Source organism: Astatotilapia calliptera, chromosome 7 (assembly GCF_964374335.1).
Source record: "Astatotilapia calliptera chromosome 7, fAstCal68.1, whole genome shotgun sequence".
Taxonomy (NCBI): Eukaryota; Metazoa; Chordata; class Actinopteri; order Cichliformes; family Cichlidae; genus Astatotilapia; species Astatotilapia calliptera.
In genome coordinates, this window is record NC_137428.1 from 67498264 (window position 1) to 68074134 (window position 575871).

At 41.8% G+C, this 575871-nt stretch overlaps 2 protein-coding genes across 2 annotated transcripts; both read right to left on the bottom strand.

Moving 5' to 3' along the window:
• Positions 1-77587: 77587 nt before the first annotated feature.
• On the bottom strand, positions 77588-467468 carry cdh13 (cadherin 13, H-cadherin (heart)). The gene is made up of 16 exons (XM_080303968.1): positions 467227-467468; positions 362357-362477; positions 327271-327482; positions 305355-305462; positions 290732-290737; positions 287107-287259; positions 255180-255324; positions 204568-204746; positions 157030-157170; positions 141025-141207; positions 140673-140926; positions 119020-119162; positions 99533-99766; positions 93055-93273; positions 92625-92660; positions 77588-79186 (listed from the first exon to the last, which is right to left on the bottom strand). Exons 1-15 carry the CDS (start codon positions 467269-467271, stop codon positions 92650-92652), a joined length of 2154 nt encoding a protein of 717 aa, XP_080160094.1. The 5' UTR covers positions 467272-467468; the 3' UTR covers positions 77588-79186; positions 92625-92649.
• LOC145429834 (uncharacterized) lies at positions 250576-254188 on the bottom strand. The gene is made up of 6 exons (XM_080303967.1): positions 254157-254188; positions 253793-253879; positions 252978-253053; positions 252723-252878; positions 252183-252272; positions 250576-251739 (listed from the first exon to the last, which is right to left on the bottom strand). The coding sequence occupies exons 1-6, from the start codon at positions 254159-254161 to the stop codon at positions 251524-251526; spliced, it is 630 nt and encodes a 209-aa protein (XP_080160093.1). The 5' UTR covers positions 254162-254188; the 3' UTR covers positions 250576-251523.
• Positions 467469-575871: the final 108403 nt, after the last annotated feature.

The window sequence follows — 575871 nt, forward strand, 5'->3', positions numbered from 1 at the left end:
GGAATGGCACCTGCTAACACAAACCTTCAGGTTTCAATGTGCCGCATGGTGCTCGTCTGCATGCCTTGGTTGTAACAAGTAATCATTTGAGTTACTGTTGCCCTCCTATCAGCCTGAAGCAGTCACCTTTGACCTCTGGCAAATAAGACATTTTAGCCCAGAGAACTGGTGCTCACTGGATGTTTTTAGACCATTCACTGTAAACCCTGGAGATGGTTGCATGTGAAAGCAGTCGATAATAAAATACAATGCAGCACCAACAGCCGTGCCACGTTCAAAGACACTTAAATAATCGTTATTCCTCGCTCTGATGCTCTGATTGAACGTCAGTATTGTCTCAAACATGTCCGTTTGCCTAAATCCACAACGTGAGATGGATGTGAATGATGGAGATAGACTTTTGTAACATTATGGCTTACAACCATAAGTATCTATGTATGTGAGTATTTCTGATGGAATCCAGCATATTGTATATAAGAAGCAGTCAAATAGGGAACATCCGACCCAAAAGGCATATTAATAGATTTAAAAATCCAACGGCACAATCGGAATTAATATTTGATAACATGCACACAAAGTCCCAGTGAAAGCTTTGTGTACCACATCGCCATGAAGTCAGACTTTGCATTTTATGAAATCCCTCTTTGTCCTTCTCCACACATGTGTACAAATTAGCTGTATCACACAAACATACACAAACACAGGCACGTAACGATGATGAATATTGGTGGGAACTTTGGATTCAGCAGACTGTATTCATGTGCTGTGCTCCACCACGATCATCATCAAGCATCTGTTACTTTTTCTTCTTGACTTTTTGCCCCCCAGCTGTCTCACTGTGCCTCGCTGCCTGTTTTTGTATGTAGCACTTATCAGTGATTTAAAGAAACCTTTGACTGTAGGGTGTTCAAATACTCAGGTACATCTTGAATAACTGATACAGTGACAAGATTCATTCATACAAAAGCCAGTAGTTCTGTACAAGCTATTGATGAGAGGCCGAGGCTCACAATCTCAACTATAATTTTGCTTTTACCTGTGTGGAGAAGAAAAGGACTGGAAACACACTTGACTATATTTTTATAATCTTAAAATAATTTTCTAAAGAGACTATCCTTGCTGAAGATGAATCTGCTGAAGAGCTCATCTTCCTCCATGAATAATCCACCTGTAGCTACCATCCTGCCAGCCTACAATAACTGAAAATCTCAATGTAAAATTTAAGGCAAATGTTGGCACTAATTAAATGGATTTCGAGTCTCTGCTAGTGGAGGATTTCAAAAACAAGAGCTGGAGGCTTGAGCGTCTAGTAGGGGTCCCCTGCTGAGTCCTAATATGCAGCTAAGGCAAAGACTGCAACACGTTTAGGCTTCTCCAGACCTTTATGGGCAAAAGGAAAAATTAAGCTCTAAGGTTTTCTAGCTCATCAACAAATTAAAAAATGTGCAATCATGTAATCAGTAAAGTAACGAGTTAATATGTATTAAATAGGAGGCAGAGCCTTCAGTTTCCAGGCCCCTCTTTGTGGAACCAGCTTCCAGCTTGGATTCAGGAGACAGACACTATCTCTACTTTCAAGATTCAAACTTTCCTTTTTGCTGAAGCATATAGTTAGGGCTGGACCAGGTGACCCTGAATCCTCCCTTAGTTATGCTGCAATAGACGTAGGCTGCCGGGGGATTCTCATGATGCACTGGGTGTTTCTTCTTCACTCACTATGTATTAACAGACCTCTCTGCATTGAATCATATCTGTTATTAACCTCTGTCTCTCTTCCACAGCATGTCTTTATCCTGTCTTCCTTCTCTCACCCCAACCAATCACAGCAGATGGCCCCGCCCCTCCCTGAGCCTGGTTCTGCCGGAGGTTTCTTCCTGTTAAAAGGGAGTTTTTCCTTCCCACTGTCACCAAAGTGCTGCTCATAGGGGGTCATATGATTGTTGGGTTTTCTCTGTATGTATTATTGTAGGATCTACTGTACAATATAAAGCGCATTGAGGCGACTGTTGTTGTGATTTGGCGCTGTGTAAATGAATAAAACTGAATTGAAAATAAAGGTAGAAAAGTAGAACATTTTTTAGTTGATTGATATTAAATGTAGAAACATACTTCAAATTTAAACTGATGATCTTTTGGGAAACAGCTTTTAGCCATGAATGTGTTCAAGATGGCGCCGAGTATGGCAGCCTCGTCGCGAGCTCCCCCAAGCAACGGCTTTCTTCTGTGTTTAATTTTACTTTTCCTTTATTTTTTCACGAGCAGCACTTGTCTCCTTGTGTACGACCGACAAACCTTACTGGACATAAAAGACGGTCTTTCTTATAACTTTCCGGAGTTCAAGTTTTGCAACACGGACGCTCCGTTTGCAGACCCCCCATTCATCTCACCTGAGACGCCTTTGTTCTCTGGCCCTGGAGGCCGCAAACGCCGACGCAGAGGGAGAAGATCTGGCGTTCTGGTTCGACTGAGACGGCGCACTTACAGACCACCGTTACCCAGTTTATTACTGGCTAATATGCAGTCTCTGGAGAACAAGCTGTGCGAGCTTCGGGCACGGATCTCATTCCAGCGAGAGATGCGGGACTGCTGCGTGATCTGCCTCACAGAAACCTGGCTATCGGACAAAGTACCGGACTCCGCAATACAACTGCCGGGGTTCTCCGTGCACCGCGCGGACAGGTCACAGGATCTTACTGGGAAAAGCAGAGGCGGTGGTGTGTGTTTCATGATCAACAACAGCTGGTGTGATTATGCGAACGTGCACCCGGTCAAATCCTTCTGCTCACCGGACCTGGAGTACCTGATGATTAAGTGCCGGCCATTCTGGCTACCGAGGGAATTTACAGCAGTGATTATTACGGCTGTTTACATTCCCCCACAAGCCGACACTGACCGTGCACTCAGGGAACTGTACAGCGCGATCAGCAGCGAGGAAACCGCACACCCAGAGGCAGCGTTTATCACAGCCGGAGACTTTAATAAGGGAAACCTGAAGAAAGTCTCACCAAAACTCCATCAACACTGTTGTATTGCTGATAATGTTTGCACTCCGTGCTTACTGTCCCTTGTGGTCCACCGTAGTGGCAACGGGGAGTGTTTGCTGTCACGAAAGTGGGTGTGTTTTATGTTGAAATGGACGAGCGGCAATAAAGATAATGGTGGCTCACGAAGCAGATTATGAACACGTTATTCATAAGTTTGAGACAGAATATTACATGGTGTCAGAGTAAATCGAACTAAACGCCCACCGACAGAGCGAAATGGATTCGTCGGGAGTTCCTGCACCACGGATGGACTGGGATTCAGCCAATCTTCCCGATGCCTGGCGGAGGTTCGTGCAACATGTGAAGCTAATGTTTAGCGGCCCGCTAAGCGGCAAGCCCGAGGAGACCCAGTGCAGCTATCTTCTTCTGTGGGTAGGAGAAAGAGGCAGGGACATTTATAACACATGGCAGCTGTCTGATGAAGAAGCTAAAAAGCTGACCACATATCTCGACAGGTTTGAACAGTACCTCATGCCGAAAACGAACACCATTTTCGCCAGATACAAGTTTAATGAAAGACTCCAAGGTGAAGGGGAGTCATTTGAACACTTTGTGACCGAGTTAAAGTTACTCGTCAAGCAGTGTGGCTACGTTAACAGTGATGAAATGGTCCGAGACAGGATTGTCTTTGCAACCAGTTTACCACAAGTCAGAGAAAAGCTGCTGAGCCAAGGGTCAGATTTGACTCTAGAAAAAGCCATAGACATTGCACGCTCCTATGAGATCGCACGAGAGCAATTGAAAGCCATGGTTGACCCACACACGAGCCTGCAGGGAGCAGCGCCCGCGCATGCAGTATCCGCTAAGCGCCAGAGTACGCAGCAAAAAGATAGGAGGGCACCTCATTATAATAAGATGGGAAAAGTGTGTGGAAGATGTGCACGAGCACACAGCCAGAAGGAGGAGTGTCCTGCAAAAGGGAAGAGGTGCAAAAAGTGCAATAAAATGAACCACTTTGCCAAAGCATGCCGTTCACAAGCACCACACCAACCCAACCCAGTGTACTCTATTAACCCTGACACTCCAAGCGATGAAGCGGAGCTATTCATAGATTCCATAACAAAGTGCAACGAAGGGGAGGCCGATGAACAGGCTTACGCCGACGTAGAAGTAGGCTCACTGCATCACACCGTGAGTTTTAAGCTTGACACAGGAGCCACTGCTAACGTCATCCCTGCCCGATTGTTTAAGAAGTGTTTTAAGCAGGTTAGCTTGGCACCGCCCACACGCACACTATCTGGCTATGGAGGAGAAAAACTCAACATCAAGGGCACATGCCAGTTGAAGTGCAGGTGGAAAGGCATTCACAAGATGCTGACATTTGACATAGTAGACACTGCAGCACCCCCCATCCTAGGGTTGAGAGCATGCCTGGATCTAAACCTAGTCAAGCTGGTCATGTCAGTACAGATCACAAATGTCATGGAGGAGTTTGCCGATGTGTTCGAGGGCATAGGGAAATTCCCAGGAGAATGCGACTTACACATTGACCCAGACGCCATGCCCGTTGTGTGCCCCCCCCGGAGGATCCCTTTCACACTGCGGGAACGACTGAAACGGGAGTTGGATGACATGGAGAAAAACGGCATAATCATCAAAGTAAAAGAACCCACAGAATGGGTAAACGGACTGGTGGTCGCAGAGAAGCGTACTGGGAAGCTCAGAGTATGCCTCGATCCTCGCGAATTAAACAAAGCCATCAAAAGACCTCATTACCCGCTTCCAACATTGGATGACATCACACCAAAGCTGGCAGGAGCACAGTACTTCAGTGTCATGGATGCTCGCTCAGGCTATTGGGCCATCCAACTAACCACCAAGTCATCGCTCCTCACCACCTTCAACACGACCTTTGGCAGGTACCGTTTTCTGCGCCTTCCTTTTGGGATAATATCAGCACAGGACATTTTCCAAAGGAAAATCGATGAGACGTATGAAGGGCTCAATGGAGTGGCAGCCATCGTGGATGACATCCTCGTGTTTGGCAGGACAAAGGAGGAACACGATGAGAACCTCCGTGCCATGCTTGAGCGCACACGGGAGCGAGGAGTACGTCTCAATCCAGAGAAATGTGTCATAGGCGCCACAGAAGTGAGCTACTTTGGACACAAACTCACCCGGGAGGGCATCCAGCCAGACCCAAAGAAACTGCAGGCCATAAAGGACATGCCACCTCCTGAGAATAAGAATGAGCTTGAGACAATCCTTGGAATGGCGAACTACCTGTCCAGATTCGCACCACGACTATCAGAGGTGAACGCACCGCTGCGTCAGCTGCTCAAACAAGACTCAGAGTTCATCTGGGATCAGACCCACGACAGAGTCTTCCAGCAAATGAAAGATCTCATAACCAGAGAACCAGGCCCCATACTGGCATACTACGACACGACCAAGGAGCTACGGCTACAGGTAGATGCATCAAAGTATGGTTTGGGAGCTGTGTTAATGCAGGACGGACATCCAATAGCATATGCTTCAAAGACACTGACCCTAACAGAAGTCAACTATGCACAGATCGAAAAAGAGCTCTTTGCAGTGCTGTTTGGATGCAAGCGTTTCCACACGTACATATACGGCAGGAGAGTCATCGTAGAGTCGGACCACAAGCCGTTGGAGCACATACTGAAGAAACCAATCTCTGTAGCCCCTGCTCGTCTGCAGCGCATGCTGTTACAGCTGCAGAGATACGACATAGAGATCGTGCACCGGCCCGGAAAAGACATACCTGTGGCCGACACACTGTCCAGGAAACCATTGCCCGACCAAGACAGCACGCTGAGTGAAGGCATGGAGGACCAGATCCACTCGGTGATAAACAGCCTCCCAGTAAGTGACAAAAAACTCTCAGAGATACAGGCTGCAACAGGATGCGACCCGCAGCTCACCCTGCTGAAGCAAACTGTGCAGGATGGCTGGCCTGAGGACAGAAAAAAATGCCCCAAAACCCTTTTGGACTTCTGGACTTTCAGAGATGAAATTTCACACTCCCATGGCATCATCTTCAAAGGTGACAAAATTATAGTGCCAACAGCCCTAAGAAACAACATGCTGGAGAGAATCCACACTGGGCACATGGGGATTGAGAGGAGTAAGCAGAGAGCAAGGGACGCCCTCTTCTGGCCAGGCATGGGCAAGGACATAGCTGCCACGGTGGAAAACTGTTCCATATGTCAGGAGAGGCGCGCGGCAAATCCCAAAGAACCTCTCATCCCACACCAGATCCCTGAGAGGCCATGGCAGGCAGTGGCCTCAGATCTCTTCACATGGCGTGGACGGGACTACTTGGTAGTTGTGGACTACTACAGCCGCTACTTTGAGGTCGAAAGGCTATTCTCTACCACTGCAGGGTCCGTCATCAAAAAGCTCAAGGCCATATTCACCAGACATGGTATACCAGAGACGCTTATCTCAGATAACGGCCCACAATACAGCTCTCGAGAGTTCAAGGATTTTGCAGTCACATGGGACTTTGTCCACACGACCTCAAGTCCTTTGTACCCGCAAAGCAACGGCCTTGCCGAAAGAACAGTCAAGACGGCCAAATCAGTTCTGGATAAAGCTCATGCTCAGGGAGTAGATCCCTACCTGTCCCTATTGGAGCAAAGGAACACGCCAGTCGATGGCTTCAGGTCACCCGCGCAGCTCCTCATGAGTCGACGTCTACGCTCAGTGCTTCCTGTTACCGGATGCCACCTGGTACCTCGCATCATAAGCCCGACGGTTGTGCAAAAAACACGGATGGAAAGACAAGAGCATCAGAGGCGTTACTACAATCGCAGCGCCACACCACTACCGAGGCTGCAGCAGGGGGACCACATTCGCTTTCAGCACGAGTCCGGAGCCTGGAAACCGGCTGTCATCATCCGACCTGCAGAGACTGCCCGCTCTTTCGTGATCCGCACTGGCGAGGGACAGACTATACGGCGTAACCGACGGCACCTGAGAGGCGCCAAGGCGTCACCGGCACCTTCAGCACCAACATCCGATCTGGTAACCCAGCCAGATAGTGCGGCTCAACAACAAGCAGAGCCCCTGTCACTATCTAGAGACACTACAACACCAACCATGGACACTAGCCCTGCACTGACCACCAGATCAGGACGAGTGGTCAAACCGAGGGTTATTCTTGACCTGTGATGTAAAGGGTGTAGGCGGATCGCTGCCCTAACAAAAAACAAAAAGGAAACATGTCAAATGTCCATGTACTAATGAGTGCATATCCCACATTGCATTGTTGTTGTTAGTTTAGGCCGCAGTAATTTTACACATGGCAATGTTGAAAAACTGTTCCTTATCCTCAGGTTCGGGATGTTCTATTTTGAAATGTATACCAGCTGTGTCACTGGTGGGCATCTAAAAAAAAAAGGGAGATGTTGTATTGCTGATAATGTTTGCACTCTGTGCTTACTGTCCCTTGTGGTCCACCGTGGTGGCAACGGGGAGTGTTTGCTGTCACGAAAGTGGGTGTGTTTTATGTTGAAATGGACGAGCGGCAATAAAGATAATGGTGGCTCACGAAGCAGATTATGAACACGTTATTCATAAGTTTGAGACAGAATATTACAAACACATCCTTTTCAACACACGTGGAAACCGGCTACTCGACCACTGTTACACCTCTTTCCGGTATGCGTACAAAGCCCTCCCCCGCGCCCCATTCGGCCAATCAGATCACTGCTCCATCCTGCTCCTGCCCGCCTACAGGCAGAAACTGAAACAGGAAGCTCCAACCCGGAGGGCGGTGCACTGTTGGACGGACCAATCGGAGTCTGCGCTGCGGGACTGTTTTGATCACGCGGACTGGGAAATGTTTCACGTGGCTGCCAGAGACATTGATGAATACACAGACTCAGTCTGCGGATTTATCAGGAAATGCGTGGAAGATGTCGTCCCATCCAGAACAGTCAAATCCTTCCCAAATCAAAAACCCTGGATTAACGGAGATGTTCGCGCGGCACTGGCGGCACGGAGCACCGCCTTTGCCTCCGCGAACACATCGGACTACAAACACGCACATTACCAACTCCGGAAGACGATCAAAGCAGCCAAACGTGAGTACAGGGACAGGGTGGAGCAACAGTTTGACAACCCTCGGAGTATGTGGCAGGGACTAAACATGATCGCAGACTTTAGAGGGAAAACCAGCACACCGCAGACCACGGCCTCTCTGTGTGAGGATCTAAACGTATTCTACGCTAGATTCGACGCAGCGAACACCATGAGACCGGACAGTGTGCGCACCGCGGATGACGTCAGTGCGCACACTGTGTCTGAGGAGGATGTGCGGAAGTGCTTCAGGAAGGTGAACGCACGCAAAGCTACTGGTCCGGACGGGGCCGCGTCCTCAGGTCATGCGCGGCTCAGCTGGCTGGAGTGTTCACGCACATCTTCAACCTTTCCCTCTCTCTGTCTGTAGTCCCAGCCTGCTTCAAAATGGCCACCATCGTCCCTGTACCCAAATCCTCCACCATCTCCTCATTGAACGACTGGCGACCTGTAGCCCTGACCCCCATCGTGAGCAAATGCTTCGAGAAGCTGGTCAGGGACTTCATCTGCTCTGCACTACCCGACTCACTGGACCCTCTACAGTTTGCATACCGCCACAACAGGTCCACTGATGATGCCATAGCCCTGACACTACACACTGCCCTGTCACACCTGGAGAAGAGAGACACGTATGTGAGGATGCTGTTTGTAGATTACAGCTCAGCATTCAATACCATCGTTCCCTCGAAGCTGGACAGGAAACTGCAGGATCTAGGACTGAGCAGCTCCCTCTGCAGCTGGATCCTTAGCTTCCTGTCTGACAGACGCCAAGTGGTCAGACTGGGCAGCATCACCTCATCCCCCGTCACACTGAACACTGGTGCTCCACAGGGGTGTGTACTGAGCCCTCTCCTGTACTCACTCTACACCTACGACTGCACAGCCACTAACAGCTCCAACATCATTGTGAAGTTTGCGGACGACACTACAGTGGTGGGTCTTATCACCAACGGTGATGAGACGGCTTACAGGGAGGAGGTCAGCGCCCTGACCCACTGGTGTCAAGACAACCATCTCACCCTCAACGTCGCAAAGACAAAGGAGTTGATAGTGGACTTCCGGAGGTGCAGAGAAGTACACACCCCCATCACCATCAACGGCGCTGCTGTGGAGAGAGTGAGCAGCTTCCGGTTCCTTGGCGTACATCTGGCTGAGGATCTTACGTGGTCAGTACACACAAACAAAACAGTGAAGAAGGCGCAGCAGCGCCTCTTCTTTCTCAGGAGACTGAAAAGATTCGGCATGAGCCCCCGCATCCTCAGGACCTTCTATCACTGTGCCATTGAGAGCATCCTCACTGGATGCATCACCACCTGGTATGGCAACAGCACCGCCTACAACCGCAAAGCTCTCCAGCGAGTAGTGCGGTGCTCTGAACGGATAATTGGAGGTGAGCTTCCCTCCCTCCAAGACATCTACAGGAAGCGGTGCCTGAGGAAAGCGGGGAGGATCATCAAGGACTCCAGTCACCCCAGCCATAAACTGTTCAGACTGCTTCCATCAGGAAGGAGGTTCTGCAGCATCCGGTCCCGTACCAGCAGACTGAGAGACAGCTTCTTCCATCAGGCCATCAGACTGCTGAACACGTCATAGACACCTCAGCTTCACTACTGGAACTTTAACATTATGCACTCCACACTGTACAGTAACGCCACTGTTTTGCACATATTAAACTCTGTATATTTTATATATTTTATTATTATTATTATTTTTTTTTAAATTTTTTTTATTTTTTTTAATTTTTTTATTTATTTATTTATTTATTTTTATTTATTTATTTATTTATTTATTTTTTACTATTTAATTTGTAAAAATGTGTATACACACACACACACACACACACACACACACACACACACACACACACACACACACACACACACACACACACACACACACGTAGGAAAATATTTAGTATACACATCCAGAAATGCATACACTATTATATTTTGTACATATATTTATTAGTTTCAGGTTGGCCATTCTTGTATTTTGCTCGTTTGTGTTGTTGTGTTTGCACATCTCTGTTGCTTGAGGGGCTCGCACACAAGAATTTCACTCGCATGTGCTGTGCCAGTGTGCCTGCACATGTGATGTGACAATAAAAGTGATTTGATTTGATTTGATTTGAATAAAACATGCACTGAGGACAGTTAGTACAAAAAACTTTTATGCTTCATTAAACAATACTTCAACTTGAGAGACTTTGCCAGTGAGAAATCGAGCCAGGACCGGAGCAGCTCCTGACTTAATGCTCTGCAGGAGTCGTCACAGTCAGCCCCAGTGGTGAGTGCCGTAGTCTTGTGGCAGGTGGAGCTGGGTGGTGGTGGGTATTTGTGAAATAAGTGCCAGAGAGAATAAGGTATTTAGGGACGGGAATAGTATATGAGTGAGCCAAGAAATAAGGATGTTGAGCTTCATAAAACATAAAATATAAATAAAATTATAAATAAAATGGACTCAGGTTCAGTGCTGGGGTTCAGTAAACACTTTTCATTCAGTAATTTGGTTCTTTAGTTATTTTTAGAATTGTGAAGAAATCATGAGTAAAATCTTAAAACTCTCACAGTTCTGGGTCAATTTTGACCCAGCTTTTTCTGTTTCTGTTTTGGTTTGCTAAATATATGAATTATTTGGGTTTTTTGAGTTGTGCTTGTTTGGTTTTGTATTAAGGGTTATTTTTGGTTTTGTTCTCCTTATCTCATTTGGCCTTTAGTTTAGGTCACTGTCTTCTGTTTTTTGTGCCATATTCTTTCTGTCTTTCTCTCTGTGTCAAGTTTGCGGTTTTGTGATTTGTTTCTTATTTCCTGTTTTACTTTGAAAGTTCATGTCTCATGTCAGTGTGTTCAGTTTTACCTCTCCCCTGTCTCGTTAGCCTAATTTCTCCCAGCTGTGTCTCCCTCCTGTTGCCCATTCCCTAATTACTCCCCTGTGTATTTAAGCCCTGTGTTTTCCTGTGCTCCCTGTTGTGTTGTACTGTCAACTTGCTGTGTGTTTGTAATGTCCAGTCCTCAAGCACCTTGGTTTAGAGTTTTGTTTTTGTAAGTTTTATTTTGTGAATCATTCTTCCAGCAATAAAGCTGCGTTTTCAGTTTATTCCCGTCTCCAAGAGTCCTGCATTTTTGGGTCCACCGCTTCTGCTCGCCTGCCACACATCCAACCATGACAAAAACATAGTCAGTTTGACTGGTAAGAGTTACAGTGTCACTTGTAACTGCAACCCTTAGCCAAAGACTGAGACGGGCACATGCTAAGGTGAGGACTAGTTCTTTTTCTCAGGCTAGATTAGTAAATAATGTTTACACAGATGGTCAGACAGCAGTGTGACACTGTGGCTAATACAGCTTTGGTTTACCGTTTGGTGTCCTGGATACAAACCATGGTAATGATGAAGGCGACCCTGCAGTCAGTCATGTTAAAAACTTTGTTTTTTAACATCAGTGCAGCCCACTGGAGAGCCAAGCAGCCCAGCTCCAAAAAAATATTTCGTCATGTTGTGAAGAATGTGCACAGCTTTGGCTTTCTGTTGGTCAGTGCAGTTTGAGGGAGTAAGTAACTGCTCAAGCTTTGGAAGTGTATAAAAATTAAAGCTCTGCATTGACATGAGACAGTTAGTGGCTTTTCTCGTTCTACTCCAGGTGCTATGCGGGTTTGAGAACTTGGACAAATATACTTACTACTGATGGTGAACAGTGCTGATTGCAGTTTGTTTTTTGGCACGATTTTAGTCATTTTATTTTGCTTTTGAGCTTTCTGCCTCCTTAAGAATTCAGATGGGTGGATAAGTCAAACTCTAAAGTCCAATTACAAAGTAATGTCTTCTTTGTTGTGTGTTTCTTGAGTTGGCCTTTACGCATACTGTAGTTTAGTCGTGAGCTAACAGTAAGTTAGAGTGCAGATTATCTGCTTTTTAACAAGTAGAACGTTCTGGATTTGGTCGTGGGATGATGCACAAATCCCATCAGCATAAAAAAATCTGCTTCATCAAACATGTGGAACTATTGTGAACAAGGAAGCTACTGAAAGTAATGAACATCACAACCACAGTTGCCGCAATCGTTTTATATTGTAAGGTAAAGAATAAAGAGAAAAACCCCTATGAGCAGCACTTTGGCAACAGTGAGAAGAAAAACTCCCTTTTAACAGGAAGAAACCTCCAATAGAACCAGGCTCAGGGATCTGCGACCAGTTAGGGGTGAGGGGAGGGAGATTAGACAAGAGAGCCAGAGATGAATAATAACTCACGATTAAATGCAAAGTGGTGTAAATGATGAATGGAATAGTTCTGATGTAGCAGTTTTCTACTCTACTCGAGCACACAGAGCCATATACCAGCACTTCTTTCTATATCCAAGTACTTTGTATGTGGCATTTACCTGATCCAGCTCTAATTATAAGCTTTATCAAAGCGGAAAGTTTTAAGCTTTAAATTAAAGTTTTAAGCAAAAGTAGAGAAAGCTGAAGGCTCTACCTCCCATTCTACTTTTAAATAATCCAGGAAGCACAAGTAGGCAGCAGTCTGAGAGTGAAGTGCTCTATTGCGACGATATGAGTAGCTTGTGTGTAATGCAGCTTTGCCCAGCTGTTGAAGTCAGTGTTCATGCCCCTGAATTCAGACAAAAAGTTTGGATGAGCGCTAAGTAAACGTTACTGACCAACCCCCCGCACTCTTCAGCTACCCAAATGCAGTTCTGTAAAGTGCACAAACTGACTGATTAGTGGAAAAAAACTTGTTAAAGTCAGTAAGCTGGTATTTTTTTCACTGACGACAGTCACCGCCACTGTGGGAGGTAGTGGGAGCTACTCTGCTAGATTCAGACGATACTAAAATCTAAAAGTTCATGTACTCTTATTCTTTATTTAGTTTAGTTTAGCTTCGACAACCAAACTCCAGGTTACTGCAAAACAGTCCAGACCTCCCAAAAGTCTGCCGCAGATGTCTCTCTGACTCTAAGTTGAACAGACAGAAACTTCAGGTGGCCCGATAGTCCACTGCTGTCAGAGCTGTCGAATTATTTATAAGACACCTGCCACACACTCGCTCGAGTACTTAAAAAAAGTTTGGAAACATTCCTGCCACGACTCTTGTCTCAGCAACACCATTAGAGATATACTGTACATTTATTCCCTTAACCCTTATGATGTAAACCTAAAGGTTTTTATCACAAAACATGACTCTGTAAACAGATTTACGTCCCCACAATGTGAGTAATACAGATCAACAGTGTCTTTTTACCCGTGATTCTGTTTTCTGAAAAGAAAACACACACACACACACACACACACACACACACACACACACACACACACACACGGGCATTAGAGCACTTGTGCAGCCTTGAAATGGAAGACCAAAGGAACATTAATGGAGGTATCAAGCCTCTCACTATCATCCTTCCGACCATACAGACATCACAAACATCCCTGTTGCTACTCTGCCATGGAGAGCTGAACCAATCTGAAGCAAAGCAGAGGAGTAAACAAGTCTGTGGAGGAGATGAGAGCAGAGCCGCGCTGAGAGCAAAAGACCCGAGGAAGAAATAAGATACACAAATATGGAGACTGTTGAGGTTTTTGGGCAGCTTTGCTGTGTGTATGCAGTGTAATATTAGTTTTTCTATTTATCCTTAAAAAGACCCAGAACACTTGTTCCCTGCTTATCCCCCGTCTCACAGGACTGCACAGCAAGTCAGCTTGACCAAAACATAATTTGTATTTAATAAAGTTTTCACTAAACCGCTTTCCCCAAACAATCGCGCCCTTTCAAGTTCACTGTGGAGATCATAGACACACGGAGGCTTGGATTGTCCTCACAAAAGTGGCACTCATGGGTCACCGGTAACAGTTTCAAGAAAAGCAGTGTCTGTTTTTAAAAAGTGTAAGCGGTGGTTTCAAGTTTGCCCGAGTGTAGTCGCTCACCTATACGGTCATTTCAATAAAATGTCAAAAACCCAACATAGACAAATGACATCATAAAACATATATTTGTTTGTTTTTATTTCCTTGCAGACAGAAGTAACGAGGGTGTTTTCTAGAGAAGAACAGGAGCAGTCTGTCGTTGACTCCTGTGGATGGGTAATGCAGGGGGAGGCAGGTTCATCTACACAGCACTCTTCTCTTTCTTCATGTTTCTTGCATTTCTCCCCTCTGAGACTCCTAACAGCAGCTGGCGTCTGAGCAAAGGAATCAAAGCTAAGTCCAAGCACAAACAAGAACCAGCTAATCACCAACGCTTTGGTACCACGTGCAGGGCAAAGATCTAGCATCAACGAGGGAGAACTGCATAGCTGGGGAGTAACCAGCTCAACTCTGCACAGGTGAGTAATCAACAATGAACTTCAGGTGTAGGCAGCCAGGGCGGAGACCCGGGAAACACTTCACCTCTGGAACACACAAGCAACAACACTCAACCGGCCACAATCACACCAGCAGAGGAAGAGCAAAAAGGGAAGAGACTAATAAAAAAGGCAAGTCACTCCAGGGGGGCCAGGGGGGTGGTATCATGCCCCTAATAACAGCTTATGGAAGCATCCTGTCATTTTCATTTCAGAAGTACAATATTTCATTTATATCTATGGAAACTAAATTATACATCATATATTATAATGCTGACATGTTGCCTAGCAGCTACCGAGCCATAGGCTGAAATAACTCATGTTTTTGCATCTATGCAGCTACAACACTACATAAAAGCTTTGTGTCATTTTCATTTCAGGGTGCTGTGTGTATATGAAGGTGTTGATGCTTTCAAGAGCAAAATGAATTCAAAGCAAATACAATACGAGGAGGACTTTAGGAAGACAAACTAGAAGATGGTGAGAACAGCAGCGAGCCCTTAAACGAGTAGTAACGACTCTATTTCCAAATGTAAGCAGGCAGAGCGTCGTGTCAGTCAGAGCCCTGCCTGTGCTTGCCTCAGTCAGACATCCATGACATGAGGCAATGAGCTCACCTGTGATCCGGAGACGAGGATCCTCAGTGTGTGTGGATGCTCTGAATCTTAACTCACCTTCTTTGACTCTTGTTTCGTTGTCCCTGTCATTTTTCTGCCTGTTTCACCTGCTTTACATCACACAGCCACATACAGTACTGCCTTCTGTCTTTATCTCCGCTTCTCATGCTGAGTGTACCCCAGTGGCTTTGCATCTGATTGAAGCAGAAATCTCAGTTCTATTAGACGTAGATTGCGTCTGGCATTACATGAATATTGTTTGGAAAACAAAAAGGGTCTGAAGAAATCCCCTGTTAGCTGAAATGCTCCCTCCCTGTGTGTTTCTCACTTTCACATCAGCGTGCTGACACTGTGCTGCTAGATGCTAATGAAACAGATAGTTGTGGTTTATTTCCGATTATCGATCACTAGTTTCTTCTTTGAAAGCCTCACAGCAGAGCTGGACTGGGACAAAAAATCAGCCCGGGCACTTTGACCAGTGACCGGCCCTCTGTGGTATTAAAGCCATAAAGCCTTTATAATAAACTTAAACCTCACCATCCTCATGATTCTGCTATTCTAAACAGTACTTAGCAAAAATATAAAACAACCTAATTTATAATTACATATACCTATAACTAATAGGGTTGCCAACTCCCAGCAAAAAAAGAAAAGAAAAAAAAAAAGGGAACCACTCCCCCCCCTGGCAACACTTTGCTAGACCCGCCCCTGCACAGTTACCAGCTGTCAGCTGCTTAGAAAAGGATCCTGGTGTTATTTGTCTCTCAGAAACAGTTCATAACTTCAACTCATCCATGTCACCTAAAGGTAAACCTGTTTCTCCATCACAGCTCTGATGATTCAGTAAGGACATCTCCTGGTTTCATCTTCATGTTTCCTTCTCACCACATATCCAAACCGACATCATGACCAGCAGCTTTACAGCTGTGGCTCCAGCAAACATCAGCTGATACTAGAAATTAATATTAAATAAATTCTAACAACAGCTGATCAAGCTTAAACGTGCTGCTGTTGTTTAGCGCGACATCTGCTGGTTTCCTTTTTCCGGCGCAGAGAGAAAAGCCGATCAGCTGATCATTGATCAGTTTCATGATTGAATTAGCAACTTTCTAGCTGAAGTAGTGCGGGACAAACCGTGTTCCTTTTCACCTCAACTTTAAAGTCCGACCTCCTCGGCTGTAATTGGTCCAGCCCAGAGTCGATCATGACCAACTGGCCAATCCACCAGCTTTCATTTATACCGTTGAAAAAAAGAAAAGAAATAAAACCCCATCGGCCCATATAAACGAAAAATCACGAGCGGCCCTCCAGGCAAATGCCCGGTACGCCCGATGGCCAGTCCAGCCCTGCCTCACAGTCAATCCCAGCAGTCGTTTTGTTATCCAGCTGCCACTTTAAAGCTAATTATGACGATATATTTGCATTGTGGTAAACTGTTTGTGCCATGTCCTTAAATTCTGCAGCCATACTTATAGTAGAGGACAGTAACGAACACCAGGAAAGCAGCAGATCTACCTTTTCTTGCTTCTTCCCTTTAGGCCACCACAGTGGATGATCTGCCTCCACCTCTCCGTGTCTATTACGAGCATCCCCCTCTGTCACACCAGCTCTCTGCATATCCTCCTTCACTACATTCATGAACCGTCCTTGTGCACTAGTTCTATTTTCTGTAGTGTATTGGTGCCAGTTAATATATTTACTCTGCTACTGACAGAGCAGACAGTACAGCCTGTGTACCTTCTGCAAGTATAAGCATTATTTTGAATTTGTATGTAAAAAGGGCAAAAGAAACGCCTCTGTGAAATGCAAATCGTAAATGTGTGTCAGCTGGAAAGAGCTCTACTTCAGCTTTCATCTAGGACACCTGCAGACTCACCTGCAAACTTGCTTTCTTTGCGCCACACGATATTGGTGTCATAGCTGTGAAACAGCAGTAGCTAACTTGTATTCACCTAAAGCTGTTTCATCAACGGAAACTAAGGAGCTTGTTGCTACAGGTGATACAGCCAGTGTTAACTCACAGTAGAATAAGATAAAGCCAGTGAATTCAGCAATAGATGTTCAGTAGATTGTAACCATTTCAGAAAATATGACCAAGAGGAACAAGAGGAGTTTGTTTTTGGCAGCATAGAAACACTCGGAGTTTACATTGCCAGTATGTATGGCCTGCAGGAAACTCAAGTATGGACTATAATCATTGTGAGGATCATGCTAACACCCATTAGATGTGTGTGTCTGTTTCTGCACAATGTGCTGAGCAATGCATGAAGCTGGAGAGGCAAGATGCACGTTTTTGTATATGACTGCCCAGATTGCATGACATTTGCTGGGTGCATTCATGCCCCTAAGAAGCGCCCCTGTAAACTCAAATTACACCGCCACAGTTTCTCACAGGCACAAAAACCTCTGCCAAAACCACGATGTGTTGAGCCGAAGCAGAGAGCAATCAGCCACAGTGGTGTCCTAATAGAAGCTAATGATTAATGGAAGTATATCAGGCTGAAAGCTAATCAACTCTGTGATGCATTTGACTGCCTCGGATCTGAATCTGGCTCGAAATTATCGCACTTGGACACGGCACAGAGGTTTTTCTCCTTTTTCTTTTATTCCTTTTTTTAAAAACAGAAAAGACTGTCAGGTTCTACAAAATTGTCCACTCAAAGACGAAGTTAAAGAGCGACAATTTTGGATCTAAAGCCTTCGGGACAAGCTGTCAATTATAAATAATGATTTCATTCAACTCACTGTGGTTAAACTCATCTAGGCACTCACCCAGTCATACTTCATATCTGAATGTATTATTATTGCATTCAGTTGTATTTCTTAAAGCCAGAAGTACTGCCTTCCAGTGATTTCAAGTTTTTCTTATCCTCTTAACTAATTTTAATGGGCCACTTTCATCCAAATATGACTGAAGAAAGTATCACCGTCTTCAATTATTCATTAAAATCTCACACCGCTTCTCTCTTCATGTTTGCCTAATACCTCTGCAGTTTACCAGCCATACTTCATATCTGCATAAAATATAACATAAACAACATCTCATTTATTCAAGGTGACTCACAAATCCTGCTTTCAACTATTCGCTGTCCAAGGTTATAAAAATCTCTCTGCAGTGAGGGCTGTCTGTCACATTAACAGTTTACCTTGTCAGCTCGAAGTATGTGTCACCAAAAATGTCAAGTTCATACAAGGTCTTAAATAATCAGGCCCCATCTTATCTTAATGACCTTGTAGTACCATATCACCCTATTAGAGCACTTCGCTCTCGCTCTGCAGGCCTACTTGTTGTTCCTAGAGTATTTAAAAGTAGAATGGGAGGCAGAGCCTTCAGTTTTCAGGCCCCTCTTCTGTGGAACCAGCTTCCAGTTTGGATTCAGGAGACAGACACTATCTCTACTTTCAAGATTAGGCTTCAAACTTTCCTTTTTGCTAAAGCATATAGTTAGGGCTGGACCAGGTGACCCTGAATCCTCCCTTAGTTATGCTGCAATAGACTGCTGGGGGATTCCCATGATGCACTGGGTGTTTCTTCTTCACTCACTATGTGTTAACAGACCTCTCTGCACTGAATCATATCTGTTATTAACCTCTGTCTCTCTTCCACAGCATGTCTTCATCCTGTCTTCCTTCTCTCACCCCAACCAATCACAGCAGATGGCCCCGCCCCTCCCTGAGCCTGGTTCTGTCGGAGGTTTCTTCCTGTTAAAAGGGAGTTTTTCCTTCCCACTGTCACCAAAGTGCTGCTCATAGGGGGTCATATGACTGTTGGGTTTTTCTCTGTATCTATTATTGTAGGGTCTACTGTACAATATAAAGCGCCTTGAGGCGACTGTTGTCGTGATTTGGCGCTGTGTAAATAAAATTGAGTTGAATCGTCATCAGAATGTCGTTATGACTTTCATACAAAGACTGTAGAAAGAAGTGCTTGTGTGACATTATCAGCATAAGGTATGTTTTCCTCCTCTGCTGCATCTCCACCCTCATCAGTAGTCAAACAATAAATAAATAAACAAATACTATTGTTGTAAACTGAAAAACTGGGAAAATGAGAAATTTATACATTGTTGTAAAATGTTTCTGGACTGCTAATCATATGGCAATGCCATAGAAACTCAAACTCAAGTTTTCTATTGTGTGACATTTATTTATTTAACAAATATGTTAGAAATGTAATATTCTTAAAGATACAACAGATTAACTGAGACCAGGGCTCTAAGGCTAAGAGAGCAGAACTGCACATTTCTTTCGTTCCGTGTTTTTACTGCGTGTTTCTGCAGACGTCAGGGATGATGCGCCTCGCCTTTAATTGAACTACACTGAACAGGTCCTCCTGACCTCTTACAGGTTTCCACAGTTCTTCTGGCAGTTTCCTCCACTTTGACAGTAGTTGGCCTCGTCTCTTGTGAACTCCCCTTTTCCCACTCTGCCGTGATTACTGTGAAGTCTTTTACGCAGACGGCTCTGATCTCGTCACCGTCCTCTTCCCAGGCAGCTGAGCCCATTGTTTATCTCCTACTGAGCAAAAAGAGCTCCCTAAAGCTTCTTTGTATTTGTCACTTGTCATATCCATGTTTGATGCCAAATGGGTCTTGTTTGGATTCTTTTATCACCATATTTTTGGCATTTGTTTCAGGTATAAACAACTTTTTCGCCATTGTTCTCAGTGGAGTCTCATCTGCATTCACCGGTTTTATTGTTTTATCCTCTCTGATGAGGTGCTCGACAGATAAGTTACCGCTCTCTTCCCTCGGGGTTTTGTACTTTACAAGTTCTCATAACTGAACGAAGGACTTGTCTACAGAGCTTGTAATTATTCGTTATTAAACTAGAACATATTTATGGAGATTTATACAATAATTATGTGGGTGGTTTTACAGAAGAGCCCCACACCTCTCACTGCTTCTCTCTCAGTTGTAAGAAATATTAATGCAGTTAAATAATGACAAATATGCCGAATTGTCCTAAAGTGTGTATGATAGACATATAAACTTCACAATCAGTGAGTCAGTTATTGAGTACATTTTAATGGTGACAACAACAGTAGGTAGAATAGTTTTAAAATGCATATAAACATCAGTGTTATTGTTCACTAATGCTGTTAATGACAAAATCAAACATGCATCCATTTGATTTTGTCATTCCCTTTATTACAAAACAAAACAAAATGATCACCGTGTGCAATCCAGCTGAGCACAGCTGGATAAGATGTGGATGGATATTTGTGTGTGAGCGATGTGATTTCTCCTTGTTGCTCATTGCGGTGGCGTAGGGGACTAGTTTGTGTATGGACGCACTCATCCTTAGAGAGCCAAAACAAAAAATGACGGAGAATCTGAGACAGGCAAAAAGTACACAAATCACGAAAGTAGTTGGTGGAAAATATATCTCGAAAGTGAATCCTCCAAGTTATCTCAGTGTTAGATATCGGCTTCGGTGATGTTCTGCATATGGTGGAAAGTGCAGAAGGGGCCTGTTGAGGGATAAACAGCTCAAACGGTCACTGGCTGCTTTATTTTGAAATACTGAAGATGGACATTATAAAACTATGACATTGCAGCGTTTTCTACCACCCTGCAGTGTGTGCACATCCTGAGTCTTTTGTGAATGCAAAATATTAAAAGGTAAACCGACTGAAAGAGTCCTTCTTATGATCTGTGAAGCTGCAGTTATTTCATGTATTCTATCTGATCACTGCAGAAAAGAGCAGGCCTGCTTTCTCAACATACCCACCATGCATTATGCAAACATTCTGTGCCTTCATGCATATTTCTACACAGGTTACGCACCCACATCTTTATGACAATTTTTAATTTCTTAATTTGAACCAAATAAAACTCCTCCTTAAATCTTGCTTAAATTAACCCTCAGACAGCCATTATTCAAAGTACGCCTAAACAATGCACCCACTGCCAAATGCTCGTTTGTAAAGTCTCTATATTTTTTGCCTTTGCTGACTTGTACCCTCCAGAGAGTGCTGGGCAAAACAAGAAAACAGAAGAAAGAGTCATAATGCACGCTCTGCTATTCAAAGCAAGGACGAGCTCAGATGAGCCTTAAGGTGCTCAGACTGAACACAAAGGAAATTCTAAAAGGGTGATGTGACGGCATGTTAGTCAAAGGAAATATGAGAGTGTACATGAGTTCACTGAGAACAGGGAATTCATGTTTGATCGGGAATTATTCTTCTGCAGGATTTTGTTCATTTATTTCACGGTCGCATTGTGGCTCCGCTCGTGGTTAGAAAGAACTGTTGTAGGTACTTTATGACATCAAAGAACTGGATACTGTTACACGCCAGAACAAAAAGAAACCCTGATTCAGTTATCGCAACAGGCTGCACTGGCAGCAGGTCAAAATCATCGAGGGTGCTTCTGAAAACTGCTCGAAGTCTTGGTGCAGATTGGCCGGCTGTGGTAGCCAAAAATATCGGCGCGTCATTAGATAAGATGTCGAGATGAAACAGTTCAAGATGAACCTTTTGTAATCTGCACTTCTAGGATAGACACACAAAGAGTAGGATAAGAACAGGTTTTAATTTATGATGCTAATCAGTTTCTCTTCATTTTAGTAACAATTTGTGTTTGAAAAGCGCTGCTGATAATGAAGAACTCAGAGAATCCCTCAGCTCTAAACAAACGCTCGATGTACAAAACTGCTTGTTTATCAGTTCAAACGGCATTAATAGATCATTATTGTCCCCACTGCTGCACAGCAGTACAGAGAGTGCTACCAGGTTTAAGGCAAAGTCAATAAAGGCTTAAAGTGAGTAATGGACTGGCAGGAGGACCATATAGTTTTAGAAAGTGCACGCCAGCGTGACTTCCCAAACACGTCTGTAAAAAGCTTTTAATTCATTATGTTTAATTAATTTATTGACAAGCTGACTCTAAACAAATAAACACAACAACAAAGCAGACAAACATAGAAAAGCAGCACTTACTTTCATGTCACAGCGGCATCACGGCCTGGTGCTGATATATGATGCTAGGAAATCTGTGTAAAAGTTGGCAGAGCCCTGGAAACTGTTTCTGTGTCATTGTGTGGCAGCCCTGTAACCTCTTTCTTAACTTCTGTTAACAACAGTTGCTTCATTCGTGTGTTATTTGCACATATCGCCACACCCTTTGGCACAAATGTATATACTTGTTTTCCCTTGTAAACAATATTTCCACTTAGTAGCCCAGAAGGCTTCGACACTAATCTTCCGAATGTCTGATGTGTTCAGTTCTTCATTCAAATTCCGTCCGAGGGCCGTCTGAAAGATTGGAACGAGTCACGACAAATTAGAGAAGTTAAATTGTTTTGTTTTATGCTCTGTCTTTGCAATCAGTGCGGTCATGGCGTTAGAAATAGGTCTGCAAAGAGCTGACCATTAAACAATTACATGCAAATTAGCAAACAAATAAACAACACGATTAATTAATGAATCCAAGAAGTGAAGTGGTCTCGAGAGAATGTCATCGCTCTCCATTGTCTCGCAGTGTACTCGCATGAATTCTTCACAAGAAGCAGACAGTTGATAACAAAATAATTCATTTTCAGCAGTCATTTTAAATTAAAATATGACTCGGTAATTAATTTAACTCAAGCTTCTTCATCACCAAGTAAGCTTTTTTTAATATCTTATATCTTCAAAATGTTAAACACGTGATAGTAAAAAATGAATACTCGACAGCTCGAGCTTCAGGTTGACTGATACCAGCAGGAAAACTCTTCAAACATCAAATTGAACCTAAATGTAGGGAACAGTAATAGATCGTACTGGTGTAACATCAAGAGTGGGGATGCACACAAAGACATAAAAGCTGGGACGATGCAGAACAGCGTTTACAGTGCAGAGCGTCCGCACATGAACCAACATAAAGGTAGTAATGGTTTTATACTGGCAGGTAATTTCAAATGCAACATCTCTAACAGGTCAGCAAATAACAGCAAACAGCCAAACTGATGGTGTGCAGTGTGTCACACAGCCTGCTGCTAGCTAAAGGTCCAGCTGCTGCATTTCCCAGGGAGAGAAGTCAATGTGAGATAACGTCACTCAGAGATGTAAGAAGCACAGAGCAGGACAGGACGAAGTGAGCTTATTGCAAGAGTAACCGTCACAGCGGGGTGCGCCGATAAGTTTAGTTTACAGGACCCAGAAGCAGACACTTGAGTTGCTGGCTGAACAGAAGGCGATCCTTTATTTGGATGTTGGCACATGAAAGAGCATGAAGCTATGAAAACTAAGAAAACTGTGAACACTCAGAAAACTAAAGGACTAAGAAACTATGAACACTGAGTAAACTATGACGAAACACTATGGAGACGCAAACAGACGACCTGACAACGAAACATAGAAAACAGAGGACTTAAATACACACATGAGGGGATCAGGGGAAGTCGAGACACATGAGGAAACAGCTGACAAGGATGAACATAACGATGCACAGGAAATGTAAAGTCAAACAATGACATGAAAACTGGACTTTCAAAATAAACAGAAAAACATGACAAGACAGGCATGACAGCATCAACCAGAGACATGACACAATAAACAACAATGGGAACATTAACACACGTGAACCTAATAACAAGGCAGGGGAAGGGAACCTAAATACAATGAACAAAGAACATACTGGACTCTTACAACATAACACAGGAAACATGATGAGGCAGACCAAACAACATGGGCTTCACACATGAGACGTGAAACACAAAGGGCAGGTGAGACCAAAGCCCAGGGGAAAGGGGAAATGCAGGGATCAATAACAAAACTAAGGCTGAGCCACTCGGGGTTTTACAGGAGCTAGATGAGCTTAACCCAAACGATAAATGACAAAACATGAAGCCTCAAGTTCTAACTAATACTACAAAACAAGAACCTAACATTTCCCCATACTAATAAAAGAAATACACAATATATCATGAACTCAGCCCACGACAAGTAACGACTGCTCTGTCAGATTTGATGAACTGGAAACATCCACGTTATGTCCTCAGTCGCTTTAGATTGTAATAAACTTCTGTTTACATTTATTTTCAAATACCTAAAGAGTAAACTCATCAGACAAATGAAATTGGAAGAATGAAGAATTAAATGCTGGATTTATAAATGATTAAGCATCTTATAAATATATCGTCTTCATTCTGTAAATATAAATTCAATGACAAACCATAAATCAATCAGACACTACAGGACCAAAGTAATGTAAGGATTACACCAAGTAAATCTTTGTCATTATTTTTCCCAAGTTACACCAAACAAATATCAACACAGTGCCTGGACAAAGCCTTGGAAATTAGTCTCACACGAGCGGGTTTTTAGTCAAATTTAACCAAACAAATAAAGAAATGAAGAATAAAATGCTTTGAATTGACCACATTAGGCTGTGTGGCCACGTGCATCAATTTGTCTCCCACTGGTTACCCATCCTCGAACAGAGACTTCACACCATCAAATATTCATTTTGCCATAAATAAGAATGCAAACGACGAGACTCGGGTCAGCCGTCACGCTTTTGTCTTTTCTTTTCTCCTTCCTGTAAAAAGGATTTCCCTGTAATCCAAAGAAATTAAACACACACCACAGCAATATATGTCAGTAACTGTGGTGTGTCTGAAGGCCTGTTTGTTCTGAAAGACGTTTTCACTTCAGAAATCTCACCTGAATTCCAATTTGAGGAAGGAAGGCTGGAATTTTCTTATTTATTTCATTGCCAACTGAATAATTCACTCACACAGAAACTCAAAGAAATTCTGTCACGCTACCCGTTTGAAGAAGATATAGTTTCATCACATGAGTGATGAAAACAAACAGAAAATAAATGATAACTCCTAAACCCGAATGCAAATTAAAATTAAATTCATTCGCTAATGAGAAAGGTATGAAATCACAGGAATACACTCACATTTTAAACTGACACGTTCAACGGGAATAATCTGATATTCCCTGTGTAGATACTCATGCGTCACTATAATTATTCTCACATCCCTGCCACATTTATTACTTTCCTCCCAATTTCTCATATGTACACATACAAAGAAGAAAAACAAAGAATGTGTTCATTTACAGCTGTATGGTTTCTATTCGCCTTCTCTTTATGACACATGTGCACACACATACTAAATATTCTAGTTTTTATGCCCTTTTCTGCTGTCATGTACTCAGCTCTTCTGGGGGAAAGCCCAAGGCCAATCACAAGCCAGATGGGGTCCTATGTAATCCTTCCAGAATGCTCCAGGTCTGCCTTGGGGTGTGCTCTTAGCTGGACAGGCCCAGAGTACGTCCCCAGGGAGGGGACCTGGAGGCTGAAACAACTCAAATGCTCCTCAGCTTTGAAGTTCTTCCAGTTACCAACACTCTGTGGCACAAGTTAAACCCTGATTGTGAAGACAAGCTTGTTCCTCTGCTCGTCTATAGTCTGTGAAACTGTTTGGACATTTGTTGCAAATCTTGTTGTTGGTTTAGTGAGTGACCTTGATCTTGACCAAATCCTAACCAGAGTTTAGGTGAACTTACATGTCAAATCTGAATTTTCCTTTAAGGCATTCAGCATTTGTTCATTTGCACACCCTGGATCCACACTGCCTGTGGCCATAACTGTTGCTTGAGGGAATCTATCAGAAATTCCCTAAAAACAGAACATTATAACCAGAAGTAATCTCTGGACACACCATTAACAACGTGTTAGCACACGCAACTCAACGCTACCACTCAGAGACGTGACAGAATAAACGTAACCATAAAAACTGTGAAATGTCTGCAAACGGCTGTCATCGAGTGAATCATCAGCTCCTCCATCATACAGGTCTCACTGAGCATGTTGATCCTCATCCGTCAGCATGTAGGATCTCCAAATAGCTCCGTAGGTCGAGTGGTCACCCTGTGATTGGAAGGTCGGGGGTTCAACTCCACTGAACAGCTACCCTGAGGCGCCGTCCCTGCACACTGCTCCCCAGTGCGCCTGCTTAGTGGCTGCACACTGAGTGAATGGGTCAAATGCAGAGAGAGTAATTCCCCACAGGGATCAATAATGTAAACGCTGAAAACGATGATCGTTGCATCTCGTTTGCTAAGACTTGGCTGAGGTGCTTCTAAATGTTCTTTGTTAAGTAAATGTTTGTTTTCTTTTGGTAACTTTTTAATAATAATAAAACCCATATTGAACACGTGAAAGAAGAAGTTTCTCCAATTCAGGACGACGTCTTTCACCGCCTTGGGCAAGTTTCTGCTTCGCCTGATCGTGATGAAGCAAACGTTGGTGATGCTTGTGTCAGAGGACTAAATGTTTCTAAAGCAGACATCAGTTAGAGCCACATTAAATCTTGGTTGCAGTATCATACTGCAGTGATCCTGTAACGTACATCTTACTGTTGACAACTAAATTGCCTTTGATTTAGTGATTTTATGTTGGCCTTTAGCAACCTTTTTGATAAATCTGTGGACAGTAAGACTACACAGTCGTATCTTCCTGGCTACGGTTCACCTACGTTTCATCAGTGTGCGTCAGCCGAGGAGAGGAAGTAACACACTCTGCCTGTCTGGCTCTTTTGTGTTTTTTTCAGTAATTATTTTAATAGTAAAGAAAGTTGAAACTCTTAGATATGCTTTTGTGGTGCACATTATTTACAAACTAAACAGGAGAGAACACTAACAAAACAAAATACAGGAGCCTTTTTATCACTATTAGTAGCTTAGAGAACAAGAAAACGAGCACCTACCCCGCAGCCACTGGTACAGTACATAAAATGTCTGTTTCTCTTCTGTCTTTGTTCCTTTTGGCAGCAGGGATTTCTCTCTTTTTCATCCAGTTGTGCTTTGACTCACACCTAATCTGTGATTTCACGCTGTTTCCATCATTTTTAACTGCATGTCTCAGTGCCCATCAAAATAAAACTAATGAAAAGTGTGATGCAGCATAACAATTTTTGTCCATGAAGTCACACGGCGACGACGAGTCTGCGGGAGCATAATAACCTCAGCAGAGTGGTCACCGCGATCGCCATTCATCTCTCTGCGTGCTCCTCGCTAAAGGAACAGTCTGTGTTTTCAGCTGAACTTGAGGGGATTCAAAAAGCGGGAGGCTAAGCTGCTCGTGAACTCTCGGGCATTTATTCCATCTGTGTATACGTGGGTTGTGTGTGCTGATGGGCCACCTGGTAGGCCATCAGGCTGTTGTGGCTAATGTGCTCGAGGGGCATCCAGTGCCAAACGGACACGCCGTTTTACTGCTTCATTAGACACATTTACAGTAAACACATACACAACTGCTGATGTTACCTCCAAGTCCGCCTATACAAGCATTATGGCACCGATTAGCATTAAAACTCACTTGTTAAAGAGTCACTGCAGTGAACAGCAGCTATTTTAACTAAGAGCGTTACACAGAATGCTTTCTAATATGTGCTGCTTGGTAGAATGGTTCATTTCAACCTGTCAGCGGTTATCAGCGGACAGCTCTTCGATCCCCTGCGGTGCTCATTTTGTGTCTTTTGTTTTAGCCAGTCGACTGCGTTAGCCTTACCACGCTTCCTCTTCCCCCCACGCTCTCTTTCTTGCTTTGTCTCTCGTTCATTTTCTCTCAATGAAAGTACAAACACAAAGTCAAGCTGTTAAGAACAGTGGTGTCTCTTGATGAAAACCCAGGGGAAATGTCCTGGGAATTGCTTTCATTTTGTTAAAGACTAGGCCGCTCTTTTCTTTTGTTTTCAGCACGACCAGGCGCAGCTGTTTGCTCAATTCAGTGCCGACTCCCTTACAAATGGATTTTCCTCCCGTGTTCTTTCCCGGCCTCTTCCTTCCTTACAGCTTTGCTGGGACTATGTGCTCAGCTGTAATTAGTTTGCACCCACTTATCAGATGAAATGGATTAAAAGTGTTCAAACTATAAATCGTCAGCACTGTAAAAACAGAAGGAAACAAATTAGAGCTGTTTGAGTCCCTGGTATAACTCACACACATTCGCATATAAAGTGGAGAGGAGATGGTGTCGCACTTATTTAGAAGATCTTGGTTTGGTCTGGAAAAAGAGTTGTGACTGATGTTGTGTCTTTGCTCTCCGTCTGTCTCCCAGCAGGCCAGACGAGCTGCTGTCCTCAGAATCTCCTCATCTGTTTTGTCAAGCTGGCTCAATCTTGGAAATACTCCTGTGCAACAGCTTCAGCTCCACCACCAGCCTGCCCTCACTTCTACGACCTCCCACGAGCAAACCAGCGTATCCCCCCTGGACCAAACTGCCCACTATGCACAAGAAGGCCTGAACATTCATTTCACCCACCAGCCTCTTCTGGATCCAACCCCCATGTCCTCTCACCCAGTGAGCTACCATCTGATGCTCAGGTTCTGCTTCTTGTGCTCACTAATAATTGTAAATTTGCACCATTCAGCCTCTGCTTGGTTGTGTATCAGCCTCTTAGGCACCTCAACTCTGTTGAGCCAAGTGTTCCTTTAACTTTAACCTGAATTTCTTCACAAATAATATTTTAATCATTATAGGGGAAAAAATACACAATCGCACAAATGTCATTAAATAAGCAACTTTAATAACTGCTGATATTTACGATGACATTTACTCTCTCTCGGATCGATCTGAGTCAACTTCAATAATGTCTTCCTCTAAACCATCAATTTGCCATTTAGAGCCCATTCCTACAAGACGGCTCAAAGACATTTCACCAGTAATTAATTAATGCTTCAATTTTAAATTTGATTCATTTAACATGCTACAAACTGCAGACCTTTAAGGTGGGAGTAATTCAAATCAAGAAACCCTAACTTGACCCAGCTGTCCTAGCAAATGAGAGATTTCTCAACGTTAAACTTTTCTCTGCTTCCTTCTTGAAAGAGCGTTTGTCAAACAGCTGATCATTTACAAAGGAATGGTTTGAGAGCTTCAGTCTGCTAAAGGATTCGATCATGGCACCACTGGAGGTTACAAATGACCTTATGGCCTCTGACAGTATAAATGTCGCAGGCCAGTACGTGGAAGTGGATCCAGAAGCAGACTCAATGGAGGAGGCAAGCTGTTGCTTAACAAGGTTTTATTGTACACAGGGAAAATGCATACAAAGCGATGAGGGGAGTGAAGCAGGGGTCTCTGACATAGAGGAGAAGGTGATTAGATCCAGAGTGGTGCAGGTGAGTAAGGTTAACAGGTGTTGGCTTACTTGCAGGTGGGAAGCAGGAAGTTTCGGTAACGGTAGCCGAGTGAGTGTCTGGCAGTATGGAGGAGTGTATGACAGCGTTAAGGTTTCAACCTTGAGATTCAGGAATCCAGGAGTGAAGGCAGACAGGTGAGTCAGAGGAGTAGTAACGTTTTTCTCAGAGAAAGATTTGCAAACAGGACTGAAGGATGTTACCAGGTGTGGCCAGCGCACTTCTCCAGGGGAACAAACTGCAGGCATACAAGGTCCTAAACAGTCACAGCCCATCTTATCGTTAAGACCTCATAGCAGCGTATCCCTCTGTAGAGCACTCTGCTCTCAGACTGCTGGTTTACTTCTGGTTTTTAGGGTATTTAAAAGTAGATTCAGAGGCAGAGCTTTCAGCTTTCAGGCCTCTCCTTTGTGCAACCAGCTCCCAGTTTGTAATCAGGAGACATACACCCGCTCTGCTTTTAAGATAAAGCTTTAAACTTTCCTCTTTCATAGAGCATATAGTTCGGACGGGATCAAATGTCCCCAAAACATCTCTTAGTTGTGTTACGATTGGATTGGGTTGGGGACTTCCTGTGATGCAGTATTTCTTCTTCACTCATCTATTTTCGCTCTCTGTGCGTTTATACACCACTGTGGTATTTAGTCATTAGCAGTTATTAAACTCTTTCTCTCTCTGCATCTCTGCGCACTTCTCTTTCCACTCATCGCCGGCTGATCGTGGCGGATGGTTGCCCCTCCTCGAGCTTCGGTCTGTTTCTTCCTGTTCCTCCTATAAAGGGTCACCAAGTGCTTCCTCATAGGGGCTTTTGATTGCTGGACTAAGTCTTTACCTTACAATATAAAGCACGTTGAGGCGACTACTGTTGTGAACTACATAAATAAAACTGAACTGAACACTCACTGTGCTTTATGCTTTTGTCTTAGAAACAATAGCATTTCCACAAGTTATCAAATAATTAGCATTTGAAAAGCTGAACCCTTTTCAACTCTCCACTGCAAGCAATGCAAATCAGTGCTCCCACAAATGGTATTGCAGTACACCTCATTCAAAGTGACTGATAAGTGAGACCACTGGAGCCCGAGACACACAGTCTCACAGCAAACTTTGCTGCATTCCCCTTTTCAGATCTGGAGCTGGGAGATTGCTCTGGACTTCCCCAGTCTTTTCTTTTTGACCAGTGTGATCATGGGTTTTTATTTTCTTTGTTTTAGCCAGCAAACATCACAAGTCCTAATTATTCACACAGTATTATGCAATGGCTGATAATCATATATGCTGCATACTTTTAGGCATTTTTCAAATTTCAGAAGCAGTATTTGGTGTGTCTATATTTCTATGTGCATGACCTTCTCAGTGACGACCTGCATACAAACCTGAACAAAGGTTAAGGACAAAGTGTAATCACCTACACGAAAGCTGTTTGTAACTGCACTCTGCTATGTGGATAACTCAAAAACCGGAATGAAATATTCACCAAGGTAGTTCGCTGCCTGAACGTGGCAGCATGGACACTGCTCTGTAATTGAGAGCACAGGGAATCCAAGTTAGTGCAACCTGACAGAAGTGTGTGGGTCCCACCAGCAGTCAGTGACTTGTTTATGTGGAAAAACTTGGGTGTTTCAACAACTGCAATGTTCCTTCTCAAGCAATTTGTTTAAAGCACAGTGAACATTGAAAAATGTATACCAGCTCCTGAAGAGACATCTGGCTGGAAGCACTGATACATGCTACGTGGAGAAGTTTGACATCTGCAAAGAAACCAGAAGATCGATTTTCACATTTGATGGCGCAGCTGTGTCGTTGGAACGATGAGACCAAAGTGGCCAAAACGCACAATGTTTGTGATGATACCAGCTGTCAAACATGGTTGCGAATGAGTGATTTCTGCTTGTTTTGCTCATTTTTGCAAAGTCACAGCAGCTCAAGCTTGGCCAAAAATAAGTCATCCAACTGGACAATGACAAGGACACCATGTGAAAGACTGATGAGGTCATGCTGTCAATGATTACTTCAGGGTCCCAGAAAGTTGTGGGAATTCTGATGTTAAGGAGAAACTTTTTTGTTGCTGGTTTTGGCTCATGGAGTGCTCTTAGTTTTGGACTCCTGGGAAGACTTTATTTTTCACATGACTGTACTGGTGTTTAAGGCACTGACGGGGCATTTTCTGACACATTGTTCAGTCTGCGTGTTTGTGATTATCTCTACAGGGACTATCAAGTATAAAACTGTATTTCCACCCAGTGATTAGAGGCAGTACACTGTTTTACCCCTTTTCTCATAAGAAATGTATTTTATAATGTAACAGAGTTTCAGCACACATGAGTAAACTATGATCTTTTCTCTCTCAAACATATCTCTCTCCTCCCTGATTGGGTAGAAGTAACATATAAACTGTATGCTTTGCTGTGCTGCTCCACCGGTGCTGCTTTCCTTTCAGAAGAATTCCCACCTTCTCTCTTTCTGAATTGACAAATTGCTGATTTGACTCGGCTTTGAAAATTTCACAGACCATCAACTTGTCAGCCTTTTCAGTAATCACAGTTTTGGTTTGGTCGATGCTCATCAGGTCATCCGTGTTACTCCTTACTCGAGCTTTTTCCTGGCCTGACAGGAGCCACACATCTACCATCTGCCTTGCTCCAATCAGGAGGACTTCAAAGGCTGCTTTAAGCAGCACTGGGGAGATGAAATATCCCACTGCTATTCACACTTACATCTGTTTCCATCCAGTTGTTAAATCTGTGAGTGAAGTACCTTGTGATTACTGCCTTCATGCAGCTGGAACATTGTGAAACAGATGAGCTTGTGCTGAAAAATCCCAGTGAGTATTCTTGGGAGAGTGTCATGTTGTACCTGGTCAAACATGGTTTTGTAGTGATGACAAAAATGACAATATGATACCTTGTGTGAATGTGAGAGTGAATGACTGAATGTAGTGTAAAGCGCTTTGGGGTTCTTACGGACTGAGTAAAGCGCTATACAAATGCAGGCCATTTACCATACAGACACATGTCTGTTAGTAATTTGCAGAGTTAATGAAATTACATACGTCCCATGTCTCACACACACACAGAAATCTTAATCACATCTCTCCTTGCATGGCTGGAATCACAGACGCTGTCATTCTTCCGAGCACCAGCAGGTGATTAGTAAACAGTTTCATTGTTGTGTATGCTGTCCATGCAGACGCTGAACTTTCAGACTGACAAAGACATATGACTTCACTCATCATATAAAAAGCAGCCTCCCAAACAAAGTCTTATTCCACACCACCCACTGAAATACTGGAGTGGATTTTCCATTTTTCATTTTTGTCTTTCAAATGAGTTTAGATTAAATTATTATCTGTGCAGATATAAGACAAACACATAAAAACTTAAAGTTATGTTTATTTACAAACACTTTTTTTCTGAAGAACTAAAACTGATACAAATATAACAGATGTATCAAAGTCCAGTCACAGGAAGCAGCGCTTCAGGGTTCTTGGTGAAGCTGCTGTGACGTGGCGCAGCTGAGAAACTTTAAATAGTGTGAGGAGATCTATGTTTTCATTTTCAAAGATTTAACCTTATACATTAGAATTATATTAACCTTTAAAGCCGGTTGGAGCGGGCACGCTCTGTTTTGCGTAACTATTTTTAAATCAGGGTAGCACTACAACCACGTGAGCTAGCACAATAATTTTATTTGCAAATAGGCAAGATTATTTGTATAATCTTTCCACCTAGTTAACACTTGGTGTGCGTTGGTACATTTTTATCTGTTATGCTTGTGAACTACTTTTATATCTTATGATTGTCAAGGTTTTTATAATTGATACGTGCCAGGTCCTTTCTCTTTTCCCTCCCTTCTCACTTTTCCTATTTTATTTTTGTCAAGCACCTTGGTATACCCTTGGTTTTTTAGTGTGCTTTATAAATAAAGTTTATTATTATTATTATTATTATTATATGAAACTGGAGGAGTTGTACTTACATCTTATGCCATCAGCTTGTCCTCGGTCACAGTTTCCTTCCACATACAGCTTTGCAAAAACTGCATAAAAAGCACTTGCAGCAGCAAAAACATAATATTCCAGAAACACGCTTTGCCGATCCGATCAGCTGTTTGTAACACTTCCTACGTCCATCAGCGCAAACTATCGCATGTCCTCCATGACCTGCCCGAAAGTGACGTCATTTTGCGGAAATGTAGTTTTTTACCATCAGGGCCTTATGAGCCTATACTGGTGTTTTTAAAAGTTATGTTTGACTTTATGACTTTCTGTGTCGTTTCTGGGATGCTTAGGACTTAGGTCCCAACCCCCTGAGCCACGGTCAGGGGGTTGGGACACGTATCTGTAACCGGAAGGTCGCTGGTTCGATCCCCGGGCTCTCTGTCCTGGTCGTTGTGTCCTTGGGCAAGACACTTCACCTACCGCCTACTGGTGTTGGCCAGAGGGGCAGATGGCGCGATATGGCAGCCTCGCTTCGGTCAGTCTGCCCCAGGGCAGCTGTGGCTACAACCGTAGCTGCCTCCACCAGTGTGTGAATGTGAGAGTGAATGAATAGTGGCATTGTAAAGCGCTTTGGGTGCCTAGAAAAGCGCTATATAAATCTAATCCATTATTATATTGCACTGCTGGAAATAGTTTATTTTGATGTATATGCTGCTTTTTTTGCAAATTTGCATGATAATATTTATTTTCGTTTTTCCTGCAGTACATAAAAATTGGTGTATTTCAAAAATAAAACTATGAAGACACTTAAAATAAATTTCCTGTGGTGGGAAACTATTTTGTGCAACTTTTTTGTATTTACAGTTTTGAGGGATAAGCCTCTTAAATTTCTCTAGAAATATATGTTAAAAAACCCAAAACGATTTAAAAAATTTTTGTAGTGTATTGCACTTTTTTGCAATTTATGTAATTACTATGCACTTAATGCATACATATTACTAAAATTTGATGGTTGTATTGATGTATATAAACTTGAAATGCTCCCAAAAATGGCTCCACAGCATGTATATATATATAATATAATATAAGCTCTGGCGGACTTGGTTCTATGGTAGGTCTTAAAGGGTACATACATACATACACTATAATACAGCTTTTTCCACTGTGTGACTTGGTACTTGATCGACTGGCACAACAACAGCTGTGAAAGAAATGATAGATTTTTTTCAGTCAATATCGAGCTGACTTTAATTGGAAAACAGTAACAGTGAAGTATAAATGTACAAATAATCAATATATTAAAAAATCAACTTCTGATCAATGGCACCAGTTTTAGGTGATCAGGGTGTTTGATAAAATGTCTTGCTGACTATTTTTCAATGTGAAATTTCACTAATTTCTCTTCACATTTAGCAAAAGTATTCAAACATATAATGCACCATAGGAAGTTATGACAGTAGGTATGGATGCAAGAGCGCTGAAGTTTGAAATGCTCCACGCTAATGCTGATCGGTCACATGCGATCATGTAGCCTGATTGCCACTGATCCTATGTGGGAGAAAGCCATGTGCTTCCACAACCTCAGAGAGGACAGTTTTCATATCCACTGACTTTACTATATATGGTTTCGTGCCCTATGAAGGGTTAAAGCAGCAGTTTGTTTGTTTTCAAGCAATTATAAACACGATATGCTAATGAGTGCAATTATTGTGCCCGTACAAACACCGGTACATTTGTTATCTATAACTACAGAGTAAATAAAAGGAAGCATTTTTAGATAATTCTCCTGCAACTTGTTAAATTGTCTTAGTGTATATCAGATGTTTGCCGTATCCAGCAGCCCTCTCTCTTTCAGATAGGTTTACTACAGGAGACCAACTCAGCAGTCTGATCAAGGGCAACAAGAGGTTATTAAGTAAATCTACTCTACACAATTGTTGCCTTCTGCTCAGCTCCCCCTCAGTCTCTGCTAGGGGGCCCCTGTGTGATATGGATTGTTTTCAAGTAACAGGCGGTGAAAATGGCCATCTCATTATTTTTAATGGGTGTTTGAGATGGGTTCCATCGCAGTGGCGGGCTGTCATTTAGATGCCTGGGCAGCGAGCGGGATGAAAAGGAAAAAATGGATGAGGTGTGTGGGGAATAAACTCCTTCATTGTGGTGGAGGTGTGCTCCAACTATTTCTGCAGCTGCAAGAATGTCTTAATATGTGTTTACCTCGATCAGAGCAGTGGTGACACACAGGGATCGGGGAGGGGGCGGACAAAGCGTGCGTAAAAAGGAGGCAGCAGAAATGGTCTTGTTGCTATTGTCCGCCAAACGCACGTTTGCATCTGGCTGTAACCTTGGCCGTCACAGCACATGGTAATTGTGATAATTTTTCAATCAGCATTAGTAAGTTGGCTAGCGAGCACATCTTTAAACCCCCCTCCCGTCACAGCAACACTGTGATTAGGTACACATATGTTGTATAAAGCTGGAGCTGCCAGCAGGCTATACAAAATGGAATTTTTTCACAGTGTTTTCCATCTAGATGAGTTTTAATTAAGTTTCCTTGCTGTGATCCCCAGCGGCTGCTCTAATCAGACCACGGGAGCATTGCCTCTTGCTTGCTTGCATTGTAAGGTATCCCACAGCATCTGTCGGACCCCCTGCCTCACTGTAACACCCCAGTATCTGCTGTATACTGGGAGAGACACAAAAACACATGCACTGGGGCAAGCGCTTCGATACACCAAAAGACAATCAGTGGGTGGTTGTCACATCATTGATTAAGATTGGTGAGGTTATTAGGATATGCACAGATGCTCTCCGATGAAGACTAGGCTAAAGCATGCCGGACTGCTAATTTGTAAAAGTTTTGCATTTTTATATATTTTTATGTAATTATTTTTCAATGTGTTCCAGATTGAGATAGCAGGACAATCGACCTCTGATATGTTTTATTTAAGAGTTTGTAAGGTTGAATTTTTTTTTAATCACCAAAAATCAGATGAAAAGAAGAAAAAGGAAGTAAAGAAAGGATTAAGCTTTCCATTCTTTTCTGTCTGCAGTCATTAGTGTGCCTGAATTTCTAGCTCACAGTGTATACGTAGCAACACAAGCAAACTGATTTCATTATTGGGCTTCCAATTACATTAACAGAAGTCTGCCCTACGATAATTTTAGAGCGCTATCCTGGTCTTAGTGGAAGTTCAAACAATCTCCTGACTGAAGCTTGGTCCGCTTACAGCATCCTGCCATGCGACTGTATTTGTCCCTAACCATCAGGAACCCTCACGTTAACTTTTATCGAGTGGAAAAAAGTTAGCTTCACTGTATTTATGCTATGCTAACATAGCTGTGTCACTAGCGACCACGTAGCACATCGTTTTAAACCAGCTAGCCCAACTTTAGTAACCCTACAAACGTCACTGCTGTTTAGTTTTCTGTCTTCATTTATGTTGGAAGTGATAACAGAGCTGTACGATTGAATTCTTTCAGAAATCTCTCAGCCTGAACATGCAATATCATGTTTTCTAACTTCTAACTCTGTAATAAATTCTGTTTTCATGGATGCATGGATGTTAAACTTAATTGCTACACCTGGTAAAGCAGCAACGCTGATCATTTTATTAAAGATGAAAGAATTCAGACCGTTTTTAACTCTCAGTGATGCCGCAGTGTTCGTTGACTTTGGGACCTGAATCTGACGGAGTTTAGGACCCAGATTACTCATCGAGGCTCCTGACTACGGTAGCCGTAATGCTCCAACAATCCATCAAGCGGTGCAGCTTCGTAGCTTAGCAAAGTCATACTAAAACATTGTTTGATAGATTCTTGAGCGGCGTGTAGCACATAAAATCGGTTTGAGGTCAGTAAGCACAACCAGAATTCATACATAAGGCGCACTGTCGATTTTTGAGAAAATTTGTGGATTTTAAGTGCACCTTATAGTGCAGAAAATACGGTAATTGTAAACTGTAAGTGATACGTCAGATGTTGTTGTTGATGTAAAATGCAGGTCTTCTTTTTTTAGCCTTTAGTGAACTGCAACATAGTCCATAAATGAGTCATTGGGTTGCAGCTAGCTCCAGTGTATCTGAGGAATTTGATGTGTGACAATAAAGTTATAACTAAATGCAGTACTATTCAGTATCCTTAACATGCTGCACAAGACTGTGTATCAAAAGTTGTAGTCAGTGTTAAAACCAATATAAAATTATATATTCACCAACTTTACAGAACTAACAACATCACATTTTTTCTTTTTTCTTTGTATGAACACATCAACTGGGAAATTAATGATTTCCTTACAGCTAGTAACTAATTTCTTGAGCTGGTTGTTTTTGTTTATTTATTAAAATTTTTTTGTACAATAACTTTATGAAAACTGGCCATTATGAGTCCTTTAAGCTTGCCGGTTGGCAATAGTTGACACTAGCTGTGGCCAGGTGAAACCAGCCACAGAGTGTCCTTTGCTTTGGTTGTTCAAAGTTTGCTGCAGTCGCCTGCATTTCACCTGACAGATACAATATAATATACTTTATTGTCCCTTTAGGGAAATGTGATGTGTGCTCAAGCGCGTTCATAGAAGCTGCCTTTGCAAAGAGTCAATAAACATAACAAAAAAAGACATGAATAAAACAGTGGTTTATATAAAAAAATACATATCAACAAACACTCAACAAAAACTGTTGTTGAAATGCTTGGTTGATGTTGTGAAAAATTAATTTTTAAACTGAATCAGTCTGCATTCAAAGTAGTGGCCAAGCACTGGTGAAATTTGAAAACACCCCTTTAAATGGAGCATGTTTGCCTTTTAAAGTGAAAGTTTTGCCTTTCCACTGCAAGCAGAAGATGCAAAAAGATGCAAACAGCTCAATTTCCACAGTTTCATTAACGTTCTGAGGGTAGTTCATAAGTCTGTGTAGACAAATCAGAGCAAAATATGAAGAACCACAGCAATCCGGTGCTTACCAAAGCCATTGCAAGAAGGTTGTTGACCAGTTTCATCTAGCGAGTACCTGCAGCCTCCAGTAACCACTTGCCAGCTGGTTGGAGATTACCTTTTTTCCCCAGCGACTACTTTGCAAGAGAGAAAATAGGTAATTAGGCAATCAAAATATTTGAAACTGGAGGTTGCTGACCAATCTTTAGGGCTGTATGACTCGGGGTTTAGAAGTCATTTATACTGACAAAGAGCAACGGTCACTAATCCACCAAGTTGGGGAATGGGGTCATGGACGTTTGTCTCTAGTGACTGGTGGTCGTCAGTGGATTGCAGACTGACGACTGTCTCTGTGCGACTAAGGCCTAAACTCTATGAAAAACTGCAAACAAATCAACTGTTGGATACAGGGTGTGTAGTTCATCACTACAATCAGAACAACAGTATAACTGATGGACCAGTCATGGAGAATTTCAATCCTTCTGTTTCAAGTTTCTGTGAGGTTGAGATCGTGAAACTGCAGATGCACATGTGCAAGAGTGAGAATGGGACGGGGAACCATCCAGTAGTCAAGTGGACATCTGTCAGATTAAATTTAGCCATTCGTTTAATTTTCATTGGTGGAGAAATAGAATAGAATAGAATAGAAAAGAATAGCCCTTTATTGTTGTTGTTGCTGATCCATGCTCATAAGTTTTATAAGTACTTAATTAATATTGTGAGATCTCGACCCCATCATGTAAAGTGCCCTAAGATGACTTTGGCTGTGATTTGGTGCAATAAAAAACAAATAAATTGAACTGTGCACAAAACCAATTAAGTCGTTGTGTGTTTATGTATTTGTATGTGTTTCTTCATGCTTGTGAAAGGCTCAGTGAGTTTGGGATTTGTGTAGTCGTCAGAAAGAATGATTTGAGCAGGGCCAAACCAACATGCTGCTTTACTTTCAATTACATGGCTGTTTTGTTTGGAATTTTCAAAGTGAGAAAATGAAAGTTGGAATTGGAAGTGTTCAGTTTCTAGAAGAAAGAGCATTGTCTTTTCATAATTATGCTCTTTCTCCACATTCAAAAGGATTAAATGAAAAATCCAATTGGAGACAGTCGGTAGGTTTGACGCCTTATCTTTGCTCACTTCTCCGTGTGCAAATTTGCTGGTTCATATCTTCGGTGTTCTCACTTTATTTATGGGCTGGATCTAAATTAATTAATCCCTCCTCACCACCCTTTGCTTTGGCATTCAATGTGGAACAATAGACAGCAATGGAAATTAAAGCGTGATTAGAATTAGTCGCATTAGGTATCACTGTTTCTAGCACTACTAGTAATATTGACATACTACAGGCATCTGTGTGTCTGTGTGTGTGTGCATGAGAGACAGAGTGGGTGTAGGTTCAATGTTCTCCTGTTGAGTAGGAGGAAATAGATTGTTCCTTTTAAAATGTGAGACTGCTGCTTGTTTCTGTTGTCTGAAAACAACAAACCTTTGTTTATCTGTGCTTCTCCCCATGTGGCATCATTAGCAGCAGAGTAAGGTGATAAGATGAGATGACGAGGTCTGACTTTAAATCACATCAGTTTAAGAACAAATCCACAGAGATCTCAAGAAAGTCTTTTAGATTTCACCTGCTGTGCCGAGCAATACGAGCCTAACCCCGACGCACACGCACAAACACTGACACACGCAGCAACACATGTACTCGCACAAACACTGACGCACACACCAACACATGCACTGACACACACTCCAACACATGCACTCGCACAAACACTGACGCACACACCAACACATGCACTCGCACAAACACTGACGCACACGCCAACACATGCACTCGCACAAACACTGACGCACACGCCAACACATGCACTCGCACAAACACTGACGCACACGCCAACACATGCACTCGCACAAACACTGACACACGCACCAACACGTGCACTGACACACGCAGAAATACATGCACTCGCACAAACACTGACGCACACGCCAACACATGCACTCGCACAAACACTGACACACGCAGAAATACATGCACTCGCACAAACACTGACGCACACGCCAACACATGCACTCGCACAAACACTGACACACGCAGAAATACATGCACTCGCACAAACACTGACACACGCAGAAATACATGCACTCGCACAAACACTGACACACAAGCCAACACATGCACTCGCACAAACACTGACGCACACGCCAACACACGCATTCGCACAAACACTGACACACACACGCCAACACGTGCACTCGCACAAACACTGACACACGCAGCAACACATGCACTCGCACAAACACTGACACACAAGCCAACACATGCACTCGCACAAACACTGACGCACACGCCAACACGTGCACTCGCACAAACACTGACACACGCAGCAACACATGCACTCGCACAAACACTGACACACGCACCAACACGTGCACTGACACACGCAGAAACACATGCACTCGCACAAACACTGACGCACACGCACCAACACATGCACTCGCACAAACACTGACACACGCAGCAACACATGCACTCGCACAAACACTGACACACGCAGCAACACATGCACTCGCACAAACACTGACACACGCACCAACACATGCACTCGCACAAACACTGACACACGCAGCAACACATGCACTCGCACAAACACTGACACACACAGCAACACGTGCACTCGCACAAACACTGACGCACACGCCAACACATGCACTCGCACAAACACTGACACACGCAGCAACACGTGCACTCGCACAAACACTGACACACGCAGCAACACGTGCACTCGCACAAACACTGACACACGCCAACACATGCACTCGCACAAACACTGACACACGCAGCAACACATGCACTCGCACAAACACTGACGCACACGCCAACACATGCACTCGCACAAACACTGACACACGCAGCAACACATGCACTCGCACAAACACTGACACACGCAGCAACACATGCACTCGCACAAACACTGACACACGCACCAACACATGCACTCGCACAAACACTGACACACGCAGCAACACATGCACTCGCACAAACACTGACACACACAGCAACACGTGCACTCGCACAAACACTGACGCACACGCCAACACATGCACTCGCACAAACACTGACACACGCAGCAACACGTGCACTCGCACAAACACTGACACACGCAGCAACACGTGCACTCGCACAAACACTGACACACGCAGCAACACGTGCACTCGCACAAACACTGACACACGCCAACACATGCACTCGCACAAACACTGACACACGCAGCAACACATGCACTCGCACAAACACTGACGCACACGCCAACACATGCACTCGCACAAACACTGACACACACTCCAACACATGCACTCGCACAAACACTGACACACGCAGCAACACGTGCACTCGCACAAACACTGACACACGCAGCAACACGTGCACTCGCACAAACACTGACGCACACGCCAACACATGCACTCGCACAAACACTGACACACGCAGCAACACGTGCACTCGCACAAACACTGACACACGCAGCAACACGTGCACTCGCACAAACACTGACACACGCAGCAACACGTGCACTCGCACAAACACTGACGCACACGCCAACACATGCACTCGCACAAACACACGCAGCAACACGTGCACTCGCACAAACACTGACACACGCAGCAACACGTGCACTCGCACAAACACTGACACACGCAGCAACACGTGCACTCGCACAAACACTGACGCACACGCCAACACACGCACTCACACAAACCCTGACACACACACACACCAACACACGCACTCACACAAACACTGACACACACACACACCAACACATGCACTCGCACAAACCCTGACGCACACTCCAACACGTGCACTCGCACAAACACACCATTCAACACATGCACTCGCACAAACAAATGGCCAGACATCCTCGTAATTTGTCTAAAGTGGTTCTGAACAACAGGTGTCGAGACTTTCTGAAGATCTTTTAAATTTTCAGAGGACTGTGTTTTTGTTTTTTGAGCCACTTAATCCTGACCTATGGGTTATTCAAGTGTGAAAAAAGGCATCTGACTCAGACAGCTTAGCAAAGGTTACATTTTAAATAGTATCTTCAGGCACTTTGTGCTAGCAGCCTGTTGCAAAAACACACGAGTTCAACACATTTATTTATGTGAATCTATGAAAAATATCAAAGATGTCAAAGACTGACAGACGTAAAATCCTTTTGTTGCATCAACAAGGTGATTCCCAAAGAGCTATTAAACGTGACATATCTCAGCATGTTGTGCAGCGTGTTTTTAAACAAGCTGAGAAAACTGGAGAAGAGGACACCCTGTCCAGGCTGTAGTCTGTCTCTTGTCCCATGACAGCTGGAATGTGCCCAATGCCGGTGTCCTCCAGGTTTTAGATGTGTCCTTGATCCAACACAGCTGATTTAAATGGCTAAATGACCTCCTCAAAATGCGTTGAAGTTCTCCAGAGGCCTGGGAATGAACTAATCGTTTTATTCAGGTGTAATATCTGAGGGTAATATCTAAAACCTGCAGGACACTGGCCTTCAAGGCCTGGAGTTCCCCACCCCTGGATTAATGGATAGAAGACAAAAGAAGAATTTTTAAGTTTGCATGTTTCAAAGACAGTTCTGCAGATATTTCCAATTTTCCTAAAAAGAAAATTAAGGAAAGAGGAATGGCTCAGGACTTTTTCTTGTTTTTCTTCTAGCTGGGTCATATGTGGAGTATGCTCTGCTGAAGGATTTAGAAGTGTCTTTTTGCAAGTCCAGTAATATTTTGGTATTTGGTTGTGAACTTAAAAAATACAGATTTATGGAAGAGACCTGCTGTTTCCCAAAAGCATGTTATGATGCAAAATCTGTGAATCAATCAAGTGAAACTGTATGTTGCGTTTTACCCACTAGGACGGGACCACTTTTATTCACTTTTTAGCACCAATTAATGTTAATGATTATTTTAATTGTATTTCAGGACATTCTTCATAGAAACGTTCTTTCAAACGGCAGTGAAGCAGTTTTTCTTAACATACACACAAAAATAACTCCCTAAAATGACATGTGCATGCATGCAAATTAGAAAATGTGTGGTTCACAATAATTTGACCATCAGTGTTGTGATGCACCGAGCTGAAAAGCATTTTTCTTTATTTGACCCAAAAAGTTATATTTACAAAAAAGGATAAATGTCGAGCTCATAAAGGACACAAAGAAACAAGACCGAACAAACCAACTGACCCAAACAGGAAATGACACATAAAGGTGACGCAACAGGGGTAGCTAAACACAACACAATCATGAACCACGACAGAACAACACAGTCCAGTTTGTTAATAAACTGAACACCAAAAAGAGAAAACCAAAAGAAATACTAAACTTTGAATTTAAATATTTAGTTTAATACAAAAGCTAGTTTGACTAAAGAAAGTACTTCCTGTTCCCCGTTCAGCAGGAACTGGTGGTGCAGTCCAATCACCCCCACTGGAAACTCCCAGGGATGATGGCAGGAAAGGAACCGTAAAACAAACAAGGATTAGTCACAAACACAAATCAAAAGTAAGAAATGAATCGAGGTAAATGCATAGTTAGAGTAAATGTCTTCTCTAAAGGGAAACTCCAAATGTGTGTTTTCTTTTTTGACAACAGGGCTTCCATAACTGATTATCATGGCCATGTGTCATTAAAAGGAGATTTTTAAATTCACATGTAAAATATTGTAGTTATTGATAAAGTAAGAGATCGAACATTATCAACTTCACAGACAGCGAGCTTTTTATACATGATATTCTTTTTATGTGTTTTTGTATATTTTTAATATACTAATACTTCTATACTAATATACTAAAGTAATTATAATAATAATACATTTTATTTATAGGCGCCTTTCAGACCCTCAAGGTCAGCGGTCCCCAACCCCCGGGCCTCAGACCGGTACCGGTCCGTGAGTCGTTTGGTACCGGGCCGCGAGAGTTGAGGCTCAGGTGTGAAATGTGTGGTTTTCAGGGTTTTTATCGGTTTTCAGCGTTATTTTGTTATCGTTTTTATCGTTTACTCGGTTTTCCTGGGTCTTTTCATGTGTGTTATGAATAAATCTTCTTTTTTTCGGTACCGGTACTAGTTTTATTTTGTTGTATTTATCCGCGGTCCGTGAAAATATTGTCGGGCATAAACAAGTATGGCGGTACTGTGTGGTGTGAGTGAGGGACGTATATTTTTAATATACAAATATACAATTCTTAAAATACTTTTGTATATTTTTAATATACTAATATTTCTATACTAATATAATCATGTATATTTTTAATATACAAAATGGGAAGGATGGGATGGGAAGCGTACAAATAAAAGAAGATTGAACTTTTGCTAAGCTTCATGTTTTGCCGCATGCAGTTTGAGTCTTTTCACTCCCAGCCAAAATAATTAGTGGATTACAGGGTCATGCTTGTCAACAGTGAATAGAACCATACTGCTCGCAAATGATGTTGGGGATTCCTAATTCTCTAATCACCTTAGAAACAGGAGCACTATCGATACAGCGGCACTGAAAATAATGCTGCAGTGCTTTTGCTAATGTCTGTGTGCATAAAAAACATAAAATAGCCATCATATTTTTATTGCTGTGCCAAAGAGAGGGAGGAAATTTGGGATAGTGGCCATCATGCGCTTTATAGCCAAATATATAAACATTAAAACAAAAGGACTTGTAATTTGTGCTAAAAAGAAAATGGGGGTAAAATCAGTGTTTTCTACAGTCTAAACTGGGATCAACTCAAACAGAAAGGTATTTTTCTGTTTTGCAATAACAGCACAAGTCATTTTTTTCAGTATTTTAAAAGACTATTTTAAATGTCACGCGTACAAATCTGTAATGACAATTGCAGTTAAACGAGGAAATGAGAGAGGCACAAAGACTCAGAAGAAGCTCAGCAGAAGCAAGGGAGGACTGCAGCTATGGATGAATAAGGATGATAAAGGACCGTCGCCCAGCCAAAGTTTATCCCCAGGGCTTGTAACATGGCTCTGTTGCTCCAGTCTGAAGGCCCCTTTAGGAGGTTAGGGTCAGGCAGCAGCCCAAATCGATGCGCTGAGAAGGGACTGTGGGGCTCCATGCTAATACCTGTTCGGTGATAATACCGCCTGCTGAATCCCTGCTGGGCAATGTCATCCATCACCCTGCTGATGCCACCAGCACAGACAGAGGCGGTGGAAGCAGGAGACGCAGAATTGTAAAGATAGATAGATGGCTTAGAAATTCTCCAGCGTCTTTGCTGTGTATCCCAGAGCTGATTTTAATAAAAGTGGTAATAGGGCAGGAGGAAGTCCCTGCAATGTGTCTCTGGCCATTCAGACAAAGAGATAAATGCCAGGTCTCGCAGGTCTCGTGGGACAGAAAGATGTTAATCCATATATTACTTGCCTCAGCCTCAGCATCACAGCGCTGATACATCATAGTAGTTATTGATTGGCCCCTGTCTCGACAAAGACTGCTAAATGAGATATTTCACCCTCAAGAGAAAAGCTCACTGCATTCATTTTGTAGGCCTACTGTCTGGCCAGTGTTGTTTCACTTCAAGTATAATTTAGTTTCATGCAGCGTCTGCTGGGCCTGAAGTTCTGCTCTATCACCAGCGCAGAATTTCTTAATATTTTTATCTTCATTTATTTTCCCGAGACTCACAGTGGAAACTTCATAGTTTTAGCTCTTTCGAGGATGCCAATGTTCACATCGTGGACAGAGAGGACAGATGGTTTGAAAGAGGAGTAAAAGAAGCCACCTATGTCCACTGTGAGCGACCATCTTTGAACGGAGGCGGGGCTTACAACACCAACTGTCTGCCATCTATAATCCAGTTTTGAGATCCTTCCCAGACGCCTTAACGCCCACTCACATCCTGGGCCATCTGACCTCAGGAAATCACATGATAGGGTGGGGCCAGGTTTCACGGTGAGCTCACCCGAAACCCTGGCTGATTGGGACCCACACCCAGTTTCACACCTTGGCTCGTGTCATTAGGAGGTCCATTGTTGCTTTTGGGGAGGGACACTCCCACAGGGCTTAAATCTGGAACTCTCCACCGTTTGACCCTAGAACTGAAGAAGCTTCTTGGATGAAACGTCTTCAAGAAACTTAAAGAAGTCCAGACGCTTTTCTTTCCAAGCTTCTTAGACTATGATGACCTGGATGACTGAGAACCTTCACAGACATATTTATCAAGCAAAGTCACATCTGACACCATTTAAAAAACTTTTTTAGATACTTTTCTGTACTTTTTGAAATGTTCCTATGATGTTTTCCTGTAGAATCAGATGACAGTTCAAAGTCAAAGTAACTTTATTGTCATCTCTGCTATATACAGTATACAGAGAGAGACGAGACAGTGCAAAAGACAAACAATAAATATAAGAAGAAAAAATGTGATTTCCATAAATGAAACCTAAAAAAGGTGAGAGTGTCAGGTGTGTTTGGTCCAACCTGCTTATCACCTAATTTTGAATTTTGAATTTTTCCCAGTTTTGAAGTAAAAACACAGTCTGCGCTTTTTTCACACAGGAAAACCAAGTGACATGACCAAAAACGATTCATACAGTAGAAACTCGTTTCAGCAACAACTACTGAAACAAACATCACTGGAGTGCCCAAAAGCACAAGGTGTGCAATACTCAGAGACATGGCCAAGGTAAGAAAGGCTGAAAGACGACCACCACTGAACAAGACACACAAGCTGAAACGTCAAGACTGGGCCAAGAAATATCTCAAGACTGGTTTTTCTAAGGTTTTATGGACTGATGAAATGAGAGTGAGTCTTGATGGGCCAGATGGATGGGCCCGTGGCTGGATTGCGTGCAGATCAACAAGATTGCAAAAACAAACCACAAAAACACAAAAGCTTAGACACAAAAAACTGCGCTGCTGCAGACCTGCATTGTTTTACCTTTTCAAGTCTGTGTCCTCTGTGTCGCCATCTCCACTGTGATGCATTGAAATGAACGAACAAGCATTAACACAGCAGGTCTGTCTGAACGTGTATTGAGTAACGAGCCCTTTAAAGCAGATATTTTGACATGTCACTGTAGGGAAGGCATCGGTGTAATTAATGAAATTAATGATCGCTGGATTTTATTTGGCTGCTTTTCCCGTGTCATGCATTCACACTAACTGTCACACTGTCATGGCCTGCTGATGCCATTACTTTTAATGTGATTAGTAACAAAGTGGTTCTTTCCTGCTGTGACAAGTCAAGTTATTGGCTTTAATGGCCAGTTAATCATCAACAGTTTGACCATAATTCATGAGCAGCGATACATTTTGTGTTTTCCATCATCCGGATCATAAAGATTTGATCCTGTTTTGGGTTTTTTTTCAGATTCAGACAAAACTAATAATACTTATCAGGTCGCAGCACCACCTGCTTCATTATTCCTTTCGTGTCATAAAGGTTAATTCCTTGTAATAAGTCTATTCAGCTGTAACACATTAGCTATTCAAAGTATGTATTTTGAGTGAAGTAAGTCTATAACCTTTGGGTGAATTTCTTTACTTTGTTCATAGAGAGATAAGAGGATGCTGTAGGTGTCGGTATATTTACAGTCGCTATCTCCTCATAGTGAAGTGGTTTAACTGTTGCCTCTCTTATCACTAGTGTCCTCTTTCATGAATACACTGAACATTTAAACTGATCCGATGTGCCCATCTTATCGCTTCCTCCATCACACGCTATCTTTTTCTCCTTCTTCCTTTCCTCTGCAGAGACAAGGACATTTCAGGAACATCACTCCTTAGTGTTTGTTTCCTGTGAAAGGTTTTTTTCCCCTCCTGCATTTATTCTATTTATACTTTATTTTAGGCCATGTTCAAAGGTGTCACTGTGAGAAGATAAATATAGTCAAGGCTATCAGTGGAGGCCAGTGAGAAGCGTGAGGGAGAGAGGCTATAAAGGCAAACATTCATTCTCGTTAGCTCACAGCTGAATTACCGAGCCAATTGACTTCCTATATCTCTCAACTGCACCGCTTGTCAGCGAGTCGCTCTAAAGGCACTGAAGACTTTGTCTCTTTTCTTACAGATGTTCCCTTTCAGCCTATACAGGGGTGCACATTCACATATTCTGCTGCAGCTCAACATTTATGCATTTGTTTTCCCAGGTAGCAGAGCCACTTCAAGAGCAACGTGGATTTTTCATTCGTTATTACTCTCTCTTGAGAAAGGGGAGAAATTGATAAGAGAGAGCGATGATGCAGTTGCTGTGATGGATTTGGAAATGACTATCATGATGATGGCCACAAAGTCTTGCAGGAAATCTTAGGTTGCTTTTATGTCTGTGGTGCTGTGGAGAAAGTGGAGGCTGGAATAGCCGACTATCAGGACTCATCATTTTGGAATAAAAAGCTTAGCAATCATGGACTGTATGTGTAATGTCCTGATGTCCACTTACAGTATTTTGTGCCATTGTTTGGTTGGATGATATGTCATTCCTCTCTTCCTATAGGTCTGGTAAACATGAAAGGCAATGACTGTTATAGAAATTCTTCTGGTATGAGAAACATTTCAGAAACACTTCAGGAAATCTGGGATTGATGTTTGTTTCATCGTTGCTAGGCTGCGATTAATTAGTCACATTGGAGAGTAATTGGCTCCTCCATCACTTCCACATATCAATTAATCATACCAACAAAGAAGACTGATGTGGGCCTAGTTACTATATCATATGGCACTGCTTCTTTCTCACGTCCTCGTGGAAAAATCTGGCTCAATATGATTATCAGTAAATTATCTAGGTTGTCGAGTGTGTTACTTTGCTAATCTGTCAAAAACAGGACAGTTTGCTTTAGGCAGTCGTCCTGTCTGTTCTTTGGTAAAAATGCTGCAGCATTTATGTGGATTTTGCACTGACACTTATTACACACTTAAACATTTCTGCAAACCAAGTAGGTTGCACTGGCAATAGCAATCTGATGTCCAAGCAGGTCAACGGCTTCCAAACTCACTAGATTTCCAGCTGATTCTGCATCCTAAGGGCTCCAACTGGCAACGAAGAGAAACTAAGGCATCCACTCACAAATGCTGTGGTCACAGAGACCCCACGATGCCCCCAGAAGGGGCATTTTGGAAAACAGCTTTGGGATGGCAAAGCTGTTTTTCCAAGTGTGAAGAGGCTGCGAGGGAGTATTAGGCATATGGTTCTGTGTTTGATAGAAAATTAGAATTGTGTCGTTAAAAAAACAAAGATTTGCATTTGAAGAACACGTGGATGCACACACATAGTGATGGCTCCATCACAGCACGTTATACTGGCTTACATTTATTCCCTATCAACATACACTAATGTCAACCATAACTGCTGCTTAGCACTTTCACCTTGACCCAAGTCTCACACACACACACACACACGAATCTGTGATTAGAAAAGGGAATAGATTTACACACACAATTATGCAGACTTTAAAATGCTGGTGTGAGCTGACACCAAAGCTTATCTGTCTCCAGAGCCGGGCAGGAATGAGAAAATATTCACTTGCACAGTATCTGCATTAACGTGTCAGAAATATGTAAGCGCTAACACCTTTAATAGCTTTTAATATTCAGTAAAAAGTGCTGTAATTTGAAAATCTGTCCCTGACTAATGTATACAGCGTGTGTGATCGGCGTACCTGCCACTGTCTCACGATTAGCTCCACCTGTCAGTGGCAGGCTAAAGCGTATGACCATTTTATCACCTGTTAAACAATCTCAGTAATGTCTATTCTTCTGTATGCTTACAATCCCAGCCTGTCAGTCAAAGCTCGGTTTACATTTTCTTTTCCTCTCTGTGACTCACTATAACCAGTAAAGTGAACTCTAATCACTCAGTCTTCTATTTTCTATTTGACAGTCACCTGGAAGACTTTTTTCTGAGATATAGATTTTGCTTCGTGTCCACTGATGCAGAGAATTTGAATTATTCATTTTATTACAGTTCAGTACCTGATTAGGCCTCTTGGGATAACGAGGGGGTGAAAACGCTGCTTGATTATCATCTTTGTGACACTATTGATTTTATTTTACCTGGTGGGGTGAGAGATTTCCACTTTGGATCATTCTTACTGGTTCGTGTAATCAGTTGACTTCATGTTATTCAAGCATAGCTTTGGCAAATGTAACCAGCGCCTTCATAACACGCTGTTTAATAATGCCAGTGTAGCTTCATTTATTCATATTAACATTCACAGATGACACGTGATGGAAATCCGTGTGCTGTTTTATAAGCACACGTGTACACATACTGTGCCTTAAAGCCACATTAGTGTTCATTTAGTGTCAAGTTTCTACATTGGTATCAGCTTTTAGAGCGCTCTGCAGAAAACCAGAGTCCGCTATAGTTTGAAATGAGGATGATGAGAGAGGGGGGGTGCACAGCATATGAACTGTACGGGCAACCGACTCTGACAGCGGGACATTTGACATCACTTTGGTATTCCATCAAACTCAACTAAAAACCAAAATAAAAAAGGAGAAACTGCAACCATACTGTCATTTATGTGCAGCTGTGCTTGTACTCACACAAGCTGTGGCCACTAAGACCAGATAAATTCAACAGAGTAACAGTCAGTGCTAGATGATTAAAGCCTGTGAACACTGGGCCACATTTACAGGCTGCACAATGATGCCATGAAACATGGATCGTATACGCACACAGAAATGTAGCCACATTTACAGAAATGCTCAGATGTCTGTCTGAGTGCATTGAGCACAAAGACAAACAGGAGGCATTTTCTCTATTGTGGATGAGTGAACTCGCCACACACCAGGTCAGTGGACTGCGAGCGCAGAATATCGTTAACACATTCTCATTTGCTTTGCAATTTTTGAGCGAGGTCATGCTTTAAAACTCTATATGGACAAAGCGCTGGGCCACCTACACATAAACACCTACAGGAGCTGCTGGGCCACGGAAACCATGACGCTCCCAGTGGACAGTTTTTGTGCTGATGGCAGAGCCAAAGGATGTTTGGAACTGTGTAATTACTGAGTCAGCAGAGTGTTAGTGACTTTTACGCACTATGTGCTTCAGCACTCGGCGACCCCACTCTTATGTGCTTGAATGTTTCCACTTAGAGCTGAATATCCAGGAGCAAAGAAATCTCACAAACTGACTTATTGCGTCTTATTATCGTATCACGCTCAAACTCGGAGAGCTGTGGCAACAGGACAGGAACACCTGAACAAGCTTGGCCCAATGTTGCGCACCCCCCCACAGTGTGACCTACATAGACCCACTCCAAGGTCAGCGTCCTCGTCAGTCATGCTGATTCTGCTGTGAACTGCATGATTGAACAGCCTGAGCTGCGATAACTTGTTGGAGATGTTTTTCACGACCAAACCGTGTTACATAATTTATCATATAGCATCAGCTAGTAAAGTTCAAAACTTGTAGTTTAAAAATTCTTCTTACTGCAGAATTTTGCTAAAGTGAGCTTTTTACATCATTTTGAACAATGCATGCGGTTTGAGAGACCACGTGTGACACATAAGGCATTAGTCCTAATCAGGTGTATTATAAGAGCTGCTTTTATAATTAGAGATGCTGTGACCTACCAGTAATTATATCAGCACATCCACACAGACTTAATAATAATTAACTAGTTCTTAAACTTTAAGTGTGTGTTAGCGCACCTATGAAGTAAAAAACAGTTTCCTTTGCTGATTCGATCAGTCCTGTCTACACATCGGGGATAATATAATCTAATTTATTAATGGAGTTGCGTAATGTCCATAAATACTCTCTCTCAATTTGGAGAAGCTTATTTATAGATCCTGCTGCTGTTTGGTGCTATAGTTATAAAGACTTATAAAGACAGCTGCAAGCAACTCCTTTCATCTCCTTGTCAGAACTCTTTATTTTTATTACCGGTGAGTCTCGTTAATTCGACCGGTCACTTTCTTCACTGTGGTGAAAACCATCACAGAGCTTTCAGACATTTCAGTCTGGAAGAGGTGCAGAATGTAAAGTGACTAAAGAGAAATTTAAAGTCCACAAAAGGTGTTTCGCTGCCACGTTTGCCTCCATCAGCTGGAGTAAAAACGTTGATGGCACATGACGACCATCTCCTGTCTGTGCTCAGTTTTACAGATGATCTGTTGAAACAGTCTGACAGTCAGGTCCCATTAGCAGAAAAACACTTAATCAACATATATACATGTTTTATGATAAAGGAGCAGCTTTGAAGCTGAAAATGAGTTTGAGCAGACTGCAGCTCTGAGACAGAGACTATTGGGCTACTTTGTCATTTGTTGAGCGATCAGTTCGACTGAAATGTGACTTGTTAAATAGATTTACATACAAGTGAATTAAAAGGACCAGAATCAGGAAAGCTCTGTTCCTTATGATGGTCCAGTTTGCAGGTTGTTCTGGCCCAGTTTAACCAGTGGCTCTACCAGGTCAAAAATGTGTAACAGGGCGATCGTGGCTCAAGAGTTGGGAGTTCGTCTTGTAACCGGAAGGTTGCCGGTTCGAGCCCCGGCTCGGACAGTCTCGGTCGTTGTGTCCTTGGGCGAGACACTTCACCTACCGCCTACTGGTGATGGCCGGAGGGGCCGATATGGCAGCCTCGCCTCTGTCAGTCTGCCCCAGGGCAGCTGTGGCTACAACTGTAGCCTCCACCAGTGTGTGAATGAATAGTGGAAAAGCAATCCATTATTATTAATGCTTTCTCCAGTGAAAACGCGTTTGATCATTGATTTGAGCTTTGTCTCTCTTTTTAAAGTATTCAAAGTGAACCCAGCTGTGTCAGGCTTTTGGCAGATGTCTCTACAAACATGCACCAATAATTAAAAGTCTTTACTTTTTTAGCTTTAGCATTAACTTTAAATGGCCTGTATTTATATAGCGCTTTACTAGTCCCTAAGGACCCCAAAGCGCTTCACACATCCTGTCATCCACCCATTCACACACACATCCACACACTGGTGATGGCAGCTACATTGTAGCCACAGCCACCCTGGGGCGCACTGACAGAGGCGAGGCTGCCGGACACTGGCGCCACCGGGCCCTCTGACCACCACCAGTAGGCAACGGGTGAAGTGTCTCGCCCAAGGACACAACGACCGAGACTGTCCAAGCCGGGGCTCGAACCGGCAACCTTCCGATTACAAGGCGACCTCCCAACTCTTGAGCCACGATACTAACAATAAGTCTTATTTGTACTTGACACAGAGTTGGCAGAAACTCACTGTGTGAAGAATGTTTAATTACTTGTAAACAGCAATTAAAAATGAGAGAGTAACTCTCTCAAAGCGACCTTGATGAAAACTGTGTTAATATTGTTTTTAAAAAAAACTTTTATTCCACAATGACTAAAATAAATAAATAAATAAAAGCTTTAACATTTCTTCCAGCTTTTTGTAATATACTTTCACGACATTGCCAAGGAATCAAGGAATTATGGAGCTTCATTCTCTTGTTTTCCTGTTTTTCCTCTTTTATTTATCCTCCATATTCCTTCAGGGATGACAGCTAAGTATTTGCAATGAAGGCTTCTCAAAAAGAACTAAGCAAAACATGACAATAACTCTCTATAATACGATAAGTAGCTTAGCTAACCACTTTGCTGACACAACCTCTAAACTGGTCTCCCAAATCTGTGGCTTCAACTTCAGGGCTTCTTGTGTCAAATCAAATTCTGGCATTAACAGGCAGAGGTTTGATATTAAAGCCCCCGGGTGATGCAAGATTGGGTTTGAAAAATGTTTGCAATTAATGTGTGCAAAAGCATAGCTAGTGTTGCCTTGTAATTCAGTCCAGTGCTTAATTTAATACACTGGGGCTGCTTTCAGTATTGGTGTTGGCAATCTAACTTTAGGTTCATCGGGCTGTGGATAGCACAGCTACTAATCAACACGTTGGCCTGTGGCAGTGGGGCTGTGCAGAAACCGGGCCAACCCTTAAGTACAGTGACTCATTTAAACCAAAGACAGAGCAGCTCATGAACAGCACAACACACACGATTGTTCACTGCCTGATTTTACATGATTCAGTGTGTACGACTACATGTTCAAATGTAGCCTGCTGTGTTATCTGATGTAACATATAGCCAGAGTCCGCCCTATTCTCTCTCGGGCAAACACAGAGATGTTCATGCATGCTTTTATTACCAGTCGCATTGATTACTGCCCTGCTCTCTGGTCTTCCTAAAAAGAATATTTCAACTTTACAACTTTTACAAAACTCAGCAGCTCGTGTGCTGACGGAGACCAGAGGGCGGGCCCACATTACACCGGTTTTAGAATCGCTGCATTGGCTCCCCGTGTGTTTCAGGATCGATTTTAAAGTTTACAGTATACTGCCATCACTACAATATACTTTTATTGGTTTTTAAATGTCTTAACCCTTGTGTGGTGTTCGTATTTTTGTTACTCAGCCAGTGTTCATGGGTCTGGTGGACCCGCTAGAGTTTTGGCTTTCCAAATTAACACTATCAAACAATTTTATGTTAAATTACTCAACAGATGTTTACTTCATCCCAATTACAAGACATATGAACAGCAAACATGGTTAATTTTTTCCCTTTACCTTTGTTAGATCACATTTATGAATTAATGTGCTTCTCGTTTTTCTTTTATATAAAATGTTATAAATAAATCAGTTATAATCAAGTGGAGTGAGTGGAAAGACACAACACATTTACACGTGAAAAAATAATTAATTGTTTAATTTTTCTTTTGAAAAAAACTGAACACGGGTCTCACAGACCCGAACACCATACAAGGGTTAATGGTCTTGGGCCTTCTTATCTCTCAGATCTGCTTTTACCCTATGAACCCTCGCGGACCCTGAGGTCCTCTGGTACTGGCCTTTTGATTGTCCCTAAAGTCAGGACACATACTCACGGAGAGGCAGCTTTTCAGTGGTATGGTCCTCGTCTGTGGAACAACCTGCCGGAGGAGCTCAGGGCCGCAGAGAACGTACATGTTTTTAAGAACAGGCTCAAGACCACCTTTTTAATTTAGCTTTTACTTAACGTTTATTTATTTTATGCTTATTTATTCTATCCTGTTATTCTATTATTAATTTAGGCTTTACCTAATATTTACTGATTTTATTCTTATTCATTTTTTAATCTTCTTACTCTATTTATATTTATATTTATATTGTATCCTGTTCTTATTTATTTTATCTTTTTACCCTGTATATATCCTATTGTGTCATATCTCCAGTGTTTCCTCGGAGGGCGCTCTCTGCACCGGGGCTGTGATTGACCGTGGCTGCTGGGGCTCTGGGGGTCCTCTCAGCCTGGCTGGGGGGCTCCTCTGCCTCCCTCCTGCTGTGTGCCCAGCCTGGAGGCTGCGGTCTGTGACCGGCTCCCGGTGCAGACGGCTCCCTGTTATAGTGTTTCCTCACTTGGCTCATGCGAACCCAGCCCAATTTTACTCTTTAAGTAAGTGTGTGTGTGTGTGTGTGTGGGGGGGGGGGGATATGTGTGTATTCACATTGTTTATGTTAATGAGAGTGTGGGGAGTGAGTTGGAGGGTGGGGTGGGCTGCTTTTAACCATGTAAAGCACTTTGTGCTACATTTTTTTTGTATGAAAAGTGCTTTATAAATAAAGATTGATTGATTGATTGATTGATTGATTGATTGATTGATTGATTGATTGATTGATTGATTGATTGCTGTATATTGTGACCAAATTATGTGATGCATTTGAATCCAGTGTTTTTTAAAAATGTTAATCCTGAACTAGAAAATCATTTCCCCTCATTAAAAAAATAAGAACACTTTAGGAAATAATAGCCGGCATTCACAAACCACAGGAATGGCAACGGTACACAAAATGCTCTGATTCTCAGCCCTGTCGCTTTTGAATTTCCTGATTTGATAGCTGCACTGTGGCTTATTTCTAAATTACTGCCACAATGTTAGCATTCATTTCCTCCGTGGGAACCCAATCCACTGGTGCATGAAGTCAACAGGCACTGATTGGACTGAACAAAGTGCAAAGCAGAAGACAGAGCGTGAGTGCGGCAGCGGCCCAGCCGCCAAGGAGTTCAGCAGTTTCTGAAAAAAGCAAATTGCCTGAATCAGACCATGACCACGCTGTGTGGATAATTCACTTAGTGTGAACCAGGAATGCAGATCATTACAAAAATATATAATTAGATTCAATACAGCATATAATTGTAAACTTTTCAATTAAATAATAATAAAAATGTTTGGGGCAGGCTGGGCTTTTAATAACACGTTACGAACTTTTTGCCAGTGCAGGTGCAGCACGTCCACACGAGTCACACGTTCAGTTTAGCTTTAACATTTCAAGTATCCAGCTGAATGTGGATATAGCTGTATATTAAAGTGAATGCATCACATTATTATTATTTTAAAATTAAACAGTTTCCTTTGTTTGATGGTCTCAGGTATAAGAAAATTCTTTCACCTTCACAGTTCTTCAAATAGAGTATTGTCAGTGACATTTTCTACTTTCCTCCCGCAGGAACTGGATTGATTGAAGTGCTGGACTGCCCAGGACATATTCACAGCCAGCGCCTCCTCAGGCTCCAGCTACCATCATTTATTTAATGTGTCAATACACGGTCAGCGAATGATCACACAGTGCTGGCAATAACCTACTTTACTGTATGTTTCTGCTGTCTGAGGACTGCACGTACATTTAGTCAGGCACATACGTTTTAAACAGTTGCACCTTTTCTTTGACTTTAGATCTTGTGATGATGCTGCAGAGGCAGAATTACAAACAATCGAGATGAATTATTTCATGACACAATAAGTTCTAAAATACTTTGGACCAACTTCAAATACTATGGCAACTACATTATTTCACTTTTCATTAAACAATGTAATTGATGTCACCATGAAAGTGCTTTTCAGAGAATTGCCTTTGAAACTGAGGCCTGTTGTATCAAAACGTTCTAAACAGTTGATGCAATATTACTGTCAAACCCCTTGAATTAAAGCTGAAAGTCTGCACTTCACTCACATATTGATCGTATGATTTGAAATCCACAGAGCTGGTCCACAGAAGCAAAATTACAAAAAATGTGTCACTGTGCAAAAACTCACAGATCTGTGAAACTGATATGATTTTGATAAGCAGTGAAGAAACCGAGGCAGGAACTGCAGCCTGGGCTGCTGGATATTACACACAGGGTACGCTGACATAAGCTAACAATGATCAACCTTGAGCAATTGTAGCTGTCTACACTCAGTGTAATTTAACGTAACCAGCTAAACACAGTGGAAATGTTTTGGTGATGTCTCGTTGTTTGGAATGATCATAAATGTGTGACCATCGTCAGAGTTGTTGTCCCAGCATCATGATCGACTTCATTCCTGAAACCTTCGTTTTCTTCTGTCTCTAATCTCAGCACACTGCTTTCCTTCTACACTCCTCCCCTTCATCCCCCCGCTGACCATGACCACCACCGTCATTCATTCTCAACATTCACGTATGCTCACACTGGTTACTGGTAGGTTACTGGTTCAGGTACCAGCTTCAGGACACTGATGTAGTATAGCCTCTGTTATAGTGCGTACACTGGTCACTATTATAGTCAGCTCAGAGCGCTACGCTTCCACTACTGTAGATCTATTCATAGCACTGTGTGTTTACCACACACCGGTACATCTGTATATTTGTTCATAGTACATCTGTGTATCTGCACAAATGAATACAACAGTATATCTGTACATTTGTCTGTAGCACATCTGTATATTTGCTCTCTGTATAGCAATATTAACATCTGTATACTTAACTTATTTGTGCATAACTATTCCTACCTTCTATTCTACCCCTGTCTGTATATACAGTGGGGCAAAAAAGTATTTAGTCAGCCACCGATTGTGCAAGTTCCCCCACCTAAAATGATGACAGAGGTCAGTAATTTGCACCAGAGGTACACTTCAACTGTGAGAGACAGAATGTGAAAAAAAAAAATCCATGAATCCACATGGTAGGATTTGTAAAGAATTTATTGGTAAATCAGGGTGGAAAATAAGTATTTGGTCAATAACAAAAATACAACTCAATACTTTGTAACATAACCTTTGTTGGCAATAACAGAGGTCAAACGTTTACTATAGGTCTTTACCAGGTTTGCACACACAGTAGCTGGTATTTTGGCCCATTCCTCCATGCAGATCTTCTCGAGAGCAGTGATGTTTTGGGGCTGTCGCCGAGCAACACGGACTTTCAACTCCCGCCACAGATTTTCTATGGGGTTGAGGTCTGGAGACTGGCTAGGCCACTCCAGGACTTTCAAATGCTTCTTACGGAGCCACTCCTTTGTTGCCCGGGCGGTGTGTTTTGGATCATTGTCATGTTGGAAGACCCAGCCTCGTTTCATCTTCAAAGTTCTCACTGATGGAAGGAGGTTTTGGCTCAAAATCTCACGGTACATGGCCCCATTCATTCTGTCCTTAACACGGATCAGTCGTCCTGTCCCCTTGGCAGAAAAACAGCCCCATAGCATGATGTTTCCACCCCCATGCTTCACAGTAGGTATGGTGTTCTTGGGATGCAACTTAGTATTCTTCTTCCTCCAAACACGACGAGTTGAGTTTATACCAAAAAGTTCTACTTTGGTTTCATCTGACCACATGACATTCTCCCAATCCTCTGCTGTATCATCCATGTGCTCTCTGGCAAACTTCAGACGGGCCTGGACATGCACTGGCTTCAGCAGCGGAACACGTCTGGCACTGCGGGATTTGATTCCCTGCCGTTGTAGTGTGTTACTGATGGTGACCTTTGTTACTTTGGTCCCAGCTCTCTGCAGGTCATTCACCAGGTCCCCCCGTGTGGTTCTGGGATCTTTGCTCACCGTTCTCATGATCATTTTGACCCCACGGGATGAGATCTTGCGTGGAGCCCCAGATCGAGGGAGATTATCAGTGGTCTTGTATGTCTTCCATTTTCTGATGATTGCTCCCACAGTTGATTTTTTCACACCAAGCTGCTTGCCTATTGTAGATTCACTCTTCCCAGTCTGGTGCAGGTCTACAATACTTTTCCTGGTGTCCTTCGAAAGCTCTTTGGTCTTGGCCATGGCGGAGTTTGGAGTCTGACTGTTTGAGGCTGTGGACAGGTGTCTTTTATACAGATGATGAGTTCAAACAGGTGCCATTCATACAGGTAACGAGTGGGGGACAGAAAAGCTTCTTACAGAAGACGTTACAGGTCTGTGAGAGCCAGAGATTTTCCTTGTTTGAGGTGACCAAATACTTATTTTCCACCCTAATTTATGAATAAATTCTTTACAAATCCTACCATGTGAATTCATGGATTTTTTTTTCACATTCTGTCTCTCACAGTTGAAGTGTACCTCTGGTGCAAAGTACTGACCTCTGTCATCATTTTAAGTGGGGGAACTTGCACAATCGGTGGCTGACTAAATACTTTTTTGCCCCACTGTAATCTGCTCCTATTGCAATTCTAATCAGTTGCAAACTGTATTTCGTTACCCTGCATTTATACATGTTTAATGACAATAAAGTTGAATCCTAATCCCAGTGTTGTTAAGACCAAAACAATGATGGTGTTGTTGAACAGGTAGTGAGTAAAAGAAATGACAGGTCCAAGTAAGGTCCAAACTTCAAGTCAACACTTAGTGACGCAGCCAAAAAAACAAAGTAACAAATAGGAAGAAGACTCCAACCTTCTCTGACTAACGACCTCCATCTCTGTTTGGTTATCACTTTTTCTGTGACCTCAGTAGAAAATGTTGCGAGGTCATGGGAAGGTGTGGAGGAAAAGTGAAGAGTGGTGAGCAGAGAATCCGACTACATCAGATTTCTTAACAAACGTGAGAGAGGATGTCAGCGGTGTGGGGGGGGATCAAATCATTTCTTCTTTTTCCTGCTATTTTGAGTAAAAATCCACTCTATCCATCACTTATCCCCACAGAGCTGAACTAAAAATGAATTCATGACAACCCTCAAGGCTGGCAATATAAAAACAGACATTAGTCTTGTAAACAACATTATACAGAACCTTAAACGCACTTTGATCAATAAATACAGCTCATAATGTTGATTTAGAGCGCTTCTATAAATCTGCATTCTTCAGGCAATTCGATACCTTAACAAGAAGCTGATTTTATTAGAGCACAGTAATGTTCATAGTTCCACCGTGGCTTTAACAGCCTGCTGTTGAATATTCACAACGGATCAGCAACACTCTCATCAAACATTCACATGGGCCAGTTTGTCATGGTGATCGTTTTCCTGAAATTCCAGCTGATGCATTCCTGTCAAAGATGGCGTTAGCACCCCTACCTTTGCTAAAGGAAGCAATAAAGGAAGGAATGAAGCACTTTTCCTTGGTAAGTGAAGAATTCACACAGTTCTCACTAAACTCAGTTGGATATATTCCAAACCAAAGCTGAATGTTTGAGCACTAAGCTTTCTTGGCTTTGCCACGAGTCATTTCAAAATAAAAGAATCAAATGATGCTGAATCCGGTTAATGGCAAAAAACTGAGCTGACGGACCAAATGGCAAAGAACACTTAGCCGAGGGGCTTGATGTGGGCTTTAGTGCTCTACAGTCTGCATAAGCAAGAAACCAAAAGGTCAGAGGACATAACAAAGTGAGTTAAAAGAAAAGCACATGAAAGTGTTTATAACCAACAGTTTAGAATATTATATTTAAACAAGAACCACTCAGAGAGTGGAAAGCTCACTCTCCAGGCAGTATTTACCTTTAAAGTAATAGGACTGTATTCTGTGTATTATTATTACTGTATAATTTTTTCTTTACTTTAACAAGTTTGTAGTGCAGTGAAAAGATGTTTACCCTGATTACACAAACATTAGAGTAGGTAATGGATAATAGGTAGTGATTTTTAAATAACTGGACAGGAACAATAAAAGATTATTAAATATTCTATTACTCCTGACAGTACTTTCTTTACAGATATGCCACTTTTTGGGGCTAATTTGAAGGAAAAGCAGATGCGAATTGTAAAAATGAGATTAGAAGTCTGGATTCAAACTATAATGTGATTTAATATCACAGGCAGTAGGATTTTCAGTTTAACTTTTATTTTGAGCATGATAAATCTACACAGTCTATAATACCTCTGTGAAATATTATTAGTTCAATCTCTTGACATTCAAGGAGAGGTCAGAGGTCAGATGTGACATGATACGGTGCTTTCTATGTTAACAATACACACCACAGTTGCGAGAATCATAGTTTCTAAGCCCCGCCCCCTTGATCGTTGCATGATGGTGTGAAAATCATGCGCCGTTTATTTGTTTTTTGTTTTGCTTTTATTTGTTGGTTTTTGTATTTTAATTTATTAGAATCTATTTGAATCTATTGTTTTATTGATATCTTTTTCTCTTTATTTGACACATAAAATGTGTCAGAAAGGGGGGGTTTTGGGTTTAATTTGAAATAAGGAGCTTTATGATCATTTTATGACTTTTTGGGTGTTTGATCATTTAGCTACAGTAAAACTTACACATGAGTAATTGCTTATATTCTTAAGCTTAACTGATTGAAAATGTTTGTTGTCTCTTTGATCTCTTTTTATTAGAATAAGCAGTTATAATCATTTTCTTATACATATTGCAACGTGTGCTCATAAAGAGTTGTTAAGCACTCAGCCCTACGAAGGTCAAAAGCTTCGTTCAGCGTGACTGTCTGAGCTGATATATTGCAGGGACGGCGTGGAGTGTGGGAAACGTGTGGGGGGGTGAGACGGTTGAAACAAAAACGTTGCAGATAATGGAAACTTGTCTAACTGTCATTAACTGTAACTTTTGCACGTTATGTATCTGCTTGAAGCAAAAAGGGGCGTAAACCCCGACAGACAAAAATTTTGGAGTGTGCTTTGTAGCGGAGAGTTATGCTGATATGGTGATGGTGTATATCTGACCCTGGGTGGGTTTAATAAAATTAAAAGTGTTGCTCACACACATAAAGAACATTGAGATTAAGTAAAGATTAAGTAACGTTAATATGAATGATAGAGCCCAGAACATGACATTTTGAACCCACTTTGAATAATTAAGGGAACAATAGATGAACACAGTAGATTATCGAGGCGTAGCAGAGAGAGGCCTTTTGTTTTCTATCCTTTACAGGAGAAGATTTCAGGACCACAGCGACCACAGGGGTGGCGAGAATCCTGGGAGCCCCAGACCGAACAGAACCAACCAGAGAAGAGGGGAACCCGAAAAAGAAGCACAGAGAACCATAGCTCCAGAAAACGTGTTGTTCGGATATGCGCTACCCGTTAAAGGGGGCGAAGAGACCAGGACTAAGTTTTAAAGATGAAACGGGTTAACTCTATAGAGGATGTTTCCAAAGGTGGACAAAATAATCGAGGACCTTTTACCAGAAAAAGCTAATTGTATCTGTTCGGAGGTTACAGTGAGCACTGAGGGAAGTCAGGAGTGGGTTTCAACTGGGATTCTGGGTAAAAAAGGGGGTGCAGGAAGTAGATTTAGGCCATTTCCCATTTCACAGGTGCTGTCTTAGAGTTTGACTTATTTGTTGTGGATAGAAGTAATTATGACAAAATAATAAGGAAACCTTGAAAACATACAACCCTTTGAGGGGACAGACAGGGTTGGGCAATTGAAAGGTTTCGTTTTGTTTAGCAGAATCTCTTTTGTTATATTTTAGCTTTTAACATGCAAGTAAACTTAATGGGATAAATTAGGAATTATGTCGTGTTTCTTAGGAAACACGAAAAGGGGGAGAACTGTCATGTGATTAATATATTCTTAGTGCTTATTTTCTTTATTATATTGTTTTATGTACTTTAGTAATGAAGGTTTGTAAAGCAAGGCCACTTTTGACTCACAAACTAAGTGCTCAGCCAGACTGAAAAACAGGAAGTTAGTGTAGAAATATACAAGTATATTAATAAATACAGGAAGCCAGACAGAAAAGAGGAACTTGTATCATATAAGGAGTTGTTGAAACTGTGTGACGTGTAAAGTACCAAATAACACCTATATGAGACACATTTTATGATGTGCAGAGCTCTCGCTTCCAGAAGATGATTGAATACAGAATTATAAATGTTTGACCACTATGAGTCGGGTTTTCTCTGTTCTATCATGGGGATCAAAGAATCGGGTTCTAATAAAGGTGACCTTGGGTTTTTGAAAGGCGCCCTCAAATAAAATGTATAATTATTATTATTACTACCATTCATTCATGCATTTCGCTCATTCCCACAGCTGCCTAAGAGAAACATTAACACTCTTTCCCATCATTTCAGATTCCCACAGAGAAACCCTGTTAACATCCTCAGTAATACATTTTGCATTCACTTCACTCCTGCGTCGGTGAATCCGCTGCTTCGGCCCGACCTGATACTCAACAATGGGTTAGTGGCTGCTGCTTCGGTTCCAGCCAGAGACACAAATCCCCTTTGTGGGCGTGTCAGGAAGGACATGCGGTGTAAAACCAAGCATGCAGAGGTAGCTTTTATTTAAACACTGACAAGAGAACAAGTCAAAACAGATGCATCTACGTACAAATGTAAAATAAATGAACTCTTTGGTCTACTGGCTCCTGGTCTTACCCTTTTGTTATTATTTCTTGGTATTATCCATCATTTGTTGATGTTTCCCAGATGCTGGACGCTTTCATCTCAGTGCAATCTGTGGATATGTGTGATGCCCACACTCATATTTTTCCACATCCAGCAGAGACAAATTCCCTTAAAACGAGAGATGTTTTCCTTCTTCAGTCCTGATTTAAGTAGTACTAGTTGCAACCATGTGATCTGAATCAGCAATGCTAATAAGTTGTATCATTGTTTACAGGTCAGTGAGTGCAGGGCATGCAGTTTACAGCATCACAGTTTACTCTCTCCAGCATTCAGAGTGAGCAGTGCTACCGTCATGCCCTTTAGTTTCAAACTGAACAATGATAATGGAGAGAGCTCAGAGCAGGCAACATGAGAAACTGGAACTGTTGTGGAGATCTGAACCAACACGCTGAACTCAGTTCTACTTAATTTTATTTATTTATAAACTGCTTTTACTTCTATCTTCCTGTTCAGTGAGAGAAATGTATTAATGTAATGCATTAAAGTCCAATTCAGTCTCTGGGGTGACAGTGGACAGGTGCTCGTCACTGTAAGAACATCAGTGTGTGATGTGATAAACTTCACGACTGAGAGAGTTTGTTCACACATGAAGGGAGAGCCTACGAGAACCAACGTCTTCTCCTTATGTGTTGAAAATGCTCCTCTTCCACAGAAGAATAGAAATCCAACAGACTACAGCCATCAGTGGATCAAAACTCAATTTATTGCTCTTTTAACAAGTTACAAGATCAACAACATGGTCATTTTTAGCACTCATAATGCGATGGGAAATTACCATTTAATAATTTCACAAACTTTATCTTGCATCCGCTTCCAAAATCCAACATTTTTCCCTTTGGACAGCCATTGGTTGCAACATCTGCCAATTTGTCCCATTTCATCCCAAGCCTTTCCAAGCATGTACTTACCTGCATGAACAAATCACTCACTGCTGTAGTCCCTATAATTCATTGCTGCCGGCTCCTCTGTCATTTCAAACACTTTCATTATCCCACGTAAAAGATGAGTAACTGAGCCGCGTCACGCACATCACAACTCTCGCCCAGAGAAAAAGTTTCCTGCAATGTCCTTGATCCATCTTGTTGTGGTTTGCACAGTGCATCAGATGCTTCTTTTTTCCTCGGGGCATGTTGGCACAGCAGAGTGGACCAAACACGTGGATAATCAGAAAACAACTGACTGTGTTTTCTCTTTATGTTTAATCTTGTAACAGCGATTCAAACGTTAGTTCTTACACAAACTAAGCACCATTTCCTGCTGCAATCTTCTTATTAATGTTAGCTTACAAGCTACCAGATCTCATAAACGTCGCTTCCAGTGCATTTGGGAGGGAATCTGCATTTTCCTTTGACCTCACGTGGGTCTGTCAGGGACTGTTGGGTGGTTTCGGTGGGCCGTAAAATGCCGCGGCATGCTTTAGGGTGTATTTAAGTATGACCATTGTTTGGGCTACAACATTATATAATAATGCATGATTGTAATCTAGTTCCACAACACTGCCCATAAACATCAACAGCCACACCCCTACTTGCTTTAAATTCAGAAGATTTCCACTTTAAGGTTATGTCTCTTGTTTCAAGAAAGTTATATACTGGCTCCTGACACTTCCTACTTTCATCTCCGTAATATTAACCGTCTTCATCCCTCGCTCACACCACACAGTACCGCCATACTTGTCAATGCTCTTGTCACATCTCGTCTGGATTACTGTAATTATCTTCTCTATGGTCTACCTCATGAATCCCTCCATAAACTGCAGTTGGTTCAAAATACAGCTGCTCATATTATTTCCAGAACTAGATCCACTGAACATATAACACCTGTTCTTAAACAGCTCCATTGGCTCCCAGTTCACCTCCGTGTCTAAGCCTGTTTGTTAGCTAACAGATTGCAATGGTTGCTCGTATACATTTCGCAAGGTGGTCAAACTTAAACTCCAAAGACGGACTGTTGACCTTCAAAATTGCACCTTTTAAATTAGGTTGGCTACAGTATTTATTTTCCTGACAACATTTTACTTCTACTCCCTCTATTTTTACACACATTTCTGTACTTTCTACTTCTTACATTTTGTATACAGGCTTGTTACTCTTGGTTCAGAGGGGTAACTGAAGGCGTTTATACTCAGGGGTGTGAGTACAAGAAAATAATTATTATAATATGATGTGTTAAATTTGTTTAGATCAGAGGGATAAGGAAGGATTTATCAGTGTTTTAGTTTGGCTTAGCTGTAGCCTGAGAGTGTGTGTAATTGTTTAGAGGGAAAGGAATTTATGGACACTGGGGGTCTGCTGCCATCCAGTCATCCACACATTCACACACACATTCACACACTGGTGATGGCAGCTACATTGTAGCCACAGCCACCCTGGGGCGCACTGACAGAGGCGAGGCTGCCGGACACTGGCGCCACCGGGCCCTCTGACCACCACCAGTAGGCAACGGGTGAAGTGTCTTGCCCAAGGACACAACGACCGAGACTGTCCAAGCCGGGGCTCGAACTGGCAACCTTCCGATTACAAGGCGACCTCCCAACACTTGAGCCCCGGCCGAAAGCAAACCACCAGTGTTGGTATTTATAAGGTATTTCTTGAAGAGGGCAGTACAGTGTTTCAGTGGTTAGGGATGTTAGCTCACAGCAAGAAGAGTCTGAGTCTGAATCCAGCATCCTGCTGGGACCTTTCTGTGTGAGGTTTGCACCTTCTTAGAACAGAGAACAGAGGAGAAAAGGCACAGCTTGCAGGTACTCTGGCTTCCTCTCACAGTCCAAAGACTTGGTTAGGTTAACTGGCAATTCTAAATTGGTTATATCTGTGAATGTGAGTGTGAATGCTTGTCTGTCTCTCAGTGTTAGCCCAGTGATAGACAGGTGACACATGCACTACCCTGCTTTTTACCCTATAAGCCTGCCCCTATGAGGATAGGCTACAGCGCCCCCGTGACCCTGAGTTGGGACGAGTGGATACATTGTATCACAAAAGTTACATAATTATATTTTGAGGAATTTGTTACAACTTGTCTGCATGTAACATCACATGACACAGTTACTACTACTGATGTTGGAAGTGTAGCAGAGTTTTAAATACAGTTTGTGTTTTATTGCAGCTGAACATGGGTGCATGAGAGCAAATGTACAGGCTTTCTGTTTTAATATTCACCTACAGGGATTTTATTGCCCGTATGAGGATAGAATATTCATCCCTCTCTTTTGTTAATCCAAATATTTTTTTTATCTCTAATTCAAATTGACTTTACTCGAACAACTTAACTACAAAGCCTTTGTAAATGGGGCTAATTGAGTTTGATGAGCTACATGTACAAATACAGTTTTCGGCAGTGAACAGTTACATAGACAAATCACAAAACTTATACCTGTCAGAAACACTCTTCTGTCATGTTTTCAAAATGTTTCTGTTCCTCATTTTTCCTACAGAAGCTGAAAAACAACGCATTGTGCTGCTTTGTGAGGAATGCATTCTTAAAAACAGAGCAACTGTTCTTCACTTTTTACAGTTATCGATAGTAATGCCTGACTGCTCAGCATGCGTTACGAGTGACTCAGATTCATATATTATGCAATTTAAAAGCAGAGGGAGGGACAGGCGCCTGCAGAGGTAGAACTGGATGCCTCGCACTCACAGACAGGAGGTGGTTAGATCTTTTCATGGATGTGGTGTTGAAATCTACCAACCTTGTTTTTGTTAAATGATTCTCACTTCATCAGAAGTGATGTAGTGCTCTGAAGTGTTACAGTAATCACCGAAATGTATGTAAAGCTGCCTTAGTGTAAGTTTTTCCAGGGAGTGAACGTGTAGAATCCATCTGCTGAATTTTATAGTGAACAGTAGAAAAATCACAGCCTTCAAGACTGCAAAGCAACATTAGTCCAACAGTGAAAACAACTTGGTAACCGAGGGAGTCCTGAGACCTTCTTTTTTTCTACCCAAGGATGACTTAATAAAAGATTTCAGCCACATCAGTCAATCTTAGTACACATATTTAAGGTATAAAAATGAAGAAAACCCTCATGCTAATCATACATCTCATATGTACTCGGAACTCAGAAATTCTGCCTTCCGAGTAGAAAGATGTAGGTAACACCAGACTGCAGATGTCCTGGACTGGGACAAAAAAATCGGCCCACCATTATAGGAAAAATCATAAAGCCTTTGAATGAAAACAAGCGCTGTTGTCACAGTGATGTACACTGTCTTGCTGGTATATGCATCAATCTAATAAACTTAAACCTCCACCATCCTCCCTATTCTGGTATTCTAATCAGTACTTAGCTGAAACACAAAGACCGCTTGGTCCAGTTAACCTCCTGAACTATCTACAACACATGGTGGAAACCTGAAATTAAGACAGGGAAGACTAGAGGTGAGACATGATCATTACTGAATATTAACATTGATAAATGACAGATTTAGTGATATTTTCATAAACTATTTATTTACCACATCAATAAACAGGCTAACAAGGCTAACCAGAACGCTTGGATGAGCTTTCCAAAGTTGTGCCTCCATCGCTTGTGTCCAGATCACACGCTGCACTGCCGCGCTGCGCCGTCTTATCACCGACATTTATGTGTTCGCGCGTGCGCAGTGTGAGAAGCTGCGGTGACGCCCTCACGACGACCAAGCGATTGGTGTTAATCGCTTCCCACGTATACTACACGCACAACTCAAAAATTGGCTCAAAATGGGCCAAAAATCACACAGTGTGAGCCCAGCTTAACAGGTAGAGCCTCCATTATTTTACCTTGGAATTGGCTGGGCGGCGCTATGAGTCCTGGGATAGGTTGGGACACGAAGGATACACTCGACCCATCCTTCAAATCCAGGGAAAGGAGGACACATTTGGAGCAGCCTTCGAATTGGGACAGCGTTCATCGCCTGGTTGTGACATAATTGGCCTTCAAATGTGGCCTCCGAAGGATGCGACCTATGAATTGGGACGCAGCTATGGTGTGTTAAAATACACTAGCAGAGGTGCTGTGTTCACTTTTGTACGTTCAAAGTTGACACCACTCCTTGGTTGCTAAAACCTCTAAAGAATGTAAAACAGCTTAAAGATAAATCCTCTGAGGCAACACGATATTAGCTTTAATGCAATTATTGGCCCCAAAGCCATGAAGACAAAAACAACTTTAGCTCCTGCACCTGAGATGAATATAAACTGTCTATTTTTTATTACACCGCACTGGTAATGAGTTGAACAATATACTATTATTATTATTATATTTTTAACCATAAATAGGCAATGTCTGTTGGCATTGTACACCGACTTCTACAACCTCGAACTTTATGTTGTTGCCTTATTATCAGAATCAGAATCAGAATCAGAATCAGAATCAGAATACTTTATTGATCCCTGGGGGAAATTATTTTTTGTTACAGTGCTCCATTTTAAACCAACATTAAGACAAGACAGACAATACGCTAACTAAGAATAGTACAATATATACATATATATACATACATACATACATAAGTCACTCATAGATAAATATTTGGAAAAGAAACGTGTGTAGCTGTAGCAGCAAACAGTGTGTTAAGTAGATGCGTTGTACAGGGAGATGGCCACAGGCAGGAATGATTTCCTGTGTCGTTCAGTGGTGCTTTTCGGTAATCTCAGTCTCTCACTGAACGAGCTCCTGTGACTGACCAACATGTCATGGAGTGGGTGGGAGGTGTTATCCAACATTGTCTTTATCTTGGACAGCATCCGCCTCTCCGACACCACCTTGAGGGAGTCCAGCTCCATCCCCACAACATTGCTGGCCTTACGGATCAGTTTATTAAGTCTGTTGGCATCTGCGACCCTCAGCCTGCTCCCCCAGCATGCAACAGCATAGAGGATCGCACTGGCCACAACAGACTCATAGAAAATCCTCAGCATTTTCTGGCAGATGTTGAAGGACCTCAGTCGCCTCAAAAAATAGAGACGACTCTGGCCCTTCCTGTAAAGTGCTGTGGTGTTTTTAGCCCAGTCCAGTTTATTGTCAATGTGTACTCCAAGGTATTTATAGTCCTCCACAATGTCAACACTGACCCCCTGGATTGATACAGGGGTCAAGTGTTTCCTGGTCTTCCTGAAGTCCACGATCAGTTCCTTGGTCTTTGCCACGTTGAGCTGCAGATGATTCTGCTCACACCACGTGACAAAGGAGTCGACCACAGCCCGGTACTCTGTCTCATCATCCCTGCTGATGCATCCAACCACCGCAGAGTCATCAGAAAACTTCTGAAGATGGAGGTCTCTGTGCAGTGGCTGAAGTCTGTGGTGTAGAGGGTGAAGAGGAAGGGGGAGAGGACAGTCCCCTGTGGTGCCCCTGTGTTGCTGATCACCTTGTCAGACACACACTGTGGGAGACGTACATATTGTGGTCTTCCTGTCAGGTAATCAACAATCCAGGACACCAGAGAAGCATCCACCTGCATCGCTGCTAACTTATCATCCAGGAGGGTCGGCCTGATGGTGTTGAAAGCACTGGAAAAGTCAAAAAACATGACGCTCACAGTGCTCGCCGGCTGGTCCAGATGGGTGTAGACACGATTGAGCAGGTAGATGATGGCGTCCTCTGTTCCGAGACGAGGCTGATAAGCGAACTGAAGGGGATCCAGATGTGGTCTTACTATGGGTCGCAGCTGGTCCAGGATGAGCCTTTCCAGGGTCTTCATGATGTGGGAGGTCAGTGCCACGGGCCTGTAATCCTGGGGGCCACAAAACCTTTCAATACTGCAATACAACACAGAAAAGGAGAGAAAGTTACATTAGAAACCTTGAAATATATCAAAGACAAACTAAAAGAACGATAAGGAAGAGCTTTTGTATTTATGTGGACTTTATAAAATGGATATTTAAATTAGAGAGGTTATTAAGAGCCTTATTTACAGTTAAACACACATTCAAAGACATTTGCATAAGCAAACCTTGATCCTGTTCAGTCACTGACAAAGATGAGATACTTGACCTCAAATACGAGGAAAATTAAGGCACATTCAGCTGTAATAGATGTGATATTAATCTGTAGAAGAGGTAAATACATCGTTATCATTCAAAGTTATTACTGCTCCTGTGAGCAAAAAGACTTTCTGGATAATTATCCTTCAGTCTGTTACACCAGCTTGCTGCGATTTTGCCATTTCTTCATTGTTCTTCGGTGTTTGCTGTCCTCTTTACATTTCTCCACAGGGTTTCAGTGGGATTTAATTTGTGCTTTTCAAAGAGCCTCCCAGCCAACTTCTTCTTCTTTCTCAGCCATTCCTTTGGGTATTTGCTGGTGTAGTTGGGATCCTAATCAAAAGTTGCGTAGCTTGTTGCATAACTTCAGCTTTTGCACAGATTGTCTCACATTATTTTCAAGCAGTTGAATTGTGGATTGCAAGCTGCATGGCTGCAGAGAAAGTGGAGCAAACGCAAACCATAACATTTCTAGAATAATGCTGCAAAGTAGGGAATGATCTTCTAATTCTCAAAAGATTATTTTGGTCTGTATCAAACACTTGCACTTACTGCTGCAGATTAAATTTGTGCTATCTCAGAAGAGAGACATACACTTTGAAATAGAAAGTACAAGTTATCTACAGATCCCACGATAAAGCTCTGGGCTTCTTAGGGACTGATTACTGTTCGCTAAAGCTAACAGTCTTCAAACAGTTGTTCTATCTTAGTGGCCTTGGCCCTGCTGTGTAGCAGTACATATAAATACATATACATATGTAGCAATAAACCCGTCTTACTGCAAATACAAGTTCTGCAATAAAAACAGCATCTGTATTTCTACATCTGTCTCCTTCACGAGGAACTAGTGCAATTCCCTGTACCTATATTGAGAGTGCACACCATCTCTGCAGCTGGAACAAAATGCTCCTTAAATTATATAGAAAAAGCTATTACACACGTACTAGCGTTTGCATCTGAACACTTACAATATAAGTTCCAGAAAGCTGAGCTAGAGCCTGTGCAGCTGCTCCAGCAGCGTCACAGCAGCACAATAACACCTTGTGCGCTGTTAGATGGCCCTTCTGGAACAATCAACCTTGCATCCATTATGCTAGTTGTGCCACTGCAGTCTTTAGTTCATATTTACAGTTACACTTACGTTTGGAACGTTAAATGTCAAACTCACCCCAACCGGTCGCAGCAGATGGCCCCGCCCCTCCCTGACCTTGGTTCTGCTGGAGGTTTCTTCCTGTTAAAAGGGAGTTTTTCCTTCCCACTGTCACCAAAGTGCTGTTGTGATTTGGCGCTGTATAAATTGAAATTGAACTGAATTAAATTAAAAGCACTGGTTGACCCAGGTTAGGATGTCTGATTCTCTGGGTGCCGGTTGATTGTTGAGCACCTGGGACCCCGTTCTCGACTGGTACCACGGTGGCCGGCCTCTAGCGGTGTCGACTGCCTACTGCCTCTGATCCTCTGGGACTCTCACCCTTTGGCCGTGGGCACATCATGTAGGGCCTCTCTTCTTCTCCTGCTAGGAGTGGCGTGCAGTTGTTGCTGAAACGTGTGGCCTCAGGTCTTTGGTAGTCTCAGAGGCTGCAGATGGCATGATTGTCCTGGTTCCATCTCTGTCAGCCTCTGGCTCCTGGGTGGCATTATTTTGGCTTCCCTCCCTCGTTTGGAAAAGCAGAATGGGTTTTGTACCACACTGCATTTAGATCACAATTCTGATTCCAAACGGACAGGATTTTTATTTTAAATAGTTAAATGTCCTACGTCACGTCACAAAGGATCCTGTGGTAATACGTTTCATTGGGTTAAGAATAAGAAACAGCTTTTTCATCAAGTATTCCCAAATGGGATGCATGGCCAGTGATTGTTGACCATTTACTAAGAAAAATGTAGTTTGTTGATGAATAACCCAGGGGGTGACTGATCATGTATCCACATAGAAAGAAAAGCCTGGATTGCAAAAGAATAAGAAAACGGAAAACAAAACAAAAGCAAAACGAGCTTCTTATTGCAGACCTGTGATCAACAACATTACAGATAAAAGCTGTAGGGAAGTACCCTCATCTCAGTGCAGATCAAGGTCAGTGTAGTCTTGTTCTCTATGTGCCTCCTTTATCTGGAGGGTGTAGTACAGCTTGACTCGTATATCCATGCCCTTGATAGTGGCATCCTTCTGTGTCAAGGCTGATAACACAGCAGTGATTATATTTAAAGAACACATTTGGTGCACATTTACAGGGAGATAATAGAAAGCTGTTATTATTCTTTGTATTAATATCATTGCTATTATTTTGTTTCACGTTCAGATTTTAAAAATTAGCAAAAAAAACCCAAATATCCATTTAGTTTACTTTGTCATCATGCTGGCGGTTGTGAATGACCAATAACACAAAAGCTGAGGCGAAGGGCAATGTCAGAGTTTTAAGAGTCACTGAGTGCTACTGTCAGGAAACCATGAGAGGGCATAAATGTTTTAATCTGTTTGAATGCATATGCAAGATGTGGTGGGACCAGGATAATGATTTGAGTGCCACATTTTGAACTTGACTGTGGGTATATGTGTCACCGCTGTTAAGGTTCGGGGTGACATGGTCATCAGATTAAAGTGGGTACGCTACATTATCAGAGCGAGGAGCGAAGGAAAATACCAGCTGATGGATGGGGCAAATAATAAAGTGACCCTGTGGGCCGGCTCGAATATATCGGTACTGTAATTACCACCAATATCTGTCAATGGCCCATTCAGCATTTGTCACAGGTTCAGGGCGTTACTTAACCTTGCTAAGCCAAAGTAGAATGAGAGTGAAATGATAATCAAGCAGTCATTACAGATGAGGATCTTGTGTTAATAGGTGCTAAATGATCATCTAGGAGGGAATAAATGAGTCTGAATTGCTGAGTGGGAGATGGCGGATGAAGGATATTAGTGCCATTATTACTGGATAGTATGGTTGCTATTGGCATTTCTAGAATGAAACGTATAGATCCTGCACACCTGCAACGCTATTAAGCAGCAACCTTGGAATTTGGACGCAAAATGAAAACAACCAATGGATGGTTTTGTTTTTAAAACGAGGAGGCAGAGGAAAAGTCACTTTGACTTCACTCCATATGAATTTCATAGGTTGTATCCCAATTCAGGGTCTGCGGCCTTAAAGTACGCAGCCTCAACGATCCTCAAGGGCCGCGTACTCAAAGACCGCTAAGGCCGGAAGTGCGAGGCTTGTGAAATGGGACGGTCTAGCCTCCGTCGCGCTGCCCAGGTTGCCTAGCAACCATGATACTAACAGCTGGAAACGTGTCATACAGCTTTGTTTGACAGCGCTATGCATTCTGGGATATGTTGGGCCACGACGTCTACACCGCCACGTCCTTAAAATTCAGGGAAATGAAGGACGCATCTGAGGGCCGCATTTCGAGCAGCCTTCGAATTGGGACAGCCTTCGGCGCGCCGCTGTGACGTAATCGCCCTTAAAATGCAGCCTTTAAGGCTGCAGACCCTGAGTTGGGATACAGCCATAGTTTGTTTTTCAAATATTCAACTTCCTGTTTGTCCTTCACCTTGTCCCTCATTGTCAAATCACGAGTCTCAGAAAAAATACCTGCTTTTCACCGCACAAGTGTGCGACATGAAACACAAAAATAAAACGTGGCACACGAATCCGTCAAACTCCAGCTAATGAGCATATGGAGCATATGTGCCAATGCATCACACGCAGTATTCTGCATATGGCTGTAAATTAAGGCTATAAGTAAGTAGCTGCAATGTTTTGTTTTGTTAAATGAACGCCTCGCCCATCATTTTCTCAACTTCTCAACACAAGCAGCATTTTGTGATAATGTGCAGATACGCACCGGCGTATGCGTAGCTTCAAGACGGTTTCCCATGAACAAGGCAGATTTTATTAAAATGTGTGACAGTAAAGTTGTGAGTAGGCTGTTTGCTATAAAGTGTTAGGACAAGATAACAACAGGAAATGAGTTTTTGTAGTGCGGTCTGTTATTTTGACTTGCTTAGCAGTAAAGTAGAGCTGCAGTGACAGCTGCACACAGCTGCTCCGAGTCCTGTCAGTTTAGAGCACAGACAGTGAAACATACATTTTACCACCTGAACCATTTTGCTTAGATATCATTAAGAGTATGTCCAACGCAAAAAACCTGAAAAAAATTAATATAACAGGAACAACACATTAAGATTTTTTCTACAGTAAAGTCATCCAGTAATTACTTTTAATGGTTCAATTTTGCCAGAATGGAAACTATTACAGACTTAACCTGTAGTTTACAACATTAAACTATACGTGAACGTACATTTTAAAAGCATGCTGGCTAAGTCGATGCTTTTGCAAGTTCCCATCTCTTCCTAAAGTCAAGTCTTTGAGTCTGAAAAGGCTCAATAGAAGGCAGTTTAGCTCAAATAATAGTTTCTCTTTATAAGAATAATCGCTGATCAACGCAGACAGGTTGCCTGTGAAATGTTCACATGTATATGTCACAGTGAGGGATCAGAGATTTCATTGTAAAAGCAGATTTTCTAAAAATATATAAAATAATCAGAGTGACAAAGTGACTCGCGACTAATAAAGCGAGACGTCAGGGTTGTTAGGCCTCACTGTTTGTTAAAATAAGGAGAGCTGACAGCTACGCGTTTAGGACGCATACATCAGTGAAGACATTACACACTGTGTCGTGTCTCTTTGTCGCTGAAAACTCAAAGAGTGTAAAAATCTACAAGTGCAAATGAATAAAACTTTGTGTTTTGATTTAAGGATTTAACATCCAAGTGACGATAAAGAGATAAAATGGCCATCGTTATCTCCTCACCATCGCTCCAGCTGGTGTCAGCATACATCAGAGGAAACGTACCCTTTTAACCTCTCTGGATAAAAGTCACTTTGTTGGCTTAGTGTTCAGCACCTGTCAAAAAATGGATAAAGAGCAATAGAGGAGGAGCATAGACGTTCTTGCTGTGTCTGCTTCTGTGAGTCCCTCTATTTGCTTATTCTCTTACCTTATACATATTTTATATACGTATAGGGTAAGAGTCTTCAAGATAGAGATTTACAGGCTTCAGATGCTAAACTGTCCTATATCATATACAGTGTTTCATAGCCAATATTCAGCATGCTGTAAACTGGTGATGACTTTTAATAACAGTTTATTTATCAACCACTGTTGTCTGTATGAAGCACCGATGTTAGTCATCACAGTTACAAACGCTCAATTAGACACATTCTAACCATTTTTCTTTGTTGTTCAGCTTATGAAACAGAAGCAAAAACATACGTACGTTCCAAACTGTCTGACAGTGACTTTAAGGGTTCCTACCAAAGCTTTGGTTCTTTCCTCTGCACTGAGTCCTTTTGAGTGTTGCCACTATGGATCATCTGCCTCCATCTCACCCTACCCGTAGCATCCTCTTCTGTCACTCTGTAAACCTTCTCTGTGGTCTTCCTCTTTTCCTTTTGCCTGCCAGCTCCATCAAACCATCTCAACCTCCTTGCCTCTCCAGCTTTATCTCCAAACCGCACAACCTGAGCTGTCTCTCAGAATTACTCATTTCCTAATCCTGTTCATCCTAGTCGCTCCCATTAAAACTCATCTTCAGCTTTACCACCTTTAGCACTGCCTCCTGTCTTTTTGCTGCTGTCTCTGAACCACACATGATAGGAGGTCTCACTAGTCTTATAAAGCTTCCCTTCCACTCTTGCTCCTGTCTTCCAGTCACAAATCACCCGGCTCACCTCCACCTGTTCCACCCCTGCCTACACGCTCTTCTTCTCCTGCGCATTGTCCGTTGCTTGGGATGGTTGACCCCAGGAATTTCAGCTCATCCACCTTCACCACACCCATCTCCTTCTTGCCTCTACCTTCAATCCTCTTTTCTCCAGAGCATACCTCCACCTCTGCACCACTTCCCTACTCCCACTACAAATGAAAATGTCGTCAGCAAATGTGCTCGTCCACAGAGACTCCTGCCTGACCTCATCTGCCAACCTATCCATCACGAGCGCAAACAAAAGTTCTGCAAACAGAACTGATTCCTGATAATCTCCACCTTGAACCATTCTGTCACTCGTCCTGCACGCCTCACCACTGCCCGGCTGTCCTCATACATGTCCTGCACCACCCTCACATACTGCTATACTACTCCTGACTACTGCTACCATATGAGCTTGTCTATACTTTTCCATCAACACTTTCAACATTTAATCTGAGGTGCTCTTTCTTGGCATTGCTCGCTGCATTATGTTCCCAAGCCAACCACAAGTTGAACCCGCAATCTTTCCATTTACAGTCACAGGTATTCACTGCCCATTTGCTATTTTACTGTAAGAGTGCAGAATGTAACAGGGATCATAGGTGGAATGGAGAGAACAGTAGTTTAATACACAGCTGACACTACAGGCAGCACTTTTTGCAGTGACTAAGCTGTTTGCACTGTATTACTTCTCTGTAGCATCAAACGCCAGTACATTTGAAGCATAAATTAATGCCCGATCTTAGAATATCCAATTCAGGTGTCACTATTTAATTTTTATTTAGCAAAATCTGTTGAGTTGTTGCCCTGATTCTTTCCTTTGACCCCAAAACCCCCAAAAAGCAAAGGAAAATGAGAGCGGTACACGCAGCACATTACCAGGAATTTCACTAAGACTGGAAAAGTAAATGAGCTCTTCCACATATCCTACAGGTCAACCATAGTACACAGATTTCATACGATGGACTTATTTTTTAATAATGAAGATCTTCTCTGTATAAATCTGCACTTACACTCTTTTGCTTTTGCAAGAAGATTATCAGGTCTTTTTAAAATTAGTTATTTTTAAGATGAAGTGGTGTCCATCCATGTTCATAAATGAGCACACACTAAGTTAATTTGCCCTAATTAGTAATTCTGACCCTAAAATAAAAACAGGCTAACTTTCATTTTTTGTTGAACGAGCTAACAGCGTGTTCTCCAAAGGAGTAAAAAAAGATTTTCAGGAAAAACACAATTTCCAAAATAACATTGTGGGAATTTCAGTAACGGCTTTATTAAATTAGTGCAAAAGACAGACATAACTCATTCAAAATGTCATCTTTTTCTTTACGGTGGTCTTCCAAACGGACCCACACACGCTAAGTTCTTTAGATGAGCGCAAGAGAAAAAAGCAGAACTATCCAGCGAAACCACAGCCTTTGTTTTCGTACACGTCTTCTTGTGTCTTGTAATGAGAGACAGAGGGCGAACAGCAGAGGACAGAACTGACTGGAGACAGAATCGAACCTAAACACAAATGCAGTCATATAAACACGACTCCTGATTCTGCAATTAATCACAGATTTTAAAATAAGGAACAAAAAAAGGAAAGAAATGAAAAAAAGATGTTACAATAAAATAGTCAACACATCCATAGCATTAGAAATAGTGCCTAAAATCACAGAAAATGTTTCCTCTTTTTTTTATTTAACCACCGTGTGGGCGACCGAAGAACTTGCAATCAAAGTACATAAGTTAATCAATAGTATATATTTATACAATGGTAAAAAATAAAATATTTATAATAGTACTTTTTTGTTTTTAAGGTTTACACCGTTACTATAAAGATAGACTGTTTTCCACTCCATGACAACTAATGCAATAAAAACAGAAGCAAATCGAAGAAACGACTCCAGAGAGTTTCTGACTTTGAAGGCTTATGGCTACCACCTCGTCCTAAAAGACAACAACCACTGCAGACAAAGGAAACAGGCTTTGTTCTGTCTGCTTAAAGAGTGAAACAAGATCAAACACAGTCTGTGACCAGAAAAGAAAGAAACACATCAAAAAGTCAATGCTCTTCCCCGACCAGGACAGTAGCTCAGCTTTTGCAATGTCTCCTGGTCCAGTGAGAGACAGAGAGAGGTCAATAGATAGACGAGGAGGCAGGAGAGGAGTCGCTGATAGATGTCGGAGCGATTTTTCTATTCGTGGGTGGGTGAGGAAAAACAAGGGAAAAGAAAACAGAGAGAGCAATGATCGGGAAAGAGGGTGAAAACAAAAGCTTACCAGATTTCAAATGAGCAGAGGTTTAAGGTGTGGTTCAACATGAATTGGATTTGCTTATCTTTTGTTTTTGTTACAATATCAATATACATGTTGTTTCAAGTATCTCCTACGGATGTGGCATGTTGCCACAAATGCTCCCAACACGCAGTGTTTGGCTGCCAGAGCGGGAGAGAGGTGCCAAAATGGAATACAATGGAAACTGTAGAAAGAAATGGAATAATCAATAGTGGATGAAGTACAGGAGGGAGATGATCGAGGAGAAGAGAGAAGACTGATACAAGGAAGGACAGATGCAACGAGAAAAGCACATATGAGGAGAAGGAGAAGGATAAGTGAGTTAAAAAAGCCAGCAAACCAAAAAAACCACAGTGGTGTTGTACAGCGCTGGGCCGATGGGGATTTCCAGTATTTTCTTGTTTGATTTGTCATGGTTTATAAGACCTCTTCTCGTTCCTTCTTCTTCCTCTTATTTGTCTTCTTTTTCTTCTCTCCTAAGCCCGGGTTGCGTGGGGGAGATAAGTCGTTGCTTTTCGGTGTTGCAAAAAATGACTACAGGAGGTTTCAGCAGGATCTACAGGCCTGGTGGGAGAAGGGATGAACGAGAGGAGGAAATAAGGCAGAGAGAGGGGAGAGAGGAAGGGAAAAAGAGAGGAGACATGGTAAAAGTCAAGGTCATCGCCGAACCAGATCAGCTGCAATCAATTACACAGGACAGATGATGCTATCGCATTATTAAAAATTCAATAAGAAAAGAAGAGAGAAGTTCGAGCTGTTCGCTCTTAGGCGCCTTTAGGCACCATCAACCACGTTATTGTCTTTAATGTGAACGTCCACACTAAAACGGTGTCAGCGTGTAGCTTCTTTAGCATTCTGGACAGGTCGATCAATACAAGCAGCTCTCCCTAACGTAAGAGCACGGACTAGTACACCGAGCTTTTGATTTGCCTTTAAGAGGCCATTTCTAGAGCGGCTGCTGCTAAGATTAATTGGGCACTGATGTGTATCTGTACAATACTTAAAAGTTTACTTCAGATCGAGTACTGAGGACTGCCCTGAGGCCAAAAATATGATGTCGACCGCGGCCAAGCCCGAACATCATGGTGGGAACCTCAAAGGTCATATATTGGGTTTGGGCAGGGGGGGTGTAGTCGGGTACATTTTCTAGTAATGTGACAGCTTGTCTCATCAGTCTGGCACAACTGCTTTCAGTGAGGTAGTTTCAAATTTGATACAGCAACGCATATAGTCACATAAATACACACAGCTGGCACACGCACGCACACAAACGCACACTGCAGCATGAAATGTGAAAGTTTATTGATTGTCTCTCTGGCAGCCATCTCCGCATAGTCTGCCTTCTATTTCTGATATGTCTGGAGACGGCTGAGGGTTGGACAGAAACCCTTACTCCTGTTTGCCATTTTCATTATCCTGCCGCCTCTTTTTCTTCCATTACCTCCATTTTTATCTCTTCTCTGATATGATGTGATTACATGTTGGATACGGCACGTTTTGGACAGTCTTAGTTACACACCTGTGCTTTTTGAGTCCATTCATCAGCACTTTATTGAATTAAATGGAATTACAAGTTAATAATACTAAACATAACTTTTACTGTTAAGACCTGCTCCACTAATCCACATTATTTTGTGTTAATTCATACGAATCCACGCTAAGAAGGGGGATTCTCAGGTTCTTTATGTGAATGTGCACTGTCGACAGAGATGAGCAGCTAATTGGTCCCCTTACAGTCGAGGAAGTAAAACAGAGCATAATCAGTATCCAGTCGTTAAGTGATGACGTGACGAATCCTACTTCCGGGCCTAAAGTAGTCTGCGTTTAATATGGCTTTTGTGTTGTTAACATGTTTAATGTTTTGTATTTTCTTCTATTTAATCTCAAAAAGCTCCTAAAACAGTCAGTGATCACTGTTGACCTCCCTCGGCTTTTATTACCGCTAATCATTTATTTAAGCTCAGTTTTTAAAACCTTAGGATGTAACTACAGCCCAGCCCATGCAGCAGTACATGAATGACTAACCTCGTATTGTGGGTGGATTATCTCAGTTGTTCTCCTGGCTGAAGTTTGGTCCTTTTACAGCATCCTGCCATGCGATTACATTTGTTCCTGACCACCGAGAACACTCACGTTAACTTTTATCCAGTGGAAAAAAAGTTAGCTTGTTTATATTATGCTAACATAGCTGTGTCGCTAGCGGTCACGTAGCACATCATTATATATCAGCTAGCCAAACTTCAGTAACCCTACAAACGTCACTGCTGTTTAGTTTTCTGTCTTCATTTATGCTGGAAGTGATAACAGAGCTGTACATTTTAATTTGTTTCCAAAACCCCGCAGTCAGGACATGCTATATTGTATTTAGATAGAAGCTAGCGAGCTAACTTCCTGCTAACTTCTAACTCCGTTAAATGTCATAAATTCCGTTTTCATGGATGCCTGGATGTTAAACTCAGTTGTTACACCTGGTAGAGCAGAACGCTGATCATTTTATTAAAGATGAAAGACTTTAGACAGTTTTTCAACTCTCAGTAATGCCACAGTGATCGTTTGATATATGGACCTGCAGCGGAGTTTAGGCCCAGACATGGCTAGTGATGTCAGACTTAACGACCGGATACTGTATATTGTATACAAATGAAACAAAAACATCGACAGCGCTCCTGTCTTTCCTAAGCTCCTTCCACCAGAGGAATCTCACATCACTGCACCTTACTGTAGGTCTTCAAAATAGACTTTCTCACTGTTTTTATTACTTAATTGATCGGATCATAAGAAATTGTATCATTTTTTGTCCCATGTTCGGTTAAATCTTCTAAAACCTTAAAATGCAGTCTGCAGAATGAAGGAGAACCTGGTTCCAGCACACACAGCCGTCTGATATTTTCTGTCTGATACTTTGTATTTTAATAGCTTTAACGTAACACGTGTAGTGCTCTTACCTTTTGAAGCTTATGCTATGTTTTTTAATAACAGCTCATTATACAGCACTTTCCTTACTTAACAGGCTTACCTGTAAACCTTGCATTTTACTGCTAATCTAGCAAAATGCATGCAACAAAATGTGTATAAAACAACAAATTTGTAGGTGGCAATTTGTCATAGCTAGTTTTTCTTTCTAAAGCGTTTACTGTTGCATTATTCTTTATGGATTTCCATTGTCAGCACATGAGTGGGTGCATGAGTTACGGTCACAGCTCTTGTGTGCTTTGTATAATAAGTTGGCAGTCAGTATCAGTCAAAAAAAACAATGCATTTGACATGCCAGCATGCCTTTCAGTCATTTCTCTGTGTAAGCACTCCCTTATCTTTACCTCTCTTTCTGTCTCTTTGTGACATTATGAAGCTATCTTGAGGAAAGTGAGCTATAATTGTCCCTAACACTGTAAAATGAAAAAGATGGAGTTCTGAGTTAGCTGAATATAAAAGGCATTTATTTATTTAGTACTTGAAGGTACTCGAAACTCAAATGCTAGGTTTGCAAGCCTAATGAGAGTCTGACAGCGTTGTTCTTTGTCTAACAAAGACAAGTAGATGCAAGCCGTGACATTCAACTAAATTCAGTTTTATTTATACAGCACCAAATCCCAACAACAGTCGCCTCAAGGCGCTTTATATTGTAAGGTAAAGACCAAACAATAATAGAAAGAAAACAGAGAAAGGCCCAACGATCACATGACCCCCTATGAGCAAGTTCTTTATGTTATATGTTATATTTACGTTACATTAAATTTCTTTATTCACATTGTTTACTGTGAAGTGTCAAACAGGGATGTACATATAGATGTGCTGTAAATAGAAGACAGTGTTAAGAGTATAAGTGATATAACAGTACTTTTCACTTCCCCATTTATTTATGTTTACATTCATATTCTTTAGTTTCCCTTTCATTTCTCCAACCGCTGCCATAAAGTGAATCAGGTTTCATCTTACAGTAATAGAAAAAAGAAATACCTTTTACCAAGAATGATCTATTTAAATATCACAGCACATCACAGATGTTCACGTTGCCATTTTCACTTATGGTAAGTCTCTGTGGGTAAAAGCAAGAGCTTAATGTGTAAAGTACAAATTTAACAAGCTGCAGGAGGCGAGGAACAATCAGGACACTGGAGGGAGCAGCAACAGATTCCCAGGCCTGTCTAATTGCTGAAAGGAGACGAAGGTGACACTAAATTAACTCAGGTGTGTCATGGTTACAAGCTGAACACAGAGGCACTGCAGCAGCAAGGAGTAAGAAGCATTATAAAGAAACTGTGTTAATAAGCCTTAGTGCGCTTTTCGTGTGTGTGTGTGTGTGTGTGCGTGTGTGTGTGGGTGTATCAGTCAGACGTTTGGACACACCTTATCATTAATGGGTTTTCTCTATTTTCATTTAGAAGGAGGTTTAAGGTTTGGCTCAACCACACCTTAAACCTGAAGGTAGCTGTTATCCTTCAGATGCTTGATAGATTCTGACTGAAGGCATCAAAACTATGAATGAACACACTGGAATTATGTAGTAAACAAAAAAAGTTGGAATGACTCAGAACATGTTTTATATTTCAGATCCTTCCTAACAGCCCTTTGCTTTGATTCCTGCTTTGCTCGCTCTTGGCCTTCTCTCCGTGAGCTTCATCAGGTCGTCACCTGAAATGGTTTCCAACAGTCTTGAAGGAGTTCACAGAGATGCTGAGCACTTGTTGGCCCTTTGCCTTCACTCTGCGCTCCATCTCATCCCAAACCATCTCCACTGGGTTCAGGTGACTGTGGAGGCCAGGCCATCTGACACATCACTGCATCTCTCTCCTTCTTAGTCAAATAGTGTTTGGAGTCATTGTACTGTTGAAAATAAATGATGGTCCAACTAAACCCAGACCAGACCGGATGGCATGTCGCTGCAGGATGCTGTGGTAGCCGTGCTGGCTCAGTGTGCCTTCGGTTTTGAATAAATCCCCAACAGTGTCACCAGCAAAGCCCCCCCACATCATCACACCTCCTCCACGCTTCAAGGTGGAAACCGTGCATGCAGAGACCAGAGATAGAAAAAGTTGCTGACATCCAGAAATCCTACCAGTGGCTGGACAAAGCTGGACTGAAAGACAGCACAGAGGCACTAATCATGGCAACACAGGAACTAAGTACACGATCCATAGAGGCTGGGGTCTACAAGGCAAGACCCCAGGTGCAGGCTGTGTAAAGATGCCCCTGAGACAATCCAGCACTGAGACAGCAGAGTGCAAGATGCTAGCAGGCAGGCCATACATGGAGCGCCATGACCGAGGCTAACATACAGTGGGGCAAAAAAGTATTTAGTCAGCCACCGATTGTGCAAGTTCCCCCACTTAAAATGATGACAGAGGTCAGTAATTTGCACCAGAGGTACACTTCAACTGTGAGAGACAGAATGTGAAAAAAAAATCCATGAATTCACATGGTAGGATTTGTAAAGAATTTATTCGTAAATCAGGGTGGAAAATAAGTATTTGGTCACCTCAAACAAGGAAAATCTCTGGCTCTCACAGACCTGTAACGTCTTCTGTAAGACGCTTTTCTGTCCCCCACTCGTTACCTGTATGAATGGCACCTGTTTGAACTCATCATCTGTATAAAAGACACCTGTCCACAGCCTCAAACAGTCAGACTCCAAACTCCGCCATGGCCAAGACCAAAGAGCTTTCGAAGGACACCAGGAAAAGTATTGTAGACCTGCACCAGACTGGGAAGAGTGAATCTACAATAGGCAAGCAGCTTGGTGTGCAAAAATCAACTGTGGGAGCAATCATCAGAAAATGGAAGACATACAAGACCACTGATAATCTCCCTCGATCTGGGGCTCCACGCAAGATCTCATCCCGTGGGGTCAAAATGATCATGAGAACGGTGAGCAAAGATCCCAGAACCACACGGGGGGACCTGGTGAATGACCTGCAGAGAGCTGGGACCAAAGTAACAAAGGTCACCATCAGTAACACACTACAACGGCAGGGAATCAAATCCCGCAGTGCCAGACGTGTTCGGCTGCTGAAGCCAGTGTATGTCCAGGCCCGTCTGAAGTTTGCCAGAGAGCACATGGATGATACAGCAGAGGATTGGGAGAATGTCATGTGGTCAGATGAAACCAAAGTAGAACTTTTTGGTATAAACTCAACTCGTCGTATTTGGAGGAAGAAGAATACTGAGTTGCATCCCAAGAACACCATACCTACTGTGAAGCATGGGGGTGGAAACATCATGCTATGGGGCTGTTTTTCTGCCAAGGGGACAGGACGACTGATCCGTGTTAAGGACAGAATGAATGGGGCCATGTATCGTGAGATTTTGAGCCAAAACCTCCTTCCATCAGTGAGAACTTTGAAGATGAAACGAGGCTGGGTCTTCCAACATGACAATGATCCAAAACACACCGCCCGGGCAACAAAGGAGTGGCTCCGTAAGAAGCATTTGAAAGTCCTGGAGTGGCCTAGCCAGTCTCCAGACCTCAACCCCATAGAAAATCTGTGGCGGGAGTTGAAAGTCCGTGTTGCTCGGCGACAGCCCCAAAACATCACTGCTCTCGAGAAGATCTGCATGGAGGAATGGGCCAAAATACCAGCTACTGTGTGTGCAAACCTGGTAAAGACCTATAGTAAACGTTTGACCTCTGTTATTGCCAACAAAGGTTATGTTACAAAGTATTGAGTTGTATTTTTGTTATTGACCAAATACTTATTTTCCACCCTGATTTACAAATAAATTCTTTACAAATCCTACCATGTGGATTCATGGATTTTTTTTTCACATTCTGTCTCTCACAGTTGAAGTGTACCTCTGGTGCAAATTACTGACCTCTGTCATCATTTTAGGTGGGGGAACTTGCACAATCGGTGGCTGACTAAATACTTTTTTGCCCCACTGTACTATGCAGATACATCGGAAGTCTCGAGGTCAAAATGTGATGCCCCCCCGAGGGTGGTCAAGAGTGACTGAGCTAAGATCCTTTCGGAGTTCCAGATACAGACAGACAAACTGGTGATGCCAAACTAACCAGACATAGCAGTGGTGGACAAGCAGAGGGAGGTGGTCATAATGACAGATGTTATACAGAGTGACAGCAACATCAGGGAGGAGGAACATGAGAATCTTGAGAAATACCAAAGACTCAGAGAAGAACTCGAGAAGAAGTGGAGGGTGAAGGTAACAGTGGTCCCAGTGGTAATCGGAGCATTCGATCCAGTGACACCCAAGCTCCAGCAAATCCCGGGAACAACATCCGAGATCTCTGTCCAGAAGAGCGCAGTCCTGGGAACAGCAAAGATACTGCTCAGGACCCTCACCCTCCCAGGCCTCTGGTAGAGGACCCGAGCTTGAAGGATTAAAAACCACTCCCAGTGCGAGGGGGGAATATTTATAAACCATGGATAAGCTGGAAACCTGGTCACTCTATGACTATGAAGTACTCGCCTGAAAGACTACTAGAAGATGTGAGGGCAGCATTATGGACAATGCCTACTGCAACCATCATTAAAACTAACCAGATGATCTACACAATGGTAGCAGTGATCCTTCAGATGCTTGGCTATAAGATGAACAGCCAAAAGGAGCAGAACCCTCCATGGAGAAGAAGACTAGAGGTCAAGATCAAGGCAGTACAGAGGGAGGTTTGCCAAATATCAAAACTGTGGAAAGAAGTGATAAAGAAAGGAATGCCAAAAAGTACAACAAGCTGCCGAAACCTGAGGTCTTAGGAACTGCAAAACAAAGACTGGTAGCCTTGTATAGCTGCTTGAAGAGCCAGGAGTATAAAAAAGATGTTCTCCACTCAACCATCAAGGTTTACTTGGGTGGAGTGGGAGGAAAACATTATTAGAACTACCCCACCAAGGCTGAAGACACATCAATAGTGGAAAAGCATATGAGAGAATAATGCTCACATAACAACAATGCTTGGTGTCCTGATTCCCGAGGATCCAACAACCTGCCTCAATACAACATGGAAGCTCCTGTCAGGCATCATAGTGGCTAAGACGAACAATACACGAGCAAACAAGACAAACACCATCTCCTGGTAGAGCAATAACTAAAGACTGGAAGACCAGACTGAGCAACCAAAAAATATAAAAGATTAACAGAACCATAAAAGTCTTCGTCAGGATGTGGCTGGAAAAGCCCGATTCAAGCTGATTGCACAAGTCAAGTTACTACATAGGCCTGATCCCCCTCAGCCAGATCATTAACAAGGCTGGCTACACACACCCACTATGGAACGGAGCAACCATTAGGCATCTCCTCTAAGATATCAAGCTGTATGCCAGGAGTGAATGACACAGTGATTGACTGATCCATACCACATGGAGCTACAAATGCAACCGGAATATCGTAGTGGGAACTGAGGAGAGTGTACTACCAGAAGGCAACCCAGCACACATCAAAGATAAGCAATAGAGCTGTTTCTGAGTTTTATTTACCAAGATGGACATGTGCCTCGAGTACGAGAATTTTGTGAAATTGGTTCCCAAGAAAAACGCTCATCACCTGCTCCATGTCAGCTCCCCTGATGCAAACAGGGAGCTGTCTCTTTGCCTCCTTATTGCTAAAATTAATAACAGTCAGCTGGGTCGTGTTGTTGAAAAAGATTAAGCAGATTAAAAGTTCTGTTTTAAGCGTTTGCACCGATTTATCCAAATGTTAAAGCCTGTAGGCAAGACTCAGTAGTTCAACAGTATCTGCTTACAATAATAGTTTGATTCTATGTAAAGTGTGAATTAAACTGTGCACAGTACTAAAGTCCTGGAATCTAAATGTGACACTACCGTAATTATTATTAACCTGTAATGAAAGTAAGCTGTAAGAACTCTTTTCAGGGGCTGGTATTAATACAGAACTTTGCCCGGCTGTGGAAATCAAGCAGCTGGTGTTAAAATCTGCATTACCTTGTCTGTGTTATACATTTTTCTTGACTTTTGCTTCCAGTTTGGGGACTGAGAAGCTCCTACGTGTCCCTGCCATTTAGCAGATGTACAAATGTAGCAATAAATCATTCATAATACATGAGGGCTGCCTGATGCAACAAATTCATAATCATTAACTATTAATGAAGCCTTTAAGCATGACTTGCTAATGATCAAGAAATTATTCAAACATCTTTAAAGCAAATACAGCAACGTTTTTGGTGTCCCAAAAATGTCAACATGTACAGTTTCCATGTTACTCTGTGTTTTCTAGTAGTATAAGTTACTTGTCATTATATATGAATACACTCTGATGGTATCAGAGCACTCATTACAGTACAGTCAGAGCTCAAGTGGTTCAAGCCTGTTGTCTTAAGAAGCAGGGCACTAATGCATCGTTTCATGTTCAAAGATCTTCACAGCCTGATTCAGTGAAGGAAGAGACGACCCTTCAGCCATATGCATCTTTCTGGTGTGCGGCCTCTTTAAGGAAAGCTATGAAAAAGTCATATTTATACAAGAGTAAATAAGCCCCTAAACATCCTGTCTCAGTAGCTGGGAGGGGATTAGTGCAGAGCTAGAGAAGGAAGACGAAAAGTGGCTGTCAGAGCAAAGCGAGGGATCAGAAAGGAGGAATAGTGTGGTCTAAAACCCCAGAAGGATGGAGGTAAATTAGTGGCATCTGGGCTGGGAGTTGTTTGTTGTGTTTAATGATAAATGCCTTGTTTTTACTCCACCCTCTCACTGTCTCTCTCTCTCGCCTATACCCTTGGAATTACATCATTACACTTGCTGAAAACACAGAGAAACACAGAGAAAATCTGCAGTTCTCTGCAGTGCATTAATGCAGCTGAAGCTTGTAATCCTGGGAGGAAAAGAGTTTAGCATGCAGTTTGAGCTGGAAGACCTTCCTAGGTTGACTCAGAGCAGGTACGATGAAATGCGGGATTGAGAAAGCAAAAAAAGAACTTTGGCGCTCCTTCCACTAGTTTTTTTTTCATTTTATCAAATCATTTCACATAAGCCAAATAAGCAAAGTAAGTCACTCTGGGCCACAACATATCAATCTTCAAAATCCAGCAAAGTCCACACTACCACCACTAAAATACACTTGATTTATACACTGTCCATATTGGCCAACTTACTGCTTCCAGCCTCACATCATCAACTTTGAACTTTTTTTTGCAACAGTGAGGCTGCTGCAGGGAGATACTGCATGTTCTGTGCAGGGCACGCACGTTCACATATAGACTGATAGGGGGCAGTGTGGTCATCTATAATAGTATTCCACCTGTGAGTTGTATTAAGCAAAGAAATACTCCTTGTAATTCTAAAATTAGGACTCGTGCTTATGAGTCACTTTAGTTTTTGAGTGCATCTGTAGCCTGTGGGGAAAAAACCTGACTGACATCACTTCGTGTGCCCGTTTAGGAAATTCTCTGTCTTTTGAAGAATAGAGATTTAGCACCCTCCATCTAAACGTGCATTTGTACGTGCGTTTGCCATAATATATCTGCATGTATTCTCTCCTACAGGACTATAGAATAATACTGTAATTGTGTCCTACTTTCATGGTAATCTTTGTGAATTTGTGTATACGAAGTGATTTTTGTGCGAGTCTGTGGCACAGGGAACTACAAAGAAAGCTTTACAGTGGGAGGGAGTGGAAGTAGGCCCCCGCAAAGCCCTGGGATTTATCTACCAATCCTGCAAGTGCAAACAAAGGGTTGTTGAGCATTAGAAGACACAGTATATGTTGGCACACTGCAAATACAGACACACACTTGTACTCTGTATTCGTCCAGCGGGGTTACATATATTATGTATTGGTGTGAAAACCAAGCCCAGTGATGCATTATTTGGCTGAGAGCTGATGCAGAAAGCAAGCTAGGACATGGTGGAGGGGATGGATGGATGCAGGTGGGATAAGGTGAGACTGGAGTCCAGTTCTGTGCTATATTAAGTACATGCTTCACAACTCTTTTGGTCCAGTTAATGTAAAGCACAAAGGGAAATCTGCCATAGAGGCGGTCAGATGATGCAGTTTTCTTTTCTCCGTCTTCTCCATTGATACTGTTTCTACCTACTGAATGCTTTACAGAGAAAACTGAACTGAAGCACTGGTGAAGATCACAGTCATTTTCTCTTTTTTCTCCTTGAGCTCCACTCAAACACCAGATTGATAAATTACCCTCAGTCCAAACACAACTTCTTGCTTCTCTCTTTTTCTCCTTCTGCTGCTTCTTCTGACACATTTATTAGTATATGTCTTATACATTTATTTTTTATTTTCATGATTTCACTTATATTTGAGCTTCACTGCGCATAGTTTTGCAATAACCTGATTAGTGTGACATGGAAAGTTGACTCCTCATCACAGGAATAAAACAAGTTTTCTGCTGCCTGCTAGTTATTTGCATTGCATTTCTGTGTTTCCATTGGATGCAGTAAAGATAGCACACAGGTACACTGCTCTTAACCATAGTTTACATAGTTAAACATTTGTTAGGAAGCTTCCTAACAAATTTAATGAGTTCCATCTAAAGGTGGAGACACCAATGTTCATTTTCTGTGTTGGCATGGCTGTTAGAGGTTACTCAGCCTTAAAACACGACTATAAGCCTTTAATAAAAGTCTAATAATAGTCTCCTCTACACATGCTGAGGAGATGGTCTCACATATTTATTATTTTGACAAATATAGAGTCTTAAAAAATTAAATAGATGATGAGCACAAGGTGTCCTTTAGTAGTCCTGCTTTATGCCTCGGAAACAGGAAGACAAAAATCTTGTTTTATAGAGACATTAGGAGGCTGGAAAGGTAGAAGATGGTGTATCGTAGCGCTGAAGGACAACTTGTGTGTGTGCAAGAGGCTTTGACATAATGGCGACATCTGATTGGGCCGCTCTACAGAAAACACTAGCTTGAAAATCAAGAATGCCCAGTTAAGGGAAGCATTTTAATTATTCTGTGTCTCCTGCCTCGGCTTGCCTTTTCAATGTTTAACGAAGACTTCCGTCTTTCTAAACATAGCCATAAATAAAGTCCGCAAATGAAGATAATGGGGGGAAAAAAAAAGAAACATGTCTGCCAATTCCCCCAGCATAAACATTTTCCAGGCAGTAAACAGATTGCAGACATATTTAATATAGACACTTCCCTGTTATGTTCACTGACATAACCGCACGTGCTTTACCTGAAGAAATGATTTGTGGATGCCAATTATTTTAAAGATTAAATATTTAGTAGACATGGTTGGGGATTAAGAGAGAAGGAGGATGAGTGAGGAGAGCTACAGATACAAGGAAAGAAGAATTAAGATAGCTGTTGTGCTGGCCATGCATTCTGCATGCCTGTAGCCCAGCGAGCAAAAAACAAAGAGTTTAATCTGCACACTGCTTTCTTCTCCTTTCCCCATCCTTCCCCCTCTGGCTCTTTTCATTTTTCTTCCCCTCATCTCTCTCTTTCGGGGTCAGAGTTCAGTTTGGAGATAAGGGAATTGGAACAGGATACTCTCTGCCTCTCTGTCAGACTATCTGACTACACACTGCAGCGATCAGCCCCCTCTATCTGTCCCCCAGCACAGGTCTGTGTGATGAGCTTGAGCAGAAGTCATCTCTCTGAGCTCCCGCAGTGTGTGTGTGTGTGTCTGTGGAGATGTTCTGTGTCTGAATTGGTGAACCTCTGCTGCTGAGCTGTAATACTGTCTCAGATTCCCAGTAGAGATACAGACACACACACACACTTTTCTTGTTTCCTCTCTGTCTGTAATCTTCAACCTTCAGCTTCGGGGTAACTCCACCGTCTGCAACGTGCGTTCTGACTACACAAACGTACTCCGGGCCAAACGAACGGATGTGCACAGCCTCCGGAACAAGCATCCAAGAATCCGTGTTCTGGAGAAGCTATTTGGTTAATGAATGCCACTGTCTATCACTGCACTACTTACAGTAGAGTAATGAAGGCTACTGTCGTTCAGTGCAAAAAGGACATCTGTGGCAAAGACTCTCTTAACATCATCTTTGGCATGTCAACCAATTAGAAGGCTTTCGAGTTCAGACACATGTTTGCGCTACCATGGAAACCCCGTATAGGAAGCTGCGTCTGAAAAGGAGTCTGTGAAAAGCTACCTGACTGCTCCAGCTGGGATAGTCTCAGGATCACTGCCATAAAACTTTCCAAGAGGTGGCTGTTTGTCCTTGAACGCTGATGCAGCATCAGCTTGTGATTAGTGTGTCGCAGCGAAACCGCGACTAATGGCCTATCAACGCTGTCGTGCGGTGTGCTTATGCCGCTGCTTGCTACACGCCGTCATTTTAATTTAATACTTTGTGTCCTGTGAATCACGAGCTGAAGAAGTTGCAGGTAACTGAGTGCACGTAGCTGAATCAGAAGAAGATGAAGAGTGGGCGCAGGCGCCACTTCAAACAATGCTTTCTGTAACACGTAACAGTTATCTGTTAGGAGTGAGCATTCAGAGAAAAGATATGCATCCATAGACAGATTGATCTATAGCCATAGGAAGATCGCTGAGTCATACTAGAAGCTAGAAAAAGAACAGCAGAGATGTTGCCCACAAGCAAAGGATTATGGGGGAAATGCGGCTAAACAGAGAAGCACAAGACAAGTGGTACAAAAAAACTGTGGCAGAGGAGGCTGAAGGAAGAGAGTTTGACAGGACTGACAGGAGATGAGAAAAAGGGAGGAAAGATGTTAAGATCAGTAGAAGAAGACAGGGAAGAGAGCTGGGAGGACAAAGGGAAGGATGGCTGTGATTTGTCGCACGATCAGAAGTAAAACATTTTACAGTCAAACACAAATTAGCAGAACAAAGATGGAATAATTACAGCTACCCATCTTTCAGCGCTGAAATGAAATTCCTTCTCTGTTCCTCCCATCCATCACATTATTTTTTTTTTACCCTCTCATTCCTCATCATCTCCTTCTCTCGCTTTACTCCGTCACCATCCCTCCTGCTGTAGACAGCCGCCGGCATACAGCGAGCTCGCCTATAAACTACAGAGAACAAGCCCAGACAGAGCGAGAACGGGATCTGGGGCCTTAAAGATGCAAATGAGTTTTCTTCTCACCAAACTAGCTGTTGGATGTCCTCCATTACAAACGTGCTGTAAATGGAGAAGGCTGAATTATTCATACCATCACTTGGCTTAAATGAGATATTTAGAGTAAATTCAAGTTTGACTTCCTTGGGAGCGCCTTAGGCTTGTAGGCAGGAAATATAGAAACATAAAATGTACAAGACACACTTGTGCATCTTGAATTAAATGATGTATTCTTCCCAGGCAAAGAATTCAAATCCTTTTTCTTTACACGTGAACATAAGTGCAAAAACTGCTTTGATCCTAAATAAAATGATGCTCCATGTTTGTCTGCATTGATTTTGTACCCGAGTCTGTACTGGAATCGGCAGGAATTCACTTTTGAACTGAGGAGAAAATAAAAAACACACAAAGAACCAGAGTTTTCTGTTGTTGTGGGAGTTGGTTGCGATGTACTTACAGAGTAAGGTGAGCAGGAGTGTTGCGAGCGGCACAAGAAACCTGGCACGATGGGAGTGGGCCGAGCTGCAGTGCATCCGGTTCTTATTACAGATGCAAACCTGAACCTTGACCTCTGTATTATTGGACAAAGGGGGTACCCCTGAGTCCGTGATGAGCAGCGGGAGTTGGTAGTTGTCTTTCTTCAGACTGCGCAGAAGCCTGATTTGTGAGTGCGTCGCTGCGGAAGACAAAGAAAACATTGGACGGGGTTCAAAGTTACGTCCATCTTCTCTACATAAACAGTGAGCTCCTTTGCAAAGCACAACTAAACATGTGTGTGTGCAACAAACACAAAGTAAGCAGGTGCAAAGGCATTCCTGACAACTGAAGCCATGGAAATTGCCACCAGTTAAGTTGCATCAGATTCATTACATTTTGTTGCATCATACTTTAAAATTTCTCCAGAGACACGACAGAACATACTGAAACTGGTGCACTTCATGCTGAAATGTGTCACAATATGCATGCCAACACATTTCACCTGTCTGCCAGAGCTGAGAGCTCTAAAACAGGCAAATTGTGTTTACTTAGAAAATCTGTCATTTAACTCAGTGCTCAAAATAACGTTATAAGGCAATAAACGTCAGAAATACTGAGGTCATTCTTCACACAAACCCCCCGCAGATCGATATGTTTCGTCACACTCTGATTTGTACATGAATGACTATGTGAACATTCGGGTGGCTGTAAACACCTCGAGGTCTTCCTCTGTACAGACACAGCAGGACTTGTTGCTCCCTCTACTCAGATTGGTGAAAAATTACAGGAAACCTTCCTGGTAATAAATGACCTGTCACGAGTCCTGTGACTCAGTGTTTGGTTTTTGCTTATTAATATTGTTTGTTTCTGTTAGTGTCTGGTTGTGTTTGAGTTTCTTTGCCTCTCCTGTGCTACACCTTTCCTGTCTCAAACTCTCTGGCTGTGTCCCAACTCAGGGTCTGCAGCCTTAAAGGCCGCATTTTAAGGCCGATTACGTCACAGCGACGCGACGAAGGCTGTCCCAATTCGAAGGCTGCTCGAAATGCGGCCCTCAGATGCGTCCTTCATTTCCCTGAATTTTAAGGACGTGGCGGTGTAGACTTCGTGGCCCAACATATCCCAGAATGCATAGCGCGGCGGTGGGTGTGGATAATTTTGCAGAAAAAAAACGGCGGATGAGGGGCGCCCGAAGAGTGAACTTTAAGTACTGAATATTATGTCACTTATTTATGTGCAAATGTTTAATAACGAAGAACATGAAAACATTACTGTTGGCCACATGTTGGCAAAGTCATGTGACATTAGTGACGTTTGTACTAACTTGGTTTTAAGGCCTTTACTTTAAAATATACGCCGTCCAATAGCTGAGCTTAATCAGAGAATGATCAAAGCTCGTGTAGAAACAAACAAATGAACAAAAGATTGTCTCCTTCATCTCTGTCAAACAAAGCTGTATGACACGTTTCCAGCTGTTAGTATCATGGTTGCTAGGCAACCTGGGCAGCGCGACGGAGGCTAGACCGTCCCATTTCACAAGCCTCGCACTTCCGGCCTTAGCGGTCTTTGAGTACGCGGCCCTTGAGGACTGTTGAGGCTGCAGACCCTGAATTGGGATACAGCCTTTGTGCTCGTGCTTCTCCTGTGGGTTCCCTGTCAGCCGTGCCTCCTGGTCAAGTCTGCATCTCCGTGCTTGTCTTGTGTTTCCTGTTTTACTTTGGTAGTCTCACGTCCTGTGATCAGTGTTTTGCTTTCCTCTCATCTCATTATGTTGGATTAGTCCCAGCTGTGTTTCCCATTCTTGTGTATTTAAGCGCTGTGTTCTCCGCTGCCCTTTGTCGCGTCGCACCCTCACCATGCTGTTTTCCCTCCGTGTTCCAACTTCTAGTTCTCAGTTCCTGGTTTGTTTTCTAGAGTTTCTTGTTCCCAGTTTAGTTTTGTATTTGATGTTAGTTTTCCAGCCAATAAAGCGGCCGCTTTGACTTTACCTTTTCGTGTTCGAGTCCTGACACACAGCTGATCGTGACATTATGTAAAACTGAACACAGTTTTATGAACTAAGCCAGAAGATGTTTATTTCCTTGACTGAACAATGGTAGTTATAGTGGTGCAACATTCAAATCTCTCACAAGTACTCATTTGGGTTGTGGTTTGGTGACTGTGAGTGCCACAGCAGTGTGAGGAGGAAGAATTATTATTATTATGTTGCTTTTCTTTAGAGCTCTGAAGTCTCGTTCATCTTTTATCTAGTTTTTAGGGCATTGAAGGTTCGAATGCTTCCAATTAGGGCAGTAGTGAAGTTGTTGTTGTGGACTATGGAGCCCAAAAAACCCCGAGTCTAACAGTCATCTTAAAGTGTCTCTTGGGACAGCAGTGTTTGGGGATTCACTTTGAGATTCTGGGTTGGTTTTGTATGAATTTGATCAATTGCATTTGTTCATGAGCATGACTGCAGCTCTTGTCCATGCTTTAGGTTATCCTCTTCAAAATAATAATGCTGTAAGCCCACATCATAGATCCTGGAGGTAGGTGAGCATGTGCCCTTGTCCTACATTCTTATGAGTCATTTCCATCAACTCTGAGAAAAAGCAGGTAAATATAAAACAGAGGACTGAAATGTTCTAATGCTGAGCTCTCTGTCTTTATCACCACAGCTGACACGCCGCTGCAGGTCCCAATGGAAACTTTATTAACTCGTATCTCTTAGAGATTATTTTGTGTCTAGTGTGGACATCACTTCTAGGTCTGAAAAGCAAAGCCGGCATCCAGGTGCCATAAATCTACATTCTGTTTCTTCTCTTGTGGTTGGAAAAAGAAATCAAGTCAAATTAAATTCTATAAGAAAACTTTGGCTGACCTCAGCAGCACTTTCTTGATGAGTTTATTCGTTCAGGTGATAGTTTTAAATCTCTCTGGATACAATGTGACGTTCATCTTGTCAGTTATATTTCTCATTAGAGAAAAAAGAATCTGAATTTATTTTTTGACAAATCACTGACAAAAACAAAAAACAAGACATCCGGAAGGTTGCCGGTTCGAGCCCCGGCTTGAACAGTCTCGGTCGTTGTGTCCATGGGCAAGACACTTTACCCCTTGCCTACTGGTGGTGGTCAGAGGGCCTGGTGGCGCCAGTGTCCGGCAGCCTCGCCTCTGTCAGTGCGCCCCAGGGTGGCTGTGGCTACAATGTAGCTGCCATCACCAGTGCGTGAATGGGTGGATGACTGGATGTGTAAAGCGCTTTGGGGTTCTTAGGGACTAGTAAAGCGCTGTATAAATACAGGCCATTTACCATTTACCATTTTTTTGGTCTACGTCTGTTGACTCATCACATCGTAGCTTTGTCCATCTTTGACACTTTACAATTAATTATTGTTCAATCATAAGATCAGCAGCCTGCCTTCTTTTTTTGCCCCCCACCCACGTCCTAAATGAATCCAGGACCTTCCAGCCTTTATTTCTGAGAGTATTTTTAAAAGTACAAAGAAGGAAGTTCGTGCACTTCCCACCTACTTTGTTTATGTGTCAGCTAATTATCAGCTATGAAGCATATAGAAGGATAAACAGTTTTAACACACGATGCTACGCCGCAGAACGAAGAAAGGACGGGAAAGGGAGGGATCGGGCCAAAGTGTGGCTCTAAGCAGCACAGGTGGTGGCTGACTGATATGTGTTTCCCCCCCCCTGGGATAACAGCAGCTGTGCACTTGCTGCAGCGACTGTTCATAATTTCAGACATACAAATCCATACTGACATCAGCCCTCAACACTTTCCACACGCGCTGAACTTGCCGAAGAATATCGAAAAGACCATTAAAGAACTTCAAGGTTTGCAGATTGTCCGTGTGCTGGATTCAAGCAGAAAACTTACTTTAGTCTGTTAGCGTTTTGATCCTTGCTGACTGTAGACAGCCTTGATGATGAAGTTAAGTTGCACAACTTTTACTGACTTCCATCAGAACACTTTAAAAGAGAAATTTAAAGTGAGGAATACAGAAAGATGTTCCATAATATCTCTGCGAGCTTTTAATTGTAATTGCATTTGTCTGCGTGTATTGTCACGACCCCTCCACATAAAAACTTCCAGCTGTTCTTACACTGAGATGTACTGTCGGGGCAGAGCCACGAGCTCTCCTGGTGCTGCGTGCACACAAACAGAAGCACACAGAGGGACGCAGCTGAGATGAGCACAGCGCCAGTCTCTTTCACTGGGAATGGGTTCTTTCTCTGCTGGCCCTATCTGTCTCTTCCAGCGGTGCTGATTGAGGAGTGTCTGTACCCCCCTCTTCCGCTGTCAGTCACAGCTAATACCTCTGGGCAGGTTTTAGCTCTGGTCTGTCACTCAAACAAACACAGACAGCACTGTCGGTCATGCAACCCTGATTCAATGTCTTGGTTGTCTGTCTAGCCTCCTCTCCGCTTTCCTCGGCGCATCGTTTTTCTCCTCATCCTTATCATGTGATCTGTAGGAATCTCTCCAGTTATGACTGCTCCACTATTCTGGACAGTCCAAATCAACACTGTGTGACAGGGTATCAAATTGTACTTGGATGAATTGACCCTTAAACATTTTCGACATGAAGCTGATTCCAGAGTACCAGTTTTCTGTAACACTTCTCTCAGATTTTCCTTTAAACTTCTAGATTCCCCGGGCTCAGTGGAAAGTGCTTTAAACCTCCTGAGAAAGAGAAACCAGCATGCAAAAAAAGAGAAAAGTGACTGTCAGTCTGTTAAGGTCATGAGGTGGCTATGGGCTTGCTGTGTGGAGTATGTTGACTCTCCCACTGTGTGAGTGGGGTTTCCTACAGTGCTCTGTCCGCCCACAGTCCAAAGACATGCATATTAGAATAATAATGACTCTTGATTGGTAATAATTGTAGATGTAGGGCTACATAAAGAGGTGAGTATAGTTTCAAGTCAAAGGACTTTGCATCGTAAGACCAGGAAAGAGGTATACAAATACTAATCCATATCGTCATATTTTACTCTTAATATTTCATTAGGAGAACCAGTTTTTTGTTATGTAAACTCAATTATGGTATCTGAGTTGTGCGCTCTCTTTCAAACACTGCACTTCTATTAGATACTGCAGACTCGGCATATATGAACACAAAGTGTCATTTAGCATTGCTCCTTTGACACTGGTAGACGTAACTGCAGATGAGGATGCACAACGGTCCTATTTGAAAGAATCAAAGTCTGAATGAAGAGAAAGGAGATGTTTCGTCAGGAGTGTGCTTCACTTCTTATTGTAAGTGTGTTGCATGTTTTGGGGTTTTTTTTACACTCACAAAATCACTTGGTAGATTTAGGAAAAGACTCTAACTGAGCACAATTAGATAACTTCATAACATCAACCCCAGACATTGAAAATGTATATTTACAGCCACCTTTTGAATGCTGTAGCTCAGGAGGCAGAGCAGGTTGGTGGTTCTCCTCCTAGTCTGCATGCAACTATGCTTGGGTAATATATTAACTCTACGTTGCTCTCTGATCCATCGCAGTGTGAATGCTAGTTAGTAAGCACCTAAAAGTCCGTTTACTGTCTACATCTATAAGTCCTGCATTTAAACATCTGATCAACAATCAAATACCATCTGAAAGGTTTCTGGTTTATTTCAGCATGAAATCCAAACATACTGCCACAGCAGCAAAAGCATACGTGGATACTACTCCACTTTGTGCTTTTCTATCAGTTATGGTTTGGCCTCCACAGATCCCGACAGAGAACAAAAGGCATCCAACATCCAGAGCTCTGGATTCTTGTTCTTTTAGAAGCACAGAGAACTGTTCCCAAAGACTGCTTCGATAAATTACAACAGTTTGTTATACTGAAGAATAACGGCGGACACACCAAGCATTGACCATCAAGCTTGGTAGAATTGTACAAACTTGGTTTTTGCCTCATATTTCCATATAAATAGTTAAACCTAATCCAATGTTGCTCACTTTTGCTAAATACTGTATAAATCCCAACTGAAACACAAAGATAATTAGCATCATTGTCATTTTAAACACTGTGAATGAAGGCTAACAAGCCATCATTTTAATTTAAATCAAGGTAAATTCAATTAAACTGCAGTTTTAATGTTATTTCAATAGGAAAACTGAATTTAGCTTCAATGACTTCTTATTGTATTTGCGCTTTGTGGATGGCGGGAAATTGCATTCATGATCTGTGTGACACCTTTAACCTGAAGTAGAGCGACGGTTTGCACATATAATAGTTTGTAGTCAGTATCTCTCAGTGCAGGTTTTCTGCATAGCCTGTCCCACACTGCAAATTCCCACTAAATCCTAACTTTACCTGTTTGGTGACACTCTGCGTGTAGTTCTGAGAGACTGGTGGCTTTCATAGAACAGCACTACTCGATGCTCTGGGCATGAGAAGAGGCTAGCCTGACACAGTTCAGGTTAGTCCTGCATACAGGCGGACGAATCTCATCTTAAAATGAAATACTTACAGTTAACCCGGGTAACATTCCATGTTTTGTCCAGGTCAGGCTGTGTTCCCAGTTCTATTTTAAAGGGTGCAGCATTGGGTGGGAGGTCCTTGTCCCAGCCCCCAACTACAGCAACAGTCACATCGTAGGTGTCCTCGCACACTCGCGCTACCGATGGTAAGACGTACGGCGCGTTATCATTGTAGTCTTCCAGGTGAATGATCAAAGTGCCGGTACCTGTGGCTGGAGGAGTGCCTGGAAACAGATGAAAACATACACGTATGAGAAAAGGAAAGACATGGGAGCTAATTCCCTTTGCAAGATTTAGTGCACTTCTGTAGGCCTGGATGCTCCTGAGCATGTGGACAATGTGAAATGCAATGATCTGGACAGATGTGAAAGGAGCAATAATACAGTGTGGCTGCAGTAAAACACGGGCTAGTCATTATTTACTCTGGAGTAAATTCTGCTTTTAGTGTTTTTTTCATTCTGCCAAGTTAAAACATGTTCACTGGGAATGTAAAAAAATCAAAAGAAACCCCCCCGACAAACGCCCCGAACCAAAACAGCACTACTCTTAATAAGATCCACGCTGCTTAGCTGACCTAATTTAACCCAAACAACAGAAAACGGAGTGTCGATTGGGTACCGGAAGAGCATGAATCACAGCGGCTCGTGTTTTGCAAAAGAGCATTCTGACTTGGCATTCAGCTGGCTTCTGTGTTTGGATGAGATTACACCTTATTGAAGGATGCTGTGTTAAAAAGCACCTTGGCACTTCTCTATTATGGCTCTCTGTTTCACTGCGATTAGAGGTTATTAAAAAACCTGCATGGCATCCAATAACAGCTCCAGAGGTCAGTCAGCAATTAACACCTAAAGACAAGATCTGTAATTGGAAAATGGGTCCCTTCCACCTTTTCCAGCTAAAAATATATATATTTGCAGACAATTTAGGGCAGAGAGGGGATAAAAACAAGTCGAGATATATGCACAATAAATGTCAAGTGATGCTGGAATGAAACCCAGTCTGGGTTTTTACAGTGGCTTTGCAAAAAAGCTGCACACACCGAGCAGGAAATGTTACAGCTGCGAAATGCTGATTAGGTGAAAGTTCATTTTTTAATACGCTGCTCGTATTAATATGAAAAACAACTGGATTCTTGAAAGAGAAACACAAACGATGGAGTCTTATTCCACCGGTGTACATTTTCAGTTGTCACAGCGTGGGACGAACAGGTGTATTAATGACGGCCACATTTCATTAGGAAGGTACATGCTGGTTCACTGTCATAGCTTACTGGGACACCTAATGAAACTGGGACATCATTAATTCAGCCTGTGCTTTTCCTACTGTGGCAAGTCAATGAGAAAAGGGCTACTAGTTGGAACAATGTTGCTAGAATCATGTTGGCTACTGTAATTTCATTAAAAAGCATCGTTTCTGGCTGATTCTTTCATCTTGTAGCTGACTCGCTTTAAGATTAAATATTGTAAAACGTGAATATCCACTTGGTTCTTACATTTTAATGACACTGAAGCGAAAACTGTTTCTCTCAGAAAGTGTGTCTTATACTGAGCTAATGACCAATCACATTCAAAACATTATGTATATGTATGGTTTTAATGGTGCATTTGATTTAGTGTTTTAAGCTACAGGCTCCAACATGGTCGGGACTGATAAATAACTCTTACCCTAAATTCATACATGATCCAGAACTGGCTTGTACAGGTGGATATGGAAGCAACACTTAATTACTATCAACTTGTACAGACAGATATAGATACTGACATTCAGTTTTTTGGTTTGTTTAATATGGACAAATATTACTGCGTGGTCATGTGTTAGGTGGATGAGGTGGCGGCCGCGTCCTCAAACATGCATTCACAAAATACTTGACCTGAAACAACGTTAACTGCGCTAACTCGGACTACGTGGTGGAGAGTTTATTTCTGGTCTCTCAGTAAGATGTCTTGTATGGCATTAGTGAGTATCTACGCTGTCATGTATATGTATCACAGGACAGGTATTATTCTTTTTTTTTTTAGATAAATCTGAAAATAAATCTTTGCCCCTCGTTGGTCTGAGATGAAATCCCGTCTCTTTTCTTTCATGTGGGTCTTATAGCTCTTCTCCCATAATTCTTTCCTACTCTACATGGATCCCAGTGGAATTTCTCAGATGCTGCAGAATCCTCTTAAGTGTATTCCACAAGCTAAAGTCATGGGATTTAAATAGGTTATCTATAGAAGTCAAGGAATAGTAGATAATGCAATAAATGGGTAATTTTATAGAGGCAGTATAAATGTTATTACAACTTCAAACTCCTGATAAGGAACTATTGATCCGTTTGTGCAATAGTGGGGTTTCTTCTCTTTTGCATTTTATCCTCGTGCAGAGAATTCTTGCATAATGCGCATACATCAGCATATCATTTACAGAATAAGTTTAGCAGGATTAGCCAACTTCAAACACAGCACACTTAGAATTAACAAGGTTGATGCCATTAAAGATCTTCCTGTTTTAAACCATGTTGTCGAGCAGTCTCTCAGCCAAACGCTGCTCTGGACGCTTATTAGCCAATCCTGCAACTACTGTGTTTCAGCAAGTGGTGCCTCCACTAACAACCGTGTGATCCCCACTAGCACTGTGAGCATAACATAAGGCCTATTCCACATCCATACTGACATTCATGTGACTGATGTTTAGCTACAACATGTAAAGTCCAGAGTTGGGATAGACTTTGATGATGCTCAGTGTTTGTCAGTCATTTAGGCTTCAAGGCAGCTTTCTGCTTTTCAGACGTCCCTCAGAACTCTAATAACTTCATAAAGAATATGTAAAGATAATAATTTCCCTAAAAATGACATTTATTATTATTTTCTTGAATGCTTCATTCAGTGAGCAATTCTTGAGACAGATCCTGTTTCATTTGTTGTGGAATTTGCAGAAACTATTTTAATAAGAGAAGAGGCTCGGTGAAGTTCATGCTATTTATAATGAAATGTTTGAAATACTGAAACATTATGAGACCCAAACTAAGACACGCCGAAAACCCTGCGGTTATAAAAGGTCCATTCAATGCTGTTTTTTGAATGATTTCTTCAGTAACTTGTATAAATTTAGTTAAAAATAAAATATTTGGTGCAGTCTTGTTCATTCCTACTAGATCATAGAGACAAATGTATCAAAAAAATATACAACTTGTGACTATAAGATTGTTTAATTTGATGATTTTGAATAACAACACTTTAATGGCGCCTCTTTCCTAAACGAGCAGATTTAATGTGTAACTATACCAAACACTACAACACTAACTTTAAACAGTTTTCATCTGCATTTAGAAATGAATGCACGAGTAACGTGCACGTCATGCTGGAATATTCTGTCTGCAAAACATGCTCCAAAGCTGGGCAGTAAAAAGAATTTCCATAAATGAATAACAGAAATGTCAAGTACACCTAAAAATAAATCAAATGAAAAATTTCCCATCTCCAGGCTTTTTATTCACATGAAAACCCTTAAAGAGGAGCCGTGTTGCCCAGGCTACTAAATCCCTCTGGCAGGGCAAAGGAGGCAAGTATCCAAGTGCTAAATATTTAGAATTCGTGCAAATGCATGACTGTATTGAATGTGAAGTGCAGTGAAACCTTCAAGGCTTGTAGAGGTGCTGATTTTCTAGGATAATGGCGGTAATCCAACTCCCCGTGCACCATGAAGACACCCACCCATCTGCATAGACACAAAAGGCTGTGCTTGCATTCCCACAAACCCACATGCACTGGGTCAGTAGAGCTTAAATATTCTCACTGTACCTGAATAAAAGTAGAAGTGATCTGTAAGTGCATCTACTTGTGACTCTATCTCTAAAAATTCCAGCTGGTTGCAGCAGGTGAAAGAGGACAGGAGACTAAAACGTTTTCTGCACGAGATTCTTTCCTGGCAGTCTGCAGGAAAAATGACATCTACAACTGCTGGGAGTGTTTAGCAGATAATCATCGCGATGTGTTCGCTAAGCTCAAAACTTTAATTTCATTCTCAGCTGTAAAACCATCACTGGATCGTGATTGCAAGAGATATGGAGAAATCAAATGTAACGGTAGCGAGTGTGGCATTTCTTCTGTTTAATAATCGTGAAATGACTGCAAACGCTGCACTCGGTTCCCTTTCTGCATGCAGTCAAGGAATGAAACAGAAAACAGCCCTTATATACCACAGATAAGTATTGCTGTGACAATATCAGCAGCAGATCAAGAGTGGAGAGGAATTACTTGAGCAGAAGCAGACAGAAAATGTGTTCAAAAGCAAATCAAAGACAGTAGCTCTTCAGGCGAGACCCTAGATAATCTATTATCACTTGAGACGCGAGACCAAGAGAGCGAGGGCTCGGATCCTCCGTCAGAGGAAAAAAAATGCAAATTTCAACCTATTTGTAGTGGGAGAGGGTGCCTCTGTGCTTGGCTAACTTTAAATGAAGCTGTTTGTCTTCCTAAATGAATACTCCCCACACCTAATCACTCTATTTCTCTGCTCTTCTCTTCTCCTGCTCCTCCTTATCGCCGTCGCATCGTGGCTATGTCATCATCGGCCTGCCTCGACATTAATGGAGCTTGTCTGCTGGCCCCTGCTTCACACTACTTTGTTAGGAAAGTTCTCTTTGAACACAGCGTAAGTTTGTGAAGGAGACAGGTAATTTATGGATCTACGGCGTGCACCCTGTTCTCTACGTGTCTGGCACTACAAAGAACATAATGAATAAAGTAGGTAAAGCATCGTTTGCTTTAAAAGAGAAAAAAGATGAGTTTTCATGAGTTTTTTATTTAGATGTACAAGAGAAAACCGACACAAAAGTGCCAAAAACTGTGATTCCTCATTCGTTTGAAACTGTCGACCTCAAAATTTGGGTATTTTCATGCAATAAACATGGCTTACAGTGTAAGTCTCTATAGGTAATTTCCCTTTTTATAACTAGATACAGTTAGATCTGCATGTTCTCCTCATGTCTGCATGTCTGGGTACTCTGGTTTTACAGTTTACAGCATTGCAAAGGCTGTGGCTGCTTTCACTCTCAACTGCTGTTACGACCCGGCTCAAAAGCCCAGCATAAATCTGGAGACTAACACCAGATTTCCCAGAGAGAAGGTTTTATTTTAAGTGATATAATACGTTAGCTACAATAGCTGGTACCACTAAGACAAAGACTGCTGTGCCTTCCCAGAGTGTGCCTCAGGTATGCCTTTATCCACACCTCCCCAGGTGTGGTCAATTAGCAACAGCTGGACGCTCTTGCACTGCCACTTTGAGGGGCGTAACAATCGGATACTAACATAAGAATTTGAACGGCTTTGTTTGGCTTCTAATATAAACCATAATTTTTGTGCTGGTCCCTTTTAGAGCTTTAAAGTCATTTTATAAAAGATTGTGCGCCTTATTTTGTGGCACAATTGCATTTACCATTTATTGCAGGCATGTAGTCTATGCAACATTTTGTGAGATTACTGAGTACCCACTCTGTGGATGCATCTGGATATCCTGGTTTGCATCGACTTAGCACTTTATTCTCATGTAAAAGTATGCTAACGTCTAGCTCTGACAGAGCCGCGATCAGAACAAGATTGCAAATGAGGATAGAGGTGCTCATAGCCCAGGTTCTGAGTGTAATCCTTAGTGCACTTAGTGTGTGTGTGTGTGTGTGTGTGTGCGCGTGCGTGCATCATTTAAAACTTGACTCTCTTCCTCCAACTCCGATAAGAATTGTGCTCAGAGTGACTCACTCAATTATTTTGTTGTTTTAGCATTTGCTGCATTCCTAACACACACTGTCTGTCTTAATGGCCGTCTGGGTGGGTAATGAAACAACAGCCACAGCAAATAGCTGGTGTTTAACAGTAGACGGTTTCAGGTCTGTGTCCCTATGCCCTCTACCATGCTGCAGTTCATGTGAGATGCAGTGCAGCTTGTCTGTGATTAAGCATTGTTAAGCACGTTAGCGGTTGCGTCTCGACTGAAGATTTATTTGTCAGTTCTCGGAGACTCGAAGGGATTATTGGCAAACTTTCGATTGACGATGCTCCTTAATGATACGCTTGTGGCTCTGTGAGACTGGGCTGTGCAGATGTAGCTCAAGCAGAAGCATAGTGAATTTTTTCCATGCAACATGCATATATTTTAGCAGGTATAGCATTTACAGTTCCAAAGTACCACTGATATTAAACATATGACCCGGCTTTGCTGCAGAGTTAGCAGATCACCAATACTGTTAACAGCAATCTGTGTAGTAATTGTTTAAACAGCAACAGTGTGACACTAAATGCAGCACTACAGTAATGAGTGTGTATTTATCAGGAGAGTCTTATTGCTGCAGATCCGTGTACTTGTCTTTATTATAGTCCTTTTCCCTCAGTGGTCATTTCGGCGCATTGTTATGCGGTGTTAAACTTAATCCCAGCATGGCTGCAAGAAGTTGAAGTCGTGTCAGATCTAATGTAATCCGGTCACCTCTGAGGCTCTGTTATTTTAGCATCTTCAAGACTGGGAAAATGGAATGAATGCAAATGGAAAATCCCTGCACTGTTTTATTTTGCAGCTCTAATTTTTTGCACTACTCTCCTTTGTTTTGGGTTTAATTCGTTTGGGATAAAGTCAGAAAGTTTTCACACGAGCATATCCTCCTTATCCTATCCTCCTCCTGAGGAGTCGTTTTTGTGCAAAAGAGATGATTAATGATTTATTATTTCCACTGGAAAATGTAACAGTGTAAAGCTAAAATTAACTTTACACAAGTTGGTATCGATTCTAATAAATTGGTTTGAGGAATTACACTAATTAGCGAATGAGATTAGGTCTAATTGTCCCCATCAAAATAACTCTTCGGTATTATAAAAGAGCAATGCCTGGGAGCCACTTCAGGCAGACGACTCAAGTAGCAGTTCTGCACTCGCACAAGATAAACTCTACTCAGTGAACCACAAATATCCAGTGCAGCCTTCTGGTGTCAAATAGGAGATGATTTCTGCTCGGCGTGCGAATCGTTGACATTAACCAATCACTGCAGGAACTTTCTGTTAAACCCACCCGAATGTTCTTACAGGACTGAAACAGTGAAACCTCCTGTGCATCACTTTTATGATGCCAGGACAGACAGCACAGATGGTAAAGGTGGTGCTCTGTAAGTAAATATTTATTGAAAACAAATATTTTAAAATGAATAATTGAATGCAATGAATGCTAGAAATTCTATTGAGATAGAAACAATAGGAAAATTAGCTCAACAACTTGGCAACAGCAATGAGAAATTTGGGATGACGTTAGTGAAAGAAACCATCTGCACTTTTTAAAAAACATTTGACCCTGTCCTCTACAGCGCCCCAAACTAATGCTAGAGGAGGGACAGCGTAAGCGGCGTAACCGCGGGACGAGGTGCTAAACTAAAAAGCCAAGCAAGCTGACCTTCCCGTGAATCCTACACGCCAACGGTCACTTCAGCTTCACTCACAGTTTACCGATTTCCTGTCGTTAATTTCCACGTCGTTTCCTTTCTAGGATTCTTCCATCAAACTGCTAGAGATCTTTCAAATGACTGTTGCTATGGCGATCCCGACCACCGATGCATAACTTCCTGGAGATGCACCTGGATACTTTCTGTTATTATGTGAATAATCTTCAAAAATGTATCAGACATCGTTAAGATTGGTCACAAAGAAAACAAACTGGAGGATACTAACACATTAAAAGATATTTAGAGAATCAAGTAACTTAAAGTTGGAACAAATATATTTGGTGATTTCATAGAGTGTGTCTGTGTCAGAGCAAAGACAGAAAAATCATTACGAGTTTTAATTCTGACACCTGACATTTCAGCCTTTCGGTAAAATATCAGTCTGAACTTGAAGGACAGGTGAAAGTGTTTCCTACCCGTTCGTCCCACAGCCACTACCCCTGCTGTGCTTACATCATTACGACTTCTGATAGGTGGTGGCGTGACGTAGCTTCCTATCATTCTCTGGGAACCTTCTCTGAGTACCTTTCTTTCCTGGTCGTTTGCGTCTAACAGTAAGCTGCATCAGACAGGCTGAGAAAGAACTGGCCATTGAGGAGGTGAGGAGAATATCACTTGATAAGATTTCTTTGTATTTATCAGAATGTCTCCTGGGCTGTGGCAGCGATTTCCTATAAAACTCTCTAACTGCTTACTTACAGCGTGCTGCAAAGTCAAGCACCTCTCAGTCATTAACATCTGAGACTCCAGACGACTTTTTTAAACTCATTTTCAGGCAGTAATGCCTCAAAACAAAAAGGTTACACTAAATACTTTACAACCAGATATAATAAATGACTGTAAATGTTTGATTACAGAGTTTTTACATACAGTATTACAAATTGTCAGAATTTCAACTGCAGCAGCCAAAAACTCGCCGAGCAGTTTTTTTCGTAGGAACGACGCAAGTTGAAGAAATTCCGAGTTGATATTCTTTCTTCGGGCTTTGCTTTCTTGCACCATCGTCCACCACTATTCCTGAAACCTCCACCTGCCCCTGGCTGGCATTTAGACAGCCTTGTTATTCTCCAGTCTGTCCAGAGATGAGAGGAGCAAACAGACTGATTGACTCCTGGGGCTGTCAGGGCTAATCCACAGCTAAAGGCAACAAGCTAAGCTTTTTTCTCTCCCTCTATCTCTTTGTCTTCATATGTCTCCATCTACCCCCAAACACTCTTTTGCTCCCAACATTTTGGCTTTAGGCTAATGCTCTCTTTTTGTCTGACTGTCCAACTTTGTTATCTCTGTATATATTTTATTCTGTTGTCTCGCTTTTTCTTCCCACGGCTGCAGAAGACGAATGAAAAACGTGGCTTTGACCAGCAGCGCTTTGAAATGTACCAATTTGTGCCCCTGCACGGTATGGTGAGAATAAAATCCGTGATCTGTTTGCACTTCATCTTTTCTCTAGAGGGAAAATGTGTCACAGCAATGAAGTTTTATGAGAGGAGACGAGGATGAAGAGCACAACACATTCAAAGAGGAGAAAGTACAAGCAGTTATATTTTCGTTTTTGCCCAGGAGATCAGTTCTTCTTATTGTGGTGAATTGTAGAGGTAAAGAATGGTCCACTTGTAGCGTTTGCCAAGGACAAAGCTGAAATAAGACTCTTCTTGTCTGGCTATTTTTCTTTTGCTCATTAGAATAACTGTTATGTTCCACGGCAGCTTAAGTACAAACAACCAGCGGATGATGCCCTTGGCTAAAGATGTTCTGTAACGTTGTTATGATTATATTTTTTTCCCGAGCCACATAAAAGCAAATCACGAAGGAAACCAAATAACAACAAGCAGAGAAGTCGGGTGCAGGCCTGTAGCATGAGGAATAGCTCAGTGGAAAATGTCACAATATATCACGCCGCCGCTAAACACGCAGGAAGAGTAATTCACAGGTGGACTACACCGAGGTAATAGAAGAGAATAAGAAAAGATAAATGAAGGGAATATCTGAAATGAGATAGGGAGGAGATGAGAGCAGGCTGGCCAGCATGGGAGGGAAGTGAATTTGAAAATTATGTGATTATATGAAGTGTCTACTGTGCCGAAAAATTGTACACTAATCTAGTTAAACCTGTTCGCCATCACTTTACAGTGTCTTCCAGCAAAATAGGAAAAACCTTAGTCTTTATTACTAACTGCACAGCAGTGAGCCACACACACACACACACACACACACACACAGCTATATTTTCATATTTCCTTTCATCTGATGAGACTGCCGGAGTCCACGCTGGCTCACATTTTTACACAACTTCATTCAAATGCATCGAGCTGCAGCGTGGACCCCAGTGCTGTAAATGATGTATACATTCATTCTAAAATGTCTTTCAGTCAGGAGCACAACATTCAAAAGAAAATTGATATTTCCACTTGCAGAAATTCATATTTGATGGTGTGGCTCTGTTGCAGGACTACTCCGCTGCTCCACCAGGAATTCTTCTCTGCTGTCACAGAGCGATGCTGAAATGCTACATTTATTAGTTTTAGGCTGGACCACTATGATTCAATCTCATCAGGTTGTTCTAAAAGCTCCCTGGAAAACCTCCAGCTGATCTAAAACATTGCAGTGAGAGTACTAAGGGGGACTAAAAGACTGCTCATGTTTCTCCCGTATTGCCTTCTTAGTTTTTATTCCCCGTTAAATACAGAATATCATTTAACATCTTTCTTCTCACAAACAAGTCTCGTACGATCAGGGCCTCATCATATCTCAAAGATGAGAGGCAGGCTTCCCATGATGCAGCGAGCATTTCGCCTCAATTCAACTCTTTTCTCAGCCAGTGCTTTTATCCCACTACTGTCATTAACATTTGTCTACTCTGTTTTCTATTCCCCTCACCACCCAGCCATTTGTGGTAGATGATTACCCCTCCATGAGCCTGCTTCTTCTGGGGCTCTTCGTTCCCATGGTCCAAGTGCTTATTGGGATTTTCTTGCAGTGTGAAGAGCCTCGAGGTAATTTGTGTAAATAAATAAAACACAATTGAAATTGAACTTAATTTGATCTGTTTATTTCAACACTATATATTAAGAATAGATAAGATGTTTTCATTCATTCATGCTGGTTTGGATTTCATTTATTTATCACCCTATAGAGGCTGAACAAGCCCCTAAAAACAGTCAGTGATCACTGTCGGCCTCTCTCGGTTTTTATTATCGCGAATCATTTTAAAGCTCAGTGTTTAAACCCTTATGATGTAGCTACAGCCCAGCCCATGCAGCAGTATTAATGACTAACCTCGTACTGTGGATGGATTATCTCAGTTGTTCTCCTGACTGAAGTTTGGTCCTTTTACAGCATCCTGCCATGCGATTGCATTTGTCTCGAACCATCGGGATCCCTCACGTTAGCTTTTATTGAGTGGAAAAAAGTTAGCGTTCATCCTCCAGCTTCACTGTGTTTATGCTAGCATAGCTGTGTAGCTAGCTACCACGTAGCACATCATTATATACCAGCTAGCCAAACTTCAGTAACCCTACAAACGTCACTGCTGTTTAGTTTTCTGTCTTCATTTATTTTGGAAGTGATAGCAGAACTGTACGTTTGAATTTTTCAGAAATCTCTCAGTCAGAACATGCTATATCATGTTTAGGTGGAAGCTAGCGAGCTAACTTCCTGCTAACTTCTAACTCCGTTAAACTTCATTAATCCTGTTTTCATGGATGCCTGGATGTTAAACTTAATTGTTACACCTGGTAAAGCAGCAACACTGATCATTTTATTAAAGATGAAAGAATTTAGACAGTTTGTAACTCTCAGTGTTCGTTTGACTTTGGGACCTGTAGCGGAATTTGGGCCTAGAAACGGGTAATGACGTCAGACTTGATTTTTTACACGCATACACGAGTGCGTGCACGCATACACGAGTAGTGTAAATGATAAATTAGTGCATATTCATGTCACAGACTGTACATGAAGATGGTTCTGATTTAGTTGATACATTGATACAAATTTGCAAAGTGGACTCCACGGCTGGCCTCTGATCTTCGAGTCCAACCACAAACGCAAAACCGAGAAATGGAAAATTAGAATGCTGAGTCTCACACCCCTAACTCATTTTTCATCGATTCGCTTTGAGTCAAGGAAATAACTTCAAAGCGTCATACAGTTATAATCATATAGCGCCTTGATTTCAGCTGGCAAAAGTATTTCATAGAAGGAGCAGGCGCCTCCTGCACTCGCACTGGTAAAACTAAAGGATACAGTCGCCTATCTGTTGTGTTTTTCCCGTTTTCTATCTTGCCACTGCTTAAATCCCAGACCTTGTTAAAACTCCCTTCAGATAACCCACTTCATTCTGTCCCATCACTCATCAGTCTCCTCAGGGCTTCGGCAAACACTATCACATGACATACTGCTAATCTGATTGGCTGATCAGAACTGTAAATGAAACCAGCCAGAACAAATTACAATAGGCACAAGTCATTAAGAGAGATGACTTGAGGGAGAGAAGCAGGGTTGGGGACAGGTGCATCGCTGCTAGTCTGGCAAATTACTTTCAGAATAGAGTTTGGGTTATCAGTTGCTGGCTATTATACACAGTGATTGGAGAAGGAGGGTATTGATACAGCTTTAAGTGGGCTTACACTGCAAACTCTTTTTGTGCTAATTAAACACCAAAATTGCCCTCTTTGGGAGGTTTCTTGTTTGGTGTGCTCACAATTTATTTTTTCCCCTGTGTTAAGCTGCCAGATCAAAATGTAGTGCCTCTTCATCCAAAATGGGGAAAAAGCCCCAAAAACTTTAATTATTCAGGCAGTGAAACTCTAACTATTCAAAGCACTTAAACAACAACTATCTGAAATTAGAAGCAGCTGTTTTGTCAGCTGATGTGGAGCCTAGCCATTTTAATTTTTGTGATTTGCCTTCTAGCTTCTGTAAGAAAGCAATAAAACCAAAATTAGTTACATATTCAAAAATAATGAAAGACTCTCCCTAACCTGCAGCCTTTACACCTGAACCTCATATACCTCATTAAAAATCTTTTCCCAGGTCTTTGCAAGATGGGCTCCTTTCTGCACAGGGCACTGACAGTTGGAGATGCACGCATGCAAACAATATTATGAAATACCTGAAAAATATTTCAGGTATGTTGTTTTGGGGTTTGTTTGTTTTTCAGTCCTCCTCTGTTGCACTCTTGGTTAATGTCATGTGGCCATGAAAATAATCAATAACAGTCTGAGTATAAGCTACACTGTGACACACTCGCGTGCAACATCCTGATGCCTTATTTCTGTCACAGTTTGCCATTGAACACATTTAGGATTAGGACTCAACCTTACTGTCATTACACACATATAGATAGAGGGTAACAAAATATAGTTTGCATCTAATCAGAAGTGCAAAGAGCAGATTATATACAGATATGGGTGGAATAAAAGGTGGGAATAGTTATGTACAGATGATTTACAAAAGAGTATACAGATGTTTATAGTGCTATACAGACGGGCAGATATACAGATGTACTCAGAAGGTCCGCCCTTTGAGCTCTCTTCCAGTCTGGATGGCGGCGTGTCCTTGGGCAAGATGCTGAATTCCTATCCATGTGTGAGTTTACACCTCCCAGTAATCGTTTTCTATTTATTTACGGTGGATAGAGAAATGGAAATGGTGACGTAAATGTAATTTTTGCTTGTCTGCCAGTTTGCTCGGTAATCATTTTTGCAAAAACTAAAAGTAAAAGCAGTTAAATGAGCGTTTCTTCTGCAACTCATCACTCAAAGCACTTCACTGTACCGTACCAGCACATTCACAAACACTTTCATAGACTCTAGCTCGCACACTCTCTCACTGATAGGAATTCAGTATCTTGCCCAAGGACACGCCGCCATCCAGACTGGAAGAGAGCTCAAAGGGCGGACCTTCTGAGCACTGGATGACCTTCCACTTCAACTTTCCCTGGAAATTTTTATTTTATTTTATAAGAGTTAATGGTGAACAAGGATGTCAGTATGGTACTGAGATGTAGCGTGTTTTCTTCAGTAACTACTGAAGAAGTTAGATATTTTGAGCTAGTGATGAACCTAAAATCTTAAGATCATTAAAACCATCATTAAAATTAAAAGACCCTCCAAACCATGCACAGCACGCTCACATCCTGATAGATAGATACACATAAACACTGAGATATGCAGATGGCGTGTTCGACTCTTCAGCAGCACTGACAGATTTCCTGTGTTGGTCCGATGACACGCTCTCCGACAGCCGCGTTTGCTTGATTCCATCTGACTTCATCTTTCATTATCTATCCGTTTCCATCTCCACTAACCACTCATCTCATTTCATTTGGATCCCTGCCATTAAAGCTACACGCCGGCGGAAATGTGAGGGTGAGGAAGCGAGAGACCGTCGTTAAATTTTAATAATTCGGAATATACTCGGATTCAGCCTCGCCAATAGTTTCAGTGCTTATAAAATAAGTACCCAGAAAGTACTGTACTCAGACGGAGGCTCCCTTGCTGAGTGGGCTGAGCCATGTTTGTTTTGGTGTGTGCCAGACACAGCAAGAACTTCTGATCTGCGGATGAATCAGTATTCCAAGGACACGAGATAAGCAAGGCCAGATAACAGGCAATAACAGAGAAAGACATTTCTTCCCTGGCAAAGCCATACAAAGGCATTCTTTAATCACAGACACGACGTGAGCCTGTTTACAAGGTGGAGACTTCCCCAATGGGTTCTGCTACAAGTCGAGGAATAAAAGACAAAGACACTCAGTGAAGGACAGACAGAGAGAGGGAGAGGGAGGTGCTACTGAAGCTCCAAGTGAGAAAGACACAGTGAGTATTTGGGGTTAATGAAGCAGCGCAGGAAGACAGAGGAGGCAACAGAAGGAAGGCGGCGTTGAGCTGCGATCTTCTTTACAGAGCGTATCCATTACACTGCCATTTCCGCGGGTCAAGTTGCCTTTATTCTGCACCCTGAACTCTTCCCTTACACGAGCATCACCTTTGCCTACTGCTGCACGGGGTCATCGTTGATTGGCTGGGTGAGAACATATTTCAAGAAGGTGGTTAACCTGCCTGCCTCTGTGGCTGTGACCATAAAGGGATTGATTGAAGAGCGGGAGCAAGGAAGCGCTTCCAGAATCCACATAATTAAGACTCAGTCAAACGCACGTCATGAGGTCGCACGTTTTCTTTTAGAAATGTTCCTCCACCCCAAAAAAACTTCATTTCTTTGTCCTGTGTGTCTTTAATTTTCACCTTTCAATTTCCTCGCTGCTTTCTCTCATTTCCCTCCATGTTTCTCTCTCTTTTTTTTGGCTTCTTGACACCGAGTCTCCTGTTACTATATTTATCTTTCTATTAGACGCAGACTGCTCTTCAGCTCTCGCTTTCTCGACTGCACTATATTGGATCTTTTGAAAAGATGTCGCAGGCAGACATGCCTGATTTCTAGCTTTCACTATGCTCGTATCTCTTAACAGCCCTTCTGATCTTAATGACTTAATAATATTAAATAAAGACTCATCACTAACTAAATCACCAAATCAGCCTTAATAAGAGTTCTATTATGGATTAAAAACAGATCAGGAGAACTACAATACTTGGTTTTCCATAAACAATCATCTCCACGAGGTTACGTTTTTAGTCTGTTTGGTTGCATTTCTCTTCTATTGTCTGCCTGTTGATTTCAGGCCCAGTGCGCTGGCCTCACCACTGCCTCATCAGGCTTTATTATTTCCCTGCTGTTGTTTGAGGGACCCTGATCACAGCTGGCTCAAGACAAAACACGAGTCTATCTATCAGCATGTAGCCTGCCAGCCTGCTAACTATGTGCTTGCGACATGACAGACACTTAGCAGTAAAATCTCTGTATCTGGGCTTGCCCGGCCAGGGAAATTGCTCAGCCCATTATGGCAACGAGCTGCACACTGGTTCCCAACACTTAGTGTGGCAATGAGGCAGCACAGTGGGCAGCCAATGCACTCGAAAATGGACATATGCAGAGACACACAAAGGTGCACCTCTGCACACGTGCAGGCTGTCACTGCTACCACTGTTATTACTTTTTCTTTCAGAGAGATCACAGATTCACATATTATGTATATGCACACACACACACACACACACACACACACACACACACACACACACACACACACACACACACACACACACACACACACACACACACACACACACGACTAAACACTATTAAATTTTAAATCTGTCTGAGCACCAAAGGGTTTTAATCTGTGACCCATTAGAATTCAGCATCCCCTCTCTACTTTTGATTTAAACCAGAGGGGATGTGATGTGACTGTGATGAAGGCTGAGGCTCAGTCTGGCTGCATGTATGTGTGCAATACTTAATATTCCTGTAATTAACAAAGCTCTTTGACTATGTTGGAGTTGTCTAACTGTGGTGCAGGTACACGTGTGTGCACATAATATTTCAGTGTCTAAATGGAGGTCTCTCCTTAGTATATCCATGTGCTTAAACCAGCACTGCTCAGCCACTTTTCCCGTAACTTCAGGGTTTTTAATCGCAGGTTCAGTGGCAGTAAACACTGAAGATTGCGCGCGTGTGCTGGCGTGTTTCAGGCGACTGGGGCTTTGATAATGTATTCATGCCTCCCAATGACAAATGGCTGCCTCCAGGAGGCAGTTTAACATTTAAATGATGAGCAGCGGAAAACATCGAACCGCAACACACAGCAGTGAGGGGATACGCAGGTGCGGCGCAGGCCGGAGAGCCTCTGCATCAAGTACGACAAAGACATTAAAAAAACAACTTTAATCTGCCCACAAGAACTAATGCAAAGGAAAGGGAGGAGGGTAGGATGCGGGAACAGCTGGACTCCCAGCGGGGAATCAGAGAGCAGAGGAGAATTCGCTGGCCTGAAAAACAGAAGCTACTGATGAGAGTTTATATAAACAGCCCGTCAAGCCCTGCGCTCAGGTTGGAACAATAGCACTTCAAACAATATTGTCCTGCTCCATAGGCCTGCCAGGTGCTGCTGCACAGGCTAAACTCATCTGTGGCTTTTAAATTATTAACTGGGAATCAGAAACACGCCGTTAGAAACAATACAAGCTGCACAAACATGAATACAATGGTGAATAACTCACAAAGTGCACACACAGTGACGACTGCATGACCCTCAAAGATTACGACTTAACACATTATAAAGTGGCCAATGATTGGCTCGCTTCTTCTATAGGTGCAACTGATTAGTCTGGCAGCAGAGCGTAGCCTCCAGACTGCATTCAGCTGTTGCTAACTCTTCAGCTGATTGATTTTTAAATCAATGCCATCATCTTGGTTTCTTTGTAAATCTCTCATATCATATGTATGACTCTGTTCTTTCTTCCTCGAGCTGGACTTCAATCTGTCTCTGGGAATGGTGTGTTCGCACCATCATCCACCATCTGTTGCAACCCAGAGGGCTGCTGGAGTTGACCTGCCCTCATGCTGTTAACAGGAGCTACCGTCAATCTGCTGCTAACCATGCACAAAAAACACAAAACAAAATAACTGTAATAGCGTATATTCGTGGCAATTCTGAGTCCAGGTCAGGTCAGCCTAAAGTGGCTGTAAAACCACTATTTTCATCAATACTTTTAAAACTGATGCCTATACTTTCTTTAAACCTCTGTTATTTATTTCAGTAGATTTCTCTGCTATTGTATTTCTTGCACTTGTGTTTACAGACACTCCTGAAACAGGACTCGTCCTTTTTCTGTTAAACGCAGCCCTTCTGTCTTTCTGCTCCTCGTCCTCTGTAGGTGGATAGTATTCATTCGAGGTCTCTGTATATATATAAAGACAGAAAATGTAAGGGTCAATCGATATCCTGCTGGTAGGTATGACAGCCTATGACACAGGCTGGCTGTCATACAGTCATCATTGCGCTGATAGCTGTGGGGAAGGAACAGATTTGTCCAGTTGATGACACAGCGAGCAGAAAAGAGCGGAGGTGGCAGTCAAGCAGGTACGCATCAGTATTCTGAAATTTCTCGACCACGCACAGACAGTCGACAGAAATCGACAGTCGTTTTTTAAAAGACTGAGCTTGTTCTTGTCTCTGCAGACAGAATAGCAGCACAGGCTTTTTAGAGCCTAGACATACAGTACACAGAACAGGCACATGTGTCAGGGGACGTCAGTGTGTCGGCCGTGAAACAATGTTGAAAAAATCCATGTAGGCATCCTTTAATGTAACTGTTATGAACTGTTGTTTAACATGTATGTTTACAGTTAAACGTCTCATCAGAAACTGCAATCACTCAGGAAAATAACACATTATTCTGGTGAATCTTTGATTTTGTTAAATACTTGAAAATGTAATTACATTGTGATTGGCCTACGCTGCACTGTGTGTTAAATGCTAATTACCACCATATAACCATGTTAAGATACATAATTAATAGAATAACTGCTAATCACCAGCACCTTAGCAGTGCCAGTCCACTGTAACAACACTGATATTTAGCTCAGTGAGCTTATTTTAAGGGTTTTTTTAATATTAGAACCAGAGTCATGCCTGAGTTTTCTACAGAGCCCCGCAGGGGACATGGGAGAAAAAAAATTAAGACGGACTTTTGCGAGATCTTGCAAAACAAACTCGGGATCTCACAAAAGTTTTGCGAGAGCTCGCAAAAGTTTTAGCAGCATTCTTCGGCCTCCCGTTAGCTCCCGTTAGCTCGAAGCGAACGTAGTTTTCTGTTTGCATTGACAAGAAAGAATTATACAAAAAGGAAAACTGATGAAAGACTTGGTAAACTCGACTACATATGCAGTAATTCATGGTCCCAAAAAAGTATATAAATGTACGTTTTAGGATGATTTTCATGAGCATGAACATATAATATAAACCAAAAGGCTCGGAATATTTCATTTTATATGTAATGAACATAAAACACATGAAAATGTTCCTCTTTTTTGTGCACAGAGCTTTTATATCAGCCCTAATGTCATCTCACAATGTAACAGGACTAAAGCGATGCACACGTCACTCTGCAGGCAGTGTCTACGTGCACACAGTAACTACAAACGGAGTTTTAGAGGCCTCGTATGCTCAGACCTTTCTCTGTTAAAAGGCACTTTTCAAAGCTGATGGGAATTTAACTTAAAAACACATCTGAGGTTACATGCTAACAATGTCAGTTCCACTGAAGACTTTGCAATAACTTCCTGCATTCATCCATCCTTTGCCGGCTTTACCACAGATCTTACTCTTTCACCTGGCTGAGTCCACTCTCCATTTCTCTTCTTTTCCACCTATTCGTCACACACTTCCCCTGCTCTATATCTTTTTCTTGTTATCTCCTCTTATGTCCCTTCCTTTTCTTCTTTTCTTGACCCTTCCACCCCTTCTAGCTTCTCCTCCTGCCCCATCATTACTCCTCTTTCAGCACTCATCTTTCTAAGGCTACCGAATTCCCCAGCACAACAGTGCTATTCTGCTGCCTACTAATAGAATCCCTCAGTTCCTCTAATGGATCTGTCAGAATCTCCCGAGCACAGGAGACCAGATGGATTGATAGGAGAAGGTAGAGAGACAGAGGAAGGGGGACAAAGAGACAGAGACACAGAGAGATGATGAGACAGAGTGGGAAGCGAAGAGAAAAAAAGCGAAATGCGCCAAAGCTCCCGACACTTTCATCTGTGCTTTGGAAAGTCTCAAAGCAGCAGCTCGGCTGACACTGCCAAGCAGCTGCCATATGGTCCAATAGACGCAGGAGCACCACATAAGGCCGTCCTATTGTCACCATGGGAAAAATGACACTTTGACTGTTGCCAGGTAAAGTCAAGAGTGCTCAGTAGTTACAAAGGCGGCTCTGTTTCTACTTTTCATGTCTGAACTGACACTCATCACCCATGAAAAGTTCTTTGTACAATGAAAACGAGAATAAAAGTTTCCACAGTGGATAAACCCGACGGCTTACATTTCAAGTATTTCTAAAAACAGATCCTATCTAGATTATATATGAGTTTTACTCAGATTGCAGTGCAACTCACCGTTATCGGTGGCGATGAAGACGGCTGTGTATTTGTTGTCGTAGACATAAGGAGACTCGCGATCCAGCGAGGCTGAGGTGTTGACAGTTCCTCTGACTGGGTTCACACTCAGCCAGCCCGCAGGGTCCTGCAGAACAGCATACCTGTAAGAAAACAACGAGACCACGTGAGACACCTCATCACATCAACTATCGTCCAGGATGCTGTCAGTCGATTCTATATTAGAAAAAATCAAACAGCAGTGCACTGCAGTTTGATTAGATCGTACCATTTGAAAAGATCCCAAACAGAGCTGAGGTCTGAAGATGATGAGGACCTCTCTCCAAATCTGGTGGGCGAGCGGCCAAGCCTGCATCGCTTTGAAAATGAGCCTGAGAGCAGATCACGACCTTGCTAATGCGGCCACTCAATCGGCCACTGACGGCTGCTCGATGGTGATTGCAAGGGGCTCTCATCTGCGCTACAGTAGCATTACATGTGATTGATTTAAGAACTATGGATGAATATATATATATATATATATATTATGTGTGTGTGTACCAAACTTTTAGCTGCCTCTGCTGTTTTCGTGCATGTATTATTTGACATATGGTGCATCCTGTACTGCACACACACACGACTGTGCAGACTTTCTTCAACACAAGGTCGCTCTTTGCCAGAGTGCTCAGCAGTAGACAAATTGTCTTTCAAATGGAGCTCTACAGCTAACAGAGCGCGACAAAACCTTAGGAAATGGCTTTGCAATCAACCTCTGCTCACACCTTTCCCCCTCCCACTCTCGCTCCCAGCGATTACTACTGTTAACAAACACACATGTTTCATTGCAACAAAATGCTACTAATAATGACGCTATCATTGTAAATGCTCCTTTTCTGCCTGGATGTCACACACACACACACACACACACACACACACACACACACACACACACACACACACACACACACTTGTATTACACACGCTTGTTAAACACACTGAAGAGCCACATGATTCATTAGGCCTACTTCTCCACTGTTACAGAGCTGGGCTGACAGGTTATTAACCTCCATATGTCTCTCTCGCCGTCACCGACTGCGGTTTTAGACACATGCTCTGGTTTGTGTCTTGCATCAGTTTTTCATCATCGCTGCATTGCGACAGTGAAATGCACACACGTGAACATGTACACAACAATGTCGGGAAGGTATTTGTTGTTAAACGTATAAGCATTTTTGCACAGCTGCCTGCCTAGTGCGATGACATCAGTCACATTATCGGATAGAAATAATGTGACTGATGTCACATTATTTCTATTATTTCTATTATTGGATAGAAATGGCAAAAAAGTGTGAATTTGGTAGAGAAGAAGTTAAAGTTTTACTGAGAAGCAACTGAGCTCGTGAAAATCACCAAAACATCCACAGTAACGTGCTCAGAGTCATCAAGATCGATTCTCTGTGATCTTTCATACCCGCTGCCCGATTGGAATAAAACAAAAATTCCTCACTCGGTAAACTAACGGATATTTTCATTCAACGCGCTGAAACACATTTATTCCAGAGCTGGGACCCCAGGAAGCCCTTTTAAATGTGCGCTGCTACACAAACACTTGGTGTAAAGTATGACGGTACTATGTTTCTTCCTACAGGAGGAGCTCTAAAGGACTGTAATGATATTGTCTGCTTTAGTGCAGGCTCAAAGGTAACCACCAAATGAGTCAGAGCCATTGTTTTTTCCTCTCTGTGCAAACATGGGGACAGTCCATTAGAGCCCTTTAAAGGGCAAATTAGAAAGACATTAAAAAGCCATTAGGAATATTCATATCTGCTTCAACGTGTTTATCTCCAAAACCAGAAAAGGTCCAAACAAATCAGTCAACAAACGAGACAGACCACACACACAACGCTGCACGTGTCCTCATTTAGCTCACCGCGCACACACACACTTCAACATAAGGTAAAACACACAGTTTAAAGCAAAAATGACCTATAGATGCACAATACCCTGCGTTTATTGTGAAATAACTTCTAGGACAGCAAGGTGATTTGTTCAGATTTCACTAGAGTTGCAGAAAGTAAAGCATCAATAGGTCCACAGTGTGACTCTTTCCGCTGCACCCTCAGGGGCTACTCTGACCTGCTATGGCTTTGGGAATGTTTCGGTGAGGAATCGTCCTTCGCTGTAAGAGCGAACACAACACAGGTTGGGATGTTAGGAGTCGGCTGCAATTGTCCGATTGTCCTACAAGAAGCGATCCAGGGCCGGACACACGAAAGACAATCAGACTACAAGGGGTTTAAAAAGTGAGTCATCCATAAAATATGGAGTTACATAAAATATGCGTATGGTAGCAATCATAAGACAAGCTGGCTTTTGAAATCTAAAATGTCTTAAACAATACACAATGAAAAAGTTTGACAACTCTTCCCTAAATCCTAATCTGAAGTTAGAGATCCACTGTCGCTGCGCTGAACGTGTGAGAGATGAGCTCTTTCGAAAAGTCCGATGTGAGCCAGGATCCTCAGTTTTCCCAGACAACTCAAAGCGTTACGGAAGCGCGGAGGGGGGAGAAAGAGGATTGCCACCCACTTGTAATCCAGTTACAACAGGAGCAAAATGCTGGCATACATTGTGTGCATCTGTGATTATGTTTGTGTCAATAGCAGGTGTGGGTGGGATACACAGAATAAGAGAGACAATTTGCAATAAGAGCTAATTTAGAGAGAAGATGAAAGCTGACTCGCAAGTGCTCTGAAAGAACATCGTTTGCATAAATTCAGGTTGTTTCTCTTGTTTGTTTTAGACTTAAGTAGCCTAAGAAATGTTGCTGGCACCAGTTCTGAGTAATTTAGTCTAGTTGTTCGTGTAAATCCCTTTTTTAAATACACACAAGGTTTTGGGGTCCGTTTTCCAAGCAAGGTTATAAATGCATATTCTCTGAATTAGACCCAGTATTACTTTAAATGCAAATATTGAGATTATTATGTTTTCAACTCATTTTGTTGGCCATATAAATACAAGCATATCCATACAATTTACAGGTAACTAAAAACATGTAACAGAGGATTAAACTATTAACAACATAGGCTGATAATTCTGCATTAAAACGAAACAAAACAACACTGAAAAAGCCGACTGGCGTAACTGGTTCTATGAGTATACTTGCTCAGTATCAACACTTGTTTAAATATCTCATGATTACTTGCTCACGCCCACGAATCCACTCATGCAAGCATTTTTGAAGTTAGGAAGGCAAATCTGAACTTTTACAACATAAAGCATGCATTGGAAGGCTCCATGTTTTTTTCTTTGCAAAGAATAAGTAATTATATGGAAGTAGGGTGATGTTGGTAGAACAGAGCTGGGTGTAAGATGCCTGTCCTGGTCCCCTGTGAACATTCAAACTATAGTTACACATAAAACAAACCCTTTTGTAGCCTGAATAGGTTCTCTAGTGATTTAGTACTTCACTTGGAAAAAAGTTGCAGAACTCGTGCAGGCAGACGGAAAAAACAGCAGTGATTTTAGTCCCTGATGTGTGAAGTTTCAAGAACCTTAATCTACATTTTTACTCCAACTAAAAGCATTTTTGTTGGTCTTTTCCTGTTTCCTAAGTAAGTGTCCTAAATCAGACAAAGGGAAGCTCCCTTTAAACCCCGTGAGGATATCACACAACAGTTTTCACAGGTTCAGTAGTATGGCTTTAATAATTCAATCCCATTTTATTTATACAGCACCAAATCTTTATATTGTAAGGTCGACCCTACAATAATACATACAGAGAAAAACCTATGACCTATGAGCCCCTGTGAGCAAACACTTCGGTGACAGTGGGAAGGAAAAACTCCCTTTTAACAGGAAGAAACCTCCGGCAGAACCAGGCTCAGGGAGGGGCGGGGCCATCTGCAGAGAGTACTATTAACACATAGTGAGTGAAGAAGAAACACCCAGTGCATCATGGGAATCCGCAGCAGCCTACACCTATTGCAGCATAACTAAGGGAGGATTCAGGGTCATGGGCTTCAGTAGTATGCCTTTAATAATGAGTTTGACCGCTCCTTAATTTAAAGTTTCCTAAACTTTAAACAACATTAACTGCTTACCACCCAGGGACAAAACTCCATAACGAGTTAGTCACAATTGGACATGGTGACCTTTTACCCCACTATCCCCCCACTGAAGGAAACCTCTGCTGTTTCGCAGCTAAATATCTTCACCAACTTTGAAGCTAACTTTGTTTCTCTGCCATTTTATGCAGCGCTTATGAGAGATTGTTTACTGAAAACAGCTGCCTGCTCTACTGAGACTAAAAGATTAGATTAGAATCCACATGAAACTCTCAAAGCATACGCTGAATTCATCTGTTTCCCCTTAAAGCTGAGACTGTTTTCCTGCTGAGCCTGTGTTGGTTTTACAGCGACGTAATGAATATCTAGGCTCTCTCCTCCCTTTGTAGAATGTGCACCACTGTCATTTAGGATATTCTTATAATTTCTGTTCTTATGACTGTTTTATTTGAAAAAAAAAAACATTGCTTTCATACATAGAAAGCATTTCATTTTACTTCAGTTTTCTGCCTTTTTTCTTCATCGCCTGCATTTAAACAGCCAATCGCTCTCTAGCAGAACACTTCCCATTTACTAGATTAGCTTCGTATTCCTGGCATTGAAGTTTCAGCCCTTCCTGCTTTTAATCCATTGAGTTCTACGTCTTTTTAGTTTAACCCTTACATACTCTTCATATTCTACACCCTCACAGTATGGTTCAACAATTCCTTCATAATACATCTCAACAAATTTTGAAGTACTGATCAATTCAGGATTAAAACTATCTGACATAAAAAAAAAGGATAATTATTCATTAATCAGTGTTTCACAAAATAGGGAAGTCGATATTTGAGGTAAAACATGTTTCTGCAGAAAACATCTGCTTTCACAAATTTAGATTTTGAGAGTGAAACTGCCAGGAGCATCCGAAGCTGCTGGGATTCATTATACAAACATTATTACAGCCATGAAACGCTGCCTTTAGTTCTGTATCATCCTCAGAACGATCATTCATAATTATAATGAGAATCTCCATATTAATTAACACTTGGAGCCTAAAACTTGATTACTGCAAATTAGTATATGTACTTAAAGTGACGGCAGGAAACAGGAGCATCACGGTGGTAGCACTGTTGCCTCACTGCAAGAAGGTCCTGAGTTCAATTCCACCATCAGGCTGCATGTACTCCCACGTTTGCTTCCTGCACAAGTCTGTGCACAATGTGCGAATGGTTTGTGTCTATGTGTTAGCCCTGTCCAGGGTGTACCTGCCTCTTGCCCTAAGACAAGCCTAAGATAGGCTCCAGCGATCCGGAAAGAGGATGGATGGAAACATGTGTGTCTGTATTTCCCACACTGGCATCTCAGGTGATTTTATAATTGTATAATCCACCAGAAGGTGACAATGCTAGCCACTAAATTAACAAAAGCAACAACAACAACAACAACAATAATAATAATAATATGCTGAGGAGCTATTTGAAGATAAAAATAAATAAATAAAGCAATACAGAAAAAAACAAGACAATTTAAAAACTGATAGAACCAGTAAAAACTGGCATGGAATTACGACACATAGGATCAGGAACAAGTGGAGCTTTAACTTAGCTTTAAAACCCTCCACACAGCATGCCTGCCTAATATCTTCAGGGAGGTTGTTCCACAAAAATGGGGCACGAAAGGAAAAAGCACGCTCCCTCATAGTATTTTTTCTCTATACAATTGTTGTGAAAACTCACCACATTTTAGACTAAATGGATGAACTTTAGTGAAATGTTCCTGCAGTCAGATCCAATCGGGTCAAATTTGCCTCACACTGGTTGTAAGGGTTAAAGTCGTTGTTGCATATTCTTCTGTGTTCAGATAATCTATGGACTGTCTTTGAGCAGGTGATGAAAAAAACATGCTAATATGCTCATGCCAGTGTTTATTCAGTCATCTTTTTTCATCCTTACATGGTAATTTGTTTACTTCCTTGAATAATCAAATAAACTACTCACCTGTATCAGAGCGATGCAGGCGTCATTCATATTCAGAGGTCTGAGCTGTTCAAAGACACATAATGAATCGAGGTAGGGGCGGCGGAAAGGCTGGAAGCTAAAATACTGTTTTCCTGATGAAAATGCCCAACAGTAAGAAGAAGATAGCGATGCATAATGAGACACAGATCAGAGTCAAATAACACAATATATGGTTCCCAGGTGATCTCATGGGTCTTTAAAGTATAATGATAAGGCTATGTGAGGAAAAGGGAAATGCATCCAATTTAAATATTTAAACTCTTGCAGGATGTGTGCACGTGGAGAGGAGAGGGTCACGCACCTCTGCTTTACTGGGTCGCTCGATAAACTGACCATTTTGCACTCCTGCGATACTCTGTTACGACTCTGACTTCAGCGTTTGCAACCATCACAGCCAATTTTAATTTCTCATGCACAACACACGAGCACAGTTTCAGTTTTGTGCACCGCAACTTAGATGGATGTATAGTAATACACTCGGCTGGCAATGACAGCATTTCACAGTAAACACTATTATGCACTTGTCTCATTCGTTTGTTTCCATCTTCTTCTTCCTGTCTGGACTCTGAGCTGGCACTAACTTTAGCTCACTGTCTTTATCTGTCTCTCTATCATTTTCTTCTTTCTCCTCTGCCAACGAGATCTTCTTCTGATTTGAGTCTAACTTACTGTGAGAATGGAGACGGCACAGAGCCAATGCTAATAGTCTGTTTCTATCTGAGAGCCGCTGAGTGTGTGTGCGAGCGACAGATATGAGAACATCAATCAAGGGAAGCAGTAGAACTAGAGGTTGTTCCGGCTTGCGTTTGGCTACGGCAACTGTACGCTTCATCCAAATCTGCGGTTTTGCAAAGCGAGAGGAGAAGGAAAGAAAAAGGGAAGGTGAGATAAGAAGAGGGATCAAGGATGGCGATAAGACGGGGACACGTGAGACCGAAACTGTGTGTAAGTGCATCAGGAAAACAAATTCTCGCCCTTCTGGATCGCTGGCTCTGTTGCTTCTGCAATGGTGATCTGGGACGAGTCAGACAACTATGGCTATAACCAAAGATCTCAATAAATTCCAATTCAGGTAAGAACTGTGACCCAGCACCACCAGTCTGGCCCCAACCTGTTGGGCTTCTGACACTACCCTGTTGTTGGACCTTCAAATCTTCAGAGACGGCACTAACACGGATTAACCTTCTGTGCTGGTGAGGCATTTAAGCAAAGTTTATACAGACATCACTGTGTATGACATCTGCAGACTTTCTGACCATTTGGGACAAAAACAGAGCAAAACAATAAAACAAATCTGTGAAAACCGGACTCTGCATTATGCATGGATATACTCTGCCTTGGCCTGAAGTATATGCATGGACTCCAGAGCTCTGTCACAGTTGCTTTATCTGTAAAACCACTAGAAATTTGCATTCCTCCTACAAGCTTTGTTGTATGTAGAGGCCGATTTATGTGAATACTGAATTTCTAACATTCTGATGGGAAAAAAAGTTCGTGTGTAGTTTTCAGTTCAGTTCATTTTTATTTCAAACATATACATTCACCAACATTTCATAACATCATTCCATGCAGCTGTTTTGCCTGGCCTTATATATTATTTGCACTGTTTTAAACTTCACCAGATCCTGGCTTGTGTCTTAATAGAGAGTGCATTTGTGTGAGCCCTATACCCCTCATGATTTATTAATCTAATAGCCCTTTTCTGCATTATGATTATAGTCTGAATATCACTTTTATATGCATTGCAGTTTAGTAACTAAATAACACCTAATCTTGTAGAATACGCTCACTTAGTGCTGTGGTAGTGGATATAACGCCTGGACGATGGATCAGCACAACAGGTATTTATGGTGGGACTCACCTAAATCCCTTTGTGTAAAGCATAAATCCAGTTTGAACACTGTGCTGAAGAGCTGCTTGAAGCTGCTTGAAGCTGTGAGGACAGTTGGGTGAAGGTTTGTCCTGCTTTCATTTGATTTCTCAGGTTACTTTAAAAATGTGGGTACAGGCCATTTAGTCACAAAGCATTACACATCGAGTGTTGAACTGACCTGATTTATTGTAAGTGAAACCAGAGTTCAACAAACATTTGCATTACTTTTAATGAGATATATTAAATTTCCTTTTAACATTTCTTTGAGACACAAGGACGGAGCGAGAGAGCGAGAGAGGGAATTTGGCTTTGGAGCCATGGTTCTCAAAACATGAGTGATTTCTTTGGGGTCGCCTACAGAGACCTCGGTCAGTCGCTGCGAGCTATTTCAACTCTAAACTGAGCTGAGCTGCCCAGTTTTGGCCAACTACTGCTCTAGGCCATGTGAACAAATTACCCATGTCACACCTGTTCATATTTCTGCTCTGTATCAGCACAGTGCAGCGGGTCCATGCAGAGGAAATGAATGTGGCAGGACCAGAGAAAAGCTGGCGTGTGTCGCATCAATCAAACAGATTCAGCTTTGTCTTTGCGTGTGTGAGCAAAGCAACTTGGTGTAAAAGGTGAGAAGGTGTTTCTTTTTAGGATGTGGTGAGAAGTTTCATTGGCAGTCGTGAGAAACCGTCTCGAGTGAAAACATAGAAAGCTACTGCATCGTGGAACATCTGTGAGTATCACCCATTTATTGTTGTGGATATTATTTTTACTTTTACACTAGCAAAAGCTACTGATCACCAGTGTTGGTCAAGTTACTTGAAAAAAGTAATCAGTAACTAATTACTGATTACTTCCCCAAAGAAGTAATCCCATTACTTTACTGATTACTTATTTTCAAAAGTAATTAATTACTTAGTTTTTAAAAACACGACTTACAACCTGAAGAGGTGATAAAGTGATAGATCTTTCAGCCCAATTCTACTTTTTCTGCATAATCCATCATATAAAATGTAATCAAATGGAAAAGTCTCTTTTTAAAACTTGTTTTATTAGTTTTAATCTTTTAACTTTATGCATCAAGCAAAAATGTAATTATATGCAACATTCTCTGAGTTGAATGAATTAGTTTAACATTTAAACCTATTTTCTGCACATTCCAGCACATAAAATAAAATATTTTTTGTGTTTACACTCAGTCTTTCAAATAGATGCAAGTAAAACACAGCAGAAAATAAATAAAGTCAAAGACTCAGCTGTCCTGTTGCTCTATTTTCACCTGTAAAGCAGGAGTTGGGCAGGCGGAGGTTTACCCTGGTGCAGGTGTGCTGCGGTCAGTGGAAGAATCCGCGAGTTTCTCTGTGAGTTTCCCATTACGTCGTAGCTACTCGGTGCTTGTTGGAAGTTTAGGGGTTTTTTTGCTGTAAAAAGAAGTTTTCTTCCCACGCACAGCGGACACTAATGTTTTTGTCACTTTTTATGGAATCAAACTCAAAGTAAGGTCAGTACTTCCACGCTTTAAACTCTGCACGCTCATACTCTCTCTGCACTCCATATATGATCCACTGTTGATCTGCACACAGCTGTTGTCACGAACGTCGCACTCGCTTACGTCACTGTCATGAGACATTCTCGCAAAAAAAATCACAGTTTTAGTAACGCAGTGTTCCTACGGGAAAGTAATGGTAATCTAATTACCGTTTTTGCAATAGTAATCCCTTACTTTACTTGTTACTTGAAAAAGTAATCGGATTACAGTAATGCGTTACTGCCCATCTCTGCCGATCACCACTGATAAATTAAACGTGTTCGATGGGACAACAACTTGATGAAAGCAGTTCAGCACAGATGGACAAAGAACAAAACAGATCTCATTGTTGAAGTAAACGGAGCCACTCTTCGTCTTTCATTACATGCTTTTTTGCTCTGCCTTTTCCCGGTGCGGCTGCAGATCCAGGAACACTGAATCCTGGCTTAAATCAGACCCAGCAAGTATGTGACTGAATATGAATACTCAGCCTACCTCTGACTTTCCCTTTGCAGAACCAGAAAAGCATCAAAGCTTTTTTTCCAGCCCGCTCACTGCCGTCTGCTGTGAGCCAGGTGAAGTCTCGAGGAGGCTCTGTGCCAGTTCCACTGAACAACTGCAGACGCTCCACAGAGTATACTGAACAAAGACCCACTGTGTCGATTTAACAGCAACAGCAGAGTGTGCGCAGAGAGATGGTGGCCTGAAACTCGAAGAATGAACAGTTTGCATTGTCATTATTAAGCAGGAACAGAGCAAAGTGCAAAACACAGCCCAAACCGGTGACGCGCACACGTGCGGCCGAACGTACGCATCGAGCAAGAAAATATTATTATCATAATAAGGTGCAAAATAGCAGCTCTTTGCATCAGTTGAAAAGCATAAACCTGTAATTACCAGGAAGAAAAGCAATTTACTCCTGCTTCACACTCTCTGCTTTCTCCTCTTGGCATCTTTTAGGATTGTTTTAATTATTTGCTGGCACACTGAGAGTATGAAAGCCTCTCCCTGCCCCTGATCCTGTTTCTCTCTTTTAACACTCGTTTACTTTACTCAGCTGCAAGAAATGAGAACCAAATTCCAAACAGCTGATTAACCTGTAATCAGTCCCTTCACATCCCAGGACGCAAGCAAGAGAGAGAGGAAAATGGAGGAGACTGCATGACTCAGCCCGTTTTGCTCAGCAGAGTGACATGAAAATGAAAAACCGGCAGCTTGCATCCTTGAAAGTTTTTCTTCAGCCTTAAATCAGCAGAGTAACGGGCTAACCTTACACTGTGGTTGATTTCATTCACTGTGAGCACGACACCGGTTCAGTTTCTTATTACTGAGATTCCCATCCCCTCATTTCGCACCACTTAGATATTTATTTAAGCTGCACACACTCAGACAATTAGACTAGTGGGGAGTACATTTCCAAGCATTTCTATGAGAGGTGCTTTCCTGTTGATTCGTCCTTCCTCTGAGACCCTTACTCCTTCCTCTCCGTGTTCCCGTGGGTGCTTTTAGTCACACCACATGAGAAAGGTTGGTTGTTGTATTGGTTTGCAGGTTAAACTGGGACAGAAATGTTGTCCATCTTAATTAAATTGTCATTTGGCATCAGTGTGTGAGTCTACACACTAACTATCATACTCACACCGACCTGCATATAGAAACATTTCTTCAACCATTTGAGAATTTACAGTAGCTAGGGGCTGTTTCCTAAAGAACACTGGTAGATATGCACTCACCTGCCACTTTATTAGGTACATCTTGTTAGTACTGAGTTTGCCTTGAGAACTGCCTTCATTTATTGGGGCATAAATTCAACAAGGTCAACATTTCTCAGAGGTTTTGGTCCATATTGACATGATGGTGTTACACAGTTGCTTCAGATTTGTTGACTCTACAGCCAAGATGCAAATTTACTGCTCTACCAATGCCAAATGTTTACTATCGATTGGACTGAGATCTGGTGACTGTGGAGACTGTTTGTGTGCAGTGAACTCAGCTCACATCATTTCAAACTGGTTTCTTGAACATGACAGTATGTGACAGCACGTCATCAGAACATGTGAACATGTGTGGTCATAAAGGGACTGACAGCAACACTCGGGTAGGCTGTGCTATTTAAAACAGTTGGTACTAAAGGGTCCAATGTGTAAAGCGAGAAGATTTCCCCCCACACCTGAACCAGCCTGAAGCACTGGTAAAAGGACGGATTCATGCTTTCATGTTGCTCAAATCCCGATCCTCCCATCGGAAAGTCACAGTGCCGAGCCTCATCAGCATCTTCCAGTCTTCTATTGTCCAGTTGGGGTTAGTCAAATGCAAGCTGCTTTTATAGCTGCGTTACGGTTGCCTTCCTATCAGCTTGAACCAGTCTGACTATTCTGTTCTTACATTTTCTCTTGCTGGATACGATGTGGTCGTGTGGGAAGATCCCAGACTAGCCTGTCTGGCACCAAAAGCCATGCCATGCTCAAAGGCACAAAAAACCTTTCATGGCCTTTATGCTCAGTTTGAACTTCAGCAGTTGGTCGTCCCGACCACGTCTACAAGTCGATATGGTTGTGTTGCATTATTTACATTATTAAGCATTCGACTGTAATGCCTGTTTGTTTTTACGAGATCCAAAGAAAGTGAAGACAAGGTGTTACGACTGCTGTCGTAATCTTGTCTCTTGTATGCAAATTTAAGCGTGCAGGTGCTTTTCCATCATAGGTGGATCCAGGAGACGGTTCCTGCGGATTGGCTACCTACCTGGAGACAACGTACTTGATGTTTTTGTTAGTTAGGGAGGTAAGCTTCTGTCATTTGGTTTAATTCTTTTTGTAGGTAAGTTTAGATAGGCTCCTTTTGTTTGTTGTTTTGGCATTAGGTCCACCCCGAAGTTATAGCCCACTCCTTCTTTTGTGTTAAATCATCTCATTGTACAGAATTCTTATCAAATTGTATGAACTGTGTGCTGCTTGGACTCGAGGAGGGATCACAATTATGTTATGGTCTGGCCACCCCTACACGAGCCATAATGTTAAAGCGAATTGGTAAATGTTGTCATTTTTATGCTTACCATCTCTACATTGTTTCTCTGTGTTGTCCCCTCCCCAGCCTCTCGAGGTTCTGGGGGGGCTGTCGTGTTTTATCACAAGCACATCCTTGTGAAGGTTTGTTTGATGCTTGATAAGCTTCCTGCCCTTTTTATGGCTTTACTGTGTTGTTTATGGTGAACCAATACAGGAATTGAACCTGTGGGGGAGATTACCCCTTTTATGACCAGGATGTTGTTGTGATCAGGAAGTCACGCGCACACACACACACACACACACACACACACACACACACACACACACACACACACACACACACACACACACACACACACACACACACAGCGCCTTGTCTTTGTAACCAAGGGGGGTTACGAGGGTACTTGCGTGAACCATTGTAAACTATTGTTTCTTGTGAACGTTTTTCAATGAAAGGCAGCGAGAGGAGGCCGTCGTCGGGGTCATTCGTGATGGGCCTCTCTTGCAAGTAAATCGATCGACCGCTGTTGCCTTGCTCTTTTTTGTCATTCATGGGAGTAAGTCTCGGGGTCAGCGGGGTCTAAGTTTAGACCCAACACATAACACAAGGTAACAAAGAACAAATGGGAACAGTATAAAACAATGTATTACATTTAAATATTTGTAATATATAGTATAAAAGAAAATGGATTATTGATCATTGATAGCTTCAAACATTTATGTGCATCAGAACATAAGGAAGAAAAACGGGGATTGTGTGACGTTTTTAAGAAAGCAGCAAATTTGTTTTCACAAGGTTAAAAAAATCATCTCTTGCTGCTCTACACTTATTTCTCTTGACCTCTTCTAACAGTGAACCCACACGCAAAACTCGATACGCTGTAGCGATGACTCAGTTACTGACCGCTAACTGTGCAGTCCTTTGAGGGCTGATTTTTTAATGTATTGAGACGAGGAGAAAGATTGGTTGGAGGCTAAATGCACTGTGTATTATGCGTATTATGACACATTTTGATTCAAACTGTTGGCTACATTGAACTTTGAGATGACTTTTAAAATCAACTAGTAAAAATTCATCAACAGCAAAATTGATTTGCTCTGTACTTTATTTCCCCCTCCGTCCCCATTGCCTCGTACTTTGTGCACTTTGGCACAACCAGAATATTTGATTTACCCGACATACAGGACTGCAAACATTTGCAATGTGGAAATGAGAGAGAGCTGCCCAAAATCACACGAAGTAAAAGAAGTTCTGCATGTAATGTGACACAACTCTTTATACAGACACAAAACTGAAAGAAAACTTTATCCCAGTGAACATCACATTGTTCCATTACTGTAAGCTGCAGAAGCGTTCTGAACCCAAAGACAGACAGATACTCAAGTGTCTGAAAATCAGACCAAACATCAGTCGAAGCAGGATTAAACAGCCAGATGTTATGATTACAGGTCAACAATCTGGCAGTTCATTGGAATTTCTTTGCCTTAAGTGATACAACCATATAAACCTGACAGAAATGTAGCATAGGTATTATTAAGCAGATTTATCTACTAGCTACACGTTTTATTTGTTGCTGTAATCTTTTTCTCAGGTCTTGCCTGTTTTCTTATTCCCATGTTGGTCATCCTGGTGCAGGCAGGGACAATGTCAGGCTGATCTGATCACGATCACTCCATCTGGGGTGGGGCGATCGTGGCTCAAGAGTTGGGAGTTCGCCTTCTAACCGGAAGGTTGCTGGTTTGAGCCCCGGCTCGGACAGTCTCGTCGTTGTGTCCTTGGGCAAGACACTTCACCTACCGCCTACTGGTGTTGGCCAGAAGGGCCGATGGCGTGATATGGCAGCCTCGCTTCTGTCAGTCTGCCCCAGGGCAGCTGTGGCTACAACTGTAGCTGCCTCCACCAGTGTGTGAATGTGTGGATGACTGGGTGTGTAAAGTGCTTTGGGGTCCCTAGGGGGGACTAGTAAAAGCGCTATACAAATACAGGCCATTTACCATTTATTTACCATCTGACCCCGATCAGGCCAGCCTTTTGTGGAATTAAAGAAATTATTTTACAGCTACAATATATCCTGCAGCATTAACATTGCATTAAGATGGTTATTAAACCTGCTGGCTTTACATTAACCTTTTATTACAGGGGCAGCCATAATCATTGTATACACACATTGCATTTTGTGCTTATTAAAGAGTTGAAGCTCAGTCAATTAATTAAAGGTCATAAGCTTCATTCGGCGCCATGTCTGGACGATCTATTGTGTAAGTGACTTAGAGCTATAGAAGGTTAAAACTGCATACACGCTTACAAAACACATATAGCACATATCATCTAGAAACAGGAGCAAAGGCCTGAAACTATTCAGCAACCTGTGTTTGAGTTTGCTTAGTAACAGGTGACAAGTCCCTGGGGACCTTCAGGGCCTGGATTCATCGCCATATTTGGACGAAGATGCTAGGGAGGGGAACTTCTGTGTCTGCATTTATCTCTTAAAACTGATCATTGTCGGTAAAAGATGCAAATAATGTTCTTGGAAAACGCGAGAAGGGGCGTCAAACCCTGACATTATAAAAGCAATTGCTTGTGTATTTTTGGGTGGAGATCTATGCTGATTGTGTGCAGTATTCATCTCCCCGCGCCTCCTCAATATCTTCGAGTTCGGGACACTTTCTAACATCCAGCGCCTCACACTGCTGTCACACTTGTAGTCAGTCTGTCCTTCAGCTGATCTGTCTCACTCTCCTCTCTTGCCTCGGTCCCTCAAAGTTAGACACCAGTTTTCATGCCTGACATTCCAGTATCCCATCCTCTTACTTTTAAGTCCCATCCCTTTTAACTCGTACAGGACCAGAGTGAGAAGCCAAAGCAGACAGGTAGCTGCTGAATAATGGATGATCCGACTGTTTGAAATTCTCCCTGTTTTCAAAAGCAAGAGGAAGAAAACATCTTAAATATTTTGGAGGAGATGGAGAAGTCGTAGCAGAGAGTCGGCCAAGTCTGCAGAACTCTGAACACTGGCTAAACTGGGACACGGGGTGCTACGTGACAACACATTCACAAACACATAAGACATGTTTATTTTTGCAGTCACAGCTATTAAAAGAGCAGACTTTCTATCCAACACTTATTTAATGACTTTCGTTCGAAAGCATCTCTATTCTTGTATGTATGTGTGAGCTGGTTAGCAACAGCTCAGCACAAACTCTACAGGCTAGTGCACAAAGTTTTGAAAACGTGGCCCTGAGTGCAGCTCAGCTTCTCTGCTTCCTGTCTCCTTCACCATCAAGCATCAATTACTTCAGTGTAAATAGTTATTCGACAACTGATGAGAGTCTTGTCACCAGAAATGAGACCTAATTAAATTCGCCAAACTTTCTTAATGACACTTCTGATTAGTTGCTCCCCTCTTCACAGCCTACCAGAATAACATCAGAGCAGCACGGCGAGTCAAATCTCAGAGAGGATTTGGAGGATGCAAACTTTCCCATTTAACTTATACCTTGAAGTGCAACATACTTCCTCAATGTCAAGAGCCCACACAACAAGCCGAGCACTTGTGGTTTATGAGGGATAAACTTTTGTCAAAAAAAGTCCAGCTTTTTCTGTCTCCAATCCTCACTGTCACTCTGTCTGATGTGCTTTTCCTTCTCAGCACTTTCATAAAACCATTCTGCTTAACTAAAGCTCTAAACCAGTCAAGAGGGCTAGAGTGCTCCATCTGCAGAAACATGAAACAAATCCGCCAGAGCCTAATGGTTTGGCCTAAATACTGAGCGGGATTAACGTGACTCGTATTTGCTGTAATTGTGTAAGTTACAGGGCCAAGTGAGAGTAGAGACCGCCACAGGTCAGTGTGTACATATGGCACGTGTGCTGCTCTGTTTTTGTCCTGAATACAGTAAAAACAAGACAGTTTTACCTTTAGCACAGTTTTAATTAATTCTGTTGGAAATTTCAGACAAAATTAGTCACATAAGTTGCATCATGTGATTCGTGCAAGAAACGTTTTCTCTTACATCATGAAGAGAAGACAGCTGTTGAGATCGTTAGCTGCTGCGAGGCCTTGAGGGGCCCATCGGAATCTGTGCTACTGTACTTCAAAGGGTTTGTGGTCAAAGTGTAACAGATTTCATTTATTCTTTGCTTAGCGGTTACGCCCACACGGGCAGATAATCTGTTGATGGATTTTCATTAAAACCTAGTAAGGGAAGATTTGTAATACATTGGATAATCTGAACCCCTTGATTAACCTTACAGAGCTGATAATAAGAAGCTCCACAGTTCAGCCCTCCCCCATCCTCGATACGTCTGTTCAGACAGAGTCTCGAACCTCTAACTGAAGCAATAATTGTCATCGTTTGAGTGATAAGGCCTATAAATCACACTTCATTAACGTTCATTAATGTGGAGGTAGCAGATCTCAGTTCAGTCATCCTGACCACGTGTGAAAGCGGCATTAAGTACTTTGTGGTAACAAATTACACACAGGCTGTCATTCAGACTCACAAAATGTCAGATTTGTGTTGCTGACCAGACTCCCTCAAGTCCTGCCTGGTCACAGAGAAACAGTGAGATTAGCAAAAAAACAAAAACAAGGATTTTCACCTTTATTTAAGTTTGTTGTGCTCACTGAGGAGAAATTTGGTTGATTTTTACTGCAACTCTGATCAATACCGCTCGAGTGTGTCGTTCTTCTTTCATACCAGAAATTAGGCAGTCATTAGCATTACCACTGAAATTTGATTTGGAAATGAGAGCAATCAAAGGCACATCATTTAAAGGAGAAATCTTTTGCTTTTACTTAATAGATGGCATTGGGATTGGACTACTTTGAGGACGTCTTGTTAAAGCAGAAATTCTGTGTACTCTAAAGTACTTCATACACGCGTACTTGGCTGTGTTGTTCCCAGTGAGCGTCTTGACGGTACATTACAAAAACATCTGGCATCATGTTTTAATTTTAGCATGTTTTTCTGAAGTATTGGTTCTTATCATTTTTATTACTCTTAAAAAACACTTTAAACCCACACAAGTGTGTGCAGGTCTCATTTTAAGAACTGGAAGATAAAAATGGAGAAGATGTCAATCAAAAATGTTTCCACACAGGACTGAGAGGGCGTCTGATCAGTTAAATAAGTGAAGCACCACAGGTTTATCGAAGGCCATCATTTCATAATCAGATGTTTCATATGTAGCACACAAAGTAACAAAATAGAAAAACTTACATCCTAAAAGATGTTTGATTTCTGCTCCCACAGTGGAACACACCAGTAAAATGATGAAGCTATCCACAGTGGGAAATAATTACTATCAAACCTCTTTATTGCACTGATTGCCTGACGTTTCAGAAGAACGTTTTCCTCAACACAAAGGATGAACCAGTGTTGGCTTAGCAAAGATCCTAATTTAAATTGTACCTTCATATTTGTTTAGTTTATTTAATATTTCCCGTCCCTCCTTCATCACTTTTGATAGACAGGGAGCACAGCAGCAGTTTTGAAAATGCACTAACCCCATCCATCACAGTTTGGCCCCTTCTCAAATCCTTACTCTGCTCCGACTAACACATGCAGCACTGTTGCCTTCACCCTGCACATCTTCACGAGCTCCTCTCATTGGCCCTTGGTATTCTTTTTCTTTATGTTGCTATCACTTGGTATATTTATAGAAAAGCTCAAAGAAAAGCACATGTTATGGTAAAAATGCATCTCTAACTGCATTTTTCCTCTTAAAGGTACAGTGCAAACCCCTAACCAATAATTCTATCTACAGTGGTCACTGTAGGACAAGCATCTCAGCCCACCGTCTGTAGTGCAGGCTGTCAGGTCCCTGTTTACATCAGCCGTGTGAAAGAAGTCCGGTACATGTTGAAGAGTCAGTGAAGCTCACTTCTGTCTGTTGACAGTAATAATAAGGTGAGTTGTTGAGGATATCCTGAGCTCCTCTGCAGGTAAGCGCTGCGTTTTTTGCAGCTGTTACCCAGAATTAGAGAAACTTTCTTTAAATTGGACTGAACATTAACAGCCTCAAGCACTCAGCGAATAAACTCTCATATAAAGTGAGAATGTACGCTGTTTACCTGAGAGAAAGTGTCATTTTTAGGCTAACATTAGCTAACAAAATGTTAGCTTATAACCAGCTATTGTTATTGTCTAGTTAGCTTGATGTCAGCTGTCCAAGAGGGGACAGACATCCAGAAATATAGATTTTTAATGGATTAATTCCAGGTTTATGAGGATTCATGACCTTCAATGTTATCAAAGTGCCACATAGATGGATAGAATAAATGCAGCGTGGTGTTCAGGCATGCATGTGTGCACTGGGCACTGAGTGCTACAGATTCTGACCAGCGAATCAGACGAATTGTGTTCCACGTCAAATGCATTTGACCTACTCAACCCAGGGTGGCACACACACTGGACATACACATAAACACACACACACCTGCACTGTTATGCAGACGCACACAGGGAAGGAGAGAAGAAGCCAAAGAAAGCTCCTGCTTTTTATAATGCCGTTTTATTCTATGCACACCGTTCTGCTCCCACCTCTCCAAATGTCTGTCTTTCACTATGTCCTCAACCTGTCTGCAGGTCACAGTTACGACAACTCAAAGTCAGTGTTACTGCCAAAATGTCAAGAGGGTGAGATGACAATAAACAGAGGGTCCATAAAAATGAATATAAAACGCATGCTGAAAATCAGATGAGCAAAGTGGGATAAAGTTAGAAGATGAAAGATTTATTACATAAAAGATTCAAAGAACATGTAAAAAAAAACAAAGAAAAACTGTGAAAAAATAAAAGATCACCAAAAGCTTTTAAATGATCAACATACTATAGCTTATAAGGGACCTATTATAGTGATTTCAGTAATATTATACAGTTATATTCAATTAGAAGATTCACCGGCCCACCGTGTCCCCATTTATCTTAATATCTTGTATCCTAAGATGTAAATAGGCAGAGATATATAGATAAGAAAATATAAGGAAAAGTGCAATATTTCACAGCAGTAGGTGTCGTGATCCTGGGCCATGTTGGCCCAGCATTCTTAGTTTTCTTGTATTTTGTTCTTCATTTAGGTTCCTGGGTTGTTAAGTTGATTTCCCCTCGTGACTTTTACCCCCTGTGTGCCCCTCTGTGGATCTGTGAGCCCTCGTCTCCCCTCCTTGTGTTTCATTCAATGTTTTCCCCAGCCCGTTATATCCGTGCTCTCTCTCCTCCTGTCTGCACCTCTGTGTACTTCCTGTTTTACTTTGACAGTCTCTCGTCAGTATGCGTCATGTTGTGTCACTCCTGCCTGTCTCGTTACGATTATCTGTGTCAGCTGTGTTCCCCGTGTGCTCCCACTGCCCTCGTTAACCCTCTGTGCATTTAGGTCCGCGTCTCCTTCATGACTGTGTGTGAGTCTCCCTGTGTTTCCTGGTGAGCGTTATATTTAGTTTTCTATAACTTGTGAGCTGTTTTTCCAGCAATAGAGCTGTGCTTTTTGAGTTTATCCCCCGTGAGTTTGCGTTTGGGTCCAATTCCTGCCTGCCACACAAAACAGACGTTCTCTATCCTGAGTCAAACAGGAAGTAGCCCAGCTGTGCTGTAGTTTAATGAGAACATGCTGGAGAATCTCAAGGCTTGCGTCAACACATTTTTCTCTTGGAGGAACAGATAATGTGGTAACCAGGTTACCGAAGACCAACAGCTGCAGACACGATGCAGTCGAAATGTAACGTGAAATGACAAAAATACCAGTAAAGCTGCTGAATATTGTTTTAATGCTGAGACCACCCTAACTCTGACACAGTTTGATATATTTAGTCAGTCCCAGGCTTTATGCTTAACTCTGTTATCACATTACTTTAGCTTCCCACGTATACCTGTGATGGACTCAGACAGGGACTCGAGTCTGATGGTCTGGATGCTCCACAGTGAGGTTTGGATGGCTTTCCCGTGATCCCCAAACTTTACATGTCGGGCCATCGCCAACATTTTGATCTGTCTAATAATGTTGTTTGTCACCAAATACTGCCAAGCTCACGGTCTGTCAGCCTCAAACAGATCATTATCCTTGTTAAAGAGCACTGTGCTGCACAGATGGGTGCTTTGACTTTGACAAGTATTTGTCTTGGATTCCAGCTTTTGTTGTTTTCTTTCTACATTTTACTTCAACTTTTGTTTCTTTTGCTATGAAGAGTTTATTTTAAAGCTTACACAGCGTCTATTTAAAGAGTAAAGAGATGTACAGAGAAAACAAACAAACTTCATATTCCTTGTAAAAACCCACCAATGACCTCCCTGGTACTTCTAAAGCTGTCATTTGGGGCTAGTTTGTATTATCCAATATTTCTAATATTTATAGGATCATAGAGGTGGCGTGTGATGTCAGGCAAGCAGCTATCAAAGCTTTATTGGTAGAGGTCCTGACTCTATCACGCTATCCAATAATAAATCCATGTTTTGTAGCATTTAACACGGCCACAGCGAATACGTTTTACTGCACATAAAGCAGTATCAATAATTTGGGCAGTAAAGTCATGATCTGATGAGTTTTATTGCCCTCGGTCTATAATAGCCCCATGTGTTTACTTATATATGACATGCAGCTGCAAAGGTGCAGAAACACGAGTCGAAATTAGGCCTGAAAGGCAATAAATGCAGCGATGACTTTTTATCTTGTAAAATGTAAGTACAGAGCAAACTATGGGACTCCCTCTGGCAGCAAGAGGAATAATTTTTATTGTGGCACACGGTGCAACTAATAGCCTTGCAGTTATGATGATGGTGATATTTGAGGGCTTCTTCGGTAACAGAGTTAAAGTTAATGAGCTGTCTGATTCTGGGACTTTTCACTTGACTGGGGAGAACAGTTTGGCCTGTGCCAATAAAGTGCACATTATCCGGGCAGTATATCTGTTTACGCAGACAAATAAAACGAACTAACCGGGAACGCTGGGAAGATCGGACGTATTTGGCGATACAAAGATGGGATCGCGACGGCTCAGGCAGACGGGTGAGGACTGACGGAGTGAGATGTCAAAGCAGCTGGAAGGTGATGATCTACGGGCTGAAACTGCGAGTTACTATTTCCCTGCCAGATCACCTCGCTTGCATCATTTATTCTACCCAAGATGATCCACAGTTTGCAGCTGTGTCTCTTTTTGACTTTGTTGCACTTTTACCACAAAAGTATGTCTAAAAACTGCTTACCTAATACTCTGTTTCTCTAATATATCCGGATCTGTAGCATTAAGTGATGCCACAAAGCTTCCCACAGGGATGTTTTCCATCCTGGTGACTATTAGGGGGTCTGGGAAGAACACAGGGCCCTCGTTGATGTCCTCGACTCTGACGTGGACGGTGGCTGTGGAGCTCGGGCCATATCCAACATCGGGAACCAGAGGATCCTCGTTCTCCACTTTGATGAGCAGGCTGAGGAATTCAGACGCCTCATAGTTCAGTGGCTAAGAGGAGACAACGATTAGAAATGTAAGACTTATATTATTATATTATCTACGAGAATATATGAACGTATCCAAATGTTTCTTACAGAGTGCTTTACCTTGACAACCGACAGCATCCCCTCATTGTTGTCCGGGTTGGTCTGAATCTCAAAGCTCTGCGTCGGGTCTCCACTGATTATAGAGTACATGGCTCTCCACGCTGCTGTGGCCGGATCGTCTCTGTCATCTACCGTCAGGTTGACCACAACGCCCGTTGAGCCCTCATACACGTGAGCTTCAAACTGTGAGGGGAGACAGAAACAAGTGGAGATTACTGAGAGGCCGGCCGAGGAGACCCGAATCTAGAAAATATAACAGAACAAATCAGCGCGATTCCAGAGACGAAGGCGTAGATTCATGTAACTGTAAAGGCTTCAAAGACTGAATGTGAAATGAATTTCAGAGGCAGCGCTATTGCATACTGAGCCAACAGGTACAAATTTACTTTAGGTGGACTACATTAGGGCAAATTAACATCCTCGAGTTGATACAGTTTCTAATTTGAGTAAAAAAAGCGCTTATTCCATATTTGCACACAAGGAAATCATAAAAAAGATGTTTCTGCAGAGTTTTACATTTTGCATTCCTGCACAGTCCAGTAGACAAATTTATATTGCATGATGTTAAAGGTTGGACTGCAGGCAGCAGTATGGAGCACATGCATCTCAGTTTACTTTCCTGTGTGCAAAATGTGTGGTACCTCGCTGCTTGCAGAACTATGTTTACATTACTCTGTATGAATCTATATTGCCCGTGCAACACTAAAATCAATTTGTCTACGCAGTTATATATTTGAAAAAATGGCAGAACAGAAAAGAAGAGCATGTGATTAAGAGTTAATAGAACAGATGAGGAGATTCTACGCGGTCACGTCGGGGACACAAATGCATGCACAGCACACGCAACACAATAAACACCATTTATGTCTCCAGAGCCGATTCCCCACAGCGCATCTCATTTATTTTTGCGGTGTCAGTCACTCCCTGCCTCACGGCTCAATGTTGGCAGCAGGCCTCAATCAGATTCTTATTGATGCTGCCAGGAGGGCTTCCTGCTAAAGACTGCATTGTGATCAGGGTTACCCTTGAAGAAGTGCTGGGCAGGCAGGCAGTTCTGCCAGTGTGCGTGCGTGCGTGCGTGTGTGTGCGTGTGCGCGTGTGCGTGTGTGCGTGTGCGTGTGCGTGTGTGTGCGTGTGCGTGCGTGCGTGTGCGTGCGTATGTGTGTGTGTGTGTGCGTGTGCGTGCGTGTGTGTGTGCGTGCGTGCGTGTGTGTGTGCGTGCGTGCGTGCGTGCGTGTGTCGGGATCATTATTGTGTCAGAGCTCACACTGTAATCTTTCAGACACAGAACACTCTGTTTAAGGATAGTTCTGGTCCAGCCTAGATTACTGTGTCTCTTGTCAGCCCGTGGTATTGTTGTTTCACAGATTACCCTCTTACTGCCTTATACTGCAGGGCTCCGTGCATTTATCTGAAGAGAGACCAACATTGATTTTTTCTCTTTCCTTTCTTTTCTCCCTTTTTATTCATCCAAAGCCTGTTTAAAAAAAACACTGTGAAGCATTCACAGTCATTTAGGGCACACAGAAGCGAAACACAGTGTTCTTAAGAATGTGAATTCTCACACGTGTACTCTTGGTCCTTTTGTCCCGCGAGCCAACAGCTGCTACAAAGGCAAATAGGAGAGAGTTGTCGGCATAAAAGGCCCGATTCTCACTCGTAAACAAGCGAGGGATGGTGGAATTTAAATTGCTTTAGCTTTACTGGGAAATCCTGAGGCGGTGTAAGCAGTTTCACAAAATCTTGACCTGAAATACACAAGGCACCGTGATCAGAAACAACTGCTTGTTATTCGCGTGGCCGTCATCCACGTCTAGACTTAGGACGGCAGAGACACACTCGGAAGCTCACACACCGACAATAGCCAGTCAGACGGGGTTTAATCATGTGAGGCAGTCATGCGGTTTGGAGAAACGTTATTCTGTGTGATGTGGACACTGAGCCGCGGCCTTACCACTGAAAAAAGTCCAGTTCCTACTGGAGCACAAAACAACCAAGAGTATAAGGAAATGACTAACTACTGGGCAGAACACCTGGCCTCAACTAACTTAAACACACTGAGAAAGATCAGGGGGCGCAATGACAACAGCAGTCAGAGTGCATCGCAGTCAAGTTTGTTTTTATCTGTAGCATCTGAGACTCCCACACCCACACACAGATCCAATTAGAGCAGCGGCTCTGAGAACAAAAGACGACCTGGACACACATGCACGCCGAGACTTAATAAGCAACACGCAGGAAAACACACACCTTCAAACATGCAGATAGAGGCAAAGATAGACAACCAGTCAGTGTTGGCAGTGACCATAAATCAGAGCCCTTCACTTCAGACATTTAAGAGTCCAAGAAAAAAAGAAGCTGCCATTGATTTTCTGCTTCCCATCTCTTTTTATGTCTGACTTTCCAATAATCTGGCCCATGAATCTTCTAGGTAATGCCATGCTGTCAGAAGATAATTGGGTGATAGTCATTTGAGGCACAACAGCATAAGAAGAAAAAATAAACAAATTGATATCGTCAAGTTTCAGCTGACAGTTTCAGCGCCGTCATCCTGATGACTGCGATGCCAGCTTTTGTTTACATCCGTCGTTATTTTCCTTTTAAAGTACAATTATCTCTGTACTGGTGTCTTTGGTCTTGTATGACAGAGTAAACTTTGCAAACAGAAGAAGCACGTATTGTGACTGCTCTTGGTTTGCCTGATGGCTGAATTAAGTAGGGCCTGTACTTTATTTGAACTATTTGCAGAGCAAACTGAACGTCCCATAGATCGTGGCGTTTAAGCGGAACATTGTACCTCAGGATGCTAAAAAGGAGAAAAAAAGATGCACCTTGTCAAAATGCTGTGAACATTTGTTTAACACGTTGTTTTACGGTCAAATATCTGCAAAACTAAACACTGTTCATCATTAAATTAATGTTTTTCTTTCAACTTCATTTCAAGAGCACGTCTAACCTCGTGCAGCAAACATCTCCAAGCCAAAGCCAAACAGCTGGTTGATTTATGGAACCACAAAACCTTCATCTCAGCATTGTCAACAACATTCATTCCACCTCTTCTCCAACAGATGGATGTGCAAGAGAAACCCTAACTTCTGGCAAAACGCCTGAGACAGAGATGTGAAGCCTTGGAAAAGTATGCACATCTGTCAGCTTTACCAAGTAACATTAAATGCGCTCTGCCTCATTAACACCAGTACAGAGAAAGCCTCCTTTTTCTTATACTGCCTTTAATTTGTCTTTCATTGGCAGCTGGCAGTTTTTGCCTGTTTCAAACCAGTAACCCTGCCCTCGTGCAGATCTATGGTGCTAACACATCAGGACCAAAAACAGTAGAACTATGTAAACATGTGTCTGCACTAGGGCTGCCACGATTACGTCGACTATCAAAATCGTCGATGACTGATTTAATAGTCGACGCGTCGTTTGAAGCTTTGTAAGATCCCAAAAGACGCAGGAATAAGTAGCAGGATTTAAGAGTGTAATAACGGACTGAAACAGAAGATGGCAGCACTGCATGTACAAGGATGCCAGCTGCCGTTAAACCCCGAAGAAGAAGAAACTGTGTCCCAGAATTCATAGCGCGGCCCAGCGCAGTTTCCAACAATGGCGGCAGCTAGTTAGTTTTAATGTTACTCTTATTATTCTTTCTGGGTCACAAAATAAACGTTTAACATATTTTCAGGCGAGAATGTAGCTGTGTAAACCTCAAATATCGGCTCAGTTTATCAGGACACCGCATATTTTCAAAAGCGCTCCGACGTTTTCGGAGACGTCTGTTACCCACTAGCTCGATAGCTAGCCGGGGGCTAGGCTCACTAGCGCCGTGAGAACACCGGACTCCCCGCAAATCGTTTTCAAACCCACCGCCACCTTTCGCTACTCAGGTTAAACATGATATATGAGTCACTTAGAGAACTTAAAATGTTATTGTTTGGCTGTTTTCAGTATTTTATTTGTTCCTGAGTAAATCGGCTGAGTTTATTAAACTCCACCAAAACAATCTGCACATTTAATTAAAATTTAATAAACTATCATCTTGTCTTTATTTTTAGTTAGCACAGACCTTAAACACTTAAAGCTGTAAGCTAATGATAGTTATATAAGAGCAGATGCTGCTGGTGCAATAAGCTGTCGTTTTACATCCAATGGATGATGATCTGATTAGTCGACTAATCGCAAAAATAATCGGTGACTAGTCGACTATCAAAATAATCGTTTGTGGCAGCCCTAGTCTGCACTGAGTGCAATACTGTAAACCATTACCTATATCAATATTATTGATCCATCTTTGCTGTCCTCTAACAGAGAAATACAAGAAGAAATGTGCGCGATTCCACTTACATCACCACGGACTGCCATTTGGCTTTTTCTACCTTTAAAACCCGGAGAGCAGCCAAATGGCTTTTAGCTAAGCTTTAGCTTCAGCCAAGTGGAAGCTAAATTGGCTAGTCATTCATATGTATATTAGGTTGTTAGCTGGGAATTCTGGAGGGAGGGGAGTGGGGGTGTGTGGATGAGGGGGTGGGGGAGCTGCTAAAAGCTGTGAACTTCCTTTTGTGTTCGTCTTGATGCATTCTCAATCATCCAGGGAAATAAATCTCCAAAAGTCACCAACTTGGAGTGTTTCAGTTTGCCGTCTTAGGGAGAAATCAACACACATGGGTGTATGTCCTTTGTTGCTGAGATTTATTGATAAAAACAGTACAAAAAACCAACCATTTGTACACATATTTACAAATAATAATAAAAAGTGAGTGAGTACATTTCAACATTATACCAGTGGTCTGATTGATGCCACAATGGAGCAAATCGAGCAAAGACTGATAAGTTCGCTGCAATTTCCAGTGTGTGGGGATCATTGGTCACCAACTGCATCACGTGCTACAACCCTGGTCTACATATCACCGTTGATGAACAGCTTTTCCCATCAAAGACTCGGTGCTGTTTCCTGCAGTATATTGCAAGTAAACCTGACAAGTTTGGGATCAAGTTTTGGGTGGCTTGCGACCTAAAATCCAAGTACATTTGCAATGTTTTCCCATATCTTGGCAAGGACCCCAATCGTCCCACTGGGGAGAGACTTTCTGAAAATGTAGTAATGAGGCTGATGGAACCATTCCTAGACAAGGGCAGAAATGTTACCACGGACAATTTTTTCACATCGCTTTCACTTGCGCAAAAACTTCTTAGACTGAAAACCACCATCCTCGGCACAGTCAACAAGATTCGCAGGGAAATTCCTCAATCCACTAGTGGATTGGCTAGTCATTCATATGTAAATGTGGTGGAGCTTGCAAGAGAGTTGGCTCACTCTCATGTAGCTGAGAAGAAGGCAAGAAAAGAACAGTTGCTTTGGACACAACCCTCCACACCTAGTCCTGGAAAAAGAGCCATGTGTCAGGTCAAACACAAATGCAAGAACAATCATGCCACTGTGCGATGTGTTCACTGCTACAGATACACATGTGGTAAATGCAGACTACAGATACCATGGCAGTGCCAGGATTGTGAGTGATTGCTGAAAATGTTGAAATGTACTCACTCACTTTTTATTATTATTTGTAAATATGTGTACAAATGGTTGGTTTTTTGTACTGTTTTTATCAATAAATCTCAGCAACAAAGGACCTACACCCATGTGTGTTGATTTCTCCCTAAGATGGCAAACTGAAACACTCCAAGTTGGTGACTTTTGGAGATTTATTTCCCTGGATGATTGAGAATGCATCAAGATGAAACACAAAAGGAAGTTCACAGCTTTTAGCAGCTCCCCCACCCCCTCATCCACACACCCCCACTCCCCTCCCTCCAGAATTCCCAGCTAACAACCTAATATACATATGAATGACTGGCCAATTTAGCTTCCACTTGGCTGAAGCTAAAGCCTAGCTAAAAGCCTACCAGCCATTTGGCTGGTGGTGGGTTTTAAAGGTAGAAAGGTAGAAGCCTTAACCATATATTTAAGACTGCAGCATGTACAATCACACACAAACAGACATGACTGAAGATCAGCTTACATTGTTCCTGGATGTCTGTCACAAAGTGTTATGAATACAGATGGCAGTTGTGGCTACACTGACAGGCAGCTGAGCAGCTGTTCGTTTGTCCTAATGGAAAGTACTTTGTGACACGTCCCTGCTGCCCCAAAGATTTTCTCTGACATGCAGCACACATAACAGCAGCCCATCACATTAAATCTCTCAAGACGAGACTATTTTGCCTCTGAGAAGCATTTGCTTCATTGCCACGACACGGAAGGGAGACACTGCGACACAGCCGTTTGATGTTTGCCTTTTTGATAAGTTAGTTAGTGGGTTTTTCTTTTTACTGGACAGTTTCTTAGACCATCTGAAAGAAAAATATATGACTCAGAGAAATCCAAAAATCATGAACATTTTCAGGACTTTTCAGTTGATTAAGGATGAAGCCATCTCATTACTTTCGCCCCTTGGTGGCTCTATAAAACATAGAGGTTAGAAAGAAACCTCAGTTAGACAAGAATCACACATATTTTGCTTTTCCTTTATCAGCTTTTGAAAGCAGCTTAGCTCTCAGCAGAACGAGGTGTAGACATTGCAAATATTTGCAACAAGCTACCATTGTGCATGTGATTGCTCATCTTCTCACACAATCCCACACCCAGGCATGGAATACTTTTCCGTCTAGCCTCTCCACTTGCTTTTTACACTGCTCACAGCTTTAATCCTGCATACAGTAAGTGTGCCTGGGGAGTTAATGAGCTTACCTGTGTCTTTATTAAATTTCTACAGCTTGTGTGCAGGCTGCTTCCAGAGATAGATTTTTGATGAATCTGACATTTAGCAAAGCAGCTTTTTAGATTCTCTATTTGTCAATTAAGCTAGTTAACGAAAATATTCCAGGATACAGGCAGGCATTAAAAACCCATATGCCTCAGAAGCAAGGTCAGCCATTCAAGTGTAGCAACTGATGTATGATTGAGCGCCGGCTCGTCCATCTGGAATGGCCCGAAGACTGAGAAGTTTTTAACTTTCTGACAACAATCTGACAGTTCCAACTTTGTGCTGCAGTTCACTTGTGTGCTCTCCTGTAAAACCTCCATAGTTCAATTTAGCACTTTGCAGCTAAATCAGTTTCTAGAGTCCCTGTGCAATTGAGATAAAAAAAAACTGCTTTAATAAAGTAACGCCTGGCTTTTTCTTCAGTGGGAAAGAGTACAATTTGCTTTTATTCCCAGGTCAAATGACTCTGCACTAGTCTTTATCAGCCCAGCCTCTGATTGGCTGTGATGGAAACAGGACATCACTGTCGACATGCTCATTTTCAGCTTAGTCAGGACGCAACAAGATGATTATCAGAGAACAACACAGATGTTTTACATGAGTTTGCAGATAATTTTTTTTAATTGGTATTTTGCAAAATTACAAAATATGCTAAAGAGAAGCTTATTGTTTATTTGGTCTCTGCATAATAGCCTATAGCTTTTCCAGCCAGTTTCCTGTCTGCAAGCTTAGTAACACATTTTTATTTAAGAAAGCGCTTTTCAAAACACTCAAGGACACTGTACAAAAGCAATAACAACAACAGACGTAACAATTTACAAAATAATAAGGATAAAACATAGAGCAACTAAATAAATTAAAGTAGCAGGATGGAAAAGTTTATGTGGAGTAGGCTAGTGTGAACAGGTGAGTTTTGAGTCTGGACTTAAAAAGAGGAAGGAAAGGGATGTTTCTTATCTCAGAGGAAGACGGGGGCAGAGCAGCAGAAAGCCCGAGCCTGAGGTCCATAGAAGTGAATCAGCAAATTTCAAACAGCAGCAGTTGCAGGAAAGGTTCAAGATTACATAAAGTTTAAATCATTTATTGCTTTTTATGGACAGAATCATGATTGCAGAGTACTTCCAGTTACTTAAGAAAACAGATTCATAAAAAGCAGAAGTTTTGTTTTTTCCCTTTATGCATTGATGCAATAAACTCGTCCAAAAACAGTCATTTTGCAGCTCTTTTTTGGTAAATCAGGCAACTGCTGAACCTGAGAGGACGACCTACTTTGATACATAAAAACATGGGCATATTTTTTAAAAACTGGACCTGAGCTGAAAATAGTTTTTCCCTTTAAAATATAATTGATTACATGCAATCTATTAACAGCCACCCTTTTCTGCAGAAGACAAAACTGAAGACAAAATCCAACATGCAGTTTTGGTTCCTGCACTGATGGTTTCAAAGAATGAGTTCATGTTTCATCAGAGTCGAGAATCAAACATTAGATTCATCGTCGGTGAACTTTGAATAGGCTGCTTTCCAACTTTAGGCCTACAAACTCTGGGGTCCCCTGGGCAGGGACAGCAGCGTTTTGTTTTTAGCAGAAATATGAAATCACTTCTTTATCAGGCGCTGCTATTCTGGATGAATCACTCGAGATAATTATGTTTCATCAATAGAAAAAAAGAAAAGAAACACGATCACTCAGATCAGCCTTCTATTGAGCCTCCAAGTGAAGCCAAAGAACGGCAGTAAAATACTCCAACCATATAAAGAAAGCCGCAGAAGACAAAGGCTCAAGTTTTTCTATGAATTTCTCACCCAAGATGTTAATCTAACCTGATCCATTCACGCTGCTTTCTGTCTAACAACTGCACGAGGACACTCACAAATACACGTGTACTATATTCCCTTGAAATATGCCTCCGACTTGTCATACGGCACACCGATCCAGTCCCATTTCAGGCCAGCTACGCCTCAGCATCACCCAGAGTAAAGTGCTGTGTGTAGCTCAGAGCCAGTGAAGCAATCATGCAAGGCTTTCAGCTAATCCATGACACCTGTTAGCCATCCCCCAAGATAGAACAACACTGACGTGGCCCTGCCGCACTACGCCTGGTGCTGTGCTCATCACCACAAATGTCTTTATCAGCGGGACAGACGGATTGCAGGTGAGCATATTCTCGTGGTCATCGCAAAGCGGAGAGCGGGGAAAAAGTGAAAGGATGGAAGAAGGGAAGTAAACAGAAAGACAGGCAGGCAAAGAGAGTGCAAAATTGAGTGAGGGGGAAAATAAATCTGGGCAATGGCTGTCAGGAGCGTGAGTGACAGGAGAGATAAGGTCCATCACAGTGTCGGTATGAGGAGCAGGAGGGGAATAGGACCAGTCAGACATGGTGCAGAATTAACAGAGCTGCTGAAGAGTGGAGGGGAGACAAGTAATGCAAGTGTAGAAGGAACAGAGTGGAGGAGAGATCGGGATACTGGTGCAGGAGGATGAACCAAATAACAGGGCAGGGCAAAAGGTGCACGACTACATCAGCGTCTGCTCTAATGCAACATCAGCTGTGAAAGGTTTAACAGTACTGTTATTAAGACAGAGGAATATCAAGTTCAGCATAGCAGAAAGTCTCAGAGACTTTGAGTAAATGCATATAGATAATAAAAATCCAGCTGCGACCGGGAGATAAAATTCATCAGGAGAAATATCCATCTTCGTGACAGGAGCACACACGTCGAGCCTTTCAGACGACAGAGCTAAGGGTTACTACATAATTTTGTCTTCTTGTTTCTTCTCCTCATAAAAATCGGATTAGACCCTCACTATAAAATTAATCAGGCCAGAGCACATTCCCCTACAGAAGGAGCTTCAGTAGGAAAATGTAATAAATTTCCTAGTGAGGAATACCTCAGCTTCCGATTTTAAAAATGGCAGATTGATTATACGGAATCATCCATCCTTAAAAAGAACTTACTAAGGAGAAAAGTAACGGCGGTTTGGCAGCTAATTCTGCCATTTTTCATAAAGAAGGTTTTAAGCATTCTCTCCATGTTCATATTTCAGCGTTGCACCAGTGACTCTTCAGGCAGGTTGTATTGCAACATTAAGGATCACTTATCTGTTAACTATAAGCTGCTTCTTACCCCTGAAAATGAATCTCATTCATTTTTAACGGGGCAGGGAGTGCAACCTCAGATTCTTTAGTTTTGTTGTTAATATTTTAAAGCACTAATCACAAAAAGTTCAGAAGAAAAGAAACGTGGAAGTTACATTTTGACTTATGATCGATGCTATCAGTACTCTCGTTTGACTGAAACCATACATAAAGATCTGTGAGTCCACCCCTGTCTTACTAGCGTGCAGCAGGGCAGCAGATAACAAAAGAGAACCAAAATGAACAGACATACTCCCTAGGGGTGCAACGATACTCGTATCGATATTGAACCGTTCGATACAGAGCTTTCGGTTCGGTACGCATATGTATCGAACAATACAACATTTTTAATTTATTTTATCAACTTTCCTTCTGACGATGCTGTCTGTGTTGAGCGCTCAGTGGATCTGTGCTCGACAGTGCAGCCTAGGCGGAGTAGTCGAACGCAGATTCACTGAGCGCAGCGCAAGCTAGCAGACAGAAGCTAAGCTCTCCTTGCAACATGGCAAATTGAACCTCCCCCACCCTCATTCAGATCTGGCGTTTGGAATTATTTTGGTTTTCATGTGACGTATGACCCTGAAGGTAAGCGAGTCATGGACTAAAGTAAAACAGTATGTTGGATGTGCCACGCAATGCTCAATTACATGGGTGGGAACTAGTGCGTTAGCGCAGTTGGCTCGTTAACGGAGATTTGCCGTGTTGTGGCGTTAACGTCATTTCAGATTAACGCTGACAGCACTAGTGGGAACACAACGAGTATGACTGCACATTTACTCCGACATCATCCTAGTGCAAAGACAAGTGGAAGCAGACAAAAACAACAAGCACGCATGCTACAAACTTTACCCGAGTCATTTAGACAGCCGTTAGCACAGGATTCTCCTTATGGGGACCTGATATGTTTAATATGCTGCTGAGAATATAGCCCAGAAGAAGCGTATAGTAGAGCTTTTATTTTGAAAGAGCCATTTCTCTGTAATAAACTCTCTTTTCCAAAGATGAGCGATTCCTCCATCAGATAGATTTATTTTTTTATTACTTTGTTGTTTCAGCAACATTAAATTTAAAAACTGTACTTTTGAGTTAAAATATATATTTATAATTTTAATAAATGACAAATTAAAAAAGCATGAACATTTTTTTTTGTATTGAAAAAATATCGACCCGTGACACCAAAGTATCGAACCGTATCGTTGCACCCCTAATACTCCCTTTTATTAAAGCTCACTGGCCTGTTTTAAAAATGGGTACAACTCTCCAAAGAAAATTATTTTTAAAGATTTAAAAAAATGTACATAAATTGCCAGCACTTTTTCAGTAATCTTAAAATTTTGCCAACTTGTGTTATTATGTAGCACTTTTGTTTAGCCACATCTCCTGGTTGGACGCCTGTTTGCCTTCCCAGCTCTCACCTACAGCTCGTGGAAGCTGCTTATTCAAGCTGGCTAAGGATTTGTAGTGGGGCTCCGTGAGGGGCTGGTGGGTTGGCGAGTGGATTAGTGAGACTGCAGCAAGAGGAATCTGAATTAAAACTGTATGAAATGATAACAGTGATAATCATTTACGCTCACACTGCGGGTGTAAGTGTAAATGATCATCTGTCTTTGTGTGAGCATATTCAGTGCGTCCTGTAGGTGAAGTTGCATCCTGGGAAAACATGAAATTCACTTAAACACACAGGAATTAATTGGCAGTGGAAGCTCAAATATAGTAATATGAATCACAGTTATCAAAGTGTTATCAAAGTGATAAAAAGGATGCTGCCTCAACCTGCACAGTCGTGTGCTGTGACTTGGACCTGTTTTCATTTTGTGGCAAAACATGGAAGTAACTTTAAATCCCCTCTCAGTATTCCTAAATAATAAATGTACTTTGCAATTATCTGGTGTTTCCATTAAAAACCAGTAAAAGAAGCTATAAAGACGTTCTTAAGTAGTAAATCTGACGTCCACAAAGTCAGAAACAACTCAAGAGAAAAATCTCCAATTTCGATCCACTGATTAGATTTGGGAGTAAAATACATTTTTCATAAGTTGGAAAAAAAAGAAAAGTCAAGTGTCTAAAAGTATTTTGTTTTTCAGATTCATGACTCCAGAGCGACAAATTCACACATTTCAGTGCTTTTATCCACTTTTGAAAGATTGTTCCAATTATCTCCTGCACTAGAAGAAGTCTGGTGTCGGTGTTAAAATAACATGAAAATCTGTTCTGAGCCATGTTTTAATATAGTTTTTGTATCCACTAAAAAAGATATTTATCAACAGTAGCTGCAGTATCGTGCTATTTAAATGCATTTAATTTATATTTTGATTTAGCCTCAGATGTGACATCAGATATGAATAAGGATTATATCCTGAATGGCTGTCATAGCCAAGGTACCAGATACAAGTGCTGTAGTTTTACAGCTGTGATGTACGTGCTCGTAGCATCACAGCTAACGTGAGGAACACAGTAACTGACCTCTATCCTGTTTCATAAAGCATAAACGTGATATTTGCTCATTTCCATTGTTTGTTTATGTGAAGCGTAAGTGAAACAGAACGAGTACTGTGAAAAACTAACTACACAACTAAAATCAATAACTTGAAGTGATTGTTTTCTATGAGTTTATCGCTCTCTCACATCATCTCTCACATCATCTCTCGCATCATTGTGAAGCTATTCGATCCCGCTCGTCTTTTCGGCGTAGCTTTATTTGATCAAACTTGTGGCTATTTGTTTATGGGAAGCTCTCCTAAGGTTGTGCCACAGCATTTGTCCAGACTTGAAGCTTTAGCTGTCGCACAGATGGCCTCACATTTGGCTCTAGAATAGATTTCCATGGTAGACTGAATGACTGCAAGGTGCCCGGGTCCTGTTGCTACAAAAACAAGCCCAGATCATCCCCGTCCACCACTCGACAGCTGGTATTCGATGTCTGAGTGCTGATGTGTTCTCTTTGTGTTTTGCCACACAAAGCGTGGTGCGTTGTGGACAAATATTCCCCTTTTGGTCTTGCATGTCCAAAGTCATGTGATTTCTACTGGATATCCTTCCAAACAAGCCACACTTGTTTTACAGGGAGAAGGTTCACATTTACACGCTAACTGAGCTCTGAAGCTCTCTGAGCACTGCACAGTCTGAAAACGGGCTGTGACATCCCCTCCTCTGATAATTGCTCAGTTAAAATGCATTTGATTAGCAGCACTTGGCCTCATCTTATTCATTCCCATGCATGTACTTAGCTTTTCCTAGGCCTGCACAGAACCCAGTGAAAGCTCTTTTCACCTGCCATCCATCCATCCATCTTCATCCGCTTTATCTGAGGCCAGGTCGCGGGGACAGCAGCCTAAGCAGAGAGGCCCAGACCTCCCTCTCCCCGGTCACCTCCTCCAGCTTATCCGGGGGAACACCAAGGCGTTCCCAGGCCAGCCGAGAGATATAATCTCTCCAGCGTGTCCTGGGTCTGCCCCGGGGCCTCCTCCCGGTGGGACATGCCTGGAACACCTCACCCAGGAAGCGCCCAGGAGGCATCCTCATCAGATGCCCGAACCACCTCAGCTGGCTCCTTTCGATGTGGAGCAGCAGCGGCTCTACTCTGAGCCCCTCCCGGATGGCCGAACTTCTCACCCTATCTCTAAGGGAGAGGCCAGCCACCCTTCGGAGGAAGCTCATTTCTGCCGCTTGTATCCGCGATCTCACAGCTCGTGGCCATAGGTGAGGGCAGGGACGTAGATCGACCGGTAAATTGAGAAAAAAGGCTTTTCACCTGCCTTTTTTACAAATTACAGAGGAAAAGGAAAACAGTCTCTGTTCGGTTGATCCAAGTAGACGAGTGCTGGTCTGAAGCTAAACTTTCTGATGGTTGTCTCTCTGCGTAGAGCTGTGGTAGGTAAGTCTGAGAAAATACAGAGGCTCCCTGCGTGGGGATTATGTTGCTGAATTCATACAAAATGTCAACTCAAAAAAAATCCAGCAACAGTGCATTTAATGAATAATAACAGCATAACGTCTCCTGAAAATGTGATTTCTTCTCCTTTTCTTGCCTCTACTTATGTCTATGAGTAAAATTCTCTTTTTTTACTCACCTTTTCATCCTGTTCTCCATCTTTCGCTGTGTGAGTTCTCATAAGCTGGAAAAGGAGCTTTTGAAGCTTACACGTGGTCTACAGGAGGGGGTGTCACCAGAAACAGACAACTCGAGAGTCTTCTTAAGGAGGGCCTGCACAAAGTTCTATGAAAAGCCTTGAATATTTAGCTGAATAATTTATATGGTGAAAGCTCGAGAGCAGCTGCTGACACAGGCTTAGCACCAGCGCACGCTCACAATATGATGGCGTTCATTCGAGGAGTCGTAGATGATTCATGGACAGGTTGAGAAGCGGTCAGGGAGAGAGCAGGGTAAAGGATTTACACAGGGAGCTTAACGTCCTCAAACACTTGTTTTATAAAAGCTCAATTTCTCCGTGGCATTAAACATATCTCTTCCCAGTGAGGAATGAGAACATTAACTGGGACACGGACACGGTGCACTCTGCGTGGCCCTGCCGAGCCCTCCGAGCTGTAACATTTCACGTCTGAGCTGCGCCCCTTACAAGCTCCCCTGACACCTCGATGCATCATGGGAGGGCTGCGGGAGGTTTGGTTCGGGCAAAAGTTTTATGTGTCTTAAAACCTGACAACAGCTGTGGGCATTTCTATTAAAAAACACACAACTCAGTGTTGGAACTGCACCTTAAGGTGGAAGGTGGGTCTTTATCTAGTGGACCTCGTTCTTTCTCCGTGTTTTTGCAGCTCCAGAGATGAACGGGAGGCACGAAGGCAGCAAAACAACCGAGGGGGCAACTCATGACAAATTCATGTGGAGGGCGTACTACAGGGCACTCTCTCGCCGACTGTTGAACGATTTTACGGTTATTTTATGTGTTTTATGTTATTTCCTGACTAACTTTCTGCTGATTTTTAACTCAACAGTCCAGTTCATTCAAAAGAAGGAATGCTGCCCCTCCTGCTCAGTGCTTTCCTTATGCGCCCTCTGCACCTGCATCACACACCCACACCTTCTGCCATCTGTTCGGGGTTTTCTTGAACTTTACCTTTTGAAGAGAAGGATGAAATATCTTCATATGAGAAAACAAAAGGTCACACTGACTCAGACAAGTTCATGAGCTGGGTGAACAAACACATGTACATGAAGTATGTGTAGAAGCAACTGAGTGTAGCACCAGTGTATGTCTCCATAAACAAAGTCCATCTGTCAAGTCATTGCAAAGGGCAACTCTGCATAAACCATTGCCTTAAAAAACCTTGATTACTACATTACCAAGAGTTCAGGCTCAGTCTCTGCCACAGGGCACAAAACACGGAAAAACAGCAAAGAAGAAGCACAATTTTACTGAATGCAAAATTGAAAATATCAAAAAATAAGACGATGTATGATGCGGCTGGTTTATGTTGTTCATTCTGGCCGTCAGTGTATCAGGTTCAACTAGGTCTACGATGTGTTTATGCATGTCTAAAGCACCCAAGGGTTCACATGAGAAACTGGGACTACCGTGGAGGCCCAACTTCAGAGAACCAATAAGCTTATAAAGACATAATAATATTTATTTTAAGTTTAGCTTCTTGGCGCTCAAAACAATATCAAGCATCAGTATTTTCCTGGGTGTTTTTTAAATTGTGGTATTACAACAGCCTTACTGTCAACACTCTAACGTTTCAGATCACAAATACTTGAAAAGGAAAGCAAATTCTGTTTTCACACCATATAACTAAATATGCATTATTCTGACTGTTGTACAGTTAATTCCCCTGAGCACAAATATATGCAGTAATCTATTACTTCACTTTGAAAAGGTGTTGTTTGAATGTTTATATTTGACGTGTCACAGTTATTGTCATAACTTATTGTCTCCATAACAGAGCGAGATGCCACTGGGATGTATCTGTACTATGATGTCCTAACTTCTTAAAGACGCAGTTCCTTTATTAGCCACAGTAATCTCTGACTTTTCTGGTGGGAAACTGCAGGCAGGAGACAAGTGACCTCACATAGCAGACAAAAACAACCTAAGCGAGCATTAAGAAAAAGCAGAGAGCGAAAAAGGGAAGTTTCTCACCAGCGGATGTGTGAACTCTGGGGCATGGTCGTTCTTATCTGTTATGGTAATGGTGGCGGTGGTTGTTCCTGTTAGGCCCACCTCACTTCCTGCCATGTCCTTGGCCATGATCTCTAACTCGTATGTTGTGGTTGGCAGGGTCTGGAAAGAAAAGACACAGTGAGACAGAAAAATGTTCAGAAGTATGCAGAATATGTAAGAATGTTGTTGACAATCTATAGCGACCTGAATATTCAAGGAACTATGAGTAATAACACCATGAGGTTAACGAGGAGCCATTTAAGTTGCTAACAATTTTAACATCACTGTGAGGTCCTTTATATGCACCTTCCTGCTCGAACACAAGTGTTAAAGCTCCAGTAAACGCTCGCTGCATCTCTAATGAAAGGTCAAGAGCACACATTATGTTTTTTCGAGCATCCTCCACCGTGCTCTCAGCCGTCGGACTTCGTGAAAAGACTATTTTTGTCCCTCTGATTAGTGAAATTATACTTCACACTGTGTTTGAAGTATTGCCTTGCTTTTAGAATCTCCTCTCCAGCCTTTCTGGCTATTTTTGTTGATTAGATGTTTAAAGAAGATGTTTAAAGAATGAGTCGATGATTAAACCCCAAACTGAATGCACTTTAATTCAGCCTTAAAACTCTAATTAAGTCCTTCACAAGCTAGCGAGATGGCTGTGGCCTTGGTTATAAAGCAGACCTCCTGAAAATAAACCAGAATAAGACATTTAATCCATTTGTGACCTGCCAGCATCTTCAATCTATACAATACTTGGAGAAATATAGCTTATAGATAAAGCGAGGGGGAGTGACACTCGTAATGATCAGAGCAGCAACAATAAATCATTGAAATAGCGTCTAATAGAAATGTTAACTGCAGTGTATGAATAGCAGGGAGAAGGGGCTGGTGAAGCCAACATTTACTTATTCGCTGCAGTGTTTTTGCTCCACTGGAGGTGTTAACTGTCACATGCTTAATAAACTTCATCCATCTGTCGGAGTGAAAACGCTGGTGGAGCGATCCTGCTACAGTGAGAAGTCACCTCAGACTTCTCACTGTGCCCGGGACAGAAACGGATGGATGGACACCCTGGAACTAAATTATGTAACTGTCCCAATATTTGTATCTAAAAAAGAAACCCATCATTCATCATTGGGGTCTTTTTCCTTCTTATACTTGTCTCTGTTTTGTGTCTGTTTTGGGGTCATATAGAGAAAAATGGCTTTTCGTTTTTCGACACGTTCAGTTCATCCTGTTAAAGTTCAAACTGAGAATCCCAAAGGTGATTTAAGTTGGATGTGGCAGTGCCGTCGGTGCCAGGTGGGCTGCTCTGGTTATTTCAGAAACTGCTGCCACCTCTACGGTTTATAGGGAACGGTCAGAAAAAGAGACAAATATCCAGCGAGTGGCAGCTCTCTGGGTTTAAATGCCTTGTGTCAGACGTCAGAGCAGAATGGCTGGTTTGAGTTGATAGGAATGCAGAAGTAACTCACATAACCTGCTATTACAACCAACTAAGGTTTGGAGAAGAGCATCTCTGAAAGCGTAACATATCGGACCATGAGGTGGACGGGCTACAGTGCTCCCATCCTCTGACGGATGCTTCCAGCAGCATAATGAACCCTGTCACAAAGCTCACATGATCTCATACTGCTTTCTTCAACATGACAATAAATTCACTGTACTCAAGTTTCCTCCACAGTTAACTGATCCCAGGAGAGGACTGCTGACGTGTAGCAGCTCTGAATGCAAAAGGGGGTCCAAACCAGCACTGTTGTACCTAATAAACTGTCTGACACGTTCTCTCCAGTTGCACTAATAATCTTAAATCCTTTAACCACCTATGAATCTGATCGTGCCCCTGATCTTTAAATGCTGTTAGTGAGAAAGTTATTGTTTATGGACAAAGGCCTGTGACCTGATATTACACACACACACACACACACACACCCCTCCTGTGCTCTGCTCACTGTCAAACTGAGTGGCAGCAGCAGTTGTCAGTGTGTGCATGTATGTGTACCTTTGCCTGTTCATTGGAGATATTGCTCTAATCAATTTCATGAGACAGGCAGGGAGATCATTGGCTACACACCTTCAGGCTCATTTTAATTATCGCTTCAACCTGAATTTAGCATAAGGAACTGCAGACTGAGCTAAACAGCAAATCTGACACGCACGCGCAGATATCATCAAAAAGGCCGTTCTCCCAACTGCCAATGACCCTGTTGAAGGAGGCCACCGAACCACGGAGGGATGCATTTTATGATCCCCGAGTGCGAGAAGATCACAGCACCTCTTATTAGAAGTAGATTTCAGCACAACAAGGTCAAAATTTATTTCTGCCAATTCTAAACTAAACAAATTAATTTGCCGTGTGCAGCAGGTGAACGGTGGCAGCTACTATCACATTAATTCACATGTTCAGTTTTTTCCAGAAAAATCAGCTTTTAAAGTAATCAATTCTATTTTATTATTATATGTTTATATCAACAGCTTTCACACCATCTTAACTTTTTGTGTTTTAGTCAACAATCAATACTTTTTTATACATATAGAGCTTCCCCCTTAAATTTTGTACATCATATGTTGTACACGTGCTTCATTAAATTATTTCCTATTATTATTTCTATTCTTTCTTCAAGTTATTATATACACACACTACACTTATTATAAAGATAAACTATTTAATTTTAAGCCGATTCCACTCTTAGATTATATCACAGGATCATTTACATGGTTATTTCTGCCTTATGCTAATTTTTCCCATAAAGACAACACGTATTTTTGATTAGTGATGCTTATTAATTCTTATCAGTGCCATATTTCCCACATTTCCTACATCAGACAGAGTGAAAAACACGTTTTTGGTTCACACTTGTATTGATTTTAAAAACAATGTTCAGTGTTGAACATTTAAATGTCTGGGATGACTACGTACTTTACTCTAAAACATTAAAAATAAAACATGTAAATGCTAAATTAACCCAAAAGGCTGTTTTTATATTGGGTTTCGACACGTTCTCATCCCAACACGTAACATGCCGACGCTATGTGACAAATCGTCTGTTTGTTACGTGGTCCAAGGCGTAAGAGCGGGTTCTATGAATGTCAGGTTAAGGCTAAGGTTAGGGCTACATTAGAAAGCTGCAAAGCTTTTAACAATCCAGAGCGTCTCATAAGGACGTGCAAGGGTACCTCTGGTGTTACTATGTCACGCCTCGGGCCGTGACAGACGGTCGGTATGTTGCGCGTTGGGAACGAGAATGCTCTGTGGGTTTGTGTGCAGATGACCAGCCGAGAAGCCAGTACAGACTCCAGACATCAACTCCATTCATTCAAGAAGCTGCTGCGTGGTAGACTGTGGATGCAAACGCAAGACAGTCAACAGGTGTTTCTATCAATAGTTTGTCAGACATGGTGGGTGACAGCTCCGCCCCTCACAACCAGCTCCGCCCCTCACAACCAGCTCCTGTTCGATCGAACGCCGAGCAGGCAGATGGTGCTCCGTGAACCTGTGAGTTTATTAAACCCTCGCACACAACCACATGCGAATACACACATGCTGGCTTCAAAACACACAGACGCCTCCACACCTGAGCACAGACGTATACTTTTGCCCTCCAGCTGGAGAAGAGCAAGGCTCTGGGATACCTGCAGTCTCAGTGGTGTCTAAACACATTCAGCGTGGTCTCCTCTGGCGACTGACAACGTCTTAATGAGTATTTCCTGAGTCTCAACTCAATTATAAACTCCCTGGCAGTATCTAGCCAAGAAAAGATGTTCACATTCACTCTGGGCGAGAGTTACAGCGAAAGGGAATTTTCCCTCCAGGTGTCAGAAAACTTCCACTGGCAGCATGCTGATTGAGATACTCCTCTCAGTTAGCTTCTTAATTTTTCAGCCTCTTGTTAATCCGTCTGGAAACACTCAATTAAACTTCTGAGCAGCAACGCTGCCATAGTCCATCAAAAAAGTTGCTTTTCCCCTGGGTATTTCACTTTACAAAGTCGAGTCGCCGTGTGGTTAATTGTAATAAAAAATAAGGGCATTTGTGTTTGGTTGAATATTTCTTTGATGTAATGTCGCCCGTTATATGAAACTTGGGCACATCCATTTGTTTCTGGTACTACGGCTCACTCCAAATAATGCTGCAACTGGCTTTGCCGAGAACCAGCTTGAAGGTGCCCTTTGGCACAGGCCCTACCTGGATCAGTCAGGGATTATATGCTTAGAGCAGACACCAAGTGGCCGCTGCTCACAGGTGCTGCTAATAAGATACCAATCAGCCACCTGATTGTCAGCACCTGTGCTACCAGAAGCTCAGAGTCAGTAGCAGAATAAGCAATTTGGCAAAATTTTCACGGGTGCAACCCACATGCTCAACTCTGCTGCTCAACCCACAAATAGCTCATATTTTCTACTTGAATCTGCTTGGTATGTTTTTCCTCATTTGTATTTAAGGAGGAATGGCAGTGTGTTACTAGAACCATCATTTCCCTGATCGGACCTCCCCAAGGGATTAACAAAGGTCTATTCTACTCTATTCTACTCTACTCTATTCTACAGTCTTGTTACAAGTAATGAACCAAATGCCAATTTCCTCACGTTTTGTGACTGATTTATATTATTTGTACATTACATATCATTAAGTATCTGTCTCTGTCATGCAGTCCTATAGTCTCGAACACATATAGAAAGAACATAACAATGAAGTTCATGTGTAGGAAACTGCAACATAAAATCATGGGATCATATCCTGTAAACCAATAAATGGTAAATGGCCTGCATTTGTATAGCGCTTTTCTAGTCCCTAAGGACCCCAAAGCGCTTCACACTACATCCAGTCATCCACCCATTCACACACATTCACACACTGGTGATGGCAGCTACATTGTAGCCACAGCCACCCTGGGGCGCACTGACAGAGGCGAGGCTGCCGGACACTGGCGCCACCGGGCCCTCTGACCACCACCAGTGGTCAGAGGGTTATACAATAACTGCTGTATAAATTACTACGAGTCTTTAAATAGACAATTCCGTGTTTAATGAGCAGTTTTGTCTTATTTTTAGTTCAGTTTGACTGAGGCAGATATATTTTTGTCAAGAGCTGCTGAGTTTTATTTAGAAATGAAACCTCTGCTGAACTCTTGAACTATTAGAAGAATGGACGCCAGAATGAGAGAAATTCCTTTATTCGTTTGAAGAATGGCACCGTCTCCTTCTCTACGTACAGTATAATTCATTTTGTAAAACATAAGTGGGAGAAAAACTAGGAACCCACAGGTGATTTCATTGAGCGATTGCGGCGACGAAAGCTGACGTAAAACCGAACAAAGAACTAATGAAGTCGAGCGCACCGAATGATATGACGGGCCTCGTTTCAGCAACATCTGATCTGGGAATGACATTTCAGGCCATCGCATTCTACCTTGAAAGGATTTTTTTTATCAAAGCCTCTCAAGTAAGGCCACAAAGCCGGGAGAAAAGAAAGGATGAGAAGAACAGAGCGGTAGAGAGACAGACAGAGAAATGATGGGGATAAGCGAGGAAAGGATGAGAACAGATCGAGAGAAAGAGAGCGGTCTGACATCTGAGACACCACATTAACTCTCTGAAAAGGTGTGATATTATAATCAAATTGGCAGTGGGCTCTTTGTTCTCCTCGGGTCCTTCGGTAGTGCTCACTCACAGCACCCAACCACTGGCTATTCTTCAGGCCTCTTTTCAAATGCTTAGTGAAATGATGACAGGCGTAAAAGGGCTTAGAAAAAACACAGTTAACGTGAGTAATATAAAAATCTGCTAGTGACAGAATTTCTACCGGAGCAACATTATTCCTCTCACCTTTACTTCATTGTGCTTCACATTTTTTGTGGTGGAGAGCAAATTTTATGAAAGGTGTGGGGGGCAAACTCCAACGTTTCTTTTGTCCTTGATATTGAAAAGATGGCATAATTATATAATTATCAAACGGTGCTTTTTTTAAGGTCTACAGAAAACGTCTGATCTTTGCCTGAAGAACTTTTATTTTCTGCTAGTTGCAGTTGGCAGGCTTTTTTCAGCACCTATAGTAAATAACAACAACAAAGAAATGCATAGCTTTATGATTGTGCTGTATCATCTCTCACTATCAAGCCTCACTACCTGCTTGGGGAGCACAAGCTTTACCTCACAGAGACAATAATAAGTAATATATTTTATTTTATTTGTACAAGTGTAAAGCAAAAAGCTTGAAAATCACTCTTGTACTTTTTCTTCCTTCCTGTCACTCAAATCAAAGCGTGCACGTTGTCTTACATACAGCAGGTTACAATGCTGCCGTCTCAGTCTAGTAGACGTATTTCCGGATGTTTGATGCAGTTCTAACTTTCAGCAGTAACTGAAGTGCAAACACATTGTCTGTCTGCCTCAAAATCAACTCAACAAATGCCGGCAACCTCCTGCACTCCACCCCTGTGGACACATGATTAATCACTTTGACAACAGTTAATTACAGTATGATGGAAGACACTTGAGGCTCTTATCTGGGCCACTTGAACCTGCACAAGTGTTTCTTTCTGCTTCTTTCATCAGCTTCTTGTGCATTTTTAGCATCCACAACAGAATCATGTAGGTATTGGTGGCAGTGTGGCAAACTCTTTGATAAATCTTCTTTTCTTGTTATTATTATAAAGAGATTTTGCAGCTTCTTGTGTGTTTGATCAGAATAGTAACGTGGGCTTGTTCATGTAAAGGCCAGAGAGAGAACATTTAGCTGCACGTGTGTTATTAGGTGATAAATAAGGGTTAAACTTCAGGATAAGAACTCCATTAAAAATAATAGATTCATGCATCCATTATGTACTTCATGTGCATCTTCTACACAAAGTATATTCACACAAGACCACAATTATATCAACTATCCTCTGCAACCAGTCTGGTGTTGCTAGCATTGGATTTTGGCTAACAGCATTAGCTTCACATTGTTCCCAGGAGACTACAGTAGTTGCACATCTGCTGATAGTTCATGCTTCAGTATACTGTTCGCTGTCCTTCTGAGTTTTCAGTTGACTTATGGTCATTATTATGGCATGATTTAATTCACAAATATACAAAAATATTTTTATAATCTTCAATAGTCTTTTAATTTAAAGGAAGCAGCCTGTACACACTGTACATGTGCCCACTTAGCCAATGCAGTATCCATCCAGTAATGGCTCCATTTGACTTTATGCATGTTGAAATGAAGTTTAAGCAAATTCTATATAGATGGAAATTTAATGATTGGCTATTAATTGTTTTTAAGTCATACATATGCAGGACAAAATGGTCTTGATGTGCGAACGTGTTGAATGTGAAATATCCAGAGATAGATGCTCTCTGTGACAGTGAAAAATGTTCTTCTCTCTCTTAGGAATACATGAAGCCCGAAAGCAGGGGTGTCAAACTCAAGGCACACTTTAGGTCGCGGGCCAAACAAGATAAACATTTATTGAACACACGTTTTTTAAATATAAATGTGAATAAAAACAGACCGGAATATTATTCCAGATTAAATAAACTTAAAAAAATAAACTTTAACTTTAAATATTTTGCTCTTCATAAAAATATATCCTGTCAAAATTACGCAAGTTAGAAATATGAACATGCTGCCAAAACCCCAGAAAAAAGTAAATGAAAGCAAACACAAGGTTGGAGCCGCATGTAGACGGAGCTGCAGGAGTGGAGCTAATAAACTGTGCGGGACATTCAGTGTCGTACTTTCCCTGAGTGCATCGTTACACTGCAGCTGCATCTGAATCTGCACAGGTGCAGCTCAGCAAAGTCCGCTGACTTGGTTCAACGTTACTCGGCAGCAGGGAAAGTGAGGCAGGTTGCACTGGTGCATTTGTGACAGCTTCACTTGAAATGTCTTCACCGCATCGTACATATCCATGAACTGACAGGTTTCCTTGCTGAGCTCAAAAACTCTGTTGAGAACTTTTCCCCAACTCAGCCAGCGGAGCTCTGTATGAAGGAATGTCGGCAAACTCTGAATCTATTTCCCACATAAAAGACTGAAACTGACGGTGATTTAAACTTTTGCTCAGATCAAATTTACGGTCTGCGTCACGGTGATCATTACATGCTCCATTTTTAGGACTTCACCACACATCCTTTCCTGGTGTGTGATGCAGTGATGTGCTGTTAACTCACCGGTACAGTTCTCCTGCATCTTTACTCGCATCCTGCGGACTAGTCCGCTTTTTTCACCGCACAGCACCGGCGCTCCATCTGTTGTAAGTCCAACAAGTTTGTCCCAGGGCAGTTTCATGTCGTTACACTTTGACATACGTTTTAAAAAATGTCTTTTCCTGTCGTTGTCTCGTACGGAGCCCCCCGCAGGGGACATGGGAGAAAAAAAATTAAGACGGACTTTTGCAAGATCTTGCAAAAGTTTCATACATCTCTGAAAATGTCGGAGCACTTTTGCAAATATGTGATGTCTTGTAAACCGAGCAGGTATCTGACGTTTACACAACTACATTCACGCCTCAAAATATCTTAAAAGTGTATTTTGTGACCCAGAAAGAGTAACATTACAACTAAGTAGCTGCCGCCATTGTTGGAATTCAACTTTTGCGAGATCTCGAGTTTGTTTTGCAAGATCTCGCAAAACTCCGTCTTAATTTTTCTTTCTCCCATGTCCCCTGCGGGGCTCCGTAGTCCCGTGCATTGATTTAATGTTCAATATTTCCTCTCCACGGATGAAGATGGTCGGCTGTGCAACGTCCATCAGGTCTGTACTTTCATCCACAGCCGAGTATGCAATAAAGTTTTTGCTTCTTTCACACAACTGTGTTCTTAAATCAGTGACCGTCTCACAAACCCGATCAGCAATCGTATTTCTGCTCAGGCTCACATTTGCCAAAATCTGCATTTTGTCTGGACACAAGCCGTCCACAGCTTCATCCTGCAGCTCTTCAGAGCGGTACCGGGCTGCTTTGGCTCCTCTGCTACGATAAAACTTGCTTTCACAACAGCTTCACTTTGTGATTTTGCTCTGGTGACAAACGTCTGCTGAAATGTCAGATTCTTCTTTAGCTCTTCTACTTCCTGTAGTTTCTGCATTTAGGTTTTTCAGCTTATCCTGACATTTTGTCTCGTAGTGCCGTCTTAAATTAAATTCCTTCATTACAGCCACGTTAGCTCTACTAATAAGACGCACGGCTTTACCAGCATGTCTGTAAACATATATTCAGCCTCCCACCAGCGCTGAAAGGCTCTGCTTTCAGAGTCAACTTTTCTCTCCACCATAGTGAGCGGCGAGCTTCACAATAACAGAAGTTTGACTTGATTGATGTTCCCAGTTAGCCTAGCGTTCAGCAAGGAGGCTGCAGCACTGCATTGTGGGATCTGTAGTTTGTATATTATTAGCGCCTCATATCGCTGAGCCATGCATAACAATAATAGTACATCTGTATAAAATGATCTCACGGGCCGGATGTGGCCCGCGGGCCTTGGCTTTGACACATGTGCCCTAAAGTATTTTCTCAAAAGGTTTAGTCATCTGAAGTCGTTGCCCACGTGCTACATCTTTCTCTGCACCAGCACTGCAGTGTATATCTATATAAAGATGGGGAAAGCAGCCTGTATTTAGCACTCAGATTATACAGATGCATCACTTAACCAAATATTTTACTTGACTTAGAATCCGTAGGCACCATTGATCAGTTCTACATGTGAAATAGAGGCTATTCTCATGTATAACTGGGTAACTCATAAAGCACTGAAGTAAAGGAGTGACTAACGGCTGCTATAGAAACTTTTTTTTCTTCCTCGGTTGTTCCCATTTGGGACACCTCTGTGTCAAAAAAGATGAATCCATGAGAAACGACTGACCGAGCTTTTCAGCCACAGGCCTGGGAGCGTGTTGGGTCTGTCTCTCTCACAAAGCTCTGATAATAACTGACAAATCCTACGACAACTTCTTTGGTTAAAGTTGCTCAACAGCTTTTCAGTAAATAACAATAATAATCCTGGAAGCTCTAACCAATAGCACGATGTGGTGGCAGCAAGTGATACTGAGAAGATGCAGTGCCATCAATAACATGTCTCATTATTTCTTACTCTTCTGCACCAATGTCCAAATCTGCTGACTTCTTCCCACCACCAAACAGAAAATTGAAGTTGTAGGATCACAGATTTGTTGGAGCAGAGGTGATCGGGCACGTTTTTCAGAGCTCCAAGTGCAAATGGACACAGTGAGAGTTATTGAATGATCGAACAGCTGCACAGGAAACAGTCCAGAGGTGAATATGGCTCATCTGACTCATCTACGACCTGAATATATCTTATCCACTATACCATCATTTCATTTTCTTTATTTAGACACACCTTGTTATAAGATCTAGTTTCCAAGCACCTGCACTGTAAAAATAGTAAACCTTGTGTAAATACGCAAGAATAAAATAGATCTCAGCCTGCAACAGCAGTTAAATGAAGCCAGGTGATAGCAGTGCAACACACATCACGCATAAAAAAGCAAGAAGACGTGGTGGGTTACGCTGGATCTTGATGGTTAGACAAGGATAAAAGGACAGAGACGAATAAAGGAAACAAAGTTCAAATGATCTCCTCCTAAATCAACAATTTCAGGACTACATGTAGTCCATATCAACAAACAGCTGCAGTGAATATGTGTGAGCTCACTTTGGTATGTTCTCATTCACCCAAAGGGACTGAAGAATACTAAAAGAAAAGATTTTGTTCAAGTTAAGTGTGGAAGATTAAATATGTAAATGGGCAAATGCCCAAAATGGCTAAAACATAATTTCATTGATCTGACAGAAGTGCAACTCCTAATTTTCTTTCAGGAAGCAAGCCCAAGGCATAAAAATGCAAGTTAATCATCTTAAATGCCTTTCAGCCTTTGGTAAGCAGTCCAGTAAGGCACCAAAAACCATCTTCCTGTTTCTTATATCCTGTAGCTACTTACATTCTGTGAGATTTATCAGAAAGAGGCCAAAGTCTATTTATGAGAGTAGAAACAAAAATAGATAGGCTTGCGGTCCCTTGACAATTATATCATGTTAATTACAAAAGGAAGGATTTGTTGGTGAAGCAAAAATATCCTTTCTCTGTGAGCAGTGTGTCATGAAGCAATGTGTATCTGAAATGGGTTTTATATTCCCCAACGTGAGAATATAACAACCTCTGCTGTAGTCGTCGTTGGCTCGTTGCCGTTTACCAGTCCTATCAGGTACCAGAGACGTCTCTGTTTGGCTCAGTGCGGGTCGTAAAAAACAAAACTACGTGATTATCCTGTATTTTGTTTTATGAGGATAACACAAAAAGTAAATACTGATTCTCATCAAATGAAAAAAATCTGCAGGTTTTACTCACTTTGTTGGCCAAATAGTGATGCACACTATTCAAAATAACCTCCTCAAGCAGCTCAGAGCACTCGGCACCCATATCATCATATAATCGGAGGATTAAGTAAATTTAAGTGGATTCAGCGTCACCTTTTCGTCACTTCTTCCAACCTATAGGGTCAGTGAGCACACAGCAAAGGTAGGGTTGAGCAATACAGTGTCAGTAATGAAAACGAACCAATGGGCTGCTGTCGGTGTTGGAAGGCTGGTGCACAGCAGCCATTCAATTGACCAGTTGGACCAAAAGTGTGTCAGCCCACTGGGAAAAAGCCCAGTATGATTACCAGTCCAGACGTGGTGGTTTCAAAGGTCCCAGCACTGACCTGCAAGTGCACGAACCTAAAAAGTTCAACTTTTGATCTCTCAAAAAGACATCTTCAACTGCAGTGTCCCTCGCAGGGCTCCGTAATGTCAGAGCCATGGCTGAATGTGTTTCTATGTTACTGTAATATAATAAAATGATGGTGGAGAAAATATGTTTCTTAAAGTTTACCGGTGAATTCGGTGCATTACGATACAAAGGCAGAGAAGTGCTGCCCTTGACAGACTGAGAATGAATAATTTGATGAGAATGTTTGGCATTCAAAATAAACAGACTTTGAACTTTCACTGTGCTATGTGGTTTATACATGGACTGTACTTCAGATTGGTGATCTGAAGTTTCTCTTTAAACATCGAGAAGCTTCTGTAGCTTTTGGAAGAAGCACATTTGATTCAAATTCTTTCAGGAAGTGTTTACTGATACAGCTGCATCATGATTTCACTAAATCAAAGCCGAGCTTTTGGGGTTTTTTCCCTCCGGTGGCTGATCAAGGTTGCACGAGGACAAAAGCAGCATCACACACAAGATTAAAAATTAGACTCTAAGGCTACGTTCACTCTGCAGGTCTTACGATTTTTTGATCAAATCCCATTTTTTTGTCTGCTCGTTCACACTACAAATAAAATGCGACAGCAAACGCGCTCTAGTGTGAACGCTCAAAGCGGCCGCGTGCGCAAAAGAAGACGTCACACACAACGCGCTCTGTTTAGACCCAGAGCAACAGCATTGTTTGACTGATGGCCTTAATATAAAGACTTCGGACTTTACGTTTCCCAATTTTTGCTTTAAGTTATTTTGTTATTTACATAATAATGTAAATAACCTAATAATGATCCTTATTGCTGTGTTAGAGGAGCGGTGCTTCAAAGGATAGCTGCAGATTTCTGTCAGAACCTGCAGATTATACAGAACAAATAAAATGTTCACGTTGTCTTCCCAACAGTTTCACTGACACCTACACGGGATGGCCAGGAAGCGTTCGCGATGTCTTCTCCGGCGCTGATAATTGGCGTCTGTCTTGTGTCAGTGACGTAAAAGATGGTTTTAATGCGTCCGTTCAAACAGCAGTCGCTTTCTAAAACATCAGATATGTATCGGATTCAGGACCACATATGAAAGTGACCCAGATCGGATTTGAAAATATTGGATTTGTGCCGTTCACACTGTCATAGCACGATCGGATAGATGGTCGCAGAGGGTCAGAAAAGTTGGATTTGATGCGCTTTCGCCTGCAGTGTGAACGTAGCCTATGACAGGATTACACTGTCTGTCTGATTAATGTCCATAATAAATACTACTTTGGACATATGGACTTAACAAATACAAGTATCTGCCCACCATCATTTCAGCTCTTTTCTACTGGGAACAAAATGATCTAAGTTCAAATAATTCAACTGGAAAGAAACTTGACAAAACAGAGAGCAATTCAACATGCATTCGAGTGAAACAAGCTTCAATTTTCCCCCCGTGCTCGATGCTCTAAGGACTGTCGAGAGTTCTGTATTTGTCTCCTTTTTACTATCCTTGAATTTCATCTGTCCCCTTTTTGAATGCTCTTCCAAACGAAGCCTTTGTCAGATTAAGCCTCTTTTCTTTTGGGTCTGCAGACACACTGTTAGCTTCAATTCATAGCAATAAAAACATCATGAATTCTTAAAGGTGCATACAGGTGTATATGCAGTTACCCTAATGCTCAAAGGTTTGAGGCGACTTCAGCAATCACTCGTGTGGTTCGGTGATACGTTGTGTTACACAATGTTTACTGTGTAAAATACCTAAATGGTCATAAGAAAACCATTTTCAAATTATGTTACCAAAGTCACAAATGGCACAAAACACAATCAAACAAAAAAGGGAAAACTAATATTCACATAGTCAAAGTGCATTTGTTCTAATGCTTCAAACTGTGTAATACAGCTCAGCTCTGAACCAAACAGGAAGCGAAGATGAGCACAAGAGTGCATTTGGGAACAGATGACAACTGGTAACCAAACACGATGAGACGAATAAAATGTATGCAGGCTCATAAATCCATAATTCATTCATAAAAGGACAAAACATATCAAATGTTTAAACTGACATGGAGCCTCAACACATGTACAAGCTGTCAAATGCACAGACGACAATCAGACTTTTGAACCGAGCACTGATAACAAGCTGCCAAGGTCCCTCTTCTCTTTAGTCCGGAGGATGCGCTGTGCATATTTTCCAAAAAGAATTTCAAATTTTGATTCATCTGACCACAGAACACTTTTCTACTTTGCCTCAGGCCATTTTAAACGAGGTTTGGCCCACAGAAGAAGGTGGCAACATATAACTTCTTCTTTGCATGATATTTCTTTTACCTCCATTTGTGGACAGCACGGACAAGTCAGAGAGCGATTTCTGGAAGTGAGTCCACGCAGTGATGTTACCAAAGTCAAAATGCCACCCTGTCTTCAGATTGTCTGAGTCTTTTGATACTGTTGTGTATTGTAGATGATGAGATATTCAAAGTCTGAAATTGTTCCACAAGTTTGCAGGCTGGTGAACTTCTGCCTATCTTTACTTCAGAGAAACTCTCTAAGATGCCCTTTTTAATAGCCAATTATGTTACTGATCTGTTGCCAATTAACATAATTAGTTGCAAAATGTTCCTCCAGCTGTTTCCTTTTAGTACCACTTACTTTTCCAGCTTTCTGTTGCCTCGTCCCAACATTTTTTAGATGTGTTGTTGCCCTCTAATTCAAAATGAGCAAATATTTTTGGTGAAATAGAAAAATACTTAATTTTAAACATTTGATATGCTCAACATGTCCAGAAATGAGGGTTTATAAGATTTACAAATCACTGCATTCTGTTTATTTTAAATATTTTTCTTTGTAAAAAGATACTGGAGAACACCTTGATTGAGACATTTGTTCACTATTATGAGGGATTGAAATAACATAAAAGGTCTCACATATAGCTATCACTCAGTTTGCATGGTACATGCCGTTAGCAGTGTCATGCCATACCAATCACCGCTTTATCAGAGTTAGTTTGCTCCTGCATAACATTCAGTAAGTTGAAAAAAGAAGCAGTTTGCTGGCATCCTGCTCACAACTGAGCAGCCACCGGGTCTCTGCCTTATTGACCTGCACAGGTCAAAGTGCACATCAAACTAATCTAACTCAAGGTAAAGGTCTGCTTTGCTGTGACTGTAGAACAACATGCAGCTGGAAGGTCTGACAGAGGCGGAGGCAGGTGATCCGCTGTGGTCACCCTAAAAGGTAAGAGCTGAAAGAAGAAGACAACAATGAGTGTACTACAAACTTCTGTTCTCTCAGCAGCTGATGTAAAGTGTGCATTCTTATGATTGTTTGCTGCCAGCATCCATGCTTTTGCAAATGACAGTATTTGTGTTATGCTGAGATTGTTCGAAAAATGTCAGTTATTTCCTGAAAGTACAGTTTCTGAAACTGCCAACTTTTAAAATGCTGACACACCGAGTCTACATACAAGATACGACTATGGGTAGGATCTCATTAGTAGCCTCCATATAACAAATGTCCTGCAATATACTGCCAATCTGTCGATATTTTACTTCCATAGGCAAAACACAGGCTGCACTCATCTCCCATCCCTCAAGACTATGACACTGACAAAGTGGGTATCCAGGACATATGGATGATGTATAGGTCGATGGACAGATGGAACAATTTAAAATAAATTGTTTAATAAATTTCAGTCTCTAAGGAGACACAGATCTGCAAACAAACAGATTCTTTTTTTAAGAACAAAAGGACAAAAGGATGCGAGGGAAACCAGATGGCTGAGTGGTCGTTGCTCATTTGCAATGACGACCATCAGAGATTTAACCTTTCTATTTTTTTCTTATATTCTCCATTTTGAATGCATCAAAATCCACACAGCTTCTCTCTCAGCACCTCTTTGCTGCTCTCGCCTTTTTGGCTTATAAGGTGTATGTATTGATTTGTTCTTGCATTTCAGCATTAACCATATTTATCCTGCTTCATCAGGCCAATTAGTATCAAGATGATAAGCTGGTGCAGCACCAGTGTCCCTCAGCTCTCTCTGATGAGTGTGGGGCTAATTGGGGTCAAGGTTGGGTTTAAGGCTGTGGTGAGTTAGAGCAGAAAGCACAAACCGGGGCTAATCTAATCAGGTGCACCATCAGACCGCAGTCTAATCACGTCATTTAGTAAGCACTTAGATGTATATTAGGAACAGAAATAGTCTCTCATTGCCACACAGTCCTGCACTCAGAGCGGATCATGCACTGTGTGTGTCTGTGTGTGTGTGTGTGCATAAGTGTAAATGTGAGTGACAGTGTGTTCGCGTTAAGTGTAAACATAACCATGATGCCTGCCACCATCGGAAATATCAAAGACCCATCTGGGAAGCATGCGTGCACATTTGTGTGTGTGTGTGTGTGTGTGTGTGTGTGTGTGTGTGTGTGCGCGCAGCAGTCGCAGAGCCTTCAGTATAGAACCCAGGTGTTCCTGTTTAAGTGTTAATTAGATTAGTTTAGATCAAACGGGGTGCCTTTCAGTGGAGAGTGGAGGTGGCAGGGCCATCCCGCCAGGGAGCCAGCTCCAAATACTCCTCGTCTCCTACCAATTAGGATCAATTAATCATTCGCTGGACTCACTTGATTGGCTTGCATGAACTTCATATAAATTTAATAAGGGGAGTATATGATATGGCGAGAGAGTAAGAGACTATGAAACATGATGATGACTCACAGATGTTGATTATCTTATAAAAATAGCAGATAGTAAAGTTTGGACAAAATCTGATCAGTGGTGATATTGCTAAATTATTATGACTGCATGTCGTCTGGCCACCCTCTGGAGAAAACTCGTTTGTGCCGCTTGTATCCGCTTGTATTTCTTTGGGTCACTACCAGGACCCAATCGCCAGCCTCAGTAGCCTGGGATCGTGTCTACCACACAAACGTCCACCATGGTTAGAGTCCATCGGTTGCATTTTACTTCATTGAACTCTATAAACATTCAACAAAACAAAACTGGCCAAGTGTCTCTGCTTCAGCAAAGCAAAAGAAACTGAAGACCAGGAACAGGAAGACACAGATCACTGGTACCACACATCAATTCCACATCAAGTAGCAGCTATTGATGTGGAGTTTTCTGTAGTGCACAACAGGGAATGGCAACAGATGTTTGCTTAAACCCTTTAAATGTGGGTATGTTCTTTTTTTATCACTCTGCCATTACTAACGTCGTGACATTACACTTCGGGGAGAGAGTCTGTAGCAGTCATTTGCTAACTTTGCAAATGAAAGCCTGTGGGGACACAAACAGAACTTTGTGAATTTGTGCCCATTAACTTGGGCGCAAATTCAACTTCAACTGCCCGGTCCATAGCAAGTAAAACGTTGGTCATAAACGGAAGATGTCGTCCCATCCAGAACAGTTAAATCCTTCCCAAATCAAAAACCCTGGATTAACGGAGATGTTCGCGCGGCACGGAGCACCGCCTTTGCCTCCGCGAACACATCGGACTACAAACACGCACATTACCAACTCCGGAAGATGATCAAAGCAGCCAAACGTGAGTACAGGGACAGGGTGGAGCAACAGTTTGACAACCCTCGGAGTATGTGGCAGGGACTAAACACGATCACAGACTTTAGAGGGAAAACCAGCACACCGCAGACCACGGCCTCTCTGTGTGAGGATCTAAACGTATTCTACGCTAGATTCGACACAGCGAACACCATGAGACCGGACAGTGTGCGCACCGCGGATGACGTCAGTGCGCGCACTGTGTCTGAGGAGGATGTGCGGAAGTGCTTCAGGAAGGTGAACGCACGCAAAGCTACTGGTCCGGACGGGATTCCCGGCCGCGTCCTCAGGTCATGCGCGGCTCAGCTGGCTGGAGTGTTCACACACATCTTCAACCTTTCCCTCTCTCTGTCTGTAGTCCCAGCCTGCTTCAAAATGGCCACCGTCGTCCCTGTACCCAAATCCTCCACCATCTCCTCATTGAACGACTGGCGACCTGTAGCCCTGACCCCCATCGTAAGCAAATGCTTCGAGAAGCTGGTCAGGGACTTCATCTGCTCTGCACTACCCGACTCACTGGACCCTCTACAGTTTGCATACCGCCACAACAGGTCCACTGATGATGCCACAGCCCTGACACTACACACTGCCCTGTCACACCTGGAGAAGAGAGACACGTATGTGAGGATGCTGTTTGTAGATTACAGCTCAGCATTCAATACCATCGTTCCCTCGAAGCTGGACAGGAAACTGCAGGATCTAGGACTGAGCAGCTCCCTCTGCAGCTGGATCCTTAGCTTCCTGTCTGACAGACGCCAGGTGGTCAGACTGGGCAGCATCACCTCATCCCCCATCACACTGAACACTGGTGCTCCACAGGGGTGTGTACTGAGCCCTCTCCTGTACTCACTCTACACCTACGACTGCACAGCCACTAACAGCTCCAACATCATTGTGAAGTTTGCAGACGACACTACAGTGGTGGGTCTTATCACCAACGGTGATGAGACGGCTTACAGGGAGGAGGTCAGCGCCCTGACCCACTGGTGTCAAGACAACCATCTCACCCTCAACGTCGCAAAGACAAAGGAGTTGATAGTGGACTTCCGGAGGTGCGGAGAAGTACACACCCCCATCACCATCAACGGCGCTGCTGTGGAGAGAGTGAGCAGCTTCCGGTTCCTTGGCGTACATCTGGCTAAGGATCTTACGTGGTCAGTACACACAAACAAAACAGTGAAGAAGGCGCAGCAGCGCCTCTTCTTTCTCAGGAGACTGAAAAGATTCGGCATGAGCCCCCGCATCCTCAGGACCTTCTATCACTGTGCCATTGAGAGCATCCTCACTGGATGCATCACCACCTGGTATGGCAACAGCACCGCCTACAACTGCAAAGTTCTCCAGTGAGTAGTGCGGTGCTCTGAACGGATAATTGGAGGTGAGCTTCCCTCCCTCCAAGACATCTACAGGAAGCGGTGCCTGAGGAAAGCGGGGAGGATCATCAAGGACTCCAGTCACCCCAGCCATAAACTGTTCAGACTGCTTCCATCAGGAAGGAGGTTCTGCAGCATCCGGTCCCGTACCAGCAGACTGAGAGACAGCTTCTTCCACCAGGCCATCAGACTGCTGAACACGTCATAGACACCTCAGCTTCACTACTGGAACTTTAACATTATGCACTCCATACTGTACAGTAACGCCACTGTTTTGCACATATTCAACTCTGTATATTTTATTTTATATATTTTATTTATTGTTTACTCTATTTAATTTGTAAAATATGTGTGTACACACACACACACACACACACACACACACACACACACACACACACACACGTAGAAAAATATTTAGTATACACATCCAGAAACGCATATACTATTATATATTGTACATATATTTATTAGTTTCAGATGTAGCCATTCTTGTATTTTGCTTGTTTACATTATTGTATTTTGCACAACTCTGTTGCTTGTGAAGCTCGCACACAAGAATTTCACTCACATGTGCTGTACCAATGTACCTGCACATGTGATGTGACAATAAAAGTGATTTGATTTGATTTGATTTCTTTTCTTCAAATGGATTGGATCTCCTTTTTGTGACTGAGACATGGATGAAAATTGGTGTTAGTCTAGCTTCATTTCTGAAATATTGCCCTCCGACTGCTCATTTTTAAATGCTCCAAGGATATCAGGTAGAGGAGGAGGAATATTGACAGTTTTTAAAAATAACTTTAATTGCAAGCAACTCCATGTACCGGTTCCCCCCTCCAGTTTTGAACTTTTGATGTTTGAACTGGGACGTTTTCAACCGGTTGTGTGTGCGGTAATCTACCGACCACCGGAGTTTAACAAAGACTTTTTAAATGACTTTTCATGTTTCTTGGTTGACATTGTGCCTAAATATGATCCGATTTTAATAGTTGGTGATTTTAATATTCATGTCTGTTGCTCTGATGGACTGCTTGCTCAGGAGTTTTTAAATCTTATTCAGTCTTTTAACTTTGTACAGTCTGTACACGGCCCTACACACCAGCAGGGGCGCACTCTTGACCTGGTGTTATCGTGCGGTTTATCTGTTTTTAATTTGGAAATTGGGGATTCCGTGTTTTCTGATCACAAACCTGTTTTATTTGACATTTCTCTTGTGCATGAGTTTAAAGCTCGCGCTCCACCCAGGTGCTGTCGAATATTTCATTCTTCCACTGCTGCTCTCTTCTCCTCAACGTTTATAGAAAAAAATGCTTTTATTGACCCTGAAATTAGTTTAGGACTTAGTCTGGATGAGCTGCTTTTGCAGTTCCAAGAAACCTGTATCGAGACCCTAAACATTATGGCCCCATTAAAAACCAGACGCCCTAAACGTATTCCCCAGCCCTGGTTAAATGAAGCCACCCGAGCAGTGAGACGTCAATGCAGGAGAGCAGAGCGAAAGTGGAAGAAGGACAAATTGCAGGTTTCTTTTGAAATGTTAAAGGACTGTTGGAAATGCTATCAACATACAGTGAAAAATGAGAAAAACAGCCATTTTTCTCAGGTGACTGCATCAAATTGTCCCAATCCTGCACACTTTATAAGACCATCAGTTGTATTTTAAATGTGCCCCAGTCTGCCACCCTGGAAGGCTCTGCTAACAGATGTAATCAGTTTCTTTCTTTCTTTGTAAACAAGGTTGAGTCCATCAGGTCAGCAATAGTACCTCCCACATATGACCCATCCACGTTTAGTCCCTGTTCAGCTGCCAGTTTGAACCCATCTCAATTACACTTCTTAACGAGATGGTTAGACAAATTAAACCTTCTGGTTCTCCCGTGGATGTGATCCCTGCATGGCTCTTTAAAGAGGTTTTCCCTTCAATTGGAACCTCAGTCCTTGCTATTATAAATAGCAGTATTACTTCCAGTGTGGTTCCTGATGGTTTTAAACATGCAATTTTTAGCCCTTTATTAAAAAAATGGCCTTGATCCTTTAGTTTGCTCAAATTTTAGACCTATTTCAAGACTTCCATTCCTTTCAAAGTTATTGGAAAAAATTGTTTTTACCCAACTGAATACGTTTCTTGATGCTAATGGCATCATGGAACCTTTTCAGTCTGGTTTTAAACATCTACACTCCACTGAAACAGCACTTTTACGTGTTTTTAACGATATCTTTTTAGCTACTGTTTGTGGAAGTTCCGTGATCCTCGTGCTTTTAGATCTCACTGCAGCGTTTGACACTGTTGACCACAATATTCTTATCTCTCGTTTGGAACACCTGGTCGGCATTAAAGGTGCAGCACTGGATTGGCTTCGCTCATATTTGAGTGGCAGAACGTTTAGTGTTAAAGTTGAAAGTTTTGAGTCCACCTCAGCCCCCCTTCCTTGTGGGGTGCCCCAGGGCTCAATCCTTGGCCCTATTCTTTTTTCATAATACCTGCTCCCTTTGGGGTCTATTTTTAGAAAACACGAAACATCCTTTCACTGCTACGCAGACGACTGCCAAATTTATTTGCCTTTAGCACCAAATGGCCCAGGCTCCATCCAAATCCTTTTGAACTTCCTCGAAGATATCAAAGCTTGATTGGCTGTGAACTTTTTGAATTTCCATTTGAGTAAAACGGAGGTGATTGTATTTAGACCTAATAATATTTCATGCAGCCCGCTCGTAAATTGTGGTTGGTCTTATATGAGCAGCATGTGACAAACTTGGGAGTCATTATGGACGCAGATTTTAAATTGGACAAACATATTAGTTCGGTGTTGCAAAAAGGCTTTTTCCAGCTGAGGCAAATAGCAAAGCTAACAGATATTCAGTAGTAAACATACGCGTTTACACTTTGAACCAAAGTTACTACTTTTATTTTTTTATCTCTTGACATTTTTGTTCATATCCGCATCGTTACAGATTCTTGCAGCCAGTGTAGTTAAATAATGAATAGTTCAGAGTTTCAGTTGACTTCAGTTACAGCACACTGAGAACCAGCATATCTGTTTCCCTGCTGACCTTTGCTTGCTTGTTTGCTTCACAAACCCAACATTACACAGTTGCACAGCCATCTGAACCATCAAGGCTGACATAAAAAGACTGCCAGACCAAAGGCCATCACAGCCCATGGTCTTAAAACTGCAAAGGTGTTTCTGGAAAGCTGCTCAATGCTGGACAACAAGACAGCAGCGATGGTGCTGACCAAAGGTGACTATGACTAGTAGGTGGAGCTATTGCCAGAAATAATAGATTTAACACCAGAGCCAAATATATTGAACTTGTATCAAAAAGATGGCTTTTAATGTGGATTGTGTCATCTTACTGTTTGTTTTTGTCTTTGCCTTTCTACTAAAGCACTCCTTTATTAGGGAATAAGGAATTCGGTGGCATGACCACACACTGAGCGCTTAAATCTGTGTGCTGACTGAAGTCTGTTTTGCCACATCTCTCCAAGGAGGGTTCAAAGTGGAAAACAAACACAACTGGCAGTATAGAAGAGTGTAACAGTTTTACCCTTAAAACATTTTATTTTCTAACCAGTTTTGTAGTGTGCACAAACAACTGCACTTTGTCCAGACTGGCTCAGTTTGATGAAAATTTGCACATACGTTGTTATTTATTTTACTAAAGTTGAAGAAATGTGTTATAACGATATAACGCTGATTTAGTGGCCGGTGTAGTGCACCTTTTGGGTTTTTGACAGGGCTGTATGATGCTTTCTCATAGGCTGAGGACATGCAGTCACTAGTTATCACAATCTAAATTTGTATTCTTGCGTGATACAGGCCAGTTAAAACATTCAGAGATGAGCTCTCTTCAAACACTCGAAAACGTGGATGCAAATACCCTTAGAGTCCACGTGTGGTTATCCACTGAAGGCTTTGGTAAATGTGTCACCTCCGACGTGCAAACATGTCCTTCCCTTCAGAGGACTTCAACACCATAATTCACATCTAAAGTTGAATGTATTAATACACACAGTCGGTGTTAGGGTCACTTCAGACTTTTGAGGGGGCTGAACCGGTCCTGTGGTTAAAACTCGATCGAGTGTGTGATTTTCTAGTTGTCTGAATCGTTTGATACGTCACAGTTAGACACAGACAAAATAACTAAAAATACCCCAAAGTAACCATAATTTTAGACTAGGAGCCCTTCAATTTGCCTCTTTACGAATCAATTCCACCTACTGAACTCTTGATCTATTTTTGTGAAGATAATAATAATAATATGGTATTATGTCTTTTTTTGTCATGTGACTATGATAGCAAAATGTCCTTTTGTTTTTAAACAATTTATTTGGAAAATAAACGACCCATTCCACATCGAAAACATTCTTCATGGCTTTCTTCCACTTCTCAGATTAAATGTCCTTATCTCTCATGGGACCAAACAGTTGTCACATTGGCACTGTGGGGCAAATGGAGAGATCCGTCTCCCAGCGCCTGCTGAAACAAGGACAGCTTGCTTATAATTGCTGGAAAATGTCACCACAGTTGATTACCAGTGATTTGTACTGCTGCAACGGGAATCCAAATAAAATGTAGAGTTGATGAGTGCATCTTTAATGAGACTCATGCATAGTAATGCAGGCATCTCATTCCACTCTATTTCCTCACCTAAATACATGCAAATTCAAGGGACAAGTCAGTGAAAACATAAGAAGCCATGCTAATGAATTAAACAGAGATAGAAGTTGTTATTATTTCAGCTAAGTGGAGCTGGTTAGTACTTTGAGCTGTCAACAAACGTCCACAGTTGTATCTGCATGCTTCGAAAAACGGACTCGAAGAAAAGAGACAAATATATGCAATCAGATACGGGCGAGTTTCGGCTGCCGGTTCTGTACGTGGCATGAAGATGCAGATTTATATTGAGATTGCATAAGAAAAAAAGATTATAATTGAACGTTAAGTTCTGTGTTACTGAACTGGAAACAATACGTGGGAAGAAACAGTCATTTAATATCAAAATCATTAATTCTGTGGAGAAATGAACAGACAGCCACCTGACTCCTGCTGAGCAGTCATTAAGCTTCCTGGTCATAAAACACGTAAATGATCAGTAGACTAGTGATTTCAAGTAGAATGTAATAGAATACAAATAGAGCCTAATTTTGATAGAGCTGCATGGAACCTCTCGCCAGAGTTTTATGAAACAAGTAGAGACACACACACACACACGCACGCACACACACACACACACACACGCACGCACGCACGCACGCACGCACGCACGCACGCACGCACGCACGCACGCACGCACGTTCATTTTCATATCTTAGTGAGGACATCTAATTGACATAATGCTTTCCCTAGCCGCTTACCCTAAGCCTGACCATCAAAAGTGAATGTCTAACCTTTACCATAATAATAATGGATTGCATTTACATAGTGCTTTTCGGGGCCCTCAAAGCGCTTTACAATGCCACTATTCATTCACTCTCACATTCACACACTAGTGGAGGCAGCTACAGTTGTAGCCACAGCTGCCCTGGGGCAGACTGACAGAGGCAAGGCTGCCATATCGCGCCATCGGCCCCTCTGGCCAACACCAGTAGGCGGTAGGTGAAGTGTCTTGCCCAACGACACAACGACCGAGACTGACCGAGCTGGGGGTCGAACCGGCAACCTTCCGATTACAAGACAAAAACCCAACTCTTTGAGCCACGATCGCCCATAACCATAGCGTAATTATAACTCTGACTCTAAAACCACATTTTAAGCCTCAAAAATGCCTTCAAACTCGTGAGGATGGGCATTTGGTCCCCACAAGTATAGTGACATGCCAATTTTCGGTCCTCACAAAGATGTCTAAACACGTACACACAGTGTTGGGGAGTAACAGAATACATGTACCGCCGTTACGTATTTAAAATACAAAATATGAGTAACTGTATTCCGTTACAGTTACCGTTTAAAAAGGTGGTATTCAGAATACAGTTACTTTGTTGAAATAAACGGATTACACGGCGGTACTTTCCTGTTTCATATTGTCGCGGGTCAGGACTGTTTGGGTTTTGTTTATTCTGTTGTTCCAGGCGGCAGCGTTACGGTTGCCATGGTTACAGGGTGACGCTCTCGCTCTGCGTGTTTCCTGGTGAGAGAGCGCCTTTTTGTTGTTGTTGTTGTTGTGCTAAGCTAATAGGCAGAATGCAGAATGCAGCCTGATGGGCAGTGTAGTCCGTGCTGCAGGGAGAATGGACTGCCATACTCGTTATGTGTCTGTGAGCGAGGAGGGAGAAAAAGGAAAAGTACGAGTTGTCATTGAGCAGAAACGGGAGCTGGAAGCATGTAAATATAATAATAACCACTGCAGCCAAGAAGAGAGCCTGACGAGCCCAGTTGTAAGTAAGCTATTAAGACTCGACTGTACACCGTGTTCGTGTTTTCCTCCGAAACAATAAGTTCCGTTGGAGCAGTCTTTCAACGCCTCTCTCTGTCTCTCACTAGCAAAGTCGACCCACACAACAAAGTAAAGCTATTTTTCAGCTACGAGCCGACACAGAACCTGTATCAGTCAGAGGTCCCTTTACTACGGTTCGGAGCCGCGGACCTTCAGTAATAAATCACAGCAATATTCAAAATTCATGTAGTTGTAAAAAGCATGATAATATATTAAGTAATCCAAAGTATTCAGAATACGTTACTCTCATTGAGTAACGTAACAGAATACGTTACAGAATACATTTTAGGGCATGTAATCTGTATTCTGTAATGGAATACATTTTAAAAGTAACCTTTCCAACACTGCGTACACATGCATAAACGCACACACACACACACACACACACAAAGGCACGTCCTGTTAGGCACAATAAAGGACGTATAAAATCTTACCTGCTAAAGGTAAAGAATGATTCATGTCAAGCAGCACATGGTTTATGCTTTTGCTTACAGCACAGACTGTAGCTGAGTACCTTGCACACATATTTTTAACATACACACATAAGATTGCTGCATTGGTTTCAGACTTATATCAGAACACACGGTGGTAGTCCATTTCTGTGATAGTGATCCCTTTAAGCACAGCGCTGTCTTCAACAAGCTGTTGACCTGCTATGCTTTATTTCACACTCACCTGCTTGGATTCACCAACATGTAAATCTGCTCAACTCTAAGGGTCCATCAGCATCTGCTGGGTGCAGGCGGGGAATACAGATACAGCCAGATATGTATTCAGGAAGGCTTCTCACGTCTGCCTCCTAAGAAGCAGCACAACAACTTGGCCACAGCCACAGCAGCTCCGACACTTCCATTCTTCAACTGGATTGATTCTCCCCAACCACTGGCAATCTGACTCATCAATATTCAGAATCAGACTGCCCTAAAATAGCTTCAGCCTCAGGATTTTAACCCTTCGAGTGGAGTGCTGTGATTATGATCGAGAATAAGTCAGAGTCAAGTCAATTCTTGAAGATCTCACAAGGTTTTTTGAGATTTGAGTTAAACGACTGGAGTTACATTTGTTTTTGTAAAACCACTTTAGCAGCCAAATGACATTTTTACTCAGTTTGATCCGTATTAGAAAAATTTATGTCAATTAACATCAACATTTCAGGCTTAGATAGGTACAGATATCCCGATCCATGATTTCATGGCATTAACTAAGATTCAAACAGACGAGTATTGATACTGAGCATGTTGCTCATGACATTAGCAAGTTAAACTTGCAAACCTCTTAAATATGCATGTTTGTATAAATGTGTGATTATAGTGCTTCCCATGAGTAAATCCAACCTGAGGTTTTAACATTTGATGAGTAGACGATGACAAATGTTTGATGAGCAGCCTATCTCAGATGATCATGTGACACTTTAACATGTGCCCAAACAAACCTTTTCTGAGATCATGAACTGGACACTTTTTAGGAACTGCTGTGAAGCTATGGTGACAAAAGGAAGGACCCGACTTTCCCTTTGGTGACATTTAAATCTAAACGGTAATTCCACCCACAGTGGAGGCAAAATATGAAATGAAAACATTCTCATGAGTCGAGGTTCCTCGAGCGCAGTGTGTCTCTTCTGCTCCTTAATTAGAGTGACCAAGGCCAACATCAATTTCTGTTGCAAGCTTACAGTAATTTGACTATCGGCCAAAATGGCCACCAAATCGTTTGGCGTGGTGACACTTGTGTAAGGAGCAATTACAATCTTGTGCGCAATGACCCCAATTGATTGTGTTTGTTGTAATGAGTACATTTATAATGAACAATCTGTGTCTCTGTAGATTTTAAACAGATGATTCCTGTAGAGGAGGACGTCCACAGCTTTAGATTACGCTTTGTGCAGCTTGTTAAACGGCACGATTCTTCGTTGCTTTTGTACAACTTTGCTGAAGTATCTGAATGTCTTCCTGCGTCCGCTACAGCTCTCAGTCGTGTCAGATCTTTGAAGTGGGGCATCTCTACCTCTGACTGAGCCTCTTCACTCTGTACATCAGAATACACTGGCATCTCAATACTGGATGACAATTTTCCACAGAGCAGCTACATGTGTAGTTCAAACAGAAATGTTGTCCTTTTTTGGAGGGATTTATATCAAAGTCTAAGTCAGTGTTATCCACAAAAAAGTGTGTAAGCTTTTGAATGGGATCTGTTCAAATCTCCCTAATCCTTGACACCAAAATTAAACTGCAATGCTGCAATATTTGATCCTCCACCTTCAGCATAAAAGATTTCAACACACCCAGAAACTGTGTGTCCATACTGAAAACCACGAGCTTACATCAGCTCTTACCCGATCATGTTGACAGACTGCAATACTTTGAATTTGATTCCTTCTGTCATACGTATGATACTGATGACTACGAGCGATCTAATAGAAATGTTGTCACACAGCATCTCTCCTCTGTAAGCTGTACACAGACTGATACAAATCATAGGGCAGCTGCTGAAAAATGTTGGCAGTAATTCAAGGGCAAACTAAGGTTGTGTCTTTGTAATAGCTTTTGTATGTTTGATACTAGTACCTTCAGTCAGGACTAATGATTTCTGACAAAATATATATTTTACTTTCATAAAGGAGAAATCTTTTCATATTTTACAATTCTAGTAAAGATGAAATTCTTGCTCTTGAAAGGTCATTTCCCAGACAGGAATCTGCATCACAGCCATGGAGAACCATTTACTTTTTTGAGAAAGTAATTTGCAGTTTTTAAGGAGTTTTCTAGGTGCTCATTTTTACAATGCGGAGGTCCTGACAGCACAATTGTCTTCAATAATAATAATAATAATAATAATAATAATACTAATAGATCACAGTAGAAACATTTTTAAAATTGGGTTTTTTTGGTGAATTATAACTTAATGACATGATATTGAGCTGACAGACCTCTAGATTACACCTTTAAAAACTATTTCCTTGTTTGGTCTCATCCTTTTCAGCACAACCTCACGTATCTGAATTTACAGTTATGTTTTCATTTTGACAAACTGTATTAACACAATTGATCTAAAATCAGACAAAAAACATAAAATCCGAGTAGAAAAGGTGATATTTTTTACAGTAACAACCACAAACATGCTCCTTGAATCATATTTCATAACTTTAAATGCAAATATAAATTGTTAGTTTTAAAATCATATGTACAAGTTTTGCAAACAACAAAGTTATTTGCAGCCATTTACCTTTTACCTCTTTTTTTAAGTAACCATTTCAAGCCAGTTACAGAACAATCAGCTGTTCTTCAATAAGATGCCACAAATTATTTGTGCCACTCCAAAAACATAATTTCTGTCCACTATAAAGGAAACATCACAGCCTGATACCTGCAGGTCTGACAGCAGCAGGTGTGTCACTCCAGTTTCTACCTGGAGACAGCAGCCGCCTCATTGTTTTTGTTTTGTTTTTTTATTTGTTGCTCATAAGCAGAGAGGTCTCGCTGCTCTGTCCTTAGACAGTAAACGTGACGAAACTATTGAGAAAAAACCGCCGTGTATATCTTGTTTATCATGACTCTGGTTTTACTGGCCAATCAACACAGTTTATAAACTGGTATATGGCACCTTGTTGCTTTGTCTTTAAGTGGCCATGTGATTGGCTTACCACGACTACTTTATTCTTCCTCAGTCAAACAGCAGCACTCATGCAATTGTTTTGCCCCCTGAGCTCCAGGTGTTGTGCCAAAAAGTGATCGTCGGGCAGAAAGTGATCACCGCCCGCGGGAGCGCGAAGCTGCTTAAAGCTGCAGCGCCCAGATTACTTACAGCTACTTCCTGCAGCTGATATAAGATGCAGTAAGCTGAACACAGCTTCACCCGTCTGCTTGTTGAAAAATAGTAACACGACCGCATTTTCTCGTTAGTAACGGTAACGGCGTTGTAACGATAGGAACAGTAATTAGTTAGATTACTCGTTACTGCAAAAAGTAACGCCGTTACTTGTAACGCCGTTGTTCCCATGACTGGTCACTATAAATAGTAAATGGCCTGTATTTATATAGCGCTTTTACTAGTCCCTAAGGACCCCAAAGCGCTTTACACATCCAGTCATCCACACATTCACACACTGGTGATGAAGCTACATTGTAGCCACAGCCACCCTGGGGCGCACTGACAGAGGCGAGGCTGCCGGACACTGGCGCCACCGGGCCCTCTGACCACCACCAGTAGGCAACAGGTGAAGTGTTTTGCCCAAGGACACAACGACCGGGACTGTTCAAGCCGGGGCTCGAACCGGCAACCTTCCGATTACAAGGCGAACTCCCAACTCTTGAGCCACGATCACCCTTATGCCACCAAAGTGTCTCAAACCCAAAACTTTGGCAAAGGTGTATGAACTTCTTTTGACCAGTTCGTGCGGGGACTCGATCTTAATCAGAAGGAAAGAAACTGAGTGGCCCTGAACGTCCTCAGGAACTCTCAGGCCCGATGGCAGAAGTGTGAAACATCCAGAAACTTGTCACCCTCCAGTTGCTTTTAACCTAAAGGTTAACTTCGCCTGTCATCATGTGAGTGGTTATGAAACCTGTGCATTTACATAACATTTGGCTGGAGGACGGACTAAATGGAGCTGAAGAAGGTGGAGAGAAGAACAGACAGCACAGGACCATCAATGCATGGCTCTAAATGTGCTCATCGCTGATTGTTAAAACTGGTTTTTACTGCTTGTTTTGGGCAAAACCATTTACCATACTATAGTAAAAGTACAGTACATGGGATACATACACTGTGCATGGGCTGTTGTGAACGTATCCCACTTTGGTCCAAATGTATGAACCACGTCTGTGGTGCCACACTAATTCTTTTAGTTTCTGAGAATTCACTTGTTTCATTCCTCTTTCAATTTCAGTGATAACGCAGGTAACCAGATTTCAGCACAAAGTTGAGTACGGGCATTTATGAAGGTCACTGTATGATTTAGGTGTGTGTGCCCAGCTGCGTTTTGGCTGACCATGAATTTGTATACAGAGTTTGTGAGTGACTTGCCTCGTTATTTTACTGACACGGCTTATCTTTGTGGCACAGAGGCCACAGGACTTATCAGGCACACACCTTTCTATACAGGTCAGTGCCTGAACCTAGGCAACAGCATCCATGCAAACTTTTTTGCACTCCATTCCACTGAACAAACATTGAACATAGTTTGTGTGGTGACTGTGTCAAAGCGTGGCTGCTGTGAGGCGCCACACGCCTGCCCAGCCGTGGGGTCCTGTATCTTGAGCTTTCAGAGACACCTGGAGGTCTTTCTCTCTGTGCCTCTGGCCTCACTTGCCCTTTGAAAAGATGCCATTATATTCACAGTATTCAGGTTTCTGAGCCCACAGTGAAAACAGTTTATACTAAACTGAAACATAGAAAATAACTATGCATAGTTATAGTTTACACTATGCAGTAGAGCTGGGCGATATATCGAGTTTTTAAAACATATCGATATATTTTTATACGAGATATAAGATGTGACAATATCCTTTATATCGATATAGTCTATGTTACGTTATAATTATAGTTGTGGAGCCGCAAGTTTGCCTCTCTTTCGTCCACTTTTGTCTCTACGCAACGTTACTCCGCCTCGCCTTCACTGAAGACAACTCCCCCTCCTACCCCATCGCTTCACGTGCAGGCAGCGACAAGACGGACACGGCAAATCTCCGTTAACGAGTTACTGCGCATCGCCCCATGCGTGGGGCTGGACGGCGTCAACGTGCTAACAAGCTCTCTCTTCACATGTTGCCTCCTGTGAGATTCCTGACACCCCTCCCCCACCCATCACCTTCACTCAATACCAGGTTGAGATGCAAATGAGGAGACTTCACTCAGGCAAGTCTGCTGGACCAGACGGAGTGAGTCCCCTTGTCCTCAAGGCCTGTGCCCCCCAGCTGTGTGGAGTCTTTCATAAACTGTTTATGCTGAGTCTGAGTCTGCAGAGGGTCCCGGTGATGTGGAAGACATCATGCCTCGTCCCTGTACCAAAGACGCCTCGTCCCAGTGGCCCCCAGGATTACAGGCCCGTGGCACTGACCTCCCACATCATGAAGACCCTGGAAAGGCTCATCCTGGACCAGCTGCGACCCATAGTAAGACCACATCTGGATCCCCTTCAGTTCGCTTATCAGCCTCGTCTCGGAACAGAGGACGCCATCATCTACCTGCTCAATCGTGTCTACACCCATCTGGACCAGCCGGCGAGCACTGTGAGGGTCATGTTTTTTGACTTTTCCAGTGCTTTCAACACCATCAGGCCGACCCTCCTGGGTGATAAGTTAGCAGCGATGCAGGTGGATGCTTCTCTGGTGTCCTGGATTGTTGATTACCTGACAGGAAGACCACAATATGTACGTCTCCCACAGTGTGTGTCTGACAAGGTGATTAGCAACACAGGGGCACCACAGGGGACTGTCCTCTCCCCCTTCCTCTTCACCCTCTACACCACAGACTTCAGCCACTGCACAGAGACCTGCCATCTTCAGAAGTTTTCTGATGACTCTGCGGTGGTTGGATGCATCAGCAGGGATGATGAGACAGAGTACCGGGCTGTGGTCGACTCCTTTGTCACGTGGTGTGAGCAGAATCATCTGCAGCTCAACGTGGCAAAGACCAAGGAACTGATCGTGGACTTCAGGAAGACCAGGAAACACTTGACCCCTGTTTCAATCCAGGGGGTCAGTGTTGACATTGTGGAGGACTATAAATACCTTGGAGTACACATTGACAATAAACTGGACTGGGCTAAAAACACCACAGCACTTTACAGGAAGGGCCAGAGTCGTCTCTATTTTTTGAGGCGACTGAGGTCCTTCAACATCTGCCAGAAAATGCTGAGGATTTTCTATGAGTCTGTGGTGGCCAGTGCGATCCTCTATGCTGTTGCATGCTGGGGGAGCAGGCTGAGGGTCGCAGATGCCAACAGACTTAATAAACTGATCCGTAAGGCCAGCAATGTTGTGGGGATGGAGCTGGACTCCCTCAAGGTAGTGTCGGAGAGGCGGATGCTGTCCAAGATAAAGACAATGTTGGATAACACCTCCCACCCTCTCCATGACATGTTGGTCAGTCACAGGAGCTCGTTCAGTGAGAGACTGAGATTACCGAAAAGCACCACTGAACGACACAGGAAATCATTCCTGCCTGTGGCCATCTCCCTGTACAACGCATCCACTTAACACACTGTTTGCTGCTACAGCTACACATGTTTCTTTTCCAAATATTTATTTATAAGTGACTTATGTATGTATGTATGTATATATATGTATATATTGTACTATTCTTAGTTAGCGTATTGTCTGTCTTGTCTTAATGTTGGTTTAAAATGGAGCAATGTAACAAAAAATAATTTCCCCCAGGGATCAATAAAGTATTCTGATTCTGATTCTGATTCTGATTCTAAACATGCTAACGAGCTAACTGCGCTAACCGCGCTAACCGCGCTAACCCTAAAATCCTTTCATTCTCTCAAAAGTTGATAGCGCGCCTTATGTATGAATTCTGGTTGTGCTTGGTGGCCGCGAACCGATTTTATGTGGTACACGGCGTTCAGCAATCTGTCAAAAATGTTTGAGTACGACTTTGGTAAGCTACGGAGCTGCACCGCTTGATAGATTGTCGGCGCATTACGGCTACCGAGGAGCTTCGCGGAGTGATACGTACTGTGCATCAACGTAATATTACCGTATTGTGTGTGTATAAGGACCATAAATGGCACCTGTAAGAGACGTGGTTATGAAGCGGATTTCAAACTCCAGGCTATCAGTCACGCAGTACAAGTTGGGAACAGAGCAGCTGTAAAATCTGTCTTTGTTATTACGCTCAGCGTCTTTTAGTTTACATTTTGACTGCACAATTGTGAGCTCTTTGTTTAGCACAAAAACAACCTTGTTTTCTTTTATTTATGGAGCATTATTATTTAATGAATGCTCATAATTTAATTTTGAGTAATTTTTCATGTACATCTGTGCTGTATGTTAATAAAAGTGCCTGTGTGACATCTGGGACACAGCTTTGACTAAGAACTCTTTTTGTTCTTACTTTATGGCTTAAAAAAAATATCGAGATATATATCTTATATCGCCATCCAGCTAAAAAATATCGAGATATGAATTGTGGGTCATATCGCCCAGCCCTACTATGCAGTACTGAATCACAACACACAACCAATGCCAGCAAAATCATTAAGGAATAGTGCAACGTAAAAATAAACTGGAAAATATACTTCTGATGTGAGATGGACTTAGATCAAAAACCAGTACTGTATGCAGAGGGGAAGCCAGTATCTGGTTAGCAAAGTGCAAAGGGAAGCTGAAGAGAGTCTAGGTTTTAGATGTGTCCTTGATCCAAAACAGCTGGTTTAAATGGCTAATTTACCTCCTCAACATGTCTTGTGGTTCTCCAGAGGCCTGGTAATGAACTAATCATGTGATTCAGGTGTGTCGACCCAGAGTAAGATCTAAAACCTGCAGGACACCGGCCCTCGAGGCCTGGAGTCCGACGCCCCTGGTCTACAGTCTCCAGAAAGGACCAGAAATTCTGTATGATTTGGCTTTTATCAACTTCAAAGTGCACTAGTGCCCCTCCTCACACTCTTTACAAAGCAAACTGCACCCACTGGGTCAGAAAGGCATCACATCAACTGGAATTTAGTTTTGGGGAAATTAAAGAGTTGTGTCGATGAAAATGGCATTGGTGTAAACCAGGGGTCCCCAATCCCAGTCCACAAGGGCCGGTGTCCCTGCAGGTTTTAGATCTTACTCTGGGTCGACACACCTGAATCACATGATTAGTTCATTATCAGGCCTCTGGAGAACTTCAAGACATGTTGAGGAGGTGATTTAGCCATTTAAACCAGCTGTGTTGGATCAAGGACACATCTGGACTGGGATTGGGGACCCCTGGTGTAAACAAACAAACAAATGCCGTTGGAGCCTCACATGCAACAGGACATCATTCGTATCGTTCGTGCACCTCTCCTTGTTGTTTGATTGTATTTTCCATTTTTCCATTCCTCTCCTGATCGTTGGATTTGGAGAGTCTCTCCCAACACTCGTGTTCAGTGTCAGGATCACAGACGAAGCTTTCGTGCCCTGTGCCGATTCTTGACAGGGAGGTTGGGTCAGGTTGATACAGAATTTAATCTTTGCTGACATTGTGAGTTTTGACCTGGAAACACAGCAGGAGCACTAAGAGCAGTGTACGGCTGCACAAGGAGACTGTCTTGAAGAGGATAACAGCCAATTGTAGACTCCGAACTCTTTGATCTATCGAATCAGAAAAAGCTTGACTGTGTTTGGAACATCACAGAAACTTACAGAATGACCGTGGGTTAAATTCAAGCATTATTTTCATGTATAAAACACAGCTGCCAGTATTGGTTCAATACAATATATTGATCCTTATTTAAACCTTTATCCTTTATTTTGAGAGAGAGACAACAAAGTTAAGAGGAGGATGATACTGCGCATACATTCAGTTAAGCTCCGATTCAAGCAGGCTACAAAAAGATTAAACTAGATTAACTGAGAAATGGCAAAGCAGAAGAACCCTTGTTTGACATTCGGTAGAGCGGCCTTAATGAAATTAGACAGTTTACAGAATCGCACTGCTGGAGAATTACCGTATGACCTCGGCACACATGGCAGCATTTGTGCTAATGACAACTTCCTCTGCTTATTCTCTCTTTTACAATACAAACCCATACTGCAGATCGTGCAGCAGCATAGATGTACATGCTGATCTATGTCTCTGTGAAGCAAAGTGCTGCACTTTGAATGATCTTTACACTGTGGCTGCTTCGATTGAGACCTAAAGAGAGATGTGCCCGACTGTATTTTTTCAGCTCTAACAGAGGCAATGAACCAAGCCCAGTTTCATCAGCAGGAGAAACCAGCATGGGAAAGGGGACAATAAAAAAGTACTCAGGACACAACAACAAACTTTTCCAATCAATGCGCTTTCTCACAGAGACAGGGTAAAATTAATTCGCGCCTGAAGTGCCATTGTAGGGTGGAGGTTCAATGAAGAGTAAGAGCTGTTGACAAATACTCTTTATCCTGAGGTCAATGAGGATGGAAAAAATAAGGGCTGAATCAGAGGAATGAGGGGAGGCAGACGAAGGATGAAATGACACAGGAAGCACAGACAAAAGGAGAAAGTCGGAAGGTAGAGGAAGAGCCATGAAGAGGGCGGTAAGAGTGGCGATGCCCTCTCTAAGCATAATGACAGCGTAGCGTCACCGGGACCTCTCTGACATTAGTGAAGCTCTCGCTTCCACTTAGCACAGACGTTTTCCTCCGAGCAAGCAGTCGACTCATCCTAATTATTCAGGTCTCACCCTGCTGTCTTTTCCTACTTCCTTTTCTCCGCTGCCCTTTCAGTACCTCCTTAGGACACAGGAAAAGTCAGAATCCACTCCGCGCTCGCAGATTACTTTGGAATTTTAAAAAGGTCTTCTGCTTTTCGTTTTTTTATTCTGTGTGCATAGTCATTTGAACGAGCCAATATTTGTGCTCTGCTAATATCTAGAGCTGACACTTTAGCTTTGTTTAATAGAAATTATGCATTTTTAAATCTCACAAAGTCGCAGTCGCTAACGGTTCGTGAGGCCAGATAGTGCATTATGTTATTCTAGACACACATAACATTTTACACCTACTACAGTGTTTAACCTAATTAGGGATTTCACAAGCATTGTCCATTCAGGCAGTCGATACCTGCACACGATAGCAAGATAGATATTAGCCAAAACCAAAACCAAAGCTATGCAGGACTAGGATACACATGGCTTTGGTTTTCTGTTCATATTATATTTGTAGTTCCAGCTCATAGTTTCGGTCACTGTGTCTTCCCTGTGTTGCACATCCACTCAGTCGTGTCTCTGAGTCTTTGCCAATGTCTTGTGCTTCCTGTTTTACTTTGATAGTCTTATGTCAGTGTATTCTGTTTTGTTTCCTTTGTCTCATCCTGTCTGATCTGTCCCAGCTGTCCCCCATCATCTCATTGTCTCACCTGTGCATTTAAGCCCTGTGTTTTCCCTTTGTCACATCGTACCCTCACCGTGCTTCTGGTAATGTTCTGGTTCTCTGTCTCCTGGTTTTGTGTTCTAGTTGGAGCCTCATGATTCTAGTTCCTAGTTTAGTTTTCTTGTATTTCATGTTCGAATGTTCTCCAGAAATAAAGCTGCGACCTTTAGTCATTCAGAGTCCTGCGTCCCTGACATTTGTGTGCTGCAATTTTGTCTTCCAGATTATTGCTACTCCAAATGTAGTCCTGATCTGAATTCAGTCTTAAGAAAAGCACTTAAAAAATTAACTGACAAATTAATTGAGAGAGCGGAAGTAAAAAAAAAAACAGAACTGACTAAGATTATTAGACAAGACCCAAACCTACCTGGTCCTATGTGGAAAAGTATTTGCCCCATAAAACAGATACGTGAATTGCAGTCAAGTAGTTCTCATAACTGGTAACGAGTCTTTCACATTGCATCGAAGGAATTTTGCACATTTCTTTGCAGAATTGCTTTAATTCAGCCACACTGGTGGGGGGGTCCAAACATGACAGGCTTGTCTAAAAGCGTATCAATAGGATTTAGGTCCAGACTGTTACACCAAAACCTTCGTTTTGATGGACTTGCTGATGTGTTTTGAGTCATTGTCCTGCTTGAGCTTCAGGGCACGTACTGATGGTCAGACACTCTCCTTCAGGATTTTCTGGTAAAACACAGAATTCATGTTTCCATCAATTACAGCGAATTGTCCTGAAGGAGTAAAGCAGCCCGGACTATCACACTATCAGCACCATGTTTGACTGTCGGTATGATTTTCTTTATTATAAAATACTGCGTTGATTCTGAAAAAAAATAAAATAAAATAAAAATCTGACAGTATGTTTGCGCAGCAATTTCCTAATGTTGTAAACCTGCTCAACATTTGGCAATAAAACCCTTTCTGACTCTGTTAGTTTTAGGGCAGATGTAAAGAGACTCAAACCTTTTGTCTTGTGAGTCCACAAAATATTTTCCCAAAAGTCTTAAAAATCATTAAAGAGGTCTTTTGGCAGATGAGCCTTTGTGCTCTTTTCGTCAGCAGCAGTTTCAACCTTCGAACTCTCACATGGATGTTTTTGTCATTGTTGAATCACGAACATTGATCGTAACTCAGATAAGTGAGGCCTGCAGACTTTAGATAATCTGAGTTATTTCGTGACTGCATGAATGAGTCATGGATGAACTCTCATTGCAACTCTTTTGCCACCGTTGACACAACCAGGTTTTTATTACTGATTTACTCTTTCAACAAGGCCCAGGTAGGTTCAGATCATGTTTTTCCAATAATAAATGAAATCATCATTTAAAAACAAATTTTAAATGTTTTTAAATGATGATTTCATTTAGACTTAGGTTACATTTGTGTGTGTGTGTGTGTGTGTGTGTGTTCAAAAAAAGTATCTACTTGTTTCATAAAACTCTGGCGAGAGGTTCCATGCAGCTCTATCACTTAGGTTAGACTTAGGTTACATTTGTCTAATATTCAAGCTGAAAAATGTTATTTTGAAAAAAGTGTAAAAAACAAAACAAAACAACAAATAAGGAAGGAGGCAAATATTTTTTACTGCACTTTAAAACTGGGCGTCCTGCCGGGTGCCATCAGATCCCCCTTTATAACAACGACTTTTTCTTCATCGACCGTCTTCGGATGTTTCAGAATTTGAACTGAACGTGTTGCTGCAGTGTCTCCACCCTCGTGGCCTTGTGAGCATAAATTATAGATATTTGAAGAGTTATTATAGCTGGGATGACTGAACGTATGCAGCAGTGAAGCATTGCTCTCCTGCAAACCACAGACAGTATTTGCTAAGAAAATCCAGTAATGTCGTGTTTTCTCTGTTACCCAAGAACAAAGAACTGGTTAAAAGAAAAAAATAAAATTAAAAGAAAAGAAAAAAAAATCACAAACATGTTTAACTGTTTTTTTTATTTATTAATAAATTGATCAGGAAATATCAATAACCTACAGTGATGGCTGTCTCACTGCATGCACAAAGATTATTTTAATTTGGAGTAATTTGGATTGCCTGCCTTCCTCTCTCTCTGGTTGTCCTGTCCTATTAGTCTCCATTGTTCCGCCCTCTTAATATCTTAATGATCCAATTTTTCACCTTCATCCCTTTTATTTTCATTTTCTCTCTCTCATCTTTTCAAACTGTGCCTCTCGTCTCTGCTTGTCAGGGGACATATAATTTCCCACGTTGTTTTCTCTCTGGTCCCAGACTTTCATTGAGTAGTGTCTGCAAGACTCAATTAAAGAAAGAGAGAGAGAGAAAAAAACAAAGATTAACAACACACTTTTTTTTTACCCACAATGCCCAGGGGGCTCAATTTATCTCGAGGAACGCTCAGCTTGAGAAAAAAAAACTGTGATTGACACCTCTAACCTTCATTGGGGTGTAATCTCCATCTTTAGCACTCGGAGATCTAATTAATTAGGGGGAATCTCATTTCCTCACTAATGCAACTGGACAGAGGCATGATAGAGGAGTGGAAGGCAGGAAGAGGGGGAGGCTGAAGAGAGGAAGGACTGAGATGAAGACGGAAAATAAGAGCGCCGTATTTCATCAATGCCCGTGAACGGTGTTCACCTTGTTCATTTCAGGGAAGAACAAGAGAGAGTGAGGTGGTTGGGTTCACACCAACTACACTGTATTGATTACAGCTGCCAGACGTCTGGCTACTGGCCATGGGAGACACTGCAGTAACATTCTTTATAATGGGATCTCTTGGTAATGTACTCATGTGTTTCACTTTCTTCTCTAGGCTTCGTTTCTCAGTTAAAAAGCCATCACGTATGCGTGAGCAAGTGTGACTGTAATTGGTTTTGACTTCTTGCTGCTTCACAGGCAAAACTGACCTTTTTTAAACCACTTCGATCCAAATGAAGGGACTAAAACCAGGTGTGAAACTATATTATAGTAAAAACAGGTAAGTAAACAAATACATAAATGGATACCTTTAAAACATAATAAGGGGGAGTGGTTACAGTGAGCCTGAACACTATCAGTTTATCTTATATAAATGGATGCATGAACACATCCAAAGGTAAACTGCACAAATGCTGCGTACACAGTACATACCAGATACTACAACTGAAGTTAGGGGAGCAGACGCTGCATCCATGTGCCAAGAATGAATATGCCAGATATTAAGCTTCCTCTCCAACCCAAACTGTGTTCTGCTTATTGTTATATGACCTTTACTGTGGCGAATGATGGATGTGCTGAGACTGTTTCCTCATCCGTTTGTTGATGGGTGAAGATGTCTCTGCCCGCCCCTTAAAGTTGTACAACTCACAGACGTGACGTTAACAAACAGATAAGAAATCTACTGTGTACTGCGATTTTGCTTCCAGATTATTAATGTAGTCCCAATCTCAATTCATTTCAGATATTGAAGGAGAGCAGCGCGTCTATACGGACAACGGACACGCGTTCAGGCTAACACAGCTTTACCTTGATTACAGTAATCAGTCTCAAAGATCAGCATATTAATCACTAACAAAACTATCAGGGAGTGGAAAGCTGCCCCCTTATCTCAGATGCCTCCAACTTTTCTAAATTCATTGAAATTTGCTTCAGAAGGTATTCAACAGGGATTTAACGAGGAAATACGAGACCTCTGAATATATTTCACGTTACCTGTGGTCCAGACTGGCTGTAGTTCACTCAGGTCTTTATACTGAGGCCAGTTTTATAAGAACTCTAAATTACTTCCACAAAACTCTCAAAGCTTGTGGCTAAAGACAGCCCTGAAAAACATTTCAGTAAGCAGTGAATACAAAGTGCCTTGTAGTCATTGTTGCAGCTATGAATAAAATCACTCTGTCGCTTCTAAATTTGTTCTCCATTCTGCCACTCATGATCACGTTAGCTCTCCTCCACTCTCATTTCTCTATTAAGTTGCATCTCCTAGCACATACTGAGCCAGAACCTTCTGATGGCGTCTCTTTCTTGCCAGCCAAAAAGAGCTGAACCTGTTCGGATTCCCGAGCCCTCTGAGAACCTACACGTGAGTAGGGATGGGGATCGTTTAGGTTTTATCCGATACCAGTACCAAACCGGTACTTTTGAAACAGTGCCGGTGCTTAAACAGTGCTCGAACTGGTGCTTAATGAATGGAGAACACAAAATTGGTCCAAAAACCTCTCATGTTTAGCTGTTTTTTGTAAAAAGATAACAATGTTAGCCTTTTCTGCAGCTATAGCGGATTTATGGTATCACTCTTGGCTGGAAGCAGTGCTTAAACAATGGAAAAAACACAAACTTTGTCCAAAAACCTCTCATGTTTAACTGTTTTCCACTTTTTCTTTGGTCATTTTAGCCTTTTTGCTGTGCTCAGTGTGAGGTCTCGCAGCAAGCTATCAAATACGGCGCATTTCTCGGCTTTTAACAAAATGCTATCCGTCGCCAGGTGTTTCATCGGATTTGAGGTGTTACCTCCTTTGACAGTATCACAGTATCAGCTTAAAGCACTTGTTGCTGCTGAGTTTGCATATTTTGCTGTGAAGTACAGCCAGACTTTGACCGCTTTGCCTTGGGCATTTTTAATCTGTAGCTCTGCTCTAAAAGAACGTACGTACCTGGCCCCGCCTACTATCCTCGGAAACGTAAAATGATTGGCTAGAATCTAAAGTGTATCACAGCTCAGGAAATAAAAGCACCGAAATGTGCGCTGCTTTTCGGTCTGGTTACTACCGTTTATGACAGAACTGGTGCCATCATGGCACCGGATACCGGTACCCATCCCTACATGTGAGTCCATACCGTCCTGCATCTGTCTTTGTCCGACTCATCTACTCACACCTTACCAATCTGCAGATCATAATAGGAGAATGAAGGGAGTTTATAAACTGAAGTGTACATCAAATCTGCTGTAATGAAATCTTATCAATGTGTTCCCTGTGCTGTATTATTTGCATATAAATGACATAATATAATAACTCTCTCCGGCCTCTACCTGGGAGGAGTAAATATTTCTGTCTGCTTTGTCTCGTTGCTGTGACACGAGGAAACGAGATGCTAATTGAAGAGAGGCAACCATCTTTATGTGACGACTGACATTCAATTATGTTCGGGAGATCAGATTAGGTGGTGGCCCCAGAAATGTTTGAAAACAACATTTTGCAGAGCGGCAACTCTGAAGGCGGCCAAGGATGTAATTTGAATGGCTGTTTGAGGCCTGCGCTGAATGGTGCTGCTCTGAATGGAATCACTATGCTATGACCTGCGAGTAATTGGATGTCCACAGTGAAGTGTTGACAGAGAAGGGGAGGCAAGGCTGATGGGAAAAAACAGAGATAGACAGTAAGGCGGCGAGAAGAGAGAAAATAACACAAAATGAAAATAACCAAGAAAACAATGTGATGTACATGACAGCATAGGGAGAAGGGAGCGACGGGGTGGGGGGAGTGCAGGGGATCACAACAGTGGCGATGGAGAAAACGAATGCAGTTTCCCCTTAAAGTGGAACCTGCCAAAGTTTCAGGTTTCATTCATCCCAACACACCGGCATGTAGCCACTCCAGCCACAGAGCCAAATAAGCCATTAGACGGGATTCGCTTTCTTATCAGCCGAACGCTGTCAGGAAGCGTGTTGCCAAGGTCGCGCTAAACAAACACCGGGTCGCTTTACTTACAGCCGCCATTGCTTTCTGCACTGATCAGGGATAAGTGTGTGCATCCATTTACCTGTCACTTGAGATCTGCACTAGTTAAGCATAACAGAGTGAATAATGACATGTAAACACATTTACAGCACAGGTCCTAATCTCAGTGCTGACAGTGCCCAGCACATAAACCGTCACGTCAACAGAGACCAAATGAGTTCGTTACCAGGCCTCTGGAGTAGAGCTGCCACGATTAGTCGACTATCAAAATCATCGACGACTGATTTAATAGTCGACGCGTCGTTTGAAACTTTGTAAGATCACAAAAAACGCAGGAATAAGTGGCAGGATTTAAGAGTGTAATAACGGACTGAAACAGAAGATGGCAGCACTGCATGTACAAGGATGCCAGCTACCGTTAAACCCCGAAGAAGAAGAAGCTGTGTCCCAGAATTCATAGCGCGGCCCAGCGCAGTTTCCAACAATGGCGGCAGCTAGTTAGTTTTAATATTACTCTTATTATTCTTTCTGGGTCACAAAATAAACGTTTAACATATTTTCAGGCAGGAATGTAGCTGTGTAAACCTCAAATATCTGCTCAGTTTATCAGGACACCACATATTTTCAAAAGCGCTCCGACGTTTTCGGAGATGTCTGTTACCCACTAGCTCGCTACTCAGGTTAAACATGATATATGAGTCACTTAGATAACTTAAAAATGTTGTTGTTTGGCTTTTTTCAGTATTTCATTTGTTCCTGAGTAAATCGGTTTGGCTGAGATTAAAGTTATAGTTTTTACACAGCTGAATAAATGTCAAGCAGACAGCTGATTATCAGAAGTGTGAGATGCTCGAGAGTTTACTCCGGTGTCCTGTTATATTTTAGATAGCAAGGAGTTTATTAAACTTCACCGAAACAATCTGCAAATTTCATTAAAATTTAATAAACTATCATCTTGTCTTTATTTTTAGTTAGCACCTTAAAAGCTTAAAGCTGTAAGCTAATGATAGTTATATAAGAGCAGATGCTGCTGGTGCAATAAGCTGTACGTTTTACGTCCAATGGATGATGATCTGATTAGTCGACTAATCGCAAAAATAATCGGTGACTAGTCGACTATCAAAATAATCGTTTGTGGCAGCCCTACTCTGGAGAACTTCAAGACATGTAGAGGAGGTCTTTTAGCCATTTAAATCAGCTGTGTTGGATCAAGGACACAAAACTGGCCATCGAGGCCTGGAGATCCCCACCCTGCGTAGACTCGATGCTAATCAAATTTATTTTCCACTCTCATTTTCAGAGCAGTCAAAACAGTTTTCAAAAGTACTTTTAAAATGAAATTTACCTTAAAAATGGGAACTGTTAAGATGTGCCTTAATTTGGCTGATTCACCAAACATAACACATCAAGAAGCGAAGTTTCATTTATATCACTGCAAACATCACAATTCAGTGGCAATACACACACACACACAAGCAGACATCCTCTTCCCTCCATGTAATTCACCTTTGTAAGACATGAGAGGGGCGAAGGGGTCGGTCAACTCTATCGATTGGCTATCCTGAGCAGTGACAGCTCCCAGATTGGCCGGAGAGCATTAGGGAGTCAGAAAGTCACACTGCCATTAGCAGTCTGTCCTCTCCGGTTACAACCAGCCAGCACACGGACACTCCATGGACTAAAAGAGATCAGAATGACTGGTGTGTGTGCCCTGTAACAAATATATTCAAGCCAAAAACACTGGGAACCCTTCTCAGTTTTCTTATTTCATTACTTCTGAGAACGTCTCTGCCTGGTGTCTGTAAGAAGACGTCCCTAGAATAGAAAACCGTATACACACATCTCTACTTACACTGTTCAAATGCATTCAGCGTAACTCAGAACACAGTATAAATAAGACTAAACCAGAAATGCATCAATCGATTAGTTGGTTGCCACAAATATGATGGATGAGCAGCTGATCGGCCTCAGAGATATATCTCTCCAAAACTGTAACAAATACCAAACAGCTTATCTAGCATAACACATGCGCTAAAGTGAAATATACTGTCCATCCCTTCTCTTCTGCTTGTCTTTGTCAAGGTCGTGGGGCCGCTGGAGACTATCCCAGCTACCACAGGGTGAGAGGCGGGGTACGCCCTGGACAGGTCCCCAGTCTGTCACGGGGCTAACACACAGACAGACAACCATTCACACTCACATTCACACATATGGGTCATTTAGATTCATCAGTTAACCTAACGCCGTGAATTGCATGTCTTTGGACTGCGGGAGGAAGCCAGAGTACCCGGAGAGAACCCACGCAAACATGGGTGGTGCATGGGTACCACTCGGGTGGTCTCAGAATTTCGTGTCTGGCATTCACAGATGATGTGGTTCTGTCGGCTTCATCAGGCGGTGGCCTCTAGCTCACATTGGAGCAGCGCGAGTCTGAGAGTGAAGCAGCGGGAACAAAAATTGGCACCTCTAAGCCTGAGGCCATGGTCCTCAGCCGAAAAAGGGTGGCGTGCCCAGCCAGGATTGGGGGACGAGTTTCCACCCCAAGTGGAAGAGTATCTCAGGGGCTTGTTGACTGAGGGGAGAGGGGAGCGTGACATCGACAGACGGATTGGTGCTGCAACTGTAGTGATGCAGACGCTGTACTGGTGAAACGAGCTGAGTGTAAAAGCGAAGCTCTCAATTTAACGGCCAACCTATGTCCCTACGGTCATCTGTGGTCACAAGCTCTGGGTAGTGACTGAAAGGAGAACATCCGTTAGATGTTCTGGGAATCTGTCACTGTGGGAGGCCCCAGGGCAGACCCAGGACATGCTGGAGAGATTATAACTCTCAGCTCTCCTGGGAGAGGGAGGTCTGGGCTTCTCTGCCTTGGCCGCTGCCCCCCCAGCAGCCTAATGCTAAAGATGCCCCAGATGGATGGAAATGTATTGCAAATCATTTTCAGCGTGATTTTATTTGTTTTGAAAAGCTTTGTCCACTAACTAGAAGCATTTTATTTTATAAAATATCGAATTTTATGATGAGCACATATTTATGACTTACAGCTCTAAAAGACAGAAAACTGGTAGGTAAGACTCTAGATCCAGTCCTTCACAGCAAAAAGAGCCAAATCAGTACACCTGATTAAAATTCAGATGTGAGTTTGAAGACAAAGGGAGATTTCAGTGCACCCCTTCCTGCCGTCCGCCACCTTTGCAGGTTTCTTTGCTTTTTTCTGATTCAAATTTCTGCTCCTTTAGTTCACAAGCCTTTAAAAATAATGTGCTGCAGTACAGCTGTGACAACGGGAGGCAGTGCATGAAAGCACAGCTGACTGATGAAACTATAGTTAGACTGATAAATGAGATGGTGAGATTATTTTTTTGTGCAGGATGAAGGATCAGCAGGAAGATGTGCGCAGCATGAAGCGCCACTATCTCACAAGGTGTTTTGTTTTCTCTGAACAGATAATTTATTAATTTAAGCTTATCTGAGCTATTCTTACCGACAAACACTCATAGATGTGCATGCTGAATCGCACAGAGGAAGAAAACACATCGACAGTCTCGTGCTCGCCTTCATGGAGACTAAGGAAGGTGGAACCCTGTATTGATTAGCATCCAGTGACGTGCAGTTTTGATGTGTACCGTACGAATAGTGCTTGAGTCTTGTAGTAACTGCACTCTGCACGGCCAGCAGGTGAAGAGGGACATATTTGCAATGCAGACTCATTAACAGTGATTTCCATGTAAATCCAGTGAAAAATACAAAAACTCTTTGATCTTTTCTAACTTAAGAAAATGGCCTCATCCCTGCAGCATTACCAGCCGTCAGAAATTACAGCCTGCCATTGATCCAACAACCTCGCGTGTCAGAATAATATTAGACGGCAAGGGGAGACATGTCTACAATAAAGTGAGGAGAAAAACAGAGAGTGCTGGAATAAATGTGCATATCAAGACAGGATTTTACGCCTCAGAGAAAGCACTAGAGGCAAAATCAAACTGATTTCAATGTGACAAAATTGATTTTCCAATTTTCTCCGGATTGCTTTTTGCTTCCCTGGGGCAGGTGAGGTGTCTATCCAAATACACTTATAGCGCCACCTGAATTATGTCTGAGGAATTTGAAGAACATAGGGAATATTTTTGTTTCTCCTATCCATTTGGTGTTTTGCCTTTGTTGCAAAGCAGAATATTGCAGACATACAAAAGACATACTGTATTTAAAAACTATATTGGCAGATGGAGCTAAACTGCATCGAGCTGGCGTCAGAGTCATGACGACGTGCTAAAGTGGCTGCGTCTAAATTTCGTCAGACCTCGATATGGACAGTTTTAAGGTACCCTTTCTGCTCTTCCATCTGCCCTCTTTTCAATCATATATGTTGTTTTAGGCTTTTCATGTGACTATTAATACCACAAAGAGCTCTCACATACATATATTTGTCATGATTTGTTTATTATAGAAATAAACTTGTTTCACTTCTTTTTCTTTGAGCCCATTTAAACGTTTTCGAGGACTCCGACGATCCTGCACGGCAGCATAAAACTGACTCATTGCTTCAAACATCAGAACACTTGAATGCTATGCTCTCTTTTACACGACTTCTTAGAATCCTTCCCTCCGAGTCCAAGTTCTTTAACATTTGTTGATCAAAATAAGTGCAAATCAAGTGCATTACATGATCTTTTCAAAAACCTATAACCTATCATGCACATGGAGAAATGCAGTATTAATGAACACCAAGGCGTTAAAGCTTAAAGCTGAAATAATTGTATTTCCAACTGGACTTCAGCTTTACATATGGACGCGAGTTAGTTTGAGTTGCGTTACTGGTTATTTTACAGTACATGCTACGAAATTCAGGAGTTTAAAAATGAAGAGAAAAGGTGAAAAATTCTGACTTCTTCAAAGGCATTCAGCTGCTTTTTTGAACATTAGCCTGTTAGTGGTGTAATAAATCTTGGCTGCAGACATTAGAGAAGCAGTGTTATTGTTGCTGTTTTTTCTACACTCTACTGGAGCATTATCTTTTGAAATATCCTGGAAGTCTCACTTTCATCCTCCTATTACACCAGGAAAAACCACCAGCTGTGTATCTCTTGGATGATTTCTTATTCACCTCACAAAAGCAGCAACACTGCACACTGCATCGATTACATCTCATTTCATCCTCCTTTTAATTAATTAGGCTTCTATTAAACGGTCTACTGTAGCTCAGGGATTGGCTCATCAGGGCAGTTAGTCACCACGGCTCCAACAGTTCCGGATGGGAGGTTTTTAGCTTTCGGGATGTTGGACACCACCAGAGTCGACGGATGAGTGTGTATCACCTCAATTAAACTATTCGCTAAGTGTCTGACAACAGCTAATATTCCTCTTCCACCAGCGGAGCCAATCGATGTTCTGGCATTCGTCACCCTGCTGGAAAAGCAATCATCCCGTTGTGTCGCTCTGGTTTTACGGGGAAATGGAAAGGCGCTCGTCTAGCTACTGCGCCTGCTAGCTGGAACGCGCCGGTGCTCCCTCACACAAAGGCACACACAAACACCGAAGCGGCTTACACGACACACAGACACCGACTACGTGGTTTCTTGAGTCTGCCGGCAGCACAGGCGACACGTTGGGAATGAATGGATGCTTCGTTTCAGAAACTCCAGTGACACGTTTAAGCCTCGTGACAACTTCCTGACCACCAACACCACACCGCTGAGTACCGCTCAGTGCAGAGGCCCACACCACAAACACAGGAACAGATTTGCCGAGTTAACCCACCTCTCTGTCAAGTAACGTGGGAGCTATAACTGTGACGATGTCTCCTCTTTCTGCATCAATGTAGAACATGTTCGGGGAAGGTTTGTCTGGAGACTGTTTGACGATGTTGTAGCGCAGAACGGCGTTGTCTGTATTCGGGTCGTCCGCGTCAAACGCCGTCATTGTCATCACTGTGGTTCCTGGGGACGAGATTAAAGGACCAGGCTGAGTCAGAACTGAACATTTGTCTTTACTCACTAAGAAATGAGCAAATAAGAACAACAAGAGAAACACATTTGATTAAAATACCCTGAAATCAGTCTCAGGTAAACATTTGGCAATATGTTAAACTACAGGAGTCACAGGAACTCTACTAAATTTTTATTTTTGTTTTTACAATTCTTCTTTTTCCAACTGTGAAATGTATTTGTCATGTAGGCAAGTTCTTATTTTGACAGAAAAGGATGCAGGATCCAGAAACCTGCAAGAAACACTGACGGAAGGTTAACAGACACTAAACTAAGGAACGAATGGACTTTACCGTCACACGGGGAACAGACGGAGCTGGCAGGAAACACTATCAATGCAGTTACATGGGAGGAAGTAAAAGTGAATACAAATCACAGAAGACAATTAAATAGCAAAGTAAAAAAAAGTAAACTTAAAACAACAAAAGGAAAACTCGGACATAAAAAGCAAACACTGATCATATTAAGGAAATAAATACATGAAAATAAACAGAAAAGATTTAAGTCAGCAGAATTTTAAAATCCAAACACTCAAAACTCAAAGACCGTGACAGTATTCTGGGATGTTGTTGTGCTAGTAAAACTGAATGTAACTCACCTAATCTACAATTAACATAACATCACCTACATGATGTCTGTTATCAGCTGAATTCGATATTTTATATTGTTAGGAATCCCAAAATGATATTAATCATGGGAGTAGATGGTTGAAAAGCAATATTTCAAGCTGCTCCTGCCGTGACAGCTGCTTAAAAAGTTACCCTTTGCTATTAATGTGTTTTCTTCCTCGTGTCAGCTCTAACAGCAGGGTGTACTTTATTTGGTAATGGGAAGAAAAATGGAAATCCTGCCCTCCACAGCTGAGCTAAAATAGGAGGCAATCCTCGACACACCCTCAGCCCTCAATCTCTGTCTCCTTTCGGTGATGAGATACACTCGCACCAATTCAGAGGGACACGCGCTCCATCCACACATGTGCGCGAGCAGCAGCAGAGATTTATGCATCCATGCATGCACACAAACTCAATCAAATATAAGAGCGTACACGGTTGTGTGTCTGAACGGAGTTTTCCATTTCTCCAGTGCAGGCAGACGTGTCTATTAACTCCTCTCAATCCAGTCCTCTGTGTTGTTGTTGTCCTTGGTATGATTTCAACACCACCTTGTTTCTTTTTATTTTTTGTGACGTGAAAGTATTCATTTAAATAATGGGATTGTAACATTTAGCAATATTACACTATAATAATTCTTAGTGACTCAAACAGTCTGGAGGATGACGTGATTATGTTTTCGGAGGTAAATGAAAACAGAAATTTATGAAGCTTTCTTTTTTGATATTGACAAACTCAGCTTTTGTGTGTTTCTTGGCAATAAATCCCTTCTGATTCTTATTTGACCCACAGATTTAATAAAACATTCCCATAAGTGCTAAATAACAGCATCGCGCTGCACGGCTCATGAGCATCGATCTCGTTTCATGCCTCTTCTTAATACCCGACACTACTTTGCCACACTGCATTAGCCAAACTACTCAAATAAGACACAAAAGAGCTAATGGAAAATATGCAAAGTCTACACTAAGTAAAAGTGGCTTAGGAGCAAATGTCTTTAGTCCAGTTGAAGGTAATGAAGGGCAAAGAGGTGTGACTTTTATCCATCTGGCATTTGCACTTCAAGGTGAACCTGCTAATGGTTAAGTAAACCGCTAATCCTCCCTCTGCAGTATAATTACACCGTCCCATCTCCCTCATTACCTGCACTCTGTTCCACTTCACCGTTTAGAATGAGCGCACACAAACACACATGATGGCCAACGTGAGCATGCACGGTTTTGCACACAGCCACACCAACCGGACGCGAATTAGAGCGTTGTACACGTCGACTAAATTGGTTATCTTGAGCAGATATCGGTGAATTATGTTCTCATTCTCCTGAAGGTCTCTTGAACGCAGCACAGTCGTACTCCGTGTTTTATGTGATGTCAGAGGCAAGCTGACCTTCTCAGTGATTACTGTCTTCATCAGATACCATAATTCCTCTCACAAATGAGCATCATGTAACCAGTACGCATTCATCAGTGCAGGATGCAACACAGCCATTAGCATCAATCAGCTGGTGATAAACATCTAGTATTCTGTAATAGGACAATGGGACTATGCTTACCTCTAACACTGATGCCTGTTAAATCATACGATACCATGTGGGCAGCGTCTGTGAAGAGTCATTGGCCTCTCTTATCAGCTTTATCCTCTAGCAGGAGCCGAGCTCAATCAATCCTAACTGCATTGGATAGCTACATGGATGTGACTGCACAGGACTGCCATTACTGCTATCACTTGAACCCATCTGCTTTGCTGCGGATGACAGCAGCTCAGACTGCATGTAGAAAGAAATCATAGAATTAAGATGGAGACTGCAGAGTGAGCGTAAACACTGTGTAATGCATTTCTATCAAGTTTCAGAATGATGATTGGCCCAGTCCACAAAAACAGAGAAGAAGAAGCAGCGGGGCTTTGAGGTAAAAGATTAACAATACACACACGAAACGAAGCGAAACCAGATACACATGTTGTGGATTGATTTCATGACACGGGCTCGTGAGACTATGTGCCGTTGCGTACAGCTAGCTGCTATATCTTTCTCAAACACCAAGGGAAATCAGCGGGGGCCGCCAGATCTGTGCTCGCCACCAGGGAACTGACAGAGTCAAGAGTCAAGATGAAGCAAGAGAACATAGACGAGACGAGACAGGAGAATAAATGTGATTTTAGTACGAGTGTGAGCTGTGTATTACACTGCAATCGCATGAACACAAGCGATAGGAATTATTATTTTTTAGTTATTTAATATGTCCGGTGGAGATTCGAGAACCAGAAAATGGATTTAGATTAATCACAGTCAAGTGACTGAAAAAGACCAAGAGCTGACCCTTTCTATTCTCAGGCCTGAATGAGATCAAAGAGTTCAAAGATAAATTGTGTTATCCAAAATCAATTTAATGGTGCAAAGAATTAGAGCCACATATTCAGACGGAGAACGCGGTGAAGAGATGGCAGCACAGATAAGAGTGCACGAGAGTACAAAGCACGACTTCGATTTTAAAGCTGGATGTGAAAACTTTATCCACTCTGTGATGGATGCTTGTTAGAAATACTTCATAGCCTCCCTCTTCCCGCTCCTCCACAACCACCCACACATGCAGGGCCTTGGAGTAGGGGTATGTCACCAGGGTGCAGAGGAGGCTACCCCCCCCCCCCCCCCTCTGTCCCCTTCTGGCTGCCTCTGCCTCAATTTTATCCCACAACTTAGACATTCACATTATTCACACTCTCATTACACATACATATAGGATCTTGGGGGTGGGCACAATCACGGAGTCCAAATCACCATCAGGGTGTACACCTCACCCCTGACGTCGTTGCCCACCTCTCAATTTTAAATACACGTAGTCATTGAGGGTTAGCAGGAGGGACTATGCGCTTACCTGCTGCTCCTTGGCAGGTAGCTCCATGCCCTCCTGGGTTTTAATTGCACCTTAGAACACACATGCATCAACACTACAATGAGCGGGTGGAGGGAGGTTTGGAGTCTTCTCCCACCCCCATTCTCTGCGGCCTGCTGGAGCGGGAGGGCTAGTAGGAGGAGTTGGCCGTCCGACTGCGGTCTGGGGTGTGGGGGCCTCCCTGCTGCTGCGGAGTCGGGGTAGTCTGCCTCTCCCCACCGCAGGGAAAAGGGTAACACCACCTGGGTCTGGGTGCAATTCCCCCCTCCAGGAGCAAGGGTACCTAGACCCGGTTTGTAGAGTACGCTTGGGGAGTGTGATCGTGTGTACAGCGTCTCTTTATGTCTGTCTCCACGTTGGTTGAGTGTGGAGTAAGTGCATATGAGAGCATGAGGGTGGGAATGGATGTTTGTGTCTGTGTGTGCCTGTATGTCTGTGTCTATATGTCAGGTTGGGTATCAGACGCCACCTCTCTGGGGACACCTCAGGCCCTCCAAGGTTTGGAGGCCTATCTCCACCCACCACCACTTCCCCTGTCGGTGGCGGACTCCCTCAGGTGTCGGTGTGTTGGTGGTTCTTTGTGTCCGGGGATGGGCGTCCAGGTACACACCGGCTCACTCCTTGGCGGCCGCTTGTCGGGGCCTGGGGCCTGGGGCCTGGGGCTCGCTCGGGCCCCTTTGGAGGTGGGGTGCCCCCGGCCTCTCGGCCTAGGGCTCGGTCACTCAGGCGCAGCTGGGGGCCGGCGGAGCTCACGGGCGCGTCACTGCAACTCCCCCTGACTTCTGCTCCGCGGCTGCTGGGCGAGCCCTCATCTGGGACTCTCCTCAGCTCTTACTGGGACAGTGGCGCGGCTGCCCCTCTGTTGGTCTTCCATGGTCTCTTGTGTTCTGGGGGCCTCTGGATGTCTGGAGTTTTGATCTCCTCCATACCTGCTTCATGCCCTGGAGGACGGGGCTGTGGCCCCCCCACACACTGCTGTGTTAACAGTATTTTTCTTTGCAGCTTACCCTGCCCTCCCCTGTGTCTGCAGGCACTCCACGGCCCTCTTTCATAGGAGCTGTATTTCAGCCAGTGCTGTTGTGGATCTTGTCAAAATTGATGGAATTATAAATGCAGAATCGTCACATTTGAAAACACTATGCAACACCATGTGGAAAATATCTGATTGACAAGGAGTTTGTTCTTCATCATGTCAGTGATCTTCACAGAGTGTTAAAAAATCAAGAAGATCATAACAAATACTGACTTTGGAGCTCGTTACAAACTCGATTTTGCATAAATCACCGTAGCGATTTCCCATTTTCTGTAAAGTTATAAATGACCTTTTAAATTTTGTGTGTTCTCGCTTTAATCTTCGTGAACACCCCAGAAAAGAAAATAGTTGCTTTAAAATCATTAATGAAAAGTCAAAAATGAAATCTAATGCCATCGAGTCAGTAAAAGGTTTCTGTGGTTCAAACTACTTTTCCTCTGCCAACCAATTCCTGGTTTTCAAATCCCGACCTCCCCGTGTGGGAAGCAATTTAAACTTGTTTACGGCTCTGAGTGTACAGGACAACGTTTCCCACTGTGTGGAGATCTATTTGAAACTTGATTTCAGTTTTAATATTTTTCTCATTTGCGACATAAATGTTGATAGGAATCAATATTTATAGCTGGGAAATGAAGCGACTGTTGTTTTCCAAAAGTTTGACAATTCAGTTGGTCAAAAACTTCTCAAAGTAAATGAATTCTGGAGCAATAAGAGCAGCAGCTGAAGCCGGAGATGTGCAAAGCTGTTGTGGAGCTGTGCTGCACGTAAACTAAATATGAGATAATGAGCCCCAAGCTGACAGCCGAGTAAATGGAGTGAAATACAGTCCAGCTGCCCTCTCCTGCCTCTTTTACAATGCAATTTCTCCATCCCATCTTTTCAGCCAGTATCGGCTCAGACTACAACTGGATCACTGGTTAAAGCCAAATTATAAACAATTCATTGGGGATACGAGTGCTGAGAAAAGAAGAACAAAGCACAAATATTCTGCATCATCTGGAAAGGACCATAGAATGTGTTTTCCAGTTACGTACAGTTTAGATCAGCGGTCTCCAACCTTTTTTGCGCCACGGACCGGTTTACGCCCGAATATATTTTCACGGACCGGCCTGTAAGGTGTCGCGGATAAATACAACAAACTAAAACTAGCACCGGTACCGAAAAAAAGAAGATTTATTCATAACACACATGAAAAGACCCAGGAAAACCGAGTAAACGATAAAAAGGATAACAAAATAACGCTGGAAACCGATAAAAACCCTGAAAACCAGACATTTCACACCTGAGCCTCAACTCTCGCGGCCCGGTACCAAACGACTCACGGACTGGTACCGGTCCGAGGCCCGGCTGTTGGGGACCGCTGGGTTAGAGTGATTGACAGGCAGGCCGGGGCATTTATTCACCCCTCCCAGTCATACCGGGGGGACACAGACGCTAATAGGACTGAATAACTCTAAACTAATGAACAGAATATCCGTCCAAACAAGCTCAGTCTGCACAATGACAATCAACGCTTGGTAATGATATCTAATCTTAACTCAATAATTGAAAAAGTAAATGAAGTGTATGAAATTATTTACAAAGAAATACAAATGACTGAGAGAAACTTGGCATTAAGCTGCAATAGTGTCACTTATAAAACCCACTTATCATCAGTTTTTAATTTAAGTATTACATAATGTAGAAACAGTTATTAATAAACTATTTGTTTTCATGACAGAGAAATCATTTTACTTGTTTATAACGTTTTCTGGTAAACTTAGATGCCTCCCAGCATGTTCCCATAAATCAGCACCATTCATGGTCTCAGCATATAGACTGTTATTAGAAAATGGGACAGGGCGTAGCTACGGCCAGGAGATGCTCTGTCTGCATCACTTCTTCAATCATGAAAGATCATCTGGTCAGCAGCTGATAAGACAGATCTTAACAGACTTCAGTTAGTCCAGAATAAGGCGGCCAGATTAGTGTTGAGATGTTCACACTATACCAGTATCAATAAAATGATAACATAATAAACGTTTTGGGCTTCCTGTCCAAGCTAAATTACACCCAGGCTTACTTTTATTAATAAAGAGAATAATACTGTTAAACACACCACGTTTGTTCTCTGCTCAGCTGCAGTATCCAGATGAAATACATAATTTTTAACAAAGCGCAATTTAGTAATTCCTCGAGCCAAAAGTAACTGAACTAAGTAACTGAGTTTAGTTAGAGCATCTTTTAAGTGGAATAAAATATTGCCTTATCCAATTAGAGAACTAGCTGCTATTCATAATTAAAAAAAAACCAAACATTTAAAAGCCTTTTTACTCAGTTTTTAATTATTGTAAATATTGTAAGTGGGCAAAGCTGTGAACCGTTTTTGATTCTTGGGTGTCGTGCCTCAATGATATTGATATTCGCGTGCTTACATTTTTACAACTGTAAAACCTCGCACAATTTTTGCATCTACTTTATTGTGTAATGTTTTATTAGATTACACTTGATGACTTGGGGCCCAGGAAGACTAGCAACCACTACTGTGGAAGCTAATGGGGTTAAATATACATAAATAAATAAACATGACAGACAAGATCCTGAGACGACCAAACTCAATCTAAAAAAGTTCAAATCAGTGACAAACGGCAGCCCTGGAGAACATCAGCATCCACTTTTTTCTGGCAGTGCAAACGAGGCTGTATAAGGACCAAAACATGACTACAAGCAACTCGAACTACATACAAATTGTTGATTTGCCACATTTGATGCTCAGGACACGCTGGCTGTGACAGGAGGACACAGTTAGTCTGTGATTCAGGAGCAAAGAAAAACCTTTGCAGCATCAAAGGAGGATCATTCGCTTCCCTGAAGGCCCAACCAGCGACTGTTGTTTTCTGTTGTCTTTTGATTAAACAACAGAGGTCAGGTTTTTGCTTCATAAAGTCATTTGTGTGCACTTTGGAGCTTAGTTTTGTTTTGTTTGGTCTATAGGCTCAGTCTGAAGTTTTGGATCTGACTGTTAATCTGCCGTCGACCCAAAACAAACAGTACTTCTTGCTACTTCTTGTGGCTGCTTGGCTTTTGGGGAAGTTAATGCCTCTTCCATGTTATGACCTGAAGATGGGTCGCAGCAACTGTGATAAATGACAAAAATACCCTAATTTGTGCTGATATTATGTTAGAGGAAATCACTGGGTTGTTAATTTAGGTTGATTTGAGATGAGGCACAAATGGGAATCTTTGAAAGTAGTTAATGAAAGTTTTTTTGGTAAATCTAAATACACAGCAGGGGACGAATCTACTGAGGACATTTTTTAATGAAGATGCAGGTATGAATTAATAGATCTGAAGACACGAGTACTCGTGATGGAAGTGAACAACATATATAACATCAGACCACACGTTCATATTTTTGTGACTGAGTGATAATTACACACCACCTCCAAAACCACCAGTTTCAGGAGTTCAATCAAACTGTTTCCTAACAGGACGTCTACGTTCGACAGCAGAACTCACAATGTGTCGTAAACACTCTGGATCTTTGATTCTGCTCAAGTAAAATGTCCCACTTATTCCAACCTATCAGAAAGATTAAGTCCTCACACAGAACATGACATCGTGGTTTGGGAACAGCTGTGTGAAGGACCAAAAAGCTCTCCAGAGAGAGATCCGTACAGCAGAACGCTGCTGCAGGATTGCTCTCCCCCCGCTTCAGGACACCTACACCAGGAGATGCCGGACTAGAGCAGCGCAGATACTGAAGGACCCGTCCCATCCTGGCAACAAACTGTTCCAACTTCTGCAATCTGGTAGAAGGTTCCGCATCTTCCGGGCAAGGACAGAGAGACTCAAGAGGAGCTTCTATCCCCAAGCCATCCGTGCCCTAAACACACACACCCGCCCTCTCACATCATCTATAATTGACTGAGACAGGACTCTTCCAGACACTAAACCAAGGCACAATGTACATTTCAATTCCTTTAATTTTAAATATGTTTATATTGTCTATCCTGTAAAATAGTCAGATGTCTATTCATATTAATGTACAGAATTCACCTGCTTGCTGCTACTACTGCACATTCACCCAGTGTATATACTGTATGTGTATATATATATATATATATATATATATATAATGTTCTTCCTCTACCCCCCCCAATTTTTGCACATGTCGAGGAGCGTGTCAGGCTACATTTCACTGTGTGTTATACTTGTATAACTATGCATGTGACAAATAAAGAACCTTGAACCTTGAACCTTGAAGTCACAATTTTAAAGAGTATGAAGCTGAGGCTTCTAAGCTGCCATCAGCTCCTCCATCCAGTACGACTCGCTGAAAGTAAGGAATCAGTTACATTTTTTCTCAAAATGTTTCAAGTAGAGCTGGGCGATAGAACGATAACGATATGTATTGCGAAATAACTTTTTCTCGATAGAAAAATTAAACTATTGCGATGGACCTCACCACTCTTGTCCTCTTTAAAAAAAAAAAAAAAGAACAGCCAATCCAAATTAAGTAGCGCAGAGCCGAACCAATCACAGCCGCAGCGTCACGTCACATGACTTGTTACGTACAGCACAAGTGCCAAGCCGCACATGTGTATTTGTTTGGGAAGCAGCCAGCCGCCATGCTGCCCGGTAATGGAGGAAATGATTGTGCCGACTAGAGAAACATCAACCGAGAGCGTGACCGAAGGTGACCGAAGAGAAAACAGATGATGGTTCTAATGCCGGAGAGACTGTCCAACGGAAGAGCCACAGAAGCTCCGCAGTGTGAAGGTATTTCTGCTATTTCAAGTCTGATAAAAACAGAGTAGCGTGCACTGTAAATGTGTAGAAAGCAAGTCTGGAAATCCAATAAAGCGGTGCAGCTCAGTCTCTGACTGGAAGCACTGATTCGTCATTCGGCTTTTGTCAGACTAACGTAACTGTTACAACTGTTTGAAAAGCTCAGCTATACAACAAGGAGAGATTGAGAATTTCCTTTTAGTTCTCAGTTTATTTGATATTGACAAAAGTTAGTTTTGTCTGTTCTTCTGTAAAACAAACTAAGATTTATTTTTAGAATTAATATTTTGTTTCTAAGTGGAATTGACAATTTAGTCTGTTTCGTTTGTTCTATTTTGAAACTTAAACGCTTTAGCGGCTGCCTTTTGTGTAGTTTGCAATATTTGCCTTCATTTATCTGAAAAAGTCTCATGTTCCTTAAGTACATCTACCCTGTTGAACTTATTATGGGAAATAAATATTTAAATCAAAACAAGCTGCTGATTATTTCACATTTTACTTGTGAGCAACGGCACATTTAAATCTTACAAATATAGTTATTTGGCTGATATCGTGATAGATATCGTTATCGCCTGAAATATAATTACAGCTTTATTGCTTCACTTGGTTTGTCTATTTGTTTTGTATTTCACATTCTGTGTTTTACTATTTTTCATTAAAAAGTACATTATTATTATTATTATTTGTTATTGTTTCTACATCATTGAACAACTGCTGTTATTTATATCTCTTTACATTTATTTGACAGTGAATACTGATTGTTTCTCCACACAGTTCTTTTCTTTAGTGACTTCTTTCCACTCGGGCTGAATAAAGTGTCAAAGCCAAAACTAATATCATTTGCATTTTGTGTCTGAACCTCGCCTCCAGTGATGCCTCAAGTCACTCAAATTCTATTTCTTGAAGCTACACAATCACATTTATCCATTTTAACGGCACCCACTGTTTGCAGAGATAAAGCTTTTGGCAGTTTTGTGTCAGTCACACCACCTGAGTAGCAGGGTCTTTGAATTCAGGAAAAAAGAAACAAAAACACCTCATAAAAATACTGAACGATATTCAGACATCTTATAGGGTTAATAACAAATATACAACTTGATTTAGGGGACTTGTTTGTTTTCCTTTCTTAAGAAGATTAAATGATTTTGTCCCATCCACAACTTGTAGATATAAAGTATTTTTGGGGAGTTTAACGAGAGCTTTCTCAGTTAGAATAAAGTGGAGCTCACTACACTCCTCTTCCATTTGCATATATTTTGCTCGTCCCCTCGTCTCCTGCCAGCATAATGAATGCTACAGGTCCCATGAAGGAGTCAAATGTCAGGCCCTGAGGCTGGAAGACACTCCGCAGAGCATAATGACCAGCTGAACCATCTTCTTTCATGACCCCAAACAGAGCAGAGAGGAAGCGAGTGGAGAGAAAACTCAACTAAATGGGAGAGAAAGGAGAGGGAAAGAATTATAAATGTCAGACCGCGCGGTCAAGAACCTCATAGTAATGGAGAGAAAAAGAAAAAAGGATAAACAACTATTTTTTGAAGCACCACAAAGACATAAATATGTAAATGAGAAAAGAGAGTTATAAAGAAGGAAAGCAAATGGTAGAAAAAGGAGGACAAAACTGGTTAGAAGCAGGATGGAGGCTTGAAGGGAAGAGACAAGGAAGCTAAACACTGGTCAAGAAAAACAAATGTGGTCACTGAACAACGTGGACGGTTGAGGGTTAACCAAATGTGATATTTGAAGAATGCATCAGCTGTGTATAACGCACGTTTGCAACACTAATCAGGAAACTCACAACCTACGTCCATTGATTAATGGGGGATTTTAGCAGAAACACCACATGATCCCAATAATCATTAAAGAAAACGTAATTACCCCGTGGCTGTGATGCCACCAGACCTGTCCAAGTGCTTCATGCTTTTAATGTTCTGCCAAAGAATACGGTTTTAAAAACGAGTCATTAATCTGGGGATGCAAGCAAATAACAGAATATCGCTCTCCTTTTCTTAGGCTTAATTAATAACTGTGTGTTCAGCTGATCGCGTCTGCTGCTACTCAGCATGCCTGTACAGGCGAGATCTACAAGGGGCATCTCTGGAGACTGTGCACAGGTCTCTGTAGAGAGTATGGGGGGTCTGATTCATGATCACCTGGTGGAAAAAGATTGTATTTGATCATTAAATCTCATACAGTTGTTTATTAAACACTTACTGGCACTGCCTAATGCAAAGCTAATCATTCCCATTACCAGTTTCATCGTGTGTGTTTAAAAAAGAAGCAGCAGCCAGCGCTTCTTATCCGCTCCCTGCTTTTAAGGATGAGGTTCTTAGCCAAGGTTGACTCATAAGGTGAGGCCTCCATCTTAACTAGACTAAGGAATATGAACCGAAGGCTCAAGGCAACTTATTAAAATGCAAGACCCCGGAGAGCTGTTAGAATGAAAGATCATAACCTTTCACACAGGATTTTATGCAGGAAGTATGCCAACTATTAAGAGACAGATTACACAAAAGAGCTAGACAATGGCAGACCTGCAGAAAGTGGGTATTATTTCATGGAGCTTAGCAAAATTTGATATGGTACTGTGTTTCATTTTCACCCTCACACATGCTAAGCCACAACATTCGTCTTTTACTTATTCTTGGCGCTATCATCAGTGGACCAATCATCAGGCAGCGTACAAATTGAAGAAAATACCTGAGTAAATGATGTAGAACCATAACAGATAGATTCTTCTGGCTGTTGGAGCCCCTGAGTGGTTTCGTGAGTAGGAAAATTACATGACTCACAGCGTGGCCTTCAACCCATTTAACCCAAGCGAGTACAGCCTGGTTGAGACTATAAAGCAAGTCTGTGAGAAGGTTGTCATTCAGTAACTGTGTGCTTTGTGTATCTTTGTTTAAATTCAGGACTTGCCTGTACAGTCGGACTTTATCAGACTTTAATTAGTTGGTAAGAATAAAGATCTTCACTCTTCTAGTGTTTGTGTTTATTATGATAGTGAGTGTAAGAATTATCTACAGCGAGAAATCAGTTTACAAATACACTTTCTGTCTGGAAAAGTGAAACTATTGTTATGAAACGGCTGTGTGCAGGCAGGAAAAGGACCCAAAGTGCCGACTCCGGAGACAGACGTGAACTCAAAGTAACAAACTTCCAAAGTACAAACAACAACGCAGGCAGGAAAAACAAAACACACAGCATAAGTGAGGGTAGGTAAGAGTAGATCGCGACACCGACAAACTGAAACACAGGGCTTGAATACACAGAGGGAGCAATCAGGGAATGGGCAACAGGAGGGAGACACAGCTGGGGCAAATCAGGCCTAACGAGACAAAGGAAGCAAAACCAGACGCATTTATATGAGACACGGACTTTCAAAGTAAAACAGGAAACATAACACAGACTGAACTTACAGACACAGACTTACAGGCAGGCACTACAGAGGGAACAGAGACGTGGGACCAGGGCAGACAGACACTGACTGGACACGGGGATATAGCAACTAAGGATAACACAGAGACATAAACCATAAGAAAGAACTCTAACAAAAAAACCAAAGAAATTATAAATAATATAATACACTCAAAAACCCTGGGTCACCCAAACATCCTAACAACTTTGTTTAAATCTCTCATGAGAATTTTGTTTAATCGCAAACCAAACAACAACAACAACAACAAATATGTTGCAAGTGGCTGAAATGAAACCAAGACAAAACAAAAATGTCAGCAAGTAGCAAAACTATAATTTCCCGCATGTTGTGTTCATGACTGAAATGCTTCCAGCACTAACTGGATCAGTTGTTTTTCAGGTCAGGATTTTGTTTTATTTTGTCATTCATTAGACCAGAGTTCTAATCAAATATCAGAGTGGTTACAGTGTATTCATAGGATATAATAACAGGGAAAATTGCTGACAAAGTTGCTTTTTTATTATGTATAATGGGCAGATGTGCCTATAGATACATTACAACACGCAGTATAATGTTAACAATAATTGACTGTGTAGTCTTTTGGCTCCGGGGGCGAAAGCCTCCAATACAGTCTCGAAAATACCCAAATGAATCTGGAGGGAATATGTGATTCACAAATCCTCAATCTGCACCACTGAGGTTCCAGCTAATGACTTCAGTCACTATATCAAGACAAAAGATACTTCCCCTTTAAAAGGACACTTCAATTAATTACTGCCGGAAAATCCCCTTTAATTCTGTACCAGGGGCTCAGTGAATAAAACTGAAAACCTATTAGTGAGCATTCATCTGATCGCGCACAGGAAAAAGACGACTATCAGTGTGGAGCAGCTACTGTACAACAGAGCAGAGGGACAAGCAGGAGAGAGAGAGACTGGGTCAGAGGTAAAGGTATAAAAAGGTTGTTATTGGATGGTGGTTTACTGAATAAATCACGACTTCAGCCTTTAAGTAGGTCTGACGTGCACTTTACCTCGGCAATTTTTTTTAATGAAAGAAAATTGGAGAAAAAGAAATAAACTCTGAGGGGGAAACCAAGAAATCTCTACTTATTGACCGATTTAATGTCACTACTATTTGTGAGAACTTGAAATTTCCTCTTTTCCCTTCAGTCCATTCTCATTGGCAGGGTGTCAATACTGTTTTGTCAGATTCTGGTGTGACTCATTTATGCACAACATGTCCTTTGACCGCGGCTCGAAGCATTAGTGGTGGCATTAAGATCACGCCCATCTCATCCTTTTACTGCTTTAACTGCTGTTGTGGACGGGCACAATTTTACACTAATTAACAACAATTTTTAATGATAAAAGCAGCAAGTAAAAAACGGTTTTCTCTTCCTGTTCTTGAGTTACACCCTGCAGCGACACAATCAGTGACCTCAAAACAATCAAAACCTGATGATGCCCTTTGTGTGAAGTATTTTCCTCTGTGTTGTGTGCTCTTGGATCCATTTGTCATCCTCATTCTTTCCACTACTTACAGCAGTCGTTCCAGGATGAGAGTTACAGATTGCCGGTGCTCTGCTGTCATTTGTTTGTCCTTGACTGAGGATTATGATCATGACCGTACACGCAGCTTGCAACAGTGCAGGATGCTGGAGAACAGCATTCTAGTGACACAGGATGATATACTTGGCTGTTAGAAAGAGAATGCCTTCTACACTCTTGTCACAAACATGTTTGGTAGAGCCAGACACAAAGTCTATTTATTTCATCCAATTCACAATTAGGTGCAAAGGAGGTAGAAAAAGTGCCACATTTCAGCTACGGCCTCTTTCTTTCTTACATTTAAAGACAAAAACGTACACAAAGCACATTAAGGTTATCATTAATCTCTGAGAGTTTAATAAGTCTTTTCTACACATTCTTCTTCCTGCTTTGCCGTCTTTTATTATATACCACATAATAGCACATAACACCTATGTACCCAGAGTAATAATCAATGTAATGTAATGTCATTTATCTTGCATGTAATTTCAGGTCTTGTACTGAGATTTAAGATGAACGCAGGGTTACTGAGGGATATTAATTAGAAATACATCAGCCATAAAGCAGTTTTCCAGTAGTACTATATACTATACAAATATGAATTAAAACACAACTGTAGTATGTTTATTCTTTAACCTGCACCACAGACAAACCCAAGTATTAAACACATATCAAAATCACTCTACGGTAAGTACCGGTGGTACTTGTTATATAAATGGACAGTAAGAATACTTCGTTTTGTGTTTTTACTGGCTGGCAGCGTTCACTGAGCAATAACTGTTTCAGAAAGAAAGCTAAATATCTTAAAGAGCAATAAACACATAAGAACTATGACAGAGTTCACAGTTTTGTTTTCAGACGGTTTGTGAGCACATACGAACCGGCAGACGAAACACTGACAGAAGATCAAAAATGTCTTCAGGGCATCAGGAAGGGCAGAAATGTCTCACACTGACCTTTAACTCACCAAAGACAAACTATATCGCTTTGATGGATGCCCCGATTCCTTTAAATTGAAGTTTTTCTCTCGACTACAGCGTGCTGCATCATACACACAAAAGAGTAATTTAAGCCTGCGGGACACGATTGAACCAACTTAAAACAACTATTTAGAGCAGCGCTCCCACAAAAGTTGGATTTGATATAAATTTGAAATCTGATTAATAAAGGTCTAAAATCGAGGCTCGTCAACAACACAATGAATTGATGACTGTAACACAAGTAATAGTTTTCATGTGTTGAAGAAGGAAATTCAGTCTCTTCAACATTACAAATATTTTCTTTATGAACTCCAAGGCCATTTTTTTAATGGTCCTCGTGCTTCTGACAGACAAAACCAGCAGTTTTGTTCTTGTTAAGAAGCCACAAAAGAATAGTTGGTCTGCTTTAGGGTGACAAAACAAAGCAGATAACATTTCTCTTTAAATGCGTTGAGAAAAATCACAGCAGGATGTTTAGCATGTTGAACTTTGAGGTAAATTAAGAGCAACAGCACATTTCCACGTCGCGCTCCACACCTGAGCTTCCACTGCTGGGTTAAACCAAACATAGCGCCGTCTTGTAAATGTAATCATGCTGAGCCATCAGACAGTAGGGTCAGCTTGGTGATCCCGTCCTCACTGCTTGTCACAGGCTCACAGGTACAGACGAGGTTTCCTTTGGCATCGGAGCAGCGACAGCTGGATTAATATGACTGGGACAGTTCAGTGCCTGCAGGGCTGTTTCTTAAGAAGATCCTCACATCACATTTAAATTCTGGGTTTTGAAAGAATATATTTTGACCCAAAGCGTTCTTTTTTCTAAACCTACTTAGATGTTTTTGGGGATGCTTGAATACAATGCAGCACGTGAAAGGTAAGTAAGAAAATAACTGACCCTTTCCCGGCTGACCGACCGTGGTCTCACAGTTATGGCGCTAACACTCCTGCTGCCTGGAACACGCTGCGATGGGAACACTGTGGATAAATCCGGGTAGAGATAAGATAGCACTGACAATGTAATGGACAGCATTACAGCATTTTTACTGTCTACACTTGAGCCATGTGAACCAAAACATCATCCAATGATATTTTATTGTAGAGGCAATAGAGGACTGCTGCCTGCAGTTAAATAGCCCACTATTGAAGAGTTGCAGGGATGAACAGATGAGCCAGAGAGGCTTGGGCTGATATTGATGGCTGATAGATGCTGCACAGTCAGAAAGCCCACAGAGATTGAGGGTATTTGCTCCAACAAATGGGATTGCTCACATTTTCTACTGTAATCCACGAGTGAAACCAAGAGTGGAAGTCATTGTGTTTGACTGGACAACTGGACAGAACAGAAATTGTTCTCCACAGGAGAAAAGGATAAAGTGGTAGAGGACAAAAAGAGACAACTGTCAAGTAATCATATACAAAAAGCAACAATAGGCTTTTTATTCTAAAGCGTGCAGGCTAAAAATGCATAATTGTTGTTGTTTTTATTTGTGTTTTCCCCATAAACACATTACACAACGCCTCTTTTTTTACTTCATTTATCTGCATCTCCTTAAAACTGCAAAGTTCTTCACAGGAAACCTTTCTGAGAAACCTGCAGAGATGCATTACCATTGCTGTACCACCAGCACCGAGCAGCACTGTCAGAGGCTGGTTCATTATTTAGTTGCCTCAAATTCAATCTGGTTATGTTTCACTTACGTATTCTGGTCAGTCTCGTGTATAATGGACAGCATTACAGCATTTTTACTGTCTACACTTGACAGTAAAAATGTCAATGTAAAAATAAAGTACACTTTCTTATCTCTTGTCTGTGATTTCAGGTTGTCAAGTTCTTATTGTCATGTCTGCGTCTCGTGTTTCCTGTTTTATTTTGAAGAGGTCTTGTGTTTCTGTGTTCATTGTGTTTCGTTTTACTCTTCCACTGTGACGTCGTTTTGTTCTTTTGTGTCAGCTGTTTCTCCCATGTGTTTCCACTTCCCCTGATCACCTCCTGTGTGCTTTTAGTCTGCGTGTGTTCATTCATTCCTTGTCCGAGCATCCGTTAACTCACCTTGTTTCCAAGATTATGAACTCGGGCTTCTACGTCTGTGTGCATCTCCATGTTCCAGGGTTTTGTTATGTTTAGCTCACCCAGTTTAGGTTATGATTTAGTTCTACCCTATGTTTTGTATTTCTGAGTCCAGCCTTTAATAAACGGCTAGTTTTTCAGTTAATATTGAGTTTTGATATTTTGCGCGTCTGCACTTGGGTCCACCTTCTTCACTCAGAGTCTGCCTCAGCAGTGACAAAGACATACTAGACTGAAAGAACCTTGCTCCACTGTTCCTATATGTGTCCTCCCATTTTATCACCAGTGGTCACAACACTAACTTCTTTAAAGGATAGTGTAAGGCAGGGTTAACATGTTTTTTTCCTTCCTTTTATCCTCCCTGGCTGTCTCCTTTCACTTATGAAAAGGAGAAAAATATATGGCACTGGAGGCTTTATCAGCGTTTATGTACACATGTTTGTTTTTTACCTTTCTGCTTTTTTCTATTTATATTAACATTTTGCATTTTTCTTCAGCAGAAAATCTAAACGACCTTTATAAAAGACTGAGGCTGAAAGATCTCCAGTGGCAGAGATAAGAGCCCATTTTGATAGTACAGATCCATATCGAAGAATTTCATCTCCAAAAGCCGGCTGTAAAATAGTGACTGTTCCATAAAAGCTGGCAACTCTACAAAACACAATAACCTGTTTTGTGAAATGTGGAGACCGAGGCCGCTCCCCTGCAACTCCCCCGTTTGGCTTCTGATGCAACCACAGGCAACACTAAAGTGCAGGTTTAATATAGGGGCAAGTCTCCAGCTGTGTTTGAGACAAAACGGGGCATTAACATATGGTCCTGTGAGGCCATTTAACCTACATATATATACTTAGTTTTCTCAGGGCAGCGAGCACATTGCCAGCTTAAAACAAAGCATAGGCAGACATCACAGCAAAGCAACAAGGGGAAAAAAGCCAAAACGTGCAGCTCCAGCCTGCTTGCTGAACTAAGCCTCTCCCACTAAGGATGCATGCACCTGCTTCATGCAGTTCAGTTGACAATCTGCTGACTTCTGGCTTCATGCAGCAGGTAAAGTCTGTTGTTGCAGAACAAAGCCCCATTTAAGATATTGCTTATATCTGATATGTATTCTTCACATTTTACTATTTGACTCAGCTGATGGGGACTGACGAGCTGAAATCGTCTCCCACCACAGACTCTGAGGAGGTGCAGCTGTTTTCTCTCAGACTTTATAGGTTGCTTTTATTGTGAAAAGCATGCCTACCTCAGATTTCAACTATAGCGTTCAAGAACAATTTACACAGACAATATTTATTACTTTTTACAATAATTCTATTGATGTCTGCCAAGTGCTAACTGCTAACTGTCTGCATATAGCATTAGTCTGAGATCAGCAGTTTAACATGAGGAACATAAGTTATGTTTCTAGCATTCATATATCGCACCAAACCATACCAAACATTGTTCTGTTAATGTATTGAATTTAATATAAACTAGGTAGATGATGGAGTGGATGTAGCTCCAATTCCTCCACCCATTTTTGCGAGCACTTTCTTTCTGCCTACAGTAAGTGCTTTCTAACATTCACACACATTCACATTATAGAGCAACTTGGGGTTCAGTATCTTGCCCAGGGATACTTTAGCATGCAGACCAGAGCAGCCAGGGATCAAATCATCAACCTCACAGTTAGCAGACGCCCTGCTCTACCTCCTGAACTACAGCCACCCCGCGGCCTTCACCCATGGCAGTAAACAACAGCAACACCCGTCACGAAGCACGCCATTTGGAAAGGTGAGAGACTCGTGCATAAACAGCGTTCAGAGCACAGCACTCTCATACTTGCAGAAAGTTTCCAGCAGCATGTTTTAGGAATGTACGAGACACCGACAACAACCAGCAGATACGTAAACTGACGAGTCACGTTGTTATGTGTAGTGTACACTGTAGTCAACTACAGTTGAATGAATATAAAGTGACACAGGACAATAACACAAAACTCCATCCATCCATCTGCTTATCCTTTTTCAGCGTCACGGGGGGCGCTGGAGCCTCTCCCAGCTGTCATAGGGCGAGAGGCGGGGTCCACCCTGGACAGATCGCCAGTCTGTCGCAGGGCCAACACACAGAGACAGACAACCATTCACACTCACATTCACACCTATGGGCAATTTGGATTGATCAATTAACGTATCCCGACAAAGCTGCATGTCTTTGGACGGTGGGAGGAAGCCAGAGTACCTGGGGAGAACCCACGCAAGCACGGGGAGAACATGCAAACAGAAAGACCCCGGACTGATGGTGGAATTGAACTCAGGACCTTCTTGCTGTGCGGCAACAGTGCTAACCACCGTGCTGCCACAAAACTGTAACACAAAACTATTTACCAATAATCAATGTTAGATATACTTTCATGCTGGGAATTAATTGATCCTCTGCTGCTCAACTAATAATTCAACATTAAGTAAAGCAAATTAGACAGAAGAGCTTACTGCTATAAACAGTTTGGACTGACGAACATGAACAGAAGAAGAGCTGCAGGTAGCTGCCCCCCCCTCCCTGAACCTGGTGCTGGTTTCTTCCTGTTAAAAAGAAGTTTTTCCTTTTTCCTTCCCACTCTCACCAAAATAAAGATCCTCAGTTAACTGTTTTGGGGATTTTGTGCTATGTGATAAAACTAGATAGATAATAAAATATTAGATAAAATGATGATGATAATAATAATAATAATAATAATAATAATAATAATAATGTGTACCATATGTACCATAGTTTGAACTTTGACGAAGTTTTGTGTTTTGAAAATATCAGGAGAAAAAACATCAGGTTTCACTTCTGTCAGCCAAGACCTGAAATCTCTGCTCTGTGCAGATTCACCAAAGCCGGACGTCTGAAGACTGAAGAAGAAAAGAAAAAGTTTCCTCGTCTGATGAATTCTGATCTCTGCTGAGGGGCTCAGACAGCAGAGCCACGAGTACGCATCAACAGCACGGACCCAACCTGCCATGTGCATCCCTTTATACCCGCCTTCTGATGGTTACATCTATCATTATTATCATCATTATGTAAAATAAATATTTATGTCATGTAACTTAAAAAACAAAAATCAAATATAGCAAATTGTTATCTCTCTGCTTAGAGTAGGTTCGATGTATAGCTGACGTTTCCAGTGGACACCAAAGACTCAGCAGAAACATGATAAATCTGTGGCTTTTCCATGTTTTTAATAATTCATATTTTTTCTCACAAATTCCACATTTTGTGTCGTTTTCTTGAAGTTCTGTCGAGTTTCACGCTACAGGTTTCTACATGACAGTAAACTGTGTTGGGATAGTTGTAAAAATGTCTCCAATGATCTTGTATTTTATGATTAATAATAGCACAACGCTTCAAAAATAACCATAGAAAGACTCTTATAGTTCGCTGTAAACCTGTAAAACATGCTGTTTTCTATGGGTGCTATTAATATGTACAAAAATATTTTAGTGCACTCTTTTGAATAAAGGATGTTTAGTGAGTCAATCTTTTCCTCGTCCAGTCAGCCGTCCGCGATCAGCAGAGTTTGGGATTCTCTAGGATGTAGGAAAAAAATAGTTTGATGGTGACTCATTTTCCACTTAATCACAGCCACTGCAGCCACGCCCACTGACACTGAAGCACACACGCTCTGTGATAGAGGACAGAAATCTCATTAAGATCGATAAGACTGCAAAGATTAAATGTCACCCAAAAACATATCAGCAGTGGCAAACCAAATATCTGACTCCGTCAAAAACTAAAGCAGAACCATCGCAGCTCCTGCGGTGCCAAATACATTCAGTATAAACAATTTCAGCAGCAGATGGCACGCCTCCCACAGAGCCCTGTAGAAAATGTGCACATCTAAAGCACGTACGCTATAGAATAGATATGATCCTGGATTTTACAATCACAAGAATTTCAAAACAAGTTTGAGGTCATCGTTCCTCTGGGTGGAGAGTAATAAGGCACCTGAGCGCTCCTTTGAGACGGACAGTCAGATTAATGGGACGAGAACGTCAAACTAATAGAGAAAAGAAGGTTTCTTTTTTTTGTACATTTATTTTGTCATTTTAACCTTTATGTGACACGACAGTGCAGAGCAGGAAGGCACAGAGAGTAGGGGGACTGGTCTGGACTGGATTTGGACCCAGGTTGGATTCAGGCCCAGTCTGTTCTGCCCGGCAACAGAGATTCTAGCCTTCTGTAGATGAGTTGCCAGCACAGCCGGGTGAGCTACAGTGGTGCTCAATAAGGATGCTTCTTATCACTCTACTGTACACATGCAGTTGTGAACTAATATACTGGCATACACATCAAATAACTATAGATATACAACAACAACAACAACAACAATAATAATAATAATAATAATAATAATAATAATAATAATAATAATAATGATGATAATAATAATAATAATGATAATAATAATAATAATGATAATAATAATAATAATAATAATAATAATAATAATAATAAGAGGTCAAAAAGGAGACAGCAAAAAAAAAATGTATTTAACAACAAATGATACTTTGATATTTACTTGTGACTACATACTGACAGTTAAATGTTCGTGAGAATGCTTTTATTTTGTATTTGTTACCAATTAAGATTGTTACAAATTTAATTTAAAAATATCAACGTCAACTTCAGATTGGATGTGTCAGCATTTAGGAAAACATATTTAAAAATACATCAAACACACCCACAAGCATCCTATATAAATCCTTGAGTTGACGCTAGAAATATCGAAGTTGCTTTCATCGTTAAATTTGCTTTTTTGTGCATTTATTTATCATGAAACACCTTTAATCACACAACCTAGTTTTGCACTACTTTGGGAGGCTGGTGTCTTGTATTCTCGTTTAGCAAATTCTGTGTTTGGGATGAATTTTGTTTTCTATCGCGTATTAAAGCTTGAGGTTTTAATCTTCTGATGTCATGGTTACTGCGAAATCAGCCTTATTACACTGTAAATACAACTGATTCTGTCTCTGCACAGAGTTTTTAAAGTGGCACACACTGCCCTCTAATTAGATCTTAAAAGAAGCTTCTCTGTACTGGAATAATCTTCTGCTACTCTTGAGTCTGATGCCAGTGTGCAATGTTCTGCTGGAGGCAGAGCCATAATTTTAGCTTGAGCAGCAGCTCAGAGTGGATTTACTTGAACAAGTCTTTGATCTAATGAAGGATCTCTGTCTTTTGTAAAATATAGTTAATATGGTCAGGGCCAACAATGAGCCTATAAATACTTTGAATTACAGGTCAGATGTTTTTTCTTTCTTTTAATTTGGTGCAAAGAAAACAAAAACATTAAAATCAATGAAAGAATTTTTAGAGTTTGAAGCACAATTATTTACTATTATGGGTTATCATACAAAATAACCCCAAAATTGTAGATAAAATAATCTGATTATAACTTTTTATAGCATTGCTTTTGCTTCCTGACTGCCGACTACACTCTGCTGTGTGAAGTGTTTTTGAATCTAGAGTAGCAATTTTGCAGCTGGAGGGGCAGGAAGCCTTTTTTGCTTTGGAAAAATATTTTCTCGTTTCATGTCGCGGCAAATAAGTGGCCTATATTTACTACAGTTATATATTGATTATAGATAAGTCGCCGTGCCCACCTCGATGCCATCTACATGTAAAGAATAGGTAAACATCTCTGTGTGAACTGCAGATTTGGTTGGTCTGGTCCTTCCATGTGATAAGGGAAAAACAGATGAGTAGTGTCTATGCTGTGCTTGGGTTTCCTCTGCATGTCTCACATTTGATTGTACAGTTTTAACATTTTGTTTCAGTCATTGTGCAAGTATGCAGAGAACCTATGCCCAGAGTAATTATTTGATATTTCAATAAGAGATGAAGGAATATGATTGCATTGCATCTTTAAACTCTTTTCCTCTTGGCTACACCCAGGTCAGATGCTGTGATGGCTGTGAAGGTATCAGGCAGATATATCAAAGAGTGCCAGTAGTTCCCAGTAGTTCCCAGTACAGTAGGTGTCTGCCATGTAATGCACACACTAGCAAGGTGTACCTTTTGCATTTGGCAGTTAAAATATCCGAAGCCAGGATAACATTATTGGATTTTGCATTGCTCTGCTAAAAGAAAAATGATACAAAAAGCAAGAAGAAACTATGATCTTAAATGTCAATGACTATAAATAAATAAAACGTTCTGAGCAAAACTGCAGCTGCTTTTTCAACCAATTACTCTCCAACTTATCCAGGAATTGATTCAGTTACCAAAATTACTTCTATTGCTCAGAACCATAAAAGCATTCATGGAGGCAATTAGAAGGTTCTCTGTTGGGTCTCTAGAACATAAATACAGGATCGGTGTTTCCTCGTGGGTCTGCACAAACCAGTACACATCTAAATAAATGAATTCAGAAAAAGCAATTTTCATAAAGCTTCAGGGAAATATGTTTTTGACAGCAGTCTATTTATATCAAGTCGTATATGTTTCACTTATTTTTATCACTAAACCATTTTTCAAGCTGACGGGAATAAAACAAAAATAAATGAAGATAAGTCGAGAAGCATTCCTCAATCTAGACGTCCCTTTACGTAGTAAACTCTTTTCAGACCTCATTAATAGAGCAATCCGTCTATAACAAACAGTCACCACGAGCATCTTCACAGTGTCCTCTATATGCTGCTTCATGTCCTCAGTGACTTCACTCAGGGTTAAAAACCCCTTTGTGATGTATAGTGTTTGACAGTGCTGCTACTGCGACCACATGATCACAGCTCGCCACACAGGACAGATGACAGGACCGTGGAAGTCCCGCCTGATGGATACATCAGCTGGACTGCAGAGTTGATTACAGCAGAAAATGCACAGCAGATCACGGGCTTGTTCTCATGTGTGGACTTTGTCATCTCTGCTTGTCTGACAATCCCAGATCAATACTCAATCAAAGAGGCTTTTTTTGCCTTTAGCCTTTCTGTTGCTTCTCGGTGCAAAAAGAAAAAAAAAAGACTGAAAAGATGAGAGAGAAAAGTAGAGAGGGATTCAGTCAGCTTGTACAGTTAAACTCATACACAGTGAGGCACAGAGGTTATTTAAAGTAAGGATGCGACTGTAACGTGGACGATTGACAGGCTGAGGAGACTCTTCCAAACATATTTCATTGTTAAGTCTTTTAGTTAAAGCACCTCAGTGCTTAGAATAAAACAAGAATATTAGTACATAAAAATGTTAATTTTACAGTATTCGATACAGTTATAGATCCAGAAGGTAGATTCCTAATTATTAAATTATCAATACTTAACAAAAAGCTGTGTATTGTAAGTGTATACGGTCCAAATGTTGATGATCCCTCATTCTTCCACAGATTTTTCAGTGCACTCTCTGAACACTTAGATGGCACACTTGTTCTTGGAGGCGACCTCAACCTTGGACTAAATGAAGACATGGATAGGCTCAATACAGCAGGAACTCAGCGTAATTGGCAGTCCACAAATATAATCAAACAGTATATGAGCGACTTTGGTCTTTGCGATGCATGGCGCTCCCTTCACCCCAACAGTAAGGAATATACTTTTTTCTCACATGTCCATCACTCCTACTCTCGTCTGGATTATTTTCTGGTCAGCAGCTCACTGCTGAACGACATTTCAGACACTGAGATTCATCCTATAGCTGTCAGCGATCATGGTCCTGTATCTTTAACACTAATACATAAGAAGAACGCTACACCAAGTAAAAACTGAAGATTCAATACATTGCTGCTCAAAGATGAAGACTTTATTAAATATTTTAAAAAAGAGTGGACTTCATATTTAGACTATAATGACAGAAGATGATGTTCCATCAGCTTCTGTTCTATGGGAAGCAGGGAAAGCTGTGATGAGAGGTAAAATAATTTCTTTCCCATCACATGAAAAGAAGAAAACAAAAATACTCAGGAACTAGAAAAAACCATCAAATCCTTAGAAGAAGCCTACGCGTCCCACCAAGATCAAGAAATAATGAACAAAATACGCAAAACAAAACTAGAATTAAATGAAATTATTAATAAAAAAACACAAATCCTAGTACAAAGACTTCGCTTGCAGAATTTTGAACACAGTAACAAATCCAGTCGATTTCTAGCAAACCAGTTATATATAAATGACGAAAAAACAACTATATGTGCTGTTAAAGATTTATCTGGAAACAATATATGACCCCGGAAGAATAAACAACATTTTTAGGGATTTTTATGAAACTTTATATTCACCACAAATAAACCCATCTAAAAATGAAATTGATCAGTTTCTTGACAACGTAACTCTTCCAAAATTACTAGACAGTCAAGCAATGGCACTGGATTCGCCACTGACGCCAGGTGAACTCCAGGAAGCCCTGATAAGTATGCCCAATAATAAGGCTCCAGGTCCAGACGGCTTTCCTGCAGAATTCTACAAAGAATTCTGGTCGATTTTGGCACCAGTAGTCCACGAAATGTTGCAGGAAATCAAGGAAAATGGCAGACCACCAAATATGAATTCTGCCAACATTAGTCTCCTGCCAAAACCAGACAAAGACCCTTTATTTCCCTCAAGCTATCGTCCAATATCCCTTACAAATATATTGTGGGGCAATCGTGGCTCAAGAGTTGGGAGTTCGCCTTGTAATCGGAAGGTTGCCGGTTCGAGCCCTGGCTTGGACAGTCTCGGTCGTTGTGTCCTTGGGCAAGACACTTCACCTGTTACTCTAATAAACTGGTTTTCAAGAGCTTCAGATTATTAAATTAACTGGTCAAAATCTACAGTTCTTCCAATGAACTGCTCCTTCCATAATTCTTCCTCTGCCCCACTGCAATCCGGAAATATTAAATATTTAGGTATTAATGTCTCTCCTAAGCTTTCAGACTTAACTAAATTAAACCACATCCCACTTCTAAAGAAAGTAGAAGGCGATCTGACTAGATGGAAATCTCTACCCATATCACTCATGGGAATAGTAAAAATGATGATCTTGCCAAAAATAAATTATTTATTTTCAATGATCCCGAACAAACCATCACAAGATTGGTTCAGATCTCTGGATTCGTATATTTCTAAGTTCCTTTGGAAAGATAAACCCCCACGTATCAGCTTAAAAACGCTACAAAGAACCAAGGATAAAGGAGGATAAGATCTGCCTAATTTTCAACAATATTTCTTAGCCAACAGGCTTCAGTTCATCTCAGGATGGTTAAAACGTACCTTCTTAGATGAGCCCTGGCTAGATGTTGAACAGGCACTATGCAAGGATCTAGAGATTTCAGATCTACTATTTATCAGCTCAAACATCCAACGACATGAATGCTTTAAAAGCATCAGCATCAGCTCTTCTCTGACAGCATGGTGGGAGTTTCTAAAATTGACGGAGTCTTCATTAATCCCATGCAAACGTACACCTATCTGGAATAACCCTGACATATTACAAAACAATAATATGATTAATTTCCCAGAATGGAGTTGTAAATGAATTAAATACTTGGAACATATATTAGAAGGAACAAACTTTATTCCGTTTGAAAGACTAGTTACACAATATGGGATCAACAAGAAAAGATTTTTAGAATATCAACAAATTAAATCCATAGTAAAAAAGAAATTTAACCTCTGCCAAGTTGAATTGCAAACACCACCAAGCGCGGTAGATGTTCTTACTCTTAAATCCCCCAAATTATTGTCTAAAATATACAGAACACTTTCTAAAACAGATGAATCAATATCCCTTCCTATTGCAAAGTGGGAAGCAGATTTATCAGTCAGCTTAGACCAAAACTTCTGGTCTCAGATATGCTTAAAAACCTTTAAATTGTTTAGAAATCCCAGTCTGCAATTAATACAATACAAAATATTACATAGAGTGCACTATACAGGTCATCGGATGTTCAAGATGGGCTTTACATCTTCCAACAACTGCTCACACTGTCAAGGCAATACACCAGACAATTATATCCACGCTCTTTGGTTCTGTCCACCAGTTCAGAAGTTTTGGCGCGAGATATGTGAAGACTTATCGAAGTGTCTGAAATGTAACATTCCAACTTCCCCTTTAGTGTGTTTGTTGGGAAAATTGGATGATGCCACTACAAAAACTAATACAGTCCACATGGTTTTTACTGCCCTTTGCACAGCCAAGAAAACTGTCCTTATGAGCTGGAAAAATAAAAATAATCTTAATTCTAGTCAATATAGAAACCATCTAATAGATCACATTAGCCTCGAGACAGCCTCTGCCACCACATTAGACCAATCCCTCTGGGCTCCTTTGATTGGCTCCATTACCTAGCGGGGGTGGGGGGTCGTGGTTTGGTCCCGCCTTTGCTTGGGACGGGCTAAGGGCGTCTGGAGAATCCCTAGGGACGTTATCCCTGGAGGGCTTAACCCAGGGGTTGTGGTCATAACCTGGTTAGTGGCTCTGGTTGCTCTTAGATGGTGTTTTCCTCATGGCTGCGTGCAGCAGGGCTGGGGGAGGGTCTGTGCTGGCAGACGTAGGTTACTGGCCTGGTAGCCTGGCGTGGGGGCTTGGGGAGTGCTTCGCCATCGTGCTAGGGCTCTGGCTGGGCCTTGGGGGCTTCAGTCCTCGTTGGTGTGTCACCTAGGTTGTGGGCAGGTGGGTGCACGGGGGCTCAGCCCTGGCGCAGGGGGCCTCTGGTGCATCGGCCTAACTGGGGGGCTCTTCAACTGGCAGGGAGGTTGTTCCATCCTTGCAGGAGTCCACTCTGCAGGTGGGGGAGAGACATAGGTGAGGTGGAGAATTAACTTAACTTGGGTGTCTATTGTCTTGTGCAGTCTGTGAGATGATTGAATGTTGGGGTGGGTAAAGTTTCCTCTGCGGTGGGGTTGGGTGGGCTGCCCCGGGTCCTGTGGGGCTTGGCGGTGCTGCTGCCGTAGGCCCCGGTCTGGATGGGCCTGGGCCCCCTTGCCTTGGTGGGTGTCGGAGGACGGGGGTGTCTACTGGGGTCAGCGGGGGAGCTGGCCCCAGGGAGGGGCTTTGTGAAGGGAGGGGAATTCTGCCCCTCCCTTCTTTTCCTCCCCATCCCCGACTGCCTCCCTCTTCCCGCTCCACCACACCCACCCACACAAGTAGGGCCTTGGGGTGCGGGTGTGTCACCAGGGTGCAGCGGAGGCATTCTGTTGTTCTCTGGCAGCAGCACCATGCTCTCCCGTGTTTTAAATGCACTTTAGAACAACACGCAGCAGTAAATCCGTTGGACATCTTTCTTTGCCTTTAGACAACAATTCTGATGGCAAAAGAACCAAACGGGACAGGCAAAAAAAAAAAAAAAGAACAACACGCAGCAACACTACACATGAGCGGGAGGAGGGAGGTATGGGGTCTTCACACACCCCCGTTCTCTGCTGGCCATCGGGGCTGGGAGGAGGTGGTGGCCGTCCGATTGGGATCTGGGATGTGGGGCCTCCCTGCTGCTGCGGAGCCGGGGCAGTCTGCTTGCCTCCACCCCGGGGGAAAGGGTAACATCTCCTGGGTCTAGGTACCGTTTCCCCCTCCAGGGGTGAGGGTACCTGGACCCAGGGTATAGAGTATGTTTGGGGAGTGTGATTGTGTGTACATGTCCATTTGTGTCTATCTTTACGTTGTCTGAGTGTTGAGTATTTGTACATGTGTGCATGAGGGTTGGAATGCATGTTTGTGTCTGTGTGTGCCTGTTTGTCTGTGTCTATATGTGTCATGGTCCCTGTGCCTCACCAGCTGATTCTGTATTAGGCAACATGTTTTCTCTCTCTCTCTCCCTCTCTCTCTCTCTCTCTCTCCCCTGCCGGGGCGATGCTCATTATGGGCTCCTGACCCTGGCCCACGCACCTGCTGCCTATCGGGATAATCACAAGGCCGATTTAAGACAGCAGCACTGTGTCACTCGTCGCTGGATCGTTGAGTTATCAGCGTCAGTCGCTCAGTAGATTGTAAATAAGGATCTGTGAGTTCGTTCCGTCTGTTCGCCTCTAACTATAATCTCTGTATACAGATCTATCCCGGACCTTTCCCAGCCTGCCTGTCATCCCGTGGACGAGTGAGTGGATGGTGTTTCCCCAGTGTGGGCAGTGAAGAGAGAGAGCCTTTGGAGGACGTCAGATTCCCGTCTTTTCCCTCACATACCCCGGAACCCTGGACCCCCCTCCCCTCCCTCCAGCACTTTGTAAATAGCATCACCTGGTGTCGTTGTGTAAATAAAATCTGTAAATCCTGTAAGGAGTCCCGGTCTGCGCCTGAGTCCGTTAACTGAAACCTGACAATATGTCAGGTCGGGTCTTAGACTCCACCTCTCTGGGAACTCCCAGGTCCTCCAAAGGCCTATCTCCCCTCACCACACTCCCTGCCGGTGGCTGATGCCCTCAGGGGTCGGTGCGTTGGTGGTTCTTGGTGTCCGCGGCTGGGCGCTCAGGTATGTACCAGCTCACTCCCGGTGGCTACTTGGCGGGGCTTGGCACCTGTTGCTCGGTCAGGCCTCTTCCAGGGCGTAGGGGGCCCTCAGGCCTCCGGCCTCTGTGCCTGCGGCTCGGTTCACCCCGGCACAGCTGGCTGCCGGCAGAGCCGGCGGGCATGCCAGTGCAGCCCCCTCTGGCTTCTGCTCCGTGGCTGCTGGGTGACCCCTCATCTGGGGCTCTCCTCAGCTCTTCCCAGGAGGGTGGCACGGATGCCCCTCCGGTGATCCTCCTTGGCCTCTGGATGTCTGGGGCCTGGATCTCCTCCATGCCTGCTTTATGCCCTGGGGGACGGGGCTATGGCTCTCTACACCCTCTACCAGACCATTACATGGGGAAACCTTTTGAATACAAGCGTGCTGATCCACACAGGTGTGCACACGGGTGTTCACTGTCCATAGACATAAACTACACCTTTCTTGGCTGCTACCTCAAAGCACATTGTGTGATTTCAGTCCTGCATGCTGCACCACAACATTGAATATTTAGTATTTACTGCTGTTTACACTTAGCTAGATTAATGCGAAAATACCATAAAATAAATAATAACAACAAAGGTCGATCAAATGCACCAATACGGCAAGGCCATGATGATCCACTTGGTAAAGTAAATCCATTGGGTCTCCTTGTTGGCCTTCAGACAACAATTCTGACGGCTAAAGAACCAAATGGGACAGGCCAAAAAAAAAAGAAAAAAGAATAAAATAAGTTCACAAAACTACTGACTATTTACTTAAAACACAATAATTCCAGGTTCCTGTAGGTCAATCAGGGTAATGATAACTATGAATTATTCTTAAATGTCTTCATTCACAGAAAGAAAATCTGTGATTTGTAATCTTCCCTCTGAGTAAACAGGCTATAAATACATCTTTCTTTCATTTTCCATTTGCTAAGGTCTTATACTATCAAGAATATGGTATGTGGTAAAGATGAGAGTGTGACCATTTTTAACATCCTTCAGTTAAACAGTTTAGAACACTTGCAGTATCAATTTTCTGGTTCTGGTGAATTAATTTTGGATGAAACATTGTAACTGTAACAAACAAATGTAGCATTTTCTTTTCAAACTTGCTACTGTAGCTACTGTGTGACATGTTATAGGATAGAATGTAGCGTAATGTTCATTGGTAAACGTTACAGTACGATGTGAATCGGTGTCCAAAGGTCACAAGATCAAGTCACTGGGTTATTTCAATCCAGATAAAGATGATAACAGTAGGTAGTCTCTGTAAACGTTTTTTAAAAACAGAGTTCACTTTTGAGAAATAGAAGCGTTATAATGGCTGTGATCGAGCTTGTGAAGCAATGGAGAGAGATAATCTAAAGTGGAGAAACTGGAATAAAATGAGGATTTTGAGCAATGTCTGTGTTTTCTTGTCAGGGAGGGTGATGGAGAGAGATTGGTTAGTTTAGTCGAACTCTGAGTTGTGAAATTGCGTGTTGGTAAGAAGAGCAGGTCCCCGCTGAACCGAAAAGAAGGACAGATAATCAAGCCTGAGTCGATGTGGGACTTTGTGCAGGGCAAAGGAGTGAGGAAATGCTTTAATAGATTAGCAGTAGTGGAATGGCCACTGGGGAGGCCAAGAGTTTAGGTATTGTCACACCTTCAATTCCCAGTCCTCTAAACGCTTTCATATAAGGTTTTGGGTATTCTGTTTTTAGTCCCTCTGCTTTTAGGGAAGTCACTCTTTTGAAAATTAAGAATAAACATGGGTGTATTATGAGGTAAATACAGAAACTAAAGAGTTGGAAAAGAGAGAAAGAATGCTGGGTGGGAGAAAGTTGATGCTATTTAGCTTTGGAATGATGCCGGGAACAACGTAAAGCCGGCGAGGGAGCAAAATAATTTTCTCCAAACTACAGAAATAAAGCCCTATTCACATATATTCAGATCACATCACTACTGAAAATAAAGGCCGTTTAGAATACAGTTTTTTCCTCTCTGTGGTGTAATGCATATCACTGCCTTTGGTAATTCAAAAGAAGATAGCTCAGTTAAGAAGGCTCAGGAAAATCAATGAAGCCTTACTGTTGAAAAGAGAACAGATGCATATAAATGACTGAATAGTTTCTCGCTAGTGTGGCCCTTGCATTTCTATCCAGAGACCATAAGCTATTGCACTGGCGCGCTTACACAGTGAGGTCCATACATTTTATTTTTACAGCATAATATTTGCAATTTTCCCTCCTTATACTGTCAAGATGTAATGAAAGTGCAGAGCTTTAATTCAGCTTTAATTCAAGAGGTTTTATAAAAACAAAAGTTTTGCATTAGCTGTTTAGGAATTTCAGACACCATTTTCATTGTGCTCCATTCAAGCACAGTCTGCTTTTCAGTTGCTGAAGACTAACATAAAAGCACCAACTGCAGGCAGCTGTAATACGGGCCTTGCAGAGCATCTAACAGGAGGAAACAAAGCATTTGTTGATGTTCGAGGGTACTAAATTCAAGCAGTCACTGTTGTGAGCACCTTTCGGGGTAACCCCCTTTAGTCATTAAAGTGGGTTACTGTGGATCATCTGTGTCCATCTCACTCTATCCTCAGCATCCTCTGTCACACCAGTCCTCTGAATGTCTTCTTTCAACACAGCCACACATCCATCTCCTTGGTGGTCTTCCTCTTTTCATCCTGACAGGCTGATCCATATTCAGCATCCTTAGTCCAATGTATCTACAATCTCAGCCTCTCTTAGTCCCCCATCCATCGACCTGAGCTGTCTTACTGATATACTCATTTCTAATCCTGTCCATTCTTCTCACATCCAATGAAAACCAGAGCATCTTCAGCTCTGCACCTCCACACATCATACCATACACTTCATAGCCATGTCTCCAATTATATATCAGTATCAGTTATAAACTTTTCCTTTCACCTCTGCTGCCGTCTTTCTGACACTCATTTCCACCCACGCTTCATGACCTCTTTTATTCACCTCTCTTGTGCAGTATTTGTTGCTTTGGATGGTCAACCACGGCTATTTATGCTCACTTTCTTTCACTATCTCTACTCCTTGCAGCTTAATTGTGACACCTGTCTACATCTCGTCCATTCTGTCTTGTTTCCACTGACTTTCATTCCTCTGCTCCCCAGAGGATACCTCCACCTCTGCAAAGTCTCTTCCACCGGTTCACTATTCTCACTACAGATCACGATGTAGCCTACAAACATCATAGCCCACAGAGACTCTTACCTGACCTCACTCGTCAGCCCGTCCATCACTGCTGCAAACAAGGAGTTCATAGCCAATCCCTGAGGTAATCCCACACCCACCTGAACCCGTCTGTGAGTCCTACTGCATACCTCACCATAGTCTCGCTGTCGTGTTCTGCATCAGCCTCATATGCTTCTCTGCCACTCCTAATTTCATCCTGCAGCACCACACTTCCACCCTATCATATTCTTTCTCTAGATCCACAAAGACACACTTTTAAATACTTCTCTATTAATACTCTCAAAGCAAACATCCCATCTGGAAGGCTCATTCTCGGCATGAAGCCGTACTGCTGCACACCGACCATCACCTCACTTCTCAAACGAGCTTCTCAACTCTTTCTAGTATCTTCATGGTATGGCTCATCAGTGCTAAAAGGAATCTTTATATTAACCTCCTAAGACCTGAACTCTTCCACAGCAGCATTTTTAATTTCTCTTTGATATTTGGGCTGATTAGGACCTGATGAATGTAAAAACAAAGAATTACCAGATTTTTTTCTTTACCTAATTTTTGTTTCTAAGAAAAATGAGAGCCACATATGAGGACATTCGTTTAAAATTTCGATAGAACAGTTGCAGCATAATGTCCTCGTAAGTGGACATCAGGCCCTTGTAGAGCAAGATTTAGTATTTTGGTCTAAATAACCCAAAATGTGACGTCCACATATGTGGACGCCAGGTCCTAGGAGGTTAAATATTCTAACAGTCATGTATAAAAGCAGCTGTAATTCTCAAACAGCGAGTGCTATACTTGTTAAATTAAAGCAAAAAGTCTGCACTAAAGTCTAATCAAGTCATTTTAATTATTAAGTAGAAAAATATTATTTATGACACTATATTTAATTTGAATTGAATTTGTTTCTGGCATATTACGTCTTCGTTTGAAACTCTTTGTGATTAAACTCCGAGTAAAGTCATTAAAGAGCTAGCATAATACATAAAGCTAAAAGTTGACCAGTCGGACTTTATTACTTCATGTGCGTGGAAGAAAAAAAAGAAAAAACTAATTTATCCTAACACAACAATACCCAAGAGTTAATTGGGCAACAGGCTTTGTAGATACCTTGGACATTAATTTGCCAGGCTTTCTCTGTGTGACAAGCTGATAATGAGGTATTGTGGGACAGCGGGTCACCGGGTAGGGTGGTGGACAGATTACGCTCCAGCTAACAAAGGTAGCAAGAGAATAAGAAAGGTAGAGACAGAGACCATAATGGGACAAATGAGCACCATCGTGCTACAAATTACCTGCCAGTTTTGGTGTAATCTCTCAGCTGCATCACTTTCTCTCCTGAATCAATCGCTTTCCTGTTTTCTCTGCGCCCGCCGGCTCCTGCTGGCACCAACTAAGCTCTAACTCAGCTGCTACTCTAGGTTTCCTCAAACTTAGCAATATATTGATTTTATGTTGCTGAAGTTTTTCTAAGGTATGTTGGCAGCACGCGGTTACTGCCCAACATCGTGCAAAACAGTCGTGACGCAGCAAGAAAAGAGTTTGAGGAAACCCAGCAGACGAGATCAACAATAGGATGGAAGCAGAGGTCAGAGATGGATTTAATGGCCGGGCATCGGGCCGTGCTCTGTGCAGGGTACAGTTAAAGATGAGCGATGTGAGTCCAGATAAGAATTCAACGCAAAGCAGATCAGGTCGTGATACAGAGTGTTTTTGAGTTTGTTTCACAATGGTTATGAATGTGTTTATGGTTTGACCTTTTGTATTCATTACTTTAAAACACTGCACAGTAAGGCTTCAGAATAAATATGAGTGGATTTCATTTTGTCAACCTGTGATCATTTTTGTTTCATTTATTTCACAACGTTATTACAAGAACGATGTTTCTGAAAGCGAGCGCAGCAGGAAAGACTTCAGTCAAGGATGTATATATAAGAAAGTCTGAGCTAAAGAGAATTTTATCTCCTTTTGCTGTAGCAGCAGATGAGTCAGATCAGAGTGCCACTGCCTCACCAAGAAGCTCAGGATGAGGAAGAAGTAGGCTCTTCATCTAGCTACTTAGCCTTGCCCAGTGGCTCACCCTTAGATATAATTAAAACTTAATAAATCATAAATAAGATTAGTTTGAAGGCACACCTAGAGGTCTGTCACATATTAGTCACCATTGGAATTCTTTGTTTTTACTAATTGGCTGTTTAAGAAAACTGGTTAAGTGTAGACTTATAAAATAAACTGTTAGATAACAAATGTCTTTATTATTCACATAAAAAGTAGATAGGAAGGATAAAGAGGAGGAGTCCACAGGGGAGGTGGGGAATGATGCAGACAGACGAGACATCAAATGAGCTACCGAAGAAACGCAGAGGATCGCACGGCTAAGACAGCGAGCTGGCACAGTTTGTTACACTTCACATTTGTCAGAGTTGAAAAGGAGACCTTGTTGGACGTGCAGGGTCGGCTCCTGCTGCTAAATATACAAATAATAACAAAGTCGACTGGGGAGACAAACTGCATTGGTTTTGCTTCTGTTGACTTTGTGTTATGAAAGCCAATTAAAGCAACGATTAAGTGGAACTCCCGTACACTGTCTCACTTATCTGACCTTCATCACCTACACAGTAACGTCTGTGTGGAACAGGTAAATCATTCTGGAAGGGACTATTCAGTTTTATTTTAATATTATTTATGCAATTTTTATTTACACAGCGCCAAACCACAACAGTCGCCTCAAGGTGCTTTATATTGTAAGGTAGATCCTACAATAATACATACAGAGAAAACCCCAACAATCATATGACCCCCTATGAGCAGCACTTTGGCGACAGCGGGAAGGAAAAACTCCCTTTTAACAGGAAGAAACCTCCGGCAGAACCAGGCTCAGGGAGGGGCGGGGCCATCAGCAAATGATAACATTGTTACTCTTAGTCGACTAAAAGCCACATTCAGTGATTCAGCACTTTGTTCTGTGTCATTTATCACCAACTCTACAATTAGTAGCTGACCTGCTTGACCTACTGAGCCACATCCACCCGAATATCCACGACTATTAGATTTATTATAATGTTTTTGAAGCCCCGCATCAGATTAATGTCTCATCTATCTGGTACTGTCTGATGAAAGACTTGCAAACGGTGTTTCATTCAAAAGCTGTGGTTTCTGTTTAAAACGCTGGTCAAAATGATGAACATAGTAAATGAGATGCAGATGATTCAGATGGTCAGCATTATTGCTGTGAGTATACTGATGTTATTATTATTATTATAATATTATTTCATTTAAAGCTTAAAGTACTGATCACGGGAAACATGCTCTATATTATTTCGTTTTCCTGTATAGAGACTGGTCTCCGCCTTCAGTCTGAAACTATTGTGAATTCATTAAAACACAGGCGCTGATTTCGCCTGCTGTGATCAATGTCATCCCTTCAGACACCCACTGATGATATATTTTTCTGATCTCCGTTTCCAACAGTGCCGTGCTGACAGGCGTCTACTGCAGCCGTGAGAGACAACAAACACAGTCACCACATCCTGTGCACCTAGACTATGCTCTGCATCATAGGTTCATAATAAAAGGATCCCTTGGGTGAACTGAGTAAGCGTCTGTGGAGTGATCGAGTGTGCCGGAGAGAGGGATGAGGTGTAGAAGTCGCACATTTTTATATGTACTTACTTTTCCATGAGTGTGTCTACCTTAGGCCAAACGACAGTTTTACTCTCTTGATATAAAATATATTTAATTTACCATAACAACTAAATATGGCCAATCACATATTATATGGTAATATAATATAAACAATTTATACCAAAGCCCTTTTTACAGGCAATATTTTAACGTGTCCAAGATGGAAAAAGCACATGTGTAACTAATATTATAATAACGATGGCTCTGTAAGTATCCCTGTAAGCCATGGCAGCGAGCCAGAGGGGACAGTGGAAGATGGGACACCTAAATGCAACAGCGACATCAATTATGTTATCATTCCTGCTTGTGTGCTGCATGTTTTTTAATCTAATCTCAAGTCAGAATGTCTGCTGTGAAAAAGATCTGATGGATTTGTAGATTTACTACATAGTCACATGCAATTACATGTGAAGTGACAGGAGATTCAACCTAAGTTGCTCATCCTTTGGCTAAAGCTCTGCTGCATCTGTGTCTCTTTGTGTGTAAGGGATGAGAGCACAGCAGAACAGCAGACCAGAATCAGCCCCCACTCCCTCCACAGCAGGAGATCGGGCCTTAATTACTTGTGATATAAACACAAATTAGTCTGGAACACAGAGATTCAGCTATGAGTAATATCTCCATTTATACCCCATCATGTCCAATTACACAAGATGTATCACCTAGATGTTAGATATAGCTTGTCTGCATGATGTTGGCAACCAAAGATAAACACAAATTACCAAAAGAACATCACAGCAGTTTTCCAGCAACATTAAATTCCACGCCTAAAACTCAAATCTGACGTTTTCTGCCCGTGAATCCACTAACAGATGCCCGTAATTCTCAAGTGACTCCTAAAGCTACTGGATGCTACTGGAAACACAGTTTATTACTGCTAACACTAGTTTATACGCAGAGATTTCTTCTGACAGAATGCAATTAATATTAGTCATTTATATTCTCTCCGGCTCATGAAATGCATCTTTTACTGTGTATGTGCCCATTTAGCACAGATTTTGTACAAATTTCATGCTGTGACGGATCATGCCTTGAATCTTCTTCCCTTTGTTTGAGCCGTTTGTTAAAATGCTATGATCATCATCATTATTATTATTATTATTATTATTACCTGACTAACTCCACTAATTTCCACAGATGATATTATGCACTGTGGAATTTTACACCGAGGAACATTATTCTGAAGGTGTTGCACACTTTTTTGTAGCTGAACCTCTGAGAAACTCTCTAAGATGTTTTTTGTACCCAATCGTGTTACTGACCTGTTGCTAACTAACCTAATTAGTTGCAAAAGGTTTTTTTTTACTTAGCTGTTTCTTTTCACTACTGCTGACATTTTCAGCCTTTTTTGCCCCTGTTCTAACTTTTTTGACACGTCGCTGCATCAAAATTCAAAATGAGTATATTTTATAAAGTTTCACTGTTTAAACTTTTATGAGATTTGCAAATCTGTTTTTATTATTATCGTTATTATTATTATTATTATTATTATTATTTAAAAGAGAACCAAAGCCTAACCCTAAACGTTGGGTTTGATGTTTACGTTGACTATGTAATGTTGTGACGTCCGGTGAAAATCACCAAAACAAACACCTGTGTTTAATCTGTAATTTCAAAAGAGACATTTAAGGCTCACTGATGTACTGATGGACCGTAATTTAAGATCCCAGTTGTAACAAACACTGTATCCTACTGGGTTCACATTTTGGCTCTCATTTTACCCGCAGTCTGATCATTTATGTTACTCAAGTAATTTACTCACATCCTAAATAAATATAGTATCTACTCTGTATACAGTGCAGAAACGATCAATAACACCAACAAATCATGCAAAATTAAAAATAAAATTTTACATCAAATTTAGCAGCACTGGGTCACAGAGATGGTTAATGTTGGGAATTGAGAACCGGTTCTTGTAGAGAATCGGTGCTCGTTAGTCTCCCTCCCGATCGATCGGTTCTTGCCCTCTCTCTACGATCAGCTGATTTCGGTCTACAGCGTGGATATGGACATAACTTTTATTTCTATTGCACAAAAGACTGCGAGCGCGATGGTAAACTGAAGACTGCTCCAGAACAGAAACGACGGCATTATACTGTTAACACAACTTTGGATCCTGGCAAGCAACCTGCACAGACAGCATGCTAACGCTAAGCTAGCCAAGAACCCAGAGTGACGTTAAAGCTGAATAAATGCTGACCCCAGACCAGCGCCGTGATGAAGCGAGCCAAATTTGTTTGAATGTAAGGGATTACACAACCTACATACCAAACTCAGAGGTCTGTTCTGGCAAGCATCCACATGATTGTCCATGATTGTGAAGTGAAGCATAAACTTAGTGTGGGTGTGAAAATCCCAACAACAAATAACACCATTATCATGCAACTATTAACTCCCTCATTCGCAGCCTTGATGCTGTTAGAACTGACTTGGGTAAAATGTGCATATTAATTTGCCACCAAACACAGTCATGTATGAATGTGCTACTACTCCTGTGAGGGAGACATTCTTTACAATTAACAGTGCCTCGCTGTTCTGGAAATTTCTAAGGCTTTCATTTCTAAGTAATTGTTGTTTTGGGGGACAGGTTTGCATTCGTTAGACAGTGCAGCTCTGTCAGGCAGAAAATTCAAGGGAGACAAACTGCAGAGTGTCAGGTCTAGCTGGCCGGGAGCAAGACTGTTGGAGTGGTAACCACTTGGTGTGACATTTTTTTCTTTTTTACTACACCAGCTCAGAGATTCAGAGATTCAGAGATTCAGAGATTCAGATAGGGGGAATCTGGGTTAACAAGAATGAAATGAAGAGTAAGTCAAAATGCAAAAACCAAAACAAAATCAGAAAACCTCAAAAAGAAGAACGAAAGAAAGCTAATTTAAACAGATTTGAAAAGCAAAGAGACAGCAAAACTGTTTAAGCGTGTTACTGTGCACACAGCTCAAGAGAATGTAGAGAAAATGAAAGAGATAATGTGGAATAAAAACAAAAGATGGTGAGTGGAGGAGTAAACACAGAGTTAGGAGAGGGCTTGCCAGCAGACCCAGGCATTGGCTGTCTTTGTTATCGGTTTGCACAGAAATGTCAGAGCGCTGTGACATTCTCCCCTACAGCTTCCCCTGCTGCCCAGCCACTACTCTGCAGCACACACACCGTGTAGGAGCACATGCACTCTTATTCACATAACCTCATGCATGCACTGCAACATGACACAAATATAGCTTTCATTATTCACTCACACATGCCTGCAGGGCTGAGGCTTTGTTTGTAATGTAGGAAAGATAGCAAATATTGTCGCTGGAAAAAAGAAGGTTTTGAAGGTCAATATTTGGCATGGCCACCTTTTTTCTTGAACACTGCCTAAAGTCTCTTAGGCAAGCTTACTTGTAATTTATTTAAGTATTCTTCAGGAATACCTCTCCGGGTTTCTTGAAGGACGTTCCAAAGCCTTATTGGAAGCCCTTTATTTGATTCTCCGTCAAGATGATCCTACACTGCTCCGGTAACGTTCATGTCCGAGCTCCAGGCAGAGCATCTGCTGTGTGCTGTTCTGTCCAGGTATGCGTTTACTGCATTGGCAATTGCTATGCTGAAAGCTTTTTCCAATCCAAAGCTTTCAGATGATGTTGGACACTCGGTGTACTCGGTGCTAACGATGATTAGAACTAAAAGCACCTTGTGCCACTGATTTTCAGTCTAGTTCTTAGTCTTCATGTCCTGGCGCTCCTTTGTTTATGTGTCGTTTTCTGTTTCCTGTGTACGTCTTTTGTTGTGTCTGTGCCTCGTTCCTCTTAGCTGTTTCCATGTTCCTCTGCTTGTGCATCGTTCCGTCTCCTCAGTCTGTTATGTGTTTCCTGTCTGTGTTTTCCATGTCATGTGTTCTCACAGTCTTCATCTCATTACGTTTCCTGTTTTATTTTGACAGTCTCGTGTTTGCATGTTCAGTGTGTTTAGTTTTGCTTCCCCCGTGGCGTCATGTTCATTTGTGTCAGCTGTGTTTCCACTTCCCTTATTACCCTGCTGTGTCTTCCTTTGTTCAGTGTCAGGTTGTCTGTTGTCTTTTGCGTCATGTCTCCATGTTCCAGGTATCTGTGTGGCCACGTTTATATTTAGAATAGAATAGAATAGAATAGAATAGCCTTTATTGTCATTGTACAGAGTACAACGAAATTGGAGTGCCACTCCCTTGGTGCAAGTTTCAATAATAAATATAAATGTAAAATATAAAAAGTACAAAAAAAAACAATCGTAAGTACTCAAACAATAGTATGTACAATATATACAGGATAGCAGCATTAATATGATGACAGTATGAATAGCAGCATAATATAATGACAGTGACGGTATGGTATAGGTTCAGTTGTTTTTGTGCTTATTTACTACGGTGATAGCTCTGGGAAAGAAGCTATCCCTGAATCTGTTTGTCCTGGTTTTATGTGACCTGTACCGTCGGCCTGACGGTAATAGTTCAAACAGTTGGTTGCTGGGGTGAGAGTGGTCCTTGATGATATTGCCAGCTCTGCTGAGGTACCGAGAGTTTGCAGTGACCTCCAGGCTGGGCAGAGAGCAGCCAGTGATCTTCTGGGCTGTGTTGATGACCCTCTGCAGTACTTTCCTGTCTGCAGCTGAGCACCCTGCATACCATGTTGTTATGCCGTACGTTAGGATGCTCTCTATGGTGGCTCTGTAAAATGTCACCAGCAGCCTCTCCTCCAGGTTGTTCCTCCTGAGCACTCTCAGAAAGTGGAGACGCTGCTGGGCCTTTTTTACCACCGCTGTAGTATTTGCAGTCCAGGAGAGGTCATCAGATATCTGCACGCCCAGAAACCTCATGGAGTGTACCCTCTCCACACAGCTCCCGTGAATGTAAAGTGGGGCCGGGTCTGCTCTGCCCTTCCTGAAGTCCAAGATAAGTTCTTTAGTTTTCGTGGTGTTCAGTTGGAGGTTGTTAACTGAACACCACTCAGTCAGTCTGTTGACCTCATCTCTGTAGTCCGACTCATCCCCCCTTGAGCTTTCCCAGTTTAGGTTATTGTTTGTGCATCGCTTTGTATTTCTCCTTCAGCCATAATAAACAGCTGGCTTTCACTTAACATTAACGTTCTCATCCTCAATGTTACGGTCCAAAACTTTGTTTTGTCTGCATTTGTCTCCTCTGTTCTCCACTTTAGGAATCTCTGGAATCACCTTGTTTCTCCAAAAACTATTGGGTCTTTATTTTTTTAGATATATTAGCCTTCTTCAGTTTGTCACACAGGTTCTGTATGAGTGATTTCCTTATTTAGCAGTAACAAAGCCTTGGTGTGGTGCAATTACAGTCATCTTAACCCTTTAAGACCTACCATAGAACCAAGTCCGCCAGAGCTTATTTTATATTTTTACAGGCTGTGGAGCCATTTTTGGGAGCATTTCAAGTTGCTATACATCAATACAACCATTATAACCCAGATTTTAATAATATGTCTGCATTAAGTGCATAGTAATTACATAAATTGCAAAAAAGTGCAATAAACTACAAAAAAGTTGAAAATCGTTTTTGTTTTTTTAACATATATTTCTAGTTAGAGAAATTTAAGAGGCTTATCCCTCAAAACTTTAAATACAAAAAAGTTGCACAAAATAGTTTCCCACCACAGGAAATTTATTTTGAGTGTCTTCATAGTTTTATTTTTGAAATACACCAATTTTTATTTACTGCAGGAAAAACAAAAATAAATATTATAGTGCAAATTTAAAAAAAAACAGCATCTGCATCAAAATAAACTATTTCCAGCAGTGCAATATGAGTCCTCAGCATCCCAGAAACGACACAGAAAGTCATAAAGTCAAACATAACTTTTAAAAACACCAGTATAGGCTCATGAGGCCCTGATGGTAAAAAACTACATTTCCGCAAAATGACGTCACTTCCAGTTTTGGGCAGGTCATGGCGGACAGGAAGTGTTACAAACAGCTGATCGGATCGGCAAAGCGTGTTTCTGGAATATTATGTTTTTGTTGCTGCAAGTGCTTTTTATGCAGTTTTTTCAAAGCTATATGTGGAAGGAAACCATGACCGAGGACAAGCTGATGGCATAAGATGTAAGTACAACTCCTCCGGTTTCATATGCAAAAAAATTATTGCGCTAGCTTACGTGGGTCCGGTTCTACCGGGATTTAAAACTAGTTACGCAAAACAGAGCGTGCAGAACACCGGCTCCGACCGGCTTTAAAGGGTTGAAAAACTTGTGATTAATCACAGTCAATCCATAATTTAACACGAGGGCTTTTTTGGCTTTTTCCCTTTTATAAGTGAAATCACTTAAAATTATATTTTGTATTTAATTTGTCTTTGTCTAATATGAAAAGTTGTTTTATGATCTAAAACATGTAATTGTACATTCTAATATGTAAAAAACTAAGAAATCTTTATTTTCTTTATTGCTTGAGTTTATGTCCAGTAACTTCACTGTTGGATATAATGCTCACTATTCTCACGGCATTTTCTTCTTTGTCCAATAAGAAAAAAAAAACCAGCCACAGAAAAGACATTTTATTGGTGGCCCGCTGCCCCCTTTTATGGTGCCCCACCACTTTTCAACTAAAATGACAAGAAAGAAAGAAAAAGCCAGAGAGAAGCGAGTGCACCTTCAGCACTTAAAGCAGTGCAATAATCATTAACAAATATGTTTTTGTGTTTGCTTCAATCCTCTCACAATCTGCAGTTAATGACCACCAGACGTATAAAAGGGTCAACCGGCTGAATGCATGAACTGAATGACTGATTCATCGTAAACACATCAATAAGGCTGAGCTGACATGTTGAATAAGTAGACTGTTCAGTAGACAGATTTGCAGGCATATGTTAAAAAAACGTAGAGTCTTCAGAACCGCATCCTTCATCTTATCGCTGAGCTCAATTAAGTCTGGCATCCATGGCAACTACAGCACAAAGGAGCTGTCAGATCACACCACACTGGAAATAAAATCAGTTTATCTACTTTGGTTTATTCAGACAGGCACTTTTTTTTAAAGAATACACAATAATTTAATTGCATTTTAAATTTGATCAAGCGGAGCTGCATGATGGTTACTAACAGATGATGTCAGAGCTGACCCAGTAAGCGTTTTTAAATGATATTTCCTGGCACTGAAATAGAAAAGTCAAAGTAAACCTGTCTGCTTAACCAACTCATCTCTAAAAGCTAGTACGATGTGATGGTTCCAGGGTTATATGAGCTCTTGCACCCAGTGGGGCAAACCAATTAAGATTTTCCTGCCTGTCATATTTCCTATTTAATTCCCATAGGCTACTGGTGCTGCTACTGGTGCTGCTACTGGCTCAGACATATACAGTCCAGTACAGGGTCCCATTTTCAAAAGTCTGTATTTTTTCAAGTACTGGACATTTCTTGTGAATTTTAAAATACGTAGCAGGATATTACCTGCAAAGGTTCACAAGTGCTCAGGACACATGAGATATGTCCGTACAATAATCAAACTCTGCCTATATGTTATGAGCAGGTCTGAAGTCACTACAGCCACTGGTGTTGTTACGCTACCAATACCGGCAACCACGTGAACCTCACGAATCCTCTTTCTAGCTACCTGTTTGAGTTATTGGTGATGAATAGCTGTGAATTAAAGCACTCTGGAATATGATTATTGTGTTTGATGCACCCTGGGTTTGTACAGAGTGGGCAGAGAAACATACAGTGACATGTAAACACCTCACACAGACACATGCATCACTGTAATTACTGAAAAAAGCCACAAGCAACAGACGCAGCTTCGAGACATTCTCAGCCTTAGAAACCACATCGTGAAAATGTAGCAAAATAAGAGACCAAAAAAAACAAAGACATCCAATTATTTGGTATTTTCTTGACATCAGAGCTCAACAGTGAGACTTTTGACATGATTTCTGACATCAAAGTGCGCTTTTGTTTTGACTGTATTATTCTAACAGGATTTAACTGTGCAGTTTGTCGGCCTATTATCTCGTTCTGTACAGCCAGTAATGACATGCTGTTGCTTACCAAATGTATACCATTGCATAAGCAGCGTCTGTATTAGCAATTCATAACACAAGTCAGCATGAAGTTGTCAACAGTGGGAAGCCGTGTGTGTGTGTGTGTGTGTGTGTGAGAGTGTGTGTGTGTGTGTGTGAGTGTGTGTGTGTGTGTGTGTGTGTGTGTGTGTGTGTGTGTGTGTGTGTGTCTCCTGTGCCTGGTGACTCATCCATCTTATCCGGGAAGCTCTGTTGGTGATTAAGGTGTTTAGGAGTTTGCTTTTTGTGTTCACAACGTCAGAACAAACACAGTGAGAAGCATCGTGTATTTATTTTACCATTTGTTCTTCTAATCATACAACTTTATATTTTACATTGACTGCATTTCTCCCAGAGGGTCTGTAGGTGTACACCTGCCCAACAGGGACACACGAGCATCATCAGCACCATGGACAGCGCAACTATGACAGATGAAAACACATTATGACACTTTGCTCGTATGCACTGACACAAGTAAAAGACACAATAGTCGCTCCTGTTTGTCTTCAGAAAGCAGTGCATCCATTTGTGAAAGTTTGAAACAGCTTAAGTAACCCACTTTTATGTGACATAAATTGAAATGTGTTCACTACAATAAATCATTTAACGCCCAAACAAAACTTGGCAGAATGCACCAAAAGACATTTTGTGCAAAATGTTACCACCTCCGCAAATTATTGCCTATGAATCATGTTCTATATAACCCGTGAAGAAAAAGCAACAATTTTTTCAATCTGAAGTTTCAGCTTTATGCATAGATATCCTGCATTTCTACACTCTAAAAAAAGATCTGCTGGCTTAACGTAAAAAAATTAAGGTAACAATTTGCATGGATCTTTTTAAGTTACTTCAGCTTAGCCACTATAGCGTAAATGCCACAAGAGTTCTCTAGTTAGGCAAACTCTATTCCTTACGTACAAACAACATGATTTGCTTTGTCCTCTACAAGCTTAATTAAGTTGAACCAACTTAATTTTAATTGTTTAAAAAATTACTCCATTTAGTTATTAAAACTTATTTTTTTACTTTTATTCTACTCAGAAATATCCATGCAAATTGTTACCTTAATTTTTTTGAGTACTAGTAACTTACAATAACTTATAACTTACAATTATACAATAAATTACACATTGAAATTCCAGTTTTATGATCAAACTGTTTATTAGAACACCAGTCCACCATTCCAGACTCATTGACATTTCAATAGCAGACAAAATTGTTGCCTCCATAAAATAAATGACATAAAACACCCCTGTAAATCTGTCTCAAAAAGACTGAACATTTTGACAGTCATGCTCTGATTCAAGTTTGTTTGTGTTAAAGTGATAGTTTAGGTTTTTTTAAGTATGAAGTACATTGTGAGTGTATTACACACAGTAGACAGCAGTCAGCACATTCCTGCCACCAACACGCACGATAGGCTCAGTTTGTTTGTGTGACTTTGGTAAATCTGAACTAACCCGAACTAACACCAAAGTCACCAAATAACACAATTACACTTACTGATCAAGGCAGCAGGAGACCAGCAACTCCTGTGTGCTGTCAGGTAAAATTGCTGTTTTTGTCCATGGACGCTGGTGGGCCAGAGCGATTGAAACAACAAGCAGTAGAACTTCTCTTTCCTCACAGAAAAGGCTGTCTGATAGCAAAATAAAGCAGTAAACATATTCTTGATATAATGTACATTTAAACTGACATCAGTTTTATTAGGATGGAGGCTCATCTTGCGTGCCGGTGGCCCCGTCTGCTTCTCCGTAGGTGGAGCTTACTGACTGCCATCTACTGTGTGTAATACACTCACAATACATATGTACCTCATATACAGCCTCACTTCAAAAGACCCGAGCTATCCTTTTAAAGTGCATTATTTTTAACTAGGTGTACTTAATGCTCAACGCTCAACTTTACACCTACTGCCTACTGTAAAGTATGTAACACAACACATTGCAAACAACAGTGGAACATTTCCCGTTTAATTTGAGGATAGCCTCACTCTTCACATTTTTTAGTACAACAGTTTACTTTTTAGTGACATTACCTTAGGACTGGCTTTCAGATCATCCAGCTCGAGGAATATCTTTTGAAACACTTCAAAAGTGTTTTTCAAAAGTGTTTTTCAGTTCTTTTGGGTAGCTGAGGTTGAGTGCATATATCAGCCCCATTAGCAAGGCACAGGCTCTGGGTACATCCAGGTCTGCTAGGACTTCTGTTCCTTCAAGTATGATCCTTGCGCTGGCTGGATCAGACGTTGTGGCACCTCTGGTTACAATCTTCATCACTTCATTGGTAATATCCCCGCCACCATCCTGGTAGATCAGAATCAATATAAATGTTTTAAGTAATCATACTTATACATGAGAGTAACACAAAATAGGGCTGCAACTAACAATTTTCTCGATTATCTGATTATGTCTGTGAAGGTTCTCTTTGCAAGCTCCTTTGACGATTATCTGATTAGTTGTTTGGTCCAGAAAATGTCAGAAAATGGTGAAAAATGTCAATGTTTCTCAGAGCCCAATATGATGACCTCAAATGTCAAACATATTCAGTTTGCTGTCATAGAGGAGTAAAGAAACCAGAAACGATTCACATTTATGAAGCTGAAACCAGAGAATTTGGACTTCTTTTTCTAAAATAATTACTTAAACCGATCAATCAATTATCAAAATAGTTGCCGATTAATTTAGAAATCAATTAATAATAGATTAGATCGTACCTCTAATACAAAGTATAGTCATGTCTGATTTACCTGCTCTTTGAAGAGATCCTCCTCCTTTTCCCTGAGATACACCACTAAGCCACGGATAGCGACCTCTCGCCTTCTCTCCACAGAATCGTCCTGTGAATAAGAAAAAGAATGTCGAACTGCTCTTCGAGGAGGATGGGTTTTTGATAATTACATCCAAAAAAAAAAAAAGAAAAAAGGATTGACTTTATATGGCCTGAACTGTACCAATTATAGATTTCCAGTGATAATCAAAATAATGAATTGATCATTTCAAAGAGCCATTTCTCTGAAATGATCAATTCATGAACTTGAAAAATCCAGGTAACAAATAGAAAAACTGCAAAATCTTGCAAATTACTCTGCCAATCATGATCCACATCACCTATAATTTGTTTTATTATTAAGTATTTATAGTTTTAATTGATATTTGTGCCTCAAGCTCTAAACAATAATTTGACATAGTTGAGTTGTAAACAGCTACCTTTTAAGACTCAATATCACCTATTGGAAAAAAAAGTGGATTATCCTATTTGAAATAAACTACATTTCATTCATTCATACCTCTAGCAGCATGTTCTGGATGCGCCGAATGCGCATTTTTGCAGCCCCTCCTCTTGAGGACAGCAAGGACATTATTTTCTGAGAGTACTGGTCCAGCTTTGCCATGAATGTTGTCTCCAGGTTAACAGTGGTGATCCTTCTGAATTCTTGGTTTATCTGTATAAAAAAAAGGCACAAATAGGCACAACATGTTAATGTATACAATTTACTTTAAAAGAATACATACTGCAAATTATCTTATGGAAAAATATTTACCTGAACTGCATCAAAAAGAGCAGGCCATCTTTCTTTCAGGTCATTGATTTTTGGTGCTTGATTGACAACTTCCTGCCTGCGAATGGAGAATGTTATGTTATGTTTCCAAATCAAAGATATTTTTTCTTAAGTGATACAACTGCGCTTATGTATCTGCAGTTAACACCCAAAAGAGCAAAATTATATTTTATGTGCTAATGCACACTCAATGTAATGTCATTAAAACAACTAGTTTATGAATGTTACTTAAGATCTTTCCTGTGGCGTTTCTACAACATGGCGTTCGCTTCCTCGCCCGCGTTTTTTGACTGAACTTTGACACAGGCTGTTCTTCAGCTAGGGCTCAATTAACAAACTTCAATCTCACATAAAAATAACTCTAGGACTTAAACATCAAAATGCATCGATGTTAAACCGAATGTATACTCAGTAACCTACATTTGTTTAGTCATGAATGTAAAATGGCCCAGCCTTTTGCTGGTCAAACCTTCATCAACGCTGCAACGATTTCAAAGTAGAAAGAAGAAAAACATGTATTACCCTGTCTTTGCAGAGTTAAAACTACTGCTACAGAAGCTCAGTGTCAATTAACACCATTTGGCTGCCACCGTAAAACAAAACTTAACAAAGACTAATGTTACGGTCGAATTACTTCACAAGTTAGCCAGAAGTGTAACGTTACTAGCTTATCACCACCACTCGCCGAGGAAGAGTTTAGTGTTGTGTAAAAAGGATTTCTTGCAGTGCGTGTTGATAGAGTTAAAGTTAGAGTTATTAGCTGCTGTGAATAAAACAAGGCAAAAAATTGTACTCACCACAAAGCTTTAACGTTTGATAATGTTCCGTACAAAATGCCGCTTCTCTGCTTTCTCTCTTTGCCTCCGTTTCTTTCGATCAGTGGTCTGAGAGCACAACATGTCCGGGCAAGTCAGCCTTGTACTCAGCTTTTAAAGGACGCTTACGAGATTTTTAAGTTGTATTAACTGAATACACTTTCATGTTAAGTTAACACAGAAATGTCTGTTCAAAATCGATATATTACTGAGCTAAGACTGTTTTCTTTATTTTCATTTTGACCAACTCATTAAATTAAGTTATCAACTGATTACAATGTGTACATGCAACAAACTTAATTTTTTATGCAGAAAAAGCTATTAATTTTAAGCTTTACTTACTAACCCCATGAATCATTTTTTAGAGTGTATGCAGGTGGCAGAAGGTGAGCAAAATAGGACTTTTTGAAATCATGTACGTCTGAGCTGCATTTATTTATATTCTGGGCTCGAAGTGCGAAGCTGTCACATTAAAAAAACAACAGTTATAGCAGTGACAGCAGCTCAGAGAACGGGAAAGGAAGCGATGGTGACAAAGTGACAAATACATCTAAGAGAATATCAACATTTACACCAGAAGTCAAAGGTGAAGAGTTTTCATAAAGGCTCTGCCAGCCATGCCTCAAAATGATTTATTTTGAAACACTTGACCGTGAGATGTTCGCAGCAGAGATGGGAAGAGAATTTACTGCAACAGCTGCAAAGTCTATAACAGATGTGACAAGATCACATTTCAAGCAACCACATTTAAAAATATAACAAAAGTAATTTACCAAATGACCTGAATAATTATCTTAATTTGCTAGAAACTCTTGTTTGGCTTATGTAGACACATAATGAAAATTCTGATAAAGTAGAGACTAAAGTCACAATATTTGAATTTGCTGTTTAACACTCTCAATACCAATAATAACACAGTACAGAGAGCCTATGCAACCAACAAGATTTCTTTTACTTCAATGTCCTTTATTTGTCTGTCTCTGTTTCCAAGGATAACATTACCCAAAAAGTGCTGCCAAACGATGTAAATGTTGTAAAAACAAAACAAAACTCATATCTGTATTGCGGTGTATAAATATGAAAACACCAATACTTGAATTCATACAAACAGTAGCACAGAAGAAGTTCACTGCTTTCACTAATGATATTGGACTTTATGTGATTTTATGATTAAGGTTAGCAATGTGATACTGACTCTGCCACAAACCACACAGCTCAGGACAGAAGTATAAATGTCATCAACACAACCTTTTCTTGCTGCAGATCATAGAACATCTCAAGTGTAACAGCCACACTATGTGTAACATTATTGTGTAGTTAAACCCATTTAGACCTCAGTTCTGTCCAGAGTCCCTCAACAGTCACCTACCTGTAGGGGATCCTTCCAGCACCTCTCCTGTGTACTGTGGTTCTTTGAAGATGGGACGGTTGTCATTTTGGTCAATGACATTAATCCTGAATACTTGTGGTCCCTCGATAAGGTTTCCACTGTAGTCTGTGGTCGATACCTCCAGCTGTGTGAAAGAACACAAAGACGAGTTAAAGACATTTTGTTTTCCAGTTGTCGACTAACTTTTATTTAGAGCGTTCTTCATAGAACTGCAGGTAAGCTCAAATGATGTGCTGTTGTCTCACCGCTCTTTAAATACAAAGCCATTTGTCAGTAAAAATGTGTTTTATATTCGTCTATACGTAACAATGATGCTTGGTAGCTGAAAATGACCATAAAATAACTGACACCATAACAGACACAGATAGAACATCCACTAGAAATAAAAAAAAAAACATAGCTAGATCAATAAACAAAAACAAAACATTATCCACTGATTTCCATTTCACTGAGTAAAATAAGCATCTGATCGCCTACAACCCAGAGGAAACCACAGTTTCCCCCAGGAAGAGAAATGCTGATTAGGACACAAATACCATCATCCCCACAATCAATCACAGAGGTGGAAACATTACTTTGGGGCTGTTTACCTACTGAGGGGCCAATGGATTCAGCCATGAACCATAACATTGAGGATGAGAACCTCCTTCTTTCAGCCAGAACACTTTAGGATTTAGAGAGTTTCTGTCAGGAGCAGTGAGACACGTTTCCTCCTTAGATGAGTGCAAACCTGGTGACCAACTTCAAGACACATCCTGCCCCGTGACAAAGGCTTCTCCATGAATACCAAGTGTTGCTTTATTTGGGGATCAAATACTTATTTCACGTAATGGCTTGCAGTCCACTGTGGCCTCTTTTTTTATGACTATATATGTTGTATTCTTTGTGAGCACTCACAAAAATACCCATATAAGACATAAGGCAAACACTGATAACATATAAGACTTATCCTGTACTTATTTAGTTTACCTCCTTTACCTCACTGAGGGATCTTGTATTGGCCTACATTAAATATTAACGTTTGCAGTTTTCCTTATGCTGCAGTACTTCTTGTGATTCAAGTGTAGCATGACATCCCAGTGTACTTCAGACCCAGCAACACACTCAGACAGAAACTGGTTCACCCAAAAGACAAAACTCCTAAAAACAAACTTAACAATGTGGTGTTTGCTGTACAGTGCAGCGAGGAATGCTCAGACCAAAAAGGCTAGGCAGCGCCTGTATCACCTACGACAACTGAGGAAGTTCAGGGTCTCTCCAAAGATCCTCAGGATTTTCTATACAGGCGCTGTGGAGAGCATCCTCACACAGAACATGACATCGTGGTTTGGGAACAGCTGTGTGAAGGACCAAAAAGCTCTCCAGAGAGTGATCCGTACAGCAGAACGCTGCTGCAGGATTGCTCTCCCCCCGCTTCAGGACACCTACACCAGGAGATGCCGGACTAGAGCAGCGCAGATACTGAAGGACCCGTCCCATCCTGGCAACAAACTGTTCCAACTTCTGCAATCTGGTAGAAGGTTCAGCATCTTCCGGGCAAGGACAGAGAGACTCAAGAGGAGCTTCTATCCCCAAGCCATCCGTGCCCTAAACACACACACCCGCCCTCTCACATCATGTCACGGCGGGGTGCGCCGGTGTGTGTGTGGAAACAGGACCCAAAAGCAGATGACGAAGAGGAGTAGTAAGTAGTGATGTGACGTTCTGTATCGAGGCTTCGAAGCGTGTGTCGAGTAATGGAGGGGGCGTTTCCGCGAAGCGCGTATCGAGGCTTGCTTCATTTATGGGAGGAGCTGAAAATGATGACGTCCGAAGCCTCGCTGCCCGGCTATACCACGTGACTGGTTCAGGAAGCGGTTCGAACTTTGCCGCAAATAATCATTTTCCATACTGCCAGTATAAATATACACAGTATACTGCCATCACTACAATATACATGTTTTACACACTCCTTTTGTTGTTGACATTTACAGGCTGTGTGCAAAATGCCACACTCTTCAAATTCATGCCAACTAATATTTTTACGTCCAGTAGGTGTCCTACTAGAGCAAATGAAGCTTCAAGAAGCTTCGCGTTGGGGTGAACCAATTGGATGAAAAGCTTCAGTGCTTCATGAGGCTTCATCTGCCCATCACTAGTAGTAAGGTTTTAACAGAAGGTGAAGCTTTATTGCGATGCCGGCAGGAAAATAAACCAAGGGACCAAAAACACTAAACTGGCAAGACACTAAGAAACAAAACACTAAAGGTACTAAGACCAAAAAACTATAACTATGACTGAGGTGAGATTAAACAGACGAAAACTATAACCATGACTGCGGTGATGTAAACAGACGACCCGACAATGACATGCAGAAAACAGAGGGCTTAAATACATACATGAGGTGATCAGGGGAAGTGGAGACACATGGGGGAAACAGCTGACTGACATAAACCTAAATGACAGGACCAGGAGGAGGAAAGCTAAATGCAATGAACAAAGAACACATGACACTGTCAGAATAAAACAGGAAATACTAAAACTAGACATGACAACACAACTAAACAGACCTAATACGTGAAGAATAATACAAGAACCCAAAACATAGAAAACCAAGGGAACAATAATAAATAACAGCTTAAACTAAAGCTAGATAGGAAATGACACAAAAACTAATCACATATCAAAATGAAAAAAATACAAACATGAACTCAGAGCGCTGGGTCAGAGACCCAGCCTGTGACACATCATCTATAATTGACTGAGACAGGACTCTTCCAGACACTAAACCAAGGAACAATGTACATTTCAATTCCTTTAATTTTAAATATGTTTATATTGTCTATCCTGTAAAATAGTCAGATATCTATTCATATTAATGTACAGAATTCACCTGCTTGCTGCTACTACTGCACATTCACCCAGTGTATATATATATATATATATATATATATATATATATATATATATATATATATACATATATATATATATATATATATATATACACATATATACATATATATATATATGTGTATATATATATGTATATATATATATATATATATATACATATATATATACACATATATATATATATGTATGTATATATATATATGTATATACATATATATATATATATATATATATATATATATATATATATATATATATATATATATATACACATATATATATATATATATATATATATACATATATATATATATATATATATATATATATACATATATATATACACATATATATATATATGTATGTATATATATATATATATACATATAATGTTCTTCCTCTACACCCCCCCCCATTTTTGCACATGTCGAGGAGCGTGTCAGGCTACATTTCACTGTGTGTTATACTTGTATAACTATGCATGTGACAAATAAAGAACCTTGAACCTTGAACCTTCACCTCTACATTGGAGAGACCAAACAGCCACTTCACAAGCGCATGGCACAACATAGAAGAGCCACCTCCACAGGACAAGACTCAGCAGTCCATCTGCATCTAAAGGTCAAAGGTCACTCGTTCAAGGATGCCAATGTTCACATTTTGGACAGAGAGGACAGATGGTTTGAAAGAGGAGTGAAAGAAGCATCTATGTCCACTGTGAGCGACCATCTTTGAACAGAGGCGGGGTTTACGACACCAACTCTCTGCCATCTATAATCCAGTTTTGAGATCCCTTTCCAGACGCCTTAACACCCACTCACATCCTGGGCCATCTGACCTCAGGAAATCACATGATAAGGTGGGGCCAGGTTTCACAATGAACACACCCGAAACTCTGGCTGATTGGGACCCACACCTGTTTTCACACCTCGGCTCAGGTGATTAGAGGATCATCAGGGGGTCCTTTTGTCCCTCTTTAGGGGGAAACTCCCACTGGGTTTAAATCTGGGACTCTCCACTATTTGACCTTAGAACTGAAGAAGCTTCTTGGATGAGAGGTGAAACGTCTTCAAGCAACTCAAAGAAGTCCAGACGCTTTTCTTTGCAAGCTCCTTTGACTACGATGACCTGGATGACTGAGAACCTTCACAGACATATGCTAAGAAACATAATTACAATGCTAGCACGGCAGTTTTTAGCAGGTGATAGCATGCTAACATTAATTAACACTAAATCCAAATGCAGGTGAGGCTTCAGGGCATTTCGTTGACTTTGGCGGTATTTTATCAAAGGTGGACGCCAAACACACGTTGGTGGCTTTTAAGGAAGAGAATAATTACAATCATCAGCTGTGGGGAGCTTGAGTCTTTCCACAAATCCCAAAGTGATCCATCAGAGATTACAGTGTTAGGATCAACAGTACCATGCAAGACAAGTTACTGAAATCATCAATTTATAAAGGTTTGTTTTTTTCATTTAAGTCTTTAGATGAAATGTACTCTGCTAAAACATAAACTGAGGTGAAACATGACCATCTATGTTCACTTTACAGAAGTTACATCCTTGTTTGGTTATTTTCAGTTTCATGTACGGAGAAAGTCAACTCAGTTTCACACAAGTCTTTCTTGCACTTAATTGTTATTACTGACAAGAAGTATTTGACTTGGATGAGTAGCTGCACTGATGCCAAAACACATTATGTACAGACTACACTGGAATCTTTCCACTTAATCGGCTACATGTAAAAACACTAAAAGTACCAGCGTCAAATTAATTTGGATGGCTTAGTGTGATGACCATGAAAAAAAACATAATTAATAAATTATTAATAAAAATGTAGAGGACTCAGTTTTATGCTTTGTTCTTTGTGCTTTTATTTTCCCCTCCCGTCTTACAGGTGCTCGTCGATGTGGGGCATCGGGTATTCGTCCAACTGTGACCCCTCATTCACCTTTCGGTAGGCGACACATCTGTCTTTACCACAAGAACTACTACTCTGGCCCCAACTCATCTCGTTCTTTAACCAGGCTCAGCTCCACAGTTTTATCATACTTAATCCGCACCAACAACTGGGTGGGTTTTTTGTGCTTGTGAGTGTCGCGACTCCCTCTGTACTGTCCCTAATCAATTCAAAATGTGGGAATGTCTGTGCAGCTACAGGGCACGCAGTTTGACCATCTATTTCAATCACTTAGTCAAAGATTGAGTGTAGCGTGTCATCAAGAGTCTGTTCTAGTGGAAAATCTGTGGAGTGGGTTACTGGGACTGACAGCACCTCCAGTAAAGGCCCCACCATCCCCTCCTCCACAGTCATATTCAGACAACCCTGCATCAACGCTGAATGCAGCACCAACTCTGGATGTCCCTACCAATCGTGAACACGCCTCCACACACTGGGTTCATTAATCTACTGAACCCTGGCCAATTCATTCCCAAAATTAAGGGGTGTGTCCACCCCAGGCTAACCCTGGCCTTCAGTTTATGCGTTTTCTCTGATGCTTAATTTCCACTGGCACTAGAGGATACAGTGGAACCCCGACTTACGAATACCCCATTTAACGAAAAATTCAAGTTACGAAGGCACTTAACGGCAATATTTCTGCCCGTGTTACGGCAAAATGCCCACATAACGAAATCTGCTGGCTCTGATTGGCTGAGCCCAGAGTGCCTACAATGCCCACAATGCCTTCCGAATCATGTGACAACCCCCTTGGCTTTCGTACTTGCGCTTTGCTGTTCCACTTGAACAACGTATTGTTGTTGCAGTTAGCAATTAGCCTATAGCCTATCGTTCACTCAAAAGGATGCTTCGACCCTCGGGAACGAATTAATTTCGTAAGTCGGGGTTCCGCTGTATTTGTGAAAATCCCCATATAGGCACCTAACCTCCAACCACTCTGCCTAGAAATATGCACCTGGATGAACAAGGGTTTGGTGGACCAGGGTCTGAATGTAGCCCGAGTCCACCAGCCGGTGAGCCCTCCACAAACTGTTCCAGGGCCCCGTTGTTTAGCAGCTGAATCTGCAACCGCCTGGCTGCAGCCGCCCTGCAGAGGTGAAGGGCCGGTCCTACTGCAACATCCGCCCCTTGCCCCCCTTGCTAATGACAACCCCAAAGGAGGTCTTCACCCTGGCATTGTAGGCCTCTCCCAACAGCAATGTCAACAAACAGAGGACCCACTCCTCCAGCCACTGGAAAGGCTCTGCCCTGGCTTCAAAGACCTCTAACAAACCCTGGGGGTCAAGAATCATCTACAGGCGGCGCAACAGTGGTCCCTCGGAGGAACCAGACCAAGCGATGAGGTTTTCCAACACCTCCGTCTGCCACTCAGCCTGGTCCTGCAGCACTTCCAGTTGTTTACGGATGCACTGCCTCCTTCTCCTGTTGCATCACCAGAATCTCAGCCAGTGCCTGAGCCGGCTGCCTGGGTTGGGGCTTCGACATGCAGCCAGACTTCAGGTCTACTGTTGAAGGTCTAGCACAACTCTGTTTTATGCTCGTGTTGTTTGTGCTTTTATTTTCCACTCCTGCACAGTCATGATTGCTTTTCAGCAACTTTCTTGCACCCAGTGATTGACAGTCTGCTTTCATTTCTGCTCCTGTTGTTATTCTGTCAGCTGATCCGACTTGTCCTCTTTCTGGCCCCGATGACTACTGAAATAGGGAAGGTGTGATTAGATGATGTTCATAAGCTGTGGTGTTCACGTGGTGTCAACCTTCCCCTAAAACCAGACCCCGAACCCACTGCTCTACTCCTCCTCTGCACCCACCAACCACACCCTGCCAGAAAAACCTGAGTAGGCAACTGCTGTCTCTCTTTTTCCTCTTATGAAAGGTTTTCTCAGCAATGTTCTCTTTTGTTTACTGCAGTTAGACAAATTAATGGCTGGGAAACAATGTGGGCCTTTTTTTATCCACTAACTGCATATGTGGCACATTTGAATACAATGAATTGACTAGTAAAACTAATATGTCTACAGCCTGCATCCCAAACTGCACTTCGGGGAGCCTGCGACTGAACATGTAATGATATTTCCTTTTAGGATTAGTTGTGATATAATCTAAGCATGCAGTCTTTTTAAATCATGTCGGCAGATGAGCCTGTACCCATGAGGTCTGCAGTTTTTATTCTTTAAAGGTACTATGTGTAATTATCTCATTTCTATCTAAATCTCTAAAGAGGCTAAAGAGATCTGTTCACTTCCTGTATTACTGATGCTGGGCTGGAGAGAAAGTGAGTCAAAGACTTTCTCCTCTATCTCTAGCATCACATTATCAGCCTTTCTTCTTCCTATCAGCAATGCATGGCATCACACAACCTCCCTATCAAGGGTCATCCCACTACTCTCTCGCTATCTTATTCCACCGACTTCCTCCTCCTTTGTCCTTCTATCTCTCTATCACCATAATGCCTAGAGCATATATTTTAATGGGCATAAATGCAGCTGAACTAAGTGTTTTAGGTGTAAGGGGCCTAATAGCTTCATATCTTCCTTCTGCTGTGAGAATGTACCATGGGAGGCTTTCCTTGAGAGGGACCATTTCCACCTCTAGCTTCATCATTAGATGAGATTCAGCGCTTTTGCATGATGATCTCCACACATGTGACTTCATCCTATCCATAGAGCGGCTCGCAGAGAGGTTCACACGTACTTAGAGCCAAACTATTTGGCCAAGTTAAGAACTTCGGGACGTACACGTAAAATGAGTTGCCTCCGGATGCCAACGAGCAAACTGTATCTCCACGACTTCAGTTACTCACGCAGACACTTAGATACACACATTAATACATGTGCACAGTGTAGGATTTCATCTCAGCGTGTCTGAGCTCTAATGAGAACATAAGCTGTGAGGTGTCTATGCAGAGTTAGATCATTTGAATGTATTATCACACCAACAGCACAGCAATAACCTGTTTAACAGAAGGAGGGAAACGATAATCAAACACATACTGCCACATAAAAAAGGATGTCTTTCAAACAAAGCCAGCCTACAACTGCTGATTTACACAACTTTATTTGATCCACGCAGAAGCTACTGCTTATGCAATGTGCAGATATCTTAACTCTGCTCTCCCACAGCAAACTGTACTTTTTTATGACCAGAGACTAGAAAACTGTATAATGACAGACGCAATGAGGAGATACAGCTTCACAGGAAATTAACGAAAATATTGAAAAACGTATTTTTTTAAGATTAGTAAAATTGAAATGGAGGAAAAGGCAAATCCAGCTGTACTGTAATTTCTTAAATGATATTAAATGTTCCTCAAAACATTTAACATAAAAGAGAAACATTAGTGAGTGTATATGCAGACAGACAGTAAGTCATTTATATATAAATATTCCCGCTCGCCCCTGCGGGTGGTCCCTCCTTCAAGCTCGATCCTCTACCAGAGGCCTGGGAGCTTGAGGGTCCTGCACAGTATCTTATCTGCTCCTAGACAGAGATCTCGGATGTTGTTCCTGGGATCTGCTGGAGCCACTCGATCAGCTCGGGAGTCACTGGGATCACTGTTACCTTCACCCTCTGCATCTTCTCGAGCTCTTCTCCGAGTCCTTGGTACTTCTCCAGTTTCTCGTGTTCCTTCTTCCCGATGTTGCTGTCATTCCGTATCGCTACGTCGATCACTACGGCCGTCTTCTTCTGTTTGTCCACCACCGTTATGTCTGGTTGGTTAACCATCACTATTTCACCATTTTGTCCATCTGTATCTGGAAGTCCCACAGGATCTTAGCTCAGTCATTCTCCACCACCCTTGGGGGCATCTCCCATTTTGACCTCGGGACTTCCAGGCCATTCAGCACAGATGTTCCTGTACACTATGCCGGCCACTTGGTTATGGCGTTCCATGTATGCCCTGCCTGCTAGCATCTTGCACCCTGCTGTTATGTGCTGGATTGTCTCATCTTTACACAGCCTGCACCTGGGGTCTGCCTGGTGTGATAGACCCCAGCCTCTATGGATCTTGTACTTAGTTCCTGTGCTGCCATGATTAGTGGCTCTGCGCCATCCATCCATCCATCTGTCTAGAATATATATATGTCAACCTTAAAAAATATATTTAAAAATGACTTAACTGAATTACTTTCCATCTGCATATATTTTGACTAACTTCTCTGTTAGCATAAACCAAAAAGGTTACTAAACTGTAGAAACTGTAAACAATGAATATGATGCAGTGCAGGTTCTTCCCACTCCCTTTCAACATGTAAATTAATCAGAATGTTTTTTTGTATGTAATTTGTATAGTATTTTTTTTTCTCTCATTTCTTTTCTAAATGTACTTGTATATTGTTCACATGTTGAAATAAATTACCAATCAATCTATATGCTATGGAACTGGGTCAGAGAGAAAAAATAACAGCAGCTCTGTGTTTTGATGCATTGAACCAAAAAAACAAAAACAAACCTTTCCTATCTTGCAGGATTGAGTAACAGTAGCATGTGTAGCATTTTCTTTCCACTCATTTTGGCAGTGCTAATACTACTGCTGGGTCACCTCTAAAAGCTATTTCCTTACAATCGCATTAAAAAATCCTCAGTGCTCAAAGTCCTTAATGTCTGGAAGCTTGCGGATCCACTCCTGTGGTGCCTTCCTCTTCCTCTTCACGACTGTGTTTAGAAAGACTGCAGAGAAAATGTGTTTATCATTTTGCTTGACATGTGGGAATCTTTGAAATACTGTAATACTTTTGAGACCCAACCGGCTTCCAGCAAATTGCACATACGAGATATACTGTACACACCGCCATCATCAGTCACTCCTCCCTCCAGGGAACTGGGAATTCCAAACAATAACAGTAAAAAAAGAAATGAAGGTGGTGGTTAAAACTGAACAGGAGACTGCATAATATATACTTATTAAGTACTTGGATGCACGTAGACATTGAGGGCTAGCAGGAGGGACTATGCGCTTACCTGCTGCTCTCTGGCAGGTAGCTCCAAGCCCTCCTGGGTTTTAAATGCACCTTAGAACACACATGCATCAACATTACAATGAGCGGGTGGAGGGAGGTTTGGAGTCTTCTCTCACCCCCGTTCTCTGCGACCTGCTGGAGCAGGGGGGCTAGGACTAGGAGGAGGAGTTGGCCGTCCGACTGCGGTCTGGAGTGTGGAGCCTTCCTGCTGCTGCGGAGTTGGGGCGGTCTGCCTCCCCCCACCGCAGGGAAAAGGGAAACACCACCTGGGTCTGGGTGCAGTTCCCCCTCCAGGGGCGAGGGCACCTAGACCCGGTTTGTAGAGTACGCTTGGGGAGTGTGATCGTGTGTACAGCGTCTCTTTATGTCTGTCTCCACGTTGGTTGAGTGTGGAGTAAGTGCATATGAGAGCATGAGGGTGGGAATGGATGTTTGTATCTGTGTGTGCCTGTATGTCTGTGTCTATATGTCAGGTTGGGTGTCAGGCGCCACCTCTCTGGGGACATCTCAGGCCCTCCAAGGTTTGGAGGCCTATCTCCCCCTACCACCACTTCCCCTGCCAGTGGCGGACCCCCTCAGACATCGGTGCGTTGGTGGTTCTTTGTGTCCGGGGATGGGCGTCCAGGTACACACCGGCTCACTCCTTGGTGGCCGCTTATCGGGGCCTGGAGCCTGGGGCTCGCTCGGGCCACTTCGGAGGTGGGGTGCCCCCGGCCTCTCGGCCTGGGGCTCGGTCACTCAGGCGCAGCTGGCTGCCGGTGGAGCTCACGGGCGCGTCACTGCAACTCCCCCTGGCTTCTGCTCCGCGGCTGCTGAGTGAGCCCTCATCTGGGACTCTCCTCAGCTCTTTCTGGGACAGTGGCGCGGCTGCCCCTCTGTTGGTCTTCCTTGGTCTCTTGTGTTCTGGGGACCTCTGGATGTCTGGAGTTTTGATCTCCTCCACACCTGCTTCATGCCCTGGAGGACGGGGCTGTGGCCCCCCCACACTCCCTAGCAGATTATTACATGAAGGAACCTTTTAAAAAAACAAAAAACAAGCGCGTCCATGCTCACAGGTGTACACACGGGTGATCACGCCCACAAACTACACCCTTTTTGGCTCCTACCTCAAAGCACACTGTGTTCTGTTGATCTTATATGCTGCACAATAATGTTTAACATTTAGTATTTACTGTCATATTCCCATATATCATTGTGATGTTGTTTATTCTATTACTCTTGTTCTCTTCTGCTTGCTTTCTTTTTTCTCTCTCAGCAGGTGATCCAGGTGATTGATATATGCATTTTTTTTTTCTCTGCCCGTTCTGTTGGTTTTTGTCTTTTGCCCTTCTCCCCCGTCCCTCTTCTCAGCTGTTTCTCTTTCCCTCTTTCTTTCTCCCCTTCTTTCCCCCAGTCAAGTCTGTCCCGTATTCAGTAAGTGAAAATAAAATAAACAATAAAAGGTGAATCAAATGGACCATTACGGCAAGGCTGGGATGGTCAGTTTGGTAAAGTAAATCCGTTGGGCATCTTTCTTTGCCTTTAGACAACAATTCTGATGCAAAAGAGCCAAACGGGACAGGCCAAAAGAAAAAAAAAAAAAAAAAAAAAAAAAAAAGTACTTGGATGCTTCATTCAGCAACAACAGACTTGTCAGAGTCATTACATCCCTCACACAGATTAACTCTAACTTCTGCTCAAAAAGCAGATGCTTCTTTGTCCTCTTTCAGCCCAGTATTGAAAATTAACATGTGTGCAAGATGAGATACGTAATTTCATTTACTGCTCAGGGCGAATTAGCAGAGATGGCTCCTGATGCCAGTCAGTAAGGGTACTGATAATAACTTTGTGATGATTGCCTCTGCGCTCGTGACTCTATCAAGTTTGAGATTGTGTCAGAACAAGTCGAACATGACGCAGAGCTGAGATGATTAGCACACAGAAACAACGGCATTTGTCCCCTTGGAGTGGTCTCGATTTGTATGGAGATCAACTAAATGTCTGAATAAAGGTTGCATTTATTTGTTACTCGAGTGTTCGTCATCAAACTATTCACCACAAATATACAGAGGTTTGTTTATCCTAAATTAAAGGGATATTAAAGGAATTTTCTAATCCATGTAAGGGTTTGAAATGTAGCGCCATCCTTTTGAGCGTGGAAAGGACTTTATTGGATGCCATTATTCAACACAGATGAGCGTGATACTGAGTAACCAGAACTCAGCTTGTTTGAAACTAGTGGATTGATGTGTTAGATTGGACTCTTGCATCATTCCAGTCGTTAAAACATCAAATCAGGGAATATCTTTTGGATGGAGAGTGTTCACTCTCTCCTGTAGACTTATAGAGGCTTTAAATATGTTCAATATGTCCTTTAGCTTTTACAAAACTGTTAAATCACTTTTGTTGCTTTGCTTTGTTGGTGTTTTGTTGATACGACGGTATCCCCCGCATACATCTGTAACTGGAATATTTAAATGTGCATTTAATTCTGGAATTCTCTGGTTTGTGTGCATGCAAATATCAAATATTCCTTTTCTTTTTACTAAATGCGGAGGAGGTCTTTGTGACGTAGTCGTATAGGCTGAGGTGTGAACTAAAGCCCCAGCCAATTTGACACACGGTTTATTGTGGAGGAAGCACAGGAGAAGGTAGATGAGCTGAGGTAGTTTCATCACAACCTTAAACACAGACAAGAATAGGAAGAGTGAAAAGGAAAGTGCTGAAAGGCACCGAGTCATGCATATGGAAGTGCCTCTGCTGACTTCCACTGCCATTGCCTCATTTCACATTCATCTCCTCCTGAGCCATTCAAGTAGCCCTCCCTTTGCTGAGGAGGTGAATTCAAAGGGTCTCTGCCTCGCCTGCCATTTTCTTAAGATCCCAGTGAAACTGCTCTGCGGTAGCTGGAAGATGAATAGCACCCTGCGCCTCCCAAACAGTCCTGTGGCTCAGCCTTCATCAGTGGGTTTCACTCCACCCCGGTCGTGGCCTAACACAGACAGACCACAGGTGGGAGAACTTTCCCACCCCCACACTTTCCCCATGTTCAGCTTTCAACGAAGCAAACAGGCGTGTTCTGATCACTGAATCTTGCAGAATTTATTAGTGAATGAAATCGAGCACTGCAATGACACACGCCTGGCCTACGAGGGGAAAACACAGCTGGGGCTCGATGGTTGGTGGGTGCTGTCGTCCAGGTGTGCAAACTAAGAGAAGAGATTAAACCTGAGATTTAGTGTGCAGGGTGATAAAAATACGCTGTTTAGTTTAAGGTATTTATTTCATATTGCTGTTTATTTCTAACTGAACGTCCACATTAAAGTTCTCGAGCTTTAAACTTGATAAACATTAAAGCGGTTTTAGTAACGTGTGACAACAGGTTGCATGAAGAAAAGCAGAGCAACGTCTAAGATACAGAAAACTGCAACATAGTTTGCTGCCCCGTTAAACCTGCTTCACAACACAGCCAGTTTTCAAATAATATAGCATCATTGAAACGTGCTCATTTTGAATTATGTTCAAGAGATGTGGAAGCTTATATTTAAGAGAGAAATATTTATTTGTGAACCAGTTTTTGGTACATCTCTATCCATCTAGCTTCTTCATTATTGTTATTCATCTTTTTGGTTTTGTATTTTCTCTTCTTCTCACAAGTTAAAGCTAACCTGTCGCTCCAGTAGCAACGCTACACTTTCAGTTAAGAGAAAAATACGTCGCAATAGATCGCAATAACAATAAAGTTCATACATGCTTCAGCAAATTGGCCCACTCTCCTCACACACTGACATTTTTCAAATGGTTCACAAAACAATTTCCTGCGTGTTGAACTTCTGAATCTTCTGGTGAATTTCAAAGACGTTACATTATAAAAGAGTCATTATCTACAGGCAGCATTGCTTTGAATCGTGCATCAGGGCAGCTGCTCCAAAGTGCACTAATGTCAGCAGCATTTCTAGAAGGGCAGTACTTGAAGCCTTGCATACTATTGCTTTGCAGAGCTGCTGACAAAGATATGGAATATTTTATTATCTAAATATCAACTGGTACACAATAAATGTTTGATATTTAAAAAAATACATCTCTCTTTGACTGTCATAACAGGATTACCGTAATTGTCGGGCTATAAGCCGCTACTTTTTGCACAAGCTTTGAACCCTGCGGCTTTTAGTCAGGTGCGCTTTGTAGTCCTGGAAATACGGTACATATTTATACAGTTCCTAATAGCCTTAAGGTCAGATGAGATGAGATGCAGTGTCACACTCGAATAGAAAAATACTTTAAAAATCGTGATGTGACTGATATACGACAGCATTCTCATACCGACGATGTGTCACACATAGTGACGCGAAAGGTAACTATAACCTTAGATTTATAGATTCATTCCAACCCGCTCTCATGCCTCGGAGCGCGTAACATAGCGACGTTTTGGGATGAGAACATTTTGGATACACGTATCTTTATCACCAAAAAACAAATCAAACGTATAGATGTGGCAGAGACAGGCAACAACTACATCCAGGTTAGGAGTCCATTAAATCACGCGGACGAGAATGAGCAGAAACATCAGTGATGCAGCAGCTCGTCTGGCTCACGCTGCAAACCAGTTCACATGTGAAACAACAAATGTGACCTTGACTTTGACCTTGAGCACAACGTGGATAAAGACTCACTGAATGATCACTGTGTTTAAATAAATTCTGTCCAATACTGTAGAAGATGGAATGATTCTTGTGATTCTTGAACGGACAACAGACGCCTCAATAAGCCGATCGGCTCGTCTGCTGAGTGACCTAAAAATGTTAAAGTGGTCTCTAGCACTCACATATTCTTTTGGAATATTGGATTGTGTTAGGTGGATTTCTTTTTGCGCTCTCTAATCCCAAAGTCACTGATATGAAATGTTCATCATTACATCAAAAGAAAAGAGGCCCTTGGAATGGAAAAGAAGATATAAATAGATGGTCTTTGGAGGGAGGAAAATTGAATGAAAGATGGAAGGTGAAAAAGAGTAGGGGAGTTAAAAGTATAGAGAAGATACAAAATGATAGAAATGATCTTTCATTCAGCTTGCCGTCTGGCAAGATAAAAAATAATCCTGCTTCTGAAAGGCACTGAAAGAGTCACAAAGGCTCTCCCTGGTGTATAGTGGTACAAAACACCCCCCTCGTATAAGGTATAATTCAATCTCCTTTTGTCTGGCACTCAAGGTACTGTTTGAAGAGCCAGTGGAAAACTAGGCTTACCTGTCTTCTACTATGACTATCAGTGTTTTTATAAGGTTTTATAAAATCCTAATAGAAGAGATTTGGGTCACGTGCAGTCAGATCTGATATGAACTACACACAGATGTGTGCAATTAATCAAGAAATTAAAAGTTCAAGAAATTACTTCTTTTTCTTCTTGTATAAATATTTATATGTCCAAATCTTTCTGCCCTAGAAGAAGAACAGCTCAAATAAACACTGTCAGGTTGATATTGCCACCTCATTTATGTCAAACTTGCAACAATTTTATACAAGCAATTCCCTGCATATGAAAAATATGCAAAATATGCTTCTTTAGTACACAGTAAAGAATGTAAAAGAGTGAGATTCTCACATTTTTTCACCTAAAAGTGAGCAAAGAACCAGTGAAAATATGCGACTTGCAGTGCCACCTGACCTCCTAACACAGAGAGTATTCACAATGTAAAGACCAGGAGGAAATCATGTGTTTCGGTATTGCAGGTTTATCACTGTGTGAGATCATATCACTGACATGTGTTTAGTAATTAGCATCACACAAGTTTTAATTCATTTCCCCCAATTTCATGATGCACTGCAAAGCATCATCACTTAGTTACAGTGAGTGAAGAAGAACCTCTGAGTGCAGCATCCTTGGCCTGCTGCAGTATGGAGGGTTCAGGGTCACCCAGCTGATTCTAACTAATATTAATGATGGGATTTAATAACATTTGGCTGTCATGAAGTGAGCAAAGTATTTTAATTTTAGATGCCCTATAATTCTTAGCACTGACTTCTGTATTTACTTTTCTCTCTCCCTCAGGACAGATTTAAATAGCTTTGTGACCCTAATAAGTCGATTTGCATTAAAAAATGGAATATATAGTGTCAGCAATTCGAGTCAATAATACAGAGTGTTTCTGTCTAAAGTATCTACAGATGAAAGCGAAGCTGCCCTGTTACTAAAGTAGAGTGCATTAGGGGTTGTGTCATGTGGCTCAGCAGGCGACAGACAGGCTGAATTAGCCGAGGTAATGCCTGAGGCTCAGCAACAGGCCACTCGTTGTTTAATCAGGTTATCTGGGAGAAGGGGCACAGCAGCATGTCTGCAGGGGTTTACGGGGATTTCTGGGTGGACAGCGGGATAGTGACAGAATCCTCAGTGTTGAATGATCCCGACCCGGGGGAAGGCTTGGAAACAAGAAAAAATATTGAAAACTTTGAAGAGCGTCTTTCTTCTTTTTTTCAGCTTATTTAAAGTTTGCTTCCATTTGAAGCTACATCTGGAAAACTAATTATTAAAAACAACCTTCAAAATGGACCGTTTCCTCTTTTATTTGTGAAATGGGAGGAACATCTTGGAAACGAAGCTAACGAGACAAACATGCATGTGTAAGAACAACTTACAGACCACGGGCATTATCAGCAAAGTGCAACGGTGTGTGAGCCTGTTGCTTGAAAGCTCCGGGGTTATATTTCTTAAAGGTAAGCGCTATTATGGCAGCTAGAGGTTTGTTTGCTCTGAGATGGTTAGAGTGGTGTTAGCAGTGTGTATGTGTGTCCTTTATCGCTTGCCCACATACAGGGACTAAGTGCACATCAGGCCTGTTTTCCTGTGTGCAGGGCAGCGTATCCTGCTCTCCAAAGCCCAGAAAATTACAGTCCAGCCAAGCAGAAAACAGGAGTGGGATTTGGACAACAAGCTTCACCTGTCTCAAACCACAGGCTCATAAACTTACCCTTACTGTAAATGAGAAAGGCATTAGATTGCTGTATGAAACAGCAGTGTATAGGTCTGTATGTATGTGCATTTTATAGAGTAGAACATGAAGGACTCAGTATGTATTTCTTTATGAACTGAGAAATAGCTGCAGAGACACAGTCAGAGGACAAGCTATGTGAAGGGGCATAAATATATATATTAGGGGTGCAACGATACTCGTATTGATATTGAACCGTTCGATACAGTGCTTTCGGTTCGGTACGCATATGTATCGAACAATACAACATTTTTAAATTTATTTGATCAACTTTTCTTCTGACGATGCTGTCTGTGTTGAGCGCTCAGTGGATCTGTGTTCGACTACTCCGCCTAGGCTGCACTGTCGAGCACAGATCCACTGAGCGCAGTGCAAGCTAGCAAGACAGAAGCTAAGCTCGTGGCAACATGGCAAATTGAACCTCCCCCACCCTCATTCAGATCTGGCCTTTGGTTTTCATGTGACGTATGACCCTGAAGGTAAGCGCGTCATGGACAAAAGTAAAACAGTATGTGGGATGTGCAACGCAATGCTCAATTACATGTTGGGAACTCGTGCGTTAGCGTTAGCGAAGCAGACAAAAACAACAAGCACGCATGCTACAAACTTTACCTGAGTCATTTAGACAGCCGTTAGCACAGGATTCTCCTTATGGGGACCTGATATGTTTAATATGCTGCTGAGAATATAGCCCAGAAGAAGCGGATAGTAGAGCTTTTATTTTGGAAAGAGACGTTTCTCTGTAATAAACTCTCTTTTCCAAAGATGAGTGATTCCTCAATCAGATATATTTATTTATTTTATTACTTTGTTGTTTCAGCAACATTAAATTTAAAAAACTGTACTTTTGAGTTAAAATATATATTTATAATTTTAATAAATGACAAATTAAAAAAGCATGAACACTTTTTTGTATCGAAAAAATATCGAACTGTGACACCAAAGTATCGAACCGAACCGTGAATTTTGTGTATCGTTGCACCCCTAATATATATATATACATCTATATCTATCTATCTATAGATAGATATAGATGTATATTCACACACATCCTTTCTACATCCTAACTACATAAAATCTGCAGAGAGGTCCAACATGTATGACCTAATTAAGCATGTTAAAACTGTCTTTCATAGCACATCGTGAGCCTTTTTCAATCTAAATCTTTTCATCTTGCTCTTTTTATGGTGGCGTGGTTTTACTACATTATTGTGCCTTATTAATAATAATAATAATGGATTGGATATCGCGCCATCGGCCCCTCTGGCCAACACCAGTAGGCAAGTAGGGTAAAGTGTCTTGCCCAAGGACACAACGACCAGGACAGAGAGCCTGGGGATCGAACCGCCGACCTTCTGGTTACAGATACGCTTCCCAACCCCCTGAGCCACGGTCGCGTCATTGACATTTGACAGTGGATCTCGACAGTGCAGCCTAGGCGGATAAGTCGAACGCAGATCCACTGAGCGCTCAACACAAAGTTTTGTATTGTTCGATACATATGCGTACCGCATTTATTGACAAATCACAATTAACATTTGTAGATTCATAGCTGAGCACATTTTTTCTCCACCTTGGAAAATGTTACACAATGGATGATAACCCATACATGAATCTAAAAAGGAGCCATGTTTCTGTTTGGGTGATTCAGGCATGGCAACCAAGAATTCCTGGTGATTCTTACACAACATGCAAACTGATGACCCCGTTTAATTGGTATGTACAACGAGAGGTATAATCAGTATTTCAAAAATCAATTGAAATAGACAGAAGTGAAAGGTTTTATTTAAAGGCATAAGCCAGTCACATAGTAAATAGTAATATAGTAATAGCGGACTGCTCCTTTAAACACACTTCATCTTTTTATGTAAAATTTTAAAAGGTCACAACATTCACTCGACGGTCGGCTTCATTCCCGTCCTATGAACTCTTAAAACACTGACTTGTTTGATTGTAGCTTAGGCTCTGTGTGGTGTCTAATATGTATGAAAGACCATGATGATCGTTGAAGACATACATAAAAAAAGAGCAAAAATATCCAAAATGCATATAACACAGAAAGAAATGTCCACAGAGAGCAGCATTCATATGTAGGAGTACAGAAAAACACGCACCAACACACACAAGGTCAAATGTTTGAGCTTTCACCTAGTCATAGATCGCTCACCTCAGCAACATGCTGAATTAATCAAAGTTTCTCGCTCTCATTCTGACACCTTAGCAGAAGAAAACAGCCCCAGTGAGCAGGTATCAGCCAAAAGAACAGATAGAGAGGGAAGCAGTGACTGTAAAATTTGATTAAACAACAAAACCATGTAGACATTCATGTGATCAGCACTTTGTGGTGAGAGGTATGGGGATCAAATCTTGCAAAGTCACTAAATTAGCAAATTGCGGGAATTATGAATGTCTGCAAAAAATGAAAAGCCTTAAGCAATTTACTGCTCACAATGAATTTTAATATCTATCAATGAAAAATGCTTTAACTAGCATCTTTGTGCTGCATGTGTTTCATGTCTGAAGACGGGATTACTGTGCAAAAACAGTATCAATGAATTTATTTTTGGAGACGCTGTGGCGGTTTTACAATGCCCATGTCATACCCGCTCACCGCCGCCGCAGAATCGCCTTCTGGACAAATGTTCTTTCAACTTTGGGAACAGGTGGTAGTCACTGGGTGTGAAGTCCGGACAGTAGGGTGAGTGGGTGATGAAGTTCCCTTGCAGGAAAGCGAAGGTTTGACAGGCGACAGGCGACGTGTGGACCAAAGGGGGTATTGTTGGTTGACTTTCTGCCTGTTGGGACCACAATAAATGCTGACAGTACTGTGAAACACTGGAACAACTCAGAAGGGTATTTAAGAACAGGAGAAGAGGAATACTGAGAAAGGGAGTAAGCATTCTTCACGACACAGTGCGTCCACACGCTGCCCATCAAACTGTCGCAAACAACATTTGTGCAGAAGGCGATTCTGCGGCGGCGGCGAGCAGATATAACATGGTGTGGTGGGGCGTGGTTTGCGGTGCCGTGCGGACGCACCTGCACGGCATCCGCAATCACGCCGGCCGTGTTAAAACACGGGGACTCAGGGGTTGGTGTGTGTGTGTGGTGTGACGTGAATTAAATAAAGTTGGCTCTGAACGTTGCTCCGTGGTCCCGCCGTGCCTTATTCACGCCACACATGGGCATTGTAAAACTGCCAGCGTCTACAAAAATGCACCGACCGAAATGGCAATTATGTAAAAAAATAAATAAGTCGCCAAGCTTTAAAATGATGTAAATATTATTGAAAATTTGCTTGTATTTCTAAAGAGAAAAAAGAGACAGTGAGAGTACAGGCACAGGCCACGTACACAGAGCGACGGCGAGGCAGGGAGCTGTAATAAAAAGTGAAGAAATGGGCAAAAACAGAAAAAACCCACAGCATCTGGCTGTTTCCAATTATACTGGTAACTGTAAAGCTGAATGCAGAATTTGTAAAATGAAAATATGAACCTGCAGAGACATCTAAGAACCGCTCATCCATCCGTGCAGCTGGAGGAGAGCGTGCCCTCTCTGCTCCAGCTGCCATCCACTGACCCTGGACAAGTGTCCTGTTTTGAGCAAAGTACTTCTGCTGCAGCATCAACTGACTTGCCAAAAACTGCAGGTATACTGCAGCCTTCTGTAACTCAAACCAAAATAAGCACATTACAGAACAAATGACTGCAGCCAAACACAAAGGTGGTGATGATGAAGATGACAGCCAATGGCGAGCCATTTTCTACTGTGGAGGACAAAACATCTGAAACTTTTGTGCCGGCCTTAAAATCTGTACATGTTCTCCCCTGTAGACGTAGTAAGGGCTTTTATGGAAACACTAGTTGCTTACCGACACACAAACCATTCATATTTGCCTAATTAGGCGAAAACTGAAAGTAGTGAGTGATACTAAATTAAAAGCAATAAGAGATGTCTTTTCTAAGGAAGCTGAGCCAAAAGAGCAGAGTCTTTGAAGAGACTCCCATCGCTAGTAGATATTGTTTGAAACGTCTTTGGCTTGAAATTCAAGTACACTGTTTGTAATTTCGATACAATGAAACTTGGCTTTAAACTTCATTTTGTGGTGTGAATGTAATCCAACCTCAATCCAAACCAGGTACCAGATGTGTGTTCCAAGTTTGAGCTAAAACATGTCCCACGAACACGAATGCTTTGGATTCTTGATGTGAGAGGGTACCATGGATGTGCAAAGTTCTGCACGGACCAGCAACCAGCTGTGAAATGGATGGAAATTATCTTTGTTCTCCAATAGTCCAGATCACAGCACCTTCTTCCTGTATTTCCTTATTTGGGCATGCCCCAGACATTTCTGACCAATCAGCAGACTGAACATTGACGCATTCTGGTTTGTTTGGAATTCACTTGGACTTTTTTCTGTGTGAAAGCAAACCAGAGAACAGGAAAAAGCTACAAGTCTGCGACTAATCGTCAGGTTTGGACCAGAGCAAACAGACTATAGGTGCGAAAATGCCCTGAGACTCAGCGAGGGTGTATTTTGCTGCTACAATACATCATCTTAAACTGGTCATGCGATTTGGACAGGCCAGCATGTCTGTCATGAGAGTTAAGTCACTTCCTTTTTTGGTGGCTTTCTGTCTGCTGTGTGTTGTATTTAGTTTTACTTCCTTTGTCTCATTGTCTGATTTGTTTCAGCTGTTCTTCATTCCCCACGTTTCCTCTTTCCCTGGTAGCTCTTTTGCATATTTAGCCTTGCTCTTGTGTTCTTTCTCTGATTGTCTGAATCTTCCCATCTGTGTTATCTACCTGTTTCTGAGAGATTTGGGGTTTGGTTCCCTTTGGTTTCTGGAGCCATTTAATATCTTTCAATATGTTTATTTTGCTTAGGAAGGTTCATAACTTAGTGACGTGTCCTGGAAGTATCCACGTCAAGAGCTGTATGAATTCTCCTGATGCTTAGGAAAGGAGATAAAATGCTTCTTGTATTTTATAGGCTAGGATACTCTGGAGCATCCTTCATCACAGGAGAGGAGAAAATGCTGTCGCATTATTCATAGCAATGGTCTGTCTGGTCATTCATGAAAACCAAACTTACAAAGTGCTGCGTATTATGTAAATGTTAATTAGAACTCAATTTTCATGCCATAGCCTGCTAAAATGTTTTGAATTTTCAACAACAGGATGTTAAACACTGCTGAACTTTGAACATCACACAGCTGTAAAAAGCAACAATCTGCTTGTTGCTGAGTTATTGTCTTGAATAAACATCATAGATTTATATAACATTTCTACTTCATTTCTAACATTTTATTTTCTGTATAATTGAGCTGAGGTTATTAATCCAATCCAATTTTATTTATAAAGCACTTTAAAATACCCAGCACAGGAACAAAGTGCTGTACAGAAAATAAGTTAAAACAACAGAATAACAGAAAGCAGCAAAATAAATAAATAGAACACATAAAACATCAAATTAAAACAGCCCTATATTAAAACAAAAACAAGATAAAACGGCATCGAATCACCTAAAAACAACTGAAATAAAAATAAAAACCAACATCTCATGTGGTGTCAAAGGTCAGGGTAAAGAGGCGGGTTTTCAAGAGTGACTTAAAAACAGATAAGGACTGGCCTGTCTGATCTCTAAAGGAAGCTCGTTCCACAGTTTTCGGATTATGATGAAGTGTGTAGGATAAGTTTTGACCTTGAGTCAGCTTCGGTCACAGAAACATAAATGAGTTAGTTAGTTAAATATAACAGTTAATTGCTGGAAGTTAAATATAAGAAAGTCAAATGTATTGAATTTTATAGATACTGGGATAGATTTACCGAACAGGGTAAACGCTGAACACCTTGTATTATTTATCATCTATGAACTATGACCTTTGAACTATGTTCTTTTAGATGTTTTCTGTCAAAATCGATTTGTTACAGTTACCCATGAGAAAACACCAGCAAATAATAAAATGATGCAAAAGGACACAAAATGTAATGTAAGTTGAAAAAGTCCAACAGAAATAGAAACAGGATACAACAGGAGTTACCTGAAACAAAATCCCCACACATAGTGGAAAAGAAACGAAACAAAATGCCACAAAATACAATGGAACCGTTTTCACTGACACATTAATGTGAAGAAAAAGCTGCAGACGTGTCACCAAAACATGCGCAGTGTTAGGACGCCTGGGCGACCCGAGTTATATTTAGTACTCCTGGTGTTTAGTTCTTCGTTGTGCTTTGTGTCTCGTCGGCTCAGTTATGTTTACACGTCTGTTCTTTCCCCGTCTCATCTGTGCCTGTCTGCGTCTCAGCGTATGTTGCGTTACTTCCTGTTTTACTTTGGTAGTTTCCTGTCGGTGTGTGTTCTGTTTTGCTTCTCCCCTGTGTCGGCTGTGCGATTAGTTTCCCTCCTGAGCTTTATTCCCTCGTCTTGCATTTACTGTCTGTGTTTTTGTCTGTTCGCTGTGTTCTCCCTCATCCCTCGCTGCGTTTCGCCTGTTTTTCTATCTTGTTTACTTTAATGTATATTTCCAGTTTAGTTTTGTATTTCCTAGCTTCCAGCAATAAGGTCGAGAGTTTTGAGTCCATCTTTGCCTCTGCGAGTCTGCATTTGGGCTCCTTGCTACCAGCCACACACAGCAAACCTGACAGTGAGACACACTTAAAAGAAGCAGATGATTCTCTGGTGTTGTGAGGGAGAAACACTGTGAGTTTTACTTCATCTGATACTATGGATACATGTTTGGTATTAGCCGTTTACTTTGCAGCTTGATGTAATCCTCTGTACTTCAACTGATGAAGGTTTCTCGTTCCTAGACTATGACGCTGACGTGCCCGTGTCTTCTCCACTTGCATGGACACGGCTCTCATACTAAAAGCAATTTCAACACTTGGACTCAACCTCAGATATGCTGTCTGCTTAATTTATTGTGGAATTACAAGGAAATGTAAATGCTTGGCAGTCAATTATCCAATTATATTAGAGCATCTGAAACTATTAAATGTAGGTATAGACTAAATATAAACATTAAAAAACGTAAATATTTAATGCAGTAATCTCAGTAAAATCTTTAATAAAAATTGTGTGTCCTTGAAACTTGTTTGATTTGGAGGCAAAATTACAAACGTTTGCTCAAATATTAATGATGCTTATGTGTAAGTTCAATGAGGAAGCTCTGTAGTCATGTATCTGTCTGCTTCCACATGTTTGGTGGCTAATCTAAGCTTTGCATCACTTCCACTTTCCCACGGTGCCAAACCCACTGGGACATCACTGGTTTAGTCTTCTTCAGGCCAATCAGCCTCCACTCTGTGTACTAGAAATCTCACCTGTCCTTCTCCTTTGCAAATTCCTTCATGCAACCCACCTCCTCCACATCTCTGCGTCTCCCATGTTACTCAGGCTTCATCCAAGCCTCCATCTTTATCTCCACTACCAGCGTCTAGACGCCGGGGTCCTTCCCTAGTTCCCATGGCCGCAGTGATTCTGTTCTGCTGTGAAGGGCCACTGGATTTATTAAATTCTGCATATCAGTAAATCATGTTTGGTTCCTTCTAATGAGCTCTCCTTATTGAAATGGACCTACTGTAAAATCTGAAAAGTTTATCAACACTGTACACACAGTTTAGAATAGTTTGCAAAGTGAACTAACACTAAACGAAGAAAATGTGTGGACCCAAAAGCAGACACGGGAGAGAGGAAACTAAGCGAGCTGTTTATTAGGTTGATGGCAAACTGGAGAACAACTAACAACTAACCTGAAACCTAAACTGGGAAAAACTAAAACATGAAAACTGACATGACATAAACAGAACCTGAAGCTTAAGAGTAAAATCTGAGTCGAGACTCATAGAAACTTGTAGCCAGACAAACAGAGGAAGATAGAGGACGTAAATACAAAGAAGAGTAGACGAGGAAAAACCTGGGGAAACACAGCTGCCATGAATGAACATGACGCCACAGGGGAAGCAAAACTTAACACACCGAACATGGAAACAAGACTTTCAAAAGAAAACAGGAAACGTAATGGAGCGTAGGCTTGACCATTAGAACATGGAGCACGCAGACATTAAATCTCTGAGCAGACATGGAACACAGGAGCTGTGTCCCAAAACGTCGGCTGCATCCTTCGGAGGACCCGGCCCACGTAGACTGCGAAGGCCGGGTCCTCCGAAGACCGAGAAGGCCGGAAGTGCGAGGCTGTGAAATGGGACGGTCTAGCCTTCAGATTAGCGTCACCGTTGTCTCAGTGGAGTTTAATAAACTCGGCCGTCTCCTCCGTGCTGTCTAAAATATAACAGGACACTGGCGTAAATTCTCGACCGTCTCACACTTCTGTTTAATCAGTTTTCTGTTTGACGTTTATTCAGCTGTGTGAAAATCCCAGAGGAACCCACCTGATGGATTAATAAAGTTTTATTTAATCTAATAATCTAATAATTTTGATCTCAGCCAAACTGATTTACTCCGGAACAAATAAAACACAGAAAAAGCCAAACAACAACATTTTTAAGTTATCCGAGTGACTTATATCATGTTTAACCTGAGTAGCGAAAAAGCGGGGGTCTGAAAACGACGAAGCCGGGAGTCCGCTGCTCTCGCCGGCTGGAGTGACCATTGAACCCCCCGGCTAGCTATCGAGCTAGTGGGTAACAGACGTCTCCAAAAACGTCGGAGCGCTTTTGCAAATATGCGATGTCTTGATAAACCGAGCAGATATTTGAAGTTTACACAGCTACTTTCTTACCTGAAAATATGTTAAAAGTTTATTTTGTGGCCCAGAAAGATTAATAAGAGTAATATTAAAACTTAGTAGCAGCCGCCATTGTTGGCAGCTGAAATTTGGCTGGGCCGCGCTATGAATTCTGGGATATGGTGTGCCACGAAGGACACACCCGACCCATCCTTCAAATTCGGGGAAATGAAGGACGTATTTGTCGGCCGCATTTGAAGGAGTCGACGAATTGGGACAGCCTTTGTCGCCTGGCTGTGACGTAATCGGCCTTCAAATGCAGCCTCCGAAGGATGCAGCCGACGTTTTGGGACACAGCTACGGAGAGACTAAAGCACTGGCGTGACTGAAAGTAGAACATGGAGGACAGGAAAAGACTCAGGAGACAGAAGAAACATAAACTAGACTAAAACTCAACCAAGACAAACTAATAATAATAGCAGAACTTCACATATTTCAATATAACATAAGAAATCAAAAATACAAAATATACTGAAAATGCTGGGTTGCAGACCCATCCTGACAGAAAAGCAAGACAAAAAGTTAAAAGTGATTTACAGTAAAGTAAAATGATTCACAGACGTCTTATCTGTGAAATTATGAGTAAATATGGGGGGAAACACTTAGCTTGATTTATACCTGTTGACAATTCCACAAAACTGTTTTGAGACAGCTTTGTGGAGCTCTTGAAAGCTGAGATATTTCTAAATCTAAATTTCAAATTAGCTGTCACCTCAAATCTCAGCCATTCTAGAGTTGAGATGGATCCATACAGCTTCTTCTCAGTAAGCCCCCCTTTGTCACTGTGTTCGCTGCCTTGACAGACCCAATATAAGGAGCAAAATGTGGTGGCATTATATGTGCTGTCAGGAGCATACCCCTTTCTACATCACGACACAGGTTGGAGTTCTGAGGCAAACATCCAGCCAACAAGTTATTAGCATTTTTTTATTTGTGCACTTTTTTAAACAATTAGAACCGACGTTGTGCAGCGAACGCCACTAAACTTTTACATAAATAAATGTGTGCAGCACTACTTTCTTTTCGTACTTTAAATTTCAGCTTCTCCAAGGTAAGCACGAAGAAAAGACTCGGCACACTTATTGTTGCAATGACCTGTATTACTGTGGGTCATCCTTCCACCGGTGTAAACAAGACTGTTATTTATCTCTTCACGTTCTCTCCTTCCTCTGTTCTAAGCCAATTAGAGCTCTTACTCGCCGCTATCAACCCGACACAAGCTTGTCATAATTGCAGCGATAAGCCTCGCACTCCTCCCTCTCTCCCATCCGCTCTGTTTTCCATCTCATTAACATTCATTTTCACCCTAATTGAGCTTAATAAGAAAATAATGTTTGACATTAAATCCTTGTGAACATGTGCCCCAGCTGATCACTGCGTCTGTTTGTTCTTTCACAGCAAATATTTTACTTTGTCAGGGGTTTGTTTGCTTGCCTTGCTCGGCTGTGCGCCTGCTGTAACAGCCTACTTAGAATTCCCACTTTCCATTTGCTTTGCGCTGACCTCTTGCCGTCGTTATGCTGAAGTTAGACTCTACTTTCCTTAAATGTCTTCATCAAGTTTTGCTTAGTTTGGACTTTTGCTTGCAACAGTGGCTGCATCCATAAATTCCCAAGATAAAGCATCCAAAACACTGACCACTGCATTTAGACACTGTGCCAGTCAACTTCATCGATTTTATTTTTCTCAAAGCCTGTGGCAATACTTTTTTGATATACTGTGACCTTGTGGGTGGGTACAGCATTTTTTCCCAAAGTAATCAATGATCATTATACAGCCAAATAGAAAGGAGACTGGGAGAAGGAAGCTGAAGCATGAGGTGTGTTCAATACAACCCTGGATGTCTGTACAACAAAACATTGATTGTATTCCTTATATTGCTAACAATGATGGTTAAATAACAGTTCACACCTCATATATACTGGATAGTTTACCAGAGGACATGTATTGAACAGCAATAAGCTGCAGAGACATGAGATTGAGATAAAAAGTCATGTATATGAGGAGATTTACTCTGAGGAGAGAAAATCAACCACTTTCCAGACGTAGCTGAATGGAGCTTCATCATGTCTATTGATGGAGAACAGCTTTAGCCTAAATATCACTTCAAAAACTAACAAACAAACAATCAAAACGGCTGATTTACCTTTGAAATTATAGATTTTTTTTGCCACTTGGTGGAAGCAGAACATATACAGTACTGTGCAAAAGTTTTAGGTAGGTGTGGAAAAAATGCTGTAAACAAAGAGAGCTTTCAGAAATATAAGCGATTGGTTATTGGCCCCAAATGTATTCTGCAGCAGGACAACGACCCAAACACACAGCCAACGTCATTAAGTGCTATCCTCAGCATGAAGAAGAACAAGAAGTCCTGGAAGTGATGGTACGACCCCCACAGAGCCCTGATCTCAACATCATCGTGTGTCTGGGATCAGAGACAGAAGGATGTGAGCAAGCCGACATCCACAGAAGATCTGTGCTTAGTTCTCCAAGATGTTTGGAACGACCTACCAGCCGAGCTCCTTCAAAAACTGTCTAGAAGAAGGCAAAGAGTGGTCGCACCAAACATTGATGTGATTTAGATTCTCCTTTGCTCCTCCTCTGCATTGTTGATTGATGATAATAAACGATTAACACTTCCATTCATGAAAGCTTTCTGTGTTTACAGCATTTTCCCCTCACCTGCCTAAACCTTTGCACATGGGTATATATGTGTATAGTTTGCAAAGGTTATTTGGGATTTCTAAATTAAAAGTAACTTATATTTGACACTTTCAGTTCAGATCTAGTTCAGGTGTTTAATATGGCCATCATATTACTCCCCGTCGTTCTGTTTGGGTACACATAATAAGAAATATGCTTGTATACTAATCCAAAGCACTGAAAGGTAAAGTGTTAGTCCTGTAGTTGTAACTCCAGGCTAGCAACCCCTTTCAAATAAAATTAATCACGTGAATCATGTGAAGCCACATTAATTCCAACATATTAAAAACAGCAGATATAATATATAGATTCATTTTACATATGAAATGGCTTCCATTTGTTCGCTTTACTTTGCCTATAAAATGTATTTGGAGAAATCGTGATTTTAATCTACCGCTGAATATTTCATGTTTCATTCCCATGAAGCCATTAGCTACAATGGGAAAGGCGACACCCTTAATGAATGTGACTAGGAGAGACTGTGACAGCCAGCGGGGACTACAAAAGTCTTCAGCACTGGACAAGTGATAATAAAACCAGACTGAATTTAATAGCAGACTCTTGTACTGTACAAATGTACTTGTTTTAAAATCTCCTCATTACAACAAAATAAATGAAAGCAAGTTATGATGTAGGCTTGGCTGGAAAAACAACAGGAAGAGGAAATGTGTGTGCTCAGGCGCGTGTGCTGATGCCCAGCCTGACTCAGTCTTGGCTTCAGCTATAACAATTATCAAGCTGGAAATAACAATCATTAGTGATGACCCAGATGCAATGAAAGGCAGAATTTATATTAGAGGCTTTTTCACTTCTAGAATTTGAAATAATGACATATTAGACTGGATCAGGTTTTTATTATCACTAAGATATTAAACCATTGACGGACGTTTCCAATTAGATTTTTGACCATATTATGACACTGTGAATGCAAAGGTAGCGTTTGGTAGGTTGGAAAATATTCATTTTGGGTCAGCAGTCAGGTACATACTGTTAGGATGGCTTTAACCACACCTAATGTAGTTGGAGTGGTTAAAGCCGTCCTTAATCTGCTCTGTGGGTAAGAGCTCTCTGACTCTAAGGGTCTGCAAATTAACCAAGCAGAAACCTCTGAACCGAATGAAGCGCCAAGAACTGCAGTTCTAGAAAGAAAACTTAAAACTATCTGTAAAAGTATTTAAAACAAACAAAAACAAAGTTTCCTCCTTTTAATGAGCTGCACAGGAATGGGATTTTTGAATAGCTGCTTTTTATCATTTTGTTTTATTTTGCTTTGCCGATAACTAAAGATAGGTGTGCACACTCCAGCACTTCAACTTCGTTCCCAAATGTAACAATTTCTGACCGAAACAAAATAAAAAATAACACAACACAACAAAGTACTACTGTTGGGACTTCTTCTAGGTGTGGACGCCTGAAACCAGCGGTGACTACAGAGGTCTATAAACCAAAGCCATGACTTGATGATGGTACAGCACGTTAAGTCTCAGCCCTACATGTCTGTAGATTATAGATTACAGTCACATGATCTCTGTTTTCTTGCACCTCCCAATTCAATTGCATAAACAACTAAACAAGACACTCAACTCTGTCACCTGTAGCGCCTGCAGGCTGCCGTTTACCTCAGCTTTGTGCAAGGAGCTTGATGGAGTCGATGGAGTCGGTGGAGTGATAATGAGGTGAGCTGAGGGAATCCTGCTCCTTTCCATCTGTGAGCGCTGTTGTTCGCTGGCGTCGGTGAAACTTTCTTTGAAGCAGATCTAACTTTGTCGGACTTGGACACTTTGCAATGAAACTTATACGATGTGAGAATGTAATCAAACTGCTCGTCAGAGGGAAAGTTTGATTTTTAAGACGTTTAATCATTAACTGGTGTAATGTTAGCTTAGAGAGCAGTGCAGAGGAGGAGGACACGATGAGAAAGATGATGAGGAAAATGTGCGTGGGCAAATCACGTATGTCATTTGAAAGAGCTATTAGTGATCTTTAAATTAAAAGTAACTTGTAAGTGTTACTATAGCCAAATACATAAACACAGATATGCAGAGCAACGATGTCCATCTCAGCCACTGGTTTCAAGATGGCAGGGTAACAACAACCAGTGTATTTTTAATTTTACGTTTAGAAGAATGAATCAATTTTCTAGAAGAAACCATCACACACTAATCAATAATACGTACAGCATCATTTTTTCTATTAAATAACCTCAAAGATTTACCTTTAAAGCTGCTTTATAAAGTCATGAAGAAGCAGCATCTACGTGAGGCAAGAAAATCACTCAAGGATCAGTCAGCTGCTTTTGGAAAAACACTTTCTTAATAACACTAAGATCACAGTTTCCTGCTTAATAAATCAGATTTTCTAATAGCGTGTGAATACTGTCCACAGTTAACTTCAGCTCCTCTATTAAAAAGCGACACTAATTATTAAACAGTGTTTGAATGTGGTGCTGACTCCACATCTTCATACTTTAAAAAAATACATCATTATTATTCATGAAAATGTAAGGCCTTCCCATTTTCCATACTTTCTGTTACCGTCTCATCTGAGTCCTTCACATTAGTCACCGTGCCATCACGTGTCTCTGCTGAGCGTCTCCATACTGAATACGATACCATTTTCTTTTAATGGAAAATGTCCCTGGATATTTATTCGCTGCTCTGCTTCTTCTTTTCAACACAGTTTCTGTCGTCTTCCACAGAGTTTAACGTACAAACTTTTGTTGGACCCAAAAACTTTATTTCACTGAGCTATTAAATCAAAAACTGTAAGTTAAGAGAGGTTGTTTTAAAGCTGCTGCTTTGTGGGTTTTTGTACAGTAACACATATTTGGTCATTTTGCCTCTGTACACCACCACTACTATTTAAAAAAAAAGTATTGCATTCACCGACACATATTTATTCACAGCGCTCAATTACAGTGGAAACCATGTGGAGTGGTAAAGCTAACAATCTGGTATGTTCCTAAATGCATAAATAGAGCAGATACCTCAGCAACACCAGAACACCTGAAAGGCTTGATGGCCGAACGATTTCCCTGAAAACAACTTCATAACATCGAGTCTCAAACATTCCCAAGGAGGAAGCTGCGTCATCGTCACAGTCTACAACAACAAGGCATCAGCATGACTGTCAATAACAGATGCATGCAGGCACAAACCACTGGTTACACTCAAGAACATCTGAAAGACACCCAGTTGAACACCCTCACTTATGCCTGATTTCAGAAAACAGGATAAGATCAATTGACTTAAAACGCAGAGCTTCTCTGCCAGTGTCTTCTTTTCCTTTCTAAGGGAGATGGCTTTCGTTAGGCTGAAACCCCCCAGGGCAGAAACACTAGTGGACACCTCAAACAGACTCTAACGTTCTTTTAACATAAAAGAAACCTCAAACTTCTGACTGATGGCACGAACTGCCTGAATACAAAGACCATCCAAATACCACCAACACCAATAATAATTATTCTGATATTTTTTTATTTTTGTATGTTTCCAGGTGTCAGTGTGACACTAAAGAAACCTTTATTTGAACTATTGAAACGTATTAATAACTTGAGAACAAAAGAGAAATAAAGAAAGTGACAGTTAATGTGTGGAGGAGTCTGTGAATCAGTGAAACAATGAAAAAGTGATAACCACCAGATGTGAACACGGCTCAAACACATGCTGACCTGGTAGGAGTCTGTGGCCTCACGGTCCACTGAGCGGCTGACTGACACGGCTCCTGAATTCATGTCAATGGTGAAGAGACCTTTGGGATCCTGGTCAGCACCGGGGCCTGTCATTCGGAATATTTGTTCCCTTGGCTCCCCCGTTGAAATCAGCTGCAGACATATGGACACACACACATATTCATTCTAGTAAAAGAAGCTTACAGAGGCTTCAATGGTGATGCAAATCCCTGATAACTACCAATTAAAATTTTATAACAGACTTTGATTTAATTTCATCAGTTGGTAAATTCATCTCATCTGAAACAAGAAATTTCACATCATTTCCCTGAGCACTGGAGGCCTGCTGCGACTGCTTGCACATGCATCATCAGATTCCAGTGATATAAGTGGAACAGTTCAATAATTCATATAAAAAACAGTTTTTCTTAATAATTAAGTGAAAATGTTATTGTTTTGTTGCTTTTATCATTGTTGTAATTTAGGTCACAGGAAAAAGGTTTTGAACTAAACGCTAAATTAAACACTGTGAACAAAGCAGTGATGCTTTTCAGGAATTCTGCCAATCTAGTTGGCTCACGGTTCTTTTTTCTGAGGCGGGAATGATCTGACCCCGGTGCTTTTTGGATAGAGGCACTCACATGAGTCTGTCATAACCAGCAGCATGAGCGGGTACCCCAGGAACAGGAACAGGCCGGTGCAGAAAAAGAAAAACAGACAGAACAAAGCATTTTAGTAACAAATTTAGCAACAGTTACTAAAGCTCCTGAAAGGGCAAAAAGTGAGAGATTATCTGGATTACACACTATTATAACTAAACACCACCTTCATCGTCAATATATCAAATGAGGAATAAATACAATAAAATATAATATATTAAAAAAATATAATAAAAAGGAATAAATTAGCATATTTTTCGGACCATAAGGCTTTTATCGAGTGGAAAAAAGTTTGCGTTCATCCTCCAGCTTCACTGTGTTATGCTAACATAGCTGTGTAACTAGCGATCACGTAGCACATCATTATATACCAGCTAGCCAAACTTCAGTAACCCTACAAACGTCACTGCTGTTTAGTTTCCTGTCTTCATTTATGTTGGAAGTGACAGCAGAGCTGTACCTTTGAATTTTTCAGAAATCTCTCAGTCAGAACATGCAATATCATGTTTAGGTGGAAGCTAGCGAGCTAACTTCCTGCTAACTCTATTAAACTTCATAAATTCTGTTTTGCTGGATGCCTGGATGTTACAACTGGTAGAGCAGCCACACTGATCATTTTATTAAAGATGAAAGAATTTAGACAGTTTGTAACTCTCAGTGATGCTGCAGTTTTCGTTTGACTTTGGGAGTTTTGGACCCAGAACATCTTACTATTCATCACTGATTGAAGAAAATAAGAACAACCCCAGGTTTCTCTTCAGCACTGTAGCCAGGCTGACAAACAGTCAGAGCTCTATTGAGCCAACAATCCCTTTAACGTTAACTAGTAATGACTTCATGAACTTCTTCACAAATAAAATTTTAATCATTAGAGAATAAATTACCAATAATCATCCCACAGATGTAATATTATCTACAGCTACTCTTAGTACCATTGATGTTAAGTTAGACTCTTTTTCTCCAATTGATCTTTCTGAGTTAACTTCAATAATTACTGCTTCTTAATTCAGATCAAACTGAGGTTACTGTATTCGGCCCTGAAAATCTTAGAAATATGGTCTCTAACCACGTTCTTACTCTGGATGTCATTACCTTGGCCTCCAGTAATGCTGTGAGGAACCTTGGAGTCATTTTGACCAGGACATGTCCTTCAACGCACATACAGTATTAAACAAATATGTAGGATTGCTTTCTTCCATTTGTGCAACATCTCTAAAGTTGGAAATATCCTGTCTCAGAGTGACGCTGAAAAACTAGTTCATGCATTTATTACTTCCAGGCTGGACGACTGTAATTCATTATTATCAGGATGTCCAAAAAACTCCCTGAAAAGCCTTCAGCTAATCCAAAATGCTGCAGCAAGAGTCCTGACAGGGACTAGAAAGAGAGAGCAGATTTCTCCTGTTTTGGCTTCCTGTTGAATCCAGAATTCAAAATCCTGCTCCTCACATACAAGGTCTTAAATAATCAGGCCCCATCTTATCTTAATGACCTTGTAGTACCATATCACCCTGTTAGAGCACTTTGCTCTCGCTCTGCAGGCCTACTTGTTGTTCCTAGAGTATTTAAAAGTAGAATAGGAGGCAGAGCCTTCAGTTTTCAGGCCCCTCTTCTGTGGAACCAGCTTCCAGTTTGGATTCAGGAGACAGACACTATCTCTACTTTTAAGATTAGGATTCAAACTTTCCCCCTGAATCCTCCCTTAGTTATGCTGCAATAGACGTAGGCTGCTGCATTGAATCATATCTGTTATTAACCTCTGTCTCTCTTCCACAGCATGTCTTTATCCTGTCTTCCTTCTCTCACCCCAACCAATCACAGCAGATGGCCCCGCCCCTCCCTGAGCCTGGTTGTGTCGGAGGTTTCTTCCTGTTAAAATGAAGTTTTTCCTTCCCACTGTCGCCAAAGTGCTTGCTCATAGTGGGTCATATGATTGTTGGGTTTTCTCTGTATCTATTATTGTACAATCTACTGTACAATATAAGGCGCCTTGAGGCGACTGTTGTTGTGATTTGGCGCTGTATAAATAAAATTGAATTGAATAGATTACTCCACGAAGCTCCTGAGTACGACAGCCGCAATGCTCCAACAATCCATCAAGCGGTGCGGCTTCATAGCTTACTAAAGTTGTACTAAAACATTTTTGACAGATTTTTGAGCGCTGTGTAGCACATAATATTGGTTCGGGGTCAGTAAGCACAACCAGAATTCATATGTAAGGCCCACTGTCGATTTTTGAGAAGGTTAAAGGATTTTAAGTCCACCTTATAGTGTGGAAAATACGGTATGTTACATCTTCATATTTCTTATGAATTATGGGGTTACACTGCATATTCACAAATGTTCTGTTCAAAACATTGTGACCCGAAGAACCAGGCTGTCAAAACCATGACAACTTTAAAAGCTCTAGAAATCATTACCCCCAAAAGGTAAGGATATAGAATTAGATACTTCTGACCTCATTGGCCAAATTAATGAGTGATTAGAGATTTGTAGGAATTGAGAATATTTGGCAAGTTTGTATACAGCGACTAGAAAACAGTAAAGATAAGGTGTGTGTGTGTGTGTGTGTCTGTGTGATTTCATTTGAATGATTCATTTCCTGTCTCGTCTTATGGATCAGTGTAGCTCACACCTCACGTTGTGTATTTTTTTTAAACTTATCAAAAATAAATAAAGTAAATCACACAAAAATGTTCAGAAAACAAAGGAAACCAAAACATCTTGAAATCCATCACTTCTATAAATTTGTTCTTTCTAAATGCCACAGAAGCACGCCGAGGGTCATCACCAGTGTCAGCACTCTGGGCCTCAACACTGTCGCTGTGTCAAGGACCTAAATGGTCACCCTGTATGGTGCCTGTGATAAGAGAAATGCCACGAGGCTGCCTTTAATGAGAATACACTTCAATGGGACAGCAGCTAAAATGAAGGCCTTTCTACTCCCACTTGAAAGAGCATGGGACATGAGACTACAGCGTTACAAGCCTGCACCAGATGAAGCTGAAATGCTTATAGCCTCTCCAGAGCTCTCTGCCATTTATCTCTATGTCGTGCTTCATCTTTTCCCTCTGCTCCCTCTCGCTCTAAGGCTCCTTGGTCCCCCGGTTCTTACTCTCTCTAATATGTCCATCCTAGCTCTTCTGTTAAGCATCAATATTTCTTTATATAGTCATCCTTTTCCATTTCCTCTTGTGCTTCTTCTTTTTAAAACATAAAGAAACATCCACATTTTTAAAAAAGCTTAGCAGTAGGCAGCTTTTTATGAATAAGCGCCGCATGCTGAGAATATCTCCTCTTGGCTTTTGTTTTGCTTTTTTTTTCTTTAAAAAAATGTCAATATTAAAAATTAGAACGGCGTAAAACGTCGTCTTCGTAGGACAGAACGCGAAAACAAAACCCAGCGCTGCACACACTCAAACAGGTGGCACTGCTGTCATTAAAGACAGAGATATTTCTGGTCTGTAATCACAGTGACAGCCAGCACCTGCAGAGAGTGACAAACTGGGTCAGATGAAGAGAAGTGAAAAAGAATGAGGTGCAACATTAGTTGGATTCACAGATGGCTTGGCATCAAACTTTGATAGGCGTGGGGGGGGGAGTGGAGGGAAAAACAAGAACAGTTGTAGAGGGAGGCAGGATGAGGAGAGAGTAAGTGAGAGAGGCGGATGTAGGGACTGTGGGAGAGGGAGAGATCACTGATAAAGGCACAATAACTTCAGCTGGAGAGTAGCTGAAGTGTCAGGAGAAGTTTAGGCTGATTAGACGATGTCTCTGTGGGGCCCCAGCGTGATAATTTACTGTGCACACGACACATACTCTCTGTGATGTACACGCATGCTGGCGAAGAAATGTGCTCCCAGTGGCTTTGTCTCCACTGAGTCTGTCTCCCTGTGTGTGTGTGTGTGTGTGTGTGTGTGTGTGTGTGTGTGTGTGTGTGTGTGTGTGTGTGTGCGTCTGTGTGTGCGTCTGTGTGTGTGTGTGTGTGTGTGTGTGTGTGTGTGTGTGTGTGTGTGTGTGTGTGTGTGTGTGTGTGTGTGTGTGTGGGAGGACTGATGGGAGAATCTCACCTCTTTCTATCAGATCTCATTACCACCCAAGCATACATGAAAGACTGCTGGGCTTATGATACTGCAGGAAGATGACAAGAGGTGTGCTGCTGCTCTGCAACACCAAACAGCAGCTTGTTGAAAAAATGAGCAGCAAAACAATAAGACCAACAGCAGAGTGTGTAAGTTTATGATTGGTTTTGGTGTGTTAAAACCAGCGTATGCCAAATGTCGGGTGGATGAGGAATAAAACCTTGTATAGGTGTGTGTAGCTGCATACCTGTGATTAGTGATGTGAAACAGGAGTTGAAATACCGAGTACAGCCTTACTGCTTCCGTGGGAATTATACGTAGCAGTAAGCTGCTGCTAATCAAATGCACTTTATTAATGAATCATGAGCAGGTGTGAGCACCTCTGTAAAAACAGAACTTTGGAAAGTTTGCAGCTCTGGAGCATTCAACTGTGCGTTAACATAATGCCACAATCTACCCAGGAGTGGATGCTGTGACAAATTTACCCCAAAGTCCCCAACGCTCAGATAAACTGCAAATAAAAAATAACATAATAAATTATAAGCCTGGATCAGCATGTTAGATGTCAATCTTTACTACAGAACACGACTAGAAAAAAAGCTGAACAACAACAACAACAACAAACTTTATCTATACAGCACATTTAAAAACCAGTGGTGTACCAAAGTGCTTAACATGCAAGAGGGTAAGATGAAGTAACAGGGAAGGATGAGGGCTATGGCAAGGTACCAAAATGTGCTAGCAGCTTGAATGGCATTAAAACACACGAAGGCAAAAGAATTGCATATAAAAGCATAAAAGAAGGCTAAGTGTAGAGGATAAAACAGTCAAAAAAAATGTAAAATGAAGATAAGAATAAGCGTTAAGCTAACTATCAAGCAAGCGTTAACTGGTAGAAAAGGCGAGGCTAAATAAGTGGGTTTTTAACTGCGATTTGAAGGAATGGATGGAAACAGACTCGCGGACAGCGATGGGGAGGTTATTCCATAAATCGGGTGCAGCCATGGAAAACGCGCGGTCACCTCTAGTCTTCAGCCGAGATCTCAGCAGTACCAGGAGTGACCGGGAAGATGATCTTAATGCTCTAGTAGGGGTGTATGATCTAAGTAGCTCAATGAGGTAGCTTGGTGCTATATTGTTCCAATGCAGATCAGCAAGGACAGGGGTAATAGAGACACGCCACCCACTACCAGTAAGGAGACGAGCAGCTATGGAGGAGAGTAGAGTTAAGACCAAAGTAAAGTGAGTTGCTGGTTTCAAAAGCTGTTTACCAGGAGAAAGCCTCTTGTTTCCTAGAAGAACACTGCAGCACAGCTACAGTTTGCAAAGTTGCATTTGAGCAAACTTTGGAAACAACGTTTTTTTTTGGTTAAAAAAGGAGATGTCTGGCCATAATGCACCGCACCCTGCTTGGTAAGAAAAACACAGCATGTCAGTACAAACACCTCATTGTGACTGCCCAGTACATTCTGATGGTTTGGGCTTGTTTTGCAGTCATAGGGGAACGCTGCACTCATGGATTTGACTATGAACTCCTTTGTTCATCATCTGATTAGAGTGAGACGTCAGGCTAAAGCTCGGCCGAAACTGGGTCGTACAACAAGACGATGATTGAAAGCACAGCAGCAAAAATCAAGGTGCTGCGTTGGCCCTGCCACGGTCCAGACCTCAGTCTGACTGAAATGCTGTGGTGGGACCTTAAGAGAGCTGTCAGAGATGGGCATAACGCGTTACTGTAATCCGATTACTTTTTTCAAGTAGCGAGTAAAGTAAGGGATTACTATTGCAAAAACAGTAATTAGATCACCGTTACTTTCCCGTAGGAACGCTGCGTTACTGCGTTACTAAAACCGTGATTTTTTTGCGAGAATGTCTCATGACAGTGACGTAAGCGAGTGCGACGTTCGTGACAACAGCTGTGTGCAGATCAACAATGGATCATATATGGAGTGCAGAGAGAGTATGAGCGTGCAGCGTTTAAAGCGTGGAAGTACTGACCTTACTTTGAGTTTGATTCCATAAAAAGTGACAAAAACATTAGTGTCCGCTGTGCGTGGGAAGAAAACTTCTTTTTACAGCGAAAAACCCCTAAACTTCCAACAAGCACCGAGTAGCTACGACGTAATGGGAAACTCACAGAGACACTGGCGTATCCTTCCACTGACCGCGGCACACCTGCACCGCTGAGTCTTTGATTTTATTTATTTTCTGCTGTGTTTCACTTGCATCTATTTGAAAGACTGAGTGTAAACACAAAAAATATTTTATTTTATGAGCTGGAATGTGCAGAAAATAGGTTTAAATGTTAAACTAATTTCTTCCAGTCAGAGAATGTTGCATATAATTACATTTTTGCTTGATGCATAAAGTTAAAAGATTAAAACTAATAAAACATGTTTTAAAAAGAGACTTTTCCATTTGATTACATTTTATATGATGGATTATGCAGAAAAAGTAGAATTGGGCTGAAAAATCTTTCACTTTATCACCTGTTCAGGTTGTAAATCGTGTTTTTAAAAAGTAACTAAGTAATTAATTACTTTTGAAAATAAGTAATCAGTAAAGTAATGGGATTACTTTTTGGGGAAGTAATCAGTAATTAGTTACTGATTACTTTTTTCAAGTAACTTGACCAACACAGAGCTGTGCACAAACAAATGCCAGCAAACCTCAAATGGATAATTTTATAAAGAAGAGTGGGCCAAAAATTCTCCCCATCGATGTGAGACACTCGTTAAAGTCAAACAGAAAATAATTTAAACTTCTGCAGGACACTGAATCATAGGCTATGCACAGGACACGACTGAATGTACAAAGATATCTTCATGAAAAACACATATTTAATATAAAGTTAGTCTAAAGAAAACATGATCAGTCTGAGTCATTAACATGCAAAAGCCTTCCACACACACTACGCATGTCCTTGTACTTTTTAAGGGAGAACGAGGGAGTATTCTGACTCGTGTGTGTGTGTGTGTGTGTGTGTGTGTGTGTGTGTGTGTGTGTGTGTGTGTGTGTGTGTGTGTGTGTGTGTGTGTGAGAGAAAGAGAGAGAGAGGGGAAGAGTATCCAGTAGCATCCCTCAGTGATGCTTCTGTTATCCCTGTCAAGGTCACACAGCCAGCTGCGAATGACAATCACCAGCCATAAAAGGACTCCTGGGACCGCGCCAGTGTGTGAGTGTGTGTGTGCATGTGTACAAGCATGCAAAGCTCGGAACAGCGCTTTGCCTGATTGTCCTGCCACTCCAGCCTGCTAATGAGGGGGACGAGACAGAAAGGCCTAGTGAAGACGCGGACAAACAGAGCAGGGCCAGTCCTCCACGCTGGACGATGGGAAACACAGTTGGGCTAATTAACAGGCTGGTTAGTGAGGGCTCTGCTAATCATTATCCATCAGCCAATACAATCTGAACCAATCACAATGAGCTGAGAGGAGCAACAATCAAGAGGAACCCATGTGGGGGAAAAAAGGAGCATGAACACAAGAGTGTTATTAAGCATCAAGACTGTGCTAAGAGGGTCAGCTGGAACTGCTGTAATGGGAAATTCTGCTCTTGAAAACAAACTCTCGTTCACACAGTTTAGCGTGCCCTTGTTACCTTTATAAGTGATTTTTTCCCCCATGGCAACAGGTTTGTGACATTCAAGTTCACACACCAACAAATGGAGAGCACAGAAAAAAAATAGGATTTTTATTTTAAAAAACAGAAATAAATGGAACTGCTAGCGTCTCGATGGGCTTTGGTTGCCTGCATCGGTTTTTCTCAGGCAGATGGATGACCAATCTTTCAATCTTGCTCAGGCTCACACATCGACAGCATCTCTCACGTAGTTCACAGCTGACAAATCTGGTTTTTATTGCATCCCCTCATTTTTCTAAGTCCCTCTCATCAAAATGGATTTCACATGGGCTATGTGTGTCTGGAAGTCTGCGTCCGATAGTTTTAGCTCGCTGTCGGCGAACACCAAAACGAGCATGATTGTCATGCTGAAAGACAGACGGTGAGATAGAGTCAAGAACTTTGTGGGTTTTCTTTAGACAATTAAGCAAATCAGTTAGATCTGATGAGAGGGCTGAAGGCGGCCTAGTTTTCTGATATTGTAGCTTCTTTATGTAAGAACAGGAAGACAAAGACGGAGACAGTGGTTGGAGAAAAGATGCAAAAGTTTAAAGGAAGAAACACTACAGCTGACAGACACCAGATAGAGGGTGAAAAGACAACAGACACATACAGACTGACAGGCAGAGCAAATCAGGCTGCGCTCCTCACAGAAACAATGAAACAAAGGTGTCAGAAACATCTACTCGCTGTACTATGTTTGAGGCTGAGGCTACAACCAAACCGGGGCCTCATTCCTCTCACCAGCAGAACTTTATTGGTGCTGTCATGTCGAGTCAGACACGTTGAGTTGATTTGTGAGCTGGACCCAAAGGTAAAGAAGGATAAACACAGGCTGAATAACTGACAGCTTCAGTACAAAAAGTTAAGATTGCTCTGCTGATTGAAGGGTTTGAGACTCCGTGTTGACACGTCGGAGACTTTGGTGGGTATTTAATGAAGCTTCCTCCTTTTTTTTCTAGACTATAAATTTGTATTTATTTTACGATTAACCACTCACTCTGATATAAAGGCTTGTTTGAAAATTTAAAGACTTTCTATTAGGACTAGAGATGGCACGATACCACTTTTTTATGTCCGATACCGATATCATAAATTTGGATATCGGCCGATACGATATGAATCCGATATAGTGTGTTTTCAATCAATAAAGCTGTTTTTTAAATATCTTGCTGTATTTTGTATACATTTATACTCAAGTTTAAAAAACAAACAAACACTAAAGCTATTCTGTTATACCTGTATGCAAAAAATATACTGCACCCAAAAAATGTCATAGTTCAGCAAAACTGATCAATCTAATAAACTTAAACCTGCACCATCCTTCCTATTCTGGTATTTTAAAGAGTACTTAGCAGAAACATTAAGCAACCTAACTAATAGGGTTGCAAACTCCCAGCAAAAAAAAAAAAAGGGAACCCCCCACCCTCTACCTCATGATGCTTAATCGACGTAATCAACCTTAATCTGATCCAGTGTGGAAGAAAAATGCACAGAAATAAATTATTTTTCAAGAATAATTAAATAGATTCAACATCTTTCTTCAACAGAACTGCACAGATGGTACCTTCCCAAAGGAAAAAGTACTGTAGCTTACTAGGGTATATTAGACTTAACAGTTACTATATACAGTTATGGACTTCTATACATTTTACATCAGATTAAAACTTTGGGTGTAAGATTCAGATAAATATTAAATAATTAAAAGCTCGACATTTTAAATGAGAATAAGAAAGAAAAGTATGTCTTTGTGCCCCCTTTTCCCTGTTCATGCCCTATCAGCCCCCCTGGCTAAACTTTGCTAGATCCGCCCCTGCACAGTTACCAGCGTCAGCTGCGTAGAAAAAGATCCTGGTGTAGAAAGTAATATTAAATAAATTCTAACAACAGCTGATCAAGCTTAAACGTGCTGCTGTTGTTCAGCCGCTGGTTTCCTCTTTCTGGCACGAAGTGGGCCAAAAACAAACCAGAGACACGGACTCGCGACAGAAAAGCCGATCAGCTGATCATTGATCTGTATTAACAGACCTCTCTGCATTAAATCATATCTGTTATTAACCTCTGTCTCTCTTCCACAGCATGTCTTTATCCTGTCTTCCTTCTCTCACCCCAACCGGTCGCAGCAGATGGCCCCGCCCCTCCCTGAGCCTGGTTCTGCTGGAGGTTTCTTCCTGTTAAAAGGGAGTTTTTCCTTCCCACTGTCGCCAAAGTGCTTGCTCATAGGGGGTCATATGATTGTTGGGTTTTTCTCTTATGAAGCGCCTTGAGGCGACTTTTGTTGTGATTTGGTGCTATATAAATAAAATTGAATTGAATTGAATTGATCAGTTTCACGATTGAAGTAGCAGCAAGAAGAGAGAGAGAGAGAGAGAGAGGCAGTCGCTCCAGGTATCGGTTGTTAAGCTTAATGCGGGAATGCTTTACAAACATTCAGAGATGAACTTACACACTTGCTTTACTTCTCTCTGGGATCACTTCCTTGGAGATGAAATGCTGGTTTGGTAGCGAAGCTCCAAATACTCAACCAGACCGCCGACAGGTCTCACAGGCCACAACCGCTCTATCACATGATGCATACTGCTCCAAAGTGCTACGGTTATGAGCCGAGTTACGCCATGTTGCAAGTTTTGTGAGGTACTTGTTTGATATTTAATGGATCGGATTACATTTTTTATTTCTCTCCGATATCCGATCCAGTAATTTAGGTCAGTATCGGACCGATACCGATACGTAATATCGGATCGGTCCATCTCTAATTAGGACCACAAAACTTGCCCAGACTGCTTTCTCGGAGCCTGTCCAAGCAGCTGGGATGCAGACCTGGAGCCAATTAGAAACATATTTTCTGCTTAATTCGCTGTAAGTTTTATCTCTTTTAAAGTGGATGTGAAATACTACATGTATAAAGATGATGGAGCGCTGTTCTCAAAAACAACCATGGATTTAACGCCGTCTGTGAAGCTGGATTTAAGCGTTCCGTTTTAGAGCATCTTAGGTCAGGACAGAACATCACGTCACTGGGTTGGTTGGTTATATATCTGTGGACAGGGCTGGACTGGGACATAACATCAGCAATGATGTACACTGTCTGAACTATCTACAACACATGGTGGAAACCTGAAATTAAGACAGAGAAGACTAGAGGTGAGACATGACCATTAGTGAATATTAACATTGATAAATGACAGAAAAAAAAAAAAAAAAAAAAAGATAAATGACAGATTTTTGCCACATCAATAAACGGCAGGGCAAAATATTTTTTCTAACATGGCAACCTTTAAAAAGTGAAAGGAGACAGAAAGACAGGTGAGAAAGAATAAAACTTGATTGACTTTTTAATGGCATTTTACACACAGTACTGGTGCAGAATCTAGAAAGTGTGGGAAAAAACTGGCATCATATACAGTACTTACTTCTGAAGAAATTATGATGGGACCCTCAAAAAAATTACTATGTACAATAATGGATTTCTATACATTTTACATCAGATGAAAACTTTGATTGTAAGATTCAGATAATTATTTATTCAAAGTGAGACATTTTAAATGAGAATAAGAAAGAAAAGTATTTCTTTGTGCCCCCCTCTCCCTGTTAATGCCCTACCTGCCCCCCTGCCATAACTTTCCTAGACCCGCCCCTGCACAGTTACCAGCTGTCAGCTACTTAGAAAAGGATCCTGGTGTTATTTGTCTCTCAGAAACAGTTCATAACTTCCCTTCAACTCATTCATGTCACCTAAAAGGTAAACCTGTTTCTCCATCACAGCTCTGATGATTCAGTAAGGACATCTCCTGGTTTCATCTTCATGTTTCCCTCTCACCACATAACCAAACCGACATCATGACCAGCAGCTTTACAGCTGTGGCTCCAGCAAACATCAGCTGATATTAGAAATTAATATTAAATAAATTCTAACAACAGCTGATCAAGCTTAAACTGCTGCTGTTGTTTAGCGCGACATCTGCTGGTTTCCTCTTTCTGGTGCAAAGTGGGCGATAAACAAACGAGAGAGAAAAGCCGATCAGCTGATCATTGATCAGTTTCATGATCGAAGTAGAAACAGGAGAGGGAGGGGGGGAGGATGAGAGCAGAAGAAACAGCTGTGCAGCGTAAACACAGAGTAACTCCAGCTTTGTGCCTTTTTCATTATAGCTAAAGTCCGGGACAAACTGTTCCTTTTCACCTCAATACAAAACGCGTAATATTTTCTCTGAATACCAGACGATTCAGCTTTTTACGGGACGGTTGGCAACTCTACTAACTAACCTTATGAATAAAATAAAGTTCAATAACATCATAGCACCCATCCAGCTGTATAGAAACTCCGTCATGCTAGCTAGTACGCAGTACGAGTTATTGTAACTGACTGCAAAAAGTCAGCACAACAACAATAAATTATATCTAAACTTGGTTTATATCTGTTTATATCTGTCCCAGTGTCAGTTCACCTGACACTGGGACCAGCGGCCGCCTCGGGTCTCTCCTCCTCCTGCCTTCCCTTTCCCTCATCCACCTGCTGGCCTCCACCACTTGCTAATGTTACTGACTCTGTGGAAGCTCCGCTATAGCCACCACAAAACAACTGAGTTATTTTTACACATCTGCCAGCATCTGGCCAATCCACCACCTCTCATTGTTTTTTCCGTAACAGAAAAGCAACAGATTCCAGTGACAGAAAAAGACAGATGAACTTGAAACGCTGGGTCCAATACAGCTTTGTTGCTTGGTTCTCAATTACATTCTATCCTGTGTTTCCCAGGGTTCAACTTTCAGTTTTTCCTTTGGTCATCACTTGTGATTGGCTCCCAACCAGATTTAATGGGGTCTTATGGCTTTAGGAGAATTGCAATTTGAAACATCCCTTAGATAAAGGGAAACAGCTCAAAACTGGAGCAAGCTGTTGGCTGGACGATCAAACGAGAGCCAAAAAAAGAGACAGAAACCCAGTAAAAATCCCAACTTTCCAAAAACACAACAATACTTTTTCTGTTTGTTAGTTTTTGTGCAATAAAAAACTGTATTTTCAGTCTTTTACAGGAGGACTTACCAAACTGCCAAAAACTAATACTGCAGCAATCACAATGGCTGAAAAATAAGGAGTTCATGAAAAATAAATAAATAAATCCTTCTGTCTGAAAGAAACAATTTACCTGTTAGGTTTGGGGAGTGTCTGTGTGGAGTGCTCAGTGGATCTGCGCTCGACAGTGCAGCCTAGGCGGAGTAGTCGAGTGCAGATCCACTGAGCGCTCAACACAGACAGCATCGTCAGAAGAAAAGTTGATAAAATAAATTAAAAATGTTGTATTGTTCGATACATATGTGTACTGAACCGAAAGCACTGTATCGAACGGTTCAATATCGATACGAGTATCGTTGCACCCCTAATATTTATAGGTCAAGGAAAACATTTCTCCCTGAAGCTTCAAGTTATTTTATCAGCCTTCTATCCCCACATGACAGAATGACTCACACTTAATCCCAAACAAGAAGGCAAAAAATGAAAATTAAAAATTAAAAAAACCTTTTAAGATGAAGCATTTAGACCACATGGGCTGATTTGACTGACTTGTCTTCCTAAATACAACAGTCTAAAAATGGTCCTATTAGCTGACTAATTATCTATTAGAGACTGAAGTGGCATCTACAAAGAGAAACGTTTAAGCATATCTGTTTCAATGCATGTTCCAGCTGTTGTGTGAGCTGTTTAAGGGCTCCGGAGGGAGGGCAGGGGGGAGACCTCTGTATCAAAACACTTCCACAGCTAGCAGGAGGTGTGACATAAACAACAAGGTTCTTAGCCTTCCCCTGTGAGCCCTGCTGACAGCTGACCCCCCCCCCCAAAGTACACACACACATTGCACATGTGCACATATGCACACACTACACATTCAAATTGTATTCCTCTCGGTGTTTCTCACTGCTTATCTCTCAGAGGGAAGAAGGAAGGATGAAAAATGAATGGCTGCCACATGGAAGTAGTACGGTTGTATAAGAAGAAGAAAAGCTATTGGTGTGGAAAATCAATTCCGCCAAGTCACCAACACATAGCTTCTATTAGGTAAAATAGCCAACATTAGCCTGTCTTCTCATGCAGAGCTGAGGGATGAAGGGGTACCGGCATGAATGTATGGAATGCACAAACAGTGATGAGAAGCAGGAATTGGGAAACTAGAAGGACGGTTAAGGCATCCCAGTGGAAGAAGAGAGTGAGAAAATAATGAATGTCATGTAGGCACAATGCTCCTGTTGCTTGTTTGAATGCATAAGTACTGCGCAGGGTAAACTGCTCCTCCTGTGTCACTGGTTAACGCTCTGCCCAGTCAGGTCCAGAGCATACTGCAGAAATAATGTGTCCCATACAGATTACTCTATTCTGCTGACTCTTATCTTCCTGCTGTTGGCAAGGCAAGAAATTTGCACGACCCCATGGCCAACAGTTGTCCTGCAAAAGTATCACCTGGTGGTCTGACACACTTGGTCCGGTCCAACCTTGTATCTCCAGGCTTTACAGGGACCATACTGAGCACAGCATTAGTATGAGGGGTAGAGCCGCTTTGTGCCGTGGTCATGCTCTCCAGGGCACAATTATCTGTTATGTGCAAGGCTCAGAGAGGGATATCTTTTTTATTTTAGTCTGAGTGAGCATTGAGAGCTGTGGATGATCTCTCAGTGCCCAGCCTTAGAGCAAAGCTCATAAATCAAAGCTTTGTAAAACAGATCAATATAAATACCTTACACAGGTGTCCAAGTGTTTGACTTTTGGTTGATCGTTTGTTCTGAAAGTGATTTAAATGTTGCATGTGAAAAAGTGAAATAAAACACGTCTGAGAGAGAAACTGGAGAGTGTCGAGCAAGTTATGAATGTTTTTAATCTCCCATACAAGTAATCAGCTGCGTCACCTTTGCTTTGTCACCAGGACACACTTAGTTTCTTTTCTGTGATGAAAGAATCAGGCAACATGCTGCGGAGAGAATTTACCAAAAGTCCAAATGTAAACTTTTTTCTGTAACACACGTTTCACATTTGTGTTTTAATAAATGTGCACATGAAGGTTTAAATTCAGGGATGTTTGCAAATGTTTGCACTAGAGATGGACCGATCCGATATTACGTATCGGTATCGGTCCGATACTGACCTAAATTACTGGATCGGATATCGGAGAAAAATAAAAAATGTAATCCGATCCATTAAATATCACGAAAGCACCTCACAAAACTTGCAACACGCCGTAACTCGCCTCAGAACGTTAGCACGTCGGAGCAGTATGCATCACGTGATAGAGCGGCTGTGGCATGCAGGACCTGTCGGTGCTCTGGATAGCATGTGGAGCTTTGCTAGCAACCCGGCATTTCATCTCCGACAAAGTTATCCCCGAGAGAAGTAAAGCAAGTGTGTAAGTCCATCTCTGAATGTTTGTAAAGCATTCCTGCGTTAAGCTTAACAAGCGACTGCGTCTTCTTGCTGCTACTTCAATCATGAAACTGCTTAACGATCAGCTGATCGGCTTTTCTGTCGCGAGTCCGTCTCTCTGGTTTGTTTTTGGCCCACTTTGCACCAGAAAGAGGAAACCAGCGGCTGAACAACAGCAGCACGTTTAAGCTTGATCAGCTGTTGTTAGAATTTATTTAATATTACTTTCTACTCGAGGATCTTTTTCTACGTAGCTGACGGCTGGTAACTGTGCAGGGGCGGATCTAGCAAAGTTTAGCCAGGGGGACCGATAGGGCATTAACAGGGAAAAGGGGGCACAAAGACATACTTTTCTTTCTTATTCTCATTTAAAATGTCGAGCTTTTAATAAATAATTATCCGAATCTTACACCCAAAGTTTTAATTTGATGCAAAATGTATAGAAGTCCATTACTGTATATAGTGACTATTAAGTCTAATATATATACCCTAGTAAGCTATAGTACTTCTTCCTTTGAGAAGGTACCATCTGTGCAGTCTGCAATTTTGCTGAAGAAAGATGTTGAATCTATTTAATATTTCTTGAAAAATAATTGATTTCTGTGCATTTTTTTTCACACTGCATCAAATTAAGGTTGATTACGTCGATTAAGCATCATGAGGTGGAGCGTGAGGGGTGGTTCCCTATTTTTTATTTATTTATTTTTGTTGTTGCTGGGAGTTGGAACCCTATTAGTTAGGTTGCTTAATATTTACGCTAAGTACTCTTTAAAATACCAGAATAGGGAGGATGGTGTAGGTTTATTAGATTGATCAGTATTGCTGAACTATGAAATATTTTTTTTTTGCATATAGGTATAACAGAATAGCTTTAGTGTAGTTGTTGTTTTAAACTTGAGTATGAACTTATACAAAATGCAGCAAGATATTTTTAAAAAAACAGTTTTGTTGATTAAAAAACACTATATCGGATTCATATCGGTATCGGCAGATATCCAAATTTATGATATCGGTATCGGTATCGGACATAAAAAAGTGGTATCGTGCCATCTCTAGTTTGCACACTCGACCCATAACTGCAGATTATGTATGTATCAGAGTTTTCTTTACAAAAAGGGTCTAAAGCTGATCGTTTTGGCTTATACTGATAAAAGGATGTAAAATAATAAAATTACAGATAAGAAAAACGACTGATCACCAAGAACAGATTGTATGAAAATGTGTTGTTATTTTTCTATTCATTAGTTCTATTTATTTGATAGAGATGTGCCGAGGTTGAAAGGTCTTTTATCATACATCAACTTTAACTTTAAAATTGCCATGTTACATTTTTTAAGGTCATAAAACATTATTACACATATACTAACACTGTAATATATATAGTTTATAGATACATGTTACGCTGCAACACTTGTACATATATCAAAATAGTTTAGCGCTTTAATCTGAAAAACAAAAAATCTTTAATTTTTTTATTATTTTGTCAAGAATTTTGATCTGGCCCAAAACACATGAAAGTCACTCCATGTCAGGATGTTATTGTTAGTTCTTTAATAAACTGAAAATCAGCATTTAAACCAAAATCCGAGCGCGACAAACTATAGATGAAAATGAACATCTGGTTTACCTTCCTCTCCACGTGGCGGCACGTGTCATACTTGATCTCAGAATAAAACGCTCCACCTGCGTCGATCATTTAAAGAACTCAACTTCTTTGACTACGAAGTCATTTCTCAAACAACAACAGCTTTTAAATATAACACTGTGTCATCCAGTAAACATCTGTTATGAAAGGATATTTTCAAAAGCAGCAAAAACAGCTTTTTGGTGGGTAAATGTCTCCACTTTATATATTTATTAAAAAAACCATCCATGTCAGTGCAGAATAAACACAAGCGTGTGGCATTAGTGCTCCAAATGTTAACAACAGGCCCCAACATTTAATGCAATTAATATTTTATAAACAGTAATTAAAGAAAGTATTTACACAATTTAATTAATTTTCACACATCAAATCTCCCTCAAAAATGTAACAATAATAATCTGATTAGCATTTTTTCAATCATCATAGCTTGTCAAAATAAAGCAGACAAGTGGGCAATTAAAAACAGTTCAGTCTGGTAATTACTCTGCTTTTGACTGTGTGCAGGATAAATGACTCCTACATGCGTTGAATATTGGCAAGAACTGTAAAATATGAATATATTGTCTAAAAAAACAACACTATAAAGGTCAAAGGTCAATTTATTCCATACATGAAAGTAAATTAATAAGAAAATCTGCCTTAGTTTTTTTGGAAGAAAATAAAAACAACATTTTATATATTTTGTAAATAAGTCTGTGGTTAAAAAAGACAGGAAAGAGAGCCATTTCAGTTTTAACTTATTTTTTATGAAAAATACGCTTTTAAAATTGCTATTCAATGCACTTTAAACAATGGCTGTATCTGGGATGATAGGAGCATGTGTTCCTTACCTGGCCAATGAACTTGGGAAAGGGACCTCGCTCATTCTCACTTATAGATATATTAGGAACCAGCAGGGATCTCTTAGATCTGTACGGCAGCTTTTGACCCACGATATCCTACAAAACACAGAAGAGAAACCATATCATTGAAACTGGCAATAACTGAAATAGCTACATAATGTCTATCAACATTTTTAATTACCTGAAAACCCCACAACAACATCTAAACACACACACATACATAGCGAGTTGTTAAGTGTGCACTGAATGCAATAAAACTGTTAATACAGCTACTCTTAGAGAAATTTCTTTCTTTTCCTTTTTTAAAGGAGAGTTGTATATATAACATATGATGCAAACAAGCTGAACATCTGCATCTGGCAGTCAGCACCATATGCCTTACACATTTGGAGATAAGGACATAGTCTCTGGGAAAACTCTGCTGCTCTCACTAAATCTTAAATTCTTTATTTATATGTATTCAGCCCGTATGTTAAATAAGGATGGGAGAGAAAAGTAGAAAGCAAATTCAAAACAAAGCTCACAAGAAATGGTAAAAATGAAGAAATGAGCAAAGGCAAGGTTTTGGTAAAGTAATTGAACTGTTCGAGCAGAAGGAGCCCATCTGAAATGTTGCTTTTGCTCTTGAGAACACAATAGCATAATCTAATTTTATCTTCCACCCTCCTGCTGCTGTAAACAAAGACATGCTTTTTGCTGTGTAATATAGGGAAAAATTCTCCCTTTCCTTTTGAAATCTCGGATTTTTCTGCTCTGATGAAAATAATGCCTAGAAATGACCCCAGGAAGCTGTAACCTAGGCTGCTAGCACACAGTGATGAAATATCACGGCAGGGCAGTTCACCGATTGCCTGAACACCTGGACTTCAGCTGAGGAGCTCACATGTTTGTTTGACGCATTACTTTGATGCAAAACGATGCAGGAAAATGTTCTGTTCTGATGATGTTGGATCTCACATCGGCCTTTGACACCGTTGACCATCACATCCTACGTGAAAGGCTGAAATACTGGGTCGGTGTATCTGGATCTGCCTTAGAGTGGTTCTCTTCATATCTGTATGAACGTTACTTTTTTGTGGCAGTCTCTAAGTACAGGTCATCTTCCACGTCCCGTGGTGTGCCACATGGCTCTGTGCTGGGGCCTTTATTGCTCTTAATATATCTACTTCCCCACCAGCACAGCATTTTGAGCCCCTTTAAAGACATCTGCTACCACTACTACGCCAACGATATCCAGTTATACATTTCTTTCAAGCCCCAAGATTTTGAATGAGTGCTAAGAATCCATTAAAGTTTGGATGGCTGACAACTTCCTCCAACTCAACGAAGGAAAGACTGAAGTCCTCGTATGTGCTCCTGACAGACATGTACCTAAGATAATGAATGCTATTGGTCCTCTTGCAACATTTGTGAAATTGTCTATCAGGAGCCTCGGGGTAATCTTCGACCCGGCTCTCACTTTGGATGTTCACGTCAAATCTTTGGTTCGGTTTTATCACTTAAGAAACATTTCCAAAGTAAGCGCGACTGTATCTCGCACTGAACTGGAGATTGTCATTCATGCTTTCATTTCATCAAGACTGGACTACTGTAATTCACTATTTACGTGTTTAAACTGAAACTCCCTGGAGCATCTGCAGATTGTTCAAAACGCTGCAGCAAGACTTCTGACCAAAACATCGAAGTACTCACACCGTTGCTAATACAGCTGCACTGGCTCCCCGTCGAATTCAGAGTCCACTTCAAGATTCTGGTTCAAGCTCCTGCCTACACCATTGAGCTTCTACAGCCTTATGTTCATAGCAGGCCTCTTAGGTCATGTGACCAGGGTCTACTTTCATTCATCAGACAAAGTTGAGAACTAAGGGAGACAGAGCTTTTGCCACTGTGGCTCCCAGACTGTGGAACTCTGTCCCACTGGGCATAAGATCTCTGGACTCAGTAGCTTCTTTCATAAAACAACTAAAAACACATCTTTTTAGAATTGCATTTTGTTGACTGTTGTCTGTTTTGTTTTACGCTTTGTCATCCTTGTGTGAAGCACTTTGTGATCTTTTATGTGGAAAGCAGGTGCTATATACACTCAACAAAAATATAAACGCAACACCTTTGTTACTGCTCCCATTCCCCATGGGATGGACGTAGAGACCTAAAATTCATTCCAGATACACAATATAACCATCCCTCCCAAACAGTGGTCACAAATCAGTCCAAATGTGTGGTAGTGGGCACATCTGCTATATTGAGATAATCCATCCCACCTCACAGGTGTGCCACATCAGGATGCTGATCTGACATCATGAGTAGTGCACAGGTGTACCTCAGACTGCCCACAACAAAAGGCCACCCTGGAATGTGCAGTTTTTTGCGCTATTGGGGGTCTGGGGACCCAGAACCGGTCAGTATCTGGTGTGACCACCATTTGCCTCATGCAGTGCAACACATCGTCGCATGGAGTCTATCAGATTGTCAGTTGTGGCCTGTGGAATGTTGGTCCACTCCACTTCAATGGCTGTGCGAGGTTGTTGGATATTCGTGGGAACTGGTACACGCTGTCGTATACGCCGGTCAAACACATCCCGAACATGCTCAATGGGTGACATGTCCGGTGAGTATGCTGGCCATGCAAGAACTGGGACATTCTCAGCTGCCATCTGCCCTGAACAATGTGAACCATGATTCATCCGTGAAGCGCACACCTCTCCAACGTGCCAGACGCCATCGAATGTGAGCATTTGCCCACACAAGTCTGTTACGGCGACGAGCTGGAGTCAGGTCAAGACCCCGATGAGGACGACGGGCATGCAGTTGAGCGTCCCTGAGACGGTTTCTGACAGTTTGTGCAGAAATTGTTTGGTTGTGCAAACCAATTGTTCCAGCAGCTGTCTGGGTGGCTGGTCTCAGACGATCTTGGAGGTGAACCTGCTGGATGTGGAGGTCCTGGGCTGGTGTGGTTACACGAGGTCTGCGGTTGTGAGGCCGGTTGGATGTGCTGCCATATTCTCTGAAACGCCTGTGGAGACGGCTTATGGTTGAGAAATGAACATTCAATGCACGGGCGACAGATCAGGTTGACATTCCTGCTTTCAGCATGCCAATTGCACGCTCCCTCATTGCTTGTGGCATCTGTGGCATTTTGCTGTGAGACAAAACTGCACATTCCAGGGTGGCCTTTTGTTGTGGGCAGTCTGAGGTACACCTGTGCACTACTCATGATGTCAGATCAGCATCCTGATGTGGCACACCTGTGAGGTGGGATGGATTATCTCAATATAGCAGATGTGCCCACTACCACACATTTGGACTGATTTGTGACCACTGTTTGGGAGGGATGGTTATATTGTGTATCTGGAATGAATTTTAGGTCTCTACGTCCATCCCATGGGGAATGGGAGCAGTAACAAAGGTGTTGCGTTTATATTTTTGTTGAGTGTACATAAAGTTTTACTTACTTACAACACACAAAGTGTTGGGAAAGCGAACACGGTTTAGTAAATCTGATTAGTATTAGTAATAAAATATGATGTGATACAGCCAAAATCTTTTAATAGAACGGATATCAGCAAAATGTTGGTTATGTTTGTTTATAAGTTAATAGCTCAACGAACACTTTTGGCTTCGTTTGGTCCTCAGTATGTCATGATCCAACTAAGGGATGTGCATATTTCACTGGTAATGACCCGTTAATCGTGATCTGCATGATGTGGACTTACTTCATGCTCAAAGAATCAACATGCTGCTGTGGTTGTCAGGCGTCAGCTCACATACTACATACCTCCTATGATAATATTTTGGACTTTTTTCTCTTTGAGTCTTTGGCATTGTAACCAAAGTCACTTGAAAAAACTCTCATGTAGATTATACGTCTGCTTTGTCAGAGCTTCCCTTCAATCTCTATATTAATCCCTCATAAACCCGTTGGCTCTGTTTCAGAGCAGTCTAGTACAAAACACACGACCATCTCTTATAACCTAACTAAAATTATTGATATTGTTGTTGCAGTTGCTCACTAAAATACTGAGAAGTTAAACATCCAGGAGAAAAAAGCATTTCCAAACTCCAGCTGGCAGACTAGTAAACTGATTAGCTTGACTAGCTAACTTGTTGATTTAGCTAATTAAACAGCAGCTACAGTGGGGCAAAAAAGTATTTAGTCAGCCACCGATTGTGCAAGTTCCCCCACTTAAAATGATGACAGAAGTCAGTAATTTGCACCAGAGGTACACTTCAACTGTGAGAGACAGAATGTGAAAAAAAAATCCATGAATTCACATGGTAGGATTTGTAAAGAATTTATTCGTAAATCAGGGTGGAAAATAAGTATTTGGTCACCTCAAACAAGGAAAATCTCTGGCTCTCACAGACCTGTAACGTCTTCTGTAAGAAGCTTTTCTGTCCCCCACTCGTTACCTGTATGAATGGCACCTGTTTGAACTCATCATCTGTATAAAAGACACCTGTCCACAGCCTCAAACAGTCAGACTCCAAACTCCGCCATGGCCAAGACCAAAGAGCTTTCGAAGGACACCTGGAAAAGTATTGTAGACCTGCACCAGACTGGGAAGAGTGAATCTGCAATAGGCAAGCAGCTTGGTGTGAAAAAATCAACTGTGGGAGCAATCATCAGAAAATGGAAGACATACAAGACCACTGATAATCTCCCTCCATCTGGGGCTCCATGCAAGATCTCATCCCGTGGGGTCAAAATGATCATGAGAACGGTGAGCAAAGATCCCAGAACCACATGGGGGGACCTGGTGAATGACCTGCAGAGAGCTGGGACCAAAGTAACAAAGGTCACCATCAGTAACACACTACAACGGCAGGGAATCAAATCCCGCAGTGCCAGACGTGTTCCGCTGCTGAAGCCAGTGCATGTCCAGGCCCGTCTGAAGTTTGCCAGAGAGCACATGGATGATACAGCAGAGGATTGGGAGAATGTCATGTGGTCAGATGAAACCAAAGTAGAACTTTTTGGTATAAACTCAACTCGTCGTGTTTGGAGGAAGAAGAATACTGAGTTGCATCCCAAGAACACCATACCTACTGTGAAGCATGGGGGTGGAAACATCATGCTATGGGGCTGTTTTTCTGCCAAGGGGACAGGACGACTGATCCATGTTAAGGACAGAATGAATGGGGCCATGTATCGTGAGATTTTGAGCCAAAACCTCCTTCCATCAGTGAGAACTTTGAAGATGAAACGAGGCTGGGTCTTCCAACATGACAATGATCCAAAACACACCGCCCGGGCAACAAAGGAGTGGCTCCGTAAGAAGCATTTGAAAGTCCTGGAGTGGCCTAGCCAGTCTCCAGACCTCAACCCCATAGAAAATCTGTGGCGGGAGTTGAAAGTCCGTGTTGCTCGGCGACAGCCCCAAAACATCACTGCTCTCGAGAAGATCTGCATGGAGGAATGGGCCAAAATACCAGCTACTGTGTGTGCAAACCTGGTAAAGACCTGTAGTAAACGTTTGACCTCTGTTATTGCCAACAAAGGTTATGTTACAAAGTATTGAGTTGTATTTTTGTTATTGACCAAATACTTATTTTCCACCCTGATTTACGAATAAATTCTTTACAAATCCTACCATGTGGATTCATGGATTTTTTTTTCACATTCTGTCTCTCACAGTTGAAGTGTACCTCTGGTGCAAATTACTGACCTCTGTCATCATTTTAGGTGGGGGAACTTGCACAATTGGTGGCTGACTAAATACTTTTTTGCCCCACTGTAAATGAAAAAGTACAACACTGAATTTTATTCTTTTATCCAGATGGTAATAAGGTTCCTACTATTCAGTATCGCTTTGAACAAAACTTACTATTCCAATGCCAACATCCACAACAACCAACACCCCCACCTCAGGATTTCATTTTGACTTCGACATTGAACTTTGTCTATAAAAATGACAGAACGATAACAGTCAAAGCAAAGCGCACATACATAAAAACTTCAACTGAGCAAGTGTTAAAATGGTAACACTTTTTCAATATAAAAGTACAAAAAACAACTTGTATTTTTTGTGAGTTCATTTATAATATAAATATCCTATTTATTTATTTGCTTTTGTTCTTTTTTAACCTAGCGTGCATAACTATAATGAGTTCACAAAGATATGGCAGCATATACGCAAATCAGGCATGACATTATGACCACCTGCCAAAAAAACCATATTGCTCATCACCCATTTGCTGCCAGAACAGCCCTGACCCATCGAGGCTTTCACTCTGTTTGAGTCCTGATGTCGTGCTGTGGCACCATGATGTCAGCCAGTGGTGGTCCTAGGCTGTTTGGCACCCTGGGCGAACACCCCCTAACTAACAAACAACCATCATAATACATCATCATACAATGACAATAGGACAAATCAACAACTGACAGTGACTAATTAATATTGTGCTGAACACAGTCCAAAAGATTCAGTCAGCTACATCAGTGTCTACTATTTACTCTCATAGCCAAGTGGCTAACAAACGTAAACAGATGTTTTCACTATCACTACTAATTAATTCTTGTTGTATCCCTGTTGTGGTCAGTGCTATCCACTATGCTGTTGCATGCTGGGGCAGCAGGTTGAGGGTCACAGATGCCAACAGATTCCATAAACTGATCCACAAGGCCAGGAATGTTGTGAGGATGGTGGTGACTGAGAGGCAGATGTTGTCCAAGATAAGGACAATCATGGATTATACCTCCCATCCACTCCATGATGTACTGGTCAGTCACAGGAGCACGTTCAGTTAGAGACTGAGATTACCCACAATGCACCACTGAACGACACAGGAAATCATTCCTGTCTGTGGCCATTTCTCTGTACAACTCCTCCATCTAACACACTGCGACCACTGTAAGAGTTTCACCCTTTTTACACACACTCTTTTCTACTCTGGAATAATCATCAATTTTCTTGATATTTATTTATAAGCACCTCTGTTAATCCTTGATATATATTAGTGCTATTTCTTAAATGTGTAAAATCTGAAACATAATGTATTCTTTGGAGTTTAGTCTGTTACTGTTGCTATTTTTACCATTTCTTCTTGGAGCAACTGTAACCCACATAATTTCCTTAGGGATTAATAAAGTTTTCTGATTCTGATTGTTTCAGGATGACCTGCCATTATCCAATGACACATCTGCTTACCTGCATCTTTTGCTCGTTTCTCCTCCTCTTCTTTTCTCTTTTTTTCTAAACTTTTCTTGTCCATCTTCCATTGGTTTTAATTTTGCACTCCAGTATGAACACCCATCCCCCCACCACAACATAACCTAACAGACCTACACTTTAGTTCACAGATTCATTTTGTCGAGGGTTTATTTCTGGGATTTCGCACAACCCAGGATTCAGATCATGAATACATGATGGGCTTGGAATTACAATATTATGAATGAAATGTGCTCTATTTAAAAGCAGCCGGCCCCCTTCCTCTTTCGACGGGTTGTGTGTGAGACTTTAAATCATCAAATTGTAAATTATAAATTTGAAACTGTTATTGATCCTTTTATCCCGAGTTCTAAAGTGTATGTTTATTTTCTTAATCTTCTTATATATATTGTTTGTTTACTTGCACTGCTGTAACTGGAGCCTCGTCATCTCGATACTGTACTGTATATAGAGGAGATGACAATAAATAGAAAACAGATTGGTGCCTATGCAATGCAGCATGGGTGCGAGCAAAAAAAAGAAAAAAAGACCACGATGCCGCCCCATGCAACTGCCCGTGTCACCTGTATCAAAAACCACTACTGATGTTAGCAAAGGATCCTTTAAAGCCAAATCAACACCTCAAACTTCGTGTTGTGCTCTTAAACCATTCCTGTTTTTGCTTTGTGGCTCGGTACATTATCCTGTTGAAAGGAACCACAGCCAATAGTGAATACCGTTTCCATGAAAGGTTGTAGATGGTCTGCAACAATGCTTAAGTAGGGGGTACATGTCAAAGTGACATCTACGTGGATAGCAGCACTCGAGGCTTTAGAGCAGAATATTGCCCAAAGCATCACACTGCCTTCGCTGGCTTGCATCCTTTGTCGTGTTCCCTGGAAGTGATGCACATGCACCTGGCCATCCACATGATGTCAAAGAAAATGCGATTCAGCAGTCTTCCATTGGTCCATGCTTTCGGCACAGGAGTCAACATGGGCACCCTGACTGGCCTTTGGCTATGCAGCCCCCTTAGGTGACAAACTGTGATGGACTGTGTATTCTGTGACCTTTCTATCAGAACTTTTCACATTTTTTGGGGGAAGATTTGAGCTACAGTAGCTCATCTGTCAGATCAGCCCACACAGGACAGCCTTCGATTCCTGTGCATCAGTCTGCCTTGACTACCTACGACTCTGCCACTGTTTGCCATTGTTTCTCCTTCGGACCGCCACAATCCAGATAAACTCCACTAGATCTGAAGTTGTGTAGCTTCTTTTCTCTTCACTTGCCCCCTAATGTTTCCCACCCATAACAGGTCCCACGATGAAGAGAAAATAAATCAGTGTTATTCACATCACCTGTCGCAGTCATAATCCTGTGCCTGATCGCTGAGGTGAGGTCTCTGCACGCTTACACTGCTTCTCAGCTGACAGTAACCATGCTGTTGCTTTCACCTCTGTCAGCATGATGGAAACAGAAGAGGTAAAACTGAGCCACTCGTAGACAATGATTTGGCTTCATCTGCCAAACACTCACATCACTAACCACAACGCCGCTCCACCACCCCAGCTACAAAGTTCAGAAAGCACACAGTGAAACAGTAATCACAAACACAACCCAACCAGAACAAACCAAAGACACAGCGAGTGGTCTCTGAAATGGCCACTCTTATCAAATCCACTGGGGGATGACCTTTGAAATGTCAAAGAGAGAAATCAAAAACCTGACCTAAAACTGTTAAACAGAACACTGCACAAAAGTATGAAGGATTACAGTCAGTCAGTGGTGTGTGTGTGTATATTTATGTGAGCGGTGCACAAGCAAGTTTATGGACTTTTAAGCACTGCGTGTAGAAATCTGGCCGGAGTTCGAAGCCTCGGGATGAACGCATCAATCCCATCGTGCACAGCTGTGTGATATTTGTGAAGATGGGTAAGAGGAGCTGCGAGGCAAAGAGACACCACGAGGTATTTTTAGTGGCAGGTTAGAAGAGTAAAGGCTAAGATAAATCATGCTGTCAAATCCACGCCTTCGCTGAGCTGAGATACAGTGGCTATGAAGAAGGAGCGATGGTGCTTTAAAATGTATCAATGCTCTGCAGGTGGAACGCGAGCAGGGTGAGCGGCACATTCACCGAGTTGGGAATGGCTCACCACGGGGTATTCTGGGAAAGAAAACTCGCAGCTCTGCTCTCTTCGCTCGCACCTTTAGACCTGCCACTATGCCCATCTCACTCATTCTTTCCTCTCACTTCACTATAGCTTTTCTTCTCACTTTCTCCTTTTGCTTTCCTGATACATGTGTGATAAATTGTGCTCTTAGAGCATGGTGATGTGTTCGTAAATTACTGCTCCACCATCAACGCTGATGCAGCCTTAACGCATTTGCATCCCTATCTGCCTTTCACATGATCATTAGGGCATTTCAGCGTGCTGATCTGAAAGAGTCACGACAAGAAAAAATATGCTTGATTAGTCCTCGGCAACAAAGTGTGAGTTTGTGTTCACGTGTACACATATGCTGCACCGTAGTGTGTGTGTGTGTGTGTGTGTGTGTGTGAGGGAGAGAAAGACAGAACCTTTGTCATTGTCATCCGAGCCCAGAGTTACTGTGGCAGGAAAGTCGTGTCCTTGTCCATTCTGCCATTTTCACTCTCAGTGCTATATTGAGACGTGTCATTACTCATTGCTGACAATGTGTTGGAGACCTGGTGAGAAATGGATAATATCAAGGCCACCATCAGCCACTGGTGACAGGCAAGAGCTACACTTTTCAGTGTGGAATAAACTCTTGCATACTGTATGCAGGAAAGCCAGACAATTAGTCTGTTCGCCTAATACGCAGATCAGCTAACTTATGTTGGTGTCGGCGGTACGCGTGCATATGCAGAAAATAATAAATCGGCATGCCGGCCCAATTACGCGTCCCTTAAAACACAATGTGTATGACTAATAAACCATAAACACTTTTCCCCTTGCTTATTCAAAATACAGCAATGCACTAACGACTAATGCCTATTTCAGTATTTAATTAGCAGAATTAATTAATGGTGCGAAAGAGAGATGAGTGTGTGTACAAGCTCATCTCTAGATACTTGTATGGAGTGTGCACTATTAAAAATCCACATGTAACTTCATAAATACATTCCAAACTTGGTTCCTTTTACAGAGAAATTAAAGCTAAAGGCAGAAATGTGTGAAACCTGGGCGATAGAACGATATGTATTGCGAAATAACTTTTTCTTGATAGAAAAATTAAACTATTGCGATAGACCTCATCTCTCTTATAAAAAAAAAGAACAGCCAATACAAATTAAGCAGCACAGAGCCGAACCAATCACAGCCGCAGCGTCACGTCACGTGACTTGTTGCGTACAGCTCAAGTGCCAAGCCGCACATGTGTATTTGTTTGGGAAGCAGCCAGCCGAAGTGTGGCCGGGTAATGGAGGAAATGAGTGTGCCGACTACAGAAAAATTAAACTGAGAGCTTGGGTGACCGGGTTACCGAAGAGAACACAGATGATGGTTCCAACGCCGGAGAGATTGTCGAAAGGAAAGGCCAGAGAGGTTCCGTAGTGTGGAGGTATTTCGGCTATTTGAAGTCTGACAAAAACAGAGTAACGCGCACTGTAAATTGTGCCGAAAGCACAAAGTCTGGCAATACAACAAACCTTTTTTATCACCTGAAGCAGTGCCACCCACTAGAGCACGCTCACTCTGACTGAAAGCGCTAATTCGTCGTCGAAAACAACCAGGGGAATCCCTGCGAAGCAGCAACAGTCAATTGAGTCTGCTTTCTCCAGCGTCTTACCATGTGACAAAAACGCTAAGAGACATAGCAACATAACGAATGCCATAGCTTACTGTCTTGCTAAAGACATGCTACCAATAAACACGGTCGACAATGAAGGATTCAAGCAGCTAATTAAGGTAATGGATCCTCGTTACCAACTCCCTGGACATAAACATTTCTCTCAGACAGCAATATTAAATAAGTTAGTCAATTTTGTTTCTTCTTCTGTAAAATAAACTAAGATTTATTTTTAAAATTAATATTTTGTTTCTAAGTGGAACTGACAATTTAGTCTGTTTCGTTTGTTCTATTTTGAAACTTAAACGCTTTAGCGGCTGCCTTTTGTGTAGTTTGTAATATTTGCCTTTATTTTGCCTAAACTGAAGCCTCATTTTAAGTACATCTGCCCTGTTGAACTTATTATGGGAAATAAATATTTAAATCAAAACAACCTGCTGATTATTTCACATTTTACTTGTGAGCAACGGCACATTTAAATCTTACAAATATAGTTATTTGGCTCATATCGTGATATATATCGCCTGAAATGAAAAAAGCATATCGTGATATGAAAAAATCTTATATCGCCCAGCTCTAGTGAATCCTATTCAAGATTCGGGCATTTGTGATCCAAATATGAGACCCAATGCAATACTTCCCTCAGTAAAAGCATCAAAGTCCCTGCCACAGCTTAACTTTGGCAGTTTACATGTGTGAAGAATCCTGCTGCTTCCACCGCTGCAAGAAGAAAAGTGTCCCGACGTGGAGGCAGTTATTTTCATTTTAAATCTAGAAGGGTCAACGACGCTGCCGGCGCTACGACTCTGTATATATTTAGATACATCTTAGAAGAATCCCTGTTTGCACCCTGTATCCTGGATGAAGGTGTACATAGCTACAGATCTCTACTTCTTCTTTTTTGTTTTTTAATCTGGACACATCATCACTGCTGCAGTTTGGCAACAATGTCGCTTAAGGACAACAAAAAGCAACAAAGACGATATTTAGTACAAAAAGCAGTTATTACTCTGATTTACCAAACATAGCTTTTAAGGTTTTATGAATTTTTCCTTCATTATTTTGTTCTTTGCCTACCTCATCTGTGCGTGTGTGGCTTTTATTTAAATGATGACTCATCTACTGCAAACCACAGCTACATTAGAGTGCAAACAAAGTACTGTTAACCTGAACCTGCATTGCTTTGCTTAGGCTAACTACACTAATGCACACAGGGGCAAAATACGGCCCAGGGGCTAGGAGCATCACATGAACCACTCCATTCTGGACCCCAACGGCCTGAAGGATAAACAAAGCAAAGCCCCAAATCAATAACGCAGCATTATGCTAAAGAATCTCGAGGTTAATGCCTGCAGTGAGTCTGTAAAAGTATGTAATTTGATGTGCAGCATTTCATCGGTGAGCTGTGCAAATCAGACAATTAGAAAGTTGTATTTTGAACATATACACCACTTTATTAGGCACACGTGTTACTAGTACTGGATTGGACGCCATTCTGCCTTCAGCTTCAACATGCTGCTGGAAACATTCGTGATTTTGCTCCATACTGAAAGGCCAGACAAGGGCTCATATTATTGCAGGTTCCAGTCGTTGCTGATTCATCGACAGCACAACTATGATGAATGAATCTCCTGCTCAGCCACATCACAAAGCTGCTCTATTGGACTGAGATAACTGGTAACTGTGGATGCCATTTGAATGCAGTGAACTGATTGTAATGTTCAATAAACCAGTTTGAGAAGATCTGAGCTTTCATGCAGAAAGCAGCAGTCACATAACAGGTACAGTGTGGTCTTCAATGCACGGTTAACAACCATACAGAGAGAGGCTTCGTACTAAGCAGCTCAAAGCGTGCAAAGAAACCATGATTAAGTTCAGGTAATGAACTCTTTTTAAGGACTAATTAGTTTTGTTATCTGATATCTTGTATATACTATTTTATAACCAACAGCTTTTTATGGGTTTTTAAGGTTTTGGGATTTTTGTGGTTAAAAAATAAAAATCATGTTGAATGTTTAGTAACTCAGTTCTGCATATTCGCCCTTCAGTCAGTCCTACATATAAAACAGTTTCAATGTGCAGAAACCAAAATGTTAATCAAAGTGGTGAGATCAGGTAAGAGATGCATGCAAATCAAAACTGGGGAGGATTTTCTGGACACTGCAGAATATAACATGAAAAACAGAGGATCGAAAAAGAAGACAGATGCCTAATCAGTCATGTGATGATGTTTATGTGATGATGTTTGTAATATCTGATATCTGTGGGATGTCTAGTTTTGGTGCATCAACATTCAATATCTCAAAGATAAACTAAATATTATATTAAAATAGAGATATTCAGCAGATTAAATATTAGGATATCAGATGTATATTTAATTGATGGGAAAATGGATCAATCAGAGATCTGATGCACATTCTTCAGGATGTTGTCCATTTCCGTGGCAACTAGAAAAGTATTACTACCTCAGATATGACCATATTTACCGTATTTTAGTGATTTTGCTTCTGGTGATATTCCCCGCAGCCTTAGCACCACCCCAGCCTGAAGTGTTGACACCAGGCACGATGAATCCGTGAATGTTGGAACAGAAGCCAAGACTCATCTGGTCAGGAAACATTTTCTAGTGCTCTGTTCTGAATTTTTAATGAGTCTGTGCAAATTGTAGCCCTAATCTTCCAGTTCTGACAGGATTAGCACCTGGTGTCGTTTCCTGCGGCTGAGTGTTCATAGATTCACTTTGACTAGCTCACTTTAGCTTCCCTTGATGGCCCGAGCATGTCAGATCAAGTTACTAATCAGCATGCTTGGACTTTATAAACTCGTCTCAATGTAGAAAAATGTCTAATTTTCTATATTTTTCTTTATACAGCAAGAAAAAATAATAGCTGTTGATTACAGTTTTATACTAGTGTCCTTTCTTTAAACTTTTTGTTAAAAAAATGTCTTTGTTAATCTTTTCTGAGCTGAAGAAGTCGTCAGTGTGGTGATCCATGTTTTGCTGGACTTTATCAAAGGCAGACGTTTCTCTCATCGCAGCCAATCACGAGAGAAAAACACCGTTGACTTTTTTCTAAGAGACCTATGGACATTTTCTTGATCCAATTTTAGCTACTATGCTTCAGCTGTCACCTAACTTTAGAATTTATTCCAAATTTTGTACAATCACCTGCTTATATCCCTGACCTTTATAACTGCTGTTTCTCTAATTGGAGACGGGCCATCCAAAGACAGCTCCAGGCACAAGATTGTTTTAAATATACACCTAATTAGTCTTACTCCTGTGAGAGACATTACAAATTAATTCAAACAAAACATTCTCAGGTGTTTTCAAAACCTTTGATAGCTTGAGACGAAAGCAATGCAACATATCTGTGTTATTTTCTTTCATTTCCAGTCTTTCTTGCTTTCCTTTAATGAATAGTGAATTACTACCGTCGTGATGGAAGAGGAGCTGGACTAAATTGGAAGATAAACCTCACGGGTGGCCTTGAAAATGATTCAATGGTTTGTTTATCTGAAAAATGATCACCAGTTGAAAAATTGTGTGCTTCATAGTTAGCTTGCTTAATTATGATAATCAAAACACCATTAGGCAGCAGGTTTTCAAAAATGTGAACACGAGAGACCGTCTTGCTGTTTTTGTAAATGAATGCTACGTTAGGTTTTCCTCTTCAGCATTCACTCCTACGTATGCAAGCTAACAAAACAAAAAATCTGTAAGTTAGCAGACATATTAAAGCACTTCAGCGGAGATGGAGGGTGAAGAGGAACTAATGCAAAAAGAGACAGAAAACAGACAAAGGCAGTAAACAGAATTAACAAATGACAGCTACTGAACGAGCTGGAGAGAGCGTGAGTGGGACGGAAACAGAGAGAGAAGATTATTCGTGTTGTATAATGTGAGCCGTTGTGCTGCGGTTGCAGGATGTCACATCACAGTCGTTCCCAGAAAGCCTAACTGAACACTGGAAGCTTGCTTAGAGAAAATCTATTTGCCATTGCCTGATGAGGATTTTGCACAGGATGCAGTATTACATTTCATTCAGTGCACGAAAAATGGATGAAACATAACAAAGGCAAAATAAATAGGCTTTTGGACTCGGATTATTTTGCCTGTTATCAGTTGTTACATTTGAATGGTGCCTGTTTATGCCCCCTGAAGGCAAGAAAATGGTCCACATAACTGTTGTTCTGCATAACTGTTGTTCTGCTCAGCATTATGAAAACACCCAGGAATAATACAAATAAAAAATAGTCCATATCTCGGAACGTGCATTTGTTAAATTGAAATGCATTCTTCCATTAATTCACATATTGATCTGCTGCAAAAAAGAGCGGAATAAATTAGTCATTGAATTCAGAAGTTTCGCTCATAATAGGAATCATTCATCAGTTATTTCTTCCCCTCTGGGTCTGCGCTACACCGAGCCAGCGGCCGCACTGAGGAATTAAAAAACGATTCTCTACACCTTCGCTCCTAGCACTTATCAATTATCACCAGCCAATATTTTCTGCCACTACGGCATTTGTTATGCCAATAAATTCACCTAAGAATGCTTCCGCTCTGCTTTAGACAGGAAACAAAGGGAGGTTTGGGCAAATACAGAATCCAACTTCAACAGGAGCATAACAAAGAGATTTCAGAACGGAAATGGACAAAAAGACACCTTCTTTGGTGCAGTAATTGAAAACCGGGAAAGAGGCATCAAGGCAGCTCGACTACCACGAGGACGATTTAAGAACGGCTCGGCATCCAAGTGCACAATGTCGTCAACAGTCGTTTCACAATTCAAACCGCCGGCTCATTGAAACAAGCTTTTAAATATGCCATGACTTAGTTACAGATTCTTTAGAAGCTGCTGCCGCTCAGAACATGTGTTTGATGGGCCACTTGAGACAGGGTGGAAGCACCGGGTGGGGAGTGTGGGGGGACTACAGGATATGGACAGAGAAAGGAACAATAGATTTTCTGATGATACCAGTCCCAGAGCTTGAGGAGCTTCAGCAGATTAATTGATACTGAAATAATGAGAGCTTTTAACCACTCTATCTCACCAGAGACGCCTTCCTCTGCCACGTTTTTTAATCTTTGTTCCTCTCTACCCACTGCTTAATCCATGAACTTTGTAACTATGCCTGCAATTAATAGTTAACTTTTATTTCTGTGTTTATTTTAAGTAAAGTAAAGTAAAGTATCTATTTCCAGGAAAAGATAAAGGACTTAACTGAAGACACCAAACTTCCTTATTACTATTTAATAGAATTTTACAGCTGTTATGGCCCTGTCCATAATCTGTTTTGGTGGCTGTTGTTGTCTGTGCCTTTAAGTCTTTGCAGGTCCCGGAGTGGATGAGCTGACGGCTGCTGATTGGTCCCCTGGCCATGTGATCTTCTTCAAATCCCTCACCAGCAGTTGTCCCGGGGTAGCCACTGACAGCAGCAGCAGACCTGACCCTGGCCTCCAAAACCTGAGACTTTTGTGCTTGTGATTTTTGCGGCTTTTCTGAGTTTTGTATATAGTGTGTACATTAGTTTTCATTGTAAATAGCACATTGTAAATAGCACTGCAACAGAAGGGGTGAGCTGCCGTATTGTTTTTCCTTGCACTGTTTTCTCCTGTTTATTTCAGTTAGGGAGTTAGGTGTAGCGCTTGTCTTTTGTTTGATGTTTGATTTCACATAGGGTTTTAGATAGCACCTCCTACTGACTTAGCTTGTTTTGTTTGTTATTTTGGCCTTTGTTCACCCTGGAGCTTCATTTTTGCAGTGTAGATAATAAAACACGATTCACCAAGGAATTGGTTTCCCTCTGTGTATGGTTTTGGGGACCAGGGCGGGGCAGTCTTTTCAAACGTATGTTGCGTTCCTGTACCCCTAGACTGGGGCGTAACACAGCAAACATGAAAGAAAAGTGAACAAAAGCATAAAACTGTTATAATGCACTATATCATTTGTTTAAATTCCTCTTAAAAATGTGTTGTTTGGTGAAATTACACTTTTGCAGTCTTTACAAAGATCTTTTCGACTTGAGACCACCGTGACCCCAGGCTCTAAAAATTACACTTTCTTTACTCTCAGAGTTTGTATTTAGCTAAAGACGTCCTGTGAGACAAACGCTAATGCTAGCATGCTAGCAGGCTATATGCCTCAGGATGACAGCGCTAACAGGTGTGACATCTGTCACAGTTTACTGTGAGATTTTGTCACAGTCGAGTCCTAAACAAACATATCTGCTGTTCAGATTTGATCTTCATCCTGATCAAACATGTAAAGTTTTAGAAATCTAGGTTGAACAGTTGCGAAACTAGTGTGTTAGCAGTATCCGGTACTATTGATGTCTAAAAACACATTTTGCCACCTACACCTGCCTACAGTGGTGATAGGAGGCCACACATCATGGCCATGAATATCATACATTTTGCCTTATAATGTTTTTGTTGTGTGTTTCCTTTTTCATGGGGGAAAGATTGTACATCATGCATCTTTAATTACTTTAAAATATAAGAATTGTGTGCACAAGTTTGAAATCATTTTAGATTTGCTCTGAAAATCTGAGAACTATGCTTAAAGCAGGGTATATGCCAAGAAAGAAATATAAATGAACTCTACTAATTCTGCCAAGAAGAGGAAACAAATATTCAGCCAGAAGCTTGTTGATGGCTACCAAAGCGTCTGGTCGAGGTTCAGTTTGCTATGGGACATTTAACCAAGTATTAGTGGGAGTGTAAGTACACTTTTGACTCTATGTGGATTAGAGGAAATCCAAATTAATTTTAAACTTGTGCATCAAGTTCTTGTATTTTTAAAGTCACTAAAATATACGCTGTACAATCAATCCACCCTGCAAAAAGTACAGTTCAAAGAAATAATGGAAAGCCCCAAATTACCATGACATCCCTGTGATGACTGCATGGTGTAGATGCAAACGGTGAAATGCTGTTCCTGCGAGTTTCATTGGAGTGACTCTCGTGTGGACATTTTTCAGCCTTTCACGGACGTTTACTGACGACTCCTGAAGGCTTGAATCTTAGAGTGAGGGATATGTTGGCTCTGGTAAAATTTGTACCAGCTGGAGCTTCCTTGCAGTCGTTTTACAGCCATCTTTGACAGGGTACACTGGGAATCTATGTGGAAAGCGGATGGCTCCCCACCGAAGAACATTCTGCAAAGCCACGACAACATGCAAAATGCCATGTCCACATGTGAGATCCAGACTGTCAGTCGAGGCTGTCTTGTCTCCTAATGTCTTTCATATAACAGAAAACTAGATGATTAGCTCAGTCATTGCATCACTGCAGTCCCCTTCTGACTCTGCTTATAGGAGGTCTAAATGCAGAATAGCTTCACTTACAGAGCCTTATCAATCAAGTAGACATAGCCTCAGAATATCTTGGCTTATAGATCAGCCCATGTCATTACTCTTGCTGGAGAGGCTCTTGAAGTGGGTGATGTGTTCACTTGCTTTGGGTCTCGGGTACAAAGATTGCCGCTTCTGATTAAGTTGCCCTTGTATCAGAAAGGCAGGTTAAGCTCTTTTAAACCTTCATCAGTGTATGTGGTCTAAACATCTCCCTGTGACCACATATGCAAGTCTGCAGCTCAGTCGCTTAATAAAGTGTATTTCTGTACAGTTCTGAATGTTGAATCCTGATGAAAAAAGACACGACAAGCTCAAAGTAATGTCACTCTGCTTGACCAGCTTGCAAACACTCGTGATCATCAGTACTGTGCAAGAAACTGTGTTAACTCCTATTCAGCCAAACAGCTGCGATGGTGTTGGTGTGTGAGATGAATAAAGCCTGAGGACTTTGCAAATTGTTATTTGATCCCATTCCAGCCAAACTGAAGTGTCTATACAACGCACCTTAGAAGCAGCGAAAAGATCGAGATTTTAGCCGACCTGCAATCCATCTCGCAACTCTACAAGCATGCAGACGTTCCTTATGACCTGTGCCATCATGCACAGTCGCAGATAAACTACACCACGACCAATAACGTGTAAACTGGCATGTGGCTGCAGCATATTGAGATGCTACATCAAGGATGTTATCACAATCATGGATAATAGAGTAATGAATAATAGTTATAGTTTTAAAAAAATCCACATTATTTGATGTATTTGGACGAAGAACGCAACTATTGTTGTCTGAAACAATAATTTAAAAGAGATCCAGAAACTGAAGAGCACATTCACTCACACAGAACCACACAGCCATACTGTATTAGTCACCAGGAACGTCACTTTCCACAAATAACTTGCCAAGGATTAATTAACTTACTCCCACAATGCCTTGCCAAAGTAACACCTATGGACTACCTAACCAAATAAACGACGGCAGCGGACACAAACAAATGAGAGCCACATCATTCCAAACGGGATGGGGATATTCATTAAGCCAGTGCTGGAGAAATGGTAACAGCAGGACTCTGAGCACTGCAGGAGAAAGACAGATGATCTCTGGAAAGGCTGCGAAACACCAACTATACCTGCAGTCTGTGGAAAGTTTCCCTAATCAACTTTGCATATTTGGACAAAGGTGGGGGGAGAATTGGGGTCTATGCAGAAATATGAATGAGGGACAATAGTGTGTATTCAGGTGCAGAGAGTTTTGTAAGGCAGTCAATTTGCTCTCAGCAAAAACAAATTTCTCTAGATTACACAAACAAAGGGACACATTTGCAGAGAAACCAAGCTCGGCGTAGGGGTGCAGGCTTACAGGCCAAATTCCAATAACGGAAACTGGCCAGTGGAATTCTTTGCACTGAAAGTTGGTGCAAAACCGCAGCTGTTTGCTTTGCCTTGCAGAGTGTTTTCATTCCACTCTATTTTGATGTGACCTTGTGCACAAATAATGATTGAAGAACATGAACAGAGATGTATGCACGCATGCATATTCATGAAAGCTTAAACAAACTGACTCAGAACGCGTGTGGAGCATGTGTAAAAACTAAAAATATCGGTTCTAGTCCTTTTCAGAGCGGATTTATGTTACATTTTTTTTATATTCTGGTTGCACAGGGCAGCACAGTGGTTAGCTTGCTTCACGGCAGGAAGGTCCAGTGTTCAATTCCACCCTCAGGCCGGGGTCTTTCTGTGTGGAGTTTGCATGTTCTTGCCTCCCACAGTCCAAAGACATGCAGTTAGTGGGGTTAGGTTAATTGGAAACTCTAAATTGCTCACAGGTGTGAATGGTTGTCTGTGTCTATGTGTCAGAACTGCAACCGACTGACGACCTGTCCAGGGTGTACTCTGCCTCTCACCCTAAGACAGCTGGGATAGACTCCACTTTGTACTTACTAAAAGTAGCATGCATTCGCTTTAAACAGAATAAGGATGTGGGTGTTTTCCTCAACGACGATGCGTGATGTCTTTGGTGTGGTTGCAATTATGCTAATCGTTGATAATTAAGGTTGCATGAGGAGGCCTCACATTTACAAGTGATTCAAATTCATGATGAATGAAGATGAATTTTTAATGTTTTTTACTTTTGCAATTAAGGTCACTAATGTGTGAATGCCTGGGTTTAGATCCCTGTCATGTCTCTGAATAACAGTGTGACACCTCAAAGTGGAACATCAGCAGCTCGAGCTGACTTTGACCTCAGCACAAAGAATTTCAAAATAAAAACAAGACAGTCTCAGTCTTGTTTTGTCATTTTTGTTTTTCCTAAAATGTGTTCATAGTGACAAACTGAGGTTTTGCATTGTAACACAATGAACGTCTGCTGCTTTCCCAGGTTGATTCTGTTATGGTCATTAACTGTCTCATTAATAAAAGTATTGCACGAGCATAATTTATTGCAAGAGCCAGAAGCTACTTACCTTAACTCACAGCAAAAACCTTGCAAAAGGTAAAAGAGCTTGCATAGATTTGCCCAAGGTTAACAAAATCCACCCACTAGTAATTCCAAAGGGTCACCGGTCAACCATTTGTTTATTCCATAGAGCCCGACATGATTATATTACACAAGCTCATCCAACACCACAATGCAGTTCCTGCTAATAATCGAGTTTCCACACAAAATATAGTCAGACTGAGTCGACATCCAGTAACTGCTTTGTTTGTCACACCGCAAACTATTTACCTTCATATTTGTATTTACATGGCATTTGGAGGCTGCTAACATGTCAGTCATTTCAGTATTCAGCACTTGGGACAAAGCATAAAGGCTCATGACAAGTGCACGGCACTGACAACAATACTAGCAGAGGTTTTATGTTACCCAGGGCTGGATTATCTGGACCAAGGGAAAAATATTGACATTAATAAGAAACAGAAGAATTTACTGCACAACAGTTTTTCAAACACTGGTTTGACGCGTCTGAGTGCGTCGTGAAATCAGCCAGACCATTGGAAGCTTTTCATAGAAATGTCACATCATCAACACCCACTTAAACATATAAGTTGTTGAGATATCGCAGTTGTGTACTTAACAACTCAACTGCTAAAGAACCAGATATACTTATGATGTGATAATTACGAGCTTTACTGGTGCTGAAAGATAATTGTTTATTTCTGTTCCCAGTGTCTATGTGGAAAATAAGCCAACCAGCTCCTGGCTACTATAAATACATGGAAGTGAATCAGTCACCTTTAATGGTTGACAAGAAAGAGAATAGACATGTTCAGGCTCAAATTAAACTTTTCGTTGCTAATGCACAACCAAGTCCTGCAGTGGTACTTCTGAGTAAAAAAAACTCATAAAATATGTATGTGGGGTGATCAGGTTGTTAGTGTTTAACTGTTGCAAATCGGCAACGCCTGCCTGGAGAGGGTTAAGGAACAGCTTGTTAATCTCCTTATTTTCCCAGGAGCTTTGATATTTGATCACAGTGCCTGCTTTCGCTACTTTTCAGTAACATTTTCCAAGTTTAATCAAAAATAACCCTTTCAGATATGACAGCTGATATAGAACATACAAACACACCAGTTCTACTCACCCCGAGTGTCTCTGCTGACCGACCACGTGTTCCTATGATGTCCACCTGCGCTAGGTCATCTGCACGTGCGCTGAGGCCGCGGATGAAGAGGACCGGCTCGCTGTGCGGAAGATCTCGCAGAGGAACCAGATTCAGATCCCCGTCCACGTGGAAGCCGGGATCCGACACACCAAACGTCACGTCCTCATTCCCCGCACAGTCATCAAACTCAACTGGAAGGAGCACACAGAGAGCCGTATGTATTTTTGCATCAATCCAAACAAATTGCAAACATCATAAATAAGAAGAAAAATCCCCATGAAACTCCGAGTCACTGAGGTATTCCCTCACTGTGCAGAGCTCAAGGAGCCGTCAAACAATGCACAAAAAACAATTGCATTTCTCAGATATAAACATATGCCCTGAAGATAAACAGTTACCCCGAAGAAAGAGTGGGATGTTCTGCAAGGCTCTGTCAGCTAGGCTACAATAAACTCACTGATCTCTTTTCATACGAGCCAGCTGCAATATTTATGACTCACCGCGTGCTACGCGTTGCCGGCTTATTAATGTTTCTGACTTGCTTTCGTGGTACGCTTTGTTTTATTAAAGAGAATACGGTGGCACGTAGTTGCAGGGCTGAGAAACAAAAGACACGAGACAGAAGAGAAGTGTCACCTCTGCGTGCACATGTGGGCTTGCCTTCTCTGACTGAGGGAGTTACTGCCGAGGACTCGACCGAGCTTTATCCCCTCTGATCATGTTCATCCTCGCTTTATCTCTCTCACACACTCCCCTAGGTGTTGCAACATGATCCCCATGTACTCCCCCACCATCACCCCTGACAATCCTCACCTCCCTCATCCTTCACCTTCTCTTTACCTCAGCCTCCTGTAATGAATCCCACTGTTAGGGAGGATAAGTGAGGGAAGAGGGGCAGGAAGTCTGCATGTGTGGATGCTGTTGTTTGTTAGGAAAGCATTTGGCACATGACTGAACAGAGGTTAGTTTACGATGGAAGCAAACATGGTAGCTTATTTAAGTCTCATCATCTCCTTTAAAATAAATTCTGTTTGATATCAGGACTGGAGTTGAACTGGAATCATGTGATTCCGAATATTCTGTACGGCTAGCATTATTAATCGAGTCACGTGGTTCTGGACTCACACGTTGTCTGCAAAAGCCAGTTAATTCATAATTAAAACAAAGATAAATGTACATGAAGAAGACTTAAAAAGACTTCTCTGGGATGCCGACAGGCAGCGTCCTACGTGATTCAATCCACTGCTTATCTTAACTCATATAAGGAACTCTGTAGTTATTCATGAAGGAAATCTTTCACAAAACACCCAAAAGCCTCACTGCTGTGCGTTCCCCTCACAATGGGGACTCAGAGGCCATCGCTCTGAGGAAGAAACGGCTTCAGATGAGACCGTATTCATCGTGTTTCTCAAAGCAACTTTGAAGATAAAGCTCAGCTTTGGTGCAGAGGCTACAAGCTTTCTCTGTAAAGTTAAACCTAATATTCAACTTTCTCTGTCTGTATGTTAAATCAGAATCAGAATCAGAATCAGAATACTTTATTGATCCCTGGGGGAAATTATTTTTTGTTGTCTAAATGCTGTCTAAACCAGTTTATGTGCAACAACAGTGATTAAATATGTCAGACTGCCAGTCTCTTGTTTATTCCATAGAGACCATGAATAAGTCAACGAAGCAAACTTTTGTTTTACAGCGCTACTTTTCTTTGCGCTGCGTGTTGACCCCGTCTGTTCCTCTGTGCTGCCTCGAAGGTTTCTGGTTGGTGGAACTGATCAATTCAACTGGGAGCACCTGGCCAGTCTCTCTGAAGCATTTAATTGAATGCTTTTTCAAGCTGGAATCTATGCAGACCCTTTGACATAACCTATGCGTGTTGCCGGCATACCTGTGCGGGCTGCGACTGTCGCAGAGAGGTGCGTGTTAAGTTTCGGTGCAGGCAAAGCTACTGTGCAGTGTGGTATAATTCGTCTGCCAGCCTCTGTTCTCGCTCTTCATCCACCCAGCACCAGACTGTTCGTTCGATTGGCTTCAGCCACATTGATTTACAATTCAAACCATTTAACAGCTTCTGCCTATCATTGAAACCATCATCTAACTGCTGGATGGATGAGTGTTTCAGTGGTATCATTCACTACCTCACTTCACAAAATTCATTAGCATTAATTAACATTAATTGTGGTTTTTTGTTCTTTGTTGGTTGATAAATTGGTAAATTTGGGTCAAAACTGTGTCTTTCCAAATATGTGTCATCAGTCTTTACCCATTACAATGTATTAAATGAAACACAGTCTCCTACAACCTCTAACTAGGTCGAGTATTTCTTTTTTTTAATTGAATAAGCAGTGAGGGTATTTAAACTGTAATTTACTGGATACAGCATATATTATTTTAAAAGACAGGGATTCACCAGAAAAGAAGCATTCATGACTGCTGCTAATTTCAGATTCTTACTGACATTCACTGCTTTATTTTCTAGCACCGTGCTGGAGAGGAATTGTGTTGTAAGTGCAAACCCACCATTCTCTGCAACAGCAAATTAAAGTCTTGCAGGAAGCAATGGAACCAGACGGCACAGCAGCACTGAGCTGTTACATTAAGTGCAATGGACAACAATTTTTCAGCAGGAAAGAAAAAGAAAAATCAGCGTGCAGTCTCTCAGGCCACAACAGTAAAGGCCAGCTCACAGACTTCTTCAAAACAAATGAATCTGGTTGGTGCTTTTTTGGTTTGGTACCCACAGAACTGGTCCAAGAGTCCTACGGTCACAGATCCAACCACGCGATACAGATACTGCTAAAGCAAGCAGGACTGGACTCTTTATTTAAATTATTATTTTTCATTATTTTAACAGAACTCATCTGTTTTCAGGCTTTTTTTGATGCATGGATATAACCATATAGCTAAAATGATGGTTCTGTAATAAGAGTGTAAGAACTTTACAGTACTACTAAAATATTCCCTCTACGTCTTCATTTTATACAAGGTTACGTTGCATTGTTGTCATATGATAAACACTCGACTAAATGCAGGCACTTAAGTTTCTTGGAAACAGCATCTACCCCTTAATTTTAGAAATGATGTGTTGACTGCGACGCACGAGTCTCACTGCATTTAGTCTAAGTGATCGTTCTAATGCATACAGATTAGCCCGCAGTAGGGGAAAGGCTGCTGTTCAATTCAAGTACAATGGCAACCCACTGCTGTAATTAACACGTATTGTTCCACTGATGAAAGCGCTCAAACTTTTATTACCCGCCGCAACAGCAAGGCTCGTATTGTTTTCATCCCGTGTGTGTGTGTGTACGTGTGTGTGTGTGTGTGTGCAGGTGTGTGTGTGTGTGTCTGTGTGTGTGTGTGTGTGTGCAGGTGTGTGTGTGTGTGTGTGTGTCTGTGTGTGTGTGTGTGTGTGTGTGCAGGTGTGTGTGTGTCATCCTCAGATGGTCTCTAATTGTTCATGTTTTCACCATATCATGAAATTCAATGTAATTCAAATAATTTGCTGGAAGACTACATTGTGTATTCATCTACCTACATTCTACTGTACGGCTATTTTCCATCACACCATGACCAAGTGGACAGAGACAAGTTCCTGTGTGACTTTAAAATCAATAGACTGAGTCTATCAAAGCTCTCAATTAGTACACTTAACCTTTGTGGCTGTGTAGTCTGGTTGCTTTTACCTTTTCTTGCAGACATTTTATAGTCTTTCATTTGGAAAGAATCGTTTTCTGCCCTCTGGACGAAGGAAAGAAGACGAGAGTAGCAGAGTGACGGATGAACGTAGAGAGAAGAAGGAGAGAAAAGGGAATGGGAAAAGAAAATGCCAGAAACGGCAAGGCTACAATGGACAACTACGGAGAGCTACAAAGTCAACAACTGACTCTCGAGGGAAACAAGGCTCTGTCTCAATATTCAACTCTCACTTCTAATCCAAAGCATGAAAGATGTGTTCATTTCCATTCCCATTACAAGCCTCAGATTTATTTCAATAACATGGGCGCGCTCGTTAGAGCCCACAAATTGCAGCGCCAAACAGTGTCAGTGGCATTTCAAAGGCAGCCAGAGAGTGTTTGATGGTATTCTAATGTTGTCAGGTTTTGGGGGGATTTCAGAAGAGAGCATGGTGAGCTGGCAGCTTTGAAGTCAGGCAACAATGACAGAACGCAACTTACCCCTCTCAGCACCCACACCCCCACTTTCTTTCTGGTTCAGGGTTGAATAACTGTGCACAACATGGATTAGGGTCACCAAAATCCCTCACTGAGGATTCGAGAGGAAAAGCAGGGTGTCATGGGGGTTTGACTTTTTCCTCAAGTTTGACATTCAAGTTCCTTTCAGGCTAAACTCTCCTTTGGAGTAACAAATGTTCCAGAAACCCACTCATCACAGACCAGGGTTACTCTAGGCTTGATTGCCTGTCCGATTAGTGTTCACCAAAACGTCCACGTTCTCATTTATTGCAACAGGTGTAGGCTGCTGGGGGATTCCCATGATGCACTGGGTGTTTCTTCTACCCTCCCTATGTGTTAACAGACCTCTCTGCACTGAATCATACCTGTTATTAATCTCTGTCTCTCTTCCACAGCATGTCTTCATCCTTATCTCCCCCCAACCAATCACAGCAGATGGCCCCGCCCCTCCCTGAGCCTGGTTCTGCTGGAGGTTTCTTCCTGTTAAAAGGGAGTTTTTCCTTCCCACTGTCGCCAAAGTGCTGCTCATAGGGGGTCATATGATTGTTGGGTTTTCTCTATTATTGTAGGGTCTACCTTCCAATATAAAGCACCTTGAGGCGACTGTTGTTGTGATTTGTATAAATGAAATTGAACTGGGTTTATGATGTAAAAAAATGCACTTACCAAGGAAGTCAACTCTAGTATCTAGCTAAGTAAAGAAGAAACAAAAAACTATCAGTGCATTAATATTTTTGGTTTGCAACATGATGTGAAATCCATTAACATCAATTCAAACTGGTTCATTGTTGCAGGGGGAGGTGGAAAAAACTTGGTTTTAATTGTTTTCTATTTTCTTTTTATAGCAAACTGGAAGAAAAGCAGGATGAGATGTGCAGTACGGAGGCTAATGTTAGAACTTGTTGGCATTACATCAAACTATTTGTTGAACTTACTCTGGCTTTTTTAATTTCTTTTGCATTGTGCAAGGATTTAACATGTTTCCATTCTAATTTACTTCTGCCATTAAGCGAGATATTTTTCAATAACTAAGCAGACACCTCATATTCAATCATGCCAGTTAGCTTAGGATATTTTAAAAGGACCATCCACACTGATGTCTTCATTTTCATGTCTTTCAACGGTGCTAGGCAGAAACTCATGCTGGATTATTTTGGCATCCCGCATTATATTTTCATTGACTCAGCCACATAATTGAGATCTCCCCCCTCCCCTGTCAGGTACTAAAGTTTTCCTTTGAGGTGTTGTGAAGACAATTTTCTATCTTGTAACTAAATGTCAAGTCTGCATGATGGAAGAGATGGGAATCTGAGGGTTAATCTCAAAGGTGGCAGCACGGGTGTGTTTAAGCTGATAGCTGCCGTGTCTAACCAGAGCGACTATGCTCAGCCTCATAAAAGGCCTCTGGAGAACGCTATTCTCAAATAATCACCCCGCATTAGAGAGAGGGAGCTGCTTTTGAAAATGTATTTACGCCCTGAATTGCATTTTACCCCAGAGTTTCCTATCGCTGCGCATTGTGTAAGGCCCATCACTAGGACTCAATAGTAACAAGACGTTAGCTTTTCATCTAGCAAGATAACAGTTTGCAGGGATTTAGCTAGCTACGGGGTCCTGACAGCAGCAGCTTTCACCTTGGCTTTAGCCGACGATTAAGACCCCCCACCTCAACCTTTACTGCCACTCCAACTATCCAGTCATGTCACATGCAGTTTCTAATCATCAAGTGTGAGAGAAATGTGTGTTTTTTGCAAACCAGAGAGTGTGTGTCCTTTTACTCAAACCACTGTATTCTATCAGACGACTGTATCACTCTCATTTGTCAGTGTAAGCATGGTCTGTGCATACTAGCTTTTATGCACAGTGTTCCAGGGCCCTTGATCATACTTTGATGTGTGGCCCTGTCCACTGTGCTGGTGACTAAAGCCAATTAAACTACAGCTACTTTCTGATCTCAAGCAGCATCAAAGAGTTCCCATGTGGACTGTTAAAGGTCAGTCAAGCATGCTAACTACCTGGTTAGATGTTTCTATCATCTCGACACATCTGTGCTACACTTAATGTTATGTTGCCTTGGATACCTTAGCAACATGTATTTTTGTATACGAGTGTTTTCAGACACAAAAGGACTTGATCAAAGCCAGAGAACAAAAACTGCAATAAGTACCGGCTCCTGTTGTGTTCTGGTTGTTTATTTAATCTAACTGGTGCAGGGCTTCATCTTATCCTTGTATACGTGTTTTATCCAAGTTATTTTGACCGGCCTTCACAGTCAAAAAGTCACCAGCCAATAAAAATCAAAAGGTGAGACTACATATCAGAGCGAAGTCAGATCTTTGATCTTGACATCTAGAGGAGGAGAGAGCTCGGGATTAAAGTGGCAGCGAGCATGAATTAGCAGAAGAAGTATTAGAAGAGGAAGAAAACACAATATCCACTTTGATATAGCGCAGCAGTCTAAACAAAGGTATAATTGATTAAAATAATCATAGTTTGGTGTGCCCTACTAAACAGAATGGCATGAACCGAGGCCCTGGCCATAATGGAAGTTATTAATTACACCTGTATTCACACCGTAATGGTAATCAAAATAGCTGCAGCAACTCGTCAGTATAACAGTCAGACTAATTAGGAACAACAAAGTTTGCTTGTAAAGTTGAGAGACTGAACCCTGGAGAGAAAAGGTTTCCCCATCGAAGGCTAATGACAGCAAATTGTATTTTTAACTGTTCCCAAATAAAAGTAGAGAGCAAAGAGACTGAACAGATATGCAATGACAGAAATGTAATTTTATGTAAAATAAAAAATGGCTCCATACAGACTGTAGTGGTTAATATATTGTCTTAACAAGCTAAAGATCCCTGCCTCAACACTGAGAGGAGACACAAATCCCTGGGAGGGCTGGGTCAGTGGGCGTCCGGTGTAAAACTCCACGTCAAATGAAGTATGTGGATCCACCCACTGCTGCAACCCCATGAGAATGAGTTTATCGTGGTCGGGTACCACACATTTCCATTCCACACAAGTCACTTATGAAGACTGGATATTTTATTTTCTACAAAATCTTATTTTCAAATAGGAAATAATGAATTCTGCTGTTTACAAACAGGTCACTCAGGTCTGAGTGGGAAATATCTGTACATGTTTCCCAGGTTGCTTGACCACTCATAAATCTGATCAAATAGGGCTGTTCGATATAACGATATATACCGGACGGCGATATAAAAACGTCTATTGTTTCATTTCACGCTATCGTTTGTTTCGTGGTGTCGCAAAATAAACTGTTTACGACAATATTTTTCATGGTTGTGATGGTCACTGTAGTGACTATATTAATTTCTTAAAGTTCTCTATAACCACACTACGGACAGACAAGCCCTGTTTTTATGCGTTGTCGTTAGCAACAACGACGGTAACAGCATCGCGTGTCCGCTTGTTTATGTTCCACATAAACCTTTCACAATAAAGCTCAAGATCCTGTTGAGACTTTTCAAAATAAACTGAATCACGTGAAAGAGCCGATTATTTACGGATGAGAAGTAAAAAAGAGCCGCCAGGTGCTAAAAAATAAACCGTAGACTCAAACGTTAGAACAGGCTTTTCCCTGCAGCACGCCGTGTAATAAATACTCACAAAGAAAACGGCGCCGTTACAACTTATGTCTAAAAATGTATCGTTTCATGCATCGGTTAAAACACTCGACTCCAGCTACACGACGCCCAGCTGGAAACACTTCACACAAGTCGAGCTGCCCGAGATTCACAGACTTTACAGAAAATGTTAAATTTTTGTGATTTATATCGTTATCGGACGATAGATGTCTGATATCAGGATGATTTTGGTCATATCGCACAGCCCTGCTGACAAAATATAAATGTTTCTGTCACTGATAACATCCTAGTGTATATCAAAAAATTTGAATATTGTTAAAATGTTTGATTGTTTTATATATTCCAAATTCATTACATATAAAGTGAAATGCGCGAGGTGAAAATCCAGTATTTGAGTTTGAGTAAGTTACTATTCAGACAGTATAAATACTTCTTATCTCACTGTGTCACTGCGTTCATCATGGATAAAGGACTTTCTTACAAACCGGCCCCAGACTATAAGACTCCGCCCTCATCTCTCCTCCACCCACACGGCTGTGTGCTGAGCCCCCTCCTGTATTCTCTCTACACCCACGACTGCAGTTCGACCCACAACAACAATCTCATCATCAAGTTTGCTGATGACACCACGATAGTCGGACTCATCTCAAAGGGAGACGAGGAAGACTACAGAGAGGCAGCCTGGTGTTCAGAGAACAACCTGACACTGAACACTAAGAAAACCAAAGAGGTCATTGTCGACTTCAGGAGACACAGCACTGACTTAGCCCTCCTTTACATCAACAGGGAGTGTGTGGAGAGGGTCCACACTAGGGCTGCAGGATTAATCGTTAGAAAATCGTGATCTCGATTCATACTTATGTGCGATCTCATTTCCAAATGACAACGATTTAAAAAAAAGAAAAAAAAAAGATGACGATTGTACCGCATTTTGATCCGGGACGTAATCTGCATGAAAACAAGCGCTCACGCTTCCTGCTCAACAAATGACAAGGGCGGAGCCTTATACCACGTGATACAGAAGCCATCTGGCAGGGAAAAAACAACGGAGAGCACGTGAAACTGCCCGAGGGGAGAAAACACAATGAGGGCAGAGGAAACGTTTCCTGATGGCGGTGAGAATGACAACCCCACTGTAAAATTACTTCCAAGAAAAGGTTCTCATTCCTCCGTGTGGAAGTTTTTTGCCTTCAAAGAAGACGATGAGAGTCAAAAAAATATCATTTGCAAGCTGTGTTTTGCCATAGTAGCAGCACCGCAAGGTAACACTACAAATCTGTATAACCACCTCAGACGTCACCATAAAGTGAAATATGACGAAGCTGTAAAGGCCAAGAAAGTGACAGGAGAAAATCCGTCCCCGTCAACCACCCAAACATTAATAACAGGAACCTCATCAGAATCAGAATCAGAATCAGAAAGGGGTTTTATTGCCAAATGTTGAGCAGGTTTACAACATTAGGAAATTGCTGCGGTGCTTCAGTGCAAACATAGTGTCATAAATAGCACTTAAATAGACATGAAAAAATAAAAGTAGGGATAAGAATTAAAAGTGCTACGTAGAAAGATATGTGCATGAGCTATACATGAGATATATACATGAGAATAAGAATTAAGAGTGCTACGTAGAAAGATATATACATGAGTGCAGGTGGTGATCAGTGCCAAACATGGAATGATGCAGTGACACAGCGTAGGGTCATGTGTTAGTGGTGGGAACAGTCATACGGTTATTGTTCATGTGTCCAACAGCAGAGGGGAAGAAACTGTTCTTATGGCGAGAGGTTCTGGTGCGAATGGACCGGAGCCTCCTGCCTGAGGGGAGCAGGTCAAACAGACTGTGTCCAGGGTGAGAAGGGTCAGCTGAGATCCGAGCTGCACGCCGCAATGTCCTGGAGGTGTACAGGTCCTGCAGAGATGGGAGTCTGCAGCCAATCACCTTCTCAGCAGAGCGCACAACACGCTGCAGTCTCTGTTTGTCCCTGATAGTGGCTCCAGCGTACCACACGGTGATGGAGGAGGTGAGGATGGACTCGATGATTGCAGTGTAGAATTGCATCATCGTCCGTGTTGGCAGGTTGAATTTCTTCAGCTGCCTCAGGAAGTACATCCTCTGCTGGGCTTTCTTGATGACGGAGGTGATGGTGGGCTCCCACTTCAGGTCCTGGGTGATGGTGGTACCCAGGAAGCGGAATGAGTCCACAGAGGTGATGGGGGTGTCAGTCAGGATGATGGGGGGGAGTGGGGCTGTGTGCTTCCTGAAGTCCACAATAATCTCCACTGTCTTCTGGGCAGGTTGTTGTGGCTGCACCAGGACACCAGACGTTCAACCCCATACAGCGCTTCCCTATACCCGTCGAACTCCCGCAGGCACAAAGACATTACGGAGGCTATCACTTATCACCTGACCAAAGATATGGCTCCCATCAACACTGTGCAAAACGAGGGATTTAGGAAAATGATCAACACCCTAGACAAACGCTACACAGTGCCGTCCTGCAACTATTTTTCTATTGTTGCACTACCTGCTCTATACACGCAGCGTCGAGCAAGGGTGGAGACGGAATTTCAAGCAGTACAACATTTTGCAGCAACAACAAAATGTGAGACATTTGTTGTTTTTATGTTTATTTATTGTTTTTATGTTCAGTCTCAACTGTTACGAAGTTGATGTGCAGTTAATAAGTGCAATAAATATTTATACTGGAAAAGAAAATCGTGAGAGAATCGTGATCTCAATTCTAAGCCAAAAAATCGTGATTCTCATTTTATGCAAAATCGTGCAGCCCTAGTCCACACCTTCCGGTTCCTTGGCGTCCTCATCTCTGCTGACATCTCCTGGACAGACAACATCTCAGCGGTCGTCAAGAAGGCCAAACAGCGGCTGCACTTCCTGAGGGTCCTCAGCTGAACTCCAACCTGCTGCTGACCTTCTACTGCTCGTCCATTGAGAGCCTGCTGACATACTGCATCACGGTATGGTATGGCAGCTGCACCAAGGCAGATAGAGCGAGGCTTCAGAGTGTAGTCAAGACAGCACAAAAGATCATCGGCTGCCCTCTCCCCTCCCTGATGGACATTTATTCCTCCGCTGCCTCAGTAGAGCAGCAAACATCATCAAGGACAGCTCCCACCCTGGTTTCAACATGTTCAGCCTGCAGACTCAAAAACAGTTTCTTCCCAAAGGGCTAATTAGGAAGAGAAGCAGGCTGCTGTTTCAATTAACAGAAAATTTGCGATTTCATCTGGAAATCACATAAATCCAAAGTGTTTGTGTGAAGGTTTGACAGTCTGTGGTGTTGGTTGGTCCTCTGTGTTTTATCAAGTTCAAAGTCATCACAGTCATCACACTTTGTGCTTTCATGGTTTTGTGGCCATGCGATGACTGTGCTTGATTGGCAAACCAACTCAGCTGGCGTGAACCTCACAGAGAATCGACGTCGTATTGTCAAGATGGACATGAGAAGCATTTCAACCCAACAATGCAGACCAGCTGAAGGCAGCTATTAAATCTACCTGGGCTTCAACACCTCTGCAGTGCAACCAGATGATTGCCTCCATGCATGCAGCACTGATGCATCGAATCATAGTAAAAGAGTTGCAGCCAGATTTTACACGCAAAAAATGGAACTTATCAGAAACAGGACTTTTCTGTATTGTAAATCTTTTCTAATATTCGAGATATCGAATGCATGATATTGATAAGCTAAAAGCCACAATGAGAAAAAATGAAAACAATGGAAACATTTAACTTATAGAAGAAAGTTTAGCCATTTGAATTCAATGGTGACATTAGATGGACAGTCGTGCCAATGAAGCTGTCAGACAGGTGGTTCTTAAGAGTGTCTGGTTTAAAAAATGAAAAGCCTTCATTTTAAATCATTTAAATGTAATACGCACGTATCCATTGTTGAAAGCAGAAAAGTGGTTTGTTTATCTGCTTATTTCAGAGACACGGTGTCTTATTAGTCGTGTTTGACATTCACTGATTTCTTGAGCTTTTCTCTCTCATACGGTGAAATTCATTCCAGCTAGTGGAAAACAGATAGCTAATTATAACATGATGTGCCCCGTGAGTGTTCTTACAAATAACAGGGCTCTGAAATGTCACTGTCAGCATATGCCCACAGAAAAATAGGCCTATTGTGAGTCTCTTACTTTTTATTTTAAGCTACAACAAACACTGTCAAAACAGTAGAGAAGTTACACTGTGCGGGGCTGACGTTCCTACAATTGTTTACTTGAGGTTCGGAGATGTTGAATCACCAGCTCAGAAATGTGCAAAAGCTGATTATGATAAGCTGGCACTTACAAAATAGATCAGTCATTGAGAGCTTAGCAGTCGAGTTAAAGTCATCCTGCAAACTGTGCGGCGCTGAAGCTCTCTGGAGCCGCAGCAGTCTCATTTGAATCTGAATCGTTATCTTTCAGCATGTACATGAAAGGGGTTTCTGCTAAATACAACAGCTGGACTGGTCTTAATTTGATGTTTGGTTTGTTACACTAATCTGTAGAATCACCATACATCCCACGATACGATATTATTGCAATTTTTAAAAATATTTTGCGATATTCAGATTCTGTCCATAAAGGTAAACTTTATTAATATTCATTTTATCTAAAATCAAAGTCTCACACTCAGTCTTTCTCTCATTTCAGTTTTATTGTTGACAAACTGAACGGTTTGTATTACAGTCTAGTCCAACTTAACTGAATGCAACCATCTGGTACAATTACAGCTATTCTGCACTATGCAATTTATGAAAACTATGCAGCCCCTTCAGCAACTGAAGAATTTGAAAGTAAATTAAAACAAAATATAATTTTACATTAAATAAAAAAAGTTTTAAACTTAATTAAAATAAAACATGTCTTAAATTAAAATAAGTAAACTGTCATGTTTATTGCTGCCAAAAACAAGTTAAACACATTTGGACAGTGAAGGAATGTCAGGATTCTTGCTCAGAAAAAGGATCAACATGCTCTGAAGTCAGAGCACAAAAACTTTTTTTGTAACAAAATATCGATTTCTGCCGTCCCTGTATCGATACATTATTAGCAAACAAAATATCACGATACTACACAGTATCGATTTTTTCCCCCACCCCTACTAATCTGTGGGATTTCTTGTTATTGCAGTCAACAGGCAGAAGCGTGCAACTCTGTACTGATTTAATCTGCTGCACTGATGGGCACTGATGCTCCTGCTTGCTTACCTTTACTACTGTAAATCTGTCAAATCGATACAAAGGAGAGATGAGACAGTGAGTGAGAGAACAGTGAGGTAGACAGTAATTAGGATGAGATAATGAGGGCCGCCTCTCTGGTCGAGTTGCAGATTCTCTATTCTGCTGGGCCATGAATGCCAGAACAATGCCTCCAGGCAATGTTAACACAAACACACACACACACACACACACACACACACACACACACACACACACACACACACACACACTCTGCAACCAGTCAGTCGAGTCACTAAACCGAACCTAATACTAATCTCACACTGTTTTGGACACACAGAGGTCTTCTCAGCCATAATTAAAGCTAAATCACCGCCTGAGTTGCCACCTTTAGTTATTATAAATACGATTCAGTCCTTAATACAGAACAGTTCATCTTTCAGTCCCAAAGCTGGCACACGTTTCGCTTCTCTTCAAACCTAGCTACCCTGTCATGTATCCAGGTACCAGAGGTCATGTGACCAGCATGGTAACGTGACAATTCAGACAATATTTCCCAGATAACAGACAAATGTTGGCCTAGCCTGGGTTTTTGGCACTTACAGCTCAGTTATGGCACTGTCACATGTTGTGTTTGCCAGATGAGACTCAAATATCAACACATTTAACAAAGCATCAGTGTGTCGCCATATCCAGATTCACTGTGACTCAGTGCTGTGAGTTAGGGCCAAATGTATCCCAAAGGAACCTGCAGCTGTGGGTCACAAAAGCTCACATGCTAACTTAAAGATATTAGAATTCAGTGTCTCGGGGAGGGACAGTTGATTTGTTGAGGTGTTTTGAGACATTTTGCCATGACATCCAGGTACTTCAATAGTCAGAAAGTTGTGAGAATATTTTCTCTAGGCCATGTTTCATAGACATGACCAGCGACTGACGCTTATAGTCCACTTTAGCTCTAATTTCTCAGTTATTGCCAGATGTTATGACATAAAAATGCAACTGTAGCTGCAGAGGCCATGGTAAAAGGATTTGGATAATTTCTAAAGTGTACATGGATACAGCACTAAGTCAATGCAGTGTCAGTCATCCTTATGAAAGGAGGACAATAGAAAACTCAAATTGACAACCTGTCGATCGATCTGTTATTTTCTCTGAGTTCTATTTATTTTGGATATCTGCAATCAACGTATTCAGCGCTGACAAAGCAGAACAACAAAGAAGCAAAGGCTTGATTTAAACAAGGTTTTCTGAGAATCTTTATCCTGCCATAATTGCACTTGTTATGAGTATAGAGCACTTTTTTTTAATAATCACCCACAGTCATCAAGATGCAAAAAACGTCTGAGACTGTCCTCTCAGTGATTCAAAGACTCAAACACAACACAAACTCACAAAATCAACTCCTCATTAATGGCACTTTGAGGAGTTTAAGGCAGATCCTGTAAGGACAGAAAACTGAGCCTTTCAAATGACTGATAGGAAAAGCAGGCGCATCTGCTGCTTTGCATTCCAGCAAACTGGTTTCTCATTAAAGCTAGAAGGAAAGTGAACATAGGCAAACAATGTTCCTGTACATTTATTGAATTAATTCCTGCATTTGTCAATGAGGATGTCAGCTCATGAGTAAAAATATATTCTTCAAGGTTTTGTGCGGTGCATGCATATGTAACACTGACAGCAACAGTAAACATCTCGTGTCTCCGCACAAGCTGGAAATGTTAAGGCCTCCAGGCTTGGTCTTTGATGTCGCCTGTTCCAAGGTTACACCTGCTTAAATATGAATTCATTTAAATTCCTTTTTCAAAACAGTTGCGCAGATGCACTCCTCACCGGGTTTTATGTGAAAATATAAATGAAAGTATCTCAGCGTCTCTAAGCGATTGAGATCCCCTGAAGTCTAGCTTGACAAGGTTAACCACGGCAGCAGATCTGAAGGGAATGAGTGGGTTTATTCAAGCACCGTAACAAACTTAAATCAGTCTGTGTTTGTTTGTCAGTGGCAGGGCAAAGGGTTTCATCAAAGAGCGCTGGGGCAGGGGCGGACGCCAGCAGTGATAGTAAGGTAGCCTTGCAGAGGGAGGGAAACTAAGCTGCTGCTGCTGCAGTCACAATAAGACACATCGAATGGGAAATCCATCTCAGGGTTATGTGGTAACAGCGCAGCTCTGCTTCATTAACAGGCTAGTAAATTTAGTAAATCGCTCGTGACACCCTCACGAGCGATTGATGATCGGGAGCTGGTCGTGAGGTGTTAATCGCTTCTCGTTACCCCGCGTATACTACACGATGCACGATGAAGGCCAAAATCGGGCCGATCACCAAATTGGTCGCACGACTCAAAAATCGTCTCAAAATGGGCCAAAAATCGCACAGTGTGAGCCCAGCATTAGAGCAGCAATGTTTGTTCGCTCAGAGAAAGAAAAAAAAGGCTGCAAAAGTACAGGGAGGAATGGGAAAGGAAAACACCTGGCTGGGAAAATGCACGATAACACCTATAAAGCGCACTGCACTGTGTGCCGGCGCACTTTTTCCATAGGCATGCTTCTAGTGGTGGGCACATGAAGAACATGAGGGGCGTGAAAGCTCGGGGAACCCTTAATTATTTAACAATTTCTTGTCCACCAGGCCACGGCAGAAGCAGATATGGTATGTAAACACTGGTTTGTTTTTTAAACCCTCTGGTTAAGGTTAATATGGGCATGTGCAGTGAGTATCAGCGCTATGTGGCCAGAAGTGTGATAATATCATTTATTTTGTGTAATAAACAACTGCAAGGATAGATGATTACAACAAATAGATGACTAATACATAAAAGTAATACATAGATGAATAATGATGATGAGTTAAGATGTGTAATCATGGGAACAAGTGGGTTTACAAACAGGAGCAGCTGATTAGCATTAGAAAAGCTGAAATAATACCTCAACTGAAGCCAATTGTACTAAATGCACTAAATGTGCACTGTTACAAGAATATTTTTGTTCTATTGTTTTCTATTAATTTATATAATTTTAAGTTAAGCAGGACAGAGTTCTTTTAAAGAAAGATTTACTTATGTTCTCAAAAGTTAAGCATGACAGGCTTCTGTTTAAGAAGGAGACCTGTTTTATTGTGTTAATGTTGTCATTTTGAGCTAAAAATAAATGGCTAAATGATCATTTGTTTCACATGTGTTCATATCACAAAGAATAGAATATGCATCTACTTAAATCAAATTCAAGTCAAATGGTTAAAAAATTATTTCACACACAAAAAAAGAGCTACCACACTGGGAAGGGTGAAGACAACTGGGTTGCCCGGCCCTGGCCACGAGGTGTCCCTTATTTATTTTTCAGGGAGTTGGCAACCCTAAGCCCACCTGTCATGGTCCTGGGCCATGTGGGCCCAGTATTCTTAGTTTTCATGTATTTTTGTATTTTGTTCTTTATTTAGGCCATGCTTCCTGGGTTGATCTGTTACGTTGTTCCTTATGTGTTTTCCCTTCGTGACTCTTACCCCCTGTGTGCCCCTCTGTGTATTTATGAGCCCTCGTCTCTCTTTGTGCTTTATTCTATGTTTTCCCCAGCCCGTTATGTCTGCGTTCTCCCCGTGCTCTCTCTCCTCCTGTTTGAACCTCTGTGTACTTCCTGCTTTACTTTGCCCATCTCCCATCAGTGTTACGTTCACTCCTGCCGTGTCTTGTTATGATTATCAGTGTCACCTGTGTTCCCCGTGTGCATCCACTTCCCCTGATCTTCCCTCATGTGTATTTAGTCTCTGTGTTTCGTACAGTCTGTGTCGCGTCGTCTGTGTTCCCACCCTCCGTGTTTCCATGCCCGGTCTATTATATTCCAAGTCATAGCCTTACCTTAGTTTATTCCCAGTTTAGGTTTCTGTTTAGTTATTGCTCTTGTGCTGCCCTTATTGCTTCTGTTGTATTCATCAGCCACAATAAAGGGCTCGCTTTTGTTTAAGTCCACTTCCTTATCACTCGTGTCTGCACCTGAGTCCTCCACGCACTTTCCACTCAGTCCGCTGTGGACCGTGACACCACCTGCATCACCAAATGACTCAACGCTACCCCGTCAGACTTTTAGTCACCATAAGTAGGGATGGGCACCGGTTCTGACATAAACGGTAGTAACCAGACCAAAAAGCAGCGCACATTTCGGTGCTTTATTTTTTTTTATTTCCTGAGCTGTGATACACTTTAGATTCTAGCCAATCATTTTACGTTTCCGAGGATAGTAGGCGGGGCCAGGTACGTACGTTCTTTTAGAGCAGAGCTACAGATTAAAAATGCCCAAGGCGAAGCGGTCAAAAGTCTGGCTGTACTTCATAGCAAAAGATGCAAACTCAGCAGCAACAAGTGCTTTAAGCTGATACTGTGATACTGTCAAAGGAGGAAACACCTCAAATCCGATGAAACACCTGGCGACGCATAGCGGTTTTTTTTAAAAGCCGAGAAATGCGCCGTATTTGATAGCTTGCTGCGAGACCTCACACCGAGCACATCTACTGCGGGTGTGGTGCCAGTTATCGGACCCGGAGTTAGCAACATCCCCCAAAAACCCGAAGAGGAGAGTCCTGGCCCCTAGCCCTGCCAGTGTAGCAGAAATGATGAGGATGATGATGCAGCAGCAGCCGTTCTTCTCTGCGTGAGTAGCTTAATGTTGTTCGTGTGTAATTTACGTTGAGTAGGCTAACCACGTTATTACATTAATGCATGTAAGGTGAACTAGCAAACACCATCATAGCTACATGCGGCTGTCTTCTTGTTTGATGGCAGATGCTCCCTTCACCCTGGCCAAAAAGGCTAAAATGACCAAAGAAAAAGTGGAAAACAGTTAAACATGAGAGGTTTTTGGACAAAGTTTGTGTTTTTTCCATTGTTTAAGCACTGCTTCCAGCCAAGAGTGATACCATATATGCCCCATAGCTGCAGAAAAGGCTAACATTGTTATCTTTTTACAAAAAAAACAGCTGAACATGAGGTTTTTGGACCAATTTTGTGTTCTCCATTCTTTAAGCACCGGTTTGAGCACCGCTTAAGCACCGGCACCGTTTCAAAAGCACCGGTTTGACACCGGTATCGGATAAAACCTAAACGATCCCTAACCATAAGGAAAATAACTAAACTATTAAAATATCAACAAACATGCAACTACTGGAGCCATCAAATAATCCCACTGGTGGCTTTGACGTTAGACAAATGCCCACTGTGGATAAGGTGGCTCAAAGACGAATGTAAAAAAATGGGAGATTTTATACTAGTTAAGAATCATCCATTAACTAATCTCAAAGCAGTCATTTCCAAAATAAATGCCCAAACTCCTTCCATTTTTCAGTTTGGCCTTTTTGCCATGTTCCTTGATTCTGGAGCAGTCGTTATGTTGTTGCATTGTTTAAGGGGACGACACTTTGCCTTTCTTATGATATTTGTTCTGCAAAACGGTTAGATGGGTGGTTCTTGTCAAAGCAACATCCACAGAACAAAGTTTCCCCACAGAAAACTGCATTGCAATGCAATAATTCATGTTATTTCACTTCACCTCTTAGTGAGTTTTAATATTGAGGGTGTCTGGTGTATGATTCCAATTGACCTTTGTAATTGAATAAGGTTCTGAAGAAGCACCGAGGGAAGACACTGACTGTGTCATGTGTATGGTGCGCTCTTGAATTCTAAACAGAGTGAAACTAAAAATATTAGATATTGTTTTTGGCTCTTTCACACTTTGACCACTCTGATGCCCCCTGTCCTGAATATGTAATCTATCACAGTTGTACTCTGCATATTAAAAATATACACATGTCACAGTTCATGCTTTGCCACAGGCGTTAATGATAAGGTGCCCTCACAGTGTTCTCACTTAACGATCTTGACAAGCTTCCTTTGATATGCCAGAGGCTTCATGGCTGTGCCTGTTGTGAAAGCACTAGAGGGATGCCTTGGGGACCTTTCAGCACACTTCTCTAAGTATTCATATTTTGCTCGATGGATTTACTAACATTGTGAAACTGAAAGAAAAAAAACAAGCAAACAAACACTGAGAGCGATCTTGGGAAAACAGATTTAACTGTACAGTCACAGGACAAAGTTGGTACAAAATGATAAACGAACACGTAATATCCGTGATCTTTTGTAAAATACATAGATAACAATAATCTGTTGGATTAAAAGGCTTAAGCAATGTGTGACATTATTACCCATCAATATTGGAAGTATTCAAATATTAATGAAAAATGAAAGCAGCTGGTTAAAGCTGTTGCATCCAGTCATTGTCACAGGAGTTAATCTGAAAGTGCTGAGTTGGTCATCTTGGCTGTTTTATTAGACACAGCTTTGATTGCTAATTTACTGAAGGAAGTACTGACAACTTTTTTCACATGTCATCTTCCCAAGAGGACACTCATCTGTTACAATGATAAATCACTGAAGCTTGTTCCCACACACTGAAAGCAAAGCCAGCAGCAGCTTGCCTCGCACGCTGGTCTCCTATCAGTTTGCTGTGAAAGACCAGGGGTTTATCTGTAATGCACATGCACAGAAGAAAGAGCTGCTGCCCTGCTGAGCTCGAGTCATTAAGATATGCCCGTGAACCAGAGACAGCTACATTTACCTATGAGCATGAAACAAGCAGAGCTTTCAGCGAAAATAGCTAACTGTAATGGTAAATGGCCTGTATTTGTATAGCGCTTTACTAGTCCCTAAGGACCCCAAAGCACTTTGCACAACCAGTCAAAAATTGTGAACATCGAAAGTAAAAGCTGCATCAAAAGTCACCCTTAGCCTGCTGATAGCAGATTTAGCAGATGTGGCGCTGGACCTCGAGCACCTGTTTGTAACTCAGGTACAAATCTGTCAGCAGCACAAACCTTTGTGAAACAACAGGCTGAGCTGTAACAGTGAGGATACAGAAATATTATTTCTCACACTACTTTTCTACTTTTTAATTGAGTTTCTTTGGTACTTGAAGGACCAGATAACTTTTCAAAATTTGATTTACTTACAAATCTTGAGTCTTCTTCAGTGACCATTTTCACTCACTGTTTTTTAATTATTAGTTATTATCATCTGTGGCTCTGTTGCACAGCGTGTTTTTGTCCTGTCTGCATCCGATCATGGTAGAAGGCAACTCCTTTGTTATCCTGGTTCTGCTGGAGGTTTCTTCTGTTAAAAGAGAATTTTTCCTTCCCACTGTCGCAAAGTGCTTGTCTACAGGGGGCGTTGGAGTTTTTTCAGTTATTCTTTATTTTAATGTGGGGTCTTTACAATATAAAGCTCCTTGAGGCATCTGTTGTTCTGGTGCTATACTAAATAAAATTGACCTAAATAACCACAAAAAGCTAATGTGAGGTTCTCTCTACTGTTATGTCCCAACTGGAGGTCTGGACCGGGTCTCCATGAAAAGCTTCAAGTTTCTGGTCCTAAAAGGTATAATCGAAGTAGGTGAGGAGGCATACCTACTTCCTAGGTGAACAATCTTCAAGTGGCACTTCAAGCTTTTTCATTTTTGCTTAATTATAAGTGCACCACAAATGTGCGATATAAATATGCATTAGCACTGCACATCATCTCCATCATCACCATCATCACAGGGATCATTTAAAATTTGATTTTCCATAATGAGGGAAACATTTGCTTCCAATCCTCCTGAGTTGAAATGACTATTATTGCACTCCTTTTAGAGTTCATTATCATACTGAAAACCATAACATGAGCAAACCCTGAGCAGCTGAAGCATACCAACACTGTAGAAGGCGAAGCACCTAAATCATCAGCATACATCAGATGATTAATAAGGCTCTTCCCCGTCACGTTTTATTGATTGAATACGCTTGGTGATAAATAGCCCCGAAATGTAACCCGTATTTTGCAGTAGCTGCAGCTCAGTAGTATAAAACCGAGTTTGCAGTGTGAAGACCAAAAACATCACAAAAACATTTAGCTTTACATTTTCTGCATCTGAAAAAAGTAAATTCCACCAACAATGCAACACATGTCCAGACTTCGTTTTTTGACTTTAATAAGGTCCGGCTTATGTTGCATATATAAAGTATATTCTTTGAGCAGAGAATCTAGATCACATTTAAAAAAACTGGTGAAAACAACAAAGCAGCTTCCTGCTGATTTTAGACCAAAACTCTGATATGTGTTCAGCACAAGTTGCCATGGCGATCTAACCAGGTTAGAGAAAAATTACCTTCCTGCCACTGAAACTCTGACTTTAGGCTCATTGTAGCTCATTAAACCAGCTCTCCTTGTAGTGAGCAAAATGAATGAATGAACTTGGTAAAAAGGTAACAACAGTTTTTCCACATGTTTGACTGCCAAAAACCACCAAACCATTAACATCTAATTACCCTTGCACATCAGTCTCCACAGATTTTGCCAGATATACAGTGATTTAGAAAATGTTCTCACATTCTTTGTGCTGCAATTGGAGTCCACCTCCTAAGCTAAATGACCACAAATAAACATTACGATAATTACTATCATTTCCGAGCAAAGACTATATTTAACTGTGCAAAGGTTCAGTGCCTGGAGCATTTAAAATTAAAACTGGCATGTGTTCATGAACAATATGGTGCGATATTACACAAAAAAGCCCTGCCTTGGGCTTTAATTACTGCACTGTGTGTGAAAGCCTGGGTTAGAGAAGACCAGGGGACTGGTTTAGTTTTTAGCCCAAACACAAATGTTTGGGGTTTTTTACAAGGAAGCATGGACCATCACATGTGCATGGTTATGATTTTCACGTTGGGATCTTTAATATCTTCTTGTTCCTGTTTTCATTGTTATTCAAGTAATGTTGAGTGTCTGGTTTCTGTTTTGAGTCCATTAGTTGTTCTAGCCTCTAAAGTGTTTCCCTGTCTGTGTTCCATTGTCTCTGTTTACAGTGTCTCTGTTTACAGTGTCTCTGTTTCAGGCGCTTTTGTTTTCTGAGCTGCTTTTTTTAAAAATTAATTTTCTCTGGGCCGAGTGCTACAGAGTTCAACACGCCCAAGGTATCACTCCACTATCTGGAGTCACGTACCCTAATATTTGCAGTCGGTTTCGGCTGAGTCATCTTCATTTTTCAGTTAATTTTCAATTCTATTTTATTTATACAGCACAAAATCACAACAACAGTCGCCTCAAGGTGCTTTATATTGGAAGGTAGCTCCTACAATAATACATACAGAGAAAAACCCAACAATCATATGAGCCCCTATGAGCAGCACTTTGGCGACAGTGGGAAGGAAAAACTCCCTTTTAACAGGAAGAAACCTCCAGCAGAACCAGGCTCAGGGAGGGGCGGGGCCATCTGAATCAGAAAGACTTTATTTATCCCCAAGGGACAATTGAGATACAACAGAGCAGCATGACGTTGAAGTCAAGGACAGGGCATAAACAGGCAAAGAATGAGATAATTAATACACAGGATATACAGTTTATACACACTTATACACATCTGCTGCAACACTGGTTGCGTTACGTTGTGAATTGTAACCTTAAACACATTTTGTGATATCTTATTTCTAATAGTCAACACCTTTTGCCATGAGAGGACATCCTGTGACGCAGTGAGTATAGTTAAATTTGTGAGCACATTGATTTTTGAATGAGTATGACAGAGGCTTTATGATGGGCACCGAAGGCAGTCTGTTTACGTCTGTGGAGGCTTAGGCTGGTGGAGTGCATATTTATTTGTGCATCTGTAAAACGAATGTATAAGACATGAAATACCAGATGGTACAGAGATTACATATGTGATCAAGTATATATATCCTCTGTGGCTTCATACCTCTGATTTTCTACATGCAGAAGCCAGAAGTGAACCTATAGCATATGTGCAAATAAGTCCATGCTTGTTTTCAAAGGTCTCCTCTGGCGAAAGCAAAGGCGAGGATATTTGCCAACCCATTTAACAGCCAAGCTGAAAAAAACGGTGAAAAGTTCTTGCCAACTGCAGCAAACCCAAACCTTTCAATCAAACAGCTCTGTGCTGTGGAAGTACACATATGAAAACACACACAAGCACACACACGGTTCAGCACACACAAGCTATAAGCAGGCGTAATTTCAGACACATCCAGCAACACACAGGCACCCAGCAATGCATTCAAGCATTCAGGCAGATCGATAGGCTTTCAGGAAGCCAGTATCACGCAGGTTGAGCCCCTGAGGCTTTGGCCAAGTTATTCAGCAGTTTTCCTGGCCACTCAAGAGAGCCCATACTGGGCTCTGGTCCAAGAGTCAAAGATGGGAAAGCGGCACACGGGCGAGAGCGAAACTAGTCACAAGTATTCTAAAAGTACTTCTCTCACTTCTCTGAAGGAAGCCAACGTTATCTCTTCAGTGGATTCCCAGTAAATTTAAAAAGTAGAATTTATTTTGTCGGCCGAAAACAGATCAAGAACTTCAGGGAATGAGCGGTTTGTGCCCCACCTGTCTCACCTGTGCACCTGCATCACAGTGGACACAGAGTGTCAGTGCTCTTAAATGTGTTGTTTGGAAACAAGGTAACAAATGAAATGAAAACAAGCAAAATGAAACACATCTCTCTGATAAGTGTAATCTTTTTAAATGTTGAGTTTTATTTAGATCATTTCCAAATGTATTACTTCAAAAAGATAAAACAATGTATTTCACTCAGAGCGGAAGTTTTGAGTTTGTTTAGAATACAAAACATCACGACAAAGGAAAAACTGAATTACAGCAAACACACACAAATAAATATCCAACATATTTTTAAGAGAAAGCAACCTTTTTAACACAACTTCATGAACCATACAATCAATTTAAGATGGAAAACTGGTGATTCACAGAACACCCATTTGAATTGCTGCTGGATGATAAACAAAGATATAAATAGAGCTACATACTGCTTATGTTTAGACCTTTAAGAAAGGATGTCAAACGTAGACTTTACTGTTTGTCTGGATGTTAAGCAAATAAATTTAGGTTCGACCCAAAGGTGAAGGGCATTAAAATTTTAAGTAGACCAGGTAGGTCGTCCAGCTCTGACTGATGCCTGTATTCTCTTTGAAAACATAATACTCAGGTATTGGTTGCGTGCAGATCTTTGTGTCTTTAATACAGGAAGCAGCATTCCAAAATAGCACGATACAGCTGCTTGCATCTCTTCGCTAAAACTGAATTTCCTCATAATTAGAAGTTTACTTTCTGTAAAGCAGGGATGGATAAAAGCAGGGTTATAAAATAATGAGGTGAAGATTGTGTGAATGATAAATATGTAACTTGTTTCGTGGCTGTCCTCTGCAGCGATGTTTAAAGGAAAGATAGATAAACATGCAACAGCACACAACCACATATACATACTAAGATTTATCATTTCAAAAGAGCAAACAAACTCACAGATTCACTGTGTACACAGCAGACAAACACAAAGCCAGAACATGATTGATTTGTATTACTTTGTATTATGTTGTACTAATACTTCAGGGGTTTGCGGCTCCTGAAATGTAAGACAATGCCACCTTTTGTTCAAAGTTAATGGTTTCCTTTGGCATTCCTATTTATATATGACAAAATAGCATCTCAGTACGTAACGCGACCATCAGCCTCGCGTTGAAGACAAAATTAATTGGCCAGTGTCTATAAAATGGAACTATATTTCATCAGCGGGGTTTCTCAAACTGTCACACTAGGAAAGTTCTGCTAATGTAGTATCCAGTTGTTCATGGTTTCAAAATAACTCAATGAGGCTGAGAAGGCTTCACATTCTCATAACTTGAGGAAATGTTTTTCATTGCAGTGAATCCAGAGTTATATTAAAGTTTCCAAGAGCGAAAGTTATTTCCCTCCAAATGCAAACCTGACTGACCTACAATGACTAAAACTCAACTTGGGTTATGAGAAAACACAGAATTTGAGCTTATATAGTAAAAAACTGCACATATGGTAAATTCAACAGTGCATATATGATAAAATGTATCGTCACCTGCCGGAGAGAAATAACAGAGGAAAAGTCATGCAGATGGCTTTTGCTTGTTTGCTGAAGAGTCCAGTTCTGCCTAACTTGGATCTATTGACACTGATTACAATAGAAAGAATAAATTAAACAACATCTTAAATGTACAGAAAATAGCGGCACTTGTTTCTGGCGTGCTTGATTGAACTCTTAGCTTCATCCATATATGGGATATGTGTCCATCTGCCATGAGCACGTGGGCAGAGGGCATCGAATTCTCTTTGTTCGACTTTAGCTCCGATGATTACCTTTGTCACTTTCATCAGAGCCGTTTAGTGCTGAATGAAAATAGTTTTCCTTTCCACTCTCTATAAATCCACTTCACTCAGGTTATTTGCAGACAAAGCAGATGGATGATCACAAGAACCTCCAACAAATGTTCTGTAATAGAAAGTCCCATTTAAAAAAAACAAACCTGCAGGGTCCCAGCTGGTGCAAACCGCTCTGACTGACTGCAATCTCTGATCATTTTACGCTATCACATGCTTTTTGAATCAAGATGTGCCAACGTCTGGTCAGAAGAATGCAATATTAATCTTGACAGTTTATATCTGCCTGCCAAAACCTGTTCTCTAAATCCCCTCAAAGCTGCAATTAAAAACATCATGTTACTAATTGATGAACAGCCTCTTAGTGAGCAGCTCGCATTGAATTAAACATGTGGATATTTTTCATTCCATGAGTGCTCTGAAATATATTTGTTAGATCCAAGAGAAGATATACCGCAGTTTACATCAGAAATGTACTTTTTTCCATCACTGTTAAGCAGGTTAGGCAGAATGGACACATGATTATAGGAAGGAAGCCAGAGTGATCTCCATCAGGGACACGAGAAGAAACGAGTAAGTGAGAGAGACAGAGGCAGACACAGAGGAGACACCGAGAGAGAGAGCGATAGTATATCAGCTGGGTGCCAGTTGCACCATTATTGCAGATGGGGTCTTGGCAGGGCCGTCCCTTTGCCCCTGATGATCTGTGATTGCAGCCTCTACAGACTCCGTCTCAGGGCCACTAATGTCAGTATGTGTTCCAGCAGACGTCCTGTTCGTGGCCTGCTGCATTTGTCAAAGGTGATATATTCATCTAAAAGTCGCACATGTCAAAGATAAAAATGAGCGCCATGACAACAATCAAAATGCATTTTAGCCTAATTAAAATTCCCCAGAGCAGCACGTAATCTGACCTGGTACCTTGTCATTCTTAACTACACGTGTAATCAATATTTGAATATCAACAGTAGATCAAATCACTCTGTGCTCTTTAGAAAGTGTCAGTGATGCTGACAAGTTCTGGAAAAAATATCACCATTTGTTCATAGCATCGTTTAGCTTATTGTTTTGGGTTTGCAGCTTCATAATGGTATTTTATTTTGAACTTCGTATACTTCCTGCACAGAGGTTAGAGACAAAAATAATAAAGAGTCATTTATAAAGTGTTTTATGTGCTTTTATGTGTAATTAGTAAAGTGTCCATGAGCAGCTTTGCACAGTGAATACAGTATAAATAAATAACTAAATAAATAAATAAAGTACCAGTATGAGTATCAGGTCTTGTTCCCATTGCTGCTGAGCTGCTGCAGGTTAAGAGGGACACTAGTATTTCTTGCAACACCAATATTGAGGCATTGCAGAGCTCTAACTATGTTACCTTAAAGTGTTTATCATTATCGACATGTAACATTTGTGGCAACAATGTAGGGTCAGTAAGCAAGGCTGTAGTCAGACAGGGCCAGAGACCGAATCCCAACCATGGAAGTGGTGGACTTGTCTACTACCGTGACTGCTACTCTACGAGTTGTGGAGAGATGTGTTGAAACAGGCTGGCCACAGTGTTGAGGCACAAATCTTTGCAAATTCTCCTGCTCAGTTTGGAGCATACTTTTTTGAGTGTAAGGAGCTTGGAAAGAAAAGCGTCTGGACTTCTTTAAGTTGCTTGAAGACGTTTCACCTCTCATCTCATCTCTCATCCAAATCAGGACAACAGCACTGTGCATATAATCAGTCACTAATGTCATCATATAACATTCTTAGTGAAAGTGAACAACATTGATTACATTTTAGTAAAATAGTTTTACTAATATATCTAGTCTCAATGACAACCTGCTATGCTAAAACCCATTTCCCTTTTTCAGGCTGTGCCCGATGGACTAAGGCCTGGCCACCAGACGCTCGCCCTTGGGCAAGCTCCCCGGCTTGTAGCCCTATCCCGGGCAGGGTGAACTATTCCTTTGATGTTTTCCTCATAGGGATCTTCTGAATTGCTCTTTATCTGGTTCTTCACCCAGGACCAATTTGCCATGGCCTACCAGGGGGCAAAAGCCCCTGGACAACATAGCACCTGGGATCCCTGGGACACACTAACCCCTCCACCACAATAAGGTAGCAATTTGCAGAGAGGCCTAGAGAGAGCTGAGTGTTAACGCGAAGCTCTCAATTTACCGGTCGATCTACATCCCTACCCTCACCTATGGTCACGAGCTGTGTGTAGTGACTGAAAGAACAAGATCGCGGATACAAGCAGTGGAAATGAGCTTCTTCTGAAGGGGGACTTCTGGGTGAGGTGTTCCAGGCATGTCCGACCGGAGGAGGCCCCGGGGCCGACCCAGGACACCCTAAATGTCCACAACAATCATTCCAGCTAAAGGCATCAAAACAACAGTTCCCAAACCATCAGGCGACCCCATGGTGGATACATCCATACAGTTTATAGTCTATGGATGGCCCCTTTTACATGATATTATTATAATAACCACATTATTATATTAAGTAATACTGCTACAGATATCACCTTGTACCTTCCTGCCTACAAATGGAGTCTGAAAATGTCAAGAAGACATTTTCCTTGATGACTTGTGATGTGCCATAAAAAAAGCTGCTGTAACTTGAGCTTCACCTTTTGATCTATCGCTTCTCTAAAACCTCCAGCATTCACTCGCCTGTTCCTGCAAATACATTCACCGCCAGCTCCTAAGCTAAAAGAAGCCTCCAGTCACAAGTTGACCCATATAAGGAAGAACTGTGAGCCAGGTCAGTCTGTTTTTCATGAACAATGTCAGCTGTTAAACCCACAGTTCACATGTTGTACATACGATCCTCAAATGCACAAACATGTTTGTGAAACATCCACCCACACACTCACTCCACACACGCAGACGTGCATACACATGCCAGTAATGGCCTTTCCTGTAATTACAGTCATTTGTCAAAAGCACACCTTGATTTATGGTCAAATTAAAAATACACCGGAAAAGAAGCTGCAGGTCCTGGTAACTCTGGATACAGTGAGTGATTAATGCTGCGCCATTACAGGCAAGAGAGTGGCATGATCCGGATATGCACCTTGCCATGCAGCACATAGTAAGTAGAAACATCAATCCCTGCATTCCCAGTCTCTGGTTGACAGAGTGGGTGCACAGCGGGTGGGTGACTGGGGTAACATCGGTCAGGGTGACAGTGGTTTGAGAGTGGTGCAGAGCAGGGCTGCCAAAATTAGTAAGTAGCACAAGAACGTGAGGGGCACAGCTGTTTTATTCCAAAGAAAAGGTAGGCTGCTTATAGCCGCGCACCGACTCCTTACAGGGCATCTTCTTAATAAGGTATTTGCTTTACTTCATGCACACACCAAGAGAAAAACATTTGGCTATGAGCCCAGCGGCATTTTGCTGTGGAATACAAATAAGCTCAGGATTAAAATATGCTTTCACTATAAATACACTCATTGCATTTCTGTTATTCCTCTTTCACTGGAGACAGCTTGATGGCTTTTTGTCTAAAGTAACAGTGGTAAATAACGAGCTACTCGGTCACATTGTGAATATTTGCAAGCAGTGGAAAAGCAATATTTTTAACCGTGGCTGCGGAAGTAAAAATATAAACTAAATAAACCAGAAAATGAATGATAAAGTTCATCTTTCATGTGCAACATGATGGACTACTTGATCACAGATAAATGTCTTTGTGTTCTTGTGTCTGTGGTTTGCAGCGAAACAAATTCCACAGACAACATCTCGAGCCCTGAGAAAGAAGGACGGCAAACTTTATCATCTGAACTTGGACAGCAGAGCCGAGCAGAAGTGAAGCAAACACAAAACAGATGAGCGAGCTGTTCCATTTGTCCAGTTTATCTAAAACTGCTAGGCTATATAAGAATTCAAGTACTTTTAAATTGCCTCATTGATAAAGTCGAAGGGAATACAGGCAAGAGACACGAATTGTGCCGGTGAAGAAATCTTTAGAGCTCAATGCAGTTAATGTGCCTCGAGGCCTGTGCCAGCCAGGAGAGCTCCAAAGACTGTATCTGAACATGAAGTGGAAGGCTTATGGCGAGCAATGCCAAGCCTGAAGAAGACCACCCTCCCTGAGGTAATTTCTTCAGAAATGCTTAGTTAAGGAGCATGAGTAATGCTATGCAAAAAGCTGCCATGTTTTTAGGAATCACATGGGATTGGGGGTGGGATTGTGGAAAGCCTTTACAGAGCTATGGTTTGCTCTGCAGGAAACAGATAAGGTGGCTTTCTACATTTTTCTCCATATTTTATCAGCCGTCCACATGGCGTGCACTCAACTCTGGGTACCCCATAAAACCCACACCATATTTCCTCCTAAAGTTTGCACGTTATCAGTATGTCACGTCTTCCTATGATGCCTCATGGCTATAACTGCTCATGAAGTCCTTTATTTTTACACAGTAACGGGCTCAGTGATGCTCTGCCTGCAAGGTGGTGACAGCAAACTACACGGACTTTAGCGCCGCCTCGTAGGGCAGCAGAGATGGGCAGTAACGCGTTACTTGTTTTTTCAGGTAACGAGTAAAGTAAGGGATTACTATTGCAAAAACGGTAATTAGATTACTGTTACTTTCCTGTAGGAACGCTGCGTTACTAAAACTGATTTTTTTGCGAGAATGTCTCACGACAGTGACGTAAGCGAGTGCGACGTTCGTGACAACAGCTGTGTGCAGATCAACAGTGGATCATATATCGAGTGCAGAGAGAGTATGAGCGTGCAGCGTTTAAAGCGTGGAAGTACTGACCTTACTTTGAGTTTGATTCCATAAAAAGTGACAAAAACATTAGTGTCCGCTGTGCGTGGGAAGAAAACTTCTTTTTACAGCGAAAAAACCCCTAAACTTCCAACAAGCACCGAGTAGCTACGACGTGATGGGAAACTCACAGAGAAACTCGCGGATTCTTCCACTGACCGCGGCACACCTGCACCAGGGTAAACCTCCGCCTACCCCACTCCTGCTTTACAGGTGAAAATAGAGCAACAGGACCGCTGAGTCTTTGACTTTATTTATTTTCTGCTGTGTTTTACTTGCATCTATTTGAAAGACTGAGTGTAAACACAAAAAATATTTTATTTTATGTGCTGGAATGTGCAGAAAATAGGTTTAAATGTTAAACTAATTTCTTCCAGTCAGAGAGTGTTGCATATAATTAAATTTTTGCTTGATGCATAAAGTTAAAAGATTAAAACTAATAAAACAAGTTTTAAAAAGAGACTTTTCCATTTGATTACATTTTGTATGATGGATTATGCAGAAAAAGTAGAATTGGGCTGAAAGATCTATCACTTTATCACCTACTCAGGTTGTAAATCGTGTTTTTAAAAACTAACTAAGTAATTAATTACTTTTGAAAATAAGTAATCAGTAAAGTAACGGGATTACTTTTTTGGGGAAGTAATCAGTAATTAGTTACTGATTACTTTTTTCAAGTAACTTGACCAACACTGTAGGGCAGTGACGAAACAAACGTGTGCAAAATAAGGCGAGACATAGCACAGTTTCTGTTTGTCAGCGCCGTCTCATAAACCACTGAGAGAACAAACTGAAACTTTTCAGAAGAGGACGTCTAATCTTTCTTTCACCACAGAACTAATGCATCTCAGCCCTCTGACAAACACTGCTATTTGAAACACTCAAACAAAATCTGCCAGTTCTTGCTGTAAAACAAATAAGGGTGACATCCACTTTCAAATTCCTCCTTCAATCCAAGGCCGTGGGCTATTCAGCAAACAGCTTGTATTCTGTTCATCTACATAATATTTTCTTGCTGGAAGTGTGAAAAGCTTTTTGTTCCTTATATGTTATGTTCAGTTTTCAGTTGCAGTGTAATTAGATTTGGGGTGTTTTCACACCTGTGGTGTTTAGTCCATTCATATTGAACTCTTTCCCCTTTGGTGCAGTTCGTTTGTGCGCAGATGAGGGTCCAGACCAAAATGACTGCACTGAGACCCTTTGAGGAGGCGTTCCTGGTGCGTTTCCAGAAAAACTCTAAAGGATATTTGTTTGTGGTGTGAACATGATTACTTCCTAAGCTGCGTATGGTTTGTATTCTTAATGTGGCAGGTGCTACAGATGTGCAAAGGTCTGTACGAGTTACCAATTAGCTGTGAAATGAATGTAAATGATCTGTGTTCTCCAGTAGTGCCGAACACGGCACCTTCTTCCTGTATTTACGCTTGTTGCTCCATCTGGCCAATAAAGGGGCTCCATAACCTGACGTGGTTTGTATGCCTGTGAAGGTTCTCCGTTATCCAGGTCATCGTAGTCTAAGGAGCTTGGAAAGAAAAGCATCTGGACTTCTTTAAGTTGCTTGAAGTCGTTTCACCTCTCATCCGAGAAGCTTCTTCAGTTTAAGATCAGTGGGGGTCCTTGTCCCTCTTGGGGGACACTCCCATACTGCTTAAATCTGGGACCCTCCGTTTGACCTTAGAACTGAAGAAGCTTCTTGAATGAGAGGTTTTCAAGCATCTTAAAGAGGTCCAGACACTTTTCTTCCTGAGCTCCTTAAATGATGGTTTGTAGTGATGCATTTTGGATTTTTCTCTGTGTGAAAAACAAACTGATGGGAAACATTCACAAACTCATCAACTGATCCAGGCCAGAGTGAACGAGCTTTAGTGCCCGTTTCATGGATGTTGTGGTGGCTGCAGTAAAACTACACAAAATTAAAGAGATGAAATTTAAAGTGATGGATCAATTTCAGTGGAAACAGCTGTTTGATAGATAGCAGGACTTTCTCACTGACTCGAACATCTTTTACGTTAATAAACTCAGCTCCTTGTTAAATGCAGTTTTCAGGCTTTTCTATTAAAGCTTTTATATTTTTAAATGAATTTCTTCTTTGTTCAGAACATTCAGGGTACGTCGATGTTCAGAACGGTTTTTAAAATGAGCTGTAGGCTGCACGAGGTTAATTCAGTCTAGAAAAGCAGATTATTTTTCTCCTTCAGATCATAGTTGCTGCATTCGGGGATGTGAAGTTTGCTGCTGAAGCTTTTACAGTTTCACTACACAAAACGTGACACAGACAATGAGTTTGTGTCTGCATCACATGTAGCTGAAGGGAAAGGACGGAGCACACTGCTTCTCCTCAAGGTTGCATTTCCTACACATGCAGTGTAACAATTTAAAAGCTCTTTACTATGTTAAAATTGTAATATTTATAATGTCATAAGCAGGTTTATTTCCAGTAATAATTTTCACATTTCCATGTGCCTACATTTCTATCACATATATTAAATTTAATAACCAGCTGAGTAGGAGCAAAAACAAAAGGTGCAATAAAACTAGGCTTGGAGTAAAAGCTAGAGGTAGAGCGGAATTACGAGGCAGCGGTGATGGCGTAATAAACAAAGCACCAGCAAAGCCACCGAGAGCTGGAAAGATAGAGAAAGAGTCGCCGTTACTGTATTTCTGTATGCATTTGTTTCTCAGAAATGCCCATTAGCCGAGATGGATGTCCTTGAACCCAGGTCTGCGCCAACAGGTATCTCTCACTAACAGACCGCCCCTCCACTAGTAATTACACAGGGAGGTCTGCAGCAGGTGGCACTGGGCTGAGCAGCATTTACATAAATCTGCATGTGTCACTGAGCCTGGCTGCAGCCTCTGGCACTCTTTATACATCCTGCTCACACTCAGCAGACGGTTTGTTCAAATTTAACAAAAATGGATCGTAGTGAGGTAAAATAGCATCGATCCTCTCAGAGATGTACTCGTAAAGCACTGAGTTTATTTCATGCTAACAAACGGTTTTCCATTTTACTCTGAAATCACACAAACACGCTGCAAAGTATGCACCCGCATTGTCGACATGCTGTTATTCTGCTTTGATTTTCATCATGAATCTAACATTCTTGCATCTGGTCAATTCAGCGACGTGTTACACAGCTTTCACTAACGTAACGACACAGTCAATACTAATTACACGCGTTTTGTTGAACAAAGAATGCTGAAGTCACCTCCCCTATCTGTTTCTTTTTCTAGGTTTCTATATTTCACATGTTCGTCTGGTCTTTTCGCAGCTATTCAGTTTTAGCAGCTATTGAAGTGCAGCGTTTGTAAAAGCGATTAAATCTTTAAGAAACATTTGAAATGATCAAACAAGTATTTAGAGTAGAAGATTTCTGTTGAACGGCTATGAGCAAACAGGCAATCGCAGCATGCATCTCAGGTTTTCTTTGTAACAAATGCACAACAAGCCTGAACCCACACTTTTATATGCATGTACGTGTGTGGCCAGTAGCATGCCTATACTTCTGTGAGCAGTGGGACCCCCCACCCCCCAATGGTGAGAGGTGTTTCTGCTGACAGGAGCATATTCAAGGTAATGGAACCACTGTGTTGTCCCAGAGCAGAGCACTAAAGCAGAACTGCGTTCTGTCTCCTACTACACGCACCGCTGAACCTCCAGATGACAAAGTGCCTCGCTGGCTGACCAAATCAAATACAATAAAGCTGAAAAAGAAGAAAGAAGATTGAAGGAGAAATTCTTAGATTTGTCATATTTTGCTGTATAGGCAGGAAAGTATGTATTTTCAATTGGAAAAGCTGTCCATCAGGTGAATGCCACACAAAGAAACTCGACAAGCACTAAAAGCACTGTGAGCTCAAAAGAAGCCTGTTACTGCTGTGTATATGGATGCAACACAATATGCGCATGTCAGACAGGCAGGTGATTACATTCTGCTGGTGTAGCTTCTCAGTGCGGAGAAGAATCGTGGGGATGATTAAATAAATAAAGAAGAGGTTGAATAATGAGAGGGGAATGAAAACAAGTTCCACAATAAATGACAGAGTGAATAAGACGCCATAAATTATTCCCATTTCAATTTACATATTTCATTTGTATTTCATCATGTTGTATGAATAAAATAACAAATGAGAGGAAAAATGAATTATTAAGCAAATAAATTGGTAGAAACTCAGCTTTGCAATAAAACTACCGCTAGCTGACTTCACCTTGTCGATTTCTGTGGAAAGACGCCATAACTCACAAGCCCAAAGGAGCAGACTGCTAGCCAGCTGACATTATTGCTGATCTCTGTAGAGACCAAGTGAAGTTGTGTAGATGGGCATTGCCAGAGTGCCCCAAAGGAGCAAAATGGACCGATAAGTTGTGGTTGCAATATGGAGTTGAGATTGGATGTGTGCAGGAGGCTGTGGGGAAACTAACTGGTCACTGCATTAACTTAGGAGCGACAAGACTGACTCACAAGTGGCTCAGAGACAGAACTAAGCCTCCGTGACATGGACTCGTCAGCTGTGAACTCTTCGAACTCTTAAATCTTAAAGGTTTTGATTTTAAACCTGCTGAGATCAAACACAATTTTCTGCATACAGAGGAAAATGCAAGTCAGAGTGTGTTAGGGACCGGAGCTTTGCAGAAAGCTAAGTCAACTCCAGCATGTAACCGTTGAACTGGGACTCAAAAGCTCCAGCAAACACGCTTGCATATGAGCACACAGCACACACAGTTAACTAAGCAGCTCAAAGCTGTCTTCGGGGGAGGAACAAAGAGGGAAAATACTTTTGTAAATATCATTCAAAAAAGGAGAATAATTCATTTGCAGACAAAAATGATGTTGTTATCACTGTGGTGCAAAGAAGCAACCCGTTTTACCCCATGTTTATAATCAAAGGAATTTTAATGAACATGCACACACACATAATTCCACCTTGACCTGGTAGGAACCTGCTGCCTAGAGCCCCGTGATATGCTGCTGTTCAAATCCTCAAAACCCAGACAGATGAAGGAAAGGATATTTGTGTCGGTACAACTGGATGTTGAATTGTGGTGTGGATATAGAGATTTTAACCAATTTACTGACCTTGAAGAAGGCGTTGTCCTTTTTGGAAAGGACCTCTGTACATCACCTGGTACTTTTTGACCTGGAAGCCAGGCACACAGCCCTCGTGGCCACCATCCCCTTGGCCACCCACATGGGCAACCTGCAACACAGAAAACACCAACAGTCAGAATATTACAGATAAGCACATGGTTCAGACCAGAGGACCAAAGCTGGAATAACAGAAACACGTTTTTAAAGATGCAATTCCCCAAAATAAACAGCAAAAGCATAAAGCAGATACATAAATAATCCATGGCAAAGAAAAAGCAGCAATTCTAACACTGTAGGAATTCTCCTGGCATTCCCCCCCCCACAGTTTCACCTCTGACCCAAACATAAGGCACCGGGAGTCGAGCTGTGTGATGCTAGCAGCTAACGTGTCCTTGGACCACAGACCTCGTACATATCGTTCATATTTCCTAACATCCTTTCTAGTTTTTACAACAAACCTTTTCTGAGTAGTACTACTCAGAAACGGCATATTTACACAGGCACAGCTTATAATGGTGAGAGTGTTAGAGTGATGCACTTTTACATTACAGTTTAAAGCAAATAACAACGACAGTCTTCGTGTGATTCGATGTTTTCTCCTCATCGGTGTTACTGGAGTTAGTAAAGACATGAGTATGGTTTTATTTCTTTTTTATTTTTAGTGTTCATAGATTTTTGTCTTTTTCTCAATGTGCTGCTTTACAATTTAAATTTAAAACTACCCTCCTTGACTTTTTACTGATAAACTGTCTTTCTCAAAAAGAGCAAAAAAACCTCATTCAGGTTAAAGAAATATTTAAAGTGGAAAAAATACTTCGGCCCCTGTTTTTCAAAGGGGTTTAAAGGGTGGATGTTCCCATGGAAACAGGCTGTAAAATGACTGAAGGGATGTTCAAACCAAACATCCTCTAGGCTGGAGCATATCACAGCAAAACTAATACTTCACATTGATTGAGGATATGCTGTTAAAGAGATAATGATAGGACACCTTTTCTTTCAGGTTATTGTTCTTGTTACCTTTAGTTTTTATGTCCAGCATTAAAAATATGTGTTGTCATTATGATATATAACAAATAGCTTTATAAGCGTGAATTATTTGTTTTGAACAAGTCATGATGGAGTATTTTGTGGAAGATCCAAGGTGGCACCAACACTGTCAGAAATAAGGTTAGAAACATTTTGTAAGATATCAGGTAAATTTTGTATCATTAAAAAAAATCCCACTCGCCCTGTAGGCAGTTTACAAGAGACTGATGAGGTACAACAAATACTTTAGCACGGTGGAGCCAGGGTGTCATCATCCCCGCATACTGGGGGATGAACAAAAGGTGCGTTGGATGCATTGAATGGATGCGAGGAACAATGTTAGGATCAGGGGCCAAGATGAAGGCAGCACAGAGGGAAGCTAGTCATCTATCAGAGCTGCAGAATGGTGGAAGTACCACAAGCTGTCCACACAGATACCAAGCAAAGACTCACAGCTTTGGATAACCACTTGAATGTGTACAAGAGAGTTATAAGCCAGCAACCATCCAAGGTGATTAATATGTGTGAACCAGTTGAAGCTAATGCTAAGAAAATATTGTGGGGAACAATTTCTGATTTCATAGAGTGATTATAATGATTTTCCAATGGTTTCCTGGTGCCCTGCATCTTTAAGGATGACAACGAGTTCATAAACATAAAGTGCAATACAACATTTACCATAAACGTCACAGACTCTACTATTCTTAAAAGCCTCGTGTTTTTACTGAGAATAAGAAATAAATAATTTCACGGCTCTGTCTTTCTGGACTGTATCTCTGATAACATTTTTTTAAAACTACCAAAGAAGAAGAACTGCATTAGTTTCATAGATATACTACAGTTACAGCAACTTTGAAACTGAAGGTTGATCAATATATCACTTCAAATGATTTCACAGGTTTACAAAACTGTGTAGTGTTATATTTTCAGAAATAGTTTGTGTGACAGCGTAAAGAAGCAGCCGAGAGATGAAGAGATCAGTCACCCACTAATAGAAAAACTCAGGGTATGTCTACATACTGAACGTAAATTAAGGGAGGTGATTTTATGCAAATGCAGCAGTCACAATATTTTATTTCCTCTAATGTGAAATTTTATTGTGCTACAGAGTCAATTAACACTTTTTTCCTGCACAAACACAAAGTTTAATCTCTGTGACTCTGTCATTATACTAACATTATACTTACCTGCCACCTATTAAGCAAGAGGATTGACAAATAGAAATAGCCAGTCATTCACAAATAACCATATACAGCACATTCACATTTACACTTACAGGTGAGCTACATCTGCTGATTTAGATCTACAGGTTCATTTGTGCATCTTGATTAAGGAAACCCGACTTCACCAGTGAAAATAATTGTTTGCTGACTTTATGACACATGTTATCAAAATTATTGGCACAGTCTAACCTGCAAAATGGGCCATTATGTAGTATGTAATGTTCAACGAAAGACACAACATTGACCCAAAGTTGTTGTTTTAGTTGCTTTATTGTCTTATTTCTTCTATTTTATATCTTTTTGCATCATTGTTTTAAAATACAAACAAAATTTCATACTCAAATATTTATTTTATTTACTTAAAAGACACAAAGCTGTGCTGTAATCGTGTATCAAGATCCAGCCTCATGGTAAACAAGCTTTGTCCACCATAAGGCCATAGAGGTCTTACGTACACCAAAGGTGGCCAAAGTAACGGTATTCTTTACTTAAGTAGAAGTACAGATATCTGTGGTTTTTAACAAAATACTCCAGTAACACCTGAAGTACTGAATCTACTTCTTTACTGAAGTAAAAGAAAAAAGTACAGTCTCTGAAATGTACTCAGACTAAGAAAGGAAAAGTAACACCTCAAAGAGAAATTCTACCAGATATTTCTATGCAAAGACAACTAAACCTTTTGCTATATCAATATAATAATATAATATTATAAGTACACGAGAATACAAATGTTATTTGAATGAAATTCTAATGAATGTTTGAATCTGTTATGTAGGACACAAGTGAAAGAAATTTAATTTAACTGTATTTAGTTGTCTACAATTTGCCTTCACACCCAAACACAAACATGAGGACCAGTGTTGGTCAAGTTACTTGAAAAAAATAATCAGTAACTAATTACTTATTACTTCCCCCAAAAAGTAATCCCATTACTTTATTGATTACTTATTTTCAAAAGTAATTAGTTACTTTTTAAAAACACAATTTACAACCTGAATAGGTGATAAAGCGATAGATCTTTCAGCCCAATTCTACTTTTTCTGCATAATCCATCATACAAAATGTAATCAAATGGAAAAGTCTCTTTTTAAAACTTGTTTTATTAGTTTTAATCTTTTAACTTTATGCATCAAGCAAACATTTAATTATCTGCAACATTCTCTGACTGGAAGAAATTAGTTTAACATTTAAACCTATTTTCTGCACATTCCAGCTCATAAAATAAAATATTTTGTGTGTTTACACTCAGTCTTTCAAATAGATGCAAGTAAAACACAGCAGAAAATAAATAAAGTCAAAGACTCAGCGGTCCTGTTGCTCTATTTTCACCTGTAAAGCAGGAGTGGGGTAGGCGGAGGTTTACCCTGGTGCAGGTGTGCTGCGGTCAGTGGAAGAACCCGCGAGTTTCTCTGTGAGTTTCCCATTACGTCGTAGCTTGTTGGAAGTTTAGGGGTTTTTTTCGCTGTAAAAAGAAGTTTTCTTCCCACGCACAGCGGACACTAATGTTTTTGTCACTTTTTATGGAATCAAACTCAAAGTAAGGTCAGTACTTCCACGCTTTAAATGCTGCACGCTCATACTCTCTCCGCACTGATATATGATCCATTGTTGATCTGCACACAGCTGTTGCCACGAACGTCGCACTCGCTTACGTCACTGTCATGAGACATTCTCGCAAAAGAATCACGGTTTTAGTAACGCAGTAATGCAGCGTTCCTACGGGAAAGTAACAGTAATCTAATTACCGTTTTTGTGATAGTAATCCCTTACTTTACTTGTGTGTGGGGAGACCATGGCTCGCCCCACACACGAGTGGGTGGGAATCGCATCTGTAACCGGAAGGTCGCCGGTTCGATCCCCGGGCTCTCTGTCCTGGTCGTTGTGTCCTTGGGCAAGACACTTCACCTACTGGTGTTGGCCAGAGGGGCCGATGGCGCGATGTGGCAGCCTCGCCTCTGTCAGTCTGCCCCAGGGCAGCTGTGGCTACAACTGTAGCTGCCTCCACCAGTGTGTGAATGTGAGAGTGAATGAATAGGCTATATAAATCTAATCCATTATCACTTGAAAAAAGTAATCGGATTACAGTAACGCGTTACTGCCCATCTCTAATGAGGACAGCCAAGAAGTGGGATTCAGCAGGTTGGGGAACCCTAAGATCAGTTGTAGTGGCTTGGTGTTGGAAACAGAATCACAACCTGTGATAATCACTAATGTGAGCACCAGTGCAGGCTGTGATCAGCTGACCTGCTGCTCTTTGTGGATTTACAGAACTGAATTCAACAAGATGTCAGCAGATGTTTCATGAGCTGTCCTGGCTGATTTCTATGTCCTACAATGACAATGACAGCCCACTCTGTGTTGTCTTTATACTACACTGTATACAGTTGGTATAAGAGTGGAATTCAGGAAATTAATCTAAGCATCATCAACTCAATGCAGATTATCTCCTATACTTAAGGTAACCTGACAGTGACCATGAACACCACAGCTGCTGTGCACCAGTCAAACACAGTTTTGCAGGCGAATCTGTTTATCCTGACAAAGTCATTTTTAGATCTGCAGTGTATCAAGTATGACTGACCTTACCTTTAGGTATAACCTGTTTCCCCGTTCCTGTGCTGCCTGTCTTATATCTTTTTCCATCTCTGAGTGAACTTATCCCACATTCCTTTCTCTCCCTACAAATACAGCAGCTGTACCTTTAGCCAGCAACACACTGCAACACACTGCACATGAACAGTTTGTATGTTTGCTGATGTTTCTTGAATTAATAGAAATGTTACATTTGAAATTGTAAATGCTACAAACGATACAGGTGAATCGAGAGTAACGAGACTGTTATGAAAATGTAAGGAAAGTGTAGAAAGTACAGATAATTGTGTAAACTGTAGAAGTAAAAGTAGAAAATTAAATACTCTTGACTTTACTAATAAAGTATAGTACAGATACCTGAAAATTCGACCTTGGTACAGTAACGTAGTATTTGTACTTTGTTACTTCCCACCTCTCTGATCACCACACCCCGGGAAGGCGCGCCCAAAGCGTGTCTTTGTCCTTGTCCTGTCTTTATTCCCCATCCTAACCGGTCACAGCAGATGGCCCCGCCCCTCCCTGAGCCTGGTTCTGTTGGAGGTTTCTTCCTGTTAAAAGGGAGTTTTTCCTTCCCACTGTCACCAAAGTGCTTGCTGTATAATTGTGGGGTCTTTACCTTACAATATAAAGCGCCTTGAAGTGACTGTTGTTGTGATTTACACGTGATATACTGTAAATAAAACTGAATTGAATTGTTTTCCTTGCTTGTCAAAATATTAATTTATTCTGTCCTGACACCGTTTGTCCCTAAACTCAAGCATGCTGACTAAGTAGGCTGCAAGTCATGTTGGCATGGCAGGAAAACATGGATATACACCACACACCTCCATCAACGCACATCATGAACACTCATTTCAACGTCCATTAAGGGGAAAATATTACAATCCAGCTCCAGTGCTGAACCACAGTATTAAGGCAACTCAGAGTTAATGGGAGTGGCGGTAGAAACAGGCAGGTGTTATTGTCAGCCACTACCCTCCATCAGGAATCCATTTAGGTCTACTGGATCAGTGAAGGTCGTATCAGCCAGCTGAGAGGTATTATCGTCAATGTCAGTCTTTTTCCTAATAAGTCTTTTTGATGAGAGTATCAGCTAAAAATCTCTTTCAAAGTTATGCAGAGATTGTGTGGAGATAAAAGATTTCGGTGAGATGTTGTGTGTGTGTACATACACCTTTTATTGTTTGTCTGAGCTGTTTTTATGTGTGTTTAAGCTCGCTTGTTGGTTCTTATTTTACATATATGAGAGACTGAACTTGGTAGATTTAAAAAATGGTTTAATGGTATGAAAATCCTCTGGTTATTGTTTTGTTATACAAGTGCAAAATTGAATTAGTTAGAATTAGGGGGACGTGGATATCTGACCTAATTCTTTGCTCAAATGTTCTCGACAATGAAGTTTAGTGAAGCTCCTGCCTGTGTGCGCCAACACAGACATGATGAAAATATAAATGCACATATAGAAAAACTATTAAATGATTCCTCAACTTCACAGTATTTTTATCTGTTGGGTTCAATGAAAGTAATTATTTTTCGTTTGTTTGTTTTTATGCCGGGTCCCTCGTTTCGTTTTGATGTTTCTTTCAGGCTCTCACTGTTCAGCAGTAACTGGCTCTGTATGTGTTTGCCAGAGTGCTACACAGAGGGGTTGCTATGGTCTGGTCTTAGGGAACAAAGAGCCTCGGCTCTATGAAAATACCTCTTCGGCCGGAACAATTATCTTGGTCAAGCAACTGAAAATTGTGTATTATGTAACAGTTTAATGAGATGATGGACAAAGAGCCAAGGAGATAAATAGATCAGAAAGCATTTAGCAGGATATGTGGACAACATGAGAGAGAGGAGTGGAGTAAACAAGTCATGCAAATGGTAAGTGTCAGACAGCAGGATCATTGGGATCTAATAAAATTCTATTTTCAGCTTGCTGTATCACTTATGACTGTGCTTTACTCTTCAATACTGATTCAGCCAAAAAAGAAAGATGATCAGATCTCATTCAAACAAAACAAAAGAAAAAACTCTGACCTCAAAACTCATTTTGCTAAATGTTAAATTATTCACTGTTTCATCTTATTTCTTTTGGTCTTATAATTTAAAAAAGAAAGAAGGAGAAGAAAAAACTAATTCCCATCTATCCGTGCATTTGAGCTGCAGCCTGTCCAAGCTGTCACAAGCTCAGACGCGGGGTACACCCTGCACCGGGCGCCAGTGTTTTGAGGGTTAACGTAGAGAGACGACCTTTTATGCTCACATTCACGGGCAATTTAGGATCAACAACATGCAAGTGTGTGAGGTGAAGGAAGAAGCCAGAGAGGCCACAGAGGTATGCAGAGAACATGCCAAACTTCACATAGAAAAGCTCCAGCAAACCGAGAGCTGAGGTGAGGGGACGGTGCGAACCACCACCAAGAGACACGGGAATATTATAACATATCATAATTATTATTAATATTAATAGCAAAAAAGATTAAAATAATACTAAGACACAAGAACATTATGGATTTCTAAACCTAACCAAACAACTAGTGAAACTCAAAAGCAAATAAAAAGTGAAACGCAAATAATATATAGAGCCTCTACACTATATTATCAACAAATTACATTATTAATGAACATATCACTGGTTTAATATCTGAAAAAGTATTAATAGACATTTAATTAACCAAGTCAATTATGTTTTCCAACGAGAAAAGAAAAGATAAGAAAAGAAAACGTGGAACCTAATCTGAAACCAGCACACATCTGGAGTAATATAAAGTAGAAGTTTGACCAATCACTGAAAACCTGCAGGACAACTTTTGATAAATGTGTCCAAGATCAATGTAATCTACTTTCAAGGAGATACCTTCATTCATCCAAAATGGGTGAAATACCAAATGTTGGAAAAAATAGAATAAAATATCATCACCAGCAACAACACTATGCTCACTTTTGTTGTTGGTTCTGTTATTGGTGAGACTTGAATACTGTCTGTTAGACGTGTTTATGCATCTGAACAAATACAAATTCTCTGTATTTATACTAACAATGCAGTTATTAAACGACTTTTATGCAGCTCAACATTAATCAGTCGTAAAACCAGAAAATCCACAAAAGAGATTTTTTTCTGTTCCTTTTTTTTAAGCTCCACTTTTGACGAACCTTTTCCTAATAAATAAATAATTATGTTTAAAAAGTTGTCGTACGTCTCAAAGAAATGTTTTCTGGTGGTTGGAAGTCATGTTTGTAGAGCTCATGAAAGCCTTATTACATTTTAAATGAGGACAAAATAATAAAATTGCGAAGAAAAAAATTGGGGCTGGATGGGTTTGTACACATAAGAGCTGCCACGATTAGTCGACTATCAAAATCGTCGACGACTGATTTAATAGTCGACGCATCGTTTGAAGCTTTGTAAGATCCAAAAGCCGCAGGAATAAGTAGCAGGATTTAAGAGTGTAATAACGGACTGAAACAGAAGATGGCAGCACTGCATGTACAAGGATGCCAGCTGCCGTTAAACCCCGAAGAAGAAGAAGCTGTGTCCCAGAATTCATAGCGCGGCCCAGCGCAGTTTCCAACAATGGCGGCAGCTAGTTAGTTTTAATGTTACTCTTATTATTCTTTCTGGGTCACAAAATAAACGTTTAACATATTTTCAGGTGAGAATGTAGCTGTGTAAACCTCAAATATCTGCTCAGTTTATCAGGACACCACATATTTTCAAAAGCGCTCCGACGTTTTCGGAGACGTCTGTTACCCACTAGCTTGATAGCGAGCCGGGGGCTAGGCTCACTAGCGCCGTGAGAACACCGGACTCCCAGCAAACCGTTTTCAAACCCACCCCCGTCTTTCGTTACTCAGGTTAAACATGATATATGAGTCACTTAGATAACTTCAAAATGTTATTGTTTGGCTTTTTGTAGTATTTTATTTTATACAAGGAGTTTATTAAACTTCACCGAAACAATCTGCAGATTTCATTAAAATTTAATAAACTATCATCTTGTCTTTAGTTTTAGTTAGCACAGACCTTAAACACTTAAAGCTGTAAGCTAATGATAGTTATATAAGAGCAGATGCTGCTGGTGCAATAAGCTGTACGTTTCACGTCCAATGGATGATGATCTGATTAGTCGACTAATCGCAAAAATAATCGGTGACTAGTGGACTACCAAAATAATCGTTTGTGGCAGCCCTAGTATACATTCGCTTCTTGGTGGAGAAATATATATACAGTTATCTATTGACAGCTACTCGGCGTGCATGTCTTTAGGTTGATATTAGCAGACGAGGAATGCTCAATTATGAACGAAGCATCCATGTGTTTTTTACCTCTAGCATTTAGATCAGGCCGTCGCATCATAAGATCTGTTCACAGCATTAAGGTGAAAAGTGCAAAAATGAACGGGGAATGAAAAGTACACCGTGGTCATCACAAGGTCAGTATTTTATGAGGCAGTAAACAAAGTAAAAAGTGTAAAAGTTGTCTTTACAGAGATGAGCAGATAGTAGTATTGATTAAAATGACAGACGAGGCTGACTAAGGGTGTGAGGGCCGAGTGGCTCAGGTTGCTGTTTTTTGTCGTTGCGGTTATGATGTCAGTCAACTCATATTCATTCGTGAGGAGTAACAGCGGGTCAGCTCATCGCTTGAGAGTTTGACATCTGATTTAGTTCAAGTGTGAAGGACCAGTCAGGTGATTAAGGCAATGACTTGGGAGAGCACACAGTAAATGTCACCTCTGCTGGGAATCAATAGCGCCTCGAGAATTCAGAGTGCATCGATAGATAGAGATGGAGACCGCTATACCAGATATTTGCTGAGGAGTGGCGGGCAGGAGGAGGTTGAGAGAAAGGCTGTGATGGCTGTTAGAAGTGATGTGTGAGTATGTGCACATGGACTGTGTGTATGTGAGGCTAAATGCAATCAGACAGTGGAAGAAGGAAGATTGAGAGAGGCAAAGGAAAACGAAGGGAACAGACTCCTGTCAGTCTGCGTCCTTCATGCATTCTAATGTCTTTATTATCGAGAATTATTTCACCTGTTTTTTTTTTTGTGTTGATCCACAAATACAATACAAGTACTGAAAAACGGTATCTTCCAAAAACTGGACTTTATTTCACTGTCTGTGCTTTTTTTCTTTTGTTTAAGTCAGGGGTGGGGAACCCCAGGCTTCAAGGGCCGGTGTCCTGCAGGTTTTAGATCTCACCCTGGGTCAACACACCTGAATCAAATGATTAGCTCATTACCAGGCCTCTGGAGAACTTCAGGACATGTTGAGGAGGTGATTTAGCCATTTAAATCATCTGTGATGGATCAAGGACACATCAAAAACCTGCAGGACACCGGCCCTCGAGTTGCCCACCCCTGCTTTAAGGCATTGTTTTCTGTAAGCTGAATAGATCGCGGTACGTTAACTTTGCTTTTGTGTACAGATCTGATATTGATCCAGAATTTGAAACAGCCGTACCCATGTTAAAGAATGCTCGGCATATTTTACCACCTCCCTGCAATTATGTTGGACAGTTTACACCCAGCTAGCACCGTGACATTTCATCCAGCCACCTTCGTGTCTTACCCGTTCCACATTTCCCCTCAATCTTGCAATGCGTCTGAATCCATCAAGGTAAATGTCAGTGCACACACCTCACTATAGGTCTGGCTGACCCATTCCAGACTGGCTACACATACAGCCCGAGATGAGCCAGAAAACCAAGCGAGAGAGAGAATCAATCAGGATGGGCCGTAGACACCTGCAGCTGGCAGGTTACCCAGGCATGGAGCACCTGAGTCATGAAACCATCTGGTTCTTGGCCCACACTGCCGAACCCTGGTCACACCTGCTGGGCCTGTAAAACAACACTGGAGCAGTAAACACACAGCCTCACCATAGACCGCGGGCAGCCAAGCAAGCAGGGACAAGAGAAAAAAACAGAAAAAGCATCTTTGCTGTTGGCTGGTTATTGTCACTGTGTGAATGCAAAATCAGGAGGGTAATAAAGGAGAAAGAAGCAGAAGGCAGAAATACAATATAACTATAAAGAAAAAGGCCAGTAGAGGCACACTAGAGGGACGGTACACAATACCAGAATACTGCTGGAAGTCTAAATGCTAAATTCACAAGCTAATTTCTCAAAGTTGATTGTGCCTTACAGTTGGTTGATAAACACTTTGATGGGAATTTGCTGTAATTAGTACATATTTAATCTACTTGCACAGAGCAACAGGTTTAATTTCTTCATGAGCAACTAGGAATAGTTCAGCAGGCACTTCCTGTCTGATGATATTCCCGTTACACAGACGTGCCCAGCTGTCCTTTACAAAAGGTAGTTTTAGCGAAAACGACCCAAATTGCAAGAATTCCCTAACATCTGGACAGCTGTGTCACATGTTATCTTCTGTTGGTGTATAAAAGCTCACATGTGTCTCAGAGAAGTTGGAAGCTGCCATTTAGGTGGAGGTATGAGAAGTGAGTACTTGGCAAGAGAAGTTAATAGTAATGAAGCAGAAATGACAGAAGAAACTGGTTGTTTGCTAAATTCATTCATTTTATAAGGAATGATAATTATAACTGCATAACGAAAAGCACGTGTGAACATGAAAACGAGAAAATTGCAAAAGATGCGTTGTGACGCAATAACTGGAGATAAAGTATCTGAGTTTCAGCAGCGGGACCACGCTTCCAAACATGCTCCTATATATGTTCCCCCAGTTCTACAAGCTGTTTGTTCTCATTTACGTGCCCCACCCTGCCTCCCCATTTCAATTCTTTAACTTCTTCACTTCTATTTCGTACACGGGGATCTGCCAGGCCCACGAGCCGCCGCCAGTCCCCTTTGAGGCCTTCCCCAAACCGCATCTCAATTCACGTTCAAGCCTTTACCACTAAAACTCTGTCAAAACTAAAATGAGGACGTGGGCCCAGCGAGTGAAACAAATTGTTGTGTGATGAAGAGATACCAGATTCTGGTTAGCATACAAGGATTAACAAAAGACATCATCAGATTATTTATTACAGAATGGGCACAACTGGTAAACAGAAAACAGACACACTACAAAATTCTAAAAGAGAAGTTCTGAAACACATTTCAATGATCTTCTATACAAAAATCAAGTATCGTGATGTTCACTGGGGGCCCTATGCTTTGTTTTAGGCATGTTGTTAACGTACTGGTAAAGGTACAGAGCCGTCGAAAACTATCAACATGTGGTTTGACTGTCATTACGGAAAATGCAGTTTCTACCATTGGCTCTGGCCCAAAGACCTTAAAGGAGTTTCCTCAAATTATTTAATATAACAATATTGTTTGATTTTATGCACGTGTCATTGTTCAGAATAATTCTGTTCATAATTTTTATGGACAGGATTTCTAGGCGCAGCCAAGTGGTGGAGGGCTTTTGCTTTGGTGGCCTCAGAATCTCATCTCTGCTTTTCGCGGATGATGTGTTTCTGTTGGCTTCATCGGGTGAAGGCCTCCAGCTCGCACTGGAACGGTTCGCAGCCGAGTGTGAAGCAGCGGGAATGAGGATCAGCACCTCCAAATCTGAGGCCATGGTTCTCAGCCGGAAAAGGGTGGAGTGCCCACTCCGGGTCGGGGATGAGTTCCTGCCCCAAGTGGAGGAGTTCAAGTATCTCGGTGTCATGTTCAGTGATGGAAGAAGGGAGCCGGAGATCGACAGACGGATTGGGGCTGCAGCTGCAGTAATGCGGACGCTGCACCGGTCCGTCGTGGTGAAGAGGGAGCTGAGTGTAAAAGCGAAGCTCTCAATTTACCGGTCGATCTACGTCCCTACCCTCACCTATGGCCACGAGCTGTGGGTAGTGACCGAAAGAACGAGATCGCGGATACAAGCGGCAGAAATGAGCTTCCTCCGAAGGGTGGCTGGCCTCTCCCTTAGAGATAGGGTGAGAAGTTCGGCCATCCGGGAGGGGCTCAGAGTAGAGCCGCTGCTGCTCCACATCGAAAGGAGCCAGCTGAGGTGGTTCGGGCATCTGACAAGGATGCCCCCTGGGCGCCTCCTGGGTGAGGTGTTCCAGGCATGTCCCACCGGGAGGAGGACCCGGGGCAGACCCAGGACACGCTGGAGAGATTATATCTCTCGGCTGGCCTGGGAACACCTTGGTATTCCCCCGGATAAGCTGGAGGAGGTGGCTGGGGAGAGGGAGGTCTGGGCCTCTTTGCTTAGGCTGCTGCCCCCGCGACCCAGCCTCAGATAAAGCGGATGAGGATGGATGGATGGATGGATGGAAAAAGAGAACACCATTTTCACATGCTTTTATCAGCCACGTGCACTGACATAAATCAATTCAAATTAAATATTTAAGGAATTTACTATCAATTATTTCATCACTCTGAATATGCTGGTAATATGTAACTGTGCTATCAAAGAAGCACAGAGTTTAAAATAAATGAACACATTTGCCGCTTGTGTCCAAAGGGATTCAAACTAGGACTCGGGGAGTAAAACAAGTTGTTTAGTTTTTATTCAGCTCAGCTCACAGCTCCACGGAGCGCACAGAAGGCGTGCTTCCTCTGCACAGCATAATCTCCTGCCTCCAAAAGAGCAAAGGGGGACTGTAAATCGGCCCGGTGACTCATTAAGACTGAAGATGCTGCGACCACTGCCAGCTGGCTACCAGTGTGTGTAACGAGGACTTCTCACACTCTACGGAAGAAATTTGACTTTGAAACTTTCAGTGGTACGTTGCATTCAAGCAGACGTGCCCTATTGCGATGCAAATCCAACATCCCCGGTGGGGTGTAGAGTTGCGTGGTAAGTGAGCTGGTGTAACCCCGACAGTATCATTTCCTCACTGTCAGTCTGCTCAAATCCCCTTTCTAGTTGGCAAGCTTGTCAATACCTCCACCTCACACACCTCTCACTTCACCGCACAGGAACAGGGAGAGAGGTGTGAAGCGAGGAGCTGAAAAACAACAAGCGCGTCAGCTGCAGGCACCAGCTGCTATCCAGCAGAATTCATTTGAATGCACTTTATTTTTTCCCTGTTGGGATTTGGCATGTCAATCTGAGCACTTTCAGCTTTACCTAGATGGCATGTTTATTCACCTTGAAAGGGTGCTTTGTGTAATAGCCTCAGTAGGTAAACTTGAAACGGATGGTTTTAGGAGTATATTACTGTCTCCTGTCTTTGTTTGTGTTTATTGTGTCTAAACAACAACCAAAGCAAAGTTTGGCCAAAACCCTGGCGCCCGTGGCAGCGACAGATGGAAACCCAATGCAACAGAAACACTGCTGAACCAAAAACGCTGCCACATCGACAGGGAGGTTACACCTCTTCGGGACCTGTCTGGAAGAGCCGAGTTCAAAATGGTGATGCTATCGCAATTTGTTCTCAAAGGCTGCAAATTGCAATGCAATTCAAGTTTGAAAGCTGCTAATCAGCAGCTCGCTGCTAGATACAAAGCTATCAGAGGCAGGCGTCCGTCTGCGACGCACCGGGGTGGACAGGAAGAGATAAAGAATATAAAAGTACATGGATGCAGATTCTCAACTCCTTTGTTATCACGCCGCCCGTGTCTACAGCTTTTATTGAGCGGTTACCCTGCTCGGCTATTTAAGGTAAAGGACTAAGGCCTATGTTTGTCTCTACTTGTGGTTTATTTTTCATTATCTGTTTAACTTCCTTCTCTCTAGTTGGCCTCTATTCATTAAAAGTCACAGGGGGCTGCTGATAGCCTGCCAGGAAACACTCCTCCCTACACCCAGACCTGACCTGCACCTTCTGATTATGGATCAGGTGAAACTCAGCCTTTAATGCTTCCTGATAAAACTTCTGTTTACTCCTCTCACCTTCCTCTGTTTGATCCTTCGATTACAGAACATTCATGATTCGGTAAAAGGACTAGATGTTGCAATCCCTGATACTGCATTGCTTTAAATGGAGACCATCTTGAAGGATGGCTGTAATGAGGAAAGGCAGCCCGGAAACTTTACCAGAGGGACACATCGTTGTGTGCCTCAACTTCACAGAGTGTTTCGGTCTTTTACCCAGGCTAATCTGCCATTTTTTCCCTTTCTGATCTAGGTTATCATATTAAAACTCGGGACACATCGTCAGTAGTGGACCTTGGATTCATCGGGTGTTTCGGCCACTATCACTAGACACCCTCATCCAAGGAGGCCCTGCCAGGGCATCATCCGTGTTTTCCCCATTCTTTTACGTAACTCACATGTATGTGATTCAGACATCTTACTGATCACAACTATCTTCAACATCCCACCGAGCTTAATCAGCACCTAAAAACAACTTGTTTTGATTCTATTTCACCATCAGCACATCACCTGCCTGCATCCTCTCAGATGCAGCCATTGTACAAGATTTGCAAATCTTCCATCCATCCTCATCCGCTTTATCCGGGGCCGGGTCGCGGGGGCAGCAGCCTAAACAAAGAGGCCCAGACCTCCCTCTCCCCAGCCACCTCCTCCAGCTTATCCGGGGGAACACCAAGGCGTTCCCAGGCCAGCCGAGAGATATAATCTCTCCAGCGTGTCCTGGGTCTGCCCCGGGGCCTCCTCCTGGAGGAACATGCCTGGAACACCTCACCCAGGAGGCGCCCAGGGGGCATCCTTGTCAGATGCCCGAACCACCTCAGCTGGCTCCTTTCGATGTGGAGCAGCAGCGGTTCTACTCTGAGCCCCTCCCGGATGGCCGAACTTCTCACCCTATCTCTAAGGGAGAGACCAGCCACCCTTCGGAGGAAGCTCATTTCTGCCGCTTGTATCCGCGATTTGCAAATCTTATGAAGCCATATTTTATTCCCAATAGAACAAAGAAAACTACAATGATTTTGAATTCAGGGCCGTGTTTACGGCTGTGTAGCATCCTCTCTTCTTTTGGCCAGAACTGACCCGACCAATGGCAGCAACACTGACTTTTGGGAGAAGAGTTTGCACCGGTGGGAAAAACACATTACATAGTTTAGCATTTCAGCGGTGCTTAATGATTTGCTCCCTCTTGTTGTTCTTTCTGTGTTTCATGCTCAGCTGTTAACTCTTGTCCTCTTTCTTCCTTCTCTCTACGTTTGTTTCTGTGTGGTTTTGCCCAAAAGTCACTCGGGCCACACTTACTGTCACGCAGAGATAGGGACAGTCTCCGTAACGCTGACAGGCAGAGCTCCCTCTATCCCTCAGCAGAGCTCGAATATGTACGCATGCTTCCATGCAGCTAAAAAGCAGCATTGCTGAAATGTTGTGGATACTTTGTCAAGTAGTGTCAGAAGGTCCCACTCGCTTCAGCTTTGTAAACACGAGGCAAACAGATGCAAAGTGACCGACTTACATGGAGTAACAGTGAGCTAGAACAGCAACCAACTCGTGCAATAGGATCACACTACACGTCATGGAGGTGTCACTTTATTCTAGGCTGAGAATGGTGTTGCTCCATATAAACACAAATGAATGTGCTCTTAGAAACTAGCGACGCTTCAGTAAAAAAAATCTATTGTGGGTACAGAATCACTTCACACTGATTAGGACACACACAGCAGATATGTGTGATTCTGTATGTAAGTGTTAGGAAAGCATGTCAGCGGTGCAATTTACTGTAACCTGCGTCAATCCAAACTCAAGGAGAGGCACAGTTTTCTAAAAAAAACTTCAACCCAGCAGGTTCACGCAGAGTTGAAGGATTATTTTGAGTGAAAACTGTATTTTTTGTGTGTCGTTTGACCCAACAGGGACTGAATCCAAAAAAAAGGAAAATGTAAATATGCATATTTAAAAATACAGAAATATACACACAGGAAGGATATTCTCTGATTATTGTTTGTTCATGTTTTTGTGTTTCTTTAGCCCTCAGTGATCTTGGTCCCTCAGCCTGTGTTTGTCTCCCAGTCGCTGTTCGTCTCTGTGCCTCTCCTGTGTTCCTGCGTCTCTAGTGAAGGTTTCGTTTTCATGTCCTCATTCAGTCTCTGCTTTGTGCGCTTGGTTCTCAGTCCGTCACGTTTCCAGGTCTCTGTGTCAAGTCTGCTTCTGTCTCATACTTCCGGTTTTATTTTGATAGTCCTTGTTTCAGGTGCTCCCGGTGTTTCCTAGTTCTCTGTTCCCAGTTTAGTTCCCTAGCTTGAGTTTCATGAGTATCAGAGCTGCCATTGTGAGTTTGCTCCCCGTGTATGAGTCCTGCGTTTGGGTCCTACGTCCTGCCCGCCACAGCAAACCTGACAGTACCTGCATCATTTCACATTATACACCAAATATTATCAGCTTTCTGGTCTTGCATCAGCCTGGCTTCATTATCAGCAGTAAATAACAGTTATGCTTTATAAAGTAGATATGGCTAAGACAGCCAATTTAAGCACAAGATTATATTCAGAGTAAAAACTGTAAATGCCCAGGAAGCTTTTTCTCTTTTTAACCCTTTATCACCCATGTTGTAATTCTGGGTGTAAAATTAACTCATTCCCATATTTCAGGGAACATTTGAATTTGGCACTAAATGGTTGAGGAGTTGCAGGACTGTGACGACTGCAGGTAAAGCTGATTCTCTGTCAGACAGCAGTACCTCGTCAATGCTTTGTGCTACCGCGATGCACCAAATATCCCTGCAAAGCTCATCTTCTCTTCTTTACAAAACTGTTTGACTTCTGTCTCCAGCACAAGTTAACAACTGTGACCATTTAAAGAACACCTGCAAAGTGGGACTGCTGCTGGCTAAAAAATATGGTTAAAATACATTCAAATGCTCTGGGATTTATACAATAACGGACAATGTGCTTTCAAAAATGTCATTTAACCCTTTAAGACCTACCATAGAACCAAGTCCGCCAGAGCTTATATTATATTTTTACCTGCTGTGGAGCCATTTTTGGGAGCATTTCAAGTTGCTATACATCAATACAACCATTATAGCCCAGATTTTAATAATATGTCTGCATTAAGTGCATAGTAATTACATAAATTGCAAAAAAGTGCAATAAACTACAAACAAATCGTTTTTGTTTTTTTAACATATATTTCTAGTGAGAGAAATTTAAGAGGCTTATCCCTCAAAACTGTAAATTGCACAAAATAGTTTCCCACCACAGGAAATTTATTTTAAGTGTCTTCATAGTTTTATTTTTGAAATACACCAATTTCTATATACTGCAGGGAAAACGAAAATAAATATTATAGTGCAAATTTGCAAAAAAACAGCACATGCATCAAAATAAACTATTTCCAGCAGTGCAATATGAGTCCTCAGCATCCCAGAAACGACACAGGAAGTCATAAAGTCAAAGATAACTTTTAAAAACACCAGTATAGGCTCATGAGGCCCTGATGGTAAAAAACTACATTTCCGCGATAATGACGTCACTTCCGGTTTCGGGCAAAGCTTTATGTGGAAGGAAACCGTGACCGAGGACAAGCTGATGGCATAAGATGTAAGTACAACTCCTCCGGTTTCATATGCAAAAAAAATTATTGCGCTAGCTCACGTGGTTGCAGCACTACCGGGATTTAAAAATAGTTACGCAAAACGGAGCGTGCAGAACACCGGCTCCGACCGGCTTTAAAGGGTTACAAACATTTTCCTGATTCTTGTGATGAAACGTCAGTGAGGAAGTTCTTACCTGATTTAAGAGAATATAGAGAAACACATTATGAAGCTCAAATGTATGCGCAATCCCATTTGCTCCTGTGCACTAAAACAGAGGAATCATATTCCAGGCTCAGCTCTGATGAAGAAAAGCCCATATTATTCTCAATAAGCCAACTATATCTGTCTCCACTACCCTTTTATATATGCTGCACAGGGACTCAAGCAGGTCTATGCATTGGTGTTGACATGACAATTTTCACCCTGTGACAAACACACATATGTGACTTGACACCACGGCCGCTGTGTGCAGGAGGAGGAGAAATATTGTCTGATGTGTACAGTCTGTCTTGCTACAAACAAACTACGCATAAAATCACCATATTAACTAGTCTCTAAATATGTATTTGATATAAATTAATTTTACAATGAGTGCGCATATCAATAGCTGTAGCACAGAATGAGCGTCCGAGCTTTGATGATGTCGGGCCAGCATCATCTTTAGCCACTTTACTCTCTGCTCCTTTTCAAAAGCGCAGAGCAAAGCCAGTCCACCCAGTGCTGATTTCATCAGGAAGAGCTGGCAGGTATTGTCACTAATCTGCAGCCATTGATCTCATCCTCAAAGACAACAAGAACTGCTCTTTGTTTCTCCCTCGCTGTGTTTTTGTCTTTCAACTGCGAGTGTATAAGTGATTTGTTCCATTTGACCACACTAACCATGAAAGATCAGCGGCATGACTTTGATTCTGACTTGGGTAAGAAAGGCAACTGATCACAAGCACATCACATGACGTTAAAAAGCTTTTTATTTTATATGACTATTTATATCTTTGGCAAAACAAGAGTAAGATTTCTTTCCTCTCAGCACACAAAGTCTGGAGCTAACTGTACAGTGTTGATAGCTGATGTTTGTGTGGACTGTTCATATTCTTCCCCTGTCCTGAAATTCCCCCCAAAACAAAGTATTATTCAAATTTAATGTAACTTTTTGAAAGGAAAGGGAATAATAGATGATCAGTTTGATAACTAAGAACAATCAGAAACAAAGTTCATGTAAACATGAGAGACAGACAAAAACAAGCCCCTCGTTTGACTCGGTTTTACACTGATGACTAGCTTTTGTAGCGTAGGCTCCCAGGTGTGACATTTTTAGATGACGCAGCGTTTCACAAAATGCTTTTTAAAATCTTTTTAGGCTCGAGGAGGTTGAGTAAAACCATCCCAGCCCCTCGAAGCGGTGGTAATCACCATAGCAACCAGTAATTCATCATTTCAAAGAATGCTTAATGTCCCTTTTTCAGTCTAGTAGTCATCGTGGCGACCATAATGTCCACGATGGCGTCACAGAATATATCAAACGGCAGTGCTGCCACATCCAAGAAAGAGAAAGAAGACACGGGTTTGTAAATGATTAGACTGCAATTTATGTTGTCAAATTATTTTAATAATCTGTGTGATTATGTCACCATGTCGGCAGCATTTTCCCTCCACCGTAAAAGGACACGACCGTTTCCTTTAGTATTCCCACCGTAGCCTGGTACGTGTTTACAGAGCGTGTACTCGCTGCTAAAAGGTTCAGAGGTTTTAAGTGTCCTTCATTTTCTCCTTTTTAATGAATAATCCATAAGTATTTGATTTAATGATAACTCTGAACTTTTCAGGATTTGCCTTCTGCTGATGGCAGGACTGTGCCAATAAATACGGCTAAGCGTTAATGAATGCCACAGTTCTGCAAATTGAACTCCAACAAGAGAGGGGGGAAGCTTCCACGGAGTGTCGCCCACTCATCTTCCAATTTGTCGCTGAATAAGTTGTACCAGCGCAGTATGATGAATGGAAAACCATTTAAATATTCATGTTCAGCATAATATGCTGCGTTACTTTGCCCTTTTGTCCTGATACGCACACAACAAGTATAAATCTTTCTCTATGAATTGAAGATGGTAATGTTTGCGTAATCGTACCTTGTCTGTTTCCAGAGGTCAGCGCAGAAAATTATTATTTTGTCCTTTTTTGTAATCCTTTTCTTTCTTCTGTCGCCGTGTAACGTACATGATAACCATGACGATCTCACTCTGGACGATCGTGGCTCAAGAGTTGGGAGTTCGAGCCCCGGCTTGGACAGTCTCTGTCGTTGTGTCCTTGGGCGAGACACTTCACCCGTTGCCTACTGGTGGTGGTCAGAGGGCCCGGTGGCGCCAGTGTCCGGCAGCCTCGCCTCTGTCAGTGCGCCCCAGGGTGGCTGTGGCTACAATGTAGCTGCCATCACCAGTGTGTGAATGTGTGTGTGAATGGGTGGATGACTGGATGTGTGAAGCGCTTTGGGGTCCTCAGGGACTAGAAAAGCACTTTACAAATACAGGCCGTTTACTATTTGGACTTCAATTTTAAATGTTTATCTGACTGCACTCCATTAACACTAAAGTATAGTTTTGTGTCTTCAAGTTTTTAGTAAAAAACAAAGCAATAAATATAAGAGCAGTCCTCTGCCCACTTACACAGTACTAAATATTGAATATTTTAGATATGCTGCAGTGCGCTGCGTTGAAATAATTGCACCAAAGCAGTAAATGTTTCCTCAGCCCGCTCCCACCTCGCTGACCTTCCCAGTGTCTCTGGCCCTGAGATGGGATGTTAATGCCGGTGTCTGGATGGCTGCCATACTGCAGCTTGTGCTCTAATGGATTGATAAAAAAGCTCTGAGCACAGAATCAATCATAATATAAACCTGAAGTGAAGCTTGTTAAACTCTGAGGAAAGTTCCTCTACTCTAATGCCCCTAATCTTCAGCAATTTGCTGTCCAACAGAAGGATTGCAGTTGTTACCTTCCTCCTGCCATGCACTCAGAGGCCACAATCATTTCAGGTGATGGACCTGAGGTGACTCTAAGGGAAATGGGGAATTTGTGCTGAGGTCTCTATGTGTCTGTGGATTTATCTTTGCGTGTCCTCATCTTTCTGCCATCTTGCCTAAACTAAGTCAGTGCGTGGGCACTGGCGAGAACACTAACCATAAAAGCAAAGGAGGTATCTGCACAGCGTCTCGGTAGTTCCTGCACAGCTCTGGTCAGAGACCTCTGATACTGTGCCTGCAATCTGCTGGAGCCACTCTTCCAGTTCGGGGGTTATAGCGCCTAATGCTATTAACACTTTTTTCCTTCAGTATTTCTGGATGTTCTGGGGCTCCTTCTTTCTGATGTTGTTCTTTCTGCCATGATCACAGCCTCTGCATCATCATTTACTCCAACCTTTTCTAGTGCCTGCAAGTATTTCCTAATATCAGCTGCTGGACAGTGCTTCTAGTAAAGGTCCCCAAGCCAGCCGACAATGCTAACCAAGCCTACCTTGGAACATGAGCGAGAGACATATATCTAAGCTTAAACTTGGACCCACCATACAAGTTCTGCAATATACTCGTGAAAAAAATCAACTAAGAATATGGACCTGACATCATATTTGCTAGCTTACATACACGTTCGAGGTCATAACTGCTTTGTTTCTTCATCCCACAGTTGCTGCAGATTTATAATGCAAATCTCCCATCCAGCCACATGCTAAAGATACTCGACAGGGTTGATATGGTGCCTGTGGGATCGGTGGATTGGTTCAGGTCATTCTCTATAAGGATTAGTGATGCCTCTTCTTCTTACGCACCCCTCTGTGGGCTGGGTTGGGTGTAGCATGTAACAAAGGGCAGTGTTACTGTAATTACATTATGTAATGTTTTTCTGCACTAAATGTAGTAATTGCATTACTAAATTATGTTTACTGCATTACAGCAGGTCTTCAGCTATCAATGCACCGGACAAGAGAAAGAAAAAACAAACTTGCTTTATTTTCTTCCTGCACGCTTCGCTACAATCAGCTGATTTGAGTCCATGTGTGAAGAGCGACATGGTAGCGCAGTACAGTGATGCAGCTTCTCAGGAGTTGGGATATGGACTTTACTCTTAGTTTGTGCAAAAGGACAAGAGTGCGATGGTGGAAACTGCACCCAGGACACAAACAACCACCTTATACCGCACAGACAGCATGCTAACAGATCGCTACCCCAACCCAGCAGCCAGAACGCCCCCCTTTAAGGACACTGCAAAGTTTTGTTGGTTTTCTCTTTGCATTGTGTCGTCAGTTTTGTGTTCCTAGCAAAAATAAATCATTAAATAAAATAAGAGACATCATATGCAAGGCAGCACGGTGGCACGGTGGTTAGCACTGTTGCCGCACAGCAAGAAGGTCCTGAGTTCAATTCCACCATTAGGCCGGGGTCTTTCTGTGTGGAGTTTGCATGTTCTCCCCGTGTTTGCGTGGGTTCCCTCCGGGTACTCCGGCTTCCTCCCACCGTCCAAAGACATGCAGCTTGTGGGGATAGGTTAATTGGATAATACAAATTGCCACTAGGTGTGAATGTGAGTGTGAATGGTTGTCTGTCCCTGTGTGTTGGCCCTGCGACAGACTGGCAACCTGTCCAGGGTGTACCCCGCCTTTCGCCCTATGACAGCTGGGATAGGCTCCAGCGCCCCCCGCGACCCTGAAAAGGATAAGCGGAAGCGAATGGATGGATGGATGGATGGACATCATATGCAAGTCCAAATATGATTGTAGGTGGTGTAGAAGGTTTTTATAGTTACCTGGTAATTTCAGATCATTTTATGGAGTAACAAGAAAGATTGTAACTAGTAGTGCAACACATTACCTACTCTGGTGAGTAATCACGCACTCTGCATTACTTTGAAAAAAATTAACAAGTAACCTGTTTTTCTGTTGTTGACTGGTTATCACTCAAACACACCCTTCAGAGGCATGATCGAGATTATAGATGATCATCTTATCATTGTTCAACACTTCATGTGCTTTATGAATAGAGATAAAGTACTAACAGTCTGTTTTAGTACACCTATTTAACTCTCTTAAATACTGTTAGAAAACATTCATCCATTTGAAAATGTAACGAGTGAAGAACAGCCACATGGTCATGCTGAGTTAAGACTGATGTAAGCCTTCAGTTTCAGATAGAAGGGGAAGGAAGGGGGAGGGTTAGACATTCGGGAACATTTCCATGGGTCAGACACTATTTTATTGCTCGACAATAAATCTGATTTAATATCTGTTGTGCTGCAGGTCCTGCATGGATGCGAGTCAGTACGGAGGGTGAAAGAGAAAAGAAAATGAGGAAAGGAGGCAGGCACAACTCAGTGATATAAATAAAAAGTGAAAGGAGAGGAAGCAGAATGGATATTGGGGCATTGTTATATTAAATCAGAATAATAAGGCTGTACATTCGCAAACAGCATCTAATAGAGACATCCAGGAGCCAAAGAGCCGCACTTCCCGAGCCGATGGTATGGCAGTACTCAGTGATGCTGACACAAGGACACAGCTGCAAAAGCCAGTTTTCATCAACGCAGCCATGTAACCCCGACTCGTGCCGTAAAAAGCCGCTGTGCTTCTGCGGATCCAGATGCCTGAAGTGTCGGTGTGAAATAACAAGCTACTAGTTTACTGCTGTAATGGTGTCAAACACCCTAAAGACGGCTTATCAAAGACACAGTCTGGATGCTGCCCATGCTAATCGATGCCATTCAGTTGGATAATGCTGCTTTAGACCGTATATCCCGAGCTCTGTAACCCACCGCAGGCCCATAACCTCATTGTGGTTTTCAAGACATTACGGGGAGACGTTAACAACTGCCATTACTCCTATCGCACAACACAAATACAGTATTATGTCTTAGATTATTAGCACTTTGTCCAAAGTTCAGTGCTTCATCCAACAGTTACAGTTTGTACTGTGTAGATGTTTAACATTGGGCCAAAAGCACCACTCCTCGTTACACTGACGTTGGAAGCCTAATGATTGATGGCATGCACATTTCTGTCAAACCAATTTGCTACAGAAGGCAAAATATTATTTTTTTAAAGTTACTTTGATATCCTCTAAAGTTTGCATGCAAGCAGGTTATCATTCATTCCTAGAAGTTACTTCTACAGGATTCACAAAGAAATGTGGCCGTGTTTGCTTGGAGCTGGATTTGTGTCTGATATGAGGTTCTGATCTCGGTCAATTTAAGGGTAAATGTGATGACCACAGCTACATATAAGTCACATGGGAATATGATCCCAAACTACGTCCTCACACCTCGTTTAGTTGTCCAAATAGATATGTGTATTTGTAGCCAGCTATTTTGCTGATGTCATCTCGTTTGATAAGCTTTCAGCATTTGGAGAGACTCAGTATTACTGAAGCTTTTCAAGCAGAAGCCTGATTAAGTGATTTCTTTGCTTGGTTTGGTTGTTTTTGCCCTGCAGAATGTTGCTTGGGGAATATTCTGGGTATTTTTTAGAACCTTGACTACAGCTCTGGCTGAATTTAGCAGTGAAAGAATAGAAATTATATTTAAAAGGCTGACTGTAAAGGTTTAAGTGCTGCTGTGTAATGAAATTCTGTCTGAAACAATTGCTGGAATAAGTTAGCCGTCTAACACAGGCAGTCTCCATAATTAAGCTTATGTGGATGTCGTCAAAGACGTTTAATATTCACTTACTGTCTGAATCTTTTCGAGGTCCTCTGCTTGGAACGTTATAGGAGCAGAGGCCATCCAAGTATGAGCTTTCACTCTAAAACAAACGGCGTACAGCATCGGCGCTTGATAGTGCGTGTTCCGACAGTTGCTATACATCAGGGCTGTGATCAATACTTGAAAGAAAACTTGTACCCCTGCCTCTCCTTTGTATTCCATCGTAGTGTACCACGAGCGCCTGACCACTCGTCTGCCTTTGCTCATTATGGCCACTCAGATGGATACTGTACATCTGCCAGCCCTTGTCATTATGGATAAAAATGTCACTTCCTGAGAAACCTCTCCCCCGCTTCTGTGACAGCAGAGTATCAGTGCTTGACTGCATGTCCCTTTCTCATTATGGCCGCTCATACAGAGTTACATCAGCTGGCCAGCATCCAGCTCGTCAGCTCTATTTGTGATTAAATGACACGTTGCAGATGTGAGGTCAGTGCACAGTCAGATAGCTGCCACTTGTAAATGTCTGTTAGTACACACAGGTCAATTGGTACATTGTCAAGTGTGACTCACTTGATTTACACTAGCAGTTCACTTTGTAAGGTTTATAAATTGAGACTTACAAATGGTGCCAGAGGCTTTTAAATTTGGTTAATACATCCAGAAATGAATCTTGATAGACTCGCCCGTACTAAAGAAGAGCGCCTTGAACACTGAGGGTGGGAATTTCGGTAATCTGCCAATCCATAAGGATTCGATCTATCATACTCGATTCAGTTCAAATTTGATCCTCGGTTCATTTATTCATAAGAAAAATAAGGACACTATGCTTTAAATACCTCAGCTCGCTGTGTTAGTGATGAGGGTCACAAAAAAGCTGAAAATGTATCCGGCTGTTTTGCTTTTACCAGTGATGGTTTCCTGTTACTTTGTATCACAACTGCAAAATAAAAGTATCGTTTCCTGACAAAATCTGTGGATAAAGGATTTTGGTAAAGAAAAAGAAACAGTAATTGTACTTGAGCAGGTGGTGGGGAGCAGGAGTGGTGGACGCTTCTGTTGCAAATTTTCCATTTTTAATTAAAAACAAGATGATTGCAGGAATCGTGCTAAACTTTGGGCTCCGAGGTGGTTGGGTTCAGTCATGCTGAAGGGCTGTAGTGTGTGTTAGTTCGCTCATTTCCACTGTTGGTGCTGGAGCACAGTTTTTAAATCGGTGAAGTAATATGATGTAGTACCAAATATAAGGCTCTGATAAAGCATCACTGTCATTAAACCGGCTGCTGTGTTTAAAGATAAAGATAAGAAATTCCGGTCTTTTGCATTTTCTTTAGCTGAACCTTCTGGACACAGTATTAGAGATGTGTTCAGGTTAATCTAGAAATGAGAGCAAAACGTTCTGAAATATTTGCCACAGGAACGATGCTACATATTCTTTTTTTCTTTGTTTTCTTTGCCATGACATCTGAAGAAAGAAAAACGTTCTCCTTGATTCTGTTTTAATCTGCAGGCGGTGGGAAAAGGTGCTATCTAATTATCAGTGTGTCTCCTTATTTACATCTTGGTGCAGTTTTAGAGAAAACAATTACACAGTCAGGTTTACATGTAATAAGACTTGCTAGTACACGCAGTTTATCTCTCCAGCCCTCTCAAAGCTTCCAAATATAGCCTGCGTTGTTTATTCTTGTGCTATTCTGGAGCCGCTGAGTAGCTGACGTTATTACACTCGAGGTTAAATCTCAGACTTCACTGGAATAATTACAGTCAATATGTCAAATTGATCCTGGTCAGTCATGTAGCTCACTTTACAGCACTGTGGAGGAGCTTTTGTGCTCGAGCGCAGTATTGCTTTTCATGTGTGCGTGCGTACGAGAGGTACGGGTCTGTTAGCGCGCTCGCTCGAGCACACAAAGATGCTATGATGTCGTTTGATTTCAGAATCAGTGCGCTGTAATCGAACGAGAAAAGGCTTTGCGCTGCCTGGCTGGAGATAAATGAATAGCATGCAGGACAGTAGCAGAGGTTGAACTGGGGTCAAGCACCACTCAGACTGCACAACCTGTCACAATACAGATACCCCAGAGAAGAACAGCAAGAGACCATGAAAACAAAGGAGGGAGAAAGTCAGCTGGAAAACAGAGAGGAGAGGTCGGGTTCACAGCTTGAATTAGTGAGCAGAGGAAGGAACCCGGCAATACCGACAGAGCCCAGGTATGTAAGGACACTTATTCTCTGATATGCTTCCAATGGTTTAAAGTTCTTGTTTTATTAATTTTTAACTAGATACCTGTTTCAAAAATGACGTCCAGTTTTTCCCTGTGACAGGATTCGAGTTTCAGACTTGACCTAGCAAACCTCGTTTTCTCCCATCGTATATGAAAGGGACCAGATAAAATATTATACAACTGCTATTACTGCGTCTGTTATACTTTTGATGAATATATTCATTGTTTGATTGTGCATAAGAAAAAAGCTTTTCAGGTCCGGTGTGCATAAAGTGGAGTTTAGGTCCCGTGCAGTCCTCCAAGATCCTGACTGCACCTGACTGGAAGCTGGTACTGGAGTACCTGTGGAGTACTGGAGTTCACCGTGAAGTAACTTCAAAGATAAGAAAATACAGCATGCAGTGGACACTTTTCAGTGTTTTGTTAATACTCTTTGTATGTTAGAACTTATAGAGCCCATCCCAGGAGTGCAGCGGACAGCGAATGTGCGACCGTAAATTCCTCACACCTCAAACTTTGTAGTAGTTGCTGCATGCATGTTGCAATTCCTGCAGCGCTGGGTGAAAGTTATGCCCAGTACTGCATCCAGCCTCAGCCGAACTACGACGACTGGGGCTAGAGCAATTCATCTGTTTCCTGGAGGTACAGGAAGGAGGACAATAGAGTAATGAGGAGCTAAATTTCGGGTGACTGGGGGACAGTGGGGTAGGCTACCTGAGTGTTCATCTGCTGCCAAGGCCGTAGTCACCGGAGGAGCTGCCCATTAGGAACGATTTATGCTATACCCAAACTGCATGTCCGAGGGTCAGATAGCATCCGAATATTCACCTCCCTGCAGCTTTCCAGCATTAGACAGGCAGCTTACACCCTGTGTGAAGTTTCCAGTCTGACATTCACAGTTGTGACTGCAGAGGTGAGAAGGCAGCTACGTATCTTGACCCTTTTTCGTATGAACAACCCAATGCCACATCAGTGTGCGCGCGAAGAAGCAGCCTGCAAAGGTGCACCATTATCCTCCATTATCCCCACTTTGCCCTGATTTTTACCCTGCCTCGTGCTACGCCCAGTCAGAACGGCTTACTTCCAGGGTGGTTGGAGAGCACATCTTAAGTGCCTGTTCTGACAGACCATAACTCTGCCCTGAGACGGCGCTTGCGGGGGTGTGCGGCGTGTCACGGGGAAACCTCTGGCACTCGCTCCACTGATAACCGTGTTATTGAAGGGTGCGGACATAATTAGAGGGTGTGCCAGCGAGCACAGAATGTGGAACATCATTAACATGCTCACATTGTTGAAGTGGGGACTGTAATTAAAGGGTTCCCGCCACAGTTGGAGGGGGCTTTGATTGGCGAAGCAGAGGGACAAAGTGATTTTGCTCATTTGCTACTAGCAGCTGTAGTGACCTTCACACCAGTTGGCATCTACTACCAAGTGGTGTGTGGACGGTGTGCGTGTGTTTCTAACTGTGTGCGTGGGAGCATGTGTATCTATTTTGAATGGAAGAAGACAAAAAAGAGATACTGGGTCAATTAGACACTGGAGCCTGCAACTGAATAGAGAAGAGAAATGGGGGTCAGTGTTGGGACAGCCAATCCACTGTTCTCTATAACAAAAGGCCAGAGGAGAAAATGTCTGATAAAAGAGCAGGAAAGGAAGTTATATTCAAACCCCTCAGGGCTAGAGACAGATCACAAGGCTGAACTGTGAATCATTTGCTTCTCCCTTGAGGAAGCTTTTGTAAGCACTGAATGCATGTTAAGTGATTAATCATAGTTCCTTTCCTTTCTCCTATTATTTTAACTTGTAGCACAGGAATCTGTGGACTCGTTCAGCTTTCCAGGTTAAAAGTCAGCCCAAAATTCTTAGATGGGATTCTTTAGCGTGTGAAACAAGGATTTCTGTCCACAGTGGAAGTTTCACTCAAGACTAAAAAGGCAGAAAACAACAAGATGACTCACCCAGCAGACATCCAGGGTCAGAGCTCCAGCTCTGGATGTCTGGCTGAGTTTGTTACTGCCCTGCTGGTAGGAGAGAAGATTTTGTCAAAATACATTACCTGGAGGCATAAATAAAACTTGGAAAGCACTCTCGTGCAATACATCCAGAGCTGAGCAGAGGAGAAAAACAGCAAACAAAGAAAGCCTTTTTCTACATGGACAATGTAGAAACACGGTAATTATAAAGACACTTCAGACCCTTAAAAATTTCATAAAAGCTTTTGCATCCTTTCTTTGAAAACGCTAACAAAAAAATAACGTAAATAGAGCAATTATTTTTAATGTTAGCATCATCCTATTATCCCATTCAGACGCACAATTACATCACTCAGAATTTCACAGCAAATTCCAGCTTCCAGAACAACGCGTCTTTGCACTCATGCTTTTGGGTGAGTGTGTCAAACAATCACAACTCCTGAATAGAATAAAAAAAGTATCTCTTTGCATATCTACTGTAATTGTAAGATCTGTTATGCACGACTGTTTTTGTTCCTGGTTGTTTACCTGCTTATAGCCTGTGACAGTCCACACGTGTATGAGTGCTGCAGAGCTGTCACGGTCCTCAACAAGACTTCCCTCTTTAACTGAGCTAGACCAAAGGAAAATGGTCAGTATATATACCGAGTCACTCTGGAAGTGTGACGATACAAATGCTACAAGTGGTTGAGTAAATTCTTTCCGTATTTACTGAACAGTTGATAAGTTTTCATGTTGGACAAAAAGAATCGGAGAAAGTTTTCAAGCCTCTTAAAGTGCCGATCACAAGTTATCCCTGGAAGGACAGTTGATGAACTGGTATCAGTGCCGTGGGTGCCAAACATTCCCAGATGTGCACGGGAGTGAAGGTTGGCCTGTGTGGTTCCACAAACTGCAGCACAAACTGCTGAAAACGTGTCAGAGGACACACAATGTGCTGCTGCTTGCTTTGTGTGGGAATGTTAAGCACAGTGCAGATTCCATGTTCAAAGCACCTAAACTGGCTCCAGGAGTGTCAGAAGTGCTGCATGGACTAATGGAAGGAAGCGGCTTATGCATCTGGTTTTCTTTTTTAAAAATCTGCGGATGTCGAGGTGCGAGTGCATCGTTGTCTGGGCTGACAGATGGTAAAAGAATGCACGATGGAAAGATGTAGATAACAGTAGGCAGATGGTTTAAAGTTGCGGCTGATCTGTGGAAACTGTGCCGTGCTTTTGTGATGGTTGCTCACCTGCTGTGTTGGGATTTTCAGCATCCACTGCTGATTGTGTGCAAAGCAGGAGCAGGCAGATGTACACAAAGACGTACTGGCTGCACAATGGCCATTCACACAAATGGGCAATCCCAGGACGACCATCAAAGCTCTTCAGCAAACACTAACACCATTAACACTGCCATTAGAGAGGGACAGCTGATTTATTTACCTGCAAAGGAGTTTCAGTTTGTGACAACCACCGCCATCAGGCAGCCACAGACCATCTGACAGGTGTTCATAGTGCAGTTATCTTTGCACAAAACAAACAAAGAAATCCACACTAAAGCTAATGAACTAATGAGCTAAAAGAAATGTGTGCAATCACTTTATTCTAACTGAAAGAAAAAGATCATTTACAGCAGCCTTGGGTTAAAGACAGCATGTCTGAATAACACAGATATCCACAACTCAAACCAGCCACCTTGGACTGAAAGTGGCAATTGTTGCACAAGCACGTGGAGTAAAAGGTCAGTCCCTACGCCTCACTGTATATTCAAGTGTTTGCAGTGCTTTAAGTGGGCCGGTACGCGCCGGTACTCAGTACCGCCACTTCTAAATATAGCTCTTGAGAGTACCGCCACCTCTCCATGCGCCCAGGACGTGCTTTTAGCGTACCGGTACTCTCATTTGCACATCTGTTATAATTGTTTGGCTGCGCTGCCGCTTTTCAGAGCGCCCTTCACAAGCACGCTTCCTAATTCGTCCCACCGAGAGCAGAGACTACATTACCCATACACCAATGTGTTTTACAAGTGAAAAGCGCATGCGTCGCTTTTGCCGTTGTCATGTCAACAACTCAACGTAGTCCGGAGAGTGTGTGTAAAACGCGCAAACAGCTGCTCGGTTAAAATACAAAAACAATGAACACTTAATATGCTCTCCTGGCATCAGACTCTGAGTAGTAAAAGAACAAGGTCAGAATCAGAGGACTCGCTGGCTGACACCCCACCAAGCCAGAATGATATCGCTGCAGGTCAGACGCAAGCTAATGAAAGCTGCACTAGTGCCGCAGCCGCGGACGATGGCGCTTTTTGCGATGACGAGAATGACACCATTTCTACCGATGACAACAGCCGCGTTAGCGAGCATGAGTGGCCAGAATGTTGGTCCCAAGCACAAGTCCCGTATTTCTCCACAAATTACAAGTGGCTGATCAGCAGAAATCAAAAGTTGGGTTGTAGTGTGTGTAGTCAAGTTTGTGCTCGCGTGGATATGCAGCAAGGGCAGAGAGTGTCGCAGGAGTGGAGTGGGTGCTTAATGTCGTCTTTTGGAAGGGACAAGGCTGCACAACAAAACTCACTACGAAAGAAAATAAAAGAGCAGAGAGACTCAATGTATCACAAGAAAGCAGTTGAAATAAAAGAGAAGGCAACACAAAATACAATGCAAAAACACACTGAAGATATGAGAAAGGCTGACTACGCTTCAACTTGCAATGTGTTTAGAACAGCTTATAAGATTGGCAAGCATGGGCGTGCCTTTACAGACATGCCAATAGATGTCCAGTTGCAAGTCTTAAATGGTGTCAAGATGGGCAGAGTTTTGCACTCTAATAACTCATGTGCAAATATACTGGATCACATTGCAGCTGAAATGAAAAAGAAGGTAGTCAATGACATAGTGATGAATGAAAGAAAATTGTGTGTGCTCATTGATGAATCCACTACAATAAGTGGAAAGTCTGTGCTTGTCGTGTGCCTGCGGTCAGCTATTTCCAGTGAAAATCCAGACACAATATTTTTTGAACTGATTGAGCTGCAGGGGACCACAGCAAAGGACATCACTGAAGCACTGTTAGGATGTCTTCATAATAATGGCTTTGACCCTCACTACCTACAGGAACATTTGTTGGCATTTGCTTGTGATGGAGCCTCAGTGATGCTTGGGAGGAAAGCAGGAGTTGCTGCACAGCTTTGTTCCAAATTCCCTTACCTGTTTGTCTGGCATTGTTCCAATCACAGACTGGAACTGGCAGTTTGTGATGTTTTGAAGGAGGTAGGAGGAATCAACCACTTTAAAATATTCTTAGATCAGCTTTACTCCCTCTACCATGCATCACCAAAAAAACCAAAGGGAGTTAACCGAGAGTTGGACAACGTCTCCTTGTGATAGGCCGTGTTTTATCAGTGCGTTGGGTTGCTTCAAGTGAGAGAACAGTGAAAGTAGTATGGGAGAACTACCAAGCTCTGCAGGTACACTTTACAAGTGCTGCTGCTGATAGCAGCAGGGACTCAAGAGAGAGCAAAATACAAATTAGTTTATAATTTATTTTATGTACATTTTGTTAAAAAAAAAAAAATTCAATATCTGCACATTTTATTTATGTTCAGTAGCTCTTTCTAGCTCAAGCAAATCCACAAACTAATAAAATGATTTATTATTTTGTATAAGGTTGTCTGTTGACTGTTGTATATAAAACCCATTCAATATAGTTGTTGTTACCTCAGGGGAGGCGGAAAAAAAATAGAGTACCGGCACCTCTTTTGGGCCACTTAAAGCACTGAGTGTTTGTAGCTACAGTGAGTAACAGGCGACGCATTCGCACATTTAGATGCTTTCTGCAAGCTAAAGTGTATTTTTGTGCACATGTGGAACTAAGAGGAAAGGAAGAGTCATGCTGTCCGTCTATGAACCATCAAAAAAAGAAGTTTCGTACTGCGAGTATTCTTGTGAGACAAGAGTGTGAGAAATGCAATCAGATAGCATCACTGCCTGACACATATAGTACCACCATGCCTGTTCTGGTGTAAGAGCTCAGATGAGCAGAGCGAGATGGGAATTTGAAAAGCATATCTGGACAGCCGCGCCCTGCGCTTGATTGATTAGCCCTCGTGAAGCTATTTTCTCTACTTTCTGTCTTTATATCTACTTTCCCTTCACCGAGCACGCTCAAAGGTCAAACAAGTTTATCTGTTCTGCAGTGAAGGCTGCGGAAATGTACGCCGTTTATTTGCACATCAATGCTTTCTCACTACTTTGCTCATTTTCACTATTTCTCAGTCGATGTAACAACTTCGCATTTCCCACCTTGTCTCTGACTCTTATACAAATCTATAAACTGTAATAGACAATTTAAGGCATTTTAGAGACACTGAAATCAATGCACAATCACACACGCACAACTTTGTGTCTTTTCTATAAACAGCGAATATGATGGTGGGGGCTGTGCGCCGGTAGGATGTATTTAGCCCTATGTCACGACATCCTTTCAATAAATGTTATTATTATCATCATTACAGAATCGTGTAATCTTTAGCGTCCAAGTCAAGATGAAAGATGACGTACCAGACAGAGACACGGCGTCCTACCTGACTTGGCCCTGTCTTTGTTTTCCATTAGTCAGAGTTATAGCAGTTATGGCACCCTTTGAGAGAACTTAAAGGTGGTGATAAATACACACAACCACTGAAATAAAGCTGACGGACAATTCAGGGACAACACACACCTACATTGTCTCTGAATCATCCGGTCTAGCTCCATTCCTCCAGAACGCTCTTTATAGAAATGGCCTGTATATCATTTTTAATCTTTACAGAGGCAAAGGGTCGGCCTGAAGGTCCTCACATTAAAAGCAACTCTATCACGACATGAATGATGAGCAGTGGTTTCATAATTCCAGCTGAACCACCGTGGGACAATCCTGACATCTGGGAAACATCCTTTCTATGATTACACTTCTGTGAAAGTCAGTGAAGCTAAATACATACTCAGTAAATAATACATAGGCCTAATTACTCTTTAAAAAATGTACAAATCATTTTTTGTTTTTGGTTGTTTCCGTCTCAGTCCTGCATATTGAGACTTAAATAAGTCAAATACTCAAAGACAGTAGTGGAAAAATACTGGAGACTCTTTCAAAATGACACTAAATGCACTGAAATATTGGACTTTCACTCTCTGTGTGTGGTGTGTCTTCAAAAAACTAGGCAATGAACTTTAGTTCAGTGTTGCAAAGCATAGCATTACGTCACAAGACAGTCTTTTTGTCATGGTCCGCGGCCCGGTGTCCGAGGAGCTGATGGGATGCCCACACCCACGGGTGTAGCTGTTAACTCCACACCTGCATCCCATCTCAGGCGATTATCAGGTGGACTATTTGATCCAGCCCAGCCAGCTGCTCCACGCCAGTCCGTTAGTCGTCTCACAGCGGTAACAGCTCGCCATGTTTTTGAGCCACCTGCCCGTCTGGATCTGATCCGTTTGGATCGCCTCCGGTACCAATCACCTCTACTTTCCTGGAGCTCCCCCCGCGGACCCTCACCCCTCCCTCCGGCTCCCATGGCCCCGCTTTGACTGTAAGACTCATACTCTCCCCCACGTATGCTGCTATTTCCCCGCCCCCCAGTAACTCTCTTCCTCTTTCTGTTGCAGCCTCCCACAGTCCCGATTACTGCGTTCCTGCGTAACTCATCCCCCGGTCCCTTGGTTTTTCTAGTTCCTCGCGTGTTTTCCTTTGACCCTTCCGGGAAACCTTTAGTTGAAATAAAGTTTATTTTTCGTACTCCTGTGTGTGTTGTCTCTGCTTCTGGGTCCAGCTTGTGTACTGACCCATATGGAAAAGATATATATATATAAATCTTATAAAGTTTGTATCTGTCTTGTGTGAAACTTGTATGAAAAGCATATAAGAGTGAAAACAGATATAAGATCCCTTGAAAAATTATATAATGAAACTTGTATGTTTTGGATACTTACTAAAACAATGTATGAAAGTAATGAGAAAGTGGCCACTTTCATGAGTAATCACATATAAGTTTTTACTATTTCTTTTCCATACGGGGAACTTCGGTTCATGACACTTTTGACTCGGACTATAAGTATCATGGCCTAAGACACACAAACAGACAGCAGAAATGCCTTTGACCATATAATCAATCAACCAGAATAAATTAGCTCAGTGGGAATAAAGTAGGAAGCACGAGACGAGAGCTGTGAAACTTAAACGAGGGTTGCGGTAGCTACTGGGAAAGGATGAGACAGAGCGAGAGAGACGAGCGTGAGAAGGCTGTTTGTTAATTCTGGAGAAGGAGAATTTAGGTCCCAGCACTTCAGTGAACAAGCAATCAAAACACAGCCTCATTGTTGACATACATCATAATTATACCACAGCCTTACTCTGCATTTCCTGATATAAGAGCAATCGCAATAGAGAAAATTACACATGCACTGTTGTGATGGAGTACTTTATAATCATAGGTTATAACCGATGTTGATCTGAGTGGCTCGTTTTAAGTATATGCGAGGTTAATTTTTGTGTGCTGTGTGTGTGTAAGTGTGTATTTGTGTGCTGACATCTCTTTTGCTGTGAGAATCAAATACACGGTGTGTACTTATTAATCGAATATTTATTAGCAGTTTAAAGGCAGACGTATTCTTCCTGAATCTTTCAGTTCATACCATTTGGTCTGGGATGAGCTTTCCTTGGTTCACTAGACCACATGATCCAAATACTTATTGTCAGGGGTCTATTGAGTTATATGCACTGACACTCCCAGAATAAAAATTATAGAGCCTTAGTTGAGTGCTTTGGCAGTGCACCAGGTGATGCCCATAAGCTACAGCTTGCTACAAAGATGGATAGCAGTATAAGATTTTTATTAAATATGTAGAATTCTCACTGTTAGAATCGGCCTCGGGTTTTACTAGTTTAAAAATAATTATAAAATTATTTTTTTATGATAATAGTTTATCATTAAAAATAGTCACATGTAATAATTAGGGGTGCAACGATACACAAAATTCACGGTTCGGTTCGATACTTTGGTGTCACGGTTTGATATTTTTTTCGATACAAAAAAAAATGTTCATGCTTTTTTAATTTGTCATTTATTAAAATTATAAATATATATTTTAACTCAAAAGTACAGTTTTTAAATTTAATGTTGCTGAAACAACAAAGTAATAAATAAAAATAAATCTGACCAAGAAATCCCTCATCTTTGGAAAAGAGAGTTTATTACAAAGAAATGGCTCTTTCAAAATAAAAGCTCTACTATACGCTTCTTCTGGGCTATATTCTCAGCAGCATATTAAACATATCAGGTCCCCATAAGGAGAATCCTGTGCTAACGGCTGTCTAAATGACTCGAGTAAAGTTTGTAGCATGCGTGCTTGTTGTTTTTGTCTGTTTCCACTTGTCTTTGCACGAGGATGATGTCGGAGTAAATGTGCAGTCATATTCGTTGTGTTCCCACTAGTGCTGTCAGCGTTAATCTGAAATGACGTTAACGCCACAACACGGCAAATCTCCGTTAACGAGCTACCGCGGATCGCCCCGTGCGTGGGGCTGGACAGCCAACATGTTAACGAGCTAACTGCGCTAACACACTAGTTCCCAGCCATGTAATTGAGCATTGCGTGGCACATCCGACATACTGTTTTACTTTAGTCCATGACACGCTTACCTTCAGGGTCATACGTCACATGAAGACCAAAATAGTTCCAAAGGCCAGATCTGAATGAGGGTGGGGGAGGTTCAATTTGCCATGTTGCAACAAGCTTAGCTTCTGTCTTGCTAGCTTGTGCTGCGCTCAGTGGATCTGCACTCGACAGTGCAGCCTAGGCGGAGTAGTCGAACGCAGATCCACTGAGCTCTCAACACAGACAGCATCGTCAGAAGAAAAGTTGATGAAATAAATTAAAATTGTTGTATTGTTCGATACATATGCGTACCGAACCGAAAGCACTGTATCGAACGGTTCAATATCGATACGAGTATCGTTGCACCCCTAGTAATAATGAACTGTAAAACATCGGAATATGTCAAATGTTTAAAAATCATCAAATCAAAAATCAAATTTCGAGTGTTTTATTAAACATAGTGAAACATATCAGATGACACGTGCTGTAAAAGCACAGATTAGTATCCACTAGATCAGTGTTTCCAACCACTGTGCCGCGGCACACAGGTGTGCTATGACAAATGATCAGGTGTGCCGTGGAAGATTATCTGGTTCCACCTGATTGGTACTCTAAGGCAACGGTTCCCAACCCCTGGGCCACAGACCAGTACCGGTTCGTGAGTCGTTTGGTGCCAGGCCACGAGAGTTGAGGCTCGAGTATGAAACTCATGGTTTTCAGGGTTTCCCTGAGTCTGTGTTATGAATAAATCTTCAGTTTTTTTGGTACCAGTACTGGTTTAATTTTGTTGTATTTCTCTGCGACACCTTCAAGGCCGATCCATCAAAATATTATCGGACATAAACCGGTCCGTAGTGCAGAGGACTGCTCCTCTAAGCAATTACAACAATTACATTCTCTTCCACTAGAGGGCGGTACAACTAGCTGCTTCAATTAAATGGGTTGCCAACTGCCAGTAAAACACAAGATGAAGAAGCAATTGCAGCATGACTGTTATGAATGCAGGGTAATTGAGAAAGTTCCGACCCAGACGACAGCCCAGCATGAGTAGTGTTCAGAAGAAAGCAAGAAAGGTATACTGGGGACAAACCGAGCCAATTCTATCCCTGGTGAGCAGGGAAAATGATCAGTGTGCTTTTTGTGACATTAGAAAAATCACACGGCACATACCAATGTGAAATTTGCAGCATGGCTCCAAAAGGTTGGGAAACACTGTCCTAGACACGTGTTTCAAGAGTTACTATGTGTGTTACAAAGTATTTCTTGCATCTGTCCTTTATCCAGAGTAATTTGCTGCTGCAGTCATGCTCATCCATGACGGCTAACAGTCTGTTCAGTGACCTCTTCTCCACAGGTTCACATGTGTCCACCTTGCAGCCAGTCACCGAGCAGGCCTTACTAATCGGTTTATTCAGCCTGTTGGTGTCACCGGCTCTGATGCTGCTCCTCAGCACACCACAGTAGGAGACACCAGTGAATCCCCATCATTCTGTTGCAAACACTGAAGGATGTCAGCTTCTTTAGGAAAAAGAAAATGAGCCAGCTAATTCCCCTTCTTGTATGCAGAACTTCCATGTCAGCCTGGTGTCAGCGCGGATGTACCGGTACTCCTGGCCCAGGTTAGATACGGGCCGTGCATCCTTCGTCCTGAAAACGATCATTATCCCTCTAATCTGACTCGGATTCAAAAGCAAACGATTCCTCTCAGTCCACCCAAAAAAAAAAAAAACTGCTCCGTACTCCTCCTGCCCAGTGCTTGTACATGAAACCACTGCAGAGTGTTTATGTGGGCAGCAGGACCTGAGCTGTGTTGAAAGTTTGGTCTTGTTATCACGATTATTAGCTTAATGCTGAACAATGAAACTGGAGTTATCTAACTTTGGGGGTCACCTAGAAATATCATTGTTTGCATTTGGTTGTAATTAAATTGTGAAAGATTTTTAATGTAACATCTACACTGGCTTAGTGAGAGCGCTGCATTATAAGAAAATATTACTGGAGGTTTGCACTGGCACACTGTGCCTCCTAATGCAAGTTTCCTGTGTTAAAAGGCTGATTGATCATTAGCGACGCCCTTTTCTAATTATGTTAGTGCGGCTGAAGACTGTTGTGCTGATTAAGGAGCCGATGCATTTAGCCAGCCGAGTGTCTGTGTTTGATTACGTTCTCAGAGGTCCAGAGAGAACTTTCTCCTGACCCTCATCAATGTATTCTCGTTTCTGCAGAAATTAAACTTCCCCTCCCCCAAAACATGAAGCTGCAAATGAATGTCGCATCTCAAACTGGCCGCTATGAGAAACAGACACAGGTAAGCGAAACAACACACACTCAAAGCAGGATGACTGGGCAAAGTATTATGTACAGGGAAATCTAATTTTGAAGTGTATGACTCAGAAGGAAGAGCATTTGTCAAACTGAACAAAATGAAAAGATACAGCTTGATGCTGTGCTTGACCACTCACAGCACGGTGGAAGAAACATGATCGCGTCGAGGTGCATCGGTGGTGATAAAGCAGCAGATTTTTACGGGATGAAAGGTCTTGAACATGATGGCTGTTATTCTGGTTTGCAGTGACATGCCTTACCTTGTGCATAACCGCCTGACTGAAGTCAATTTCCTCCCACAACAGGACCACAGCCCAAAGCGCAGCTCCAAACTATGCAAGAGCCATTAAGTGAACAAACCATCAGCTGGTATTCTGTCTATAATGGAACAGCCGGCATAGTCACCAGATCTCAAATGTACTGAGCTGTTATGGAAACAGCTTGAAAGCACTTTGGCAAGAATGCCACGACATCATTCCCGATTCCTCAACGAACCGATAACAGGAATACCAAAAGTTCTGCAGTGACTGTAGAACACGGACGAGTCTCTGACATCTAAGTTATAAAAACAAGAGAAACCTTTTTCTCGTGGCAGCATTTCAGGGGAAAATCAGTTACTTGCTTCATTTTACTGTATCAATCTTTTTATTTCATTTTTTGTGTTTGTGATCTTTTCATTTCATCTTGAACTCTTTGATTTGTATTCTGTTTCAATATGAACTATATAAATTATTCAATTATCATTCTTCCAGTGTTTACAAATGATTCAAATATGACTGACTGTGGTGCTTAGAGATGAACTGAGTCTATACTAATCAGCGGTAGATATCGCAGAAACACAACATGCAATCGCACATCTTTACTTCTGGGATGACACATCCAGTTACACAAGAAGTGACACTTACAGAAACGAACCAGACAAACCTGCAGCTCTGACATGAAGAATTAGTGACAGAAAAGATGCTTCCGTCTCTGTATTAGGGCTGCCACAAACGATTATTTTGATAGTCGACTAGTCACCGATTATTTTTGCGATTAGTCGACTAATCAGATCATCATCCATTGAACGTAAAACGTACAGCTTATTGCACCAGCAGCATCTGCTCTTATATAACTATCATTAGCTTACAGCTTTAAGTGTTTAAGGTCTGTGCTAACTAAAAATAAAGACAAGATGATAGTTTGTTTCAGTGAAGTTTAATAAACTCCTTGCTATCTAAAATATAACAGGACACCGGAGTAAATTCTCCAGCATCTCACACTTCTGATAATCAGCTGTCTGCTTGACGTTTATTCAGCTGTGTAAAAACTTTAATCTCAGCCAAACCGATTTACTCAGGAACAAATAAAATACTAAAAAAGCCAAACAATAACATTAAGTTATCTAAGTGACTCATATATATTTAACCTGAGTAGCGAAAGGCGGCGGTGGGTTTGAAAACGATTTGCCGGGAGTCCGGTGTTCTCACGGCTCTAGTTAGCCTTGCCCCCGGCTAGCTATCGAGCTAGTGGGTAACAGACGTCTCCGAAAACTTCGGAGCGCTTTTGAAAATATGTGGTGTCCTGATAAACTGAGCAGATATTTGAGGTTTACACAGCTACATTCTTGCCTGAAAATATGTTAAACGTTTATTTTGTGACCCAGAAAGAATCATAAGAGTAATATTAAAACTAACTAGCTGCCGCCATTGTTGGAAACTGACCTGGGCCGCGCTATGAATTCTGGGACACAGCTTCTTCTTCTTCGGGGTTTAACGGCAGCTGGTTCCTTGTACATGCAGTGCTGCCATCTTCTGTTTCAGTCCGTTATTACACTCTTAAATCCTGCTACTTATTCCTGCGGCTTTTGGGATCTTACAAAGCTTCAAACGACGCGTCGACTATTAAATCAGTCGTCGACGATTTTGATAGTCGACGTAATCGTGGCAGCCCTACTCTGTATGCGCATGAATCTCATCTGGATTCATTTCGATTGGTTGGACCAACCAACGTTATAAAGAATCAAAACAGGATAACAGATGAAGAGAACATAAGTCAGAGCTATGGTAAATGGCCTGCATTTGTATAGCGCTTTTCTAGTCATTAAGGACCCCAAAGCGCTTCACACTACATTCAGTCATTCACACACACACACACACACACACACACACACACACACACACACACACACACACACAGCTACATTGTAGCCACAGCTGCCCTGGGGCGCACTGACAGAGGCGAGGCTGCCGGACACTGGCGCCACCGGCCCTCATGAAAGGATACAGCATACAGGCTATAACCCTTCACTGCAACTGCAAATCATCCGAGACTCAAATCTGTCTTTCTGCTTCGCTCAAGCAGATGAGAGGAAGTGAAATTTTCAGACAGCGCTCACTATGTGATATTAGTGTAAAAGGGTCAGCTGCAGAGTCATGTAGTAAAACAAAGTGTGGAAAATAAAGACTGAGCAGTTACAGCCGCTGTCACCTCATCACCAGGGGACCATTCATCAGCTCACAGCGAGAGACTAAATGAGAAGGAGTCGGAGCGAGTGAGAGAGGAGGTCCAAGCGAGAAGAAAAATGAGACGGAAGAGGGACAAGGAGCTGACAGGTTGGCGGGCGGCGGGGGAGTAACAGGCCCAGAAGGTCTGGAAAGCAGTGAGCGTCACTGAGCCGGATACACACACACACACACACACACACACACACACACACACACACACACACACACACACACACACACACTGCACCCAAAACACACAGCACATGCACAATAGTGTTGTCAAGCTGTACCCACAATGCAGCTAAGTGCAGCTACGCAGGCTCAACATCACTTTTTTCTTCATCTGTGTGAGTTTGTGGGGCTGTTTCTGCAGAGCACACAGTCAAAGCTACATTTGCTTCTCCTCAGACGCTGGCAGACGAGCGTGTCGTGATGCTGGTTGTGTTTCTCCTTTTGCTGATCTAACTGAATACTGCACACAAACGTCGCTAAAAGAGGTGACGGAGAATGTCATATTACTCAGATTGCTTCGCATGATCACGAAGAAAAGAGAAAAGGGGCGAAGGAGTGAGTTAGGATTCAGGCTTTTATTCAGTAATGTTCAATTTTAGAGGAAAAATATTTTCATGGATCCTTCCTGTTCTGTTGAACATTTGGACTTATTTTAATAAACCCTTTTCACAAATATAACGACTCATTTTAATTTTATTCAAGAAGAGAAAAAGTGAATCTATTTTGCATGAAACTCAGCAATTGTGGCACCATTTAGCCAAAAATATGACCGAATCACGATTAACTCGTGTACTTTACTGAGAATCTTCCTGGAAAGCACAACATAAAGCGTAGTGCTGTGTCTGCTACTGTAGTGACAAGACATGTTGTACAAGAAATGTTGGCACGGACGCAAACTGTCCTCTGTGGTGCTGAGAATTGGAGCTGTCATCCTCTCAATGGAGTAGGATTGGAAATATAATACAGAAATCACTCAAAATCCTTGTAATTACACACACAGGCATTTAGGCATGCAAAGACACGCACGCGCACACTGAACGTCTGCTATAGCCATACAGTCGGAAAAATCGACTAAAATTAATGTGGAAGAAAAAGATTCAGGTCAATTCTCTGCTGATTTGCGAGGTCAAATATTCATTCTGCGCTGTGCATTTGAAGACATCTTCTGCTACATGCAAAAAAATGGGGATTTTGCATGTAAAGTCACACAGTGAAGCACTCAGTCGTAGACGTTGACGTGCAGCAGCACACGCAGTCCCACAAAGGCTTGATCTTCAGCAGTAATTGGGTTTTTAAAATTGGACGACACTTTGAATGTCGGTTCAGATCAAATGCAGCATATTTGTTGACTTTTTAGACCCGAGAGAAAAAGCACATACGGTAAACCTGCCTTCACTGCGACACTTCAGGCTTTACACACAATGGATTCATTAAACACACGTTTGCTTTGTGTTCTATGAAGTTGAGAAAATACCCCGGGAGCTCGTGGATGTGTCGTTCCCAGCTTAACTGTCACTGCTTTGAAATGCTTTGGTATTAAAGTCACACAAAAAGGTAGATTTTGAGGTTACAATGTTTCCTTATGCCATCTATCAACATCTATCTGCGATTGATGGATGTAATACTGACACATTAGAGAAGGAATATACACTGCACACAGCAGGGAGGCCCGTAGGATGGAAATCTGAGCTATGCATCAATACTGGTCTTGTATAACCTCAAGATATCCATGGGGCATTTTCAATTCTTCCTTCACCTCAAAATAAAACTGAGGTTTTGTGTCTTTTCCTCTTTTCTTTTTGGCTCCATCTCTTGCTGTTTCACTGTTATTCCTGCCAAACACATTTCTGGAACCACGAGCAACAGTGAGAAACCTGAAATTTTAAATTCAGCTGCTGATATCTTTGATCCTACTGTAGATGTTGTGGTAAGAGCTGAAAACAGTCACACACCAAGCTGTTTGAAAAAAATGTCACACGGATGGCGACTGGCGGATGTTTTCCCTGACCCTCCATCGAGTGCTTCTCTCACTGCATACGTTTTCATTCATTATGTTTATTTGTTTGTTTATTTCTTTATTGGAACGGAGCTTTCCTGCATAAACAAGAAGGTAAACACATAGCGCGGCGACGGTGACAGAAAAGTTGTATATTTAGACCACAGAACGGCTGCATCGGTGCGTATAAACTGGAACGATGGCGATGAGCCCACTCCAGAACTGGACTGTGAAACTAATCCGAACACAGCCACAGCTAATGTAACGGAGGGAAGGTGATTTTATTTCCAGTGTTTTTAAAGGAGGGAAACCTTCCTCCAAACGGACAGAGCAGTGGAGCCGCCAAGGGAAAGCACACGAATTAAAGACTGTATAGTTTAAATATAATTTATTATAGTTAAAATATAAATTCTATTTAAATAGTTAAAAATATAAAATGAATTAAAACAACCCTGGCCAGGGGACAACACAATAAAACACAACATTAAAAGTCCAGTGGCGTCCGCCACGGTATAAAAGTCACGAAGAATTAAAAATCCAGTGACGCGGTGCAGGAGGGAAACCCGGCGGCGTCCTCGCCTTCCTCTCCACGTTCTGCGCCCCGGTGCGCTAAAGAAAGGGAGGCAGCGGCAGTCACTACTCTTTTAGGCAGCTTTCATTCATTAAAAGGGGACAAGTCAAAAGACTTACCCCGGGTGGGCAGAGCTCTCAACTCTGCCCGCCGTTTCTTTGTAGCTGACAATCGGCACCAGCCTGTCCGCCGCCTCTAATTTCCCGCAGACGCGTAATCTGGCATCCTGTTGCTGCAGCAGTCGAACCGCTCACTCCGCGTCGCTGGCGGTGTATCTTCCCCCCTGAACGCCAAGCTCCACCAGTCCCATGTGCCACTGAGCACTCTCTGTAAATTACCACTCGCTCCTTTCCTCTCAGGTGTGTCCAATTAGTAAAACGGGAAAAAGGCGGAGTCTCTCCAGGACAAATTGACAGATGCAACCAAAACATGCAATATAAAAAATAAATAAGCACACTTCACATTAAAAGCAAAACAACATCCGTCCTTCCCTGGATGACACTAACATGACCTCTGTGTGCCATCTGATTAACACCAGGATCATTAGCAACTCACCCAGTGAATATGTTTCAGGAAAGGCTTTGTGATTTAAAGTTAGCCTACATGATAATATATGGAGACTTGCAACAGTCCTGCGTGCCCGCTCGTGTCAGCGTCTACACCACAAAGTGTTTGTTGTCAGTGTGAAAAGCTTGTAGAGTCAGATCCAGAAAAACATTACCAATATTGGCGATGTCGAGTTCTGCTCCCGGTATCTCGGTCCAGAGCAGATGGCCTCAGATCCATTGAGCCAAACCCTTAATAGAGCCACAGCTGCTGGCAGACAAAGTGAATCTCCCTCCATATGCACTTCCTTGGAAAACACAACACCGCTCTGTTTGCACCACTGTGGGAGAGCGACACAGTCCACAAGCTGTGACTCACCCATGTTTCTCCATTCGTATGAGTCCACGTCGGGCAATTCATTCTAATTTAATAAAGGTCGACAGTGGACGGGCATCGCCGTGTCTCCTTTTCACATGCATCTTCTGACTTATCCTCCAGTTATTATTTTCATAATAATAACGTGTGTTTGTATTTCTCTCTGACTCTCCCAATCGCTTGTATCTGTTGTCTCTTAAATCTCCACAAACTTGTTTTGTTCCACAGCTTTAACAATCACAGTGAGGTCAACTGAAAAAGCAGTGAGCTTTTCCTCGACCCTGACGAGGATTAGTGCGGAAAATGAATGAGCAGGCAGGTCAGTTTCTGCAGTTCTCTGTTAGGAGTAAGACGTGTGACCATTGTCACGACACAGGGGATTTTAAAACGTACAGGCAAGATGTTGAGCTGTAGATTAAACATTCAAAGGATGAAAATACTTACAAATCAGAGTCAGAAAAGAAACCTTTGGGTTAGAAAGAAACTCAACCAAGGAAACAGGAAAAAGAGTTGAAGGCACTGAAACCATCTGAGAAAGGACGACATTTCTAATTAACAATAACGTGTCCGTGGATCAACAAGCCTTCCTGCGAGGTCCAAAGCAAACAAAAACTATCCCGAGTTCTCCATAAAGATCTACAGGGAGAGCTCATTAAACTTACTGCTTTGTATTTTTGGGAATGATAGTAAAAAACAACTTTTTACCAAACTTGTGAAGCATCTCCATCAAAGTCCAAACCATCCATAAAGTGCTAATCCGCTCTGGCACTCAGAAACCACAACCAGGATAACTGCCCACATTTAGTTACTGACACACAAAATCACACAGACTTCAAAGTTTGGTGCTTTAAGTTGTTATCTAGCTTTCCACAGCACACTCATCCCAGGTGCCTCGTGGTGGCTGAGTGTCCACTAATGGCTTCACTCCTTCAAAGCTGCTCCTGTGAGTTTCTGGGAATGTTTGCATTCAAACAGATGGGAGTGTTAGCAGGGAGGCGAGCAATCTTAGGACGAAATGAAAGGAATAGGGGAGGAAGGAGGAAACAGAAGTGATATGAACGCACAGAGGTAATAGCCAATAGGGAAAAAGGTACATGGCCAATCTAGAAGAGTGGGCAGAAGACTAAGTGCATCTGTATTTGTGTGTGCATGTGTGTGTGTAGGGGTAAGTGTTACAGTGGGGCAAAAAAGTATTTAGTCAGCCACCGATTGTGCAAGTTCCCCCACCTAAAATGATGACAGAGGTCAGTAATTTGCACCAGAGGTACACTTCAACTGTGAGAGACAGAATGTGAAAAAAAATCCATGAATCCACATGGTAGGATTTGTAAAGAATTTATTCGTAAATTAGGGTGGAAAATAAGTATTTGGTCAATAACAAAAATACAACTCAATACTTTGTAACATAACCTTTGTTGGCAATAACAGAGGTCAAACGTTTACTATAGGTCTTTACCAGGTTTGCACACACAGTAGCTGGTATTTTGGCCCATTCCTCCATGCAGATCTTCTCGAGAGCAGTGATGTTTTGGGGCTGTCGCCGAGCAACACGGACTTTCAACTCCCGCCACAGATTTTCTATGGGGTTGAGGTCTGGAGACTGGCTAGGCCACTCCAGGACTTTCAAATGCTTCTTACGGAGCCACTCCTTTGTTGCCCGGGCGGTGTGTTTTGGATCATTGTCATGTTGGAAGACCCAGCCTCGTTTCATCTTCAAAGTTCTCACTGATGGAAGGAGGTTTTGGCTCAAAATCTCACGATACATGGCCCCATTCATTCTGTCCTTAACACGGATCAGTCGTCCTGTCCCCTTGGCAGAAAAACAGCCCCATAGCATGATGTTTCCACCCCCATGCTTCACAGTAGGTATGGTGTTCTTGGGATGCAACTCAGTATTCTTCTTCCTCCAAACACGACGAGTTGAGTTTCTACCAAAAAGTTCTACTTTGGTTTCATCTGACCACATGACATTCTCCCAATCCTCTGCTGTATCATCCATGTGCTCTCTGGCAAACTTCAGACGGGCCTGGACGTGCACTGGCTTCAGCAGCGGAACACGTCTGGCACTGCGGGATTTGATTCCCTGCCGTTGTAGTGTGTTACTGATGGTGACCTTTGTTACTTTGGTCCCAGCTCTCTGCAGGTCATTCACCAGGTCCCCCCGTGTGGTTCTGGGATCTTTGCTCACCGTTCTCATGATCATTTTGACCCCACGGGATGAGATCTTGCGTGGAGCCCCAGATCGAGGGAGATTATCAGTGGTCTTGTATGTCTTCCATTTTCTGATGATTGCTCCCACAGTTGATTTTTTCACACCAAGCTGCTTGCCTATTGTAGATTCACTCTTCCCAGTCTGGTGCAGGTCTACAATACTTTTCCTGGTGTCCTTCGAAAGCTCTTTGGTCTTGGCCATGGCGGAGTTTGGAGTCTGACTGTTTGAGGCTGTGGACAGGTGTCTTTTATACATATGATGAGTTCAAACAGGTGCCATTCATACAGGTAACGAGTGGGGGACAGAAAAGCTTCTTACAGAAGACGTTACAGGTCTGTGAGAGCCAGAGATTTTCCTTGTTTGAGGTGACCAAATACTTATTTTCCACCCTGATTTACGAATAAATTCTTTACAAATCCTACCATGTGAATTCATGGATTTTTTTTTCACATTCTGTCTCTCACAGTTGAAGTGTACCTCTGGTGCAAATTACTGACCTCTGTCATCATTTTAAGTGGGGGAACTTGCACAATCGGTGGCTGACTAAATACTTTTTTGCCCTGCTGTATATGATTGAAGACCATTACACACCAAGCATGTTGCAAAAAAAGTTACACTAAATTCCAAACGTTTTAGATCAGAACTTAATGCATGCCAGTCTTCATGACGCAGTGATGAGCAGGTCCTGATGTTTCTAACAACAAAAGGAAGAAACAGATTATGGGTTCATCTAAACCTCAGGAGGAGCCAGCAGCAGGGACAGGTCTGTGGTTTGAGCCAGGATTTGAAGCTGTAGCACGGCTGCTTTTGTACATACATCAGGATGTCAGTGGGGCAGTTTGAGTTCCCGTTGGCAGAGTTGGAACCACATCTGAGGAGGCTGAGAATTGATTTCAATTGACCTAGAGCACCTAGCTGTGTGTCTCTGAGGTAAAATAGTGTTATTTTGCTATTTGTAAATTCCATATTGATGCACATTTTAACGAGCGCACTTGTTGCTAAATGCAGTGATCTGATTGGTTATTTGGATTGGAAAAATTGGGATTGGTTTGAAAAGAATCTGTAAATTTGTCCGATGAAATTCCACCATTGCTGTGAACAGTATGCGCATGGATTTTGCACGGCTAGGTGTGAGACAAGAGCTTTTCTGTGTGTAAAGTGAAGGCAGTGTAACAATGTCAGGGAGGAGCAATCATGTGGATGGGTTAACATTTAATCAAGGTCATAAGAGCTGGTTTGGTCGAGTTCGGAGGACATGAACCAAACTGTAGTAAGAGCTGGAGGTGGCGATGTGTGGACAGCCAGAGAATGGTGGAAAGCAGTTTGAAGATTGGTGGCACAAAGAATAAATAGAAAAAAAATCACTTGATGCTAAAAGATTTGAGTAAAAGCATCATCTTAGTGGTGGTGCAGTGGTGCATCGCTAATTCAGCTACAGTATGGACACCCCCTGTGATGCCAGTCTGGACAGGCTGCACCATCTGAGCTGCATGGGTAATCTGACTATTCATGCAGGCCTGTTAGAGCAAGCGCAGCCAAGCTCTGTTTTTCAGAAAAAGATAAAGATCAGGACCCATCGTTCAATCAAAGAAACCAAAGCAAACGCAAAAGTAAAACTAGGACAGTCACACTCCTCTGTGTGTCGTTCAGTCACACCTTCAAGTCGCACAACACAGCAGGAGTCGCTGCAGCTCAGTGCTTTTGTGGCAATGATGATTATAAACCTCTGACAGAGAGTTGGGCATCATCAGCGTGCCACTCCATGAAGTGCTTTGGAATGAAACGGTCCTCCAAACAATTATCCCAGCAATTATAACATTGTGCTTTCCAGGTTAATTGCCGAGCTCTGGTAACAAATGTTGATGTCTTCCAGCGATCACATAGAGCAGGTAACACGGGCGGGCAGAGGATAATCCAGATTTTCAAACCTATTATCATAAATTAATGAGCATCCAAATGCCCACTGTAAATGAGCATCATACTGAACAGACAGATTTGACATAACATTTCTCGACTCACTTCAAACTAAACCAAAAACAAGACCCGGCTTGTAACGAGTGAGAGGAGAAGACCGGCAGCCAGAACCTCAGTGAAGATAACGGTCAGCTATCCTTGTCAGCTTCCATCATTACTCAGTGTGCAGGACCTGAGAGTGACATCAGCGTACCTCGGTGAGAAAACCCCCTAAAAGTTCCTCATATACAGTGTGAATCATTTGAGCTTAAAATTGAATCATTCTAGAAAAGCTTTCTTAAAGTGTTTTTGCTTGAGTTTTGGAGCTTAAGACCCACAAAATGAAACCGGTATGGGAGCTGTTTATGCCAACTCTTTGGTATGAATCCAGAATCGAAAAGCTATGCGGAGCCTCTACTTTCATCAAATTATCTATCTAACTGCAGGCAACCATGCACAGCCCATCCCTCTAAACAACCCCCTGGGAGGCTTTACCCTCCGATCAAGGTCTCTCACCTGTGAAGCCTCAGAGCATCAGACCGACTGAACTGAATACAGATATGGGTAAATGAAATCATGAATTATGAATGGGTGTCAATCCAAAAAGTGAAAATGCAATAGCTTTTCAAATTAAAATGGATTTTCCAACTATTAGAAAAAGTGATAGCCCTCGGTAACTTTACGCAGATGGTGTAGTCCTGCAGATGGGCAGACATATAGAGACGTAGATGGTCTGTTAGCAACGCTCCAGCATGTGGTGCTGTGTTTGTGAGTCTGCTTTTCAAAAACCAAGTGTTTCCTAATGACTCTTTTTTTTTTTAAGTAACTGTTTTAATAAGTGAATGAAGGATTTGAAATGTTTTTGAAGCTGAGCTGAAGCAAATGTTGCTACGCAGGATAAAAGTGGTGCAACAGCTTCACATGCAGTGCAAGCCTGCGGGTGCACGTGTGCGAGAAGCCGGGGGGCAACATGACACACGCACACGCTCAGACACAGCCTAACAATTCTGCTATCTGTCAGAGCTATTCCCATGTAGGGACAGCTGAAGTTGATCTCATTAACTTGCCCTTCATTCAAACAGCTAATTACGCACAGACACACAATCACAGCCCTCACGGCACAACCGAGTCCTGACAGAGGGAGAGAAAGGAAGACAGAGGCGGCTAAGAATGGGAGCAAAAGTCAGCAAGAAGTACAAAGGCAACGTGAGAGTGGAGGACATACCGAGAGAGGAAGAACAACAGCAAAAACAAAGCGAGGCAGGAGAGCGAGCGGAGGCTTCGCTGCTTCTAAGCCTTCCATAAGCTTTATATACTTGAGTGTAAGCTGATTTTCCCTGTCGCGTACAGCAGTGGATTGGCTCCGAGTCAGAATCTTTGTGAAAGCTATTTGTTTCCAATATCCCTAATAAAGGAATTAATGTTATGTTAATGACTTTTAGCCTATTACTGCGCCGCTGATGGATCCTTCTGTACTTGAAAATGTCTTTTCCTCCAGAACCCTGGCACATGATTTTATTATTTTTTTTTTCTTTGTCAGGTAATTTATGTGGAGACATTAAGCCGTTAATACAAAAAAGACGCCAATTTAATGACAGTGCGTAGATGAGCAAACTTGCCATCAATAATGCTGCATAATGAAGCCTGTTGAAGTCCTGTTGGGATGGAAAACAGTGACTGCTGAAGCTTAAAACAGAATACTGAAAGTAGAAGTAAGTGAATGAAGAAACAGGAAAGCAGATGGTAGAAGAGAAGGCTAAACCTGAGCGGGCTGGTGCATTAGCTGCACCTGCCCATTTTTCTCCTGCAGTTAGCATCAAGATTTTCAATAGCAGGTTTCATTTAATTCTGCCCCCCCACCGTCTGGGAAATCCATGAATAGAAGGAATTTTTAAACTTATATCATGGTTATACAATAAACGAGTTTATAAAAGGTTAAAACAGGAAGCTTTGAACCTATCCTGTGGGTGCAGAGGCTCTACAACGCGCGATTAAAACTGCCCAGAACGCCACCGAGGATCGGTGATGTCAGCGAGCTGATATCAGCTGAACTGAAAGACGAGACCCACCCTATCCACCGCCATCTGGCAAGTGATACAAACACGTCTGCTGCTCAACCATCACAGTTTCTGTCCTCAGGCTGCGCGATTACTGAACTCATCCTCCACACGTCAACAAGAAAGCAGCTTTTTTTAATCATTCATTTTTCTCTGTTTTTGTGGTATTTGTGGCATGAAAGGACTACATGAACAATTTCACTGTGCATTGTTGTGTTGCATAATAATTAACCATCACAATGATTCTGAAACAGGTGACTGAAGTCAAGAAACTATTTATTACTGGAGTCATTTTTCTGATCACCTTCTCCCATCGTCTACTTTTTTTTGGTTAATTTATTTATTTCAAACATGTAAACAACATACATTTAGTAAAGAAAATGACGTTTCAATATCGCTGCCGTTCTGATTCATTTACATGTTGAAAGGAAGAAGTACACACTTATTTAATCCTAATTAGGATTATATCAGTAAGGAAGAAACAAAATATTATATATATACCCTTTGCCAAGTTATCAGTTAATATTTAGTTGCTTCCTTACTGAAATAATCTGTAATAAAAATAGTGAACAGATTTCTGATATAATATATATATGCTATCACATCATGAATTTTTTTAGATAGAGACATTCACTTAATTTCAATATTTTTCCTTTCGTTATAGTTCGAGAAAATCATATTTTTGAACTGTTTTGTGTTTGGACGTTGCTTTAATTCCACATTCAGACTGTTCCACAGTTTCACTCCATGCACAGAAACACAAAAGCTTTTTCTTGTAGTACGAACCGTCCCTGTTTTGAAGTTACAAAAGTTAAATTATAACTTCCTTCTTTCAAAACAAACATACTTTGAATATTTCCTGGCGGTTCGTTATTTTTTGCTTTGAATAGAATTTGTGCTGTTTGGAATTTTACTAGATCGTCAATTTTCAATATTTCAGTGCAAAAATAGTGAGTTTGTATGTTCCTGTAACCTGCACTGTGGATGATTCCAACTGCTTTTTTTGAAGAGTAAAAAGTGAATGTAATGTTTTATAGTTGTTGCCCCAGATGTCTGCACATTAGCTTAAGCATGGTGAAACCAGTGAACAGTAGAGAATATGAAGTGATGTTTGTCTAACACAGGGGTGTCAAACTCAAATACACAGTGGGCCAAAATTCAAAACTGGAACAAAGTCGCGGGCTAACATTAATATTTATTGAAATATATTTATTCCTCCAGATATAAGAATGATTCTTTTCTTATGGACTCAAACAAGTTTTGCTGAAAAACTGAATATGGAACAAGCAAAGCTTAATACTAAACAATATATATATTAGCTGTATAATACCAGTAGGCCAGCTCTAATAGTAATTTGTTATGACTTCGCGGGCCAAATGTAATTAGGCTGCGGGCCAAATTTGGCCCGCGGGCCAGAGTTTGACACCTATGGTCTAACACCTGCTTTGCCTTGTTTAGTGTTGCAATGCTTCGTGATACTTTGGCATGAATATATCTTACGTGAGCTCTCAGTTAAGTTTTTCATCTGTTATTACCCCCAGAAATTTATTTTCACTGACTCTCAATATCAACACCATTTATTTGAATCTCAGCATTTGTATTTAAACTACTATTTCCAAATAACACAAGTTTAGATTTATTCAAATTTAATGATACTTTATTTTTATCAAGCCAGAACTTTACTTTACTTATTTCACATCCTCCAATAAATTCTGCAGATCATCACCAGAGCGAAAAATGTTTGTATGGTCAGCAAGGAGAACCATTTTTAATGCTCTGGACACTTTACAGATGTCACTAACGATGTTGAAGAATTTTGGACCCAAAACTGACCCTTGGGGTACACCACAAGCAATGTGCATACATAAGGAGCAACCACCATTTAATTTCACAAACTGCTTCCTGTCACTTGAATAACTCCGGACCCAATCTAAAGCGACCCCTCTGACACCATAACGTTCCAGTTTTCTTATTAATATATCAGGATCTATAGAGTCAAATGCCTTTGTCAAGTCTATGAATAACCCAGCCACATATTTGGGATGCATTCTATTGAATCTAATAGTGCCGGTGATGTTGATCTGCTTGATCTGAATCCGTACTGACTCTCAGTGAGTAGTTTATGTTTATCTATTCATTTTTCCATTCGGTTGTTAAACAGTTTTTCAAGAATTTTTGAGAATTGAGGGAGTAAAGAGACGGGCCTGTAGTTTGTGAAATGGTGTTTGTTGCCAGATTTGTGTAGAGGTATAACTTTTGCTATTTTCATTTGAAAAGCAGTTTGAAATGATAAATTACAGATGTATGTAAACGGTTTTATAACAGCCTCAATGACTCTTTTAACCACGATCATATCAATATCATCACAATCCAAAGATTTCTGATTTTTACATTTTTTACAGTTTCAAAACTTCATTTTCATCAACGGCTGTGAGAAACATAGAATATGGATTTCTGTCTGTCAGTGTATCCGGTTTGTCCTGTGCTTTCCCAGGATGAGTGATTGTTCTTGCTAAATTTGGTCCAGCAGTTACAAAGAATTCATTGAGACTATTTGCCACAACATCCATATTGTATTCTTCATGGTCATTACAAATGAAATACTTGTAGTTCTTTTGTCCAGTCCCACGTTTTATAACACTGTTCAGTATTTCCCATAATCTTTTAATATTATTTCTATTTATATCTAATTGCTTCTTATGGTATTCCTTTTTACTAAATCTAAGTATATTAATTAATCTATTTTAAAAAAATTTGTATCTGATTTCAGCATCTTTAGTTCTCTTTCTTAAGAACTCTCTGTATAGAGCATTTTTCTTTATACATGCATTTTTCCAACCTTTTGTTATCCATGCACAGTCCATATATTTCTGTTTCCTACTATATTGCTTTATTGGACAGTTGGTATTGTACAGTAATGTAAATATTCTAAGGAATTCATTATAAGCACTATTAACGTCTAATATACTTCACCCCAGTTCTCTTTCAATAAATCTTTTTTAAATGCATTCATTCTTTCTTCTGTTCTTACTCTTTTTTACTGTCCATTTTATTGATTCCTTTCATAGATTGTAAAAATTGGAAGATGGTCACTCATGTCGTTAACCAGGAGTCCACTTACAGTCTTATTTTCAATGTCATTTGTAAAAACGTTGTCTATGAGAGTTACACAATGTGATGTGATCCTGGTGGGTCTAGTTTTTTTTAGGGAATAGGTTCATACAGTGCATTGTGTTAATAAATTATTCAGTGGTTTTATGTTTATTTGGGTTTAGCAAATCAATATTGAAGTCTCCACAAATGAAAACTTTTCTGTGAGCTAGTTCAATAAATGTTTCTTCTATCCAGTCTTTAAATGTCTCAATACTACCTGGAGCTCTGTATATACAGCTAATGATTACATTTTTACTTTATTCTTTACAAATTTCAACTGTATTACATTCCAGTACATTATCGATCACCATCGTCATCTTTTCCACCACATTAAATTTCAAGGATTTGTCCACGTACAAGGCCACTCCTCCTCCTCCTTTGTTTGGCCTAGTTATTCATGTGAATTCATAACCCTCCAGTTCAAAGTCTGTTCCTTTTTCCATATTGATCCAAGTTTCTGATAAAGCAATGGCACTAAATGGATGTGAAAACTGGTTAAGATACTCTCTGATATGATTAAAATCAGCATATAGACTTCTACAGTTAAAGTGGATAATTGATCATTTATTCTCAGTTTGAATCCTCTGATTGTAGTCTTCACTTGTATAGTAGCAGCAGCTGTTATTGATAGATGAGACGAAGTTGTTGTCTGAATCTGTCTCAGTCTGCACAAAGTCATGAAACATTTGTCTTTGGTCCAGACAAATCAAGTCAGTTCTGCATCTCCTCCTTTTACCGCTTCATTTTGCGTTCCCATACCATTATCTCTTTTTCTCCGTCTCTACATTATTGCTCGTCTTGTTTCATTTGGACCGAAGTGCATCTGTGATACTTTGCTCCAAAGGTCACTCGTGGGTTTGTTGTGCTGGCAACACAAACACAGTACAGGAGCTGTCTATAACATGTATTTGATCAGATGAATAAACCAGTTGTCACTTTTACAAAAAACAGAGTATTTGATCTTTTTCAGATGGAATCAGCACCTCGCCACCACTCTGCGCCTCCAGCAACACCTGCGACACAAACTGGTTTTACTTCTCGCCTACTCTTTGCTCGATATGTAACATTGTAGCTTCAATGAGTCAAATTCTTCTTACGTGTTCACATCTTTGGCTAGTAAGCCTAATTCTGAACACTATGACAGTGAAAACTGCTTCAACTAGAGAAGATGTAAAACAATGTTTCAGTCAAGCTGCAGAAAAGATCGATGCAATCTTTACAATCAACACTCAAGATTAGTATTACAAATGTATCCGACCAGCTTAGAAATATGGACAAAATCTTGACTTCTACTTCACTGAGTACTGGTCAGAGTTGAGTTGGCCTTTTACACTTTTAGATAAGAAATCTAATTCTTAATCATTTTAAACATTAGCTTTATTTTGTTCAAATTAACATTTGTAAATACATTTTGTTTTGATCTCAACCTTTAGCCAGAAAATCCAGTCAGCTCATTCTGGAGTCCAAGCGTTCATGTGCATGAAGAAGTCCACTCAAGGAATTTCAGAGATATTGCACAGAGTGGAGAGATGTAGGGATGCACAGAAAAACAGACAACCTCCAAAACATAATGCCGATGGGCGCAGCAGACTGAAGCATTAATGTTTCTAAGAGAAAGGCTTTGGCATGAATCCTTGTTTTGACTGATCTTGTTTATCTGTCTGTCAGAAACATTACTCAGAAACCACCAAAGTGAATTTCATGAAATCTGATGGAAATGTAGAGCATCTGAAAGAAACAACATTAAAATATGATGCAGAAATGGACCGATAACATTTTATGCTCCAGGTCTTTGCTTACATGTGTAAATGTGAAGGTCAGTAGGTTAAACTAGAACAGGGCTGCCCAATCCCAGTCCTCGAGAGCTACTATCCTGCAGCTTTTAGATGCATCCCTACTCCAACACAGCTGAATCAAATGGTTTGATTACCTCTTCAGCATGCCATCATGTTTGGCAAAGGCCTGATAACAAGCCATTCATTTGATTTGGGTGTGTGGGAACAAGGATGCATCTAAAAGCTGCAGGACGGTAGCTCTCGAGGACCGGGATTGGGCACCCCTGAACTAGAAGGATACTCAGAAAGTATGATTAAAGAGGGAGAACTTTTCTGAGAGCTTCCCTGAGATGCGTCGCTCGGCTTATTCACAGACATGAACATGTTGTCCATGTTGAATGAAGCTTTTTTTTATTAGAAACATTGGGATCCTCGAAAGAGTGACCTTTGTCCATTAGATGCAGATGGACCACCGAGTTTTATTCCATCTGCATGTAAAGGTCAAAGGTCACTCTTTCGAGGATCCCAACGTTCACATCTTGGACAGAGAAGACAGATGGTTTGAAAGAGGAGTTGTTTGAGATTAAAAGTATAAATTAGTGCACATAGTTTTACAGGTGAAACATTTGAAAAGCGAAAGTGTTGCAGTGACACGTGAATAAAATTGCATTTTTTCTGTAACAGTCAGTCTCACGTCTTTACACGGAAAGCCCTGCTGGATATCAAAGCGTCACACTCAACAGTAACTGTGTTGCTTATAAGCAATTCAACATCTGCTGCCAGTGGATAAGTGTCCTTAACACAACTTTAAAGGATTTCTGTGGTTTTAACAATTCATTATGGAATTAGACACATTTGCACCGAGGCTTTTTTGTGCTGCCGTCACATGTAATACGTCTCTGCATTTACGTAACAAACAGATAAAAGCCACTCTGAACAGTTCCTGTACTTCATCCTGCCAGCTGCTTGTTCAAACAGATCTTGAAATCTCTTTTTCTTTCTTTTGAAACTTTTCTTTTCTCTTCCCGCATTACTTGTTTTCTCATCTTCTCTCTGTCCTCATCTCTCAGCTTCTCATTCATCACGTTCGGTGGTGACAAAGATCCTATACGAGCGAACTGGAATAAATGGCCTCCTGCCCTGCCATCGACAGGCTCTACTCAATTGAATTTAATGCTTGGCTGCCCTTGTATTTTCTTCCTCGGTCTCACAAACAAACTCATTTATTCTAATTTCTTGATGTCTCCATTTGCATCTATGAACTCTAACATCAACTCCACCCTCTGCTGGGCTACGCTTGACTAATGTGGCATCCATTAATTAACCAGTTAATCAGAACCAATTAATGTAATAATGCGTGGCTTAATTAGCAAAATTGCTATAGGCATTTCAAAACAAGGTGTCCGATATCTAACACAAATAGGTTCGGAAATGGCAGGTAATTATTCCTGGCCAAGTTAAGTGAATATCAGTAGAGGCTGCACTGAACTCGAGCAGAAGGAAGCAATTGTAAGTGACACAAAGTGCTGTTTGTGTGGTGTTAACAGAAGATGGAATAAAGGAAAGACAACCGGACTGACCGTCTGAGTGTATGTCACTGAAATCAAGAGTGAAAATGTAAAGACAAAGGAGACAGAAAGCTTTGCACACTTCAAATGTTAGAATAGAGGACGAGTATAGATACAGAACAGCTGTCTTTACTACACACATGCTGTGAGAGAGAAACCTTTTTCCCGCTGTAAGGCAAACAATCTTAGCTTTTCCATTTCATGGACACATACGTAACTGTTTTATAGCTCTGCAAACATTCAATGTCAGGACGCACGACACAAGTGCATACACAAAAGTACAGACAGTTATGAAACGCGCACACCGGCCTATTTTGCTCTTAGCGGCGCGTGTTAGCAAACCAGAGTCATTCTCCACCACACCCCCACATCTCTGTACGGGGACACATGCTGACCTGCAGGTGAAGCAGAGAAAGTGTTTTAACAGAGTTATAAGGAGCCTGGACAGACTTAGGCCACCATGACCTGAATGACTGAGAACCTACACAGACAGAAGAATTATAATTGCTCCAGCCTTTAATAAGATGAAGGATCTGCACCTTTTTAGTTTTACTTTATTTCTCTACAACATTTTACATTTTAAATACATTTAAAATGTATTTGAAATTCTGAGAATGTTTCTAGATTATGGTGGATGTCAGGGTTACATTGTTATATTGTATATCATTTATGCTTAGAAATATTTAACCATATACACTGTTTAAAAAAACATCTTAAAAAAACGGTAATATTCCGGCAGCTGGGGCGCCAAAATACTACCGTAAAATAAAAGAAAATAACTTTCTCATAAAAATAGTTATTTTCAGTAATGACAATACAGTTTGTTGCGCTAATTTTACATGGGATTCTGCCTTTCCAAGTGCTTTTAGATTAGGAACATTTTAACGTGATCAAACAATGAAATTACCTATAAACAAGGTCACGGAATGTGGCAATATGAATCATAATACGTAAATGTACAGAAATATACAGTTAACAGTTGGTTTAAATAATAATTAATTGCATGCCCTGGGACAGACAGAGGCGAGGCTGCCATATCGCACCATCGGCCCCTCTGGCCATCACCAGTAGGTGAAGACTCTTGACCACGGACACAATACCGAGAGTGTCCGAGCCGGGGCTCGAACCGGCAACCTTCTGATCACAAGGCGAACTGCCAACTCTTGAGCCACGATCGCCCTAAATAGCAATGATTATAATACTTATGTGATGTCACACAAGCTTATAGGAATCATGTTATATACTTTTCCATAGCATTACATTTGAATTCAACAGTTCACTCTTTCAAATAACGCACAGATATTTGTGAAATCATGATACATTTGTGAATGTATTTTAATCTAAATATGTACAGACAGATACATTTAATAATCATGGAAATTATGTTTTATTACATTACAGTGATTTAACGTTAATTTACATTTGAAATGTGAAATCAGTCTATTTACGTAACTTTGACGATATTCTAGAAGAACAGAGCAAAACTGTAAAATGCAGTAAAATACTTTTATATTGAGATTTTTTCCTACAGTGCTGCCATACCCGCGACCTTGTGGTTGTTAGTTCACATTCATTGGCCGATGCTTAGCGTCATGTTATTATGTGTCCCAACATGCAATGGCATGTCACATTGTTTTCATGGCCACACCCTCACCCCAGGTGCAGAGGCCTATTTCTGTTCAGGAATGTTGTGAATACTTTGAGATTTATATTAATTGCAATCCCTACCTCTACATTTATTTTTTAAAATATATAATTAGCACAGCGTGGCCGTGCAATGTTTACATGTTTTTTTTTTTTAATTTTTATTCCTATTAATTATATTTTCACTTGTTACCTCTGAATTATTGAATCAGACCTGGATGACATGAAATTTTCAGCACAATTATATTTCAAATACTCCTTTAATTATTGATTATTCTCATTAATTTTCTATCATTTTATATATTTTTCCATAGTATTACATTTGGATTTAACAGATCATTCTCTCACATAACAGACAAATATTTGTGAAATTATGATACATTTCTGATTGTATTTTTACAATCTAAATATGCATATGTACAAAAAAATATATTTAAAAAACAAGTAAATTGTGTTTTACTATATTTACAGTGATGTTATGTTATTTTACCTTTGACATGTAAAATCACAGTCTACTTATTTAATGGTATTCTAGAAAGACAGTACAAAACTGTAAAATATAGAGTAAGATACTTTGACATTACTATTTTTGGAACAGTGTATGCTTAGAGGTGTATAATCGATTGCGTAGTGATAGGGTGTGTGATCCTTAGTAGTCTGCAAAGACTTTGTGTGCATTCTAGAGTGTTCTGGCAAACACACACAGCTTAAGGTTATGAGAGAGGTTATATCTTCTCTTACTGATATATGGTATCGCAAAAACATCTATATCTGTTTTAGTAAAAGTGCCTTTTGGATGGACTGCTGGACTTCCAGACCAGCAGGTTTAGGGAACACACACACACACACGCACACACACACGGTACTCTTTGTTCAAATGTGTACCTATGTTAATGACCCTATGCAACCTCAATAAAAGAGCAGTGTTACGAGGGAGCAGACGAGAGCAACCGAGGTCCGGCGAAGCAACGGCGTTTATCCAGTCGGTCTTCCTCGTGCACGAGAAACAAAGAACTTGTTTCTTGTTTTTGCTGTGTAGTCGAATTGTCTTGAACGTTCCAGCGAATAGGTTTATGCTACAAACCTATCAGTGGAAAACCGAATAATGATCAAAGTGGTAGAGGCAAAGTCAGCCCTTCATCATTTGTTTGCACACAATTTGTTTCTAACGTATGAACCAATTCCCATAAAACAATATTTGCGTAAAGTTTTCATTTGCACAATTTATGCATTTATTTGCAAGAGCTGTACACACAGTATGGCTTTCCAAGATTTTCACGCACGACTCCCCAGGTTAGTTTTGTAAACGAGTTCTTGTAAAGCACCAGACAAAACCACAAAGCCGACTCCTCACCAACCTCAGTCTCAGTCAAAATCTGGTGCTAAAGTCTGTTTGTTTCTTTGCTTTGCTTGGAGTAATATTTTGCTCCATGTCCAAAGTACGGCATTGCCCAAAGGTGGAATACACACAGAAGGGAAATGCCTTGTGAGAAGGCATCCTGATCTGGAAAAGCTCATCCATGCCTTTGTAACGTCAAGGCTAGATTATTGTAATTCACTTTATTTTGGTCTCCACTCTACCCTTCTACATAGATTACAGACAGTCCAGAATGCCGCTGCACGCATTTTAACTAAAACTAAGAAGTTTGCTCACATCACTCCCATCCTTGCTGATCTGCACTGGTTGCCTGTGAAATTTCGTATTCAATTTAAAATTCTGTTGCTTACTTTTAAAATTACTAATAACACAGGACCAAGCTATCTTAAGGAACTCTTAAACTCATATGCTCCTGCGAGGGCTTTAAGATCTTCCTCACAGTTATTGTTGGTTCAGCCCAGATCTCGTTTGAAGTCTAGAGGTGATCGAGCGTTTGCTCTAGCTGCACCTGAGCTGTGGAACAATCTCCCGATTGGCATCCGGGCGTCTGATTCTATTCAATCTTTTAAATCACGGCTTAAAACATATCTGTTTGAACTTGCTTTTTCTACCAGTTAAATACTGGCCTTGTTTGCAGTGAGTTATTCTATTAATTTTTCTGTTTGTCTTGCGTTGTCTATGTTCTCTATCACTGTGTTTGATGGTACAGCTTTACTTTGCTATAGCTGTGTGCTATAGTTTACTCTTATTAGTGGTTTTTACCTGTGAACATAATTCCACACTTATATGACTCTGATGTTATAGTGTTAATTGTTTTATTCTTTTATTCTTTTATGTAAAGCACTTTGGCATGCCCTTGGCTTTTAAATGTGCTCTATAAATAAAGATTGTTGTTGTTGTTGTTGTTGTTCAGTCTGGGCACAGCTGTGGGCAGTCAGCCCCCCCCGTATTTGTCGTCTCCCTTTTCTTTGTTCCCTGCAGAGTTCAGCAGTCTGGCACAGAAGATCTACCAAAGATCAATCTGTCGTCATCTGTCCGTCTGGGACACGAGGAAACTGGTTCATACAAATGTAAAAATCACGCACATGGTCACACAACTCCCACAGAAGGCCAGACGCCCATCCCGATCTCTCCCGTAACGCTGCACTCAATAACGGCAAAAGCAGAGCCGCAGAACTGAGGACAAACGAGCGAAAGAAAATCCCCGAGTCTGAGAGCTCAGCGTGCCGTTACGAATTTTCCGCCTTCCTGGATCAAGTAATCCGAGCTTTCATCCAGGCAGCTTCAAAACACACACACAAGAGAATTTGTGCACACAGATGTGACGACACACATGTAGAAAACACCTGCAAAGCAGCTGTCAGTCAATCAGCGATGAGCTTGTTCAGATACTCGGAACAAACAGCCTCTCTGAGAAACTTCAAACTCGTGTTACTATCGCGTCTTCTCACAGGAGCTTCAGGCGCTGAGTTGAAAACTACCCTGGAACATATGAGTTATTGATCAGATCAATCACAGCAGTGGTGTAGACACACAATAACCTCTTATTTTTCCCACAGAGGTGATGGATGAAGGAGGAAAGATGACTGAGATGGTGCTTGTCGTCTTTATATCCGTACACCCACATCAGAAGAGCGAACAGCAGCGATATATATATGATGTTTGTGTTTCTATAAAGAGGTGGGAACACTGGTAAAACTCGTATCACTCTCTTTACTGGTTTCATAGGCGAATAATTGCTGATAACCCGTGAGCTGTTGAAGTTTTCAGTATGTACCTATTATTCTTCCAATGACAAATCTGCAAAATCATAATCTGTTTATTTGACCTCTGCTTATCTTGTTTTGTCTTATTAATTCAAAACCACTCTACTGTGTAATTGTGTCATCTGAGAGACTTGTTAATTTAATCATAAAAAGTGCTTCTTGATTAGCTCTGCATTCCCACAACATTGTAATTTAAAGTCAAATACCCCAAAAATACGACGGCGTTCCTGCGCGGCTCAGAGAAGTGGATTATCAGTGTTAAAATAGTCCTCCACCACATCAACCATAAAATTAATACACTGGTTACGTTACACGGTGATAATAACGGACCTTTGGAGAAGGAGAAACTCTTGAATGCTTTCTTTTTAACAGCTCATATCTTATCTTATTTCTTTTGTAGTCTTTTAATTTAATTTCTGTTTAAAGAAAAGAACAAAGTTACGAGAACTTGATTAATAGTACCGCATTCAAACTCAGCTGAGAGTCTCACATTTGAAAACAAAAGAATTTTTATTGGAAGGTGAAAAAGGAAAAGAAATCATTTTATCAGAGCAAAGGATAACAGCCCCACACTGACCCCCGTACTGAGAATAAACTTCCCCAGTTCATAGATGCACCCTGACAGTGTCGATCTTCTCCGACACCTGATAGCAGGAACATCATCCTGTGTATTGTTATAGCTGCATGTAAAGCGGATGGGCAGCCCCTCGGCTTTAGTTATGCTGAGCCACTGAATGGGAGCTTCATGCAAAGGCAGCTTCATCAATAACTCATGGAACAGCTCATTTCACCTTATTCACCAGCAACTCTGTGCCTTTCAGCAACTTCCTGCAAAGCACGGAGCCGTATGCTTCTAGGAAGGACTAAAATACATCATCTCAAGAGTGGGAGACGGAGAACTTGCTCAAGAATGCACAATCAGATCAGTTTGTCACTGGCGCGTGTGTTCTTGAACACATGTTATCCACCATGATAACCCACTGATTATTTGAGGATCACTAACTGTAATCGACCACCTGCATGTACGCAGACGTTTCAGCAGTTTGCCGGTCTGGAACATTCTGGTGCATGTTAATGCAACGCCAAGGAGGAGAGCCATCAGCACATCAATCCTGAAAGAGTTATAAAGTCAAACAATTTGAAGTCAATCATTCTACTGTGAAAAAAATGACTCAAAAATGGGAAACATAGCTAGACAGCTGCCAATCTTCCCAGGGGTGGACAGAAAATTAACTCCAATGTCAATGTACTACATTAAATGCTAACTGTCCGTAAGTTTGTGACGTGATAATTAGAAAAGACCAAAGAAGCAAGTTTGCACGACTCGCCAGGAGAAAGCTGCTTCTCTACAAAGAACACGAGCTTAGATTTGCCAAATCTTCTACAACCAAAAGAGACCAAAGTGGCGATAACGCATAACAGCATGTCAGCACGTCAGCACAGACTCCTCACACCAACTGTCGAGCACACTGGTGTAGGGATTTTGATTTGGGCGATCATTCAGTCGAACACAAACTCCTATTTATACCAAAGTCTTCTAGAGCTAAATGTGAGGCTACCTGTCCATCCTCTTCACACAAATACAGCCCATGCCACAATACTATACATCATCAAAGTGAAAGGTCCAGATAACAATGCAGTTCCTGTCATGTTTCATTCATTCTGATGAAGAGACCAACACACAGGGAGAGAAGCTGACACCCACCAGTGAACCATGTAGGTACACATGCTTCCACTCAACACGTCACCACAGGCCAGCACAACTGGTCTGCTCATAATGCAGAAGCACATATAAGATGTTTGAGTCTGGATGACACACATCCAGATGTGCTCCTGTAGGCACATGCTGACAAGATATTTCTTATTATATCTCGTCACGGTGGAAGCACGAGAAGGACGCATAGAGGGTAAAAAGAAAAGAGGATTTCTTGCAGATAGCTGAGTGCCTCCCTTTCAAGGATAAATATAGCTGTGGCTGGATGTAGTGAAGAAATGCTGTGAATATTAAGGGATATAAATTATGGGAGAGCACCTCTGCTCTGACAGACACAGCATTAGTCAGTGATGCAGATCACTGAACCATCAATTGGTCCATCTGTTTCTGGTTCTTCCACACTCCTCCCCTCTTACTTAGCTAATCCCCCTTTCCTACTCCTTTTCTAATTCTAATTTGACTCTCAATCATCTTGTCGCTCAGATTTCTTCACACTTCTTCTGTATCTTAGTCACCGAGGGTAAATGAGATAACCTGGCTTGCCATCTTCAAGCCTAGTTTATTTTCTCTCTGGCTCTGCTTGTCATCAGTACCTGGTGCATGAGACGGTACAGTTATTATTCCCTAAGTGCAGTATATCAGCGTGTTTCCAGTATGCAGCACTCTCTCTGGAGTTGACTCGTATTGTTGCAGACCCACCCGACCTTTTACAAGCAGGTCCGTGCACAATGTGACCTGTGACTCTTTATGTGTGATATAACACCACAACTAGTAACTGTTTAAATAATCTAACTAGATATTACCAAAGAACTATCCAGAACAGCGGCTGCATACTTTACACATTTTTAAGTTTGTTTTGCATCCATACATTGGAAAAGCCAAACTGCGCTGCATACATGTTTGTGTGAGTGAGGATTACATTACTCAGTCTGTCTCCTGTACAGCACCTTTCATCTCCTTACCCCCTGCATCTAAGCCCCGCAGCGGCCCAGCTTGGCGGTGCCGGTGCTCTCGTTAATCACACAGCGCCGGGCCTTTAATAAGTCCTTGATGGGGGTTTCGCCGTGAACGACACTCTTTATCAAAGGTTTACACTGCCAGTGTGTGCTGGAGAATGATTGATCCCACCGTGCTCAGGTCTGCCCTTCGTGCTGAATGACAGATCCACAGGACCAGAGGTGGGCAGTGGTGCTCGAGCATGTGTTTAACTCAGCACGTGAGTCTTTGAGTGAATAAGAGCGTGTTAGACAGTTGCTATAGCAACGGGAATGTTTGTGCTGGATGGATACGTCCGTTTGTTTCATTTTCATTGTTCTCACCTCGCCTGGGTTTTGCTGGACAAGAAACACTTTTTTCAGTTTTTAACTTTTCTGTTTGGCGTAACACTGGCTCTGTAACAGCCGTCATGTTCAGATGGATTAAGGCAAAAAAAAAGAAAAAAAGGGTGATATTGGGAAAGCATACAAAAGAAAACAAACCCATATTAATACTACAACACTGTAACCACATCCATAGTGAGGTAAACAGTGTAGAACTGCTGACAGCTGTGTCACTGCACAAACACACTGAATCCCAGTTTCACAACATCTGTGAACCTGTCAAATCAGAGAAACTAATTACAGAGGTGATCACTTTTATGTTGGTACAACTGCTTAAAGTTTAACTAGGAATACGTTTACATCCTGTTTGTATGAGACTAACAAAAAAATGAACTCGATTCAACTGATTTTAATGTTCGCTTAGGTTATTTGACCCGTTTAGGATCAGTGTTGGTCAAGTTACTTGAAAAAAGTAATCAGTAACTAATTACTGATTACTTCCCCCAAAAAGTAATCCCGTTACTTTACTGATTACTTATTTTCAAAAGTAATTAATTACTTAGTTACTTAGTTACTTTTATAAACATGATTTACAACCTGAATAGGTGATAAAGTGATAGATCTTTCAGCCCAATTCAACTTGTTTTATTAGTTTTAATCTTTTAACTTTATGCATCAAGCAAACATTTAATTATCTGCAACATTCTCTGACTGGAAGAAATTAGTTTAACATTTAAACCTATTTTCTGCACATTCCAGCACATAAAATAAAATATTTTTGTGTTTACACTCAGTCTTTCAAATAGATGCAAGTAAAACACAGCAGAAAATAAATAAAGTCAAAGACTCAGCAGTCCTGTTGCTCTATTTTCACCTGTAAAGCAGGAGTGGGGCAGGCGGAGGTTTACCCTGGTGCAGGTGTGCCGCGGTCAGTGGAAGAATCTGCGAGTTTCTCTGTGAGTTTCCCATTATGTCGTAGCTACTCGGTGCTTGTTGGAAGTTTAGGGGTTTTTTTCGCTGTAAAAAGAAGTTTTCTTCCCACGCACAGCGGACACTAATGTTTTTGTCACTTTTTATGGAATCAAACTCAAAGTAAGGTCAGTACTTCCACGCTTTAAACGCTGCACGCTCATACTCTCTCTGCACTCCATATATGATCCATTGTTGATCTGCACACAGCTGTTGTCACGGACGTCGCACTCGCTTACGTCACTGTCGTGAGACATTCTCGCAAAAAATCACGGTTTTAGTAACGCAGTAACTTTTCGTACGGGAAGTAACGGTAATCTAATTACCGTTTTTGCAATAGTAATCCCTTACTTTACAGATTACAGTAACGCGTTACTGCCCATCTCTGTTTAGGATTGATAACATTTAAAAGAGGCATTTTATTTAAAATGCAATAAAAATGATTCAGTAACAAAGGTTGCATTTTATCCTTTGATAAACAGAAAATCAGAATCGAGTAAATAAATCTAAGAGTACATTCGATACATTTACTCCACTCAGTTTATCCACTTTTAACAGGTAAGGATGTTACTAGCTAGATTGAGAACAGAATTTTTATTTTTATAAGAGACTTAAAGTGCAAACACTGTATCCAATAAAAATACATTTGTTAGACTGAACTGTATCTCTTCATTTGTGAATGTGAACTATGTGTGTACACGACTCTAGTCTCGCATGTGGAACTTTTCTAGGTGCAAACGTATGCCTGACTTTTCAGCAGACGCTACGAGACAAAACCAAAATCGGGACAAAATAAATAAATAAATAAATACTTTGAGAAACTTGGAGTACCAAGTCTGTGGTATTATTCAGTGACTGTGAACAGAGAAATCACATAATGGTTCAGAATATCAGTGCCAGTTGTACCTGCAACCCTGTTTGTAAATGGCAGTGCTGGAAAATGAATGGCTTGGGGAAGTTCACTGAATAAAATCTAAAGAGAACAATTTGGTATTCTCGGGAAATATGCCGCCGGCAGCTCAGAGATTAGAAAACTGTGAGGGTCTGCTGCCTAAATCTGTACTATTTCTGACCTTCTGCTATGTCGCTCTCTCTCTCACACACACACACACACACACACACACACACACACACACACACACACACACACACACACCCTTCACCATGAGGTGGTAGACACACCATCTGGTGGAATGGGCACGAAGACAAACAGAGAGATTGAGAAGGAGAGACATTAAACAAGTGTGTAATGTTTCAATATTTGCCTGTTCTGTCCATGTGTGGCTGTATTTTGTCATGAGACTCTCTTGGCTGTGAAGTCTGTCCACATTCATGATAATGTCCTGTTCAGTCCCTACAGGTTTCTGTCACTCTGCACAGGTAGCCAAGCTTTTTGTTTTATGGGAAAAAACAGCACCTGTTTACACAGAGCTTTCAGCAACGGCATGCTTTTATAATCATCACAGTAACAATAGAGAAATGTAGCAATTATTGCTTCCCTGACCGCCGCTGTTGCTGCAGTTTCAGACACAGATATAAATTTAAGACAAGAACAGATAGAAAAAATCTAATAAAAGCAGCAAAATAACAAGCGGAGGTTGTGTGCACACAGATGTACATAATCCACAGTAACATTCGAGTGGAAATGAAACACCGCCTCGTCAGGATTCCTTTTCAGCTAAACAGACGCATAAACTGAGTTCTATTAGATGCAAGCTGGGCCAAACTGAAAATGTAGGAAATCTGATGATATCCAAATATTCATTGTAAAAGTGGCAACAAGTCAGGGCTGCAGCCTGAGAGGAGAGAAGAGGATGCTGTGGATCATAGCGATACGGCCAAATGTAAGATGTTGTTCCACAGAGGATCATCTTTACTCGGAAAAACAAAGAGAGCAAAATGTTATTCACTATTTTGAGGCTCCAGGGTTGCATCGTGGAGTTCTTACATTTGTATCCTTAAGTGTTTAGTGTGTTTGTTGCTGCTTTTGATACTCTACATTTAACTTTTCTGGATATTTTGTTCAACACAAACCAAGCAGATCTGGGAAATGAACACACTGAAACGTCTACTAACTGCTTGGAAACCAACAATACCGCCTTAAAATCCAAGGCAATGCTGAGAAACATGAGCGTGTCTGCCCTGAGGGACGCCAGCTACACAATGACAAACGCTCATCTTTAAGGTCACACACACAGACATTGAAAGAATTTTCAAACTAAAGAATTTCCTGTTTCCAGCAACAGTTGGTCAAATTCCAAAGTGCCAAAGACAGTGCCTCTATTTTCTGTGGCTGTAGTTGTGATGAATAACCCTGCATATGCGCCTGTGGGCAACTCCAGTCGGGATTCCATCTCATTTTTCTCTGTCTATCTCTCGCACACACAACACTGCACATGCACCCTGGGTTATTGCTCCTCTGTGCTGTTAGGTTGTCATTTGCCAGATAGTTTACATACTGCACTCACTGAAACGCCTCACTCGCGGCGGCTCGTAGGGTCTGTCATCTGTTCTACCTCTGAAAAATATTTGTTATTGAAGTGCAGATCAAATGGGCGACAAAGACCTGGCTTTGGGTGGATGTAGGAATCTCTTAATACACAACGTTCTGATTGGAGCGGTAAAATGCAGATGTGCAGTTTTAGCTCAACACATAAAGCATCTCGTTTAGTTCCATTACTTTACCTTTAGCTATTCTGATCTCAGCTAAAAATCCTGAGCACCATCATCGTCGCTACATTTCCTGACTCACAGCCAGTCGCTACCCCACATCTGCTAAAAAGCATCATGTACATATTATTTTCAAGGATAGTATGTAGCCAGGACCTCATCATTACCACCTGCAGCTGTCGACGCATCGTGTCAGCTGCCCGTCACCAACAACAGCTTCAAACTTGTGTTTTGACGGCACCCGTGACAGGAGATGATAATAGCTAATTCTTAGCTTTAAGCACCTGTCAAGCGATAAAGATCAATAGCAACATGTCACACAGTTTCAAAGAAATAATAGAAGAGAAGCAGGTTTAACAATCAAAAGCCTTCCCCACAACAGAACTCCCTATTGTTAATCTAAGGTTTGACCTAGTCATCAGTTAACTCGTGTATATAGCACCTTGTAATGGATGTTCCTGAGATTCTAGTATGTCAAACGCCAATCGTCCCCAGAGCCGAGGGCTGTCTTACTGCCACATGTCAAAACCCTTGATGTACGAGCCACTTTCCCTCTGCTTTAATGCATTTAAATGGAGCTGTGAGTCCAGCCAGACCAGCGCAATTTCAGAACCGGCGGTAAAGGCTCAATCTCATCTACTGCCCCGGTGGACGATGCGTGTACATAGGAAATGAAATTGAAAATCCATCAGCCGCACCCACATGTATACACACACACACACACACACACACACACACACACACACACACACACACACACACACACACACACACCAAGCTTTTTCTTTAAAAGACCCTGTTACACACACCCACAGTCACACAGGGCTGTATCTCACATTTCAAAGTGTTATAATAATAACGGGTGTGTGATGAGCTCCTGTCTGATGTAGGAAGCTAATCCAAGCAAAAAATAGATTTACCTTAGTAATTTAACTACACTCAAAGAATTATGAGGAGGGAAGAGCTCGAGCCTGCACTCACTGTAAAGCTAGACTAACCTTCAATTTAATTAAAATTCTTCTTTTATCCTTAAAGCTCACGCACTTTAACAAGTCTTAAATCACAAAGTCGACCTCGCCTCCTTAACTTAACCCTGTAAAACCCACCCCATCCAAAAATAGCCAGAAAAGTCAGATTTTTTGGAACTCAGATGTTCATTCAGATGGAAGAGGACTTGGACCACCGGGGAAAACAAGTGGGCACGTCTTTGTTTCTTCTTTTCCAGAATTCTGAGATTAAAGTCAGAATCCTGTTTTACGAGGAGCATATAGAAAAATAAAGGTAAAATATAAGTGGGTGAGATTTGACTGTTTATTGTACCATACTTTGATGAGAGATCACAGCAGGTGTTATATGATACAACTGGGGTGATGGACAATACCAGCAATACGTAAGAATGGCATTCATAAGAAACAACAACAAAGAAGAGGAGAATGGTGGCAGAAGGATGAAGAAGAACTGGTGGGAATGAGGAGCCGATCCCTAGGACCGTGCAAGTTTTAAAAACTTCTAAATGCCTGACCCTAACCCCGTAACCCTTCTGTAATTAACCCTTATAACAAAATCCACAAAGGTTTTTTGCTATATCATGTTGTGTATGATGTATTTTTATTAGATTTTGTTGTATTGCATTTGATACATCGGCCATCTTTGGCAACTTTTTGTTAACAGCAATGTTAATTTTAGACTAAAAAAAAGAGAGTTTTGTCCATAACAGTTTGAAATTATGGCAAGTATTGATCATGTTGATAAGATAGAGGTCTCAGAAACGCATGTAGCAAATATGATACAAAGGGCATCATAGGGTTAAAAAAGAATTTCTGCTTTTTGCAAATCAAAGTGCAAGTGATACGGGCAGCTGACATGAAACCCACCTTTGAAGCTGTGCACTAAAAATGAGAGAAAATGTGTTTTTTTATGCAAATCTCCAATTATTTCAGTCCAGCTGAGCCAGTTCTACACTTTAAGTGTTGAATCAAACATAGAAACACAACATTGAGCTTTAAAATATTTGAAGACATTCCAAACTAAATATTCTGCCCTCCCTGTTTTCAGCTGATAACAAATGACAGACAACAAAGCTCGGGGTAAACTCCCCAGACACTGGGCTACCGTAGTATTTCTGTGTGAGTGCATATGCATGTGACTGCACAGTGAGAACATCTGCTTTCACTGAAAGAGCACAAATATTTGAGGACCCGTCCTCGTCCTGCCAACACCTGCCTTCCCGGGTGAAGCGGCAGACAGATCCACAATGGACATGAAGGAAGTGAGGGGAGACATCAAGAGCCAGCGACACGATGGTTTGGCTCCCTGTCACGGAGCAAATGTCAGCAGACCACTCCACTGGTTCCCAGTTAGGCAAATGTCTTTTTGGCAGGGCAATTCTGTGAACGTTTGAATGGTTGGTTGACCTCGCATCTGTAAGCTCTGCCGAAGACTGTAATTTCTGCTGTGGTGCAGTGCTTGGAGGCCAAGGTTAGGGATGATTCAGCTCGGTACATCCCGAGATTTAAATCCAAATGCTTATTTCAACAAAGTCAGTGTGTTTGTGCACGGCTGATTACACATACGCCGAGGGCATCACTTGAGAGCGCAACACAGTACCGGTCATGTTTGTGAGACTAGAACTGCATTTCATGTTGCAGTGTGTCTCAACAGAATAACACACTGCAACATGAAGGCTACATGGGAATTTCAAAGTCTAATAGATAACACTCTAAGTTTCTACTCTTTCTGATTTTTGATTCAACACAAACTTGAAACTGTTACCATTTGACATACGTATCAACTTATGACTGAGAGAAAACCATCTATGGACATTTTGATGCAAAAATCTTAAATTAGATCTTCAGAGTCGAGAATCGAGATTAAAACAACCCCTTTTCCCCCCCACAGATATCTTAACATTGAAAAACAAAGATATGTTAATGATGCCTTTATCCTACTCACAGAAGAACCTGATATTGTGAAGGCTGGTGTGCTACAAATGCTCAGCGTGACATTTTATGAATCTGAACCTTCATTAACATCAATTATTAACATTTTTTTCTTGTTATGACAGATTAAAACCCAAAATGTAAATTGCAATATTTATGAAAATCAATTAATTTGCTGTGCAGTTACACAGACGCCTGCAATGATTGTCGGCTAAAGTCACATTAAGACGTCAGACGTTTTGGCAGTGGTGATATAAAAGCACAGGTGTAATTAACGGATGATTAAAGTGTTCTGGCACATTCACTGCAAACACAGGCCTGATGTTATGGGTATCCGGTTATTAAGTGATGACACAACGAATCCTATTTCCGGGTCTAAAGTAGTCTGCATTTAATATGGCTTTTGTGTTGTTAACATGTTTAATGTTTTGTATTTTCTTCTATTTGATCTCAAAAAGCTCCTAAAACAGTCAGTGATCCCTGTTGACCTCCCTCGGCTTTTATTACCACTAATCATTTATTTAAGCTCAGTTTTTAAAATCATAGGATGTAACTACAGCCCAGCCCATGCAGCAGTATATGAATGACTAACCTCGTATTGTGGATGGATTATCTCAGTTGTTCTCCTGGCTGAAGTTTGGTCCTTTTACAGCATCCTGCCATGCGATTACATTTGTTCCTGACCACCGAGAACCCTCACGTTAACTTTTATCCAGTGGAAAAAAAGTTAGCTTGTTTATATTATGCTAACATAGCTGTGTCGCTAGCGGTCACGTAGCACATCATTATATAGCAGCTAGCCAAACTTCAGTAACCCTACAAACGTCACTGCTGTTTAGTTGCTATATTGTATTTAGATAGAAGCTAGCGAGCTAACTCCCTGCTAACTTCTAACTCCGTTAAATGTCATAAATTCCGTTTTCATGGATGCCTGGATGTTAAACTCAATTGTTACACCTGGTAGAGCAGAACGCTGATCATTTTATTAAAGATGAAAGACTTTAGACAGTTTTTCAACTCTCAGTAATGCCACAGTGATCGTTTGATATATGGACCTGCAGCGGAGTTTAGGTCCAGACACGGCTAGTGACGTCAGACTGAACGACCGGATTACTGCCACGCTTTTTCTTCTAAACCAAGTAAAACTTTGCAGTCATATGAATTTCTCTCACAGACACACATGTATCACGTCTGTAGCAACGTGTAGTCACACCAGGGAGGACATAATAAAAATGATTGCAACCACGTGCTGTGACCTTGCCATCATGTTGCCTTCAATCCTGATCTTGGTTGCTTCAGAGACCGGGACCAGGTCTGCAAACACCTGCACTTAAATGAAGTCTTCAAAGCAACTTTGGTACGTCAGGATGGCGTTAAAACAGCAGAAAGACGTAGTCAGTCTGCTATCAGTTTGTGATTGAATGGGGTCAAGTTGGCAATTACATGCAGTCGGTCAAAGTTTTAACTTTGCTAAATCAGCAAAAGTTTTCAATTCTGTTGCCATCTAAAATCAACAGTTAATGTGAAATGTGTACAGGACGTACACATTTCACATTAACTGTTGATTTTCAGAGTTCATCCAGACCCTCTATAAGTTCCTCTATAAATAGTGACATACAGTATGCAACAGCTGCAGGACAATGTTCATGGCAATGTTCATTTTTTTATAGGAATATACAGTATCCCTGCAAAACCTGAGAAAGACACGTTTCACGCTTTGCCTCTCCAAAAGATGAAATGGACATGCATGCAGAAGATGCATTGCTGCATGCAGAAATTGCATTACCAGCAGGTGGACATCGAATATTTAAAGCCACGAACTCGGTAGTGAGAAAAAAAAAAGTATGAAATACAGGGTCCTTAATTCCAGGAGACAATTAAGCTAGGAGGCTATTATGCATATACGTGTAAATATGTTAATAATGTCTGTTTAAATCATGTCCTGTTATTATTTTCACGTTGGCTTGAAATACAACATTTCCATTTGCTATTACTGCAACTTACTGCACGCATGTATATTCCATGTTTTGGATCGGGAAAGCGTGTGTTACCGCTGTGCTGAAATATAACCAGAATACAACGAGTTGGCAACAGATTTAATCCAACAATATTCAATGTAATGCTTGATTTAAAAGTTAAACTGCTAAATATAAAACAAATCAAAGTCTTGTTAAGTTACCAGACTAGGAAAATAAATTAAGATTTATAGTTTTTTTGTTATTTGATGATAACTTTAATTTCTGTGAAGTCGTGAACAGTCGTGCTCGCAATTTTCTTTCAGCACTATCTCGAGACAAAGAGTTAATTAATTTTTTATTTTAAGATAAAACTTGTGTCTTGTCTCACGGTGCAGTCTTTAATTATCTCATCATCTCAAGAAAACCACAGGCAGTTTCTATATATATTTAAAAAGAATCATCATCAGTGCGGCAAGAGTTTGGGTTTCTAACGTTTAGCCGTGAAGATGACTTGATCCAGTCTTCTGGCCACTGATGCAGTTAATTTCCGCAACATGACCGATGGTGGTTCTCTCTTTAAATCAACTTTTATGTTTTATCTCATCAGAAAGACAAAATTCAAATGTTAGACTTTGACTGAAGACGGTACAAAGTAGTGCTTTAGCCAATAACGATAACTCCTGATGTGCAGACAATAATTGCAGACAAGTTGCCATCTATGAATCCATACAGTGTATAAAATACTGTTATGTTTATCCTGCTCATTTTGTCATTATTTGGTGTCAGAATTCATACGTGCAGTATTCATAGAGAACTAGATTTAGGCTCTATTCTTATTCCTATAAATAAAAATATGAATCACAGCAATAATAAAAATCCAAAGCAGATAAAAGCAGCCACTACTACTGTGTAATAGTAGTTTAGTGCTGATAAAAAGATACAATGTTACTTCTCCTCCATCCTGTTTGAACATAAGTACATCTTTGTCTCAGTAGCTCCTACTTTCACTAACAGTTTCAAGCACAGCATGAACAGAACGCATGTCGGCATCTTTATTAAAGTGAATTACTGATGAATCGCCCTCGTGCATAAATCATGGCATCGTTAACGGCCTCATTTTATGCACGAGCCATTATGATGAAGCAACAGAAAAGTAGAAATGCACCGCAAAAAGATAAATTGTCAATATTTTAAAGTCTCCTCAAAACTTTTACATGTTTCCTGTTTTGTTTTAGTAGAAACTCCTTCCTGTCTTCTCTCCTTTGTAACTGGAGGCCCCGCCCTAATCGGTCCCACCTGTGTATACATACCTTTAGCTGTTTACTTTATCTGCTTGCCAGATTGTCTTGTTCATTCTACAGTCAAGACTTTAATGTATCTCTCTGGTTGCTTCTTCGTGTATGACCACATGCACTGTAAAATCTCATATTGTGTTTAATTAAAAATATTAAATAGGCTGAACTCAATTTTTATCAATTTGTTATTAGAACTCAGTTTAAGTAAGTTACCAGTACTTTTTATGCAAAAACGCTGATAAACTCAATTTATTTGAGTTGTCTTAACTTAGAAAAAGTAAGCTGGAAGTTTACATTAAGTAGATATTTGAGCATTACACAGCTACATTCTCGCCTGAAAATATCTTAAAAGGTTATTTTGTGACCCAGAAAGGGTAGTCTGGGGAAAAGGAGGATTGCATTTGTGGCCCGCGGTTGTCGGAGCCTGTGCGTACTTGTGTGTACTTGTAAGCGCTGCAATGGCGGAGGAGCACGGCTAAAAAACTTCTAAATATTATTTTTCTGGGTCACAAAATAAACTTAAGATATTTTCAGGCGACAATGTAGCTGTGTAAAGTTCAAATATCTGCTCGATTTATCAAGACATCACATATTTGCAAAAATGCTCCAACGTTTTCGGAGAGCTTTTGAACATCTGTGGCATCTATTAATGTCAAATCCAGCCTGTATTTATCAACATAAGCAAACTGCTTTTATATTGAACCAGTTTTCTGTTTTATTACATTTTAAATAATAATAATAACAACAATTGTATTTATTTTGTTAAAAAATGTGTTTAAAAACAAGTTTTGTTGTGAAAGCTATAATCCAGATTAGTGGCCTGTTAAATGGTTAAAGTCTAGGTTGGCTTCATACTTGAGAATAAAGTAATATAGCTTTTCCTTCTAAAGAATTAAGTTAAATTCCACAGTTGTATCACAGTTGTGTTTTATTGTTCGATTTGTTTGCTTCCTGCCTTCGTGACCATGTGGATTTACTGCCTCCTGTGTGTCATGTTTTTGAGTCCTCTTCCTCCGTGATTGTTACAAAACAAACACGTGTTAGCTTGTAACTTGTCATTATCCAGTTGCCCTCTTACTGAGTCAAAATATCTCCTCGCCATCATTTGAGCCTTATAACACCTACCTTTGTGAACTGCATCGACTTCAACAAACTGTCTCTGACTGATTATTTTAATCTTTGACTTGTTTGTTGTGTGCGCTCACACACAACTGTGAAAAGCAATGTTTTCTTATTTTTTCCTGCAAAAATGTGCAAGAACAGAAGACTTAAGGTAAACAACGAGGACATACTGTATATATCACTGTGACATTGCGTTCTATCAGACCTTTAGTTCAGCGCTTCCTATTCAAGTTGCCTCAGATTCCTCAGGCTACAATGATCCTTCAAAAAAGCTCTTAACGGAGTGCAGATGTCCATCAAGGTCTGCCTGCTTCTCCCAGTTCTTATTGCTCTCACAGTTCTCGACGCACCAAGTGACTGAAAGACAATGTTAACAAAGTCTACAGACTGTACTGGTTTTTAATAGCTTTCATAATTGATGTTTGATCTAACAAAGGCCCTCTGGGAAACTAGGGATATGTTAATATGGCATATGTTGAGCTGTACTGTTGAATATTAAGTTGTGTATAATCAGTTTTTAGTTGAGACTGTCTGTAGAAAACATGGAAGGAAAAAGCTACTGCAAGAAATCTATGCTGTGAACTCCTTTGAGTTCATGCTGATATATTTTCTTTAATTGAACTGTAATTTACACAGACTGCACTGATGCATAAAGGCTTCAATATTGTTTTATTTTTTTATGCAGCACCAACTCGGTGCTCTTAGTGTGGGGTAGGAGTATTAACCCTTAAAGCCGGTCGGAGCCGGTGTTCTGCACGCTCCGTTTTGCGTAACTATTTTTAAATCCCAGTAGCTCTGCAACCACGTGAGCTAGCGCAATAATTTTTTTTGCATATGAAACCGGAGGAGTTGTACTTACATCTTATGCCATCAGCTTGTCCTCGGTCACAGTTTCCTTCCACATATAGCTTTACAAAAACTGCATAAAAAGCACTAGATTATTCTAGATTAAGTGCAGTGTCTTCTGCCTCCTCGTAAGTTGTTTCTGGTTTCCTGTTTTACTTTGGAGGTTCGTGTCTGGCGTCAGTGTGTTCGGTTTACTATTCCCCTGTCTCGTCAGTTGTGATTTCTCCCAGGTGTGTTCCCCTCCTGTGCCTCATCCCTTGATTACTCCCGTGTGTATATTAGCCCTGTGTTACCTTTGTTCTCTGTCGCATCGTTAATGTCTACTCACCTTCATTCTGTACTCTGTTTTCTCGTCCGTGTGTATCTGCCTGTTAGTTTGTATTTTCCCAGTTTAGTTGGTCCGCTGTTTACCGGCAACCTGCTAATAAAGCGGTTATTTTGAGTTCTACTTCGCCTCACTGAAACCTGCATTTTGGGTCCTTCTCTCCTTGCCTGCCGGTACGCGAGCATGACATAAGCCTCTTAAATTTCTCTAACTAGAAATATATGTTAAAAAAAACAAAAACGATTTTCAATTTTTTTGTAGTTTATTGCACTTTTTTGCAATTTATTTAATTACTATGCACTTAATGCAGACATATTATTAAAATCTGGGCTATAATGGTTGTATTGATGTATATAAACTTGAAATGCTCCCAAAAATGGCTCCACAGCATGTAAAAATATAATATAAGCTCTGGCGGACTTGGTTCTATGGTAGGTCTTAAAGGGTTAAAATGAAAACCCCAACAGTTGGTTGGACACGAGTAAACACTTGGCAACAGTGAGAAGAAAAACTCCCATTTAACAGGAAAAAAGCCTCCAGCAGAGGTTCGGGAGGGGCCACGATCTGCTGCAAATATCTGGGCATTATAAAAAAAATACCTCGTGTTTCTTTCTCTTTGATTCTTAATTTATTAAAATTCTAATAACCAATCAAGAGGAATTTTGGACCTTTGTTTTCCAGGCATAAATCTTATCAGATCTTAGCCACTCAGTTCATAACAAGCTGATTTCTACAACAAGTGAGTAAATAAAACAAAACAATTAATAACATAAGACCATAAAAGTGATTTAAAAAAAGCTGAAATGAAAAAATAAATGAAATATGAAATAAAACCAGATAAGACCCATGAACCAAAATCAGTAAATGCTTACATTATAATTAAGCCTCGCAAAATAGACTATTGAAAGGCACAGCTAATAACAATCGCATTAAGCACATCTAATTTGATTGGGTATAAAACCAGGGTGGGTAAAAGCTGCTTGGGGATTATTGGTGGAGATGTGTGGAATAACCTGAAAACTCATGTAAGCTCAGGGCTTCCTGATACTTCCTGAGAAGCACAAACGAAAATATTCCAACTCAGCTTTTTACTTTTTATAAATGTCATAATGCAAACGCTCAAGTTTAGAGAAGCGTTTCATTATAATCAAGCATCATCTACAGAAACACTTGATTTGATCATATTCAGGCATAAAAATCACGTATCGACCACACAATGAGTGCTGGGAGTGCGACCGAGGAATCAGACTGGCCATTCAAGTGCTTGACCTCAGGCCTGAAGGGATCTGCTATCTGTTCACCAAGCTGCAGCTGTGGGCCACTGACCGAAATTGACAAGACCATTCCTCTTTGAGGGCTCTAAACTTTCCTCAGAGAGCATGCCTCTGCTTCTTAAACAGGCTAAATTGAATTAGGACATTTCAGCAGCTGGCAAGTGTGAAATTGAGTCGAAGTGTACCCCGAGGTAAGGCGTGTGAGATGCCGGATTTAAACACCCCAACAGAACAGAGCAGGATCAAGCTTTGTCTGCAAGCGGAATTCTAAACAAGCAACAAGAAGAAAGATAAGGGACAGCTTCGGCTCGCTCGGTTAGGGCAGTAAGGAGGTTTATGTTTGTGGGTGGGTGCGCATGCACGAGTGCAAGCGAGCGTTCGAGTGTGCGCATGTTTGTCGATGTGCGCTGGGATTATATCACCACAGGGACAATAAAGTCAGTCGAGTGATATGCAAGCTATCTGGGGAGGATTTCCCAGCAGAAGCCTTAATCTCATTCCCGTTGAAGCTTATAGTGCCTAAAACACAAAATCTCAGTCTCAGCTGTTAAGAAAAAATACAAACATGGAGCGAAACGATAACGTGCTGTGTTGGTCTATGTTTGTCGTAACAAACGGGCAGACCATTCATCTGTCAGTCACAGCTAATGCTTCTTATTTGTTCAATTCAGCTTGTCGGTTTTATTCAAGCCACGCTACACGCATGCACAAATCTGGAATCCTCGAGGTGCAATGACGGGAAAATGCTGCAGCAAATCTATAAGAATACTAATAATACACAAATAACATGGAGGATTGTTTAATTCTTCCTCATTAGGCTCTACCTGCTGCGTTGCTGTTGGCTACACAGAACCATAAAAACACATTTGCGGGTTTGCCTTTAATGTTTCTCCTCAGTCTGCATTTTACTGAACATTTCCTTCGTGCTGTTTTCTATTGGAATAAGGTGCAGAAGAGACTTTCACACACCCATCGAGTGTGTATTCCAAGTGAATCTCATACAACATCAATATCCATCACAGCATTGTAGTGGCCTTCCTCTGTAAATCATAAGAGCGCATCAATGACCTCCAAGGTTCTACATTTTCTCCTCTTCTTGTTTTCAAACCTTTCTCCTCTTTGATACATTTTCCCAGTTTTTTCCCAACATCAAACCCTCTTGCTTCGCTCTTCCCCTTTGACCCTGCAGCCAGCGCTCGGTGGCTCCATCTCTTACGTTATTTTCAGCCTTGATGCCAAGTGTTTGCCTTATCAATCACATTTTCGCATCTATTCTTTCCCTCTAGCAAAGGACTATTCCATCAGTCACTGCTCAACACCCACATTCACCTCCTCTCACCCCATCGTTGTGATGGTTAATTCCATCAGTCATACACCCTCACCAAGCCCAGCCAATTCCATCACAACATTAATCCATTTAAGAGAAGGCAGCTTCCTGCTTGGTTGGTGTGACTGAGAGGTGAGACCAGAGAAAGATAAAAAAAAAATAGGATGCTTCATCTCTATAAATAGTTAATACAAAATAACTAGACAGTAATGACTGTTTCGTTGTAATGTGAGGCATCTATGAGTTGGAATCGAGCCTAAAAGCAGCTTTTGCTTTGAAAACAGGATAGAGGCGGAGCTGGAAGCACAATGTTTGCGAGAACTCAAAGCTCTTGGGTAAAGTAAGGTTAGTTGTGCCAAGAAAGAAAAAGGCACACTTTGAGGTTGTTACAATCGCCTTACACGTGCAAAAATGACTCCTTTGTTTACTTTGTTTAAAAAAGGAAATACATTTCTATAATAGGCTCTAAATCTCAGCAGATGTTGTGTCATGCTGGTGAAAGGGGAATGAACAGAGAGGAAGACGACAGCATCGCTCAGATTGGTGCTAATTCCTAATGCCTGACAACATCGGGGGATGCTCAAAATGAGATGATCAAGAGTGTCCTGAAGGATCTCCTCCTACATCTGGACAAGGGCATCACTGAGCTCCTGAGCATTCTTAGGCGCAGCCTGGCGGCGTCAAACGTAATGTTCCCTAGTTGTTCTATTGGATTTAGGTCAGTGTGTGGGCCAGGCGGTGGTGTCAGTTCCTTCATCCTCCAGGAGGTGTCTGGAGCTCGGGCATTGTCATGCACCGTTGGAAGCCCACTGCACCGGTCCAGTGCAGCTGGATCTTGCCCTCCATAGTCTCCCCATGCCAAACAGTGTTACAGGCAACATGACAAGGCTTCTCCAGGTCCTGTACAAGCAGATCTCAGTGCTGCTCATGGGTTAGGGACTTATGGCCCTGCCCAGCTCTCTTCTGTGCTCTTGGGAGTGCGCTGGGAGACACAGCAAACCTGACAATGAGAAATTGGACCACCTGTGCAACCTCTGTAGGGTCTAGGTATCTCCTCGTGGCACGGTCAGAAAGGATGTGATCTGTATGACGATTCCTATTTTGGGGGGTTTCTCATTGTTGCCCCTGAAGTGCACCTGTTGCTATTTTCATTGACACCAAAGCAGCTGAAACTGATTAACAGCACCTTTTCCACTAAACTGAATGAATCAATATCAAGTTTAGTTTTAGCAAAGTTCATTCCAAATATCCTCTCATGTCCTTGCTGGAAGTTGATGGTAGTGAATCAATGTAAAGTCCTTTTGTTGTTCCTACAAACTTTGGTATGAAGGATATTATATTCTCTATGTTCTGCAATCAGCACATCTTCAGTTATGCAGCGCAGCACTCTCAACCCCTAATTCTAGCATCACATTCATGAAAAATATCCCACAATGATAACTGAAAGTCTAATACAAAGCACCCGTTGGTAAACAGGCGTGTCTGAATACTGATGTGTACAAATATTGGAATCAGATCCAGCAGAATAAACCTGAGTGAGAGTGCTGCGAAACCACTGCAGGAGCCAGCTGCAGGTACGGCACGCTGCTGCTGCTGCTGCTGCTGCAAAAAGAAAGGAGTAATGAATGTAAGCTATACTAGAAAGCTGTGATTGTGTGGAGCTCTGCAATACATCCTGGTTGGAGGGTTCATCCAGGCTTGCTGTAATTTTCTACCTTTCTGTGTGCTCAGGGAAACTCCCACAGCATCACACACAGGAGTCTCATCGTCCCAGAGGACTCCTGTGAAAAGAGGAAATGCACAGCAGGCTCTGCGGCTCGGGATTCAAAACTGGAAAATTACAGTTATAATGGAGAGATGGTGCTGAAGTGGGGTGAAAAGGGATGAAACGGAAGACCAGAGATAATGAACAGGGGAGGGAGCGAAAGCCTTTTTTCATTAGCTAAAAAACATGTAAGAGTTATTTGTCATCATTTCATTTCGAGCTGTCATCATCTCTGATGCAGTGCAGTCATTTCGTTTTAATTCCACTTTAATCTGATCAGCAGCTGCTCTGCTGTTGTTCTCTCTTTACTTCATTACAGGCTTACAATGCTCTGATTATGTTGCCTGTAGATTTGCTTCTTTGTTGTTGTGAGTTTGTGAGGTGATGTTATATGCATAATAAGGTATTCTCTTTCACGTATTTAATATACACTTGCCTTTGCCTTTTTGCTTCTTGATTTCTCTTGATTTTCTGACAGCATCCGTCTCGTTTTATTTTTCTCTCAGTCTCTCAAAGTCAGACTTGAACAGTTGAACTCTGAAGCAACCTTAAGTTTTAATCATTTCTCCCTCTCTCAATTTTTTTTCCACGCCGACCCATTTCATGACATTTTTAATCATCTCATCTTCACTTCACTCCTACCGTTATTCCCTGCTCTTCCTCTCTCCTCCACCTCAGCTCTTCCCCTTTGTCACCCACAGAAGTGCAGAGACATCAGGCGCAGTGATACCGAGATCCCTCTCGCCCCCTTTCATTGTTGCTCAGCATTCTTCTTGTGTACATAAAATCGCATCACTGATCTCAGTGCAAGTGTGTATATCTGTGCAATTTCCATAAGTTGAAAGTTAGTCTCAAGTGGCGGCCTCGGGGCTGATGATCAGTGGCACTTCCATCTTCCCTCTGTTGCCAGCCTCCAGGGGACCACACACATGTGCATAGAGGCAATTTCACACACACGCCTGCATGCTCACAGTCACACTCAGACACAGAAAGATGCATGCACATCGCCACTCTTGGGATCGTCGGTGCCTGAGGCTAGTCTTTGTCTCAGTCGGCCTCTTCACAAACTAGATTTCTCTTTCTAGCACTTCATTCTGACATCATGCAGTCTGAGAAAAGCCGAGAGACAAAGTCTAGCCGCTCAATGACAACATATGAGGTACAGTGGCTAAACAATAATCAAAAGGTGTATTTTCTTAGAACAAGCGTGGCTACTGAGACAAAATAGTAATTCCTCAATCATTTAGACGTCTCTGCTGCTCTGGATAGACCTCAAAACGTGAATGGGGACACATCTGCACCACAACAAAGCTTTGCTCTGGTTTTTTGCTTCATTCCCAACCGTGAGCCATTTCTTTCCACTTTCTGAATGCTCCATCAACCTCCCTCCCTCCTCCCTTCTTTCTCCTCTCTCCTCCTCCTCTGTCTCAGAGATGCTGCTGTAAAACAAGTGTGATTTGTTATTCCCAGTGGAGTGGCCTGTTATCAGACAACCCCTGTTGTTGTGATAAAACGTGGAGCGCAGGGAACAATATCAAGGGATAAGCTGGATGGGCTATCAAAAGACACCGCAACTATAATCTCTCGCCTTCCAAACAGACTAATAATAAATAAAAAAGTCTGTCTTTCCTTCTCCATATATTTCTAATGAAAAAAATCATTAGATTTGACGGGTTATATGTTGTTGCTGTATTGTGGCCTGGAAAGACCTGGGTAAGAGCTATAAGAGATACTGCCTCGCATTTCACATATGCTACTTGTTTTTGTTTTATCGCTTCAGTTCAAGCAAGAGTCGATTGATTATTATCGATTATTTTGTCTGCAAAATGGTACATTTTCAACCACGCCCACCAAAGTTCCCACGGTCCACGAGGACGCCCTCAATAGTCTGTTTTGTCTGACAAACAGTCCAAAATGCCATTTCATTTGTATTATATTGTGAAAAATATGCAATGACTTAAAATTAAAATATGCCTCTGCCTCAATTTTATCCCACAACTTAGACATTCACATTACTCACACCCTCATTACACATACATAGGATCTTGGGGGTGGGCACGATACACGGAGTCCAAGTTACCATCAGGGTGTACGCCTCACCCCTGGCATCGTTGCCCACCTCTCAATTTTAAATACACGTAGACATTGAGGGCTATCAGGAGGGACCATGTGCTTACCTGCTGCTCTCTGGCAGGTAGCTCCATGCCCTCCTGGGTTTTAAATGCACCTTAGAACACACATGCATCAACACTACAATGAGCGGGTGGAGGGAGGTTTGGAGTCTTCTCTCACCCCCATTCTCTGCGGCCTACTGGAGCGGGGGGGCTAGGAGGAGTGGGCCATCCGACTGCGGTCTGGGGCCTCCCTGCTGCTGCGGAGTCGGGGCGGTCTGCCTCTCCCCACCGCAGGGAAAAGGGTAACACCACCTGGGTCTGGGTGCAGTTCCCCCCTCCAGGGGCAAGGGTACCTAGACCCGGTTAGTAGAGTACGCTTGGGGAGTGTGATCGTGTATACAGCGTCCCTTTATGTCTGTCTCCACGTCGGTTGAGTGTGAAGTACATATGAGAGCATGAGGGTGGGAATGGATGTTTGTGTCTGTGTGTGCCTGTATGTCTGTGTCTATATGTCAGGTTGGGTATCAGACGCCACCTCTCTGGGGACATCTCAGGCCCTCCAAGGTTTGGAGGCCTATCTCCACCCACCACCACTTCCCCTGCCGGTGGCGGCCTCCCTCAGGTATCGGTGCGTTGGTGGTTCTTTGTATCTGGGGGTGGGTGTCCGGGTACACACCGGCTCACTCCTTGGCGGCCGCTTATTGGGACTCGCTCGGGCCACTTTGGAGGTGGGGTGCCCCCGGCCTCTCGGCCTGGGGCTCGGTCACTCAGGCACAGCTGGCTGCCGGCGGAGCTCACGGGCGCGTCACTGCAACTCCCCCTGGCTTCTGCTCCGCGGCTGCTGAGTGAGCCCTCATCTGGGACTCTCCTCAGCTCTTTCTGGGACAGTGGCGCGGCTGCCCCTCTGTGGGTCTTCTATGGTCTCTTGTGTTCTGGGTGCCTCTGGATGTCTGGAGTTTTGATCTCCTCCATACCTGCTTGATACCATAGAGGACAGGGCACTCTCTAGCAGATCATTACATGGAGAAACCTTTGGAATGCAAGCATGCTGATCCACACAGGTATGCACACAGGTGTACACATGGGTATTCACAGATGCGGACTACAGCTTTCTTGGCTGCTGCCTCAAAGCACACTGTGCGCTGTCTATCTTGCGTGCTGCACAATATCGTTTATTATTTAGTAACTATTGATATCTATGACTAGCTAGTTTATTGTGATGGTGCTTTTTTTTTTTTTTTATTATGTTGCTCTTTGTTGTTTGCTGTCTCCCCTGTTTTTTTTGTTTTCTTTCTCTCCATACAGGTGACCCAGGAGTTGTTTTTTTTTTTTTTTTCTCTCTCTTCCCCCCCTTCTCACCGTCTCTTCTCCCCTTTGGTTTTCTTTCTTCCTCTCCCCCTCTTTCTTTCATTCTTTCCCCCTGTCCTATTAAAAAAAAACAAAAAAAAAAGGATGACAAAGGATGAACTGAAGCTCCGCCATCACGTGATGTCACATGCTGCTGTTTCTGATGTCACTTCCAAAAAAAAAAAAAAAAAAATTAAAATATCAAAATTTTATCATTTGTTATCGTTAACCCTAAAATTCCCATTAGTGGGCTACTCTTTAAGTTATAATAATAATAATAATAATATAGCGCTTTTCGGGGCCCTCAAAGCGCTGTACAATTCCACTATTCATTCACTCTCACATTCACACACTGGTGGAGGCAGCTACAGTTGTTATGCACACAAACTCTATCCGATTATTAAGTGATGACGTGACGAATCCTACTTCTGGGCCTAAGGTAGTCTGCGTTTAATATGGCTTTTGTGTTGTTAACATGTTTAATGTTTTGTATTTTCTTCTATTTAATCTCAAAAAGCTCCTAAAACAGTCAGTGATCCCTGTTGACCTCCCTCGGCTTTTATTACCGCTAATCATTTATTTAAGCTCAGTTTTTAAAACCTTAGGATGTAACTACAGCCCAGCCCATGCAGCAGTATATGAATGACTAACCTCGTATTGTGGATGGATTATCTCAGTTGTTCTCCTGGCTGAAGTTTGGTCCTTTTACAGCATCCTGCCATGCGATTACATTTGTTCCTGACCACCGAGAACACTCACGTTAACTTTTATCGAGTGGAAAAAAAGTTAGCTTGTTTATATTATGCTAACATAGCTGTGTCGCTAGCGGTCACGTAGCACATCATTATATACCAGCTAGCCCAACTTCAGTAACCCTACAAACGTCACTGCTGTTTAGTTTTCTGTCTTCATTTATGTTGGAAGTGATAACAGAGCTGTACGTTTGAATTTGTTTCCAAAACCCCGCAGTCAGGACATGCCATATTGTATTTAGATAGAAGCTAGCGAGCTAACTTCCTGCTAACTTCTAACTCCGTTAAATGTCATAAATTCTGTTTTCATGGATGCCTGGATGTTAAACTCAGTTGTTACACCTGGTAGAGCAGAACGCTGATCATTTTATTAAAGATGAAAGACTTTAGACAGTTTTTCAACTCTCAGTAATGCCACAGTGATCGTTTGATATATGGACCTGCAGCGGAGTTTAGGCCCAGACACGGCTAGTGACGTCAGACTGAATGATCGGTTAGTCAAAGTCTGGCTGTGTCTCCTTCAACACGTGAGAATATCATTCTTAGAACACGACGATTTTCTGATCAGATTCTAGTTGTTCACAGCATCGATCAGTGACAGTGGTCGACTCCAGTAAATATTCGGTCCTGTAACCAAATATAAAATTGATCTTTAAGTTCATGTAACTCTACATTGCACAGTTAAAGAAGTTATAGCTTCAGTGTAGAGTAAAGTGGGGTGACAGGGATTGACTCACTTCAGGAGCCACCTCAACTGAGCGCTTGAGGAACTGGTTTCTGGGCACTTTTCTGTTAGCGTCACACTTCAGTCCGATGACAACAAGTATGTTACTCTGCACTGCTAAAACCTTCATTAGCTGATAAAGTATTTTCAAATTGTATTAAGGGATCGTAAAAGAACACGAGGGCAAAGGTTACACAGTATTTAGTGAGAAAAATAGGTACAGTTTTAAAAAAGAGTAGATGTTGTTTCTAGCAGTGAGCACTCTGTGCATAAAGAGCCAAGGTGAGAGAAAAGGTGCCCTGGAAAAGCTCCTGAATGATGTTTGATGGTAGCACTTAATCTCTCCCTCTTTCTCCTGCTGCACACACCTACACACACCTACACACACCTACACACACACCAGACTCAACCTGTTCCCCAGTTGTCTGCTATTGCCAGCGACCAAAGGCAGGCCTTAATTCCCTCCAATCACAAGTACAAAGCCCAATCTCTCCACCCAGAGAGAGATTCAGCAGGATAAAAAAAGATTGCCTCAGACCATTCTCTCTCCACACTCACCACTCACAATAATAGCGCACATATAGCTACGTGTAAAATCCCTGAGCACTAGCCAACCAAAGAATGAGAAATAGAAGCCCGCCCACGCCTGCAACAACACATACGCACGGCCATTTATTGTTTGTCACTTTTCATATCCTTCCTTATTTACCCTGCCTGTAATGCAACGAAGTGAAAATTAAATCATGGAAAACAAGCCTGCACTTTATTTGTTATTTCTCTCTTCTGCTTTAAAGTTATTGAAAACTTGCTGTTGTCACCATTGTTTAGCACTCAGCCTAAGGGGGAAAAACACCATCCGGGGGTCTGTCTTCCAAATCCATTTTCCTCTTCCTGTCTCTTGTAGGCCAAGAAATCAGGTAGCTCGTGTGCAGGAAATGCAGGCGATGGAGCATTAGTTCCTCTAAGTGTATTGATAAAACTATCAAATGTCTTGAAATAATAAGTGGAAGATTCCGGCTGATGGTTCTGATTCAGCAGACATATTATTCTTTAAGCAGCTATTTCCTTGTGCAAAACATCATCAATCTGTTTTTTAACAAGCTGCAACTATCATTGGTCTGCATAAAGTACATGCAAGTAAAAAATAAAATAAAATAAAAACAATTGATACCAAAGATTGACGTTAAAAATGACCGTATAATAATCAGAGCCAAAGAAGGCATCAAAATAATGAGCTCAGTCTCAACTTTTCAACTGTGCCGTGTTCAGTCAGCTTGCAGTGCCCTGGCTAACGCCTGCAAGCAGACAGATGATCTCGCCTGAATCCAAATCTCCTTCCAAATCTCTGCAGTCATAGCTGTAATATGATAATAAAAGGGCTGTTGAGAGAACACAATGGCTTCTATGAGAGCACGGCTGAGACTGTGATAATGATCGAGGAAAATGTTTGAAATCCTGCACGAGAGCCACATTCGTACACCGACGTTGTGTGCGGGAGATTTCGATTCTGGCATTTAGAGGTTTATGCTTGCCCGTATGAAGCCATAAAGGACAAGTCTGGCTCTGTAAACAAGGCCATTTCATTTCGTGCTATGGGAGCTCTCCCATATTGGGTAATGGATGGTTGCTGGGAAATCAAGGATCCCTGTTAGTCTGTGCAGATATGAAAAGATATAAAAGCAAAACATTGACTTGAAGCAGAAACTACACAAACCATTGGAATCAATCGAAATCATAAAAAAGGGCCACTTCCTGTCATTTCGGGTGATTCGTAAGTGGATAACAGACATGCAAAGGATTAATTTGACACTTAGTTTTATGGCCTGAAAGTTTAATGTTGCAAATCAATTCATGGTTTTCTATCATACACCAAACATTAAACAGACATAATCAACATGTAGTTAGAGAAGAGACGAGATAAGCAAAATTGAAGGCTCCATGGATAAACATGAGTTTATGAATGAAAAAGTACATGAATAAAGAGAACAGACATATTTAAAGCATCTGACTGTGTGCATGTATATATCTTATACATGTGTCCATGTGGCAGAGCAGTTTGTGCTATACTGTCTCCTGTACAGTGACTCATATGTTGGTGTGTCGATGTGCATGAAATTGAAAATTGCTTTACATCCTTTTCATTTTTCTAGCTTTAAACACTTTTCATTTTCTTCCCCCCAAAATCCATCACTCGGCTCTCATCTTCGTGTTTTTTTAATTCTACTGAAATATGATATCTCCTTTAATACATTTGTCATGCAAACATTTTACAGCAAAGATGTCTCAATAAAGTCGAATGTATTTGGACTCTGTGTATGGAAATAATACCAACACGCCAATCATTCAGTCATGCATGTGATTGATTTTGTGTGATTTCTAGACCCTCACAGCAAGTCTTGGTTTTTCGGGTTGTTTGGTTATGAGTGAGTGTTGTCCAAATGCTCCAGACACAAACAAGAGAGTAAAAAATATGATCTGATTAGACGAGAAACAGTCACAGGTGGAACGAGCTGAGGAATAAACAGGACAGAATATAGGTAGTTGCTTTGGAGACTACGATTTGTCATTCTATGCAGCAGCCTGTGAACACTCTCACCAAATAAATATTCATGACAAGTGGAAAGGGTCGTTCAGTCTCGTCCTCCCACTTCTGGAAAAAGCCTGGGTAAATCTCCACGTGAGAAATGACTCTGTCAGGACCCATTTCAAAGCCACAACTCAGCGACCCCGTCCACCCACAGTCCACACATGAACGCTGCCAAACAGGCTCCGTCTTCCATAATTCCGCTATATCTTTTTTTTTTACTTCAAACCTTTCTCGGCATTCACCACCTGCCTCGCCTTACCATCCACCATCATTACCTGCACTCTCTAGTCTCTATAAGTCTCCTTCTCTCAGCTCCGCTCTTTATCTGTCTTTTCCACTTTGCATCTTTAACCACATTAAGGATAAAGAAGCTGGACAGACGGGTAATTTTGTGTGATGAATGTAAGGCAGCTCAATTGTGTTTATTTTTATTTCTTGTGTTTTTTGCACAGATGGGAATAAATTTTGTAACCAGAGAAAAATAATAAGAGAATATGAGAAAAGACCAGGCAAAGAAATCTGGAGCAACAACAGATGCAACATTTTTTAGAGAACTGGTGAAAGGTGGCCAAAAGTAAGTGTTTTCCCAGTAAGTATTGATAATATAAAGTCCAAAGTCAGAGATGATCAGAGCTTAAACATGGATGATCTTTAACTGATATCTCCGTCCCATCTCAACCCCAACCATTTGATGGCCGCCCCCCCTGAGCCTGATCCTCCCAGAGGTTTCTTCCTGTTAAAACTGAGCTTTTCCTTCCCACTGTCACCAAGTCCTGGCTCATAAAGGCTGATTGTTGTAGGGCTGGGTTTTGATTATCGATTAAAATCGATTCTAGCTTGGATAACATGATATCGGTTCATTAAAATCCTGAATCGATTTTTAAATATAAATTTATTTTTGCCCAAAATGCCAGAATCTCAGGTTAAACCTCACCTCAGAGTGTTTTCTGTGAGATACAGAGTAACACAAAGAGTGATATAGAGTAGCAACATCTACCACAGTGAGAACAATAATGAATGAAACAAGTTGATGGTGATGAGTCTGTAAATATCTGTATTCTTCACTGCTCCAGAAAAAGTCAACTATTCTAGTTGTTCAACCAATTTCTTCGTCTTGCTTCTGGTGTGGCGTCAAATGCTTGAATCTACCTGATGTGTAAAAGAAATAAAATAAGTGTCTCTGTGTCCCACAGTGTCCACTCCAGCTGCCAGTTCCCAGAACACCACACAGGGAAACACTCGTCCAGAGACACTTATCAGCACATCCTACATCCAAACGTGTACACATGTGAATGTAGTCTACAACTCGTAACAAAATCGTCTGTGTCAAACAAATGTGGAATAGGTTTTGTTGGGTTTTTTCCTGTGATGGGAAAAAGAAAGGATTTCGTGTGTGACCCACATGCATGTGATACAAAGTCCTACGGATGCCCTTAGGCCTCTGTGAGGGCAATTAAAATCATGATGGAGCCAGAGTCTAACAAAGACACGTACAATGGGGCATAAATCAAAGATGTAGTGTTTTGGGGTGGAACAGAAAACTGGTCTGCATGCTTCGGAGGCCATTGCCAGCATCAGCCTGCATTGTAACATGAAAGTGTTCATTCTGTAGTTTGTAGCCAATTACTTTTGGTCAGCACATCACAGAAAATAAAATAAAATACGATATAGTGTCTCAATTTGGCAACTGCATGTTAATGTCTGCTCTCCCACACACTTATTACCACTTCTTAGTTAAGTCGAGTTACTTTCCAAGTTGAGCACGCAGCAGCAGGAGGAGAGTCCACCCACCCACCGCCAAAGCAAAGTGCTAATGCCTCTTCACATTCAGACGACGAGAGAGAATAAATTGTCTGAGCTTTTGATGTTGAGAGTTATCAAGGAGCACCTGTGGTGGAGTCAAACACTTGACATGTGCATTCGGTTTCTGGAATGTGTTTGATTGAATGTTTAGAAATAAAATGTTGTAATTATGAGCAATAAATATGATTGTGATGGCCAACACTTCTGTCTACGAGCTGCACGGTTATACAAAATCAAACACATGTTTGAATTGATTTGTTTTGCAGGATAGTTTCATATTGGAGTGAAAAGGTGAATGTCGAGAGTTTCAGTTAAAGAATCAGAAATGATTTTCTGTCGATAGCATTCGAGTCTTCTCTGTTTCTCAATTGCAGCTGCTTTATTTCACTGATAGCTGACATCCAAATTAAAAGCTCAAAATGTAGCCTGCTGACTACAGTAAGTGGCCGGTGGTCACTGCTGCCTTCCAACATATATCTGTCAAGTGGGAGATGTTTTGGAGAAGTCTGCGTCTTTTTCTTGCACATCGTGGAAAAGGCGAGAGGACTGAGACACTAAGGTACAGTGGGGCAAAAAAGTATTTAGTCAGCCACCGATTGTGCAAGTTCCCCCACTTAAAATGATGACAGAGGTCAGTAATTTGCACCAGAGGTACACTTCAACTGTGAGAGACAGAATGTGAAAAAAAAAAAAATCCATGAATCCACATGGTAGGATTTGTAAAGAATTTATTCGTAAATCAGGGTGGAAAATAAGTATTTGGTCACCTCAAACAAGGAAAATCTCTGGCTCTCACAGACCTGTAACGTCTTCTGTAAGAAGCTTTTCTGTCCCCCACTCGTTACCTGTATGAATGGCACCTGTTTGAACTCATCATCTGTATAAAAGACACCTGTCCACAGCCTCAAACAGTCAGACTCCAAACTCCGCCATGGCCAAGACCAAAGAGCTTTCGAAGGACACCAGGAAAAGTATTGTAGACCTGCACCAGACTGGGAAGAGTGAATCTACAATAGGCAAGCAGCTTGGTGTGAAAAAAATCAACTGTGGGAGCAATCATCCGAAAATGGAAGACATACAAGACCACTGATAATCTCCCTCGATCTGGGGCTCCACGCAAGATCTCATCCCGTGGGGTCAAAATGATCATGAGAACGGTGAGCAAAGATCCCAGAACCACACGGGGGGACCTGGTGAATGACCTGCAGAGAGCTGGGACCAAAGTAACAAAGGTCACCATCAGTGACACACTACAACGGCAGGGAATCAAATCCCGCAGTGCCAGACGTGTTCCGCTGCTGAAGCCAGTGCATGTCCAGGCCCGTCTGAAGTTTGCCAGAGAGCACATGGATGATACAGCAGAGGATTGGGAGAATGTCATGTGGTCAGATGAAACCAAAGTAGAACTTTTTGGTATAAACTCAACTCGTCGTGTTTGGAGGAAGAAGAATACTGAGTTGCATCCCAAGAACACCATACCTACTGTGAAGCATGGGGGTGGAAACATCATGCTATGGGGCTGTTTTTCTGCCAAGGGGACAGGACGACTGATCTGTGTTAAGGACAGAATGAATGGGGCCATGTATCGTGAGATTTTGAGCCAAAACCTCCTTCCATCAGTGAGAACTTTGAAGATGAAACGAGGCTGGGTCTTCCAACATGACAATGATCCAAAACACACCGCCCGGGCAACAAAGGAGTGGCTCCGTAAGAAGCATTTGAAAGTCCTGGAGTGGCCTAGCCAGTCTCCAGACCTCAACCCCATAGAAAATCTGTGGCGGGAGTTGAAAGTCCGTGTTGCTCGGCGACAGCCCCAAAACATCACTGCTCTCGAGAAGATCTGCATGGAGGAATGGGCCAAAATACCAGCTACTGTGTGTGCAAACCTGGTAAAGACCTATAGTAAACGTTTGACCTCTGTTATTGCCAACAAAGGTTATGTTACAAAGTATTGAGTTGTATTTTTGTTATTGACCAAATACTTATTTTCCACCCTGATTTACAAATAAATTCTTTACAAATCCTACCATGTGGATTCATGGATTTTTTTTTCACATTCTGTCTCTCACAGTTGAAGTGTACCTCTGGTGCAAATTACTGACCTCTGTCATCATTTTAGGTGGGGGAACTTGCACAATCGGTGGCTGACTAAATACTTTTTTGCCCCACTGTAAATATAATTCTACTTACAGGTTTTCATTAGCCTTCGGTAAAAACACTGAGAACCAGAGAATGATGCTGATCAAGATCACAAGCAACTCTACCAAATCTCCAAGGTTGCTATTAATATTTCAGCTTTTGTTAATCACTTAATATTAAACTTATAGATATTTTTAAGAGAAGAAAATCCAACCTTCCCAAAATAATAATAATAATACAGGGTGGGCCATTTATATGGATACGCCGCAATAACATGGGAATGGTTGGTGATACTAAAGTCCTGTTTGTGGCACATTAGTATATGTGAGGGGCAAACTCCTCAAGATGGGCGGTGACCATGGTGGCCATTTAGAAGTCGGCCATCTTGGATACAACTTTTGTTTTTCCAACGGGAAGAGGGCCATGTGACACATCAAACTTATTGGTAATGTCACAAGAACAACAACGGTGTGCTTGGAGACTTTTTCATTTGATTCAATTTTATATGATGGATTATGCAGGAAAAAATAGAATTGGGCTGAAAGGTCTATCGCTTTATTACCTATTCAGGTTGTGTATCATGTTTTTTAAAAGTACTTTTGACAATAAGCAGTAAAGTAACAGGATTACTTTCTTGGAGAAGTAATCAGTAATTAATAAGTACTTACTATTTTCAAGTAATTTCACCAACACAGCAACTACTTAAACTACACGAGTGTCCTGAAGACATAAAGACCTGGATGATCTCTAATTTCCACCTAAATTCAGATAAAACTGAACCCCTAAAAATCTTAGAAATGTGCTGTCTAAGCAGATACTTGGTCTGGATGACCTGCAGTAACACTGTGAGGAACCTTGGAGATGTCCTTCAGTGTGCATATTAAGCATATATGTAGGACTGCTTCTCGAAGTTGTACATTATCTCTGAAATTAGAAACATCCTGATTCAGGGTGATGCTGGACAACTAGTTTATGCATTTATTGCTTCCAGGCTGGAATATTATTATTCAGTGTTATTAGATTCTCCTACAAACTCTTTGAAAAGCCTTCAGTTGATCCAAAATGCTGCAGCGAGAGTCCTGACAGAGACTGGAAAGACGAAGCATATTGACTTCTATTCATTGGCTCCTTTTTAAATCCATATCAAATTTAATATCCTTCTCACATAGAAGATCTTGAATAATCAGGTCCCATCTTATCTTAAAGCCCTCATAGTACCATATCACCCCAACAGAGCACTTTTCTCTCATACTGCTGGCTTGTCTGTGGTTTCTAAGGTAGTTGAAAGTAGAAATGGGAGGCTTCCAGGCCCCTCTTCTGTGGAACCAGCTCCCAGTTTGGATTCAGGAGACACGCAGCCTCTCTACTTTTAAGATTAGGCTTAAAACTGTCTTTGTCAATAAAACGAATAATTAGGGCTGGATCAGGTGACCGTGAATCCTCCTTTAATTTTGTTGCAATAGACCTGGGCTGCTGAGGGTTTCCCATTACACGCTGACCGTCCTGTCTCGCTCCCTTCACCCTAAAAAAGATCGTTGCGGATGCTGCCTCTCCCTGAGCCTGGTCCTGTAGGAGGTTTCTTCCCACTGCCACCAAGTGCATGCTCATTGTTGTGATTTTTCTTTACCTTCTCCTTGATGGGACTGTTATTGTCCAATAAAAAAACTGAAATAAAGCTGAGCTGAACTTAGAAAAGTTTAAATACTGGAGGCATCATAGCACAGTCAACCAAAATGATCAATTTGTTGTATACTGCAGTAAATGTGTCTCTCACTGAACATCTTTATATGTGTTATGTACATGTTTCTGTCAGTGAGCAAGACTATGCAGAAGAATATCATCAAACAGTGCTATGTTAATTCAAGCCAATTTACAAGTCAAATCCAGGCATTTGTTTGAATCTATTTTCATACAAATTAGGTCAAATTGTATAAACAATCTGATCACTGATACAAAAATAAATCTCACATAATACAACACTGGAAAAAAAAAACTTGTATTCACATTATAAAATAAACTAAAACCTTCCCTCTGAGATTTCAGGCCACACTGACTTGACAGCCTCACACAGTTCATGCAGATTTGTCAGTCGTACATCCGTGATCTCCTGTTGCACCACATCCCAGACGCACTCTGATTGTGGAGCTCATTATCATGTTGTCATGATCATCTCAAACTGGTAAAGAAATCTGTTTTTTAGATGGTTTATTCAGCTGAAAGTAGCCATTACCAGATGGGTGCACTGTGGTCATATAAGAGAGGTCACGGTCACTGTCGCTGACCGTGACCTCTCTTATTTGACCACAGTGCACCATCTAAATCGAGATGTTTTCGCTGTAATTTTAGTAACTTTTGATTCTCTGTAGGAATATGAGGCTAACGGCTTCACAGGGCTGAAAAATAAATAAATGAATCAATTTGAGAAATCAGAAAAACTTTAGGTGTGGCCAAATTTGCAATGCTATGTTGGGGTTCAAGTATAGAGCTGAACCATTGTGCGATCTTCCTAAATTGTGCTACATAATTATTATAGGTTTGGATTTTAATGCATAATATTATTATTTTATTTAAACAAATGTGCATCTGTCATTTCTTGTTTTTAGGATTTCGACGTTACTTTAAAATGTGATGTTTCCTACAGTATCAGATAGAACAGCGAGTTTTAACAACAGCCATGTTTCTTATCTCTCATAAACACAAATAAAAAAAATACTCCAGTTGCCATGTGTGGACACATTCTAGCTTCGCTAAAAAGGACACTCTCCTCCCTACTGTGGCTCCATTAGAAATAATTATCCCCAATCGATCTGCCAGTCCCTCTGTGGAGCAGGAACATGAGCTTGTCTCAGCTTTAACAGCCTTCAAATGTCTGTCAACTGTGTGTGTGTGCATTAGTATATGCTCGCCCAATCCTGCTCTATGCAGAGCTTTGTTTGACTTGTGACAGCTTCCTCCAGGTTCTCTAATTCTGCAGGTAGCTTGTCCCAGTGCTGCAGCAGAGCATGTCTCCTAGTGGGAGTCTAGGAAAGGTAGAAAAGCCCTTTCTGAGCAGGTCAACCACAGGGGGGACTGTAATAGTAAATGCGCTGATAACCGACCACCTGGTGTGACTCTACTGCGGCGTGAAAAACCAAGCCGTCACTACGAGGGCCACCGCAGCGGAAAATTGTGTCCAGTAAAGCGTACGAGGTGGGGAGAGGATGTGACAGTGAAGACATGCAATCCTAATGAAAATCAAATCCAGTCAGCTCGCTCGTGGCAGAAAGCCTATAGCACACACTGCATCTCCCCTATAGTTGATAAGAGGGGTGAAGCTGAGATAATGAAAGGGGCGGCAGCCAACCCTGCGTCATATCACTGTTGTCAGGTGAAAACTTTGGATCTCAAGACTGTAATCCTTCCCTGTGGTGAAAAACAATCAGCTTTAATGACAAGCGTGCAGTTTGCAGTTGTTTGAATTAGTTACAGCGTGAGTGTGAAGAGGTGGAAACGGTATCTGGATGGAAATCTCTGCACTCGCCTCGCCAGACCGCAGCCAAAGCCACAGTTTCATCTTTACCTTCATTACTGCTGCCTCAGCCATCCCATGAGGATCACAGCACAGCCGACAACACCAAAAGCCCTTAAGTGTACTTGCGAATAGCTATCTATGCACTTATGCAGATGGATCGCTCCGTGCCCTAAACTCTATGTTTTAATTACTTTGGGTCTGGAAGACAAACTCCTGCATGGATCTCCCCAAACAAGAACTGGCTGAGGCGGTCTGAGATCACCTTGAAAGAGTCTCTTCAGATCATAAAACATGGGCGATAAGTATCACGAAAGCAAATAATCGCTTCAAAATTAGGGTGATAGGTCAGGAAGTAGTGGGAACACTGATTCTAGCATCAGTACAAGGAAAGAAGGTTCACGCTAGAGTAAAGTTTTAGGTTTCTGATTGCTACGGCATCGTGTTAAAAAGGACCTTATGAACTGAGAATCCTTTGAGATGAAGAAAGCTTTGTGAAGATGTAAATCTGCAGTGCACTGAAAGTGTCACATAGAGCAGCTTGAAGCGTTTCCTGGCCTACATATTGTGCAAACTTTGAATTTTGATAGATCACAAGGACAAACCTTAAAGGGAGATCACATATCTTCAAAATATAATAAAACCAGAACCTAATGTTGTGACGAACAGGGTTGTTACCAGTCCACTGGCACTCCTCTTTCCTTTTCTTTCCACTCGATTCTTTTTGCCCCATCATTTAATTCATTTGTAAGCTCAAAGCCTTGGACCTGCCTGCATTAATATGAGATAAACCTGTGAATAGAGCGCGACATTAATTGTGTCTAAAGGAATTCAACTGAGGTGGCAGCCCCCTCTGTCAGTGGCAGGCAAAAGTTGGCTCTCTCTCGTTCCCCCACATGCTGACATCAAAAGCAATAAGTGGGAAGAGCTATTCTAATTGCCTTGAAGCGACCTGCCTGCGTAGGCACCAATATAGTGCTTTGTGTGCTCACTTCAAATGAGTCCTCGAATCCCTGTCTTTTTCTTGACAGGCAAGTTCAGGGGTTTAAACGGCCTCTCTACCTTTGCAAAAAGCACTCTTACCATACCAGCATCCATCTATAGGAAAACATCTCACAAAAACAAATGTACACACCTACACAGTCACACCTGCAGTTTAAACACTAAGTGGATCTAAGTGGCAATTACCCCTGACGTTTGTTCGAAGGATATCTGGCATTTTGTTGCCATCTAGGCAGCAGGGGTGGTACTGCATGCGTCAGACCCACCTGATGCCTCCTGAATCACTGAGTTAGGGATAAAACAGCGTGAGGGCCAACAGACGATGCAAAAACCATCCTGGTGTCTACCTACCAAGTGAAAAGGAGACTAGAGATATTTTCAGAACAGAAAAACGGGGAGCAGCATAGGTGCAAGTGGGATGATGAACAAAAAAAATCTACCTATTTTTGTTCGCAGCAAAGCCAAAAAAAGGATGAAGCGAATAAGCTGCAGTGATTTCTCGTAAAAGTCAAGAAACCCTTCTTAGCTATCATTTCCGTTTAACAGCAGAGAGGGATTTGATTACTTCAAAGACCTTTGCTGAACACAGAACGAAGTGAAAACCCAGAGTCGTGTTGGGAGAGAATGAAAAAGTAGGGCTGATGCCTTCAAACAATCTCATCGTGCTCCAAGTGGAGCATTAGAGAGTCAGTCTCCACTGCTGCTTTAAGAACAATGTTAAAGTCAAGGTGATAATACATCCTGTACTATTATCCAGCTTTAACACCACGTACAGCCTTTTTGGCTGCTTTGATCAAATCAACACAAAAATTACTCTTTCAAAATGTGTCTGCAAAGAGTCGAATTATATTTGAGACAATCAGAGCAGATAAAGCAGTAAAACGTCAACGAGACCAAGCTCATCTCATTGCACTAGTATGACTGTACAGGACACAGCCAGGGAGAGCCTCACCGATGATAACGTCATGAACAATATTATAATGAATCAGGACCAACACAAATCAATCAGTTCTGTCTTATTACTGCATCACCAGACTGTGTTTAAATATAGTGTCAAAGCTGGGACCACTTCACTAACTCATCTCACATATATACACGTACAGGCACGCTGCAATGCAAAGGTGATGAGCCAATCAACACCTCTTTATCCCTGTGAACTCTATACTGGTTCACATGAGAGTTCAGAGCTCTCCTTCTCTGCTATTGCACCATGTTGCTAATTCTGCTCTGCTGTAGTTGTCAGCAGTTGTCAGTTGTACAAATTATGAATGTTGCTTTAATATCTAAGCAGATATTAAAAGACATGTCAAAGTTTAAGTGAGCTTTTTAAAAAAAAACCTGCTCATTATCAGCAAGGAAATAATCTGCATCATTTTTGCCAGCAGACGAATCCATAGGGGACAGTGCAAGGTAAGCATATGGTAGGCTGTGCATCGCATACTTATGAACGCCTGTTCATCTATTTTTAAAGACCTCCTTAAAATTTAGTTAAAAAAAATATCTATAAATCTTGCTAAAGGCAAGAACTGGTGCTCCTCTCATTTCTGATCATTTCAACCAAATATGGGAGCGAGATAACTAAAATCTGCTTTTGTTTTGAAAATGCAAACAGGAACACCAAGAGTTGTGTGTCCTTCCTTCGTATCTACTACAGTGAACCATTTTAGCTAACTGGTGACTCGCGCCACACTGTTGTAGCTGGAAACTCCACCTACAGAAACATCAGCAGGGAGCAGCTCACCTAAAAGATCAAGTGCAGCTGGCAAACCTCAATCACCACTTTGACCCTGTGGCTGTGACTAACGACACAGTCAGTGATGAAAAGCCAGCTTTTTAATGACCTGTGGCCTCGTGTTGCACATGACTTGTGAATGGTCTGCAACGCGTCTCTTAGTTGAACTAAATAGAAAGTGCATGGCAGCAGCAAAGGCTAATGCAACTCACTGTATCATCATCTGCTACTATTATCTGTAAAACTACTCTTGTGGAAGAAACAGGACCCTGCTGTACCAGCCTCTTACATGAATACACCCACTGTGCTGCTGGCAGCTTCACACACTTTGAGAGGAGTCATCGCAATCATGCTGAAAAAAGAAACTCGCTCTCCTTGCCAAACATAGACCCATGCTTGTGCTTTTGTGTGTGTGTGTGTGTGTGTGTGTGTGTGTGTGTGTGTGTGTGTGTGTGTGTGTGTGTGTGTGTGTGTGTGTGTGTGTGTGTGAGAGAGAGAGAGAAAGCAGAACGACATATCTGGATGTTTTGGAAAAGAGACAAACGGAGCGGGTGAATAGCTCCTGAATATCTGTAACGTGTTGCACAGAGTTTGCTAAAGCTGATAGTGGACGACGAGGGGGGCGTGGCATGACCATCTCACTTTCTCTGACACTTGAGATTTTGAATGTGGCGTCAGGGGCACGGCTGCTTTGCTCTCATCAGTTATCTGGACCTGGGTATCTGTATAGCTCTTTGTCTGTCAGCCGCTTTATCTTTGTGCTCGTTCATCTGCTTGTCTGACAGGGGAGAACAAACTGTGATGGAAGCTTGATCAACTGGAGGGACGACGTTAAACTGCACCGCTATGTCCTTCACACATGGTTACTGAGGCCTTTTGTGCATGTGTGTATGTTTGTGTTAGTCTTTTGCTTGACTCACAAACGCACCATTAATCCTCTGTCCTAGAACGCGACATTTTCCTTTTTTTCTCTCCCACTTGGCACATTTCGTGATTACACTACACAACGTCCACTGGCGTTTTGCATAATTAGGCCACTTATATCAAATGCAGGCAGATTCTAATGGAGCGCTAAGGGGACATATTTACTTTAATTACTACCCTCGCTATCTCTGCACTTCATCCTCCCTTGCTTCGACCTCCTCTAACCCACTCCCTTCCTCCAGCGAGTGCAGTGGCAACGTCGAGGGAAAGAAGATTGAAGAAGACTGTTTTTGCCTCAAAGGTCACACTCTCTCCTCATTGGAGTTAAGATAGCATTTGACCTTACAGCCCATTACAGAGCATGTTGCTCGACCACAGTCTCAAGGGAACAAATGGAATAAACGGATAAATAAAAACTCGGAGTCTCCCATTACAAGGAAAGAGTGTGAACAGGTGTGTGTTTGGAGTTGTGCGATTGTGGGTCAGGTGTACGGGCACATGTGAGTGTTTTATTTACAGGAAGCTTTTAGAGTTTTCTGTCAATAACAGCAGAGTCTGAAAAAAATCTCCAAAGAGCACTCTAACACCACAGACCACGCTTGGCTGCGTGCTTCCACCCAGGAAAGAGCATAGATAAGTACAATGTGAAGGAGAATGAAACCTCAAAGCCCCACACTAGAAAGCCTATTTACCAGCTGATTGTTAGAACCACAGTAACACCAGGGTACATTTAGACAGCAGAGTCTAGATTGCTATTGGACTGCTTTCACTTGAACCATTTCATGCTCCTTTTATTCGGGCTGTTTGTCTGCCTCTGTAGGCTGCTAAGATTGCAAACTTCTCTGCAATTTCTCTTAACTCTAACCCTTTATTTTGGCAGCACGGCTGTGGGAGATGAAACCCGACGGCGCCGTGAGAAGAGATGAGGGAAGAATGAGAAGAGAGCAGGGAAGTGTGAGGAAGGGCGAAGACCACGAAATGAAAAGAAAGAAACCACCCTGCCTTAATGACTGGCATCATTAGACTTTGTGACTTGTCATCCTTCCGTTCTTTAACTAGACTCCATCATAAAAAGTCCATCACTGAAACAGCACTTAGTAGCAGAGGGGTGCCAGGTCTGAAAAGACACTCCACATAAGAAACCTTGAGTGAGGAAAGAGATCTTAGCTGGAGGTCTCCTTTTGAAAGGATAATTGATTGTAACCAGTGATGGACGTGACGGGCTCCATCTGTACAGTCCATAAAGAGGAAAGCACACTAAAGTGCACAGGCGACACACTGCATATTTAATCCCTGGATAACTGAAAACGAACCCTGGTGTTGTATATGATTAAAAAGGACTCAAGCTAGAAACAGAAACATTCTAGAAATGACAATACTGCGACGAGATGCACACCTGCTGCTGCGCTCCTGAATTATAAATCACACCAGCATACCAGAAATGGCAGTGGCCTCTATTTTTGATCATGCTAGATCAATGACCCGCCTCCAGGACTGAGTGTCTGCGAGAGACGGAAGAGATAAAAGAATAAAATGCGAGTGTGTGTGTCAACTCTCCCAGTGTGTATGTGTGTGTTTGTATGTGTCACAGTGAAGGTCAGCCCCATCTATGAGTAACAGGAGACCGTGGCAAGCCGCTGCCTTCAGCTGCACACTTTAAACATTTTTACTGGGGACCGTGACCTCCCCCTTTCCTCTCCGTCTCTCTCGGTGCCGGCGGCAGCTTAAACAGGAACGTTAACAGTCCGTTGGTCACCGCAGCCGTAAACGTCCACGACGTGCCCAGGTGCCAACCCAGGAATTTAAACTGTAGTAAAACCGTCTTCATCTACGGGTGAGAGGCGAGAAAACAGCACAGGGCAGTTTGAGAAAATAAATGGTGGATAAAGTTTGGTTAATCAGCTAGTTTGATGGGGTGGGGGGGGGGGATTCGATGGAGGAAGACAAGGAGGAGAAATCAAAGTGGGAATGGGTGGGGGATCGTTGCACCTGCACCTCCCAGCTGTGCTGCGCCTATTCTGAATCACTGCTCCACCGGGAGAGACTGCTTAGCGTTCGATCTGGAAAACAGGGATTTATTACCAAAGAGGGGGCTACTAGTGCAACGTGTGCGTATATCTGCATATCTGTGTGAGGGGGTGGTGGGTGGGTGCAGCAGCTTACTGTGGAGATGAGTTTGGCTCCCACCTGTCTGACAATCTCTAAAAAAGAAAAGCTAGTTTGAGCCTACACGCTGCAATACGTGTTATTCTGCAAGACAGAAAGGGAAGTTTGTGAATATATATTTATTCATCTGGATGATGAGTCAAGTAGAACGACTGTGTAACTCACATTTTGCATAAAAAGCTGTTTGGTTTGTTTTTGGCCAGACTGGGAAGAAAATCGCTGGAGGCGACAGTACTGTCATATGTTTTTGTTTTCACTGGTTTGCATTAGTCAGTGTGGATTCACACCTTGAATGATTTATATTTTGGGAATTCCAAGACCTTAGCTGTCAGTGATGACAGGACAGCCACAGCACAAAGATTCAGATTTTAACATAAATATTTGTCCATCAGCTGCAGAGGCTAAAGGAAAGCCCAAAGCACGTTTAAAGGTTTTTGGAATCACAAATTTTAAAAATTACTCAGTACTGAAGACATTTTATAAGACTCTCCATTATGTTTTCCAGGGCGAGTAAGTGAATCTACGCCTTCTCACAAAGATGAAAAACATATGCGTGTGAATAAGACGCAGCATACACGTGCAAGAGAGGCCAGGTCCTAATCAATAAAACAGGGAGTTAAATAATTTCTCTGTCGACACTATTAACCTGAATCTCAGCAGATAAGCAAATTGAACTACAATGTAGAAATGGCTTATCCAATTAAAAGGGAATATAATGCACAGCAGGAAGTGTGCACTAAACCTGCACGGGTCAAACAAGAAATACCACAAGAGCTGTGCTGCCTCTCAATACTGAGATGAGGGCGAGCAAGAGACACACAGGATGAGAGGAGCGAGAGAAGCAGCACAGCACAGTTTCCCAAATGAGCTGTTTGCCTGGCACGCTTCGGGGCTCTCGCATTGTTGCTGTGTTTAGAAATAGTCTCAGCTAGGATGCTTTAAAAATTAGCTGCCGCTTAAACCTTTGCAGCATGCCACACGAATAGAGCCTGACATCGCACAGTTTCAAAGGAAACTTGTTATGATCTTCAAGAGGGATGTATGAATATGCATCAGCAAGAGAAGGTCAGAGATCAAGGCTGGAAAGAGGCGTTTGTGCACCTGGATCCGTCCTTGCTCGAGTTCACAAAGGTGGATGAAAATACGGCGAAAGTGACATAAAAGGAAGGTTCGGCATCCTTGGTGCAGAAATCCTGCTCTAAAGATTTGACTGGTATTAACAGCTGTTCCGAGTTACCGCTCCCTCTCTTCATATTAAAGTCAGATCAAACGGACGAGTGGCTCTATCACAGTGGGAATTAAGGCTTTATTAAATATCTCAAGGGAGCCCACGTCTGCAGAGACCAGTGGACTTGAGTAAAAATACCCAACACAGCAGAGCGGCCAAGTTAGTTCACTGCCCCTCTTTCTGTGTCTCTGACACCCCCCGCTGCCTTTCCCCCTTTCCCCTCCTCTCCTCTTCTCCATGCTCCTGTGTGTGCTCCTCGCTCACACACTCACACCCTCACAAGCCCAAAGAAACGCTCAAGTTGGTGGCTGAGCGGAATATAGATGCGACTGGAGACAAGAGCTGGTGCCGTGATTTGCACATAGACAGAGGATACACACCCTGCGCTCTGCTTCAGTCTTCTTCCATCTTCAGTTTCTCTCCTTCCCATGTTTTCTCTTTCTCTGGACAAAATGTGAAAGGCATTGCTAAAGTGAACGAACCCCGCGCACACTGCCAGACCCTCGATATCCTCTGCCCCAAACTCGGAGCCCTAAATGACAGTCAGACGCGCGCAAGAAGGACTAAACGGGAATAAACTTGCACGGATGGACCTGGCTGTGCAGGTGATGTATCGTGTGCCATTTCCAGACCCGGGACAAACTTGACAACACATATGTTTGCGCCATTAACACACAAGGGTAGCCCGGGTGAGACCAGGCGGAAGACCAGAATAAAAAGAGCGTGGGATCGCTCCCAGTCTCAGCGAAATAGTCCCCAAATCCCTCACACACGCGCACACATCTCGTCTGTCTTACCTGGTGGAGGAGAAAAGCCAAGAGAACGCAGACTCCAATCTCCATGGTCGGTAAAATTTCTCTGGGTGCGAAACACAAACAGCTTCAAGACAGGGCGATAGAGACTCTGTGAGCTGTGTTCATAATTCCACTGTCCAACCGCCGGAGAGAGAGGAAAGCCTTTCGCCGTGAGCCGCCAGCTGCCAACTTCCTCCAAATATAACTGCAGTCTGATCAGCACAGTGCTGGATAGTGAAGGCGAGACCACGACCAATAGATTTATGAGCAGGACAGAGACGGGGGGGAGGCGGAGAGGGGAGTGGTGGGGGATGAGGCGGGGAGTTCGTCGCGATCCAAGCAGCGGGTCAGCGTCGACACCCGGTTCGTTTGTGGAGTTTTCGGCAGGTGCAGCCGCAGGTTTCGAGGATTCATCAACATGACGCGTATCGCGCCGTTTCAGTTTTCACACGCGACAGGTTTATGCCCCCGATAGTGTCTGTAATTCACCCTCTTTTCAAGATTATTTACGGTGTCTGTCATCAGTGTCAGTGGCGCACGGGAAGCCTCTATTACCCACGAAGCCGCACCACTGCGATGGTGCCTGAGAGAAAAACTTCAGTAATGAAACATTTTAAACCCAAACTAGAAACACAAGCCGCGACCAAAGAGGCTTAAACATGAATCATTCACTCGGCCTTTAATAGCTTCCTTTAGAGCTGCATTCGTGTCAGCGTGTTTCCTTGCTTCTAGCTAAATGATCAATTGTTAATTTGTGCGGGGAATGAATTTTCGCAGTTCTCTTTTCAGCATGTGCACCGCAGCCAAGTTCAGTTCGAATTTTCTTTTACTGCATGTTTATTATAAATGTAAAAAAACGACCTTTGCATATGTAGGTGACGAATTTATTGTCACTGCTTTTTAGGTTACTTTCAGTGCAGCTTCTCCTTCTTCTTTTTTAGCTCTATGTTCTAAACTAAAAACACCGAAAAGCGCATTTCTGTTCTATTCTTAAGCCAGGGTAACCCTTTTAGCCTTTCTCTGTGCTCTTGGAAGCATTCCTGTGAAAACGAAGCCCACACCTGATAAAAGTCTCCAACAACAACACCTCCTGTTGGAGAAGCATTCGTTTGAAAAACATGGTGCTTGAAATTGAAGAAGTCCTTGAAGTAAAAGAACGAACGAAAGAAGCCCTATTTACATTTTCAGATAGAACAAGAGGGCTTGTAGCTGAGAGCCACAGAGAAGGGAGGCTTCACTCCATCTCCAGCCTTTTACTTTAAAACACAAGATCCTTGTCAGGTGTCCTTGAGGGGGGGAGGGGGGGGGAAGCACTCAGTAGCTAAAGTCATGCCGTTGTGTAACTGACTGTGACCTCTGAGTTTGCAGGTGGGAATAATCAATTAATTACTGCACAATTATTAAAGAGGAGGATGGCTCATTAGAATTCAACCCTGCTGCTGATTAGCCCTAATAACATAAAATATAGTGTAGGGAGATTGCCTTTGGTTCTGCAGGGATGATGTAGAACAAAGCATGTCGGGCACTAGCTTAAGCCTGCAGTTTCAGTATCCTGCCATTTAGTTGACTATCAGCAGAAAAAAAATCCTAATACGGAAAAAAAATGTTGTGAAAAATGTTCAGGATTCAGATATCTGCCAGTCTACCTCGTCACTGCTCGCCTCAGTGACGTGTTCTTCACTGAACCTTTTTTCATGGCCCAAAGGCCAGATGTCTATAAACCAGCCCATCAGTCTTTCTTAAGGGGCAGCATTGTCACAAAGCACACTTAATCTTCATGCAAAGTACCCCTAACCTCCAACACAGAGATAAGTCGTAGAGGCTGAGACAGATGGATGGGTCTGCTGTTCAAAGCAACTGAACTCTGACATAATGGAAACATTTAGAGCTCTTTACTCTCCCTTTCTATTCTATCCATCTGTCCATTTCTTACACCTAAACAAGCGTAACATGGGACACATTTCTGCATAGAGCCATCATGATTTGAGAAAAGGAAAAGGTTAGCCCCACACAAAAGTCAGTTGTGGGTCATTGTGAGTGTCTCTCAGTGCAGCAGTCAAGTTCCTCCCTTCAGTTTCTCAATGGATGTGAAAAATGAGGGCAAGAATTGTTGTGACGCCTGAGGAATTGCTTTTCCCAGACAATATTTCTGCCATATTCATTTATCAGTAAGTAAAAGCATAGGGCTTGTATCACTGCTGTCTGCTCAGTTCAGAGCACACACATTCAGCTGCGGACCGCAGGAAGATGGCTGGTATAATCAATTAAAATGACACAGCTGAATGAAGAATAAAATGTCAAACAGTGTGTAACATTCCCTGTCACATATTTCATGATCATCACTACATATTTTAGATTATGGGAATGACACAAAGAGCGTCATATTCGGTTTTGTAAGCCGTGGCTAAGTGGAATCAACAAATCATGACTGAAGTGTGTGTTCGGTGGGTTTAGCTCAGTCAGTTCTACGGTTCAGTTTCATTACTCTCAAATACTCCAGACTCGATTTTGTAACCTCAGAAATATAATTTCTACTTGTTATATTTGTGGCTAATGAACATTTTTTAGTAATTATGTTTCTATAATTCAAATTTGATACCTAAAAACGTGGCTGGTGACTGATTTAACTGCTTTTTCAGTCTCTTCTCAGCAACTTGGTGGAAAATTATAGCTCCACAACAACAGTAGAAGTTAATGTTGGACCAGTTGTCTGAAATAGGAGGATAATATGCAGCCAGTGAAAGAGGATGTGGCCACGCTGACTGACTTTGATTGTTTTCTGTCTGAGGTTGCATTTCCTCCATCTGACATCGGAAAAGACTGCAACTGCATATAGTAAGGTATTAAAACCAAGGACCCGGATGTTTGTGCTCATGTCCCACATAAAGAAAAGAAAAAAATATAGTCCTCTGAAAATAATTATCTCTTTCAAGAAATAAATAGTGTATTATTAGTAGTGTTTATCTTCTTTTTTCTGTTTTCATAGAATAAAATAATACTTTTGATATGTGAGAGGAAAGACCAACAATGTTAAGAGACAAACGAGCCAAGAATGGAAAATATAAATACGACATTTCTCGTGTATATTCTCATGTATGTACAGTAACAAGTTATCCATCCTGTATTTATTCCTTAATGTTTTGCAACATCCTCACACTCTGCATCACTGCACATAAATATGCGACATGTGTTGCTTTTGTCTGTTTCATGTTGCTATTGTCACCATTATAGGCTCCATTCATGTAAACAGTCAGTAAAGCTGATTCTGATTCAGAGTCATATTACTAATTTCAACGGGATCTTCCACTAGAAAAAGCAAAGACAGTAAAGTATGATCCCCGCCACGGTCTCTGTCAGCTGCTGTTTCCAACTGATATCAAATACATGGAGCAACCTACACTTCTAACAACACCTAAAAGCACCCCTCATAACAACTGCGCCTCCCCAACCCCAGGAAGGTATGGTAATCAGTTCAAGAGCCTAGACACAGAACTGTGTCAGGAACCTTTCGATCAAGACCGAACGAGGAAAAGCAGCGAGCACTTTTCCAGAAACGCAACCTTGAGTTACACCTCACTTCAGAACAGAGACGCAAGCAGAAAGAAAATATATAATCAAATATATAATCATCTTTGTGGCTTCTTTTTCTTGACCTTCAAAATACAAAATATGAGCAACTATTCAGTTACAGTTGCTGTTTAAATAGGTGATAATTAGAATACAGTTACTTTGTTGAAATACATGGATTACATGGCAGTATTTTCCCGTTTCATATGTTAGGCTATCCCCTCTCTAATTTTGTGTAATGGAGACCAGGGGTTCCATTACCCTTACTTGTATTTTATTAACTGATTGACTGATTGGGAATTAAAACAATATAATAAAGAAAAACACACATTTGTTCTTCTGGATTCTGTGGTGTGGGTGTGGTCTCTGGCCGGCTGCAGAGGAGGGGTGACGCAGTGAGCTCCCGGGCGGCGCAGGGGCGGGGTGAACAGGTGTGCTGAGAAGTGAAGGTGATTGTCACTCTTTATATGTCCGCAGTGACAGTCAGAGGAGTACTGAAAACCACAGTATTAATAAAAGTATTGCTGTCCTCACACCTGTGTCCCGTGGATGCTTTACAGGACAAACGTTACTGATTCTTTATTAGGTTTATTTAATTTAGGATTTAAGTAACAGCTTGTAAAGGTGAAAAGACAATCCACACATCCTACCTGTGTCAGAAAGGAGCCAAAGTTTGAGCTGTTCACATTTAATCATTTGTCTGTAACCTAAACTTTTGGTATGTGTAAAAAGAGAAGTGTTAGTAGTACTCACCCTTCCTGGTTGCTTCTTGCAGGATGTGGAACAAAAGAGTAAAAGCGGCTCAATCACCTGCTGATGAGCTGCTGGAGCAGACCAGTGTGCCAGGTTAGGGGAGTCTGGTTAAGAAGGCTTTTAATTTAGATAGAAATGGTTGAAGAGTATGTTATTGATTTGTTTATAGTATGTGTTGGAAATATGTATATGCTTGTTATGTGTTCTAATGTTATTGTATGTTTGTTTGTGTGGAGGGTTATGTTTTCATTTTGATTGGTTAACCTGGGCAAGTCCAGATGCTCAGCTGAAACAGTGAGAGCATAAAAGGAAGCCAGATGCTTTTTAGAGGGCTTGGTGTTTGTGCCGTATCAGTGTCCCTTCTTCAATAAAGTCTTCTAGTCCATGGATACATTTTATTCCACTTTCGCGTCATATTATTAGAAGGAAATATGACCGCTGGCCAAAACTGACATTTTGTTAATTCCACACATTGTCGGAAACTTAAACTTGCATTAAGAGGCTCTAATGTAAGCATCCTGTTAATGTTGGTGTCCTCAGTTACTCAATGGACCCAGAGCCAGCACAACAGAGGCAGCAGTGCACGGGCAGGAATGCATTTCTTACTTGGAAATTCTGACTGCACTTCACATTTAAAGAAGAAAGGGATCAAATCTGAGCGTACAATGCAGACTCTGTCAGCAACCAAGCTGCTCTCAGCATCAAAAGACTCCAACCTAAAGAAACATCTGGAAGTAAGTTGCTCCACCACCACTAAAGCAGTTCATTAGGCATAAAGAAAGCTCAGACAGGACCACTCGAGCTACAATCCGAGGAGACTTGTTTATACCTCACAGACGGACAGCATTTGGGCAGAACGTCCTCTCTGTTAAGGGTGGCCATCTGTGGAACAGTCTTCCTCAACCCATTAGGTTGGAGGAAGTCGGGGAGTGCGTGGAAAGGGTCTCCAGTTTCAAGTTTCTGGGTGTGCACATAGACACAGACCTCCAATGGAGCTCTAACACCTCTGCGGTCTTAAAGAAGGCCCAACAGCGTCTCCACTTTCTGAGAATCCTCAGAAAAATGGACCTGAAGGAGCTGCTGACCGTCTTCTACCGCTACTCCATTGAAAGTGTGCTGACATATTGCATCGGTGTGTGGTTCTCCAGCTGCACCACAGCACACTGAAAGGCACTCCAGAGGGTCATCAACATGGCCCAAAAAATCATTGGACATCCTCTTCCCTCCCTGAAGGACCTGTACAGCACTTGCTGTCTCAAGAGGGCACGCAGCATCCTATGGGACTGCACACACCCAGGACACCGGGTGTTTAAGCTGCTGCCGTCTGGCAGGAGGTTCAGGCTGCTGAGGTCCTGAACAAACAGACTCAAGGACAGCTTTTACAACAGGGCAACAGCCCTGATCAATGCTAACAGCTGACCTGACTGGATACCTCCCTGGACTTTTTTAGGGGGGAGGTAACAATGTTTAAAACAATAACAATAATAATATTTATATTTATAACAAGGTGCAATAATAATTAATGTGCAATAATAACAGTGTGCAATACACATACACTTATTCTTCTTTTTTATACTAAGTTAATATACTGTGTTGTGTTGTTTGTTGCATTGTGATATCGTCACAATGTCATATCGTGTCGTGTTGTGTTATATGTAGTGCCGACATAGGACAGTTTTCCAATTTCATTGTACTACTGTACTATGTATGACTGTGCAATGACAATAAAGGGTTATCTTATCTTATCTTATCTTATATTAGAGAATGCTCGACATTCAATTTGTTTAAGGCAAAGGTTAAAAACTGGTTATGGACAAATCAAGTGTGTGATCATGTATGAGTTGTATAGTTTTAATGTTTTATTTGGGAACAGAATGGTGTGTATGTGTAAGTTTGGTGATGGAGTTTTTATTATGAATGAATGATGAATTTTTATGAATTTTTATGTCTATTTTTTATGCTTAAGGACAACAGATGGAAATTAGCCTTTGGCTATAATCTGGCATGTTTACATTCATGTAATTCTTTTTTACATTTATGTTCATTAACATGCACTGTCCTGAATAAATAAAATTAAAATTAAGTTCTTTTTAAAAAACTAACGTTAGTCCACTGCAGTACATCTTCGATGTACTATTACTGAAGGCTCCTCACTACCGAGCTAACATTGTTAGCTGGCGTTAGCTGAGGTTAGTTCATAGACTGCAGACTGTTAGACTTGATGAATAGCGTTAACAACCTGCTAACTGCAAATAATCATACGCAGTTCTGAAAGCAGTCTATGAGCTAACCTCAGCTAACGCCAGCTAACAATGTTAGCTCAGTGGTGAGTAACCTTCAGTAATAGTAATAAGTCACAGAAATATTCATGTAGTTGTAAAAATGTGACAGTATATCAAGTAATCCAAAGTATTCAGAATACGTTACTCTGAGTAACATAATGGAATACTTTATAAACTACATTTTGGGTGAAACTATATTATTCTGTAATCTGTAGTGGAATATATTTTATTTAAAAGTAACCTTCCCAACACTGCTTATTACTTTTATTCTTGTTTTAAGTTGATTCTAATCCTCAGTGCATGTATGTATGTGTATTTAAAAATCGGGTTGTATTAAAATTAACGGCTCTTAAGACAAACTTGGGATATTTGTTGTCATGTAAAATATTTTATGGAACTTTTGGTTCTTTGGCGTAACAACAGCTACATGATCTCACCCAGCAATCTCCAGCAGCTGACGCACCCATGACTCTGCCTCAGCACCTGGCTTAGACACATATAGGTAGTAACCAACCGTCGCCTGTGTTAACTCGATTGTTGGGACATTAGACTGACATCTTTGTTGAAATTCAATTCCAAATTCACTGACACATTCATCAGCTGCTTTTGAAAGGCCTGCTTATTCGCATGTCTTCACGTGTCGCTTATTTTCTCCTAAAGTTCTGGTTTTACGGTTATTTGCTTGTATAGTTTATACAAAGTGACTTTGTTGTGTCTTTGTTGTAGACTGGAAATAATTATTTTACAAATCGAGACACGTCCTTTGTTTTTTAATTTACCACTCAGTCTCTAACTTTTATCAGATGTGTTGTTATCTTAGTTAAAATTACATTTGCTCCCAACTTAATGTTGCTTACTTTAAGTTATTTATAAATACAACACATTATTCTCTTAAGCTTTTTGCTAATATTTAAGCAAATTTCTCAACATATATGCACAAAGCAGTCACTTCATTATGTTCACATGTTAAACTTTTATTAATGCAAATATTTAATTAGTCGAACAATGTGCTGAAGTTAAAAATAAAAAGGGGAAGAAATGTAGTTTAAGTGACTTTGAATGTGGCAAAGTTGTTGGTTCCAGGGAATCTGCCATTTCAGAAACTGCTGGGATTTTCCTGTACAACTATTCCAGTGTTTGCAGAGAATAGTCCAAAAAACAGAAAATATCCAGTGAGCAGTAATTCTCTGGTTGAAAATACCTCGATTCCAGATGTCAGAGTGAAATGTCCCAGCTTTTTCAAGCTGGTAGGAAGACAAAACTAACCCATATAACCACTCATTAGAAAGATATGGAAGAGCACCTTTGAATGAACATGTGAAACCTTGAGTTTGATGGGCTACAGCAGCAGAATACCACAGCAGGTGTCAGTCTTGTCAACTAATGACAGTAAACTGAAACTACAATTTGCAGTGACTCACCAAAATTGGACAATAGATGACGGGGAAAACATCACGTGGTCTGATGAGTCTTGATTTCAGTTGCAACATTCAGACGGTAGCGTTAGAAATTGGCCTGAACAAAATGAAAGCACGGGCCTGTCTCACATTGTATCAACATTTCAGAGCGGTGGTGTTGGTGTAACAACGTGGAGGATATTTTTGTGGCACACTTTGCTCCCCTTGGTGCCAATTTAGCATCATTTAAATGCCGCAGTCAGTGAGTATTGTTGCTGAACATGTCGATCCCGTTATGATCACAGTGTACCCACAGCGTACTCTTTAAACAGCTGCTCCCAGCAATGCACCATGTCACAAAGATAAAAAAAAGACATCTCAAACTAGTTTCTTGAACATAACAAATCAAATACCTTCCAGTTACCAGATCTCAATCCAAGGGATGTCAGAGGGATGTTTCCTCGTTGAGTCTGTTCTTAAAAAAACTAAAACCCAATTCTGTGGTCGCCAACTTTGTGCAGTCAATCACTACAGAACTCTTAAGTTCATGTGACTTTCAGATGAGCTTAAGAGCAGTGACTAGAGAGCATAATTGAATGGGTTTCTATGGCTGAGCAACTGCAACCAAGAGTTGCGTCACCAAGTGCAATGCAAAGCACTGGATACAGTGGTGTACATCACATCATGCCTGGGCTCTAGAGCAGCAGAGATGTGTTCTCTAGAGTGACAAATGAAGTTTCTCCTTCTGACAGCTCGACGGATGAGTCTGGGTTTGGCGATCACAAGGAGAACAGTATTCGTCTGACTGCTCTGAGCCAAGTTTGGTGGAAGGACGATTGTGGTGTGGGGTCGTTTTTTAGGAGTTCAGGCTCAGCCCCTTGGTTCCCGTGGAAGGAACTCTTAATACACGAGGATACCAAGACATTTTGGACAATTTCAGGCCAACTTTGTGGGACCAAAGTGGGAACTCTGGGTGTACCAGTGCACAAAGCAAGGTCCACAAAGACATGGGAAACAAATAACAAAGAGTTTAGTGTGAAAAACACTTGACTGGGGAAACAAACTAAACATAAAGCAGGTTTGCTGTGCCCATTTTACCTTTTTATGTCCAACAAACAGGCAGAACAAAAAGACTTTATGTAGCTCTGCAGGAGGAATATGGGACAAAGTTTGGCACATGTGACTTCTGATATGTCTGTATTAAACTTGGCATGAATTATATTAAAGTTTTTAATATAACAGCACTTTTGTTATACTTGATGTGCTGTTCAGAGCACAGTGAGTGACTAGACATTCCTACTTCCTCCTCTAAACAATCTAAATCCTCAATGGCCCTGAAACCTTGAACTGCAGCACAATATAACCATGTATACATGTTTCCAATTATTCACATTCATTGGACTAATCATCCGTAACAACAACATGAACACGCAGGGGACACAGCGAAGCAATTAGCTCTATTTATCTGATTTAAGTCACAAAATGCTCTCTCTCTCCCTCTGCCCGCCCCCCTCCGGACTGAATGAAAAAAAAAAAACAGCTTCACTGTCATTACATCATTTATTGATTATAACTGGATGTGTGGATCAGTGATCCAGTCTTTTATATTTATATATAATCTTTTTTTTTTGGCCTTATACAAACAAGCTATCAGCAGGTGCCTATAATTTAGATTTAGCTCTGAAGTGGAGGTGTCTCTAAGTAAAAGTAGAATGAATGACTGATATTAAAACAATAAAAAAGTTTTTAAAATATAATATCACGTGAAGTCTCACTGGTCTAACCAACTGTCAGACAGTATATAATGTACAGTATATGTCAAATTACTCACACCCTGAGATTTATTGCCACTAGATGGGGGAAAAGTGTCCGTATCAAAATAACTTTTTTCTTTTTACCTGGAACATGAAAAACAAGCTTTAAGCTGCAGATTCCTGTTGTAGCAGGTTCTACTTATGCTTTGTTTTTTACTCTTTTTGTGTGTGTAATAATAGAGACGCAGGCTTGAGCTCATCTCTCTCATAAAACACCCAAAACCCACCATCTCGCCTGCCGATGGAATTAGAGATCTGAGGATACTCACATCCTTCTTTTTAGACCTGACTGACAAAAGGAAGCAGGTAGAGAGCACAGATCCCTGAGAGAAAGAAGTCTGGATCACTGAACCAGACATCTGCTTCTAATCAGTTTGTGCTGAAACACAACAACATCAGAACCTTAGGGCCACACACACACACACACACACACACACACACACACACACACTCAAATTGTGTAATTTCATCTCATGTATTGATTGTAACTGGATGTCTGGTTCAGTAGCCACCCTTTGATTCCTGCTTTGCTCGCTCTTGGCCTTCTCTCCATGAGCTTCATCAGGTCGTCACCTGAAATGGTTTCCAACAGTCTTGAAGGAGTTCACAGAGATGCTGAGCACTTGTTGGCCCTTTGCCTTCACTCTGCGCTCCATCTCATCCCAAACCATCTCCACTGGGTTCAGGTGACTGTGGAGGCCAGGCCATCTGACACATCACTGCATCTCTCTCCTTCTCTCTCGCCGTGCTAGCTCAGTGTGCCTTCGGTTTTGAATAAATCCCCAACAGTGTCACCAGCAAAGCCCCCCCCCACACCTCCTCCATTCCACAGCGGGTGGAACCAAAGATCTCAAATTTGGACTCATCAGGCCAAGCACAGATGGTCTAATGTCCACTCCTTGTGTTTCTCAGACCAAACAAATCTCTTCTGCTTGTTGCTTTTCCTTAGTCGTGGTTTCTTAGCAGCATTAAGGCCCGTACAGTCTGGGGTGGCTGGAGCTCAGGAGGTAAGCGGGTCATCTGCTGCTTGGAAGGTTAATGGTTTGATCCCTGGTTCCTTCAGTCTGCGTGCCAAGTATCCTTGGGCAAGATACTAACCCCAAGTTGTTTGAATGTTAGCTAGGAAGCATTAAAAGCTTTCAAGAACGTGGCATGTTGTATAGAGCACTATAGCGCTATACAAGAATCAGTGCAATTACCATTTAGTAAAAATAAAGAAAAACTATTAAATGAGAAGTCCAAATGTTCAGACTTTTATCTGGTAGCCTTATTTAAACAGGCTAACAGCAGGTGATGTAGGCTGAGCTCTGAAGTGGAGGTGCCATTAAGTAAAACAAGGAAAGGCTTTTTCAGTAAAATCTGACTAAATGTATTAAACACATTCCAATTAATTACGGTTTATACTGATCTCTGGATGCTGCCAGACCATGATGAAATGTACCGATGCTACTGTCTGCACCAAGAGTAGTACATGATATCTCAGAGCTGTAAGATATGATCTGTGTTTAAACCTAGAGAGTATGAAATAATGTAAAATATATGATAATCATGTTATTTTACAGTCTTTACCTAAAGCTGAGGTAACTGTTGGCACTATATAAACATAACTTGTTTTTTTAATTTGATAAATGTCAAATTGTCAAGTTATTGTATTTGGTTAAGTGGAGGACACCACTGTCCCCAAACCTGCTGCCTTGCTTCCATGACTGAAAGCTTTACACAAACACAAACAACACACACACACACCAAAAAGGAGTCCTATCATTTCTATGGCTGCGTTGCTTGTTTTGCCCTTAAGATGGCAAAAACAAATTAGTAGCATCTAAACCATATTTCTGAGAGACAGGGCTGGACAGCTCTGAGCTTAACCCGTCCAACACTCGTAAGAAATGGAAATGAAATGGATCTCCAGCTGTGAGTCAGCCTTTTAACTCAACATCAGTATTTGATCTCATTTGCACAGGAGACCAGCAGCAGATTGTTTAATGCGCATCCTGCATGGCCACAAATATTCAGCCGTAACTGTTCCTGGCTATGTAAATAAAGCTCATTAAAATGTTTCACTAACAATGAATTAAACATGAATTTGATTATTTTTATTGCCAGTGTATTTTCTAAATCAAATCAAAGAACTGCCACATCACGCTCATTCCAACAGTGGATTTTCCGCATGATTGTCAGCGATGCATCCAGGTGTCGAGTGGCTCTAGGTGTGTTCTTGCAGTTGGACAAAGGTCATATCTTGTTTCAGACCACTTGTACTTTTCAGAATTGTTCTTTTGAACGAGACTACAAGAACTACTTTATTCCTTGTGGTTTTACAAGTGAACCAATACTGTGTGCAAGAAACTCAACATCTACAATATGCAAACACACCTTTTATTGCTCAGGAACATTGGAATAATTTAATAGATTCAAATTAAGCAAATACTCTTTTCTTTCACTGCAGCCTTTATAAAACACATTTACAACCATCGATCCTGAACTGGCTCTTGGAGCTGGAGCAGATGGTAAGTAGCCAGCAAGGGACTGAGCAGAGGCCTGTTCCAATAAACTATTGTTATAGTCCAGAATAATTTAGGTTTATTATCACGAGTCTGTGACGATTAGACACCCATTCATAAATTCTGTGTTGATTTCCAGATGAATGAGTGCAACTCTCGAGTTTTGCGTCACATATTTCACAGCTTCCCTCACCTCATTTTGCATTCTTTTTCAGACCTCTAATGAAGTGTTCTGTGGTTTGCTACTCATTTTATTTCTGTTCATCTTAAGGATTGGTCATTTACTCTCATAAGGAAAACAAATTATACCTGAAAGTGGGTCAAAATCTTATACTGCTCCACTAAAACAGTGGGCTGCATTGATTAAGGGCATTTGACAGATGTGAAAGTATTAATTACTCAGTTATATACTCATATAACTGCTTGTTATCAGGTATTTGCCAGAACTGCACCATGTAATTAAATCTGTGCAGGAGCTAGCTTATAATTTTGCTTCCTGCTAATAAAAGAATTTGAAGTGGCACTTTGAGGCAGCCGGAAACCAGCGTTTATTATCTGATGAAAGAGCAGATGAATTGAGCACATCATTAGCTTCTCCTGTAGTGTACAGCTGTTAGCAATGACAACTCCACTTGCTTTTAATGCCGTTTTGAATTACATCTCCTTGTTCTTCTCCTTGATTGAGTGAACTGAATACATGAAAGCTAACTCATTGCCAGGTAAAGGACTTGGTTTTGTATTGTTTCCTCGTTATCATGACTCCCAGTTGTTTCCCACATCTGTGGGAATGTCTGTAGCTGCTCTTATTTATCTGTTAGGTGAGGCTGTGTGCAGTCAGGAATAGGACCCAAGGTGCAGACTCCGGAGACAGACGTGAACTCAAAAAGGCTTTAATGCTGAACGCAACATGACGTAACTAGAAAAACTCAAAATAAACTTACACCGGTGGACAGGCAAAACACACAGCAAAATAAACGGTAGATCGCGAAACAGACACTAAGAAACACAGGGCTTAAATACACAGAGGGAGCAATCAGGGAATGGGTAACAGGAGGGAAACACAGCTGGGGCAAATCAGGCCTAACAGACAAGAGGAAGCAAAACCAGACATATTAACATCACACATGGACTTTCAAAGTAAAACAGGAAACATAACAGACTCACGGGCAGGCACTATAACAAAGGGAACAGAGACACTGACTGGATGTGGGGATACAGCAGAAAGGGGAGACAGCAACATGGAACCCAGACAGAAAACCAGAACACTAAAACTCTAACCAAACCCCACCCAGAGAACCTAAACTAAGAATAATCCTAAAACCCATAAAGCAAAGCTAGAATATAATGAAATAACAAAATCAAAGAACCAAAAACACAAAAACACTGGGTCAACGACCCAGGGACCCTAACATTATCAACATATTCCCATTTTATTTTTATTGTTACCTTCAGATTTTGTGCATATTGCATAGATGAAATATAACACAGGTATGCAAAAACAAATTCAGCTGCATGGGATATTTTTTTTTTATTAAATTTGATGTTTTTTAGGGTGTTGAAACCAAAAATCATCTCTATTCCCTCCATCACATAGTTTTGTTTTTTTGCAAAACATGAGGAATTTACATTAAAAAAGCACAACAGTGATGAAAAAAATCTATATTTTATTACAATTCTCCTTTATTACAATGCTCCTCACACCACCAAACCCACCGTACCCCTCCCCCCACCCTCCACCTCATGATGCTTAATCGACGTAATCAACCTTAATTTGATGCAGTGTGAAAAAAAATGCACAGAAATCAATTAATTAGATTAATTAAATAGATTCAACATCTTTCTTCAACAGAACTGCACAGATGGAAAAAGTACTAGCTTATAGGGTATATTAGACTTAACAGTTACTATATACAGCAATGGACTTCTATACATTTTACATCATATTAAAACTTTGGGTGTAATATTCAGATAATTTTTTATTAAAAGCTCGACATTTTAAATGAGAAGAAGAAAGAAAAGTATGTCTTTGTGCCCCCTTCTCCCTGTTAATGCCCTATCGGCCCCCCTGGCTAAACTTTGCTAGATCCGCCCCTGCACAGTTACCAGCCGTCAGCTGTAGAAAAAGATCCTGGTGTAGAAAGTAATATTAAATAAATTCTAAGCTTAAATGTGCTGCTGTTGTTCAGCCGCTGGTTTCCTCTTTCTGGTGCAAAGTGGGCCAAAAACAAACAAGAGAGACGGACTCACGACAGAAAAGCCGATCAGCTGATCAGTTTCATGATTGAAGTAGCAGCAAGGAGAGGCAGTCGCTCCATATATCGGTTGATAAGCTTAACGCGGGAACGCTTTACAAACATTCAGAGATGAACTTACACACTTGCTTTACTTCTCTCTGGGATCACTTCCTCGGAGATGAAATGCTGGTTTGGTAGCGAAGCTCCAAATACTCAACCAGACCGCCGACAGGTCTCACACGCCACAGCCGCTCTATCACGTGATGCATACTGCTCCAAAGTGCTACGGTTATGATGCGAGTTACGGCGTGTCGCAAGTTTTGTGAGGTGCTTTCGTGATATTTAATGGATCAGATTACATTTTTCATTTCTCTCCGATATCCGATCCAGTAATTTACGTCAGTATCGGACCGATACCGATACGTAATATCGGATCGGTCCATCTCTAGTAAGAAGTCATCATTGCACATGGTTTTTTGACTCAGGTATAGGATAAAGAAATTGTACGCCTAATTAAACTAAAAACACGAGTTTTACAAAAAAAACCTGACAAGATGAAATGTTTAATATTTTTCCCAGTTTCAGTAAAAATCTGTAAGAAACAGTCAAAAAATCTTACGCAGTTTTTTGGTTGGAGACCTGTGAAATCAGAACTTAAGGACATAAAATATTGAAGAACTTGTTAAAGAAGGACATGTTATATAAGTGGCTTTCTAAAATGTGAAAACCACATGAAGTCATGTGACCCATGAGGTCATGTGATGTTATGTCGTATTAGGAATCGTTCTGCGTTCTGTCAAACCTCTCGAGGTGTCATCCCTCAGCTGCAGCTTTCAGTCTGACAAAACTGACAAATGTAAGAGTACAACAAAATTTATGTGAAATAATAACGGCTGTAAGATATACAATATGCTACGTCTTTCTTGAGCTCTTGTTGTATTGTTCTCCGCTTCTTCATCGGCAGGATTGATGTCGCCCAGAGTAACAGAGTCGTCAGCTTGGGAGGGGGGATCTTTTGGTGCTTTATTTTGATAGTAAACAGTAAATGCACAGATAAAAACTGCAGGATGAGAAAAGGAGGAGGTATGACATGCAGTAAAAAACAGCTCCGAGAAACTCTCGAGTCCTGTAACACTTGTAGACTCTGAGCACGCGGCTGTGATGATGCCGTCTGTTTTAGATGTTGATGATATTCAGAGAATAACTTCTGATTACTTTGGGGGACATAAATGTTGGAGGGGCTCCAGGAGTAGCATTATTATCAGTTCTTTGGTACAACACCTTTGTATTGTGTGATCTGAATAACTGTCATAGTAGTGTGGTTTCCACTTTTAGTTGTGTTCCAATATATCAAGTTCTGAGGACTGTCTAAATTATGTACAGTTAATGAAGGTGCTGGAAAGAGGTCCAGAAGGGCATCAATCTGTTTCCATCCCACTCATTAAGAAGCCTCTTCTAGATTCATTTATACTATACAGCACTTGCTGCAGTAATGTTTTCACTTGGAGTGAGCGGAATAAAGTAAAATGCTGTGCACAAAAATGATTCTCACACGAATTCAGAGTCTCTGAGACATTAATTTAGGCATAAATATATAAACTTTAAAAAAATCTATAATGTCAACATTCACAATAATGTGGCTCATGAATAAATGAAGGAGTCTCTGTGTATGTGTCTGTTCTTCATGGGTTACAGCAGCTACTTCACACTGGTGTGTGGACCAGTAGAAGGTCACTGCTGACACATTTAGATGAGCTGTTCTCCAACAACCATGGGGTATTTGTTCAATCTGTGACCCCAGAATGTTGTTTCCAGTTCAGCTCACGCTGTTCATAAATAAATCTACAAAAGCAATTTTTGAATGAGCTGTCATTCGGTACCCTTAAATAGAAAAAATACAAAAAGAAGGAAGAAAGAAAAGCATTAAATGAACATTTCTTGTTGTTTTGCTTTGCTTGTTTGTTTTGTTTGTTTGTTTATTGTGTTTTAGTTTCAGTTAGCTTTAGTAAATAAAACAAACATAGTTTCAGTTCAAATCCACCACAGTGGAACGTGAAGCCACGTCCAAAGTCTAGCTAGGTGGCGGCTCGTTGTGTCTCATCATGTCAATATGACTTCTTTCACATCATATTGACAGCAGTAACTGTACAGATATGAAAATCCTTCCTGTCCTGTGCATCCTCACACTGACACACCACAGAAACGAAGCTAATGAGCTGTTCTGAAACACCCCTGCATCAGCATCTGTTGTTCTCCTGCTCTGCAGCCAATCAGTAACTTGACATTTCCCCACGACTGATTATTGGTCCAATGTTAGACTGCAGAGGACAGCCCAACAGGAAGCCACACGTGAAAGACTTACATTACTTTAAAAAGACTAAATTGGGCTTTAACACGACTGTACCTCTCAGACGTCCTTCTTGGCATCAACCAAATATAAAAAACATTTTTTTTAAATACAATTTGAATTTTAGAAAATTGCAGTTTTGTATTTTAATTGGTTTTCATGTATTTTCATATTCAGTTTGCATGTTTAAGTTCAGAATCCTTTTAAAGCTGACGTGTATATATGACAGGTTAACCTGTCAAAGTCAAACCACGTCGTCTAGGTAACAGGGAATTTATTTTGGAAAACAGTGTAGTTTGAGCTTTGACATATTTGACATATTGATTTTTTATGGGTGATGTTACTGAGAAAGGTATAACAGTCTGTGCAGGTCAAGTCTGCCAATGTTGCACTTTATTTGTTCATGTTGACTCTTTTTTCTTCTTTGGATGCAGTTGGACACAAAATTTAATATTCAGTTAAAATGTGAAACAACCAAAGGTGAAATATTTCACATTTTAATTGGGTTGGAGTTTGTATTTAATTAGGTGGGTGAGCAGGAACATTACAACTGTTTCATCACCTCTGTGAACGCTCGTCATTTGAATAAAAGCCCAAATCGCTCAAAATAAAATGAACATAGTCTGAGTGGCATTAAATGCCAAGCAAGTGAAGTGATGACTTAAACGACTTGGTTTCCCTTGTAGTGATCGAACTCATGCTGTTAGAGCAGCTCGGACCCACACAGACTTTACTAAACATGTAATATCTGATACTGAGATTCAAGAAGTAAACTACAAACTGCAGATCAGAGCAGCACAAACGAGATCTCACTGAGATGCTGGAAATTTGTAGGCCACATCAGCACCTTGAACCTCAGTACAGACTTTTTTCACTTTTAATGAGTTTTAGAAGTTTTTCACCACACCTCGTAGCGTTGTATACAATCCAAACACATCTCAATCACATAACTTTGTATTTTTCCAACAGCTACAGTTCTCTTAATTTCACAAAGATTTTTGAAATAGTGATGTTACATCATCTTAAAGAAATGTGTTTTTTAAGCTTCCACGTCTACCACATCAAAGCCCAGGCTCAAGGCAAAAGCGTGTATTTGTTCCTCTGAAATGGACGAGATTTTTCCTGCTAGAATCAGGCTGATTATAAAACCAAGAAAACCTTTGAACAGGGTCTGAAAGGTGGCGACCGCTGCATGTTAACCCAAACTGTTATTAGCTCATCCAAATCAAGGTCGGTGCCTCAACTTGACCAAACAATTAATGAACAAACAACTAAAGTGTGAACCAACGTTACTGTGACACTGGTTTGTTTTTAGAGCACTTCTCTGCCGTTATATTGGAGCAACCAGTTAAGGTAAAACTTTGAGCAAAATGTTCCACAGAAGTGCTCGTTTGAAAAATAAGATTCATTATTTTTCAAGGCATCTTTCCACCTCTGATAGTTCCTGCTGTGTAAATATTGATAAGGTGAACACACAAACTATTTGGGGTATTTTCAATTATCTGTGTTTATTTGAGTCCTCTGATAAAGACTCATTTTCCATACAGGTTTAGTTTGTTTGTTTTATTCCCTCATGAAATATAACCACAAATTACATATTTAAACAGTTTCAAAAGCAATTTTGTTTTTAAAAATGTAATTCCATCTATCACCTCTGATCCACTGCTATTATAAGTATTATTTTATTGGTCATTTCTAGCCTGTCGTGTGGCTGTAACCTTAGATAGAAGAAGGAAAAAAGAGAATGAATTCATAGAGTCAAGACGTCTCAATATCGCTGCCGTTCTGATTCATTTACATGTTGAAAGGAAGTGGGAAGAAGTACACACTTATTCAATCCACCCTTTACCATAAGTTAATATTTAGTTGCTTCCTTACTGATATAATCTGTAATAAAAATAGTGAACAGATTTCTGATACAATATCATGAAATTTTTAAAATAGAGACATTCACTTAATTTCAATATTTTCCTTTTCTTTATCGTTTGAGAAGATCATATTTTTATTACTCCTTTTGAACAGTTTTGTGTTTGGACGTTGCATTAATTCCATATTCAAACTGTTCCACAGTTTCACTCCATGCACAGAAACACAAAAGCTTTTTCTTGCAGTACAAAAGTTACAAAAAGCGTTTTTACAGATCGTTTCCAGTCGTTTCTGAACAGCTGTTCATCCACACTGAGGCTACGTCCACACGTACCCGGGTATTTTTGAAAACGCAGATTTTTCTATGCGTTTGCACCTTTCGTCCGCACGTAAACGGCGTTTTTGGATTTTTAAAAACTCCGGCCAGGGTGGATATTTTTGAAAACTCCGTCTTTGCATTTACGTGTGGACGAGAAAAACGGAGAAAACGCAGCATCAAAGGTGTGCGCCTTTTTTGACGTCACACTGTGCGCCACGTTATTGTTTCGGTGAAATGAATTTCTACAATACTGTTACTTGTACTCTCTGCATGTCATGTCTGAGTGTGGGCAGGCAGGAAGAGAGGACCCAAAATGCAGGACTCACTGAGGCAGAAGTAATTCAAAACACACAGCTTTATTGCTGGTAAGAAGCAGAACAGAAAAACACTAACTAAACTGGAAGAACGGAATAAGTAGGCAGGAAGGTTGGCAAACGGAGCACACAGAGGAAGCAAGGGTGAACAGACGTTAACGATGCGACACCGAGTAGGGGAAGACACAGACACTAAATACAAGAGGTGAACGGAGCAAAGAGGAAACAGCTGGGAGACACGGCTGACGCTGATTACGCTGACGAGACAGGGAGAGCACAAAGCTGAACGCACTGACATAAGGCACAGACCTACAAAATAAAACAGGAAGCACACGCCAGACAGAGCCAGACTCGTAAACAGGCATAATGACGTCATGGACAAACAGAGGGACATACGGGCAGAGAAGACTAAGCACAGGCAACCTAAACCAAACATAAGGGCAAGATAACAAAACCTAAACCAGAAATAATCATCATCGTCATCAACATCATCATCAGATAACTAAAGAATCAGAATATAATTGTAATCAAAACAATATCACCAGAGAATAACTAATCCATAATGCAAAATAAACCAAAACATAAGAAACTCAAAATGCTGGGTCGACCCGACCCAGGACCGTGACACTGCAGTGTTTAAATGCTTACATATACACACAGTTACTGTCCGTCCACACATACGACTCGGTTCTGCTTCTATGCCCCAGCTTTGTTTACTTTTTCCCACCGAGGCTTCTAGACTTCTGATTGGCCAACATTTCTGCACGGTTAGGAATCTAGCGCCACCTGCTGCTTTGGCATGTTCATAGCAGCGTTTTCCTTCATTTCTGCCTTTACGTGTGGACGGGATTATTTTTTAAAAGGAAAACGGAAAATCTCCGTTTTCAAAAATACCCGTGTACGCGTGGACGTAGCCTGAAACGACTGAAAACGCATCTTGTATTGCGCATGCGTGAAACATAAGACGATTCGAGAATGTCGAGGAAAAGCACCGAGTTTGTTGAATGGACTAACAATGAGGTGGAGTTGTTGCTGCGAGTAACACAAAAGTACAAAGTTGCAAAAGCGAGTGAGAATTAAAGAATTTGAAGAAGAGTTATCTGGAGCACGTGCAGAATGATAGTAATCTTTCAAAATTGAGAGCAAACAACTGCTGCACGATGCCGTCCACCATCTAGGTTGAATTGGTCACATGACTGCATCACTGGTGACAGGCAGGATGATACTTTTACTTTTGATGCCGGGCTTTCATGAATGAGGACATTTGTTTTGCGAGCATGTCGGTTTATCCCCAAGTACATATGAGTGAATGTTTGGAGGCCCAGGTTTCCCTTTCAGATATGCAAATGTCATCATGTGTGTTAACCAGCATGCTTTGTTCTTTGTGACATTTCTGATCTCGCAGCATAAAAGCAACCTGACGAGTACACACAGAGGCAGAGAAGGAGAGCACAGGTGGAGAACTCCAGCAACCACTTGTCAGTCTGCTTCAACCACAGTGACAAGACTATTAGGTCAACAAATAAAGAAATAAATGAAGCCCCAAACAGAACAGCGTAGCAAAAGATCGCACAAATGTGTGTCAAGACGTGAGCCCCTTCATCTCTTCAGTGTTTTCTTCTCCGACTTGTCACCACATCTTCTAGTTGTAAACAGTTTAGTTATTGAGCGAGCGCCCACACCTTTGAGACAGTGTTTAAAATTATGATAGTAGAGAAAAGAAAGAACAGAGCGAACCAACCTGCATATCCTGAAATAATGACTGCAAAAGCCGACATTATCTTTTCCCTGAATTTATCTTTGTCCTGTGTCAGTCTGCAGCCTGGCTCAGCCTGTATGAGATGGCAGCAGAGACTCTCCTGCTGCTGCGTGAGGATGAAAATGAACCAAACAGAAAGACACGTGTGACTTACAAACGTAAACAGAAATACTTCCCAGTACGACACGAAAGCCCATTAAGGTCTCCTCACTTAATTCATTAGGCTTTGAAATGGCGTTGCTTACTATTAATGACTTTATTATAGCAAAATGAATAAAAGAATTGTTGGAAAAATAGAATTGTTACCTCGCTGAGAGGAAAATCATATCCTTGTGAGCGTTAAACAATCACCGTAGCAACATGTGATGCCAATATGTAAGTGGCATTTTTCAATTAATGGTCACATGTGATTAGTTCTCTTTAAGCTAATTGCCGTCTATTTTTAGTGTTATTCAAACTGTGCTAGTGTGTGCAGAGAGGGGAAGATGTTTAACCAGGCAAAGTGGGTCAGTCTCTCTGTTCTTGTTCAGCATTAGGGATGGGTACCGGTGTGGTTCTGTCATAAACGGTAGTAACCAGACCGAAAAGCAGCACACATTTCGGTGCTTTATTTCCTGAGCTGTGATACACTTTCTTCTTCCTTACATTTGTATTGGCGGTTGGCAAACAACTGAAAGGTGCATTACTGCCACCAACTGGTATGGAATGATACACTTTAGATTCTAGCCAATCATTTTACATTTCCGAGGATAGTAGGCGGGCCCAGGTACGTACGTTCTTTTAGAGCAGAGCTACAGATTAAAAATGCCCAAGGAGGACCGGTCAAAGTCTGGCTGTACTTCACAGCAAAAGATGCAAACTCAGCAGCAACAAGTGCTTTAAGCTGATACTGTGATACTGTCAAAGGAGGTAACACCTCAAATCCGATGAAACACCTGGCGACGCATAGCGGTTTTTTTTTAAGCCGAGAAATGCGCCGTATTTGATAGCTTGCTGCGAGACCTCACACCGAGCGCATCTACTGCGGGTGTGGTGCCTGTTATCAGACCCGGAGTTAGCAACATCCCCCAAGAACCTGAAGAGGAGAGTCCTGGCTGAAGGAAACGGCTTCCAGGGCCTAATCCGTGGATCGGCTTCCTCCGAGGCGTGGGCGTCTATCAGCAGAGATTGTCCCTTAATCTGTAACACAGTCAAATATATTCTCAAGTAACATTCAAGCATGCCATTCAGCGTGTTAGTACGAGCTCGGGAGCAGCTTGGGAGAACAAGAAAACAGAGACTGCTTCAGGTTGTCTTCCCAAATCGACTCAACTTTATTCTCAAGTACAACAGTTTATATAGAGGGAAAAATTCATGAGTCAGCAGATTCTCAGTTTAAACCAGTACAGACCAAGATAAGGGAGCGTCTTCCTGCCCTTGGGTGAAGAAGCACCCTTTGTATAGTGTATCAGTTCAGCTACAATTATGATTATCTCAGCGACATATTTTCAAGGCACGAAATAAAGAGTTCTTTCATTAGTGAATTCTGAAACAAACCATCTGGCCTTCAACAGGCGTCTCCTAAGAGATTTAGAAACTAATGTAGCTGAGGGAGTGATCTCTGTGGTATTTCAACCTTGTACCAGCCTGTGATTCTCACACATCAATTCTTGGGTCAAAGAGAAAAATAACTAAAACAAAGGGGCCTTATTGAATGACAGAGTTTTCCTGTATAATGTCACTATAAAACAATATCCAGTAAATGCTCCCATGGTACTAAAATACCTAACACTGGCCCCTAGCCCTGCCAGTGTAGCATAAATGATGAGGATGATGATGCAGCAGCAGCCGTTCTTCTCTGCGTGAGTAGCTTCATGTTGTTCGTGTGTAATTTACGTTGAGTAGGCTAACCACGTTATTACATTAATGCACGTAAGGTGAACTAGCAAACATCATCATAGCTACATGCAGCTGTCTTCTTGTTTGATGGCAGATACTCCCTTCACCCTGGCCAAAAAGGCTAAAATGACCAAAGAAAAAGTGGAAAACAGCTGAACATGAGAGGTTTTTGGACCAATTTTGTGTTCTCCATTCGTTAAGCACCGGTTTGAGCACCGTTTAAACACCGGCACCATTTCAAAAGTACCGGTTTGGCACCGGTATCGGATAAAACCTAAACGATACCCATCCCTATTCAGCATATTACAAATAATGGAAATACAACAAAGTTACACATAAGATGACAGAAGTGACGAGGAATGAAGGGTCGCACTAATAGAAAGAGTGATGCAGAAATGTTCTGACACCGGTGAGGACCAAAAATGGGAAAGATAAATGTGCTTTAAAGTTATTACTGGGGTTACGATCACACCCTTTGATTTGCCATCACGCTAGTTCAAGAATAATGATGAAGAAATAAATAAACGGTGGAAAATGTGATCAGACAGCTGCTGAGAGAGCAGGAGCACGCCCTCTGTGTACACTGGTGATCAGGCTGGATGGATGAAAAGTTCGTTATCTTGTGTGGAGCAACATCATCCGCTTATTTACAAATGTGCTATTTAAACACGGAGGTGGTGGCAGAGTTTAGTTTAGTGACTGACATTTTCATTTGTTTGATCTTTGAGGTTTTTCATCAGGTGAACGCTACATCACATTTCATGCAGGTTTTCTGTTTGTTGCTATGTTTTGCAGGTCTCTGCACGACATGGATGAAAATGCGCCGCTAACTAAGATGAAAAAAGAATCAGTAAAGGGGTCGTACGTGTGGCAAACGCGTGCATATCGTTAAAAGTGTCACCATGTTTTTGTTTCCTGGGAACAGCGTGAGCACAGCAGCTTGTTTAGGTACAGACTTCTCGCTTATATGGAGACAAAAACAAGTTTAAATTGAACTTCTCCAACTGCAGACATGAACGTTCCTGTTTCTGCACTGTCTGTTTGTTTTATTAAGGGGAAGGGTCCTGGCTAGACCCCCCATGCTAAAACCAAGAAACCCTGGAATGGCGCGGCTACATCTGCAGCCTGTCTGCAGCAGAATTTCACTACATGTTGTACTCTGTATAATTGTGTATGTGACAAATAAAGGTTGTTTGTTTTGTTTTTGGCCCTGCGTTAAACTGTAAACATGGTATTTTGTGGGAAGGTTCAATTAACTTGCTTAAGAATAGCAATAGAAGCTGCATTCACTACTGCAACCACCTCTGAATTGCACAGTTAACCTGATAATGGCATGGGGTGACTTAATATTTAATGGCCAAACAGGAAGAGAGGAAAAAAAGGAATGATAAGAAGTGTATCCTTATCTTAAAGACTTTGCCTGAATGGATAAACACAAAGCACCCACAAGCAGAGTTCAATAATTAGATCAATTAAGCCAGTGGGTAATCAGATGCAGGAGGAACTGATTCACAAAAGCTTCTTTTCACCGTGTGAAATCAAGGACCAAGTGAACCTGCAGTTGGCATTGTGCTGATCGAAGGGCAGCTTAATATGGAATTATTTGCGTGTGGGTAATGCACACACATTAACATACTGTCTCAGAACCTGGGAAGTACTTAGCAGGAGACAAGTAAAACCTTGTTTGTCTGGTGAGAAAATTTCAGCTAAAAGCCTTGACAAGACATTAGGCTCTATGCACTGATTATCACCCTCTGAGAAAGTCAATCAAGCCTTTCATTTACACCCATTTCCTGCTCTTACCAAGGTAGCAAAGCCTATCGCTGTAATAACACAGCTGTCCGTCTCTCGCGCTGTATCCATCTCTATCCATTTGGCCTCTGTGGCTGAATTTTCTCTCTTTATAGCCACATTAAACAGACATGTCGTCTGATTTTAGGGATACACGCACACTTACGGAGACATAAGCGCACCGAGGCCTCATTAAGGTATTTAAGAAAAAGAAATGTCTGTCTGTGAGCAGCTTGAGGCTGATACGGAGCTGTCTACCAGGACAAGGGGCTGAATAACAGTCGGTACTGTTCCAGACAATAACCTAACCGGGTTTTCTTTTTAAATCTCCTCATGACACTTACATAAGTATGACAACACTTTCCTTTTGGAAACAAGATACCCACTTACACAAAGTGTGACTTATATAATATGCTGTTTGCTATGACTGGGTGTTATTCCATGGCATCTTCCAGTTACAGGCATTCTGTTGCCTTTTGATCTCTCTGAAGATTGAAAGAATGAGCTGAGCGGGATCTCTCCATGGTACTGAACTATTTCCAGCTGAACAGCTGCCCTCAGGCCATGACAACCAAAGCTATGCACCAACCATATGAGGCAGTACTATCCATGCCACAGTAATATTGGCTGGACCAAGAGAGCACAGTCTGAGTAGATTCTTACAAATGTACATTTTAAGACAATGAACAAGTTTTTGGGGGTTTTTTTTCATATTTTGCTGCGATATATTTGAAAAATGATTGTTGAAATCTCAAATTAATCAACAGTTTATTAAATAAAAACTTTTGAGTAGGGAGCATGTTTTGATTTATTTATTTATTTGCCTGTTTGGTTTTTGCTTTTGTTGCATTACAAGATGACGTCAAAGACCTGCTGGGGACATCGGGCTGTAGCAGATCAGAGATGTAGGCTGGTGCCAGTCCGTGCACAGCTCTGTAGGTCAAGACCAGGATCTTAAAATTGACTCTAAATTTAACAGGAAGCCAGTGTAGCTGAGATAACAACGGTGTCACATGTGAGTACTCGCAGGATTTAGTCAACAGCGTAGCTGCAGCGTTTTGCACAACCTGCAGACGATCCAGAGAACCTTTGCTTAGACACATAAACAGCAAATTACAATAATCCAAGCATGAAGAAATAAATGCACGTATAGCAATCTCCAGTTCAGAGTGAGATAACATCGGGCTCAGCTTAGCCACATTTCTGAAATGATAAAAACAAGACCGAACCAGAGATTTCACATTGAATGTGAGAGTCGGGTCAAAGGTGACACCTAAATTCCTGATAGAGGATTTAACACAGAGTGAGAGAGGACCGAGGGCTTTCACCATCTGTGATAAAAACCTATCAGGGGCGCATACGAGGACTTCGGTTTTCCCCTCGTTGTGTTGGAGGAAATTTGCAGCCATCCAACGTTTGATCGAATCAATCTAAGCAATCATTCAGACGCTGAAGCTTAGATAAATCCTCAGGCATAAAAGAAACGTACAACTGAATATCATCAGCATAGCAGTGATAAGAAATGTCCTCAAAAGAGCCCATTATATGCTGGAGGGGGAGAAGACATATTAAAAACAATAAAGGCCCCAAAACTGACCCTTGAGGGACACCATAAGTAAGGGAGGTAGAGGATGACCTAAAATCGGAGACTGCCACAGAAAAGGATCGGTGATGGAGATAAGAGGAGAATCACTCTAATGCAGTTCCAGATACACCAACACAATTTTTCAGCCTTTCAATGAGGACGTGATGGTCAGCTGTGTCGGAAGCTGATGTGAGGTCCAACATGAGTAGAACAGAGCATTTTCCTGCATCATTATCCATCAAGATATCACTTGAGACCCTAAGAAGAGCTGTCTCCGTGGAGTGAAACCGACGCAAACCGGACTGAAACTTATCGTAAATGCCGTGTTTATCAGGAGCTGCCATAAGCTGCTGAGCTACAACCTTTTCTAAAAGCTTAGCGATTAACGGTAACTTAGAGAGAGGTCTGTAGCTGCTCCAAAGAGAGGGGTCAAGCTGAGGTTGTTTTAAACGTGGGAGAATAGCAGCGTTTTTAAAGTAAACCGGAACTATACCAGATGCCAGTGAAGAGTTGATTAAAGTGAGCACACATGGGCCAATAGACTGGAAGACATTTTTGAACAATGATGCAGGTACAATGTCAAGTGAACAGGAGGATGCTTTCACTGAATTCACTAATTTTACCAGCTCAGGTAGTGAAACAGGAGAGAAAGTATCCAAGATAGCGGGTCAACATGGGGTAGAGATCGAGATAACAGGTGCTGAGTGTGTAAAACTCATTCTCACGTTATGAATCTTTGCAAGCAGAAAAGAGAGAAAATTTTCACAGTCATTAGAAAAAATCGGGGCCGCAGGCAGAGCAGGAGTAACAATGTCACCAATGACATTAACCTTCTAGGACCTGGCGTCCACATATGTGAACATCACATTTTGGGTTGTCCAGACCAAAATACTCATTTTTGCTCTACAAGGACCTGATATCCACTTACGAGGACGTTATGCTGCCATATGTGGATCTCATTTTTCTCAGAAAAAAAATCAGGTAAAAAAAATAAATCTGGTAATTCTTGGTTTTTATATTCATCGGGTCCCAATCAGCCCAAATATCAAAGAGAAATTAAAAATGCTGCTGTGGAAGAATTCGGGTCTTAGGAGGTTAAACTGAAACTTTTTATTCAAACCATTACGAGAATCACGCTGCACGAGAGCTTCAGCTTCCATTTCTGTCTCCTTTGCTCACACAGTGTAATGCAGAGGTGGAGCTGAGTCCCTACAAGCCTGTTTAGATTTGGCACAGTTTACACACAGCTTTTGTTTTTTAGTGAAGTTGAGCATAACCATGTATGCAACTGTGAAACTGAAAATAAACTGAGACTATACAGATTGCCTCATTGGTTTCAGTGTGGGGTTAATGAAGGTTTAGAAGGAAGAATCCCACTGACACCCGATTTTAGCATCGTGTCTCTGCTGCAGCTCACATGCAGCGAATATCTCCAACCACTTTTAGCAATGTCAGTTTATTTTTTATTGCACACAAATAGTGTAAATATATTACATGCACATTGGAAGTTCATACGCTGTGCAAAATAATCAGAGTTTACATTTCATGAAGACTTCTCAGTTCTTACTTTTCACCAACACTATTGCATGTTTTTATTACAAGACCATTTATACACATGCAAAGATAAAAATGGAGTTCCTTTGCATGCTGCATAGTAGTTTTGTGTTAGCGAGGATTTTTGTAAGATACTCCCACTGTTGTGCTCTAGATGTTTTCAAAAGTTTGATTTTAGCAAAGACTTCGATGCCCCATCTAGACGTTCTAATCAACACACATTTGTTTAGTGGGATATTAGTTACATAATAACATTATGACAGTATTAAACATGCAAACTAAACTTATTTGTAGGGGCAGAAACAGTACAGTTACACAAAATGTTGAAGCATGTAGACAGGAAAAACCCACAGCAGTACTTGTTTTTCAGCTGACATGATTCACATCCACAGTGGGAGGCAAGTTTCATTTCACACTGAATTAGGAGGAGGAGTGCACAAGAGTCCAAGCCTCTGTCCATGTGTGTCTGTGCACGAGCACATGTTCATGTGTGTCTGAGAGTTTGAAACAAAGTGTGTGACGCAGTGAGGACAACTCAGCGTGCTGGCAGGAATTTTTAACCACAATGTTTAATTGCAAAACCATTAGAAAGTCTACATGCTCCATCCTGTCAGGCATCCTTCCACCCCCTTTCGTTTTAATCAAAGGCATATTATCACAATGTATGCTTCATTTCATAATTAGACCGCCTGCATAATAACCCTATCTCAATCATTTCCTAAGAAATATCCCCAAAATAGACATTCAGCAGTATGTTTAGCTTCACACTGCTCAAAACCGCGTCGACTTAAATTAGAAGAGAAATTAATCTCATGGAAAAGCATAGCACATGAATATCGACGTAATTATGATCGTGGAAAAGTGTATAAAGTGAGCGCTCTTAAATTTGTTTCGTTATATAATTAAAGTTAATATTACATGATAACGCATTTCATCTTTTCACAGAAAAAAAACACACCCACGTTGGCATTTTAGGCAAGACTTGCAGAACTGGTGTATCATTATATTATTGAGGCTAAACTGAGTTTCAGTGAAATTAGAAAGAGCTGCACTTGATATAAAATGGAATTAGAGCACAAATGGGTAAAATAACAAGTTCTGCTGTGAAGAATGAGCTAGAACATGTGACATTAAAGGAGAATGAAACACAGAAGTGATCTCTGTGTAAAACTCCATCAACTATAATCAACGGTAAAGAAAACACATAAAAACAATATTTAATATTTTACCTAAAAAAATATTGCGATGCCCTCTCATATTGAATATTTCAAGTCGGTTTTACTCAACAGTGATGTTATGTGGCAATAACCGTACAATGAAGTGCACTTCTCCATCACTGAAAAAAGACAAAACCAATGAGTGCCTCAGAAACAGGAATTTCCACTAATGGAGTGTTTTCATTTTCATCAAGAACCGTATTCGTGAAGCACTTCTTTGATTTTCACCCTGGACGTTAACTGCTACAGCAACGGCTTCCACAAGTTGTTCCACTCTCCCCTTTTCGGTCTGCCACTCCTACCTTTCGAGCTTTTCTTGTCTGGGCAGGTTTTCTTGGAATTTGCTTTACTCGTCTTTCCCAGATTTTACAATGTTGAACAAAAAAATAGTGTAGTTAATACATGAAATCCAAATAAACTTATATATACACTGGTGTAAAGACTCTCTGGACGGATGGATGGATGGATGGATGGATGGATGGATGGATGGATGGATGGATGGATGGATGGATGGATGGATGGATGGATGGATGATAGATGGAAGGATGGATGATAGACAGAAGGATGGATGAAGATTGGATGGATGGAAGGATGGATGGATGAAGATTGGATGATGGAAGTATGGATGGATGATAGACGGAAGTATGGATGGATGGAAGTATGGATGAAGATTGGATGGATGGAAGTATGGATGAAGATTGGATGGATGGAAGTATGGATGAAGATTGGATGGATGGATGGATGGATGGATGGATGGATGGATGGATGATAGACGGAAGTATGGATGGATGGAAGTATGGATGAAGATTGGATGGATGGAAGTATGGATGAAGATTGGATGGATGATAGACAGATGGATGGATGGATGGAAGTATGGATGAAGATTGGATGGATGGATGGATGGATGGATGGATGGATGGATGGATGGATGGATGGATGGATGATAGACGGAAGTATGGATGGATGGAAGTATGGATGAAGATTGGATGGATGGATGGATGGATGGATGGATGGATGGATGGATAGATGGATGGATGGATGAATAGATAGATGGATGGATGGACAAGAATCCACACAGCTGTTTTGTTATATGTATGCTGCTCATAATGTATGAAGGAAACTAATGACTAGTATTTATCTCTGTTTGAAACAGTTATATTTATTTTTATCATTATCAGGGCCCATTAAGCCACAAAAAAGGGAAAAAAGGAAGAAAGGCCTGGAGTTTCTCTTGTGGTTTCTTCCTTTCAGAAGGGTGGGAAGTGTTGAAAGCAGCTCAGCATTCAGACCTTTTTCAAATCCAGGAGGCAGGATGATTGGATAAGTATTCACTGCACATCGTTATCCCTGAATGGCCTCATCTACCTTTGCTCTCAGTACTCTGTGCTCACTTACCAGTCTCCATGCACAGAGTCTCTAATGGATGCAGGAGACTCAGTGAAGAGAAGGAGTAGCTCATGTGGGTGAGGACAGTTTTGAAATTGGACCTAAATGAATGTTAAATATAGCCATATGTTACAGCCCACTGTCACACACTGGCATGATGGCACAAAGATTCCCGGGAAACATTCCAGCTCTCATTTCCCTCTATCATTCTCTTGGTTTCGCTTGTCCCTGCTGCATCACTTTTCACACAGACATCCATTTAACTGATGCACAGTGCAACAGGGAAATAAATTAAATGCTCAAAAATCACCAGAAATAATACGCAGATTTAGTTATGCAGAACTAGTGAAAATAAAATGAAGATGAATTATTGGAGACACGGATGGAGAGATAAAAGACACAGAAGAAAGGACAAGTGTGCATGTGTGTGTTTGTGGGGGCATGTGACTATGTGTGAGAGAATAGATTTGGGGGCCATATGGACTGTGACTTCCGCAGAGCCCAGCCGGAGGTGTCCATGGAGCTGTCTAGCAGTGCGTTAATCTGGCAGGTTTTAATGGCAGAGGCAGGCAACAAGCAACAGCTCCGCACTCCCACATCAGTGCAGGCCTCTCCAGCAGCTAAATGGACCGTGGCTATGAGCTAGAAGAGCCTCTGTGTTTGTGTGCATTTGTTTTTGTACATGTATTCCTTTACTTACAGTATTAACACCCCCCTTAACCCCCAAATAATAAGGCGAGGAGAATGTTATGCAGTGAAATCATTTTGCCGATCCCTGCGAAAGCCTCTCTTTTTCACAGGGCTGCTTTTTAGGTCAAGATTTGTTGTTACCGTCACGGTTAGAATTGATGGTTTTAGTTAGAATAATCATTAGGTTGGCTGTGGCTGCTCCTCGGTTTCCCTGCAAGTGACAATAAAATAAACAACACGGGACTCTGATGTTTCAGTGTTCCCACTGGCCGTGCAGAATCATAAACTTCCTATTGCCCTAACTAAGTCATAAAGTCACTAACTCTTTGATGCCACAGATAAAATAATAATAGACTCAAAATAAACTCTCTGCTCCTCTTGATGGAGTAGATGAATAGCCTTGCACAAAAACAACTATTATCCAGAAAGTTTGGGCAATTTGAATGGCTATAATGGAAAATGGATTCTTTTTCTGGGCCTATAGCATCAGTTCCCTTTGTTTATGTGCACATATGTGAAAATGTTGGAGTCGTGTTTTTATGGAAAACAACACATTGGACCCTATTAGTTGATCACCTCTGCTATAATTTAGGGTGAAAAGGGTTTTGGGTAAAATATAAAATGAGGATCGTGATGAATGAAGGTCCTTAAGAGCAGGTGTAAGCAGGTGTACGTGTGTACGCCACTTCCAAACCCGCTTAAAGGAATAGGAAATATGAAGAGGTACTTATATTATCACTTCTGTGACATGTGCATGCACACACACAGCGCAAACACCCAGCAGACTTTAAGTGCTTCCATTATTTCTGAGAAAAGTTCCATTTCGAGCTAACCTGCTGAGGTAATCATAACTACAATGGAAAACAATATTAAGAATGTGCAAGAACAGTGCAAAGCAAAAACATTTTTTCAATTACAGAGCTTATCACCCCTCTGTGGAGTAGGGCCACTGCCAAGCAGAGACAATAGCCATACAATGCATTTTCATTCACAGCCGTTTGCCTCCAGAGCACACCTTCTCCAAACAACAGGCTGCCAATGATGGAAAACATTCTCTAATTAGTGTTTCCCTAATTTCCCTTTGTTCATTGATTGGCCATTGTACTTAATACAATGGTGGAAATTATACGTGTCCACAGTCAGTGTCAAACAGCTTCCATAAATTTTTGTGTCAATCCACATAATCTTGTTTCCCGTCTATGTTTATGATAGCATTACCGATTAATGTGTTCCTCGTGTTTCCAAGTTCTTCCTAACGATGCATTTGCATCCTTCTAAATATATTGTAAGTGTGTACTATATTGGACTCCATATATATAGTTTTATGTGTTCAATGCATTGTCTTTGGGATTTTTAACAGTATCAGCATAGCTCGGGAATCAACATCAATTAAATGTTTCTACAGGAAAATCATCTGACGAATCCCATCTGATACTCTCAAAACATATTTAATTAGTCTGATACTAAATGTGCTAAATATTTGCAGATAAAGAATCCTCGCTGCAAAAGTTTTGCAGTTGTACTATCTTTCTAATCTAATCAGTAGACTTGTGTAATGGCTTAAGTCGGTTTGTCTTGCTCTGTTTTCTGTGACCAGAAATGTCCTTATCAAACTTGACTGAAGGGTTCAGTTTCTGTGCTCCAGAAGTTCTTTGATCAGACTGATTGGATGCATTTCAGTGATGCACGAGATACTCAGACCCAGAGGAATATGCATCATATGTCACTGGAGCCATTTACAAGTATGCAGATGATGTTGTGATCACAAAAATGATACTGTCCAAACAAGCTGGCTTAATAATATTGGGCTTAATGCAAAGCCACACGTTAGCACTTTGGACCAAGAGGAGGTTGGGATAACCTTTTCCACTGCACCGAGGCAACTAAAGGTCTGTCTTTGAAAATTGCCACCACAGATGATGTCGATGTATGTGGTAGACATGTTCATCACCAATAAATCAGAATTATTTATTATACACTCAAGGTAAAGAACAGTATGTGAGCCAACTGTCCAAATGTCACTGGATAAAATCATAGGTCTAAATTGTGAAGGTGGATTTCCTCTGATACTCCTACAATGAAATTGCCGTGAAATTACTGAAAATTACTGAAACTCGAGGCCCTTTCAAGAAATATGTGAAAGAGCAGTGAGGGCGGTTTCCACAGGTCTTCATTTAGACGATACTGACTGAGGCCTCTGCTGCAGGTTTGTGCTCAGTCATAGCCAGGTTTCACAGTCCTGTTTAGCATTTCTGCTTCAAGCAGGTAGGTTCTGGTGCTGGTTGTGAAACCTGCGCAGAGCATTAAAAGAGCTAGTCAAGCTGACATCGGAGGGATCCGAGCATCACACTTTCTTTAATTTCGTTCGGTTTTTTTGGCTTTTTTTCTAAAGTTCACGTTCGCAGGTTCACTTCTTACAGCAGTACAACCGTATGTCTACAGAAGCATTTCTGCCAGCTGGAAATGCCAGGCACTTTTCTGAAGTGGGAGAACTGTTCTTTCAGTTCTTCTCATGTGGAATATCCACACCACCTGACTCTGCCTGACGCCGGCTTATCTGGTACACTCAGAGTCTCTTGTTAATAATAATAATAATAATAATAATAATAATAATAATAATAATAATAATAATAATAATAATAATAATAATAATAATAATAATAATAATAATAATAATGGAGACACTCTCCTATGTGGCAAACCAAACTGTCTTGGGTTACTTGGGTTTCACTTCAAATATATTTCCTCCTTCTGGCTCGAAGTCATTTCAGCGCCTCAGTTCTTAGAGACAGTACCGAGAGGTCTCAGATCATCAACGCCTTTCTACACAAGCCACCAGCAGTGAAAATCTGTGAAATTACTGAAAGCACTACTCATGTCCATTACTATATGATAATAATAGTAATAATTCATGACTAAGATTTTAAAGCACAGAGCACTTTAATAAATCTATCACTTCCCGCCAGAGTTAGATGTCACCACAAAGTGCATTATTTCATAATTAATGGGAAGAAGAAAGCATTAGAGAAATTATTATATCGCACACTTATCTGTCCAAATATTGTGGCTCTAGTCTAAATGCTAAGGCTACGTAGGTCTGTGTTTGTTTCCTGGATCTTTGAACAGCAGTTTGCTGTAATGACAGGAACCTTGTCCTTACGTAACAATATTGTTTCATTTCTTTTTTCCATTTTTGAACTACTACAATGAACAAAATATGGATTTTAGGTTTACGCTGTGATCAGACTCTTTAATAATAGCACTATAAACTGACTCTCTGCCTGTGCAATAGAATTAATGATAATGTCTTTGGAGACTGGATGTAGAATAAAAGCATGAGAAATCAAAAGGACCGATTTTTAAAAGAATAAATTGTGGAAAACGTAGAACATATTAGGAAATAAAGGAAACACAAGCTAAAAAGCCTACATTGGAGCCGTGTGACAGGACACACAAACACACACACAGAGTATCTCCAGTATGAAGAGTTGACAGCACCAGGCCCCGACATGATTCAGGCCTACTGGCTGAAGAAGCTGACTGACCTCCACGAGCACCTGGCAGCACAAATGAACCAGCTGCTGGTTGACGAGAGACACCCAGAATGGCTAACCGAAGGCCTGACAGTCCTGATCCTCAAGGACCCCAAGAAGGGACCGGTCCCCTCCAACTACGAACAATAACCTGCCTCAGGACCACGTGGAAGCTCCTGTCAGGCATCATAGCGTCTAAGATGAACAGGCACATGGCTCAATACATGAGTGGGGCGCAGACAGGGATGGGCAAGAATACCAGGGGCGCAAAACACCAGCTACTGGCAGACCAAGCAGTCATGATAACGCAGGTACAGTAAATATCATTTTAAAAAACGATTATGTGGGTTTGCATAAATGTGAAGCAGCAGCTGAAAGGTTATTAAGCTGTTTTTATTATGTCACATGTTACTTCATATAGGTGATCTTTAGGATGTTTAATTTTAAGTGCACAACATTTTGTTTTTATTAACACGGGATGAGCTATTATTATGACTTTTGCAGATTGTAAAGTTGGGATTTGTATTATTTTTTTGCAGGAAAATAAAACATATTTTATGAAATCTGAATGCGATGTCATAAAAATGTTAACACATTCAAACAGGTAACTCCCCTGTGGGATTCATAAAATGTGCACTGAGAGCCAAGTCTGTTCTTAGCCACCCGAGGATGTTGATAAATTGCATTTGATCTCAAACTGGATGTGCACGTCAAGCAATTTGTAATTAGCATTTAAAAAATGCCCGAACAACCTTTTTATAAACCAAGAAGTCACTGCAATTTGTGAGGTAACATTAAGTTCAGAGAAAGGAGGAAAAAAAGAGGAAGAAAGATAACAATGACAGAAAGAAATTGTTGATATGAATCACAAACTTACTTGAACAATATAGTCACCAGTCCAAAAACTGCATCAGAAGAAACCAGCATTGCAATTAATACTGGGACCAATCAATGCAATAAACATGATTTGGTCTGTCACAGTTCTGCCCTGATTCCTCTACAGAACCAGTGCGCACTACAACAGGTGGGAAAACAGAACATCGCAAAACAGGCATCCTCGAATCTGTAGCTCCTGTGCATTTCTTGTGGTATCACCTTCCATACCAGTATAAGTGATGCAAAAGAGGTAATGGATGAATACATCTGAGCCTACAGTGCTGCTGTGTTAGTGTGCACTCTAATATTCCATCAGTGGCCAAAAACATGCAGGCAGGAAGCAGCATAACCACAAAAACATGCTTTGAGGCATTTTAGAGAGTGTCATTAATTTGATTCAACACTGAATGTGTGTGTGTGTGTGTGTGTGTGTGTGTGTGTGTGTGTGTGTGTGTGTGTGTGTGTGTGTGTGTGTGTGTGTGTGTGTGTGTGTGTGTCCAATAGAAAAGTGAAATTCTTACTCGTTGTCTGATGTTGTCTAATCTTTGATTGCTGTAAACATAACTCTTTGTCAAAATTAATAACACATCAGATAATATAAAGAGAAAAACCATGCAAGGAAAGAATTGCTGCACTTTTCTCTGTTGAAAACTTGGAAATGTGTTCACACATACACAAACTCAAACACAAAGACAACAAATTGCAGACCGCACGTGAGACGCAATCTTTCTGCTGAATAGCTCCTCTCTTCTCTCAGAATTCCAATTAGAAAAAAACATCAAATCACTAGAAGAAGCCTACGCGCGCGACCAAGATCAGGAAACATTGAACAAAATATGCAAAACAAAACTAGAATTAAATGAAATTATTAATAAAAAAACACAATTCCTTATACAAAGACTTCGCTTGCAGAATTTTGAACACAGTAACAAATCAGGTCGATTTCTAGCTAACCAGCTAAAAATAAATAAAGAAAAAACAACTATATGTGCTGCTAAAGATTTATCGGGGAACACAATATATGATCCTGGAAGAATAAACAACATTTTTAGGGATTTCTATGAAACCTTATACTCACCACAAATAAACCCATCTAAAAATGAAATTGATCTGTTTCTTGACAACGTAACTCTTCCAAAATTACTAGATAGTCAAGCAATGGAACTGGATTCGCCACTGACGCCAAGTGAACTCCAGGAAGCCCTGATAAGTATGCCCAATAATAAGGCTCCAGGTCCAGACGGCTTCCCTGCAGAATTCTACAAAGAATTTTGGATAATTTTGGCACCAGTATTCCACGGCATGTTGCAGGAAATTGAGGAAAATGGCAGACTACCACCAAATATGAATTCTGCCAACATTAGTCTCCTGCTAAAACCAGGCAAAGACCCTTTATTTCCCTCAAGCTATCGTCCAATTTCTCTTTTAAATGTAGACCTTAAAATAATCTGCAAAGCTCTCTCAAAGAGATTAGAGAAAATGACCCCCCTCTTAATTCATCCTGACCAAACTGGTTTCATAAAAGGTCGGCACTCCTCAACAAACACTCGTAGATTACTTAATTTAATAGACTACTCATACAGTAAAAACATCGAAACCATAATATTATCTCTAGATGCAGAAAAAGCATTTGACAGAGTTAACTGGAAATTTTTATTCGCAACTTTACACAAATTTGGTTTTGGAAACTCTTTCATAAACTGGATAAGAATATTATACAATTCCCCAACAGCTCGTATCAGAACAAATGACCAGACATCCTCCAGCTTCTGTCTCCTGAGGGGCACCAGACAGGGATGCCCACTCTCCCCTTCACTTTTTGCAATTTTTATCGAACCTCTAGCAGCAGCATTTAGACAGGCTACAACAATTAAGGGCATAAAATGTAAGAACATAGAACATAAAATCAGTCTCTATGCGGATGATGTGTTGCTTTTTCTGCAAAACACACAAACCAACCTCTCTGAGGTAATTACTTTAATAAACTGGTTTTCAAGAGTTTCAGATTATTCAATTAACTGGCCAAAATCTACAGTTCTCCCCATTAACTGCTCCTTCCATAATTCTTCCTCTGCCCCACTGCAATCTGGAAATATTAAATATTTAGGTATTAATGTCTCTCCTAAGCTTTCAGACTTAACTAAATTAAACCACATCCCACTTCTAAAGAAAGTAGAAGGCGATCTGACTAGATGGAAATCTTTACCCATATCACTCATGGGAAGGGTCGCCACTATAAAAATGATGATCTTGCCAAAAATAAATTACTTATTTTTGATGATCCCTAACAAACCATCACAAGATTGGTTCAGATCTCTGGATTCGTATATTTCTAAGTTCCTTTGGAAAGATAAACCCCCGCGTATCAGCTTAAAAACGCTACAAAGAACCAAGGATAGAGGAGGATTAGATCTGCCTAATTTTCAACAATATTTCTTAGCCAACAGGCTTCAGTTCATCTCAGAATGGTTAAAACATACCTTCTTAGTTGAGCCCTGGCTAGATGTTGAACAGGCACTATGCAAGGATCTAGAGATCTCAGACCTACCATTTATCAGCTCAAACATCAAAAGACATGAATGCTTTAAAAGCATCAGCATCAGCTCTTCTCTGATAGCATGGTGGGAGTTTCTAAAAATAACGGAGTCTTCATTAATCCCATGCAAACGTACACCTATCTGGAATAACCCTGACATATTACAAAACAATAATATGATTAATTTCCCAGAATGGAGTTGTAAAGGAATTAAATACTTAGAACATATATTAGAGGGAACAGAATTTATTCCATTTGACAGACTAGTTGCACAATATGGGATCAACAAGACAAGATTTTTAGAATATCAACAAATTAAATCCATAGTAAAAAAGAAATTTAACCTCAGTCAAGTTGAATTACAAACACCACTAAGTGCGGCACATTTTCTTACTCTTAAATCCCCCAAATTATTATCTAAAATATACAGAACACTTTCTAAATTAGATGAATCAATATCCCTTCCTATTGCAAAGTGGGAAGCAGATTTATCAGTCAGCTTAGACCAAAACTTCTGGTCTCAGATTTGCTTAAAAACCTTTAAATTAATTAAAAATCCCAGTCTGCAATTAATACAATACAAAATACTACATAGAGTGCACTATACAGGTCATCGGATGTTCAAGATGGGCTTTACATCTTCCAACAACTGCTCACACTGTCAAGGCAATACACCAGACAATTATATCCACGCTCTTTGGTTCTGTCCACCAGTTCAGAAGTTTTGGCGCGAGATATGTGAAGACTTATCAAAGTGTCTGAAATGTAACATTCCAACTTCCCCCTTAGTGTGTTTGTTGGGCAGCTTAGATAATGTCACTTCAGAAAAGAATATCGCCCATATGATTTTCACTGCCCTATGCATAGCCAAGAAAACTGTCCTCATGAACTGGAAAAATAAATATAATCTTAATTCTAACCAATATAGAAATTATCTATTAGATTACATTAGTCTTGATGCAGCCTCTGCCACCACATCAGATCAATTGCTCTGGGCTCCTTTGATCAGCTCCATCACCTAGTGGGGGTGGGGGGTCATAGTTTGGTCCCGCCTTCACTGTTGTGATTGGTGTGGGGGTAGGGACAGGCTTAGGGCGTCGGGGGGTTCCCCGGAGGCATCTTCCTTGGGGGGCTCAACCCGGGGTAGCGGTCATGTCCGGTTAGGGGCTCTGTTGGCTCTCAGGTGACTGTTTCCTCGCGGCTGCGTGCAGCGGGGCTAGGGGAGGGTCTGTGCTGACGGACGTGGGTTACTGACCTGGTAGCCTGGCTGGCCCTGGGTGGGTCCGGGATGGGCGTGAGGTTCTGGGGGCGCTCCGTCTCTGGGCTGGGGCCCGGGCCGGGCCTCGGGGGCTTGGATCCTGGTTGGTGTGTTGCCGGGGTTGTGGGCGGGTGGGTGCATGGGGGCCCGGCCCTGGAGCGGGGTGCCGCCGGTGCGTCGAACCACCTGGGGGGCTCTTCAACTGGTGGGGGAGATTGTCACATCTTGCTGGAGCTTTCCTCTCTTCAGGAACTCTCTCTGCAGGAGGGGGAGATACAGGAGAGGTGGAGGAAGATCTCAGCCTGGGCGTCTATTGTCTCATGTAGTCTGGAAGATGAGTGGATGGTGGGGTGGGTGCAGTTTTCTCTGTGGTGGGGTTGGGTGGACTGTCCCGGGCTCTGTGGGGCCGGGAGGCGCTGCTGCACTGGGCCCCGGTCTGGATGGGCCTGGGCCCCCTTTCCCTGGCGGGTCGCGGAGTGTGGGAGTGCCTACTGGGGTCAGCGGGGGAGCTGGCCCCAGGGAGGGGTTACCTGCCCCTCCCTTCCTTCCCTCCCCATCTCCAGCTGCCTCCCTCTTCCCGCTCCACCACAACCACCCACACATGCAGGGCCTTGGAGTAGGGGTATGCCACCAGGGTGCAGAGGAGGCTACCCCCCCCTCTGTCCCCTTCTGGCTGCCTCTGCCTCAATTTTATCCCACAACTTAGACATTCACATTACTCACACTCTCATTACACATACATATAGGATCTTGGGGGTGGGCACAATCACGGAGTCCAAATTACCATCAGGGTGTACACCTCACCCCTGGCGTCGTTGCCCACCTCTCAATTTTAAATACACGTAGACATTGAGGGCTATCAGGAGGGACTATGCGCTTACCTGCTGCTCCTTGGCAGGTAGCTCCATGCCCTCCTGGGTTTTAATTGCACCTTAGAACACACATGCATCAACACTACAATGAGCGGGTGGAGGGAGGTTTGGAGTCTTCTCCCACCCCCATTCTCTGCGGCCTGCTGGAGCGGGAGGGCTAGGTGGAGTTGGCCGTCCGACTGCGGTCTGGAGTGTGGGGCCTCCCTGCTGCTACGGAGTCGGGGTGGTCTGCCTCTCCCCACCGCAGGGAAAAGGGTAACACCACCTGGGTCTGGGTGCAGTTCCCCCCTCCAGGAGCAAGGGTACCTAGACCCGGTTTGTAGAGTACGCTTGGGGAGTGTGATTGTGTGTACAGCGTCTCTTTATGTCTGTCTCCACGTTGGTTGAGTGTGGAGTGAGTGCATATGAGAGCATGAGGGTGGGAATGGATGTTTGTGTCTGTGTGTGCCTGTATGTCTGTGTCTATATGTCAGGTTGGGTGTCAGACGCCACCTCTCTGGGGACACCTCAGGCCCTCCAAGGTTTGGAGGCCTATCTCCACCTACCACCACTTCCCCTGCCGGTGGCGGACTCCCTCAGGTGTCGGTGCGTTGGTGGTTCTTTGTGTCTGGGGGTGGGCGTCCAGGTACACACCGGCTCACTCCTTGGCGGCCGCTTATCGGGGCCTGGAGCCTGGGGCTCGCTCGGGCCCCTTCGGGGGTGGGGTGCCTCTCGGCCTGGGGCTCGGTCACTCAGGCACAGCTGGCGGCCGGCGGAGCTCACGGGCGCATCACTGCAACTCCCCCTGGCTTCTGCTCCGCGGCTGCTGAGTGAGCCCTCATCTGGGACTCTCCTCAGCTCTTACTGGAACAGTGGCGCGGCTGCCCCTCTGTTGGTCTTCCATGGTTTCTTGTGTTCTGGGGGCCTCTGGATGTCTGGAGTTTTGATCTCCTCCATACCTGCTTCACACCCTGGAGGACGGGGCTGTGGCCCCCCCACACTCCCTAGCAGATCGTTACATGGAGAAACCTTTGGAATACAAGCGCGCTGATCCACACAGGTATGCACACGGGTGTTCACTGCTCGTAGACCCAAATTACACCTTTCTTGGCTGCTACTTCGAAGCACATCTGTCCTGCGTGCTGCACAACAACATTGAATATTTAGTATTTACTGCTGTTTACACTTAGCTAGATTAATGCGATGGTGTTGTGTTTAGTATGTTGCTTTGTTTTTTGTTTTTTTTGTCTTTTTTTGCTTGTTTTCTATTCTTCTCTCAACAGGTGATCCAGGAGATTTTTTATTTTTTTTCTCCCCCCCTTTCTCACTGTCCCTCTCCCCTTCTGTTTTTCCTTTCCTTCCTCTTTCTTTCTCCCTTTCCTATCTCTCACTCATGTCTGTCCCGTCTGTAACATCTGAAAATAAAATATAATAAATAATAAAAACAAAGATCGACCAAATGGACCAATACGGCAATGCCACGTTGATCCATTTGGCAAAGTAAATCCATTGGGTATCCTTGTTGGTCTTCAGACAACAATTCTGATGGCTAAAGAACCAAATGGGACAGGCGAAAAAAAACAAAAAAAAAAGAATTCCAGTGAGGCCATTGCCATCTTCACCCATCCTTCCTTATGTCCTCACACCGTATGCATATGATTTCTTTTACTTCTGCCTCCCATATTCCTTTCACTATTCTGCCTACTCCCCACTTTCACTCTATTTCCACTCACTCTCATCATCTCGATCTCCCCCTCACTGTCCTCCATTTCCTCATATACTTACCTCGTTCACTTACCTTCCCACTTACCTCGCTTGCCGCTGTGCTCCCCCCTCCTGCCCTTCCTGCTTTACACCTCATTGATATATGACTTCACAGGTTAATTTGTGGGACCTCGGTGCAGGCTAATCTCTGACAGTTACCAAGATGAGCCCCAATGAAGGTGAGCAAGTTTTGCAAAGTGTTACAAAAAGTTATTCTGTCAGTATTTCAAAATAGCTGAATCTAATGCGACACTGCACACTCAGCTCTGCTACTGTGACGCAGAATATGAAACTAAGGTATTATGTCAATAGTAACAGTAGGAGGTGCAAAAATGAATGGTTCACCTATATATTAAAATAATATAATAGTAATATAACATTTTGAATGATGAATGAAAATATACAGACATTATTATTAGTATTATTATTCTATAATAAATAACCCCTCACACGTCCCATGGAAGAGTGAAATTAAACTTTCTGTGGGGCTGCAGGGGCAAAAAAATATTGAATAAATTAAATAATTTTAATGTGTATGTCCCCATAGGAAATGACTCGTCTGCACCCATTCACACAGTGAAGCAGCCACCAATGCAGCACCCGGGGAGCAGTGTGTAGGGACGGTACCTCAGGGTAGCCGTTCAGTGGAGTCGAACCCCCGACCTTGCGATCACAGGCCAACCACTCTACCTACTGAGCTATCCCTATGAACAATCATATAGACAGTAATCCAAAATAGATGTAACAAAACCAAAATTACATTTGTGAGAAAGTATGATTGGAGAACTATTTAATCGTCTTGTGAAAGAAACAAATACAATATTTGAAATTTAAGTAATAATATCTACCAGATTACTGCAGCTTTACAAAGTGACAGAAAATCAAAGACCTAAGAGCTAAAGTTGTTTTTAAACTTTGCTTTAGGAGAATAAATTTAGGAAATAAATGAGCTGATGACGGGAAGTCTCCATCTTAACTTACTGAAGGATGCAGGGAAACGTTGAAAATAATGCCAGGTTCATTAAACATCGTAAGCATAACTGAGCACTTCAGATTTGTTTTAAAACTGAAAGCTGGAGCTGTCACTACTCGAGGCGATGCTATCCAGACCTTTACAGACAACCAAGGGTCTGAACACCATGTCAGATGCTCATTGCCTCAGAACTCCAAAAGGTATAGGTGAAATTAGATATATGTTGAGGGGGAAGGGGACAAAATTTGGGGTCGAAATATTTGTTGGCCTGTCAGTCAGAAAACAGTGAACTCGCTCTATGAAGCTTTATTTACTTAAGAGAATTCTGCACAAACTAATCATCCAAGCCACTGGTAATGTAAGAAGATTTATTACAGTATAATACAACCTGTGATGGTAAAAATGTTTTTGACTTGAAATATTTAATATCTCTTGTATTCCTATATTAAGGCATGCGAAGAAAAATTCAATTCTATGCCAGAATGATTAATCATCTTATACTTTGAATTCTGCGCCGTAGATTGGAAGCCAGCGAGCTGTCACTTCTCATGCTGGTCACACTTTTCAAGAACCTTCTAGACGCCCAACTTCTCGTGCTCATTAGCAGAGGACCTTGTTGTTATTCTTAGCAAATTCAAGGGACGTAGCCGGGTTATTTCAAAACCCCTTTGAATCAAATAAATGACAAACAGACCATAAACTGGTCTCACTGGTTTCAAATGGGGACAGTAGGTGGCTCCTCAGACAGGTCAGGTCTGTGTGTTCTGTGCTGGTTCTCATTACATTTGGATTCAATGTTTGTTGGCCTGTCAGTCAGAAAACCAAACAAAATACTCAATCAGCTTGACTCATAAAAGTACTTATATATATAATATATAGTACAGTTTTTAACACTAAAAGAAAAATAAATCTTTCAATTAAAATATTCATTAATTTTTTTTTTGCACAAAAATGTTTCATGATGTTGTCACTTATATAGATTATGCCTCCCACACAGCAAAATCTCCAGTGTTAAATTAACACTAGAGAGTGTCTATATGTGTCCACTCTTTTGAGTGTTAAATGAACACTTTTGACAGTGTTGTATTTTTAAAAGTAACCTAGTCAGTTTTGAAGATTTACAATGGCTAACACTGAGCAGTGCTGATTTTCTAACACTGGAAAATAACTCAAAATGTTAGAAATATTCCAGTGTTAGAAAATCAGCATTGCTCAGTGTTAGCCATTGTAAATCTTCAAAACTGACTAGGTTACTTTTAAAAATACAACACTGTCAAAGGTGTTCATTTAACACTCAAAAGAGTGGACACATATAGACACTCTCTAGCGTTAATTTAACACTGGAGATTTTGCTGTGCAGTGTCAGGGCTAAATATTATGAAATGAAACGTTTCTTTTCATGTAGTACGTGGACACAAATTGTACGACTATTGTCCTACAATTGTCACGGCCAGGCGGATCAGCTGCACGCTGATCAGCACTCTCTGTTTCTCTCTCTCTCTTCATCTTCTTTCTTGCCGGGGCAGAACTCACCGTGGGTTCACGCCCTCGGGAGATGAGACACCTGGGTCTCATTAAGGGGAGCAGCATTTAAGCCAGGAGGTGACTGCTGTTCGTCGCTGGATCGTTGTCTACCACGCGTTAGTGAAGTCAAGCTACAGCAAGTTTCGTTAAGAGTGTCTCCCTGTCTACAGAGCTTCCTGGATTTTCCCCCCGTGTGATTCCCGTGTGGCAGTGTCGGAGTGTGAGCCTGTGATCGTGTGAGTGGATAATCTGAACGCGTGCTTTCCCCTGGACTTCCCTGGAGACCCCTTCTCCCCCTACTCAGCTGTATATAGCACCCCCCGCACATTCTTGTATATACACCTGGTGAATTGTAAATAAACCCTTCTTGTGAGCATCAGAACCGGAGTCCTGCGCTTGAGTCCTCCTCCAAACCGTAACAACAATAAAAGAACTGCATTCCTACAGGAAGTACCTTTTTGTCTTTGTTATCAACAAATCTGCTGACAGTAAGATGACATAAAATGACGGCTTAATACAGCAAGTAGAAAAATGGCAAATAAAACCAAACTTACATAAGAAATGCAGAGAAAGTCTGCGACCTGTGTCAGTCCTAATGTGTCCGTGAGCACACATCATAATCAACGAATGGATGTCACGGTCCCTGTGCCTCACCAGCTGATCCTGCATTAGGCAACATGTGTTTTGTTGTTTTTTGCTCTCTCCTTCTCTCTCTCTCTCTCTAGGCAGCAGGTGTGGAGAAGAAAAAACAACTATATGTGCTGTTGAAGATTCATCTGGGAACACAATATATGATCCAATACAAATAAACAACATTTTCAGGGATTTCTATAAAACGTTGTATTCACCACAAATAAACCCATCTAAAAAAGAAATTGATCAGTTTTTGGACAACATAACTCTTCCAAAATTATTAGACACTCAAGCAATGGCACTGGATTCACCACTGACACCAGGTGAACTCCAGGAAGCCCTGATAAGTATGCCCAATAATAAGGCTCCAGGTCCAGACGGCTTTCCTGCAGAATTCTACAAAGAATTCTGGTCGATTCTAGCACCAGTTTTCTACAGAACGTTGTTGGAAATTAAAGAAAAGGGCAGACTTCCATCAAATATGAATTCTGCAAACATTAATCTCCTGCTAAAACCAGGCAAAGACCCTGTATATCCCTCAAGCTATCGTCCAATATCCCTTATAAACGTAGACCTTAAAATAATCTGCAAAGCTCTCTCAAAGAGACTGGAGAAAATAACCCCCCTCTTAATTCATCCTGACCAAACTGGTTTCATAAAAGGTAGGCACTCATCAACAAATACACGTAGATTACTTAATTTGATAGACTACTCATACAGTAAAAACCTTGAAACTACAATATTCTCTTTAGACGCAGAAAAAGCATTGGACAGAGTTAACTGGAAATTTCTATTTGCAACTTCACACAAATTTGGTTTTGGATCCTCTTTCATAAACTGGTTAAAAATATTATATAATTCCCCAACAGCTTGTGTTAGAACAAATGACCAGACATCCTCCAGCTTCTGTCTCTTGAGGGGCACCAGGCAGGGATGCCCACTCTCCCCTTCACTGTTTGCAATTTTTATTGAACCACTAGCAGCAGCAATTAGACAGAATTCAGTAATTAAGGGCATAAAATGCAAGAACGTGGAACATAAAATCAGCCTTTATGCAGAAGATGTGTTACTCTTTCTCCAAAATTCACAAACCAATATCTCTGGGGTGATTGAATTGATAAACTCTTTTGCAAGAATATCAGATTACTCAATTAACTGGTCAAAATCTACAGTTCTACCGATTAATTGCTCCCTCCATAATTCCTCTTCTACACCACTGCAATCAGGAAATATAAAATATTTAGCTATTAATGTTTCTCCCAAGCTTGCAGATCTAACTAAATTAAACCATATCCCACTTTTAAAGAAGGTAGAAGATGATCTGGCTAGATGGAAATGTCTACCCATATCACTCATGGGAAGGGTTGCCGCTATAAAAATGATGGTCTTACCAAAAATAAATTATTTATTCTCAATGATCCCAACTAAACCGCCACAAGATTGGTTCAGATCTCTAGATTCATGTATGTCCAAATTCCTTTGGAAAAATAAACCCCCACGTATAAGCTTAAAAACACTACAAAAGACCAAGGATAAAGGAGGACTAGAACTGCCTAACTTTCAGCACTACTTCTTAGCCAACAGGCTTCAGTTTATCTCAGGATGGCTAAAACACACCCTCTTAGATGAACCTTGGCTAGATGTAGAACAAGCACTCTGCAATAATCTAGAGATCTCAGACCTACCATTTATCAGCTCAAACATCCAACGACATGAATGCTTTAAAAGCATCAACATCAGCTCTTCTCTGACAGCATGGTGGGAGTTTCTAAAATTGACGGAGTCTTCATTAATCCCATGCAAACGTACACCTATCTGGAATAACCCTGACATATTACAAAACAATAATATGATAAACTTTTCAGATTGGAGTGGTAAAGGAATCAAATATTTAGAACATATACTAGAAGGAACAGAATTTATTTCATTTGACGGACTAGTTACACAATATGGGATCAACAAGACAAGATTTTTAGAATATCAACAAATTAAATCCATAGTAAAAAAGAAATTTAAACCGGGTCAAGTTGAACTACAAACACCACCAAGTGTGGTTCAATTTCTTACTCTTAAAACCCCCAAATTACTATCCAAAATATACAGAATGCTTTCTAAAACAGATGAATCAATATCACTTCCTATTGCAAAATGGGAAGCGGATTTATCAGTTAACTTAGACCTAAACTTCTGGTCTCAGACTTGCTTAAAAACCTTTCATCTAATTAGAAATCCCAGTCTTCAATTAATTCAATACAAAATATTACATACAGTGCACTATACAGGTCATCGGATGTTCAAGATGGGCTTTACGTCTACCAACAACTGCTCACACTGCCAAACCAATTCACCGGACAATTACACCAACGCTCTTTGGTTCTGTCCACCAGTTCAGAGGTTTTGGTGCGAGATATGTGAAGACTTATCGAAGTGTCTGAAATGTAACATTCCAACTTCCCCCTTAGTGTGTTTGTTGGGCAGCTTAGATAATGTCACTTCAGAAAAGAATATCGCCCATATGGTTTTCACTGCCCTATGCATAGCCAAGAAAACAGTCCTCATGAACTGGAAAAATAAAAATAATCTTAATTCTAACCAATATAGAAATTATCTATTAGATTACATTAGTCTTGATGCAGCCTCTGCCACCACATCAGATCAATTGCTCTGGGCTCCTTTGATCAGCTCCATCACCTAGTGGGGGTGGGGGGTCATAGTTTGGTCCCGCCTTCACTGTTGTGATTGGTGTGGGGGTAAGGACAGGCTTAGGGCGTCGGGGGGTTCCCCGGAGGCATTTTCCTTGGGGGGCTCAACCCGGGGTAGCGGTCATGTCCGGTTAGGGGCTCTGTTGGCTCTCAGGTGACTGTTTCCTCGCGGCTGCGTGCAGCGGGGCTAGGGGAGGGTCTGTGCTGACGGACGTGGGTTACTGACCTGGTAGCCTGGCTGGCCCTGGGTGGGTCCGGGATGGGCGTGAGGTTCTGGGGGCGCTCCGTCTCTGGGCTGGGGCCCGGGCCGGGCCTCGGGGGCTTGGGTCCTGGTTGGTGTGTTGCCGGGGTTGTGGGCGGGTGGGTGCATGGGGGCCCAGCCCTGGAGCAGGGTGCCGCTGGTGCATCGAGCCACCTGTCTGGATGGGCCTGGGCCCCCTTTCCCTGGCGGGTCGCGGAGTATGGGGGTGCCTATATGGGGTCAGCGGGGGAGCTGGCCCCAGGGAGGGGTCACTTGCCCCTCCCTTCCTTCCCTCCCCATCTCCAGCTGCCTCCCTCTTCCCGCTCCACCACAACCACCCACATATGCAGGACCTTGGAGTAGGGGTGTGTCACCAGGGTGCAGAGGAGGCTACCCCCCCCCCCCCCCCCTGTCCCCTTCTGGCTGCCTCTGCCTCAGTTTTATCCCACAACTTAGACATTCACATTACTCACACTCTCATTACACATACATATAGGATCTTGGGGGTGGGCACGATACACGGAATCCAAATTACCATCAGGGTGTGTCACGGTCCACTGTGACGGACCGAGTGGAGAATGCGTGTAATGGACCCAGGTGCATACACGAGTGAGCAGACGGGAGTGAGCTTTAACAGAAGGCGAGCCTTTAATATGGCTGAAAACAAGGTGTACAAATACAGCAGGGATAACGTGGCTAAACAGAAACCTAAACTGGGAACAAACGATGGTGAGGCTATGGCTTGGAAGACAACAGACCAGGCATGGAAACACGGAGGGTGGGAACACAGACGACGCGACACAGACTGTAAGAAACACAGAGACTAAATACACATGAGGGATGATCGGGGAAAGTGGCCACACATGGGAACGCAGCTGACACACATGAACTTAACGACAGGACAGGAGGAGTGAAACTGAATACACTGACAGTGAATGCAGGCCTTCAAAGTAAAACAGGAAACATGAGACATGAACCGGGGAGACGTAGTACAGGGGGAGGTGACAATACTGACAGCATGAACTTGACAGTACAAGACGCACAGACATAAACACACGAAGGGCAAGGGAGACGTAATGCAAGGGTGATATATACAAATGGCTGGACTACCTTAATGAACCTAAACAATCAATAAACATCAAAATAGACTAAACACAAAACACCGGGTCGCACGACCCAGGACCATGACACCACCCCCCCACCAAGGGCTGGCTCCAGACAGCCCTAAACCAAAAGAAACAGACCACCGAGCCCGGGCGGGCGGCGGGGGACCAGGACGGAGGGACCAGAATAAGAAAGAAAAAAACAGCCAACAAAAAACACTGGAGCACGTGACAACAGTCCAAACATAGCTCAGGGGGTCGGCCCGGAGGGCGGCAACACACCAGCCCACAGTTTATGAGTTCAGGCGGCCGACCCGGGGGTTGGCAACCCAACGGGCCACGCCATCTCCCATCAGGAGGCCGTCCATGCGGGAGGCAGTGGCGGTGCAGTTCAGGAGGCCGACCCGGAGCCAACGGGCACAAGAGTTCAAGGGTCACACGGTCGGGGGGCCGACCAGGCGGGCGCCACAGGTGACAGAGCCGGTCAGGAGGCCAGTCGTGCGGAAGGCAACGGCGGCGGCGAAGGGGACGGCGGAGCAGCTCAGGGGGCCGACCGCGCGGAAGGCAGCGGTGGCTCTCCAGTGTCAGGCGCACTGGCCGAGGCCCGGTGGGCACAGGACCAGTCGAGGCAGGACCAGACGAGGCAGGACCAGGCGGTGGCGTGCCAGCCACAGGCGACGGAGCCGGACCAGGCGGTGGCGTGGCAGCCACAGGCAACGGAGCCGGACCAGGCGGTGGCGTGGCAGCCACAGGCAACGGAGCCGGACCAGGCGACGGCGAAGCAGGAGCTGAGGCAGAGGCTGGACCAGGCGACGGCGAAGCAGGAGCTGAGGCAGAGGTTGGATCAGGCGACGGCGAAGCAGGAGCTGATGCAGAGGTTGGACCAGGCGACGGCGAAGCAGGCGCTGAGGCTGGGCCAGGCGAAGCAGGAGCAGGAGCCGAATCTGGACCAGGCGAAGCAGGAGCAGAAGCCAAAGCTGGACCAGGCGAAGCAGAAGCAGAAGCCGAAGCCAGATCAGGCGAAGCAGAAGCAGAAACAGAAGCCAAAGCCGGATCAGGCGAAGCAGAAGCAGAAGCCAAAGCCGGATCAGGCGAAGCAGGAGCTGACGCAGAGGCTGGACCAGGCGAGGCAGGACCAGGCGAAGCACAGGAAGAAGCTGGACTAGGCGAGGATGAAGACTCTGATGAAGCCGGACCAGGTGAAGCACAGGCAGAAGCAGAGGCCGGACCAGGCGTAGCATAAGCAGAAGATGGCTGGATGGGCGGCTCGGGCCCCCCAGCAGATGTGGCATAGTGCTGGACGGGCGGATCGGGCCCCCCAGCAGACGTGGCATGGTGCTGGACGGGCTCCTCGGGATCCTCCAGCTGACGAGGCATGAGGCTGGTGCGGTTCTCCTGAACCCCCAGCTGACAAGGAAGGTTGCTGGACGGGCTCCTCGGGATCCTCCAGCTGACGTGGCATGAGGCTGGACGGGCTCCTCGGGCCCTCCAGCTGACGAGGCATGAGGCTGGTGCGGTTCTCCTGAACCCCCAGCTGACAAGGAAGGTTGCTGGACGGGCTCCTCGGGCCCTCCAGCTGACGTGGCATGAGGCTGGACGGGCTCCTCGGGCCCTCCAGCTGACGTGGCTTGAGGCCGGATGGGCTCCTCGGGCCCTCCAGCCGACGTGGCGTGAGGCTGGTGCGGTTCTCCTGAACCCCCAGCTGACAAGGAAGGTTGCTGGACGGGCTCCTCGGGCCCTCCAGCTGACGAGGCATGAGGCTGGTGCGGTTCTCCTGAACCCCCAGCTGACAAGGAAGGTTGCTGGACGGGCTCCTCGGGCCCTCCAGCTGACGTGGCTTGAGGCCGGATGGGCTCCTCGGGCCCTCCAGCCGACGTGGCGTGAGGCCGGATGGGCTCCTCGGGCCCTCCAGCCGACGTGGCGTGAGGCCGGATGGGCTCCTCGGGCCCTCCAGCTGACGTGGCTTGAGGCTGGTGCGGTTCTCCTGAACCCCCAGCTGACAAGGAAGGTTGCTGGATGGGCTCCTCGGGCCCTCCAGCTGACATGGCGTGAGGCTGAACGGGCTCCTCGGGCCCTCCAGCTGACATGGCGTGAGGCTGAACGGGCTCCTCGGGCCCTCCAGCTGACATGGCGTGAGGCTGAACGGGCTCCTCGGGCCCTCCAGCTAGCATGGCGTGAGGCTGAACGGGCTCCTCGGGCCCTCCAGCTGACATGGCGTGAGGCTGAATGGGCTCCTCGGGCCCTCCAGCTGACATGGCTTGAGGCTGTACAGGCTCCTCGGGCCCTCCAGCTGGCATGGCGCGAGGCTGAACGGGCTCCTCGGGCCCTCCAGCTGACATGGCGTGAGGCTGAACGGGCTCCTCGGGCCCTCCAGCTGACATGGCGTGAGGCTGTACAGGCTCCTCGGGCCCTCCAGCTGGCATGGCGCGAGGCTGAACGGGCTCCTCAGGCCCTCCAGCTGACATGGCTTGAGGCTGTACAGGCTCCTCGGGCCCTCCGGCTGGAAGAGACGGCTGAAGCAGAAGGCAGTCTGAGGCGGAGAGAAAGCTCACGCCATTCCTAGCAGGCTGAGAAGCAGCGTGTACAGCTGACGTGGAAGGAAGCTGAACGGGCTCCTCGGGCCCTCCAGCTGATGAGGCATGAGGCTGAACGGGCTCCTCGGACCTTCCAGCTGGAAGAGACCGCTGAAGCAGAAGGCAGTCTGAGGTGGAGAGAAAGCTCATGCCATTCCTAGCAGGCTGAGAAGCAGCCTGTACGGCCGACCTGTGGTCCCCTTTCGCTGTCTCGTGAACCTGGGCTTCATGTGGCGCGACTGTGAGAGCAACGCTAGAAAAAATCCTGGATCCTACAGAGTCAGGGATATGGTCTATGGTTTTGTTGTGTGCTCCTTCAAAGCAGACACACAAAGGTCTTTCAGCTCTGGAGCCCAATTCCGTTATAGTCTCCGGCCTCGGCAAATCAATGCTCGTCTCACTCTGCTTCATAGAAGGGACGTGAGGCACGAAAACGCAGTCACTCACCGGAGTTAATGTGGTGCAACGGCGCCTTCTGGTACCCCTTCTGGTAGCTGGCACGATGGGCGCTGATGGCACCAATGCAGAGGGTGGCGTAGCGGCGATCTCCCCGTCTTCCGCCCACATCCTTGCCAGAAATGAGGCAGGCGAAGTGAAGTCTAAGCGGATTGGAGACGGCGAGCGGCTGGTAGGCTGTGCAGCAGGTGAGAGGTCCTCCTCCGGGATGAGCCAGGGCTTCCACCGGAGCTCATCCTCCCGATAAGCCCGTAACACCTGCTGCCGCTCTTCCTCGCCAAAGTCTATGGCCTCCGTCGTCTCCGTGCGCCACGCCGTGCGGCCAGACCGCGGTGAAGACGCGGACGCCGACGGGGCGCGAGCGGAAGGTGTGTCGGTGGCGAGCCTCACCGTTCCGACTGCCACTGCTTCCGGCTCGCGAAGCAGCGGGGAAACGGGACAACAGCAGGGCTCTGGCGGCACAGCCCGCACACTGGGCAGCCGTGGCTGCGGACGGAGTTGGAGAGCGGTGACGAGAAGGTCAGTGATCAGCGGGTGTAGTGCCTCCCATAGCCAGGGAAACACAGACATGCATACTCCCACTTGGCGGGCTAACTCCTCCCGTTCCTCCTCTTCGGAGCACCGCAGCCATTTACCACAGAGCGACTCCACCGTCTGGATGATCTCCCTCTCATGCGTTGCTGGGTCGGGCATGGTCGCGTCGTACTGTCACGGTCCGCTGTGACGGACCGAGTGGAGAATGCGTGTAATGGACCCAGGTGTGTACACGAGTCAGCAGACGGGAGTGAGCTTTAACAGAAGGCGAGCCTTTAATATGGCTGAAAACAAGGTGTACAAATACAGCAGGGATAACGTGGCTAAACAGAAACCTAAACTGGGAACAAACGATGGTGAGGCTATGGCTTGGAAGACAACAGACCAGGCATGGAAACACGGAGGGTGGGAACACAGACGACGCGACACAGACTGTAAGAAACACAGAGACTAAATACACATGAGGGATGATCAGGGAAAGTGGCCACACATGGGAACGCAGCTGACACACATGAACTTAACGACAGGACAGGAGGAGTGAAACTGAATACACTGACAGTGAATGCAGGCCTTCAAAGTAAAACAGGAAACATGAGACATGAACCGGGGAGACGTAGTACAGGGGGAGGTGACAATACTGACAGCATGAACTTGACAGTACAAGACGCACAGACATAAACACACGAAGGGCAAGGGAGACGTAATGCAAGGGTGATATATACAAATGGCTGGACTACCTTAATGAACCTAAACAATCAATAAACATCAAAATAGACTAAACACAAAACACCGGGTCGCACGACCCAGGACCATGACAGGGTGTACACCCCACCCCTGGCGTCGTTGCCCACCTCTCAATGTTAAATACATGTAGACATTGAGGGCTAGCAGGAGGGACCATGCGCTTACCTGCTGCTCTCTGGCAGGTAGCTCCATGCCCTCCTAGGTTTTAAATGCACCTTAGAACACACATGCATCAACACTACAATGAGCAGGTGGAGGGAGGTTTGGAGTCTTCTCTCACCCCCATTCTCTGCGGCCTGCTGGAGCGGGGGGGCTAGGAGGAGGAGTTGGCCGTCCGACTGCGGTCTGGAGTGTGGTGCCTCCCTGCTGCTGCAGAGTCGGGGCGGTCTGCCTCCCCCCACCGCAGGGAAAAGGGTAACACCACCTGGGTCTGGGTGCAGTTCCCCCCTCCAGGGGCAAGGGTACCTAGACCCGGTTTGTAGAGTACGCTTGGGGAGTGTGATCGTGTGTACAGCGTCTCTTTATGTCTGTCTCCACGTTGGTTGAGTGTGGAGTAAGTGCATATGAGAGCATGAGGGTGGGAATGGATGTTTGTATCTGTGTGTGCCTGTATGTCTGTGTCTATATGTCAGGTTGGGTATCAGACGCCACCTCTCTGGGGACATCTCAGGCCCTCCAAGGTTTGGAGGCCTATCTCCCCCCACCACCACTTCCCCTGCCAGTGGCGGACTCCCTCAGACATCGGTGCGTTGGTGGTTCTTTGTGTCCGGGGGTGGGCGTCCAGGTACACACCGGCTCACTCCTTGGCGGCCGCTTATCGGGGCCTGGAGCAGGGGCTCGCTCGGGCCACTTCGGAGGTGGGGTGCCCCCGGCCTCTCGGCCTGGGGCTCGGTCACTCAGGCGCAGCTGGCTGCCGGCGGAGCTCACGGGCGCGTCACTGCAACTCCCCCTGGCTTCTGCTCCACGGCTGCTGAGTGAGCCCTCATCTGGGACTCTCCTCAGCTCTTTCTGGGACAGTGGCGCGGCTGCCCCTCTGTTGGTCTTCCTTGGTCTCTTGTGTTCTGGGGGCCTCTGGATGTCTGGAGTTTTGATCTCCTCCATACCTGCTTCATGCCCTGGAGGACGGGGCTGTGGCCCCCCCACACTCCCTAGCAGATTATTACATGAAGGAACCTTTTAAAAAAAACAAGCGCGTCCATGCTCACAGGTGTACACACGGGTGATCACACCCACAAACTACACCCTTTTTGGCTCCTACCTCAAAGCACACTGTGTTCTGCTGATCTTATGTGCTGCACAATAATGTTTAATATTTAGTATTTACTGTCATATTCCCATATATCATTGTGATGTTGTTTATTCTATTACTCTTGTTCTCTTCTGCTTGTTTTCTTTTTTCTTTCTCAGCAGGTGATCCAGGTGATTGATAGATGGATTTTTTTTCTTTTTTTCTTCTTTTTTTTATTTTTCTGCTCATTCTGTTGGTTTTTGTCTTTTGCCCTTCTCCCCCGTCCCTCTTCTCAGCTGTTTCTCTTTCCCTCTTTCTTTCTCCCCTTCTTTCCCCCAGTCAAGTCTGTCCCGTATTCAGTAAGTGAAAATAAAATAAACAATAAAAGGTGAATCAAATGGACCATTACGGCAAGGCTGGGATGGTCAATTTGGTAAAGTAAATCGGTTGGGCATCTTTCTTTGCCTTTAGACAACAATTCTGATGGCAAAAGAGCCAAACGGGACAGGCAAAAAAAAAAAAAAAAAAGGTGTGGAGATGGCAGGTGCGTGGGCCAGGGGCGGAGCCCATAATGAGCTCCGCCCCTGGCCCACGCACCTGCCATCTCCACACCTGCTGCCTATCTGGTTGATCGCAAGGCCTATTTAAGACGGCAGCACTGTGTCAGTCGTCGCTGGATCGTTGAGCTATCAGCGTCAGTCACTCGGCCGTTAGTGAGTTAAATTCTGCAAAGTTGTTTCCGTCTGTTCGTCGTTAACTCTAGTTTCTGTGTACAGATCTACCCCGGACCTTCCCTTGCCCGCCTGTCACCGTGTGGACGAGTGAGTGGATTTGTGTTACCCCGCTGTGGCGAGAGGAGAGAGATTCGTTGGAGTGTGTCTGATTTCCGTCCTTCCCCTCACATGCCCCGGAGCCCTGGACCCCCTCCCCTCCCTCCAGCACGTTGTAAATAGTGTCACCTGGTGTCGTTTGTGTTAATAAACTGACTGTCTACTCTGCAAGTCCATTAACTAAAACGTGACAATAGATACATGAATAGATCTGATGACAAGACTGGATAAAATGATTATTTAACCTCTTTCAAACTGTGGAAACGTTTTTTTCACATCCATTCGTACAAAAAAGAACGTGTGTGTCCCTGAACATGAATCAATAAACCTTTTTGATGCTTTCACAGATTTTGGGGAGACAGTGTTGTGCAGCATCCCTGCTGTGCAGCACCTGTGGAGACCTGTGGGATCTTACATCACAGTGAATGTGCAGAATATGACCCTCTATTTCTTTCTAATGGAGGAAGGGGATATATGGTAATTTCAGTGGCTCACACACACACACACAATGCACCGCATTAGCCTTAAGAGAGAAAGAATTATTGCCATAACTCTCTGTCAAGCATATTGACCGGCCAACTTGAAGGGATCTCCGTGAAAAACGATGGGCTGCGTAGCTGTGTTCAACCTGTCCTGCCAGTGGTATACTCGGTGCATTAAGTGAGTTAACAGGCGGTGCAAAATCACTCATGAACAAACTGTTTCTGACTGCAACCTTGCTCCTCAGAGGAAAATATGTCAGGGGGAAGAATGATGTTGAACATTGATCCTGTGCTGCGCCTCGAGTCCAGCCGCTCTTTGTGACAGGATATAACATAATATAACAAAGGACGGCGGCGAATGACAGAGCAGGGAGCACATCTCATACATCAAATTCAAGTAGTGGTTGTTAGTTTAAGTAAAAGGCGCACGATTAGAGCAGGCTGGAAAATAAAGAGAGACCAATCACGGCCTTTCAGGAGTGTGTTGCAAACAAAGAGAAGAATGGAGATGCACTAAAAATCTATATTAACAGCGTACGCCTATGGTGTCGTTTAGATCTGATACAGGTCAAAACAGCAAGTGCAATAAGCTAAATAACATCTACCACTCATCACGTCTGTGGGAGCAGAAGCATGTTTGGGCACCACAGACCTGTATGACATTGTAATCCAACTCGCCACCAAGTGTTACTTACACAGCTCAGCTCCTCTCTTTACCCAAATGTCTGTGACATATAGATCTAATTATAAAATGAATCATTGACCTACTTTCACTGCGTGTCCTGGTGCCAAGTGCAGTTATGGAATTTGGCACCAGGACCTTCATGCTCAAACATGTTGGAGCGTGATTAACAAAGCCATACAGAACACCACATGCAGGTGGTTCATCCCAGTCACACCACTTCACACTTCACTGTCATGACCGTGAGCATCGACGACCTCAGCAGGACAATGAAGTCTCCAGCTGGGACGCCTTCGAGCGCTCCACCCGGGGAATCCTCAAAGGCCCGATGCCCTGAACTGCTGCATTACAGCATCAGCACTAAGACCATCAGGACCAGTTTCCTGACCTGAAGGAACATGGACATAATCCTCTTGTCCTCTGGGAAAAACAATAACATGAAATATACCCAGCTCTGGTTCCACGAGCAACTCCATAGCAAATGAAATCCAGACATTCTTTATGAGACTGAGCCTGTAGGTTGTGCGGGTATAACTCAGCCTCCTGCAGAAGCTTGTGCTCCTTTCACACCACACTGCTGATGTGCACATCCCTAAAGACAGTTTAAGCAACACCGAATTGGAAAGTCAAAGTCCAATCCATTAAGCGAGGGTATTAAACATAAGGGTCATGGGCCCGAATCAGCCCGGCAAAGACTCCCATGCAGCCTACTGGACAGCTTTGGAAAATGTGAAGAGGATAAATTTTGGACTTTTAAAGTTTTTTAGGAGTTTTTCCTCTTAAAAATCTCCCTGATGGTCATTCATATTACACCAAAGTAACAGATGAACAGATATATGACAGAAGCCTTCCTGTATTTTTTATGTATTGATTTATTTTTACAGTGGGTTCACAGTAAAAGAACATTTTGCTTGAAGTTACAAAAAGGTTCTGTTTCATAATTGTAGGCAGTCTGGGCTGCCAGGAAATTTTGCCCAAAGAGTCACAGTGACAGATTAAGATAAGATAAGATAAGATAAGATAAGATAACCTTTATTAGTCCCACACGTGGGAAATTTGTTTTGTCACAGCAGGAAGTGGACAGTGCAAAAGTTATGAGGCAAAAATTAGAATACAATAAGAATAAATACAGTACACAACTGTACAGAATAGAATAAAATAAAATACTATATACAGTAGAATAAAATAAAATAAATATACAATAAGATAAAAATAGAATACAAATACAAATACTATATACAACTGAGTAAAAATACAACGATGACAGAAAGGATTATTGCACTTAGTATTATTGCATATGTATGGATGTGTGTGCTTGATCAGTTAAAGTCTTTATTATGGAGTCTGACAGCAGTGGGGAGGAAAGACCTGCGAAATCTCTCCGTCCCACACCGTGGGTGCCGCAGTCTCCCACTGAAGGAGCTGCTCAGTGCTGTCACAGTCTGCTGCATGGGGTGGGAGATGTTGTCCATCAGGGATGACAGCTTAGCCGCCGTTCTCCTGTCACTCACCACCTCCACTGGGTCCAGAGGGCATCCTAGAACAGAGCTGGCCCTTCGGATCACCCTGTTCAGTCTCTTCCTGTCCCCAGCAGAGATGCTGCCGCCCCAGCAGACCACGCCATAAAAGATAGCAGAAGCCACAACAGAGTCATAGAATTTCTTCAGGAGTGGGCCCTCCACTCCAAACGACCTGAGTCTCCGCAGCAGGTACAGCCTGCTCTGCCCTTTCCTGTAGAGGGCGTCTGAGTTATGAGTCCAGTCCAGTCTATTGTTCAGATGAACACCAAGGTACCTGTAGCTGTCCACAGCCTCAATGTCCATACCTTGGATGTTCAGTGGTTGCAGTGGAGAATGCTTGTGCCTGCGGAAGTCTACCACCAGTTCCTTGGTTTTACTGGCGTTGATCTGGAGGTAGTTCAGCTGGCACCAGTCCACAAAGTCTTGGGTCAGACCTCTGTACTCCTTGTCGTCCCCATCAGTGATGAGGCCGACTATTGCAGAGTCATCAGAGAACTTCTGCAGGAAGCACTGGGTGGAATTGTGGGAGAAGTCTGCAGTGTAGATGGTGAAGAGGAACGGAGCCAGAACCGTTCCCTGTGGGGCCCCCGTACTGCAGACGACCCTGTCCGACACACCGCCCTGAGTCCTCACATACTGTGGTCGGTCGGTGAGGTAGTCCAGGATCCAGGTAGTGAGGTGATGGTCCACTCCAGAGTTCACCAGCTTGTCCTTTAGAACCAAGGGAAGAATGGTGTTGAAGGCACTGGAGAAATCAAAGAACATGATTCTCACAGTGCTTCCAGCGGTCTCCAGGTGAGCGAGGGAACGATGTAGGAGGTGAATGACGGCATCATCCGCTCCAATGCCAGGCTGGTAGGCAAACTGAAGTGGGTCCAGTGATGAGCTTATTAGGCGCCGAAGCTGAGCCAGGACCAACCGCTCCAGGGTCTTCATCAGGTGGGATGTCAGAGCCTGTAGCTGTTGAGGTCCTTGGGGTGTGAAGTCTTTGGCACTGGTACAACACAGGAGGTTTTCCAGAGCTGTGGGACTCTTCCCAACCTCAGGCTCAGGTTGAAGAGGTGCTCCATCACCCCACACAGTTGGTCCGCGCAGGACCTGACGACCCTCGAGCTGATGCCATCTGGACCCGCTGCCTTCTTGCCATTAATCCTCCTCAGTTCCCTCCTAACCTGGGTGGTTGAGAGAGACAGGCTGGAGCCTTGTGTTGAGTGTGTATTGGATGCTGTTGTTGGGGGTGGGGGGGAGTGAGCAGGGTGAATAGAGGAGGTGTGAAGTGTCTGAGGTGGAACAGCAGCAGTGGGGGTGGGTGAGTCTGCAGCCGATGTTGCAGACTGCCTCATGGCTGAGTCAAATCTGTTGAAGAAATGATTCAGTTCATTTGCCCATCTCACATCCCTCCCAGGCAGAGAGTTCTGCTGTTTGTGGCCCGAGATGGTTCTGAGGCCTCTCCAGACTTCACCAACGTTGTTTTGTTGAAGCTGGTTCTCCATCTTCTGCCTGTAGCTCTCCTTCCCATTCCTTATCAGTCCCCTCAGCTCTCTCTGCACCCTTTTCAACTCCTCTTTGTCTCTGGATTTGAAGGCCCTCCTTAAGAGCAGCATTTCTCAGTTATGCAGAAAAACTGAGATACAGTTTGTAGCTGCCCACTTGGAATTACCACTCGTGACGCAGAGAGCTTCGACTGATGCAACTTTATTCTCTCCTCTTTAAACCACCGACAATATGGCACCGTGAAAACTATAAAGATGCACAAACAAATACCATGAAACATTTAAGTAGAAAGTGCAGAAATGTTCACATTTTACTATAGAAAATGATTTTGATTAACTCAAATAGTGACATTGACATAAATCAATAGTTTTTAAACTATTTATGTTGCAGCATTTAATAAAATGAATTAACGACAACCTTTCTGTCTCTTAACCCTTGGTAAAACATTAAACCAACCTCTTTCTGCTCCAAGGGTGCTAATCATGCTGAACCAGCTAGCCAACCTCCTCCATGCACATCTCTTAGCCAGTCTTTCCACACCACAAACAAATGACATGCATATACAATAAAAAACGAATTCAACCACATTGAGTAAACTTTCAAAGTTATAGCATGTGACAGATAAATAAAATACATAGTTTTGCATGAGTATTTTCAAAAAATAAACGTTTTTACTCACTCTGAAGCAACGTGTTTGTGTCGTTTCACTGAGAACAGAACAGGAAGTCTGACACAATAAAAGCGCAAAGTAAAGTGGCTTTACACAGTTGAAACTGCAACGCAAGATATCTGTGTTTCATTAAACTCCTTTACACTGATAGAAAGGGAACTCCACTGGTCAGGCCCACTCACGAAGTGGGCTATGTGTGGCCCACGATGTGAAACGAGTTCCACATCCCTGCCCATGGTTCCTGCTATGGGCCAGGGCAGTACATGGGTTACAGACCAGTTACGAGGTGATCCAAACGAGACCCAGGCTGGGGTGTTGCTGGTCAGGGCAAAGTTCTAGTGGTAATTTGACTCACGTTTAGTCTGGATACTCACCCAGGACCAAAAAAGTTTTATATTCTGTATCAGTTAATATTCACATCCTTATCTGGACAATGACATGTTTGTTTTTGTGTGTGTTTGTTTCTGCTTTTGTTTGTTTTATTTGTTTTTATTGTATTAACTGTTATGGAATTACTTCCAGGTGTATAGTGAGTTGGACAATTAAATGAGAAGATGAGGCCTGTTCGTTCAAGCTTTCTGCTGACGGCCTTGGAGACTTCTCCAGTCTACTGCAGCTCTACGGTGTTGTCCCTGAAGTCCTGCTCTTTGCTCTTGCTTATGCTGGTGCTGAGTTGAAGAAACTGATTCTGTGGACAGGTGTACTGTACAGACATAGTGAGGTGAGATCAGGAGGATTTGTTATTGATTGATTTTAATCTAGAAAACTGTTGCACCCAAAATTCTGGCTGGTTTATAGACCATCAAATCCTTATTTCCACAACATTTCAATGACATGCACACCAATTTATAACTTTGGTATAATAGGTCTTTTCTATATTGTTGGTTGATGCTCTGTCTCTTTCCATTTAAATGAATCAAGCATAAAAATTAGAGACTGTTTCTCTGTGAGTAAACGTAAAAATTCAAATACTGCAAAACTGATGAGACAGCGCTGTGCAAATATATATGAACCAAAGCATGAAGCAAAAGCAAACCTAGAGCTTCTATAGCAAAGAGATGGGATACTCCAGGCCAGTTACCTGATATCAACCCAGTAGAACAAGCAGCAAGTGAAGGCAGCTGCTGTAAACACCTGGGAGAGCCTCTCAAAGCAGAAGACAGTGGGGCGGGGGGGGGGGGGGGGGGGGGAGTCACTGTCTGTCAGTCATTGACAGCAAACATCTTTAGCCATGTATAAAAAATATATATATATATATATATATTTTATTCTATTTATTTATTTTTTTTAACTGCTGTCATGATAAAAGGAAAACACACAGTCTGACAATCCTAATGTTACCAATGTTGGTAACATTAGGCACATCGTGACTGAAAATCCACTGTGATGGTGTACAAATAAAACCTTGCAAAAATTATATCATTGTCTAAAATACTTATGGGTCTTTAGTAAATGTGAAGGAGATTTTAAACTTCGTGATGAACCAAAAAAGGAAGAACAGCAAGAAGAATCACAGCTTTAATGAGATTTTTGTGCCCTGATCTGAAACAGTTGTGGATTCACAGTGCAGATATCACTGCAGAGGACTGGGCCACTGACACAGTCTTCTCTGTCGACCTTGCATGATAAGAATAACACCATGGTAACCATGGTAGCCAGATATAACAATGCTGAGACTGTCACAAAATAAAAAAATAACCTAAATGTGTCTGACTGAAATCTCTTTTTTTGTTGTTTTAATTGAAAGTAAAACTAATAAAATCAAGTGAGAGAAATATTTCTAAAATCTGAACATGGTACATTTCTTAGATATACATTATAGAATAATTTGGCGTTGCTTGCTTGTTGCCATGGACAACAGATTAACTACACCAGTGTTGGGACTAACGCGTTATTAAGTAACGCGTTACAGTAACTACGTTATTATTGTGGTAACGAGCACGGTAACTAGTTATTATGCCAAAACCAGGAACGCGTTACTCGTTACTGGGATTTAGATAGGCTCGTTATTCGTTACTTCGTGTGGTGGCTATCGCGGAGCTTCCACAGATTCAGTAACATTAGCAAGTGGTGGAAGCTAGCAGGTGGATGAAGGAAAGGGGAGGCAGGAGAAGAGACCCGAAGCGGCCGCTGGTCCGAATGTCAGGTGAACTGAACTTCAGGTAAGAAGCTATGACCTGCAGAATATTACGCGTTTCTTATTGAGGTGAAAAGGAACAGTTTGTCCCGTAATTCAGCTACAATGAAAAAGGCACAAAGCTGGAGTTATTCTGTCTCTTTACGCTGCACAGCTGTTTCTTCTTCTCTCATCCTCTCCCCCTCCCTCTCCTGTTTCTACTTCGATCATGAAACTGATCAATGATCAGCTGATCGGCTCTCTTGTTTGTTTATCGCCCACTTTGCGCCGAAAGAGGAAACCAGCAGATGTCGCGCTAAACAACAGCAGCACGTTTAAGCTTGATCAGCTGTTGTTAGAATTTATTTAATATTACTTTCTAGTATCAGCTGATGTTTGCTGGAGCCACAGCTGTAAAGCTGCTGGTCATGATGTCGGTTTGGTTATGTGGTGAGAGGGAAACATGAAGATGAAACCAGGAGATGTCCTTACTGAATCATCGGAGCTGAACAGGTGATGGAGAAACAGGTTTACCTTTTAGGTGACATGGATGAGTTGAAGTTATGAACTGTTTCTGAGAGACAAATAACACCAGGATCCTTTTCTAAATAGCTGACAGCTGGTAACTGTGCAGGGGCGGGTCTAGCAAAGTGTTGCCAGGGGTCCATGCAGGGCATTAACAGGGAGAGGGGGGCACAAAGAAATACTTTCTTATTCTCATTTAAAATGTCTCACTTTAAAAAAAAAATTTATCTGAGTCTTACAACAAACGATTGATAGATTGATGCGTATATACCATCAGAACAGTGAACATCACTGTCACAACAGGGTTTATTTTCATTCAAAGGCTTTATGATTTTTCCTATAATGGCGGCCGGTCTCTAGTCAAATTCCCCGGGCCGATTTTTTGTCCCAGTCCAGCCCTGTATGCAGCTGATCTGCAGTCTGGTGTCACCTACATCTTCCTATTCAGAAGGCAGAATTTCCGAGTTCTGAGTACAATCGAAAGCACCACGACTGCAGTTTTTGTGTTGGATGTAAAAAGCGAGGATAGAATGGCTAGGATAGAATCAGGCGTGGGATTTCTCTCGTGGAAATGTGCACATTATTTTTTCCTTTCTTTTGGTAGGTGGCACAGTGCACTGTGGCAAGTAAGCAAGCTAGAAGACTGGCAAACCTGCTGGGCATCCAGTTACAGAAGCAACACATTAACAAGAGAATTCTGAGTAAAACCAAAGTTACTTTCCCTAGTAACTAGTTACTCTGAAAGTAACGAGTAACTTGAAGTAACTGAGTTACTTTTGATAGAAGTAACTAGTAATGTAACTAAGTTACTAATTTAAAGTAACTTACCCAACACTGAACTACACATTTTATTGGCTGTATTGTAATTCTTATTCTGAGGCTAAGATGAGCATTTTTACACTTGACACAGATGTTCTGTCCATCTATTAATTCAGATAAGGCATTTTCTAATCTTCCACCTACAACTCAGCTGTCTGATCTTTGCACGACTGCAGACATAATAAAAATGCTGGCAAAAGAGCCAGGCAGCAGACACCGTCTGTGAGGCGACTCGTCATATTACAGAGTTGGGACCTAGATTTGACAATTTCAGAAGGTTTTTTTCATCAGGACACTAACACTGAAACTAAAGACTAGAAACATTCACAGAGAAGCTGCCGTATCCTTCCACTGACCGCTACAACACACCTGCACCAGGGTAAACCTCCGCCTGCTCCACTCCTGCTTTACAGGTGAAAATAGAGCAAAAGGACCGCTGAGTCTTTGACTTTATTTATTTCCTGCTGTGTTTTACTTGCATCTATTTGAAAGACTGAGTGTAAACACAAAAAATATTTTATTTTATGTGCTGGAATGTGCAGAAAATAGGTTTAAATGTTAAACTAATTTATTCCAGTCAGAATGTTGCATATAATTAAATTTTTGCTTGATGCATAAAGTTAAAAGATTAAAACTAATAAAACAAGTTTTAAAAAGAGACTTTTCCATTTGATTACATTTTGTATGATGGATTATGTAGAAAAAGTAGAATTGGGCTGAAAGATCTATTTCTTTATTACCTATTCAGGTTGTAAATCATGTTTTAAAAAGTAACTAAGTAACTAATTACTTTTGAAAATCAGTAAGTCATCAGTAAAGTAACTGGATTACTTTTTGGGGGAAGTAATCAGTAATTAGTTACTGATTACTTTTTTCTAGTAACTTGACCAACACTGTCTGCTTGTGTTGTCCCTGTTGCAGGACAGTATAATGGTAAATGGCCTGTATTTGTATAGCGCTTTACTCGTCCCTAAGGACCCCAAAGTGCTTTACACTACATTCAGTCATCCACACACTGGTGATGGCAGCTACATTGTAGCCACAGCTGCCCTGGGGCGCACTGACAGAGGCGAGGCTGCCGGACACTGGCGCCACCGGGCCCTCTGACCAAGCAGAAAATGGCAGCACAACCTGTTGTGTTGTTTTATAAGCTGGTTAATGCTATGGCTACATTTAATCCCAAATCTTGGCCTTTTCCTAAAGTCACTAAAAAAAGGAGGGAAAAAGAAAGAAAAAAGTCAAGACCCTAAAACAGAACAGAGAAAATGAACAGAGAATATAGTTTGTTGAAATAAATGGATTACACGACAGTCATTTCCTGTTTCATATGTTAGGCTATGCCCTCTCTAATTTTGGTAATTCCACACATTGCCAGAAACTCAACAAATCACGCATTAAGAGGCTTTAATGTAAGCGTCCTGTTAATGTTGGTGTCCTCAGTTACGCAATGGACCCAACAGAGGCAGCAGTGCACGGGCAGGAATGCATTTCTTACTTGGAAATTCTGACTCCATTTCACATTTAAAGAAGAAAGGGATAAAATCTGAGCGTACAATGCAGACTCTGTTTGTCAGCAACCAAGCTGCTCTCAGCATCAAAAGACTCCAAATGACACGTGGAAGTAAGTTCTTTTTAAAAGCTAACGTTAGCCCACTGTAGCTACCTTGTTTTAGCTGTCGTAGCTGAGGTTACTGAAGACTGTTAGACTTGATGGATAGCATTAACAGCCTGCTAGCATGTGCAATTCTGAAAGCAGACAGGAAGAAAACATATTACTGATAGAGAAATAGTTTTCTATATGAGATCGTTGTAAAAAGTGCAGCCTGGAAATACTGCCAATCACCACAGAGTGATTCCAAACATCATGTGACCATGGGTAATTGAGGCTTTGGTGCATTTCACTACACTTCAACAGATGGTTTACCTGCAGCCTATTTTTGATGGACTAGAGTAATTTGAGCTGGGCTTGAATTACTGAATCCATGGTTTTAATACATTTCTTACACGCAAACACACAAGTGTGTATAGAAGAAAATACCCAGTGTCTCATTTTTAGTTCTGCTGTGAATTGTGAAGACGTATAAGACTAACATCTATCCGCTTAAACATCCTGATCCAAAGCGTAATTAAAAAATATATATATATATATTCAATTGTAATTACAGACAAAAGAGAAAGAATGAGAAAAACCAGACTGCTGGGAGAGTGCCACTGACTTCATGAATGACCTCAACAGAGACTGCTTGCACTTTCAAAGAGAAAAGTAAAGCAGGCAGAAATGTTCAGTTCCAACTCCCGTCTATTCCCGTTTTTCTACTTTAGAAAAACGGAGTATGTATTTGCTGCGTTAAGTGACTTCATCCTCACTCTAATCTATTATCATGGTTGTGTGCAGCCAGAAACTGGTGGGAAAAAATGTTTGACAGCTTAAATAAAAAGGCAAGAAAAATCACATCCATTAATTATAAGTGACCTATTTGGATTTTTTTAAGTTCTAACGCTTAAAAGGAGGGAATTCTGCATTTCAGTGTCAGAACCATCATGTTTGTAGACAATCCAGATAAAGTTAGAGAAAGTCTCTTCATCCTCTGTAACCACGATGGATTCGCTCAGATTTAAAAAGGTATCGGGAGGAAAACAAATGAGTCTTGTTTATTTATTATTTATATATTTTTTTTAAATAAATTGAAAATGAAACCTGCGTATGTTCAATTTATTTTGTCCTTCATTCTTTGTACAGGGATTTCTCCAAAATCTGTTGCTCATAAATGTTGACAGTCAGTTAAAATATATATATTTTTAATTGTGCGTTGCTTGAGTGGCATTGTGACACTAGCAAAAGTGACCATTAGGTGTCACTGTGGAAATGGGTTTAAGATTGTTTCAAAGCAATTCTGCCATAATTGTTTAAATGTTTCGCAAAGTTTCACTTTCATAAAGTCCATAACATGGAACAGCAACATAATGCACAAGCAATGGGAACACAGTGGGAACAGATAACACAAGAAAGTTTAAGGAGGAGACTGAGGAGGTGCACAGGAGGCCAGTTAGAAGAACGGGGCACCGGTGGGTGCAAACAACGTAATGGTACAAAGGACAAAGACACAAAACTAAACACAAGACACGAGAAACAAAAGAATATAAAAAAAATAAAACAGGAAGTGACAAGAGAAGAAACACTTAACAGCCCGGCTAAGACTTGACAATAAGATATCGGGAACTAAGGGAGGCGGGATGAACTGAAGGAATGACCGGAAAGAAGACTAGATTCCAAAAAAATAAATGAATAAAACAAGAAAACAAAAGACCAAAGTGAGACAACACACTGAACATGGACCACGAGACTGTCAAAATAAAACAGGAAACACAGAGACACACGAGCTTGCACAGGAGGAAAGGCAGAAGAGAGAGAGAGACATGACGGGCTGGAGAGACGAGACATCCTGGGTCAAATGAGCCAGAACCATGACAAACTTAAAACAAGATAAATGCAAGAATCCAAAACTAGCTAGGGCAGAAAACCGAGGGACACATTCACTGAGTCGAAGACTTGGAAACGAAGAGAAAAGAAGCACATCCATGTTTCTGTCCTGGTTTCTCTGCCTGTGTATGTGTGTGGGTGGATGTGCCAGAAAACTGTGGGAATCCCAGGATGTGCTTGTGTTGGATAGATGTAAGATATGTTTTCTTGTAGTGTGAACCAGCCTTATCAGAGCTCACCAAAGCTCATCCTTCATGGGAGAAGAAGTCGTATAAGATTCAAACCACATAAGCGTTGCCTCAAACACAGTGTTGAAATAAGGACGTGTTTTTGATGTTTAGCAGTCTGGACTACATCTCAGGCCCAGATGGATTTGCCCTAGACTTGTCTTTGACTCGACACCTGTGATGTCTCTGATGAGTGAGACGGGTAAAAACGATTCAGTCAAAGCTTCTTATGCTTTCATATTTAATCTGAAGACCATCAAAGAACTGTTAATGTCCTGCAGAGCTTGAACAGCAGGTCACAGACAGTGATTAATCAGCTTCTAATATCCGTCACTGATGCATTAATGACTAAATAGCAGGGGAACGCATTATTGAACATTATTATTATTTGTCATGCTAATAATTACAGTGGGGCAAAAAAGTATTTAGTCAGCCACCGATTGTGCAAGTTCCCCCACTTAAAATGATGACAGAGGTCAGTAATTTGCACCAGAGGTACACTTCAACTGTGAGAGACAGAATGTGAAAAAAAAATCCATGAATCCACATGGTAGGATTTGTAAAGAATTTATTCGTAAATTAGGGTGGAAAATAAGTATTTGGTCACCTCAAACAAGGAAAATCTCTGGCTCTCACAGACCTGTAACGTCTTCTGTAAGAAGCTTTTCTGTCCCCCACTCGTTACCTGTATGAATGGCACCTGTTTGAACTCATCATCTGTATAAAAGACACCTGTCCACAGCCTCAAACAGTCAGACTCCAAACTCCGCCATGGCCAAGACCAAAGAGCTTTCGAAGGACACCAGGAAAAGTATTGTAGACCTGCACCAGACTGGGAAGAGTGAATCTACAATAGGCAAGCAGCTTGGTGTGAAAAAATCAACTGTGGGAGCAATCATCAGAAAATGGAAGACATACAAGACCACTGATAATCTCCCTCGATCTGGGGCTCCACGCAAGATCTCATCCCGTGGGGTCAAAATGATCATGAGAACGGTGAGCAAAGATCCCAGAACCACACGGGGGGACCTGGTGAATGACCTGCAGAGAGCTGGGACCAAAGTAACAAAGGTCACCATCAGTAACACACTACAACGGCAGGGAATCAAATCCCGCAGTGCCAGACGTGTTCCGCTGCTGAAGCCAGTGCATGTCCAGGCCCGTCTGAAGTTTGCCAGAGAGCACATGGATGATACAGCAGAGGATTGGGAGAATGTCATGTGGTCAGATGAAACCAAAGCAGAACTTTTTGGTATAAACTCAACTCGTCGTGTTTGGAGGAAGAAGAATACTGAGTTGCATCCCAAGAACACCATACCTACTGTGAAGCATGGGGGTGGAAACATAATGCTATGGGGCTGTTTTTCTGCCAAGGGGACAGGACGACTGATCCGTGTTAAGGACAGAATGAATGGGGCCATGTATCGTGAGATTTTGAGCCAAAACCTCCTTCCATCAGTGAGAACTTTGAAGATGAAACGAGGCTGGGTCTTCCAACATGACAATGATCCAAAACACACCGCCCGGGCAACAAAGGAGTGGCTCCGTAAGAAGCATTTGAAAGTCCTGGAGTGGCCTAGCCAGTCTCCAGACCTCAACCCCATAGAAAATCTGTGGCGGGAGTTGAAAGTCCGTGTTGCTCGGCGACAGCCCCAAAACATCACTGCTCTCGAGAAGATCTGCATGGAGGAATGGGCCAAAATACCAGCTACTGTGTGTGCAAACCTGGTAAAGACCTATAGTAAACGTTTGACCTCTGTTATTGCCAACAAAGGTTATGTTACAAAGTATTGAGTTGTATTTTTGTTATTGACCAAATACTTATTTTCCACCCTGATTTACGAATAAATTCTTTACAAATCCTACCATGTGGATTCATGGATTTTTTTTTTCACATTCTGTCTCTCACAGTTGAAGTGTACCTCTGGTGCAAATTACTGACCTCTGTCATCATTTTAGGTGGGGGAACTTGCACAATCGGTGGCTGACTAAATACTTTTTTGCCCCACTGTATGTAAGAACTTAGGAAAGTGGGTATATGGTGAGGCAATTGGATAAGTGGTCCATGCAGATGGCTGCTGATTGCCACACTCCCTCTGTAATGCGTGCGGTTGTCAGTATCTAACCCTCTGATATGAAACTACAATAACTGTTTCTAAGGCCACCAACAAGAGGTGTGGAGGTCTAAATTAAACCCTCCTCCTCCCAATCCTCCCACTCTATTTACTACATTGCTGTGTTTACCACGATCATATGATCCTGGCTGTCCTGAGTTGGCTATTTGCCACAATAAGAACATATTTTCTGTCATGTTCAGCTAGCAGCAATCTCACAAAAGCAAACGCGAATCTTTGAAAGCTGATTTTTAGTGTGCAGTCATAAGATTACATCTTTTTAAACCTTGTTTTGCTTCATATACGAGGAATGTGTCTTTAAAAATACTAATAAGAAGACAGAGCCAATATTGCAGAAGCTATGCAGAGCTAAATGTTAGTAGTAGTGTGCTTTCTACGGCTCCGAGAACCCCTGGCTGTCGGTATTGGGCAAATGCGAGTGGAGTGATGAGGCTGTGGCTGGCAGGGGTTGTATGAAGCTCCGCAGGCCATCTATTTGGTTTGAGCTTTAATCTCTGTGGCAACAAACTGGAGCCCAAGGCCGTCTAAAAATAATTTCTCTCTAGCTTTCCTTTTCTGTCATTCAGAGCATATCTTTTAACATAACCGAAGTTCCTCACTCATTCCCTATTAGTGTCATTCAAACATGCAGCTGGCATCTAGTTGGTAATGAGTTAATGATCGATGTGTGTGTGTGTGTGTGTGTGTGTGTGTGTGTGTGTGTGTGTGTGTGTGTGTGTGTGTGTGTGTGTGTGTGTGTGTGTGTGTGTGTGTTCCCGTCCCGTCTCTTATCAGAGCAAACACAAGTGTATCCAGCCTGAACTCTTGTGTCTCGTGTTGTGACCTACAAATTGCACAGCTCTACATTTCATAGGACATTACATTACACTGACTTACATTACCAAGCAAGTGATACAGTATCAACGCGTGTGTCGTATCCTCAGTTGCAGAGAAGTGAGTAAACGAAGTGAGGTGGGCATTGGTACGAATGGGAACTCATAAGAATTTATCATCATCATTATTATTGTTGTTGTTGTTGTTGTTGTTGTTATTAGCATAATTAAAATCTCTGTTGTTGATAAGGATTTAAGGTGTGACAGCCTTGGCTTTGACCAGGACCTGTTTATCCCTTTGTACTGTCTTGCAGGTTCCTGGTGCGATTAGGAGCACCTGTATTCTCCCCGGAGCGTTTAAGATCTGACTGCCTCACCCTTCATTCACCCAGCATCCATGTTATTTGATTGGTTGGTTTCAGATGTTGTACTAGAAATAACATCTTGCTATAGTTCAGCCTAAAATCTTTAATAAGACTTAATAACATACAAATAACAAGGACTCGATCTGTGTTTGACTCGTTTTTCATGTTGTTATGTCAGAATGAGGTACTGTCTCCGATTCAGTTACACCATAAGTGGCTCTATATCGATTTCATGATGCTTTTTATATTGTCACTAAAAAAGGGTTTTCTACTCACAGGAAAATGTAAAATGCATCATTTGGTTCGCTCCCTTGATGATTCAGGGCTCACCTCAAAGGCAGCGGATGTGTTATTGCCATTAGCGAGTCCCCTAGGGTTTGATTCGTTTTGCTATTTTTGTAGTCATCTTGTTCTCTCCCTGTGTCAACACGTTTAGGTTTGATGAATGTCAGAACTCTCACCATGTAACTTCATATCCCAGTGCTATAATACACAAAAATACCTTTCATAGAACCAGAACAATTAGCACATTACTCATCTTTTTATTAGTTGCAGTTATATACCATCTGTTTGTTGAGATCTTTAAAAAGAAGCTAATTTGCAGTCGGTTTGGTGTTACAAGATTGTTGCAGTCCCTGAAATACATTATATAGACAAAGTGTTGGTCCACTCTTCTTAATCTTTAAATCCAGATGTTTGCAGTCTTATTGCCACAGGTGTGCAAAACTAAGCGCATGGCCACGAAGTGTAATTTTACTCACTTTTGAAAGAATGAGTTGTTCTAAAGTGCTTACTGTAATAGGATACCACCTTTCTTTAATTTAAACTGGAGACATTTAGGAAACACTACAAGTCAGCAACTAGGGGGCAAACCGAGTAAAGTCACAGAGCAGGTTGCCTAATTCATAAAAGTCATCAACACTCTGCTCACTCATTTACTACAGCACTGCCAACCTCCATTAACATCAGTACAAAAACTGTGCTCCGGGAACTTCATAGCATAGGTTTCTATGGCCAAGCAGTTCCTATCCGGTCTTTAAGTGATGACGTATGAAACCTGCCTCGGGGTCCAAACTACTCTGCGTTTATTAGGGCTGTTGTGTTTTTAACATGTTTTAATGCTTTATATATTGTGTTATTTTGTTCTATCTATTTGTTCTATTTGTGGTCTTCTACATGTACGTCTCCCACAGTGTGTGTCTGACAAGGTAATCAGCAGCATAGGGGCACCACAGGGGACTGTCCTTTCCCCCTTCCTCTTCACTAGTGATGTGCGATACCACTGATTTCCTTTCCGATCCGATACCAAGTAATATTCAGGGTGGTATCGACGATACTGATCCGATACTTTGTACAAAAACGTATTTTATTTGTTGTATCTTAAATTATAGCATCATAATGATTACAGGACATCAGATTACTTGTTCTTATCACTTAATAATGCAGAGCTCATCATAAAGAAATAAAAAAACTGAAGTTGTGCTATTTGACCACCTTGCCTGCCTGCAGCACTAAAGGACTCCGTGAGAGACGTCTGTCTCGCCCTAGCAGCACCTGTCCCTCTCCTCCTCTTCAGTTCGTCTCAACGCTCGTCATATTCTGTGATATGATTTACTCTGAGGTGACAAGGTTAGTGATGTTGCCACAACCATACATGCCAACCCTCCCAATTTTTCTGGGAGAATCCTGATTTTCAGTGCCCCTCCCGAAAATCTCCCGGAGCCACCATTCTCCCGAATTTCTCCCCGGACAACAAAATTGACTTAGTTTTAATATTACTCTTATTTCTCTTTCTGGGTCGCAAAAAAACTTTTAACATATTTTCAGGTGAGAATGTAGCTGTGTAAACTTCAAATATCTGAGCCCACACATCATCTTCAAACCCCCGCGGGCTGTCACTACTCGAGTTAAACATGATATTTAAGTCACTTTGATAATTTAAAAATGTTCTTGTTTGTCTTCTTCGGTGTTTTATTTGTTCGTGGGTGAATCGGTTTGGCTGAGATTAAAATGATTAGATTAAATTTAATTTAACTTTTTTAATCCCTCGGGAGGGTTACTCCGGGGTTTTCACACAGCTGAATAAACGTCAAACAGAAACTGATTAAACAGAAGTGTGAGACGGTCGAGAGTTTACGCCAGCGCCCGGTTATATTTTAGATAGCAAGGAGCAGACGGCAGAGTTTCACTACCCGGCTTTCTTTAGACCGCGAAGGCCGGGTCCTCAGGTGGAAGCAGCCTCTGAATTTGGACACCTCCGCTGTTTCCGGGCCGGCCAATAATAGCGGTGACATTTAACGTATTTTATCCGATAAATAAACACTGTAAAATTTATTTATCCCTCCCAACAACCCCTTTGAATGTCTCCCTAATTCTGAGGTCTCAAGGTTGGCAAGTATGGCCACAACACCTCACTTTTTTGCCACATGTATCGTGAACCACGTCTCAACTGTTTATGGAGGTAAAATACGTCCGCACAATTACGCTCAGCCATTGTTGTGAGTGCGCACGCCAGGGGCTGTGAGACATTTATACAGCAGTATTTCGCACATGACTATGAAAGGCGGAAGAGGAAGTAGTTCCTTTGAATGTAGACAATCCGAATGTTATAGTTTCTTTCCACTGTGTTCCTGTTAATGACAAACTACAAATTTACTCTAAATGACTAAAATATCGATATTTTAATGTGAGAATCGATTCTAGAACATAGATGATTGGTATTGGAGGAATCGATATTTCAGGATCGATCCGCACATCACTACTCTTCACCCTCTACACCACAGACTTCAGCCACTGCACAGAGACCTCCATCTTCAGAAGTTTTCTGATGACTCTGCGGTGGTTGGATGCATCAGCAGGGATGATGAGACAGAGTACCGGGCTGTGGTCGACTCCTTTGTCACGTGGTGTGAGCAGAATCATCTGCAGCTCAACGTGGCAAAGACCAAGGAACTGATCGTGGACTTCAGGAAGACCAGGAAACACTTGACCCCTGTATCAATCCAGGGGGTCAGTGTTGACATTGTGGAGGACTATAAATACCTTGGAGTACACATTGACAATAAACTGGACTGGGCTAAAAACACCACAGCACTTTACAGGAAGGGCCAGAGTCGTCTCTATTTATTGAGGCGACTGAGGTCCTTCAATATCTGCAAGCAAATGCTCAGGACTTTCTACAAGTCTGTTGTGGCCAGTGCGATCCTCTATGCTGTTGCATGCTGGGGGAGCAGGCTGAGGGTCGCAGATGCCAACAGACTCGATAAACTGATTACATTACTGGCCAGTAATGTTGTGGGGATGGAGCTGGACTCCCTCAAGGTGGTGTCGGAGAGGCGGATGCTGTCCAAGATAAAGACAATGTTGGATAACACCTCCCACCCACTCCATGACATGTTGGTCAGTCACAGGAGCTCGTTCAGTGAGAGACTGAGATTACCGAAAAGCACCACTGAACGACACAGGAAATCTTTCCTGCCTGTGGCTCCCTGTACAACGCATCTACTTAACACACTGTTTACTAGTGGTGTGCGGTACTGCATATTTTGGTATCGATCCAATACCAAGTAAATACAGGCCAGTATCTCCGATACCAACACTGATACCGATACTTTTCAATAAATAGGGTGGATGCCTCATTGAATTGCTAAATCGCAATTAGTTTTCATGACCTTAAGTGTTTTTTGTGATTTTTCCTTTTGTATTTTTAATTACTTAAAAGCCAGGACATAATTAGGAGAAATAATTTATTTATAATTAAATAAAAAAAATGCTTTATTATTGTGGCGGCTGTGGTCTGCGATACTGCTGCAGATGAGATGGACTCACCTTCACTGCATCTACAATCATGCCTCACCGGCTTAAAACCTGTGCGCTGCTTGTGCTGTTGTTGTTTTTGGTGTTATTGTGGACAGCTGGCAGCAGGAGGGCTGCAGCCGTTGAATGTAGGCTACTGTTACAGCAACCAGGTGATCACTGTAAGGGTGGACAGCGCGCGGCTCGGGGTGAGGCGGAGGCTGACGCGCCAGCAGGACCTGCCAAGCTGGAAATGGAGGTCAAGGTGCGCGAGGGTCCTGCCTTTGGGCGGCATGCTGTGCGCTTCGGTACGCAGCCTGCATGGTCCTGCGTGCCGGCCGTCTGCCCAGCTCGTAGTAACACATCCAAAACTGTGTGATAATTGATCACCATTTCAATCAACAGTCATGGCAAAGCTTTCTGCTACAGATCGAATTGTTATCTTCGCGTGAGAAGCCGAACTAAATTAGAGATTATTGACAACATCTGAGACGTTAGATCAACCATAGTGATTCGCAAAGAAATAATGAAGAAGCGATTACTGAGAAATTAGCCACCACTAACATCACTCTTGACCCCATTTACCCAGGCGCAATCAAATAGTCTATCAGCAATCTCCAGTAATAACTATATAAAAATACAGACAATTTCCCAGTTCTGTGATAATATATATAATTTCCTGGTCTCATATTATTGCAAATTGAATCAATTTACGCTCTTGTTACAAATTATTTGAGGCATTTCAAATAAGACAAACTGCTTTTATTCTCAAGACGAAAGTAGAATTTCATGAGTGAAGTACGTGCAGAGGAATTTTCATGCTGAGGAAATGTTCAGAGCCCAGCCTGCTTGATTACTTTTGAAAGAATTGAAATGACAAGGACAAACCAATTTCTCATCTCTGGTGATTTATTATGGAGATTATGAAATGTGTGTCTCCAATGAAAGTTTGGCGCCCTTGATAAACGATTTCCTGTCCTTTGCTACCCCTTTCTTGTTTGACCTGAATGGAAAGTTAGGTAACTAAATGAAATGGAAAGTTATGTGGCTAGTCTCATAATCCAGCGGTAATGTTTTCTACATCAGTCATCCGTTTCATATGTAATTCACTAATGGCTCATCTCTCTGAAATTAATATATTTTTATTGAGATCAGTTTGCCTTTAAATCTGTAATTTACTAAAATGTGGATCTACAGTCTGGATACAGCGTCTGATATCTGCACAGTGTGATCTAAAAGTTCATAAATTCTGATGCTATTATTTCCTCATTAAAATGTTCAAATTCAAATTCAAATTTTATTTGTCACGTACACAGTCATACACAGTACGATATGTAGTGAAATGCTTGGACAACTGCTCGTGACCTAAAGAAAACAAAAAAGGAAAAGGCTATGAATAAGATAGGAAATAAATATGAAAAATTAAAAAGGGTAAATTTAACTAGGAAGGAATAAAATATAAATTAAGGTTAAAAATGAAATAACTGTACAACACAAATTAGAATGAAGGGTAAATTTAACTGGGAGAATAAGATAAAATATATAAATTAAAGTTGAAAATAAAATAACTGTACAACAAAATACACAATATAGAACTATATAAGAATGTATGAAGAAATATAAATAAATATATATATACACACACACAATAACAGCAGCATATACACAATAACAGCAGCGTGATTTAAGTAATGAAGTGAAAACAATGTCCAGAATGTCCAGTGTGTGTGTAAGAACCATATGTGTGGGTCAGTACTGTGTGGTGGTGTGATTGAGAGACCGTATCGCCTGCGGGAAGAAGCTCCTCCTCAGTCTCTCTGTGTTGGTCTTCAGGGAGCGGAATCGCTTTCCTGACCTCAACAGAGAGAACAGTCTGTTGTTGGGATGGCTGAGGTCCTTCACGATCTTCCTGGCCTTGGTCCGGCACCGCCTGCTGTAGATTGAGTGCAGGTCAGGGAGCTCGGAGCGGATGGTGCGCTCAGCTGACCGCACAACCCTCTGTAGAGCTCGTCTGTCCTGCATGGTGCTGTTCCCGAACCAGGTTAAGATGTTTCCCGCCAGGATGCTCTCTATGGTGCACGAGTAAAAGTTCCTGAGCACCTTGGAGGGCAGTTGGAAGTCTCTCAAGCGTCTGAGGTGGTAGAGACGCTGTCGGGCCTTTTTCACCACGGTGTTGATGTGACAGGACCATGACAGGTCCTGCGTGATGTGAACTCCGAGGTATTTGAAGCTGTCCACTCTCTCCACTGGGCACTCGTTGATGACGGGGGTCTGGTAGTTCCTCTCCTGCTTAGTGCTGAAGTCCACTATCAGCTCCTTTGTCTTACTGACGTTTAGAAGGAGGTTGTTCCTCTGGCACCAGTTCTCCAGATTCCTAATCTCCTTCAGGTAGGCCGTCTCGTTGTTATCAGAGATCAGGCCCACCACGACGGTGTCGTCAGCAAACTTGATGATGGTGGTGGAGCTGGTAGTGGCCACACAGTCATATGTGTACAAAGAGTACAGCAGGGGGCTCAGAACACACCCCTGGGGGGCTCCAGTGCTGAGAGTGGTGGAGGCTGAGACATGTCCGCCCATCCTTACTGCCTGTGGTCTGCCAGTTAGGAAGTTGGAGATCCACAGACACATAGATGAGCTGAGTCCCAGATGCTCCAGCTTGGTGGTGAGTGTGGAGGGAATTATGGTGTTAAATGCAGAGCTGTAGTCTATGAAGAGCATTTTAACATAATTCCCCCGTCTAGTGTCCAAGTGAGTGAGTGATGTGTGGAGGAGATGAGAGATGGCATCGTCTGTGGAACGATTTGGACGGTAAGCAAACTGTAGTGGGTCCAGTGTGTCTGGTAGTGAAGAAATGATGAAGTCTCTGACCAGGCGTTCAAAGCACTTCATCACTACTGAGGTGAGGGCTACAGGGCGATAGTCATTGAGAGAAGCAGGGTGGGGTTTCTTCGGGACAGGAACAATGATGGACTCTTTGAAGCATGTGGGGATCACCGACTGAGATAAAGAGATGTTGAATATCTCAGTGAACACAGGAGCTAGCTGGTATGCGCAGTCTCTGAGGATACGACCTGGGATGCCGTCTGGTCCTGCTGCTTTCCTGGTGTTCACTCTCTTGAAGGCTCTCCTTACTTCATGCTCGGAGATGACGAGCACGTTTCCGGTGCTGGCAGTATCTTCCTGTCTGCAGCCGTTAGCGCCGCTAACACTAGCATTGTTGGAGTCCTTAGCTGCAGCCTCGAAGCGAGCATAGAAAGTGTTCAGCTCGTCTGCCAGAGTCACGGCCGCGTTCGTCATACCGGTTGTTGGTGCTTTATAGTCCGTTATTGTCCTTAGTCCCCGCCACAGGCTCCTAGAGTCACTCTGTTGGAGTTGTGACTCTAGTTTCCTCCCGTAGCGCTGCTTCGCCTCTTTCACTGCCCTCCGCACGTTATATGACGCGGCTTTGTACGGGTCCATGTCCCCCGTCATGAGTCCCGTGTTGTAGGCAGCGGTGCGGGATCTCAGAGCGTCGCGGATGGTTTTATCCACCCACGGCTTCTGGTTGGGAAACGTTGTGATAGTCTTTGTCTCCACGGTATCATCCGTTAGTTTCCCGATGAATCCCACAACCGCTTCCGTAAACACGTTGACGTCATCATCGGAGCTGTTTCTGAACATGCCCCAGTCTGCGTCATCGAGTGCGTCCTGTAACGCGGCCACCGATTGATCCGTCCAGCGCGCGACCTTCCTCTGAACCGGAACTTCCTGTTTCAGCCTTTGTTTGTATTTTGGGATGAGGAAGATGGCGGCGTGATCAGATTTGCCAAAAGGAGGGCGGGATTGTGCCTTGTAGCCGTCCTTGACCGTAGTGTAGCAGTGGTCCAGTGTCCTTTCACCTCTGGTGGGGCAGGTGATGTGTTGATAAAAGTTCGGCGCTGCGCGTTTGAGGTTGGCGCTATTAAAGTCCCCCGTCACAATAAGCGCAGCGTCCCGGTGTTGTGTCTGGTGCTGTGTGAGTGCCTCATGCAGCTCGCATAAGGCGGTGACCGTGTCCGCTTGTGGTGGAATATAAACGGCACTTATAATGACCGATGTAAATTCCCGAGGTAGATAAAAAGGACGACACATGATGGACAGTAGTTCCAGATTTGGTGTGCAGGAGCGTGTGAGAGGAACAACGTTCGCACTGTTGCACCAGTTGTTGTTCACCATTAAACACACGCCGCCTCCCCTTGAATTCCCCAAGTCCCGTGTCCTGTCCATGCGGTGAACCGAGAAGAACTCGGCCGGCTGGATGGCGTGGTCCGGCACCGCTGGGTTCAGCCATGTCTCGGTGAAGCAGAGGAGATTGCAGTCCCGAATGTCTCTCTGGAACTTTATCCTGGCCCTGAGGTCGTCAAGCTTGTTCTCCAGTGACTGGACGTTGGCGAGCAGGATGCTAGGCAGAGGTGTGCGGTGTGCACGAGCTCTCAGCCTGTTCCTGACGCCGGCTCGCTTCCCTCTAGGCCGCCGCCGCTTCCCTTTGTTCTCCCTCAAGATCTCACTCGGCCAGCTCGGATCCGGAGTTAAAAACTTCGAATTGTGAGTACATTGTAAACCAATAGAAACAAGAGTGTCACTGTCATACCTAATGTACCCAATGGTGGTGATTTTGCCGATTTGGAAACGCTGAAAACTAACTTAAAAAACAAAGACAAAGAAAAAGTGGTCGGAGCCGTGTGACGGCAGCCGACCTCACTGGCGCCATCTTTTCTGTTTCCATCATTATAAGCAAAGCACATATTTCAGTTATAAAATGGTTTTGTTGTAAAATAATTAACGAGCACTGTGGCTGCAGTTTGTTTCTCGTTTTGAAAGCCGTCCAACACGATATTATTTCAGTCGTTGTCAGCGGGCCCAGTGAAGTCAGAGCAGCCTCTACAAGCTTATAAAATGAGTCAGTTAAAATGAATGCACTAAATTTGTGTTGACAAATATAGCTTCTGTTATGTTTAATGATTAACCCTCAAAGCTATTTGCCAAAGTGAGGAAGTCATGTAGTTTCGTTATGCTGCTGAGCAAAGTACTCAGCCTCTAAATACTGGAATGATTCATGAATCATGATGCTTCTTTTTCTTGTTAAGAGGCCCAACAAATTGTTCTGGTAAAGTAGTACCTGCTAGCAAATAAATAATGGAGCTAATGATTTTTTTTTGTCATCCAATAATTTTATTATCACTATATTAAATATGTAAATTGGATACTCAGTGGCCAAACCTGCCTAGAAGTTAAAGTAATATTCTCTTCGTGAATATTTTTCCATCCTTTAGAATGACTTCAAATCAAATACAATAAATTTTTACCTATAGGTGGGAAAACAAACCCATATTTGTGATGTGATGTCTGTGTTTTAGGCATTGCCTTTGGTGAGTAATTGCTCTCTTCGCTCTTTGTGTCATGTCATGTGAAAATTGGCTGTTGAGATATGTGCAGCTGGCCTTAAACAAAGATAAAGTTTAGTTACCGTATCTTTTGGACCATAAGGCTCACCGGATTATAAGGTGCATTAAGCGAAACAAAACAATCAGATAACTTTACTCGGCTCCTTCTTGCTTCCTCCACTTCTGTACCATTGATTCATTAATGTTGAATCCTCTGCAGCTGCTCTATTCCCATGTTGTTGCAGTATATTAATAACTAACCTCGTATTGTGGGAGGATTATCTCAGTTGTTCTCCTGACTGAAGTTTGGTCCTTTTACAGCATCCTGCCATGTGATTGCATTTGTCTCTAACCATCGGGAACCCTCACGTTAGCTTTTATCAAGTGGGAAAAAGTTAATGTTCATCCTCCAGCTTCACTGTGTTTATGCTAACATAACTGTGTAGCTAGCTACCACGTAGCACATCATTATATACCAGCTAGCCCAACTTCAGTAACCCTACAAACGTCACTGCTGTTTAGTTTTCTGTCTTCATTTATGTTGGAAGTGATAGCAGAGCTGTACGTTTGAATTTTTCAGAAATCTCTCAGTCAGAACATGCTATCATGTTTAGGTGGAAGCTAGCGAGCTAACTTCCTGCTAACTTCTAACTCTGTTAAATTTAATAAATTCTGTTTTCATGGATGCCTGGATGTTAAACTTAATTGTTGCACCTGGTAAAGCAGCAGCGCTGATCATTTTATTAAAGATGAAAGAATTTAGACAGTTTGTAACTCTCAGTGATGCCGCAGTGTTTGTGTGACTTTGGCACCTGAATTGGACGGAGTTTAGGACCCAGATTACTCCGCGAGGCTCCCGTCTACGGCAGTCGTAATGCTCCAACAATCCATCAAGCGGTGCGGCTTCGTAGCTTAGCAAAGTCGGACTAAAACATTTTTGACAGATTTTTGAGCGCCATGTAGAACATAAAATCGGTTTGAGGTCAGTAAGCACAACCAGAATTCATAAAAAGGCGCACTGTCGATTTTTGAGAAAATTAAAGGATTTTAAGTGCACCTTATGGTGCCGAAAATACAGTATTGATTTTATTGGTTGATTAGTCCTGCACTAACCTCCAAATCATTGCTTTTTATTAGTGATGTGCGATACCACTGATTTCCTTTCCGATCCGATACCAAGTAAAATTCAGGGTGGTATCGGCAATACTGATCCGATACCGATACTCTGTACAAAAACGTAATGTTTCATTGCATTTCATAATACAATATATAATTGTATTATGTAATTGTAATAATAACATAACCATATTGCTTCGTAATGATTAGAGGACATCAGACAACTTGTTTTTATTGCTTAATAATGCAGAATAATCATATAGAAATAAAAAAACTGACGTTGTGCACTATTTGAGCATGTTGCCTGCCTGCAGCACTAAAGGACTGTGCGAGAGACGTCTGTCTCGCCCTAGCAGCACCTGTCCCTCTCCTCCTCTTCAGTTCGCCTCAACATAAGCTTATCATATTCTTTGATGTGATTTACTCCGAGGTGTTTGACGAGGTCAGTAGTGTTGCCACAACAATGTGTCCACACAGGACTCTGTTTGCGCTCAGCCATTGTTGTGAGTGTGCACGCCAGGGGCTGCGACACATTTATACAGCCGTATTCCGCATATGACTATCAAAGGCGTAAGAGGAAGTAGTTCCTTCTAAATTAGACGATCCGAATTGTATAGTTTCTTTCCACTGCGTTCATTTTAATGGAAAAACTACAAATTTACCCCAGAGTACTAAAATATCGATATTATAATATGAGAATCGATTCTAGAACATAAATTGCTGGTATCGGAAGAATCGATATTTCAGTATCGAGCCGCACACCACTACTTTTTATGCCGTTGTTGGTGTTTGGAACGCTGTAGCCTGTTTGTTCAGTGTTGTTTTCTGATGCGCTGCAGTGCACAATCAGATTGAATCTTCTATTTTCTATTTTGCTACATTACCCACTCTGCAGCCGATGTAGTAGACGTGGGTATCCTGTGTTTAGTCCCACTCAAGCTTTAAACATGAGTCACTGACCTTCAGCCTGTCCTCATCTCCTACTCAAATTTGAAAAGCAACAAAAGAGGAATGGATCAGGGTTTGGTGGGGTGTCATCGTACTATATGGCTTAGGCGAATGAAGAGCCAAATCTGTCTTGTCACTTGCTGAAACCAGGCTAACTTGACTTTTTTTTTCACATGATGTCATTAACCCAGGAGATTCAGCTTTGCCAAATTGGTTACATTTCCACGTCTATAAAGTGAAATTAATTTGAACTCCCAAAATGGCCTTTAGACTCAGGTCGGCTGTGTCTCAGGTGGCAGAGCAGGATATCTTTTAATTGCAGAGCTGACGTTTCGATCTCCAATCCCTCCCTGCCTCACATTGCGTGGAAGCTCGGTTCCTAAAGGCTTGTGAGTTTGTGTGTGTGAATTAGAAACACAATGTAAAACGCTCTGTAGAAGCCAACAATAAGGAGGCAGGTGCTGTGAAGGTGCACATCGTTTATTTTTTATCTGCATGTTGACAACATTTCTACTCTTCGTGGAATTCCTTGTATACAGTCATTTGTAATATATTCGTCTGCTACAACATTGAGGTGAGCTTAAAGCAGGGCCATGAACCCTTAAGGCTCATTGAGGCTGGTGGGGTCAATGCATTCAATGTTAGAAGACATTAGCATCACAGAGATAAGCACAAACTGTCCTTTGGCATTTGTGTCTGTGTTTATTTCATTTCAGTCAAGTTCAGATTATTTTTGTGCTGTCAGACTTAAACGGGGTAACCGATCAGTGTGCCCCTGTTTCTGGACTTCATGTGAAGGCACTGGCTTCTAGCTTTTAGCTACTAGCTTTGTGATTAATGTAAGAACATCGATAAATTCATAGCAAGAAGCTTGACAAGCATATCTCCCAAAGCACTGAGCTGTTCCTTTTAGACTTTAATACACATTTTTTCATGTGGAGAGTACATTCTTTACCTTTCTCAGCTTATCTGGTGACATTTTGATAAGACTTTGACTCAGTAATGTAAAGCTGGGCTCCTTATGTGAATCTCCTTAGAGTCTCTAACTATCCCCAACTCGAACATCAAAACACAATCAACTTTCTAATCTAATCGTCTAGCAGCAAACAATAGAAATAGGAAATGAAATGGGGGGAAAGCAAAAGAATAAAGAAAAGAGTATATAAAATAATGTGAATAAAAATCGTTGTGCTCTCAGAGGGTTCAGAAAGTTACAGAGATTCTGATAACACAAAAAAAGAAGAGAGGAAAAGAGAAAGAAACAATTTGTAAAGCTCATTTGTCTTTTTTTCAGAGCCGACAATTGATCCCCTTTTACAAAGGCTCAGTTAAGACAGAGTCGTGGTACCAATATCTGAACTCTAGTGATGTCAAACTTTTGATTTGTCCCTTTGTGAATAAAGTTTACATCATGCTCGACCGGGCAGCCAGTCAGGACGTGGCAGGCCAGAGAGATGAAAGAAGAAGAGAACAGAAGAGGGGAAGGTGATTAAACATCTACAGATTCAAAGAGCCTGCTTTTTCCTTTTTTCTGTGCAGAGACTGCACTCTGGCTATCTGGCAAAACAGAGGGAGCACAAGAGGATTATGGCCAATAGCTAATGAGATATTTAGTGCTTGCAGCGCTGCCAGGAGAGAATGGTCGTTCAGTGTGTACATTCATATCCTGGAGAGCACTGGTATATGCATATGAGAACACACATTTACTCCAATGGCCTGAAAAACAAGTCATTTTATCAGATCTGAACCAAACATATAGACTGGACTGGTTCATGCTTTTATAATCATTATATCATTACACTGCACTAGACTGTACAACATGCCCCATTCTCACCCAAGCACTTTTTTTCTACGCTCAAGTGGTTTGAATCAATGGATGCGTCGGAGAGCAACGTGGAATTAGTATCTTCCTCAAGGATACTGGAGCAGCCAGGACTCAAACCACCAACCGTCTGATTGGTAGATGATCTGCTCAACCTCCTGAGCTACAGCCACTGTTACAGGTTCAAATATTGAGGGTGAGCACAAAAACAACAATGGTCCAGAAGAGTTAAGTCAAACGATGATTTTTAATAAACACACGCGTGGGGAGATGAACACTGCACACGCCAGCATCGATCTCCGCCCAATGATACACAAGCAGTTGTTTTTATAACACCAGGGTATTATTGATGGCGCCCCCTCACACGTCAAAGCAGATACAATACAATAAATGTTGACGACTTTTGACACACTTAAAAGGACATCTTCTCCGTCTGGAGGCCAGGTGCTACCTATTAATCTTCTAACTCTCACTAATCTCCTGGAACAAACTGTCCCTTAGGCAGACACAAAGACACAATTTTGAAACTTTCAAACTATTATTTGAACTCGTGCCTAAACATGAGTCTAACTACTGTGTGTGTGTGTGTGTGTGTGTGTGTGTGTGTGTGTGTGTGTGTGTGTGTGTGTGTGTGTGTGTGTGTGTGTGTGTGTGTGTGTGTGTGTGTGTGTGTGTGTGTGTGTCTCGACCTCAACATGCACTCGGCCTCACCCTGCCCGTTGACGCTTCTGACCTTTTCCCAGACAGAAGCTCTCATGTGTAATCTATTGAATAAATGCTTTGATGAAATGATAATTAATGTAATGGTAATGATGATGGTTATGAATAGTAGCAGTAATATGTGTACATATATGAAGATTTAACATGAAGATGAAGATTACTTAAAGTGCAGTTTCTTTAGCAGGTTGTTTAAACCAATAAGTGCAGTTTAAGTCAGTGATGATCTCTAGTGCAGCTTTAAGAGTAGGTTCGATATTTCTACTCAGTCAGCAAAGCTAAAGCATCCTTCCAGCCTTATTCCTCATCTCTGTCTTTATTCCTCTCCAGAGACAGACCAGGCAAGCTGACCTGGCATTGGCCAGCCCTCGATGGCATTGACCAGTTAAGTAAGTAAGATGTTTGCCTCGCTGACCAAAGATCATAGCCATCCCTCTACTACACCATTGGACTTCATTATCCAGCAGCAGAGGAGACAGTCAAAGGCCTTAAGTGGGTCTCAGGAGACATGTGAGCCCACAAATCACTTCCATCTCAGTGTTTGATGGTTTACTTTATCCTTCACTTTTTCTCTGTTCTTACCTGTTCTTGGTGTGATAGTTTCTGATCTCCTCAGTGAACGGTGCAGGAGAAAGACTGAAAGAAGGCAGAGGGGAAGACAGAGGTAGGAGGAGGCCAGAGGGAAGAGGGAGCTTGTCGTAACAACCTTTTTTGTGTGTGTTACTACAGGAGCAGACACCTAGATGAAAAGGGTACATTTTGCACTCTCTCTGTGTCTCATTAGCCTCCCTCTCAAGCATTCTCTTTACCTCACACTCATTACCGCAGTGCCTTTTATCAACATTGCATATGAATTTAGCTCCATGTCTTTTTTCTATTTCTTTACTATTCATAATCCTTTTGCTGATCCTTTGTAGGAGAGAATGACAGAAGGAGAGAATGACCAACAGCCTTCTGCAGGCCTCTGATTCATCCCTGCTGTTTTTTAATAACTGACAGACAATGCACTGAAATGTCATTGTTGCTCTCTACTGAATTCCATAGTAGCTAAAGATATCACAATAGCAGATCTATGCTACTAAAAAGTTTTATATAAAATATTAATCTATAGTCATAATGAGGCCAGAGACTCAAATCCAGGCAAAATCATTTTTGCGACATGAAAAGCTACCTTTTTCTTATTATACTTACTGTGTGTTCATACACAACTCTGCATAGTCTTCCTCGCCTCACACCCAAACGGTCAGACCATCTTTCTGCTGGACATTTCTTCCTGTTAAAGGGGAGTTTTTTCTTTCCACAGTCACCAATGTGCTTGGCTCACACGTGGTCCTCTGAATGTTGGGCTTTCCTCTGTATTATTGAGGGTTTTTACCTTACAATATAAAGCGCATTAAGGCAGTTATTGTTTATTCTTATAGTTTGTTTAGCAACTGTTTTTTTTTTTTTTTTTTGTGTAACTTCAAGATGATTCTGGAGGGATTTGGACCCCCTCGTCTTTACAGTTTTGCTTCAGTTCATTGCAGTTTGTTTATGCACAGCTCTCACATTTCAGTAAGGCTGAGGTCTGGACTTTGGGCCACTGCAACACTTCCTGTTGTGCCTCTGCTTTTATAGAGCTGCTCCTTCTTGCGTTTCACAGGACTGTTTAGAGTCTTGTGAAAACTGTATGCTGTGACGCATGATCGCATTTCTTGAAACAGAGTGAAACTAATTGGAACGGCATGAACAACGTGTGATAACCTGACCACTCCAATCCACCAGCCAGTGGCAGAATACCACAATCTGTCCAGTGAATCCTTTAGTCGCATTGTTTGCCAGGATGCTGTTTCCATTCATTTCAGTCTGAGTATGGTAATGGCCGACCTCTACACTGTGATAGCAGCGGACCGAGGACTTGAACACAACCCACATGATTATGTGCTGATTTTCACATATTCTGATGAGACCCTTTGAAGAGTTTTAGGTTCTTGTTCATCATCATCGCTGTGATTTTTCCTGAACTTGGCCTTTACACTTCAGACTAGCTTATATCACAAAACCTTTCAGCAAGAAGATTTTGGGACGACTATTCACCGCTTCTTCTGTCTGGTTCCTTTGATGTTTTACTATTTTTCACTTCATGTTCTCCATTTTTAATTTGAATGTCTCCCCCACACAGAGATGCATTATCTTTCTCTCGCTGGCTCACGCACAAACGCACATTCGAGCACTCACACAGTCACACTCGTCTTCTTGCAATCCGGCTAAAGTGCTGCAGTATGGTAGATCTGCTTGCCAGGTGTAATCTCTGTTCTCCTTCTCAACTGAAGGAGGTCTCATTCACTTCTGTCTCATGTAGGTTTTTTTGCTTTCACAATAAAAACTCCTGGCTGCCTGGATCCTGGCAGCACTGCAAAAAGTGGCTTCTAATTTCGAGACAAGCAAACACTGTGTCAGTAATAACAAATAACAGAAAGGGTCTGACCTTCGACCCTTTATCACAGGCTTGGCCAACTCCTGCAGGTTTTAGATCTCACCCTGTGTCAACACACCTGAATCAAATGATGAATTTATTCCCAGGCCTCTGGAGAACTTCAAGACATGTTGAGGTCATTTGGCCATTTGAATCAGCTGTGCTGGATTAAGGACACATCTAAAACCTGCAGGACACCGGCCCTCGAGGCCTGGGTTTGGACACCACTGCTTTATCACTTAATCCACTGAAAGCTGTAAGGGTGATTTTACACGAATGTACTGATGTTGATCCAAGTAGAGGAAACAGAACAGACCATACAAGTGCTTCTGGAATTATCTGGGATTCTGTTCCCAGACAAGTCAACAAGTCCCCTGATGTAAAACTAGTGCTGTAGGATGATGTCGTTATCTTTACTTTGACTCATGCACATGCATAAGGTGTTTTATTAGAAGGCTGGTAGGAATAACAAATCTCTGGGTCTGCAGTCTATTATTTTTACAGCTCTCATAACCTTTACACCACAGAGCTGTCACTCCACGTTCAATCCCCCGTTAATGGCTACATTTGCACATCAAAAGTATCATAACCCATCCATTAAAGGTTTACAGTCCAATGAATTCATGTCATATTTAATGGTTACATCACAGGGGAGGGAAGGGTGTAGCTTTCAATAAAGTGCCTAAAGTTCTGTCCTGGAGCCTGACTTGTGTTTTGTGAGCAGTTTGCTTTGTTCAAGCAGCAGCAGGTTTCTCTGCAGTGAAGCTGATACAGTGCTGCTTCTGTTTGCTAACTTGAGAGGTCGCATCATGACAGAGTAGCCGGTGGCTGGCAACAGTCCTCCAAAGAATTACTCACAGACTAATTGGACAGTGGTCACTGTAGACGATTTCAGAAAGTGTAAATAGTGCTGAGTCGGTACGGAGGAGTGATGAAAGCATTTGAGCAAAACCAAAACTAAAAGCTACAAATGTGTAAGTACAACCCTGCTTTTGTTTAAAAATAAAGTATTTACATTACGCTGCTAAATACAGCTGATTATTATAATTACTGTAAACAACTATTAAAATGAGGAAAAGAAAGCTAATTGGTGGTCAGGTATAAATGAACCCTCCTCCTACAAAACACGCGCACACAAACTAAAATACATTAACCTGGCGACAGAGACGCATTCAGGCCTGACCTCCAGCAACCAGCCCTCTAACCCACAGGCTAATTATAAACCTCATTATGTTCTCTCAGTCCGGTTCCCTCATCACATTAATTCTGCTATGTGGTCGGACAGAGAGGCAAACGAGAACAAAGACGAGGCCGGGTCTGTATACACAACTTCTTTCATTTTAACAGACTACTTTCTTCATTATTTGTTCTCATGGTTTAATTTTGAATTTGTAGGCATTGGACAGGCAGCGAGCTTGGCCTCGCTCTGAAGAAAACCTCCAAATGGAACATGAAATAAATACATAAAAACAAGCTGGGCTATTGTTCATACAGCTACAGATGTTCAGTGCAAAGTCTCGGGCACTACGAGCACTAATTAGAAGAGCAGGTTTGTCTTTTTCTGACAATATTTTATGTAAGTTGAAAACCTTCCAGTCATGGAAAAGGATTTTAGTGAATTCATGAGGCAGGTGATGTAAAGTAAAGTGAAACTCGCCACGAACCTCTGCATGTAATGCATTCCTACTTCACAACCATCTCTGCGTTGCTATTACAGTGTTATGTATTCATGGGCTTTATCTACTTCCATATCTCCATTTCTGCCTCATACATGGACACACACACACAATATACAGCAACAGATGAGAACTGGTTGAGTTTGGTTTCACTGCAGCTGGGGTTGGAGGTCTGATATGACACGTGTAGGTTGTACACCAGGGTACTTCAACAAACTCAATTACCCACTCTCTGTTTTTGAAAACAGGATGTATACCCAAGTAATCTTTAAACGAGCTGAAGGTGATGTTATTTATACACATTAAAAACAAAGAGATACTTTCAAACCTTAAGAATCTTCCTATCAGTGTTATTTATAAATTATCATATATGTGAACAGAAGCTTCATATCCTCCATACATTTTGCTTCTGCATTTCACGATCCACTCCACAGATGTGCAGATTAGACTATAGATTCCATGTTAATCTGAATGGACTCATCTGTATGAGCGACAGTTGATCTGTGAAGGTTGTCTTTTGTGTCCTACTGGAGTCTCCTGACACCCTCAGTAGTGCAGAGAAGATGGATACAAATGTTGTTGGTGATGTTATAAATGTCTTTACATGTACAGAACCGCAGGTCAAGGCGATGAATCTGCAGCTGGAGAAGTGGAGGTTTTATGTTTCTTCAGTGCATTAAAATCATTGTTTTGTTAACGTGCTGCAGAATTTGTACAGTGTGTGGATTAATATCTGCTTCAAACAGCTGACATACTGATGAAAGTTAAGGCCAAAAGTGTCCAAACAATGTAGGTGGTAAATGTGGAAGATCAAGAATCCCAACTTTGAGAATATGAGTCTGGTTTGTGTCGTCGCTATAATTAGTAGGAGGTTATCTTTCTTGTGTTTCTCCTCATATTTCTCCCAAGTGTTTTTCAGCCTTTCTGAAAATAAGTCACAATCTGGACGTGTTCTGACCCACTGAATAACAACAACTGTAATTTAATCAAGCATGCACAGGCTTGGAGTCACTGATCCAGTTGGCATGAGGGGGTTTTCATAATAGACCTCCATCAGCACATTCATAAACACATTTCCCAGTTGATGAATTGTGTAATGTTAGTTTAGGTTTACGTCCTTTCAGGTTTTAGATTCTTCTATTGCTTTGAATCAGTTTCTGTAGTCAGGCTGATATCTTTAATAATTCACCGTACTGTAAAAAAACAAAACAAACAAACAACAATTTGTTTAACAAATAAGTTACAAAGTAATTTCTAATTATTTTAACCAATCCAAACGTAGCACTGTAAGATAGCTATCAGAGGGATGACTCGATAGCTGATTCGTCAGGCCAGGACTCTGCAGTCTATTCACACCTGCAGGCCAGTGGACTCCTTCAATGATGAGGATGTTCATGTCCTGGACAGGGAGGAACGCTGGTTTGAGGGCGGAGTCAATGAGGCTGAAGAAGTCACCTGATGATGATGAAACGTTTCTCCCACTGAAAACGTCCAGATGAACAGAATCAACCTTTGGGATGTTCTTACCTGGATGATTGAGGATGCATCAAGACAAAGGATCCTTCTGTTGCTGGTACTATAGGAGCTATATAGAATACATTCATTTGAAGTATTTATATAAAGTAAAATATAAGAGAAGCTGACAGTGCATTCATAAAGCTCCTGGCCTGTCCATCCTTTACATTACTACCATTTTGTGGTCCCATCATTGCTGAAAGCGCTACTTGTTTCGTGCTCATGAGAAACTGTAGTTGTTTCTTTTTCATGGGTGTGTCTGTCTCCTGCTAATAGTGAGGTGGGCTGGACAAGCTGAGATGTCAGGAGCTCCTTTCTGGTACTTTCTGCATGTGGGTAAACCTCTGGGGTTGAAGGTGTATTGATGGAAGTGTAGCACGCCGGCAAGCTGCTGCTCTGAGATCAGTTACGATCTGTGCTTTCTGTTGAAGTACAGTTAGCATTAGCATGTAAACAAGCTTACTGATTTAGAATCATAACAGGTGAGTTTCTTTTTGCTAACCACCCTGATTAACATGTGAAGAATAGAAAATAGGATGTGAAAAAGTAACTCCTGTGACATTTACAAGCAAAGCTCTGACAATAATGGAAAGGGACGGCTGCTCTTATCACATCTGTCTAATAAAACATTTCAAATGTGCTTAACCTTAAATATGTACAGCAGTCATTTCAACCCATTTTACACTGATGGGGACCATATTTTCAGCATTTTCACTGTGGATGCTCTATGCACATTTTTATGTGTAGTGAGGTGCTTTCACGTTATCCTGTTGCTTCTTTTGTTTAGCTGACGATGGTTTGAAATATTCCTCCACGACTGTCAACTCACAAATAGTTTTTAGTAATCTTGTAAATAGTTATTTAGTTATAGAAGTAAAAACATTTTACAATTCTTAAACTAGGAAGAACAATAGAAAGTTTGAAGCTGTCAGGGAGCAGAAATGTGTTTTGATCTGATCTGATTTATCCCAGAGGAACCAAGAGTTTTTGTTTTGTTGTTGTTGTTTTGTTTCTTAATATAACAGGTAAGTAGATGATGAACTTTCTCATAGAGATAAAGTATAAGATCCAAAAAAAAAGAATACGATTAATGAAGATTAAAATGGAAAATTAACACTTAGTTTGAATCAGGATGGGTGTACACAACTTTGAAACCATTTTCTTCTTTTCTATGTCTTGAATTTGTACTTGAATGTGAATGTGCGGCTTTACAAAACTGATTGTCTGGTCAGAAGTAGAGCTCTGTAAACCTTTGCACTTCCCTGAATATACGAAGTATTGCTTTGCTATAATTTTTTAAGATCTTTTTTTCTGACAAATTGAAGCCATACTTACTCTGTGTTCTTCTCAACCCATGGTATGTCTCATCTTTATAGGACACGACAGTAAAGCTCTGTTTTATGTTTTAATCCAATGTTTTTTTTGGCCTTTGTATTTTAACTGAGACCTAATCAGGTTAACTGCAGGCTTTGAAAGCCTGTTTTGTCTTTGAGTGCCTAATTTGGCATATCTGTGTCTGACGACGGCCGCCTGGTAGCCTCTTCAAAGCATGTTCCAAATCAAATGCAAGTTATATTTTCACGTCAGTTTTTCTAAACGGTTAAAAATAAGCCGATTGTTTTATCACAGGAACTCACTTTTCTGAGATGATGTTCCTCTTGGTGTCTGTTCCATGACACACCCAAGTGGGTTTTGTTCTTAGCTTTTGAGTTTTTGTTTTGTTTTTTCTTTTTCTTTGGTGGTGGTGGTGGGAGGAGCCTTAGGTGGAAGCATGCGTAAAGAAACCATCTTGTAGTTTGCTATTGTTGAGCAAAGTTCAACTAAAGGAGTATTTGGCGCATTTAAATGTAACCAGAAAGGATCCTGATGGTCAGTATTTCACACGAGACTGCAAAGAAGAAAAACTGCAGAAAGATATTATGGTCACAATTCTTCTCAATTTTCCTGCTGTTTGACTTTTTCATATTGGCAACTGTCTTTTATAAGGTCAGCTGCAAATAGTGTCTATGAACGCCATTGTAGGCATGATCACCACCTGCAAGTTTTAAATATCAATGCAGGCTGCATGCTACCTGGCTCGTGCCAAAACAGCAATTTTACAACCGTTTTAATGAGTGAAATAATAATAATATTAAAAAATATAATAAGAAAAGATAAGATAAAACTTTATCAGTCCCAGTGGGAAATTTGCTGGGTCGCAGCAGAAAGTGGACAGAGCAGCAAAAGTTAAGAAAAAAACAATAGAATAGATTAAAATAAAACAGAATAAAAATACTATGTCACAGACAGTGTGGAAAATAAAAAGTTCAATGTCCAGTCGAAAGAATGAACAGCATCAAATCTGGGAATATAAATATGGATCTGTAATGTAAAAATATACACATATTGTTTTGTATTGTATTGTATCTTTATTTGTTTCAGACATATAAAACAAAAAACAATATATACACACTACATATATTTTCATTTACAGATACGAATATATATGTAGATATACACACACACACACGTATGTGTTCAGATAAACAAAAAATATATAATGAAATAAAACAAAATCGTCTGACATAATGTAACAATGTTTGGTCTGAAAAGGAGTAGGAAGAAGTATGAACATACTTATTAATTCCTACCCCTGCTCAACATCTTATTGATCCCACATAATTCACCTAATTCCCATCATCACATACTTCACACGATACACGAGGAGAACCTATATAAACTTGGCTACCGTGATTGATATAATTTGGATATAATTTGATATTTTTATACATACAATGGGTGATCATCTTTATCGGTATCATATTCTTCCAAAATCAGTTTTCGAAGTATTTTCATGAACTTACTAATTCCTGAGCATTGCTGTAGATCTATAGTAAAACTATTCCACAGTTTTACCCCATAAATAGTGACACAAAAGGTTTTAACCTTTGACCGTGCTTTAAGAATCCTTAGATTCAATTTCCCCCTCAATTCATAGTCTCCTTCTCTGTCATAGAACATCCTCTGTATATTTCCTGGTAACATATTGTATCTGGCCTTGTACATAATTTTTGCAGTTTTATATTTTATAAGATCCATAAACTTCAGTATTTTTAATTTCAAAAACATGATGTTAGTATGGTCTCTGAATCCTGCTTTATTAATCATCCTGATTGCTTTTTTTTGAATTTTACATATTGGTTGAAGTGCAGTTTTATATGTGTTTCCCCAAATTTCCACACAGTATTCCAAATATGGCAATATAAGTGAACAATAAAGTACCCGGAGTGATTTGGAAGGCAAAAAATATTTAACTTTACTTAGTACGGAGATGCTTCTTGACAGTTTGGCTTGTATATGCTTTATGTGAGGTTTCCAGCAGATTTTGTTATCTATTATCACACCCAGAAATTTTGTATCCGAAACTTGCTCTATTTCAACATTGTTTACTAATAATTTTGCTCCTGCATCTTTTTTACAATTTCCGAATAACATAAATGTAGTTTTTTCCAAATTTAATGATAGCTTATTTCTATCAAACCATGTTTTCAGTTTAATCATTTCTTGTGTGACAATTTCCAAAAGCTGATGTAAGTTCTCTCCAGCACAAAAAATATTTGTATCATCTGCAAATAGAATAAACTGTAGTATATCTGATGTTCTGCATATATCATTGATATAGAGGATAAACATCTTTGGTCCCAATACTGACCCCTGCGGAACTCCACAAACATACATATGTATGTAAGCTGTAAGTGAGACTAAATTTATACACGTACACAGTGACTATATGTGTGTATATACACAGAGTGGATGTATAGTAAAATGTAGATACACAAACACACACACAGGTACACAATGGAGTGACAAGCCTTGACAAAAGCATTAGAAATGCTGCAGAAAACTTGCACATTTTAAATTACACATGCTGCCCAGCAGTAATAGCTCAGTAATATCGCACAAAAGAGAGACTAAGCGATGGCTGCCGTGGTGTATTAATAACAAGGAAGAGCGTCGGTTACTTGTAACCAAATTCTAATACATTTGGGTAAAGGCTGGTCAAACTTTCTGATACATTTTCAGTGGAAAGTTTGATCAAACTACGGCTGTCAGTCTGTTGATGTGAATCCCAGCCGAAAAGCAAACGTGTCTGCTGTATTTTAATAAACATACAACTGTCATCTTCAGAAACCTTAGCAATATAAGAACATACAAATTATATGAAAATGTGCTTCTATGCCTTTTTCAAAATATAGCTGCTACTTTCACTGCCGTGCCTCTCATCGTGCCTCTGCAATCCTGGTTCGTGAATTTGTCAACATATTTAAAAGTATTTAAGCTTCTGCTGAGATAACAGAAACATGAACGCTTACAGTGCTAAACACTTATTCACTCTTTCAGTGGCAGAGGGCAAATACACACTGTTGCTATCCACCGTGAAATGATGGCGCAGTCCAAATGATCTTTTCTTAAATCCAATACTGGTGTTTTAAAGTAACTGAATTCTTATCATATCACAAGGTGAAACCTTAATGTACTTGCAATCATGTGAGAAAAATGAGTAAAATCATAAAAAGGACAAACAGTATATTTGTATTCTTTGTTATAAATCACTCTGTTTTGTGCAAAATGTGACTCAGACTGGAATAAAGTTTAGTATTAACAGGAAACAGACTTTAAAGCATCTGTGCTTAGTTTAATATTGCATAAGAGCGCTACAGTGCAGAGAACAGATGATCCTCCTGCGTAGTTACCAGCGTTTAATACTTGTTCCTACTCTGACAAGAGAACATTTTACTTTTATCTGATTCTTCCTGCCCTTTGAGATTTGAGTTGTGTTAGACATAAAATGTGAAATCCTTTATCTGTATTTTTATCTCTGGTGCTTTAACACAAGTTGGAGATATTTAACTTTCATAAAGGATAACAGACTGTGTATTTATTAAATGGCTTTAAACCCAAACTTTTACTTGAAGAACATATTGGTTTGGGATTCTTTATGAACTAAATATTTGTTTGTAAGCACAGCTAATGACTAAGAATCCAAACGCTTTGGCTTTCTGTTGGAGTCCTGTGCGTTATCCATTCTTTTCGTTCAATGCGAGGAACAAAGAAGTTTGAATTTCTGAAACGAGCTTTAAACACCAAAGATTATCCAGTTAATTACATATTATCTGAGACAACAGACAGCTATGGGAGGACCAAGAGAGGCACATGCTCAACCACTAAGCGGGCAATTACAATTACTATCAGTTCCACAGCTTTACTGATGAGGAAAGTGATAATGGTGACAATCACAGTGCCTAACAAAGCATCAAGTAATCAGAACTGGCAATTGGACCCTGCAGCCACGAGAACAGTGCTAACAAGGTACCCCACAGAGAAACAGGCAGAATTCAGGTATGTAGGACAGGAAGTGTAATCAGTCACATGAATCTCAGTGTGGATCTATTGATGGTTCCAGAAAGGCGGAGATTTTGTCAGGTTTGAGCAGCGGATGCTTGAAAAGCTCAGCTGGTGAGATTTTGTCACCTCAGAAGATGACAGAAGATTCAGGAAGCGGGTGAGCTTTGATGCACGACAAACATGTTTCCCACTTCATGTCACTCACCTGTGTGTTTTTATCACACTGTAGGAAAATACACACCTTCACATTTACAGAAACGTGCCATCGATGCATCTGAAGTGGCATCTTGTCTAATTTTGTCTCAATGAGTTATTCTTTATTTAGAAGACAATGAATCCTGGTCATCTTTGAAATCAGCTGCTTGTTATCTGCTCTCCTTAAACACAGCGTGACGCCTGGTTAGTAGCAGTCACAGTGCTGCCTTTGTAAAGATGTCATTACAAGTCTCATTACTTCCACCGAGAAGGTTTTTGGTACCTTGCGTGTTTGAAATAATGTGTACATATATATATATATATATATATATATATATATATATATATATATATATATATATATATATATATATATATATATATATATATATATATATATATATACATATATATTTATTTTTTTTCTCAGTTTTGGTTTGGCCTCATTTTGTAACCCAAATTTGGATTCCAGTTTGAAACTTTTGTTTTGAAGTTGATTGAACTGATCAAGGTCCAGTTCTTGTGTAGCTTGAAACACAACTTTCCCGTCCTCAGGAACGGCGTCTCGCCTTTGCTGCTGACGAGGCTGCAGCGAGCAGTAAACTGAAGGGCCAGCTGCATCGTTCAGGTTCTGTATCAGGTCTTTGCTGATTCTGTTTTTTTCTTAAAGACGTGGCTCTCTGATACTCTTCATAAATGGTAGTTTTGGATGAGTTGTGGTCAGTGTCAGGTGGCTTTAAGAAACAAAATAAAAGCTCTGGTGTTTGTTTGCTTCATAGCTGTAGTTCCTGAAAATAATATTATCCATTTATTATGCGATTCTATCAAGTCGTGGCTCACAAACGTTGAATGCAAATGAATTAATTTATCTAATAGAGTTAAAGTCACTCAAGTTCCATCTCGTCTCAGCGCTGTGCTCCTGTTTAATGCAGCGCTGATTCTGTGTTTGCTTTGGTGACATTTATTGATCCAAACAAAAAACTTACTCTTTTGTTAAGTGATTTGGAATTACGTGAATGATTTTACAGCCCTTTATAGTGTAATTATTCTAAATTTGGATCCATTATTCCACCTAGTGGCTTGGCAACAGCCAGCTGTGAAAAAGCTGCGCGCTCACTGAGCTTCGTTCCACCGGTGGATCATTGATCTGATCACAGCATCTGCTTTAATGATGAAACAATAAATATATATTTTTTAAAAAGCTGTTGACCAGAAGAACAACAAGAGATTAGCAACTATTGTATTTGTTTTCATATTTCATACAGAGGATGAAGATAGAAGGAAGACAGATGTGTTGTGCTGCATTAAAAGGATTGTTTATTTCCATGCATACTCATTTATGTTTAATATATTCGTCTCATTTTAAGGTCACCTGTGAAAACCCGGTAAGCTGTGAAAGCCACCGTGGGCTTGTCTCATGCATGCTGCATCACAAGGAATAAAAAACAACAACATACAAGGAGCAAAATTCTGATTTGCATTTTTAAAAGCAGAATCTCTAAAAATGTCCATATTTCTGTGACTTGGTGCCATTTAGGCATTATACACAGTGTTTAATGAGCTGGCACGCACCATGAGATTACTTATGTCATTCCTGCATAATGTCACAATGTTCCAAGAGCTTCTTGTAATGTCAGCAATGTTTCTTTCACAGCCCCCATAAATGTTCAGTATAGGTCAGGTGACAGTGGAGGAAAGTCCACAGGCGTCTCCGGTCAACTTCTCTCCAATCACTGGTAAATATAAACTAGGGGTGGTTAATATCACAACCACCCTTCTAACCTTGTTGCATTCAAACTGGATGTGGCACCAAAACTACATCAGGTAACAATGGATCAGTGAGTCCAGAAGACAAAGAAGGCAATACTTGTTAAGTGTTAACAGCTGTTTAAAGGGCTGATGCAGTAGGTGCTCTGTTGCTGTGTGAATCCTTGTGAACACGGATGCAGAATGCATAGCTCGTTTCTGCAGAATGAGGTATTTCTCCTTAGCTGGGATATCCTCAGGAAGTGTTTGAGACGCTCAAACACTAAACATCATATTCAGCTAATTCTGTATCTCTGATGACGTTATTGGTCTTATGATCTGAGGCCATGATCAGGATCAGGTTGCCTCAAAATGTTATTGTCTTATTTCAAAATAAAGTCTCATTTTTTGTTTTTAAATATTTCTAAATGTTTCTAAATGCTAAATATAAACCGTGTGATTCTGAAAATATCCTGTAAATTTCCTTATAGAGTGTCTAATAATATACAATATTACCTTTAATAACTTCTTACGCTCTATGAGAACAATGTCAACTGCTCTAACTGTCAGCGTCCACTACACACAAAATTAATGTCATATTTTCATTTGCAGCCCAGGGCTCAGTGTGATGTTTTATATTTACACGAGCTGTCAGCTCTTAACTCAGGTTATGTGCTTTGTCCTACTAAGTCAAGTGATGACAGGGCAACTAATGAGACAGGAGTTACACAGCTCCGCCTCCCTGCCTGCGCTCCTTCTGTTCCCTCCTCCTCCTGTGAGGAGTCAAGGATGTAACATGTGAATCCTTGAAGCCCAGATGGCTCAGTGGGTGGTCTGAATACACCTGAGTTTTGCTGTCACACTGGAACCCCTGATGAGATAAAGGACTATGTTTACTGAAATAAACCCACCTTTGAAAAGGCGACATCATGTCGACCTGGTTTAAAGGAGGCTTACATCTGGGAGACATATCAGCATATCAGCCTCCTGCTACCTGTGAATATCTGCGTGTTGCAGTTTGCCTTAATAGGTCTCTTTTTCCCTGTATATCTCATTTGCATGTGTTTATGTCTGACTCACACGGTTACGTAGCCATGCAGGCTGCAAGACAGCTTGTCTGCGAAAGACAATAATAAGGGGAGCAAGTAAATATAGGAACGGTTTCCATTTGATCTTCCAAGTCCTCTGTGCTAACTGTGAGTGAAGCATTGTGCCACAAGGACTTCTCCATCTCTCTGTGTCCTCTTCTTCCACCTGCTGGTAGTGAATTAGACTTTTTTTTCCCCAAAAAATATTTTTCTGGTCCTTGACTTTCAGTTGATGCTGCAACAAATCTCTAAAAACTGCATGTTTCAAAAAGAATGGGACAATTAGCCACCGTAATGATGTCCTAAGCACAAATCTCTCAAGAGGTCAGATTAAAGACAAGGCAGTCTAGGATCCAGGGATCATCACAGGGTCATTATAACATGATAACATAACAATGTCTAGAATTACATAAGGCAGGGGTTTCCAGTCTCTGTTTACATTTTGAATAATAAATTTCACACAGGCGTGTTAAGATGTCTGATGTTTGAGGTAACACATACGCATGCTCGTGGCTGACTATCCAGGCGCTCAAATGTCAAGAACGACTGCAATGAGGGTGAAAAAAGCAAGAAGAAATGAAAGAAATATTGTAGAAGAAGAAAAGATCAACTCTACAGTATATTTCGCCTTCTGCAGAGAATATTCAAAGCTGCAGAATGAAAACTCAAGAGCTCCTTTGACACTAGGCTGAGCTTAGAAGAATAACACTCAGCCTGTGTGTCAGGGATCGCTCTTAATTACCTTCAATCTCAGCACCACAGTTTGTTTCCCAGACTAATGACTTCGATGGGGATTAAGCACTTGGCACGGTGCTAATTAGCCCACTAGCACTCCCAGGGCATCTAAATGGGAGCCTCAGACAAAAAGCCACCAACCAGAAGAGAGTACAGTTATTTGGTTTTTGTTTATTTTTGTTTTCTCATTTCCACCCACCTGACCTATGACCTTTATGCCTAAATGGTGACCACGCCTCCCATTATTTAGACATAGAAGTAGGGTAAAGTGATTAATGTGTGACGAGATTCCAGTAATGGCCACGCAACAGCATCCTTTTGGTTAACAAAATTTGTTTGCACCTGAGAATGACTACACGAAAACAAGTTCCTGCTCGGCGACATCCGGTGTTGTGCAGCCAAACCCAGATGCCAAGTGAAGTCTGATTTACAGACACCAGGATCCGACTATAACAAAACCAGAGCTGCTAAATGTGCTGTAACAGTGCCAAACACGATGATTCCACTTTTTCACAAATCTGCAACCAGAACGAGACGAAGGCGCCATCAGAACAACAGACGGCAAGTGCAGCTCCTCGTAAACGAGCGCTGATTGGAGCGTTAGAGGAGGAGTCGGGGTTACTGCTGCTGTCAAACGCAGCTTTTCACTAGGAACTCCCCATATGATCTGTTAAAGTACACATGAATTACTAATTAGAATGAAAAAACAGCACAGGTGTCGTTATTTACCTCTCTTTTATTGTATTTATGATTGATGGTGCATTTTAATGCTTTTCCTCACAGAAAAAATATGAACGCACGTATTAAAGAGCCCTCACACCTGATAGTCTAAGGACTGCTCATCGAATAGAATAGAATAGAATAGAATAGAATAGAATAGAATAGAATAGAATAGAATAAATAGGCCTTTATTGTCATTGTACATGTACAAAAAAATTGTGGTTGCCCTACACCAATATGTGTTGGAATAAATTATAAATGGCAGACAGGAGAAATGTGTACAACCACGAGGAAGGTATACAAAAATAAGAGGCACAGTGTTCTGTTTCATTCCCTCCAAACCTGTTCATCTGTCTGAAATCTGCCAATAATTTAAAAATGTCCCGTACCACGATAATAAAATATGCTCTTTTTTGGTGGCAGTGTTTTTTTGTTTTTGTTTGTTTTTGTTGTTTCTGTTGTTTTTGTTTGTTTTCGTCTGAAAGGAAGGATTTCCTCATTCTCAGTTCTTTGATTTAATTGCTGCTGTGGTGCAGTCGAACCCTCAGGAGGGTTGAGGATTACGCATCATAATTAAGCAAACTCACAAAAACTGCTGCATCCACTTAGAATCGTCAGAGCCAAAGATCAAAACTGTGGGGCTTAATTAAGCAATCATCCCTTTTCATGCATTCTCCTATTTTTAATTAATTTTCAATACTATTATGTATGTCAGTGAAAAAACAGCTTATTTCAATTCTCATATCTTCCAATGAAACTAAAACACTTACCTGCATGCACGTATTAGACAGCTGGTTGAGAGATTTGGTTGGCTGTAGTTGCAAAACACAGATGAACGTGCATAATTCTAAGATTCAGAGTAGTTCTGGGGCCTGTGCGCGAACATTTATTGTGCAGACATTTTTTAATGTTATTAAATGTTTTTTGATTTTTAATTAACAAAAATCCACCTTTTTTTTCCACAAAACCGCAAAACCTCATCTGACTCTTATAGGAAAATCTGTTCCATTCATTGTTCATCTAAATCCATCTATAAATCATACACCTTATTTTTCGGACCATAAGGCGCATTAAGCGAAACAAAACAGATAAGTCAAACTTTACTGAACTCATTCTTCTTGCTTCCTCCACTTCCATACCATTGATTTTTTTTTTTGTAGCGTTTTGGCCAACATTTTGTTGTTATTAAATGTGCTGTATAAATAAAGTAAAGTAAAGATACATTAATGCTGAATCCTCTGCAGCTGCTCTATTCCCATGTCGTTGCAGTATATTAATGACTAACCTCGTATTGTGGATGGATTATCTCAGTTGTTCTCCTGACTGAAGTTTGGTCCGTTTACAGCATCCTGCCATGCGATTGCATTTGTCTCGAACCATCAGGAACCCTCACATTAACTTTTATCAAGTGGGAAAAAGTTAGCGTTCATCCTCCAGCTTCACTGTGTTTATGTTATGCTAACATAGCTGTGTCGCTAGCGATCACGTAGCACATCACTATATAGCAGCTAGCCCAACTTCAGTAACCCTACAAACGCCACTGCTGTTTAGTTTTCTGTCTTCATTTATGTTGGAAGTGATAGCAGAGCTGTACGTTTGAATTTTTCAGAAATCTCTCAGTCAGAACATGCTATATCAGCTGTGTCCCAAAACGTACACTTAATGGGATCGGTAGTCTCTTAAATTAATGTCTGGATCTATAATACTTATACTTAGAATCAATAAGTATATAATGTTTTTATTAAATGAATAAGTACCCAGCATTACATGAGATAGGCTACAGATGTTACAGACGGGACAGACATGAGTGAGAGATAGGAAAGGGAGAAAGAAAGAGGAAGGAAAGGAAAAACAGAAGGGGAGAGGGACAGTGAGAAAGGGGGGGAGAAAAAAAATAAGAATCTCCTGGATCACCTGTTGAGAGAAGAATAGAAAACAAGCAGAAAAACAAAAAAAAACAAAGCAACATACTAAACACAACACCATCGCATTAATCTAGCTAAGTGTAAACAGCAGTAAATACTAAATATTCAATGTTGTTGTGCAGCACGCAGGACAGATGTGCTTCGAAGTAGCAGCCAAGAAAGGTGTAATTTGGGTCTACGAGCAGTGAACACCCGTGTGCATACCTGTGTTGATCAGCGCGCTTGTATTCCAAAGGTTTAGGGAGTGTGGGGGGGCCACAGCCCCGTCCTCCAGGGTGTGAAGCAGGTATGGAGGAGATCAAAACTCCAGACATCCAGAGGCCCCCAGAACACAAGAGACCAAGGAAGACCAACAGAGGGGCAGCCGCGCCACTGTCCCAGAAAGAGCTGAGGAGAGTCCCAGATGAGGGTTCACTCAGCAGCCGCGGAGCAGAAGCCAGGGGGAGTTGCAGTGACGCGCCCATGAGCTCCGCCGGCCGCCAGCTGTGCCTGAGTGACCGAGCCCCATCCCGAGATTTGAAGGATGGGTCGGGTGTACCCTTCATGGCCCACCATATCCCAGAATTCATAGTGCGGCCCAGCCATTTCCAGTTTCCGACAATGGCAGCAGCTACTTAGTTGTAATATTACTCTTATTACTCTTTCTGGGTCACAAAATAAACTTTAAACATATTTTCAGCTGTGTAAACTTCAAATATCTGCTCGGTTTATCAAGACATCGCATATTTGCAAAAGTGCTCCGACGTTTTCGGAGACGTCTGTTACCCACCCGCTCGATAGCTAGAGGGCTCACTGGAGCCGGGGAAAGCTGTGAACTCGGTTTCAGACCCCCGCCGTCTTTCGCTACTCAGGTTAAACATGATATATGAGTCACTCGGATAACTTTAAAATGTTATTGTTTGGATTTTTCCGGTGTTTTATTTGTTCCTGAGTAAATCGGTTTGGCTGAGGTTAAAGTTATTAGATTAAATAAAACTTTATTAATCGCTCGCTTGGGTTCCTCCGGGATTTTCACACAGCTGAATAAACATCAAACAGAAAGCTGATTAAAGAGAAGTGTGAGATGGTCGAGAATTTACACCAGTGTCCTGTTATATTTTAGTAGCAAGAAGCAGACGGCTGAGTTTATTAAACTCCACTGAGACAGCGGTGACGCAAATCTGTAGGCTAGACCGTCCCATTTCACAGCCTCGCTCTTCCGGCTGTCTCGGCCTTCGAAGGACCCGGCCCACGTAGACCGCGAAGGCCGGGTCCTCCGAAGGATGCAGCCGACGTTTTGGGACACAGCTATCATGTTTAGGTGGAAGCTAGCGAGCTAACTTCCTGCTAACTTCTAACTCCGTTAATTGTAATAAATTCTGTTTTCATGGATGCCTGGATGTTAAACTTAATTGTTACACCTGGTAAAGCAGCAACGCTGATCATTTTATTAAAGATGAAAGAAATTAGACAGTTTTTAACTCTTCGTTTGACTTTGGGACCTGAACCGGGGGAGTTTAGGACCCAGATTACTCCGCGAGGCTCCTGACTAGCCGTAATGTTCCAACAATCCATCAAGCGCTGCGGCTTCGTAGCTTAGCAAAGTCGGACTTGTCGCGAAATCAATCAATGTAGAGCAGTGTCACAAACCACGGAGGCCCCAAAAAAGTGCAATCAGCCGTTGAGTTTATTAACAGCTCGGAGAAAACATCAACATATGTCTTCTGACCAAAATACATGTTGTGGACACTTATGAAGCAGTGGGGTACACGCCCCTCCATGGCGTCAATGACAGATTAAAATAGGTTCCAGACATTAGTCACAGTTAGTTGTACATCTTGTACATCTTTAATAGCTATAAACAGACATAGAACTTCTCATTTTGATAACACCTTCCATACAAGATAATAATCTTAAGCCCTCAGAGCATCTGAGGGCTGGTTATCGCCTCCAGTCATCTGTTACCAAGTAGAATAAAATGCAACAGGTTTGCAACAAGAAGCTGGAAACATTTGGGCCTCTGCTCAGGCCTATTCCTAGATTATATGTATTATATGTACTGTGAGCATGCATTGCAGTTATCCTTCTATTTTCTAGTTTCCCTAAGCATGGATCACCTGGACAGTCACGCCAGTGAAGCTTAAGACCCTCAATGAACCGAACATCAACTCAAAATAAGCACAGATATGCAATGTGTATAAAATACTTCTGACCATACTTGTAATAAAAGTTAACATGGAAGGATCCTCAAATGGACATCTTCAATAAACAACTGTAATACAGTATCAATACTGTGAGAAATATTATTAAATGGAATAATGATGTAAAGAATATTATTAATGCAGTTATAATGATGCAGGTTATATGGCAGCAATAAAATAATTTCTGTATCTCCACAAACTAAAACATTGTTTGACAGATTGTTGAGCGGCGTGTAGCACATAAAATCGGTTTGAGGTCAGTAAGCACAACCAGAATTCATACAGAAGGCGCACTGCCGATTTTTGAGAAGATTAAAGGATTTTAAATGTGCCTTATAGTGTGGAAAATACAGTAAACATAAATTGCTAATTTCAGAGAATACATGATTGTGGATCCAAAAAGCTTGAGATGGTACAGTACTGTGTGTAAAGTGTCAATAAAATGAGGATCCACTGCTCGCTGTGAATGTGATGTCAGCAACCTAAAAAATAAGGTTAGCAGAGGGACAAAACTCTTGAAAAGTTGTTTAATCTAACAGAACAAGTCAGCTGGACATCTTACAACTAATGAGATAAATTATTCAATTATTTGCATGGGCAAGTAGTTGGACAATTTAACAATAATTCAACAATCAGCAGTCAGAAGGTACTAATGCTGAATGACATATACAGGTTTGGGAACAACATTTGCTTCCACCCAAACAATCTGTGTCAGGGTCACTGCTTAGTATTTCAGCAAACCAGCACCAGTCTGCATTCTGAGCTGGTTCCATCAGTAGCCTGCCTGCAGTGCAGTGCACTTCTGTATTATAACGCTTCCAAAGGCCTCGACCAACAGTTTTCACTGTTCAACAAGGATTCTCACCAACAGCTTGTTCCTACAGGTTCTATAAAGTAGATGGTAAGTACAAGCGAGCCTGTTGTCATAGTTCCCATGTGAGATACTGTAGAACTGCACTGATGTAGAACCTGATCATCTATAATGAATTTCAAATGAATAGAATCCAAAGTAGAATCCAGTCCTTACCAGTAGCAGATGTTTTGGTAGAAAACAACAGAACAGCATATCAGGCAAAGGTGAGTGCGAGTGGATATCTCCCGGATCACATTTACTTTTTAATTATTATTTTGATGTCATGAAGCTTTGAAATGCTGCACTATTATTAGTACCAACTCCTGCAAACACTTTGTAACTGAAGGAGGAGTGGATTCAACGTGCCCATTGTCCCGATGTGTGTCCAGCGCTAGTTCCAATTTTCATTTCATGCAGGATTTACTTTTTTTCCCCTGTATGGCACATCTTACAACAAAAGAGTCATCAAAAGAAACTCTGGAGATGACACTGGCTTGAAGTGAATCTGAAGCCTACTGTGTGGAGAGTGAAAATGAAAGCTGAAATGTGCGATTCCCTGTGAGACTCCTTTTTATTCTGCAGCATTTCCACCACAATGCTCTGGAGGAGGCCAAACAGCACTTTCTGTCAATTAAATAGCCTGTAATCCAGGACACCATGCTGCTGTCCACCTGCTTCACTTTGTGCTTCACCCAGAGGAGCTGAATGGCCCTGAAAACAGTGCAATCAAAGAATGTGCTTGCCATCTTGCAACCACCTCTCTAGGTGGGATTAAGCCCTGCGGAGCTGGTACATGATGAAATTGTCCACAATCACCACGGCCTCTGCTGAACAACAATAAAGCACATTTGAAAAGGATATAGATTTTGATTAGTAAAACCTGTCCTCACTAGTTCAGCGTATATTTACAGCGTATTTATTCTTTGCGTTTGCTTTTGCTGGTTCGTCATTTTGCCGATGACATCTGCGCGCTCTCGTCAGACTCGTCAAACTCCGACCTTCATTTCTGAACACACATCAGCAGAACAGCAGGATATAGCCATGAAACATATCATTTCAGCAGCATTTCATCTGCAGAACTGTTATATCAGAAATGATCACGAGCCAAAGTATTCATTTCCATAAATGATCTTATTTCCTGTAATCAGCATTTAGAATAAAATATTTAATGCTCCTAAACTGTGACAAAAAATTGTATGAGGTATGTGAGGATGCGTGTGTGAAATGTCATGAAAAGCTTTATATGTGATTTTAAACACAACACTTCCCTTGTTTGGCATATTTCTGTATTTTCCAGTTAAAATGAGGAATATGACATCTGTAAAGAATTGCCTTTTTCTTCACTCGCGCTTATCTTCAAGAATATTACTTCGTCTTATCAAAGCCGGGCCATGCTTCGTCTGTAACACACTTATTATGCGAGCCCACCAAGGTAGAAATTCATATTCATTAATCAGAGCCTTCTGTGAGGTTCGAGAAATACACTGAAACAAACGGAGAGCGGTGGGCGTCCTGAGCTCGATAAGTCTGTGCAGCCACGTTCAAAGACTCGACGTATGCACATAAATTCTCATTACATTGTTATCGCAGCGTTGATGTCATACGCCCATGAGGATCAGTAATGGAAAACATAAACCATTTTCTTAATGTTTGTTCAAAACTAAAAGGGCTCGCTGATTTAATAAACATTTGCATTCTGCTGGCTGTATGAGCAGATAAGAAGTCATAAACTAAAGAGGCGATCGATCACGTAACTCGCTATAAGCTGATGTTCATATTGGCAGGAGGATTAAGCCTCACTGAAAGTGATTAGCAGTTTTTGTATTCATTCGTTCCTTCTCTTGTTAACACAGTTGCTGACCAAGATCGTATTTTGTTGTTTTGTCTTTGATATTTTTCCTGCAGTGTGTAAAAGTCGCCTCGTGCGTCCAGGATCAGTATGATCAGAGGAATTTATTTATCTGTAGCAATTCTAATGTTTATGAATGTTCTCATTAAGTCTCCATCCGTGCGATGAGTGGGCAGGCACACAGATAAGGTTTTTCACACCACAGCTTCACATGTGATGTAGTGATGGTGACACGCTGTCGAATGAGATCAAGTTCATCAGGTTCGAGTGAGGTGAGAATTGTTGTGCAAAGATCCCTCTGTGTGTCTGTGAGCTAGTGCTGTATAGCATTTACTATATTACCTGCTCATCTGCTGCTGGGATGTTTGTGTGATCACTAAAAGCACCTGAACTGAACTGACACTATGCACTGTGTATCTGTATGGACTTCCTCCTGCTTTAGCTTGACGAGGTTGTTAAATAGGTTTTATCTGCTTACCTGTGAATACAAGCACAACATAAAGGCTTTCAAAAATTGAAAGCTTTGGCCTTTGAAACCAGCCAAGAGTGCGGTGCAGTGGTTAGCATGGTCGCCTACAGGAAGAAGGTTCTGTGTCCAAAGCAGAAGCTTCTGCGTGGCGTTAGCATGTACACGCCCTGTGTACGTTTAGATGCTCAGGGTTTCTCCTGAAGTCCAAAGACATGCATGTTAATTATAAAATGTTGAGGCATGAATGTAGGCTCTGGGCTCTAACTGCCAGCAAAACAGCAGTCAAGGAAAAGCACACATTTTGCAGAATGTCATTTTTTTTAATGGTCATAATATTTCATATGCAAAGGTTATTGTCGTGGGACTCAAGCTCATCTATGGATTTACTGCCTCAGGATTCAGCACATTCAACCAGTCTGTGAAAGTAATATATGGTGAAGATAATGAAGGAATAGAAGCGATAGTTTAGTTTAGTTTAGTTTAGTTTAGTTTAGTTTAGTTTAGTTTAGTTTAGTTTAGTTTAGTTTAGTTTAGTTTAGTTTAGTTTAGTGGTCAAAATATTCAGTTTAGTAATACAAAATATGTATTTTATGTACTTTAAAATCATCGCTTCGTGATTTTATCCTAGCAGAAAAATGTTGTCGTGATAAACAGTTTACTTCCAACAGCGCAAACTTTTTTAGATGACAGACAATTTTATCAGTTTTACTGATCATTTCAAAAGAAATTCTAGTAAATTGCACAACTGGAACCTAAGATGACGCAGTTCTCTTATTACTGTGGCTGCGCTGAGCATCTTGTAAGCTAATGAAATATTTGTTTGTGATACACGGTTGGTGCACAAACAGCAGGACGTTGATGGCAGTGCCATAAGGTTCGAACCATGAAAATAACAGAAATGTTGCCAAGATATTCTTATTTTTATTTCTCTGTTTGAATGAACAAGCACTTTTTAACCCTCTGTAGAATGCTGTTGCCTTCAGGGAACACACAGCGTGTCTGCTTATTGCACTGTTCCTTAAATATTTTATTTGCCCATATATGGCTGGTAAATTGTGAATGGACTGGTTCTTTCTCTGGCCCTTTTCTACTCTACCTTAGCAATTAAAGCAC

Excerpts from the sequence above, each read along its gene's own strand:
- cdh13 (XM_080303968.1), bottom strand. The coding sequence starts at position 467,271 with ATGGAGATTGGAGTCTGCGTTCTCTTGGCTTTTCTCCTCCACCAG. Across the intron at positions 255,325-287,106 it reads AGGCCACAGACTCCTACCAG|CTGGAGGTATCGACCACAGA; the intron begins GTCAGCATGTGT and ends TCTTTCACACAG. Across the intron at positions 99,767-119,019 it reads CTTCATCGCCACCGATAACG|GCACTCCTCCAGCCACAGGT; the intron begins GTGAGTTGCACT and ends ATCTGTTTCCAG.
- LOC145429834 (XM_080303967.1), bottom strand. Across the intron at positions 252,273-252,722 it reads TCCAGAACATGCTGCTAGAG|GACGATTCTGTGGAGAGAAG; the intron begins GTATGAATGAAT and ends TCTTATTCACAG. Across the intron at positions 251,740-252,182 it reads AGGATCTCTTCAAAGAGCAG|GATGGTGGCGGGGATATTAC; the intron begins GTAAATCAGACA and ends CTGATCTACCAG.